Source organism: Pieris napi, chromosome 20 (assembly GCF_905475465.1).
Source record: "Pieris napi chromosome 20, ilPieNapi1.2, whole genome shotgun sequence".
In the NCBI taxonomy this organism is placed as follows: domain Eukaryota; kingdom Metazoa; phylum Arthropoda; class Insecta; order Lepidoptera; family Pieridae; genus Pieris; species Pieris napi.
Window position 1 is genome coordinate 7,026,023 of NC_062253.1, and position 575,094 is coordinate 7,601,116.

The following is a 575,094-nucleotide window of genomic DNA, read 5'->3' on the forward strand; positions in this document are numbered from 1 at the left end:
AGACAGCGTCTCCGTCAACCAAACCATGAGTCCCTGGATGTGTTAGTCAATTGGAGTTTCTCAGCAGTGCTTATAGAGTTGTTCTTGGAAATCTTCTCGGGTCAGTACATACCCAGAATACGGCAGAGACAGTGTCTCCGTCAACCAAACCATGAGTCCCTGGATGTGTTAGTCAATTGGAGTTTCTCAGCAGTGCTTATAGAGTTGTTCTTGGAAATCTTCTCGGGTCAGTACATACCCAGAATACGGCAGAGACAGTGTCTTCGTCAACCAAAGCACTGACTTGACATTAGAAGAGGTAAGGTAAGGGTTGAGTAATGGTTGTGAATTGGAACGTCCTGTGATAGACCTGAAACCTGTGTTGGACACAATAGGTGTTTCATATAAACTCTACCTTACCGGATTCTAGTGTAGTGACGCATGTATAGGAAAGTATGAAGGTTCGTTAACGCCTACATTTCGTAATATAAATCGAGGATGCGTAACAGATAATCAGGATATTACGTTAGCAGGAAAATCAGCATATCCGTTTCAAGATATTAAGTATTAAGTGACAGATATTTTAGGTAGTATTTTACTAATTTTATGTAGATTTCAACTTGGTTCAACACATAAGCATATACAGTTTTTATTATTATTAAGCCTTTATTGCTGACAGTATAACATAATAACACTTATTTAAGTTACATAAATAAAACTTAATCTAATAACTTAAAACGTTTTAGGTAATCAGCGTGTCCTGTGACACATAGGCCTTTTCCAGCTGCTTCCATTCTTTTCTGATGTTAGCTCTTCTTATCCAAGTTGTGCCTCCTATTCTTTTTATATCGTCTGCCCATCTCTTACTCTGTCTTCCTCTTTTCCTTTTTCCCTCGCGTGGTTGCCATTATGTAATTGTCCATTTCAACCTGCTATCTCTTGTCATGTACCCGGTCCAGCGCTATTCAGCGCCAAGGATATACAGTACGAGGTTATATATATTGCTCATAGTCCTAAGGAAAGAAATAATCGGCTATTTTCGGTTTTGTAGGCCATTCATGACGCACACGACCTATACAATAAAGTACTCAGTTCTGAATTCAAATGTTTATAAATAACTAGCTGCCCCCGCGAACTTCGTTTCTCATGGAACATTTTGCTATGCGACCCCAGAGAATGTTCAGTTTTCCGGAATGAAAACTTTTTCGGTTTTTCTGTATAAACCTCGGAGTTCAAATTTTAAGTTTTAATTAGCAAATAAAAAATAGGGGTTGATTGTAAAGGGGTGAAAATTAGGGGTTGTATGTATTTTTTAAAGCCATATAATAAAAAAATAAAAACATTTTTTTTTATCCACAAATATATAAAAAAGATAGTAACCGATTCTCAGAGTTACTGAATATGCACAAAGAAGTTCATAAGAATTGGTCGAGCTGTTTCGGAGGAGTAAGGGAAAGAACATTGTGAGACGAGAATTTTATATATATAGAGGTATTCTAGCGGACCCGACAGACGTTGTCCTGAACACAGGTATTCATCAAAACTCAAAAACTCAAAAACTCAAAACTCAAATCTCAAAATATCTTTATTCATGTAGGTAAACAAGTACACTTATGAATTGTCAAGTTAAATTAATTGTAAATTTACATTTACTACCAGTTCGCAAGTGAGGGCGTCAAATCAGTTTAGGACTTTAATTAAAAATATACTCATTCAATTCAATAAAAACCTCATTGACATTTATAAAACGTCTATCAAAAATATATTAGACAGGAAAACATTATATTATGTTTTTTTTTAATTTTATTATACTATACATATTTCTTAATACTTCCACAAATATTTCAATATTAGCCAAACCGGTCCAGCCATTCTCGAGTTTTAGCGAGACAAATGAACAGCATTTCATTATCTTTATATACAAATATATATATAAAATTCACGTGTGTATGTCACTGAACTCCTCTTAAACGGCTGAACCGATTTGAATGAATTTTTTTGTAAGTGTTTGGGTGGCGCACTGGATGGTTAAGACTTTAGATTCACCAATCAGCCCGGCACATGGCGCTCCAAATAAACAGCTGCTATATATATATATAAATCCTCTGTGCATGTGTTCGTAATTAAACTCCTAAACGGCTAGACAGATTTTGATGAACTTTTTGTGTGTTCAAGTGGAGTTGAGAATGATGTATATTATTAGATTTTTTTGTATGTAAGACGTGTATACAGGACAACGTCTGTCGGATCCGCTAGTAATATATATAATAGGCAGATAGGAATGTACAATTAGCATTCAGTTATACGGAAATACGATGATTGCGGATGTTACCGGGCCCATACTGCACTGAGTAATAACCTTGTTTAAATAAAATAACATCAATTTTAATAAATAATGTTTGGATACTACCAAATCCACTGTCCGATAGAAAAGAAATCAATGATTCAAGAGTAATACTTTTTGAAGTGAAACTACTTTAGGCGCTTGAGGGTAAAATTTTGACGGGACTGGGATGTGAAGCGTTTTGTCGAAGAAAAGGGAGAGAGCGTTTGAGACCGATTTTCTCACTCTCTCTGAATCGGTCTCAATCGATTACCTTATAGAAATTATATTTTTAAAATTAAATTTCGTAAAGAGAATTTATGAAATATTAGTATTTTATATTTTATGCAAAATAATTTATTGAAATCTCAGTTATCGAAGAAATAAATTTAAAAAAATTAATTTATAATTTGTATTAATGTTCGATACTTTAAATATTTTAAAGGTAATTAAATTCATTTAATCCCTAACATATCTTCCTTTTTCCCTCCCTCTAAGTCTCGGAAATCTAAAGTTTTAGATTTGTATAAATATGAACAAGAGTTAAAATTACTTTGCCAAAGAAGTTTCACTTCTGACATGTGTACTTTGTACGCACGCACTTTTTTTTAATTGAATAGCCTACACTACTATTTTAATATTAATTACTAGTATTTGTACTATTATAGTGTAAGAACATTGTATGATACTTCATTTATATATACAGATTGTTTTCTGAAGAAGCATCGACTCTTCTAGGACCGGAGTGTTTAAAGTGTTTGATAAAAAAAACAAAATGTGTTTTTAAATACTTGATGATAGCTTTAACGTTTGACTCAATACTAATGCCCTTTTAATTCAATTTAATTTATGTATAAGAAAAAAATACTTGTTAGACATTTTTCGCAAAGGCAAGTTCACTGGGTATGAACACGTACGGACGTCATTAAATATCGATTTATAAGAGCATAGAATTATAATATCTAGTTATACGTAATTAGTATTTATTTTGACGGCTCATTGGTCTAGTGGTTAGTATCCCTGACTGCGAATCCATGTGTCCCGGGTTCGATCCCCGGCTGAGACAAAAATCGATGTGATGAGCATTTGGTGTTGTGCTTAGGTCTTGGGTGTTTATATATGTATTTATGTGTCTATCTTTCTATAATATGTATGTACATATATCCGTTGCCTAGTACCCATAACACAAGCTTCACCAGCTTAGCATGGGACTAGGTCAATTGGTGTGAAAAAAAAAATCTATTGTTAAAAATTATATATTGCACTTAGTAATATAACATTTTTATACTTTTGATTTCGCTGGTTTGTTTATTTATGAATTTATAGTCTGGTAACAGATTATTTCTTTAAGTAATTATGATTTTAATTGCCAGTCTAAAAGATTGTCTGTGGGGTCCAATTTTATTGTATTCTTTGGTACTATGATTAAAATAAAGTTTTAACATCTCTAACGATTATAAAGTATTCATTACATATGCGTGCACAGTGAAAATTCTTTACTTAAAATCTAGAACAATAAAACTGGAGAAAAGAAAGTACAAAATTTTATAAGCTACTAGCCGTTTCGCGCCCGCTTTGCTGGACGAATTAAAATAAATTTTATGTTTCATTATTTTATTTTTTTTCATATTTTTATTATTCTTCTTTTTAACTTTCCGCTAAGAAAATTTAAATATTTCAAAAATCGAGTTTTTAACAGATGTTGACGTTTTGCGGTTCTAGGAAGCCTCTTTTGTTTTTATTAGCGGGAAAAATGTTCATAAAAGTAAAACAGAAATAAAAAAATGAAGGAACATTGGAATTAAAAAAATAAATAGCCATAAACCATCTAGGAAAAATTTCGCATCGAATGGTGGTAGTTTCATGTCGATACGATCAGTGGTTTAAGCGTGAAAGAGCCTCAAACGAACACCATTTTCTTTTTATATATATAGATAATAAATAAGATAGATAAATGTCAAGTTAAATTAGGCGTAAATTTTAGTTTATATAAATAAAAACAAAATCGAAACGAAGCCAATTCTATTTTCAAAATAGAGTTACAAATTTAAAAATCGAACGCTCCTCGTACGCTCAATTATTTAAAACGCTATGGAACTCCATATTTAAAAAAATACACTTACGATTTTAAACGCACCTCACCGTTATCAAGGTCGCGTTTCATAACATGATTATGGTGTATGTCAAAACGATTGAAATTACATGCAATTTACTGGAATGTCTTTGTATTCTCAAGAGGGGCGAGGGTCAACCCAACATCATGTAGACTTTCGCCGTCAGTTTCCTAACAGAACACGCACGTTATACACGCGTAAGCAATTATCGTAACCCATACACAGACGTATTTTATTTGAAGAATTTTGGATGGCCTTATAGAAATAAATGTGAATTAAAAATGGTGACTAACGCTCAGTGGTTGTTGGTGATTGGAATAACCGCATTGCAATTTTCTGGTAAGTCATTTGGGACTATAATTAAATCCAGTTTATTTAACTTTTTTATATTTATCAAGGTTGAAATTTAATTTGCTTCCGTGAATTTGTTGCTTAAATTAGCATTGCTTATTTCAAGGAAATTACTGTTTTAAAAAATTAAAAAATAAAACCTTCATACAGTAAAAACCTCATAACCTGTATTGACGTTTACGTGATTTCCGCATTATTATAAACTTCCTGTTTAGGCAGGGTAATTAGTATATACCACTAAAATATTTAAAAAAAAAATGTTTTTTTCGGTTTGTTTAGGTTTACTTGTTACAAATTTGCACTAATTAATCAACGCATCGTCATGGTTCAAATCAGCTGATGCGTTGCATCGCCTGCGCATAACAAAGAGTAGTGAGTTGTAGAGATTACAGTTAATTTTTTAAATGTCTATTATCAATTATTTGTAACTATTTTATTATCTACTATTTGAAGAATAGTAGATAATAAAATAATTATAATATATAGAGTTATAATAAATAAGATTCTAAATATTTAAAGGAAACAATTATTTACCGGATTGAAGTTATGTATTTATGTATTATAAATTTACAATTATTTTACATAATTTAAAATTTAACCGACGTTTCGCGTGCTTTACAACGTGCGTGGTCACGGTGACTGAAGACAAAAGGTGTTGAATGTCAAAAAGTATCACAGCTGTAGGAAAAAATGCTGTAGATGTGTGTTTTTTAAATATTTCTAAGATGTGATGTTTTTTTTTTTCATAAAAACAATGGCCAGTCTTAGGACCGTATCACCTTAAATTGCAGAATCTACTACAAAATGATTATTGCAGATTTGTTCTTAATTTAAAAAATTCGTAATTTAAAAAATTTACACGCTATTGTAATCGTGGCTGTGGAATATAGGCCATAGACAAACGCCGCCTCTTAGTTAAAGTAGTCTGTGGCTGCGCTACTTCCGAACGTGGTTACGTTATCGCCGACCAACATTCAAGTTGTGTAATCGCTCTCACGCCGAGACATATCCTTATACTTTCGATTTTAACACAAGTTCATAAAGATGCAGTTGCATCTTTCGCCTTTTTAGTGAATGTGTTACATTTGACAGGTTTACGATTTGTCATCAATAAATGGCATGAATTATTATTAGTTACGCCATGAACCATCAATAACAACGAAAATATCCTCATTTAAATGCCGGAAATATAGAAAAGTGTGCAAATTTGCGTCAGAGGTCAGTTTAAATCTTTATAAAAGATCATATATATATATTTATATGACATGAACATGTGTTCGTAATGAAACTCCTAAAAGGCTGGATAGATTTCAATGAAATTTTTGTCTACAACCTGTTTAGGTCTGGGCCTCAGATTTCTGTATTTGTTTCGTGATCTTTTATTTTTCTAATAGGCAAGTAGATGATCAGCCTTCTGTGCCTGACCCAATCTTCAATGTTTTCCTATCCGTACGAGCGATAACTGTGTATATAGACAGAAAGTCCATTGGTGCCGACAGGGATCGAACTGGCGACATTAGGGATGAGAGTCACACGCTGAAGCCACTAGCCACAAGTCAGCACTGCATTTAGCAAGTATCACCTATTAAATCAAATTCACATATATTTTGACGGTAGTTACAAATACATTAGAATCTTAAACTAGTCATATTAAACTTTGCCGTGTTCCTTATATTTCTTTACAGTTATGACTTGGGATAGTTCTCCATAACCCCCTCGATGAAATTTCTATCCACTATATCAAAAGTGCTATAATCGATTGACTTTAGTAAACCACACAAGTGGGCGTGCGATAGCTCTGTTTTGCGGTTAGGCCAAGGGCGTTCTATGGGGGCTTATGATCTTGGGGTAAGATTTAGAAACGAGGTTTAGCGCTAAGTACGACTCCCGTTAAAATATATTGCATTGCAGACATGCACACTCATATTCGCAGAACGATGATACACGCTGGGTGCTTATTCGGTAAATTTGAGGAATCACGAGTTATATAAAGTGGCGGTTGTTGTATGGATTTTATTTTATTCATAAGCTCATATTTTAAACCAGAGTTCCCCAAACTTTTTTGTGTCGTAGACCCCTTGCTATGTTTTTCCGTGTTGGGTAGACCCCCTACTTACCTGATATTGATTTCCTGTAAATTTCTAACTGTAGTGAAGTTTAGTGTTAAAAACTTAAAGTAAAAACACATGTTAATTTATACATTTATTAATTGAATTTAAATTAAAACTACTCAAAATAAAATTTTGTATCTGTTTGTTTGTAATTTATATGTTTTGATATTATAAGATAGTATAATGTAAGTAAATAGGTACTATCAGTGTATGTGTTGAGATCCACTATCGTGGACCCGTTTTCATTTCATGGACCCCCAAATTTTTTTTTCGCTGACGTAGACCCCTTGCAGGTTGTCATAGACCCCTAGGGGTCGATATAGACCACTTTGGGAATCACTGTTTTAAACCATTAAAGTCAGCTGTTTCCCAGCTTCAAACAAAGTCGTTTATTTGATCATGATTCGACAAATTTACCGCTTATTGCGAGCGTCTAAGTCCTATATAATGAGTATACCCATATAATTATGATTCGGATCAATAACAATAGACTATCAATATATCGTCAGAGTCAGTCAGTAGCAACCTAAATTATAGTAGGCAATAGCTGTCTTATTGAAATAGCACCTATTTCTATTTGCACCGTCAAATCGGACATACCGAGAGTTTATTACGCCGGCTCTTTCTCTCGGCCTACACCCTCTGTCTTCTTTGCCGATGAGTAGGGACGTCTACCAATACAAATTTAATGACGTGGAATAAGTGATACCTGTATCTTATATTCCGTAATATACATATTTTTAAAGTGAAACTTCTTTAGGCGTATGAAGGTAATATTTTTACGAAAACGTCACGAAGATGTGCAGCGTTTTTGTCGAAGAAATGGGAGAGAGCGAATGAGTCCGATTAAGAGATAGTGAGAAGGGCGAATTACCTTATAGAAATTCTATTTTTTTAATTAAAATTTCGTAAAGAGAATTTATGAAATATTGGCATTTTATATTTTATGCAAAATTTAATCTCAAATGACGAATTGTAAAATAAGTCTCTAAGTCTCGGAAATCTAAAGTTGTAGACTTACATGTGTACTTTGTACGCACGCATTTTTTTTCAAAGGTTCGAATTTATGACCGATAAATAATCTGTCCCGCTGAACAATACAAAACGTAAACAAATCTTGGAGTTAATCATACTATTAATGTATGTCTTAAGTTATCGGAGGGGGTACTTTTGCAACGTTGTCAATCAATCAGTTTCGTAAATGCATAAGTTAAATCAAAAAAGATGTCAAGGAGAATTAACAACGCGTGAATTACAAATTTATGCGATTTACGTATTTTTTGATATATTGAGTTAATTAATTAATCAAATAAACCTATTACATAATTAGAAATAATTTTTGGTCTGGGCCTCAGATTTCAGCCCTGCGATTCTGTAACTCACGCATTCTAATAATCAATAAACTACAAGCTTCCACCTTTTCAGAATGCCAAATCATAAAATGACTGCTTCATGACTGATTTGAGAGCGACCGTCGATGCGAAATCCGCTGTGTGAGTTCGAAAAGTGAGTTACAGAATCGCAGGGCTGTATCTGTTTCATGATCATTTGTGAACCTAATAGGCAAGTAGGTGATCAGCCTCCTGTGCCTGACACGCCGTCGACTTTTTGGGTCTAAGGCTTCAGTTTCCTTACCATGTTTTTCCAATTCGAGCGAATGTTAAATGCGCACATTGAAAGAAAGTCCATTGGTGTACTGCCGGGTATCGAACCTACGACCTCAGGGATGAGAGTCGCACTGAAGCCACTAGGCCAACACTACTCTTATACATAATTACTGTAGCATTTTGTTATCAGCTGTAGTTTGTAATAGTTACAGATGTGAAGGATAAATTGAGTAATACGTATTAATTTTCGTAAGATAAGGTCAAGACATTGACCCAAGATTCATTTTAAATTATTATATGCAACAGAGGTTGTATATAACACAGAGGTTGTTGCCTTGTGTCGTCGTGGGGTAACGACAGAGTTAGCGTTACTTCCGTTTTTGTACGCAAGTTCGTAGTTCTGTCATCATTCATAGCGCTGACGCAACCTTGAAGTCTGGACCAAAAACTCATTGTTGAGATCAGGATCGCTGACGGTATCGCCATTGAAAGTTACCCATACCAACGAATACATCAGAGAGTAAATATATAAATAGACTAGTGGACCCGACAGACGTTGTCCTGCATGATATTTCAAGCAATTAGTAAAGCAAAGTATGAAAGTACCGACTGCAGCGCCATCTGGCGGGCTGATTTGTGAATCTAAACCATTCCCAGATCCCCTTGAACACACACAATCACAATCACAATCAACAACACAAATCGGTCCAGTCGTTTGAGAGAAGTTCAGTGACATACATACTCACAGAAGAATTATATATATAAAGATTTTAGAACACGTCAAACATAGCAGCAATTAAGCTTATTACAACGTTTTTAAGACATTTAATCTTTTTTTAACACAATCTGTTTTTATAATAATAAATCGTTTATTCGCCAAGATAGTGGTACAATTAGATCGATCAACTACAAAAATCCGCACAATCAGCCATATATAAATAGGCATGCAAATATCATAAATTTTTACAATGTCATCTAATAAGAACATTAACATAATGTCATAATAATAAGTTAAGTTATTTATAGTAGTTTTGACATTAGGGACCAATTTATTTAAAAAACCTTAGTCGATCGAAGTAACAATTTTACTCATATTTTTCGTTTGTGTTTTGAAAAGTGTATATTAAATTAAGCTCAAAGCTGTGTAAAAAGGCTAACTATAAAATTTACGATTAACTTGTTGATAAAAGGGCCTGGGACTACTGCTAGACAGGCTACTTCCAATTAATTAGCGACATTTGTTTAAAATAAGTGTTGTTTGATGATTTGCTATTTTAAAAGAGTACCGAGAGCTTTTTTACGCCGGCTTTTTCTTGCGGCCTACACCCTATGTCTTCTTTGCCGATGAGTAGGGATGTATACCGATTCAAATTTAATGACGTGGAATTAGTGATACCTGTATCTTATGTTCCATAATAAACACGTTTTTTTTTTTACTTGACAAATGTCATCCATTGCTACTTTAACTTCAGCCTATCAACAATTCCCTTAAGAATATTGCTGTCACTATTTCTAAAGCGCTGTATGCAGCCCTTTTCCGCTGGATTGGTCACAATATAGAGAAATAATGTTAATTGGTTAAAAACCGTGGTCGGTGTAAACTGTTCGCATTTAGCATAATTAATCGTTAGTTTAATGATACATGTAATTAAGTGAAATTCTTATAAAATTCTATTAAAGTTACTTTTGCAACTACTCTCATTATCTTATGTAGTAATTTCATTGTATTGAGACATCGTATAAGAGATGTTCCGATTCACACTACGATACAAAAGATTGTGTAAACATACTTCTAAAAATTGATTTTGTATTTACTCACCATTATGTATAACACGTGTGCCATTATTCTTAGATTACAATGAAGCAAATTTTGGTCTCAGTTACTAAACGCATCGTCACCTATCGTGTATTATCGGTCGTAAACAAACTTTGAAACTGTCAAGATGGCCAGTAAATGAAAAGCGTTATATGTTAACGAAGAAGATAGAAAAGGGAGAAAAAAAGTGATGTTGGAATGCGTTTAGGTCCATCTACTGTTGCTACAATTTGGAAAAACAAAGTAGAGATTTTACAAGCGGAACTGAGTGTCCTAGAAATTATGGTAAATGGTTTAATTTGATTTTTTTTTCTCTTCGTTCCTTATAACGAAAATTCTCTATAACGAAAGAGTGCTCGGTCCCTTGAAATTCGTTATAAAGAGGTTACACTGTAATTGGTCACAGTCTTTAACTTACCATATTCCAGTGTAGAGGGACGTGTGTGTTTTAAGGACACAAGTCTTTATTTAAATAAATGATCCTGTAAATAGATTATAATAATAATACTACTTTCGCCATCTTTATATGAATTAATAGAGTAAGTAGTAGGAGGCTCACCTAATGTTAAGTGATACCCTATGGACACTCCCATTGCCAGAAGGCTTGCAAGTGCGTTGCCAGCCTTTTAAAAATTGGTACGCTCTTTTCTTGAAGGACCCTAAGTCGAATTGGTTCGGAAATACTTCAGTGGGCAGCTGGTTCCACATAGTGGTCGTGCGCGGCAAAAACTGCCTTAAGAAACGAAGTTGTTAACGTAAAGGTTGTGGAACGACGCAAGTCTAGGTGATACGGATGGCATTTTGTATTATGCGTTGACGTCCGATGATGAAACTCAGCTTAAGCAACTTTGATAAGTTTAAAATAAAATTACTAAAATAATCTTCTCAGCTTCAAAGGGAAAGCGTAGAAAATTTAAAACACCTTGCCATTATGCAAATATAGACTATTTGAAAAATAAAATATGAAATAAAATAATTTTATTCCTAAATGTGGAAAGTGTTTCTATTAACAGGTGAAAGTGGCATTGCCTTGCGGAGGAAAATCCCGGCCAAAACGCTTGAGCCCTTTGGACAAAGACAATCTTATTTACCAGAGGTCTTTGTCAATTGGTCCTGCTTTGTATTAAATGTTATGATTCAATGTTACATAATTTCTGTTTTGTCACGTCTAATATTGTTATCATAAAGGTAAAATATACGTAATAGGGCAATTGAATTTTGAAATTACTACCCAAGGGGCTCAAACAAAGGAATTGCTAAGGAGCAATTATCACCTTTGTTTTCTCACATACATAGGTTTGTGTTTAATTTTAAAAAACATCTCTTGAAATTTTAGCATACTCTAAGGGAAAAAAAATCCATTCAATCTAGTTACAATATTCAGCATTTGTACCCAACTTCGATGTGAAGTACATTTCATTCCATTTTTTTTCATTTCATTTCATTTTGAATATTTGTGGAGAACATGTGGTAGATAAACTCTGTATCAAAGTCGAGTTATTGGGAGTAACATAGAACAAGTGCAAAGAGCAAATCACAAATTTGCGCTTCCGGGAATCGAACAACAGTATTTACCAGAGATACTTGTATGTTATTCCTACACATGGGACAGACATTTTTGCGTATGTTCCCTTTATTATTCTAAAGACCTATCAACAATTATTGTTTTACCTGAAACTGAACCTAGAACGTTCAAATTCAAATTCAAATTCAAAAATCATTTATTCACGTAGGTAACACAATGTACACTTGTGATTCGTCATTAAAGAAATATATATTAATGCTTCTAATTTTACATTTACTGCCAGTTCTCAAATCAAGGGCGCAGAACGGAAGAGAAGAACTGGCAATAAACTCTCCGCAACTCTTTTTAATCGCCATGTTTTTTTTTGTTTTTTTTTGTAAACCATATTAATAGTTCCTTAATAAAGTGAGACCTAGTTCCCAGAGATAATTAATTTATTAATTTATCATAATAATTAATTTCAATATTATATTTAAAAAAGCAATAAATATTAACAAAACATTGTATAGTAATAAGTTTCGAAACACTATGCTAAATATATACAAAGCTATACATATCACTTTGGACCTTGCACATTTTGTAACAAAACCAGTTTTTAAACAACCTATCGAACGTTCTACTTAAAAACCCTCCTTAACTGAATATTAATTGTATGTAAAACATATATTTTTTGTCCGTGGCATAGACAATTACCATTTACCAATCTCGTGACATTGAAACTAAATAATCAAGACAATAAACATTATTACATCATTTAGAGTAATGATAATTAATAAATAAAATTCTCGTGTCATAATGTTCGTTCCTATACTCCTCCGAAACGGCTCAACCGATTCTTATGAATTTTTTTATGCATATTCAGTAAGTTTCAGAATCGGCTACTATTTATCTTTCAACCCCCTAAGTGATAAGTGATAAGGGTGTCCACCCCATAACTTTTTTTAGTTTTTTTTTTGTTTTCATTTTTTTTGACACAGGGTATAAAAATATATACAACCCCAAATTTTCATCCCTCTACGATCACCCCTATTTATTATTATTGATAGTTATTTTTATTGAACTAAAAAAATGTTTCCTGGAAATAATATACATGGCAAAACAACGTTTCCCGGTCAGCTAGTAATAATTATATAAATTCAAGTTAAGTAACACGTACACACGTGTTAACTTAGTTTTTTTTTAGTTCAATAAAAATAACTATCAATAATATTTTATTACGCTAATCTGTGAAATATGTCAGAAATGTTGGTAAAATGTCAGACGTCAGGTCATTGATTTTTTTTTTAAGTAAACATTTATTTTTTGTTATTTATCATGAGAGGTAATTCAGAAACAGATGTAAACAAATTTATATAATATATACAGATAATACTTGCGTTAGTTATGAATTTAAAATTTATGTAAATTAATCTGCGGTTCGTTTTTGTCACGGTTTTATCAAACAACTTGTCAAAATTTTGATACCGGTCAGATAAAGTCAAGTTATTCGAAGTAAAAAATTACCTTAACCTTCGCTGAAGAGCAAAAAATGTCTAAATGGCAGGTGATTTTTATTTATCTGCGTTATTTGACCTTAAAGATTTAAATGTAGCATAGATGTATAATATTATTATTTTGAATAAAAATAATTTAAACAGTTAATATATTCATTTTAATTACATATTTATAGTAAATTAGGCAATTTGGCTCGCTTTGGTGTCAGTTGATAACCAGTGCCGGATTAGCCATATAGCAAGAGTAGCAAATGCTACGGGCCCCGCGAATTTAGGGGCCCCGCGCTCCAACGCTTGTCTGACCGTAATAAAAAAAGTATTAATTTAGTGGCGAGCGTTTTTTTTTTCAATATTAAATGGTATTAAAAATGAATTAAGGAACTCGATGGGCCAAGAACGTCTTAATCATCTCACTTTGTTCAATATAGAAAATGATTTGCTTGAAAAAGTCGATATTGATAGTGTTATCTCTAAATTTGCCCATATTAAACCCAGAAAAGTTTATTTGAAACAGTTTTGTTTTATTAAATACCCTTAACTTAGAAACCTATAGCAAACCAAGGGCCCATAGGCAGAATTTGCTACAGGCCCCGCGCTGGCTTAATCCGGCACTGTTGATAACACAGGAATATCCAAGTGTCTTGGAGACTAGCGTTAGTATTAAATGCAACAATGCAATTTGTTTATTTAATAATAAACTGTAACCATATCATATATTTGTAACTAAAATAAATTATTGTATTGACAAGTGGATTTTTATATGAATAATATTCATATTTAAACAAACATATTGTGTTAACGTGAAATATCTTTTACAGTATCGAAAACACAGCGGGAGAACCTTATAGGCGACGAACGTGAGAAGCCTCAAACCGCTCGCGATGTCTTCAATACAACTTCCTGTATCCCTCCACCGTATAGATGTCCCCACCCGAGAATGCAGTTTTTCTTATATACCAGGTATTTTCTATTTTTTTCGTATATTAAAACACATATTCAACGTAGCGTAAACACAATTTCGCGTATGATTTCGTCACTTAACCTCTGTTCTGCAATACACTGTATATATTTGCGAAGTTTGGAAGACAGGGCTGGTTGTAAGAAGTGTTTATTGTTTTTATTTTAATAAATATATATACAATAGATTAAGGGTCTAATAAAGTACCAAATAGCTATGCAACACATCAATTATTTGGAAGATAAATTGTGCTATTTGACATTCATCAGACTCATAACTTATGATGGACTTTATGTGACGAATAGCGCTATCTGACAGTCATGAAACGCAACAATAGTGTTTATCCTACCAATAACTAATAAAAAGCTAATTTGGAACTTATGTAGAACTTATCCGTAAATTGTGAAACAGACCCTAAGACAGATTTATCTATGAACGTGATACAGTTTGGTAATTCATGTTATTTTCCAATTTGACAAAAGCTTTTATTTACAAGTAGTTATACCTGGTTTCACCCGTGTTAATTAGGTCGTAGCGTTAATGAATCGACTAAACCACTCAAGTACCATAAGTTAGACAAAATTTAATTAGTATTGCGCACACCAGGTGCCCAAAAGTGCTTACAAAAAAATATCATCTATATAGCATATTATACAACTTTAAAAAGCCATAATATTATGTCTTAGGTGTTACTCATGAGCAAATGTCATCAGTCTCAGGATAACACACAAACCAATTTTTGTCTGTCCACATTTTCCTTATTGTAAAAACTTACTAATTCCACTGGCGCAACTGTAATAGGAAGCAAACGCGCAGGACGCTTACCTGATGTTAAGTGATACCGCCGCCCATGGACACACACTGCCAGAAGGCTCACAAGTGCGTTGCCAGTATTTTAAGAATTGGTACGCTCTTTTCTTGAAGGACCTTAAGTCAAATTGGTTCTGAAATACTTCAGTGGCCAGCTGGTTCCACATAGTGGTGGTGCGCGGCATAAATGCCTTAAAAACGCTCAGTTGTGGAACGACGGACGTCAAGGTGATACGGATGGTATTTTGTATTCTGCCTTGTTCGATATTATTGTTGAATATCACAAACAAGTCAACATTATTGTCAGCAAATATCACATGAAATAGGCCAACGAATATAATAAAATATATATGGTTAATATTGCCACGTTTAGAACTTTATGGTGATTAAATATTTTGAGAAACTATTTTCAGATCAACTCAGGAAAAAGGCGAACTGATCAACACTCTCGATAACGACTCGTTAAAATATTCTAAATTCAATCCTAAACATCCGACGAAAATTGTAGTCCATGGATTTGGTGGAGGCAGGAATTTATCACCGAGCACTGACATGAGAAACGCATATTTCAAAAGAGGGAATTATAATATATTTATTGTTGACTACGGGACTTTGGTTAAGGAGCCTTGTCTTGGTCAGGTGCGTACAAAAACCGAAAGCTATATTATTTTAATTTAATATACATATTAATTAACTATATTAAGAAGTATATGTGAATTAGGACATTTTTATATTATGAAGATTTCCCACACATTTTTTCAATGCGACACTTAATGAGTATTTTCCATAATCTAGAACATTAAGACACTATTTTAATTATTTATTATTATCTCTGCCTCTAAAAAATCTAACGTGACTTTGGCGGTGTATTGAAAATTTGAAAGCTCCCCTCAGCTTAGTCAAGATGCCTTAACAGTAATGTATGTAGAAAGTCGAAAACTAAATTTGTATGAAAATGATAGTTCGTGTTGACAAATTTTTATGTAATATATTTAGCGTTTGAAATGGTAGTTGCGCGGAAAACTAAGATTGTTCATAGAAATACTTTATGGAAATATTAGAGCGTTACCATACCGCTTTGCCTTACGTATATAATCTCGTGGGACCAATATATGTAATATTTGAATAATAATTACAATGTGGCACATTTTTATAACGTAATTAAATTATGATTCTAATTGCATCTTTACTCTTTTACACAATTTAAGCAATTATATATATATATATATATATTTAATATTATGGCAAAAGCTTCAACTTTATGCCAGTTTCATAGCAATTATATTTTTTAAAGTTTTCTAACAACTCTTTCATTCTCTATGGATAATCTATAGAGAATCTTGTCTATGGACCACGCATATATTGTTATTTTTTTATTTATATTTTATGTAGGTATTGTGTTCATTTGTTTAGATTAGAAGATTTATGTTTGTACTAGAAGCCTTCATTTAATAACATACTAAGAGTTTAGAGATAGCTAGTTGACTGTTGAGCGAGGACAGAGATATAATAAATAATAATTTGTATTGAATGAGTTTCCTCCGCTCCATTTATGCTAGCCGATGTCACGGTCATATCGTTTATTTCACAGCGTTTAATTTTACAAATTAATTAGGTGTTATTAATTAGATTTTATTCGGATTGACAATACGTAGTATTTACTTAGTAGGCCATGCTTAATGCTAATTAAAAGGTAAGACTTTTATTAAACAAATATTCTTCCAATAAGTCTCAAAAATTTAAAGTCGCGAATTCTTAATGTATTTTTATTATTTTTTGTGCGTGTAACTAAACACGACAATGAATATAATAAAACTCTTTAACATACAATAGCTATTCGAAACGTATACATAATACATGTAGTCGTTGTTTACTATAAAAGCAGATATTTAGTAATTTTATTATGTTGAAAGACTTTATGAAAATGGTGAGACCACCTACGGACACAATTTTTCATCAATATCATGATTAAAAAATGTAGTTGTTGAAACTATTAATTTGATGTACTTATTTGTTTTTAAAATATGATAATGAAATCTTTCTAGATAGAATGGGCTCCGCGGTTTGCAAGTCTCTGTATTGCACAGTTAGTAGAATATGTGCAGTACCACCCAAGCAAAGGAATTCCTCCGGAGAGAATTCATACTATAGGATACAGTGTTGGTGCCCATATTCTAGGCCTTGTAGCTAACCACATAACAGAAGGAAAACTAGGAAGGATTACAGGTATATTTATTTATAAAGTAAATAATATTAATCAGTTTATTTACAACATATTATGATACATATAATAACAATTTGTTAGAGTATGTAAGTGAGAAACAATATAACAGAATACTGAATACAGTTAAATCAACAATAAAAGCAAATCTAGAAATTTACATTAATTTCAATATAAGTTAAGTTTAAAGGTTGTTATTTTATATATATAATATATAAACTTAATACTGTTAGTTTATAGTAATGTCCTAGCTATAGTTTTCTAAACTTTTTTAAAAAACTAATATTTTTGTGAAGTGTTTATTATTATCTTATGATCTATTTTCAGGTTTAGACCCAACAATATTTTTCTACATGGGAAATAATCGTTCGCGAGATTTAGATTATACTGACGCAGAATTTGTAGATATTTTTCACACTGGTGCCGGCATTCTTGGTCAATGGGGTCCGAATGGACATGCCGACTTTTATGTCAACGGAGGGTCCAGCCAACCTGGCTGTGCTCATGATACTATTTTTCGTATGTATTATTATTACTAATATCCTAGTTATCTATGCATCTTAGAATAACAAGGGTAAGATGTAGAAACGAAATTTAGCGCTAAGATCCCCGTACGTAAAAGTTTATCTGATTTTGTCATACGGGAGTCATAGTTTTTGAATATAACCCTAAGCCACTTCGCGGAATTTCCCTTTTAGTTCAGCGCTACCTTGTGATAGTCTTTGACGTAAAAGTATAGTTCTAAATACTAAAGGCATGCTATTAAAGTTTAGCGCCATCTCGTGATTGTATTTATAAACGTAGAAGTCAAGAGCAAGAAGTTCTTTAGTGCTTTAGCGCGTTGCGAGTGAACGCTAAAAATAGCTTTTTTTAAGACAGTGTATGCCGAATGCCTAGCCGGTTTGTTTTTGTATAAATTGTTTTTAACGTTCCACAAACATTCGTGAACAACATATTCAGACACAAATTTGATAGTTGTATCTTCCGACCATTTAGCCATCTTTAAGAATCAAAAAACACGCACGCGTTTCACGGCACTTATGCACTCTCCTAAAGATTTGACTAAATTACGTGTTTACACACAACAAGGGAAGATCTCGGGGGGTGCGCGGGCGCGGGAGGGGTATCACTTGAAACAAAAATAAAAAGCGATTCTATTTTGATTCAACTTGAAAGTCAAGTAGAACCGTACTAAAGAAAGTAGCGTTTACTAAAGCAAGTAGCGTTTACATGTTTCAACTAAAGTACTATCCTAAAGCACTCTCCTAAACACTAAGATAATGTAAATCGGCCTTAACTTGTACTTCATAAAAAGTATTTAATATTGATGAGCCACATTAAACTTTCTTCACAAAAAATAAAAAATATATGAAGATGTAAAATACAATATATACGTATATGAATGGAATGGCAAAAACCCAGGACCATACCGCGCATGCGCCAATTCGAATGCTGTCACAAGGAATATGCCATAGATGGCGTACGTGGCCTAATAGCTCAAAGACCTAGATATAGAGTGTGCCAAAGTCATTATAATTTATTGCTCAAATTCAATGATTCTTTATTGTTTTAACTAATCATATTAATAATTGTTTACAGAAACCTTATCATGTGACCATACTAAAGTAACGCCGTACTTCATAGAGTCAATAAACAGCCGTACTGGTTTCTGGGCTGGACCATGTCCCAGTCTTTTTTCCTACCTCATAGGCTGGTGCGAGCCCAAAGACACTGAGTATGTACTGATGGGTGAACATGTTACGCATAAGTAAGTTTACGTTATTACTCAAAAATGAAGTATTCATATCAGTATATTCAGAATCGAGGCTTACGGTACTTCCATATGTCAAAGCCCTACGGGAGTCAGACTTTGAGCTGTCTTAATTCTGAGTTAAAACTCTTAACAAAACTTAAGTAAAATGTTTGTTTGCAATGGTAATATATTATATATTGAATCACAATACAAATGTTGGTTGAAAAATTTTTTTTTTCATTCCAATTAGCAACGAAATACAATCCCTATAAAGAAAAAACCCGTTACAGACACAATTATATTAATTAAAATTAATGATAAAAACAAACCAAAGCTACGAGTACTATAATTATTGGTCTTTGATATTTTGTGACTTTTTTTCTTAATAGGTGATCAGCCTGAAACGTGATTTTAGGAAAACATAGTTTTTGTATATGTAATGTGATGATCAGTATTGGCCAAGTATCAAGAAACAGATACTGAAATCCAGACTTCAGTGGCCTGTGACCTATCCGAGAACTGTACATTTGAAATGTTTGCAGAGCACGCGGTGTGTACTACGTCACGACGAATGCAAAGCCACCTTATGCCAGAGGATTCCCCGGCAAAGGCCGAAGAGTCAGATCCTTAATACCATATAGATAACTGTGATACTAATGTTAACTTAACTTGCCTCTAACTCAGAGTTACCTTTTGTACCTACCTCAAAATTGTTACAAAGTGTGCCTCGGTGTAAATTTTGTAGTCTATTGCTGCAGTGATAAATAACCGTTTTTATGTTGGCAATACTGTTTTGTCATTAGCGCCATCTCGTGATAGTTCGGGAAAAATTACAGGAGTCGCAAGCTACAACGAAATTAAGAAGTTTCTTTATGTATTTAACAGATGGCGTTGTGATAGTTTTCAGTTTTGCTTCTAAGTTGTACGTCTTAAAAGTTTTTGGTAGCGTTGATGAACCACATAAAATTAAATCTAACAATTTATACAAAAAGCCATGAAATAATAGTAATTTAGTAATTGTCTTAATACCTATATGAAAAAAAAAAAAACTATATTTCTGTGAATAATTGAAATGATGGGTAGGAATTAAAAAGTTCTATTTTCTCATTGACGAGTATTATTTTTTGTGGCCGAATCGCAGAAGTGATTGCTATATGATGTAGGTCAATCACTCATTTAGACATGTACTTCAGAATATGATTTTGTCAAACATTATAAACTTAATTTTGTCAAGCGTTTTTAAGGCACTTTTTGCCACGACTAACTAGAACCAGCTACCCACTTCTTAAGAGGGCGGCAACGCACATGCGAGTTTTCTGGCAGTGTGTCATGGGCGGCGGTATCACCTATATATCAGCTGAGTCACCTGCCCGTGGCCCCTTTTCTATAAAACAGTTTACGTCGAATTACTTCTACTATTTATTAAAACTAATTCAGTAATTTCACTCTTTTAACTTAAGTACTCTTTCGTCTCCTTCTGTCAAATTTGGTTTACGATATAATGATAAGAGACAATTTGACTTTAGTTAAAACGGTGACCTAATTTATTTTTATATATATTACAATGTAAGGTTTTGGTCAAAGGTTGACCGAAATATCATTAAATGTTAGCATTTGAAGGATTGGCCAAATCATGAAGTGATCAATTCTTCAAAAAGTCTTCGAAATGTAGTTAACTGAAATTTAAAGTCATGTATATTTTTCATATTGATTTATGTTTTTCCTATTTATTTTGGGATAGTTTTATATGTTCTTTTTAACCAACTTCAAAAAGGAGATTTATTGTATGTTTATTAGTGTTTAGTTGTTCTCTTAACAATCCTTCACAATAAAAAAAAATAATTTCTTGAAGCAAATTAACAAGCTATAATTTGATTTGTTCTTTAATCATAAAAATCAAATTTGAATAATTGGATTACTTACAACAAAATTATCTTTTGTCTCCTTCTATTAAATTTAATTAATGATGTAATGAAAAGAGACGTAATAATAAATTTGTTAAAATTGGACGTTAATCTTTACTAAGTGGGCTCAATACATGTATATAAAGGTGAATCGTAATTATAATTCTTGTACAGAAATTCTTTTTAAGTAAAAAATAGAATATGAAACAATATTGTGTTTTATTTGTATATGAAATTAAAAGTTGCCAAAAATACAGCCAACATTGGTACTCTGTAACTTCCAATGGCGAATGGAAGAAAAATGGTAAACAGCTCCAATCAGACAAGTCTAACCAATGACTGGCAGTGGCAGTGACCGAAGGCCGCAGTGGCTGTTTGTAATGGAATCTTGATGTTGGCCTCAAGGGCCTTTTTCGGCTCAGCTCAGGCTGTTTTGGCAAGCGTAGCTCTGCCGGAAATGGGAGTTTTGACGACTGCAAGGGCGTCTCCTGCGAGAATTGGACCTTGGCTTAGGACGCCGCGGGTTGTGAATCTCCTGAAGGACAGGACGGAAGCTCACTGGAGTAAGCGAAAGGCGAAGTAATCTTTTTGAATTTAAATTCTACCCCGGTGGAGGCGGTAATATACTCTAATATTGATTTGCTTTGACGCGCGGGCGGCTTTTAATTTGTGATTAGCTTACTTGATGGGATCTTCAGGATTCGTTAATTTTTGTTGGAGCATCCTACGGGACTTTTTTGTCGGGAAGGCGTGCCCAGCAGTGGCTAAGGTTGAGCAGTTATATATAGCGGCCGGAATAACTTCGTTCTTATTAGCGAATGTGCAGCGCATTCGCGGCATAATCGCCAGATGTGGACGCACCCTAATGTATAATGTTATTGCAGTGATTGTAGCTACAAACGTTTTGGTATGCAATTTTCTTGTCAGTACTTTAACTCTCACTAGCGATTCTAATAACAAGATAGTTTTTATAAACATTGAATACTTACAACGCGACGGCGATATTTGTCAAGTTAGCTAATGCTAAGTATAGATGGCGCTTTTTCATTCGCAACCTAGATAACGTTTTAGTATGAAATTACAATGTAGCTACCTTAATATCCGTAACCATGGATATAAGAATCGCTGTCGGGATCTATCTATCTATCTAGTTACAGAGTAAAGGCTCTACCCTCTGATCTCTATATCTACCTATCAGTTTCCTTTATATGCAAGAAGTGCTAACATACATCGATTAAAAAATATTTTAAATTGCATCCGGAGTATCGCATGTCCTAAGAGAAAAGGGTAAGTAACAAATCAAGCAATAAAACAATATTCAATTTCCAAACATATATTCAGGAAGATAATGTTACCATTTCTCACCAAAACGAACTACTGAAATTAACTAAATTTATTGAGATCAAATATCACAGAATATTGATGAACAAAAACTACAACTATATGGCAATAATCTTAAAACCTAACAAAAAATTTAAAACGTCGATAAAATATATTGATTCTACTAACAAATTAAAGTCGTAAAAACGTTAACTCAAGATGGCGAAAGATATAACGATAGGCCGTTATACGATAACTAATTCATTTGTTTTATTTACATACTTAAATTATATAATAAATTAAATAAATGTTTTTCATAATACTTAAACTTATTTCTGATTCTCTCTCCCTTTGTCAGTGAAAATACAAAGCGTGCACTACGAATTCAGGTTTTCAGTTTCTTCTCTTGTTTACATATAATATATAAGTTAGCAATATAACATACATAAGCTTATATATATGAATTTGTTATCTGCGATTTGTATTTATAATATTCGCCTACGTTGAGAATAGATTCTTGGGAAGATATAATATATATATATAGTTTGCAATACATTTATCGTAATAGTTATATGAAACATTTGTACTTTTATGTTGTATTAAATTAAGTTTAAACAGTTCTAAAAAAGTCAATACAAATAAAAACTTTTACGTTATAAATCTAATTATCCATTCGTGTGATGTGATTAAGATATAATAAATTAACTAATAATGTTTAATTTTCCTATATTATTTCAAATGTATTAGATGAACAACTTTTAGCTATGTTTCCTTACAGACCGATTTTTACCAACTTTAATAAGCTTTTATCACATACATAAAAAACAAACAGATATTTTACTGCCTAATATGATAGCTACAAAGCAAATATGGTATTTGTCAAAATATCCAATGTTATTTTTCTACTATATACTTTTAATTCGTATTACAGTGTTTGATTATATGTATTATGATATAATGTTATTGCTACACAATTCACAAGATATTTTCTTTATATTTACATTACGATTATTGAGTCATAACATAAAATAACCGTGCAATTCCATAATTAAATTACAGCAAACATAAATGAAGTATATGAAGGTAGCATAATCTTTTACGGACTTAAAAAATCGGAAGGAAATTTACTGTACCATTTTACAACCATACAAGGTTCTTACTATACCCGCCTGTACTGTCGTACCCAGACTGAAGCCGAACTATCAAATCGCGTTACCTCGAAATGGAGCATAGCGCAGACACATTCCTGACATAAGAAAGACTATGTTTTTAGCAAGTTAAGATCTGTCTGTGACTATTTTTGTCAACACTACGGTTTTCCAAACTATTTAAAAAAAAACATCTGTCAACATACGATGTTAATTACACTATTCTAACAATGTTTGTTAAAATTGCAAAAAGATTATGCTACAAACTACAAACACTAGTTACCACTTAAATATGTTAAGCGGCGCATTTACAGCATTAAAAAAGCAACTTCTACTCAGAATCTAATCAGTAATTGACGAATCAGTGCTCAGTGCGAGGAACTAATCTAGAAATTTACACACTATTTACAAGCACGGACTTAATGCATAATTATTCTCCTCCCGTTGTCTCAACGCTTGATCATATATGAATGCGTTTCATCACTGAAATTCAATGGAATTAATAAAACTAGCTTAGGTAAGATTCAGTGTCCAGACTTAGCACTAAGACTTAACGCTGAATTTTACCCTTAGCTGAATTTTATGTTTACTACGCTTGCTTGTTTCCATGGGAATGAATTTCAAATACTGATAATTTTTATTACTGCTCGGATTTATTACGAATAACAAGTTAATTATTAAACTTAAATTTTCAGCGATATAAGAAACGTTTTGTCGCTAGTGTGTTAAGTGCAATATTATTAAATAAACTAAGTACATGCAATAAACTGTCCGTGCCTTATGAATCTAATATTTAAATATACTAACATCAAAATATTGTCCATTATCCTAAACTACAATTATTTATAACATCACATTCAATACAGATTGGTATATACACAGATTAACGAAATATCAAAGAAGTTAAATATTAATTATCCGAATCATAGCAATTTTAAATATTAAAATAAATAAAAAGACTTCTTAAATATAATTTTTGTTTAAATCTAGATTATTGAGACATTATTATCGTCACAAATTATTCATAAATATACTATAAACCCAATTATTTACTGAATGTTTTGTTATTATTACTCTTATGATACTTTTTACTCATTTAAAAGAAGCAAATAACTCTTGATACCTTTTGATTTTTAATTGAAGTATTCATTATTTATTTTCTGGAAAATAAAAAAACATTAAACATTGTTTATGTTAAAACCTTGTGGTACGACTTCATATTAAGTAATAAAATAAACGTCAAAAGTGATAAAACAATAGCTATTTTAGGCTTATAGTATTTTTATAAAATCATTATTCTATATAATATTAATTATTATTAAAATCTAATGTGCTTTCGCATTATTGTCGACACAGCCTTATAGAGTGAGATCACCCCGTAAAAAGAAATTATTGTGTTATTCTTATATTAAAAATAAATATTAATACTATATTTACTTATATTAAAGATCTATATAAAAACCAAAGTACTGATAAAGTAAATTAATGGATTTTATTTCCATTACGACTACGAAAACTTCTTAAACTCGAATTTATTGCCTCAATCACGACAGCTGAAAAGAATTTGGATTAAAAACCTAATATGTATCACTAATATCATTAAAAACTAAGAATAAACACAATTTTTCGCAATAATAAATAATCTAACTTATTGTAATCTACGTACACGATTATTATTTCATATTATTACATTCGGTGCTCTGTAACGAGTCTAAGGGATCGGTACCCTTACGCCATTGTTTTGGACATTGTGAAAATTATCACTTAAATATATATATATGCACAATCCGGCCCTACAAATACATTACAAATAATATCTATAACTTAGTCATTGCGGTGTTAAATTATTAAAATACTAAAAGTGATTTCGTTGTCAACATGCTGATGAGTAGTGAAAATTAATTTTCTTATATTTTAAGTGAAATTTAATGATAACTATGTGTAAAATACATATGATACTACGAATACATATACAAGAAATTTTCTAGTTGATTTTTACAAACCAGAATTGACGGTGTAGAGATATGTTAAAATAACTTTTTATTTTTACATTATCATTAATTCTAAAAGACTAAATTTTAAAATGATTTAAAGTTCGCATTGAAGGAAGACAGTTTAATGTGAAAATCACATAAAATTATCCAAAACATATGATAATTCTCACTGATGTCCAAAAGCCTCCTCTATCTTCACATTTAAATCTACTTCTTTCATATTTCATACGGCATTTTATTGAAAATATAGAACCTATGACAAAACGAATAAAAATTAATTCAGAAGCCTAATATAAACAAAACCTATTTTTATAAATTAAAAGTAAAAACTTATTATCCACCTCTAGTAAAATATATACTTTACACATGCTCATTTATTATTACCAAAGGTAATCCAATATTATTCTAAATATACATATTCGAGTCGAACCCAAAATATTTTTAAGTAATATTGCATTCTGATACTACCTAAGACATTATTATTGTCATAATTTGTTTATATACAATCACACAATTACTACCATTAAAAGGATATATTTGACCAAAACCTTGTCCCTTTATCATTCTTAATTAAATGTAGAATCTTATCTGCTATATCTACCACTTATAATACTGTATAGGTTCTGTCGATATTAATGATGTTGTTCGCACTTATGCAGTTCGAAATCTATACTAACAGTTCACAATATGAAAATGAACTCCGAAAGAAAACTTATAAACATACGAAATACCAAGCGTTGTTTTATCAACTTATTGTCTTTAATCGCACGTTATTGTCAATAATAGAGTATTGTCAATTTATTATCAGCATCATATTCAATATAGCCTTTTTAAAAATAGAATAAAAATAATCAGGAGATCATCTGATGTTAAGTGATACCGCACGGGCACTCTACCAGAAAGGTAGATAAAATCAACTGGTTGCTAATATAGGTTTATATTTCTTTTTTTTAAATATCAACTTTGACGTAGCTCACATAATGTTTGACTGTACGTTAATTATTTATTTTTTAAGATATGCTCACATATTGTAGATCTACATAATAATTTCGCTGCATTGTTTTTTATAACACCATGCGCCTATTTTATTTTAGTATAGTAGTTTTTTTGTTTAAATCAATATATACAAAATATTGTAAAAAACATTTTAAAAGAGAAAGTATGGAGTTTGTTGCCCATTCTTTTCCATATGAAACTATCTTTTGGAACGGGCAACTAGTCATTTTTTTTAAATATTTTTATATACTGGCTTTCAAAAGTACCTTTTTAATAGGCCTAATTGAAATAAATGATTTGACTTTGAGCTCACGGTGTTTGTAATCGGTGATTTATATGCCTATTCATAAGACTTTTTCTAGACATCAGGAATTAGGCAGGCTAAAATAGATTGCCAGTGAATATAATTGTATTATATTAAATCTGATTTCAAAATTGCAACCCTAGTATTTGATACCATTATAAAAAGGTTATATGAATACGATGCTTAATACAACTTAACTTAATTTGCATTTTAACAATTGCCGCCATAACCAAACATTCTACTTCTCAAATTTAAATTGTTATTTTTACCATTAAATATAAATCGTACCTTGTCTGAAGGTAACCTGACTCTAATATATCGAGTTATTTACAACTATATATTCTACTTTAAGTAGTTCTTGTCGAGATAGACAAGCGGTATATATGTAACACTGAAAAACACCTGGCTATATACTTAGCTTAATAATACAATTTTTAAATAGCGTGGTTTTGATTAATAATGTACAATATTGACACCGACACTAAGCATTTTTTTTTAGATTTTTTTTATTTTGTCAAAGCGATATACAATTTGCAGTATATATTTATATGAATAATTATAAGATTCAATATTATTTTAAATAATATTATGTGAAGTTTTCACTGACAAAGGGAGAGATTTTCTATTGTTTAATGATTAGCGAAGAAAACAATTAAAAAAGAAAGATGATTACATTACTTCCTTTATCTCAACATTTTAGTTAAATTTCTACGCCTATCATACATTTATTTTATAATTTGAAGTACATACAATTCTATAATATTAAAAAGTATTTCGTTCATATCAATGTAAGAGTATATTATAAACATTTTTCAACAAGTAGGTATGACATGTAGCAACAAGGACGAGACAGAAATAGGAGGAAGGTTTTAAACGAACATCCTAAACATTCACACAAGTTTAAGTGCGAACTAGCATTAATCATAATGACTCTGTTTTTAATTTAGTGTCTCTTTCTGTTAAATTATATTTAAGCTGAGTTGAAAAGAGATCAATGCCTGGTTATGTGACTGTTTTAGTGAATTAGGCGGTGACTGTCAAAATCTGATGCGCATTTAACGGGTTTAGTCGCACGTAAACTTGTTTTTAAAGCTTAGTCTAAATTTGTATAAACATATTTTTTTGTTCTCCATATGAATTGAATTTTATTTCTCCCAACAAATGAAAGCTTTACCAGAAGCAAACATACATACAAATATTAAACAGGATTTGATACATGATATGCAAAAACATCGCAATTTATATCTACATTTTTGTACAATAATCAACGCTTGATTGCGTAACAACAGATGACGAAAAATCGAAAACTATCCTAAGCGTATCAGCATTTTAAAGATAAACAACAAATAAAATTTGGATTTATTAACTTTATAGGACATCTATATTGATAAAAGCTAACATATGAAGAACAATACATATTTTTCTACCTAATTGTAAAAAATAGTTGACGTACCCCGAGACTGCAACGCCATGGTGTTGAGGTCAAAATACACTACGATTTACTGTATCAAATATTATATAGAAGAAAGATTTATTTTGTACATTTATTTTTAAACAAAATTCTATTAAATTTATCAATCAATTATAGAGTCATCCCTGAGTGACACGCGTGCGGCTGTTTATTTCCAAAAATGTTTTAAAATATAACAGCATAGCAACCGGGTCTGCTAATTAATCTATAATTATATTTTGTTGTTGTTTAACGCTGCAAATAGTTAAGATAAATTTTAATATGTCACAAAATAGTTGTAAATCAATTGGTTCTGCTTCATCGGGAGATATTTAAAAAAAGAGTCTTCTAATAGTTTTACGTAAATATGAGGAAAATTTTCATATTGGAATAGGGAAAAAAACTCACCCTTATTAACTTTCTTACACTGTTATAACTAGTCATCATGAAAAGAGACAATTACTTTAGTTAAAACAGAGTAAGACAGATAAGAATAAGTCTTTTCATTAAATACGATGTGCCTTACGTGTTTTGTAGTGTATTTTGACCGAAGGTTAAAGTTTAATATGTGCCATCATCAGTCAGATCCTGGTAGGACTCCGCTGGTGGCTGTATAGGTTCAGCTTGGTACAAAGCCCCGGAAACAAATGGATTGTTGGGGACATGCTGTTGGGGCGCGGGCGGGCGGGGCGGTGCAATGGCACCGTATGCTGGTGGCTCTGAGCTCTTCAGTGGGGCTGAAGGTTGTTCCGACTGTTGACAATAATTACATGTCTATAATAGATTGTCTTTGGTCAAATATATATTTTAATAACATTTCTATTTGTTACTGATTAAGTAGCGTAAGGGTGCGTACAGACTATGTAACATGTCATATAACTTGTGTTTTATAACACGTCCACATTATGTAACCTTGTTATTCAACATTATAACATAAAACAATACTGTACACATTAGAATAACAATGCAATATAACAATGTTATATAACCATTTTAAATAACAAAAGAAAAACAAAAAAACGTAGATGCTGGGTTCGTCCTAGCATACATATCAATAACATGTTATTATAACATGTTTTATAACATTCAGTGTCCACATTATCTGAAACATGTTGTATGTTGTATAACATGTTATGTTATATAGTCTGTACGCATCGAAAGAATTTTGCTTCAAATGACATTTTAAAAGTAAAAAAATTGTGGAAGTATCTAGAAGTATCTAGCTTTGCCTTGTCTATTTTAAGTCTACACTAATAGGTAATGAAATAATGCATTTATACATACAAATGTTGTTTCCTGGTCTGATATAGGTTTCATGGGGGCATCATAGGCTGTTGGTGGGGGATCCGCCCAAGGTTGCAGCTCTCCGGATGCAAATATGCCGTAAATCGTGATGCCTATAAAGTGTACTGTCGCCCCCATCAGGAATACTTCGCGCCATTCCGTTATGGCCTTTTCTAATTTATCCTAAGCAAATGTGGAATGACAAGCGATTAATACGGTGTTTTTGTAGGAAATCTACAGATTACGAATATAGTAGTCACTTTTTTATATAATTTGTGACACAAACAAAAATAACAATTAAATATAAAAAATCTAATGATACAATGACGTCGTTTTAATCTTAATAATAATATAAAATGTTACTAAATTTTGCTAACATTTTGGTTTTTTAGTTCACTTTGTCTTAAACTATAACGTCTTAAGATTTTTAGTTCAAAATGTGACAATACAATAATTAAATGGTTGTAATTGTAAATGTTACCAGCTGTGTGCATTAAAGACATCGTGTACTATTTTAAACAGATATTATGTATCTAAATTGACTTGAGTAATGAATTGTTTCTAAACTCAAACTCAAAATATCTTTATTCAAGTGGGTAACCAAGTACACTTTTGAATCGTCAAGTTAAATTAATCATAAATTTACATTTACTACCAGTTCGCAAGTCAAGGGCGTAGAGCGGGTAAGAAGAACTGGCAAGAAACTTTCCGCCACTCTTTTAAATCGCCAAGTATTATCATACAAATTGTTTGAACTGGAGCAATTCAATCCCAAGGATTAGGATCATTTAAGTAGTCCTCAAATTTATAAAAAGCTTTGTTGATTAATTTTCGTTTAACAAGGGCTTTGAATTTATTTAGTGATAATTCTCTAATTTCGCTTGGGAGTTTGTTGTAAAAACGAATACAATTTCCATATAAGGAGTGGTTTATCTTTTGGGATCTAGAATGATCTGCTAACGGTGTATCTACATTTATTCTAACGTAGTTTAAATTATCCCTTCATATCAAAGGCATATCACATCAGTCATAAAGCGAAAACTTCTAGTCAATGTAACGCATCGTCGCTCACCCACCGTTTGTTCATTTCGCATTATTTCGTATTCAGCGCGCGTTTCACACCGAGCTCGATTTCCTTTTTAAAATTAGCCACGGACCAATGTCTTTATTGTTTCGATAGAGCCTTCGAGGGTAGTACGCACGTATTGTGATAAATAAAGTTATATTTATTGAGTTTTAAAAAAGGAATAGCAGGAGGAAGTTTCAAATATATTTTTAATATTAGGTTTGCATAATTATTAAGAATAAGCAATCGCTGTCTTATACAAGTTTTCTTGTTTTGAATAGAACTTTTTCATAAAGAAGTATAGGGCAAGCAATTTTCTTTGTAAAATGAATATATCCGGATTAACTGTGTCACTAGGCATCGAACCGAAGTTATTTAAATATAAATGCATAAGGTAATCCACAGTTAAAGCTGTCATTTCTTTACATAATAATAATTACTATAATAATAAGACTTTAGTCATAAGAGAAACATGGTTGTGACAAAATTAATATATCGCTAGTGAATGTTTAAAACATGTTTTTTAAAGAAAAAGTGGTCTTAGTGTTACATCAATTGGAAGAAAAGACCTTAATACTAATTTTACTAACCAATAACCATATTTCTGTCATACATAAAAAAAAATCAATGGCGCTACAACCTCTTTAGGTCTGGGCCTCAGATTTCTGAATCTGTTTAATGATAATTTTTCAATCTAGGCAAGTAGGTGATCAGTCTCCAGTGCCTGACACACGCCATCGGCTTTTTGGGTCTAAGACATGTCGGTTTCCTCACGATGTTTTCCTTCACCGTTCGATCGAATGTTAAATGCGCACATAGAAAGTCCATTGGTGCACAGCTGGGGATCGAACCTACGACCTCAGGGATGTGAGCCACTCGCTGAAGCCACTAGGCCAACACTCGACATACTGTATATAAAAATTATAAGAGAAAATCAATGAAAAATCTTACCTTCTCTTGTGTCATATAATCAATCACAATTGGGACCACGAAGCCAGCTATAGTACCGATACCATTGGAAAGTCCCATCAAAATAGACGCATATCTCGGTGCTATATCCAAATGATTCACATTGTATCCAGAAATAGCGAATCCACTGCATGCTACCCCGAGTGTCAGTTCTATCGTTGCAACGTACTAAAAATAAGCTTTTGTTAGGACTTACTTATATATTTTTGTCTTACTAATATATTCACAGGCGCTTATTAAAGATTTAGAAGTTGGCGCCTAGTAGATAGTACCTGTGACCCAAGAGCTGGCACTTTCCTGGCTCAACGAATAAGTATCGCTATACAGCGAGGAAATGCTGCCAGCGTTAAAGGTACAATGCCACAGGGACCAAACTTTTTAAATTTGTTTTGATATTCCTTTTAATTATTTTTATTATTACTTTTTTTTATTTGTCTAAACAATTACACTGGTAGAAGTTATGACTTCATAATAGTTTCTGAAATCTATGAAAACAGACAAAAATTTGCATGATAAATAAGGAAAATGTAACGATAAGCTTTTTGTAATTATAGAATCGTTTTATAATCCACTAAATTACGTTCCAATAATACAGTAGAGTAAGGGTCTGTTTCACAATGTACGGATAAGTTCTACATAAGTTCCAAATTAGCTATTTATTACTTATTGGTAGGATAAACACTATTGTTGCGTTTCACGGCTGTCAGATAGCGCTATTCGTCACATAAAGTCCATCATAAGATATGAGTCCGATGAAGTGTCGAATAGCAATTTATCTTCCAAATACTTTATGTGTTGCATAGCTATTTGGTACTTTATCCATACATTGTGAAACAGACTCTAAGTATAAAGTTATACATTGATAATATTTTAATCTCCATATTAACGCTATTTCTATAACTCCTGCGTGTCATTTATACCGTTTCAGTACGTAAAAATATATTGGAGGTCAGACTTGGTATGACTTTCTGAATATCAGCTTTTTACCCAGAATTGCGATTTCTTCGAATCGCCTTGAAAATGCGCATTTGACAGCCATTATTGAAGTTATACTTCTTTAGGCGCGTTATGAAAAATTGATGAGAGTGAAATTTTACGATGCGCGCGCACCGTGACACAAAATTAACAGAACGAAGTTGCCCACGGAAAATGCTACGGCATTGGACATAATTTAAAAACAACATTCGGTTAATAATAGAATTTATGTTACACTTAATGTAAGAGAATAATAATAAATATTTATTTATTTAATTTTACAAATGTAAACTGAACTTTATTGACTATATTTAATGACTCCTTTTCCAGTCTTTGATTATTTAATTGTAATTAATTATTTGCATGCAATCAAAAACTATTTTTAATAATGCCAAAGAAGTATAACTTCTTACGCGCGTATACATAAGTACACGCACCCTTTTTTTTACGGAACGCAAGTCGTAAGTTGTATTAAAACTGAGCGTAAACAGTGAAACTGATTAAGGTATTATAAGTACTTACTTTGTTATCAGCATACGCGACGAGAACAAAGAAAAACGCCTCCAGTCCAAAACCTCCGCAGTTGAATAGTTTCCTCACATTAGTTGTAGTCATTATATTGTTTTTGCGAAGATAATCTGCCATCATCCCCCCGATGGGCACAAGGGATGTCATGATCAAGTGAGGTATGGCACCGACAAAACCAGACTATGGAAAAATAGTTCTTATATCAATGGAATCGGGGTGATAATTGTTTGTACAGATTTTGAATTGCGATGTGTATTTGTAATATAAAATTAAATCAAATGATTCTCGTTATATTTCGACGGCTTGTTATTTAATAATTGTTAGTTATGCCTGCGATATTTCTATGTTTAAATACGTGTATAGCGAACTTTAAATGTTAACCTGATAAGTCAGACTACTTCTGTCTCTATTTACATTATGCATTTTTCACAAAAAAAGTTATAAAATAGTAATAATAGTTACTTACCTCAGTAATTTGCATATTAAATCGTGTGTTGAAATATGCCGACTGGAAGATAACCAATAAGCAGAAGTTCCAGGTCCTACAGAAGTTGGCGACGATGATGGCGTACACCTTAAACAATTATTTGATAATGCATTTTGTTAAGAAAACTTATGTCTTCACAGAAATTTCTCGAACAGTTACTTAGATTAATATTGTATTAAATTAGTATAATATATTTAATATATATTTACCGGTGTTGACGTAGCAAACTCCTTCCAAGGTGTAGACCAGAATCCAGGCATCGCAGCTTGAGACGCGGTACCCAATGATTGCTCAATGTAGGCTAACTCTTTGCCAGAGATGTGCGGATGCTTGCTAGGTCGCTCAAACACAAGCCACAACCAAAGGAAGTACCTTAACAAAACACAACACGGTGAGCTTTAAGCTTATTAAAGTTACCGAAAAACGGTATTGATAAATTAGACAACTATATATATACATAAATAATCTATCTGGGAATAGTTAAATGTTCGGTAATATTCATGTATTTGCATAAGGCAAAAAGTAATAGCTTCTTAAATCGCCAAGTAGTCAATACAAACGAACCACAGATGTATGTATTAAAAAGAAGACACTCAGTTTTTGTGTACATTTAAAATATAAAAAGATTCGTGATTCAAATATTTCAGCATGTGTCGTCTTGACAAATATGGTTTTAATATCCTAATCTTGTGTTTACAGGTCAGGGAGAGTTCAAGTATTACGTAACGCAATTTTTGGAGATTATTGCCCCCCCCCCCCATGAACTCACCGTAACGTTTTTCAGTACCCAAGTACAGTACTGTACCTAAGTGACCACCTAGTGACCCTTTAGTTACTATTATGTGGTGTAAGTAGAAAATAATATTAACAATAACGCGTAATTCAATCCCCGCCCCGCATCGTAACGTTTAACAAAAGGACCCCCCCCCTCCTCCTCCCAAAATTCTCCCTGACACGTGTGACTTGCAATTAAGTTTAATAACTAAACAACGAGATAACTTACCAAATGATACCAGATACCCCGTAGAAGTAAAACGGTGTTTGCCACGAGATGTAATCTGTGAGAACACCAGACAGTGGCATTCCTATGACAATACCCGCGTAGGTACCGCAGAAGGCTAATGTTGCTAGTCTCGATCTTTCCATAGGTGGAGCCCACATCCTCCAAATTCCGTGGCAAGAGGGGTAAGTCACACCCTACGAAAACAATAATTTGAAGCGTCATCGTTGGGAAAAAAAAATATTCGGGACACCGGTCTAGCTAGTAAGTAAAAAAAAGAAAGTTACAACAAATACATTACTTATGTCAAAAAATAAAAATTTACCTTCCCGGAACCCCTCCACTTACACTTGAACTTTATGATATGGTATTAAAGTTCAAATTGCCTTTAAATATTATTACGAATATTTTGTATGGGAATATAGAAAAGTGTTGTTTTTAGACTTTTTCACTCAATTTTTTTAATTTTTCTCTCTGTTAGAACCATCCTCGTACTTCAAGGAATATTATAAAAAAGAATCAGACAAATTGGTCGAGCCGTTTTTATGTTATGTCGTGACAACGGAAAACGGGTTTCATTTTTATATATATGGATCAGTGAGGCGACCTTTAGACTCGCAACATCGTAGAAATGTTATAAATTATCAATAATGAAACGACTACGTTTTTATTACAAAAATAAAATTATTCTTAGAAAATATAAGAAAAGATAATCATAATGTCTTCAATGTAATCTTCTATAATATTTCAGTTAAGCTGAATTGCCTTCAACATATTTGGGAGATATCTTTTCAATCTGATAATATCACGATAATTCAATGTGAGGTTTAATAGAATAGGCAGCGCCATTGACGATTCACCTAAGCCGAGCTACAAGGAGACGAATAAATACGTTGCCATGGCAACCGAGGGCTCAGTAATCCTAAAGAGGCTTTGTAACATCGGGAAACGATTGAGAACTACACACAAGCGTAATATACGAGTTTATTGGAATCTTGTATTTGCATGTTCTAAATTTAAAATTCTTAGAACTTCTACTTTTGCATGTTCTAAATTTAAAATTCTTAGAACTTCTACTTTTGCATGTTCTAAATTTAAAATTCTTAGAATTTCTACTTTTGTCATCGATTTAATATCCTCAATACAATATACGTGATCTGTACTTTATAGTTTGAAGTTTCTGATTGTATACAATTATTTCATTATATTTTTTCTTGTTTGGAAATTTTATTTTTATGCCCTTTAGTAACGTTACTGTTTATAGAAAAAATTAAATTGCATTTATATAAATAACGCAATTCGTAGAACTTTTTGCACCAATATGCGTTTTAATACCAGACCAATTATAAATTACATTTAACGAGGATAAACATTATGATTTTTTTATTTTTTTATTAAATTGAAATTATTATTATTATTGATTTATTTAAATGTTTCCGCATAATCCAAAGACAATTTTAGGAGTTTGGTACTATTCCACGTTCAAATAAATAGCTTTAACGAAACAGTAGACTATAGAGTATTTACATTTGTCTTTGAGTTGTAAAGGGGATGAAATCCAAACGTGACGAGTCGTATATTCGCGGAGGAGTTAAGCTTCGAAATTGAAGCATTGATAATAAGCTTGATCATGCACCGTCACGGACTGAATGTCAAATGATCAAAATTTAAACGCATATTATTGCTCGCTACATGTTTGTAACCCTCTGTATGGTGCTGTCAATCAAGGAACATTTTAACTGGAGAATGTTCAACGACGGACGAAAAATGCTACGTTAATCATTGCTTAAGATAAAGACAAATATTTGGGTACTTAAAAGTAATTTAAGTAACTACAGGCATCGCTAGAGACGATGGTAAGCGGGCGGGTGAAATGTTGTTGATCCCTTGGAAGATGGGTAGTGCTATGGTATGTGATGCTACTTGTGTGTACACGTTTGCCGCGTCTCACCTCCCTCGGTCAAGCAAAAAAGCTGGGGCTGCCACAGAGCAGGTGAAAAATAATAAACAGCTCAAATATAAGAGTCTTTCCTCCAACTTCGATTTTGTTGCCTTTGGAGTAGAGACTCTTGGGCCGTGGGGTTCAAGTGCACAGGCGCTTATTAAAGATTTTAGGTGGCGCCTGGTAGATAATACCTGTTACCCCTGAGCTGGTGCATTCCTCGCTTAACGAATAAGTATCGCAATACAGCGAGGAAATGCTGCCAGCATTTAATACACTGCCACAGGGCCCAAACGTTATTTTTATAAATTTTTATTATTTTTATTATTATGTAGGTTAAGAAAATTGTAAATACTGTATGCTTGATTGTTATGACAAGGTTTTATTTGAGTAACTTGAACTAACGCCTAAACACTTCTCTTACATTACTTAATTCTGTACAATTGAGACCTTACTAAGTTTCAGTTATATTTCTACTGATTGCTATTTATCTATTTACATTGTATACTCGCGGACGCTTCACGGACTCGATCGTGAAGTTGCATGAGTCTGGTTAGCACTGCTACTCCTTAAGTTCTCATATTATTTGTGTATACATAATATATCTTTTTTCTCACGTGTTCGATTGTCCTCGTTTTAACATGTGTTTAAGTGGTAATAAAATAATTCTCAAATCACGGTGGATCTTAATTTATAGGCTTAAATGAATTGACCGAAATCGACGTTTGAAAATAATAAATTACATTCATATTTAGATCGGTTCAAAATGTTTCATTACACAGTGGTTGCTACAAGTGACTCCTAAAGCAAACATTAAAGAACGCTATTAGGTAATCATAGAATCTAATTTATGTCAAAAAAATATCAAAATTTATACACACCTCGACAAAACCCTGGGCAACTTTTAACATAACAACAGCTGCTGGTCCTAAAGACATCGCTCCAGGAATTGCCATGTTGAAAATGGCGGACGCAAATATCGCCGCTCCAAAGATCCTGTTAGCTGGATACATGGACGCCAGGTAACCTCCAGGCACCTGTGTTATCAGGTACCCAGCGAAATAGGATGAGTCAATAGATGATTCAACACTCACACTCCAGTTGAAGGGTGTATCTTCTCTTACTCCGCTTGATGTCTGACAAATAAAGAATATTAATTATCACTTAAGCTACAGCGAGTCTTTGTGACACATAGATAGGTTGCCAAATGTTTCACTTCATTCGTAATATATATTTATGGTATCTATAGATCTACTTTGGAGACCAGTATGACAAAAGTACCTTGTCTTAATAAAACAAAGTAGAGGCGTAGACGACCCACTCTACATTAAGGGGTAGACCATACTTCAAACACAATAAACAACCTTCGTGTGTACCTTACAAAAAAAAAAACAATGGTGCTACAACCTCTTTAGGTCTTGGCCTCAGATTTCTGAATCTGTTTCATGATCATTTTTAAATCTAATAGGCAAGTAGGTGATCATCCTCCAGTGCCTTACACATGCCGTCAACTTTTTGAGTTTAAGACCTGTCGATTTCCTCACGATGTTTTCCTTCACCGTTCGAGCAAATGTTAAATGCGCACATATAATATAAAGAAAGTCCATTGGTGCACAGCCGGGGATCGAACTTACATATAGTGATTAATATTTTCTACCACCACATTGAATACCATTTTCATATAAATGTATTTAACTCACATTATGCTTTTCCGTCATTTTAAGTTTGGCCATACTCATGTTGCACCTCATTCCAAACATGATGCTGAACCCGAAACATGCCAGCAGAGCCACAGTATATCGAGCGGTAAGGCAGGGACATTCCGCGCGAACATATTTGTCTAAAACAAAAGAATACAGATAAAATAAACTTGTACAAGGAAAAGTTTACGGTATTTTAAACATTAGCTACAGTGCTTTGAGCTTAACAATGCTAATCTATATATATAAAAATGAAACCCGTTTTCCGTTGTCACGACATAACATGAAAACGGCTTGACCGATTTGTCTGATTTTTTGTTGTTGTTTGTAATTGTCAGGAGAAGGTTCTTACCGTCTCCTGACAATTACAAACATTTATAAGAATAAAAGAAAAAAAGAAAAAAATTGCGCGGAAAATTAGAAAATTTAAGAATACTTAACCACCATACAATTCGAACTTTTTGATATAACCTTATGGCGTTTGACATAACTTTGACAGAATGCGTGTTGCAAATATCGTCAAAGAGGAAGTATGAAAAAGTAATATTGTTTAAAATAAATGCTTCGATCGGAGTTATATATTGATAATAAAATAATATGCGAGCCAGAAAAACAAAAAAAAAGAATGTTGTATAACATAAAGCAATATAATAATAAACACTTTGTTTCTGAAATATTTTTTAATTCATTATTGGTATAATTAATTAAAAAAATATTTCAAATTGGTATTTGAAATCAATATTCATAGTTAAGACAGGACAACGTCTGTCGGGTCCGCTAGTATATTATATAAATCAATTTTAAAAATGAATGTGTTAATAATAGTACTACTATATTGTACCTGTAATGTCTAAAAATTAAATGCCTTGTGATTTACCTATTATTTTTGCCTCCTACACGAAAAACATAGAGAAACTTACCTAATAAAAATATATTTCAGACAGAGTTACAATTTGCTCCGATAATTTATCGTTAGTTAAATAATTACTAGATTGGGCCTACACAAACTGATCTTACTACTTACTAGGTAAATATTTAAATTATATATTGTGTTACCTATGTGTCGTGGAGGTGGTCTTTCGGGTGACGGTGGTGTTTCCAGATCTTCGCCATCGTACATCTGATCATAGCCCTTCTGTTCCACATGGAAGTTTTCATATTGCTGGTTTCTACGAATAAAAAGGTAAGGATAATTTTTAGAAATGATTGGTTTGATACGAGATATGCGTAAACCAATAACAAGTTGCATTCATATATCTAATGGCTCTTTTATTAATTGATGGTATTATTATTAAATTACGACAATTCCTCTTTTGTTTGATATTTATTTTCATATAAACATATTCACGGACCCTAGCCCTAACATTACACTCGTGCACTGTCATGTTAGTGTACAATAATATTAGCAATCTGATCTTTCCTAGTTTTTTTTATGATGTGCTGTATTTTATCCTACAATAAAGTTCACAAAAGATAGTGCGACTTTACATGAATTACAATCTAGCTTATGCAATAATTATGGCATATATTTTGTTGACTTAATTTTCTACAATACAAGTGAATAGCTTAAACTAAGCTTATGTTCATTAACAGTCTTAAGTTTTCAACCTGTTAATAATATTTTATATAATATAAACGACGAATGTTCTTTGTAAGTCATATGTTTTAAAAATTAGTTTCAAATCGTTGCATTAACAATAGTACGAGTACAACTAGACTTTAATTATTAAAACTACGGTCTATTATACAATGTTATATACAGCGGCCTGTCTCAGTTTCCCATTTCTGGACTGGAATTTTTAAAACATTTTCAAGATCAGGGATATCGGAGAGTTCTAATTATCATTTGTTACAAACATAGGTACATAAATACAAATCTCTAATTTTTAGTCAGTACCTACAGCATTTAGTTTGTAACATAAGGAATAAAGAATAAAAAATATTAAATAAAAACACGTAGTTATGCATGAACGAATTGTCAGTCAACAGTTCATATTATATATTGTCTCATCACTTTTTCATACATGAAATTACGCCGGTACTACTGATATGATATACTACTGTATATTGGATATAAACTCAACGATATCATACGCGTTATAAAGCCTATTTTCCAGATAATTAACATGTTCGCACCGAAAGAAAATGGAATTAAAAAGCGTCGACGGTACAAATAGGACGTACACACCTGCGCCTGATAACCACTCTAGTTTGAATTATGAAGATAATTGTATGGATATTCTCCCTGCAATATTCTTAATTGCCCTTTCGGAAACGATGCAGTGAACATTTTTTAATATAAAACGATGTATACTAATTATCTAGAATGTATTTGGATAAATTTTATATTTTTAAGTTATGTTAAAGTATTATGAGCGAATAGAATTGGTATTTTCTGCAGGTGCATATCGGGAATCTAGAATCTACTTTGCTTACATATTTGAATTTGGCATTTGGAATACCCATGGTTCAAAAGTAATTATCGCAATATTAATAGTTCTTTCAGAGTTTTTAACACATTGGATGTGTTTAATATTTTACGTGCGTCATCGTTGAATACCGGTAAATTTAAAACCGAATTTCATGGAAATAAGAATGATAAATTTAAACATCGTGACAACTTGCTGTAAAGTTCGAAACGTGCTAACAGTTTTAACTCATTATCTATATATATAAAAATGAAACCCGTTTTCCGTTGTCACGACATAACATGAAAACGGCTTGACCGATTTGTCTGATTCTTTTTTTATAATATTCTTTGAAGTACGAGGATGGTTCTTATGGAGAGAAAAATTTAAAAAAAATTAGTGAAAAAGTCTAAAAACAACACTTTTCTATATTCCCATACATAATATTCGTAATAATATTTAAAAGTCAATTTGAACTTTAATACCATAGCATAAAGTTCAAGTGTTCCGGGAAGGTAAATTTTTATTTTTTGACATAATGTACAACAAGTCTTTCATTATCTTACTACCTAGACCGGTGTCCCGAATAGCAGAATAAGTATTATAAACATAAATAATCGACTGTTAGGCGGTACGATGTTCGCCAGGCCAGCTAGTAAATTATAACATTAAACGCATTTTTAAAGTTAATTATTATTTAAAATATCTGATACTCGAAATATTCCTTGCTAATAAAATAGATTAAAAAGTTCCTCATTGCAAGTGAATGCAACATGAGTTAATATCGCTAAACTGAATATGACAGAGAGCCATTACGCTCCATAATTAGGAGGCGCTCATGCACATATATTGTTTGTGAGCTTCTAAAACGGTTTATTACTTGTTATCCTTTGATATCAATGTTATACATTAGTTTAAAAGCAGTGTTGACCTAATGTCATGCTTTCTGTGGGCGCAATTAACATTTGCTTGTAAGGAAATAGTGTTAGATCCAAAAAATTACGCGTTTTATGTACAAAGGGATGACATTTGTAAAGAAGCCTATAGTCATTTGTTTTTGTTGGAATTGTAGGTTTTAAGAGAAAAGATGCAAATTGCTAGATTAGATAAATTGATTAATGACGCACTACATGATTACAAACGATGACCAAAACCATTGACAATTTGCACAGATAATTAAGAATTTTCTTTTAACTTCAAACTAACTATACTCTTTTTCTCTGTATAATAAAAATAGCCTAAATATAACAGTTATTATTTGTATTGGTAATAATTAAAATTGTCATTACATGTCCTTTTATTATGTGTTTATAATAATTTTAAATAGATGCATAGAAGCAAAAATAACACATTTTAAATTCAAGCAAAACCCGTTTTTCAATTCCAATTGCAAATGGTATATATATATAGAAAAGAAAGAGAATATAAAAATCTGTTTTAAATACACTTTCTTTAATAAATGCTAATTTATAGTTTTTTAATATTAGTTATGTTGTGAACGAAAGAAAACATTATAAGACGTGTTATTATAATTCTATAATCCAAAGCCAGAAATTCATAAAACTGCAACTTATAATCTATTCATACTTAACATTCATAAAATCAAGATAAGCGGTGCGTAAATTCATTTTTCCGCTGACAAAAGTAATAAATGTGGGTATCTGTTCCCATCCCCTCGCAGGGGTGGTAATGAATCGTCGTATAAAAGGCATAACCAAGTGGAAACGCGTTGGGCAGCCCTAGCGTAGCTGTTGACGTGTGACGTAGGGTACAGCAGGGCTACTCCATATAACGAAACTGATTTTTAACCTTTGGAATACTACAAACTATTCCTTATGACGTTATCTAAAAAACCCATGTCAATTTTGAAATTCGAAAGCGTGAATTTAAAAAAATACTGTCTATTTTATCGAACTAAGGAATATATATAAAACCTGGCGCGGGAAATGTCATGTTAATTTTTTTGATGTCGTTTTATTATTGGATCTGTTATATTTTAGTAAGTAGTTGAGTGTAGAGGTAATGTGCGTTATGTATGTTATGGCTAATAAGGTTTTTTTTTTAAATACATATTTTATATTCTATTGGTATATTGGCGGTATTGGGATATTTCATAAGTAGAAATCACAAGCGATAATATTCAAAGAATACCGATCTTTTTCATTATGTATCATTAGTGTGATGTTATACCCTATTTGCAAATTTTTAAATTTATAAAAATGGAGTTTGAAGATGAGAAAATCGTTACAATTCTAGTTTTCTAGTTGATTGCATCGTAAAGATTGCTCAGCAGCTTAAACGCGCGAGTCCTAACCTTGAATCCTGCGTTAAAATTCCAGATTCTGTTCAATTATCACGGAAGGTGAAAACTGGATTTTCTTAGACAAAACAGGTACTAAATGTACCAAAGAAGAATAGAATTATAAATGAAGTCAGATTCGTTATATTTCCATTAGAAATTTATGATTTTATACGTTTTAATAAATATACAGTAATAAGTAGGGTAACGATAGAGATAATCTTTCTTTTAAAAGCTCCCCCAGTTCGATCGCGCCGGGCATTGTGTCGCTAATGCACCCTATACACTACACCTATAATTTTGTAACATAACATTAAATGGTATAATTACCTTTTAGTCACGGTAAAAGTCATAAATAAAGCTAAATAGTAATAAATATAAGTTATTTTAGGTTGACATAGCTTTGCGTTCGATTTTTAAAATTATATTTTCTCAATATTGTGTTTTTGCTCTTCCTCTTTTTTGTCACATTGTTATTGTTTTAATACATAATAGTACTTAATACATATAGTTTCTAGAAACAGTATTTAGGAAGTGGTATTTACTAATTTATTTGGAATTAAAACAGATACATCTATACAATAAAAAAAGTTAAAAATAAACACATTGGATGTATCCACAAAAAGTTTCACTAATAAAAAATATGATACAGAGCAAAGCAAAACAAAACATGACAGCACAAAATTTATAAATCCGGACATCGAAAAACATACCAGCCCTGCGATTTTGTAACTCACTTCACGAACTCACACAGCGGTTGAAAACCGAAAACCGCTGCGTGAGTTCGTGAAGTGAGTTACAGAATCGCAGCTCTGTAGCTATAATAAAGAAGGAAGATACAAGAATTAGGACATGAACAGTGGTTTTAAATTATTTTTAAATGAGGCAGTAGAGGAGTGCGAAAAAGTGGTCGATGTTATTGACAGAATCTAAAGCAGAACACATCCTGTGAAGAGTAATGTTTGTAACTAGTGTGTTTTATTTTGTATAGTGGAAATAAATAAGATTCAATCTTTTTTCAATTCACATTCAAAATGAATGATAAAATCAGGTTCTTGGTAATTAAGGGACGAAAAATACACGTGCCATCAGCACGTGACGCTGTCATGAAAGGAAATAAACATAGTCAGCGATATGTGTAATAAATGTCATTCTCTGTATTTTAATTTAAAAGTACTGTTTGCTTGGGAACACACAGCACACAGTCACACGCAGGATATATATATAAAACCTTTTTCTATAATTAAAACATTTTGTTATAGAAGCAAAATATAATGAATTTTTCATGCAACAATACTTGAATTTAGATTCTGGTAACATGGAGAAATTTTCTCAAGTAAGCCCTGGCGGCGACGTAGAGATGATAGAACACCCCACGCCTAAGAGATCACAATATGCACTTCACTCCCCACTATGAATACTTATAGGCCAGGGAGGAAGCTTAGAAAGTTAATTACTTCATTAAGATCACAAACGATCCCGTATAGAATCCGTAATTTGGCTTTTGTTGAAGCAATTGAATTCGTGCATTGTACTTTGAACTTAGGTACATTGAACTAAGTGAAAATTAAATTAAAAACTCACCAAAGTTTGTAGACAATATGTCGTTTTGAAAATAGAACGAATAAAACACAGTAGCAGTTAAGTGGCAGATTCTAAATTTAAAATTCGAATAGCTCGTTCGAATTATTAATTTGATTTTTATTATCAGGCTTCGACCCTGGTTCGTTTAAGGGAGGAAGGGGGCTATTACATCCCGTGAAGCCACCCTTTCTAATTGATTTACAATTGTCGGTTAAATTTGTTTGCCGACTACCACGCTATCGAGAATCCTAAATGCATATGAAGTATTTTACTTGGCAATGATAGACCGTTCAGAATAATTAATTACATAGACTTAACATTATAGACTGAAATTTGAGCACCTATTTTAATTTATTCATTTGACAGAATAATACAATCATAATGTAATACATTGGAACCCACTGTACCAAATAACATATTAGATTGCCTAACGCCAACCAACATAAACAGCAAATTAAAAAACTACTTTTATATGCATTTGTCGCGCTCCTAAACAAGACTGCTATGGTTACATTGATACAAACCACAGCGGTTTTCAAATGTAACTTATTATTATTGTATTATATTTTTTTTGTAAAATAAAGAAAATTAAAAAAAAAAAAATGTAGTAATGTACCAAGTATTAATAATAAATAAATCAGTGGCTACAATCATTTTTTTAGATCTGGGCCTCAATTTCTCTGTCTGTGTTATGTTGTCAATCTAATAGCCAAGTAGGTGATCGTGTGCCTGACACACGCTATCGACTTTTTGGGTCTAAGGCAAACCGGTTTCCTCACGATGTTTTCCTTTGCATTTTGACCGAATGTTCAATGCGCAGATAGAAAGAAATTGGTCGGTGTACTGTCGGGGATCGAATCTAGGACCTCAGGGATGAGAGTCGCACGCTGAAGCCACTAGGCAAACTCCTCTGTTTTCTGTACTAAGTATTAAAACATTAAATTCTAATGGCAAAAATTCATTTTAAAGCTAAATATAAAAATTTGTCATTGGATGAAATGCGAAGAAACTTCTCAGACTGAAGTTTATTCATATCATCTAAGAAGAAATGCATTATCAGGTACTTCGTAGGAACTATGTAAGCGCAAGTTCTTTAGAAATACTTGATGGAACTTCGAAGAATGGATAGTTACGGAGTATTGCGAGGAGCGGTCAAAAGTGTTCCATTTAGGAGAATGTTCGAGATTCTTGAGTATCGACGATCAAGTATTGCAGTGAATAAAACATGTAATAATGTAGAAGGTTCATGCTATCTACGTGGATAATTATACTGAAGTTTTGTTATACTTCAAATTCTCTTTTTAGTTATAAAAAGAGTTTATATGTACTTATTTTTAAAAATCTTAAATGTTTTAAGTTGTGTTCTTTGGCTGGGTTTCACTAAAATTGTCTTTGGTTTCAGGCAATGTGTGTCCCGCGTGCGTTGAGGAAACCCCTCCAGACATTTAAATAAAATTATGATAATATATGCGTTTTAATTTGATAAAGAGTATTTTGTTTAACCTTAAAACATTCGACTGTATCGGAATTATATTGAACGGCACAATCGTTGTTGTCTGATAAAAGCCTTTATTAAAAATTAACAATATAAATGTCTTAAATACAAAATAACCTAATTCTTAACCATTCAGAAAACACTTGAACACACACAAAAATATTAATATCTTTCAAGCCGTTTAGGAGGAGTTTAATTACAAACATATACAAAAAAGATAACATATAAAGCTATAAATATAAAATGATATTAAAATAATACTGAAACTCAATGCTTTTAGCAGGAACAGCCCTACGGATGTGTAGGGCTGTTCTTACTGCTAATTAATATAATATAATTACTGCTAATTTTCCAATTTTTTTCTGATGGTCACAACCAGTATGATCATCTGTGACGCAATGTATGTAAATTATTGTATATATAAATAAAATAATATTATTTTTAATATAAAATAGGTCTAGTACGTTATAGATTTATCAAAGATCAAATTTTAAAACATATAAAAGTAATAAAATAATTTATAAAAACATTGGTGTATCGTTCGCGTCTATCTAATTAATTTTTTAATAGTTAAAAAAGTAATAAATTGTTCGCTCGCGTTGCGATCTGCCATAATGGAGTTATGACAAAAATGGCGATTGGTGTAAAGAAATATCACTTGCTGAACCCGAGATGCTTGTTAGCGTCTCCGTCTTTATTTATGGCGAGATTTATTTTATGGCCAGGGTGAAATCGAATGAGGCGACAAAAATGTACATTGATTGAGTTGAAACAAAGAAACTGTGTTTTAGATACGTTTTAGACGATGGCGTCTTTTATTTGTTGGTTTATATGAGTATTAGTAACGTAACTAAAATATCGCTTATAATAACATGAAACATATCACACAATCGATTGACTTAAAATAATCAAAGTTAGTTATAAAAAAAGTAGTTTACTTTTATAACCTAAGAAAATGCAAAGCCGGCAACGCACTTGCAAGCCTTCTAGAAGTGTGTCTATGGTCATTTATTTAAGTCAAGTGAAGTCAAAAATCATTTACGTTAGTAATCATTTAATTTAGTTAGTACACTTATAAACGTAAAAAAAATGAAATGCTTTATATTTACATTTACTGTCAGTTCTCAAATCAAGGGCGTAGAACGGAACAGAAGAACTGGCAATAAACTCTCCGCCACTTTTTTAAATCGCCAAGTTTTTTGGTTTTACACAACGTTTGTAAGGAGCTGCAACCAACCATTACACCATGTTCCACATGACATCTTAAGTAATAAATAATAATGCAATAAATTAAAAACAAAGATTTGTCCTCTATCAGCAGGAGGCATGGTGAAATAAGAGCACGCACTTACGTTCTCGTGGAAACAACACGCAAATTCCCTATTCTATAAAAAAATATTACGAAATCTGATGTACACTAACCTAACCGTTATAAAACCTAAATGAATCTAGTTTCCCCTTTTTAGTTCTAGTTTCCTCTTTCGTCTCTTTCAGTCATACTGTATTTAGTCTGATATGAAAAGAGACAGATGTGGTGTTTTAACGGTGAAATTGGTTTGATTTAGTTTTTTAAACTAAAATTATTCAAATGTAAAATGTTTTAAGGTAGATGTGGATACTCTAAAAAATTACTAAATCCACGTATTGAGTCTTTTTTGTATAAAAGTCTTTATTAAAAGGTAATAAGTATACAGTATGGTGTTAATCTATTAAGTAAAGAATAATATATGTAAAGAGGATGAAAGGTCAATGGCATGGATATTTGTTTATACCGCCTCGTCGCCTCATTAGACAGAAAGTTCCACATTCTTGATATATCTTACCTTCCGCGATTTCATCTTTACAATTGAAGTTAAATAATTCTATGTCATTGTAAATAATGTCAGTCAAACGTTTATACTAATTCAAACTATTCACACGCAAAATCGAAAGAAATACAATGAAGTATTTATTAAAAATTGTATTTGATAAAATTTAATATTATGCACTGATTTTCCATACCATATGTACTACACGAATCCAGCCTTGCGATTCTGTAACTCTCTTTTTGTAGTTTGTTGCTTATCACAATGCCAATTCGTAAAATGACTGCTTCAGGACTGATTTGAGCGCGACCACCGCTGCGAAAACCGCTGTGCGACTTCGAAAAGAGAGTTACAGAATCGCAAGGCTGTTTATTTGTGAATTCGTATAGTTTCAAAACGCCCGTAGAGCTACTGAAGTTACAAAAATATCGCTTTTCTTTTCAGATTTGATTTTAAGTACTGTGCCTTTGCAAATGTAGTACAAAAAAAGATGGCCCCAATCTTTAAACAAATACATTAAGTTCAGACCCGTATTCGTATCCAATCGTACAATATATCAAACTTCATACATACATTTAGACAGCTTCTGAAGCTTTTAAGTTTGATTGACAGTTTAGAATACCATACAAGGAATTCTAACACATTTTATAAACAGAATATTGACAGCAAACATTTCAATTGCTAAAAACTACGGAACGTGCCTGATTTTAATTTTATTTGAACACAAATCCAGAATTTTCCGAATAAAATATAAAAATGGATGGCAAACAACAGCGTGTATTTGCGATGATATTTGGTTCGTAGATTCTTATTCTCTTTGTCGGGGCCTAATCTACTGGGAGGAGCGCAGCGCACGTACTCGGTTCGACCTTTATTGTTTCTTCCATTTCCGGGATCATATCCCGGTGTTTATTGTTTTATTTGATTGTTAGTGGTTATTATCCACTGGACATAGAGATAAAAGTCTATGAGTGGTTAGTTTCATTACACACCCTTTCTTAATTACGCTAATACGGTCTATTATTAGACGTTATTATATCTACAATGTACAGAAATATACTCGTGAACATACTGCATTTAAAATAAAGAAAATACAATATTACACAAAAGCAAGTTACGAATTAAAGATGATATAAACTTCTTCCGTATGATAAAAACTTCGTGCCTTAGACAACCTTTTAGATCTAGGCCTCAGATTTATGTTTGTTTCTTGGTCATTTGTCTTTTCTAATATGCAAGTAGGTGATCTGTGCCTGACACATGTCATCGACATCGATTTCTATGACACAATCACCGTATGAGCAAGTTTTATGCGCACATAGACAGACAGTCAATTGGTGCACAGCCGGTGATTGAACCTATGACCTTATCGATCAGAGCCGCACGCTATAGCCATTTGGCCAACACTGCTGGACTGCACTCGACTCTATATCTTGTCAATCAATCAAAACATCACCCCACATCAATAAAGCGTGTATGTCACATTTTATTCGTTTCCAATGTGGTCTAGGCTACTTTTGTCATATACTAATATATAATTAGTTACGATATAAATCGTAAAATGTGATCAAGACAGGAGCAAATAAATCGAAGAGAGGATACAGAATGAAAATCCTTACAAATCTCCGTTTAATCCAGGGAGGGTCTGAAATCCAGGTTAGTTGTAAATATCAATTACGCAAATGCTTCGGCTTAGGGTAAACACTTTACACGATGAACGAATCGTAAAGCTTTTAACTCAAGGGGTGAAAGCTGTAGACGTGAGTTAAGGAAACAATTGCTTGTGTTCCAAATTTAAAAATAAATTACAATTATAATTTATTAAAAGTACCTGTAGCGGTCTCAGATTAATATAAGTAATTTATTGAATGGAAAATCAGTTATATATTAGGTAAGGCCATTTCATCAAGCTTTTTTCGTAAGTGTGATCTAGTTTTAATTAGATTTATGTATAGAAAATAACTTTAAATACGTTTCACCTTGATGTTTAATTGCTTGCATGGCTATTTTGAATGTTGTTACGTCTATAGAATGCGCATGAGTGCATTGTCATTTTTCAGTATCGGCATGAGCGTGTGGAGTATGCGCATAACGTGAATAATAATCTTTTGCTATGGTAACTGTAACAAATTATTTTGTATTTCGAATCACACTTACAAAACAATTGAACGAAGTTATTTTATCTATTCATACTTTTTAATCCACAGAACAGACATACAAAGTAGGTCCTAGTTTTTACATTCTCGTAAAATTTTTTAATGTGATTTAAAATTAAAATTTATAACCTAACAATCCAATAAATAATTTTCGAATGACTGTACAATACAATTTGTGTAAGTACTTTAAACTCGTCACTGTAAAATGATGACCTCGTATGTCAAAAAAACATTTATTTTTTATTCTTAGACTCTTATGTCATTTAACTGGTATAATCATGAAGTAAAGAATTATTTATCTTATTAATAAATAAGTCCTTTTTACCATCTAAAACCTGGACAAAAACACATAATAATATTTTAACAAACATTGACGAAATGAAACATTTTTTTTCGTTTCCTGTAATGTTTGGTTCTCTGGACATACCTACGAGGTTATCATTTTACAGCGATGATAAGTGATAGAGGCATAGATTTGTGCCTTTTGTGATTAGTTCTAGAGAATTAAGGTGATATTCCATTTTTAACGTAGCCTTCTATACGTTTTTTTTTATATAAATAAACGAAACATTGTTTCTCTCGTAGTTTTATTAAATGTTGCATTTCGTTCTACATATTTCAAAGAAAAGAATGTCTTTAGTTTTGATATAACAAAGCAAATACAAAATGTATATATAGTAAAATATACATGTTATAAATGTATAATTAAATTAATATTTATTACATTAATGCTATATCGATAACGTTACTTACATTAACCGTCTCAAAAACATGTTCCCTGTGGATTTCTATAGAATCAACAGGTTATACTGTAATTCACACCCTCCGTTCTCCTTTTCAATTTACCACCTTATACTCACAGCGTACGGTCCTGATTTCAATTACGAACCCTAGGGACACGAAACTACCTGTGGATTTTCCTATTTCCCCACTAAAACGTCTTATAAAACTTTTATTGCGTTTCGTGTATAGATTTTAACATTTTCGCGGTGATAATACGGTTCAATGAGTTAGAATCGCACGTATTTTGCGGCGTCAAGAAAGACACTGACGTCACGAAAGCTGGCATCAAACTAGCCAGAAATGCGTACTCCCTCTGTCCTTACTCCCTATCGGGAGAGCTATTCTGTATTAAGGATGATTTTATTTAAGATTATTAATGTGCGGTTTGACGCGTTACGCTTGAAACTGAAATAATAGAAACATTGGTTTCAGTTCGAATCAACATATCTTTAATTCGTCATTTAAAAATGACGATCTTAATAATGACATGATGATGAAAATTAAAAACTACTTCACATAATGTAAAGACAAATTGAAACTTGCTTTTAAAAATTTATATTTAAAATAAATGAGTGGCCGTACAACCTTTATAGGTTTGCGGCTCAGTTTTCTGTATCTGTTTCATTATCATTTGTCAATCTAAGAGGCAAGTAGTTGATCAGCCGTGCCTGACACACGCCGTCGACATTCTAGGTCTTAGGCAAGCCGTTTTCCTCGCGATGTTTTCCTTCACTGTTCGAGCAAAAGTTTAAAGCGCACATAGAAAGAAACTACATTGGTACACGGCCGGGGATCGAACCTACGACCTCAGGGATGAATGTCGCGCGCAGAAGCCTCTTGGCCTAGTTTGGCACAGTGTTAAAAAAATTATAATTACGATTTATAATTCAATAAATTTTTATACGTACGTTATATATACATAATACACTTTTTGGTTTTTATTTTTACATTATATAATAATATTAATATGTACAGATTTCATTAATAGTTTTGATCACTATTTAATATATATAACCAATACGAACAGATATAATATTTTAATTACAAACCGTGCGTGGTTAATTGTTAATGAACTATACGGGAATACAACCTGAATCTATTTTAGGACATTTTTGTAGAATGACGTTAACGGTCGCGATGCTCCAGATTCGCAGACAATGCTCCAATTTATACCCAACTCACTTACTGGAGTCGGCGAGACGAGGCGAGGGTGTCTCGCAGTCAAATAAAAAGGCATAACACACTATTAATATAGAAGCCTGAGTTAGACTAGGGTTACATATATGCTGAATTGAAATTTAAAAGCATTTTTAATTTAAAAAAGGAATAATTAATATCTTATTTACTTGAGTATTAAAAACACAGATCAGTAACAGTCTAGTACGCGTTCAATCACAATTGTTTAGTTATACTAGTATAATAAACAAAGCCCGTATGTATGTAAAGAGAAATAAATTATATTCTTAATAAATATTATTATTATTTTTATGGGTTAGGTTCCCAATTGATATGACTTAGCAACCGTGAAACAATTGAATACACTTTTAAAATGTGCATGAATATATCTACTTGTCATGCAAAACTGGCATATCTTAAACAAAGAATCTACAGATTCTGAAAGGCAGACAATACCTACTTGCTGATTAAGATAGATGATAATATATATGTTAACGTAAAATTGTAAACACCGTTAGATTGTAATCTATCTCGCGAGATTATAAACTGTCGAAAGATTGTGAACCTCAACGAACTGCTTACAATTTAACGTATTATTATTCGGTAGTTATATGAAATTGTTGGGAAGTAAAATTAATCTGTAATTGACCAAAGAAGTTTGAATGATAACTAAGTTAGTGTAGTACAATCTACCGAATAATAATACGTTAAATTGTAAGCAGTTCGTTGAGGTTCACAATCTTTCGACAGTTTATAATCTCGCCAGATAGATTACAATCTAACGGTGTTTACAATTTTACGGTGACATATACACTAAATAAACAAGATACACTTCAGTAACACAAATAATTTTAAAATACTATTTATAGTTTCAATAATGATATTATTGGCGAATCATTAATATCCAAACGATAATAAAGCTAGACCCAATAAATGTTAGAAAAAGCGTAGCACAAAGCCAATTACATTAAAACATTCGGGCGGGACAAAGGGCGAGAGAACAATGGTCCAAGGAACTCGCGATATGTCTTTCAATGCTTTTAACTTTCGTGATGGCGGAGGGAAAATGGTGACGTCTCGCGACAAATGCGCGTGAAATAGTGTTGTTCGCTTGTTGTACGCGTAAACGTTACTTTACGCAAGCATACCAAAATTATTTTTTACGCTTCATTACAAGAAATACAGCGCAATTAAAATAATTAAATAAAGAGAACAGCTGGCGGCCTTATCGCTTTCGAGCGATCTCTTCCAGGCAACCACTGTGAGGTAAAGAAATAAATTAAATTACTTAGAAATAAAGAATGGAACAAAACAAAGATACAATCAAAAGGACAATAAAAATACGGACATCTGTCATTTCAATTATTTTGCATTTATCTGTGTATATATATATATCTGTGCGTGTGTCTGTAATTAAACTTCTCCAAAGAAGCCAATAATAATGATTTTTTTGTATTGTACCGAATCCATTGATATAAGTGTACAGAACAACATCCAGGAATCAAATAGCGTTGTAACCCTCTAATAGGTCTGAGATTTTTGAGAATGTTTTATGTATAGGCTTTTAGTAGTAGATGTCAGCTTTTTGAAGTTGACAGACGTCATCGATTTTTGTTTCTAAAACATTTGACATTCGCTTTCCTTAACTAATAATACACACATTTAACCCAAACAATTTAATTAATTTAGGAGTGATTTAAGTAGCAGTAGCAGCCTTGTTTTGCTTCTGATTAGATATATTGTAAACTTTTAGAACGAAAATCCTCAATTGTTCGTAAACACTGATCAAAAGATATTAGGACAAATAAAGATAAAAAGTGATATATCATACAATTCATTCGCAAAAGTGAAACTGTATTTCAAGTTTTTATCGATTGTTATCGTACAAATGAGGGCATCACTAATAAAGAAGTGAGTCGTAACCAATGGGGTATCACGGGTTGGTTGCACCGCAAACTCATTTTATAAATCGTCCGTTCGCCCGGAACTACGCTAAGTCACCCCATTTCGATAATGTACCCCGTTTTAGTTCATTTTAAAAAATACTTGTATATATTGTTTTTTCCAAGAAATTCACGTGTACTGTAACTATCCTAGTAAGGCTAGCAGACACATTTTTGTGTGTTTTTTTATTATTTTAGGTTAGTAAATACTTTTCATACCAATAGAAATGGAATTTATGTTGAAGCAAATCACACACATAATCGACATAATAATTTTAGGCATCTTGATAAATGTCTTGCTGTAAGTAATTTAATTGAAATAATTGTAAAATTATATGCGTTATGCTGGTGAACGGGTGCTACTTGTGGTGACTGGTCGTACTTGAATTCGTGTATGCGGTGATGTTAGTTATTTCGACTATGTATTTGCGTGTTGTTCCCACGAGAATGTAAGTGCGTGCTATTTCACCATACCTCTTTCACCATTTTATTATTATTTATTACTTAAGATGTCATGTGTAAAATAAAAAACTTGGCGATTAAAAAGAGTTTATTGCCAGTTCTTCTCTTTCGTTCTACGCACTTGATTTGAGAACTGGCAGTAAATATAAAATTAGAAGCATATCATTTTTTTTGACGTTCATAAGTGTACATTGTGTTACCTATACGAATAAATGATTTTGACTTTGACTTCAAAAAGTTTCAAGTTCAATATTTCTATATAATATATTACGACTTGTAAGTTTTTTTTAAAGTGAAGTAATAGCTAAGTGATAGTCCATTCACATTTAGACGACAAAAACAGTTAACGTAATACATTTTGAACTAAACTTATAAAATAATAAAAGTAGGTTAACGTTCTGTCCTCTTCGTATCGTGATCTTAAGTAAATCAAATCACCCCATGAATGGCGAATGAACCCGGGCTTTTCATCGAGTTTTCCACTGATGGCTATCACAATGGACGGGGATCAAGTAAAGTTATCTCTAAGGAGGTAAAAATGTTTCTTAATGCTTATTTAAGTTGCTTCCATTTGATGATATCGGGGTAGGGCTGTTGAAAAACTGTCTGCGAGGATAATCCACTTCGCAGTTGTGATCCACTTTATAGCGAATATAAACTTATCAGACACGACGTCGCATTTCCAATAAAACGATTTATGATGAGACAAATTACTATAAAAATGCAGTTACTTAGTAGTTCTTGCATCTATAAAGGTCAAAGGAAAGTTCAAACCCTTTCAGTTCATATTCAGGCTTTCTTTATTTGATTTTTTTTACCGCGATATTGATTTCAGAAGGACAAAATCATTGATATTGTATATATTTTTATGACTACAATTTTAGTTTTGGCCAAGTGGCTTCAGCGGGCGACTCTCATACCTGAGGTCGTAGGTTCGATCCCCGGCTGTGCACCAATAGAATTTTTTTTATGTGCGCATTTAACATTTGCTCGAACGGTGAGGAAAACATCGTGAGGAAACCGACATGTCTTAGACCCAAAAAGTCGACGGCATGTGTCAGGCACTGGAGGCTGATTACCTACTTGCCTATTAGATTTAAAACTGATCATGAAACAGATTCAGAAATCTGAGGCCATGACCTAAAGAGGTTGTAGCCCCACTGATTTATTGTATTATAATTTTAGTTTCAAATTATAACGCGTACTTTATAGAAACACGTTTATACTGACCGATCCAAAGTGTTGTCATTGTAATATTATATCTCCTATTAAGTAAGTTTAATATTATAGTATTATCTTGACGTATGCATATGGCTATCTGATATTTATTTTAAACATGCGTCTAATTGTAAAACCATCATTTTGTAGTTGGGTAAAAGCTAACACAAATTGTCTTTGTTTTTTAAATAGAACGTAATTAATCCAAATGAATATTCAGAAGCATAAAAACTCAACTTCATCGCAGTAAAGCTGTTACATTTTGATTTTCATTTTTATGGTTCCTAAACACTCAATAAAACCGACCGCAGATATAAAACCTTTAAGTACATACAAATCCGTGGAGAAACCCTTTTCAGCTAGAAATGTTTCACCGTTGGCGTGCTCTTTGAAAAACAACAATAACCCTCACCATACGTATGTATGAGAATACGCAATATACTTTAAAAGTACGCCCATAGACCTAACAGTCGTATAGAGACCCTGTTTTTGTATAATCGGAAGTTGATTTTATATTCAAACTGGAATTCCTTTTGTAATGTTTCAATACGCATTTGAAAATAAAGTTTATTTTTTCGATTTATCTTTAAATATAAAAAAAATAATCTTTTTTGATCATCAGACGTTTACGGATTATGTATAGCAATTGAACGAAACCGATTACTAATGTATGCAATATTGGGTATATAGCTTGACTTAAAAACTAAAAGTCCTTAGTTCAATTCCATATAATACAATTATTTTTAGTAGGCTGTTGTCTGGAAAATATACTAGATGCAATAATATATCTGCTATATACACTATCAAAGTGTTCTTGAAGTCCCATCTTCAGAAACCAATCAATACACTCTACGATGCCACGCCAGCGCTACGAAGACTGCTACGGGCACTTCTACGAGAGTTTAGATCTACGCCAGGCCCCTCTCAGTTTAAGAGCCACGCAATTTTCATGTTTCGTGAGTACAAATGGGAATCCATTTAAATACTAAGTCAACGTTTCAATACAAATGATTTTATATGCAGATATATGTATAAGTTTTAACAAGTATATGGTGGCAATCTTTCTAAAACATTCAAATTAAAACAACTTTGTAGATTATTATAATAATATTTCAGTGTATTTTAAAATTCACATTTTGATCAACACGAATTTTGCATTTTCTAAGTTAAAAGACGTATTATCGTTAATTATGAAAAAACACGACAACTTAGTATAAAATAAATATTATTTGTGTGTTTATTATTTATATGTTGTATGTTTTAATAAATAAATCAAAATAAAAATTATAACAAGTGATCAAATAATATCTTTTCTTTTATAAAAAAAACCAGTGGTGCTATAGTCTGAACTTCAGATTTCAGTAACTGTTTCGTGTTCATTTGTCTTTTCTTGACAAGTAGGTGATCATCCATCTGTGCCTGACACACGCAGTCAACTTTTTGGGTCTAAGGAATGCCTATGTCCTCACAATGGTTTCCTTCACCGCATGAGCGATTGTTAAATGCGCATAAAGACAGAAAGTGCATTGGTCCACAGCCTCAATTAACCATCGAAGCTCAAGGTCACATGAAACGAGTGTTCTGTGATGTTTTTATTTTTTAAATGATTCAAATCGTTCCTTTTTTCTTTTAGGATTTGTTTTGAAAATTAAAATACGAAAATATTTTTATACAGCGAGGACATACTGTCAGCATTGAACACTGCTACACGTACCGAACTTTTAAATATGTTATAAAAGAATATGGTTAAGAATATTTTCACTCTCATAATTTCTGGTTCTAAATTATCATGTTAGCAATTTAGTTTAAAATACCAATTGTATCCTGCTCAAGCCATAAAAATCCATTGCAATTTCACTCATAAGAGCAATTTTAAATCAAAGGCATTTCTGTTCAGTGTCGCAAAGGACTCGCATTACGTAGGTTTCTTTGAGTGCCTCAGTTGGAGGGCTTGCGCGAAATAGATTCACAATATCCCTATTTGCTGCTGATCGACTCAGTTATATATAGGTTATTTGAGGGGACTGTATAATAAAGATTGGTTACAATTGACTGTATTTTAAGAATATCTGGAAATTTAATTAAATAAAACATGTTCGGAAATTTTACCTTGAAATATCTAGTATTCGTTGGTTTTGGGCGAAACAGTAATTGTGTCAGTCACAAAAGTCTGTGCGACCAAATACTTTTAATACGTGTACCCTTTTATGTAATGCCTTAAGCCCTCACGCACTAAACAGCGTTGTCAACAAAGGGTTGTGCGTTGATTGCTTAATGGACAGTGAAGTCTGAGATAGCAGTGATAAATCACTTCTGTGATTACCGAGCCATTATCTAAAATCCAATCTCGGGTTGACAGAGGAAACTTCTTGATGACGTAATTGAGCCAGACGCACGGTTAATAGGATGAGTTTTTGGCGAATTTTATTAGTGTTAAAGAGTGAGCGAGAGAGTGGTGCTTTTTTTTTAAACTACACCTTTTATATATTCTTTTGTGAAATCTAGGTATATCTATAAGCGGTCTATGCCTGTTTTGGAATTTAGTTATACTAAGTATCGCTATACAGCGAGGAAATGCTGCCAGCAGTAAAGGTTCACTGCCACAGGGACCAAATTTGTTTTAATTTTCTTTTTATTAATTTTTCATTATTATCATTCCCATGAAGGTTAAGAATATTGTAAATGCTGTATATTTGTGAGTTATTCTTATTTTACTAAGGTATAATGTATAATTTCAGTGCTAGAATATATTTAATCATCGAACAGCCTTTTCGACTTGCTAATTCTTTATAATAAGCATTCATATAATTTTAGAAATGTCCTTGGAAACAAATTATAACCGCTAATTGACAATATTTACATAAATAGAAGAATATTATAATAATATTACATAAAGCGTCAAGTTATATGAATATTATGAAAATACCTTAGTAATGTACCATAAAAAAAGATTACAGTTAAATGTAAGCAAAAAGCGAAACACTATAAAATCAACGCTATGGAGACTACGAAAAACTAAGTGGTGTGACAGAGTGGTTTTTATAAAAATATAATACGATGAGGGCTACAATTGACATGCATTTACGATATTTCCTCTGGCGTTTGGGCGGCAATGTCATTAAGGCACGGAAATTCAATAGAAGCGACTCGCTAAACGCCATTTTACATAAATTGTTGTCTTTCTTAACTTAATGTAAGGACAGACTATAGAGTTGTCTATACTCTGTGGTAAATTTATAATTGTAATTATAAAACAAACGCATATTACGACATTTAATGTCCGATTTAAGGATATGGTAGACACAAAGACATTTTTAATTTCCAGTCGAATGTATTGTCAAAGTTTTTTTTATTTAATATTAGCCCTAAAGATGTACGATCACATGTACTTGATATTTGTCTATGTTCTCAAAATATATGATTAATTATTCTCTTATAGAAAACAATTTGAATTATGAACATTCAATGTTTTCCTGGCACGTTATAAATCGGAAATTTCCATAAAATTATAAAATGAATTCAAATTTAGAACAATCGTTAAAAGCTGGCCGTAAATAAAAATACCCTGTACCCTCAATACAGAGCAAAGTAGTCATTACTTACAAGTCCTTGAAACGTGACGGAAGCAGTGCGAACGAGAGATCACTGATCAATACATCTTGGCGAGCTCAAATATTTGCACACGGAGAACATTAGTGATCGCGCCGGCTCTATACCTATATGAGTCTTTGTTTCAGCACAGATCCGTGAATAGAGTCGATAAGTATATTTTTATATTCAGAAGTAAAATGAAAAACAGATTGAATGTGTTATTTGATTGTTCTTTGATGTTATTTGATTGACGCGATGCAACAAATATACGAGAGGTTTAAATTTGAGTTAAACAAAAAAAAGCCTATCTATCCTATTATTGTCTGGCAAATTAATTTTTGGTTTTTCTTATATTTAAATAACATTATATTAAAATTACAGACATTCTAAAATACTTTGAAATTTTTATAAAAAAAAAACTTAAAATCGCGTCTGGCACATAGTTAGCAATGTGAAAAATGTCTGGCAATACAAAAAGTATGTCAGGTAGACTTATTTAAAACCGAAAAATTAAAAATTACGCTTCTTAAAATGCTTTTAAAATCCAGGATATGACCTGGACAGATAGGATGCGCACTAAAGAACGCAACAACTACCGCCAGCCAGATTGCCCAGACTCTAACCGAAAGTGCAAGAAGGAAGACATATCACAAAATCAGCTGACCTGAAATTCTTTCTCGAAAACGTTGCTACCTCCCGTACTATATAGTGGTTGTTAAAATAGGCGCCAATAAGTCTAGCATACGTCAGTCGGGCGCCAGACAACTGTATCAAAATGAGAGTTTTATTGCTAGTTACCCTCCGCCTCCTGTGGCCTAATAAAATGCAATCGATTTTATGACAAACTTCCTCAGTAACTGTCTCATTGATAAGAAAGAAAAGAGATGTACTATGTTACTCGTAGTAGAATAATACCGAATTTATGAAATATGGGAGTCCAAGATTTTTTTTATGTAATAATAGGCAAACGGGCAGGAGAAGAATTGGTACGCTCTTTTCTTGAAGGACCCTAAGTCGAATTGGTTCGGAAATAATGGTGGTGCCTCGCAAAATCGCTAAAAATCGCTAAGCTACATATATACTAACTATATATGTAACATTTTGGTATGCTACCCCATACAGACTTTTCGCTTTTCCGGAAAACCTTAGTACTAAATAAAACTAATATTTTTTTTTTTAATTTTAACTTTTACAAACTTTTTTCCTAATAACCTTCCTCAGAGTTCAAGGAATAAAAAAAATGCTCGAATTGGTCTAGCAGTCTTCGATTTTTGCACATTAAATAAAAAATTATGATTTTTAGTTTCCGAGTAATTCGTGAAAAAATGGTTTACGACACCTTAATAATAACATACAGGTCAAATTGATAACCTTTTTTTAAGTTAACAAAGAGGGTCGCTACAGCTTTTATTTTTTCATCCACATCAGATTAGCTTAAATAATTTTTGATTGCCAAAAGATGATGCATCTAAGATATTTTACAAGTATTGTTTTATATTGAGCTTTTGTATACAAATTTAATATACCTGAAATAACTATTTAATACTATATTCTAATTACTAGTCTTTTAATTAAGATTTAAAGCATTAAACTCTTCATTAACTTCCGGAACAAAAGCCGCGTAATGTTACAACAGGATTAATTAATTTCTAGTCACAGTCTTGATTAAAAATTTGTTTGACGGTATTCATTAAGAGACTGTAATTTTAGAGTGTCCTTTGAAGTAGGATTAATTTCGGACTCCTCCCTGCATCGGCCACAAATTAAATCCATGCCCCATAGGATTCTCATTATATTACTATTTGCCTTTTCCGCTCGTAATTATGACATATGTGTTCGATATTTGAAATTGTTACGGTTCTTTTGTTTTGTTACGATTTTACGAATAATTCGTTAAAGCTTTTGTTTATTTTTATAATAATAATTAGACTGTTAATTATACTTTTTTAACTCCTTTGTCCGGTTCCATTACAGCGCAAATAGCTCAAAACGGTACTTTGATTTTTATGAACACGAAGATAGTCTTTGTTTGAATTGAACGTCAGTAAAAAATATTATGTGTAATGTACACTTTACATTTAATTTTTTATGATTAGGATACCTTAAAAAGTTGTGTACACGTTTTTGTGTCATAAATATATTTTTCATAATAAAACATAGTAGTGTAAATTTAAGTTGAGATTTGTAGTTAATAAGATATTTATTTAAAACACACAAATATACAGTATTTACATTATTCTTATCTTGTAGTAGAGACTCTAAAGCCGTGTGATTCAAGTACACAGGCGATAATTAAAGATTTAAGTTGGCGCTTGATAGATAGTACCTACAGGCTACCGGTGACACCAGAGCTGGTGCTTTCCTCGCTTAATGAATGAGCATCGCAATACAGCGAGCGATAATTTGTTTTAGTTTTCTATTTATCCATTTTAATAATGATAATTATTATATAGATTAAGACACTTTAAACTGAAATCTATATTGTTACGTTAACGCGTCACTCTGAATAGTATGTAGTAGAAATGTATTTCTGGACAGAGACTCAATATCTCTCGACATATCTGCTTAGAACAACAATATTCGAAATAAACTAGAGATGTTACGAATTGTCTGTTTGTCTATGAGATTTATAACCACGGGTCCCCCTGGCGCCGAGAGAAATGCGGCGCCGCGCCGTCCGCCGTCGGCCAGACATTTTGGCACCTATTTATTGATTATGAGATCTGAAATGTCGCTTGCAAACGAAATTTTTTTTGGATTACGGGCTTATACCGGTCAACGTAGCTCTGTAGGTGAATTCTATAATTTTATGACTAGGCCACTAGGCGCTGCAATAAAGCTATGAAATACCCGCGTCATTTAAGATTGGCATAGTATCAACGCAAGAATCGAAAAATAAACCTCCAATTAAGAATCCCAAAATTTTCATTTTTTTCAAATAACAAAACCCTTTTACTGGGTTCACTAAACCGTTTTGGTACTGTAGTAAAAAAAAACCTTAAAACGAAAGATGATGAGAGAGCAAAAAAGAAACAAAAACGTAACTATATTAGTGTGCTTAGTAAATGTAAACATGATTGCCGTCTTTATTAACACTCAGTTGTTACAAGGGGTAGTTGCTAATTGACCATCGCTTTGGGACCGCAAACGGTCTTGGCTCATTAAAATTTTACAGACACCAGTATTCCACTAATTTCGGAATATAAGACTGCTTTTGCAACTTATTATACAGTAGAACCTCGATAACGTAAACCTCGGTAACATAAAAACCTCTGTTACTTCAAAAAATACTATGTTCCCTTCCCATCAGAGCCCAAAACCTCTATAACTTAAAATACGCAACCTCTATAACGTAAATAAATAATCTCTGTATAGGCCCTCAGTAACTAAAAGAAATGTTTCCACAACCTCTATAACATAAAATTGTTTGTGAATGAGTCATTTTATAAGAGTGTCAAAACAAATGGTTTCTGTATTTATTGCTTACACGTGTTTACTAATGTATTGTTAACGTAAACAATACATTACCTATTGTTTGCTTTATCTAAATTCTTCAAAGCTTTGCGGCGGTTAGCTTTGTGACAACGACTTACTTGCATCATAAGTTAATGTGTTAATGTATTCTCCTCTCTATTTGTCATTGAAAATCAAATCGATTTAGAAACAGTGAATTTTTTACAACAAAAGAAAATCACAGATTTTTTAAGTAGACTAAACCTTTAGTTGTTGTTTTATTTTTATGTAATGTAAGTAATGTGAATAAATATGATTACATATTTAATTTTCCATCCTTCTGATGCATTCAAGTAAAAATGGGAGGAAGGGTACATAGAAACATGTACATACCTCTATATTAACCTTTACCTGACATAGAACCTTGATAACTTAAAACCTCTATAACATAAAATATTTTGTGTTTCCCTTGGACTTTATCTTATCGAGGTTCTACTGTATATACATTTATAGTAAAAAATACTAAATATTTATTTTTTCCGGCAACGCACTCGCGAGCCCTCTGGTATTGAGAGTGTCCATGGGCGGCGGTATCACTGAACATCAGGTGAGCCTTTTTTTTATAGAACGGGGGGCAAACGGTACTGCCCGTTTGCCCGCCGTTCTATAAAAAAAAAATTAGAGAGACCCACCGTCAAAGTGTAATCGGATTTGTGGGTCTTTAATTTAAAGGTGAAACAAGTATGGTTAATAAATAAATACAAAGACCTTTCCACGGTATTTTGAGCACTATTTGCGTAAATATATGCTGATTTATTTTAACAATGGCGTTACAATCTTTAAGGTCTAGGCCTCAGATTTCTTTATTTGTTTCATTTTGCTTTTTCTAATAGGCCATTTAGCCTTCTGTGTCTAACACACGCCTTTGACTTTTTGTCATGTTTCCTCGAAAGAAAGTCCATTGGTGCAAAGTCGGAGTTCGAACTTACGACCTCAGAGATGAGAAGCCACTAGGACAACACTGCTCTGATGCTTCACGGCAAGACTTGCTTGCTTATTGCCAGTTACCAATCTTAACTTGAAAAAGTATTTATATTACTTTCTTGTCTATGACATTTTGTTTATTCTATATTTTGAATGGCGTATTGAAGGTATAAACTAATATCCGCCGTTACACGCGACAGGATGTATCGTCCACTGAACAAAAGGAGGTGTAAATTGAGGAAATGTTATTTACGCTTGATTTTTCCACAATATCTTCATAACGTTTACTAAAGGATTTATTTTAATAGAAAATATTTTCATGACAAACCGTGACCAAAAATATTTCAAGTAATGAATATTTGTTTAAATAACTTCTTTAGACAGGATTTCATACCAAAATTAGTTATCTAGAAGTATAACTAATTGGTGGAACAATTCATAAAAATATATGGAAACATATTATTTAGTAAAATGAGCTGTTATTTTAATAAAAACTCGAAAAAAGTTAACTGTTGTAACGTTGAAATAGAACATTCAAATTAATAATTTAAATATAGAACATTTGTATAATTCCATAAACAAAGGAACACGACAAAGTGTCAGAGCAATTAATTTGATGGTCCGTTGTTAGAGCATGGACCAATCCAGTAATTGTCGTCGCAATATTCAAATGGCGGAAACAATTAGCCTGAGTGCTGTATCTACATGCTGTCTACCCTAAGTAGTGAAAAGAGTGAAATCGTTTGGGAATATCACACCGCAGACGGTCGCCAAATGAACGGCGAACCACTATAGTCTAGCGTTCACCTTTTTGTACAATATATTAATTTTAAATTAAAAATTTCATCAAGAAATTTAAATATTAATGAGTTCTTTTCTTATATTTAAACAGAATTATTTTTAGGCAATACACATATTTAAATATTTACTTTATTTGCTTAACTATACGATACAATACAATGCAATGACTAAACTAAAAAAAATGTCAATAAGCTGATACAAGCCAAGGCTGTATATTTCGCTCACTCAGGTATCTTAGTAGCGCAGCTTAGTAAATCGTGGGAGTTACGCCCCGAGAGTATAGCCAGACGCAGGGACTTTCTTCGGTATTTATATTAAAATCCGTTAATAGGATTTAGCATACGTTTATTATTTTGTTATACGTGAGTGGTAAATATAGAGTAAAATAGTATCCTCAATTATTTAAAGCATCCCGTTGACTCATGAACCGTAGTGATGGTCCTACCTCCGTAAGAATATTATGGTAGGTAGACTTGTGAGACACACCTAACAAACTACCAAAAATATAATTTTAACGATACAAAAACAAAAGCAACATGAGAAGATACAGATCAACAAAGAGGAAACTAAGTCATAAATCCATCCGTCGCTGTAATTCCAGCCTAATAACGTAGAATTTAATGTCTTGCCTCAGGAAAATTTACACTCGGAGTCGATATAACAGTGTACAGTAATAAATTATTATTCTTCTACCGAATGCTATCTTGAATTTTGGAAGCTTTAGAAAAATAAAACGTATAAAAATTACGTTTATAACGTTTGATTACAAACGTTTTGTTTCCTGGTCAAAACTAGTCAAATTGCTATCATCTGGCATACTTCTAAATACAGTAGATTTTTGACCGTATTAGAAATACATAATTCCTTTATCATAGCTTCATATTTACTCTAGTGGGACTTATGTTTTGTTTCGAACTAGATATTTACTCGATTACGATGCATTTTGTTCCATATTCAAATAATTAATCTGTACGAATAAAAAATCCTAAAAAACAGCCAGTTACAATTTTTCTGTTATTTTTAATTTCAATGTTAATAAATAAATTATTATCTGTGCTTATAAATAGGAGATTCAATTATCATTATGTCTAACGAATACGCTAAGCTATAAAGTGATAATTGACGGCAAGCCCCTCCGTAGCTCATTCTAAATCTCTTTTGTGTACTGCGATAACGCTACAAAGCCTGCTAATGTCTTTTAAGGACTTAGTGATTTAAACGGACTAAATAATGAACCATCTACCCTTTCCCTCGCAATTCATAACGTAAGGGATATCAATAAAATATTCATGTATGGTCAGCCTTAGTACGTTGACAGATTATTTAGACTGAGGAAAAACGTTGGATATTAGTTCTCGGTCTTTGATGACTTACTTGCCAAGATATTGTACTCATTAATAAGGTAATGAACATTCGATCTTATTATTTGAAACTAAAGGAAATAGCGTACACAATGTATTATTAATTAACTTGTAAAATCGGAGGTATGCATATACAAATACTAATAGTCCAGGAGATACTATTGTGCAATAGCCAAAGACTCAAATATGAAATTCTGTATTGACATGGCCACTTAAGCCATTGGACTATATTTATAAAAAAAATACGGGTCTACAAAACCCCAGCTGGAATAGGTCTCAATTACCCGTATCTGATAATTTTATTTTCTTAATAGGCAAGAAGTTGATCGGCCTTTGATTGACACACGCCATCGATTTTTGTATCTAAAGCATATTGGTTGCTTCACGTCCTTCACCGAATGAAATTACACAGCCGTGTTTCGAAAGCACGACCTCACTTTGTTCCAAACAGAGTTGCACGCTCACGCCACTAAGTCATCACTATTCTTATAGGGATTAGATAATATTTATGCTTTATAACATCCCCGGCGACGTGTTGCCGGATGAAGTAGCGCATATAAATAATAAAATAAAAATCAAAAGTAAGGAACTGAATCATTACCCTTCCTTCCTATTTAAAATTTAAACTGAAAATATAACTAAAACATGTCATCTCTGTCATCCTCCGAAGTATTTTTATTGTGTTAGTTATTTTATCAGAGTATTTTTATTTCTTTACTGACAAGTCATAAGTGTACATTATGTTACCTATGTGATTAAATGTTTTTTTTTTTGAAGTTGCATCACTAATAATGAGGCAGTCACATTTTTACTGCTTACTTTATAGGTTAACTGTATGTAGGTCATCAGCCAATTGGGCTCGATATCCCTATTTTTGCATCTACATAGTTCTTACTATAATTTTCATAGCTATAGATTTATGCATCTATCAACGGATTATTTTTGCTTTAAGAACTACAGTATTAGGTTGCTCAAGAGAAAATACTAATAATATATTTCTTAGTCAGCTGAGGGTAACATGCAGTCTTTAGAAAAACGTAAACTATGACTCCCTTAAGTGTAGCAAAATACCATATTTTTGACACTGATTACTGTTACTCTATGAAGCTCACGTTTGCCTATACTACTGTGCAAGAATAACCGATTTAATATTTCAATCTATACCCGAGGGTAATAATTGTTACCCTATGAAGCTTAATTCAGTCTATAGAAAAACGTAAATTATACGAGAGTCCCGTAAGTATGTCAAAATACAAGATTTTTGAATCTGATTGTTACCCGATTCAGCTCACGTTTACCTATACTACTGTGCAAGAATAAACAAAGACTACCGATTTAATATTTCAATCTATACCCGAGGGTAAATCAGTCTCTAGAAAAAACGTAAATTATACGGGTGTTCCATAAGTATGTCAAAATACAAGAGTTTTGAATCTGATTGCTACCCTATGAAGCCCACGTATATCTATACTACTGTGCAAGAATAAACAAAGACTATCGATTTAGTATTTGAATCTATACCCGAGGGTAATTCAGTCTCTAGAAATCGTAAATTATACGGGAGTCCCATAAGTATGTCAAAATACAAGATTTTTGAATCTGATTATTACACGATACAGCTCACGTTTACTTATACTACTATTGAAGAGCAAACAAGGAATAGCGATTTAGTATTTCTATTTCCAAGGGTAATTATCTAGAATAACAATACTACATTGTTAAATCTGAATGTTTCTATAAATCTACCGTTCACCTATAACACTATACAAGTGCAAACAAAGACTAGGGATTTAATATTTCTATCTCCGTATCTTTCAGTCGTGGAAATCGAAGTGGGCCATTCGCATGACGACACAAATCCGGATGATGTCTGTTTGTTATCAGCGCTGAGCAGCCTGTCTAGGGTTGCGATTCGCTACCGAATAATCGCATTATTTACCAAGTTCACTCGATTTCCTAAGCTAGCGTAAAATATATAAATATACTTGTAATACGGGAGAAGTATAACTTAATAAGATTTTATTATGTTCCTATTTTTATAATAGTTAAAAAATTACAATTCAAATCGATTTTGTTCGTTAAATTTGCGCGTGTCATATAATATACACTTACCATAATAGTTATACATAAACGTATTATAAGCTTGAATTAGTAAAATAACTGTATTAGCACGAGACTAATAAATTGTCAAATACAATTTTAAGCTGTTATGTTGCCACCACGTTTTTACTAAACACAATTATTGAGCAGAAACTGAAGAGTAGTTAAATTACATATTTAAACAGAAGAGTCCCGATAAGTAAAACCTTTTTGGTGAATCGAGCCCGGCCCTGTTAAAAATAACAAAACTTTTTCGAGACAAGGAGCGATTCCTTCGCCCTTATTTCATTTCTATTGCGACGTGTAATATCCTCTTGTCAATATTATCGATAAACTAGCAGTCCAACTACGCTGATTTGATTCCTCACTTTTTTCCTGGCTTCCCTTTGTCCAATTTAGTCGCGTCAGGAAAAATATAGATAATAGAAAATGGAAAGATTATTTAACGTTCTTAATTCAAATGTTTTAATTTTTAACTAAATGGCTTTTTCCATCCTTAAATAGTTAAACGCTTTATTACCAAAGAGGCAAAGTAGGAAAATTTTGAGTTTAAAGATGTCTCACTTGATGGATTGTTATCATACCCAAGCCTATATTATCGTTATTTAATATTATTGTCCTAGGCATCGGCCTGTGGAATAGATGTTATGAACCAATATATAATAACAGAATAATTAAAGAAGCTATCCGGAAATGCATCAGTTTCTAACAGCAGTCCTAGTCAAAACCAAACAATTTACTTTCACAAAAATCCTATAAAAATCGATGGCGCTACAACCTAATAGGTCTGGACCTCAGATTTCTTTGTCTGTTTCATGATCATTTGTGAATCTAAGAGACAAGTAGGTGATCAGCCTCCTGCCTTGCGATTCTGTAACTCACTTTTCGAACTCTCACAGCGGTTTTCACAGCAGCGGTCGCGCTCAAATCAGTTGTTTTACGATTTGGTATTCTGATAAACAATAAACTACAAGCTCCCTCCTTATCAGAATTCCAAATCGTAAAATGACAGCTTCACGACTGATTTGAGCGCGACCGCCGCTGCGAAAATGGCTGTGAGAGTCCGAAAAGTGAGTTACAGAATCGCAAGGCTGTGCCTAACACACGCCGTCGATTGCTTTGGCAAGCTGGTTTCCTCACGATGTTTTCCTTTAGCGTTCGAGCGAATGTTAAATGCACTCTCTGAAGCCACTAGGCCAACACTGCTCTCAGAAAACCTAAAAGCATGCCCTTACATTATAAACAAAATTTCGAATCTGTTTTTTTATTTCTGATCAATAGATGGAGTTCTAATCTAACTAGCCGATTTTAAATTCGCTGAAAAGTAAATCTATCGGAATTCGCAGGAATCAAGCGTAGTATGTAGTTATTGCCTAAAAATTTAGAGATATTTTCGAGATGAAAGAGATAAGCGTCGCACCTATGCCAAACTTGAGTTACCTAAGACGATTACGGAATATTGGAGATAAACCAGCTTTTCTAAGACTCATATTGTACTTACTTGAGTATTAAAGGTTTGTTGGCGAAGAGGCTTGATGCCTTCTCTTTCGCGGCTTGGAGCCCCTGCATTTCAGCAGCCTGATGTCCTTCATGTAATGCAATTACACATCACTAGTACCTGCAAAAGATTTCTTTCAGTTAAATTGAAGTAACACCAAAAAGTTATAACCACAGAGCATTGATTTCTTTTGAGTCTACAAATGTTAGCTATCCAATGTTCTTTTAAAGTATGTATATGTATAATGTGGCGAAAAGTCCGTTGGATGAACTATAAAAAACTCGTCACTATTCTTAATTACGAAAGCTATGAAATTGAAACGTAACCAAATCTTTCATCTTGTCACCTTATTAGTTAAATTTTAATTGAATTTCTTTTACCTTTATTACAGATTTTTATTACGTAACTGTTACATAACACTAATCTAAACTTAATCTAATTACAGTGTTTCACTTTTCTAATCTTGGAAGACACAATGATTTTTTCCAACTATACAAGTACATTATGAATATATAAATCATAGTATACAGTAGCAGCCATGTTACGTAACCTTTCACTGTAGCTATACATACATATATGTTCTATATATAGACGGAGTATGTATCTACACGCATAGTTCTATAGTTACGCATATAGGGCACTAAGGTAGTAAGAATTCCATTTTTAAACTCAAAAAGAAAATTAAAAGGGTACTTACATTTTTTCAGTCGCTAGGCGTAGCAGATCCGGGGTAGCGTCTGGCTCGTAGCGGACCCGCGCCGCTGGAGCCTTCGCTACGGCTGCGCAGTACCGCCCCCTCCATTGGTCGATATCAACGGCCAACTTGAACGGCGGTCGCCAATCGCAGCCTTCCCTGTAAGTGGGCGTGGTTTTGTAACATTTCTGAAAATTTTCAGGAGCTTCTAAAGTACATAGACAACCCCATCAATGTTTCCACCCGGATTTGCAAGCCGATATTAATGCTTATACAGTTGTATATCTGTCTGAAAAGAACTCTAACATAACCACTGATTTTTATTTTAAAGCTTCATTATTAAATGTTAGATTGTAAAGACATTTAATATTAATTAGTCGTCATAGAAACAACAAAACCTATTAAAATTAAGAATTTATCGTTAGCTTTTTTTATGATATACACAAAGAATTGATTTTTGTTTACTAAGTAGCTTTATTATACTGATAGAGATACTCTTTTCATTTATAATATATATTTTCTGAATCAGTTTCGTTGGTTGGGAAGCCTTTGGAAAGTTCAAACCAATTTATCATACAATTTGTCAAAGGGTAAAGCCAGAACCAATTTATTTTTCAGTAAAATATACTTTCAAATATTAAATTTATCTTCAGCTCTTTCAAAATACGGTTTATTTGTGTCTATTAAATAATATTATTGATTTCTATAACATGACAGAAATATCAATATTATGTTTTTTTTTGGGTTAAGTAAAACTAACTCAAACCAATTAAAATATCACTTTTACCACTGCTTTCCGAAGCTATGTAATATAATATTTATCATCGCGGAAGCTCCTATTTTGCCCGCTTAATCTAGAATGTCTTCATATCTTAGAGGTTGTTGCACATGACATTCGTAAACCGGAGGTTTGACTTCTAGCGAAACAATATTTAGTTGTTTGGCGGTACACGGTGGCCCGTGACAAATAATTAAAGTAAACAGACGCTTAAATGAGTCTGATAACGTCCCAGTTGCACAGCTATACGAGCTTTTTTATAGGAAAACCCTCAGCAGTCAACAAAGCTCCTTCCACATGACCGTATTAAAATATACTATGAGTGATTCAAATCGTCCACGATCAGTCACTTTCCTAGCGGCTTGGTCTCTCTACATCTTGTACCGTATTTACCTCGAAGAGTTGCTTGGGTAAAAACCTGCAGCAGAGTTTCATCGTTGGTTGTAGAGGCAGAATACGAGATTCCACAAGTATCGACGTCCGTCGTTCAACAACGGAGCGTTTTTTAAGACACTATTTGCCGTGCATCACCACTATGTAGAACCAGATGTGCACTGAAAATTTTTATACTTAGGGTCCTCCAAAAAAGCGTACCAACTTTCAAAAGGCCAGCAACGCACTTGCGAGCCTTCTGGTAGAGTGGGTGTCCAAGGGCGGTGGTATCACTTAATATCAGGTGAGCCGTAATTAGCAAGTAAGCTGTAGTGTAGGGCTGATTTGGCGCCCCATACACATTATTCGCAAATATCTCGTACATATAATATATTAAATTAGGTAAGGAACATATGCAATTGGCGTTTTGTATGGGAGGAACAAAAAGTAGATATTTTTAATATAATATATTTAATTAATCAAAGTATGTACCATCGCTATCTATGCCACTTTACCATATACTTTTGCCATCTTATATGTAGTTCATTGATCCCTTTACAAAAAATCATTGGAAGGCGCTTTCGACTGCCCCATTAGAGTTGGATTTTTTACCTTGCAAGAAGATGTCCAAATTTAAAAAAAAAATGGTAATCTGTTGGAGCAAGGTCCGGGGACTACGCTGCATGTCTTAGACATTGCAATTCAAGTTACTCTAATTTGGTAGCAGTCTGTTGTGCAATGTGTGGTCTAGCGTTGTCGTGAAGCAGCAGTGGCCTAGAGCGATTGACCAGCCTCGGTTGTTTAGCAGCTAGCTTGTCCATAATGGTTTACAGTTACAGACAATAGACATCTGCCGTAATCGTCTGGTCAGATTTAAGAAAGTAATAGTAAACGACCCCGGCACAAGTCCACCAAACGCTCACAAGTAACTTTTTCGAAGGAAATTTCCGCATGGTTTTCGAAAAACAAATGAACGAACCTAACCAAAGAGGAGATATTTGAGGTTAAAGTGGCCAGTTTGACAAAACGCCAATTTCATATTATTTTTTTATCAAAGGAATAAAAGAAGAAATTTTAAAGCATAAAGTATATTCTTATCTATTATTTAAATCTATATATTAACTCTCTCAAAACCTCCCATTCAATACATTAGTATAAATTACGCAATATATGCAAATGAAAACGGAAACACGTTTAGGGTGTAACCAAAGGGTTTGAAATGCGACTCAAATGTACCCCGTTTGCTGACGCAGAGATCAGCAATAGCCGACTTCATTTCACGGGCAGAGGAGCTCGCAAATGAAGTTTCCCCGGTCCACCGGTTCTACCGTTATTCACCCTATGAAAATGAGAAAAATGAATGCGTTTTACTTTAATGTCTTTTTTAAGTGCTTGTGAAAGCGTTATTTTAAATAGCTTTTAAATTATATTTTTCCGAAAGGACTTACCTCTTCTAGGATTCTAAAAAAAACATAATACGTGTCATCTACATATATGCATTTGATATTTTTTTACAATGCAGCCTAATTTTTTTGTTTTATTTTACTATTATTTATTACTAAGGATGCCATGTGGAACATGGTGTAATGGTTGCAGCTCCTTACTAACGTAGTGTTAAACAAAACACTTGGTGATTAAAAAGAGTGGCGGAGAGTTTATTGCCAGTTCTTCTCTTCCGTTCTACGCCCTTGATTTGAGAACTGGCAGTAAATGTAAAATTAGAAGCATTTAATGTATATTTCTTTTTTGACGTTCATAAGTGTACATTGTGTTACCTACATGAATAAATGTTTTTTGACTTTAACTAATCCTTGTGTATGAAAGAAAAAATAAGTTCTAGAAGACACATAAACTAAAATACTATTCATAATGTAATTTTTAAAACTGTCAATGACGTTTTATATTTCTTGTTTTTGGTCCCCGGAATTATACAAAAGCATGTTTAGGGATAAAATCAAGTCATACGTATAATAATAAATTAAAAATTATACATATGCCGTTATTGTATACACCAAAGAGGCTTGTATTATAAGATATAATTACACAGTACCTAGGCCTACAAGTAGGATGTACAAGGCAAGGCCATGGATGGTCAAGTCGGGTTAGGCCTTGACATACCTGGACCAAATCCAGGAGGTACTAGATCAAGGACAAGTGAATGTCATGAAAGTGGATGAAGCGATATAGCTATGTCGGGACCTTAGCAAGTGGAGATCCGTGGGCTCAGTGGCCCTACCCCTTGGGGAAAAAGTCAAGAATGTATGATTTAAAAAAATCGTTCCTTAGATCATCAAATTGTCATCAACACGATTCAAAACGATTCAACCATAGTTTAAGTTAGCAGAGTCTGTACGGAAACAGAACATTATTTCGTTCTAACATATTTATTTTTTCCATAACATAATTCTTCATTCATTAACCAAAATTGTATTACTTTCAATTTATGAATCCGGATGTACATATATTATTGAACTATAATGACGAAACAACAAAAAGGCACTGTTTTTGGCGTCCAATCCCATGACGGATTGTCTTTCCGCACATACTTTAATTGCAAGCGCGTTATAGGCCGGGCAAGTACAACATTTCTAAGTTTGAATTAGCAAGTGGTAAATTGTAATATTTAATAGTTATAAGCTTACATCAAATCGATTTTATAGCAATTCTCTTAAATTGATCAAATAATTTTTAGACGTGTAAGGAAAGAAATGATTTCATTAAAACTTATTGGAATTAAAACAAATATATTCTGTATTGATTGATGTACTTTGCTAGGGATATTGCTGAAATATACAATTCCTGTTAATTTTATAAAGCTTTAAGCCTTATTTAGAAAACTTGTTGAAGCGTGTATTGGCCTATTGGCGCCAGTGTTCGGCTATGATCCCTGCCCTCGTAGGTTCAAATCCCGGTTGTGCACCAATTTACTTTCTGTCTATGTAAGCGTTTAATACTTGCTCATTGAAGGAAAATATCGTAAGAAAACCGGCATGTCTTAGGCCCAAAAAATTGACAGCGTGTGTCAGACGGAGAAGGCTGATCACTGATCTATTAGAAAAAAAATCTTAGACCCAGACTTTAAAAGGTTGTAAATTCCACTGTTTATTAGTATATAGAAGAATCCGCGGTTCACGTTTAAATGAATGACACAAATAAATATCTGTAATAACTTCATGCGACTTTGCTTGACAAACTGCTTCATTCTCCCTAAGCTCTCTCTCTTCTGATTAATGCATTCTCTAACAAATTGAAACGTCAGCGGGGGGACGCAATCACGAAAATATTTTAAAAGTGCTGATTTTTTCTACTTTTCTAGACTTCCTTTTTCATTTTTAAACAGTCCGAAAACCATCTAATGCTATTCTCATATTATAGTTTAAACTTATGAACTTAAGTACTCATTTGTCTCTTTATGTTATGAGAAGGCAGTTTATTACTTCAGTTATAGTGTAAGACTGCTTTAGCTTTTATGAATATAGGTTTTATGTATTGAGAATATTGTTTACAAGTTTACCCAAAAACCGTTGAATATGCTCTGTATTCAGTATAACACGTTTAGGTTGCTATTGGGCTTGCCGAGGTTCTGCAGTGAATTTTGGGTTCGTCAGGTATGTTTGCCGAGAACTGGACCCGAACTGATGGTTTTAATGCCATAATTCGGAAAAAGGCATAGCACCAATATCCTGAATGTGTTGATTACAAAGAACCTGCATGTATATATTAAAACGTTGGTATATTGTCCATCACCCACCATAGGATGTAGATAACAGGAACGGGTTTATTATTACACTAATTATATTTATGGAATTTATCATACGTATGGTCTATGGTTTCCACTTAAGTTTTTTTGCAATGGGATAGTGTATCAATATCTTTTGTTTTATTTATTATTTCTGTATTTCGTTCGCATGAACAATGGCAGATTGACAAAAAGGGTAACAAGGTAGAAAGGGCCACCAGGAAAAAGAAAGAGAGGTCGCCCCCGTGAACGGTGGGCTGACGAGCTTAAAGAAGTTGGTGGAGAAGATTGGGAGAACGATGCTCAAGATAGAGATAGATGGAGCCAATGAGAGGAGACCTATACTCTGTAAGAGGACCTTGGAATAAAAAAAAAAAATTATTTATAATTATATATGTACAAAATTTTAAAATATGTGTATATTTTGTAAGTGAGGCTTTATAATTATTTAAGTTCTTACATATTTTTGTCCAACTATGATCTCAAATATCTCCTCTTTGGTTTGGAATTCCAAATTTAATCTTTTACACCTCTTTACTCGTGCATTTGTTTTTCGAAAACCATGATTTATTTCATTTTCCCGTCTTAATTTTTTGCGTTACTATATATGTATAATGGAAAACATGAAATATCGCTCTATTTAAGAGTACGAATTACACCGTGGTGGTGGCAGAAACGGCTCGAAGGATTAATGATGTGTATGGCGGCAGTGTCGCAAAAGAAAATACAGTGAAAATCTACTTTTAGTTCCTTTCCTACAAAACGCCAACTTCATATGCAATGACCCCTAATATATCACACGTAATCGTTGACCGTAACAATTTTGACATACTTTGTAGTACAAGATTTTAATGGTTTTATCTTTCGTAATATTAGAATCGATAGGGGATTCAAAATGCGTAAGTGCAGTTCTTATAACGTATGGAGTGTCCTTGAGTAGCACTCACCGGGCGATCGACCACTCATGAGCAGCGCACTCAGCTCTATCGGCTTTCAACTCTGCACGAAGCTTTTGCCAAACAATACTGACTGCTAATTTTACAGTTTCATCCCATTTTAAACGCGAAATATTGAGAGTATGAATCTGTGTTTGACTTGGACTAAAGACTGCCAACTCAAGGAAGCTTTGGATGGGATATAGCCATAGGCCTTTTGGGTTCCTTACTAAAGAAATAACAAAGAATTATAGTTCCAAAACCACAATATTCCAACTCTGGCAATTTTGACTGACCACCAAAGCTTAAACGTCATCATCTTTCTTAAATAAAAGTCTTTCGCTGTCATCATTACAGCCCTGCGATTCTGTAACTCACTTTTCGAACTCTCACAGCGGTTTTCGCAGCGGCGGTCGCGCTCAAATCAGTCGTGAAGCAGTCATTTTATGATTTGACATTCTGATAAGAAAGGAGCTTGTAGTTTATCGTTTATTAGAATGCCAAGTGAGTAACAGAATTGCAAGGCTGGTCTATACTTGTTTGTTTCATTAAATATGTATAAGAAAATTATTTTTCACAATTGTTGCCTGTTAATAATAGAAAATCGAGATTTAATTTCATTTAAATCATATTTAAATACCGCTATTATTTAAATATTATCAATTTCGAATTTAAATAAAGAATAAAACAGTGGCGCTACAACACCTAGTATCGGCCTCCGATGTGTTAAGTTTTTCGTCATAGGCAAGTAGGTGATCTGCGTTCTGTGATTGACAAACGTCGGGTCTAAGACATGCCTGGTTTTCTCACGATCATTTCTTTCACTACAGTGATATTTGAGAGTTTTAATTGCGAATATGGCAAGAAAAGTCCGTTGCTGTCCAGCCGTGATTCAGGCACTACTCAATTTGAATTCCATTGATGATTCTGGTTTCCCTTTGAATATGCTTAGATCTTTGAGTGTATTGCCTATGTTGCATATTCTAATATGTAAGAACTCGTCATTAAGTCATAAAAAGACATTTCTGGGTTTAATTTTGTAAAGCCTACAATTTTTTTAATCCAAATTTTTGTTTCGATAGAAAATTTACATAACAAAATTTTGCCTGGGTTTGTATTTAGAATATAGCTATTATTATATAGTTATATGTTTTTTAATAGTCAAACATCGCGTTAGGGGACACCTCATGAGTATCAAAAGCACCTTTTTCCACTCGATTGCGTATCACCACCTCTACCTGGGGGGTGCAGCGTTCTCTGTCGCACACACAAAGCATTCATCACCCCATCCCTATCACACCCGCTATTTATGACTTATTAACTTCTCTGAGGTATCATGGCAACCCGCCCTGTACCAACGATTTAATATAGAAAATTGTGAATTCAACTGAGTGGCAAAACAGATTATTAAATTGTTCGAACTTGATTATAAACATATTAATGAAATTCGGAATTCAATTATAGGTAAATTGTTTTGCTTGTAATGTTTTAAAAAACTCACGCTGCCGAAATGCGAGTGAGCGCGATAAATATTTTTGCAAAATGCACATTTTATCGATATCTTTTAAAGCTGTTCAACAAAACAAAATAAACATAAGTCGCTATTCCGTATCGAATTGCGATGTTTGCCAACCGATCGCTCCTCGGGGACACCTCGAGCAGTTTCGCTCGCAACGCAATAAAAATCAAGATACGATTTAAGGATTTAACCGCTCAAATTCACGGGTACCTTGTTGTTTATTATTTTTCACGTTATCTGAGATCTTATAGAAAAAAAATGTGTTATTAAGTAGGCCCATTGAAATAGATATATATGTCTACTGGATTTGAGATCGATTCCCATTACGGTTATTAAGCTGCGAGCAGCAACATCAAATCTAAAGTTAATATATTAATAATCGTCGACAAAAATATTTACACCAAAAAATAAAGCTTTTTATGTACAATGTATATTGATGTATCATATCAATGATTCTAATAATGTGGTAAAGTTAGAAAAAACATAGAAAATAACTCTAACATGCCATATTTCATTAAATTAATAGAATCCATAGTTATGGTGCAATACAGCTAAATGGTAATAAGCTTTGTTAATAGCATTAGCAGGTGTGCGTTTGGGCGGGCGCTGGGCGGCCCCGCCCTCGCTGCCATTGTCTCTCGCTAACTCAAATTGAATAAATTAAAGGCAAATTTAATAACTCTATTAAGTTTCTGCCGACATAAACAACTCTTGACGTATGCTAGCCGAAACGCTATCAGGGGCGATCATTTGATTGAATTAGTTTCGGATGCTTGCCCGAGGGATGTTAAAAGCTTTTCTATTGATTTTTCCGAAGCATTGTTTGATAAATCCTTTGTCGTAATCAACTTTTTGCGTAAAAAGTTTAGACGTACTACTACAAAGCTACAACTATTGTTCAAACGTTTATATTTAAGCTGTAAAACCGTAATGTCCCAAAAACATGGTGATAATTCAAAATAAAAAAAAAACAAAATCATGTATTTATATAGGTAAAACAATGTAAACTTATGAACGTCAAAAAATAAATACTAAAATCAAGGGCGTAGAATGGAAGAGAAGAACTGGCAATAAACTCTCCGCCTCTCTTCTTAATCGCCAATTTTTTTTCCTTTACACAATGTTTTATTTTGTTTGTTTGTAGCTGCAACCATTACATTTCCACATGATCTTAAGTGAATAGATTTAAAATAAAGTTTTACAACAACTGTTTTGAAAAACTTTATTTTATAAACGTTATCTGCATACATGACACAGGTCTAAAATATGGTTATAAATTTCATGATACGAGGAAGTTCCAATTGGTGACATTAAAATCTATGAGTACACCGAGGCATCCGAGGTGCGAACATGTGTCGAACATTTTAAAGCGACGCTGAGGAACGAGGCAATTCTGAATTGTACTTTAAAAAGAAATTCTTTTACTTCTTTCTTTTTTAATTACCTTCAAATAGTAAAAATATTTTTAACATTTATTTTTATTAAACTAGTACGAGAGATTTACGAGAACATTTGTGTAGTATTTCTAAGAATCTCACACATGTCTTGATTTATGTTTAAATTCAATGAGTTATTGAATTTTCAATACAAACTTGCCATCTTAATGTTATATGACTTGTCCACATTTCGACAAAACAACAATTGATTTCTCATAATGTTTACTGATGGCTTTTATGAATAAACATTTTTAACTAAAAGATCAATCATAAAACTTAAAAAGACTCTGTATTTTTTTTTAAACGATGAAAACATACCCTATTGAATATCTAAAGAACTAGACTTTATAACCCTTGAAATAAACTTCATTTCATACCAAATTTAAGATATCAAATATCCAATAACTAGAATATGCTAAATAAATCATGTCAACCTTTTAAAAATATAAACTGTATAAAAACTTCACTCTCAATTTACGTCAGAAAACCTTGATTATGCCTCAACTATCTGGTCACTTCTTTATACCATACATATAGACATGAATTTTTTTAAAAGAAATTCATAAAGTATATATTTAAAAAATAATAATACTTTTTTAAAATATAAAATGATCAAATTTTTTAAAGTATAAGCCTTGTCGGCGATTTGAATTGAACCACTAACACTAAGACGTGGGACAGCAGACTTAATGTTTCTCTATGGTTTATGGAATATATATTGAAGTCCCAAATTACTTAAATTATTAAACATAAATGTACCTGATAATAGAACTCTTCATACTGAGCTGTTTCATATCCCCTATCTTGGTACAAACTATGCTCCAAATAATATACTTACACGTATTTTTAATCAATATAATAAGGAGTACGCAAGCCTCAAACAAGCCTTAAACATTGTAAATATTATCTTTAAAAAAGCTGTGGATTATCAATATACTGTTAAACAAAAATTATATTTAAATTGAATTTGTGCAAGAAATACAATTTTTATCTTTTATTTGAGAAATGCTTTGCTCAGTACCCAATCTGGAGTATGCCAACAGTGTTTGTCAACTGTTTATATACAAATTTGTAAGATGTATTTATTAAGTATCATTAAATGGCCCAGTATTTATAATATGTAAGTTGTTAAAAAATTTAAGTAAGTTTGATTTACGACATAAATCTTATAAACATACTGTCTCAGTTACAAAATGTTTAGTCACTTTTCTTTATTTCAAAAAATAATCAAGGTAATAAGGGCAAAACATTCAATATCTATGTATTTTATCTCACGTTTATGAATAAAAGGATAATTTGTACCCTATATTACGAGCTATTTGCGACGGAACAAAAATTTACTAGAATTATGATAATTTAAGTTACCTTTAATTCAATGATAATCGTTCGATGTTAAATTAGTATCTTAAATATTAGCCAGGGTTTAAAACTTATAATTATAAAAAAAAATTAGTAAATACTCATTTTAACAGGAAGTTCATAAAGAATAATACTAATTATTAAGTATGTTTGCTTAAAACAGATGATAAAAGTGCCTTATTAGTAGATATCATTTAAATTTACATTTATTTTACAGTTTATATCTTTAAGATGTCTATGTATAAATTATATTTGCTACGTTCTTCATCATAAATTTAAACAGATAATTAGTTCCAATTGTTTCGCCAAAATTTTGTAGCAACGACCATCGTAGGCCGAACAAAACTTCCGCCTTCGGAGCGTAGCGCATTCTTTGCTACGAATACAATTTTGATAAACTTTACGATTATGACATTCTCTTTCCCATAAGAATAAACGGAGAATAACTTGTTAGCCCACGGTTTATTTTCTAAGTGTATATTATTTTTGTGTATTATAAGATAATCTTTTGTTCGTATTAAATATTTCACTCGTATTAAAAGCTAAGTTAATGCAAACTAACTTGTTTGAATATAAATTTAAGTTTCTTACACTATCTGATATTCTTATACTAGAAAAAATTTATGAATTTAACAATTATGTATTTAAAATTGTATTTAATATAAAATTGTTCAGTTATTTAATACTATAAGTTAGCTTTTAAGTCAGTGCCAAGTTAATTAAAAAATTGTATCTTTGCAATTAATTATTTAAATAAACAAAAATAATATACATTAAAATCTCACATAAATCTTAAGGACAAAAAATTAAATAAATGTATATACTGGTATACAATAATAGACAAAATCTAAAACTATATGTTGCAAGACGTTTTTCTATTCAGAATATTAACATATATATTTGTCAAATAAATTAACACTCACCTTATAATAACAGACACACACACATCACATTAAAACTAAGTTTTTCTTACTACGATATAAATTATGATATTCACAAGATATGTTAACAATAATTTGATATGTTAAAAATTTGATATTCTTTAGTGTGGTTGTTTAGTTTGTAAAGCTCTTCATATTACAAACACCGAGGGACATCACTCTTAAGGATTTTATACGATTGTTTATGTTTCAAACGGCCGATAACGCCCTTAAAAGTGATGTGCCCCCGGCAAACACGCCACGTGACTGCCGGTCTTGCACAACCTTAGTGTTTACATCCCCTCGCCTCCCCGCGCCCTACCCCGCAACTTTCCGAAGGAAAATTAAAAATACAGCTTTATTGCTCGACAAATAAACATAAAGCTATGAAACAGTATTGAGAGCACGTATATTTATTTAATAAAATGTACCACGCTAACAGCGATGACCATTGTTCATTGCACTTTGGGCTTAGATGTCGTCTGTTACCTTAGTTAAATCAAAACCACTTTAAATTGTAATATTTTATTAATTTTATTAAAGTACACAACCTTCTTAACATAATTTCATACACTATAAGTATATCTATCTAATCTTAAATACATGGCAATTAGGCTGAACACAAATTTTACAACAAAAAAAAATAGTTTTTACTTGTGCTTAATTACGATTAAACTTAATCAATCTATACCATTATTACCAGTAGAAACCATTTTTATTATTGTATGACGAAAACAATAGTCAATCAATAGTGGTGATTAATATTGCGTTTTTTTTATTGAAGGCCGATATTCAACATAATCTAATCCTAAATAAAACAAATTGAAACTATATTTTACTCTACATTAAAACTAACAATTTGGACGTCAATGTTATTATATTACTATAATAATGATTCAATATCATACAGATTAATGAACTGCACATAAATTGATAAAATAAATTGTTATTTCACAAGAGCTTTGCTATTGGAGTGGAAACAGAGATAAGCGGCTTTGTGCCATAAAATGCGCTTTTAGCAGGGAGAACTAATATGTATAATGTTTACTCTTTTCTTTATATCATAGAGAATATATTTATACAAAAATAATATTCGTATATTTATAATTTTTTTGGTAATAATAATATTACCCATGCAGCTGGAACGTATTATCTCGTGCAAAACAAATGAGTCAAATATTTTATTTTATCTCCATCGACTTAATTAGAAATATGTATACAATAAAATATAACACATGGAATAAAGTCTAGACACTATAGGCTTATAAGTCTCATGGGGTGTAAAATATTTCTATTTTTTTTTTAACTTATCTGAAAATACCAATACAAAAAGTTATTTAATTCGTTTTTATGACTGATTGAAACTTTTTTTAATGGACTTACACGAATTTATAGTATAATAATTCCATGTCTATGCATACAAACATAATATTTGCCTGCTATTTATATCGCTATTCGCTATTGTTGTTTATAAATGGTGCAGGTAGACAGCCACTAATGAGCTTTTGTACCTTTGAAAGCTCCAATTAGACCAGCTTAGCTGTAGAGAGGCCGACTCCTGCGCGCCGAAAGGGTAGATTAAATCCTTATACTATCATTTTTATAAATAACAAATATTATCTATGTTTAATGATTGTATTTATAGCTTTTTTAGTTTATTAAGAAATTGTAAAACATTTAATACTTTTATTTATTTATAACACACAAATAGCAAAATAAGATGATGAATTTAAAATGAAAGAAATATTTACAATTGTGTTGTTCAATACTGTTATATTTCTGATACATTTATTGAATATATAGGAACTAGGTAGATACTACACCTTCCTTCTCACAGAAAAAAAGGAATATGTTCCTTTTTTTACCACAATACACTTCCTTATAAACTTATATCTATAATATAAGTGAAATTTTATTCTAAATATTATATATAAATAACAACATAGTGTAAAGAAATATTATTATAAAAGAGTAAATTTTTTTATTTATTAGCAAAATGAACTAATATTTATTATACTTTACAATTTACAATAATTTGAGTAAAGTTCGGTTTTTGTCAACTATACCAGTTTTCCCATCTTTAAGTATTACAACATTTGGTTAAATCTGTAATTAATAAATGTGGAGTCGAGTTTCTTCTTTGACTAAAATTCTCTTCTTTATAGGTACAAAATACTGAAATAGCGTAAAGTGATTTTATACCTAATTAACAATCTTCGTTGTAATCACGTTGAAGAATACATCTTTTAGGCAATACAATTTATAATTTAAAATAACATTAAGCTGTCTCGACTCTATAACCACAAAGCTTTCATACAGCCAAATTGGACAGATAAGGTTTCATAACAACCTTTATGTAGCGTCTAATTAGAAGCATCAAAGTTAAATTCATAAATTGTATGGATCGCCCACGGGCATGTTAATAGTACGGCATTCATCGCCATGGCATTGGTATCGAATGAATGCTAACGGAAAATAATCTTGCGAGGGCGGGCGGAAAAATCGTCTGCGTTGAAATGGAAAGGAAAAGGGGGAGAGGGGTAACAACGGCCTCGTTACGCAACTTCCGGCGGATGTCGCCTCGTGATGTATTGTCGTCGCCTCAGAGGGTGGACATCGATGTTTTCATAATACACATTAATAAATCTTTAAAATTATAACGGATAGTAATGAATAAATTACAATTAAGTGATTTACCAAAACCTGTTAAACTGGTACCTGCTTAAATCCGTTATAATTAATTATATAAATTTATAATTGAGCGCGATTGTTTCTCTTTTTCTTTTATTATCGTATTTAATAATGAACAGTATTTTAATTCAAAGGATGCATAAAACATCGCAAAACGTACATTATAAAAAGGAAACATTTTGTGACGAAAAATAAACAAAAAAAATTAAATTAAATAACGATTCCAAATATCCTTTCCCATTATCCCTGTAACATGAGCAATCATTAACAAAATATTTTAGAAAATAAATAGTAAAACAATATAAGTTTATTATTTCGTGTCATACATATTTGTGTTTAAATAATCAATCAAGATAAAATAATTAAGAAATAATTATCATGTTCTCGGTCTCAGAGCGACGAAGTATAGGAAAGTAATAATGTGGATGCAAGCGAGGTGTCTTTTGGTCCGAGCCCCTTTGGGAAATCACGGTAATCCGCGACGTCGACGCATCGACTAAATCTCTCTTCAACGAACCTAGTGATGGGACACACCTATAAATACATGAGTGTCTTTAATCATTCATTTTAGGACATTCATTTTTGCAATAATAAAAATGGTTTTCAAAAAGCAAAATGATTGAATAATAAGAATAATTTTATTTAAAATAATAGTGATTATTTGAATTATTAAATGATACTATTATTTGAATTGTTCACAAAAAAAATTGTCAGCTGGCCGAAAAAAAAATTGGTTTTTAAACTGGCTGAAGAAAAAAAAAGTATGTCGCTCTGGCATACATTAAAAAATAAATTAAAAAAGAAAATAATTGATAACTGGCCGAATTTAAAAACAATAACTCTCCATATGTAGCTGGTAAAAAAATAATTGAAAATGCTCGCAGAATAGACCAAAAATCTGAACTAATTAAATAAGAAAATACAAAAACTGCCTAAGAGAAAAGTCTGAGTCGCTTGTCCATTGAATTGTCATTTTGCTATATTATAATACTTGATTTTTTTTAGAGAAAAGATCGTGAGCCTTTATAGTCTGGCAATGATGTATCGAACAGTTTAGTTGATGAAATACCCCAACCCTAGGTAAACCGCATCTGAATCCAGTGATCGCCGTGAATGGGTTCTGATGAATCATGCTCGTTCACATGGAACGATGTACATTATACAGATATACCAGTAATCGCTTGTGTATACGGCCTTAGAAAAAATACAACCACGGTTTTTTAATATCCACTGTTGCACACGACACAAAATTTTTCAGAGCCTTTTTATTATCTTAATATATATAAATTACGTGTCACGTTGTTTGTCCGCTATGGACTCCTAAACTACTGAACGGGTTTCAATCAAATTTGCATACCGTGTGCAGTTTGAACTAACTTAAAAGATAGGATAGCTTACATCTTCACTTATACCCGTAATATTATTTTATTGCAAAATATTTGTTTATTATTTGATAGTCACAATTCTAACAGATGGCGCTGTGTTGAAAGTACCAACGTTTCACATAAGCTACAATTTAATGGCATAACCACCAAAAAAGCTTGGTGGTCACCATGACTGGTATTCTCCTACCGTTTCCCTTGAATAGTTTACTACTATGTAATATAACAAAAGCTTTAGCCACAGCAAAGCTTGGCCGAGTCTGCTAGTAAATAATATAGCTATACAAATGTAGGGTAGAATCATTGTTAAATACATCAAAACCCCGACTACTAGGACACCTAGTGAAACAAAACTATCATTGTTAAAGGTAAATCTCTCAATCAACTTAACAGTCATTATAAAAACGCGCCTTAAAATTCCTTTTCCCGTTCACAGCAACACTTCAAATTGAAAAGCAAACTAATGGTGGTAATTAAAATCGACTCGTCAGCGATACGTCAACGTCTACTTTGATAATGAGCCTTCATAATAACCAAATGACAATTACGAGACGGCAGACTCATAAGTCTTCATTACATCCCGTCCAACTTAGCTAAACTTTTGATGAGGTATCGAACAAGCTTAAGGATTCTTTGCGAAACCCTCTTAGAGTTTTTGCGTCGTATGTTAAATTTATTGCAACCTCTTATCGAGTTCTATTTTTAAATTTAAGATTGAAGCGAAGAATATTTTGTATAAATTGTGTTTAAAATTTACGTTCTAGTACAGGAAATTAAATTTACGATATTTTTTACAGCCGATTTCTATGAAAAATATTTTTAATTATTGTAAGAACTTAAAATGGACCATAAAAATTATTCCTTGTTGTTTTTATGACACTGACATTTTATGTGTATTGTTATAACCAAAAATATATGTCGAAGCAATGACGGTACTGTCAGCTGCCATTGTGATTATGTCACAGAGTATTTATACATATGTAAGTTAATAAGTCAAATAAGTTAAAAGCCATTCCGACATATATTAGTAGTTCTTTTTACATATTTATAGAAACGCAGTATCAATAAAATCATTTTCTTTCAAACCGTTTCTGTAAAATATCACAACTGAAAGCTAAGTTTTATTTCTAATAAAAGTATAAATTAGGTGTTCATCATGTAATTCGAACCTTTCATGACGTCCTGCTAAAAACTCATCAAACACGCATCAGTAATCACCCATCCGTCATTATCATATTGAAAATGGCTCGGATTTATCCGGATAGCTCGAAGGCGCAACGATATTGCTGTTTACCCAGACCAAATGTTTGCACGACCACCCCGCTACTTACTGGAGTTAGATCAATATTTAAATTATTTCAAACTTTGATTAATTTGCAGATATATTGTTTACAATGATGTCGTCGGGATATTTTTCCCGTTATTAAAATATATACAAAGTTGTTACAATTTCATGCTTTTTAACTAATACATTTGCCTTATAAAAGGTTTTGTTAAGGGCCTGTCAAGGCGTAGCATGGCTGCATATTTATTATATATATAATGAAAAATATATGACCTTTACCAACTTAGGGATAATGTATCATTGAAGGTGAAGGAATGTTTAAAATCGGTCCAGTTCTTTTGAGCATATATATATTTTAATTATTTTTAAAATAATATAAAAAATCGTTGTTGATGTTAAAAACATGAAAGCGATTAATTATCTATTTAATAATTTATAAGGCCTTCTTTTTACCTAAAATATTTTATTTTTAATATTGTTTATAGTATAAAGAGCAGTGTTGGCCTAGTGGCTTCAGCGTTCGACTCTCATACCTGAGGTCGTAGGTTCGATCCCCGGCTGTGCACCAATGGACTTTCTTGCTATGTGCGCATTTAACATTTGCTCGAACGGTGAAGGAAAACATCGTGAGGAAACCGACATGTCTTAGACCCAAAAAGTCGACGGCGTGTGTCAGGCACAGAAGGTTGATCACCTACTTGCCTATTAGATTTAAAAATGATCATGGAACAGATTCAGAAATCTGAGGCCAAAACCTAAAATGGTTGTAGCGCCACTGATTTATTTTATTTATTTATAAAAGCGATACAGATTAAATCACAAGACAAATTCTTTTTTCGTAAATATTCTCTTTGTTTCTAGTATAAAGGCGATACAGATTAAATCACTTACAATGTCCCATAGACAAAACAGTTGCAGTAAAGTTGTGGCTATTACCCGGTTTAAGGGAGTGAATATTTTATGTATCTCGTCGCGGTACTCCCCCGGGAAGGGTTCCATACTAAACTCTACTAACACTTAATTACCGACAAGTATCCAGGAAGATAATAGATTTTGATTAACGCGGCGGAGGCGTTCCTTATTTAGAGGATTTATTGAATTTTTTTAATTATTTTTATAACTTTTTAGGAAGTGATTTCCGTGTCTGTTTTAAGCATTTGTCTTTATTAGCAAATAGGTTAGCTTTCAGTGTCCGATATATTTCTTAACATAATAAAAAAAGTAAGAAAAAATATAAGCATGGAATTAAAACAAAAGGGAACAAAAATAAAAACACTTGAAAAAATTATGTTTTACCACTACGCGAATGTGTTGTTTGAGCACAAAAAAAAGGCACAGCCAGTGCCTGTAAATTTAAATCCTATCTTAAAATAGCAGCAGTAAATAAACTGTTAAAATAAATTGTCTAAGGGCGAAGACAAAAAGAACGTTCTCAAGAAAGAATTTAAATATTCACAACTTATCTAAAGAGATCGCATTACACAAAGGGAAACGAGAGGTAATAAAAATGACAAAATTAAAAGCCCCATGTAGTATCAAATTGTCAAATAAAACGAATGTTTAAATTTAATAAACACGCATTTATTATACCTAATATTCACATAAGTATTACTGTTATAGAACATCGAAAAATTGAGTTATGTTTTTTGAAATTATACTTTTTTAGGCGCGTTATGTAAAATTTATGAGAGTGAAATTTTACGATGCGCGCCAACCGTGACACAAAATTAACAGAATGAAGTTGCCCACGGAATATGCTACGCCATTGGACATAATTTAAAAACAACATTCGAATAATAATAGAATTTATGTTACACTTAATGTAAGAGAATAATAATAAATATTTATTTATTTAATTTTTCAAATGTAAACTGAACTTTATTGACCATAATGAATCCTTTCCCAGTCTTTGATTATTTAATTGTAATTAATTATTTGCATGCAATCAAAACCTATTTTTAATAATGCCAAAGAAGTATAACTTCTTACGCGCGTACATAAGTACACGCACCCTTTTTTTTTAACTTAATATATCTCAAATACAGGTTATTATATATTATAAAAAGCCACGTTCGTATGTACGTCTATATAAATATCGACATTCCAGGCAAATCATGGAGCTAGAAACGACATCGTACCTAGCAATCAGGAGTTTTCATACGCGAATTGCGTATTGTCATTTCTGAAGCATTTCTTATTCCAGTTAAATTATTAATTATTATTTATTGTAAGCTACGAAATATAAAATAGTCATTTGTAACCCCGCGTCTTGCATGAGACTAATTTATTTCCGCGTCTTATCATTCTCTTTTGTCTCTTAACTTACAAAACAATTACAGTATTGATGAAGTTTGTTACTACTGTTACGATGCTATTTCCTAATGGTAACCATAGTAACAAATACCGTATTAACTTGAGTCCACGCTTTATAACGCAGTTATAGTTATGCTGAGGATTCGTAGTTTGTGTAAGCAAGAAATTTAAAAAAAATAGCTAGAGTCCATACGTAATAAAGACTCCCTTTTTCATTAAGTCCTTGGTAAACAGCCACTCGAACACCCTCATTTATATGAAAGTGAACAATATTGATTCGTCAAGTCTTAAAAGTCACTGAACTGTAGTCATTTATATTAAAATTATATATTTTATGCAGCTTTTATGCAAAAAAATATAAGTATACATATAATTGTGATTTATTTAGTAGCTTCGTTCTCTAGCTTCCAAACAATTTATTACTTACCCAAAAGGTCAATCTCAGAAAATCCTGGGCAAACGCGGTAATTCGTCACGGGTCCCCACTACCATTTATTTCTATAGAAAACTACATTGGACGCTTTTAAAGCACTTTCGATAACATCAAAACTACATTAGTGCAGTATTTTATACGGTTTTACCTGTTAATATGAATCATGACAAATAACATTGGATTTTTATAATTATTCGAGGCCATTATAGGCAACTGATTAGTTGATATCACAATAGCTTTTTGTATTGTAGTACAAACATATCTTTTGTACACAAAAATCTCCAAAACTATTTATTAATATCGCGGATTTTAGAAATTGATTGAAAAATGATTTTTAAAGTACTTCGCATGTCTAGAATTAAGGAAAATCTTCTTAGAATATTTTTCAAGGGTTTTGAATTAATAAAAATCATTATTGGATTGGCCAGGGTAAGTGTAGTGTTAAAATATTTTTTTACACGCTTTATATTAGCTGCACCTGTATGTATGTATGTATGTAACCGACTCCTTCGGACTCGATTTTGACCCACTTTAAACGGACAGATTTAATTCAAACTTTGTACACTTATAAAGAATCAGCGACAATATAATAATTTCATAGGTTTATCTCGAAAAAACAATGAATTTTTTTTTAAGTCCACGAAGCAATACGATTAAATTGAGACAACACGTATTGCTGCTAGGACTAAAAAGTGGAAAATAAATATAGTTTAAAAAAACTATAAAACACGCTTTTAAAGCACATCAAACTAAAAAGTGAAAAATAATTCCTAATTTAGGTTGAAAATGGTTGGTTGCTCGATAGACGAAAAATATGGCACAGAGCGCCCCACGCTTTTTCACAATAATACCAGTATTTTTTGTTCATTACCATTTTCAACCTAAATTAGGAATTATTTTTCACTTTTTAGTTTGATGTGCTATAAAAGCGTGTTTTATAGTTTTTTTAAACTATATTTTCAAATGTGAAGTTGACACATGACAATTATAAATTGACGTATACGACCATCAAATTTACTAATATATCCACTGCCATATATATTATGTTTTATTCTAAATTATGACACGTTCACGCGCCTAGTATCCAGAAATCCGTAGAACGAACTTTACGTAAAATCGTATAGTTAATGTAATGCAGCAAAACATTTTTGTATGGCAAACTCAAGTAGCGCTCCGTGAGCATATGTGGAATTAAACGAAACCATAATATTATTACATCGTTCTAATAGAATTCGTGTAGTAAACTATAAAAATCCTATGGAACATCGATGTTTTTAACGTGTCAAAATGATGAACAATACTTGTCGAAATTATTGTACATTACTGACATTAGCAATTTAATAGTAACGATAGATAGATAGCATGTAAAACATATTATAAAATATACTAAGGTAGGGTACCTACAAAATCTACCCATTATTTAGTATTTTTCTCGCCGATAGCTAGGTACTCATGGCAATACATACAAAAATGTAACATCGCAAAAAATAATAACCTGGTAATTTAAAGGCCACAAAAAACATTAAGTACAAAAAGTAGCGGATCTAGAACGTACCTAAACTTTTGGTTTTTAACATTAAGTAAACAATATTTGTCTCTTTCGTCAAATGCAATAATTATACTGTTTTAACTCTGCCCATTGCCATTGCTGAGGCTCATTGGAATATAATCTATGATAGCTAATGCATCTTGACAAACACGTATTACGTAATAAGTTATTTAAAGCTTTTTGATAGTTTGAACGTATTTTTTGTTCCTTTACATATATTTTATTTGAGTAGCAATTTTATGTAGCAATTTGTTATCACTGTGCGTTTTCCAATTACAGCACTAGAGCGCATTATGCGGCATAATGCTCAACGTTGAATGTTCCAACTACAGCAACGCTTCGCACAATTGAGCACTCTCAAAACTATTGCTCTCGCGTGCTTGTCGCAATAAATAGCAACACAGTGACAGAAAATTGACCAGTGTTTTTCTTTAAGTTGGCATTTATCGAAATTTTCGTTAGTAAATATTATTTATTGTTGAAAAATTTGTTTCGTCGTAGATTTTAAAAATAATTAAAGTTATTTCAAACTGCTAAAAAAAATAAATATAAGTATGGATGAAGGTATAAATAGTTACTTTTTTTATATTCCACATTTAAAATATGAATACAATTTTATTTGAAAATTCAGATCTGTAAACAAATTTATTTTACAGGATTATACTCTTGTCAACATTGCAATGGTTTTGAAAAAGTATATATTTTTTTTAGAAATCATTTTAAAAAATTTACTCAAAACGTAAATGATGTAAACTTCTAACACGAAACTATATATTTTACTGTTAATTTAGCTTGTTAAAACCTTATAATCTTTAAAGGTTTTCTCTTATTTCAGCAAAAAAATGTTAATGAAATAATTTGATTATTAAAATAAGCGTAAAAAGTTTTCAACCAATTATTATTGTTAACCACATTATTTATACATTAATAAGGTTGCTAACTCTATTCAAAACATTTTTTTTTTCAACACTGACTTAGCGCACTCTGCTGATGCATTTGTAAACTAATTCACGTTCCAATTAAGCTTCAGCATTATGCGGCATTGTGCGGCACTGAGTTGCATTATGCTCTGTAATTGGAAAACGCACACTATTTTAAGTATTTATACTGCTCGGTTTTATATATTTGTGTTGGTAGTGAGTTCCACAGAGTATAATCTTACCTTTATAACTAAATAACGCTAAGTATGACTGCCGAATGTCAAACATGCATTTGACATATGTAGACATACTTATAGTACGGGAGGTAGCAACGTTTGAAAAAAAGGAATTTTAGGTCAGCTGATTTTGTGATATGTCTTCCTTCTTGCACTTCCGGTTAGAGTCTGGGCAATCTGGCTGGCGGTAGCGGTTGCGTTCATTAGTGCGCATCGTATCTGTCCAGGTAATAATCCTGGATTTTAAAAGCATTTTAAGAAGCGTAATTTTTAATTTTTCCTTTTTAAATACGTCTACCTGACATACTTTTTTTATTGCCAGACATTTTTCACGTTGCTAACTATGTGCCAGACGCGATTTTAAGTTTTATTTTTATACAAATTTCAAAGTATTTTAGAATGTATGTAATTTTAATATTATGTTATTTAAATATAAGAAAAACTAAAAATGAATTTGCCAGACATTAATTCGATTGTTAAGTCTTGAATTAAAATGATAAAGTATTGCAGTATGATGAAGTAAAAGCATTTTAAGAAGCGTAATTTTTAATTTTTCCTTTTTAAATACGTCTACCTGATATACTTTTTTTATTGCCAGACATTTTTCACGTTGCTAACTATGTGCCAGACGCGATTTTAAGTTTTATTTTTATAAAAATTTCAAAGTATTTTAGAATGTCTGTAATTTTAATATTATGTTATTTAAATACAAGAAAAACTAAAAATGAATTTGCCAGACATTAATTCGATTGTTAAGCCTTGAATTAAAATGTAAAAGTCATGAAAAGTATTGCAGTATAATGCTTGTAGTTCGAGGATAAAAAGGAATATAAAATTAGATTAAAATTAATAATCAACACTTTATTTAAATTGTCCTAATTACTAAATGTAAGTTATGAATAATTAATATTAAGTTTTTAAAACAAAAATGCATTGCTTCATCATACTGCAATACTTTTTTATTTTAATTCAAGACTTAACAATCGAATTAATGTCTGGCAAATTCATTTTTAGTTTTTCTTGTATTTAAATAACATAATATTAAAATTACAGACATTCTAAAATACTTTGAAATTTGTATAAAAATAAAACTTAAAATCGCGTCTGGCACATAGTTAGCAACGTGAAAAATGTCTGGCAATAAAAAAAGTATGTCAGGTAGACGTATTTAAAAAGGAAAAATTAAAAATTACGCTTCTTAAAATGCTTTTAAAATCCAGGATTATTACCTGGACAGATAGGATGCGCACTAATGAACGCAACCGCTACCGCCAGCCAGATTGCCCAGACTCTAACCGGAAGTGCAAGAAGGAAGACATATCACAAAATCAGCTGACCTGAAATTCTTTCTCGAAAACGTTGCTACCTCCCGTACTATTAGCACGATGGCCCTAATCTTAATTACTTTGTGAAGTGAGTATAAAATTGTACTACATACACTAAACTTACATCCAAAGAAGTACTCAAGACTAAAGAATTTGTGAACTGTCAAACGACAAGCTTGGACTGTCAAATTTTGAATGAACCATCAACTATAGTTGACTGTTGACTGTCGATGAAATTTTGATTGCGTTGACGATTCTGCAGATACGTCAAACGAATGTTTGTTTTTAATAAATAATATTTTAAGGTCAATACCTATTCCGATAAAGTTATTGGAATAAAATGATTGCTTAATTTGTCATGAATAATTGCGCCTCGGATTTTCTTATAAATAGCATAAAAACTTTGATCGACAACTGTCGATGTGTCAATTGGTAAGTAAACATTTTAGGTCATTACTTTCTATAAGCTTTTTATAGCAATAAGAATATGGCATATATACTTGTAACCAGGATCGGTATTAATAGTTTACGGCCAATTATATAAATAACTGTTTCTTTTCATATAATGATCTAACTTTGTTTGTACTCTTTTCCAGTGATCACTTAAATCAAGTACGTCATAGGTTTTCTTGTGGTCATTCAATATGTGAAGTATGTATTGAAACAAGTAATACATGTATGCTTTGCTCTCCTACATCATCAAATGTAACTCCAGTCATTGATAAACCACAAACAGAGAGAGTGCAGCATGCTTCTGAACTATTAAATAGTTTCCAAAGCCTCTTTGATGTTGATGGTACTGTTAATTATTATATAAAGCGTTAGATGTTAATATTCTAGTTATCTATTATTAGTTATATATCTTTTTAGTTTACAGAAAGCAAAGGATTTCAGAGAAATTAAAAGTAGAAAAAGAAATATTTCCTAAATGTATTCAAGCTCCTATAAAATATTACAATAAAAGGAAAAGTTCAATATTTATTGATAAAGAAAATATAGAAACATTCCTTCCTGGTGAAAATATTTTTCCATATGAGAGAGTGAAAATGGAAAACTCAAAAACATATGTTAATCAATGGTTGAACCAAAACCAAAATAATTTTTCAAAAGATAATAAAGCCCGGTTGCCTTTTACTGATCTAAGTATAAACTCTTGTAAATCTAAGAATTTAAATAATAAAGACAAATCAATTAGCAAGAAGAGAAAATTAAATAAAACTGCATGTACTACCCCTACAAGTACTTATAAGCCACGGTGCAAGGAAAACAGAGGTTATGGTTTAAGAAAATGCAATAACCATGAAAGTGGCATAGAATTAGATGATGACATTTGTTTTATAAATGATTCACAAAGTGAAATACTAGAGAAGGCCCAAATTGCTGTACTAGAGGCTGATAAAAAAAGTTATAGCTTTATGGGTGATTCTTTATATGTTAGTAAGGATACAATAAACCATATAAAACCCAACAAATCTTTAAATTTAAGAAATGAGCATATTGAAAATATACCTATTACATCCAAGTTCATGTCTACCTCACCATACAAAGTTCCATTTTATAAGAAGAGCAAACTATTTGAATCATGCCAATTGTGTGCAACATATATTGATGAAAAGTTTACTAATGAAATAAAAATGAAAAATGTGACAGTTACAATTGACAATCCAAGTTTTATAACAACAATTCAGATATTTGAAGATCCAAAACATGTTCCTGAATATAAATCAATTGGAATCCAAACAGAGAAAATTGGAGTAAATCTAGAGAAACCAGCAACAGATATGGATTTATTTCAAAAAAATATAAGGGATACAGGCAATGTACCTAACCATGAACATGCAATACAAAACTCATGCAAAATAATTAATAAACCTAAGGGTATTGTTATTGAAGATTCTGATTGTGACAGTTCCGATAATGAAGCAAGTGTTAAATTGGAAGTTATGGCGGACATACACAAAGCCTGTAAATACGAGTGAGTCAATTTTTATGTAAGTTGTAGAGTTATTTGAAGGAATAAAGAATACAATCTATTATGACTATTATAGTTTGCACTTCTCTGTTATTTTTAGTTCTTGTTTGGGTTCCCTAGATGGGATGCCTTATAAGCAATAAGACCGCCGGTTGCACTTTATTAGATTATGTTTATTATTATATTATTTGCTAAGAATTGTCAATAAATAAAATATATTATAGTTTGGTAGGCAGTAGGCTTCTTCTCAGTCATTAAGTGTGGAGATGTTGTGGTTTCCTGCATGGACTAATGAACATAACTCTGTTAACCACATCTTTAACAGCTGCCCTTTTGATGTGTCATTCGGAAAGTAATTTATCATCTGAAAAAAAATTATTTGTTCCTTAAAACACTGAAGATTATCTGATTAACTATTAATAATTTTATTTTTCAGAGATTATGTTTTTAGACAATTGAATTCTTATGAATATGGTAACAGAGTTATACCAAGGGTTCGTGGGAAAACGCCAGCAAGTTCAGATTCATCAGACAAAGAGAATTATAATCCAAACCGAAAAAAACAAAAGCTTAATTCTAAATGTAAGAAAAAGTGAAACATATCACTACTTTTAATATTTTCCTAAATTATTTGTTGTTTACAATTTTTGTAAATAAATTGAATATATTTTTTAATATTGTATTATTTGAGTTATTGCAGAATATGCTTAGTTACCAAGAAAGAAAACATTTTAACATAATTTTTATCTTTTTCTTGGAAAGCTGAAATGTGCCTTTTATAAAATCAATTAAAAATTCATTTTGCATTTAATTAGTAAAATTAAAAATGTTTATTATGGAATATAAGCTACAGGTATCACTTATTTCACGTCATTAAATTTGAATCGGTAGACATCCCTACTCATCGGCAATGTAGACTCTGCCAAAAGTAGAAAAAGCCGGTGTAAAAAACGCTTGGTACTCTTTTAAAACAGCAAATCATACAAAATGACTATGGCAAACAACACTTTTTTTAAAACAAATATCGCAAATTAATTAGAAGTAGCCTGTCTAGCACTAGTCCCAGCCCCAGGCCCTTTTATCAACTAGATGAAGTATCCAGTGTACAACCAAAGATGTACTTAAGTACATATAGTTTTTTAGAGTAAGCTACAAAATTATGGACATACATAAGACTCCCAAATTTTTTCTTAATCCCTTGGCAATCAGTTAACGTTTTTAATACGTCCATGTTCAATAGACGGTCATGTTAAAGATCTAGAATAATAGAATGTATAGAGAGGTATCAGTTTATTGTCGTAAAATCACCACCAGCCAGATGAGCCGCCGCTTGACCATCCGCCGCCGCCACCGCCACCGCCACCGGATTTCCATCCTGAACCACCTCCGTATCCGCCTAGACTTGAGCCTCCATAGCTTCCTCCGCCAAGTTTCCATCCACCACCACCTCCGCCGCCACTTTTCCAGCCACCACCGCTTCCGCCGCTGGACCATCCTCCACCGCTTTTCCAGCCGCTGCCGCCGCCAAAACCTCCGCCGTGGCCGCCTCCGAAACCACCACCTAAAAGAAAGTAATATGGTATAGGATGAGTTGTACGATTCCAAGTAACCTTGTACATTTACAACAACATAAATGTTATGTTAAGTACGACCTAAATTAGAAAATGATTAATAGTTTTATCTATAAATAATTTTGTTTGGTGTGGTGGTGAGACCATACCGACCTACCGAGTACCAAAGGCTACGTCTCATCTTGTATTGTGATGTACATATATAATAATTATACATAATCTTATACTAGATCTAATAATTTTAATCTTCAAGAGCAAAGCTATTACGAAATATTAATATTATAGCGAGTGAATGGATGACCCCTCTTCGCTCTTTCGACCTTTGTCGTTTACACAAATTGAACGGGAACTTTGGTTATTATAAAATACTGATATATTAGTGCTTAGTTGTATATTAATCTTAAGAATAAAATGACATTAAGAAACAAATTTATTAACTTCCTTCTGTAGCTGTGTAATAGGTACTTTCAAACGAAAGTATGGTATAGTAGATTAGGTTAATCGCAATACGAGACTGTTTTTGTTAGGTAACAAAAATAGTGTGCAATCCTAGTGTCAAAATAATGCATCCATTCTAAATCATATTTATTGTAACATAGATAATGCAATGCTTACCATAACCGCCGCCGCCGCCGCCGCCTCCGCTAGATATGATTTTGATTATCTTCACCTCTGAAAATAATTGTCACATTGAGTCATTGCCCTTTGAATACGGACCAAGAGTGCAATAATGTGAATTATTTTTGAACATGGCCAAAAAGTTTTCGAAACTAGCATAACATCAATTTGTATATAGTCGAAATTATTAAAAAGAAATATGAGTGATATTTTCAGGCACTAGGGTGTATTTTTTATTTATAATTATAACTAAATAGACTTAGCTATTGGATCATTGCTATAAAATTAATTTGTATACAAATCGCTACTTATTCTGTAGATGGACTGGATAGATAACAGGAATAAGGCGCCTAAAGAGATAAAACTTTTGAGTTAATAAACCTAGTGTAGTGAATATAAGTGCAAATGCGGACACACGAACATAGTGTCAAAGCATTATAGAAAGAACACTTAGACTGTTAGTGAACATTACCATAGTTAAAGCTATTTACTAGTGTTGTCGAAAATTAAGTCGACATAATATTACTTATTAGCCATAATTATTGTATAGGCTAGATTGTAATTCATGTAAAGTCGCACTGTTTTTTGTAAACCTTTAAAAATTTTAAAAAAATCTGTAGATGTTTTTGGTGTCGTAGCAGAATTTATCAGGTTTTTAAGTCTCTTAAGTCTTCCACACTAAGCTTAAAAAGGTATTTAAATTTTTAACTGTATCTATATGGAATGTACTATTGACTTACGTCCACCGCTGCCACCATGGCCGCCACTGCCGGACCAACCACCACCACCACCTCCGCCGGACCATCCACCACTTCCGCCTCCGCTTGACCAGCCTCCGCTACCGCTTCCAGACCATCCTCCGAGTCCGCCACTGGACCATCCACCGCCGCCACCGCCATATCCACCGCCGCCACCGCCACCGCCGGACCATCCGCTACTGCCACCACCAATGTAGCCAGCGTGAGCTACGGCCACGAACAATAAACACACGAAGACCTGGAAAAAAATAAAAATTTTAGCGTGAAAAGTTGTTCAGTGCTTTTAGTCCCTGCTCTATTTGTCATGCGGATTAAAAGCGCCATATTTCATTTTCTTTTACCATCCTCAACTATGGCTATGTAAGTGATGATGCCTTTCCATTTTTTGCAACCTTTGAAATATCCTGGTACACCACGCCTTAATCTTTGAGATATATTATAACCCGCCAAAGGATAAATGACTCTAACCAAAGTTAAAATTCGAATATTACCTTCATGATGATGCGATTCGGTAAGTGCATGCCGTGGTACTGTGTTTGTGTGTTATATACGGCATCTCCCACTAACGGGCGAGGGCCGTGAGACGTGAACGGAAGCTCTTCCGCGGCCGTCGTGATGCAACCCATTGTCCATGTGCGAGCAGTCGAGATCACACCATCGAAGCAATTATAGAGACTGGGCTGATGCACTTAATTTTTTTTTTCTATGACGGTCAAAGTAATTAAGACATTGAATAACATAGATTTCGATCAAAGCTTCTTTGTTATCATGACAGTATTTTGTTTTATCTTTTACTACTATACCTAAATTATAACTAGTGAACTGTCTCGGCTTAGTAGGCCTTGAGATTCGTGAAAATCACGGCTGTGAACCAATAGATTATTCCTATGACAGTGAAGGAAAACATCGTGTGTGATTGCGTGTATCACAACTTTCCTATGAAGAAATACGTACGAAAAAAAACCATACAAAAATATGAACCAAAGAATATGGCTTGTAGTGTTAGTTAGTTAGTAGTTAAAAAACATACTTGTGACTGGCGACGAACTGTCTAAGCGTAATTCTCCAAGGTGGCGTAATCAGAATTACTAGCTACTAAATAAGTACCTGAGCTTTGCGGTTCCATCCGCATTGATTCGTAGCACGATGTTCTATAATCTATAGCCTAAAGCTTTTCTCGGTAAATGCAAAAACGTTTTTTTTGTTGCTAGATAATATATTATGGTATCACACTATAGATGCCTTATATAAAACTTTAATAGGTACATCACTTTTCTCTATTGTTAGCGAAATGTACGCGATTAAGGAATTTTCATTATTCTTTTTCACACCTTGGGAAATCGTAATTTCATACAGAGCCATAACTTTTGTTGAAAATAGCCTATGTTCAGAGACTTATGTATGATAACGTAAGGTTCTAATGGTGTTAAATTTAATCAAAACAGTCCTTTAGTCAATGCAAACAAACAATCAGAGATTTTCTCTTTATAATATTATAGATGTCAGAGGTTATTATGAAGCCGATCCACCAGTTACACAGGAACAGGAAGGTATGGGAAATAGTGTATCTCAGGTCATTTCACTAATTAGGTATACAGTTTATCGTTACGTGCTGTAAGACAATAGACAAGCGTATTGTTACATAGGTTCGCCTCATTTAAGCTAATTTACGTCAACTAAAATGACGCAGGCAATGACGGCAATTTTTTACCAAACCACCAAATGAAGTCAAAAAAAACAGTGGTGCTACAACTTTTTTAGGTTTGGGCCTCAGATTTCTAAATATGTTTCATGATTATTTGTCAATATAATAGGCTTTTTGAGTCTAAGACATTTTCCTCACAATGTTTTCCGTTCTGTTAGAGCGAATGTTAAATGCGCACATAGACAGAAAGTCATACAGCCGGGGATCGAATCTACGACCTCAAGTATGAGAGACGCACGCTGAAGCCACTAGGCCAATGCCGCTCAACCTGGCTACACTGTCTTAAGCCCTAAGTGCTAAAGAACATATTTCTGAAAAATATATAAAATGATTGTAGGCGTACTCGCACTGATAAAACGTATATTAATTTAAGAAATTATAAGTACATATAGGTTTAAAACACGCCTATCACCATGAACCATGCCTTATAACAATCGGAAAGCCAGAGTCTTATTATAAAGTCAGGGCCTGATTAACCCTTAGGCTAATTAGGCTGCAGCCTAGGGCGCGACGATCTTGGGGGGCGCGGGCGCGCTGAAATCGTGTCTACGCTAGCATCATACCCTGCATATTTCAACTAGACCGAGACCAGATGGCAAATTTTAGTATCCAAATTAGATGAAGAACCTACGGTACTAAAAATTATGTCAAAAGCTCGATAAAACTCAAAGTACAGAGACCAAAATAGAAGAAAAAGCAGTTTTAGAAAAAAATCTAACTCTAGAAATTGTAATAATGTTGTACTTTTGGAACTCTGTGCTCGTAAAGTTTCAAATCGTTAGTAGTTTATCTGACTCTTTATGAGAAATTGCTTATCTTAATACGTTGCGTGACGAAAAAGAGTTTAAAAATTTTGAATCAGAGGCAATCAAGAGATGCCAAGTGACCACACACAAAAAAGATGTAAGAAGAAAGAAACCAAAATTTCATTTTGATGAAGTTAAGACGGGGCACATTGAGTTAGAAGGGAGGCGATCTTTTATAGTTGATAATTATTATGCAGCTATTGATTGCCTTTAAGTGCCCTTAAAAACCTGCAAATTATTTATAATAGGTAAACACAACGTTTGGTAACTGTATGAACTAGAGGACAGTGAATATATCAGAAGCAAAGCAAAGTAGTTAAAACAACTATATGCAACTGATTTAGGAGAAACATTTACAGAAGAATGCGTTCATTCCGCACAGTTTTTAAAATGTGACACCGAGGCTGAGCATTTTATTTCTACCAGAATTATTGAAGATTTGTTGCAGTTTATAAAAAGTTTTGACCGACCGTAACACACCTATCATCTGGCAGGGGCGCATCCAGATTATTAGCCTAGAGCGGTCAGAACTCTTGATCAGTCTCTGTATAAAGTGGTGATTTTTTAATCTAATTGTATTTTCTTTTTAGTTAAAGACAGTAAACATTTTGTTTTTATTTTCATTATATATATTACATACTATTTTCAATTTTGCAAAGTTGATGAGGCGGACTTGACATCACCTATGGCACCGGCACCTATAATTACTTTAAATATTAACTAAAAAGTTATTATTATTCATTTAGCAACATTACCAATATTTTACATATTAATTATGGACTTGTGAGCTATTAACTTGTGACCTTCTAGTATTTAGCCAACCACCTATTCGCAACAATAATTGCACTAATTATTTTCGGTTGTTATTCGTATTAAATGGCATAATTAAGTGTTTCATCCCGGTGTGTTTATTGCGTTTAATCGCGAAACATTGCACTAACGATTAAGTAATTGTCGGACAAATGTTACTTATGACTTATACATGCAGTGTTAAGTAGACATTTGAGAGAACGTATCTTCTCTCACATTCACTTGTTTTATACACCCATAACTTATTTATTAATATATTCCGAACTCAAAATTCTGTTACTATATTATTTGCAATAATATTTAATATGCAATGGTGATTGCGATTCCGAATTTCAAGTTTAACTATTGTAACACGTGATCCTAAATTTGCGACATCTGCGCTATGAATATTAATAGAGCTATCTCGAATATTCAAACAAACACGTAAGATCAGTATTGGAATGTACTAAAAGTTACAGTCATATGTTAGCCGTTAAGGTGAGCTGCATACACCTACGAAATCACATAATTCATTGGTAACATTGGGGTTTGAGGGAGGAGTCAGAGCGCTCTTAAGAAGACCTGTAGGTCTTATAATCTTTGGTGCCTCCGCTGGAAGACGATGCTACAGTTCTCTAGGTCGCAAAAGTCTTGAAAAGCATCGGAAGATTTAGTTCAGAAACGAGACTTTGACTCCCGTATATATAATAATAAATGATAGTATAAACCATAAGAATTTTTCTTTATTTTATTTATGTGGTATATTTAAGTTTCAAGTTTTGACGTGATAACGTCTTTAAAATCGTTTTAGTCGGGTGACATGTTCAGAAACTTGTGTCACACCAAAACCTCACGAGCGCGATCGCAGGTATAACGAGAGAGAGACGGACCGATCTCCCGTCTCATCTCGAGCGCTTGTCATTTACACCCGAAATTTATCATCAAAAGTGTGAATAAAACGATAGATGTAATTTAAAATTTGAAAAAATTGTTATCTTCATTAATTCCTTACTTCCCAAAAACTTATATCACCAATAAGACGTTATCACGTAAACATCTCGATCGTAAACCTACTTTACAAACAACCAATATTTATTTATTTTTGAGATCAGTTTCCATCAAAAAAACTGGACTTTGGCTTTCCTAAGGTTTTTTTTAAAACCGCCATTGTCCACGGACCTTGGTTCTTTTAGCCAGATACACTATAGACGTTGGTTGTTTTTCCGGACACACTATAACTTTGGACATCCATTTCAACAAAGACGTTGGTTGTATTTGCTCATAATATGAAACCCAGATTATATGAAGAACAGAGAATCCATAGAGCAAAAAAACAAATTCGAAAAATTTGGACATTGGTTGTTTTTCCAAAAAGAGTTGAGCAGTGTTGGCCTAGTGGCTTCAGCGTGCGACTCTCGTGACTGAGGTCGTAGGTTCGATCCCCGGCTGTGTACCAATGGACTTTCTTTCTATGTGCACATTTAACATTTGCTCGAACGGTGAAGGAAAACATCGTGAGGAAACCGACCAAAAAGTCGACGGCATGTGTCAGGCACTGGAGGCTGATCACCTACTTGCCTATTATAGTTAAAAATGATCATGAAACAGATTCAGAAATCTGAGGCCAAGGCGTAACGACTAACGAGGTTGTAGCGCCACTGATTTATTTTATTTTTTATTGGTTTTCCAAAACAGTCTTCAATTGTAATAAGACAGACGTAGGTACTATAAGAATTTGGAAAAATTCCTTTTAATATACATTTTAGGTTTAGGTATGTAAAAAACATAGCATGAATTTCAAATCTAGGTTATATTTATCTTTATGACTCATCACAAAGATACCAGAGAATGAAGGATGCAGGGACCTTGATGTTTACATTTGGCAGACTATAATTATGGTTATCTATGGCCGTTAACAGATTCAAATCAACGGTTTAATAGAAAATTGCAGGTCATTGTTTAGCTCAGAAGTTTCCGATGACTTCGTTTTGAGTAGTGTCAAAATCTGTCACTTGATATTAATAACCTAGATTAATGACAATTAGAAGTCATATTTTGTTTCTTTGTTGTGCAAGTAGGTGAAGCTATATACTTATAAATATTTTTTTTATTTCTTGAGTTTATTATTTATTTAATCCACATCATTTTTCTATCTTTACAGTTATTACTAATGCGATAGAACGACACATTAATTATGTCCACACCGATTAACCTACATAAAAAAAAAAAAAAAAAAATTTATATACCTAAATCTTATTACTAATATAGGAAGCAACTCTTGTGAACTCAGCCAGTGTACAAACAAATAGGTCTCAACAGAAACTATATTTATTATATTTGAACCCATGTAAATACGTGCGTGGTATGAATATTATTTAGTTGCAAGTTATTTTTAAAATATGATTGATCTCCCAAGATATTCATTATAATTAAACGATGTCAGGGGCAATTTTGTTCAAAATTAAATTGTATTGAATATTTTATTTATTTGAAAAAGATAATATCGTATGTATAGAAACAGCTTCGTTAATTATGGATTACGTTAGAATATTTATAATGTTTGATTACATTGATTTTTTTGCGTAACTGTCAATATTTACCCTTACGTTGTAACCTCAACTGTAGCTACCTAAGCTACAGCTGAGCTTCATCATCGGACGATGAGACAGAATACGAAATTACATCCATATTACGTCGACGTTCGTCGTTCTACATCTAGGCGTTTTTAAGGCAGTTTTTGCCGCGCACCACCACTATGTGGAACCAGCTGCCCACTGAAGTATTTCCGAACCAATTCGACTTAGGGACAAGAAAAGAGCGTACCGATTTCTAAAAGGCCGACAACGCACTTGAGAGCCTTCTATCACTTAACATCAGGTGAGCCTAAAAAAAAAATTTAAAGACGCCGTTGGGTTTCTACTAATACCCAGTATTAAAAAGTTCTTGCGATCTTTGTAGATTACTAAATATGACCAATCTTATAAAGTGCAATAAAAAATCTGTAATTATGTTTGCTCTCATCTTAGTAATAATACGCAATGTTGTTAACATTGCGTATTCCTTGACCGAGGTTAACCTTAACTTTCAAAAACAAAACTATTAGAACATTAATAAAAATCGTGAATTGTGAAATACACATTATGTTATGTTAATAGAAATCTCTGAATTACTGTTATCATAATTTTATATATTTTTTACCGCTCTTCAGGATTAAACCTAATCTAGGATAATTATTTCCAACCCATTTTTAAAAAAGTAAATTATCAGTATGACCTGTATGTGTATTGTTGTTGTGTTTAAATTGCCCGAGGTATTTTTTAATATTAAATTAAATCAGTTATTTCCATTCATAGGCTATTTTCAAGTTTCATCAGAATCGGGTCAGTAGTTTTTGAGATATGGCATACGCATTTCTCGACGGAACAAAATTTATATACTCGTAATATAAATCAGAAAAATTTATTTATTTTTATTTATTTACACTTCGTTGCAAAAAAAAAGAATGAAACACAATACAAAAAAATTATAAGGGATGCAACGGGCGGCCTTATCGCTAATAAGCGATCTCTTCCAGGCAACCCTAGTTAAAGAGAAAAACTAAAAAAAAAGAAACATGATGCGTGCGAGAAGTGCAGAACCAAATGTTATATAAAAAAATATATATATATAGTACCTTAATCTAAGGTAATACAAAAAAAAAATTAATAACAGACTAAAAACTTAAAAGCTAATCTTACAAATACATGTACAGCGAATAGTGATGTAAAAGGAAACATAAGATTTATACAAGTCACGATTGATCAGGATAGGGTAAGGTTAAGAAATGATTATACAGTAGAGTTTTAAAAGATGACAGAGAGGTAGCCAATCGTACGGAGTCGGGCAGCGTATTCCACAACTTAATGGCGGAGATCGTGAATGAATTGCCTAAGAAGGATGAAGTGTGAGATGGAATTTCCAATAAACATCTATTAGAAGAGCGTAACATATAGTTAGAAGGACCTAAGAATTTGAAGTGATATTTGAGATAAGAAGGGGTTTTCGGATTGAAAAGAATTGAGTATAGAAGTTGAAGAATATGAGCGTGACGTCTGAATCGAATAGGTAGCCACCCCAGCTGCCTGCGGAATTTAGGCACATGGTCATATTTTCTAAGACCAAATATGAACCGTATGCAGTAATTCTGCAGGCGTTCGATCTTGTCAAGTAGCTCTTCGTTCAAATCAGAGGAGCATGAGTCCGCATAATCGAGAATAGGACGCAGAAGAGACTGCGCTAACATAGTTTGTGAAGAAAAAAGTACAAAACGGTTCTGAAGACAATTATTAATATTGTACATATTATTAAGCAGTCTTAGAGAAGAAGAAGAAGCTCACAAACTATCCTCCGCCACCAATCACCAATTCCGCATATGATTTCGCTACTTAAGGGTTTCCTTATGCTTCTTTTCTGGATATATTTACGACCGGATTAGAAGACAGATTTTTGTTTTATTTTGCAACACCATATAAAAATTCTCACAAAAAACGTTCGATTTTTAAACTTATTTTGAATGTAAGACCGTTATGAAAACACATTAACTCTTTTTATGTTTATTGTGTAATAACATCTGGTGATCGTTGTTGTGTGTATGTATTTTTTTATTTCTAAGTGATAAAGACAAAAATAAGACTAGAGCTAGACAGTGTTTATTTAAAAGTAATAAAACAATCGTTTCTGGGTTAAATTTAATCTCTGGTGAGAAAAATAGTTTGAATCTTTAAAGACGCCTTTGAGTTACGAAAGATGCGTCACCAGACATGTCACAATTAGAGTGAGAGATGCTTGTTACATTTATAGAATCTAATATTCATAACTGTACTTAGACTGGATTATGAATTAACTGATACCATTTAGAGATATCGATCTTTCATAAGGGTCTTTCAATTTTCCTTAAATCGTTGGTCATCTCGGGCTAATTTCGTATGATTTGCAGGGTTATATAACCAGCTGTATCCAAAAAATCAAAAAGAGTACGGTTAGTTTCTGCTAATATTAAAGAAAATATACGTAAAGATAAAGGAGCTATGAAGAATAAAAATCAAATATATGCCTGAAAATTGTTTAAACTATATTAAAGTGTATAATTAAAATCAAAGAAGAACCATAAATTAAGGCTAATCTTACTTCATAAAAAATAGCTTGAGCTTGCGCCCGTAATACGTGTAAAAATACTCATTATAGTGAAATGCTATTGTGCTATCTTCGGCAATATATGGACAAGCTAGCATATATTATAAGGTTGGTTAAAGGAGCAAGCAGAAACAGAAACAAACATTTGACGACACGAACTGGCATTTTATTCGAATAAAAATAAATTAGTGGCGCTACAACTGAAACTGTTTCATGATCATTTTTAAATCTAATAGGCAAGTAGGTGATCAGCCTCCAGTGCCTGACACACGCCATTGACTTGTTGGTTTCCTCACGATGTTTTCCTTCACGGATCGAGCGAATGTTAAATGCGCACATAGAAAGAAAGTCCATTGATGCACAGCGATCACCTACCTGGGGAATGTGAGTCTGCGACTCACTGAAGCCTCTACTACTTATTCTAACGATATATATCTATTCAAATAAACGGAGCAAGCCTTTGGTTAATTTAAGAGCTGAGGTTAAATGCTGATATGAATACATAAAACCTACTGGCAGTTTAGTATTGGCAAATAGTACTAAAACATCGCATTAGCATACGCCATAGACTGTAACTATAGACTGAATCATCGTTTATACAGAGATTTAATGATTTCTGAGAGTCACGTTACCCAACCTCGGTAAAACGCGTTTACGCAATAATCGCCGCTGGTATTTAAGTATGAATGTAGATCAAGACGCTTCAATTTAACGTCAGTACAATCTAATATATAAAATTCTCGGGTCACAATGTTCGTTCCCATACTCCTCCGAAACGGCTCGACCGATTCTTAAGAATTTTTTTATGCATATTCAGTAAGCCTGAGAATCGGACATTATCTATTTGTCATCCCCCTAAATGTAAATTTTTAATATTTTGGACATCATTTTTTTTTATTTTTTTAGATACAGCATACTAAAATACATACAACCCTTAATTTTCACCCCACTACGATCAACCCCTATTTTTTATTTGATAATTAAATCTTATAACTTGAACTCCGAGGTTTATATAGAGAAAAAAATCACAGAGAAACGTAAAAAGTTTTCATTCCGGAAAACTGAACATTCTCTGGGATAGCATAGCAAAATGTTCCATGTTGCTATGTTCTAAAAAGGTAGGCTAAGTAAAATCACATTAAGGAGAAACGATGTTCGCGTTGGCAGCTAGTATGACTTATAATATTTATCAATACAGTCTAAAAATCAAGTCCAAAAATACTCTTATGATCTATTAAAATCCGGTGGCGCAATCGTTAGTCACGAATGTCTGTAAATTTCCTTGTTTCTATAGGCAAGTAGGTAATCACCATACTTTCGCTTTTGGGTCTTACAAGACACGCTGATTCTCTCCAATGTCTTTCAATTTGTCTTAACCGATTTAACAAGCAGTAATTGCGCTTAGAAAATAATCCATTGGTACACAACCGAGGCCTGAACGCAGGACTCGCACTAGCTAGCAGCTAGCAACTGAAACATAACACAAAAACATGTTAAAACAGGAAGACGTAAGAGGTCATTGACATTCTGTTACGTAAACAAATATATTTATCTGTCTTGATACGTCGAATATTTTGTAATAGTTCGCGCTTTTTATTCTAAACTAACACCTTTGACTTTAATGTTATTTGATTAATAAGATAACTATACTATTATGATCAATGAAGCATGAAAATATCTTTTGTTTATTTATTATTTATAAAAAACAATTCTGTATTAACAGGTGACCCTAAATTGACAAGTATGCACAACAAATAAATAAAATTTACACACGAAACAAAAATCTAACTTACATAATATAAATAAAAAATACAAAAAAATTACTAAATACAATAGGCACTAACAACTCTGTTCATATATCAATTATATTATATATATTATCTTATACCTATTATAGTTGTAAATTGTTGGTTACTAGACTCTACCTACTGGCGATTTCAAAACAATAATTAGTAAATTGACTCATAAATTAAACTTAACTAACATGACATTGTATATATTGTGAAAATAGATATTAATCACGGAAAATATTCTTCTTAAAATGCTCTATACGCCAGGATATAGAGTTCACCAATTTTGTATGTTTTTTTTAAATATTAATACATGCATGAAGCGTTCAGGTCTACGGTTTTTGATTAGTTTAATATGTCGCTAATAATGTCCTAGAATATGAAGGTAAGAATAGGAAATACGCGCAAATAACATACCTGATTAGTTAATGTAATCTTAAGTAAATTTACTAATTACACACATTAATTTAAAGTTATCAATTATTAATTTTTATTTCTACACATTATACTGAAGTCACAATTGAAATTTAATTAATTGTTAAAATTTACGTTTCTTGAGTTTTAGCCTTGTCTAGGAGAAATATCGATACACGATACATAAATAATAAGTGATTACCCATCGTTTAGTTTCAAAGTATCAATTATGTACCCAAGTTATTTACAAGCAACTTAATAATGACACTCAGTACATTGACACTGGAGGTGCGCGTCCTGAATATTTACTGCAAATGTGAGTATGCAGATTGTGTGCGTATACGCTAGGATGCAGGTCATGGATAAACTTAGACAAATAATTAGGTATCAGATTATTCACAATATTGCAAAATACTGAATCAATAATTTAAATCTTGTCCATTAACAATTGGGTAGGTACGCTGATTTATTTTTAACTAGCTGGCCTGGCGAACATCGTACCGCCTAACAGTCGATTCTTTATTTTTTTTTAATACTTATTCGGGACACCGGTCTAGCTAAGATAAAAAATAGAAAGTTGATAAGACAACAAATACATTAGGTATGTTTACCTTCCCGGAACCCCTCCACTAACTCCTCCTTGAACTTTATGATATGGTATTAAAGTTCAAATTGCCTTTAAATATTATTACGAATATTTTGTATGGGAATATAGAAATGTGTTGATTTTAGACTTTTTAACTCAATTTTTTTTATTTTTCTCTCTGTAAGAACCATCCTCGAGGAATATTATAAAAAAAGAATCAGACAAATCGGTCAAGCCGTTTTCATGTTATGTCGTGACAACGGAAAACGGGTTTCATTTATATATATATAGATAACAATTTCGCAGAACATTTATGAATTGGTACTTCTCTTCGGGCCACCGCTTGCACATCTATTAATCGCAAAATTGACCCCACATGGAGTACTTTGGGCGGGAGCTCCCCAGTATCAGCTCCTTCCGCTTGACCGTATTCAATGAAGAGTGATTCGAAAGTCTACGACCAGTCACTTTCCGTGCGGATCTCAGTGTTCAGAGGAGTTGTTCGGACTAATACCTGCAGCTGAGTTTCATTATTGGACGTCAAGGCAGAATACAAAATTCCATCCGTATCACCTCGACGTCCGTCGTTCCGCAACTGAGCGTTTTTTAAGGCAGGTTTTGTATAGTGGACTATGTGAAACCAGCTGCCCACTATATTTCCGAACCAATTCGACTTAGGGTCCTTCAAGAAAAGAGCGTACCAATTCTTAAAACGCCGGCAACGCACTTGCGAGCCTTCTGGCAATTTGAGTGTCCATAGGCGGCGGTATCAATTTACATCAGGTGAGACTCCTGCCATTTGCCTCCTATTTCATATACAAGAATCTTCTGCTTTTTTTAAGAAACGTCGAATTAATAGCAAACTCGTTACAATAGGGTGGCAGGGCTGGCAAAATTCTACGGGCCCCGACACAAGAGGGCCCCTGCCCAAGAGATATTATGTTCTATGGATGAATGTGAAGTCTCCAATACGCATTGGGCTAGCGTGGGGACTACAGACCATTCCCTCTCGCCTAAGAGAAAAGGCCTATGGCCATTAGTGGGACATATACAACGTGTAATTGAGTACGCTGAAAATCTCAAAGTTTATCAAAATTGAAATGAGTAGGGACGATTTTTACTGATAGGGCGAAAAAAGATTTGCCACGGGCCCCAGATGGTATAGTTATGCCACTGAAGCAGACACATTTCATTGTTGTTTAAGGCAATATATTCGTAATGTACCAAACTCAATCAATAATTATTGTTTTGCCGGGATAAAACCCATGAACTCCAAATGATAATGGAATTGTGTATGGAAACTGAAATGAAATCTGGATAGAACTGAGACTCGGGATTCTTTTTTTCTTCTTTATGGTGTGTTATTTTAAATTATTAATTTTATATTCTCTAAGAGCTTATTTTCGTTTGATAAAGTTTTTTTAAGCTAACGAAATATCATCACACGTAATCATATAATTGATTGCCATATATTCATCACATAATAAATACATATATTATACTGTGTAAATGTTAACTTACAGTATCTAGACTGATTTGACGCAGAGAAAGGATTTTCGTTCCAGTTACTTAATGGTATACTAGATAGACATTAAAATAATAGCCTTACAAAATGTGAACGAAGTAACATTTCATAAGAGATTATAGCTTAGGGCTTATTTCCTTATACTTTAAAGGAATCGTGATTACTTTAAAATTTAAATTTAAAATTAGAAATATTTATATCTGTACTAGCGTTAGGTAAACAAAAACCAGACCAGGCCGCGGCGTATCTTTAAATAATAAGAATAATTTATGTGATTAAAGAATTCCATTGAGGTAGCCAATAAAGCGTTGACCATCTACACGGCAGATTAGTGAAGAAGTGTGCGCATCTATGCACTCTCTATTCGTATTGTCGTGTGCCGAATGAGTCAGCCCAGAGGCTCGTGCAGCAGTAACAGTTTAAGTTTCTTGTAGCTCCAGGCACTTACATTCTGGAACAGCTACCAATAAAACACAAACCTTGTTCCATCTTTTTCGTTTCAATTTTTGTTTAAGGAAGAACAAAACCCTTACTCTGTAAGTTCCAACAACGATACCGATCGTAATACCTTATGAGTTTTTGTACCAAAGGTTGCGACATCAGCGTTACGGATATTGAGAAAACTACACCAAACTTTCATACAAAAGCGCCGCTGTCGCCAGTGGAAGTTGCCCCATATCCATCGGTTAGCTCCATTCGACCGGTTTGCCATTATAAGTGAGGAACGTCGATTTCCACTACGATCTGGATCTCTTCAATCTCCGAATCGATGAATTCAGCGTCACTACGCCGCTTCTACAAGACTTAACTCCATCTCCACCAACGTGTGCGCAAGGTTCAACTATTATGCCCACCCGACAAAAAAGGCCAATCTCCGTAGCTAACGACAAATTAAGAGCCTTTAGCGCGGCAAAGCTAAATTGGATAAGGGGGAAAAAGCGCCTTCACAGGGAAAGCAAGATTCCTTATTTTGCACTTCTCACTCTAGCGTACTTTCATACTGCCCTTCAGGCGATAGACCAACCTGCGGCCCATGCCTGCCGAACTACGCTCGCCAAAACAGCCCCAGCTGAGCTGTTAAAGCCCTTCAACCCAACCGCGACGATCCATTTAAAAAAAAATGGCAGTTACAGTATAAGGGATGCAACACTGGATTTTTGTATCTTCGGAATACATCATAACATTGATTAATAAGGGTTGTAACTTGTACTTTAAGAAACAAAAACGTAAAACTAGTTCTGACTTCACATTATCTCTTTAGTCTACATCCTAAAACTTGGCATGAAACCGCTTGATAGTAACGCCTTTTGTGCAAATTAATCGTTAAAATATGGAAAAAAACTAGTAAGGTATTTGCATAAAAAGTTTTTCATAATAAAACGTGAATCAAGCAAGTGAAATCTTAGGGCTTTGAATTACGTTTTTTTTATGAGGTTTAATAGTTTTAATAATATACAAGATTATACTGTGCCTTACGGCATATTATTAACTGAAGTGTAAAGAATTGTTTATTTCAGTTTTACCAATAAATTATTTATCACTTATCTGCCTATAAATAAAATGTGAAGATTAAGAAATAAAAGAACTATCAAACATTAACTATTTTATTCTATTATTTATACTAATTATAATATATATGTATAATTATCTCCTTTTCTTTTTCTCGGGGCGGCTCCCACCCATATCGTCTAATTGTTGTTTAAGAGTTAAAAGCTCATTGTCAGGCACATAACGGATATCTTCATGTTCTATAGTGTGTTCATGAACATTTAATGTGCATCCTTCAGGTAACAGGGCACGCGATACCCGCAAAAGAGTACCGAGGGCCCAGGCAGGAACATCTACAACCTAAAAACATCCATATGAATAGTGGCAAAAATTGCAAAACATCAGTCAATTTCACAAAGGGGGCGTCCATAAATTACGTGAGGTGTTTAAGGGGGGGGGAGGGGGTCGAGTCAAAACTCATTTAATCTTACGTTGGAGAGAGGGGGGGGTCTCGGCAAATATCACGCAATTTTTTCTTTTTGAAAAAAAATATAGGAAGATGGTTGATCCTAAAAAGGCCATCACTGCAACTTCCCGCTAACTCCGTACCTAAACGCTCAACATTTCACTTATTATGTTTTAGTCGTAAATAAAAGCACGAAGCAAATATTTTATTTTTTCAATAACAATCCAACGCGTTTACGTAAGAAACCTAAATTTTGAAAAATCTCACGTGAGATTGGGGGATGGGGCAGGGGGTTTAATAAAATCTCACGACATCTCACCAGGGGGGGAGGGAGGTATAAAAAATTTAAAAAAACACCTCACGTAATTTATGGACGCCCCCAAAGAAGCAGGGTAATTTGTAGCTTTATCACTTAAAAATGATTTCTTCCAGGCAATGATTTACTATATTAAGAATGTTTAGAGAAAGAGCACATAATGAAACACACTAGCACCAAATATAAAATTACAATAATAATATCATACAAAGAGAACTAGGTATATTAATATCAATAGTATTAATGTAATACAATAAAGTAATGAAATCACAAATACCTGAACATTTCTTTCATAAATATTTAAATTGTATTCAGAGTCTACAACTGTTCCGCCTGGCTTGTAACGATGAATTTTGAACTGTTTAGCTGGTGTTGCCCAACTGCAAAGAGATGCTTAGTTTTATGTCTAATAATTTAAAAAATTGTTGATAATGAGAGGTTATTTTTAACAGACTGGGTTTACCTACTAGCAAAAATAAATTCATTAAGGTTCTATAGAAGTTCTTTCCATAGAAATATCTATGACTCATAAGTAGTTAGGATATTGAAACCATAAGACATACTTGGCATTAAAAAAAATTGACATATTGACAATTAGTATTCCTATAAGGACTTCAAAGAACAGAATTAAAGTTTTATTTTATATAAAAATACAAAATCATAACAAAACTAAACCAAGAATAACATATTACTTTAACTTTTTATTATATTGATTGAACTAATACACACCACTCATCTACTTGTAATCCCATTACTTCTGCATATCTATGAATTTCTCTTTGACACATTTCAAGCAAGGTGTAATCGTAACCCTTTATTTGCAAATTAAGGCAGTCATATACAGGTTCATCGGGCTCCATACTCTACAATATATAACATATTTTATTATATACAGATGAGTGCAAATTTGAGATTTTACTTATGTTATCTTAAAGTTAAGAATAGAAGCAATATTAATTTCTTTTAAATTTTTAGGATGTTTGACTCTTAGAATACAATCAGAGTCGACTCTTAAGATTACTAATGATTCCTGTAGTCAAAATCCATACGTCCAGGACCAAAAATCTACAATGTATGTCAGGCAGTGCAGGCTGATCATCCACGGACTTGCTTATGGGGGTATATATTTCACCGTACGAGAGAGTGTTATTATGATATAATGTCTTACAATTAAATAATCAGGTTCATATAAGTCCGTCTTTAACCGTTTCGGTTGATATTGGCCAACACATGCTCCGAATTGTAAATTTGTTTTGAGTTTGACTAGGTTATTATTAACAGCACAAGCCTGAAACAAAATGTCAATGTTAAATTTATAAAACAGATTTCATTACATTTTTATATTATCAATGTGTATTATGCATTTTTGAGACAGAGAACTTAGTACATAAAATAAATATTACATATTTGAAGATCTTCGAAGAAAACATTGTGATTGCTTGTTTTTAGTATTTAATTTTTTTATAAATTTGTTTGAGGCTCAATTAAACATCCAGTTCCATCCAAATTGTACAATGTATTATGTACTAGCTATTTAGGGTAGGTACTAGGTAGTATAAATGAAAATTATAACTTCAGAGATCGATCTTTTAAAATTGGATCGAGTTGAAACTGGAGAATTTATGATAAAATCGAAAGTTGACATACCTTCTATCATAAACTGTCACTGTTACTTTGACTTGTAAGTTCTCAAAATTCAAATGATCTCCGTCGCTACCACAGACCATAGTCTATGAAGCATGTTTATTAAACGTAAAACTTGAAGTTGAGTGATGACTGATGAGTCTGGTCAATATTCTTGGCAATTTCAAAATTCTTGATTTACTTATAGGTTATAAATTTTATAGATTCGGATGTTTTTTCATCTATCTTATTAATAATAATTTGATAAGTAAAAGTTAAACATTAAAATACAATCTGAAGAACAGCTTTACAACACTATTTGAAAGATGATGCTTTCTAAGTAAGTTTCTTACTAACCCAAAAAAGATGTTTCAAAGTTATTTTTGTTTATGTTTTTTTTTATTTTACAGGCTAAGATTTAAACAACGTGAAATTCGTATTTTGTGTCGGTTGTTATCTGGAACACCCCCAGACCAGACAAATGACGGAAAAATACCTGAAATAAAACCTAAAAGTCAAGAAAAGCAAAATGAGTCTACCACAAAAATTCAGGAACTTTTAAAGAAAATGTTAGCAGAGCCAAAAATTTCTCAGGAAGAGTATGAAAAGAAATTTGTGGTCGCACCTGAACGCAAGAAGCGCGATACAATTGAAGTTAAAAAAGAAAATATAGGTTAGTGGTACATTAAATCTGAATATATAAAAATTAACAAAATATAGTTTTATAATATCTCAAAATACTGAAAAGCTCAGTATATTCATTCACAATGTAACTGCCTAGATAGTCAGTCATATTTTATACTTACTAAACATATTTTTTTATATTCTTAATGTCCATTTACAGAAGAAAGCTTAACAAAGGCAGCTACTGATGTAGCTGAGGCAATTGGCGGAGATGTTAAACAAACTGAGGCAGAATTATTGTCTCGAGTACTTGGAAAAATTAATCAGACATCAACTACACTTAGGTAAGAGTAACAAAATATACAATATATATAATATACATATTTCTAGTATCTGGAAAGATCTGTTTTTCAAAATTTATGAAATTTTTCAGTGATTTGCTGGTTGGTATGAAAGTAGACAGGTCTAAGGAAACAGAAGATCAAGGTAGAAAAGAAACAAGAGGTCAGCAAGTAAGGCGCATTGCCAGTAAGAGTGCAGCACAATCAAGGCCTCGGCAGTATGAACAAAGACCACAAACTGGAAGGGAAAATAGGCCTGAGCAAAAGAGGTAATTTATTACTTTTACTTCTATTTCCAAAATAAGTTCATGTATTTAATATTCTAAATCAAATGATGTCTGATTATTTTTGTAGTCCTAAAATCTAATTTTAAAAAAGTGTCTTATGATTCAAGACTGAAAGGACTGTAAATCAATCAATCAATCTTGATCTTGTTTGATTATTATTTTTCTGTACAATTTTATGTGTCTGGCAATGCTTATGAGTTATGACTATATATATTGCTCCCTTATTAATACAAAGACAATTTTAAAAAGTAGAATTTTGGAAAATTACATTAATGATTTTGATTAGTTCCACATTAATAAAATGCTTGAATGAATCTTTATAGCTTGGTTTCTTGACATCACTTTAGGAAGATTTGAAAACTAATAAAAATGTAAATAAATCCTACAAATTACAATTACTTAATCAGTCAGGAATTATTCCTTTTTCCTTGCCAAAAACAATTCCAATGCAATATAGGGATCTATTACATATTATATAAAAAACTACAAATTAACTACATTTATAATATATCAAATCAAATACAAATTGTTATTTATAATTCTGGATAGCGGAACTCATCTGTTCTTCTTCCTTAAACAATAAACCTTGGTCACTTTACTAATTAGTAACTTGTAGCAGTAAGATCAGGAGAGGGGCGGCAGGGGTGTAAGAGATGCACAAATATGTTTCTGAGTTACAATTTTCATTTTCCCTTATCTCTCAGTGCTAACCAGTGGACATTTCATTTAATATCTCACTTTACCAAAAATTCGAATTTGACTTTGTACTATGGGAGCGATATGTACAAATTGATAGACAATACTTGATTTTTTTAAATTTAAGATCTCATTCATATTTTTTTTTATTTTCATCTAAATATAAAATGTATAGGAGAGCCCCATGCAAACTAACTGCATAAATGAATACTTATTGTTTATGAGGTTTTCTTAGCAAAATTTTATCAACAGTTTATCACAGCCAATCAGTATCAACGTTTTTGGAGGAGAACCACTTGGTATCTTCAAGCAAGGACCCACAAACTATGGCACCAAGTTAGAAGTATGGGACCACTTGAACCAGCGAGAGTTGACCCTTGCAACTTCCCAACCACCCTCTAACTACTTTGAGAAGATGTTGCTTTGGACTGAACAAGGCAAAGTTTGGAAGTTTCCTATTAATAATGAACAAGGTAAGATAAATACCAGCTTCAATACTATCAAGATAGCACTCAGCAGTTAATGAATTATTAATAGATATTTGAAAACTGAATACAAAGTAAAAATAGAAATTTACATAGATAACATTTCTGTCTTTTAAGGCCGATTTACATTATCTTAGTGTTTAGGAGAGTGCTTTAGGATAGTACTTTAGTTGAAACATGTAAACGCTACTTGCTTTAGTAAACGCTACGCTAAAGAACTTGCCTTTCAAGTTGTACTAAAGCACTCTCCTAAACACTAAGATAATGTAAATCGGCCTTTAGACACAATGATAGCCACGCTACAATTTTTTTTTTTCAAATTGTTATGATATGCTTAACCACTGGTGGTAGTTAGTAAAAAATAAACAGTGATGAAAGCGGAAATTGTTTATTGTAGGATGATGGATGGGTTACTAAACTATAGTATATTTCATTACGAGTGCGGAAAGCTTGTCATTGCAAAGAGTTCCGACAAATGTCTACCCGAGCCGAGGCGCAGCCGAAGGTGAGGGTTGACAGTCGGAACAAGTTGCAATGATGGTTCCGCACGTGTACTGAACGACTATTTTTAATACAGTTGCGAAAAAATTAAGCAATTTAATAAAATATTAAAACACAATAACCTCAACTAACTAATCAGTTATTTCTTATAAAAGGTATAATTCACATATTCATCGAAATTACAGTTTTTTTACTTACTGGGGAAGTTTTAGGTTGCATATTTACTGTTTGAGACAAACTATTATTAATTTCGTATGATTGTTCATGTGTATTTAATATATAATATAACAAACAACTAAACTAGCAAAGAACATTTTTGGAAAATGGCGCCAACTGTAAAAGAATATGAGCAGAGATTTTTTTTTCTTCACCCATTCTGGGTAGGCAAAGGGAACTATGCCCATACAGCCAAATCTTCAGTAGAATTTTTTTATTGATATGAAATTTAATGAGATGAAATGAAATGAAACCTAACCTAAAACTCATTGAATCAAATCATTAAATCTGATATTAAAACAAATGAGTAGCTTCTTTTTTGAAATATTTGCATGAATTATAAAAACTTAACTTAACTATGATTTTTTTTTAGTAAAAACTTCATGGTTGTTTTTTTCTTTTTAATAGACATTATCTTGACAGTTGGGAAAGAAAACGCACTAGTTCGGAAAAGGTAAAGAAAAAGCACGAGTGTGTAATAGCCCACTTCCCGAACGCTATACGTCCCTGCAATACGCCACTTTTTGAGCAACTGTATTAAAAAAATAGTTATGACATTACAATTGTAAAAGTAGCAAAGGGATCGTTCAAGTATTACGTAACAAATTTTGGGGGGGAGGGGGTCCTTTTGTAAAACGTTACGGCGCGGGGCGGGGATTGAATTACGCGTTATTGTTAATATTATTTTCGACTTTCCAGTACTTTACACCACATAATGGTAACTTTTAGGTATAAAGAGGTGGTGTAGGTGGTCACGAAACGTTTTACTATTGGGTATAGAAAAACGTTACGGCGAGTTATGTGGGGGAGGGGGGGTCAAGAATCTCCAAAAATTGCGTGACGTAATACTTGAACGCTCCCAAACAAAATTTAACTTATCAGAAAGAAATCACTGCCATTAATTTATTTAATTTATCATTACACTCTCAATGTTGTTAAAATTATTATTATTACAAATGTTTGTTACAGGTATGGAAGAAGAGGAAAATGTACATTTCTCTGAACATATATTTTTAGACAGCCATCTAGAGGGCTGGTGTCCCACACGTGGGCCAATCAGGCACTTCATGGAGTTAGTTTGTGTGGGCCTCTCCAAGAATGCCTTCTACACGGTACAGGAGAAAAAGGACCATATTTTATGGTACAAAGAGTATTTTGAATCGAAGAAAGATTTGCTAAATGAGATTGGTGTTTGGGATATTAAACCAACTGAAGCTACCGTGTAATTTGTGTAAATATAGGTTATTAGATAGTTCTTTTTTTGTTTTATTTCACTTGATCAGTCCTGGAGCATGGAAGTTTTATTGCTTGACGTAAAATTGACTAATTCTTAATTCAGTCATTTTTCTACCCCATGGCAACTTCAATGTTTGGTAGCCATGAAGTGATTTTTCAACTTTATGGACAATGGACAATTTTTATTTGGAGATACTCTGTTATCGACAAGCTCAGGGAATTTCAAATATTTTGATGATATTTGCGGAAAAACACAATTGTTAATAATGTTATTTTATTATTTATCTCCAATACATTACTGCTGTTTTTATAGTAGCGCCATCTAGTGACTGATGAAAAGTATGTATGTATTTTTATATATGTATATTACTTCACTAATATTTCTCAAATTCTAATATATTCGTTACGTGACTTAATTATTTAAAGTAAGAAAATTCTAATTTTAAACAGCAGTCATTTGTTTCCCAACGTGTAGTGACCCATGATAGGAAAAGATAGTTTTTATTAAACAACTACACATTACTTTAAACTTTAGAATTACCTTTGGTGCATAAAAAACAAATTTTATACAATACCCACTCTTGATATAGATGGAGTCTTTATTACGAAATTTATCGGCCACTTTTATATAATTATATCAGATCATGTTTTATTTATGTACAAAAATAATTGATTCTGAAAAGAAATAGCGTCTAGACTCTATAGTCGAATTTTTAATTAGACGAAGTCAACTGACGTTTACGGTGTTGTCAGTTTTTAATGAAATAAAAATAGTGTTGTGACAAAGTAAAAACCCCTGAATTAATGATCATTCATTAGCTACTGTCAGTTGGCTTCGTCTAATTAAAAATACGACTATAGTCAAAAATATATTGCATATTGACATACGGGAGAAATTGGCGCTAAGTCTCGTTTCTTGTCTCGCCCTAATTACTCTCGTTGTGACAACTGACAACTGTCAAAATTTTGGTAAGGTTTATTTAATAATTTAACATTACTTTGACTTTAAAGTGAGTATAAACTATAAGAAATTTTCCTTGAAACTGGCATAAAGTCAAAACTATTGCCATAATATTAAAAAAAAACTATAAGAAAATAAAACAAATCGTGTTTTAAGGCACATTTATTGGTGGACGGGCGTAATAATAAATTTACAGTATGTACATAGTCTGAAGATATTTTGGCTAATCTATCATTTGCGCGGGAATTATTTTACAAAATTTTAGATTAACAAAGGTAACAGTAATTGTAAAATCTAATCTACAGTATAAACTAAAGATATCACAATGTGTATATTAAAATACTTATGAATTAAGTAGAAATGTTTTATAAGTCCTATTTTGCGTCCTTATTATTAAGATTAAACATATAGTTATAATTCACCTCGGAAAAAAATCAATATTAATTAAATCAATTCACATTTATTAATATTAATTGAATTATTACGGATAGCAACACTATCGTTATTTACTTTAAGGGAAAAGTACCCACTACCCGTGCATTGTGTATGTACTTTTAGTAGAAATCTTCTGGGGCACAGGTAAACGTATTTTCCGGAGAGTATAATAATGTTTTCCATTTCACACCGCTACGGATACTTACGTCTGAAAACCTTAATAAAGAAAAGCCCATTAGGTGGGCAAGTATAGTTGTCGTAATCATACGGTCGAGATGCGAACATCATGTACATTCTCGCTTTTAACCACTCTCGTAATATCTCGCTGAGTATGTACATTGTGCAGCCGTCATTACATATAGTAAGAAGCCACAGATAACACATAAACGCTGAAAATGAACATCTTATATTCTTTAATTTAACTCGAACAAAGCTTTTCATTTTTACAATTAAAATTTTTCACTTAAAAATTATGACTTGACCCTAAATTCTATATTATAGCACTTAAGTACGCTTTAAAAATATAACAAACTAAGTTAAATGGTCAAATGCTGAATTGAGCAACAAAGAAATATAACAATCTAAATTATTGTAATATAAAAATTTCGAAAAATTAACGCGAAAACTACAAACAATTTTTTTTTAACGATATTTTATCAAACCCACAAACTTAAATAATTTCGAGATCATATTGAGATTTATTCTTTTGATACATAGTCTGTGCTCACCCGAAATTCTAATTTCAAACGAATTCTAAATTCAAATTCCGTGTTACCATTTTGAAAAGTCCTTGTTTCGTAAACAAGTGATGAATTGAAGCGATTGCTCACTTCGTGTGATGTATTACTAATTACATATTATGGCACACTTCAGTACATTAGCACCATTCAACTTAAAAAATCCAAACATTGGCAGTGTTTTGCATACACAATCACAATTCTGCATTATTCTAAATAACGGAAGACAATTTAACAATGGAAGACTTATGGCACCAATAACAAAACTAAATATCCTTTTTCAATGCGACGATACATGAAAATGGAATACACATTAACTCCTTTTTTATAAAAACTCAATTTAATTACACTATTTTAACTAGAGTTCTGATTTCTCTTGCTTAATTGTTAGCGCTGTTATGAAAAGAGATTTCTGAAGCAGTTTTGTATAACGTTAGATTAATTAGGGAAAGATGAGTCGAGACAATGTCAACGTATTGAATTGTGAGATACGGAAGTCACAGATCGCGGTAAGTATCGACTCTGAATCTTTCCCTAAGAAAATCACCTCGAAGTTTACACCTGACGTTCGAAGTCAGTTATTCAAAATACGTTAATTAGTGCGATTTGACAGTACGTGATTCTTAAGAATAGAACTAGTTAAAACAGTGTAATAATTTTAAAAAGGGAATATAAGCGTATCAAACGCCCACGCGCACGATAAATTACGAACTGAGTTTCACGAAACCAATATATGTGTAACCCGATTGGAGTAACAACGTTCTATTCTTTTCTCTCTGGGCGATGTTCACAGTGTCGCCTTTGAGCAAACGTGCAACTGTTTGAACTGAGCAGGATATTTGAGACTTATTTAGTGGTCTGGAACTGGAATCGTCACCTGTGGCACAGGCTGAGACGAGGCGCGGCGTGCTCGTCGGCTGTCTTGCCCAAATAAAGTATGCGTTTGGTGCGTGCGTTAGATATACCACCTGAAAATTATTTACATATATAGGAGTACTCTAAGAATAGTTTTAAAGGAGCGCTGGCCGGTTTAGCAACTCAATAGTGCGTTCAAACCCCTTATAGATGTTTCTTTTGTGCAATTATTTGAAAGAAAAAATCATGTGACTCTTGTCTTACTTCCACAATTTGTCTTCGTAACGACGGAAACAAGAAAAAAATCTATCAAATCAAAACCACGATACAGTACCTACTAGATTATAATTCTTATGAATCAAAAATGCATTTCTTTAATGTTTTTCAGTTTTGAGGCGAATAATACTTATTAAAGCAGTATTGGCTTCAGCGTGCGACTCTCATACCTGAGGTCGTAGGTTCGATCCCCGGCTGTACACCAATGGAATTTCTTTCTATGTGCGCATTTAACATTTGCTCGAACGGTGAAGGAAAACATCGTGAGGAAACCGACATGTCTTAGACCCAAAAAGTTGATGGCGTGTGTCAGGCACTGGGGGCTGATCACCTACTTGCCTATTAGATTTAAAAATGATCATGAAACAGATTCAGAAATCTCAGGCCAAGACCTAAAAAGGTTGTAGCGCCACTGATTTATTAATAATATTAAACTTTTGCATTTTGCTTGCATGCTTTAGGCGTAATATATACTCGTATATCGATACATATTACACCTCTAAAATACGGCACTAATCGGCCCGTTATAAGTAGGATAACAGATTCTTAAAAACATCTGAAATTGACGCAAAAATCTGTTTCATACATGAGCTAATAAATAAAATTAGCGCATGACTCTAGATTAGTATTATAACGCAGTACTTGTATAAATAGATATACGATTACTATCTCGTGTCTATTGATAGTATTATCAACGTAAACAACAAGTGGCCTTATTTGTCAACAATCTAGCAAATAAATGAGTGCACGAGTTCAATAATTTCCATTGTCGGTGAATATTACTTTATAACAATTTAATCACTAATTAACATCTAATTGTTTTTATGTACATTAAGGACCTTCCTAAGCTAGCAATTATTTTAAGGTAAAATTTATTACGTCTTGTGTGTATAAAGTCCCATACCCACTTGATCAGGCATAGCAGACACAGTTTGCGTTTCATTAGCCTTTTATTAATTACATATCATTTCAAAAGTAGATAATCAGATTACATATGATTTTTTTGGTTTACATGTCGATATTTTCGTGGCTAGTTTTCGTAACGTTTACCGACTAAAAGAGTTAATGATAAAATTAAATATTAATTCATAAAACGCGCAATTTATTTGTAGTATCGCGCTCGTATATAATATTTAAGGTGACAATTAAAGTCGATGTTTTAATAACATTACGATTTATAAAGACTTAATCAACAAATAACTTAGTTAAGTCTGTGAGACGACCTCACATACTATACGGTATAATGGTGAACCAATAATAGATTCTGGTTGTAAGACATCCTGCCTTGAGACTGAAAAATAAACGCCCGAAGTCTGCTACACTCAATCACAGGGAAACGGGATTTTATACGTCGCAAAAGCTCAATAATAACGAAATCATTTAAAACAAAAGCACCCAAAAGTAAAGCAGTGTTGGCCTAGTAGCTTCAGCGTGCGAATCTCATCCCTGATCGTTCGATTTCCGGCTGTGCATCAATGTACTTTCTGTCTATATGCGCATCGAACATTCGCTCGAACGGTGAAGGAAAACATCGTGAGGAAACTGGCTTGCCTTAGACCCAAAAAGTCGAGTGTGTCAGGCGCAGGAGGCTGATCACCTACTTGCCTATTCGATTGACAAATGATCATGAAACACAGAAATCTGAGGCCCAACAGAAAAAGGTTGTAGCCACCACAGATTTATTTATTATGAAACAAAACATACGTTGCAGTGTACAAAAGACAATACAATTATGATATATAGTTTAGCACGCGAAAAGCAGTAATATCAAATAAATAGATGCAGTGTTAGCGCATTCCGAACGCGAAATTCTATTTTTGTTACTCACTTGTGCATACACTAAATACAGCCCGGACTCCTTAATATTGAAATAGTCCGTCTTAAGTTCTATTTTATCCTCGCTGCCCTTTGATGAGATCTCCGTATCGCGCACCCATGGTCCTATGATTGCTGGAAATTGAGAATATTTATTAATAAATCGAAGAACGTTCCAGGATTTGTATCACTGTTTCGAATATTGAACGGTTTGTTTTGCTAGTCGGTGAATAAAAACAATTGGTGCAATCGAAAATTGGTAAATTTTAGTGTATTACTAGCGACCGGCCAAGCGTTGCTGTGGCTAAGGTTTGTGTTATATTACATAGTAGTAAACTATTCAAGGGAAACGGTAGGAGAACACCAGTCATGGGGACCACCATGCTTTATTGGTGGTTATGTCATTAAACCGTAGCTTATGTGAAACGTTGGTACTTTCAACACAGCGCCATCTGTCAGAATTGTGACTATCAAATAATAAACAAATATTTTGCAATTAAATAATATTGCGGGTATAAATTGAGATGTAAGCTATCATATCTTTTAAGTTAGTTCAAACAGACGGTGTGCAAATTTGTTCGGTAGTTTAGGAGTCTATAGCGGACAAACAACGTGACACGTAATTTATATATAATAAGAAATTTAAGACATACAGTATAATTCACACTATTTACGTCAAGACAAAACAATATTTTATTCCTATCGTATACATGTATGCCTCCAGATCCGAACCCTATATTATATAATTTAGTGGGCGATGAAGAGCCAAAGTATAAAGTAACTACTTTATAGTACTTAAGAGACAGTAATGCCAGACATTTTGTTTTTTATACAACTCGACTTAAATCGAATTCTATTTTCAGTTCTCGTATGAGTACAAGAGTGGGCAAACTGTATAGGAATAGGAAGAGTAGTATATCACAGAGATAAGGAATTTCAACGCTACACAGCGCAATCCTGTTTTATTAAACAAAATTATTTTTTTGAGGACACGCTTGCCTTGAACCGGTTTAATATAAAATAAAAAATGTATTTATTTTGTTTGTAACAATTATTATATGTTAACACAAATATATATGATTTTAAAAAATCTTCGATTTGAATGCTACATAGGCTATGTTACACAGGAATAATTATTTTATAAATGTTGATTAGTGTATTTAAAAAAATGTCTGGCCGTACGTATACGGGGCCACTAAGTATATTATACCTCGTAATTATACATGAAACAGTTAAATTTAAAAATATATTCGTACGTCGAAATTTCGGAGAACTCCTCCAGTTTCGAGCCCTAATCAGATATTATAACTATAGACTATTATGTTTGGGTACGGCCTTGAGTCTGCCACACATGTATTCAGGGTCACCCTACAGGAGAAAAAAGTATGCAAATTGGTTTTGGGAGGTCAGTGAATCGGCTAGTTTTTATCCCTTACAAAGTCTCTTCTGTTATTGGAAGCATCCACGAGGAAATAGTATTGATAAGTTTTAATTCCGACGTGGCAATGTCCTGATTGTCGTACGTAAATACGTTTTTATAATGACAAACAAAGTTAATCTAATTATAGTTATCGCATAATTTATCATACAAATGTTTTGCGCGTCTATTTTTGTTTTAAATTTGACGATATTTTGAGGATTAGCTTTGAACTTGTTGAAATAATAAATAATTACGTAGCCACATTTATGATTCATAACAATTGTTTTATAAGGTAAAAAACATTTTCTACGTCATGTATGATTGCGTATGCGCAATAATTTCAGCTGTATAGACTTAAAAGTGTAATATAACACTGCCGTCCTATGTCAATTTACTTATGCGTAAACCCGTTTAACACTTTCACACACTAATTTATTACGAATGAACATTAATTTAAATGTGCTTTCGCTAGTAATTAATAAAAAAACAATCATTTAAATAAAACTTCTACTCGTATAACGCATTCTTGAATATTGAAGTCAATAAATAGCGTAAATAGAAAATTAATCATCACGTAAATAAGATCACTGATAGAAGCTTCTAAGACAATTATATTATGGACATTATAGGAATAGACATGCCTCTAGCACCGGTTTTGGTAAGGAATACGGCTGTATGTTTAACATTACACAATCATTATTTTAAAGGACACAATGATCTTTACAATCATGAATTTCATATGCATTGCAAACATTTGCACCTACTCTGCATAGTATAAAAAAAGTCGTTTCCCGCCGTTTTCATCAATAGACAACACATTAATAGGGATTCAAGACATGCATAGTACATAGCAGACGCGGCGCGTGCCTATATCACTTTGTATTGACAACTCTACTTTGCATTCGAAGCCGGGGCGCGTCACTAGCAAAAAATAAATTGAGAGCTAAGGATCAACCCGGAAATCAATGTTTTAAGAATTCAAGGGAGATAATTAAAGTCTTTAAGATGAACTTAAAAATGAGGGCATGAATCACAAGTGACTCAAAAAAGAAATTGAACGCTTTCTCTTTGTACCTTAGCGCGAATTTTACGATAGTTTAGTAAAGTTTATAAAAAGGCTCATCTGGTGCTGAATGTTAGAAGGCTCGCGAGTGCGATGCCGGCCTTTTATGAATTGGTTCGCTATTTTCTTGAAGGACCCTAAGTCGAATTGGTTCGGAAATACATCAGTAGTCAGCTGGTTCCACGTAGTGGTTGTGCGCGGCAAAAACTGCCTTAAAAAAGGATTAGTTGTGGAACGACGGACGTCGTGGAATTTCGTATTCTGCCTCGACGTCCGACGAGGAAACTTAGCTACAGGTATTGGGTGTATTTTACTCTGGAGCACTGGAAGACACACAGGCACTTTCATTTTGTACCAAAAAAAAAGTATAAGTATCCATATAAAAAGTTCGAATTTCGAGACAAAAATTGCATTTATGATGAACAATCCACAACAATTTCTGTGGACGTGAGAACAACTATTGCGGTCAGGTCAACATAGATTTGCGATTAATCATTGTGAACGAAAGATTTATACAATTAGTCATCATTATGTTTTAATTAAAAGAAAAACGCCGTATTATTTAGAAAAAAGTTATTACATAAATTTTCTGTGTAAGTTAATTTAATATTTTGTTTTGACTTATAATTTTATAATAAAAAGTCCCGTAATCAACGATGATTCATAAAGAAAATATCTGCGTATTCATCCATAACAGCTTTATATACTGTTAAGGCCTTTAAACAAACTCGATGTTTCCACGGGAAACGAACGCGTGCGCTCTCACTTCTACGTATGTTCCCAACCAAGCGAAAGAGCGGATTGCATACTAAACATTTTCAAAGACGAAGTTTCATATAAGAATGTTCAATATAAATCTAGATAGCAAGCTATATGTATGTTTCTTTGTATATATCAGTACTTAAGAATGTAGGTAAGTGTATATTGAGATTGTTAATTGCTTCTTAAGTATTGTACGATTAAAGATATAATTTTATAAGAATTAACCGCTTGCATTGTAATAATAAAAACAATATACATATATTTCCTATGAATCAACAGGTTTATTATAATTACAATATACTCATTGTAATATAATTTAGTAGACACAAGTGACAGGAGTCATAAGGATTCAATATTTAATTAAGGTTTATGGTGGGATTCATTATCTCTTTCTCTATACTGTGTACTTTAGCTAAAACAGTACTTTATTTTTTGTTAATAAGGGGGCCAGTCTTTCAAAGTAAGATTCAATTAAATAGCTACTTTAGTAAAGAGCATTTTAAAACAATGTCTAGCCTTTTAATTAAGTCTTAATCAAGAATGAATTATAAGGGATGTGGATTGGCTTTTGAATTATTGCTCTAATTCATAAACACATAGGAGTTATATTTGTTTAGATATTGAATAGAACTTGTCTTAATACCATGCAGTGTGCTTACACATCCTGTGGTATGTAAATAAATTATCATTTTAATTGCATATTTCTGAGATTACAATTTTCTTTGTTGTATCAGCTGTTGTGTGGCTTTATATGGTTTAATTTGATATATAATATACATATGCATTATTTTTGCTAATCAAATTATATACTCTACAAGCAAGACATGTGAGGAAATGTATATTTACCTTGCACCCCCAGGTTTATCTCCGGCGCATTACCATTAAATTGAACGACTAGAGTCTCTGAAATAAAATAACATTTTATTACTATAAAATAACAATTGATACTACAAAATAATTTTGTACAATTAAAAATTAAGACTACCTTTTTGGAAAATTGAGAGATCATAAGGAGTTTTATCATGACTAGCATCTTTTTTACTTGAATCTAAAAGAACCATGTCATCCCCGAGGTTTTCTACATAATATCTCCTTGCATTTGGTGATAATTGGTCTTTTAATGAAGGTGCTTCCATTCTAGGTTCTCTTGCTTCAAAGCCTCTCATGTGTGGCCGCAATTGTGATACCAAAGGACTTTGTACAGCCTTATTTTGATTTAATATACCATCTCTTACATTTTGTATCAAAAACTGATCCTTGAGAACATCAAGTTGCTTCTTCATGGATATCATCTCATTCCAATAATAAAATGCAATGGAACAGCTGATTATGACACATATTATACTAAGTAAAAAGTTAAATATAAATAAAAGCTTAATTTTCTTAGACGACGCTATTGACAGTGTCGTATTAATATGCACGCCAACATCTGAGGGTTTTTCTAAAAGGAAAAAAAAACAAATTATGAGACTGAAGTACATCATTTTATACCTTAAATTATTCAAAAGGAACTGAAAATCACCTGTGTTCAGATGAATGACAGTCCCCTCTTTTACTTTCGGATTTTTACCCGTGTTCAAAAAAATATTCGCCGCACCTGCCGAGTTTAGTGGGACACCTTCACAGTTAATTTTTCTTTCGCCGTCCATTATGTTTATTGTAATAAATAGTAGTACTATGATAGTACGCACATATTATTGTTTCATACAATCATTCGTGTAGGCGTCGCCGTTCCTAAACAAAGGAAGTAGAGCTTATTAAAACTTTGCACGGACATCACCGATAACCGGGAGTTGATAATAAAAAATAACACAATTACATACCAGAGATAATAAGCGCGTCGAGGATTAAATAAAATAAAACAGTTCACTAATTCAGTCCTACATTTGCAGTTTCTTTCTATATCACTAAAACTAGTCAGTCCTTAGCAAGAAAACAAACAAAAAAGTAAATAACACGGGTAAAACTTTGGATTCGTCCGTTTTGCAGCTCGCTGGCATTGGAGCGCGCGGGCGGTTTGACCGCTATTGTCGACGCGCGCCAAATTCAAACTGAGCGCGTGGTGAACGCCGAACGCGACCACTGCGATTAGCGAACTCCGGAATGTGGACCGCGCCGCACCACGAAAATTTTCTGAACTGTTGAATGAATCTTCAATACTTGTCACGATAACAGTTAGAAGCAGTATGATTTTCAATCGATTCTACCACTTAAATACTATTGAAAAATCATAGACTCAGCAATTATTTAAAGCTCGATGTTATATAGTTAAATGAAAATCGAAACATTAGTCTTTGTATATTGCTAAATTGAAGTTGATTTCGTATGTTTTTGTTCCAAAAATATATACAATTTTATTATGTCATTAAAAGAACATGCATTTATAGTAAAAACATTGATAAATACCTAGTTACTTCGTCCGTTGTTGTATTGCAAAAAATAAGTTACAATATATAAACAAATATTAAAATACCCCTAAATATTAAAATATTTTTTTTGTACCCATAATTAAAATACTGAGAACAAAATTAATTATTATATAATTCCTTAACTTGTACTTAATTTCTAACTATTAATGTATAATTAGTAAATAGCATATAACGATGGTTGTTTCTATTCATGTGAACTTAAAGTGGGCATTAATTACCTGCGTAAAATTCTTAAAACTCGACTCTTATCTCAGGTAGCCAGGAACAATTAAATAAGCATAGCATACCTTCATGTTATTAATTCCTAAATAGGTACTTACCCGTATTGTAATTGAGCGTAATAACATTGTCATAGAAAATGTTTTAGGCTTATGAGCGTAGGAAATAGGATTTATTTAAATCCAGGTATTAAAAAATATGGTCTGCGCTTTTATGGTATGCACGCCAGCTGCATCAAGAACTCGTTCGGTAAGGCATTGTCCACATCAACCTGTTAACCTACACAATCTCATTTCTCGTATTTATTCATCTATTTATCAATAATAAATATTTTCAATTTAACAATATAGAATAAAAATATTTTTAAATTAGAACTTTAGCTCTAATTTTAAATTATTTTTTTTTTTTTAGCAAATAATTGAATTAAAGAAAGAATGGTCTGTTGCCATAATATTAAAAAAAAAAAAAAAAAAAAAGAAAGAATGGTTGAAGTTTGCAACTCCGGTCTTTGAGCAGACATTTTTCTGCGTCTGTATTATTGTTTTTTATATTAAGGTAAGGCTTCTGTGCACACTAATAAAAGGCAACTATTATTGTGGCAGCATCGAACCATAGACTTATAGGTACGTCACATATACAGTATATATATAACCTCAATTAAAAGAAAACTAAGATATGATGTAATATTTTATTTTAATTACAGATAAATCATGTATTATTGATTTTACGACTATTTTATTCAGTTGCACGTGACTAGATAAAGGATGACCATTCATGTGATAAAGCGCATCGCCGCTGTTGCATAATTAAAATAATAACTAATATAATTACATAATCAGGTACTTGAATTAGAATATTGTTGTGAAAATACGGTGTATAGTCTTTCCGAATGCAATATGTCCGTACAGCACATTTCATATTACTTTTAGTAAACTATAATATATACGTGAGGTGCGCTCAATATTAAAAAAAATTTTTTTAATGTTTTTTATAAAAAATAAAGCAAATATTTATTGCCCTTATTGATAAAAAATTGCAACGTTACAATTTCACCGTTTTAACTGAATTAGTCGTCCATCACTCTCTCACAGCGTAACCAAACATTTGGCAGAAAGAGACGAAAGAGTGGTTTAGTTAGGAGTGCAATTAGATTGATTGACGATATTGTATGAAGACGGGCATTTCTGCGTTTGTTTTATGTATTTTTTATATTAAACAGGGAAGCGGCCTTCTTCTCGGAAGCAATATCATCGAAGGAAAGTTACTACTAAATATTAGATATAAATTATGTTAACTGTTGCTTCAAATTATTAAATATTAGTTTAATATTTCATAGTTCAGTAGTATATATAATAGTTATCAAGTTTACAGTATTTCCAATTTTCTTAATCTACAAAGTAATAATAAAATTATTAAAAAGAAAAGCAAAAAAAAATTAAAAAGTTTGGTCCCTGTGGAAGTGTACCTTTAACGCTAAATAATAAATAATTTAATTATGTTTTATTATTGTGTATTTTACTTTTCAAGTGAGATATCTATGAAATTAAACAATCGTAATATATTCCTGTGGAGTCGTCAGGGCATAGTTAATGACTTATTGAGCTAAGTTTCATGCTATCTGGGGCTTGAGACAAAATCACTAATATTCGTTTTATTAATAATGAAATTTTGTCTCAAGCCCCCTGACCCACGAAAGTATTTGACATTAGTGACCAAAGCGACATCTGTCAAAGTCAAAATAGAGCATAGACAAGGTAATTTTTTATCAGTAGCATTGTAAATAGTTCTTTAAGGACAGTGTACAAATATAACCGATTTATTTGCGGACCAATGTGGAATGCTTAGATGGTCCAGATGTAATACGGGAATCAGATGGAGAAATCTCAGTTGTCATGCAGTAAGGATGTTATTAATAGATTATAGACATGTGCAAGTTCCGCCTGTTAAATTATTACTTAAAAGTTCATCAACAAAATGTCAGCATTACCTATGGTATTTTACGGTAGTCTAGAATGTTTTGTCCCGTTCATATTTTGCGAAGTAACACGAGAGTGATAAGGACAAAATCGTTTAGCCGGTCGTATAAATACTTCTATGAATAGAGAAATATGTTTTCCTACGATCAAACAGAAATCGTTAGTATTATTATTTTAAAGAAATGCGTAGTTTAAGCATTATATAAAGAAATATTAAAGAATTATCATGAATATATGTAAATCATTTAAAAAGGTCAAAGGTCGGCTCGTAAGCCCGTTTTATAAAGGTACTTATCACTTTATAAAAAGGCCAGCTGATATGACAAAATGAATGACATGACAATGAAAATGACAGTTCGCGTCGACAAATTTGCATACAAATTTAGTTTTCAACTTTCTAAATACACTACTGTTAAGGCATCGTGACTAAACCCCCTGGACCCACTTCACGCCCGCTACATATAATAGTTGTAGCCATTATCAAGCCCTACAACTTTTATTTAAAACTCAATATATCTGTCATCCTTCGGCAGAATTCGTAAGAAAAGTTTTCGCTCCACCGAATTTTCTCCAACTACCACGACAATGTATTTCTATTTTTTGGTTAATAGTATCCTGTGACCTTCACAAATAACGTAACTTCATAATAATAAAAGACTATTTAATCCGTTCAATGGATCCAGGGGTTAACTCCTATCTTCAGTACGTCTTTGTTATATTAGTATAGAATATAGATATATAGGAACTTGCAGTAACACGTGACGGGTGCGATTATTTTTTATTGCATTCACTCATAATTGCATTATTAATTAATACTTGGAATAATTCATGAATGTCTCGAACTATGACCACTGAATTATGGTAAAGAAATTGGAGCAGGCATATTTGTGAATCATTATGATTAGGGCTAGCAAAAACATATAACTCTAATAATATTATTTGCAAAACTGTAGCGATATATTATATCTTAAATATTTTCTTGATACAAAGAGATTTACTTTGAGTAGCACGCATTTTATTATGAATTTAGGTAACTTTATTCACTTATGAACGTTAGAAAAGAAAACTTTAAATTTACATTTAATGCCAGATTTCAAATCTTAGACCTGGCAATATTTTTAACGATGTTGACTCGAAACATACGGAATAATAAGTATGTTAAGAAGTTTGGAGAGTGTCACATTAGCTATTAATTTAAAATATATAGGTACGTTTACTATAATCGAAAAAACCATTTAAATTCGTAAAGATTTTCTTTTGCCAACCCTACAGCACTGATTCATTAATGTTGAAAAACTGCAAAGCAAGCATTGATGTGGAATGATAAAAATCATAATCTTCATTGTTAAAATCTATGTGAATTTGAAGTCTGACTCATTGGACATATTTTATTATGAGCTCACTGCGACTACTTCAAATGATATAGTGAGTTGGTTACAATGATATAATAATCATAAACCTTGATAAATATTATATAATAAACACTTCACTCACAAACAGGTAAACATATAGACAAAGGATGTAAATGGGCTGAATGCTTAATGCAGTTTCAGGCGAGGCTGTCTTTTTTTTATAGAACAGGGACTCACCTGATGTTAAGTGATACGATGCCCATGGACACTTTCAAAGCCAGAGGGTTGCCAGCCGCACAGCTCGCAAGTGCGTTAATTATTATTAAGTAATTCGTTACTGGATTAAATATATCAATCGGGCAGGAGGCTCACCTGGTGTTAAGTCAGTCCATGGACACTCTAAATGTGTAAATAAATATCGCGAGTGCGTTGCCGGATTTTTAAGAATTGGTACGCTCCTTTCTTAATGCTTATAAGAAAATAAAATCATAAATTTCAATCCCGATTTTATATGGGAAAACAAATAATGTTAATCTAGTGTTTAATGCGTTTCTGAAGCCTGATCTGGTGAATTGGATCCCTGCATGAAAACCTGTACAAAAGACGAATGAACGAATGACTAAAAAGAAAAAAGATTTCATAAGGAGAACCTTAGTACAGCCTTGCGATTCTGTAACTCACTTTTCGAACTCACACAGCGGTTTTCGCATCGGCGGTCGCTCTGAAATCAATCGTGAAGCAGTCAATTTATGATTTGGCATTCTGAAAAGGTGGGAGAGGGAAAACCGCTGTGTGAGTTCGAAAAGTGAGTTACAGAATCGCAGGGCAGGTCAACACCCGGCCTCTTACATGTGCCATACTTTGGGCATAAATACGTATATTTTCTTAAAATAACGCAATCCAAGAAACACCCAACATATTCCGCATTTATCTCATTCATTAGCACCTTTCATAATAGTACGGGAGGTAGCAACGTTTTCGAGAAAGAATTTCAGGTCAGCTGATTTTGTGATATGTCTTCCTTCTTGCACTTCCGGTTAGAGTCTGGGCAATCTGGCTGGCGGTAGTGGTTGCGTTCATTAGTGCGCATCCTATCTGTCCAGGTAAAAATCCTGGATTTTAAAAGCATTTTAAGAAGCGTAATTTTTAATTTTTCGTTTTTAAATACGTCTACCTGACATACTTTTTTTATTGCCAGACATTTTTCACGTTGCTAACTATGTGCCAGACGCGATTTTAAGTTTTATTTTTATGAAAATTTCAAAGCATTTTAGAATGTCTGTAATTTTAATATTATGTTATTTAAATATAAGGAAAACTGAAAATGAATTTGCCAGACATTAATTCGGTTGTTAAGTCTTGAATTAAAATGATAAAGTTTTGCAGTATGATGAAGCATTGCATTTTAAGAAGCGTAATTTTTGATTTTTCCTTTTTAAATACGTCTACCTGACATACTTTTTTTATTGCCAGACATTTTTCACGTTGCTAACTATGTGCCAGACGCGATTTTAAGTTTTATTTTTATAAAAATTTCAAAGCATTTTAGAATGTCTGTAATTTTAATATTATGTTATTTAAATATAAGGAAAACTGAAAATGAATTTGCCAGACATTAATTCGGTTGTTAAGTCTTGAATTAAAATGATAAAGTTTTGCAGCATGATGAAGCATTGCATTTTAAGAAGCGTAATTTTTGATTTTTCCTTTTTAAATACGTCTACCTGACATACTTTTTTTATTGCCAGACATTTTTCACGTTGCTAACTATGTGCCAGACGCGATTTTAAGTTTTATTTTTATGAAAATTTCAAAGCATTTTAGAATGTCTGTAATTTTAATATTATGTTATTTAAATATAAGGAAAACTGAAAATGAATTTGCCAGACATTAATTCGGTTGTTAAGTCTTGAATTAAAATGATAAAGTTTTGCAGTATGATGAAGCATTACATTTTAAGAAGCGTAATTTTTGATTTTTCCTTTTTAAATACGTCTACCTGACATACTTTTTTTATTGCCAGACATTTTTCACGTTGCTAACTATGTGCCAGACGCGATTTTAAGTTTTATTTTTATAAAAATTTCAAAGCATTTTAGAATGTCTGTAATTTTAATATTATGTTATTTAAATATAAGGAAAACTGAAAATGAATTTGCCAGACATTAATTCGGTTGTTAAGTCTTGAATTAAAATGATAAAGTTTTGCAGTATGATGAAGCATTGCATTTTAAGAAGCGTAATTTTTGATTTTTCCTTTTTAAATACGTCTACCTGACATACTTTTTTTTATTGCCAGACATTTTTCGCGTTGCTAACTATGTGCCAGACGCGATTTTAAGTTTTATTTTTATAAAAATTTCAAAGCATTTTAGAATGTCTGTAATTTTAATATTATGTTATTTAAATATAAGAAAAACTGAAAATGAATTTGCCAGACATTAATTCGATTGTTAAGCCTTGAATTAAAATGTAAAAGTCATGAAAAGTATTGCAGTATAATGCTTGTAGTACGAGCATAAAAAGGAATATAAAATTTGATTAAAATTAATAATCAACACTTTATTTAAATTGTCCTAATTACTAAATGTAAGTTATGAATAATTAATATTAAGTTTTCAAGTTTTTTTAGCGTATAGTGACGTCACAAAAAAGAGGCATCTTCATAATCATCATCATCATCGTCGCTGTCTTTGTCGGTGTCATTCATATCATCTTCTTGGGAACTTTCGTTATCTTCTAAAACTCTATCTCTATCTCTTAACAATCGAATTAATGTCTGGCAAATTCATTTTCAGTTTTTCTTATATTTAAATAACATAATATTAAAATTACAGATATTCTAAAATGCTTTGAAATTTTTATAAAAATAAAACTTAAAATCGCGTCTGGCACATAGTTAGCAACGCGAAAAATGTCTGGCAATAAAAAAAGTATGTCAGGTAGACGTATTTAAAAAGGAAAAATCAAAAATTACGCTTCTTAAAATGCAATGCTTTATCATACCGCAAAACTTTATCATTTTAATTCAAGACTTAACAACCGAATTAATGTCTGGCAAATTCATTTTCAGTTTTTCTTATATTTAAATAACATAATATTAAAATTACAGACATTCTAAAATGCTTTGAAATTTTTATAAAAATAAAACTTAAAATCGCGTCTGGCACATAGTTAGCAACGCGAAAAATGTCTGGCAATAAAAAAAGTATGTCAGGTAGACGTATTTAAAAAGGAAAAATCAAAAATTACGCTTCTTAAAATGCAATGCTTCATCGTACTGCAATACTTTATCATTTTAATTCAAGACTTAACAATCGAATTAATGTCTGGCAAATTCATTTTCAGTTTTTCTTATATTTAAATAACATAATATTAAAATTACAGACATTCTAAAATGCTTTGAAATTTTTATAAAAATAAAACTTAAAATCGCGTCTGGCACATAGTTAGCAACGTGAAAAATGTCTGGCAATAAAAAAAGTATGTCAGGTAGACGTATTTAAAAAGGAAAAATCAAAAATTACGCTTTTTAAAATGCAATGCTTCATCATACTGCAAAACTTTATCATTTTAATTCAAGACTTAACAACCGAATTAATGTCTGGCAAATTCATTTTCAGTTTTCCTTATATTTAAATAACATAATATTAAAATTACAGACATTCTAAAATGCTTTGAAATTTTCATAAAAATAAAACTTAAAATCGCGTCTGGCACATAGTTAGCAACGTGAAAAATGTCTGGCAATAAAAAAAGTATGTCAGGTAGACGTATTTAAAAACGAAAAATTAAAAATTACGCTTCTTAAAATGCAATGCTTCATCATACTGCAAAACTTTATCATTTTAATTCAAGACTTAACAACCGAATTAATGTCTGGCAAATTCATTTTCAGTTTTCCTTATATTTAAATAACATAATATTAAAATTACAGACATTCTAAAATGCTTTGAAATTTTCATAAAAATAAAACTTAAAATCGCGTCTGGCACATAGTTAGCAACGTGAAAAATGTCTGGCAATAAAAAAAGTATGTCAGGTAGACGTATTTAAAAACGAAAAATTAAAAATTACGCTTCTTAAAATGCTTTTAAAATCCAGGATTGTTACCTGGACAGATAGGATGCGCACTAATGAACGCAACCACTACCGCCAGCCAGATTGCCCAGACTCTAACCGGAAGTGCAAGAAGGAAGACATATCACAAAATCAGCTGACCTAAAATTCTTTTTTTTCAAACGTTGCTACCTCCCGTACTATAAGGGAATCATTGAATTTCTCGAAAAACCTCTAAGTAGGTGACTTCCGTGCGCGAAACGTAATGTCTTTCAATATTCTGGCCCACTTTACCGTTATGGTCAGATCGAGGTCGTTCGAGTGACACTGTAACAATGAAAATGAGCATAGATTCGGGGCATGTCTAACACATATGCTTCATACAGATTATTTTTATTAACGTAATGAGGCAATCTTTTTCAGTTTATTTTGGCTTGTTACTCAAAATCATATTTAAGATGGGTATTTTTACTTGGGTTCACAAATCTTGTAATGGATTGTTATAAGGAATAAACACATATATATTTTATTCGTATTTAATATATTATGCATTAGAGCAGGGGTCACCAAACTATGGCCACATCTGGCCCACGGACAGATTTTGTCCGGCCCGCGGATAGCTAGCATACTTGAAAACTCTTTTTCGAGAACATATATATTTTATAGCAAATTAAATTTAGTTTACTGAAGTATTCTAATTTTATGTTGAATAACTATTAATACATCTACATTGATATGGTCATGGGCTAACTACTCATCACGTTGTTGTAGGCTTATTGTTATTGTGATAAAAACATAACTTATAACATAATGACATATGGTTTTGGCCCTCGTAACTTACTGGAGTAATCAGTATGGCCCTTAGGCTAGAAAGTTTGGAGACCCCTGCATTAGAGCATTGTTTCCCAACGTCCCAAGCCCCAAATTTTTTTTATAGAACAAACAAACGGGCAGGAGGCTCCCCTGATGTTAAGTGATACCGCTGCCCATGGACACTCAATGGCAGAGGGCTCGCGAGTGCGTTGCCGGCCTTTTAATATGCCCCATGGGGTCAATTTGACTGGGCAATCGAAATCGGCCGGATATACGTGGAGATTTGAGTCAGAAGCTAATCAAATTGGAACCTAATCTCTGTGTTGCATCAAGCGCAAAGATCTCACTAAATTGAAATGATAAATGAATATAAAAAAATCTTTATTTATATATATTTTTGAAATATTATATGTTTTGAAAATTTACTTACTGTGTTTCGTTAACAATTTTCTAGTGAGTTCGACTAAAACTTATCATTTAAGTTTCTTAGGTGAACAATTACATTTTTTAATATTAAAATTATGTAGTATATATGTTACATAGGGGGCATAACCATTTTAAAGGTTAAGGTGGGGCATGGCAAAAAAGTTGTGAAACACTGCATTAGAGGATCCGTTGTTGCACTTGGGTTTAAACGCTGGAGATGAGAATAGAACGCTTAAATAAAATCCTACATTGTAAGAGTCTGGCTAATGAAAGTTGATACTGAAAATGCGCGGCAAATTTAAAAAATATCAGCATGGCAGCCCTAAAGTAAAAAGGAAAGTTGGAACTTTGATACTTTGATACTTTGACTTACTAAATTATTGATACATTGACTTTTTAGGCTTATAGGTTTTGTGAACATAAGTTTCATCTAAGTAGATTATTGGATTGCCTTCTGCACGTTTCGATGCAATGGTACGCAAAAAGCGATGTCTCCATGCAGCTATATCATATCGTTCAATTAATAATGAACGTTCATTTTTGTTTTTCTTAAATTCATAACCGTTGGCTAATAATCTCAAGACTATCAGTAAAAGAACAATAACATTATCTAAGGTAACTAAAACTAATATGTACTTATTTAAAATAAAAAAATATCTTAGTAAAAAATAACTTTAGTGTTGTCATATAAAAAGTTTGCAAAAAAATCCAGTATCTACTTTCGTTAGCCAGACTCTACTTATAAATTCGTCCCCGAAAATAAAACTTCTTATAAAAAGCTATCGTATGCTGAAAATAATTAATAAAATAATTAATCAAACGCGATATTGATTTCCTGAAACGTCGTGCGTAGCTTCACGCAGGTTCTTCGGAGAAAGCTTCATCATGGCATTCCACAGTAGATTCGTAGCGTTGTATTATGAAATATGATCCAATTTCATCATTAACTATGCAAAAAAATACGCGTACGTGCTCTAAGCGTTGCGTATTAATGTATATAAAAAAAAATCTCATTTTACAAAATTAGCGAAAAATTGCTCACAGTCATTAATAGAATCCATTTATTTAACTAAAAAATAAATCAGTGGCGCTACAACCTCTTTAGGTATTGGCCTCAGATTTCTGAATCTGTTTCAGGATCATTTTTAAAACTAATAGGAAAGTAGGTGATCAGCCTCCAGTGCCTGACACACGCCGTCGACTTTTTGGGTCTAAGACATGTCGGTTTGTTCACGATGTTTTCCTTCACCGTTCGAGCAAATGTTAAATGCGCACATGGAAAGAAAGTCCTTAGGTGCACAGCCGGGGATCGAACCTACGACCTCAGGTATGAGAGTCGCGCTGAAGCCACTAGGCCAACACTGATCTTTAATTTAAATAAGCCCTCCAGAATTTTCCATCGCCTTTAGGTAAAAGGGGCGGTATTAGAGGATAAATAGATAGTGTCTATAAAGCTGCAAGAGCTGCACATTATTATTATTAAGTAATACGTTACTGTATTAAATATATCAATATAGCAAACGGGCAGGAGGCTAATCTGGTGTTAAGTGAGCCCACGGACACTCTCAATGAGTAAATAAATAAATCGCGAGTGCGTTGCCGACCTTTTATTGGTACGTTCTTTTCCTAAAGGACCGTCGAATTGGTTCGGAAATACTTTAGTTTATATATTTTTGCCTTACAACGGGTTAAAGTACCTAACTCTAATTATATGGCGTAGTTGCATAAATAAGACACGTTTTTATGTCAATAATGCACATAGCATGATATAGAAAAAGTTTAATGAACCTATGGAATGTCGGAAACGCAGGCTTCGTCAGGTACGCCACTTGTTGAAGCACTTGTTTTTGTTCTCGCTAAGCAGTGTACCTACTTTTATAATTAAAAACTTTAGCTGGACCAACGTCCTTGTGGCCTTTTGTATTGTTTTTGTGGGCTTTATTCTTTTAGCAAGGATATTCGTTATTAGTCTTTAAATTTAACCTTTCACGAATCACGTGACAATTGACATAATAAGTCGAATGATTGTGTTGGGACTAGAAAAGCTGTTAAACGGTCACGGTGGCGGTCAAGATGGCGACTGACATTGAATATTCGCTCGATGTGAGCACGTTACAAGTCGAATATTCGGCATGTCAGTACTTCCTTGCTGACCACGACCACAGACATAAGATGCCGATCAAGGAGAGAGAGAGGGTCAATTTATTAAATTACTCTGATGAATGAGGTTTCCTCATCAAAATTCATTAATAATATATTACTATTTTTTTCAAAGAACTGCACAACTCTTTTAATTCCTATTACATATTTCTTGTAATAATTATTATAGAAGGTTACTGATAAACAATGTTTGTTCTAAAGAGAGAACAATGCTGCGTCAGTGAACTAGGGAGTAATGGCCTTATGAAGCCAAAACTGACAGATGTCAAATGTGATCTATCAAATTGACACAACTGTAACCATAGATAGCGAGACAGACTAACAATAACAATAAAAAACAAACAAGCACGTGTATCAATTATAAGTACGTATGCTGTGATGTGTGATGGTGTAAAAGTACGTACGTACGTACGTAACTTTTACACCATCACACATCACAGCCAAATTAGGTATTACTTAGTTAAATGTATATTGAATATTTTTATTGTTTTACTCTTGTAAATCTTTGAACCTTTTTGTAAATATTATCTATGTGTTCCATATTTGGCTATATTTTAGAGTAATTGTTTGTTATTATATAAGTATATTTTTGTAAGCTGTAGGAGAACGAAATAAGTAAATAAACAATATATAGAGAGAGCCGTGTTGGCGTAATAGCTTGAGTGTCCGATTCTCATCCTTGAGGTCAAACACCGGCTGTACCACAGTTGGCTTTTCGTCCTGTGCATATTTAACTCTATAGTCGAATTTTTAATTAGACGAAGTCAACTGACGTTTACGGTGTTGTCAGTTTTTAATGAAATAAAAATAGTGTTGTGACAAAGTAAAAACCCGTGAATTAATGATCGGTGATGGCACTAGTCGCCGCGCCGCGCTTTGTAATAAGACGTCAAAAAACTGATTGTAGTTACATAGTACTAGTACCTAACTTATATCAGAGCACTTTTATATAATTTTGAAATAGAAATAATATTCTTTTATTGTTTGAAATGACTGACTATTCACACTCATTGTTCATTCATCTGATTGAACAAGAACTGAACGCATCACTATTACTTTAAATATGGCAACATTATTTTACAAAGTGACATTAGCTACTGTCAGTTGGCTTCGTCTAATTAAAAATACGACTATAGCTCGTACGGTGAAGGAAACTATCTTGGGAAAACCGACTTTATAGCTAAAAACCATGGCCTATTCCAGCAATTATTGAGTTCGATTTTACAGGATAACTTTTACAGTATCACATTATCAATGGAGAATCTTTCGTAATCACTTACACTGATAATAGAATAATAATATTATGTAAATTAAATAAACACTAGTATTAAAATTTAATTTAATATTGAATTGTTTATCTGAACTTATATTCCACGAACATAAACTTACATCAAAAGACAAAACTAATATAACGTACGTATATAGACAATACTCGTACTTGGGATTTGAGAGTCAATGCGTTTTTTTATGTAATTTATAGTTCTTAAGCAGCTAGTTACCCTAAAAACAAAACATATCTTAAAATTTCGTACATTTTAAATTTATACAAAGCTAATGTTATTCAAACTCAAAATAACTTAATTCATATAGGTAACCAGGTGCCTTAACGTTAAGAGAAAAAAAATGTTAAATTGATTGTAAATTTACATTTGTTACCAGTTCGCAAGTCAAGGGCGTAGAGCGGGCAAGAAGAACTGACAAGAAACTCTCCGCCACTCTTTTTAATCGCCAAGTTTTGAGTAATACAAATTGTTTAGACTGGAGCAAATAAATCCCAATCAATATTATTACTTAGGAAAATTTTATATTTGAAATAATAAACATGTTATTTAATGTATTTTAAAATTAGGTTTAAGGATGTGGTTAATTGTATTATTCACACATTTTGCCGTGTTACGTCATATTGAACGTAATTAGGTTTACCCTATCTATTTTGGCATACATTTGTATTCGGATATATGTATATGTATACTAGAAGGAAGATGCTCTTTGATGTCCTTCAGGAACAAACCTCATATCTTCTTCTGTAAGTTTCGTGTTACTTTCCTGGCTCAACGAATAAGAATCGCAATACAGCGAGGAAATGCTGCCAGCGTTAAAGGTACACTGCCACAGGGACCAAACTAATTTATTTCAAATTCTTTTATTTTGTGTGTGTATGTGTATTTTTGTTTGTAATAAATTATATGTCTATGTCATAGACATATAATTTATATTTAAGAGGGCAGGAATGTTGCAAGTGTCACATGGAAGCTTTCTGGATCGATCTTAATTCGATTGATCCTACTTAGATTAAAAAAATAAAACAGAGTTTTTTTCCATTAATAAGGAGTATACTTAACAATGGGTATAAGCCAGTTTAAAAAACTGTTATCCTTATGTATGTCGAACCGTTACTGACATAGTCTTAAGAGTGAAAGCGCATTGATAAATTATTTGACAAAACAACGGTAAATATTCTCATTTCTATAAATATAGCTTTGTTCGGTAATTGTTATGCAACATTTTTTATTTAACGTGATCTAAGTAACATAATTAAATTGTTTTGTCAGGAAGTGGGTTATGTAATATTGATACTTAAAATTTACAATAATATTTGACATATTTTAAAAAATAATTTAAAGTGTCATCTTACCAAAAAATCGGTTGTCATTTGTCAGACGTCAACTAGGCGTTATAATTTCCCGCTAATTCGTATTGTACCAGTTTTTTTTGCTACGAGTGGGAGACTGATTTGAACTAAGCGGTTATGAATATTAGTTTTTGTCTAGGTTTATTGTCAAAGGATATTATTATTATTTATCATAGTAGATAATTGTACTTAAAGTCTCTTCTCAGTCGTACTGAAAAAATAGGAAAGAATCCATCCATCGACGTCCGACAGGCTGAAACATACCAAAGGAAACATTCCCAAACTTGGTGTGGTGTCCTAGTGTCAAAGAAGTAAACCTTAAAATTTACTAATTCGTTGATGCTGAGGTATGAATATCGTGACGTGTCCCATTGTACATCATACGTCATATTAAGGATACTATGATAAATAACGTCGCTAATTAGGGCAAACATAGTTCATTGACATTTTATGATGATACGAAATATATTCTGATATTTTTACTATTACAGATGTCTCTAGCATCTTTATAATAACTTACCGTGACAAGTATAGTTCCTAAATTATATTTCACGACATAGATATCCACACATACCTCTTTTCCGTTGTCTATTCTCGTTCTATTTACTTTTACTGTCTTGTCTTCTTTTGAACATTGTCTACAATCTATATTATGCGCCTGTATTAATTTATTAATCTAAAACTAACGTATCGAAACTGGAAGGCCAGAGTATAAATATATAAATAAAGCAAATAAGATATCGTTAATTGTTTACCAACAAATTGGTTTTTATAAATTTTATATCTTATTATTTTGTATTTGTTAAATTAAATATTTATATTTAAAAAAACCCTCAGTACTAGATTATTTGCTCATCAGTATTCCTACTCATTAAACAATTACATTATACACAAAAGCCAAAAACGGAATACACATTCAAACATAAAGCACAGTTAACAATTTTTAACTGTTTATAGAAAAAAAATATAAATTTATATTTATAATAGATGCATTGCTCATTATAATGTTAATAAAAAGGAAGAATAACAAAGCCATCATTAATAAAAGATACCAGAGTTTTTTATATTATTTTTTCAGCATTTTTAGTTGTTAAATGTTTGCCGGTATCTGTAATTTGTGTTATAATCTAGTCAATCAAGGTATGCAATACATGATTCTTGGTTCTTGGTTCTGTGGGCTACAACGAGCTTAGAGTACGCCGAGAATTCGCGCTTGGGATGTCATAAAATTGTTACATGGCTAGGACAATAATTCGACAGTACTTCAGTACCTTAGCTTCAATGTACCTGATAAGTAGTAGTGCCTACATAAGAAAGCAACATCGTCCGCCATTACTTCATGTGCCCACAGCTAGGACTAACCTTCTGGAAAGGGCACATATTATGATTCGCTGTATTACTTTACGAATTTACATAGGTTAACGAACCTTTTTTATTGTCCGTTGAGTGAACTGTCAAAAGTTCTATTAATTGTTAGTGCCTATAGTAGTAAGTTCATTTCTTGTATTTTTAATTATGTAATTTTGTTTTTCCTAATTAATTTCGTATGTTTGCTTTTTTGTTTCGTTTGTAAATTTTATTCACTTATTTTGCACTCTTGTCAATTAAGACCCTGTTAGGGCAGGAGTGTTTTTATGAATAAATGAATAAAAAACTGAATGAGTTTCGTAAATATGTAGTTTGAAATAGTTGGGTTTGTCTTGTATTGTATGAAGAAGGGGCCTGAAATAGTAAAAGCCATAATTAGTCAGGGCAGTCAATTAAACCATAGCCAATAGAGTGTAAAAACATAAGGTTGTATTGTTTACGTCTACGTTCCAGGCATTCAATACCAATGTTAGGTACTTGCAGGAATCTATATAACTACAATACTTCCAGAAATCATAATATGCGTCTGTATTAGATTCGTTTATACATTATTTATTCTCAAATTAGTGCCTATAAAGTAGAAGGCCACAGATTAAGCAAATAAGATACCTTCAATTGTTTACCAACAAATCGGCTTTTTCAATTTTAAATCTTATTATTTTGTATTTGTCACAATTAAATGAGAATATTTATAATTAAAATCGCAAACTAAGGTTTTGTAAAGGTGATTTTAATGACATAATTGAGGACATTTCATATTTACTATTTTGCTACATTAATATTATCGATCTATGAAACTAGACACCGTAATATCGAGCCTTTGTTTACATTTGCTAAGATCTCCGCAGATACGTGAAGATAAAACAGCCTCCTTTGTTTGTTTTGGTTCAATTTACAGTTCTTCGCCTTAGGCGGTAATTTAAGCAAGCTTCTGATAGATAGTTATTACCGGAGACCTTAGGATAGGTTTAAAAATGAAGACTAATATATAAAATGACACTAATTATGTCTCCAGTATGTGACATATTATATTTGCTTCCAGCGTTAAGGAAACCCGGTTATATTATTAAATTTGTGCCTTAGCATTCATTCATGGTATAAAGCCTATTCCTTTATTGGTCTTCTATAATGTATTCATAGTTGTTATTTAAATATGTATTAATCTGTAAGGAGCAGTAAAGCGCGTGATATATCACGAAATCCTTTTTTTATTTTTATAGAACAACCGGCAAACGCATACCGATAGGAGGCTGCTCTGATCTTAAATGATACCGCCCTCCATGGCTAGAAGACTTGTAAGTGCGTTGCCGACCTTTCAAGAATTGGTACGCTCTTTTCTTGAAGAACCCTAAGTCGAATTGGTTCGGAAATACGTCAGTGAGCAGCTGGTTCCACATTATGCTGGTGCGCCGCAAAAACTGCCGTAAGAAACGCTCAGTTGTGGAACGTCGCTCGTCGAGGTGATATTTGGTATTCTGCCATGACATGACGTCCGATGACGAAACTCAGTTGCCGGTATTAATGCGAACCACACTCTCCATGATAGGTATAAATCTGCGGTAGAAGACGCAGAGTGAGCCCACATCAAGCCGCTCGTAAAGAGACTGGTTGTCGACGATTCGAATCGCTCTTTGTTAAATACGGTCAAGTGGTGCTGGTACTGGGGACACTGGGTACACAGTTGAAACTATTATATGATACAGTTTCAATACATTCTTATCAGGCCATAAATAAGGATGATTCACGATAATGACTATCACTGTCGTATCTTCCATGATAGCATATTGTGGGTCTGCAAGTGGATTGGACGTAATGAATGCATGACCAACTGACCTCTATATGTTTTTCGTTAAGTTAAATTATCGTGTCTGCGTTTGTCAGACGCTGTGAGACAGTAGTGTGTGTAGCATTTTTTCGTGGGATGAGGTCGTATACATGTTTGTACTAGATTGCATATAAGTTGTACGCAATAGAACAACGTGATCGGAATATTCACGTGGCAAGGGCTTGTTTTCGAACTAAAGCAGCACGTTCAGTTAAATTTAACTATATTATTGCGCCATCAGTTTAAAATACATGGATGTGCCTTGTGAATTATATAATATGAATTTTTAATGTCATCAGCGAATAGAGAGCAAGAGTGAACAGTCAGGTGAAGGAGAATAAAACACGTAGAACACCGGCGTCAATCTGCCAGCGCTTATCGGCTCAGATATCAGCTACATAAAGAAAGCAGGCAGAAGCCGACCAGTCTCTCTGAGTAACACGCAAAATGTCTTTTCTTTTATAAAATTTGTTTTTCAAAACTCGAACGTAAAATAAATAAAAAAGAAGAATTTTCCGAAAATATCATCATTTATTTCAAGACATGAAAGTGGACCATCAAAGGTACAAACGATATACAAGAATGACTCCTAAAACATTTTACTACAAACATAGGTGTAATTGGTATCAACAATCTATCCTCCCAGATAGTCTTGTTGTTACCATTCAGTAAGTACGTATTAAACCAGAAGAGAGAAATCAGTGGGAAGAGGCCTACATGTAAGAAATAGTTCTAAGAAATATATTACTGTTTATTGTTGTGTTGTTTTTTTATTGGTTTGTATGTGAGGTAAATATAAATAGTTGCCGCTTTGGAGTAATCTGTAAATGTTTTTTTTTAAAATAAAAAATAACATGTTACGGACAATTTTTTCTTGAAACAACAAATATAATATTCGTTTAAAAAATTAGGTGATTTTAATGTTTCATAATGGCCTACGTGTTTTTAGTCACATAGAGCGTTCATATTTGCTGACTTGTAGTTATTATTATTCTCCGAAATGTTTACCAGACACATCTTTCGATATATCGCCAGACGGCGAGGCACCAATCTCGGATAAGCAGAATTGCAAGAATTTGAAAAAATGCAACATCACCATCACATTTTGATCTAGTTTACATGACATGGTATACTAGGTATTTATTACAATAAAAACAACAACAATGTCGTGTTTGTTACCAGTTTATATAGCCAGCTTATATCTATTACGACTTGTCAAAAAAGGTGGTGCAAAAGTGGCTGCGTAAATACATGTCTATTATGTCTTACATTCTCTGTGACATATGTCCTCGTCCGTAGAGACACAGAGCCCAGCCGTGCGATTCTGTAACTCACTTTTCGAACTCTCACAGCGGTTTTCGTAGCGGCGGTCGCGCTCAAATCAGTCGTGAAGCAGTCATTTTACGACCGCCGCTGTGAAAACCGCTGTGTGAGTTCGAAAAGTGAGTTACAGAATCGCAAGGCAGTCGTCCAAGTCACCTCTGCAGACTTATTTATTTGTTTGCTTATCAGTATTCCTACAGTGTACACAAATATAATATAAAACTGCTATTTCCAAGAGGGAATTAGCGTTAACTTCAGGAATGGGGGATGGAGTGCCGCACCGCCAAAGTCAGTTAAGCTTTACCTAAAATCACTTCACTTCCTTCTTAAAATAAGTCGTGGTCATTTTTGTTAATCTCCTCCCATGACCTTACTGGATCTACCCATGGCTACTTCATTTGGTAATCAAACTACGGGCTTGACCTTTTATTAGTTTAAGAAGTATAATTTACTTTAGTGTATGTCAAGTGTAATTATAATAATTTATTTATTGCAAGAATATGGTACAAAAATGTGTAAGGTAAATCGTAAGTTCGCATATTCTGCCACACACAATGGCGGGCAAATTTGTCTTTAAAGGAATTTTACATTAGATATTAGTAATTTGTCATACATATCATACTTTATTAAATTTATATCAACTACAGTGTCTCACGCAAATAATCATTTATTGAATAGTAAATTTTTCCAAAGTAATACACCAAGTCGCTTTTTAAAGACTCTAGTCAGAAGATCTTGACTAAAAAACGAGGAAGACAAATAAAATGATGGGGAGTTGATGTAGCTAGCAGCTGGCCCTATGTGGCTACGAAAAGCTAGACACCGAGAAGAGTGGAAGCTCTTAAAAGAGGCCTATGTCCAAGGACAAGTAAAATAGAAATTAACCGGCTTGCCGATTAATTATAGTATTTCACATTTTTACAGCATTAAATTATTATTATTGACATAAGATTTATTAAATAAGTAAAAACGTTTATTGGGGATTGGTTTAATTATATTCTTTGCGAGTTCGTACAAAGTTTCACACAAAGAATTTCTTGTGAAAGTTGTACCTTTTGATCGCTGTTCATTCTTTAATAACTTTCGACAAAGTTAGAAGGTCCTTTAAACTTCAGTCGTTTGTTAAGCTTGAACATGTTTTATGGATTTAGTTACCAAAGTTAACTGAAAATATTCATACAAATAATAATCCGTAATTTAATAGTAAATTACCTATTATTATTTGTATTATGTTCTGTGAAGACAAGGTAAGATGGTACTCCAAAAAAAATTATCTGCTATATAATATAAAAACATTGGTTTCAGTTTTTGTCTCGAGCCGGCTTTGCAATGCTGTATTTTATATCGCGAAGAAGAGTAGTCTGAAGAACGGGCAATACAAATACAAATATCAAAATTATATACTTGCAAACATAGGAAAACACAACCCAAAATTAATTGGAAGTGGCAAGTCAGAAATTCAAGCATTTCTTGAATTAAAAATGTATTTTTTCATTTTTAAAACGATTCATTGAATGATACCTTACGGCACGGTATAGAATATAGTATTAAGTATTTTACACACAAAAAAAACAAAAGCAAAACGCGCCTTCATCAGTAAAAGTACTGCTTACTTATTTAAGGTTACCGAGTTTAGCAAGGCCTTTTTCTATGGAGGCTTATCGGACGGGTGGAAAAATATCTATTTGGTCGACTACCATGTAGTTTTATACGTGTGACGTTTTACCTATCTGTTAGTATATATTCAAATCCTTTTTCAAAGTGTTCCAGTCCCAGTGAAATCCCGTTAATCTGTAGTGGGATATTTTCCAGACAAACTTCGTTCAATGGCGTATTGTATTTGATTGAGATTTGCTAAACGAAAACGCGTTTGCGATGGCACGAAAAAATTGACCAATCACAATGAAACGAAACTCGCCGGTGTTTTGTCTTTTGTTTCATGTTTTGCCTTCTTTCAAACCATTTCTTCACAAACCATACCAGGTATAAAATAATCGTCAACCAGTTTTTATTGTTAATTACAAAGACGAAGTAAAAAGAAAGTTCGTTTTAGTACGTAATGTAGGTATTGCGTACACACCCAATTCGGAATTGATATTTTGTTTTGATAAAAACGTTTAGATGTGCACGAGGCTTTAATATTAGTTCAAGGTGAAACTGATACAATTAAATGTGTGTCAAGTGTCAAATGTGCCATTTCTGGTCTGTTATTGGATATAGGTCTAGTTCGCGGTATAAATATGGTGCGATGTTGTCAAAACACACAGCCATCCTATACGGGGTAAAACGATTTCTTTTGTGATTTTTTACTTGGACCTACTATTCTCTTTAAGAGTAAGATTCAAAGTCGAGTTTTAGTGCGATCTATACCTGTTTGTCAAAAACGTGTTTGAGAACTAAGAACAACACAAACAATTTATATGACAAACAGTAGGGAATGGTTCAAGGTAAACGGAAAAGCCGATGCAAATGCACATAATCGAAAGAATAGGAGATACAAGAGGAGATTCCTAAAAAAAATTTGAAGGGAACTTATGTGGACTGCTGTGCTTTGCTTCGTGAACATTAGTCTTGAATGATTAGAAAAAAATAGTCTGTGTGTTTTGAGTTTATTCGTTGCCACATTAGGTACAGATATTACCTCTTTATAACAGATATAAGGCTATTTTTCCGGTTTAAAGGTTAAGAATTATGATTCATTCTTATAAACACGTACGGACACGTTGGTCACACACTATCTTTTTTAGACCATCTAGCTGTAGTGCCGAGTTTGGGTCCCAAGGGAAAACTTGAGGTAATCAAGAGAAATGACGTTTCTCACCTATTCTGTAGCTATAAATGTAATCATACATACTTATGTGGAATAATTTAGTTTAAAGGTCTTAATAAGGTTGAAATCAGACATCGTAGACTAGTCAAAACAAAAATAAAAATTGTTCTCAGAATTTGTACAATCTAATTAGAAAACAAAATGTATCTACGTATTTCTTAGAATACGAGAACAAATACAAGATAAGCCACGGAGAATAGAAAACAAACGTTAAAATACTAATATTAATCATATTTTATCCCATCCATTTAGATTTTATCCCATAAGACCAAAAAAGGTTTTCCTAGTATCTCTTAAAAATTTATACATAATTAAATAAGTAAAGAAACATGCAACGTCGCGCGATTCAAATTGGCCAAACAGACCTAATGGCTAATATGACGTATTACGTCGCGTGTCTCATTTTCTAATTATATGATGTTTATTTATAACCGGTGAAAATTATAACGCCTATTAAAAACTTGAAGCAAATCTGCTGATGAATAAGATTAAAGGCGTTAAAATTGTTCGTAAAGCGTGCTCGTTTTTCTCGCTTTTAGGTGTATTTTATCTATACTGTATGGAAAGCGAAATATCGTGTCAATGGCTACGAATACTAAAAAAAAGTTTTTTGTGTCTAAGGGTTAATTACTTACACAACATTTGCTGTCCTATAGCACTCACTCGTAATTTTTAGAAAGACTATACATTTTTGAAATTAGATATCCACTCTAGGTTCATGTAATGCTATTTGCTACTTTAATACCAGATTACCAGTCATTCAAAAGACGCTAACGCAAAGCCTTATTAAGATATCATTAATAATAAAAAGTAAAAAACATAATAATAATGATAAATATATCTTAAGATATAAGAGAAATAAACCTAATAAAAGTCGTTCAATAAGATAACACAGTACCTACGATATATACATCATAGCTGTTAAAGCTCTGGTGTACCTACATATGGTAGATAATTTCAATACTGAAATCAGTATTGGAATCGCTATTTAACTATCATTAACGCACACACGTGCATACAAACCCAACAGATGAGGTACACTGAATTTCATATATTTTTTAATTCTCTCTATATTTAGTTTTCGTTTACTCAATACTAAGTTCTTTCAACTCAGAAGAGTGGTCACTCACAACACGTGAATGGCCTAGTTTGGTGGCCAGCGTCTGTACAATAATGCAACAACTGAATAAGGTTGTATTTATTTATTTATTATTGTTACCTGATTATATACGTACTAGGGTCTGAAAAGACTTGCAGCATCATTATGGTGCAGTAGCTAGACATGTCCTGCTGTCTTCTATTAGTCTGTCCGACTTTTATACGAATATCTCTTGATTGTGTATTCAAGAAAAAACGTACTAGAACTGTATAAGTTACTTAAAATGTAACAAAAAATAGGTTTACGCATAAATGTTATAACAATACATTTTATTTAATTGTTGATAGACCTACTATGTGCCTTATATTACAGGAAGGAGTTTAAGACATACATGAAGGATATATGTATTAAGGTAATTAAGTGTTTTTCTAGACATATTTTTTATTCATTTTAAGTCGAGAACATTTGCTAACACAAAAATACATAAATTTATTGCGCCTTTTAAATTATTATAGCAAAGCTTGCTTTTTGTTGAAACAGATGCATTGTTTAAGTATTTATTAATTAATTGAGTTAAGAGTATTACATAAATCAAGCAGGTGATTTGAGTTCAATCAATCGATTAAGAAGAAATAAGGAGAAATTGCATTAGCTAATAAACATGATTAAATTTACAAATAGCGATATAAAACTGAATAAAACAAGTATATCTTGAAGTGAATGAATACCAAAAGCCAACTTTTATAATAAAACTAAACAAGGAACATAAAAAGACTTAAAAAAATATAGGAATTAGAAATCCTCTTAAGTAAGAATTCTAAAAGACTATCATGAAATATCTTCTTCCTTCTTTCTTGTCTTGAGTATTTTTCTAGTGGTGGAGACAACTCCAAAGGACTTCACTAGAGTTGCATACATGCTCCACTATTAATGCATACTAAAACATAATTTAAATGTATAATTCTTTAAAACCGAAAAACATAGTCATAATCCCTTTTTCTTTAAAGAACCTTCAAAATTGTCCCATTTTTAGCTTCGAACATCATATCATATATATTATGTATATGTATAGCTATAAACTATCAAACAGTTCCTTCGTTTTTTTATTATGCCGGTAAAAGTTATTGTCATTTAAATTCGCGACTTTTACACCTCATCAATCCTAATCTCAAAATAATGATAGGGACAATTACGGGCCACTGTTTCTTTAATAAACATCTCTTTGTCCTAGACGCGACAAACAGTTCCTTGTGTAGAGGCTATTCGTAGAGGAATCAGTCACCCACGTAGTCCTGGATGTGTGGCTGTGGCTTCCCAACGAAGTGCATCCTCGATGCAGTGAGGTGACTCCGTGAAGACTGCGAAGTGCCGGAAACTTCTTAGCTTCTGGAAGGAGTTAGGCTGGCTTAATTAGCCAGGACTTTACGCACAACGGACCAAATGAGCGTCTAAGTGCAAAAATTGAGTCCACACCTCACACACACCCACTAACTACACTTGTCATTTAAATGTGTAAATAAACATTAATCTTGCTTAGTAAAATAAAAATTACCTACTAAATAATACGAATTTTGATGAGGTTAATTCTACCTATTGTTTACAAAAACCAACACGACAATGTTAATTTAATAATATCAGAATAAGTATAAACATCTTAGGCTTAATTATGTAATTTATTTATTAAAAACGAAGACATTAATTATTCTTCAAACAATTAAACTACAGTTCATCTCTTGCTGGTCTTAGATTACGCCTCATCAAATAGATACCATATCCATTATACAACTTAGACGCATTGGGATACACTAAACAAAACCAATAATAGTTGCAGTGGCCGCGATATCGAAATTGCAGACGTGCGCGGACGCCGCAGCCCACCTCACTTCAAACCGGTCTGCCGCGACGTATACTCGCGTCCCATCTCCGATCCAAACAGTAAGCACGTGTTCTTATCGACATCCGAAAAACATGTACCGATAATTAATCTTACGGAGTGCTATAATCGAAAACTGCGCTTATTTCTGTCATTATGTACACACAAACAGAGAGCGATATCAAAGAATCATCAAAGAACCTAATGAGTGGTGATTTCGAGAGACAATACAAGGAAGGGATGGAGAAAAGTGGTCGGAGAAATGGATGTGTGATGTATGGTGTATCTGTGGGGGCTCTAGCCATATGGCTGCTCGTGATAACTGTGGTTCGGGAAGTGCAAATCGCCAACCTTCGTCAGGAGGTGGATCAACTTGCTGCGAGCATGATTGCGATGTCAGCGAATGTTATGTCCGTTAACCAGAAGCTGACCAACAATCGGTTGTTTAATGAGTTCAAGAATTTGGAAGACACGGTAAGTGTTTGTTTACTTTGAACAAACTAGAATTATCAGCTGTTTGAATGGCTAATTAATTGAAGCAATTAAGTGTTGTTTATTACATAACATAAAGATGCTTTGATATCATCTACGCGAGCATATTTTTATATTCACGTTAATGAAACGTGACAGATCTAAACGAATATAAAATACTACAATATGAAGATCATTTATCTTGACAAGAACTAGTATGAATTAAGATGTGTGTTGAGTTAAATAATAATTGATACCGACCTTGGCCAAGGTTCTCATCAACATCATTGTAGACAATTGTTCATGTCTATTATCTTCATTTTACCAGTTTAAACGTAATTCTTGGAATTCGAATTGTCTAACCCAGAGTACAGGCTCATTTTGGAAAGATTTCTTTTGAATTGCAATAGACTGACATAGCATTTATTACTAACAAAACACACACAGAAACACAAAATAACAATAATAAAAAAGAATGATAACAATGTTTTTCTTTTAAAGAACAAGGTACGTTAAGTGTGTAAAGCGTGTGTGCTGTGGTTGGAATTGGCTGGCACAGCATTATGCTGAGGATCAGACTGTTCCACAGAGCTGGTCATTCTGCCAGAGACCACAGCAGCTAGTTTGCGCCTCAGTTACAAAAAAAGAAAAATAATGTAATAATAATATTTAGTATAGTAGAAAAAATAATATTATTAAAATAAAATTAAAAATTACAATATGATTCTAAAAGACGCCTTATAATCTAAATAGTTTTTACTATTACATAAACAATTTATTCAAATGAATTGTATTTACCACGTAATATATTCAAAGCCGGCTCAACGGAAATATTCCTAGAAATTTACCTGATCTCTTTATTTACATTCGATACTGATCCTATATTTATATAGGATTGTCTTACAGTTCGAGCCTGAGCTTTAGAATTCACCAGAATTGCTTTGTCATCATTATTTAATATTTGTTTGTTACTTCCAATAACGAACCCAACCCAATGATTTGTATGCAATTATGTAGTAGTCACGCCATACAAAATCTTATTAAAACCGGGATCAATAGCAACTGCACATGAGGCGATAGTTTTCCACAGAAACGATTTAAGTACTGTATCTTCTGTCTTGTAATATGTACCTACATTAAAAAGAATAATACCTATATACTACGAACAGCTGTCTAAATAAGTGCCAATTATGCATTGATAATATGGCACGGGGCTGTCGTGTTTATTGGATGACCCGCAGGCGCGTTTTTTTTATAGAACAGGGGGCAAACGGGCAGGAGTATCATCTGATGTTAAGTGATACTGCGCCGCCGCCCATGGACACTCTTAATGTCTCGCGAGTGCGTTGCCGGCCTCTAAGAATTAGTACGCAAATTCCTTCCTTTCTATCTGTGTAAATAATTTTAACAGGAACGTACGTATATTGATTTTTCTTTGGATAACAGGTCGATTATAGGTCTCCATCATACCGTTTATTTTTATAGAATGCCTACCACGCTTGGCAACATTTTAGGAAAGTGTTCATAATAATAATGTTACAATTATCATGAATAAACACTGACTCATTACCCAATTCGCTGGAACCGATTTAAAACATGGAATAACGTGGTTATTTCTGAACGAAACAAAATGTTAAGGTTCGTGAGAGCGTGCCAAGATATGTGGGCAATTGTAAATATTTTGGCTTGAAATTTTCAAAACATTAGTTGAGTGCAAAACTACGCATGAAAGTAAACTATACTCCCTATACTTTTAGATGGTGCATGATCTAATGTAGTAGATTCTTGTGTCAAGGGTTGGCGTAATACCAGCACCCGTACACCGTCCTACAGCTACCAATGAAGAAGTTACCATGAGAGACAACTTTACATAAGTGTAACGCATTGCAAAATATATCTTAACTGCAAATAATACAGTCGATATTACAAAAGACATAATTGGATTGTGATTGGACCAACAGACGCGTTGCCTATTGTTACCAAAACATTCTCACGCCCGGCTTCAGTGGGAGTCCAAGACGTAGTCCTTTATTAGCATTTATTCTTATCTATGGAAAAGATAACAGAGTTCTGATATCTATGGTCAAACTTAAGCAACATTTGGTGAGCGCTATCACGCTTGCCCACTCGTTACTTTTGCCTCACAATCCTTATGAACTCATTGACCATAAGCAGTGTCGTCGGAAGTCCGCATATTACTAACTGGTCGTGCGAAAACCGGCTGCTTGATAGACGTAATACTTTGTGTAACTCTTATAGAATTTTATTTAATTAAAAATACAAACTGAATAAATCCAAAATGTAGCTGAACATAAACTTCTTCTTCCTATCCGGCGCACTCTTGACATAACGGTCGTGATCGCTATGAAGTAGTGGTAATAGAAGGGGCAGATATGATGCGCTTCATGACGTTCACATCGTTGCCTATTAGAGGTCATCCTGCTGCACTGATTGAGTGAATCTCCTACGGCAGACTTGATTTGGTCAGTCCAACGCGTAGGTGACCTTCCGCGCGGTCTAGTGCCTTCCAGCTTCCCCTGGACGACAAGGCGTTCTATGGACTGACCACCACGCCGAGATACGTGTCCGAAGAATGTAAGGATGCGAGATTGTACTGTTGATAACAGTCGCTGCTTAATACCGAGTTCTTAAAGTATCGAGACGTTTGTACGAAACTCGGTCCACGAAACCCCAAGCATTCTCCTCCAGCACCACATTTCCAGAGCGTCTATTTTCTGCTTTTCCACATCTCGCAAGGTCCACGTTTCAGCTGCGTACAGAAATATGGGGAATATAAGTGTCTTCACGAGACTGGTCTTCGTGGCTTTTGTTATATTCCTGTTTCTCCATATTTTTGACGTGATAAAATCGTTTTAGTCGGGTGAAATGTTCAGAAACTTGTGTCACACCAAAACCTCACGAGCGCGATCGCAGGTGTAACGAGAGAGAGACGGACCGATCTCCCGTCTCATCTCGAGCGCTGCCAGTCATTCCGTGAATGTATGAAGAAAAATGTATATCATAGTCGAATAAGTAAACTTGTCATTTTACACCCGAAATTTATCATCAAAAGTGTGAATAAAACGATAGATGTAATTTAAAATTTGAAAAAATTGTTATCTTCATTAATTCCTTACTTCCCAAAAACTTATATCACCAATAAGACGTTATCACGTAAACATCTCGATCGTAAACCTACTTTACAAACAACCAATATTTTTTTTTTTAACATAAACTAAGCTAAAACATAATATGCTGTTACAATATAGAAACGAGGGCCGTTAGACACAATACTTGTTAACTCAAAGTACGTATCAAAGTTGACTAAAAACAACGATTGTTTTGAAACCCGAAGTTAAACAATACACCAAGCACTCGCGTTTCCCATTTGCGCTTGTTTTAATTAAGTAAAATTAATTGAATTAACTATCATACTTGAACTTAATAAGATGAAAAAGAAGCTTTTTACTAATTAAATATACTAATTGATAAGTTTTCTTTCGCAAACAAATTAGTCAATTCAAAGTCTCAAGAATCTTAATAGATTGTCTTCCAGTACATTATTTCCACTAGGATAAAAGTGTTTTATTTATATGTAAAGAAAATAGCTAACACACATCTTAAACTAATGAACAATAAGTTATTTAGTTAAGTAATTAGTTTCTTGCAACTGAGTCGTTAACGAACTAATTAGCATAGGGAAATTACTGTCTACTTATAACATACACTTTCTATAATTAAGGTTTCTGGTTATAGATTTATTTTTGGTAGATGCAACAAAAATGCTTCTCAGACGGATGTCTTTTATAACGTCATATAACGAATTACTTTAGGCTTTTATTTATTTGTTATTACTTTTTTGTGAGCAGTGTTGGCCTAGTTGCTTCAGTGTGCGACTCTTATCCCTCACATGTTAAGTGATATGTGGACTTAAGATGGACACACTCAGTGCTAGAGTGCTCGCGATTGCGCTGCCGGCCTTTAAATAATGTGCCCATTTAACACTCGCTCGTACGGTGACGAAAAATATCGAGGGTTTCCTCGCGATATTTTCATGGTTTCATGACACAAAACGTCGACGGCGTGTGTCAGGCACAGGAGGCTGATCACCTTCTTGCCTATTAGATTGACAAATGATCATGAAACAGATTCAGATACTAGCGTCACCTAGCGTCACTGTTGTTTTTATAAAGTTAAAGCTTGAAAAGTTTTATTATTCTCTAAGTAAAATACAGACAATATTATATATTGTATTTTTAGTTCACTATTTTGCTGGAGAGTGGCATCTTTTGAATCTATAGCAAAATATACATCGGATGATATTATTTTTGTAGTCTATACTAAATGTGGAAAAGCTATGTGATCAAACTGAACTGAGTTTATCAAATACAAAATGTTATGTTTGATACTGATATTTACAAAATGGTTACATAATATTGCACTCATTACACACGTATAGTTGTTTGTATCAATAATCATTATTGGAGTCTAATTAACAGATAAAGTACTTTCCATCTCTAGTAAAAAGTAAGATGATTTTAAAAAGATATTAAATGAAATTTATGTTGAATAAATTCAAAATTTGATCCATGCGAAGACTCGAAAAAGTTATAATTATTCTGTAGCTGTGCATGGACATTAGTATCTCAGAATCTAATTTTAATGTCTAATCTATTGTTTCTGAATTCCTTATAGTCCATTGAAATGTTACATTTTTTAGGCCTAACCTTGCGTTTTTTAGAGGACGCAATTTTATTTATAACTTTTTGAATTTTGGATTTATGATAAAAAGTTACATGGACATAATCGTAGACACAGCGATTTGCTACAAAATGTGTCTTTGTAAGTTTTATGTACGATGGATAGTTCAGGAGATATAGCCAAAAACATGGTTTTTGGACCCCTTTATCCAAGATGGCGGCCGGGGGACAAGCACGCCAACCCCACAAACTTGGAGTTAAGCTTGTATTGACCCCCCCTACATGTTCCATAAATAAAATTGCGTCCTCTAAAAAACGCAACCCCAAATGTAACTTTTCAATGGACTATTAGGGCGTCTGCTTGACCTGTATTTGTCTTTTTAATATGAAAGATTTTTTACTTATTTACTACGTATAACCGATACGAATTCAGTCATTTAGCAAGTGTTGATTGCAATATACGTAGCAACATTTTTATTAAAAATGGTGGGTTTGTAGGATACAGTGTTCACTCAATAAGATTATTTTAGAATCAGATCCGCCTAAAACCGCACACGAAAGTTATGTGTTAGTAAGGAAAGTTTACAAATTAAATTGTATTGAAACTTGTCCCGAATTGGCTATTCTAAATAGGTTAGCTTTGTTAAAAAAAAAATTTTATTTGTAAGATTAATATTTAAATATACATACTACATAACATGTATTTCATATTGTTCTGTAAATATGACAAGATTATTACATATTATGTGTTCGTATTAGATACCTTACCATACCTTTTTTATGAACAAGGGGGACGATTTTTTACTGAATCTAATATTTATTTCGATGGCGATAATAACAATGTATCACCGTATTTTGTAATGAGTACAATATACGAAATTCTTAAATAGCACTTCAAAATACCGTTTTAAGCTGCGATTAACCTTTCCTCTGGCCTTGGCTGTGTTTATATAATAAAACAAATATAAATTCCGAATAGCGAATGATATCTAGCGAGCATCGTCATAGCTTCATTCGTCGCCTCAAGAATGAAAATAGACCAACGGCGAAAGTATAAGCGTGTTGGGTTTTTGCCAACAGGTATACAGGAAATAACGTAACCTGTACAAACATAAAGAAATGCAGAGAAAAGTATAGAAACAAATCATTACAGAATTAATAGCTGATTGTTCACTACACTTGAGAAACAAACATTGATAATAATAACAATTTATTTAATTCAGATCATATCCATATATAGTTTTAGTTATTTGGTAACAAATCGTTCTTAGTTGCTATACTATGTTAAAAGACTCCTAGTGCATAGACAGCATACCAACATGTCAAGATGCGTTCTTTGTAATCAACATATTCAGGATACCATTGGTGCTATGCACACGATGCATCAAGGACCCTTTTCCAAATTATGGCATTAAATCGTCAGTTCGGGTATAAAAGACAATATGAAAAATAATAAATATTATGAAATGGTTAAACATAAAATATATTGGAAGTTTAAATTTTATTATACACTAGCTGGCCTGGCGAACATCGTACCGCCTAACTGTCGATTCTTTATTTTTTTTAAATACTTTTTCTGCTATTCGGGACACCGATCTAGCTAGTAAGGTAAAAAAAAATAAAGTTGATAATACAACAAATACATTATGTCAAAAATTAAAATTTACCTTCCCGGAACCCCTCCACTAACACTTGAACTTTATTATATGGTATTAAAGTTCAAATTGCCTTTTAACATCCTAGTAGGTACTTCCTGGAATATTATAAAAAAAGAATCAGACAAATCGGTCAAGCCGTTTTCATGTTATGTCGTGACAACGGAAAACGGGTTTCATTTTTATATATATAGATTAGATAAAGGAGCTAGTATATATTTTTGTCGTTTGACTTACTACTAAGTCTCGTTAATCTGGTTTCTTAATCTTACCGTAAGTGGCGCCAGAAATTTATCGCGAGTTGCTGTTGGTATAAGACGGTTATAAATTAGTTTTAAATGATATAGTTCCCGAAGGAAAAAGGAGAACGCGGGTTTATGCAACCTGTTATCGCCTCTTGCGTTGTGATGTCTTGTGTCAATCGATATAATTTATTAACTCAAAATTGTAGGCAAAATTCAAGGTCACAATAAAGGAATTATTTTATCTAATTAAAATTACCCTTCTTCAGTTATGAAATCTGAAAAAGAAGAAAATTTACTACCGATGTAATTAGAATCATCATAAACTTATTTAAAGTAGCTAATAGGGCTAAAGCGTATTTATTACAATTATAATATTTATTTAAAGAGAATAAAAGTCTATAGACGAAGCTTATGTATTAAATTTAATAGGTATAATAAAGGTTTAAGGTGGATGGGGCATATAGCATAATGCATAGATAAAAGGTGGACTTTAAAGACAACTATATGGAAATTAACAAGGGAAAGAAAGAGAAGATGGCGCCCTAAAAAAGGTGGACAGAAGATATAGAAGCGTTAGCAGGAATGGAGAAAGATATTTAGAAAAAGCTTTACCCGTGAAGGGGTTCCGATTGATGGTACTGAAGGGAAATAAGATATTAGGATAACACGAAGAAAAAATGTATATAACAAATCTAAACTGTAAATGTTTAAAGGTCGGAAGTAAACAGGCTTTATTATTATTTATAACTATAATAATAAACCCCTAAAAATAATAATATTTTAAGGGTTTGTTTAATCTGTAACAAAACGTTGGGATCTGTGTTTTAGTTTCAATAAAATCCTACAAGGAGCAGTGTTGGCCTAGTGGCTTCAGCGTGCGACTCTCATCCCTGAGGTCGTAGGTTCGATCCCCGGCTGTGTACCAATGGACTTTCTTTCTATGCGCGCATTTAAAATTCGCTCGAACGGAGAAGGAAAACATCGTGAGGAAACCGACATGTCTTAGAGCCAAAATAAACGGCGTGTGTCAGGCACTGGAGGCTGATCACCTATTAAATTTAAAAATGACCATGAAACAGATTTAAAAATCTGAGGCCCAGACCTAAAGAGGTTGTAGCGCCACTGATTTACTATTTATTTTAAACTCCTACAAGAAACATGAAACTGATAAATTGTGTGACAAAGCGAGAGACGTCACGAACTGAGTTCATGACCTATGATTGTGATCACAGAAGGTGTCTGACTAGTCAAATGGGTTAAGGGAAGAACACACTCACTATTAGTTTTAGTAAACTAATTCTATTTGCGTTGGAATTTTGAATAGTATACATTTATGTAAAGGGAGCTTCCTTTGACTCGCAGAGTCTAGAGAAAAGAGTCTCTATAATAATATTAATTTATTTGCAAGAATATGGTTCATAAATGTTATGGTGGTACAGTCGAAAGTTCGCACACATAATGACGTGCAATATTGTATAAAAAGGAATTTTACATCTTTATCTGAGCGATATAGGGCTAACTTCAAATATAATAACGTTTCCGTTTTTTACTTTAATGCTTTGTAGCTCATATGAATCACTAAAGTGGTTTACATAACTACCACTGTTTATATAAAAATATACATGTGTTTTGGATATACAACACAAATTTTATGAACGTTGAAACGATTTTTAACTGAAATTGTTCAAAATACCGATTTTATTATTCAGAATTTAAGTATAGTACCTACACTGATACTGATAACCAACCATTTCTGCCCTTTTAGGGATTCATACCAAATCATACGCTCGTTTCCAGAAGGATCCTGGTATAGGTTTAGGAATGTATGTATGTATTTCCACATAGTTAAGTCATATCAAAATAAATATCTAACAAAGTATTGTCTTTTATTGACATAACCTTTACACATTTAAAGAAAAAACTTTTTAACCGGATTATAGTTATGTATTATTATAAATTTACAATGATTTAACATAAACGTCGGATAAATTTAAAATTATGTTAAATAATTGTAAATTTATCATAATACATAACTATAATCTGGTTAAAAAGTTTTTTCTTTAAATATATAACAATATCATACTGTCATTCGACATTCAATGAAAAATAATATTTAAATATACCTAATACATTATAAGTATAGTTAAAATGATATTTAGATTTTACGTTAAATAGTTTGTCTGTTCAAGCCCTTAGAAGAATTGGGATAGCGCTTAAATCTAATTAAAGTGGACACTGACCCGCGCTTGTATTACAAAACCATACACGGGGTTCTGTTTACATAATGATATTGCAAAGAATTCAATTCTTAGTAGTCTGTTCAAACAGATATTTATTATCTGTTACTGATTCTTGGTTCATTATGTGCGTAGTTAAATGCTAAATTGTTTTTGAATTTAATCATTGAATTATGTACATAGTTGAATAATGTTTTTAATGTTTAATCTTTATAAATATGACATTGCTCGTAGGGGGCGTCCATAAATTACGTGAGGTGTTTTTTAAAAATTTCTGGTGAGATGTCATGAGATTTTATTCAACCCCATCCCCCAATCTCACGTGAGATTTTTTTAAATGTGGGTTTCTTACAAAAAAGCGTAAGAAGCTAACTCTTTGAGCTCGGAGAACTCAAAATAACACAGAATTCGTACTTTTGAGCTCGAAGAGCTCAAAAACAAAATAAGGGAAATGTTGAGCGTTTAGGTATGGAGTTAGCGGGAAGTTGCAGAGATGGCCTTTAGGGTCAACCATTTTCCTAATTTTTTTTTCAATCGGAAAAAAAATTGCGTGATATTTGCCGAGACCCCCCCTCTCTCCAACGTAAGATAAAATGAGATTAGACTCGACCCCCTCCCCCCCTTAAACAACTCACGTAATTTATGGACGCCCCCTTACTGGGCCGTGCCACACATCAGTGCTCGCATATTCTAGCAATTATTTAGAACCAGCCGGCGATGTTGTTCACGTGAAATACACTTCTGAATTCAGGTATTGCAGCATGAAAATCATATGTTATTAAACCATTTATGGTTGGCTTACTTGGCCTTATTATAAAGAGTGAACAGCTTGAAGCTTTGAAGCTAGTTCCGCGTTTGTTGACACGGCTTAGATTTTTTTGATATAATAAAATGCAACCAGAGCGACTTACGTTTCCAAGATTTGCTTATTGAATAACTTTTTGTGTTGCCTTTTCTAATGGCTCATGACAATTATCTAATAATGATCACAGATAAGACACAAATTTTAAATACCTAAACCATAGCTTTCATAATTTATGTACCGAGACTTAAACCTAACGGTGATAGCATCAGGCATTCTCTATGCCTAGACTCGAATTACGTCATAGGTCACAAAACATTCCTTATCTATTGTCAAGCTGTTTGTTACGTCTGTGGACATAACACGATAAGGCTTTTCGGATAAAAACAGAATTTAAAGAATGTTGTTCAAATTCGTAATTATTTGTATATGATAACTAAACGTTTGGTTATATTAGATTTATAGATACTACTATATAGAGAGAGATTTATAGATACTACTATATAGAGAGATACTGATTATATTATAATAGCATTATTACTGAGAGCAGGGTCGGCACTCTCATCCTTGAGGTCGTAGGTTCGATTTCCCGGCTGTGCACCAATGGACTTTCTGTCTTTGTGTGGATTTAGTGATAATATACTGCATACAATACTAGTATATTTTGAAATAATGTTTATTATTGTTATAAAAATACGTCGCATATAATATTGAAGGTAAATTGAAAAAATACGATTCAAAGTTCAAATTCTCTAGCACTTAGAGTTATAAATGAAAATGTATTTATTGATTAGAAACAATTCATTATAATGTGTAAGATTTGGGAACCCTTTTAAGTAAAAAAAAAAATATTGGTTGGTTTGTAAAGTAGGTTTACGATCGAGATGTTTACGTGATAACGTCTTATTGGTGATATAAGTTTTTAGTCCAGTCAAATTATGGCTAAAAACGGGTTAAATAAACATGAGCGCACACAGTTTGGGGATTTTGAGGATCGATAGGGGGGTGTATTCTGAGCATAAATTCCAATTTGAGGGGTTGTACTGAGGTCAGCTCAAGGTCATTTCGATGGAAACGCGTTTAATTCGATATCTCGAGAATGGTTAGTGTTAGGCGAAAAATTGTAGAGACCTTTTCTTTTTCTAACTAAATTTACTAACTTTTTTATTTGAAACTTTTTTTTATAACATTAATATTTTTCAAGTTATTACTCCCGCAAGGCAGAAATTTTACTTTTTTTTCAAATTTTCGTCGTTTTCTCCCCAACCATTCAATTTTATTAAATTTTACTGATCATCGAAGTGTAGATCTTTTAATTATGAACAATTTTCTTCTTAAACTTTTTTCCGTAATGCCAATACCTTCGGAGTTATAGATTACTTTACCGAGCGAAATCCGCGCCACTGTCGCAATATAAAAAGGTCAATCGATTAAATTACATATTTAAAAATTAGGTATTTAATTTAGGTAAATTTGGGTAAGAAGTAAATTAAAAATTAAAACTGTTTCACACATTTATTGATAGAAAAATAGGTTATAAAATTCGGAATATTAAGCACCCGAGGTCGATGGAAGTGATTCGTGAATATTCGTGGTCCTGACGGTATCGGGGCATACGTCATCCTCATCCATTGCGTCAAGATCATCATCGTCGATAACGTTCGCGACATTCGAACAATAGTTCTCTTGGCAATTGGTGCAAATCACTGAGCAAAAGAGGCCGGCCTTTCTGCATCCGCACGCTTTGCCGCATTTGGTTTTGCATTTGCACGCAATCGATCTCAGTAAATTATTAATCATAATATATGATTAATAATGATAATTAATCAGTAATTATTAGCCGATAGCGATGTCATTGAAACCAGCTCCGGATAATTTAGGACGACGTATGCCCCGATACCGTCAGGACCACGTATATTCACGAATCACTTCCATCGACCTCGGGTGCTTCCGGTATTCCGAAATTATAACCTATTTTTCTATCAATAAATGTGTGAAACAGTTTTAATTTTTAATTTACTTCTTACCCATATTTACCTAAATTAAATACCTAATTTTTAAATAGTTTAATCGATTGACCTTTTTATATTGCGACAGTGGCGCGGATTTCGCTCGGTAAAGTAATCTATAACTCCGAAGGTATTGGCATTACGGAAAAAAGTTTAAGAACAAAATTGTTCATAATTAAAAGATCTACACTTCGATGAGGAGTAAAATTTAATAAAATTGAATGGTTGGGGAGAAAACGACGAAAATTTGAAAAAAAAGTAAAATTTCTGCCTTGCGGGAGTAATAACTTGAAAAATATTAATGTTATAAAAAAAAGTTTCAAATAAAAAAGTTAGTAAATTTAGTTAGGAAAAGAAAAGGTCTCTATAATTTTTCGCCTAACACTAACCATTCTCGAGATATCGAATTAAACGCGTTTCCATCGAAATGACCTTGAGCTGACCTCAGTACAACCCCTCAAATTGGAATTTATGCTCAGAATACACCCCCCAATCGATCCTCAAAATCCCCAAACTGTGTTCGCTCATGTTTATTTATTTCGTAATTTGACTGGAGTATTTTGGGAAGTAAGGAATTAATGAAGATAACAATTTTTTCAAATTTTAAATTACATCTATCGTTTTATTCACACTTTTTAACACTACCACAATTCATTTTTATCATAACATAACCTCTAAATTTCGTTTGTTTACACGTGTCTTTTTCCATCTTTCATTACTTTTACAAGTTTATTCAAGAATGTTAATTGTTAGTAAGTAGGCTATTTTATTTTATTCACCTTTTTTGTTGCAATTGTTGTAACACTTCACTTGCACTTCACATTTTGTTTCACTGTTAAACATTCAACGAAAACTTAACCGCACGAGAAAATCTCCATTCGTTTGTATGCCGCTAGAGTGAGATGAGACGGGAGATCGGTCCGTCTCTATCTCGTTATACCTGCGATCGCGCTCGTGAGGTTTTGGTGTGACACAAGTTTCTGAACATGTCACCCGACTAAAACGATTTTAAAGACGTTATCACGTCAAAAATACTTTTTAGTTATTTTAAGTGGTATTTTACTGGACATTCATGTCTTCTATTATTAAGGGTCAATTAACTAACAATTCAGAGTTAAGGCGAGGAACGAGAACTATGACTCCCACATGTCGAAATCCAATACGTTTTTACCTCCGAGAGACTTACTTAGTGACTACTAAGCTTACTTAGTAGTAGAGACTTATCTCTGAACCCTGAGAAACCCCTAATTTGTAGAATCACCGACCAACACAAAATATAATTATTTTGGTTGTGGTATCTTTTAATTTTGTTGTTACATAGGTATCCAATTATTTTATGTTCGTCAAACTTTTGTCATTATTTCTGAGTAATTTTAGGGGATTGCCACAGAAAATTATTTTCGCGACTAGCCCGGCTTCTTTGAATGTTCTTTGTTTTCAATGTTATTTGAGTTTAGCTTACTTCAAACCAATATTTGTTTTAAACATTGTTCCCTTTTTTGTTTACTAAGCTTTGGCATTCATAAGTCGGTCTTTGCGTGCAATTCTTTTGTTTTCCTTTAAACAAAAGAATTGCATGAAAATTACGTAATACATACTTAAATTTTCTTAATTAAAAAAATTATATTTCACTATATAGCGCTGCAAACCATAGTACCTTGGCCTGGCAAGACTTTCTAGTTGATCCTCTTTAGAAGCCTTCCTCCACGCTCCAGCGCTAAGCTTTTTAAAGGCCGGCAACGCACTCGCGAGCCCTCTGGCATTGAGAGTGTCCATGGGCAGCGGTATCACTTAACATCAGATGAGCCTCCTGCCCGTTTGCTCCTGTTATATAAAAAAGAAATCCTTAAATAAGATCAGACAGGGGAAGAAGAAACGAGACGCGAACTATGCAACTATGTAATGTCGAAATGCAATATGTTTTTGACGTTCTCGTTTCTGAATCTTACCCTTAGACCTGCCAAGATTGCACATTGTACGTAGTATGGTCCATTAAAATCTCCTCTTTCTCCTCTATTAAATCAAATATACGTCATATGAAAACTTTTGAATTAAGCAATCCAACCAACTGACAATTTAAAAAAATAACTTAATTAAAATAATGTGAGGAATTTATAATCGTGTTTAATAGTGAAATATCTCCAAGAATTTTCTTATCTTAATTTGTAAGAATATAAACGTGCATTGATAGTCACTTGTTTAAGATTGTGACAGACATGATAAAGGAAGGAAACCGCTATAGCTACTAAAACTAGATGACTAGGTGAAATTCGTACCATCTACATACGAGTATATATTTGTGTGAAAGCTTTTTAAAACAGATCAAAGAGTACAGACCGCAGACTACAGTTTTTAAATTTCTAAAGGTATTTATAAATATATACCAACTAATTTATGAAACAAAGACATCAAATATTTCCCAGCCAAGAACTGTTTTTATTGGATTATTCAATTGTCGTCTTTATTATTTTTCTTTACTTATTATTTATGTTTCCCACCGTTTAAACCTTCTCCGAACTTCCACAATTATTTCAAGATCATAAATAGGCAAATCGGTCCAGGCAGTTTCTTGTTTCTGAAAAAAAACAAACGAAAAGCAATTCATTTATATATATAGACAACGTATAATACTAAATGTGAATCTATGTGACTGACTAAAACAGATAGTTACATCCTTAAGTATTATAAAAAAGGCCAGAACAATGTACCTTTTACTCTGCAAAAAAACCAAGTATTAAAACGGGATTTACCACAGCGTCATAATCTTCTATTTAATATAGATATGTATATTACTTACGTAACGCCCACGAAGAATGAATTGGCCTATCCAAGTCGGAAAGCTTTTATCAATTAAGTTTTTTATAGTTCATTTCGTCTAACTATTGTTTATTGAGCTCGCCGCTGCAATTGCACATTCATACTAATCAGTCTATTTAAACCTATTACGAATCCAATTGTTCCTAGAAACATGAGCAATCTCCAGGGATTTACCAGAGACAGAGACTTCCTGTCTTCATTATATTCCTGTAAATTAAAGAATTAGAAAATTTTAAATTCGAATATATCTATAGAAACAAATATAGTTAATCTGTGTGATTTTTATCGTTCGAAAAAGATGCTCAAAAGGTAATACAAGTACATAAATGAAATTACTAATATTTATTGTAAAATCATTACAATAGTTCTGGCATTAAATGCGGCGATGGAAATTTTAATTACATAGCCATTGCAACGAATATTGTGCATTATTGTTGTAGGGTATATTGAAACGAAGAATAAAGGTCAGTTCACCACGCTGGCAAAGTGTGGGTTGGGTTGGTTCATTCATAGCGGTTATTCTGTTTGCCCCTGTCATGACATGTATTACTAAACTGTTCTGTGACCGTGTCCTCCTGTTCCTTATGACTGAGACATGCTGATGAAGCTTTTGTGGCAACTGCGCTGTAATTAAATTCAGAACTCTGTTCTCATAATTCCTCTTACAATACAAAGTAAGTGTTAATTGATACACTTGTTTGAAAGCTAAAAGGCTAACTTGATGTTTACAGACGCCTTCCTTTCTAACAATAAACACCCATTACTTTGTGCCACGTGATTCTATTATTCGTGGCCTGTATTGTGTTACTTTCGGAGTGGCGTGGCCTTTCGTATTGTTCTAGGGACGTCAAGCTTCTACATTACGATGTGGGGTTAAGATTCGAAAACAAGTCTAAAATGCGGCTAAAAGACTTGTATCCATGGACACATAAAAAAAGTGAGAACTGTCAAAATCGGATTACGGTGTATGCTATAAATATATTAGTTGTTCTTTCTATTTATTGTTTGTTAATGACACTTCAACGTACAAATTTCCTTAAGTAAAGTTTTCTTAACATACTAATAAGGTCACGATATATTTATGAAAACAGGTGCATACTATTTATTGAGCATATAAATTATATGTAACAACGTTTTCATACGACAGCTGCATGTCTTAAGATGAAAATAATAAATTATTTTGTGTATATTTAGTTAGTATTTTTTTAAATTCAACACCCTTTATCCTTAATTAACTAATTATATGAATTAATCCCTCTTTCTGTTACTTGACTTGATAGAAATGGAAAGGTATTTTTATGTTATAACATTATTGATATGTTGTTCTGTTTACAATTTATGTAAGAAATACAATAGCAAATGGATACTGACACCGCGACCTTCGAGTCTTCACATACCTTAACCAAACAAAAATGTGTGAAAACCAGCTAATGACAATTTTATGTTTTAGCAACGTTATAAAGCAATAAAGATAAAAATATACTTTATAAGCGGAAACGATCCGCAATGCGCGTTTTTAAAGTATGTCGAATATTAAATGTGAATAAACAATTACTTAATGTTCGCGTAAACAAAAGAGAATCGCACTTTTGCTTCCAATTGTAGGACCTAATTTATACTTAATACGGCTTTTGTTACCGTATGAAAATTAGATTGTAACCATAGCAACAAATTCAATACGAGTTTTTATAAACGTAGCCACATTTCATTATATAGTATTAAACATTAAAGTAAAATAAAATTAATTGATATTAAAACGAAACTATTACATACAAAATTAAACGTCTATGGTGTTTTTGCGTTTTGGATAGGAAACAATTATTGTTTTTCCAATCTATATATATAAAAATGAAACCCGTTTTCCGTTGTCACGATATAACATGAAAACGGCTTGACCGATTTGGACAATTCTTTTTTTATAATATTCCTTGAAGTACGAGGATGGTTCTTACGGAGAGAAAAATTAAAAAAAATGAGTGAAAAAGTCTAAAAACAACACTTGGAAAAGTATTTTGTATGGGAATATAGAAATATTCCCATACAAAATATTCGTAATAATATTTAAAGGTAATTTGAACTTTAATACCATATCATAAAGTTCAAGTGTTAGTGGAGGGGTTCCGGGAAGGTAAATTTTTATTTTTTGACATAATGTATTTGTTGTATTATCAACTTTCTTTTTTTTATCTTACTAGCTAGACCGGTGTCCCGAATAGCAGAATAGGTATTAAAAAAAAATAAAGAATCGACTGTTAGGCAGTACGATGTTCGCCAGGCCAGCTAGTAAACAATAAAAGGAAAGGTTGCAAGAGACCCTTTGACATAAAGGATTCGTACTTAGCCTTACTCTAGGACAACCAGGCCAATTAAACGTTTATATGTAAAAATATATATTCACGCCTTTGTAGGAAGAGACCACAGATCTCCACTTGCCACAGTCCTAACAAGGTATGCTAGAGACTGGCTAATGAAAGAAGATAATTGAATTATTTGAAAACTTTCGGATTGCAATGATGGAAATTCAATGACAGAATGTCATTCTTAGGTTAGTAGGATTTATTGTCTTGATACTTCATGCAATTCACGGTCTCTCTACAAATTATTGGTACTGAAGTTAAGTCTAAAAAAGAGACCCAATATGATTTCTATAAAGCTGATTATATTAGTTTAAATAACCAACTTGATTCATTGATTATTCAAGGGTGCTCATCAGATGATCTGTGGATCAACTTTAAAGATCAAATCCAACACGCAATTAAAAAATCTATACCTCTTAAAACTAAAAGCAAGAATAAAAACCTACAAAAGCCGTGGATAAATCACGAAATATTACATCTAACTAAGAAGAAAAAAGAACTATGGCGTTTATACAGAATAGCCAGGACTGATAGCATGTACAAAAGATACAGATATATAAATAATTTGATAATTAAACTTACAAGAAAACGACGAAGTGAATTTGAATCAAATGTCATTGATACCTCCTCAAAATCTTTTTATGCATACATTAGAAAACAATTCAGCTCTAAAACAGGAATTCCATCGGTTTTAAAAAATGAGGTAGATGAACTTGTTGTTGAGCCATCAATGATAGCGGAAATGTTTGCTGATAACTTTGAGTTAAATTACTCCCCAGAACCTGATGGACCAATACCGAACATCAAACTTTCCAGGACTGAAGCTTCCTTTGATGCTTTCTCGATTACGAGTGAAATGGTTTTAAAATCCCTAGATACATTTGACGACACAACAGCGTCAGGACCAGACGGCATTCCATCCATACTATTAAAAAAATGTGGCAAATCACTCGCAGATAACATAGCCAAAATTATGAATGCATCGCTAAACACAGGCCTTGTACCGTCCGATTGGAAATCTGCTGTTGTTGTGCCAATATTTAAGAAAGGTAACAAATTATCAGCCTCCAACTATCGACCTATAAGTCTTACGTGTATATTATCCAAATGTATGGAGAAGATTATAGCTGAGAAATTAAGGAAATTCCTTTTCGATGAAAATATAATACCCTGCGAACAGCATGGATTTGTACCAGGACGATCTGTCGCAACTAACCTTCTCATGTGCCTGAATCAATGGGTAAGAAGTTTCGACCGGGGTGATCCTATAGATATAATCTACCTAGATTTTGAAAAAGCTTTTGACCGTGTCCCAGTTCGCCGACTTTTATGCAAGTTAGAGCACTTAGGGATCCGAGGAAAAATATTAGCTTGGATTACGAATTACCTTACGGAAAGATATTTTCGAGTTCGCATTGGAGATGTACTGTCCTTGCCTCGACAAGTACTAAGTGGCGTTCCTCAAGGATCAGTACTTGGCCCTTTACTTTTTATTCTTTACATGACCGATCTGAAGAACTCACTACAGATTTCACATTCGATCTTTGCCGACGACATAAAATTTTTTTGGAAATCCACTCTCCCAATCTCAAGCAATACAGGGTGGTTTAGATGATATTTTTGATTGGACCAAGCAGTGGCTTCTGTCACTAAATGTTAATAAGTGCACAATATTGCACATAGGAAAGAAAAATCCGCACATTACTTATCGCCTAGGTCATCAGCAGTTAATTCCAGTATTCACGCAAAAAGACTTGGGTGTAACACCCAAGTCATCAGTTGTGATTTGAAGTGGGAATGTCACATTATGAATATAGTGAAAAAGGCTAATTCCATGCTCTATTTAGTGAGAAAATCATTCAAATGCCTGTCACCAAGAACACTCTTAAAGATATATAAATGTTACATTAGACCACTATTAGAGTATGCCTACAGCATTTGGGATCCTTATTTCATAAAGGATATTAGTTTGCTTGAAAGGGTTCAAAGAAAAGCCACGAAAATGATCAGGTCATTCAGGAAGAAATCTTATAATGAGCGTCTGAAAGCACTTGACCTTACTGATTTAGGAAGTAGGAGATTACGAGGAAATCTCATTGAAACCTATAAAATCCTCACTGGCCACTATAATGTTCCAGGAATTGAGAAGCTCTTCATTTTAAGTGAAAATACGCATTTGAGGGGTAGTTCTTTAAAACTTAAGACCACTCAACACAACACTAATTCCCTAAAGAACTTTCTCCCAAACCGTGTAGTGGCCGACTGGAATAGGCTTCCGGAAAGTGTGATCAGTGCACCATCTGTGAACACCTTTAAAAATAGACTGGACAAGTTTCTCCAAATCCCTTAATACACGCGCATCAGCTTATTAAAAGCTGCCAGTGTGTTAATTAAATAATAATAATAAATAATAATTACTCATTTTTATTTCTATTAAATATTTTTCCGAATAGTTAACAGGTAATAGCCTAATTTTTGTTTTATTTTAGAATATTTCGTTTCTTTCGCAGGATTTGGTTATTCCCAATAAAGTTGTGTTTTATAATACATATAGTTTTAGTTTTCCATGCAATGCTAGTCATTTTAAGTATCAATAGTAAAATACTAAATACGTATAGTATTAAATTTCATAGAAATACAGAATAAATAAATAAAATCAAGTATCAAGTAAGTTTAATCCACAAAATATATCAAACATTTAGGGATACCATACTATTTTTTTTTAATTTGTCGCGCTTTTTCGTTATCTTCTTTCATTAGCCAGACTCTAGGACTCACGCTTCATCCACTTTCATGATATTGAATATGTATGACATAGATACTTTTTATACAAAGATGTTTATAAATGTTAATATAACCAAATATTGTCGAAAGATGACATGTCAATATGACTACAGCTATGTAGCCTAAGTTTAACTAAATTCGAAACACTATTAGTACTATCACTAATTAGCCTGTGCAGTGTGAGATGAGTACGAAAATTGAGTTTAATAAGTTTGCAACTGCAATCTATTGCAATATGTGAAACTGTGCTTTTAGGTCAGTTCATTTAAATAGTCCTCTAAATTGCCAATTTGTTCGGCTTGTTTCAACGCGGGCTAGTTTGAGGGCTTTTGATCAAGTTTTGCACTGCGACTAGGTCCGTTTCATTCAAATACGCATACATGAAGTAATTTTAATGTAGCTTTATGCACTTCATTGCTTACATCCCTTCTTTACTATGTGATAGTACTTTAATAGAACTCTAGCTTGGTGACGGCTATTAATATTTGTATTTTTAATTGTTATTGAAATTAAATATTATACCAATGCAATGGCGCGAAATGTAAAATATGTCATAGAGTATAGATCTCAATGAATTGGCGCGCTTTCTAGCAAACAGTGTAATAAAAACTCCTTGATTATAGTTGACATAAGCTTAGAATATGATTTAATCTGTTCATTTACGTTTTAGTTAATAACAGAAAAACAATAACTAACCTTAAAATATAATTACTAATAGATTATTATAAGGGGTCCCTTTAACAAGGTTCCGAAGATACTGGCAGTGTTCCCCATTTGAATAGCTAGACTAAATCTTTGTCTGAGGTAGCGCCCAGCTCTCTTTACTTACACTCATATATTATGTAGTTGTTAAGTGAAAGAAGGCGCAGAAACGTGCACGCGCTCAGTCAATAATACCTTAGCGCGGCAATACTTTACTTTGTAACTAACCTATGTTAGTACAGCGATAGTAACCCCTAATCACGTAGGTAAGGTTGAATATTTTAAATCGACAACAGTTTGATGTTTTTTATATAATAAAGTAAAGTAAGTAGGGAAGCGAGCCTACGCCTATAAAGGACTGTCATCGCAGCCCATGGACACCCATTTTTAGTGGATGCGTTGCCAGCCTTTCAGGGAGGCCACTAACTTTGAATAGTTGGGGGACGTATCTCTCAGGGAAGAACCCAAACGGGAGTCGATTCCACAGTTCGCTAAGTTGGAAAGTGCCTTGAAAAATGGACTGTGGAAGACTTAATATAAATATGTTCCCAATTAGAGGCGGTAGGCCTAACGGCTTCTGGACGGAGATGAGATTACTTATGCACAAATATTTGTATGGACCCATCAGTGACTGTCAAAATCGGAGTTACTTAAAGAAACATATTATATTTTTAAACGTTAACAATTTGGATGTAAATAAATATGGTTTTAATAGCTTATACTTAATGATAGAACGACCATTTAAAGTATTTGATTGGGAAAACAACTGTAGTTTGAAATTTACGGCGTCAGTGCATTTTATAGCTCGGAACGTGCCATGGATCGTAAATGAATATAAGTGCTTCAGCGGTGTTTATTAATGCTATTTGTTCTATATAAACAGTATAAAATGGTTGATAGGATGAGTATTTTGCTATTAAAATCAATTTATATACATTCTGCAAAAACTACAGACAATGAAGTTTAGTCAATCAAACAAGTCATAGTTTATTCTATAAAATACTCTTAAAGTAAAAGGGTATTACGTGAGCTCCAAGTGACAGATTAGCGTTGGCCAAGACTCTGGGTCACTGAGCCAACGCAGAAAATGGAAGGATAAAAAAATTTAGGTAATTTTAATTCCTCTGCAATATGATCGGGAGGAAATAACGACTTAATTTAATGTAAAAGCTAAACATAACAATCAAATATACATATCTAAAATTTTCTTAACCTACATAGTAATAATTAAAACTCCCTTCCTCGGACAAGCAAAAAAGCTGGTGCGGCCGCAGAGCAGGCGGAAAATAATAAACGGCTCAAATATAAGTCTTTCCTCCAGCTTCGTATTTTGTTCCCTTTGGAGTAAATACTCTTGGGCCGTAGGGTTCAAGAGCACAGGCGCTAATTAAAGATATAAGTTGGCGCCTGGTAGATATTACCGGTGATCCCAGAGCTGGTGCTTTCCTCGCTCAATTATAAGTATTGCAATACAGCGAGGAAATGCTGCCAGCGTTAAAGGTACACAGCTAGACCAAACTTTTTAAATTTATTTTAATTTTGGTTTTATTAATTTTTAATATAAAATATATTTTGCATTGTTAATCTTTATAGAGTAAAACAGCTTTCTACTTTTGTAGAATTCGTATAATTCGCTTCGTACTAATAAAAAACTTAATTTATAAACATAATGCAAACATCTATTTATAAGCAAATGTTTAATATAGGATTTAAGTGGGTCGGTTACTTATCAAATTTATGACGCTTTTGTGGTTTCATGAGTTCATCCAAGCTATGACATTAGGACTTTATCAAAATACTTAGTAAATATATTATTTTGTTAATTTCATGAATCATTCATGAAATTCACTTTGGCGTTATATTCCGTAGTGATATGAATTAATTGCGAGTTTTATTGGTTAATCAAACGAGTTGAGTCAGCAGCAAAATATTCTGCAAAACGTAGCATCTTTATGCCTTTGTATAATAACACTAAGCACCACAGGAATTTAATTTGCGCTCGCTCTACAAAATCGTATAGTACCCAATTTCTAACTATTGAATTATTAAATATTGAATTTATACAGATTCACAAGTATAAATTCAATATTTAATAATAATACATTATTCAGACATCCATTACATTTTAAATCGCGTCAATTTAATCATAATCAAAGTTATCTTCAATAATACACAACTGATCAAAAACATCCGCTATCTTGTTTACCAATCGGTTTAAATACATCCGCGGTGTAAATTTTAACCTTTATATCACCTTTTGACGCTGAATTTTGTTTATCAGTGACAAAAATATCTAAACGGTTAACGGTATCAAATCAAATCAAAAATCATTTATTCATTTAGGTTTGGCATTAAATGCTAAATGCTTCTAATTTTACATTTATTGCCAGTGCTCAAATCAAGGGCGCAGAACGGAAGAGAAGAACTGGCAAACTCTAAGCCACTCTTTTTAATCGCCAAGTTTTGTTCTACACAATGTTTGTAATGAGCTGCAACCATTACACCATGTTCCACGTGACATTTTAAGTAATGAATAGTTAATTAATAATAATATAATAAAAAAACAAACATTTGTCCTCTATCAGCATTATATAGTGAAATAGGAGCACGCACTTACATTCTCGTTATATAAGTTATCACTTAGGGATATTAGAAAAATTCTAACGCTGTCAGAGCAGGTATTTTTGATCCCTATATAAACGTTGAAGATATAATTCCATGTATTTCTCACCCACTCAATTACATACGCTGAAAATCAAAGTAACATTACAGATATCTGGCTCACAAAGCCGAACATCTGTTTAAGTATGATTTATTCGGTCAATTTAACGTTGAATGCCTCGAGGTTATCTCCTACGCCAGACTGTGTGTCAAACATATAAAATACTGTAGACTCCTTGTTCACTTTAAAAAAGTTTTAATAATAAAAAATTACAAAATAGATAACTAAAATAAATTATAGTTTGATCCCAGTGTACCTTCCAAGCTGGCAGTATTTCCTCGTTGTATTGCGATACTTATTCGTTGAGCACCAGCTCTGGGGTGACCGATACTATCTATCAGGCGCCAAATTAAATATTTGATTAGCTGTGTATTTGAACCACGGCCCAAGAGTCTCTACTCCAAAGGAAACAAAATCGAAGTTGGAAGAAAGACATATTTTAGCCGTTTACTAGTTTACTGCTCTGGGGCTCCGCCAGCTTTTGTGCTTGTCCGGAGGTGAGACGGGACCACACCACACAAGCTCGTCACATTCTCCAAGGAATCAAAGACCCGTTCGCTTGCCATCGTCCCTAGCGAAGCTTGTTGACTCCAAAATGGCTGAAACAAATAAATCAATTTATAATATACAAATTACTTACCCATAGCATTTTTATATGCCACTGTACACACACACAAACTTCACATATACCATTGAGAAGGATCAAAAACGTTTTCTTGGGAATTTTGCAATCGTCTACAATTTCGTGCGAGCAAACGTTACGAGAGTGTAAGACGATGGATCTTTGAGACTATGTATTACCAATTAGATACCCTAAAACTCAGACGTGACTTCATGGACATTGTTTATTTGTATAAAATAGTTTTAGCGTTAATACTCATGCTGACCTTCTTGGTATGTTTTCCATTCCTTGTAATCCTAGAGTTACTAGAAATAAAATACCTTTATACATACCTACGGCTTGCTCCGCTACCTTTAATGTTCCAGTGTAGCTATCGATTCTTTACAAACATTAATGAAAATATTGATATTTCGTAAGTCTTTCCACTTACCGTAAAATTGTTTATTTTGCTCTCAATGGAGTTTAAGTTATTTTTTAGGTTATTTATTTAATGTTTTGGGACTTAAAAACACTATAAAAATAATATATATGTTGGCAAGATTAAACGCAATCATATTTTTCACAGATTTAAAAAAAACTCATAGGTTGTCAACGTGTTTGTTTGTTCTTAAACTGCCTTATATATTTTGTTTCCCTGTATTAAATTTAACTATTTAATACATATTAAATATTACAAAACCTATGTGTAGTTTTGCATATTATAACCTATCTTTACCCGATTCACATCGAAGAACATGCACACAGCAGTGAAGTATGTCTGAGGGCAAATCGGTCACCGGTCAAATGAAGATCGTGTTTTTATCTCTGTCTGAACTAACTTATAAGGTTGAGAAAATACAACTCACTCATTCATTAAAACTAAATCTAACGTATAACGGCACTTTTTCAACTAAAGTACTCTTTCGTCTCTTTCTGTCTGTATTTACACTGTTATAAAAAGAGAAGGTCGCCCAAAAAAAAGGTGGATAGAAGATATAGAAGCGGTAGCAGGAAACGAATGGAGAAAGAGAGCCATAGACAGAGTCAGTTGGAAAAAGCTGGAGGAGGCCTTTACCCGTGAAGGGGTTCCGATCGACGGTACTGAAGGAAGCTAGAATAATAAGATATAATATATAATAATAAGCTGTGTATAATAATTTGTTTTTTTTTGTCATGATTGGAAATAAAACGGGCTTTATTATTATTATTAAAAAGAGAAAGATTCGTTCTAATGCGTTTCCATACTTATAACGAATGACTATGTGTGTTTAGCAAAAACTGAATAGAAAATTCATTATTCATATTATATTCGTGCTATATTTTATTTTTTAAATACTAACTGTTATTTTGAAATGAAATCTATTTAAATACACGAAACTAAAACTGCTTACTGCGAAACGTTCAATAAATAACAAGCTTGGTCATAATTTCAATAATTTCACGAGTTTACCCCATTCTGTTTGGCTTTCCGCCAAGTTATTAAATAAATAAGAACATATTTGTTTGGACACAATGTATCCAATCAAAATTTAATATAAAACACCTTTTATTGGTGGCGTGATAATTTAAAAATACGTTTCATTGTTATAAAAATAATCGTTAATGTGTCTTTTTAAATTAAATAAAAGTATTATTTGAATATTATTTACGGCTTTTAAAGTTGAACTGGCGTATCTAGGGGCTATTTTCAGGGCCACGGTCTAACCGCCCTACCTTTATATACCGCCCATGTTTTCATGTAGGGTAACTACTTCTTGACTTAAAATTCTATGTCACCCAAATGTGGCAGCAGCCAGCATTTTTCTATACTGAGGTAGCGTAGGTCCTGAGCAGCTACTACTTCTTGCGATGTCGGTTAAATATGATGCTAATTTAAATCTAAATATCTATATATATACTAGCAGACCGGCCAATCGTTGCCGTGGCTAAGGTTTTTGTTATATTACATAGTAGTCAACTATTCAAGGGAAACGGTAGGAGAACACCAGTCATGGGGACCACCATGCTTTATTGGTGGTTATGCCATTAAATTGTAGCTTATGGGAAACACAGCGCCATCTGTTAGAATTGTGACTATTAAATAATAAACAAAATAAAATAATAATAATATTGCGGGTATAAATTGAGATGTAAGCTATCCTATCTTTTAAGTTAGATCAAAATGCACACTGTGTGCAAATTTGATTAATATCGGTTCGGTAGTTTAGGAGTCCATAGCGGACAAACAACGTGACACGTAATTTATATATAATAAGATATAAATATTCCAACAAAAATGCTCAGCCCTTTGTGTAAAACGTAAATCGTCCATCCTCAAAATATTTCGTATACATTTGGACACTATAATAAAGCTGTATTTAAGTGCTTCATCAAATTAATTAAAACCAGAACAGTAAAATTAAATATAAAAACAAAAAACTATGGCAAAATGCCAAATGCTGAAAGTAAAATTTTATTGAAATAGTACGTAGATTTGGCCCAAACCCAGTTTAATTCAATGACACCCATTGAGATGATAAAGCTCGATTTTATTCAGTTCTGCACTGCGATTCTGTAACTCACTTTTCGAACTCACACAGCGGTTTTCGCATCGGCGGTCGCTCTGAAATCAGTCGTGAAGCAGTCATTTTGTGATTTGGCATTCGGAAAAGGTGGGAGCTTGTAGTTTATTGTTTATTAGAATGCCATATCATAAAGTGACTGCTTCACGACTGATTTCAGAGCGACCGCCGATGCGAAAACCGCTGTGTGAGTTCGAAAAAAGAGTTACAGAATCGCAGGGCTGCTATCGATTTTGCATATATAGAGAACTTTAATGTTTGTTTGGTAATGCTTTGAAGACCTACACTAGTAAAGAACTTCTAGTTAAAGTAAACTTATTTCGAAAGTGCAAATAAATAAATATTTAAAAAAAATCTTTGTTTAAAAGTTATTGGTTATAAAGCCGCCCATTGCCCGTCGCGATATGCTAAATAAAAGTATTTTTATTTAAAAACTAGCTGACCCGGCAAACGTTTGTTTTTCCATGTATATTATATCTAGGAAACATTTTTTTGGTTCAATAAATAAAAAATAGGGGTTGATCGTAGAGGGGTTAAAATTAGGGGTTGTATGTATTTTTGTATGTCCCATAAAAAATAAAAATTGGGATGGACACCCCTCATCATTTAGGGGTTAGTACGTCAGATTCTCATACTTACTAAATATGCATAAAAAATTCATAAAAATCTGTCGAGCCGTTTCGGAGGAGTATGAATCGAACATTGTGACACGAGAATTTTATAAATTAGATATACCCAACAACAAAATGCTCTAAAAAGTTTTTTCATATTTTCATGAAGCGAAATTAAATATCCTGAAAAGGATTTTGAAGTCTATTAAAATAAATTAGGAGACATTGAATTAAAAATAAATCCTATCGTGTAATGAGCGACCCGATTTGATACCGAGAACGAAAACAATAGTTCTGCGTAATAAATAATGGATTCTATTTTAAGACACATTACAATACTTTCCGATGAATGCCTTTTCTAGACAAATAGGATTAAATTGTCGGTAAAGCAAAAGGAAATATAATCCCAGCCCACATTCCCTACATTCATTCCAGATTAGAGGCATTCTTACGGTGTATCCACACACCTACTGTACGCCGCTATTCCCGCGAACTTGCCCTAGCATGCGCGACATGACTTGCGTCACAATTACTCCATAGTATAATTAATTTTTATATTATCATGCCTTTTTCCCGAAAGGGTAAAAAGAGACCACGGATCTCCACTTGATACGGTCCTGACATACTTCTGTATAATTTTCTCATTCGACGACTTCATTGCCTCGTCGGTTATTTACTTTTAACTTGTCCCTTGTCTTGTACCTCCTGGATTTGGTGCAGGTATGTTCCTATCCATGCCTACCCTAGCCCAAAAGTTGTTTGCTACTTGCCCTACTTGTTGACCGCTTCCTATCCATCCATTCTTCATGTCCAATTAATCTCCAAAACATTCCCTAGAATAATGGGAAAAGGTTTGTAGTATTTCTTAAAACTCCTATAGACAATTCTCAACGTACAATAAGTGCTTGATATGGGAAATTCACATACTCTAAATAGCAGAGCAGCGCAAATGAAATGCGTAGTTTGATGTCAATTCAAAATGCCCTTTGACAGTATTTCAATCCGTCGTACCAGTATACCATCAACAGCGTAAAATATAAACCCTTTGGAGGCGTTAATTTCATATTGCTATTTATTTTTTGTGTCAATAAGGAAACGTTCTACTAGGCTTCTACGACATTATACTCTGTCATAACCTTTTACTATTGGCTTCCCTGTTCAGTGTGTGTGGACTCGCTATAATATTATTGAGATGTCCGTAGGCGATATTTAAAAGATAGCGAGAAATCGTATTTCGTTTGAGACATTATTCTGTCTGAGTCTGGGCCTTCTAATATAAATATGACCTATTGGTCTAAGATCCCGATATACAACGACCTTCACCGAGATGCTTATTTAATGAAACGTATTTTATGTTTAATTTAATATGTCAATAAATATAATCCATATGGGTTGCCTAGCAAATTTCAGTCCAGAGTATTTTAATTAATATTAAAAAAAAAAATATTTTTTTAAACATTTCACCGGTATGATTATTAGATAAATTCTATACCAATCGAAAGTTTTAAGCTCATAGAATATGCAAACGTTAGGTTGTTTTTAATCAATTAATTATTTATGTGTATATTTTTTATGTGACACTAAATATACATCTTTAGTAAAAAAGAAAGTTATAGTGATACATATATAATACTACCCTGATTAAAAATATTGATTGAAAAAAATTAAAACAATTTACTACATGCAAATTATTAAAAAAGTTTTTTTTTTAAATATTAATTAAAAATACTCTGGACTGAAATTTGCTAGGCAACCCATATGGATTATATTTAATGACATATTAAATTAAATATAAAATACGTTTCATTAAATAAGCATCTCGGTGAAGGTCGTTGTATATCGGGATCCTATACTATATCGTATCTGGCGGTACACCTACTCAGCTTAACAGGTAAAAAGGTGATGGTGGTTTACGGAAAAAAAATTTAAAAGTATAATCAACTAAATTTAGTAAGGGTAAATATTCCTTGAAAATATGTGTAAGTTATTTATAAAAAAGAAAAACAAGGGAAATTTACTACCCTTTTAGGAATTTGTCAGAAAATGCTTGGGTAGGCTTATTTATTGGCTAAAGGTACAATAAATTCACATAAAAGTAAACTTATTTATATGGTCATAAAGCTTGACCAATTGTGCTTAAATTTTAAACTTAAATTCAAAACAACATTTTGGTGAAGAAAAGTTTGCGCGTTTTCCCTTTGTCCTCACTCACTCCTCTCTTCGAAGATACTCTCCTTAAAGCTTCAGCTAGCATCAGAATACTGTCATTCCGAAGGAAATGCTAAATTATTCTCTAAGAAAGCAAGGCGAGACGGTACGTACTTCGGGACACCACTTGCAACTTTATAAAACGCAAAATCGGCCCCACATGGAGTACTGTTCTCAACTCTACCAGATCCTTCCGCTTGACCGTATTCACCGAAGAGCGATTCGAATCGCTAACATCAGATCTCCAGCCAGTTTATTTTTTTGTAACATTAAAAAAAACAGTGAAAAACATTATTTAATACTAGAATAATATGCCTCAAGCTTTCACTTTCAGAAATTTATGCAAAAATAAAGAACAATTTCCTAAGTGCTGTAAACTAAAGTTGTAACTAAAGCTGTAAATTAAAGTTAAGTATATTTTCAATGTCATTCAAGAGGAAAGAGCTAAAACCTCAGTCCCCGAGGCTACTTAACTTTAGGTTCTGTTTTCATTTATTTTATTGCGGCCAGACTGCCAACCATTTTATCTAAGTACTGTATAATTTTTAACACAATTATTCCTAATGTAATATACAGTGAAATTTCTCCCAAAGACTTAACTATGTGCCTGGCATTTATCGTGGATTTGGATTTTTCTAATACAAAATGCGAATGAGGTCACGGGGAATCATTTTGGTCACCACAATTGGAATGCAATATTTATTTTGGAAATAGAAATGGACTTTCCCAAAATGGGATTGACTCTAAAAATAGTTATGAACACTATTAACCTAATTTAAGTCAGTTTCTAATACTACTTTCATGAATAGTACATACATACACTGTTAATTGTAGTGTAAATATATTTTTTATTATTATATATATAATATAAGCTTGGTGTACATTTAAAAGCGTTTTAAGTAACGTAATAAATTCTGTGGGTTGTGAAAAGTGGCAATATTTCCCACACTATCTTAGTCGTAAATTATGAAATGCTTCAGGGACTTTTCCTTTGAGACGAAAGTATTTTCAAGTATTTTTATAGGTTGCACTCAGGATTAAACCAATAATAGTGTGGTTTATTTTAAAAGTATCTATATGTATATAAGAGTATTGATTCCTTAGAGATCTCAATGTCTTACATGATTTTCATGCGAAAAGGGACCCTTTTCTATCCTAAATAGCTTTCTTTTTAAAAGTTTAGATTGAGTCATTGCCTTTTGACATTCGGGAGTCACGCTTAGTCTCGTCTCTGAATCTGAGAGGGCTGAAAGAGATACGGGAACAAGAAAAACTCGTCAATCATTACATTCCTTTAAAAAACTAATTTTGCAAGCTTACCAAAGAATCTTCAATGGCAATTTATTTCCCGATTTTCTCGCAAATTAGGCGTTATTAAATGAAGACTTTATATATTTCTAAAAATTCTACTCTTTATTTTCGAAGATGGTTCATTTCCGTTCAAATAACTGCCATTATTCAATTAATTGAAAATGTCGCGAATTTGTCTCCCATTTCAATGAGTCGAAAACACCAAAACATTGAGCCCAATTAAAGGCCAATTTCCAGTTCGAATGCGACTCCAATTGAGCTGATTGCACGTTTGTGCATCCCATTTTAGCGATTAAATCGAATTGTATGGACATCGTTTTGTAGGCGGAAATAGATTTCTGACTATTTTTGCCCCGCGATTCATTCCTTTGTCGCATGGTGTTATATGCTCATATACTTGATTAATGGACTATTCAACAAGCCAGTAGTTTCCAAGTTAAGCGCCTTTAACCAAACATATGAACTAAGCCAGCTTTATTGGCTTCCGCCCTCTCCCAAAAGAGTTCTCTTTAATTCTTAAAAGACCGGCAACGCACTCGCATTCGGATCGGACCCTAGCGTTGCGTGTATGGGCGCCGGTATCACATAACATCAGGTGAGCCTAACCTGCCCGTTTGAACAGGGGGTATAAAAAAAACTTTCGATATCACACTATTGGTACACCATACAAAAATCCGAATCGAATCCGTATCGAAGACAATGTCTTATGTACTCGTATATATCAAAGAAAATCAGCTCACAAACCTGGGAGGTGAGAATATGAAAACAAAGGAACGGAGCACCGATTCCACATTATTGGTCAGAAGCATCTCTAGTCCAACACGCGTACGCACGATCGTCTTTTATTACACGCTTTATATTCGCTTCACCTGTATGTATGTATGTAACCGACTCCTTCGGACTCGATTTTGACCCACTTTTAACGAACAGGTTTAATTCAAACTTTGCGCACCTGTCAAAGATCGATGACAATGCAATAATCCGAAAACAAAAATGAAAAAAATAAAAAAATTTAACTAAAAAATAAAAAATAGTTAAAAAAAATAAAAAACACGCTTTTAAAGCACATCAAACTAAAAAGTGAAGGCGCTCTGTGCAATATTTTTCATCTATCGAGCAACCCACGCTTTTTCACAATAATACCAGTATTTTTTGTTCATTACCATTTTCAGCCTAAATTAGGAATTATTTTTCACTTTTTAGTTTGATGTGCTTTAAAAGCATGTTTTTTAGTTTTTTTTAACTATTATTTATTATACATTCTTATCCTATTTAAATTCTTAAAGATCATATAAAAAGCAACGTCGTGGGAATAATAACCTCACGTCCTATATCCGTTCCCATATGTTAAACATTCTAGATCGCGCCGCTAACCCAGTCATTTCTAGCCCCACACGATTGACCTATTTAGTAACACGTCATTTGCATAGTTATAAAGGGATCTCATAAAGAGGACGCAGAGTTCTTACGATAAAGAGAGCGTAACAGTGTTTTGATCGGCGGTCATTGAACCGTGATATTTGTCCCCAAAAAACAAGTAAATTAATTTGAGTTCATTGCTATTTTCGCGTCGTCGGCTGCAAGTCGATAAACAATGTTCTTAAATGGTATTAGATAAACTTAATATTTATTAAAAGAATAATTAATTTGATAAATGTATTTGAATAAAAAACTATTATAGAGGGGGTATCGTATTCGATTTAGTGGTTTTAAATTTCGAAACCGTTAAATGCATTATTATTATTTATGAAGAAAGTCACAATTAATAAGACAGAATGTATATTAATAATTAATATTAAATAACCTATTATTATAATACCGTTATTTTGCTACACCCACTGTTTAACACGTAGACTCAGTAAGCATTAATGTATCTATATGATTAAAAATATTAATAATATACAAACTGTACAAATATCTGGTAGAGCAGTGTTGGCCTAGTGGCTTCAGCGTACGACTCTCAACCCTGAGGTCGTAGGTTCGATCCCCGACAATGTACTAATGAACTTTCTGTCTATGTGCTCATTTTAACATTCGCTCGAACTGTGAAGGAAAACATCGTGAGGAAACCGGCTTGCCTTAGACTCAAAAAGTTGACTGCGTGAGTCAGGTACAGGAGGCTGATCACCTACTTGCCTATTAGATTGACAAATTATCATGAAAGAGATACAGAAATCTGAGGCCCAGACCTAAAAAAAGGTTGTAGACTGATTTATTATTTAAAATTTTCTTAGTCAATTTAATTTTGTCAGTCTTAAACAATAATAATTCACGCCGTAACAGAGGTACGGGGGCAGTTATGATTATATTTTAATAACTTTTTTTTTGTTATCAATCTCAATCTAATCAATCTAGCCTCCTAATTGTTCCAATTGTTAAAAAAACCATTTGTTTTTTTCGTTTATAATAATAATAATACGGTATTTTTCTTCATTCTTTACTCGGTAGTAGTTCTTACACAAGAGAACCCCTGTTGACAAGACTACAGTCCTTTGCGTGGTATGTATATATTAATTAAAATTAAAATCGAACCACTCATTATTGCCGTATCTTACACATGCGTAATGTTTTTGCAACGAACGGAATTTAAAACGCTTCAATCGCCGATATAAAACTGTTCGCAAACGCACTTAACAATGCACATGGCCACCATTCATGAGCTTTCAAGATAATGGGTGCAGTTTTCAGAATTGCACCTGCGCAAAGAATAAATCATAATGAAAAGAAAATGAAATCAAAATTATATGTTCAACTTGACAAGTTCTTGTGAGTCAAGAGCACGGCGAAAACGCTGCAGGTATTTTTTGTTTGGCCTGTTTCTTAATACAACGAGTAATTTAATTGTATTTTATTTATGTATGACATATTTAAAGGAACACTTTACGGGAACATACGTTTATTTACCATTTTAATACTAACCGTTTGATTACCTTCAAAGAGAAATAAAGCGGAATGAGCTGGTTACAACTCGATGGGTTTTTTTACAATAAAATTTAAATAACATGTAAAATTTTGATGATCAAATCCATTCAATCATAATTGTGTATTTCAATACGTAATTTCACAGCTGTTATAGACAAACACTTGATTGCTGTGTGTGTTTAACGTGCCAAAAGTTTGACGGACTTCAATATTTTCATTATAAATAGTGTTTATGTCACGTTTTTATTTTCTGCATTCAAAAGCCGTAAATGTCTAAGGGTAAGGTCCAGTAACGACTTACCGGTAACTCGGATTCACACAAAAATCTATTGGATTTTTACATATGGGAGTAGTTCGTTTCTAAATATCACCGTTAGAAGCTTTACGCTTAAATGATTTATTTTCCCCAGCGGCTTATATTCAGTAACTTAAAAAGTAAACAAACTGTCAACAAAGTATAATACAAGCGTGGGTAGTAAAGGACTTTGTTGGCACGTGAAAAGGTTTTTGAGTCACGTGTAACAAGCCGTGAAATTCATAAGATGGATTACACTTGGCGGGAAATTGGAGAACAAATATTATTTCACATTGTTACCGCGAAGTATCGGTATCACTTACTTGACTTAAGGTCCTATTAAAGTTAGGGCGAGAATATCTAATAGTACCTGATCTGTCTTGGGCAGCTGTAAATTCGATCCAGGTCTTCTGCTTCCTTCGCTTTTGCGATGTTCATTCAGGTCTATGTTGTCTATGTTTCTTATTGCCTAAAACCAGTCGAGAACCTGCTTACCCATGTGACTTGATCCCTTTATTGCCTATATCCATTTTCGGGTAATATTAGTCAAACAAAAATATTAAGTAGTTTTAAAATATTTAGCTTTTAATAATAAGAACCGTGCTATAGTGAGATATTTCTAAAACCCGAATAAAATTAAAAACTATGACCGTGACGAATATTCGTCTTTACTTTATACCTTTGTGATATAGGTGGCGATAGCACCACTAACACTTCTTTGTATTTTTTTGCAGTATGTTGACTTTAACATAGATTTTTAGGTTTGTACGATTATGGTGTAGGTACAATACATAGAATATATGGCTTTCTTTGTATGTGTGCCAGTAGACAGACTTTTGAATTATGTCTTAAATAATATTATGAAATAATTAATTACATTTTGTAACTACGTCATTATGTCTTTTTTTAATGGTTTTTTTCAACTAGTCGATTTCTATAGGCTCTAAGTAGGTCTTTAAATATTTTGTAAAGGATTATATATAACATTTATATTAAATAATGTGTATTCTAAGTAGCGTAAATTTATGATTTAAATACATCATTAGTAGTGGCGTAAATCGGGCCTATTATCAAACTTGTATCAAGTTAGTACCGTGTTACTTTGGTTACCATTTCCTGGAAATAACATCGTTACCAAGGTAACATTCTCGTTTTAATACGGGATGAGTTTAATATAAGGCACATATCAGAATTAATTAACATTTATTAAATACATAACATAAACTTGTAAGAGTTGTTGTTGTTGTTACGGTAGTTATAAAGTAGATAATTAATAATTTACTTTATAAGTTCAAGAATTTTATACATAGGTAATTTAACATGAAATTGTTTAATGAAATCTCTTAGCCATATTTTACCTGTGACACGTTATTGTTTCTTTGATGATGGATGTCCTGAGTAAGTAAGTCAGTTTAAAGACTTTAAGGCAAGTAGTCCTTTCCAATCCAAGTAAATATTTGTTACGTCCCAGTAAAAAAAAAAAAAATGTTTATTATGGAACATAAGATACATGTATCACTTATTCCACGTCATTAAATTTGAAGGCATCCCTACTCATCGGCAAAGAAGACAGAGGGTGTAGGCCGAGAGAAAAAGCCGGCGTAAATAATCGGCAGTCTTGAATACCAACCTCTCACCCACACCTTGATGACAAATGTTTTAATATAAATTTTTGTTAACAGTTGTACGCTGACGATGATCAGGATGGAAACCTTGTAGATGACGTCAAAGAGTCAAAGGACGATAAGCAGAGCTACGACTCGTTGGAGAAGTTACATGGCCTCACGGTGCTGGAAGATGACAACCAGCTTGCAGATGATGAAGACCTCTTTGATGGCGATGATGATGCTGAGAGCGGGGACTGGTATCCTGATTACGATAGGAGAAGGGAGAAAGTAAGTACATCTATAGCTAGAATAAAAAATCACCAGATAGATGGACTGGAATTGTAATGCTAGAAGTTCTTGTTCTGTGGAAGTATATGGAATCTCTAATAGAATTAGTGTTATAAACTTGTATGGGATTGAGATGTCAAAGCATCACATTGTAAATTTCTTATAAGGTTCATTTCAAAGTTCGTGCGTTCATAAAGTTAGGTGTAGTTAGTTGTGGAGTCTCTCTGCATCTTCTACCGCATTAATCAGAGAGTTCCGCGTGTTTTAAAGCACTTTTTTCCGCTCTCCACTTTATGGAACTAGCTGCCTACTTAATTATTTCCGAACCAATTAGACTTAGGATTGGTACGATATAGTATTTTAAAAGGCCGGCAACGCGTGAGTGTGTCAGGGAAGCCTCCTACCCGTTTATATATTTAACGTTGACTCAGAGGCTTGCCCCTTAGAACAAAGCCGCTAAGGAATTCGGTCACAGTTATTCGTAAAGCATTAAAAATAAATAATTTCACTCAACTAAATTTATATCACCCTGTTAACCTATATTGCTTCGCGTAATGCCACGTCATAGCACTCGTGATCCCGGCTTCCTTTCTCCTTGCGTTATTAATATTAGAATCTGCGGTCATGAATATGTTAATATATTTGATATGAAGCAATTTCGGTTCCATAGTTTTTATCGTAAACATACGAGTAAGAATGATGTATGTAAATACGCAATATTGAAATAAAAAGTATTTATTTACGGGTGAACTGTATATATATCTAAGGTCTATAATCTATATCATTTAACACCAGGTCAGCCTTCTTCCCGTCTGCCCCGTGTTATATAAAAAAAGTATTCAACACCTACTCGATGTTAATAAAAAAAGGGTGCGTGTACTTACGTACGCGCGTAAGAAGTTATACTTCTTTGGCATTATTAAAAATAGTTTTTGATTGCATGCAAATAATAAATTACAATTAAATAATCAAAGACTGGAAAAGGAGTGATTATAGTCAATAAAGTTCAGTTTTCATTTGAAAAATTAAATAAATAAATATTTATTATTATTCTCTTACATTAAGTGTAACATAAATTCTATTATTATTCGAATGTTGTTTTTAAAATATGTATGTCCAATGCTGTAGCATCTTCCGTGGGCAACTTCATTCTTAATTTTGTGTCACGCGCGCATCGTAAAATTTCACTCTCAATTTCACTTTTCATAACGCGCCTAAAGAAGTATAACTTCAAAACGAAAAAGTTTTCACCTTTGACAATGAAGACGGTTATTGGTGATGAACTAAAGATCCATATTTGTTGCCATGGTTACAAATACCGTATAATTTGTTTCATGTTTTGATAAGGGCGCTTACTTGTAATAACAAATTTAACTAAAAACATAATATGGTTCTGACAATATTGTTCCGACGCTAGTCCCTGTACTAGGGAGACCGTGATGGGTGGGACTAAACCTCTTTCGTGATCTGTCTTATTAATATTTATTTTGAGTACTTCCTTTTTTCTTTCGAAAGAAATTAATTCTTCCCGGGGAATCGAAGATCACATCAGAAGGCTATCTGACTTACTTTATACTGCCCCTTGCATTATTTGTTGTTTTAGTTGTTTATTTATAATTACAATAATTTTTTGATTATTATCTTCAGGTTGGTACAACAAACATGGTTCGGCTAACTCCAGACGACTTCATGGGCGTGGTGGAGGGAGTCGATGTTGGGGGAAACTTAAACGAGATCAAGAGGCTGCTAAATGAAAACCCGGAGATTAAGGATATAGGTACGTTATATATATCTATTATAATTTATAATCGACTTATTTCGATAAAATTTAACTAGTCTTTAATTAAGGTAACGATGTAACATAATCCCTAAATACTGTCAGAGAGCAAAATAAAAGCTACACTTTGTAATTTAATACTTTGTTTATTCCTTTGTACAGAATGCAAATATTTCCTTTGAAATCAATATAAGGATTTCACGAGTCAGACAACAATTATAGCGAGCTATTCTTTAATAAAATTTCGTTTTATTAAACGTCAATTTCAATATGGTAATAGTCGTTGGCGCCGAGATTTCGCTCTTTCGATAATCACAAAGGCCTATTTTTCATGTTAACAACATGACCGACTCTGACTGACTCTTAACTTGTTTTGTTGTATCGGTACTTAGTTATAAAACATAAAACAAAAGCGCAAATATATGTTTAACTCACCTAATTAAATTACAAAAAAAAATGTGTGTGTGTACTAGGTGTACACACGTAAGAAGTGAAACTTCTTTATGACCTTATTTTTCGAAAAATTATCTACTATTTGCAACTTTACAGAAATTGGTTAAATAAAGTTAAATTAGATAAAGTTTAACAAAAGGCTTTTATTATCATAGACATGAATACAAATACAATTATTTCATTTTAACTTATTACTGTACTACTATGTAGTACTAAGATTATTACAGAATTTCATTAATTGTAATAGAATTATTAGTATTACTATCATTGTTATCGTTATTATATATTTTTGTTACTAATGGCTTCGAATCTCTTCGGATCAACCGTGGTAGGGACAAGAAAGAGATGGCGCGTAACCGAAAAATGTGACAAATGTGTGTAAATTTTTTTCCAACGCCGATAAAGAAGTTTGACTTCAAAAAGCAACATGGCGCGTAACCTGCTACAAAATGTCTCCCATACGTCGATAAAGAAGTTTCACTTCAAAAGATGGCGCGTAACGGAAAAATGTGACGCGTAACGAAAAAATGTTACACTACATTTTTTTCCAACCCCGATAAAGAAGTTTCACTTCAATTATCTTATATAATGAATTATTAAATAGCTCATAAAGATTAGTTTTCCACTGTTCATGAAAATTCAAAAAAGCAAGCTATACATCCTATATTTTCAACAGCTCTACCAACGTTGCCAAATTACACACGCAAGCCGACAACAGAAACACCAGCCAGCGTGCGGGAGACGGTGACAGAAAAGCAAAATGGACGCGAAAAGCGAAGCGTATTTCCCGACTCCGCAGCTGACGCGATATCAACAGTCACTGCACCTAAAGTCATTTCGAAGGACGAAGAAAGGTATAATTTAGATTTTTTATCTGTTGCCTTTATTTTGTCTCAGTGCAGATCTATCTACTACTGTCTACTGACTATGGTTTCGTTTATTCTTCTTTATATTTTCCTCTATGGTTATAAGGAGGAAAGAGTTTTGTTTGTTTTTGTTATACTGAATGTTTTACCGTATAAATATTAATGAGGTATTGTTGATTTCATAGATAAAATAAATAAATCAATGGCGCAACCTTTTTAGGTCTGGGCCTCAGATTTCTGTATCTGTTTCGTGATCACTTGGTAATCTAATAGGCAAGTAGGTGATCAGCCTTCTGTGCCTGACGCACGCCGTTGACTTTTTGGGTCTAAGGCAAGCCGGTTTAACGATGTTTTCCTTCACCGTTCGAGCGAATGTTAAATACATAGAAAGAAAATCCATTGCTGCACAGCCGGGGATCGAACCTACGACCTCAGGAATGAGAGTCCCACGCTGAAGCCACTAGACCAACACTGCACTTTTCATAGATAATACATGAATGATGAAATAACGCTATGTTAATATTAGATTGTTTCGTGACAAATTGTCGAAATAGCAAATCCATTATTAAAAGGCATACTAATAACAGTTTATATAAATCGAGTTCGTGCTTTAGAATATAATAATTGACTAACTTTGTTTAGCTAAGGCTCAACTGACGGTGGCTTAGTTGACGGGCACTAGGTTTGGTTCAGTACGCAATTGTTTCTGAAATCAAAATCGAAATATATCTGCCATACATTACTAGACTCAATCTTTTTTTTTTTTCTGCGTTTATTTGCAATCAGCCCCAAGGCTATGAGCAAATTTTTTCTGTGGTGCTGTCATGTGGAGTGACTTCCCATTGGAAGCATCTACTCATCTTCTGTCTAGAGCTACTGCCGGTCTTCTAGCTCTAGAATATGGTGACGTTTTAGTCGACTCACATACTGTCTAATGGTGAGTTGGCGAGCAAGTTCATTCGGGTGACAGCTTAACCGCTCTTTGTATTTAGCTGCCAGTCTCCGGATTTCCTCTTTGATAGTTCTCATTTTAAGGTGCTCGTGAACTTCGTTGTTGGTTATAAGACTCAATCTAAATCAATGTTTATTTATTTATTTATTATTATAGCCTCTATTCGGACATGCCAGTATTTTTCTTTATTTTTCGTATATTGTACTTTTCTTCCGGGTGTCCGTTTGCCAGATGGCAAAGGCCTCCTCCAACCTTCTCCATTCTGGCCTTTCTATGGCCACTCTACCCCATGTTGTTCCCGCGACTTGTATAATGTCGTCGTCCCACCTTTTTTGTGGTCTACCTCTCTTTCTCTTTCCATCTCTTGGGTACCATTGTGTGATTATTTTACTCCATTTGTCCTTTCCCCTGATTATGTGGCCTGCACATTTCCACTTTTGTCTTCTTATTTTCAAAGTTATGTCCTGTACCCTAGTCTTTGTACCATACTAAATCAATGTTCCATAAATAAAATATTATTGTTGTTTAAATTGCACAACTTGTTTCACTAGTGGTTGTGGAAATTCGAAACTCTTGTGTCGAGTTACAGTAAGTGGTTGACTCTTTACACATGTTTCATCTCAGTTTACAATCCTTTATCCAGTTTAAAGGAAGCCTTGGCAAGTCAACCAGTATTAAATATTACTTATTAATTTGGTTTACGCACTGGCTTTAGCATCTTATCCCAGATATCGTACATTCGATCCCCGGCTGTGCACCAATGGACATTCTGTCTATGTGCGCAATTAACACTAGCTCATACGGTGAAGGAAAACATCGTGTGGAAACCGGTATACGTAGACGGCGTGTGTTAAGTACAGGAAATTGATCAACTCGTCTAACAGAATAAACAAATTATCACCAAACAGATACTAAAGTCTGAGATTAGGAAGAGTTTTTCGCAAAAGCGCTTTCTTATTAGAGACTTTTTATTGTGTCATAGTATAGGTCTACCAGAATCTGATGGCAAAAAAAAAGTTCAAAAATTAGCGATTTTCATATGGCAATAAAAGAAAAATTTCATCTGTCAACTGAAATTTCGAGGAATTGTTTTTGGTTTGGCTTCAAATTTCCTTTAAAAAGTGATGAAAATGTCGAAGAAACCTCTTCGATCGCAAGCAAGACATATTTTTTTCAATGTTTATCAAAGAATACTTGGTCAACAAAATGCAGAACATACACAATCATCGATATTGAGCCATGTGCAAGCGTCGACTGGTTAGTAGGAATGACACGTCTTGATACTTTGGTTTATGGAAATTATATTATGTACTTATACTAAACTTCGGTTTATTTCAGGGGTTTCTTATACTACAAATAAACTTGGATAGTTTTGATTTAGAATTGATCAGAAACAAGATAAATGAGTTTTACACTGTTTCTTTCTCTCAAATAGTGATCGATGAATGGCGAAAATCTTATGAACATGTAATAAAAATTGAAAATCAGTTCATAGAACAAGATCGGTTAATTGAGATGCAGGAGGAAAGGTTTATCATAAATACTGCGTTGAAGACATTTTTATGGATGTGCAGTATTTGGAACCATTGTTTAGTTCTCAATTAATTAATAAATTCATGAACAGAGTAATTGGAGTTTTCATCTAAATTTCAAACTCCACATTCGCCACGTTTTCAAAAATTATCCTTGTTCATTGGATAAATTTTTATACTTGCATGTATCACACACAGAATCAGCCGCTATAAGTAAAAAAAATATCAAAACGTTTTACTCCAATTTCCCCAGTATTGCTAGCGTCAATTTCTTTTTTCTCTTTTTGCCATCAGATCCTGGTAGACCTATAACTAGTCACATACGTTTAATAGCTAGCCAATAAAAGCTTCTAAAGGCAACTGTTACATTCTTTCATACATAATCTTATGTTATCGTATCTTTAAATTCATAAAGAATTTCCTAACTTTAGATTCGTAATTGAAAAGGCAATTGAAAACCTGAACAAAGTGTCTCTTATACAAGGCTTCGTAATAAAATCTATCAAAATGATAACACATTTTGTGCCAATAACAAATGTGATTTCTCGTAATACGAGCATGAATAATGTTAAATGAGTGAAGGAATTTTCCAATATGATCTAAGGGCGAGGTTCTTTGTTATTCGAATATCGGAAACCGTACTCTTTGTGACTTTATTTCTATATTAAAATAATAGCCTTTTATTCAGATACTTTTACACATAAACACATTTTTATTTCCATCTCATTCTTTTCAGGGATTCGATAAATCCCACCATTCCTGTTTGCACTGTGTCATTCTGTCATGTACCACTTGCTGTACCTTAATTTGGTCTATCCACCTTCTAAATTATCTTTCTCGATTTCATTTATTGTACCTTCGGCACCCTTTAGCACTTTCTTGCTTCATTTTTCTATTCTTCTTGCCATGGTTAATATTTGTATATATGTTAACATATACAGTTGGATACAGAGCAGTGACAGGCGCAAATACTTTGTCACTACTAATACCGATTGAGATTCTAGGCTAATGTTAAGTTTTTGCATGGCGCCATATCAGCTACGGGTATTGAGAAAACTACAACGAAATTCGCATACAAAAAGTCGGATCCGATATATAAAGTCGAAGTTACAGAGAGATTTTTTCTATATTATTTAATTACGAATAAAGATATTAGTTTTCCACTGATCATGAAAATGTCCAAAAATATTATATCATATCCTATTTTTCAACAGCTCTACCAACGTTGCCAAATAAAGCACGTAACAAGCCGCCGACATTATGAGACGGTATATATAAACAGTAAACACGTATATATAATATGTATAGTAAACGGGAACGATCATTACCTGTGTGTCAGACACAGAGGGAGGATATGTAAAGGGAATTTTTAAGTAGTTTCCAGTATTTTACCAGTATTAAACCTTTGATAATAAAACAATTTTTTACCGGATTGAAGTTACGTATTTACAATTATTTTTCATAATTTTAAATTTAACCGACGTTTCGCGTGCTTTACAGCGTGCGTGGTCACGGTGAATGAAGACAAAAGGTGTTGAATGTCAAAAAGTATCACAGCTGTAGAAAAAGTTGTATTATCTGTATTTGTTTCCCCGGAGTTGGTATCGACTAAAAGATGGAGGGTTTTGGCAAAAATGGCTCACGGTGTCCTCTATTTTCGCGGATTGTTTTTCTTGAGATTTTAATTTGGATATTATTGGATCCCAGGTGTTTGACAATTTTAGGCCGTCTTCTCTATTGAAATTGGGGTGTTTTTTGATTTCAATGGCTTCGCGTACCAATCTTGGGAAGAATCAGTATTAAACCTTTTTGACATTTTAAGTAGAAAGGAAGGTATTTTATCCTCTTTACTAGTAACGTATAAGAAACGCCAATACTCTGGTAATATTGTTTACATAAAAGTAAAACATATTTCAACATATTATTTTGATCCCTGAATATTAATATAATAATATTACAGAGAAAATTTATTCCGTTGAGCTGGAATTCAATATCAGAATTCCTGGAGGTGCGATTCATAGACACGTAGCGGTCGGTAGAAGCCTACATTCTGAAAATCGATTAATGGTCGCCCATCCCAGTTCTATTAACTGAAAGGAATAAATCTAATAAGATTATTATTATTGGTATTACGGCATATTATTATTTTGTATCACACTAGCATAGATAGTAATTAAAACTACAACCTCTGATGAACGTACGTAAATGCTTTTCTTTAAGTTTTCAGTATTTTTACACGTTTTATTTCCGTAAATAATACAATATACACTTTAACAGCATATTAACAATATAAATATTTGAATTCTAGAGAGTTACGTTTGTAATTTGTTTCTTACATTTGTAATTTGTATATCTGAGAATCGGACAACATCTATTTTTCATCCCCCTAAATGTTAAGGGTAGTCCACCCCTAAATTATTATATTTTATTCTTAAATAAATTATTTTTATTTTATTTTTTTATGATACAGTATTAAAATTACATACAACCCCTAATTTTCACCCCTCTACGATCAACCCTTATTTTTTATTATAAATAATATACATGGCAAAATTACGTTTGCTTGGATCAGCTAGTATATAAATATATTTCAAGTATCTATACTTGAAGCTTTCCTAGACATTACACAAGAAATATATGGGTGAAAATCGTAAAGAAATCCGTTCATATACAACTGTCTTAATATGCACGCTCTTACAAATGACTTCTGTATTGCCTACTAGGTATCTTTTCACTACCTCATATAAAAGTCAACTTAAAGATAGACCATACAAATTATCCCGTCGTAATTGTCCTTGGATTTCCCAATAAATTATTTCGGTTCAGTACTAGCTTATAACAAAATTATAAAGATAATTTTAATCTTTTCTTTCTATAAATATTCTCGAAGAAATTTTTTTCTGACATTATCTCTAACGGCGTGTCTTAAAAAAAGGGTATCTATTTTTGAGTAAGAGCAGTGTTAGCCTAGTGGCTTCAATTTGCGTGCATCCCTGAGGTCGTAGGTTCGATCCCCGGCTGTGCACCAACGGAGATTCTTTGTATGTGTGCATTTAACATTCACTCGGACGGTGAAGGAAAACATCGTGAGGAAACCGGCTTGCCATGGATCCAAAAAGTCGACGGCATGTGTCAGGCACAGAACGCTGATCATCTGATTGACAAATGATTATGAAACAGATATCTGAGGCCCAGACCTAAAAAGCCTGTAGCGCCATTGATTTTTTTTTCTATTTTTAATTATTATCTCCATGACGGATAATATAAATAATTTAACTAACATTTAATTTCCAAATGACCTCCAAATTGCTTTTGTTCTATTAATATTTTAAAAGCAAAAGTCATGGTCATGAGATAAAATCGGAGCGGGGGTACTAAATAGTAACATATTAAAATTATATTTCAGACGAAAGACAAAGAAATTTACCCCACCACCTGATACAATGAAGATTCCCGTACACACCGTTTCAAGAACTGCAAGAAATAGTGACGGAGAGGTAAGATTAACAGAAAATGCTTTATAGTTATTATTATTATTATAGCCTCTATTCGGACATGCCAGTATTTTTATTTATTTTTCGTATATTGTACTTTTCTTCCACTTTTGCTTGTCCGTTTGCCAGATGGCAAAGGCCTCCTCCAACCTTCTCCATTCTGGCCTTTCTATGGCCACTCTACCCCATGTTGTTCCCGCGACTTGTATAATGTCGTCGTCCCACCTTTTTTGTGGTCTACCTCTCTTTGCTTTATAGTACTTTATATAAAATAGTAGGTTGGTCGGTATCGCTAAAGGCCGGCAACGTACTCGCAAACCGTCTGGCAATGTGAGTGTCCATGGGCGGCTGTTATACATAACATTAGGTGAGCCTCCTGTCCGTTTGCCCTTGTTATATAAAAAATCTCTTCATACGAGTTGATCGGACTAATACCTTCCACTGAATTTTATAATCCGACGTCGAAATACGAATTTCCAACCGTTGCCGTCGTTTCTCAATTGAGTATTTTTTTGTCACACTACCTGTCATGCACATGTGTATGACTATGGTTAACCTGTGAAAGAACTCCTGGCTCAATACGATTTGTGGTCCTTCAAGAAAAGACTTACTTCCGGTAGAGTATTTTTTTTATAGAACAGGGGGCAAACGGGCAGGAGGCTCACCTGATGTTAAGTAATACCGCCGCCCATGGACACTCTCAATGCCAGAGGGCTCGCGACGGCGTTGCCGGCTTTTTAAGAATTGGTACGCTCGATTCTAAGTCGAATTGGTTCGAAACCTATTACTACTTAAGTTTTTAGCGCAGTTTTTGCACCCCCCCTCAGAATATGAAGGGCAGCCTGTGCATTCACCACCGAATACCAATTATTCCAATGATGAACGCCCAGAGGGGGATTCTCCACAGCGGAAACGTGTGGTACCCCCCTGGGGTAATATCTGTTTACTGCACCTTCATACTTTCATTACTTAGTATACACTGCCCTATCACTTATCAGCCTCCTGTGTGATTGTGCCCTTTATATATAAATACACCATATCTTATTTGACTCCTATAACTTTTAAAAACTGTCTATATATATTTTTGTAAATTTACAGGGAAGACCTTTCATCGCAGCTCACTTTCACGGAAACACATCCCATCTAAGCACAGAAATACACGAGCATTTCAAAGGTATATTGAATTTTTAGTTCTCGCGAAAATATCGTGATATCTGCCAATACGAGCAAAAAAGCGGGTGTTCCATCATTTTCTCATTTTCGTCATTTTCAAATCCCCAATAACTTCGTAATGAATAAAACTAGAAGCCTGGATTAGAATTCAGTAGTCACGTAGGCATTGTATAAACATTGTCTATTTCAAAAACCAGTAGTTTGACATTAAAACTCAAATTTAGAATACAATTCACAACAACTGTTTAAGGTATAAAGCATGAAAAAACTAAAATATTTTGCAAATTCGGTCAGATTCTATAGATACACCAACTGAATAATTATTCCTCTACAAAAATATATACGTAACATAGTTACGTTTGCAGTGTATGAATCAGTGGACCTGTATGTGTAAAATGATGGAAAGCAGATTTTTTTGAAGAAGTAGAAGTTACCGTCAAGGAAAAAATTAGTAGTACTTACAAACATTCCTAATAGTCATCTGCGATGATATGTAGTTGCCTAACTTATGGAAATGTCGTCAGATTAATTATTATTATCAATATTTTAAAAGGCGTGTAGTGGATTAAATAACGATTTTCTCGAAGCATTTCTTAGTTCACTTGGTCACTGCTGTTTGTTTATTCGTGTTTATTCTTGGATATAAAAAGTACAAGAAGCATTTTTGAAACAGAGAGCTCATTTATTAACAGAAACTTATCTCAAATCTATTTATTTACTACACTCGAAGAACTTACTCTTAAATGCTATGTTTTATTACACGCTTTATATTAGCTTCACCTGTATGTATGTATGTATGTAACCGACTCCTTCGGACTCGATTTTGACCCACTTTTAACGGACAGATTTAACTTTGCGCACCTGTCAAAGATCGATGACAATGCAATAATCCGAAAAAAAATTTAAAAAAATTAAAAAAATTAACAAAAAAATTAAAATTAAATAATAGTTTAAAAAAACTAGAACACAAGCTTTTAAAGCACATCAAACTAAAAAGTGAAAGCTTTAAAAGCGTGTGTTCTAGTTTTTTTAAACTATTATTTATTTATATGTATCGTACTTCTCAATAAGACATCCGTTCATATGAATAGTATAAGTATTTAAATAAAGTTTTTTTTGTATTCATTCATATTTCTATATATAGGTAACGGTTTAGTGCGCGTGTCGCATGGCGCTCCCCACGATGTATGGTACCCAGCACCCTGGACTATTGCATCACCACATCCTCGACCCACACTTACTAGAACTGGCCATATTCATGTGCATCACACTGGAGTCTATCTTGTTTATGTACAGGTGAGTCACTATTAATTTAATTAAACATAACTCTCAAGATCGAAACAAAGTCATGTATCCATATTTTTAACTTGATAACGTAATATAAATCGATGAACGCCGGCTGCACGCACGAAAAAACATGACTCATTGTCATGTTCCACCTGGGCCGAGCGTGCAAGCGAGAGCGCGGAACAAGCGATAGAGAGACATGATTGGCTTGTGACGCATTTATATCTATCTATCTATCTATCACCCGGTGCATCCGATTAAAAGAGAGACTATAATTTAAGATTTTAAGTAAAAAAAAAGTTTGAATTAACGAGTGCAAATATGTTAATTTTTAGAAAAAAATGCAATTTTCAATTAATCATTATTTTTATAACGGTCGGAATATCTTAGTAACGCGTTTCAGACACAACATTTTTACAGCAATGTGTAGTTTAATTTTGTTTTCAAATCATTCCAACCTTAAATACTTTCCTTATATCATTATTACTTCCTTTCAGATCTATTATCTCGACAGTCACGACATAATATCCTGGGTACTACACCGCACCAACCCATACACTGAGGGTCGAGACACACTCCTACAGTGCGCACAGACGTCACACTCTGTTGAGCCGATGGACAGACCGAACTCTTGCTTCTCAGCGTCTGCTCTCTTCCTGAGAGCTGGTGACAAGCTGGCAGTAAGAAACACCGGCGGAGATAGACACTCATTGATGCAGCCGGAAAAGAGTTTCATAGGTCTCGTGAAATTGGCTGATGCTGACGAGCCAATTGACGAATTCTAAGCTTTGTATTCTGTTAATTAATCTGACACCAAGGACTAATAACGCTGTTTCTCTCTCACCGTAGTCTATTACGAATTTAAATAAATGTATATACATGTTAACGTAAAATTGTAAAAACCGTTAGATTGTAATCTATCGGTTATCGGTATTCGGTAGATTGTACTACACTAACTTAGTTATCATTCAAACTTCTTTGGTCAATTACAGATTAATTTTACTTCCCAACAATTTCATATAACTACCGAATAATAATACGTTAAATTGCAAGCAGTATGTTGAGTTGACAATCTTTCGACAGTTTACAATCTCGCGAGATAGATTACAATCTAACGGTTTTTACAATTTTACGGTGACATACATATGTGACTGTGTCGCAGTACTTTCAAAGTATTTGTTAATTTATAGTCAATGCGTGCCATTACTAAGAGCAAAATAATATTAATTTTTGTACGTTTGATTAACTTCTGATTATTGGTATGACTTCTTTGAAAGTTCTAATGATATTATGATTTGTTGTGCCCAACAACGCCTATACTGGGAGGTTTCATAAATAATAACGATAGATCTGTTATGCCATTGATAATATAAGTACATATTGTAGACTTTTTTATTGTAATTTATTGCTTTATTGTATGAATATTAAAAGGAAATACAATGTCATTTTATAAAGTTATTGAATAATAAATAATTATTTTTAAGTGTTCTTTTATTTCGTCGAATATTCGCAATTTTTAAATCACTAGAAAACGTTTCATAAAAACTAAATCAATTTTATAAAACTGTTTTATATTTTGATTTATTGATCTAGTAAAGTGATTTGATTGGTCTTTACATGACATGTTAAACATAATTTGACGTAATGAGTATTTTAAATAAACAGTGTAATTAGACTAATTAACTTCTATGAACTTTGTAAAACCATCCATCAAAGTGTTTCTTATAATCTACTAACCTGAAAGCGGCAACACGCCTGAAAATCCTGGTGTTGCATGTGTGGGCCATGGGCATTTTATTTAAATATAGGATACTTTGGCCAACAAAAAAAGGTTGTAAACGTTCGCAGACGTAACCAATCATAGGAACTCTTGGTTTTCGTTCATAAAAGATGAAATTACTATCCTAACTTCATTATATAGTACAACAATTATTGTGATTACACTGAATAACAAAAGAGCACATGGAAAAACGTATAATTAACAGTAGATTCGAACAAAAACTAACAACCTTTAATTTATATAAGTAATCCACGAGTAGCACATTAGATAATATACAAAGTAACCCATTATAAGCTTTGCATGAAAACAGTTTCAGGCTTCGAAACTTAATTAACTAACGCACTCGATATCCCGATCGAAATGGAGCTCAAGTCAATTACAGCTGGATTGAACGTCTGGCTTGTGAACCCTTGATACAGTTTCTATGTTCCCTTTAAAACTTTATTAAATTGGATTTTGCCCCAAATCCTCTAATTAAAATAGAGCCAGCAGTGCTCATTGCAATTAAATAGTTTTTGTCTACTGTTGAGCTTTTATTCTATAGAGAAAGCTTAGCGACTAAAATTGGTAGGGTAAGGCGAATTTTAAAATGCTTTCAGGCCTAGATCGCTTTAAAAAAAGTAGTAGATCATTTTAAAATAAATAAATAAATAAGTGGTGCTACAACCGCTTTAGGTCTTGGCCTCAAATTTCTGAATCTGTTTCATGATCATTTTTTAAATCTAATAGGCAAGTAGGTGATCAGCCTTCAGTGCCTGACACACACCATCAATTTTTTTTTGGGGCATGTCGGTTTCCTCAAGGTGTTTTCCTTCACTGTTCGAGCAAATCTTAATTGCGCACATAGAAAGCAAGTCCATTGGTGCACAGCCGGGGACCGAACCTACGACCTCAGGGACGAGAGAGTAGATCGTTTATGTAATCGAAATTTTTACGAAAAGCTAGTTAGTTATTTATTCATAAAACAAACTGAAATCCAAACCATTCAATTAGTACAATACTAAAAGTCGAATTAACTTCAAATTATTAATTTACATAATGATTTTACACATTCTTTTAATTGTGTAACATAAGCAAAAGTTAATTCAAAAAAGCTAAATAAAATTGTTGGGAAATTGCAAATAACCACCGCCATTAAAAAAGCACTCTGATTGAACGGAATAATTCCTTCCCTGACATGGAGGCTCGGGCGGACATCTTCAATTAACGTTAGAAGAAAACCTTACAAGTCCCTTGAACTCTGTTCACAAAACTTTTCTGAATATTAAAGAAAACTCCACAAAATTAATTAATAAAACTTTAGTCTCCATAATGAGATCAAAGCTACTTCATTTCCATCTCATTTATCATAAAAATCAATTCTTATAACGCAGATTAACGGATATCTAACGATTACATCCACTTGTAAGTAAAGTAAGTGATAGTGCGCCTAATGCAACTGAAAGCAACAAAGCAAGACTAATAAATAAAAGGAGGTACTCTGTATACAGCCTAACTTGCCAGTCGTACTATCGATCGAGTTATATAAACCCCCGCCCGCCTTCAGCCATACCAGTGTTCCGTAGGTGGCTGAAAACCCAACGAACTCTATTTTATTGCGCACTCATCGCGCAGGCTTTACACTGTCTCCCAGTTATCTTCCACACTTCCACCGGCTCGAACGCCTGTTATTGCTCCTGAATTTGTTGTGGCAGTGATAAATGGTTTAAGGTAAGACTGATGTTAGAGTTCGCTTTGATAGATTAAGAAATGGATCCGACTGGGCGTTGTGTACTAAAACGAAGAGCTAATTTACATTATTTCTCTTTCACGGGATATGACCTATATTGATGTTTGCGGATCTTACGAATTTGCGAAATTTAGGGCATGTTATCTCTGTTTATGTAAACAGCTGCTATTTTGTTAACAGGTGGAATAAGCATCATATTATCATACTGCTTTGTTTAGAATATGAATGTTAATATTCAGTCCGACAACGGTATGTGATAATATAAAATAAAAATGTTAAGGATATGATTTGTAGTATGTTACAGTTTTATACCCTGTAACTGTAATAATACTTTTTTGGGGTGGTTAAAGATCGTTATGACTGGTCGGATTTGAATTCGTGTATGCGGTAATGTTAGTTATCTCGACTATGTATTTGCGTGTTTTTCCCAGAAGAATGTAAGTACGTGCTCCTATTTCACCATGCCTCCTGCTGGTAGTTAGTGGACAAATCTTTGTTTTTAATTTTTTATTATTATTAATTACTGAAGATGTCATGTGGAAAATGGTGTAATGGATGCAGCTCCTTACAAACATTTTGTAAAACAAAAAGAGCGGCGGAGAGTTTATTGCCAGTTCTTCTCGTCCGTTCTACGCCCTTGATTTGAGAACTAGCAGTAAATGTAAAATAAGAAGCATTTAATATGTATTTCTTTATTGACGTTCATTTGTGTTCATTGTGTTTCATAAATTAATAAATGATTTGCATTTCAAATATCATCTCATAAATAAGTATGGTATACCAAAAAGACATCTTCCAAGATGTGATTCGTAATTTACAATATTCAAAGTGTCCTGTTATTGAATTTAATAATAAAATTTACCGAACGTATCGGTTGTGGATGAATTTGCGAACACCTAAATGGTTACCCTTTCCGACGATATTGATTTTAATTTAATTACTTAGTAATCGAGCAAGCATGGGCCATACGAATTATATAAATATTGTATTACTCATATATCCAACATAATTTTATATATGACACTTTTCCCTTCCTTTTAAATCCAGATACAAATTTAATTATAAGATTAATTCAACTGAAGTATTTTTGATTAGAAATTTTAAAATATAAATGAACACTGTTATTTCTCATCCGGCAGCGATTTCATGAAAAATATGAGAAAATTTAATGTTATAACATTAATATGCTAATCCCCTAATTTGACAGATTATTAAGTATGTTGTCAAAAACTGAGTCATGAATAATAAGAGTGTAATCTCAGAGGAATATTATAAAGTGATCTTGTTTTCGATAAGTCGTTTCTGCGTAATAGGAGGCGGAGAGGCGTGATTAGAGAGCTTTTAGTAATTCGATTTTCTACATGAAAAGTTCTGGGGAATTACAGCAAAACCCTTCTTGATTTTAGACAAAAATATCGTTTATTATTACGTAATATAAGTATGAATATTACAATTATAATCAATTTTTCCTGTATTTTAAAAGATTTATGATTGAAAGTATTAAGTAACATAGCACCTATAATATAAAGTTGCATGTTATCGTTAGATTGATTTGTATTTTGGAATATTATATAACTTTCGTAATTTCCTGGAACCGTCAAATTTTTAACTTCAGCATTTTTTTGGAAAGCAGACAAAAGCCTCAACATAATCTAAAAAAGTATATGAAGCCTAGTTTAATATATTAAAATTGTATGATGAAACAAATTTTCTAACGGTTAGACAACTATCCTTAATTGCAATATGGGTTTTTTTTGGAAATGCAACGCAAACCTACATATAATATTCCCAAAAACGTACCTACTTCGGCGAACGCTTTTATTTGAGAGGCCTTTTCATCTTTAAGCTATCGATTCCAAAACTTTATACATTCACTAAGTCTTAAGCAACATATTTGTAACCTTTCCTATTCTGAAACCGAAAGTATTCTTGTTGTGCAGAAGTGCGGAAGTTTAATAATAAAATTGTAATATAGAAATTATTACATCAAGTTTTTAATTTTCATTAATATGTCAAATGTATGGGACTAGCTGCCCAGTGCCCATGACAAAAGGAGGAGCTTGAGAACTCACTCTTATAATATCTTTATACGTTACTAGCAGACTCGGCCAAGCGTTGCTGTGGCTAAGGTTTTTTGTATATTACATAGTAGTAGAACACCAGTCCACCATGCTTTTTTTGGTGGTTATGCCATTAAATTGTAGCTTATGTGAAACGTTGGTACTTTCAAAACAGCGCCATCTGTTAGAACTGTGACTATCAAATAATAAACAAATAATTTGCAATAAAATAATATTGCGGCTATAAATTAAGATGTAAGCTATCCTATCTTTTAAGTTGGATCAAACTGCACACGGTGTGCAAATTTATTTTAAAATCAGTTAAGTAGTTTAGGAGTCCATCGCGGACAAACAACGTGACACGGGATTTATATATATTAAGATAAGAAATATTTTTTTTTCATAAAAAAATACGATATATGTATTCAGATTTAGAAAAGAACTTTGTTCTTTTTAAGCTCAGCCGCAATGATTATATTCTGGCTATGGGCTGTAATAGCCTGCCTTGTAAGCAATTCGGCGGCGGAGAGGGGTGGGTCCCTCAGGGGGGCACTCGAAGCATTACAAAGGAGACAACGCGGCCGTCTTCATACTTCGGGACCCATCGTTCCACAGGACTATGATACTTTATACGAGTTCGTCCCTCCTCAAGCATATGCAGGTATACAGAGTAATTTTTAAAACTGAAATAATTATGTACTTTTATATGTACGTGATTAAATATGATCTATTTTTATTTTTTTATTAAATATAAGCCCATTTTAATGAATTAACATTTATTATTTCCTCAGAACCCGACTATGCGATTGATGTTGAAGATGTTGAGGAAGAACCAAAGTACATTGTAAAATTACTTGATAATGAAACTCCTTCTGATGCATACGAATATAAGATCATCAAAAAGAAAAATTCGGTTACCCGTGGTGATAATAAAAGAGAATCTGCATTTCGGGAGAGAAGTCAACACTCCGACAACGATAGACTTCGGGACCTTTTCATGGATAGAAATGAGGCTCAGGTTAAGGAAGAAATTTCACAAGAAAGACCTGAAAACGACGCTGATTATGCCATGCTATTAGGACAGTTGTGGAGTAAATATAAAACCAATAAAGCAAATTCCAACCGAGTAGAAAATGCTCCCCAAGGTGTAATTAAATTGTATAAAGAGAAGATGGTTAAAAAAAGTTATCCAAATAATTGGGGGCCCATAGCCTTCAAAAGGAAACGAAGTTCAGGCTACGAACCGGAGCGTCCATCTGTTGACATAGACGAAAGTAAAATTTTAGAAAACCAAGACCAAGAAAATTCTAACTACAACGCGTACGATGTATCTGATGATGACAAAGACGATGATATGCGAGAAGAATATGCCATTGCTTTTCAGCCGTTAGATGATGACAGCCTTTCTGATCTGGCAGATGAGGATCAGTTTGCCTATGAAAATATTGAGAAAAGATTTCCTGTGTCTAAACGGAGTGGTGGAACTGGGAGCATTAATATGCAAAAGAAAAGATTTGCCCTAAACAACCACGATAATGCAAAAACTTTTAGAGGTAGTTCGGGTACTGATCCAAAAATAATCGAAGATTTATCAAAAATATTTGATAATTCGGAATATGAAATAATAAGAAACCCAGTCAAAAGAAACAGTGACAATGAGGAAACCCCTCATGAAATAAAACCCCCCAGTGTAAATAGTCATGATAAAAATGATAGTCGCATTAACTCCAGCTCATCGTCACCAGACTCAACAAATCATGAGCATCATGGTCATCCCCCAGGAGTAACTGGCAAAGAGTTAGAACATGATGAACATACTCACGATCACGATCATGATCACCACAACCATGACATGCCAGAGTCTGTAAAACCCAAAATTGTACAAAAAAAGTCTGTAGACTGGTCCGATTACTTTGGAATTGACAAGAGATTTAAAAAGCCATCGGGCTTAAGTGATGAACGGCTAAAAAAGCTTTATTTTGATACATTTAACAAAGAGGTAGTTTATCCTTTAAACAATGTGAGGAGAACAAGTTACATGAAGCGGAACTTAAGAGAACCGAAGTTAAGAGAGAATGTACCGAAAACGAATATGAAACCACTTTCAGAAAAAAGGAGTGCTGGTATTAATACTGACACAAAGTTAGAAAATTTTGACAAAAAATTGAAGAACATGGAAGGCATAATTGTAGATGAAGCATTGCAGTATTCTAATAATGGAGAAGAATTAGATTCAAAGGAGGAACAAGAAATGAAAGAAAAATTATTGTCACGTCTAGCTGCCGCCTATAGTTTGGAAAAAATGCGAAAGGCATTAAAAGAATTCAAGCAAAGCCTACAAATACAAAAGGTGACACCAAGCTCTCAGTCTACTTCGGATGGTGAATCTAAGGATAAGAGAGTTGCTGTTAAAAAAGAAAAAGTAATAGGTAACGATATTCCATCTGTTCATGAACAAAAAAGTGAAATAGATGAAGATTTTGAAGATGAACAAGGCGCAGGACACTACATAAATGGAAAACTAGAAGAGCAATTATCCGAGGGATACATGGGCGGGAGTGGCCGACATCGTTCTCCTGCCATTTCAACAGGTAGTTTAACTTAATAAAAGTAAAATAATGTCACATTACTAAACCTAATACTTAATACTTTCCATCAGTAAGCTCTGCCGGCGCTTGTCCTGTACTTGATAAGATCATTAAAAGGTGCAGAGGTGTGGACTTACTAGCGGGAGATCGTGGCCAGCTGTTCCTACCGCTGTGTAGTTTACATCAAATATGCTACCTTTGTGTAAGTATATAGAAAATATTAAAAATTCTTTGGCTTTTGACGTGATAACGTCTTTAAAATCGTTTTAGTCGGGTGACATGTTCAGAAACTTGTGTCACACCAAAACCTCACGAGCGCGATCGCAGGTATAACGAGAGAGAGACGGACCGATCTCCCGTCTCATCTCGAGCGCTGCCAGTCATTCCGTGAATGTATGAAGAAAAATGTATATCATAGTCGAATAAGTAAACTTGCCATTTTACACCCGAAATTTATCATCAAAAGTGTGAATAAAACGATAGATGTAATTTAAAATTTGAAACAATTGTTATCTTCATTAATTCCTTACTTCCCAAAAACTTATATCACCAATAAGACGTTATCACGTAAACATCTCGATCGTAAACCTACTTTACAAACAACCAATATTTTTTTCAACATAATATATTTTATAACGGTGTTTCACAGGGAGAAGCCCCACCTACGACATGCGATTTAGTTTTTCTCTCAGAAGCCGATTCCACCTGTGAGGGCGATATGAGCTGCCAACGTGCTGCACGATCTGCTTTGATGGCTTTGAGAGAGCTACATGACAACCTGGCTGATGAGTTGGATGGTGAATGCGAGGCTAGCCCCTGTCTTCCTGCAACCCTGAAGCTGAATCTAGGCTGGCAGAGAGCCCTGCAACGATAAATAACGGTTTCATGGCTCGCATTGTGCGGTGATGTTATATCTTATCCAAAACGGAGTTCTGAAACGGATCGAATTGTTCGTTTGAAATGATTGTATTTCATTGTACAAGATTTGTTACTATTTTGTAATACTTTTTTCTAAATTCTACTATCATACAGTCGCTGCATTTGGTCAAGCATTTGATTAAGTATTTAGGTATATTTTTCTACCATTTTTTCGTTCGTACCTAGCCAGCCATAGGTGCGTTCGAGCATTTACTATTATGTGTTGTACGGTGCAACTTTACTCTTATGTACTTAAAAGAACTATTCTTTGATATATTCAGTAACTATGCTTTTCATATTTTGTGGTATATAATTGTGATGAAGATTATAATATTTCCTATTCTGAACCTCATGTTGTCGGTATATTTAAAGAATGATGAAGAAATATGGATATAATATATTATCTGATGGGAGTTTATCGTTGTTGAATGTTATTTGCATGTTAAATATTATTTGTGTTGTGTCGGCGTTATTATGAATGGATCCTAAGTACTGTAACACTAAATGTATTTATGTGTAATTTTATTGATAAACACAAATTATTCTTAAACGTTAAATGAATGTAGAATAATTTTAAATCACATATTAAACTGCATATAAAAATATATTTGTTGATTTGAACTATATAGGTGTATGTTAAATATAGTAAATGAAACAAGAAAAAAAATAAAAGCGCGTATAAATTTTTTTTTCACTAAATCTAAAAATTAAAATGTGAAATGCGATTTCGCACAGCACGAGTGCACCACTCTAGACTTTACTAGACAATAATTCTTTCTTTGCTTTCACGAGGTCCACGCCTAAGAGGAGAAACGCTAGGAATCCAGACTTCTGTCTTCCGTATTTGGCATCGCGTTTAGATCCTATTTATACAAGGCATGTATATATCAAAATTCTACACCCATTTATATATACATATAGTAAAGTAGAACCTTAAACCTTTAATTGGAATTATTACTTGTAACTGCGACGCACGTGAGTGCAAAGCAGATAATTTTAACTCAATGTTATCTCTATTAATCATGGTAACAATAAATGGTTTCGAAAATAATAAGGTCTATTTGAAAAACCCATTATCCCAGAAGCTAAAGTTCAAGGAATGTACAGATACCGGCAAACTTCTTGAGCATTTAACAAGGGAGTGGGGAAAAGTTTGCGCATCGTACACATAAATGTCAACTGATTTACCAATCACGCGATCGACACGTCACTCTCCCGTTGCCGCGCACCACCGCCCGCCGCCCCCCTCCCAGTGATACCTAAAAATCGCTTCTGCGCAGGCAAGGACATTTGTTCAAGATGTTTGCCGGTATCTGCACTGGGACGTAGAATTTTTGTATGGGTATTGGTTAATGGACAATAAGTCGTTAAGTACCCTATTTTTTTACTTATAGGCTGCCTACCTACAAGCATTGAAAATACGCTTACAACGTTTCAATAAGGACGAAATACTCGAACCTATTCAACAATTTTTTGAGGTAGAATACTCATTTAAAATATCTATGTTCTCTAGTTAATTTTTATTTTCCTTTTTGCATACTAGCATCTTAAATTGATCAATAATATCAAAATTTATTAACTTTACACAAAATGCATGTTTTCCATACAAGTGATTATCAAATGTATGTTTGAAATGATTCGAACGTGTTCGATTGAAGATAAGACTTATCTATTGATAACATTCCAAACACGTCGATAACTCAGTGCAGCGTCGAATTAACAACAAGAACATATTAATTAAAATATCTCTTGCTTTTTTATGTTATTGTGAATGCTATGGCTAGTGATATAACGAGGGGAAGAGACAACCCATCTGTGACGCAAGGTAAAAAGACTGTTTTTATTAAAGGAATAATTATTTTAGATACTATAATTTTTTCATTGAGATCTTCTAGAATTTACGATAGGAAATGCTTTATCCTCCATAGCTACCCCAAGATAGGTTCATGGTAATGAATATAATTAACTGCCAAAGGTTGATACAGTACATACTTTTCTTGGCTGGTAAGAGCGTTGCTACCATGGATATTAGTATTGCCAGTAAATAAAAATTAACCATTATAAGGGGAATAATTTGAAAATGTATACTAGTATGTAGAAAATACAGTTCTAGGCTTAAATAAATGTGACACAAACATAGCAACAACTGATATGATAGGTTTTGTTACCTGTACTATTAATATATCTTTTAATATACCTAGCTATCAGAAGTTCGATAATTAAAACTTTGCCATTGTAATTAATAATGCAAGGAATAAAACGAAATACATTTTAGTTGGATTTTTATTAGATTCTGGCTAATGAAAGAAGATAATTGAATTATTTGAAAACTTTCGGATGGCAACACAGAATGTCATTGAATTTCTTAAACTCTGGTTTCCCTTCAAAACGTACAAATCCGTGGAGGGGGACACTCAAATGAGTCTAACTCAATTGAATTTCTTAGGGTAGTATGATTTATTGTCTTGATACTTCATGCAATTACTCATTTTTATTTCTATTATATATTTTTTTCGCATAGTTAACAGGTAAAATAGCCTAAACTTTGTTTTATTTGATAGAATATTTCGTTTCTTTCATTTCATTTAATTTCATAGAAATACGGTTACTATCAATGTAAAAAATAAAAAAATAAAATCAAGTAGATATCAAGTAAGTTTAATCCACAAAATATATCAAACTTTTAGGGATCACATAATTTCTTTTTAATTTGCCGCGCTTTTTCGTTATCTTCTTTTATTAGAAAGACTCTGGATGTTGGTAGATAGTTGTATTTTAAAGGTTACTGACAATGTCAGTCTGACATTTCAAAATGGCGACTATTATAAACTATACCTTGTCAATGTCCTTGTCGCTCTCATGTCATTTATCGCAAACGTGAAAGGGACAAAACAATCTATAACAAATGTAAATCTGTATTTCAGATGACGGATCTTATTTGAGAACTTCTTCAGAACGAATAATAAGCAATCAACCACAGTCAAATAGTAACAGGAACAGTAAGTTAGAACAAAATAGTAAATTAAATCACTTTATGTTGTATAATTATAAATAGTCAGAGCGAATCAATACATAATTGTAGCAGAAATAAAGACCTTATTTTTCGAATTGTCAAATGCAATTCGGTTGAAACGCATACAAACGCTTTAAAGCAAGTAGATCAGCCGTTTATGACTAAATCGTATCAGTTAACCTTTAGTATTTAATACTTCAACCCAAGAACCCACGATTATATACCGTCACAAGCGTACATATAGGAAACGATAAAAGAATGACACTGCTTTAGAAAACACATACGAGTATGTAATAGTAAAAAAAAAGAAATGGTGCGTGTACTTATGTACGCGCATAAGAAGTTATACATACTTCTTTGGCTTTCTTTATTTTTTTTTTAATATTAAATAATTAATAATCAATATTAAGCGTTAATAATTTAACAATATTTAATATTTAGTATATTATTCAATTATTAATTAATAATAATTATTATTATATTATTAATTCAATTTAATAACTAGACCGTATGTTTCATAACCTTTTAACTAAGTATAAATAGGTCTTTGTGAAAAAGCATTGCTAAATTTCTTTGAAAAAATAATTAAAACTGCTTTATTTGTTTAAAAGGTACTACAAGTAGATTGTCTAATTCCCATCTCGCTCGCGCACGCTCGGCGCCCATACTGAATTTTGTGTCACGGTGCGCGCGCATCGTAAAATTTCACTCTCATAAATTTTTCATAACGCGCCTAAAGAAGTATAACTTCAAAAATGAATATATATTTGTTAATCAAAATGTCGACAATTCTGTCGAAACGGGTTTATTTTGCTACATATAATGAAACTCTAAACTGTATTGGTTTTTCTTTTCAAAAGTGGGGGTGGTGAGAATATAAAGTGTAAGACAAAAGACGTGCGCAAGATTAGAACTTGTATTGACCAATCACAATTAAAGGAAACGCGCCGTCGTTCTTCATTTTACATTCTTCCTATACATTTGTCTTACGTATTCAATTTATAAAACCTATCTAGGTCATCCTCGTGCACAGCTATCGGTGTCTACAGAAGCATGGAACACCCGCAACGTGTCTCCATTAAGACCCATGCATGGTCTGGACTTTCTCACAGGAGTCTCAACATTACACATACAGCAGACAGTTGATATATCTCACTGTAAGTATTCTAATTCCCAACACCGTTTATATAAGGGCGGATCTAACGCGTCTCATGGGGTTCATGAGCTGGGGCCTGGGCAGTCTTACTTTAAGACAAACAAAAGAATGACTGAATTTTGTCACCCTCCCCATAAAGGGAACGCTAGATAGTCCTTGTAAAGGCAAGTAGAGTATAGTCTATGCTTTTCGTGTACAAACAGTAACATTTTTCGAATTATCAATTACCAATTAAGTAGTCCACCGTTTAAAGAAAACACTTTTTACCGAATTGAAGTTATGTATTATTATAAATTTACAATTATTTAACATAATTTTAAAATACTAAGTCCACTGTTTATTAGTACAACTATTGTATACTTAAGTTATACGTATTGTATTCATTATTTTATTTATATTTATGCTCTTAAAAATGTCTCAAACCTGTTAAAAGGAGGACAATACTTGTGAAAATATGTAAGAAATAATATATCGTGTATATGTGAAAATGACATGAAATTTGAAGAAATCAGGCGCAGCGCTCGAGTATCCAGCAATATCGCGGCACACAAACACGAATGATGTAAATTAATAAATAGCAATTAGGTAGCAATATAACAAAGTATAATAAAATAATAATAATAAACAATAATTATTAACAATGCAAGGTTGCTAAAACGACTCGGACGGTGACTGACTCGGTCTGAGGTCTCTAATCTCTATGGAGTTGCCGAAAATGTCCACTGAGTAGAAATTACTACAGTTTTGTTGTTAACCAGAATGAAGTTCGGTGGCAGTTTTTGTATGGATACGTTCAAATAAAACACTTTGTTTGAAGCTGGGGAACAACTGACTTGAATGGTTTAATATGAGCTTATAGCTTAAATAAAATTAGGGGTAGAGAGGCTGCGACGCTACGCTGCGAACTAAAACTAACTTGGCTTATTATTATTCATACATCGAAATGACACCTATGTTATTGGCTATTATGGGAAACGAGAATGTTAAAATACAATTTATGGGTGTGGTAAAAACTAAAGGGCTCATATTGGCTTCAAGTGTGCGATGATTGTTTACATTTTGTTTACGCTTCTAATTATTTACTAAAATATTAATACAGGATCATTCAGTGATAATCTATATTCTATACTAATCATAACGGTTTATTGCATAATAATTCTAATACAATTCTAACGGCTAATAAACTTGAAATGAAAGGAGTTTTATTTGCTAATATAAAGTATCTCTCCGGAGAATTTTACTCAAAGAGATTTTATGTTCTATTTTGTAGCTAATTAATCAAAATATTTCGAGCTTTTCAAGCACAATGAGACTTCTACCTACGCTCCATTCATACAAAATATAACGTGGCTATTTGTAAACGTGTAGGTAGAGGTTTTCAAGGTAGCTTTTATACTTAAAAGATATTTTTAAAATTCATTACTATTTTACGTCGATTTAAAACTCGAGTTATATAATAACTCACTACCAATAATATAATACTTCTTTACACAGAGAATCAGTTTCGGAATACAGTAAGGAATTACGACATTATGGCACAGGGACCAAATTGTTAAATTTATTATATTTGTATAAGCCAAAGCTGTACAAATATAACAAATGTCGCTTTCCTAGCATTTCATTATCTAGCTTTAGTCTATTAAGACGAAAATTATATGATGAAAAAAGCATCCTCCTGTACCAAGAAGTGTATATGTGTGTGTTGGCTCCATTTTATATTATATCCTCAATACTTTTGAATGTGAGAGTGACCTATTTCATTGTACATTTACACTCTCTCTCTAAATTCACAAAAAATCATAATTTGTTTTAAGTTTTAGGGTTTATTTTTTTTAATTTGTTTTTACGGGTATTCTTCCTCATTTAATTGTTGTTTGTTTTCTATTACATTAGTATATTTATAAAAAACTAGCCGTTTCGCGCCCGCTTTGCTGGACGAATTAAAATAAATTTTATGTTTCATTATTTTATTTTTTTTCATATTTTTATTATTCTTCTTTTTAACTTCCCGCTAAGAAAATTGAAATATTTCGAAAATCGAGTTTTTAACAGATGTTGACGTTTAGAGGTTCCAGGAAACCTCCCCGAATGTTTCCGCGGTGAAGTCCGTATGGATAAATTTTTATAAAAGTAAAACAGCAATAAAAAAATGAAGGAACGTTGGAATTTAATAAATAAATAGCCATAAACCATAAAAACCATAAAAAATTTCGCATCGAATGGTGGTAGTTTCATGTCGATACGATCAGTGGTTTAGGCGTGATTGAGCCTCAAACGAAGACCATTTTCATTATATATATATATATAGATAGATAGATAGAAATTATGCTATACAAGTAATTAGGTACTCTGACTCATTTACGATTATGATCTGCCTTGCGATTCTGTAACTCACTTTGTTTCACTCAATTTGGCTTGTAGTTTATTGTTTATCAGAATGCAAAATCGTAAAATTACTGCTTGCTGTGAAAACCGCTGTGAGAGTTCGCAAAGTGAGTTACATAATCGCAAAGCTGATATTGATAAGATTTTTAAAATCAATATATACTAATATTCCAGTAACATCCAACATTAAATCGGAAAATCTGTACACAATTAAAATACCAAATGGCCTTACACTGTATCTCGCGAGTGAAACATCGACGAAGACTCAAAGGCTTTTGTGTGGCGTCGGACGGGCCTTTACCATGCAGATTCATGACAACACCAGACAAAGTGTAATGCAAATGGAGAGGAGGTTAGCAGCTGCCTCCTGCTGCTTTCCATGTAGACTTCAGGTTAGTTAAACTAAATTTCTGAAAGAGCGTTTCTACTGTCTATTTTTAAGCTATTGCATAGATATTATCGCGGGCTTTGAGCGCGGCGACCGAATCAAGAAAGGTGCGGCCAATACGCGTTAGAGCGGGACAGAACGCATACTATGTCTCACATCGGTTTAGCGTGATCGGATAGGCGTGTTAGTCTGAGTCTGGTAGAGTGGTAGATTTGAATTAATATCAAAGAAAAAACTTGAATTAATATCAAAAAATAAAAATACTGCAAAAAATAAATATATAATTATATTGCATAAATTTATAAAAAATGCTCTGCAATAGCTTTACCGCGGCAGTCCCCGAGTGCCATACGTTTTTTTTATTTATTTATAGCCTTATATCAGAAATACAAAATATATACATTATAACTATTGTTTTTCTTAATCTACGATAACTGATTGAGGTCTTAGTCTTTCCAGCAATTTCCAACGGCCCCCCTTTTAAATTGCCTACCTCTGTTTCTTTTATGGCCTCTTGGTTGCCATAGGGCATAGTGTTACAATTTTGCTCCATTTATCTGCTCCTCTTATGGTATGTCCAGCCCATTTCCATTTTAGTTCTTTTGTTTTACTGTCTACATTAACAATATTCAATAATCATCTGATTACGTAATTTTTAGTCGCACGGATGGAAGTATGGTACTGGTAGGGTTAAATTGTGTTTAAATGTGTCTAGACACGCGACTTAAGCCTAGACACGTAACTATAGGTAACCTTCCCATCGTTTATGACCGTATTTGACTAAAGATGTATTATTAGCTTATTTATATAAATATATTTGTTATTTTTATTTTAACCACCTGCAATCAGCCTCTTGGCTTTTATCAGATTTCATGAAATGATGGCAATTAGGGAACGAAAATCCAATTTTTTTTTTCTCTCTCCGTAATTTGCATACTATCAGACTGTGGCAAGTTTCGCCTTTCTCAGTAGATACACACAGTCCGCCGTTTCCAATAGGCCCGAAGCTAGGGGTTGACTTTTTGCTAAAGTCTCCTTTTGTATCGTACGGTTGATCTTTTAATGTTAGTTATTTCGACTATGTATTTGCGTGTTGTTCCCACGAGAATGTAAGTGCGTGCTCCTATATCACCATGCCTCCTGCTGATAGAGGACAAATCGTTGTTTTTAATTTATTTTATTATCATTAATTACTTTAAATGTAATTTGGAACATGGTGTAATGGTTGCAGCGCCTTACTAAAAAACAAAAAACTTGTCGATTAGAAAGAGTTGCGGAGAATTTATTGCCAGTTCTTCTCTTCCGTTCACCCTTGATTTGAGAACTGGCAGTAAATGTAAAATTAGAAGCATTTCATATATATTTCTTTTTTGTCGTTCATAAGTGTACAATGATTTTGAATTTTCGAATTTTTCGTCCTCGACAGTGGCAATTCCCAAATATTTATGGACTTCCAACATTTCGTGTGAACCACGGCGCACCGCTCATATTTCGCAGTGTTTTGTTTTGTAGCCGCAAGATAAGCTTATGCTAGCTTACCTATATGAAAAAAACTAAATATTTTTAATATTCTACTGTAACTTTGATTGACTGACCATACATTTATTCCTTGTTTATGGCTTTTTTATTGCTTGCTATTGTTACCATTGTCTGTATTCAGGAGATGCAAGTAATAACACCGCCAGGTAACTACATAGGTCGTGTACAGCAGCAATGGACCTGGATGGTTCCCTTCTACCTCGTGAGAAATGTTAATGACGAAGTCATATACGTCATTGAAGGTCCTTCAAGCATCGACAATCGGAATATGATCCTTGGGCATTTTAAGGTAATATAGAAATTATATGATTCACTTCCTCAATAGAAATGTCATACTCTTTTTAACTCCACTTTTGTATAAAGTAAAAATTAACGTTTATTTTTAGTCGTTCATATAAAGCCAAGTACAGATACCGGCAAACATCTTGAACAAATGTCCTTGCCTGCGCAGAAGCGATTTTTAGGTAGGGGAAGGGGGCAGCGGGAGAGTGACGTGTCGATCGCGTGATTGGTAAATCAGTTGACGTTTGTGACGCTGCGCAAACTTTCTCCCACTCCCTTGTTGCTCAAGAAGTTTGTCGGTATCTGTAATGAACCGGTGTAGTTGCGTTCCTGAACATGCTTTATAGACAAATTGGTGAAAACAGTTCATCGGAATTCGATCCCAGAACTTTTTCCTAACCCCATTTACCACCTAAATAAATCTATTTTACTTTATCTTTAACTAAGTACTTTTGGATTTCCAAAGCGAATTATAAATTTAATAAAATAGCAAATTCGTGAAAGTTATTCTTTCACCGTAATTAGAACACCCCCAGGTTCTGGTCTTACACCATTTACCTAATAAATATATTTTATTTAATATTGAAGTTTATGTTATTACAGATACTATCGAGTGATTTTTTAAGAGAAGTTGGCAAAATATCACATAGGTGGGAGGGGGACGTGAATAGTTTTGTAACGGCGATAGAATTTCCACACTGTGCCTCAGACCCGAAACACAAAGCCCTTCTTCTTGCTGCTACATTTTTATTGGTATATAACATTTTTTAAATAATCTATATGTCACCGTAAAATTGTAAACACCGTTAGATTGTCATCTATCTCGCGACAGCCTTCGGACAGTTAACAATTTGACAATTTTAAGATATATTATGGTTGCTTCTTGAAAATCAAAGATTTCAAAATATTTTGACATATTATTATATGTAATATAGGCCCACAATCTGAACCGGTGACGACGTTGCTAAAGTCGAACCCATCAATTGAAAATTGGCGGTTTAAAGGGTAAAATTCTTTCGGTCTTATTTATAAAAAACAAGATTCCTTAAAACACTCGATAAACCTCGATGAAAATAATCTGTGGTGGAGATTTTTCAAGGAAAAGACGTAACCACAGATTAATTAAACTATCTCTAAGGAGTGCTTTTGAGAAATCGTATTTTTATAAATAAGACCGTTAGTCTTTAAGCGTGAAGTAAATAATAAACACAATTTTTTTGTTAGTTTATATATTTTGTTACAATATTGGTGGGATCCTTTGACGTCCATCGTGTATATGTATTACTTGTCTATAAAAGAAGTCAGCCACTTTTAAATAAAAGAAAAGCAGATGTCACTTGATCTATAGATGTTGTAAAATGCTCATTATTTTCTTTCAGGAGTACACGTATTTCGAGAGGGCAAAAACAAGTTGTCTGCGGTTTAATTGTTGTTGAAGTGCCAAGATGTTTTGTACACAAATTATAAGTTATTTGATTAATTGATTTTGTAGGACTTTACGTATTAATAGCTTAGTTGCTAATATATTTGTACCTTCTACCTATTTAATTTCCATACTCTAAGTCCGTAAACTCGTATCCAAAAAGTTTTGACTGAATCTTGTGACTAAGTATAAGTTTCGTTAAAGAAAGCGGTTCATTATCAAGTGGAGTATACAACAGGAAAGCATCAGTTTGTAAAGACTTTGTTTAATTTTATAATAAAAATAAATGTTTCCTCATACATTATTTATTATTCCTATATATATATGTTCTCATTTTTATATTGTGCAGCATAACTTGCATCATTTGTCTAAGACCGGCACACTACCAACCGGCTTCCTCGATAAGGAAGTCCCCTATATAAGTCCTATGGTAAATAAAGTACAACTATAGAGCTTGATGCTTCCAGACGCTTAAAATAATGCACTAGAAAAGGTTATGATATGATTGGTAGACACCTAAATGAGAACCTATGGGCATATAAAACTTTATTTATAAACTCAAAATAACTTTATTCATATAGGTAACCAAGTACACTCATAAACATCAACAGAAAAGATGTTAAATTGATTCTAAATTTACATTTACTACCAGTTCGCAAGAAAAAGGCGTAGAGCGTGCAAGATATATAACTTATAGCAAAGAGACTTAAATATAATAACGTATTTTATACTCTTTGATTTATATAGATAAAAAATCTATACTGTCACACATATTATGTGACAAATATTTCAAATGCTATCAATACAACATTTATGAATAACTTTTTTGGATTTTTACAAATATTTATTAATATAAACATTTACTGAAAGTAATGGTCAATTTAAGTATACCTTGCAAATCTGTTGATACAAAGAGAGAGAAGACATGGCTTTACGACCAGTATTACATTGGTGAAAGAGATTCTGAAAAGAGAAAGAGTGGACATGGTATACATCACTGGACGGGAGCGAAGGTGAATTCTAGAATTGTTCAAATTTAATATATGTAATTACCACCAAATCTTTTTTCATTATCTAAGTTATCTTAACAAATCCCTTTATTTAACTGGAAGCTATGATGTGAACATTTTACAATTATGGATTTGAATCACAGCGAAATCGTAGTTATTCAAAGTTAATTGACCCAAAGGGCTGACGATAAATAAAATAAAATAGCTTTATTCAAGTACTTAAGTTATTACATATTTAATACGAGTACAACATCTGCGAAGGAGTGATGGCCTCCTCTACATTCTCACTCTCGTCTCTCATCTTCGCTACAATTATCCAATTTGCCCCACTATTTATTTTGACGTGATAACGTCTTTAAAATCGTTTTAGTCGGGTGACATGTTCAGAAACTTGTGTCACACCAAAACCTCACGAGCGCGATCGCAGGTATAACGAGAGAGAGACGGACCGATCTCCCGTCTCATCTCGAGCGCTGCCAGTCATTCCGTGAATGTATGAAGAAAAATGTATATCATAGTCGAATAAGTAAACTTGTCATTTTACACCCGAAATTTAACATCAAAAGTGTGAATAAAACGATAGATGTAATTTAAAATTTGAAAAAATTGTTATCTTCGTTAATTCCTTACTTCCCAAAAACTTATATCACCAATAAGACGTTATCACGTAAACATCTCGATCGTAAACCTACTTTACAAACAACCAATATTTTATTATTTTGCAAGATTTCTGGTGGGCGTCCATCATCAGTCAAAAAGGCTGATGTTACTTGATTTAAAAAGAAATTTAGTAAAACATACTCTGTAATGTTTATTTCAAGTCCTCCTGTAAAAAATACCTTGTATCTCTCAACTCTTATAATTCAGTATAATACAATAATGATTAAAATTTATTCAGTCCCTAGAATGCTACGATGGTCATTTCACATGTGATACAATGCATGGTGCCGGAGAATACCGATGGAGATATCATGATGGTCAACCATTTACCTATGAGGGCTATTTCTTTAATAATAACATGCATGGATATGGAGTGATGTCTTTTCCTGATGGACGAACATTTAGGGTAAATAAACTGTTTAATATAAACGGTTTAAGCCCGATTTTTATTGATTAACAGTACCTTATCCGTCAAAAATCCAATACTTTTTGACAAAAGCAATTAAAGTAAACAATACAGTGTAAACTCTTTATAACCTCATTCGCTATTTTTAATCCTTCTCTATAACGTAAAAAAGATAGTTAATTTTGTTGGTTTAACACAAAACCCATATAGACCACAAGCCCATGAACAAAAAATACCTGTGAAATGACCCAACCTGAATTACGCTTAGAAGGCTGTTACTATATCTGAAAATAGCTCTGAGCACTATGCCGTCATTTCTGAGCGGTACATGTGAGTACGTGAGTGAATGGACTTTCTCATGTACAATGGGGGAATTTCGACTAATTATTAATGTACGGCTTTGTTATAAGTGTATAGATGATTAAAAATAAATGTCGAAAAACCTAGTGCCGTAGAAAAGTGATGGTGCCGGAAGTCGGTGCAAATTTTTAATTCGACGACAGTTGCAGAAGCAATATAGGTCATTTATTACTGTACGGCATTTGTGTCATTCCTTTTGGACACATATACAGATACTTTACCCGTAAACGCCGTACATATTTCTAGCGGAGCGGTCGAAAGCCAAGGGTCGGAACCCTACCCCTACACCCATATACCCTAAGGTCATTGTAAAATGTACGGCAACATGTTCAAAATATTATTTAACACGGACAATAATGTTTTATAATTATGCCGTCCAAATATTATAGTTAATATTTGTGTAATTAAATATTTATCGAAATTTCAGGATTTACCAAGATCTTACTGCTGTAAGATCAGAGAATAATGTACGGCAACTTGTTTTTTTACATAATGTTACTAAATATTACCGTTGTACATTATAGCCGTTCATTATAAATGGTAACAAATAAAAATATTATGATAAAAAATATATGAAATTTCCGAAATTTAGATGACTTTTCAAATGCTCCTAGAGTAATATGGGGAGTAATATTTTCAAAAATTATTGTTATTTTATATGTAACAAATATAAATAAACAAAAAAAAACCAGATGCCGTACATTTTACTCCAGATTATTCTTTACAGCTGATAAAAACTTCGACGACGTTTGAGACACCTCACCCTTAAGGTCATTAATAACTGTACATATCTGAATATACTTCCATAAGGCTGTAAAGTATATTTACAGCCTTATCGTACCAGCAGAGAGAGGTAAAGGAAAAATATTTTTAACAAAAATATATATAATACAGGGCGTCCCAAAGTTATGAGACATGAAGGGAAAGTACCTTAAATATCGCAGATAGGGTATTTTACTAAAATAATCTTTCGATTGGCATCATAAAAGTAGGGGTGTTTTTTTTTTAATTTAAGCCGGTTCGATTTCCAGACGAGGCAAGTAGTTTTAAAAAAATCTTTGAATGCAGAATTACTAACTTTTATAAATAACATAAAGTCTTCTTTTAGTAAAATACCCTATCTACGATATTTAAGGTACTTTCCCTTCATTTCCCATAACTTTGGGACGCCCTGTATTGGTAGGCGGTGGTAGCGGACTATCGAAAGTGTACGGCATTTATCTTTTATTGAAGATTGTCTAAAGTATTAATAACCTGTGTTATTGCCGTACAGATAAAAGTCACCGGAAAATGACTCTTTTCTGAGAAAAGTAATTTACCCCATACACAAAAAATTTACGGCATGCTGGAAAATGTTATCTATTTGTGAAGTACTCTCAAGATCATTTAATTTTATGTTGTTTCATATCATCATCACCTATATGCTAATCAGACATATGTTGCGACCCTTGGCTTTCGACCGCTCCGCTGGGAATATGTACGGCGTTTACGGGTAAAGTATCTGTATATGTGTCCAAAAGGAATCACACAAATGCCGTACAGTAATAAATGAACTATATTGCTTCTGCAACTGTCGTCGAATTAAAAATTTGCACCGACTTCCGGCACCATCACTTTTGTACGGCATTAGGATTTTCGAAATTTATTTTTAATCATCTATACACTTATAACAAAGCCGTACATTAATAATTAGTCGAAATTCCCCCATTGTACCTGAGAAAGTCCATTCACTCACGTACTCACATGTACCGCTCAGAAATGACGGCATAGTGCTCAGAGCTATTTTCAGATATAGTAACAGCCTTCTAAGCGTAATTCAGGTTGGGTCATTTCACAGGTATTTTTTGTTCATGGGCTTGTGGTCTAATACATTCATTTACTCTTTATAACGCAACAGCCAGTCTCTATTACGAAGAAATATATCCATATTTAGACATCAACAACATGGTTAAGTGTAATTGTTTTTATAATTAGATTACAAAACTAACCTATCGAGGTGCCGAAATTTCTAAAAAGGCATCTGAGGTCATATAAAGCCGTCTCGCCTTTATTATTGTTAATAATTGCATTAACAGGTGTACCATTATTCTTAGATTACATTGTCTGTATGAAATTTTGGTCTCAGTTACTAAACGCACCATTGTCACCTATGTACATTTTCCCTTCTCTCTCTATAACGAAGAAAATTATCGGTTCCTTGCATCGTTATAAAGATTTTACACTGTATGTACGAAATTACTTAAATAGTCTTTGCTTTTATGAATGTAATGAGACCGTAACGCCCTCCAGCCCCTCGGAGTATAATTATGTGTCATAGGCAGCGGGATCATTTAACATCAGTTGAGCCTCCCGCCTCTTTGAAACAAAGGGAATACAAATGACCAAAGCATTGCGTCTTATGTCTTTGACAAACGTAGTTGACCTGTGTCCATTCTACGGAAGTACAATTGTCATAGAAAATTCATGCCTGTCATGAGAGAAAATTAACCAAACCAATCGGGTCGTCTCAGAACAAATTTTTCATTTAATTAGGTATGATTTTCACTCGGGAGAAATAGTACTGAAATTGTTGAAAAAGACTTCGCGAATTTAACAGATAAACGCTTTATTAAAAATTTAGTATTGTTAGTGCACGTTAGTATTAAGTGCTAAACAGTGATTGAAAAAAAATAGAACACAAGAACAAAGTGTCTTCCCTTTAATAGAGACTGTAAGTAGTGTTATTGGACACTTTCTTATGTTAAATATCCTTTGTAATAAATTAGGTTAGACTTAAATTACTTATTAGTCTTAAGTTAGGCTAGATTAATGTTCCATGATGTCTTAGTAAAGACACATGTATATAAAAAAAAATATATAAAAAAAATTAGTACGGTACGCAAAACAGTCTGTTTTACAAATGCAAACTGGTGTCTAGTTTAGACAAATCATTCTAGAAATAATATTTAGTTTTTTGCTAGTCTAACAAATGTTTTGATAGCAGAGTTGGCCTAGTTGCTTGAGCGTGCGACTCTCATCTCTGAGGTCGCAGGTTCGTATCCCGGCTATGTACGGACAAAAGTGTGAAGGAAAACATCGCAAGGAACTTCGTCGACTTTTTTGGTATTTAAAAGTGGTTTTGTCTTCTCGTTTGCCTTTGAAGGATAATCCAACTCCATCTCACTTAACCTCTGTGATTGCCCAGAGATGCGTAATGGACCAATGAACCAACCATCACAGAATGCGACAAAGACAAGCACTTGTAAGATGTCAATGTCTCTAATAACTAAAGTTTATTCAGAAGATTAAAGCAACTGTTTAATCAGGGTCTGTTCATCAATAACACACGATGGGGTCCTGGTATACAATCACATGCAGCGATGAATGAAGACGTTGGCCTATGGTGTGGTAATCAGCTTATCAGATTAGCATGGAAACCATCCACGCCGAGTATCACTCCCGACTTCATGATAAATGCTGTTGGAAAGACTATAGTTGAATTTCATAGACGATTATTGGCCACAAAGATAAAAGTCGTGCGTATTTATTGTTTGGTTTCCTTAAGGTGATGTTTAACTAACAAAATATCTTTTTGATTATTTGTAGGTAAAGTAGACATTTAATACGTAATAAAATATAAGAAACATTATACTGAATAAATTCTCTAAACCATACCTTTTCATCCATCTCTTGCCAACTTCGTCAATCCAGGGCCACATCTCTATGCAGATCTATATTTCCACCTCCTCTTTGGTCTACCTAGATTGAGTAGGTGATTTAGTGGAATCCATTCGGTTTCGACTATTGCCCATCTGTCAACCTTGCAGGTTAAATAATGCGGAAATGATGTCAAATTTTAGAACAGTAGTTGAAGCGATATTTTTGCTGGTAACACAGACTATTTTTGTTCTAGATAGGAAAAAGTAACAGTGCCTTAGATCTTCTAAAGGAATGTGGGGCTGATCCAGTATCAGCAGTAGAAAAATGGCATAAATTATATCCAAAACATTGCACAGATATCGCTAGTCCAATGTGTCATGTTCAACAATTTGAATACGACTATTATGAAAAAAATACTCAATATAAACTTGAAGAAGTAAACCAGATTCCATACTTCGAGGTAAACTAGTCAACTTGAACTTTGATTTAATTACTTTAATCTTATTATTATTATTGGACAACCCAACAGACTGAGTTTAAATAAGAATAGGCAGGCTCCGCTGGGAGTAGCGCCTAACACGTCAATAAGCTCTCAACGTATCTACTTATAGTCACAAAGACTGATTGTATGATTAATAAAAAAAAAAAAAACTTATTATTATTTGATAAAGTCTATTAAGTATGAGGGTGTGCAATTATTTAATCAATTACTTAATTATTAATATTAGCGCGGTTCACTAATTCAAAAGGGCATTAAAGGTACATATCAGAATGAGCCTAGTAGACTAAAATTAGTACGGGAAAATATCTATATATATAATTAGTTTTTTGTAATTAGATTTTTTTTCATTAGTAATTGTTTTGTTTTTTTTTGTAATGTTTGTTTTGTTTAATAATAGGTTATGATCTCTATATGTATGTCATGTTTGCCTATAAGTGCTTGTCACATTAAAAATTGTATTGTGTTTGTTTTTACCAATGTCTCAGTGTGCCGAGCGTTGGCAAGCTTTTTCTCAATAATAAAAAAAAAAGTTTCTCATGTAAATAAAACACATTCTCTTAAATACATTCTCTCTCTTCTCTTCATTCTTTAAACATTAATCTAATTAATAATATCAAATATCAGGACACGCAAACAAGCGACACCGAACAAAATAACATATATTATGCATGGAACAATAATAATGTTACAATAAACATGATGAAACATAGCTATCAACATGAAGAGCAAAGGGACCAATCTCAGATTGACTTGTCTTCTATATTATCTGGTCCAAGGAGAATGTTTAAATCTGCTGGAAAACACGAGGCTGATTGCAGAGCCTTACTCTTGACTAGCTACTTAGGATATATTGTTAATGTAGCCCAACTTATTAATAAAGAAAATGTTCACCCAAATGTATCCGATTTGCAAGGAAATTCAGCTCTCATGTATGCTACGGTAAGATTTATAATTGATGAATATTAATCACTTTAAGTAACGTTAAGTCTCATCTTCTTAAAGCCCTTACCATAGGATATAGTTTAATTAGTATACCTACATAGTTGAATCTATGTAGGTATGAATTTTGCGGTTTCCTGAAAATGCTCGCTTTTTCACGCTACATTCTATATATAAAATTCTTGTGTCACAATGTTCGTTCCCATGCTCCTCCGAAACGGCTCGACCGATTCTTATGAATTTTTATGCATATTCAATAAGTCTGAGAATCGGCTACTATCTATCTTTCAAACCCTTAAATGTTAAGGAGTATCCACCGTAAAAAAAAAATATTTTTTGACAATTTTATATGATACAGCATACTAAAATACATACAACCCTTAATTTTCATCTACCCTCTACAATCAACCCCTATTTTTTATTTGTTAGTTAAGAACTTATAACTTGAACAAAGTTTTTTATAGAGAAAAATCACAGAAACACCTAAAAAGTTTTCATGCTGGAAAACCGAACATTCTCTGGAGTTGTATAGCAAAATGTTCCATGTTTATATGTACTAAAAAGCTAGGCTAGGTATTAAGGAGAAACGAATTTCGCGGGGGCAGCTGCCCCATAATAATAGATAATTACCAGCTGGTTACCAGGTGGTTTGCGTAAAGGATTTTTCGATACTATGATGTTCCCAGTGCGGCGATCAAGCAGATGTAATACGTTTTCTAGTGGAAGCGGGAGCTAACGTAAATGCATTCAACGATACATGCTGCACACCTTTGGGAATCGCGCTGATGCGGTACGCTTGTGCTATTAATGATATTCCACCAAATTCAATGGTACAAGCCCTTATTCCTCCACCAGTTATACCTACTCCACGTAAGCTGAATAATTAATACTTTTAGAGGCAAAACCTACTACAATGATCTATTAAAAAGTTTTTTTAGCTATAGAAGAGTCAAAAGTTTTTGAATGGAATATAATAAGAGATCAATTTGGGCAAGCTATAACTTCAATAAATAGAACTCCAAGTAAAACAGGAAGAACAGCGAGTTCAAAGAAAGTTAAATCCCTAATGTCCATTAAAGATCAGCCAGTTAGCAAAAGAAAGACTGACGCATCACCTATAAAGAATCCAGAACCGTTGAACGAATCAGATGATTCATTGTGTGATTATAAGAAAGTATATAATGACGCTAATCGAGAATATTCGATTAAAGTAAATGATCTATTTATAAGCCCCAACGCTGATGTTCCATACTTATTCGATATCACTGATATGATCACGGAAATTGAAAATCTTGAAGAGGACTCCAAGAAAATTCAAGAGAAGAATCCAAAAAAAAATATGTCGAAAGTAATTAAAGACACCTTTAAAACTAGTAAAGTATTAATAAGTCAGAGTAAAGATAGAATAGACCACATGTCAGAAAACAGCTTACAAAAATTTAGAAGTGATATGTACGTGTTACTTGAAATAACATTTAATAATTAATTAAATTTTAATTTTGGTAACAAATATTTTAGGTTGTCGAAAATGAAATTAACAATTCTTGAACTTTTGGCAAATGGTGCAAAACCAACGTTAGTGTGCTGTCCACAACCTGCATTGGTGATAGCAATTTCATGTAATAGTCCTGACTTAATCAAACACTTGGTGCAATATGGTGCTGATGTAAACGAGCTATATCCAAGGGTATGTAAATACAAATTAGTCTTCTATGAATATATTTTATAATGGTCAATAAAACGGTTTGTGCATAGTTACGAGGCTATTCGCCATTGGACATTGCGGTATCAAGACAGTTTACTTGGGAAAACTTGGAAATAATAAGAGCATTACTTGAAAACGGCGCAAATGCTAATAGAAGTATACACTGTGAAGACGATTCATCAGATATCACTGTAACTGCAATACGAATTTTAGCACCAACACTTTTACATGCTGTCATAGCTAGAAAGGTAGAAATTGAAAATGAAGAAGAGGTATAATATAACTTAATACTATAATTTCCTGTGTCTTATAAACATAATTTTGTCCTTGGCGCGACAGACAGTCCAGTTTCAGCGCAGAGAAATCAGTTACCCACATTGTCCTGGAATACGTATGTAGCTTCCCAACAAATCCTCTCAGCTATGAGGTCGCTCCGTGAAGTCTGCGAAGTGTCCAGGAAACTTCTTAGATTCTGGAAGAAGCTAGGCTGGCTTAAAGAGCCAGGACGCACAACATACCAAATGTGCGTCTAAGTACGGAAACTGAGCCCTACACACTTCCCTAAGTCGCGACACGACGTCAAACACGCCGTGGTCTGTTCATAATACTACAATACTTTAAATTTCATATTAAACTTTATTTTCAGATTCGTCGTCATTTAATAGATCTACTTTTAGATTACAATTGTAATCCGCTATCGCAGTTTAAAGGGCGCTCGGCGATTGATGTAGCAATGACAAAAAATATAAGTTTATTCGACGTATTTGTGCGAAATCGTAAAACGAATCTAAATTGTGTTATTAATGATACAAATCAGAGCGTTTTAGTTAAAATGTTTTCGATTCCTTTCTTCAAAAGCATTGGTGCGGAGAGAATTCAAATCGTGAGTTAGACATAAATAACTAAAAGGGTCTATCATTTCAGACCCACCTCATCACATCATTAACAATTTTAACAAAAGTCTTCATCATCCACATTTGATCTCATATCTTTTTCAATATAATTGCTAAGTACGAAGGATTGGATAGGAAAGTTTGTATATTTACACATGCTACTCATATTTGAGTAGCATTTTTTGTAATTGAAATAGTTGTGTAACCATGGTTTCAATACGTATTATATAATGGAGTCAATAATGTTTAAACAGGCTTTCTTAGAGCACATTAGTTTACAATGTTTTCTTCCAGTTGATAGATCTATTGGTATATGGTGCAGATCCTTTACTATCGTGTAAGAATGGCCAGGATAAATATCAAAATATTTTTGTTTTCGCTAAAAAAACATTAAGCGAAATGGAAAATGGCCCCCAAGGTAATTTTAGTTATGTAGTTATATAGTTTAGTGTTGATCTACTGCCAACCTGTACAAAGCTAAAATTACCTTTTGCCTAAAATATTATTTCTATTTTTCTGAAGTTGAGATGTGTAGTTGCGATGTCAACGTGTTCATGGAATGCATTTGTAGCACTACTATATTATTTAAGCTATTTTTGCAAGGTAAAATATTTAAACGATTATTTCATTGTTCACAAATGCTTGCCTTAAAAGAAGCAGATATACGTGTAATTTTCAATTTCTTTTTCTGGTACATTGGATGTAACATTTCTAGAAAAAATGAAGAAAGAAGATGTCAAGAAACCTGAAAAACCCAAAAAGGATGAAAAGCTGTCCACAAAATCTATTGGAAGAATGGTAACAGATGACAAAGAAGATTATAAGCAAGCTATAGAACTCGTAACGGAGTGTGCGAGGCTTGTACATATACGATGGTTGCAAGGACAATTGTCTAAAAACCTTATTGAAACCATATACAAGTAAGGATATCTATAGATTTGTAAACTGTAAATGCAACTATGCCAATCAAGAAGATAGTTGCCTGTAGATTCCATGAAAATTTCGGCTTCAGTTCTGTTCAGAAGATATTGAACCAAATATGTAGTCCAAATATATGTTTGTAAAATTAACTAGTCTTGTTTGTGATTGTTCAAACTTGAAAGATTTGATTAATGATGCTGATAACGAAACGGGTTTCCGCGCGCGTCGTCAACCTGTCAACATCGTATTACGCAGCTCCTGTGTTTTTTATTTTAATTATATGGTTGTATACGCGCGATTGTAGTGAAAAGTGTATGTGATTTGGAGAAAACTTTTAACTTGTGCTAGAACTATTCGAAACATAGCTATTGTTGTGTAACACTCTAAAAATTAGTAATTTAAAAGTGCTATAAAAGACCTACCCTCAAAAAACAAAGAAAAAAATAAAATAAATATATTGACATTAAAGAGTCCCATCATGTCTCAATGTTTTAAGTGTCTTGCTAAAATGGACGAGAAAAATGTCAAAGTAACTTGCAAAGGGTGTTGCCGACTCATTTGTAACAAATGCAACGGTCTTTCTGCGACCGAACTGCGTGTCTTTGGACTTCAGACGCACAAACTATCGTATCTTTGTAATGACTGTGAGACCGGTTTAAGACAAGTTCCAGAGTTGCGTAGATTGGTTACTGAGCTCCAACAAGAGGTCGAGGTTCTGAAGACCACTCAACCGTCCATTGTTAACTTGGATACTGTTATAAATGAAATAGAGGAGAGAAAGAAGCGCAGTTGCAATGTTATTGTGTTTGGTATACCGGAATTAAAATCATCTTCTTCAGAGGAAAGAAAGGATTACGACAAAGCTAAGATAGCTGACGCCTTCAATCCAATACCAATCCCTGACCCCAAGATAGTGCATGTGTTTCGCTTAGGTAAACCGGCAGTCGTTAACCCCTCACAGCCACGTCCGATAAAAGTCGTCTTCGAGAATAAACGCGCCGCTACCGATATTTTAAAAAACAAGAGTAAAATTGGTAAACCCGTTAGAGTTTATTCAGATATGACCCCGTACCAAAGAGATCAGCTAAAAGGTCTGCGAGACGAACTTGCCCTAAGGATCGAAAAGGGTGAAAAAGATCTCACTATAAAATATGTAAACAACATACCAAAGATTACAACAATTACAAAAAACTAGCTTTACCTCATATAACCGAACTTATAAACGCAAGAAACAACAATAAAGGAAACTCCAAAAAACTGATGACGTCCAAAGAGAAAATAACTTACCAAATAACCAACAATTACACAGATATTATTTTTACAAAAAAATCTCTGAAATTTTTCTATGCCAACTCTCGCAGTATTGTCAAACCTGGAAAATTCGATGAGCTTAGATGTATTATCGCTTCTTTACAAGTAACCATACATATCATTATACTAACGGAAACTTGGATTAAGAGTGAAGATGAGGCAAAAATGCTCCAGATACCCTCCTATACCCATTACTTTAATTATAGAGAAAATAAAAGGGGCGGTGGAGTGTCAATATTTGTGTACAACAATCTCAAACATCACCTTGTTGAAGAAAAATGCGTCGATGATACTCATTATCTCTGGGTATACGTGAAAAAATTCTCTCTAAATATCGGTGCCATTTATAAGCCTAATAAAATAAAAATGGATAACTTTCTCGAGATATATTCACAACAATTACACAAATTGAAACGAACAATAGTCTTTGGCGATTACAACCTGGACTTACTCAACCCGGACTCAGCGACACGCAAATATAAGAACACCTTAAAAGAGAACAACTACAAAATCCTGAACAAAATAAGCCCAAAACACTGTACCCGCGAAACAACCTCAACCAGGACAATGTTAGACCATGTATCTTGTAATTTAAGTGAAAATAATTTTCATTTTATCACTACGGAATCTTCAATGTCTGACCACAAACAAATACTTTTAGAGATAAAGCAATACCAACCACCAACTATCATAAAACAGCAATACAACGCAGTTGACTTCAGCAAACTTTATCGATGCCTGGATGAATATCCTAAAAATCATGAAGACGTAGAGTATGATGAATTGGCAGGGAAACTGAAATCCTGTTTAAATAAGTGCAGAATCACAAAATTTAAAACATTGAATCCTCCGCGGCAAGACTGGATTAAAAAAGAACTATTAGAAGAGATAAATAGCAAGAACATATTATGGCAAAAATATAAAACAAATGCGATGGACACGAAATTAAAAGCAGAGTACGAACATATTAAAGCAAGAGTATCACACAATATAAGAAAAGCGAAAAGTGAATATTATCTGAAGAGGTTTGAAGAAAATTCTAGTAAACCACGAAAAATGTGGAGACTTATAAATGACTTAGCTAAAAACAAAGTGCATGACAGACCTGGACCAGACAAACTTGAAACGGCAGCTGGTACTATTACGGACAAAAAAGAAATATGTGAAAGTTTTAACTCATATTTTTCGACCATTGGCTCAACCCTAGCAAATATGATTTCTAAAAAATCAAAAGTACCTCAAATTTTAGAAGAGTGTAGTCTAACTGATAGAACAGAATTGCGATTTCTGAAACCAGTAACCACGAAAGAAGTTATTACCATAATTAAAAATTTGGACTGTAACACTGCATCTGGCATTGATGGTATTAGTACAAAATCAATTAAATGCGTAAAAGACATTATTGCCACGGAACTAACAGTCTGCATTAACTATCATTTGGCACGAGGTATTTTTCCCAACGAGTTAAAGGTTGCAAAAGTTGTACCAATTCATAAAGCCGGAAGTAAGCTTGACCCGTGCAATTATCGCCCTATATCAGTTCTCCCAGTGCTTTCTAAGGTCTTTGAGAAGATTCTTTATAACCAATTAGAGTCATTCCTTAATTCAAAAGGTTTCTTTTACCGAAAACAATATGGCTTTAGAGCTCAATCAAATACTCTCGCTGCCACAATTGACCTCGTAACCAAAATTAAAAATAAAATTGATCAAAAACAAGTTGCCTTAGGTATATTTATCGATCTAAAAAAAGCCTTTGACACCATTAGTCATGAAAAATTATTACAAAAACTAAAACTTACCGGTGTTACAGGCAAAGCACTTGAAATTTTTAAATCATATATGGAGAACCGAAAACAAATAGTAAAAATAGGTGAATATGAAAGCAATTCCTGTATCCTGAATTTTGGCGTTCCCCAGGGATCAATATTAGGCCCCCTCATGTTCCTCATTTATATTAACAGTATCAGTGATTTGGGTCTCAAAGGTGACATCTCCCTTTATGCAGACGACACAAGTCTCTTTTACTTTGGAAACTCGATCGAAGCTCTAATAGCCGACGCTCAAAATGATCTTAATCTGTTAAATGAGTGGTTTCAATCAAATCTTTTAACTATTAATATTACAAAAACAAATTATGTTATTTTTGCAGCAAAAAATAAAAAAATAAATAATAATTTCGAACTTAAAATAGACGGAAAAATACTTGAACGAAAACCTAAAGAAAAATATCTCGGACTTATTTTGGATAGTAACCTAACTTGGAAGCCACATCTAGAAAAAATTAAACTTAAACTAACTCCACTCACAGGGGCACTGCGAAACATAACAAATTGTCTCCCACAAAAAGTGCGGTATCTGATCTATAATTCTCTGGTTAAGCCTCATGTCGACTACCTCATTGAGGTCTGGGGTACTGCAGCAAAGAGTAATTTGGATCCTATCCAGAGAACTCTGAATAGATTGATTAAAAACTTATTTAACTATAAACTTCGGACGCCTACTGAAAGGATATACGAGGAAACAAAATTAATGAATATTAAACAAACGTACACATACTACACTTGTATTCTAGTACGCAAAATATTAAATAGGGAAATTAATTCTAATATAAAAATTTTAACCAAACAACAAACACGAAATATTAACTTAAGACGTGCTAGTTACTTGGTGACCCGCCCTCCTAGAACTAACTATGGCAAAAGAAGTTTGGAGTATGAGGGTGGTACAATTTATAATAAGTTACCATCAGTTATAAAAGCAGAACAAAATTATGCCCGATTTAAAAAGCTTCTAAAAACTTACACATTAATTAAATACAAATAAGTGATTAAAATATAATATGTATATATATATATTGACAGGAATGCGATAACACTTGAAATGTTTAATGTCTAAAGAACTTTAAACTAACACTCCTCACGGTGTTAAAGAATTGTATTTGATATTGACCAAAATCTGCCTAAAAGTGATTTTAGTCTGTAAAAATGTTTTATAAACCTTGTACATGCCCTAAATATATAAATATAGGAATAAACTAAAAATAAAGTAGTGTTATGAAAAAAATTAAAATAATCAATGTAAACTTGTTATATCAGACTATGCCATCAATGCCACATCTAGTAAAAACTCAAATTCGTACATCCGTGTTTTGCTTGGTTGACTGATCAAGTTTATTATGTCATTTTTGGTGCTGTTCTGTTTTGTTATTTTATATATGTACCTACATCTGTGCGCTCTAATTTCTAATTTTTAATCTTAGTTTTAAATATGTGTTTCTCAGTAAGTGAATTTTGTATGCAATTCTTATGAGAAATAAAGTTATTCTTAAACCTAAAAAAAAAAAGAAACGTATGAAACGCGTCAAGGTTTCGGCGTTCGTTCTTATCCACCTCAATGTCAAAACGCACCAATCATGTACCTATTTGAGGGCACATATTAGATACGGACACAACAATTATACCCGTTATGCAACATCATCTAGTCTCTGCTATTTTTTGTATTAGTAATGTTGTATGACCTTCCTCAAACAAATTCTTAGGACTATTAAAGTTTATTGAAGTGAAACTTCTTTATCGGGGTTGGAAAAAAATTTAGTGTAACATTTTTTCGTTACGCGTCACATTTTTCCGTTACGCGCCATCTTTTGAAGTGAAACTTCGTTATCGACGTATGGGAGAAATTTTGTAGCAGGTTACGCGCCATGTTGCTTTTTGAAGTCAAACTTCTTTATCGGCGTTGGAAAAAAATTTACACACATTTGTCACATTTTTCGGTTACGCGCCATCTTTTTCTTGTCCCTACCACGGTTGATCCGAAGAGATTCGAAGCCATTAGTAACAAAAATATATAATAACGATAACAATGATAGTAATACTAATAATTCTATTACAATTAATGAAATTCTGTAATAATCTTAGTACTACATAGTAGTACAGTAATAAGTTAAAATGAAATAATTGTATTTGTATTCATGTCTATGATAATAAAAGCCTTTTGTTAAACTTTATCTAATTTAACTTTATTTAACAAATTTCTGTAAAGTTGCATATAGTAGATAATTTTTCGAAAAATAAGGTCATAAAGAAGTTTCACTTCTTACGTGTGTTCACCTAGTACAAGCACACATTTTTATTTATTTACCCAGTAGTTCCCAAGATTAGCCCTAAAGCCAAACAAACTCTTCAGTTTTATATCATTCATTAGTAGAAGTATAGACTCAAGTTAGTACGGTATGTGTTACCATGGTTACCAATACGTTATATCTATATAAAGTCCATAATTTTTTTATTTACATTTCAGATACAGACATCGACAATGGAACATGATTTTAAACGAATGTAAGAATAAGAAGGCTATCGGTCTGTGGCTTACACCACATCGTGGTATAGAGATATGGAACATTTTTAATTCTACAAAAAAGAAAATTTACACCGACGAAAGAGTTTTGAAACATTTTCTATGTATTGTCACTTTTCTCGCTTGGAGATTCTACAATCCTAAAAAGAATGATTTCACTCCTTGGTCTAAGGTCACAACTATTGTCAAAGATCTAATAGAGAAGGATGTCCTCTACCTTTTGAAAGAAAATAATTCTATAAACAAAACAATAGAAGATATTCCATGGAAATGTTCTTTTGTTAAACCTGAGCTAGATAGAGCGGTAACTTTATTTCTAATTATGTACTACATTATAGTTTCTTCTTGAAGCATCTTTCGGTATTAAACTAAGCTGTTTTGCTTATTATTGTATGTTAAAATAACTGCGAGCAATGTCGCGGCTTTTCACCAATTTTATGTGCGCAATTAACACAAGTTGCTCCTACGGTTAAAGCAAACTTTGTCTTGACTTGACTTGACAACAAACAATCTTCTAAAATCTAGAAACTGTAGCGCAACTGGATAGTTATTATTGTTTAAGAACTATTAATGAATATGTAAAGTGCACATTTTTTTTTGTAGAACAGGAGGCTCATCTGAAGTTAAGTGATACCGCCCATGTACACTGCCAATGCCAAAGGGCTCGCGAGTGCGTTGCCGGCCTTTTAATTTATTTTTAGTGCAGTAGAGTATACAATAAATTATTAAGAACAACCATATTATATAAGTTGCACGTAGGCGTTGAAGACTAAATTATACACAATAAACCACCTTATTTACCATAAAAATTATTTTCAGGAGAAGAAATTTAAAATTTGCTTCGAGTGTGCATTGCCCCTAAATGAGAATAAACTAACCTGCAATATATGTAAAATGATATCTTTTTGTTCGTTAGAATGCTTAAAAGAAAATGTAGGTAGAGCCAACTGCCATCCCTGTAGCAACGATTTAATATTAAAACATTTTCCTTCACTAGACTAATCTATGGAATGATTATGGAAAATGTTATACAATTGAAGACGTCGAACTACGAATTTAGTAGAATATTAATATTTTTTGAATATTTCTTATTTTTATTTAAAATTTCGTATTATCTAAAATAACAAAAAAATACTCCAATAAATATATAACTGCAATATAATGAAAGACTATTTTATTTGTCGACTTTAAAAAACACGAGGAGCCTGCATCAGTGTGCAACTCCCATCTCTAATGTCTTAGGTTCGAACTCCGGCTGTGCACTAATAGACTTCTGTCTATATGCGCTTTTAACAGTGGCTCGTACGGTAAAGGAAATCATCTTGACCCAAAAAGTCGACGGTGTGTCAGGCACAGATGGCCTTATAATATACCAACCAGAACAACAAATGAACACGAACACATAGAAATGTGAGCCCCGGACTCTAAAAGGTTGTTGTGCCACTAGTTTGTTTTTATTTCCTCAGGCCGAAGTCTAGATTCCCGTACGATAAAAATGTATGGACTTCGATCAACGACTTCGTGCTAACCCAAAAAGTATAAACATTCACATGTGATTTGTATATCACAAAATACGGGAGACAGTTCGGGCGATGTCTCGTTTCTGAATCTTGACCATAATTTTTACATCGCGTGGACTTTTTTCAATTATTAATATTGTACCTACTCTATAGACTATGCAATGGGCATAACAATTATTAAATAATAAAATTACTTGGTCTATTTAAATGAATTTACCTAGTGGAATGGTTTACCTATTATTTTTATTATTAATCTTCTATTGTCTGCTATAAAACATAGTGGACACCCTGTGCTGTATTTTTAAATTAATATAATAATATTCTACGATATCTCGTTTCTGACACTTTTTACTCTGTAGTCAACGTTTATAACCTTAAAGTATGTTATCTGAGTAAATATAAATTTTACCTCTACTAGATCTGTGATATAAATACGACAACTATTTAAATTTAATAATTATTCTTCATTCAAGTTAATGCAATTGATATTTAATTGTTATAACAAAATCCCGTTTCGAGCAATGGCATCAGCTGCTAAGAAAATAAAGCTTTCAAAGCCCTCCACAAGTGCCGAGAAAATTACTTTACAAGATTTTATGGATAGTATTCACAAAAAGCGGGAAAATACGGCGAAGTCAATTTTAGAGTATAAATTTAACAAAAAACGAGTAAGAATAATTTCTCAGGAGCAAATGGTATCTGATAAATGTAAAGGCATCGTTTATTGGATGTCCAGAGATAGTAGGGTCCAAGATAATTGGGCATTTTTATTCGCACAGAAATTGGCTCTCAAGAACGAAGTACCGCTTCACGTTTGTTTCTGTCTTATTGCTAAATATTTAGATGCATCTGTCCGACAATTTCACTTTTTAATTAAAGGTAAGCTGAAGTTATGTCATAAAAATAAATTCGAAGACATTAACACCTGAAGATATTCGTTTTTGTATTATCCATAATAATTTTTAGTAATTTGTATTTTTTAGGCTTGGAAAAAGTTGCAGCTGACTGCAAAAAGCTAAATATACAGTTCCACTTGTTGGAAGGTAGTGGAGCTGATGCACTACCAGAATGGGTTGTAAAACATAAAATTGGTGGTGTGGTTTGTGATTTCAATCCCTTGAGAGTGCCAATGGGCTGGTTGGATGGTGTTAAGAAGAAACTAAAGAAAGATGTTCCTCTTATACAGGTATTTATCTCTTGTTTGAATAAGAACTGTGTGTAATAAGAAATTCACCTTTCATACTGGTTATATCAGATTTGATTTCAATACAAAAATGTATATCTATAAGTCATAAAGAAAAGATAAATTGTAATGACTTTCATTGTCTCAAATTATGTAGCACTTCTATGAGTTAGTCCAGTCAAATTATGGCTAAAAACGGGTTAAATAAACATGAGCGAACACAGTTTGGGGATTTTGAGGATCGATAGGGGGGTGTATTCTGAGTGGCGCGGATTTCGCTCGGTAAAGTAATCTATGTAAAGTAAAGTATGGTTGACTTTGGTTTAGCACCAGATTTTCTGCTTTTTCAACTACAAATAAGATAATTTATGTCTCATGTTAACCAATACTTATGTGTTTTCAGGTAGACACACATAATATAGTGCCATGCTGGGTTGCATCTGATAAGCAAGAGTATTCTGCTCGAACTATAAGGAATAAAATCAACTCTAAACTGGATGAATATCTCACAGAGTTTCCACCAGTAATAAAGCATCCTTACACAAGTGACTTTGAAGCAGAGGTAATATACATTATATGAAAAATCAACAGTTGAGTTTGTGTTTTCGAGGTAATATCTGAACATATTCTACTAATTGTGCATTTCAGCATTCAGTCAATACTGAATTGATTGACTGATTAGTTGTATTTTTCAATTGAATGAACAACATTTTATTTAATATGTTGTGGTTGAAAGTTTGGTATAATCAAATTTGTTTTATAACATAATCTAAAATAGACAAAAAAATTTATATAGGACAAGTGTAACAGGTAGGTCATGTCTATATGCAAATTTTATCAGGCAACCTGTTTGTATAATGTATAACTAAAACAAAGGTAAATAGAAATATTTTTTTGCTGGTATGTACAAAATCTGCAAATTACTTTTTTTTTTAAAGTTTGTATACTTCTTAGTCCTTACTCCTCCTTCTTTCTTTACTCCCCTCATCATGTTGTCGATGGGCTGCAGTAACTGCCTTCTATGGCCTCTCCTTAGGCTTGTTTGCCTCTCCTATCATATATAAAACAAATTAAGAGGAAAGATTTGAAGAATATTTTATTCTAATAATAGTTCTAATATTATATTTATATATTTTCAGCCAATAGACTGGGATGATGCAATAGAATCTCGCGAAGCAGACAAATCAGTTGGGCCGATAGAATGGGCTGGTCCCGGTTATGATGAAGCTGTCAAAACATTGAAAAGCTTCCTAGATACACGGCTTAAAATATTTGCCAGCAAACGCAATGACCCCACACAAGAAGCTTTGAGCAATCTATCCCCATGGTTTCACTTTGGTAAGATATTCCAAATATTTATGATATTTTAATTGAGTTTATACAGTCCAAAGAGGCGATATATGGTTTATTCTAATTATATATCTATTGTTTTTTACATGCTGTCTTTTAACACTAAAACTTTGTCTAAACACTAATTAGGTAGTCATACTCTTTTTAAATCCTTATTTATTGGTACCACAATACATAAACCGTAGGAAAAGTTGATGTGTTTGTTCTAAACCCAACTTTATTATATTATTGTTTAGTAATACATTTATTTAATTAATAGTTTATTAGATTAAAAAAATCTCTAGGTGTATGTATAAAATATAAAGGTAATTCACATTATAAGTTAAAAACATTCTTATTGCAGGTCAAATATCAGTTCAGAGAGTAGCATTATGTGTACAAGAATACAAATCTAAATACACGGAGAGTGTGAACGCTTTTCTAGAAGAGGCAATTGTGAGACGAGAATTGGCGGATAATTTCTGTTTCTATTGTGAACACTATGACAGTATAAAGGGTGCTAGCAATTGGGCTCAAAAGACATTAGATGACCACAGGTAATGTCTTTGTTTTATTTTAAGATGGCTGGTGCTAAATGTGTGTGTTAAGCCCATAGTCTCACTCACCCAGATGACTGGTCGATTGGGTATGTTGCTGGCCTTTTAGGAATCGGATCACTTGAAGGAAATATGTTATAAGCCCTTTATTCATAATTTTTATGCATGTAAATCTGATTTTTGGGTAATTAAAGAATCGTCAAAATTCTAATAAGGCTTTTGTTTTGTTTTTATTAATCTTGATAAATAAGTATAATAGACAACCTTATTCTTTAATTATGATTATGTGTGTATTTTTAAGGCGAAATTTATTTCAAAGAGAGAATAGAAATTTACATGCATAAAAATTTATTGAATATGTCACTATACTTTTGATCACCACTATTAGTTAAAATGCAATTCATAAAAAAGAGTACCTTTAAGGTTTTTGAAGTTATACTTCTTTAGGCGCGTTATGAAAAATTGATGAGAGTGAAATTTTACGATGCGCGCGCACCGTGACACAAAATTAACAGAACGAAGTTGCCCACGGAAGATGCTACGGCATTGGACATAATTTAAAAACAAAATTCGAATAATAATAGAATTTATGTTACACTTAATGTAAGAGAATAATAATAAATATTAATTTATTTAATTTTTCAAATGTAAACTGAACTTTATTGACTATAATGACTCCTTTTTCAGTCTTTGATTAAATAATCAAAGACTGGAAAAGAAAAAAAGAATGAAATCATTGTAAATTATTATTTGCATGCAATCAAATACTATTTTTAATAATGCCAAAGAAGTATAACTTCCTACGCGCGTACATAAGTACACGCACCCTTTTTTTTTAATCGGTTTTTACGCGGTTTTTATTGTCAGCCAGTAAAGCTTTCATACAATCGATCTTCGTTTTAAATACTTATTGGTGTAGTGATTCGAATTTGTAATGTTTTAATCACTCTAGGAATAAATATCTATACTAATTATTTTTATTTACTAATTTCAGAAAAGACAAAAGGTCGCATATATATACTTTAGAAAAGTTGTGTAAAGGAGAAACGCATGACGATTTATGGAATTCCGCTCAAATACAATTAGTTAGAGAAGGAAAGTTGCACGGGTTCCTTCGAATGTACTGGGCTAAGAAGATTCTAGAGTGGACTACAAGCCCCGAAGAAGCCCTGAAGTACGCCATATACATGAATGATCATTTCAGTGTCGATGGAAGAGATTCCAGTGGATATGTTGGTTAGTATGGTCAAGTCAAAATTTATTTAATTTTAATTACGTCAAAGAAGAATGGGCTTTGCTTTTGCTCCAAGACACCAAAATTAACAAAAAAAAACTCATGTGTGCAATTCACACGTGGTAGAAGTGAAACCATCAAAAACAAAGTTTTTATAATGAATAATGTGTAAATTATATTTTTTTCACTAACTAAATGTAGGACTATGTTAAATTTTCATTTATAAGTATAATATCAATATCAATCTTTAATTTGATAAAAACTAAAATAATGGAAATTTGAAATTCGATGATTATTACTTATTTAATTTTTTGCACATCTATGTTTTTTTAAATCAGAAAATGATCAAATACACGCCAATTTAAAGTTTATACACTGCACAATTCTTTCCATCTCATTCTCTCCCACGCTAAATCCTACGAATTTATGCGTCTGTCTCTTTCTACTGTCGCTTTTTCCGTTGCATCCGGTTTGATATCACAACGATTCTAAAGAAGTTTCACTTCAAAAAAAAATTTACACATGTTTTGGTCCTGAACCATTTAGGTCTGGGCCTTAGATTTCAAAGGCAAGTAGGTGACCAGCCTTTTGTACCTGACACACCCCGTCAACTCGTCCGGTCAAATGTTACCTCCTTTCTCATGATGGTTACCTTTACCTTACCAGTCTACGACCTCAGGAATTTCATATAATCTGCTTTTTAAAAATAGACTAATAATTTTTTTCGGAAATCAGAAAAATCTAATTGCGTTATAATATTATTACTAAAAATCTTAAAAAAAATCTCTAATCAGAAATGTTTTTTTTTTAAATTACTGTAGTGGTAATGCAACAAAGTGTTTAATATATAAAATGAATTTCAGGTTGTATGTGGTCTATTTGCGGTATTCATGATCAAGGCTGGGCGGAAAGAGCCGTGTTCGGCAAAATAAGATATATGAACTACGATGGCTGCAAAAGGAAATTTGATATTCGAGCTTTTATAGCGCGCTATGGTGGGAAGGTACACAAATATGTACCCAGCAAATAAAATCATTTAATTTTGCTCTTAGCTAAGACTTTCCTATTGAAGGTTTATATGAGATTTGAAAAAGTAAATTTGTAAGTCCATTAATGTATGTATATAATTTTTTATCGATGTTGGTTTTGGAACTTAAAATTTACCAATTTTTTAATGTTGCTAAAAATGATGGAGTTTTACTGATGAAAATGTAATAAAAATACTTATACTAGCGGACCCGACAGATCCTGTACACTCGTATTAAAACCAAATTTGAAAATATGATGCAACAATCTGGACCGTTTTAAATTAATAAAAAACCTACTTGTAAATCTAAAAACATACAAAAAAATTCATCAAAATCGGTTCAGCTGATTAAGAGTTTAATTAATTATACAAAAGATTTTATAATGAGATTGTTCTGTTTGAAATTTAGAATTACTAAAGTAACGTACTTAACTGCGGGGTCAAGTTGTGTCCATGCTTGGTGATACTAAATCTCCAGACAATTGGATAACTTAGTTGATTAACGCGTTATTCCAGTATTTTTATTTAATAAGGATACATGGTTAGTTACTTACAGCTAGCTTTTTTCTGTTGACTATACAAGTTAGAACTAAATGTGTCTTTCTAAACCTTTAATTGAATAGTCTCGAATAATCTGTGATGTTTTGTATTCGTTATTTTACGCGATTATCTAACATTAAAAAGGTTTTAATTAATGCACGTTTATGTGTTATAAAATGATAATTTTAATACGTATACATATATTTTTAATTTTATATTTCACATTTAATGATATTAAGCCGTTGATATAATTTTAATTGAACAATTTTATTTAAGATTACATCACGTTAATATAAATACAGTAAGACCCCTGAGTATGATAAAAGATTTTAAGTTTTTGTATATATATAGGAATCTCAAAAATAGTGTGCACTAATGTACGGTTAAGGAAGACGTAACTAAAATACCGGTCTTAGACCCAAAAATGGATCGGTCAGGCTCAGGTGGCTGTTAAAAAACTTGTCTATTAAGAAAAATCTTAAGGGAAAAAGATCTTAAAGGTTGCAGCACCACTAGTTTCAGAAATTATATGATTTGTTTTTATGTCATACATATAAGAATCAGAAATAATGTTATACGTACCTGCAAATCCGGTCACCATAACCACGACTGGTAGTAATTACGATTTATTTTTAACAAAAAATGGGCGGATGTTAAATGTATAAGTGATAAATATACACATGTTCATGCTAAGCGTGTTCTTAAAGTTGAAGTTTTTTTCCACTTAATCTGTCAATTATTCTAGAATTGTTTTTTAATTAGGTTACGAAGGTACAAATAAGCAATAAGATTTTTGTATACTTTTGTAATTAAATGTGTTATTTTGAAACGTTTTTTTCTTTATTCCTAATCATTTTCGTATATATCTAAACAACAGTTTTGGTTTCATATGCGGATGCTCGATCAGTTTAACCACTGACTGAGCTCCCGAAGTTTGGTGGCTATGATTGGAGGTGTCGCGAGTTCCAAATACGCCCACGGAGGGCTCACAAGCTTTGAATACAAAAAGTTTAACGTATCTTTCGTGTACCGACGAATCGTTAATCGAAAATTCGCTTCGCCCTCATCAATGTCTAGTGCGTACCTAATCTGTACCGTCTACAAACTATACCAGCACCTCTAGCGGATTCACCGTTATATACTTATAATCAAGTTACTGAATGCTTGTATCGTAAATTTTTTTGCGTATATCAAGAAATTACTTTCAACAGTTATCTGTTTTAAAAAGAAAATACATTACTATTACAAACCGAAATTTAAAAAAACAATATAGACATATACTTTTGTAATTTAATGCAATTAAACCGATTCCAAATATATCTTAATAGAAATGGAAAATGCGTAGATACCCCTTTTTCAAGTAGAACTGTAGCCATTTTGATAAAACTTGGTCTGTTTTCTAAGTAGGAAGTGTGAAATTAATTTTAAAAAGGATTTTCTCAATAAATTTACGAGAAATTTCTGTACTGTAATATTTTTCTGTAATATTCTGTAGAAATTTAAATGTACTCAAATATCCAATAGTAACAAATCAATATCAAAGTTATAACGACTTGTTGAATACGGTAAAATAATGTTTGTTTTTTTTTAGTTATAATAGAAGGCAAACAAACGGGCAGGAGGCTCACCTGGTGTTAATTGATATACACGCACAGTTACAGTCACATTGCCAGAAGGCTCGCAAGTGTGTTGCCGGCCCGTTTAAGAATTGTTATGCATACTTTAATTAAACAGCTTTATCTGAGGCAGTACTGGCTTTACAAAAATCTCTACAAAAATACCACTCAGCGCAGATAGTATTTCTATTTCGAAAAATTTCTATATTATCTGAGAGCAAAACTATGTTAATATTACACATAAACTAAGTATGGTTAATAAAATAAAACATTGGTTTCTTTGCTTATAAATATTTTTATTCATGAATGTGACTTGATTACACAATCATATATTTTTAATCAGATATAGAAAAATAATATCAAAGAGCTTTATTGGAACATTTGTGGATAAGTTTTTTCGTGGTTATTTGTCCTTCGTCGATACATTTGAAGGATTAAAAGTAACTCAAAACACCAACAAATTACTTAAAAAAATTAGAACCAAGGTCCTTGTCAAACACTATTATGTCATAATTTATTAACTAAGAAAATATAGGAAACGATTTACACACAATAAAATCGAAATAAAATTAAGTAAAAATAAGTATTTTTTCGACTGTTTATTATGGAATTTGTAATTATGTACCTGAGTAGTTTGAACACAAATAGTGGTTTGTTTGGACTCAGAATCCAAGACGCGTTTGAAACCACTGGCTCAGCGACCAAATTGGCTTTGGTTAGGACAGGTCGTATTGAAACAAGGTTATCGCAAAAAATGTTCTAGTTTATTCGAAATTCATTTTTTAAAATGATGGAAAATCGGGCGCTGCCCATACGCGATAACCATGAAAGCAACACGATCAGCAAGTTACATAGAAAAAGTACTAAATTTCGTAGCAAAATTATGAGACGGTTTCGGAGGAACTGAGCCGCAACAGAATCCGGACTGAAACTGAACGGGAATGTTAAGCTGTTAGTGGATTCCTTTCGACCCTCGGAAATAAAAAATATAGAAAAAAAATTGTCAACGTCACATGTAGGCGTTTACACACTATCCCTAGTCGAAAAGTGGACTTATGGCTATTGAAAGGGGTAGTGTATAAGAGCCTAAATATATATGTCTAAGCTCCCGTGTGTCGAGTGTGTGTGTGAAAGCAGAGCTAAACCTGTCTCGTTCACTGCACGCAGCACGAGTTCTTGTGGCCGTTCTTCTTCAGGCGCGACTTCGGCCGGTACTTCTCCAAGTACGAGAGTTGCTTCGCGTTTATTGCGCCGCGACGTTGGCTGGAATAAAGGGAATGATATAAGCGAATGGTTCATTTATACCGCAAAGTTTAACGTCAAAATCGTACAAATTAATGTGATATTGAATTATACTCACTCTCTGATACTCTCAACAGCTTCTTCGTACTTCATTCCAAGCTCGATGAGCGCGATAGCAACCATCACCGGAGCACGTCCAAGACCTGCCACGCAGTGAACTGCCACGGCTGCTTCTGGCTTGTTCTGAGCCCTGAAATCAATTATAAAAACTTTTTAGTATTTTGAATTTACACAGTGATCTACTAAATGCGTTGTATTTAATACTTTTGGAAAACATAAAAACAATTCAACAATGAAACAGCTACTAAGAAAGACTATAATGTACCTCCATAAAATTCATTCACAAGATATTATGAAACAAAGAAAAAAATATTATTTATTACATAGGTAAGTCAAAAGTCAAAAATCATTTATTCATATAGGTAACACATACATTAAATGCTTCTAATTTTACATTTACTGCCAGTTCTCAAATCAAGGGCGTAGAACGTACGAGAAGAACTGGCAATAAACTCTCCGCCATTATTTTTAATCGTACACATGTATATACAATATAACCACATTATAGAACACTTGATCACTTACAACATCTAACCAGACTATCAAAGCAATGCATAAAACAAAATGAGTTACACCATTTGTAAAGAAAGTGAAAAATAATGGTTCCATGAAACGCCTTGCAAAATACTTCACGTTTATAAATTCACTCACTATTGACGTACGACCAAACACCTGGGTATCGTTACATTGAAATTAAAACAAACCATTCGCGTCATATTTTCCGAGAAACGATTTTCTATTTCACAGATTCTTGCAAATTTTAATTTTAAATTGGTCTGCGTCATAGAATTTTCATGTGCTATTGACGTAAGCTGTGCAAGTAAAAATAATGCAACCTAGGATATTTTCTCTAGCCACGTTAATGTCATATATACTAACAACGTTTTTAATGTGTGTCAATAATATTAAGGTATTTCAACATTTCTTTAATCTTGACAATTTTATCATAAAAGTACAAATACTATACAGAGGGTAGTTATATAACGTTTTTATTTAAGACGCTCATATTCGGCTAAATTTATTTATGTTTTATTGTCTTTTTTATTTAAATAATATCAAGATAAAAACACCAACATTTGATATATTAAAGCTTTTTAAACGCACCATCTATTATGAGGGTAGTTCTTGATTTACAATTTTTTTCTATGATATATGTAATTCAAACGGTAATGTATGTGTTTTAGTATCAAATACTGTCAAGAATTCTTTCCACCGTAATTTAAATTAATCAAGCTAATTTTAGAAAGATTAATTACCAATAATTACGTAATTTCAAAGCTACAGAATTGGATTATGATACTTTACTTTTCTACTAAAATAGATAATATATATGATATAAGTTATACAGTCGATATTTGCATAACAAACTTTTGTTCTAATATAGTATGCTATTTTCAGTATTATCGTCTAAAACTAACGAGATTTGGTTGATTGATTATTATGTGTTCGAAGATGCTTTCACCTACCGCGGTGCATTGAGTGCGCGTGCACTTTGCCGAGAAATGGAAAGTTAATACATTGACCTAAATGTTACCGATCTTGGAACTGATACTATTTTCTCTTTTGTATAATTATGTTTACTGAACTAGTTTTGTTAATAGTTCAGTAGGATGAAACTCAGTTCATATTATAAAGAAAGTTATTTCGCTTTTAGAATTAAACTATATCGAGATAGCAGTATTATTAAAGACCTAATTTAAGCTTTGGATTTAAAGAGTTATATTTTAAATTGAATAAAATGTTTAAGGCACAGAATATTTATCAAGTTTCTGATTAAAATGATCTTATAACCTATTTGCCTAAATAAAATAGATCAAGGAAACAAATCGGAGGGAATGTTAAAAAATAAATCAGTGGCGCTACAACCTCTTTAGGTCTTGGCCTCAGATTTCTGAATCTGTTTCATGATCATTTTTAAATCTAATAGGCAAGTAGGTGATCAGCCTCCATTGCCTGACACACGCCGTCGACTTTTTGGGTCTAAGACATGTCGTTTTCCTCACGATGTTTTTCTTCACCGTTCGATCAAATGTTAAATGCGCACATAGAAAGTCCATTGGTGCACACGGGATCGAACTTACGACCTCAGGCTTGAGAGTCGCACGCTGAAGCCACTAGGCCAACACTGATCAGAAGACAAATATACTTACTTCTGATTTAAGAAGCTTGTGTTCTAAACTGGTATATATATACTTACTTATCACGCAAAATCTCGAACCAATCGTCCACAACATTAGCCGGAGGGAAGGTGCCATCATCGTATGCGAGATCCCTCACTTCGATGCCCTCGGCCTTCAGCGGTGCCGTGTCGTAACTCGGCTCGCAGACGCGCACCACCGTGCAAACGTTATGCTTCCTCAGTTCCTGGAAATAACAAAAGTTTAAATAAATTAAATTAATCCGTCACTGTATATAGTACGGTGCTAGATATAGTTAAAACATTGTTTTTTGAAGTTATACTTCTTTAGGCGCGTTGTAAAAAATTGATGAGAGTGAAATTTTAGCATGCGCACACCGTGACACAAAATTAACAGAATGAAGTTGCCCACGGAAGATGCATTGGACATCATTTAAAAACAACATTCGAATAATAGTATTTATGTTACACTTAATGTAAGAGAATAATAATAAATATTAATTTTTCAAATGTAAACTGAACTTTATTGACTATAATGACTCCTTTTCCAGTCTTTGATTATTTAATTGTAATTAATTATTTGAATGCAATCAAAAACTATTTTTAATGATGCCAAAGAAGTATAACTTCTTACGCGCGTTTATAAGTACACCGTACCCTTTGTTTTAATAAGTGTTAGCGGCAAATAGATAATAAGGGTGGTTAAAGACTACCGTTTTTTACGCGCGTATAAGCTCGTCTATGGAAGCGTATAGGCAGGCGCACCTTTTGGCACACGCGCAACCCGTACGAGTGTTGACGCGCTTCTAAGCTCGTATAAGTTCGCAGTTCTAGGTAGAAGTGAACGGTTCTTTGTCTAGAATCTAGGCCTAGCTAATCTAATCTAGCTGGGCCTCTCGATGATTGCATCTAGAATCTAGATCATAGAGAGTCTTCCACCCAGCATCTTTTTCGTCGTCTCTACGGCGAATAAGTAACGGAAATAGCAATGTTTCTTCGTCAGAATCCATGTTGATACTGACACAACGCCACTACCAGTTCGAGCGAACACGCCGAAATATGCGAGTTTACGCGCTTCCGGTTTTTCGGAGAGCGTATTGTAGTACGCGTGTAAGCGCGTATGCTGAAACGACCGTATACGCGCAGAAAAGTACGCTAGTCAGAAACCGCCCTAATTTCTACACGTATAATTAGGAAGTGACAGGCATTATGAATATTTCCGAATAAAAGTATAATCAAAAAATTTTGTCGTTTAAAAAAATAGAGTCAAAATAATAAATGTAAGAAATGCTGTCTTTCTCAATCTCTTGAACGCCTAACTTTTCTTACTACATCTTGAAATATGAAATGGTCTTGAAATAAAAACTAGTTAGAAATGCAACCTTAATCGGCCTTATAAAGGCTCTCGAGTCGAAGTGGACAGTTGCAGTAAATATCACGAGTGTTAGAACCTCGGTAATGGGCCATGACCGATAAAAGCCTTTTTGATTTTATTTGGAATATATCTTAATATATATATTTCTTGTGTGCGTGTGTATGTGACTGAACTCCTCCTAAACGACTGGATCAATTTTGACATGTGAAACATGGCGAAACGACGTTTGCCGGATCAGATAGTATATATATATATATATATATATATACACACTTTAACTGTATCCAATACAGTTAAATAAGAAAACTTTGTCCTTGGTTCTCTTGATAATCTGTTACGGATATCTCACCACATTAACCACATTAAAAACGTTCGCATCTGATGATGACATAGAAATTACACTATAAAGGGAGGAACGCATTTACTATGAAGAGTGTTCAGAGTTGTTCGGATTAATGCATGCAGCTGAGTTTCATCATCGGACGTCGAGGCAGAATACGAAATTCCACCTCGACTTCCGTCGTTCCACACTATGTGGAACCAGTTGCCTACTAAAGTATTTCCGAACCAATTCCACTTAGGGTCCTTCACGAAAAGACCGTACCCATTCGTTAAAGGCTGGCAACGCACTCGCGAGCCCCTTACGATCGAGCATCCGTCCGTTTTCCTCCTATTCTATTAAAAAAACGGTACCACAGATCATGCGTTCGTCAGACATGGGTATTGCATATATATGTTAATATCACATGTGAAGGTGATGAAATAAGAAACAAATACACTACATAGTTTTAATCCTCAATGCCTACTGATGACAGTTTTTAACAAACAGGAACAATACCGTCATAGTTCCATGTATTTTCAATGTCATAGCCGCTTCAACAACTCGTAATTACTTAGGTCACCTTCGATATTCATGCATTTGATAAAACGCCACGTTTCGAACACAGAGCTCGTGAAATTTTATTTAATACGTTGACGTTTCAGATAAGATTGCATTACGTATTTGTTGCGTAGTTGCTTAGTCATTATCATAGAAATATGTACGATAGTATTATTTTTTATATGTAGGGGGCAAACGGGCTGGAGGCTCATCTGATGTTAAGTGTTACCGTGTTTAAGCACTCACACACACAAGTGCGTTGCCGGCCTTTAAGAATTGGTACGCTCTTTTCTTAAAGTACCCTACGAATTGTTTCGGAAATACTTCAGTGGGCAGCTGGTTCAACATGGTGGTTCGCGGTAATAACTGCCTTAAAAAACGCTCAGTTGTGGAACGACAGACGTCGAGGTGATGCGGGTGGAATTTCGGATTCTGCCTCGACGTCCGATGGTGAAACTAAGCTGCTGGTATTGATTCTAACAACTTTGAACACTGCGGTAGAAGATGCTAAGAAGTGACCCCTGAACTCTCTAAATCTAGAATCGTGCAGCTATCATAGGTTACGGCTAAAGCCTCGGATTTAAAAGGTGCACGAATTATAATACGAAAGGTGTACGTACGCTAACTAGCTCGTATGACGGAAAATATTATATACGTAATAGATTTGCCAATACCAATATATACTCAATTGGGAATCAATATTAGTACAACACCGTTTAATAAATAATCACCGTTGACTATGAATAATAAAAGAGAAAGGTCGACCTCCTACCTCCTACAGATAAAGAACAAACCTAAAACTTTTTATTGCTTCACAATGAATTTTCAAATAAAATGGCAATAATGTAAACATCTGTCACATATTTGACTATAATGTTGAAGGGAATTCCATTTCCAGAAATTGTAAATTTAATACCTAGTTCAGAATGGAATATTTCTATACAATATTAAAAATAACCTCTTTGGATTACGACTTTATTTGTACGAGTACCAGTTTAGGATTAAATTTCCTGGAATTGTATTACAAAAAATTCAATGCCATAAGGAAATGTCTACGCAAATTGTTTAAGGAATAATTACTATAAATTGTGTATCGCAATAGCGATGAATACTCTGGCAAAATGTGGCATTTTAAAAATATTTTTGAAATTATGACCCTCTTTTTAATAAGTACTACATTTATCAAATCTCCATACGAAATTTGGTTTAATATATGAATTCTCGAGCAAAATTCAAAGCTGAGAAAAGAAAGAGTAAAATCTATATTTACTCAATAAAGACGAAAAAAGTCTTCGAGTAGCCTAAAGCATGTAGGATTTTTTACGCAAATAGTAAATTCGAATTCTTTGTACGGTAATATTTACGTACTGAAATGCAAAATAAAGATAAACAATGTTACTTTTATTTGCCTAAAACCTTACGAAAATAGTGTAAAAAACATCACTTACGTTTGGTTTGTACCAATATTTAGTACGGTGTGACGTAATATATACGTCACTAAAAAAAGTAATAAAATCTTTTAATGTGATTACGGATTATTTGTGTCCCCATTCGCGTTAATATTATAAACTGATGTTATAAGCTGCAAAATCCCAGATGGAGAACTTCTGTCTTGTAATCCTATTAAACATATTTCTTTATGGCCCATTACTTTGATTTTAATGATAATTTTAAACAAAACCAATCTCTTGCTATTAAAACAAGTCATTAGGTGTCCAAAACTATTGTTCATGGTTAAGAAAACAATTTTGTTAATTTTGAATAATTAAGACTTATAATGAAACATGCTGTTATTATTGTTTGAAATGTGTTTGTATTGCTTTTAATTACCTGCAAATACGACTGGATGGTAACGTCAGATGGACGGTCAGTAATGAGGAAGCGCATGCTCTTGTACTCGATGAGCGATGGCGCCGGTCTGATATCCTTCTGCTTCATGGTGACGGCTGCTCCTTCGCTGGGATTAACTCAACTGCCTCTCACTCAGGTGTTCACGTAAACCACGCGACCAGTCAAAGTCTTACAGACAAATTGTCACTCTATTTCCACACAACACACTTCAGTTTCGTGACTTTTTTTTTGAAAGGGTCCAATTATATAATGAGGACCACCCACATGGAGGTCGCTTTCAAACACTTGAGCACATCCGAAGACAAATAAACGAAGGATCGGAATTGGGTTACCAAATTAAAATGATACAGCGAACATAAGCCGGCAACTTGATGATATGCTTCTTAAGGGTCCGAATTTAAGGTAACTGAAACAAAATGTTTTAAATTATGAAATGCTTCAAAGCGAGAGAGCGAGAGGGAAACGTTTTTAAAAATAGATTATTAAGTTTCAGTCATGTGAGCATGTCCAGCGCTCGAGGTATTCTGAGAGACTGCCAATGGAGCGTCACTGGCAGTCGCTGCCCCTGTGTACACAACTAGTGATAACATGATAGTAAACACTACGCAATAATCATTTAATTGTGTACATAGATAAATACTTCTCAAATGAATCGTTATCCAAGGTTATCAAGGTGGGCTTATTAATCTGACATTGAACTTGGCCCATGCATAGTTCAGATTTAATATTACCAACATCGTCCAATTCATAAAATGCAACAGGCTTAAGTGGCTGGGACATAGGCACCCAATATCTAAGGACAGAACCCCTAGGTCCTTACTGAACTCACAACCCGGTGGCAAGAGAAACCCCAGTAGACCGAGGATGCGTTGTTGGGATGGAGTTGTCAAGAACCTCGAAAGAATAGGGGTTCGCAATTGGACGCGGGAAGCACTGGATAGATTGCGATAGCGTAGTGTAATTGAGGAGGCTAAGGTCCACAAAGGGCTGTAGATGATGAAGATATGTTTTTGGGGATAATTATCAGTTACCTGTGGGTGGGTAGATATCGCGTAATGCTTGGGTGCGTGGTCTAAGCGTGCTCGCGCCAGCATGGGTCCAGTAAAAGACTCCACTACTTTGCCTCCACTAGACGCCCTCCTGTTTATTTGTGTTGGGCCTGGCAGTACTCCGCGCTGTCCAAGCGGAACTCCATCAATGTCGCCACAGAACGAATGCTCAGCTGCAACAATAAACATGATCTTAAAATGACGCACTATTTTCACTCGACATACATTTATACCGCTAATTATAGAAACAGCTCAATTTGTCACTAACTGTGAGTCACCTTTGTTTGGTGTAAATTATTTCTTGTTTGAATATTTTGTCGTACAATTAGTTTGATAACATCATCGCACATACAGCTTCTTTTAGGTCACTTACTAAATACGCAATTCACTAAAATACCGCGCATAAAACTGGCGAAAAACAACCGTTTGCAAATGATTTATATTATTACGTTGTTTAGTGTTTTTGTGACTTTTAGAACTGAGTGGACGACGCCACACATGTTGGCAACTAGTTTTGAGGACAAAATTTAGCGAAATGTAGCTCGTCTCTGGCACTGACTACGCAAATCGCGATTTATCTAAAAAAACTGAAGCAAATATTTTTAAAGTGTTTTCTACAGGTTTCATTGAAAGAGACGTTGCCAAAGCTTGGGTAAGCGCCAAAAGACCGGAGTTCGACTGATGATTTGAATTTTGCGTTTGATTTCGTTGTTTAAAACGAAGGAACTCAAAATTAATAAATTATTTAGGCCCGCCTTAGCCACGTTGTCAGTAAAAGGGACGTTATGAATGAAAAAAAGTTGACCTTTTTCTTGCAGAGTATTTTAGAGGCTTATAAGAAAAAGGTTTCAGAGATAAAAAACGTTTACCCTTCGTAGACGAGACGGTCGATAAACTCCAGACCAGACTTCCCGAACACACATTTAACAATGCAGACATTTTCAATTTACCATTTTAGTAATCTCCCCAGTGTCTAGCCATTTTAATGGATCTAATAGGTATATACATTTATAGTCCAATATCAAGAACCTCTGAACACGTTTCATTTGCAGATTTTGACCTTTGAAGTGAGTTTCAGTATTGATGTGGTATTAAAATGCAAATTTGTCCCGCAATCACCTAACCTAAACAATATTCGAGAATCCGTGGGTAGCTGTCTATCAATATCGTTGGCATTTGGCAACGGCTATAATAAACTATGAAATTTAATAGACCACTAAGTGTTGAATTCCAGTAATAGAAGTACACGTGGCGAACCGGAGACTAGCCACAAAGGACATTAGAACAACAATATCTGTTGTTATTGGAATGATATTCCAGATATTCATCTATTGTATATATCCGAAATTCATGACAATCAGAAACATGCTCTTATACCCATGCAATGTCCAGCGTCTTACTAGACAGTGGTTTGTATAATATTCTTCGCATACATTTTAGCAGAGTTGGTATTGCACTTTATCCGGACATGTTGTGCCGTAAAATATTTGGAAATGGAAAAGTTTTAGCAGTGAATCCGTAGACAATAAAACAAAATGTTGGTAGCTAATCATAGATGCAGCGGAAACATTTAGCTTGCGAGGTCGACCACGACACAACTGGCCTCACTTCAACGCTAATGCGGTATAATTCTAGGAAATCAGTAATGAATTGTTATCAGGACCATAGAGATTTCGCCAACGATTATATCTATGAATAGAAACCACATTATATGAATAGGTTTTAGTCAAACTTAAACGCAATGATAGAAATACGTATTCAACGAAGAATGATTCGAATCGTCAACGACTAGTCACTTTCCGCGCGGATTGATCCCTTGGCGTTGTGTAGAGATGTGGGGTCTCTCTGCATCTTCTACAGCATTTACCATGGAGAGTGTTCAGAGGAGTTGTTCGGTCTAATATCTGCAGCTGAGTTTCATTATCCGACGTCAAGGCAGAATACAAAATAGCATATCCGAACCAATTCGAAATAGGGTTCGAAAAGAGCGTACCAATCCTTGAAAGGCCGGCAACGCACTTGCGAGCTTCCTGTCCGTCTGTCTCCTATTACAAAAAAACTGCAAGATCGAGTAGTCTCTCATTGGTTAGGCAAGGGGAACCCATCTATTGAATCGTATTTTGATTTGAGCAAATATAACACGGTTTTAGTATTTATTATTGCTTTTCTCAACGATAACATTTGCCAGGCGTTTTCGTTGTTGTTACGAATAAAAAACATTTTAGACATAAACACTTTTGAAATACAATCTTCAACAGGTGTTCAATGTTTGTGAAACAAATGCTTATCTCCTGGGATTAGGTGAGCACGGCCTTACTTTGAGACTTGTTTATACTTAAGTCACGTTCTATCCTAACAAGATAAAGCTGTGGCTTAAAGTAGTAAAATTACACTATGTAAAATATATATACAATCTATTGTATCATCGTGTGTTTATCAAGGCGCTAATCTCAAGAACTAATGATCCAAATTGAAAAAAATCTCTGTGTTAGATAGTCAATTTATTAAGGAAAACTATATCTATATAACATCAGGCTGTGACCGAATTAAAGCGCGAGTCACAGCAAGTTCCATATTCTCCGTAGCGTTGATCTGTAGCTTGCAATTTAATAAGTACAAATCATTATAAAACAGTTAATTGTTTGTAATGCGTTGTGACGGCCATAGTAACAAACTGCTTATTATAAAGCGATCATTTAGGTACTGATACAAGTGATTTTGAGCAAATAAAATGCGTTTAAATTCCGAAAATAATTACAAGTCTTGCCGTGTATTTGTTATTCAAAGATAAAATAACGTGTTCACGACGCAGATGATTCTATCATATTTTAATTACATCGTAATTAAGTCTAAACGCGTTTGTTTATCATAAGTCACCTAGAGATTTATTAATACTTGAATATTCCAGATATGTGTATATAATTAGATTTATTGGCATCAGCCATATTTTAAAATAAATTATATAGTATACAATTTGAATTGTTTTATAGCTAAATGATTGCAGTTATTTGTTCTGTTATCTAAACAATTATGGCTAGTAAAAGCTATTGTTCAATGCCAAAGAACATTTATTTTAGAAATAAAATTAAGTTTTAAAATGCTAACTGCGCAATGAATTTTGGTTTTCCCTAGTTTCAGTTATTGCATTGTAGACTATTGTAATTATCATTACTTATAATAGTATGTTTATTTCACAAATTATTCTGATTTTCCTTATCCACGATTGTTGACTAAAGACCAATTTACGAATTCCGGTTACAAAACTTTTAATTGATATTTTCAAAAGCATCCAGAACATATTAAATATTGTTTAAAAAAAAACTAACACATAATTGATATTAGCACCATTATTTTTAATGGACTTTCCTACCTGGCAAAATTGCCTGACATTTAGCGATAAGATTAACGTTCACCGACTTCTTTGTGTTTATGAGAGGACAGGAATATAGTAAAACACCTGTTGCTCTCGGCTTATAGATAAACGACAAAGTCACAAAAAAAGGTTTTCGGTGCATTGTGCCATCGTCACAAAACATTTACCTGACTCTTGCACATTGAGAACATCCAACTAAAGAGAAACGTATTAAATTCCCGTCAACTTTAGTCACGCACGCACAACACTAGACTCTAGAGAATTCGTTCTCAAAACGTGTCAGTAAAGCGGGACACCGAGGTTAATGATGACACAGAAACATCACTTACATGTATCCAACGCGATGAATACGGCTGAACTCAAAAAGTTAATGAACTGATCTGTATAGAAAATAAACGAAGCAATTCACACGCAATAGTGGCTGTCGTCGTAGACAGTGAGAAGGTTTAGGCGTTCACATTGCAACGGGTCGACACGGTCCGTGCCGCGATCGAGCAGAGCAGAGACTGGCACGAACTTGTGGCGCGCTGGCGAGCTGACCGCGACGCCGACGTCACGACGGCGGTGGGTGCGGATGGCGTCACCTCCGCTAACATGTGCCCGACACGGACGCACACTCGCACAACGAGCTATTAAACTTTTCACGAAACTTTACCAAGTTCATAACGTGCGTGCTTAGACTAAACAGTAATTAATTGGAACATAAGCATCAGTGGACATTGGACAATAGATACCCAGACAAAACACGATCTTAAATCTCGAATTATAGTAAGTCATTCAGCCGACTAAAGGTAGAATTCAAACAAAACTAGAATTTGAAAATAACGAAAGAATTTAGGTCACTTCCTACGCACTAAATACGGGAACATTTTACAAATCAAACAATACAGGTTATATAAATAACGCCAAGTAATGGATCTTATGGAAAAGGATAAAGATAATAAATTTATTGTCTGTGAAAGTAGTCCAGATTGATTTAGGTTTCCAGAGAAATAGGTGGGCGTTTCGCAATCCTGTCGCCTGTAGGCGTCTCCTACGCTGTTCCACTGAGTTGCACTTTAATGTAATACATAAATATTTGACTACCTACTCGCAAACAATCTGTTTTGACGTGATAACGTCTTTAAAATCGTTTTAGTCGGGTGACATGTTCAGAAACTTGTGTCACACCAAAACCTCACGAGCGCGATCGCAGGTATAACGAGAGAGAGACGGACCGATCTCCCGTCTCATCTCGAGCGCTGCCAGTCATTCCGTGAATGTATGAAGAAAAATGTATATCATAGTCGAATAAGTAAACTTGTCATTTTACACCCGAAATTTATCATCAAAAATGTGAATAAAACGATAGATGTAATTTAAAATTTGAAAAAATTGTTATCTTCATTAATTCCTTACTTCCCAAAAACTTATATCACCAATAAGACGTTATCACGTAAACATCTCGATCGTAAACCTACTTTACAAACAACCAATATTTTTTTTATCTTCATTTACGAAACAATGTCTATGTATAATTTGACCGCTAAAGACTTATCAATAGTGACTCATTTATTGTAAAATATTGTCAAATTATTGAAATACGCCTTTTGTATTAAACAAATGTACTTTATGAAAGCATAAACCATCGTTGGTGGTCTTCATACCATCGTCGGTGGTCATCTATCAACTATAGGTTTAAAATTACACAATAATTTATCAGTCTGTGATACTCAACACTTCGTAACGAGAGCGTGGAGCATACTTTGTGTCGTGTTGACTCTTCATCACGATTCACAAGTCAGCAGGAATACTGATGACCTATGACAATAAAGTTTGTTAGCAAAAAATATTTTTAGCACGGAATGTGCCCTTCAAATTCTCTTAATGCTAAGTTGTCTCGGCTCTCGACTCCGGTAATAATGTTTATTTATTGCCAACAGACAGGATAATTACTCTGTTATATTTTATGTAAATTAAAATTAATACCCACTAGTAATCGCCAAAAGTAATCATATAAACATTGGTCTTTATTCTTCTTATATTTTCTAATCGTAATGTAATATAAATCTCCTGATATTACTTACATAACTTATAAAGCGATCGTATAAATTTACCAGCATTGATTAAATTCGCAAACCCACAGTCCACGTGATAATGCCACGAGGAAAACAAAATCAACGTGCTTCTCTTATACAAACAATTTCAGTCTATTGTTAACCGACCTCAGAGCTCCCACGACAAACGTGCTTTGGTACCTACTAACTAACCACACCAACGTTTGACATTTTAATCACTATCAAAACCAGAGATAATTAAACAGATTTAATTCTTATTTAACTATTATAGTTGTATTAGTGTTTTACACGATTCTAGCGAAAAATTATTTCTCTTTATTTACTGGAAACGTTTTCTACTAATTTCGTTTTTTTTTTTTTTTTTTTAAAGACAATTCACACCAATTGACCTAGTCCCATGCTAAGCTGGTGAAGCTTGTGTAATGGGTACTAGGCAACGGATATACATACATATTATAGATAGATTGACATATAAATACATATTTAAACACCCAAGACCTAATCACAACAGCAAATGCTCATCACATCGATGTTCGTCTCAGCCGGGGATCGAACCCGGGACCCATGAATTAACCCAGGGGTACTAACCACTAGACCAATGAGTCGTCAAATTGTTTTCAACAATACAAAGTTCCACTTTAAGGACCAATGATAATATAGCTTTTAAAGGCCATGGCCAACAGTAGTTTTCAGCGAAATGTAAGCAATTGCAATCGTAAAATATCATGTAAATAAAATGCATACTAAAGCACTAGAATTTTCCAAATTGATAATAAATCGGTTACGTATTGATCATATCATTTGGGAGATAATACTTAATCTTGAAGACAGATAAAAATATCACATTCCATGCTTGGTTTGCTTGATAATTTAAAGGTTTTCAATATTCTGATATATGGGCCTCACTCACAAAAAGCAAGCAGTAAGTCACTATTTGAAATATACTTGAAAAATCATGCATTTATTGTTTGACAATATGGTTAAGAATTGTATTGGCAGGGTATGTTGCACCATAACCATTATGTAACATCACATTATGGACTATTTTCTTGCACTATTATTAGAAAATAAAGCAAAGGGCAATTCTCTTTGTTATACCAAATCAATGCTTTTGTGCGCAAACATTTAGGTGGGGAACACGAGGAATTCAACTTTCACAGCTCCGCTGCAATCGCGTTGCACTCCGATGTTTCAGTCACTTTAGCTCGCTTTTAATGACCAATAAATGCAACCTATTTTATATTTAGACACGGTAACATTCTTGCGTTTTCACGAAGAATATAAATGGAATTCGCAAATCACTGTACTCGTGCCACTTTGAGTAAACGATAAACTTTCGTGACTGTCTGTATCTGGTACAAGGAAGGCCTCATAAATCAAATGACAATTACTGAAACTCCGGAACACATCAAATATCATTTTATAGTCGATTTCATGATTTGACTTTGATTATTTATCAGATGTATTGTATAGAAACGTATGTATTTATTTCGTAATCCTATATACATATATAAAAAAACAATTATACTTAAAATATAGCCAAAGATGGAATACATACATATTTGTATATATATAGAGGTTCAAACATTTAAAATTTGTTTTAATACATTTAACTATATAATACTTAATTCAGCTGTATTGTGTGAGGGTATGTACGCGAAGGTGTGCATGTGGTATGTGCTTATGATGCAGGTAATTTAGTGCTATGGATATTCCCAAAACTCCTTGTAAGCATATTCCGCGACAGCTTACTTTTAATGTCAAAATTTATAAATATTTCAGAAGACTATACGTTTAAACAAACCAAATGTTACTTTAAGAAATATAGCTACAATTTATTAGAGTGTAGTCTCCTATGTAAACGAAATTCAGCCTTATTGTGTAGAATTTAAAGTTGATTTTCGTGATCTTTTGAAATGCAGTGCAACGCTTGTTCGTTCGTGCGGACCAGCTCGCTTCACGTCTCAGGTGCAGATCTAATTTTGTCTGTCTGAGGTCGTTGCAGCCCTACCCGCTTATATTGCAACGGGAAACAGGTCGCGACCCACTTCGCCAGGATCAATACTCGGTCATCGACTTCGCCTGCGCCCCGTACGGTCCCCCGACTGCCACATCAAAGGGATTACAGAATTCGCACCGAACCTTCTACGTGATACTAAAAATAGATCTCAATGTCAGAGACGAACTATTCAATAACACTGGGCCGGTTATTGGTCATACATACACAACGTATGCCCATAAAATTAATAAAAGAATCATAATTTACATTGCACGCAAAGATAAACATTCACGATTTAACAAGTGAATCGTCATTTCACTTTTGTTTTAATAATATTCGTATATTAAATTTGTATAACTTTATAATTCCACGTATGCGTTATTGAATAATAACACCCAAGTATAAAATATCCAACTGATATTGTTATCGATAGGCATCGATCATATCACAATCGCGATTATTTCCGTATTTCTAGTTCTTCGTATACCATATTTCAAAGCAATGTTCAAACCCCAATTACTTCTTTTAATAAAGCGTTAACTTCAGCGAAACTGCACAAGGACAGAACTAAATGTCGGAATTCCATTTTTATATGCGAATAGTGTTTTAAAATTATATTATTTTCAACGTAGATTACTAATCAAAAGTTAGAATCATTTTGACACAATCTAGGACGTTGCCTTCAAACGGAATAATACAACCCATCATTGCTTGAATCGTTAATATGAACGATTATTATAAAATCAATTGTTAGGTATAATAGAGGAGTCAGCATGACCTGGCTTAGTGACCTGGATACCCACGACTAGCTCTGACCTCCTACCCAGGTACTCCAGACTAACTACATTCATTATTGTACTCATTATTTTGTATCCTTGTAATTGTGTTTATTCTACTCGCATTGTCGGAAGCAACCTTCGTTCGAATAACCCTGAATTTACTCTAGTAAGAATTACTTACTGGTTTTACTATAGTTTATATTGTTAATTATACTAATTGGTTGCTTGTGATTCTATATAATACTAGCTGCCCCCGCGAATTCCGTTTCTCCTTAATGTGATTTTACTTTTAAGTACATACCAACATGGAACATTTTGCTATGCTACCCCAGAGACTTCGGTTTTCCGGAATGAAAACTTTTAGGTTTTTCTGTGATTTTTTCTCTATATAAACCTCAGAGTTCAAGTTATAAGTTCTTAACTAACAAATAAAAAGTAAGGTTTAAGGGTTAAGAGGGTAGATGAAAATTAAGGTTTGAATGTATTTTTTCTAATATTTTTGTATGCTGTATCATAAAAAAAAATGTTTTGTTTGGTGGTAGACATCCCTTATCACTTAGGAGTTTGAAAGATAGATAGTTGTAGCTGATTCTCAGACTTACTGAATAAGCCTAAAAAAATTCACAAGAATCGGTTTAACCGTTTCGGGGGAGTATGGGACATACATTGTGACACGAGAATTATATATATATATTTAAGTATTATAATATATATATATATATAGAGATTTGAAGGTCTTAAATAAAATTCATTCATTAGACAAAATAAAAATAGTCCTTACACACAAAAGATTTATATTTTTCTGACGAATACACTCAAAAATTTACATATTATCCTCAGGGTAGGTACACGACTTTTAAAATATTCACAGTACAGGACAACAACTGTCATGCCGTGTTAAGACTGTCTACATAAAAAAAACACAACCAACCGGGTGCCTGAATAAACCTAACAATACAATTATGATGGGTAAACATAAAGATTTTTATTGACAATTATATTTCGTTTAGTCTACTGTCTATTAATAGAGGTGCAGTGGAAACTTTCTACGCTTCACTAATCAACCAAAGAACATCTATGACTTACTTAATGGCAGTTGAAAGTTACACTAATAAGACACGAGTGAGATGTTACGAGCACTTTATTAGCATTAGTGATAAATACGCACAGGAAATAATTATGGTCATAAATAATATTTTAAAATAGGACTATCAATTATTTATCGACACACGATGATATAATTAAGCTAGAATACATTAATTATAATTGCCTTATCCGATAGTATGAAATTACTAATTCATTTTATACTAAAACATTAGTTCTTTAGGACACTTTTGGTAAAGGTAGGGGTGGGTAATTTTTTTATCTAATTGGTAAAATTAGTACTACTACACAGATCAAATAATTCTGAATTGTTTGTTCAATATCATTTTGATAATTCAAATAATAAAATATAAAGCCTTAATAAGAAACGATAGCATTCGGTTATAAACGTATCAATTAACCAAAGAAGTTATTGTAAGACAGATCACAGAAAGGACGTAGAGGGCGTCGCCCTTTACGTTCGAAAGCCTGTCTAAAAAGCTCCGAGCGACGACCCTACGAAGTACAAGCCCTTGCAGAATGAACCGGTGGTTGTATATGAACTCACCCGACCGGCTCTCCCTCTGTCTGTCCAATGAACGCCCTTTAATCCCAAGGAGGGACCAAATATCTCAAACCGTGCCTTGTTTTCTAATAAAAGTGCTTAGGAATGTGGGGTAGGTAGAAGTTTTTATATTGCGACAGGAAGTTTATTGCTGGCTGGTTTAACCCTTATAACACAAAAGGAATTTAAAAACAATAGTATTGATTTGTATCAGGATTAGATGCTATTTATAGACTTTTGACTTCATACGCTTGCCTACAAATTACAATATCAATTCACCGCGTGATGACGCCATCAGGCGTGCCGTACCTATCAGTCAGTGGCAAAACTAATCTAATTGAAATGGCGACGCTAACTAATTCAAATTGTTATAATGATTCCAAATTAAGCTTGAATTGACGTGTCCATAGACACGTACGTAAGATAGTTGTTGCTTTAATGTTTTCAATTGTTATTGCTTGATTGTTTTGGGAATGCTTAAAATTCATCTAGTTATTCACATCCAAAATGTTTGGCTTTTACATTCATTCTTCTATTGACAGTGCTGTTTAGAAAAACCTAATTTGTAACGACGGCTGGCATTTTGGTTTATATAGGGCGTTGAAAGATTTGAAACATTTGTGTGTTTAAGGTAAGGAACATTTAACAAATTCATTTATAAGGATTCGGGAAAGATCGAGGCATTACATCCGGTGTAACGGAGAAACGTCAACGCCTGCGCAGGGTCAATACACGCTAGCCAAGGCCGGTTCAATAACCCCCCTACCCCAACCCAAAGAATATATAGAACATCAATCAAATCATCTAAAAATAAAATCGATTTGCAAATCTAGACTCTCTTTAACTCACAGTAAATCATTTCGATATGTTAATAGAGGATATCAGTTTTTGGGTTGTAACCGGGATATTTTCACGTTAGTTCGCTATATAGATAAGAGTAAATGTATTATGCAATAGTGACGTAAACGTGCAGCATGCATTTCACGAAGTTAACAACAAAACTGGACACACGTCCTCATTTACGCATTCAGTGACGTCAATGGTAATTAATTTGCCTTCACATCAAAACAACACAAATTCTCAATGTACTATATTGAATTGTAAAATGTATCCCTATTAATAACACAACGAAAATGTTAAACATGCTATCAACTTTCACTGTCAGGTACCAAACCTGTAGTTGAAAAAAATTTGTTACCTGAACATCTCAACACTATTGTTTAAGAAATAAACAAAAGAGGCTTCCAAATTTTAATACAATATAACTTAAGCCTTACACCACAATCTGCATTGTAATTTAACTCAAATTTGTGAATACAGATAAAACATTCCTACTTAATAGAATTGTTAAACAATAGAAGGAATGTATGACAGCATTCTAAGATTAGTTAATAATTATTATTAACTTATTATAAATCATGTACTCAACAAAAATATGTACTGCAGAATTAGTTTCATACAGCTTTAATACATCAACTCGGCCATTGTGTTTAAAAGGAACTGATGCTTTAATGTACAATGAGAGCGGCTTAGTTTCAGGTGAACTTGTGCTAACGGAGTGCTCAATCCAAATATTGGTAACAACAGATACACTTACTTTTTCTTGTAATAGACTATAAATTATCAAATTCATTTGATATACCAAACATAGTTTTATAATATATCTATTTTAGTATTTGTATTCAGAATGGAAATTATTATACTATACATTCTATCTAAGGAGTGCAAAATTAAATTTTAATATTGTAGGTAGGTACCTATAGTCAGCCGCGGTGTCATACTTTACCGACAATAAATAAATAAACTATATTTAAAGCAACCCAAAAAGCTATGTTTAGAATTTTCTAGAACCACGAGTTTGAACAACGATATCTGAATTAATAAGACACGAAACAGCTAAAAATATTTCTATACCTACTCTACTCATCGGAGCTTACGACATTGACAGTAGCCCCTGTCAGCCATGAGCCACCTTACAGTGCCTGTCCATTTTAGATTTCATTCACCCTCAAATTTATTCGATTTTAGTGACTATCATCTGATGATTAATTATTGGATTTATGCATGAGGTGGACGGAAAATTACTTATAATTATTATTATTCCACTGACTCCTGACGTTCATATATCACAAACTTGAAGCAGGATCGACTTTCGTTTGAAAAATGTACAAAAAATTAATTAACTTAAAATATATGCACTTACCTCCACAGCCATACACATTGAATACGAATTGAACGGATTCAGCCGCGAACAGCTAAGTAAATTATTCGACACACGCGGAAAACGTGTGCTTTGCACAAAAAAATTAACTGAACTGACTGGAAATTGGAATCTGGAATGACGATTCTGGAAGCTGGAACTGTCAATTGTCGTTATACGTTAGACATTTGTCAACTGACTTACTATTTGAGCGTTGCCTGGAGATGTCAGCTATAGTCCGATCACAGCTGTTATTCTAACTTTGACAATGACATTGTAGCTTTTCTGTAAGTTGGTATTTCTGTCCAGCAATCGTGCGTATATAGCTACTTACGTTATTATTTTGTATTTGCTATTTTATTATAAGTTATTATGCCGAGGAAAATTCAAAATAGCAGAAAACGCATTGTTTTATCAATGTGTGCTTTTTATGAACAAGACAACGATCAGAATGCCCCTTGTAAGAGCGCGTTGAGAATTTATTGTCCTGAAGTAGGTACTTATTGTTCTTCTTGACACAATATTGATTACATTACAGTAGGTACACACACTATGAGCAACCTAACATTGAACCGCAGGGAGGACGCGGGGCTTCGCAACCCAACACACATCCTCCCCCTCTGGTACTCGGTTAGTCATCCCGATGAGACTATTTTTTTTAGAAGCTTTTCGTGGATTTCTTATAATGGGTAGGATTGCCCTTGAAAAATCTTCTCGTTATAGCGCTGCGTCGTTCAAATTTCCTTATTGCTGATGTTAATAATCGACTAGTAACATGTTCATTATTACCTCTGCTATAAAGCTGCTCCGATCAAAATAGAAATTAACTTAATCTCGTTTTGATAGATTTTGGGTGAAATTTGATAAATGCTGAGTGTATGCCTTTTCAGTAGCACATTGCAGTATTTTTAATTGTACAGTCGACTCTCGATAATTTGATACTCGTTAGTTTGAATCTCTCGATAATTTGAATTTTTTTTCCGGTCCCTTGAAAAATACTCGATAAATTGAATAAAATCAATGATAATTGGTCCCTTCGGTAATTTGAAGTTGAAAAAGTATTATCTTGCTCGCCAACATGCGATAATTTGAAATCCGGTCTTCCCTACTCTCTATAATTTGAAGCGTTTATCATGCACATACCTGTCGTTTGTTTACATACATGCACAGACTTGACAATTGTTTACATAAATGTTAATTGTTATAATAATTGTTAATACATAATAAGAATATAGAAATAATAAGTAACAAATTTTGATCAAATTCTTATTTCCTTCAGTCGCCCCTCCCCCTCGTGGTTATTCAAACACTTGTTATTTTGAACTCTTGATAATTTGAAATTTATCTCTGGTCCCTTGAGTTTCAAGTTATCGAGAGTCGACTGTATGTAGTCTTGTGCTGCTGATAAATTTATTTTACTTTTAAATTATAGTGTTCCATTCAAACTTGAGTTTTTGTAAAATTAACTGGTTTTATCATCCTTTCGATGTTTTACAAAAAAACATCAATGCATCGACTATATCAATACATCTTCAAAGAATCGGATTCAATGTATCGCATTGTAAACATCGTTGTATATCGAATATCTCTAATAGTTCGAGGTCCGGGTTATAAAAGACCAGACAATGTCGGGAGGTGGCAGATAAAAAATCGACTATGTTTGATTTTCAATTATAAATAATCGATTATTTTAAATATAAAAATCGCGTAAAAAAATCGATTTTTACTTTTTAAAAAATCGATTAAAATCGATTTTTTTAATAATCGATTATTTTTTCACATCCCTGGCTTTTTTTGACGACACTTTTGAAGGGCTCTTGTTAATTCTTTTCTCACATTAATTCAATAGAAAACTCACAGATGATGACAGTCTAGTTTTCGGCGGTCGCTTACGTCTAAAGGCGGCCACTGACGATACGTCCATTAATCCGAATGGAGTATAAAATATAAAAGTATTTCTATTTTTAAATAAATATATTTATATTATTAAATAAATAAAAGTATTTCTTTGTTTCAACCAATCCTTCATCCACCTTCTCTTAGGTTTTTTTTGTCTTTTTAATAAAATACACACAACTGCTGCCACCAGTAAAGTATTGTTATCCATAGTATTATTTATTTCCGTTCCGTACGATTGCAAAGTTCGAAGTGACGCCATGCATCCAAAAGGAAGTCTACTAAATGGACGTATCGTCAGTGGCCGACTTAAGTCAGTAAAAATACGTATAATAGAAGTGATGATAAACCATTAAAATGGGTACGTTTCTTTTTGGAGTTTTTTTATGTAAGAGGAGGCTAACGGGCAGAAGGCTCACCTGCTGTTAAGTGATACCGCCACCCATGGGCACTCACATTTTTAGAAGGCTCGCAAGTGCGTTGCCGGCCTTTTACGGCACGCCTTTTTTGAAGGACTCGAAAAGAAAAAATACAAAATTAAAAAATGAATGAATGAATAATTTTTTTTTGTTCTCAAACCCTTCAGTGGGCAGCTGGTTTTACATAGTGGTGCGAGGTGATAAGGATGGTAGGTACCTATTTTGTATTCTGCCTTGATGTCCGATAGTGAAACTCAGCTGCAAGTATTCGTCCGAACACTCTCCACGATAAATGCGGTCGAAGATTCAGAGAGTCAAAACAATTATGGAAAAAATTATAAATGTTAGAAATCATCATCAATTGTGACTTACTTTTGGGCAGCACTAGTCAGGTATCCTCGTTCCTAAAGGTGAAAACGATGCTTGAAGGACTTAACTAAACCTGACAGATATCCTTTGCCAAGCATAGATAATTTTTTGCGTCAAGCTTTTAATGACGAATCATTTACCTTAATAACCGATGCAAGTCTATTTTGATTATTCCTAAACGTTAATTTGTGTTTTTAATTTCTATTGTTTATTTTAGAAAACCATGAAAAATAAAATATTTAGGGTGTTTATTTTGAAATTAATTCAAAAATTAGGAAAAAATCGATTAATAATAAAAAAAATCGATTATTTTTTTAAGAAAAATCGATTATTTATTAATCGATTTTTCATGCTAAAAAATAATCGATTAATAAAAAATCGATTTTTTTATGCAGAATGTCACATCCCTACTTCCAGGTATAGGCATTTAATACGTTTAAATTGCAACCTGAACTTGAGCGCCGTCGACACTCGTTTCAGTTTTTAATTCTCATTACATAGTATTATAATAATTTAATACTGGGAACCAAATTGGAATTTGTTTTTGGTTCAAATGTCTGTAAACCGAAAATTATAGTCGGGACTACGGAAGGAATGCGTCTGCGTGTGGGTAGTGTACGCGTTCTTATCGTTTAATTTTTGTAATAATTGAATCATGTCATGTAGAGCAAAGTGTATATAATGATTGCAGCATTGCAGGGACAAGCATCTTGTGTATAAACAAACAAAATACCTTAACCAGCCATTAAATCGTGTTGATGGGCATGGTAGCAAGATTTTGCTTCTTTCTTGTCAAAATGTTAAATTCATTAATTTACCTTTCCTTCCTTTTGAAACCATAGACATAAAAAATGGTGTACGATATTATTAGACATAAAAAATGGTTACGGTATTAGAGAATAGTAAGGTAAACATAGGAGTCACCAAACAATACAGAATACAGATACACTGGAAATTTCGTCGATAAACCGCTCAGTACGCCTCCATACATATTTATGACAATGTGTGTCTCATTAAATAGATTAGATATTTTTTTTATATAAAAACACTATATATTGCTATATGCAGTTTATTAAATGAATTCAACCCAATACCATTTTCTTAGAGGCATTTTGCACAGAAGGCTTTTTGGCTACATAAACATATTATCATTAAATCCAGGTGGTGGAAGGTGGTCAGCATCTGGAGGCGGGGGTCTTCGACCTCCTAGTGGTCCGACACCGGGAGGCCCAAAAGGATCAAATCGTGCACCAGGTGGTACTGCACCCCTGCAGTAAAGTAAAAAAAAAAACTTTTTGATCATCTGTTGCCCCAAGCCTCTGATTTGTTGCTGTCATCAATTTTGCTTATAAAACAAAAATTTATGAATGATAGGTCTGATATATGACATATTAGGTAATAGGTGTTTAATGCTACTAACATCCAACTGGTAATTGCAGTAATCAAAACAATATTTATTGGTAGTAAGATTTTAGAAGCTTCAAGTTATATATTTATTGATATTTGCACTCATTTCTACAAATTCAATTCAATATTCAAGTTCAAGTAATCACAAAATTAAGTTAGTAACTCTTAAGCTAATATGAGATTTAAATTTATCTACTGTTGGTTACTGTTGGTATTATACAAACATTTGAATTGTCAATATATAATATAGGTAATTTGATTCGGACAAGAAAATGGACCTAACTTCATATTTTTAATTCAACATCCATCAATTCAAAAATGAGAAATAAGAGTCCTACTGAATAACTCAATAATAAACTAAAATTGTGTTGTCTAACGTATCCTAAACTATACAACCACTATGTTTATGAAAAATACTACATCTTTGTTATAATTCTTAAGCGTGTATTTTCTCATCAAATTTTTTGAGTGGATTTGGGAGAGGTTATTTTTATCTCTCATTACCTTGTTCCCTGGCCAAAGATATCAACAAAGCCTATATATTAAGTAGGCTTTGAAGATTTTATTCGTATATATGAGCATAGAAATCATATTCAAAGTAAGGTCACACACACAACTAATATGTTTACATAAACAAAACTAAATTGGCTTCTTGCAAGTATTTCCACCAAACCGCTGAATTAATTTCATCAATTTATTGTGCTTCGAGCAAATCCCTATTTTGATTTCTGAAAGTCATGTTATATGTAGTACATATTAAATCAAAAGCGTGGATTGCTCGATAGACGAAAAATATGGCACAGAGCGCCCCACGCTTTTTCACAATAATACCAGTATTTTTTGTTCATTACCATTTTCAGCCTTATTTTATATAGGAATTATTTTTCACTTTTTAATTTGATGTGCTTTAAAAGTGTGTTTTTTAAACTTTTATTTATTTTCCACTTTTTAGTCCTAGCAGCAATACGTGTTGTCTCAATTTAATCGTATTGCTTTGTGGACTTAAAAAAAATTGCATTGTTTTTTCGAGATAAACCTATGAAATTATTATAATGTTGCTGATTCCTTATAAGTGTACAAAGTTTGAATTAAGTTATATTTTCTACTAGCTTTATATACAAAAAAATAGGAATATTTAAAATACCTGGGTAAGCCACCAGGGATTCTTAGACCCGGATTCTCAATATCCCTGCGAGGTCCAAACGGTTGAAGATCATGCCTCCCCCGCCTAGTGCAAATCTGATCTGCCAATGGTAAATTTGCTGGAGGTAATTCCCCGAAATAATGATACAACATAATAAATTAAAAACATTTATATTGTAATATATACACAAAGCTCATTAAGTTTTCCAACATAACTGCCTTTTAGGGTTTTTTTTATTTAGTTATAGATTTATAATTATAGATCTATTCTAAAAAAATGTCCTCCTTTTCTCTTAAACAATTCTAAAGTTATCTATATTAAGACAACATATTGGTAAGTCTTTATTTTAGTAACAAAAGTATTTTTTTTAATACGATAAGATATATACATATTTATTTTGGAGTCTGATTTAAGAATCAATTTTTACTATTTACTTACATAACTAACCTGGCGCACGTTTCGATCCCTTTGGGCCTCCCGGTGTCGGACCACTAGGAGGTCGAAGACCCCCGCCTCCAGGTGCTGACCCATCTTCTAACACCTGGATTTTATGATAATATGTTCTTGTAGCCAAAAAGCCTTCTGCGCAAAATGCCTCTAAGAAAATGGTATTGGGTTGAATTCATTTAATATACTGCATATAACAATATATAGTGTTTTTTAAATAAAACTTATCTAAACTATTTAACCCTTATGTTTATTTTGTACATACAACTTTATAAAAATATATGATCAGTATAAAATCATTTTTAACTTAGTTTTATTAAACACATGACATTTCTAGACGTCTATTTATACTTCAAAAATAAAAATAGTAGTTTATCTTGTGAAGTATGTATTTACTGATTACTGGCATACAAGAAATTGCCTTGGCAACAATCTCGTTTTAAGAATTAATACAGTTTGATTATAAGTGATGTGACATTCTCGGTAAATTAATCGGATCGATTATTTTCTCATTTGTTAATTTTAAAGTTGGACCTAATTTAACCATTGCTTGTCAAATGTACATACATTACATTAACTTCATGTTTCAATTTGTGTATGGTTTCAAAAAAAATTAAATTATTCAAAAAGTACCCAAAACCGAATCAGAGCACCCGACTATCCACGTGGTCTTGTTTGCCTTACCCCTAGAGTGTATATAAATAATCGGAGGCGCGGAGGAAGAATAAAATGCCTGTGCTTTGGTACGCAAGGGTGGATGGGCTACATTTTCCGTAGCGCCGGAGCTGTCCAAAAAACCAATTATTATCTAGATCGGTTAGATTAGGTTAGTATATTAATATTTTTTTTAAATAACTGTTCAACTGAAACTCGAAATCGAATACAAAATCGAATACTAAAATCGATTTTCACTTTTAAAAAATAGATTATAAGACCCGATAACTCTGCGTGTGGGTACGCGTTCTTATCGTTTAGTTTTTTGTAATAGTTGAATCATGTCATGTAGAGCAAAGTGTATAATAAGGTGGGAACTAACGAAAGTTACGAGGTGTAATGTAGCATTCGCATCGTAGACCAGTCATTATAGACATTCGAAATCGAAAATTTGATAATAATTCCAAAAGTTTTCAAACTTCGGTCAAATGAATGGTACATTGGGACGACAATAAATCTCATTTTGCAACCTTGTCCGCAGTCCGGAACATTGTTAAAATTGCAATTAAATTAATTTTTGCTGTATGGTCGTGAAAAAAATTCCAAAAGTTCTGCAAACTTGGGGAAGTTTTCGATATAATATTTCATATCACGTATAAAATTTGCAACCAACCTAAGTGTACGGAACATTTTTTGTTACTATTATATTTTCGATATATCTGTCAAATTTGCAGAACTTTTGGAACGTTTTCCTTCAGTTTAATAAAGAAAAACATTAATTTTTAATAACAAAAAATGTTCCGTACACTTAGGTTGGTTGCAAATTTTATACGTGATATGAAATATTATATCGAAAACTTCCCCAAGTTTGCAGAACTTTTGGAATTTTTTTCACGACCAAAACTTATTTTTAACAATGTTCCGGACCGCAGAGCAGGTTGCAAAATTTTATAGTTTGTTTTAATACCACTCCCGACCTTACATCAAAATTTGAAAACTTTTGGAATTATAATGAATTAATTGTCTTGACTGACTGGACTATCGAGCGTGTGACGCATCGAGCATGTTAGGCTTGTCAAAACTCTGTGCTCCGCTTTCGCCGCCAGTGTTCACGAGATGGCCGACATCGAGGACGCGTTGGTATCTTTGATTCTACTTTATTATTGTTTCATCCAAATTAAGAAGAAAAAACGTTACTGGACATCAAAATAATTTAAAAACAGAGGCGTATGTGGTGGTTTATCATTGATGCCAATTTTAAAAAACCAAATGATTACTAGATATTATAAAAACTTTGAACGCATGTCTCCGATCGATTTTGAACAACTCGTGAATTTTATTGGACCAAAAGTACTTAAAAAAGACAATTTAAAGGTGGGAACTGACCAAAGTTACGAGGTGTAATGTAGCATTCGCATCGAGCGTGTTACGCATCGAGCATGTTACGCTGTGTTGGGTCACTTATAGGGAATAGAAAGGTAAACATAGGAGTCACCAAACAATACAGATACACTGGAAATTTCGTCGATAAACCACCAGTACGCCTCCATACATATTTATGACAATGTGTGTCTCAATAAATAGATAAGATATTTTTTATATAAAAACACTATATATTGCTATATGCAGTTTATCAAATAAATTCAACCCAATACCATTTTCTAAGAGGCATTTTGCACAGAAGGCTTTTTGGCTACATAGACATGTTATCATTAAATCCAGGTGGTGGAAGATGGTCAGCATCTGGAGGCGGGGGTCTTCGACCTCCTAGTGGTCCGACACCGGGAGGCCCAAAAGGATCAAATCGTGCGCCAGGTGGTACTGCACCCCTGCAGTAAAGTAAAAAATAAAAACTTTTTGATCATCTGTTGCCCCAAGCCTCTGATTTGTCGCTGTCATCAATTTTGCTTATAAAATAAAAATTTATGAATGATAGGTCTAATATATGATATATTAGGTAATAGGTGTTCTATGCTACTAACATCCAACTGGTAATTACAGTAATCAAAACAATATTTATTGGTAGTAAGATTTTAGAAGCTTCAAGTTCTTACAAGATATTTGCACTCATTTCTACAAATTCAATTCATTTGAATTGTCAGTAAATAATATAGGTAATTTGATTCAGAAAAGAAAATGGACCTAACTTCATATTTTTAATTCAACTTCCATCAATTCAAAAATGAGAAAAAAGAGTCCTACTGAATAACTCAATAATAAACTAAAATTGTGTTTTCTGACGTATTCTAAACTATACAACCACTATGTTTATGAAAAATACTACATGTTTGTTATAAATCTTAAGCTAGTATTTTCTCATCAAATTTTTTGAGTATATTAGGGAGAGGTTATTTTTATCCCTCATTACCTTGTTCCCTGGCCAAAGATATCAAAAAAGCCTATAATATATTATATAGGCTTTGATGATTTTATTCGTATATTTGAGCATAGAAATCATATTCAAAGGTCACACACACCTAATATGTTAACATAAACAAAACTAAATTGGCTTCTATACTTCCACCAAACCGCTGAATTATTTCATCAATTTATTGTGCTTCGAGCAAATCCCTATTTTGATTTCTGAAAGTCATGTTATGTATATATTAAATCCATATCTTCTTAAATTTTTATAAAAAGGAAAAGATTTTTGTTAATTATTGAAAATATTTGTTATATTTTCTACTAGCTTTATATATAAAAAAATTAGGATTATTTAAATACCTGGGTAAGCCACCAGGGATTCCTAGACCCGGATTATCAATATCCCTGCAAGGTCCAAACGGATTGAAGATCATTCCTCTCCCGGCTGGTGCAAAGGGGTCTAAATCTGATCTGCCTATGTTTGGTAAATTTGCTGGAGGTAATTCCCTGAAATAATGATACAACATAATATATTAAAAACAGTTATATTATAATATATACACAAAGCTTACTAAGTTTTCCGATATAACAGCCTTATAGTTTTTTTTGTATTAAGAAAAATGCTTTCATTACTAAAATAAAGACTTACCAATATTTTGTCTCAATATATTCAAAGTGTATATTTGTTTAAGAGAAAAGGAGGACATTTTTTTAAGACATAGATTTATAATTATAAATCTATTCTAAAAAATGTTAATATATACCTATAATAATAATATTAATATGTATATAAAATAGACTGGTAAACATTTAATACTCATAATGCATGTATATGAAGTGAATAAGCTTGTTGTTTTCAAATACAAACCATAAATCACGAGTGTCGGGTGTTGCACCAGGCATAGGTCTTGGAGGTACTCTGAGAGGATCATCACTTGGCCTTCTGAGGTTTGAATTATCTGAAAATGCTAAGAAATTTATTTTACTAAAACAGGAAAACTTACTAGCCCCCATACTTTACAAGAAGAACAAATGTAAAAAAATACTAAAAGGTACTTGTGTACTTATAACTTTATGAAATAAATAGTTTAACAGCATAGAACATAAAAGATGATTTGATTGCCAGATAATTAATCAAAGTGACCTAAATATATAATTTTGTTAAAATGCTTATGTCTAACATAGAACCCACAATTTAACAACGAACTCCCTAAATCGTTGAAATCAATTCGCTTTGGTTGGTTTAGCTTGTCTTCCATACCTACAATTATACACTCTACATAGCATTATACCCACTGTCAATAACAACAATAGCAATAAAGTACTTTTTAAGTTGCTGAAATGAAGAAAAACTACACAGCTGTGTTTGTTCTTTAATCACTTTATTATCCTAGCCCACAATAAAATCGACTGTCTGTATCATGCATACAAACTTTCTAAGAAATTCATTCTTTTGTTTACAAATTGGGATGGCTTGCACATGTAGACAGACCATGACTCCTACTTATTTGTATGACAAAGAAATTCTGGATTCAGTGACAATCAAGAACAAGGAGATGAAGAAGGTGACATAGATGAGCCTACGCCTCCGCTGAGCATTAAAGAAGCTGTGGTAGCAGCTAAATTATTGGACAAATACTTCCTTTATCACCAAAATACCTCAATATCACAAGATATGAATAAAATGTGAAAAAAATACAACAAAATTACTGGTGCAGTAAAAGCAGTCAGACAAAATTAACAAACTATATGCAATAGGGTTCAAATAAGATTCTTTTTTATGTACATAACTACTAACACTAGTCTGAAATAAACTGATTCTTTTTCTAATTCTGATTTTTCTTCTCTCCATTTAACAACAACTCTCTAGAATGCCATAAAATGCGGTGTTGTAATAAAGGGTTTACATTGTATTACCCAATTTTCTATCTAAGACAATTTATGAGTATTATTATTAATAACTTACCTAAATTTAGTAACTTTGACACATAAATGTGTCTGCGTTATGCGATTACACATAGCCTAATTTTTGTTAGGAATGTATGAACATGTGTCATTTAGTTTCTTTAAACTTACCTCCAGTTGTTGTTTGAGTATGTGCTGTAGTTGTGGGTCTGTCAGTTAGTGTATCTAACAAATCCTTCTTTACATTATACATTAAGTCTTTGTGAGTTGGCAGCGTTTTGTCTATAGGACCACTCATTTCTTTCACAGTATCCTCTATCTTAACTGCAATATTGGTAACACCTCTGAAAGTTGTTTAATCTTAACTTACTTTAAGATGGCTAAATTTATATTTGTAACTATTGGATTGAGACAAGTGAGAAGTATTATCTTGATTATTAAAGCCACAATTTTTACAATAATATCTATACTTTTTATCTCATTCCATACAGTAGTACATATAATTCTTAGTTTAACTATAACAATTAATTTAGCAAATAATTATATAATTACCATTAAATTGACAATAAGATTGCCATCTGTGTTTAATTCATGTAAGATACATAATTTATTATCATAAATGTAGCGTAATTTAAAGTTTTCACTATCATTCCATCCAGTAGGTAGTACTTCACTCTTTACTTCGTCTCCAGAAAGTGTCCGCTGTGATATAAAGGAAAACTGGTCAAATATTTAAACTACAGTCAAACCTGGGTAAGTGAGAAAACTCTATAAGTGAGAGTAATACCGGGACCCGTCATTTTAAGCTCCCAAAACCTCTATTAGCGAGAAACAGAAACCTCTGTAAGAGAGTGTCGTTTTTCCCTCATGCACCTCCGTAAGTGAGACTGCTACTTATCTTTACCTCTATAAGCGACAGTCGGGCTTTATTATTTATATTATGTACTTTAAATGCGTTGGAGACGGTTCCCATCACTATCAGTACTTTGAAAACGCGGCGCGGCGGTTGTTGATCAAGCAATATTCGACAAAATTTATGAGTTAGAGATAAACATTCAAAATACAAAAAGTGAGTTTACAAACAACACTTAACAAGAGTGATATAACTCAATTCAAAATAAAACTTTATGGTACCTTCAAAACACTTACAAAAAATATATAGTAATTCATACCTCATCCACCAACACCAATATTTCGGAAACCTCTCTTGGTCAAAATCCAATGAATAAAGGCAACTATAATGTCTGCTTTAGTTTTAATATCCTTTTCAACGGTTCTGAAAGTTAAATCCCAACCGAACAATGGATCAGACGCCATAATGACACAATTTATTTTAAATAAAATTATCGGTCATTAACGTTTTGCAATATCCTTTTCAATTATATTATGGGTTCGAAAAGAACGAACTACTGATTTTAAACTAAGTAAAATTTTATAACTATTTATGAGAAGTCACGGTGTCGGGTGTTTTGTTTTGTTTGCTTCTTTGCCGAATCGTTTTATATTTTCGACAGGGTATGCATCATCATAAGAACTAACCATGTGACCTGTTTATTATCAACCCACTTGACTTCACTTTATTTATAATGGCGACTTCTGTGTAAATTACAATTCCGCCAATGTCACGTTCTAAGTCTTACATGGTGCGGGTGAGGATAGATTTGATAACCCACTTGACAATACTAAGTTTATTTTTATAACAAACAACCTGACAGAAAGCACCTATTTCTTTCTTTTTCAAAGCCTTTTCAGTAAGCAGGTTAGTAGCAGCATCTTTTAGTCTATTTTGTCTGAATGTTCCTAAACCAAAAATACCATAATTTTCCCTCAATATAATTTATAGCAGTATAAAACCAAAGCAAAAGAAACATGCAAAAGCCCACCGTTATAGTAAAGCCAAACCATATTGTATTATAGATATATATATCAGTTATGTAGTATTTCAGTAATAATAATAATATGTGTATTTTTTGTGGGAATCGAACCCCAACATTGTGTGTCGCTTTCTACAACCACTATGTCAACGAGGCAGTCAAACATAAGTTCAATTGCCTTTTAAATTGTAATAAAATTAGTTTAATATGTAAGACAGACATACTTGCAATTTAAATTTTATAGTAAAGCCAAAAAAAAATATTCATTCCGTGCAGTTAGCAACGTATAGTATAATATACGTTAGTAAAAAAACACGACAATAACATACTAATTCTCATAGCGACAACAGCATATAATATAAAAATGTGTTAAAACAAATATTTAGGCATGTGTATTTTATAATAAACATGCATATTCAGGAGTACAAACATAAAAATAAAATAAAACTTACCATAGATAAACCTGTGTGGCGCATTTTGACGGTTATTTCTCACAATTGATTTAAAATTATGACAGATAAACTACTATTTTCATTTTTGAAGTATAGACGTCTAGAAATGTCATGTGTATAATAAAACTATGTTAAAAATTATTTTATAGTGATCATATATTTTTATAAAGTTGTATGTATGGTATACTATACAAAATGAACATAAGGGTTAAATAGTTTAGATAATTTTTAGTTAAAAAACACTATATATTGTTATATGCAGTTTATTAAATGAATTCAACCCAATACCATTTTCTTAGAGGCATTTTGCACAGAAGGCTTTTTGGCTACATAAACATATTATCATTAAATCCAGGTGGTGGAAGGTGGTCAGCATCTGGAGGCGGGGGTCTTCGACCTCCTAGTGGTCCGACACCGGGAGGCCCAAAAGGATCAAATCGTGCGCCAGGTGGTACTGCACCCCTGCAGTAAAGTAAAAAATAAAAACTTTTTGAACATCTGTTGCCCCAAGCCTCTGATTTGTCGCTGTCATCAATTTTGTTTATAAAACAAAAATTTATGAATGATAGGTCTGATATATGACATATTAGGTAATAGGTGTTTAATGCTACTAACATCCAACTGGTAATTGCAGTAATCAAAACAATATTTATTGGTAGTAAGATTTTAGAAGCTTCAAGTTCTTACAAGATTTTTGCACTCATTTCTACAAATTCAATTCATTTGAATTGTCAGTAAATAGTAATTTGATTCAGAAAAGAAAATGGACCTAACTTCATATTTTTAATTCAACTTCCATCAATTCAAAAATGAGAAATAAGAGTCCTACTGAATAACTCAATAATAAACTAAAATTGTGTTTTCTGACGTATCCTAAACTATACAACCACTATGTTTATGAAAAATACTACATCTTTGTTATAATTCTTAAGCTAGTATTTTCTCATCAAATTTTTTGAGTGGATTAGGGAGAGGTTATTTTTATCTGTTATTACCTTGTTCCCTGGCCAAAGATATCAACAAAGCCTATAATATATAATATAAGCTTTGATGATTTTATTGGTACATATGATCGTATAAGATCCCGCTATACAACGTCCTTCACCGAGATGCTTATTTAATGAAACTTATTTTATATTTAATATAATATGTCAATAAATATAATCCATAAGGGTTGTCTAGCAAATTTCAGTCCAGAGTATGTTTAATTAATATTTAAAAAAAAAAAAGTTTTTTATAATTTGCATGTAGTAAATTTTTTGAACTTTTTTCAATCAATATTTTTAATCAGGGTAGTATTATATATGTATCACTATAACCTTCTTTTATACTAAAGATGTATATATACTTTAGTGTCACATAAAAAATATACACATAAATAATTAATTGATTAAAAACAACCTAACCTTTGCATATTCTATGGGCTTCATACTTTCGATTGGTATAGAATTTATCTAATAATCATACCGGTGAAATGTTTAAAAAAATATATTTTTTTTAATATTAATTAAAATACTCTGGACTGAAATTTGCTAGGCAACCCATATGGATTATATTTATTGACATATTAAATTAAATATAAAATAAGTTTCATTAAATAAGCATCTTGGTGAAGGTCGTTGTATAGCGGGATCTTAGACCATGAGCATAGAAAACATAATCAAAGCTTGGTGGTGGTATAGAAGCCAAAACTGATTTCATCAATTTATTTTGCTCAGAGGAAATCCCTATTTTGATTTCTGAAAGTCATGTTATATGTATATATTAAATCCATATCTTCTTCAATTTTAAAAAAAGGGAGAGATTTTTGTTAATTATTGAAAATATTTGTTATATTTTCTACTAGCTTTATATATAAAAAAATTAGGATTATTTAAATACCTGGGTAAACCACCAGGGATTCCTAGACCCGGATTTTCAATATCCCTGCGAGGTCCAAACGGATTGAAGATCATGCCTCCCCCGGCTGGTGCAAAGGGATCTAAATCTGATCTGCCAATGTTTGGTAAATTTGCTGGAGGTAATTCCCTGAAATAATGATACAACATAATATATTAAAAACATTTATATTATAATATATACACAAAGCTCATTAAGTTTTGACATAACTGCCTTATAGTTTTTTTTTATTCAGTTATGTAAGTAAATAGTAAAAATTGATTCTTAAATCAGATTCCAAAATAAATATGTATATATCTTATTGTATTAAAAAAATACTTTTGTTACTAAAATAAAGACTTACCAATATGTTGTCTTAATATAGATAAGTTTAGAATTGTGAAAAGGAGGACATTTTTTTAGAATATATCTATAATTATAAATTTATTCTAAAAAAATGCCAATATAATATATAAAATAGATTGGTTAACATTTAATGCTCATAATGCATGTATATGGAGTGATATAAGCTTGTAATTTTCAAATACAAACCATAAATCACGAGTGTCGGGTGTTGCACCAGGCATAGGTCTTGGAGGTACTCTAAGAGGATCATCACTTGGCCTTCTGAGGTTTGAATTATCTGAAAATGATAAGAAATTTATTTTACTAAAGCAGGAAAACTTACTAGTCCACATACTTTACAAGAAGAACAAATGTAAAAAAAGACTAAAAGGTGCATAGTTGTGTATGTACTGATAACTTTATGAAATAAATAGTTTAACAGCATAGAACATAAAAGATGATTTGATTGCCAGATAATTAATCAAAGTGACCTAAATATATAATTTAAATTTTGTTAAAATGCTTATGTCTAACATAGCCTGTTTGGCACCAGAACTAACAGTGTGAACTCCATGTAAAGTCCCACGACGTTAACAACGAACTCCTTAAAGCGTTTAAATCAATTCACTGTGGTTGGTTTAGCTTGTCTTCCATACAATTTTACACTCTACATAGCATTATACCCACTCTCAATAAGCAATAAAGTACTTTTTAAGTTGCTAAAATGAGGAAAAACTATGCAGCTGTGTAGGTTCCTTAATCACTTTATTATCCTAGCCTACAATAAACTCGACTGTCGGCATCATGCATGCAATTTTTCTAAGAAATTCATTCTTTTGTTTACGAATTGGGATTGCTTGCACATGTAGACTGACCATGACATGTAGCCTGAGCCTCCCCTGGGCATTAAAGAAGTTGTGGTAGCAGCTAAATTATTGGAAAAATACTTCCTTTATCATCAAGATGCCTCAATATCACAAGATATGAATAAAATAAGTAAAACATACAAAAAAATTACTGGTGCATCAAAAGCAGTCAAACAAAATAAACAAACTATATGTGTTCAACTAAGTTTCTATGTACATAACTACTAACACTAGTCTGAAATAAACTGATTCTTTTTCTAATTCTGATTTTTCTTCTCTCCATTTAACAACAACTCTCTAGAATGCCATAAAATGCGGTGTTGTAATAAAGGGTTTACACTGTATTACCCAATTTTCTTATCAAAGACAATTTATGAGTATTATTATTAAACTTACATTAATTTAGTAACTGTAACACATAAATGTGTCTACCTTATGCTATTACACGTAGCCTAATTTTTTGCTAGGAATTTATTTATTTACTTATTGCATTTTAGGAAGATTTACAGTATTTTAACAGAAGGTAAATTATGATTACAATAAAATAAAGTCAGTACTCATTACAAATCTCCACCTATAGATAATCCATAAATACCTTAAGGAGATAGGAGTAATAAAATTAAAATTTATGAATTTATAATACTATGAAACAATTAAATATAAAATATTTAATAAAATTATGAACTTACTAGTTAATTTAAGAACTTAGAATGTATGAACATATTGTGTCATTTAATTTCTTTAAACTTACCTCCAGTTGTTGTTTGAGTATGTGCTGTAGTTGTGGGTCTGTCAGTTAGTGTATCTAACAAATCCCTCTTTACATTATACATTAAGTCTTTGTGAGTTGGCAGCATTTTGTCTATAGGACCACTCATTTCTTTCACAGTATCCTCTATCTTAACTGCAATATTGGTAACAGCTAGATCCTCAGACCTCTGAAAGTAGTTTTATCTTAACTTAAAGATGACTAAATTTTGTATTGGTAACTATTGGATTCATATATATTAATGGAGACAAGTGAGGCGAAAATGGAGAAGTTATATCTTGATTATTAAAGCCATTTTTTTTACAATAATATCTATACTTTTTATCTCATTCCATACAGATATAATTCTTAGTTTAACTTAAACTGTTAATTTTGCAAATAATTATATAATTACCATTAAGTTGACAATAAGATTGCCATCTGTGTTTAATCCATGTAAGATATATAATTTATTATCATAAATGTAGCGTAACTTAAAGATTTCACTATCATTCCATCCAGTAGGTAGTACCTCACTTTTTACTTCATCTCCAGAAAGTGTCCGCTGTGATATTAAGGAAAACTGGTCAAATATTGAAACTAATTAGAATCCTAACCAGAATTATGTTAGTATATTACTAAATATGTTACATTACCTTTGGGAAACTTTGTAATTTTCTTTATATTGAATTTTTAAAATGAACACTGAGTATGAGATCAAGGTGTATACTAGTACTTTTACAAACAACACTTAACATGAGTGATATAACTCAATTCAAAATGAAACTTTATGGTACCTTCAAAAAATATACAGTAATTCATACCTCATCACCAACACCAATATTTCGGAAACCTCTCTTGGTCAAGTTCCAATGAATAAAGGCAACTATAATGTCTGCTTTAGTTTTTATATCCTTTTCAACAGTTCTGAAAGTTAAATCCCAACCGAACAACGGATCAGACGCCATAATGACAATATTTATTTTAAATAAAACTATCGGTCATTAACGTTTTGCAATATCCTTTTCATTTATATTATGGGTTCGAAAAGAACGAACAACTGATTTGTAACTAAGTAAAATTTTATAACTATTTATGAGGAGTCAGTGAGTCACGGTGTCGGGTGTTTTCATTTGTTTTCGGCAAAATGAAGATAGTTTTTTTTTTTTTTTTTAATGGCCCGCACGGTTTGTGCATTGTGATTTGTGGCCCAGGGTCATAAACAGGGAAACGGGTAAAACATAAAATTATCGGCTGGAAAGGAATTTAGGAATAGAAAATAATTAATCTATAAAATAAAAGATCAATTCTTGTAAATCTACATAAGAAAGGAGTGTAAGAAAACATATTTACATATATTTACGTTTACGTAATATATGTTACGTTTATATTATTACTTAAGATAAAAGCTGCTAAAAGTTTATATACATGTGGATCCAATGTTGAAAGTAAACATGATATGGATGTCGGGAAATGAGACCTTCGAGAAGAGCCGACCGGTCGCGTCGAGGAGAAACAAATATGATGTGATTTAAATTACCTGCATCATATCCGTAATCGCACGTAGGGCTGTCATTAATATTTAACTTAGTAAGATGAGCTGGGGTGCAGACGTGTCCCAGTCGCATACGAGACAGTACTATTGTAACTTTTTTACCGAATCTCAGTCTCCAAAACCAGGGCTTACTGGGTATAGAAGGTTGAATAGTACGATAATGGCGACCTTTAGAACTATCTTGAGCCCAGGATTCAGTCCAGGAATTCCTGAGATAAATTTCCATGAAAGAGACATCAAGTCATGCGCATAGTTTCTAAAAATGTCTACATCTCCACTCTCCACCGCCTCATTGGCTAAACGATCGGCTTTCTCGTTTCCAGATATTCCACAGTGACCAGGAACCCATGCAAACGATACGGAATAGTTTTCTTTTATACATTTTAATAGCAGGTTTCTAATTTAGGAAATGACGGGGAATTGATAGTGATCTAAATGGGAACCGGGCTAAGGCATTTAAAGAACTCAGTGAATCTGTACAGTTTTTTGAAGTTTTAGTAGAAGGATGTATTCTATGGCTTTAACAAGGCCAATACATTCGCCGGTGAACACGGAGGATTCAGGAGGGAGTTTAGTTTTTTTGAACAATATTGTAATTAGAGTGCAGTACACCAACACTTACACAGCCATCTTTGGAATGCTTGGATGCATCTGTAAATATGCGATGCCATTGTGGTGTCAACAATATAGTTAAATGTTAACTTTTGGTTTTGCTCTACCTAAGAATTTGACGTCATTAGTCGAGGTAATCAAACCACTATTGAACTTTACATGGACCGGGGGAGGCCTACGCATTCTGAAAAACAACACAACCCGTCTCTTGGATACAGATAAGTCTAAACCATTCAAATTTAGCGATGTTTTTAAAAATGAAAGGGAAGATGTTAGAGCTTGGCAATTATTTTCAATCGATTTTCCCGATTTGTATATAAGAAGATCGTCTGCATATTGTAGTACGTTTGCTGATGCCTGCAATGATGTTTCTGAATCATATGTATAGATGTTATAGAGCAAAGGACTGAGCACAGAACTCTGTGGTAATCCTTTCCACACAGTCCGGGATGAGAAAAAATATTTACATTAGGACGAGAAAAATAAATAGAAACTATACAAATTTTATTTACAATAGCAGCAATGACTGATAAGACGTCATCTCCGAATGAGGGAAGTGGAAATAAGGAATAGGGGAGATTATTTTTAATGACTGTGGCAACACCGCCATAGCCGTCAGGTCTGTCCTGTCGGAGAATAACATAACCTGGAATTCGAAAAGTCAATTACTGTCAATTCCGGGCGAAGCTATGTTTCCGACAGAGTTGAGACAAATGGTTCAAATTTATTATGCGAATGGATTAAATCATTTTTATTGCAGATAGCGCTTCTGCAATTCCACTGGATTATTTGTTCGCGTTCGTAACGCATAAGAGGATTTTAATTTAGTTAAGGAAGCAATCGTTGGGCGGCGTTGTTCGGTTACGTTGTTGTCAGAGTTAGAAATGGATTTAATTTCAGTCAAAACTTGGATTAAATCAGAGATTATGTCATTATTGTTAACGTTACTGTTTATTAAAGCGACCCCGTTAGAAGGAGCTGGAGCGTCGTAGTCCTTTATCAAATTGAAGTGTTCTGTTCTGTTATACCCCAGTCGTTTTAGTTTGGGGGATGTTGGTTTAGCAAATATTGTTTTCTTATAAGATCTACTATACGACGGAATCGAGGGAGAGGAAGGCGATACATGTGGGACAGGAGAATTAGGAGTATTCTGGATATCCGGGGGCTCGTCCATTTTTTCGCCTGACTCCAGGCCTTGAGGAAATAGTATACAAACTTACCAGATACTGTAGAATATATACATAAATGAATAAACAAAACTATTAAATTAAACTACTACATACAAATATATACAAACTGATCTTTTATACAAATTGAATTTAAAAATTTCACAAGAAAAAACACTCCCGCCACGACCAACGTTTCCCGCGCTTTAGGAAGATAGATATTTACATTAGTAGATATCAGATAAGCCATTGTCTAATCACAAATCCAAAACGTCATTTGTGTTACATTGTGGGTTTTATTTGACAAATCTGTCAAACGAGGCTTTTAAGAAAACCACTATTTTAGCTACACATAGGAAATTTAATCATGCTCTAGTTTATTAGTGGTAAATTAAAAATTTTATACTTAATAGTCATAACTCACAAAGTGTCACAGTAATGGAAAGTCCAAAATTAAACCAAATTTTTTCAAATAATTGTTTTAACAATATCACATTTTTTAAACTTAGTGACAATTTTTGATGCTTGCCAGTTTACTTATTATTATCGTTATCTTATTTTAGGTCTTTAGTACGATTTCGGTTAAATTTATATAAAATAATGTGAGTAATCACTTTCATATAAATATATGCTATCAAAAGCAAATAAAGCTCATTAGCTTTAAACATATCCCACAGTTATTTAGTTGTAGTCATTGACTAGTAACTAGCAACACTAAAATTATAATGTCAATTGTCAAGGTTCTATTTCAGCTTTAAAACAACATGGCGGGCAGTGTCATTTTGATATCGTCGCGAATCTAACGTGAAATAATGATTTTTGTAGTTCTGGAATATGGGTGATTAAGTGCAATATTTTATAATAGATTCATGTGAAAAGTGTTGTGTTTTGTATTTTCCGTGCAAAAAGAGTGTCAAAATGGCCTCGGATAAGATTAAAGTTGCTGTGCGAGTTCGTCCTTTTAACAGGCGAGGTAAGCTGGTCTCGTACAGTATCTACATAATAAATAAAAAATACACGAAGTTACAGGTGACTACGTAAGCCTTCTTTATCTGCGTATCAATTCGTGGTGTCGACAATTTTGATTAGCTTGCTTATTTCTTTGTGCACTACATTGTTTTTATTTTAACTGGCCTTAATATGGTGCTTACAAATAAATAAAGTAACAGTATTATATAAAGTGCATTTTTATTTTCAATCAACGATAGACCTAAAATTTATAAAGATAAGATATGTTGTTTTTATTATAGAAACTTATTTTTGTATATTTTACTATTATTGTATATGGATATAGACAAACAATTAGAAAAAAAGGTTTGTCTTATCATATATTACTTGTTTAAGGAGTTCTGTTTAGTGTATTTCATGTGAATAATCATTTTTATATATTAAAGTTTCTTCAATACTTTTAGATTTGATATTTTGTGTAAAATGTAATATTTATTTATCTATGCTATGAGTTCTTGGTGCTAGTTTATTTTTAAACAAAACCTTAAAACCTCAGTGTTCACTACTACCATCTAAAATATTAGTCTGATCATAGAAAGGTCTGGAATTATTTTGTTTACAACTATAAACTTAAAGAATATGGGATCCTCTTAAATATTTTAGTTATATAATTAAAGTTGGTTGATTGGTAAAAAAATGATGAAGTGTTTATTTATCATTTTTATAGTAATGAACTTTTTCTTATGATATTTTTTTTCCTCAATGAAATGCTATTAACTATTTATTTCTATGAAATTAGAAATAAATATAGGTGTATGTTTTCATGTATACTTAGAAATTACTTTAGTTATTAAATAACTAAGATTGCCAATTACACTTTCATGCCTTAAAAGCACTTATTATTTAGCAATTACTAGTACTTTGTATGTTACGTAAAGAGTTTGTCAATTTTGCAATTGAATGACTTCCCATGTTATTCTTGCCCTTTCATATAAAAAAATGTCTATTTTTAAAGTATTTCCTCTTAACATGGGTTATCTGGATGATAAGAGTAATGCGGCAATTGGTGTTTTATTAGCAATATATTGAACGAACACACACACACACAGTATATAAATAGAAATATGTTTTTAGGTATCATTAACTATCATTCATTTAATATAATTCCGACCAATTTGACGCCGTTATGTATATCTACGCCTAGTTGTGCACAATACTAGTGAAACCGGATTTTAAAGAGAATCAGCTAACTTCCAGTTCGACCTCGCGTTGAGTCATCGTTGCATTATCGCTATACACGTATTGCGAGATTCATAATTACCTATTTCGATATGTTGATAACGATTGGACATTATAATTGATCACAATTGTTTCTATATGCAAAATGGCAGTCGTATTTGCTACGAGTTTATTGAAGTTACCTGTGTTTACACCCAGAACAATATCCAGAGTGACTTATGTTTCTACGAGAACGACAAAAACTAGTGGCCATAATGAACCTATACCATTTATAAAAGTTTAGATGTAAATACGTTATACACACGTTCATAGGAACGTCAAGAAAAAAATTTCTCTGAATATACGTTTATTGACAGCTTGCAAATCGTGAGACTCTTAAATATTTTATTTATATAACCTCAACAAATGATAGTTGTGGATATTTTACATGACACAGAGAAATAAGGAAAAGGATTTAATTTTAGTTATTAGTAAATTGTATCGCATCTGCTAATAATTATGAGTCGAATTTTTATATTCGTTTCTGTAAAATGACATCACTATTAATACGATACTTCATATTTACTTTAGAAGTTATAACGGCTCTAGGCTACAATTGTGATGTGAATAAATCGTTAACGTATGACAACGTAAAAATTCCATTACTGTACAGTGAACACATACAAAGATTTCAAGGTAAAATCGATTTATGAGATACGGCAATTTTAAAGTTTAATGTCGCGATAATATGACTTAGGGTTTAATGTAATTGTACTATTTATAACGTTATTAATGAACAATGTTGTAATGTTAATTACTCGATCTTTATATTATAGCTATTTTGAAGTTAAATGTAGCGAAAAATAGATTATATGAGAAGGACCTATTTTTGTAATACAAGTTTACTAGATACAAAATTGTACAAATAAACTTTATTATTATTATCACTAAAACTGATTTATGAGTTATGTCAAATCAGGTATATGCAGTTTGATTATACCAACTAATGTTAATGATGTATAAAAGTTAATGGAAAGGCCGAGTAGATCTTTACTGTTTCTATTAACACGAAATTACAAACAAAACAACCTTGCGTACATGTGTTTCCGTTAGCGGAAGCTGGGTTTTATCATGTGTAATCCTCACGCGTTGATGTTTGTATAGTTTTTACAAACATGCCTACACGTTAGGTTAACATGATTTAATTTTGACGGTGAATAACATAGATAATTCTATCTTATCTCTTTTGGCTTGGCGTACCTTTTTTGTAATAATCTTCTTATTACAAAAAAGGGCTGTCCGCGCTATATATAAGTTAGGTCCTAGAGTTTCTCTCCGAGAGAAATTCAAAGAGATAAACATTCTGACTGTAACTTCACAATATATTTTTGAAAATTTACTTTATGTTTACAAAAACGAACCGGATTTTGTCAAATTGTCTGATCTTCACTCCCGAAATACTAGGAACAAAAATAATTTAACAGTTCATGCTACTCGCCTTCATAGAATAAGCAACTCGTTCATGGGTCAATGTATACGCTTTTACAATAAACTTCCTATGGATGTTCGTAAACTTCCCCTTAAGAAATTTAAATTTTTTATTAAATCAAAATTATTAACTAAAGGATATTACAGGATATCCGATTATTTAAATGATAGAAACGCCTGGGATTGAGCTGCTCGCTTATACAGCTATCGCTTGTGTTTTTGTAAGCTGTCTTTCACTTCTTTTTTTTTTTTTTTTTGCATGTTGTACATATTTACAATCTGACATGTCTTGTGCTTTTGCATATGCATTTTATTTTATTCTATTGACATGTTTGTGCTTAGTGCATATTCATTTTTTTACATTTTTTTTTTTTTTCTATATTACTGACATGTTTTGTGCTTAGTGCATATTCATTTTTTCTTTTTCTACAATACTGACATGTTTTGTGCTTTTGCATACAATATTTTACACTTTGACATGCCAAGTGAATAATGATTATATTTCGATTATATTTTTCAATTTCATTATTTTTTCCTTGCTTTAAGGTACACCTTAAAAATACATTTTGTATCCATTGTAAGTGTAAACATTATGCGGGTATATCATAAACTCTTTTGCTTGATTTATAATTTGATACATTTTAGTCTATAGTTATTTTGGGCTGGCGATCTGAGTGAGTTGTTGCCCCACATATTTTTATGGTGCCACTGGCGGTATTGTTGTGTACCGGGTTGTGCAGCTCCCTTAAAAATGGTTGAGCTGCATGAGCTATTCGGGGCATGCTAGCCGTCTGCTGGCACAGGCTTGCTCAGATCGATCTGGTTCTTTCTTCCAAAGACCAGTCCAGTAAATACTCTGCATTTGTTTACACCAATTTATTAATTTATTATTGTATTATCTGGACTATAAAAGAGACTAAGACCCCCGAGTTTGTTTCGACATTTCTTCTCAGGGCAGTCAGTTAGGAAATGTCGACTTCATCTAGTTTAGGATGACATTGTAAAAGTGATTTATATAGTCCTACTTGCAAGAATAAACTATTTCATTTCATTTAATATATATAAATTACGTGTCACGTTGTTTGTCCGCTATGGACTCCTAAACTACCGAACCGATATCAATCAAATTTGCACACCGTGTGTAGTTTGATCCAACTTAAAAGATAGGATAGCTTACATCTCAATTTCTACCCGCAATATTATTTTATTGCAAAATATTTGTTTATTATTTGATAGTCACAATTTTAACAGATGGTGCTGTTGAAAGTACCAACGTTTCACATAAGCTACAATTTAATGACATAACCATCAAAAAAGCAAGGTGGTCCCCATGACTGGTATTCACCTACCGTTTCCCTTGAATAGTTTGCTACTATGTAATATAACAAAAACCTTAGCCACAGCAACGCTTGTCCGGTCTTCTAGTAGACTATATATTTGTTATGTTATCATATCATATTTTGTATATTTTTTACTATATATATATGTGTTTGAAAAAAATCTTAGCAAATTTTAACACAATTTATTTAAAAAAAATTCTCTCGTTGTCTGATTGTTGAAAAGCACACGAAATCTCGAGTTATAATAGGATTTTTAAATTAATGCTTGTTTCGCATAAATGAAAATATTGCGTATTTATAAAAAATAATAATTTCGTAAACAATCATGCAGACTCTGATCATTTTATTAAGCGTAAGGTAAACATAATGTTCAATATTTTTATTTATATAAGTGTCTTTGACCTGTTAGTTATCGAAACCTGCAATATCAGCTACTTAAGTCTATATAGCAGTGTTTATGTTTGATAACGCAATGTCAACTCAAATAGTAGATATTTTTATACAATGCGTTTAAATCTAGAAACAAGCCTTTATAGGGTAGACCACTTTTAATGTATGTGCCTTTTTTAGAACTGGAGCTCGGCACGGTATGCGTGGTGGATATGGATTCGCAGCAGACGATTCTACAATACCCGCAGTCGACTCACGACAAAGAAAGGTATGAATTTTTGAATGTATCACGTAAAATATGATTTAACGTAGAATGTACTACTGTCTTTTAACATTATGAGTTAACCGGTTGAGTGTTGCCCCTCCCACGAGGGCTACGACATCGACTTAGATTGCCGAACTTGAGGGAAATAAATCCATCTGTCAATATTCGACCATTTGACACATGAGAGAAAGAACTTGTGAATCTTTGATTAGGAGCTGTTCCGTTAAACATGTCATCTGCTGGGTAGCATCTAATGTTGATGTCCTCTACGTTTGCCTAATTCTATATACGTTTCGGTTAAAGTTATAATACTATACAGCGACTTGCAACACGATAAATTATAGTGTTTAAAGTTTAAATTAATAACAATGTATCCGTTGTGTTCAAACTTTCATGTTCTCTAATGAATATTAACAAAGGTGACCTCACGTACAATCCTTGCCCCAGATTAAGAACACAAGATAAAGAGCAGAACACAGAAGGAACTGCCTTTATTAGCATGACGGGGTAATTAACGTCTTCCGCATGTGTGGCTTTATTCTTTACCTTCGTCCTTGTAGTTAGGAACTTTTTAAACCGTTGACCTACATGAGCAATATGCGGAAAGTACCCTAACATTAAGTAATTGCACCTAGCGGTTCTTAATGTGATGAGACTGAATGGATGGCAATTTTAATTTCATACACAAACGTGAACTAGTTTGTAATAATGTAATTTGAGTTCTTGAATGTGTGGTCATATGTAACGTCTACCTCAATTTTTTTAGAATATGTAACGTTTTTGTAAAGATGTATAATTTTGGTTAAAAAACTTTAGAGGTGTCAAGGGACACCCGGATGGAACGAAATTCCTTTCGATTAATTTATATGTTAATTGGTATCATAACAGTATGATAGATTTTCTCGACACCAATCTTACGACGAAAAAAAAAAGCCAACATCACGAGGTGTTCTCAGGCGGTCACCCATCCAAGTACTGACCTCGCCCGACGTTGCTTAACTTCGGTGATCGGAAGAGAACCGGTGTATTACAATAGCAAATAGCAAAAAAGTGTCGTGACAACTTTTCGTAAGAATTTTTTCCGTCTAGCCCCCTTTCACAACGTGCGATAAGGAACTTCGTTCCAAAAGTTTGTTTTATTCTGCGTGTGCGCAGTGACATTAAAAAGTTTGTAAAGATTTAAAAAAACAATTGGAATGTTTTGGTGCCTTTTTGTTAAGACATATGTAAGCATTGTTTTGTTACAAAGGTTAAAATAATTCTTGATAAAATAACAGAATAGGCTATCGGTGTAGGGCTATGTAACAAGGAGTACCATTTTCTAAAACCATCCGCGGCATATGAGATTATAAGAAAGAAAATTTTCTGAATTGTTCTGTGTCAGCATTGATTATACATATTTTATTGAAGGTATCTTAAGTGGAGTAAATAAGACGCTCTGATTGTTTCACCTTGTGTTTTCGAAATGGTTAGTTCACTAATTAAACAATTTAATTGCTATTTTATTTTAATATGTTATTTATTCTATTACTGATCGGCTTGATTCTCTCTCTCTCTACGTAGAGAAATTGCATCTCTTTGCGTTTTCTATAAAGTGTACTATGGTGAGTGTTCTAAAGAATTGTTTGGGTTGATCCCTCCCGCCTCGTTTCAACACCGTACGAGCCGTATCAATTCAAAATTTCATCAACATCACCTTGATGGCTGGAAGTCTTTCGCAGTCCGTTTCACAAGGCATTTTCTTTTGAGAACTAGCGAACTGTGGAATCGACTCCCGGTGGAGGTCTTCCCTGAGAGATACCACCTCCTACTATTCAAAGTTAGAGTGTACTTCTCCCTCAAAGGCCGACAACGCACCCACTAAAAATTGGTGTCTATGGGCTGCGATGACTGCCCTTTTTGGGCGTCCCGTAGGCTTTGCCACCGTATTATTTTAAATAGATTTTTAGACAAGATTCTTTAAACATACTAATTTTTTTTGCGAGCTAACTGAAATGTCTCATACAATTTCGGTTTTATATGTAAGATGGATGTGTGAATTAATACACATATTATATATATCCAATTTTTTTATAAGTATGTAATAATATAACAAAAAATTAGATTCCCATCTCAATACTGATAAGTGAAGAATAGAGTGGCAAGGGGTATACCATTTAAAGCAAACTAAACTACTTAGTTAAGCGATATGCTATAACATATCTAATGTTCATACATTCGTCATTTCCAATTCATACTTGACGTATGTGACACCAAATTGTACATATATTGCGGGTTAATTCGGTATTTGTTATGGGTTACAACTTTAGTTTAAAGTATGTATTAGATAAGACTATAGCGACCAACTAAGCTCACACTACCAGAAAAGTGTGCATCAATTTTCAATTTTTTTTTCAAACCAATAATTCTATGATTTTTGGTTACGGAACTATACTAACATTTGTGGTTTGACAGTTAAATATGGCTTGTTAGAAATTACACCAGTAACAACTGCTTTTAGTCTCGTTTCGTAAGAAGTTTTGTAATACTGGTTATTTTGTACCAAATTGCAATAGTAAATTTATCGCTCTCTCTTGTATCTTTGTTGGATAAATAAAAATCTAAATAAAAACCTAATTATACTTGCCCTTATTGTTAATAGATGAAGTTGTATATATATAAAAGGTTAACGTTTATCAATATTAAGTTACAAAACATATATACATAATCTAACTATCTAACAATATGATGTTGAAGTACTATAATGTATTGAAAAAACATACTGGGGTATAAGGCTCTGAATATGATTTTGTCCCATTCGGTGTCGAGACCCTTGGTCCGTTGGGTCCTAGCGCTATAAGGCTTTTTAAGGAAATATCAAAAATGTTAATCCGAAGAGACCGAAGAGCTGGCAGCTACCTCGGACAAGGTCTAGAATTAGTCTAGCGATTCAAAGGGGGAACGCTGCCAGTATCTTCGGAACCTTGCCTAAAGGGACTCCTTTTAATAATATAGTTTAGTTATTATATTTTAAGGTTAGTTATTGTTTTCCTATTAAATATAAATAATAAATATATCTGTATTAAATAATCAACGTAAATCATAGTCGTATTGCCGTTTTGTTAAAATATTTTGTAATAAGTACTTGAAAAAATATGTGAATATGTAATTTATATTCATCAGAAATAAACAAATTCACAATCATAATATCCATATCAATTGAAGTTACATATGATTAAATTACCAAAATCCATTTAACATCAGTGCAATTGAAATTGTGAGATAAATTCATATAAACTCAAAAATAAATTACGTTACAGTTTATTACGTTGTAATTATGATCATTACTTTTATCCTATCTATATTCTTTAACTTTGCTCTTCCTTGGCTAGAGTCTCCCCTATCTATTATGGGATTTCAATTACGGCCAGGAAAATTTAATTTGAACCAGCGTTGTCCACAAGAACACGTTCTTTGACGTTTTATCTCTATTTATATCAATAATGGCTTTATATTATTGAAATTTTTGCTATGTACGTTATAGTCTCTTAAAATACTTATACTATTTACGAAGCGATGCAGAATTTATATATATATACTAGCTGACCTGGCTAACTTCGTTCCGCCCTACAACCTTATAATATCGTTGTTACTTTAATTTAACTTATTTTAGGATTTCATTAATGTTAAGTATTACATTAATACAACTTTTTTGGAAATACAGAAATGTTTTATTGCTTGCCATTGCGAAAGAAGAATGGCAGTTTTACACATTAGGCATCTTCTCTCTAGCGTCAATATGGCGATACTGCATGTTAAGCACTTTCTGATATCCAACATCTTTTGATCAGGATCAAAGCATGGTTATGCATCTCCTCATTCACCTCAAGATCGGAATTTCTTGAACTGACACGAATTCGACGTAAAATGATGCGTAGTTTTGTCAACAGATGGCACCATATGGTTTTTGCATTCGTAAAATTAATTAATTTATTTATTTTTATTCGATAACTTATCCGATATTTTATTGCTTATTCTGCTATTCGGGACGGAAACAAATCAAATCAAAAACCATGGCAATCGGTCCAGCCGTTCTCGAGTTATAAGTGTTGTAACAAACACGACTTTCTTTTATATATATAAAATAACATTTGAACTATCGACACAGAATTCAAATTTGGTTAAGTAAATAAGCCTTTGAGTTTATTACATTTTTAAATGTGATTGTTGTTCTATAGAACTATGTTCTTAGCCTAAAAGAGTTTTCGCCCGTTACAAAATTACTGCTGCACGAATCTTTGTTGCAAATACATTGACATTGCAAATATTAGGAAGAACAAAATTTTATGATGCTCCAAACCGCTTACCTTAAATTTAGTAGTTATATATCCATATTATACCGGTTGAAAACTAACGACAATGCAAAAAGCCTTACATAAATAACACGTGGTTAACACACTCAACAAAACTTAAAGTGGGTACGGGTCGGTCACACTTTCCGTGTTTGCGATGGCAGAGAGTCAAAAAGTCCTTGATTTGGCCCAGTGGGTAGAAAAAAGACAAAACGCCCACCAGAAATTTGGTAAAATGAAAAGGCATAGCGGGGAAAGATTGCAAAATAGTAGCGAGGGGCAGAGACATGTGGTAGGATTTGGAGGCCTTGTAACAGTATGAAATATAATAATAACATAAACTTAATGAAACTCATTTTATTCTACCATGACGAAGTTGCGATACTGATTTACTCTAGCTAGGTAAGAGCCATCGCCTGTCGCCTGTCACGCGAACGTCTTCGCGTCCTATTGATTGACCTGAATGCTTTACTCAGAACGTGTTTCATTTCCATTGATTGCCCTCAATTAGGACATTCTTTATAACCTCGCTTTGATATCGCATTTTATAAAGGATTCTAATTAAATTCACAGTTGACTAGTGAATTCAATTTATACCTAACGAATGAATGAAATCTGTTGTTGGAGCTATTCATTTGATGTTAATTATTAGAAGAATAATGTATAGTCTGAGCTAGGTCTCCGCAGCGTCAGATATTCACCTAGAGCGGACGATACATCACACAGAAATAAGACCCCGTGTCTTTGTTTCCTTCTGTTATTTTATTAACTCTTTAATAGTCCCAACATTTTATAATTACTAAAAAACACGTTAATCAGTTATAAAACTGAACTGAAAACAATTTACTTTGCCGACGTTGAGCGTTAAGCCGGGTTCTAAATTTGCGAACGTTGAATCGGTTTTAATTACATTTTCATGGAAAATAAGGCATTTTATACAGTAATAATTAAAACGTGTTTAAATATGTAACAATAGATTACAGTTATGCATTGAATATTCACATAATAGTATACATCTGCTCAGTTGTTATGAATGAATGATCAAAGACGTCGGCTGCGGTATCTAACGGTTCGCTGCAAGCGTGGGATGTAGATCAATTGTGCTAAAGTCACGTCATTTTAGTTTTATTCGTTGAGATATTTTCCCATGATAAATTAGAGGTCTTAACGCACAACGGACTAAATGGGCTTCTAAATGCGGAAGCTGAATCCACACTCCTTAGATGTCTCCTTTTTGCCAAATAAATTGTAGATCGAAGAGATCCAGTTTACTACTCTGATTGGTATTTAAAACGATTGTAATATTTATATGTTATATAAAGGCTATTTATTATATCTATAATTAGGTCCATTGAATATAAAATACTATGCAATGACTGGAATGTACTTCCAGAAAATGTGATTAGTGTACCCACTTTGAACTTTTTTAAAAACAGTTGAATTTTTGGATAATTTCTCCGAATCATCCAGCACGCGCGCATCAATTTATTAAGCCTTCTTCGGAACCTTGCCTAAAGGGACTCCTTTTAATAATATATAAGGTTTTTAGTTTTAGATTCAAAAAATTATAGTGAATCTTTCAAAATTTATTAAGTTGTTAGTGTGTTTATCTACATAATAATAAATAATAATGTGGAATTTACTTGTTTCTCGCCCCTTGGCCCTTCTGAAGTAATCGATGATGATGAGATGATCTGAAGTAATATATTGATTTAAATAAAAGCATTATTCAGAACTTGTACTATCTAGTATGTACTGTATTATCTAGTTGAGCAAGTGAAATATTGGACTAATTAATAACGAGATAAAAATATCAAGGGTCGCTTTACAGTTTGGACCAACCTATGCGTTATATTTTGCGTATTTCTGTGAAAATGTTACAGCTGTCAGAGAATAGATAAGGGTCGGTTCCGTAATGAAAATAAGTTGCCAAGATAAAAAGTAATTACATCACGTCACGATAAAATAACCTTTTGATTTACAACGCTAGTTTTATAGGCAATCAAATAGTTTTATTTGTTTCTGACTCCATTTTTATTGTTTTGTTACGTCTATCAGTTCAACGCAGATGGTACTCTGCTTAATTGCTCCCACTTAATGCCTAAGGGCCTTTAATTGTGTCTAATTGAATCTAGATATCATTTGACATGAATCGTTCAATTCCATCGATATTCCGCACAGATGGATTCGTTAATTTAGGCGCATGAGGGTAAAATTTTTATGGAACGTCACGAAGATGTGCAGCGTTTTTATAGATTTTTTTTTCTTTAATAAAGATTTGCTAGTATAATATTGTGGTGCAAAACTTGAACACCGATGGTGTTTTTAATAAATAGCAATATATGTTTTGTATTTTTATAAGGGCACAGAACCAACCTTTTTTGCTAAGACCCAGTTGGTATTTTAGAAAATGTGGACATAAGTTAGCAATTATGATAATAATGAATTTATTATATTACTTAGTAATTGTTACCATATTTATGGTGGTATTTCTATATACACAACAACGACTAAATTTAGTTCTGGTTTTTAATTAGCCTTAGTATCATTCATTAATATAAAAAGACTGGCTAAATTAAATTATGGGATTTGTTCAGCTTAATTAATCAATAATTAATTTACAAAGAAGGTTTGATAATTGATCTTTTCACACATATCATAGATTTTTGGGTTTAAGATTGACGGTTTCCTCATGATATTGCGGACGAATGACCAAAATCAGAAAATTCCATTGGTTCAAAACCGATTTAAACAGTGTTGATAGTCGCTTAAACCACTTGACCAACACTGCTCTTTGAACATAAACAAGGTTATTAAACTCCTTGACATACTTTTTTAATAATTAACTTATTTTTATCCTACTTATACTTTATTGTAGGCAATTAATTTAAAGAACACTACATTGTATGTATGTTTAGTTGGGAATCTTTCAAATTTTTATAATTTAGACCGCAAACGTTGTTTTGCCATGTATATTATTTCTAAGTAATTTTTTTTTAGTTCAATAAAAATAACTACATATCTACAATACTAAAAAATGGGGCTTGATTGTAGAGATATCAAAATAAGGGGTTGTATGTATTTTTGTTTATTGTATCATAAAAAAATAAAATCAAAACTTGTTTAAAAATATTTTTTTGGGGTTGACACCCCTTATCACTTAGGGGTTTGGAAGATAGATAGTAGCCGATTCTCAGACTGAATATGCATAAAAAGTATGATAAAAATCGGTCGACCCGTTTCGGAGGAGTATGGTACCTAACATTGTGACACGAGAATTTTATATAAGATATCAAATAGATTAACGTCGATATGTACGAACAATGGAATGTTTTGTCCTTATCACCCTATACTGTAAACAAAGACAAAACATTACCCATTTGAGGCTTATAGTATGTTATAAATAGTGGCACATCTCCTCATCTGTTTTAATACATTTCCTTTTTTACATCAGTAACATACATACATGTTATTGTTTGTCTGAGAATCACTTTGGTCCTAGGTTAATGAGATAAGTGTGTCTGAGTTACGGAGAACGTTTACAGATATTTTAGGTGAATAAATGAAGTGTATTCGAAATGATTGATCGGCCAATTTGCTAATGGATTCCAATTGATTGCTTACGGTTCGTAGTTACAGAAAACCTTTTTCATACACCTCAATTAGTTAATTTCAGAGAAAATAGCATTCAAGACATAGTTATGTTGGGTCTGAGGTTTAATAAAGTGTTTTGAGAGTAATTTGTATAAAACATGACTTAAAAAGCGTTGTGAAGTAAATTATCTTGTAAATAATTGTTAATGTATCAAAAACTCTACATGTATTAAGATTAGACAAGAGTTTAATTTTTGATTGAAATATAATATATTTTTGTGTAATTGAAGAATCATAATTAACTTTCAAAACAATATAAGTTTTGTTAGCGTTGTCAAGCAACACAACGCCAAAGCATTTCTTCCCTATCTTCGAGTTCAAATTATATTTGTATAATTTGAACTTTTAAAGTCAGAACAAAATAAATATTTATTTGTAGGTTCTATAGTCAATTATAAATAATCTCTAATGGGTTTTAATTTTGTAAAATAGCCCATTTAATTTAAAACAAAACATAAAAAAATAATCAAACACGGTCCAGCCGTTTAGGAGTTTCATCATGAACCCACGCACAGATCATTTATATACATATTAAATTATTATTTATAACAAGCAATTGTATAATGGGTAAGAGAGATTACTAAAAGTTTAATCTGTCCTTTCATATATCTTCAAAAGGTATCCAATTTCTAACGGGAGGCGATGCCAAACTAATCCGATAGCTTTGACATGACAATGGAAACTGTAACATAAGTCCCGGCCCATATTTCGGAGATTTGGACCGCACACAAAATTAATGGGCACGGATTGAAATGGGTGCTACGTATGACCGCAAATGAGAAATGATATTAGTCCAGATTTGAGCGTTTGAATTATATAATAAAATAAAATAAAATGAGGCAGAATACGAAATTCCACCCGTATCACCTTGACACAGGACGACCAATTCGACTTAGGGTCCTTCAAGAATAGAGCGTACCAATTCTTAAAAGGCCGGCAACGCACTCGCGAGTCCTCTGGCATTGAGAGTGTCCACGGGCGGCGGTATCACTTAAAATCAGGTGAGCCTCCTACCTGTTTGCCCCCTGTTCTGTATAATAAAACTGTAGAAATGTTTCAGTACAAAAACTGACAAACTGTGTTTAACTTTAGATGAGATAAGAGGCTCTAAGCAGTTGAATTAGTTCTTTAAGAGTTTCGGCCACGGTGACTTTGTCTATCCTTCAATAGAACAACAGCCAATACTTAAATGCCATTGTACTTGCGAGCTTTCTGGCGGTCTCCATGGGCGGCGGTATCCCTTAAAATCTGGTTGGCTTGTTGCTCGTTTCACCCGTTCTATAAAAAAAACTTACGGAGATAATCTCTCTTCAAATGAAATCTCTATTCAATAACTCTTATTACCGATACAAGTATCGTGAGATCAGACATGGGACTATTTCTCAAGATATCAATGATAATTTGTCGCGTTTTAAATGTTAAATCGTAATTAATCTCGTCAATCATTGACTATTATAAATGTTACTATTTTTATGGCCATAAAGTAATAAAAGCTTAGACAAAAATTATGTGATCTTCAATTTTATAAAATTTTGGGATCAGATCAGATCAGGGAAATGAAAAAAAGTGTGCCGTATCGTGATAAAACGTACTAAATGAAACTACCTACCTACCTACTGGTTTTAGTAAAAAAATCGATGAAGTACATATTTATTCTTTCCGGAAGTAATTTTACTATACATAATTACTTAGTATAGCGGCCGCCACATATGACTATAACGTAATACATCCTATTAGCGATACATGTGAAGCCTCTTATTGGGTCAGATTCTCGCTAAAAATAAAACATGAATACGTAATAACAGGCAATAATGTTGTATAATATTTTGCTGTTTCTAGATTTTTATTTATATATAAAATATAGAATTGTTTGTCAAATACTTTCTTAATAGTTCTGGTTTTAGTGCGTTGCTACGAACGTTTAAGCTTTAAAAGGAAAAAAATATTAATTTATAACTTATGGCTGAGTAACTGTGATACAAATACATCTAATAAAAACAGTTGACAGAACAACGAACGAATGTATGTAATGGAAATTGGAACGCAAGATCAAATTCAATTATATTTAGTAATGTCTTTGATTAACATAACCTTTACACATTTAAAGAAAAAACTTTTTACCGGATTAAAGTTATGTATTATTATAAATTTACAATTATTTAACATAATTTTAAATCCGATACTAACACCGGGGAAATAAATACAGATAATGCAACTCTCTACAGCTGTGATACTTTTTGACATCCAACACCTTTTGTCTTCAGTCACCGTGACCACGCACGCTGTAAAGCACGCGAAACGTCGGATAAATTTAAAATTATGTTAAATAATTGTAAATTTATAATAATACATAACTTAAATCCGGTAAAAAGTTTTTTCTTTAAATCAATTATATTTTACAGTGTGTTCGATTGTTAGTTACTTAGGCTGTTAAAGTAACTAACAGCGGAATTAAAAGAAACATAAGACATTTATTTCTTTGTACATGCAAGTGCTTACTATCTATTCAATGTCTTAGTATATTAGGCGCATGCAGATACATAGTTTATCCTTAAACATACATGTAAAAAACTGGTTCCATAAGTTGTAACGTGTTCCAGGCAACTCTAGTATGGAAAAATAAAAAAGAACCACCACTGGGTAAAGTACAAGAAGTGCATAAGGGGTTCAAGTATTACGTAAGCAGATTTACTGCAATTTATCCCCCCCCCCCTCCTTTTGTCAAGCAAAGCTCTGAAAAATCATAGTATATAAACGAATTAATTTTTTGTAATAAATTTAAAAACTGAGCTCGTCCGTTATCAAAAGTTAGGAAATCCAAAGCAGGATGCACAGTATAGGAGGATATCACTGTTGTGAGGTTATGTTAGTTTAAAATGTATGTAATTATTTTAACTGTTTAAGAATTCAGTACATACATAGTTTGTTAACAAAGAAACGTTCTTTGTGACTTTCTTATATAGTTGTCATAAAATTGTATAATACTATAATTCCGGCATATTAAAGATATAAGTTATAATATAAGAAAAGTATGTATGAGCTACGTAACATACTAAGCCATTTTACGTCAGCATAATTCATTGTTAGACACGTTCCCTTCGCCATAACATTACACGTAGCATTTCTATTGTGATCATTGTTACAACAATTACCTTGACACTACGAGGCACGCGTGATCGCTAGTTTAACACGTTACCTGCGCGAAATCGTTTCCGTATCGAGATTAATAAGCAAATATATATGTTCAGTATTTACGTGCGTTAATTGTAAATATTATTTGGTTTTCAAATAGAGCAGCCTTGTAGCAGGCGGAAGAATCTATATGTGCAGGCAATATATATAAAGATTACGCTGTGTGAATGTATGACACTGTAGGGAAAAATAGAGAGAAAGCTTCCTGGAGCGAAGGCAGGCCATGGCTTTCATTAATATAAAAAAAAAATATCGGTTGTCTGTAAAGTCGGTTTACTGACGATAGTTGAACGTGACAACGCCTTAAGAAAATACTGATGGAATGGTTGCATTCTTCAAAAGAAAATTTTAATTTTATTTGTTAGATAGATATTTTGTATGGATATAGAGAAGGAAGTAAATGGAAATCACAATTGAATTGATCAAGTTACATTTATTTGTACGCATAAATACAATTATGTCAATTTTTGTGTGCAAGCGAGAGCGCGGAACGAGTGCTCTCGCTTGCACTTCAAGCCTTAAATGGAACGCCTCAAAGGTAACGCCGCATGAGTCATGTTTTATCGTGCGTGCAGCCGGCTCCATCGAATTATAAGACGTTGTCACGTCAAAAAATATGTTCTCCAAATGGCGAAGAAAATTATCATGAGGAAACCGGCACTCTAAGTGCTAATCACCTATTTTCCTAGAATTCTAAGGCTGATTATTATTTCCGAGAGTTGTAGCGCAATTTTTATCATAGTCAGTGATATATGGACACTTGGACCTTTTTTAATACTATATTTGTTTATTTTTAATTATTAAAATGTATTCAATTATATTTCAATTATGAATAATTTTACTGTTATTTTCATAAACTTTCACGAAATTAAATTATTTTCGGTGTTAAAATATGAGTCATTAAAATCGAAGGTTTACTTACAATAAATATTTTTATTTATTAGAATTAACAAAAGTACTAATGGCCTAGATTATATACTGCCTTGCACGTGAATTCCGGTTTTGTAAAATCTTATTTCCGTAATCGTAATGACCTCGAGAAAATCTCGACCTAAATTATTATATATGTATATATACATCTGTATATTCATATAGGCTCCAACAATTAAATAAATTCATATCAGGTATATTGCAACACGACAGATAACGCTTATCATTAGATAACATTGTCGCGAGCACGGGTTGTTATTCGCGAAATTCCTATTCAATTTGTATTGAATAGGAGTACCTAAATAAATAGGTTAATGTACATATATAAAGTTAATATTTGCAAATTTTGGTTTCCGATGTACAGAAATAATATTAATTTATTTTAAGTTTTACGCTAACTATTTAAAGTGTTCTATTATCTATATTTGTTTTTTTGGGTTAATTTATATTGTTGTGGGCTCTGGCAGAATGACCAGCGCTGTGGAACACGTCTGCTCCACACCATAATGCTGAGCCAGGGCCAGTTCCTTAATATTTTTGTTCTTTTTCTTTTTTGATTATTGTTATTATTATTGTGTGTGTGTTTTGTTAGTAATAAATGGTATGTCTATGTCTGTATAGAGGAAGCGATCAGCCTTTTGTGCCTAACACACGCTGACAAGGTGGTCTTATGCGGTTTCTTCAACATTAGACGTCGAGATAGAATGTGCAATTTCGACCCGTCGCGTTGTTCCACAACTAGGCGTTTCTTAAGACAATTTTTATTGCTCACCACTTCTAGGAACCAGCTGATCGTCGAGGTATTTTCGAACTCATTCCACTTGAGGCCCTTCAAGTAAAGAGTGTACCAATTCTTAAAATGCCTATTCTATACAAAAATATGCATTATGTTATAAAAAAGTTATTAGCTATATATATGATTGTTTTTTCAGTTATCTATTATTTCATATTATGAATTCAGCGGCTTGGTTATATAACATTCACAACAACATAATATTTACTATTGTATCAATATTAGTAAATGTGAATAATAATTGGGATTACTTGTTAATCCGACAAACGAAGACCGCAACACAACTATGTTTGTTGTTATGAAAGCGAAACTTCACATGAAACAAGTATATGAAGTAATTCGTTTTGGGATAAATTAATACGTTTATTCATTGCGACATTACTCTAGTGAAGCGTGAGGTAATTTAAGTCAGTAATTTTTCTTTAAGCTTAGTTATAAAAAAACTTGTAATGTGTGAGAGTTTTGTATGTGTGTGAGAAGTGGAAGTGGATACGCGCTTTGTTTGTTTAGGTAAATGCTAAATTAATTATAATAATATAAAGCCCCTTTGTCAGATATATTATACCTACCACGTGTAAACCCTTTAACTTAAATGTTTCATTGAACTGATATTATAATTTCTTTTGATTTCACACTACCGAAGCGTTGGTTAGTTAATTTTTCTAGGATCCTCAGATTGTAAACTTAAAGTGTCGTTTGGTCAAGTGGCATGATTGTAATTATTGGTGCACGGCGTTTTTTTATAAAGTTTTGTTTTCCTATGCTTTTGGATACTGCGCAACAAGTCCGTCGTGGTCCGGTACAGTTCCACTGTAGGACGTACAGTTCTATGTATTATTTATTAATTTAATAATTATAAGTTACCTATAGCTACTTGTAATAATAATGGTTATACTTTTATACATTTAAATACAAAAGGAAACAGTAATCAGTTATTAAAACTTAAGTTATATGAAAGTGTTTGACAAAAACAGGTGAACTAAAATTACTAATTAATGACCGTTAACGGGCAGACTATGCTAGAGATCGATAATAAGCTATTAGTAAAAATTTAATACAGTTTGAAAAGAAATGACTAACGTTTAAAAATCGAATAAACGATAACAAAGTGAAACTTGGTTCAAATATAGCTTTGTTAAGTCACAACAGAGTATAAAGCAATACGTGAAGCGATAAAATTGAGATGACTCTTTTATGATCTGTGTCGGAGTACAAACATTGAGATCATAACATTTGTGTTTACATCTTATTTGATTTTATGATTTGTTAAATTCATTGTTATCACTCGTATTTAACATATGCCTAAAAGTATATACTGAACAAAAAGTTATTTAATTTTTTTTTAAATAAAGCTCGTAAATGAATATCGTAATCTGTATTATATCAGTTTAAACAATTTGTATGTAACTCAAAACTTAGCGATTTAAAAGAGTTGTGGAAAGTTTCTTGCCAGTTCTTCTCTCTAGCTCTACGCCCTTGACTTGCGAACTGGTAGTAAATGTAAATTTACAATTAATTTAACTTCTTTTTTTGACGTTCATAACTGTACTTGTTTACCTATATGACTAAAGATATTTTGAGGTTGAGTATACTAGTCAATATTAAACTACAGAAGAAGAATAAAAACGTGCCTGTATAAGTCACTTTATAATTAACTTATAATTAAAAAAAATTCGCCGGTACAGACTGGATGAATGTTTGAACATTTATATACATATATAAAATATTGAAAAAAAAAGACTTTCTCTTAAATAAGAAAATATAAGATCTATTTAAAAATACATTCTATCTTTATATATATACTTCTCATATACGCGTTTTTTTAATGCCTTTTGCTTCCAACTGTTTGCACTTGCTATCAGACGCGATTCTAGTCCAATGCGGCCTCTGCGTGGTAGCTAAAAATACATACGACCTATCATTTTATTTTAATGTTAAAATAAAAACTTTTTTGTCGAAAGTCGCGATAATATTCTGTTATTAAAACAACAAAGACTAGGATTTATTTCAAAGCTGTAACATCTGGAGGAAGAACAATTGATAACACTGTTTCACATGACCTCATCAAACCGACCTCACATACTGCACTGCGCTGATAGAACACCTCTAATTACAAGCGAGCGTTAAACGAGAAACTTTAATTAAAGTTAGCAACTTTGCTATTCAAGAAATTGGATCGTAATTAAAAAACAATAAAGCAACGCAAAAATAACATTATTTGAATCTAAACTTAAAAACGTAAAAAAAAAAAAAATAATAACTGAATATATTAAAAGGAGTCACCTTAGGCAAGGTTCAGAAGATACTGGAAGCGTTCCCCCTTTGAATAGCTAGACTAATTCTTTGTCCGAGGTAGCTGCCAGCTCTTCGGTCTCCCGTGATGTCGACTAACCTTTTTGCTATTTCCTTAAAAAGCCTTATAGTGCTAGGACCCCACGGACCAAGGGTCTCGACACCGAATGGGACAAAATCATATTCGGACTTCGGAGCCTAGACCCCTTTTAATTGATACATATACATTTTAGTTAGTGAAGGATTGAGATGACTAGTTCCATTAGGTTTTGCCAAGTTTGCATGAGACAAGCCGAGCCATTATTGTGTTCAGTGAGTAGTGAAATATCCAAAAAGGTTCCTTTGCGGATGTTATGTACATAATAAAATACATATAAAAAAACCAGTGGCGCTACAACCTTTGGTCTTGGCCTCAGATTTATGTATCAGTTTCGTCGTCGTTTTCTGTGCCTTCTGTGACGCACACCGTCGATTTTTTGGGTCTAAGCATGCCGGTATCGTCATGTTTTCCTTCACGTACGAGTTAATATGTGCACATAGAAAGAAATGTCTTTTGTTGCGAAGCCGGGGATTGAATCTACGACCTCAGGGATGTAAATCTGACGCTCAAGCTAACACTGAAATAAAATAATCTAAATAAAAATACCCTACATAGTATACAATAATTTCAATGGCAATTGTGTTGATGAATAGTAAATCTATATACAGAATAGAATTTCGTTTACCCCTATTAGTTATCGCTTACGAGTAAAGCTGAAAAGGAATATCCTAATCGTCCAATAACAGTCCTGTCGTAGGAACTTCTTAAATCTCTTGATACCTCACAAAGTCGACCAAGGCTGGCAATTGAATGAAATCGCATTTAAATTTCAAATAGATCCCGAGTAACTTCCAAGACTACTGCAAAATCGAAGCCAAGTCATCAATCAGACTATCCGGATATTTGATTGTAAGCCTTTTGGTAATTGTTATACGGGTTACAATTGTATTATTATTTTATTAACTTGAGACACGTCACTTGCATTTTATACACCATTATGTTGTTTATTAGGAACTTATGTTAATGAACTGGAACAACTCATTACGTAATGAACTTTAGTAATATTGCACATAAAGAGCGTATTTCTTAAAGGGCCGGCAACGCACTTCCGAACCGGCTCTGTCTCATGGGCGGTATCAGTTAAGCCCTTGTTCTATATGAAAATACTTAAATAGGATAAATATGTACTGTGACTAGTTTGTCTTGGTTACAATATAGTCACTTTCTTTTCTCTGGCATTGAGAGTGTCCATGGGCGGCGGTATAACTTAAAATCAGATGAGCCTCCTGACCGTTTGCCACCTGTTCTATATGAAAAAAAAAAACCAATTCTCTTTGGAAGATCCTTGTCTTTTCTATTTGATAATCAAATACGAAGGTAGTTAATATATAATAAAAAAATAATACTAAACAATTAAAATAATATTGTCTTGGAAACAAACGTCAAACAGAAGTCATTCACTTGGAAGACATGATGAATTGTAATTTTCTTTGCATAATTGTCTTTCTTTTCTCACTCGCGAGCCCTCTGTCATTGAATGACCATGGGCGGCGGTATAACTAAACATCAGGTGAGCCTTTGCCCCCTGTTCTATAAAAAAAATAAAAATATAACGGACAATAAAAATGTAGTGTATCGGTTAACGGATACCGGTTTATGAAAGGGTATGTTGTTGAATATTCATGATGTTGCTTTACAAATTCGAAATATTTCATATGAAAATCTAATGGAGTTTGTTTTAGTCGGCTCCCGGGGGTATAACAACGGTCTGCAATTTCTCATTTGAGCAGCGTTAGAAGTAATTACAATATGGACATTTGCGAATTAGTTAATGGAAGTGCTTTCCCGTTAATATTCCATAATGATCTCATAAAAACTCAATGCACGTAATTTGGCCGAGGTGGGGTAAAGTCCGCGCATTTTTTTAATAGAAGATTGAAAGACCGGCAACGCACTTGCGAGCAATGGCAATGTGAGTGTCCATGGGCGTCGGTATCACTTTACATTAGTAGAAAAAAAACGACGTAAAATCGACTCATCGAATGACTCTGACATTTGTTTGCTAAAAAAAGAATATTTTCATGTTCACAAGATTATATTTGTTACCTAAAATTGTAACTAAATGCTCCAAATTAAACTCTAATTAAACTCCAAATTATATGCGCTCCCTCAACTCCCGGTTTTTGAGTCCTTTAAAATCTCCGGTATAAAGAAGAAATTCAATTCGACTATCTCTCACTTTATAATTTTTAAAAATCTCATATCGAAGCATGAGCAGTGGGCTTCAGCGTGCGACTCTCATCCCTGAGGTCGTAGGTTCGATCCCCGGCTGTGCATTAATGGACTTTCTTTCTATGTGCGCATTTAACACTCTCTCGAACGGTGAAGGAAAACATCGTGAGAAAACCGGGAAGTCTTAGGCCCAAAAAGTTGACGGCGTGTGTCAGGCAGGCTGATCACCTACTTGCCTATTAGATTGAAAAATGATCATGAAACAAATTCAGAAATCTGAGGCCCAGACCTAAAGGGGTTGTAGCGCCACTGATTTATTTATTTATTTTCATATCAAAGCATAATATGTTGCATATCTACTATCTTTCTACCTAATGCTTATCTCTACCTTAAACTTACTTCTCTGCCCTTAACACTCTTTTAGCATGGGTTGCCTAGAATAGATGTTATAAGCGAAATAATTGTATGTTTACTGATGTTATGTATAATAATAAATAATGGCTGTTAAATATTGGGCTTTCGTCTAATAAAATATCCAAAGCTATTGCTTAGAAGTACAGTACTTTGCTAATTAACCTTAACCACCTTAAGTATGTCTATTCTCATCACAAACGGGATGTACCGGTCGGGTGCACTGCGTCGGAACTCAGACAGCATGTCACCGGTTGACTTTCACGGATCTTTCGATTCGAATAATCTTAAAGAGATTGTTCGACCAAGTTCAGAAATCACTATGGAGTATTCGGCTTAAACGTGGTGGCTACTACTTTTTTGTTACGCTGGAATCTGTTCCAACTTTTCAATATATGTATTATATTTCTCCGAATATATCATAGTACAATATCAGTTTGGGTATGTTCTGTTACTCATCGTTGTTTTTATTGAATAATAGGGTAATACTGTAATTTAACCTTAAGATGTTTGTTAGTTTTATTCCGACATGTTCTTACCACCTTAATTCGATTGAATTAAGGTGGTAAGAACATGTCAAAAGACTAAATCTTTCACAGTATAAAAGGACTAATTTTTTTTTAAGTTAGAAAAGTGCAAATAGATAAAAAATCACACTATATACTTTAATGTATATTTTAAATTAAATCTATTGGAACATAGTTTGTAAGGTTTTTTATGTATTCACATAATGTTATGGGCGGTAAAATTAATAAAATTACGTTTATGATACGTTGTAAATTCTAGTAAATTCTAACTGAACTATAAATTTATGAAGCAGTCGTAGATTTTTAATTTATACACATTATAAGGGAAAATAATTGTAATTCGTCTCACGCTAATTTTATCGCTAGACGCAGTGTCGCCGGAACTAAGAAGTTCGTAATAAATTCTCCTTGATAAATGAACAATCACGGGGTCTAATTTATACAGCACAGTACACAATTATCTGTTTACTCGGAGTTTGTTAAGTGAAAAATAAGGATAAGATATAAAGATTCTAAGGATCTCTTATAAAAAAACTAAATTAGTTATTTACACTGTTTTACTTTTGTATTAATTAAGGTGATCTATTGTTGTTATATTGTACAAATAACTATGTATATAAGATTTATTGAATACGTCATAAGGTTTCTATTAGATAAGAGAATTATCACTAAATAAATTCAAAGCCCTCGTTAAACGAAAATTAATCAACAAAGCTTTTTATAAATTTGAGGACTACTTAAATGATCCTAATCCTTGGGATTGATTTGCTCCAGTTCAAACAATTTGTATGACAATACTTGGCGATTAAAAAGAGTGGCGGAAAGTTTCTTGCCAGTTCTTCTTACCCGCTCTACGCCCTTGACTTGCGAACTGGTAGTAAATGTAAATTTACGATTTATTTAACTTGACGATTCAAAAGTGTACTTGGTTACCCACTTGAATAAAGATATTTTGAGTTTGAGTTTATACAAAATAAGGAAACATTTTACAGACCAGACCGCCAGAGGAATTGCTAATTATTTATCTAATATGCAAGAGTATATTTTGTATTTTTTTCTAGACTTATCCTACTTAGATTATCCTAAATAGAACAAACAACATCCTTGAAAAATTTAATTTTATAAAACAATAAAAATTTCAAAACATCGAAAATGTTTCACAGAAAAGTCAATAGGGAAATAGCTTTTAACGTTGATTGCCATTACCATATTCGCTACTCGATACTTGTCGATACGCGTGTCAATATTGTGGAAATATTTTTGATGTCATTGAAAAGCACGATCTTTGAAAAGTGCAGCATTGGTTTGAGAGTACAACTCTCAACTCTATAGACGACTCAACGACTGTGCACCTGTGACTCTCTATGTCCGCAGTTAATCGAGCCGTACGAATATCGTGAGGAAATTAGCATGACTTAGATCCAAAACTTGACGTGGAGGCACATAATTAAATGTTTTTATGCTTAATTTAATTATAAAATAATTTGGTATACTGGCTCAGGCCTTTCAGTAGAAGAAACCCTGAGAACAACTTCTGCGTAATTCTTTTTATTTACTATATATAGTTCCCATTTGTAATAGTATCGTTCTCAGAAACTTACGATACACTGCGTCCAATCACAATTGTTGTCTTTTATCACGGATCATAAAGCGATACAATTTTCTATTACATTCGAGCATTTGTAATTGGGACGAATTGTAAGTGAAGGCCGTCTTTATATAAATTCAACTATTATTCCAATTTAGCAAATGTTGGGTCGATTATATGATATTTTGTCTCGACAGTTAAAAAAAATAAACTACCACATGTATTTTAAATTCAAATTCCCTACAAATTACACATACTTCGCGCGAACATTGCAATGAATATGTATATGTGCATGCAAAAGTATATAAAAAATATTAATTATAATTTCAAAAGAAATCATAAGAAGAATGCTTATTAGGTACAATTATAATGACTCATTAAGGCCGGGTGAGTATTGTCTTCTCAAAGCAGGACGTGTTCTTAAACGTGTTAGAAAATATAGTTCTCAAGGGATATCAGAACTGGTAATAGAAGCTCTGTTATGAATGAAGGCTGTAGTTTCATTAATCATGTAAGTGACTGTTGGCGGTCGTAAGCTTTTTCTACAAGTTTTGCAACGATCTATATCTGGTGGATAATCTACCATCTAATGACTGATGCTGCCTGAAGCGGTCAGTTGCGGATCATAAAACTTATATAAAAACTAGCTGACCCGGCAAACGTCGTTTTGCCATGTATATCATTTACAATAAAAAAAATAGGGGTTGATCGTAGAGGGGTGAAAGTTAAGGGTTGTATGTATTTTTTAATGCTGTATCATAAAAAAATTGAAATTAAAAATTTTGTCTAAAAATAAAATAAAAGATTTAGGGGTGGACTTACCCCTAACATTTAGGGGGATGAAAAATAGATGTTGGCCGATTCTCATAGATACCGGATAAGCACAAAAAATTTCACCAAAATCGGTCAAGCCGTTTCGGAGGAGTATGGCGACGAAAACTGTGACACGAGAATTTTATATATTAGATTTTTGCAAGCATGGTTACTATGTAGAAATGACTCCGATTTCTAATTTTTATATGGGATTGGCTGCAGTGACAAAATGTCGATTACATTAACTATGTCATTTAACGATTAGTTTTTGCAATGCGTAGCGCAGATGTGGAAAATTTATATCGATCGGAATGGGAATGAAGTAGCGGGGTAACTAAGCTTTTGTAGTGAAACTACTTTAGGCGCATGAGGGTAAAATTTTTACGGATGAAACGCAATAATAATAATATTAGCGTCACGAAGATGTGCAGCGTTTTTGTCGAAGAAAAAGGGAGAGAGCGATTGAGAGAGAGTGAGAAAGGGCGAACGTAACATGAAGCAAATAGCCATGGAGCGAGAGAAGGGAGCAAGCAAGTGAAAAAGATCGAGAGAGAGAAAGAGTGAGAAAGAGCGAAGAAAAAAGATTGAGAGAGAGAGTTTAAAGTTTTAACCTTAACTTAGTTATAAATTAGATTAAATGTGTATAAATATGAAAGACTTAGAAATTAGTTGGCCAAAAAAGTTCACTTCTGACATGTGTACTTAGTACGCACGCGCCATTTTTTTTTTCAAGTATAGACAGCTGTTCATGTGAACAGAAATAACACGTTTTACAACGTACTTGTAAGTATCAATTTGTGTGTAAAATCTCAGTTTTCCGCGTAACTACTTAATTACTACTACTGTACAAGATTTTTTATACAGGTGTTAGATAAAGATGTATTTTTCGATTGCGTTTAATCAAACTCATGGTTAAACTTTACACTGTAGGTAGCGTAAAATTCACAATCTTTTTACAAGTAACTCGCATATTTCAACTCACTCAAAATAGGAAAATGTCTTTATGGCTGACTCGTAAAGTTTAAATTTCTCTGTCTTACGGACAAGTACGGGTAAACAGCAATTATAGTACTTGTATTTTTAATTTGACGCCAACAATATAACTGAGAAACGACCAAAATATTTAACATAGCGAAGCGAAAGTGAGAGATTTATGGTATTCTCAGTTACCGGAAGTTGTGATTTTCCACGGTAGTAAAATCTGTTTATTGTTACATCCATAATTTTACAGTTATGTGTCACAGTTTGTGTGTCTAAAATTATGGTAGTATACAATCAACTCACAGTATTTAAAAGGTTGTCAAAAAATTAAACTCTTGATTATTTTAAGTACCTACTGTCCACACTTTCGCCTCACAAAATACTTTCGCCTCATAAGACGGTTTCATTAAAAAAAAAGGGTGCGTGTACTTATGTACGCGCGTAAGAAGTTATAATTCTTTGGCATTATTAAAAATAGTTTTTGATTGCATGCAAATAATTAATTACAATTAAATAATCAAAGACTGAAAAAGGAGTCATTATAGTCAATAAAGTTCAGTTTACATTTGAAAAATTAAATAAATAAATATTTATTATTATTCTCTTACATTAAGTGTAACATTAATTCTATTAATATTCGAATGTCGTTTTTAAATGATGTCCAATGCCGTAGCATCCTCCGTGGGCAACTACATTCTGTTAATTTTGTGTTACGGGGCGCGCGCATCGTAAAATTTCACTCTCATAAATTTTTCATAACGCGCCTAAAGAAGTATAACTTCAAAAACGTTATAAATATTTTCGTAAGTATAAAATTTCTTAATTATGTTACATTAGAAGTTCTATCCTTGCTAAAAATCAATCGCTAAATATTATTAAAGGTTCCACGTACAAGGAATTTGTTCACCTTTGAATTTTTCTCAAGCATGTTTTCTTAATTATGTATAACGTTTTGAATTACTAACAAGGTTCGCTGTAAGCCCAGCTTGGTTAGGTTTAATAGAAAATTGAAAGCTTTATACGAACCCTACATTTCATTTTCATGAAAGCAAAATATAAAGCGATTTTATTCAATGATCAAGTTGTAAAGGTTGTAAAATAAAACGTTCCTATGTTCGAGATACAGAGGTCAAATTTAATTTTTCGAGTTATAGAGTGAAAATATGTACCAAAATGGCTTGGAGGGACTCGGTGATTATTTCGATTAACAGAGGGTCAAGATTTCAAGTAATGGAGGTTTTGGTGTTTTAAGGGAAGGGAACAAAACATTTTTTCGAGATTTGGAGGTTTTTGACTTATCGAGGTTCTACTGTATATATATATATATATATATATATATATATATATATATATATATATATTACATTTATTTGATGTGTTAAGTTACGTAAAATGTGTGTCAAATCCTCTAATGAGTCTAGTAGTAATGTAGTGTTAATTTAAATAAAAGTATAAATAATTGTATACTTTTTAAATCTCAAGGTTAAATCTCGTTATTGAATTTTTAATAAACGCTAATGAGCGTGATGATTTTAATAATTATCTCTGAAATATATTACGAATAGTGCAAATTAAAATTCATAAGTTTTCAAAGCAAGATTTCTTCTGTTCCATAAATAGCATTTAGTTGTTATTTGTCCTAGACGTACCTAAACTGACGATTAATATTTATACAGTTCAGTCGCACCATTCCGACAAATTACATTAACATAGTACTGCATTTTATATTAAACACTGCACCATCTCATTTCCATAAAGGGAAACTTTCGTTGCGTGTGCTCAGGCTCCCACGCTTCTGACTCAACGATCCTTTTCGAGTTAACACTAGCTATACCTAGCTGTTGCTATGGAATTACACAGAGTAAGGTGTAGGCGAATTATGAAATGTGAATAAATCTTTACCGTATAGCGTCTTGCAGGTATCTATAGAAATTTAAAAGCATGATTATCGCTGCATTTGGATGAAAGTTAACGTACTTTGTCGTTGAAAGTCTCTATGTTCTTTTGTTTGACATCGATACCTCCTTTTTTATATTTTTTTATAGAACTGAACCAAACGAGTAGGCTTTAACTTAATTGGTCATGGATACACGCAACACTGGGAGGTTTGCAAGTGTTAGAATGGCAGCTGGTTTTTTGGCAAGAACTGTCTGAAAAAAAGGTATAGGAACGGCCATGGCAAGTCTTGTTTGTCATAATCTATTGATAGCAGATGGAGTTTACATATGTGGCATATTACGTGTAATATTGTCAAACTTAGAAGTTTGGATTGCACGCTAACCTATTTACAAGGTCTACCAAGTGTAACACGTGCTCATCTCGTTTATACGTGTCTTAACAAAGGACTGAAAGTTATTGTTCTCGCGGGAGATGGGGCGACGCCGACGGCTACAGATTTTTCCCTCAAGGCTGACCCATTGTGGCTTCAGTACCGTTTCATTCGTACCATTGTTTCACGCACACTGAGTGATAAGCTTTGTAGGTTTTTGGGCCCGCACTGAATTCTTTTCAAGGTGAAATGTTGGATCGTTTGCGAGATTGAATCGTGCACAAACCGTTTTCCATTTGCCCGTGGAAATGGGATAGACCTAATTTCAGTTTGAACCAAGTTACTATATTGTTCGGTGCGATACAATTTGCTACTTGCAATGAAACATTCGTATGTTGTATCACGTACAAGTTCTAAATGAAAAGGGGCAGCGGATGATTGGCCTTCTGACCCTTGGGATTATTCAGCGTTATATATCATCACATTACAGCTTTTGAACTTTTATTACGCAAAAGTAAACCGTAAATGTGAATAAATATTCAAAAGAAACTTCAGTCTACGCACTTCAGTATTCGTATAACCTATACCTACCGCTACCGCCCCTTCGTATGCGGTATATTTATTAAGACTAGACTTTGTCAAATGGAATTCGGATAGCAAATGTGAATAGTGAAATAGATTGTATTTTCTAACATTAATTAGCAACAACTGCTCGTTGACTATTCCTAATCAAGCAACTTTACGCTACTATGGAATGCTTAGTGTTGAAAATTAGAAACTTTGAGATGCTTTTAGCAGAGCTTTCATAAGTGCAGTCTGCAAAACAAAATCCAAAAGGAACCTTATTAATGTAATCTCAACATTTGCTATTCAACGCGTTTTCCAAGTTTATTTGTGACTAAAAAACTCCTTTGAGCAGTGCAACATATTTCGCTCGCTTTGTATTTCCTTTTATAAATGTATTTTAATAACAAAAATGTACGCGTTCAAATAGTGGACCCAGAGGGATGCTGTGGAATTCATAGGTTTTATTTTTAGCCTGGACCGCAGATGTTGAAGGTCGGTTTGGAACGGCTACTTATTTATTTAAGGGCAACCCACAGACAACATTATTTAGGTCTGGTTTTATTTATACTACGTTTGTAATAACATATAATATTGTTAGTAGTGTTATCCTTGTCGGGCGATCGAACCCTGGCTGTCCTACAATTGATCCTTTTTCTCTTTGCGCAATTAACACATTCTCCTTTGGTGGCAATGAGAAAACCAGCAATCTTAAGCCCAAAAATTTACGTAATGTTTTGGTAAGATACTAAAATCAAAATAAGCGTGTATAGTGTACATACATACTATTATTTATACCTTTACTTTAGATTTTATTTTATTTTATTTTAGTTATAGTTGCATGTTATTTTTAGTATCTTTTCTATATGTATAATTATGTGTTTTATGGCAATGAAGTATAAATAAATAAATAAGTGTTTTATAAATATCCACGCATAATCCAAATATAATAAAATTATTCCTAATGAGCAATAATAGTTTTGACGAATGTAAATTGTTAAGACTGCTGGTGTATGCTGCTTGCGTTCGTCTTACTAGAAATTTACAAGAATTTTGAAAAGTCTGTCCCGAAAACTATCACAGAAACTCGGCAATGTACTATTTTCACCACACCTAGCTCGAACCATAGCCATAAAGGCTGTTAAGCTAACGTGGTACCGTCACAGTACATTATTAGCCATATCATATAAAACAATACAATTTCGTAAAAATTGTATTTGAAATATCGCTAGCGGTTTATAGCCTGCACATATATAAATCTAGTTTTTTGTAGAGTCGTTTTAATGGTTACCCAAAGGGGAAACTAGTTCTCGGCCCACCTTTAATTTATTTTTAGTCATGATATTTCTGTCCGTGAAGTATAAATCGAAGTTTCGTTTGAGAATGTATTTTCGTAATCCTTTGATTTAGCCCGGTTAATAAACAAAGTTTATTTTTGTTATTTGTATTTTCTTTACGAAACTGCCGTTCATTTCGGAAGATGGCGTATTACCTACTACTAATTCTCATACTTAATATATTATAAAAAAATCAGTGGCGCTACAACCTGTTTAGGTCTAGGCCTCAGATTTCTGAATCTGTTTCATAATAATTTTTAAATCTAATAGACAAGTAGATGATCAGCCTTCAGTGCCTGACACACGCCGTCGACTTTTTCGGTCTAAGACATGTCGGTTTCCTCATGATGTTTTCCTTCACCGTTCGAGCGAATGTTAAATGCGCACATAGAAAGAAAGTCCATTGGTGCACAGCCGGGGATCGAAGCTACGACCTCAGGGATGAGAGTCGCATGCTGAAGCCACTAGGCCAACACTACTCATGCTTCGATATGAGATTTAAAAAAATTATAAAGTAAGAGCTAGTTGAATTGAATTTGGCTGTGTATTGCGCATCATACCGGAGATTTTAAAGGACTCAAAAACCGGGAGAATTATATTTGTATATATTATTTCCTATGTATACTTTTTCGTTTCAGATTATCCAATGTTTTGAATTGATATTAATAATGTTAGGTGGGCGGAGGTTCGCGTGTTTACCTTTCATTAGTGGTCTCCACGCCCTTGCTAACATAGTATGTCATATCGCTTTTCGTTGTGACTCATCATTGTTATTACTTACCGTTATTATTAAGTGTATCAGCTATATTTTTATAACCTTTTACTTAAAAGAAATGAGTTTCTATGGAAATCTTCATTTTCAAAGTATTTATGCACCGACAGCTATTGTATGCGTACTGTCAAGTAATCATTGCGTTGCTCAGATTTCTGGATCTGTTTCGGTATCATTTGTTTTTTCTAATAGCCAAGTAGGTGGTAGTAGGGTAAAAATCGCTGAGTTTCTTGTCCGTTCTTCTCAGAACAAGGCCTCCTGGTAGTTTTGCGAACGGATGGCGTAGTCTTGCTCTTTCGCGAATTTTGTAAACGTTTTTGACATTCATAAGCATGCCCTAAAACGCATCTAAATTGAATAAACGTATTTTGATTGATTTGATTTGGTGATCAACCTTTGTGCCTGACATACGCCGTCGACGTTTTGGTTCTAAGGCATAAGGCCGGTTTCCTCGTGACGTTTTCCCTCACCGTACAAGTGTTACATGCACACATAGAAATGCAACCTACGACCTCAGGGATGATAGTTGAACTCTGAATCCACTAAGCTAACAGTGCCTTTAAGGATAATATCTATATATCACAACTTTTATACATAGTAACCTAGATTTAAGGTTACAGTAAGTTGACCTTGTGATCTCAGATTACCATAATTAACAGGCTTTAATGGTTAGTTTATTATTACATCACGCAAGTTCATTGACCCCTGTCTGGTTTATGTTTACACTTTGTAATTGTCTTTTATAAATATTTAATTTGTCTTTGTTCAATCTTTAGAAAATGGGTTGAAAAAACTTTGCTCTTAGTTATTAGATAAATACAGCTAATAAGCATCGCTGACTAATATAATAAATGCGAAAGTTTGGATGTTTGATACTCAATCACGCCCGAGTACATGATTGGATCTCGAAATATTACAAAGAAAATATATCTGATGGAAACGAAAGGGATTTTGTAAAATAAATGTTACTACATTATAATATTATTTATTTGATACAGTTTTACTTAAATAAACAGTATTTATTGTAATTAATAATTATAATAAATACTGTATTTTCAACCAGTTGTTTACCATATATAATTACGTGTATTTATTTTATCTTATTCCTCATTGTCGTACTTGCTTCAGAACCATTTCCAAACCTCCTTATCTCCATTCGCTTTCTGCTATCGCTTCTATCCACATTTGTCAAGGGCGCCCTCTTTTCTGTCTTCCTTTTGTGTAATTAAGATTATTTATCATTATATTTCTATCGACTACCTTAGTTAAGAATGGATAATAAATAAATAATTCTCAGTAAAAAAAAATTCTTACCAGTGAGTACTTTTTTTAAAAGCAACATTTTTTTAAATACAAGCGCAGGTGATAGCGACTAAGTTAATATAGGACTCCTGTCTTATATAACATAAAATTTTTGAAGTTATACTTATTTAGGCGCGTTATGAAAAATTGATGAGAGTGAAAATTTACGATGCGCGCGCACCGTGACACAAAATTAACAGAATGAAGTTGCCCACGGAAGATGCTACGGCATTGGACATAATTTAAAAACATCATTCGAATAATAATAGAAATTATGTTACACTTAATGTAAGAGAATAAAAAAAAATATTTATTTAATTTTTCAAATGTAAACTGAACTTTATTGACTATAATGACCCCTTTTCCAGTCTTTGATTATTTAATTGTAATTAATTATTTGCATGCAATCAAAAGCTATTTTTAATAATGCCAAAGAAGTATAACTTCTTACGCGCGTACATAAGTACACGCACCCTTTTTGTTTGTTAGGCTCGTAGCTTTCGTTGTTCAACTCAAGACTATAGTTATTTCCTCGGAATTCAAATCCCTTCGAATATGTAAGCCGTTTTAAATGTTACTGAAAATACTATAAACGATAATCCGATTACTGTCACAATAAATACGCCTTAATCTTATCAAAGGCACGACCATTTGTCGAAGTACTATCAAAGCTTTACCGAGAAGTAGTAACTTCCTCGCACTAAATATCCTAATTTCCCCGAAGTTTCTCTCCCTCTCGATCGTACTATGAATTTTATAGGGAAGAAAATGTAGACCAGTTCCGGAAGTTAGAATAATTTAGTGTAATATGTTTTGTTTTGTGTATACCCATATGCTGAAATTTAATTTACGCTATGAAACATTAAAAAATACTTTTATATTTACCGGACTATATGTTGTTTATTTATAGATTTTTTTATTATGGCAATTTATTAGAAAGGGGCACCGCTTGTACTCAAAATCGATTAATGACACAAAGCCATTATTATTATGAAAACAACGAAGATAAGCTTGCTTTACGATAAAAAAAACAAAATAGGGTTTATTAATCGATGTGTTTTGCACGTATCTGTGATTTTTTAGGTCCTGTACCTACTGTACACAGTAAGCTACAGCTTAGGTTAAAGCTGTACTAGAGATAATATTACTATATCTAGTCTAGACGATGAAAACGGCAACTATATACACTTAGAATGAGGCGATTTGAAATTCCCTTTATTACAACTTTTTTTTACAACTTTACAACTTTACTTTATTACAACAAAGGATAGACCACAATCGAAGAGGTTTTATGAAAATGAATAATTTATTGGATATTCGTGGGAAATGGAGAATTATAGTTTATCCCATTTATACGTGGATTGGTTTGAAATTTAGTCAAAAGTTTATAATTGTTACTTTAAAGATGATAAAGATGGTATTATATGTATTATGTTAATGGAGCATATTCGTGGGGATGAATATTACGATGTTCTCGACTTAGTAGGTAAATAACACGCTAAATAGATTTTTCTAGATCTTACATTAATTTAATGAATTTCGTACAGTGAAAATAAAGCATAATTCTATTTGGTATTATTGGAGGTGTTAGGGTAAAAAAAAACGAAGAGCGACAAAATCAATACTGAGTTTATCCACTAGTTATATATATATTTCGAAATCTCTTAAATATTTTATATTAAAACTATATAATCTGTTAATTCTTTATGTACATATTTAAAATCAATTACGTTTGTGTTAATAAAAACTAGATTATTTGCTAGAGTGACCTCACGTGAGGCGCTGGCCTTTTTATAAAATAATTTCATTCATATTATCGACCTTGAATCTAATTTTGTACTTAATTGTTTACGAGATTCAGATTATTTTTTTTAAAGGATTCTATTGTTAAAAATTTACAAAAATTTCTTATCGCTTTCCTTTTCTTGTCTCTCTGAGACCATCTCAGTTTCGTGTCAGTTCAAGTTTGTTTGCCATTTGATATCGACCAATGTATTTTGAAATTACAAGTTTTGGTTTTTCCTTGGGATACACATAGGTGCCGACACCATATTTTGAATTCTATGTACCTTGGAAGTAAGCCGCTGTAGCTAGAGTGTGTAATATTCATAATTATTAAAAAAAATCCTACAGTTTATGATATATAAATCTTCTGTGATGATTGTTATTTGTAATTAAACATTGTGTCCTGTTGTCTGTCGGGTCCGCTAGTGTTATATAAATTCCATTTCCATTCAACCTGCTCGCATCTATTGAAAGCATAGAGTGCTATTGTGTATTATAAAAGTTGAAACAATTCAACAACACTTCCAACAAAATATAAAATTTGGATGAAAGCAAAAAGCATTGTTCCCAACGGTACGACGCAGTATGTAGGTAAAATAAAAGCTCACTGGTGCGAGTTTGTAGTTTGACTTAATTGGCTCATCCCTCAGTGTCACGAGTCGAGCTTACTCTAAACTATGCAGGCCTATTTAGGCCCAGAACTCTGTAGGAAACCTTTAATTTGTGATTTTGTATGAACTTTTGGGGGTTTGAAAATAGAACCGGATGGAAATTGTGTCTTTTAATCTGAAATCCGTTCATGGAGCTTCCGAAATTTTTAGATAAGTTAAATTTGTTAATAAATTAACAAATATCCAAAACCAGTTAACCAAGGTTATTCTAAATGCGCTCTGCTTCGCTTATCAATTATATTTGAGTTTTAAATAAATTATAATTGATATGTGAATCGTATTTATCATATCTAAACGTTACTTTTTACAATTATACTAGTTAACACTACTAAATATACCTAAAACTTTAATTTTTTTTTTTTTAAAAGACAACTCACACCAATTGACCTAGTCCCATGCTAAGCTGGTGAAGCTTGTGTTATGGGTACTAGGCAACGGATATACTACATATTATAGATAGATATACATATAAACACCCAAGACCTAAGAACAACACCAAATGCTCATCACATCGATGTTCGCCTCAGCCGGGGATCGAACCCGGGACCCATGGATTAGCAGTCAGGGGTACTAACCACTAGACCAATGAGTCGTCAAAATTACAATTTATTGTTACATGCCTCTACAATTGTTGACGCCTATACGTTAGTTTCTTAAAATCAATAAGGCACTATGAGTTATAGCTGTGTTTTCAGCTACGTCACTGTTTGCAGTCAGTCACTACGGCGACGGTTTCGATTGGATTACGGAATAATGTATTTTATTGGATGAAGCGGCGTCAATGTACGGTAACTTTTACGTCAATACACTTAACATTTTTTTGTTAATGTAATGCGACTTGGTGGTGCAATGCAGTGATTCAGAGAACTTACACTTTCTGTTACTATTGCGTTGTGTTGAGTAACGCTTTGTTTTGTAAAGGTTTCATTTGTATGACAAAGTTGTGGTTACCTTTATTGTATTACGCATTTTTAGGTTGGCTAGTGTAACAGTAGCAATAGAGTGGCGGAGAGTTTATTGCCAGTTCCTTTCGTCCGTTCTACGCCCTTGATTTGAGAACTGGCAGTAAATGTAAAATTAGAAGCATTAAATATGTATTTCTTTATTGACGTTCATCAGTTAACATTATATTACCTAAACGTGTTGATTTATCAGATTGTGTTGTCTAATATAATGTTTCTACTCTTAATTTATGTGTTTACATCGTGCCCATTATCGTATTACTTTTTGTTTTAGTTGTGTTACACATATTTTTATAAAATGTTTTGCTTATCTGTGAAACAATTCAAGGACACTTCTATCTTCTTCTTCTAATTATAAATTGTATATATTGTTATATAACGTACAGAAAAACGTTACGGTGCGTTACATTGGGGCAATAATCTCCAAAAATTGCGTGACGTAATACTTGAACGCTCCCAAAGGCGCACATAGAATCCATTGAAGTTCGTACCTACGACTTCAGGGATGAAGTCGCGCGCTTAAGCCATTACAGCTGTAACCTACATTTGTTTTGTATCTGGTTAAAATACTCGATACGCTGACACGGTTTGTTTTGAAAGAAAATTATTGTTGTTTGGATGAGTCAGGTCCCGATTGGTTGAGTCACTTCTATCCTGTGAATTATGTATTCAGTTAAGTTGTTGAAGAGGAACAATGGTGTATGTGAATGGAGTAAATCATCTCGCAGACGACGGAAGTTAGTTTCCCTGAAGGAACTGATTACGTACACCGTTCACGTCTTCGCGATGTCCTTATCAGTGTGAAGGAAAGTTTTTTGGTCTCTCAGTGGTGCTCGTATAAGTACGTAATGCGGACAGTCCACCGCCAGGGTCTTAATCTGTAATTACAAATAGCGCTAGCGATCCCAATCTCAATGAGTCTGAATTGAGACTCCAGGTTATATTGGACGTCAAACTTTTCTTAAATTAGTATCATTACTTGCTCTGTATAATTTATAATAATTAGAAAAAAACTCGTAGTTTTTTATCAAAGTTAAGAACTTTCGTCGATGTAACAAACTACAAAGATGCAACTAACGAAGGTGTTATCAAATAACCACTTCTTCCTTGTACGAGGTCCGTTGTACGTATGTGTAATGTTATGTTGTGCTCGCAATTCTGGTACACTGTAGGTCAATTACTTCGACCCTGAGTTGGGCACACGCTAGGCCGAGAATGACCTAGCTTTCATTCAAGGTTCGTTCAAACGATGTTAAAAATTCAAAGGACGCTTTTATTCGATGTTGATAAATTGTTTGCCTCGCATAAGAATTCATACATTAATAGAATAAACCACACCATAACTGGTATTTGGGCCAGGGACATTTTTCATATTTTTTACCGACTTAATACGCATGTCTGCTATCTGAGCATTTATTAATTATCCTGATGACTTGATGGTAAAAATCAGCAAACAGTTATCTTCTAATATATAAAATTCTCGTGTTACAATATTCGTTCCCATACTCCTCCGAAACGGCTCGACCGATTCTTATGCAATTTTTTATGCATATTCAGTAAGTCGGCTACTATCTATCTTTCAAACCCCTTAATGTTAAGGGTGGTCCCACCACCCACCCCTAACTTTAATTTTTATTGTTTAGATAATTTTTTTTGTTTTATTTTTTTATGATACAGCGTACAAAAATACATTCAATCCTTAATTTTCACCCTGATACGATCTCTATTATTTACTTGTTAATTAAAATCTTATGACTTGAACTCTGAGGTTTTATATGGAGAAAAATTCACAAGAAATTCTAAAAAGTTTTCATTCCAGAAAACCGAACAGTCTCTAGGGTAGCATAGCAAAATGTTCCATGTTGCTATGTACTAAAAAGGTAGGCTAAGTAAAACACATTAAGGAGAAACGAAGTTCGCGGGGGCAGCTAGTAATTTATATATTTCACGATGATTTCCTATTCCCATACCCAATTATTTTTATATGAGATTTGTATATTTTGTGGCTTTTAAAGATATTTATTATTAAGAGTTTTCTAATGAAATGTATGTATTGTTTCAGGTAATTCTTCAATTACAAAAGCTAGTATGATATCCGGTTTAATCCAGCAAGGATGAAATCTATTTTATTTATGTATTAGGAAACAGAACATACACAATAGACAGGATATAAGTAGAGAAATGTCCTTACAGATAATATACACGTAGTGTTGACCTACAATAGAGTAGGAGTACATGCTCGACAAATATTTCCAAGTATCAAAATTACCGAAGCATAATTAAATTCCATCTGGGAATTTGGGCTGGATGCATTCATTGGAAAATTAATATAAATTTCTCATCGCTTGACATTTATTTTCTTCGCTTTTTTAACATAGTTTATCAAGAATTTTCGTTTGGAATTTGCGAAATATTGTTTACCGGCGCTTACGTACTCATGTAGTGGGCACAGTTTTCTTCAGCTGATTCATTTATATTTTTGTTTGTAGTTTCCTCACGATGTTCCATCGTGGTAGTGTTAACTACCTGTGTACGTAGAAATAATCTGTGGGTATAGAGACGGTGTTTCAACTGACCTCGGGGTTCAAAAGCACGGTAAACCACGATTAAGAGCAAAAATAATGCAAATAAATTATTTTTTTAAGCCGCGTTCTTTCAATTGCAATGGAAATCCCTAACAGAAGTAAACAGCTTGAAATGGCCTAAGAAAGTCTATCACATTAAACAGCAGTTACCCGAATCTTAGGACTAAGGCTAAAGTGGCATCAAGTGATTGTCAGCATATAAATAATTGATTTATTTACGTTATTAACTGCGATGCTTTTGTCATTAAAGCTCTTGTATACAATTCGTGTACAAAACCGATTAATTTAATGTGAAACGTAGCCTGTGACGGATTGGAGTAATTATAAGGAGATAATTACTGTTTTATGGCCACCTGATGTCGCTTCGGTGTCGGCGTAATTTCCTAATTATTCAATACACTTTGTAACTTAATGAAAATATCTTTGCTTTTAAATTAGGAACGTCTAACTTGGAAGCCATTAGACTGATTAATACTTAAGGAAACAATTAAAGAACGGTACTATTTTTGGGGGAAAATAAATGTTGTTGTTTTAATACCACTTACCATGTGTTTAGAGTTGTTCGGATTAATGCCTACAGCTAAGTTTCATCATCGGCAGAATACGAAATTCCACAGAGAAATTTCAAGACCACATTATTTCAACGAATTCTGATGTGAATTGGCCTCCGAGATCGTGCGATTTAACACTTCTTGACTATTTTCTTTGGGGATTTTGCTCCCCGGACAATTCAAGACCGTAAGCGCAGTTTTCGGACTGAAATTGCGGCTATAGACTCGATTATTCTGGAAAAAGTCATTGAAAATTTTGATATTCGTATGTTGGCCTATAAACGAAGCTTGGTCACATGAGCGATGTTATTTTTCATTCATATGGCATAAACTAACCTTCATTTATCAATTAAGAAATCGATTTTACCTCATAAAAAGTGTGTTGTTTTTTCAAACGAAAAAACGCACCCTTTATAAGAAATAAAATACAAATACTTCTATAAAATCATACTTATACCATTGTGTTTTAATGACAAGTCGAATTGAAAAGTTAATTGTTCAGATTATAATTTAATCCTTGTTTTAACAGTGTATTTTATACACTCCTTCATTTTTTGTAGTCAGTCAAACATATTTTATTCATAAGCCTCAAATGAATGTTTTATCCTTATAACACTTGTGACTGAAATCAAATAAAAGACTAAATATTCTAAAACTAAGGTTCATAGTGTGGAGTTCCTTAAATAGTAACACGAACTAAGGTCAACAAACCCACTGCAATCGAAGTATCCATAAAACAAACGTTTCAAATTGCGGGTATAATGTGCAGACTGCACACTGCAGACGTCTTCAGTGTCTCTGCGAAGCGAGTCTCTGTAACGATTTGTATGAAATATTGCTATGTTTAATTTGAAGAGGGTTTATTCCTGTTTGTTATAGGGATTGTTTAATATATTGTTTCCAAGAACTATGGGTTATCGTATATAGGAACCAAATATGATTGATCTGTGTTTAATTAAAGGTTTAAAGTGTTATCTTAAAAAAATATTATTTATAATTAATTTAAATAACTTTAATTGAATATCTTTTTCGTTAGTTCAATAAAAATGGATAAATGGAACACTTAAATTAATTTTAAAAGATTGGTCTCGGTAGTAGTGTACCTTTAATGGTAGTATTTCCTCTCTGTATTGCTAAATGTTATTAGAAAACGTTTATAATTAAATCTATTTTTTTAATAGCATGATACTAAAATGAACATAATTACTCTTGGCATTTAAAGACCGGCTATACTTTAATTTTACTTAATAACACAATGTATAATATTATCTCTAAAGGGGATTTCCCAACGAAACTACCAATTTACTTCAAATTACAGTTATATTAAGTTCGTTGAACTGTAAAGCATTCTATCGTCGCGCGAAGGGCGGGCGGCGTTAGCGTGCCCGTTCCGCCCCAAGCCACCGCGGCGCCTGTGACGTCATCACTCCCTAACGCGATAACGCTACCCTCTTGTTTACCTCAACAGGAGCGGTAGTCGGGTAAACTACAAATAAAACATTTTTTGCATCAGAATTTGACGCATTTATGTAATTTTGTAGTTGTAGTGATGACGTTTTGGCGTAACGGTTGACGTACAGTAAACTCTTTATGAGTTGACGACGCTGAGAAGGTCTATTGTAGAGTCTGATAGTCCTTGCGATTAGTCGCCAACAGTTTTCGACAGTCCAGTTACAAAAAGCAGCCATCTAACGAAATCTTAATGACAAAGTCGGGTTGTGTTAAAAATGTAAGGAGTATCTTATAAATGAATATCTCCTTTGACGAAATTAATAATATATTTTAAGGTTAGTTATTGTTTTTTGTTAGCAGTTTTATGTTATTTTTATCTTACAATTCTGTCAAACAATTTTGTCAGATTTTCAAAAAACTGTTTAATTAACAGTTGTTTTAATAAAAAAGTATTTACTTAAAATACTATTACTACTTCCATAATAGATTTCAAATGTATTTTCAGTACTTTTCCTTGCTTCGGTTAATGCGACGTACTTAACATTTATTAGTGGAAATAAACGCGAATTTATTACATTACAACGCGCTGTCTCGAGTACTTTACAGTAGTCAGCGAGTCAAACTGATTTTCAGAACTCCCCTTGCGTTATACTCATTGGAGTATTGATTATTCAAAATAATACTTATAACTAAAGACACTTTATAAGGACAAAATTACTTTGCACTATCGGCTACTGTTTTAATGATATCGTTAATTTTTTTACATCATACATTGTTGCATTTATTGTAAATATATATATTTCTTTTCCTGTCAGCTTTTCAATTAGGTCGATGTGTGTTCAGGAAAATACGAGGAAATGCCTGCGACATAAACTTTTACAATGGGTATATAGAGAAGTTTCATATTGCTATTTGGCAAGGAATTTTGGGATAAAGCAGCGATGAGAAAGCTTCTTCGCATTTTTATATCGCGTACCTGTGTATGGGGTAAAAGGATTTCACAATATTCGACTATTTGCAGAAGGTGTAATATAAAAGTAGATACAGGATCAAATGACTTATACAGTATATTTAATCATACGTCACATTTAGTTTAAAAATACCGCATTAAACGTTTATACAGTTGAATTTGATAGTGTAAAAAATACCCGGAGTTTTGCGTGCTTAACAGCCTGCATGCATATACGTGACTCAGACTGAAGCACGCGAAACAGTTAACAAATCAGAACTTAATAGTTTTAAAATGTTGGATTTTAAAGAATTTCGTCGGCCCGCGAGGTGAAAAGTCAGTCCAAGATTAGTAGTGCCTACTGAAAATCAGTTTGCTGGTAGCAATTTATAGCTACGTTTTCGATTACAGTGATCGTGTCTTCATAAATTTTAACAAAATAAAAAATTATATACGGTAATTAATTGCGCGCGATAACTTCTTCAGACAAAACAATCAGGTGGATTGCCCCAACCTTTTAACAAAATTTAAATTTCGTATACCCAGTAGATATCCCAGACATCCCATCATTCCATTCGTCCCTCCTTTCCGGGCGCGTTCCCCGCGCGTTTTGGCCAAAATTCACCGATGCATTCTGGTGCTGATGATGATTTAGCATTCTGTTAAACGAGCTGGGTCTGGATATCCATAGTTGCTCCCCTCACACTTTAAGATCGATTTTCGTTTAATTTTTATATAAATTATATTATTGTTTTGCTTAATTTCTTTTTATTATTTCTTATATATATGCTGTTTGCCTATAAGGGCTTGTCACATTAAAAATGTATTTTATTTCTCTTTTATCAATGTATCAGTGTGCCGAGCGTTGGCAAGCTTTTATAAATAAATAAATAAAACGCCTAGAACGACCCGTAAGGGATATTATAGAGTCTTTTTCGGACTAAAACATTTTTATATATCTTATTAAAACCACCCATAATCACATATTGTGTTCTAACTGTATTTGAGTTTGAAACCCCGTGCAAGAAAGTCATTCACACAGTCCGTTAGTCCGTCCGTAGACTTTATCATCGTCTAGCCATCACGTAGTAAGGTCTTTGACATGGCCAATGTCGTATTCGAGATGCTGCCCACGTCCTCATTGACAAAAGCGCGGGTGTGATACTAATTTGGTTCGAAAATGAAAGTATTTCGCGCGTAGCTTTAGAAAAAACAATGAACTACTAAAGTATCGCCACCCATATACGCCTATAGCAGACATATTTATGTGTCAATGACATGTTGCTTCTTAGACTAAAAGCCCTAAGGAACTAACTATAAAATAGAGCCGGACATCGTACCAGAACCTCCGTTGTGTACCAACTAAATAATACATTGAGAAAAGCAATACAAAATTAATTGCATTAAATTTTCAACATGAGTTATTTTTTTAAAAGCGTTCGAAATTGAAATGGTTATAAATTATAATTTAATCCCAGTAACTGTTCATTCCTGAAAATCCCACTTAATTACTTTCCCTACCCTTCCTTATATGTTGATGAAGGTATGAAGGTAAGATATGCCTTCGTGTCATGGAGTGAGAAGCTTAGCCCATTTTTATGTTATTTCCGTGACCTGCTTTCAAAACGTCGGACTAATGAGTTCGGAAAGAGAAAGCGAATCAGGGACAAAAGTTTTCTTTTTACTTTCATTTACAAACATTAAGAACCTTTGAAATTGGATTAGCGGTAATGTAGTCTTACCTTTTATGTACTAGGAGAATAAACATAATGTGTAATAAGTATTCGCAATAAGCGGTGATGTAACTCAAATACGATATTCCTTGTAGAGACCTGAGACGTGGTAATCTTCCGCGATATTACGGCGTAGTATAACTTCCCTTATGACAGTCTAATACCGCAGGATAACGCCCGATTATTGCTTTTTCGTGGGATATTCCTTGCTTGTATGTTAAGAAATGTTACAATTATTGAGGGACAATTATCTTTTATTCTGGAATAAAGTTACGAAAGCCCTTGAATCTAAACTGTAATGAATGCACAACAGCAATAGTCATTCAAGTATGGGTTCAATTTAACCAATGCCGGATTTAGAGGTCAGGAGGCCTCATGGACCATATAATTTCCAAATAAAATGGACAATTTTTTCGGTCGAGTTTTCCAATAAATAATTTATTGCGAAACCTAGTATAGATTCCGTTATGATTAAAGTCTATCCAGGAGGATTGTCCCAGGACTATAGCGCCAGTTGCCTTCCCCTAAATTCGGAGCTGATTTTAACGAATCTATCGTTTTCACGAAATAGTATAAAAATGTTGAATTCCAGAATCTATTTAATGTCATCTTTTATTTATTACATTGATGGCCGACAATTTTGAAGCTTTTATAAAGATTTTTTAAGCTTGATGTACAATTTAATTTCTGGCATAACCTTTTACCGGATAAATCTAATTCTACGGTTTTGTCGTTTCAGTTTTATGTTGTTTATAAATCGAATTACCCGAGCCACTTTCCATTGAGCCTGTTTAAAATGGCTTTTGCATTTAATTTTATCGTATTTATTTTTATTCAATGGCTCAAATTGATACATTTTAGTTATTCTACCTCGGCCTAGCGTCGCTAAGGATTTTATTTACAATAGCTTTTTGTGTTAAATATTGTTTTCATATATTGTAAGGACAGAAAGCATAAATCATTATTTAAAGCTTTAAAAACTGTAGCAGTTGTAAAGACGCTTTGGTATTTAGTGTATTACAAATTAACAGCACTTTTTTGAAAATGAGCTAGATTCATATAATTAGCGTGGCTCACAAATATGTTATTTTAACAATTATATTTATTTTCAACACACGAATATGCAGTTTTTACATAATTCTACTTTCTACTACATTCGTAGTAATAATAATAATTAGAAAATCATAAATAGAAATAATTTTTTAAAGTTCCTGTTGGCAGTGTACCTTTAATGCTGGCATTTCCTCGCTCTATTGCAATACCGATTTAACACTTATTATATTTTGTCAAGAAAATACAACTTTATTTGAATACTGTCGACGATATTAAATTTCTCAGTAATGACTCGATTCAACGTACCTATACAAACATTATGCTGAAAGCTGGCTATAGTTAGCTGAAATTCAAGATTTTATTCAGAATAATAACGTTAAAGAATACATCAAGTTTTATTCACATGCCTCTTAAAACTACTAAAGTTGTCTTCGCCTATATTTTTAAATTGCTTGTAATGAAAAAAAAAAAAGTTTTATTCTAAATCGGTGAACTCATATCATAATTCTTCCAAGTTAAAATTCTTCCAGGTTAAAATTCTTCCAGGTTAAAATTTGTAGTGGCGTGGCTTTACTTTACTTTGAAAAAGTTATATTAAGTACATAAGTAAAAGTATACATAGTTCCTTCTTACAAGGTCAGTAACGCACTTGCGAACCTTCTACTAATGTGAGTATGCGGTATGGGCGGTATCACTTAACATCCGGAGTTCCTCTTGCCCATTAAATAATAAATTGTAGACAAGGTATTATTTAACAATCAGCAAATATAAATTTGTGTACAGTTTGTCGAGCGTACCACTCTTATCCTTGAGGTCGTAGGCTAGAACCCTGGTTGTGTGAACACCTTTCTTTTTGTGTCCGCATTTAACATTCTCTCGTACGGTGTAGGAAAACATCGTGAGGAAACCGACATTTTACAAAAATTTACGGCGTGTTTTAGGCGCAGAAGGCTGATCACCTATTTGACCTTTAAATCACAACATCACAAAAACGATAACGAAATCTGAGGAAAAGACCAAGCGTTGTAGCACCACAAAAAATTAAAAAAAAAAAATCTTTTGTTTTTTATAATTTTTGTGACGTATCTAAATCATACCCGTTTAAACAAAAGAGATCTGAAATATTCTATAAAGATATCGGAAATCTAATATCAGGTAGGTAATACTGTTCATATTTCAAGAACACTTTAGACCTTAAACCGCGTAAACTTTAACACCCTCTCGTAGAACCAAGCATTTCATTTAACGATCATGAAGCTTGAGCGTATAGCCTATATATATACCTGCTATACGCTATGGAGGATCTATTGTCTAATTTGCAATATAAACGTTTCTATAATAAGTTGGATGCAGTCCAACTTTTCTATACATTGCGATGCCTTCCGGCGCGATGTCGCCGCGTCGTATTTAAACCATTGTTGTGTCGCGGGCAATCAGCTGCTTTGTGAAGCTAACTTAATGTCTCCCTCAGCGAAACTCAAAGAAAACAATTTTCCCAAGGCTGCGAAAACATTAGTATCAGCAGTAGTTGTTGCAGTAGTTTCTTTTGATGTTTAACTATTTGCAAGCTAAGAATGAATTGAAATCTTCTTCGAATTGTTTACCCATTGCTTTTGCTATTCAAATATTTATAGAGCTTGTAATGGTTGTTTAACGCTACAGTTGCAGGAAATTGAAATGGATTTTTATGGTGTTTATTTACTATTTTGTGACTGTGATTGCTCTCTTAAAGGATTTTGACTTGAACCACGCTTTTGACAAAGTAGTATACGCGTCTGACTATCTGGATGGTATTACGTATTGCGTTTTCGTAAATAGAGGGAATTATTTTACAGAGGTATAATGGGATGTCATTTGGAGAGTCCCACAGAGAGGTGGCACTTAGTGAGATTAGCTCACAAGACAGGGTATCTAATCTTGTTTAACATTCACCCTACTTAACCGTACAATTCACTTTAGCACGCAACCTTTTGAAGTACATAAGCCAATTGTATTTCATGCGTTAAATTTTAGACAATTTTTTTAAAGGACAGGGGAGAAATTATCGTTTATTGCTTTATGATTGGATCTGATTCGTTTGGACTAGGTTAAGATTTTGTCACCTTCCAAAATATTTCTATAGCACTTGGTGCGTCTGAATTACTAAAACAAATATGATACGGTACCTAGGAAGTATATTTTTCTAAAATTCCAAGAAAGAAAGACACAAAATACAGTAAAATCAACAAAAATAAAAAGGTAACAAAAACCTATTGTACCAGCCAATACCATTTACTAGCTTTCATAATTTAGTCGTAAGAACGTGGTATTGTGATATGTGTTAAGGTTCGTTTTCTAAAATTATTGTCATTATCCTACTTAAGATTTTTTTTAAATTCTTTTTATAGAACAGGGGGCAAACGGGCAGGAGGGCCACATGATGTTAAGTGATACCGCCGCCCATGGACACTCTCAAAGGGCTCGCGAGTGCGTTGCCGGCCTTTTAAGAATTGGTACGCTCTTTTCTTTAAGGACCCTAAGTCGATTTGGTTCGGAAACACTTTCAGTGGGCAGCTATACATTGTGATGGTGCGCGGCAAAAACTGCCTTCACATTAATTATTATATTTTAACTATCAACCTGACATGTTCATATTTCTGAGAATGAGGATACATCGTGAATTGCAAACATTCGGAGCTGACATAAGTTTTCAGTAAGTCAACACGTAAATGTTTGCTGAAAGCTTATGTTAGTCCGAACACTAAAGCCTCCGACATTCGTTTCGAGTCTTCGATAAATTGACATGATTTTATGAAGGGGTTTGTTTACTAGATAGATATATTTGCCTTAATGTTTATATAGCGGTGTGAAGCAGTCATTTGAAAACGTCAGCCGTTGCGGAGGTCAAAAGGTTCGCCGGTCTCATTTGGATTATTTATTTAGTAAATAAAACAAGAATTCACGAAGTATCAAATGTTGTTGTGTGAACGGGAACGCAACGTTGATCACTTCTACTAAACCTATTGGTATTGGATATTGGTACTAAATGATGATGATGATTATTTACAAAACTATGGTAGAATTTTTATCTGTAATTTTTGTACCTAGCCCAATATAAAGGATCGGAAGTAAAAACTCAGCGTCCTAGATTGGACGACGGAAATAGAGCCAATCGTGGACCACTACGTTATACAATTTCCGATCGTTTCTGAGGCATTTTCAATATTATCGCTGGGAAAGCGATGTACTTTTGTTACCGAGGAGGTTGTGGAATACATAAAATAATCTCATTCAGACAAAAGATACTGCATTTAATTACTATTAATAACTTAGCAGTACAACTAAAGGACAGGTATATTAGGTTGGTAAATTTAGAGTTTTGTACAAAAAAGAAAACCGGAGAAATAACGAATTATCAAATTACATATGTATTTATATATAATATTATATAAATTATAAAATACATATTGAACACTAATGTATTTGCTTAAACTAAATTCTTAAATACTAAAATTTACAGCGTCTGACAAAGTTTGAACAAAGAGAATTCATAAAAGTTTGGCACGCCTACTGTAATAAGTCTTGAGTTATAGAAGTTGTTCCACTTCAAGTACTTGTTCGGGTTTGGTCGCAGTTTACGCTAATGTTTATAAAACGCACGAGGGCCTTTGCCCCATATTTTGTCGAAGATAATGTATTTTTAAATTTATTAGGCGGTAGTTTAAGAATCCATTTTGGCTCTTGTTTATTGCATATTCACTAATATTCTGCCTATCTGATCATGTATTAGGTTGTGAATGTTTTTTAGTCGTGTCTGGTCTGCTCTATCTATTACTTAATATGCTCACAAACACATTAGGTTTTTGTAGGTTTTATGCCTTCCTTATTATACTTTTAAGTTTTTGCGTCTTTGAGGCGGTCAAGTCTAAAAAATCTATTTGAATAAAATTGAATCGAAAAATATGTTGCTTGGTGCAAAACTAGAAGACAGCAATACGAATTCGAGTAATTTAAAAAAAAATCATTAGAACTCTAAAGTAAAAATTCATAAATGTAATTGATATATTCAGTTTTATTTAATAGGACTTCATAGCGAACAATCTCTATAGGGTTGGATAGCAAGATGTGTCATATATTGGTACGTAGCTAGTAAAAAGGTAGGCTAAGTAGAAAAAAATCGATTTTTTTTCTCGCAGGAGCCGCTAGTAGGCCACTTTCGATTGAAGTCACTAAATCCTTTGTTTAATTAAGACTAGTTTTAAAAACGAAATTAATAAGTTCGCTAAGATTTCACAAATATGGCAATAGCGTCGAGGCCGATTTCCTAACACCACATTAATCTGATTTGAGTTAGAAAATTGTTTTGTCGCTTTTGTGTAGACGTAGTTTTGCATCATCATAACATTTATTATTAGAGGATAAATTACATACAATTCACTTTCATTAGAAATCAAAAGCGAGAATTATCTGAATGCATGATTTAGCTCAAAAAAGTGGAACTTCTCTGTAGTTGAGGAAAGTCTCACGTGTTGGTCACATCCTCTCTAACCACAAGCAGCAGTATCAACTATTGCAGACCATAATTATGGGCAATTTTTTTTTTGGTCTTGGCTACGGAACATTTGAGAGCGGACGGGGGTCAAGTCAATTGACATTGAACAAGAAGAGATTTTTCGAGATTATGGCCGAACATCAGTAATTGGAGAGGCATCGCAAGATGATGGTTAAGCTATAATTATCGGATTTGTTAATTACGGCGGTTATTCGTGTTCATCTAGGGTTTTTTTTTTATGTAATATGAGGCAAACGGGCAGGAGGCTAACCTGATGTTAAGTGATACCGCCGCCCATGGAAACTCACACTGCCAGAAGGCTCGCAAGTGCGTTGCCGGCCTTTAAAGAATTGGTAAGCTATTTTCTTGGGTTGGCATGCACGTTGTAAATACGGATGTTTGAAGTACATTTATAATTTAAAATTCTACTTAAAATTATCTCTACCACTCCCGTAGATAAGGGAACTAGTATTTAGTTAACAAGAAACTTGTTATTTTAGACCGTAGTAGTATGCATCATAAACGCTAAACGCTACGCGCTTAACGTATTGATGATGGTGGTGATGATGGATGGTTTTCCTCAAAAATAACAAGTTTTATAAATATCACTTATAAATTAGAATCAACTAATTCGTTAAAGAAATACTAGACTATATATATATATATATATGTTTTGAAGAATTATTTATTTATATCAATATTTAATATCACAAATATGGGATTTTTTATTTCGGTTCAAACGTTGCGAACGAAATCTGGTTTTTCAGAAATGAGGTTTTTGTTCTATTGTTACGTATTAATTCTATTGGATATTTGAACGTATTGATTTTACGAATGTTTCCGCACGGGTGCCTTTTGTGAATTGTATTCAATAGAGAACATTTGACTGAGACACGTCTTGTCAATCGAAACACTTGTTGGATTTTGGTGATATAAAAATAAAATACGAGTTCTGTGAATGGATAAGGAGATAACGGTATAAGAAATAAAATACATTATTTAGTTCTTAGGCATATTGTTATTAAATAAATAAAAAAATAAATCAGTGGCGCTACAACCTCTTTAGGTTAGGATCTCTGAATCTATTTCATGATCATTTTTAAATCTAATAGGCAAGTAGGTGATAAGCCTCCAGTGACACACGCCGTCGAGTTTTTGAGTCTAAGACAAGTCGGTTTCCTCACGATGTTTTCCTTCACTGTTCGAGCGAATGTTAAATGCGCACATAGAAAGAAAGTTCATTGGTGCATAGCCGGGGATCGAACCAACGACCTCAGGTATGAGAATCGCACGCTGAAGCCACTAGGCCAACACTGCTCATTGTAATTAAATAACTATTAAAATAAAGAAGTACTTTTAACTAGCAAGAACTGATCATTTATAAAATCGAAACAACACAAAGAAACATTACTAAGTACTATTTAATTTACTGGTGAAGAAATATTTAACGAGTAAAATAGTGTCACGAATTATACATAAAAATTGAACTATTACACCGTTTTAAACACTGACTTGTCTATTATGCGCTGGACAAATGTTTCCTGGCTGATCATGACGCTCAGACATGAGCAACGGATCGAAGAGAGAAGTGAAGTACTTTAATTAAAATTAGAATAGTAACAAGTTGTTAATTATAGAGTAAAAGTTAATCATAACTAATGTTCGTGTCATTTTAAAAATGTGAAAATGTTGCCCAGATTGTATTACTCAACATTTAACATAATTTACTGAAGAGAAAATTTATTGATCACTCATAAATAGAGGTCTTTAGTGGTAACAGTTTAATGATGAAATTTAATAAATGATACTATATGTATTCAAAGTAATTTGTAGTTCTAAAATTATTCTTAAAACTTCTTGGACTGATCGACAGAATTTTATTACATACAGTGGAAATAGATTCGAATCTCTTATCGAAAATGTAGGCTTCGACGCTCCGAGAGATATTTTATTGCAAAGGACGGGAACATTCCTGGGTTGATGAAATGAAAGCCTCCTATTTCTTTCGTCGAATATATTCGCAGACTGAATATATTAACATATTTTTATGAAACGTGTACTTACTTACTTACTCGGTTCTATACAATCATAATACCTATTATTATAACTATGTCAAAGGTTGATTGCATTAAGATTTAATTTAAACAGCTCTCAGTCATGGTAGAGAACAGTGTTGGAATAGTGGATTGGGCATGCCACTCCCATCCCTGGAATTCGAACCCGGCTGTGCAATGGACTTTCTATGTGCGCATTTAACACTCGCTCGTATGGTAAACGAAACCATCGTCATGTAACCGGTATACACCCTATACCTAGTGTCAGACACAAAAGGCTGATCACCTGATAGTTGCCTCTTAGAAAAAATCTAATAATCAAGAAAGATATACATAAACTTGTACCGCAGCACCTTTTTTTTTGGACCAATTTAGTAGCAAATGTATATAAGATTATATATGTATTCTTACTATACAATCATTTATTTTATCAATCTCTACATACATTGGTGTGTATTTTACCTACCTTCCTTATTTATCTATTGTCTAGAAATAACCAATCAATAATCTTTTAAAAGACTGGTTTGATTTAGAACGTTGAGTATTTCAATAAAGGACGCTCGCTGTATAACAAATTTAGTAATATAGATAGGATTTATCCTAAATTGGAAAAAAATATGTTAAGGTTGAATTACTAGACATAAAACATGTTTATTTAAAACTCCTTACAATGGTATAACGAATCCTTATAAACATCAACAGAGTAAAATAATAATTATTAAGTAAAACTATTCCGTACTAAGCATCCTGTACAATTACAAAATCCAAACTTTTCAAAACAGACAAGTGTTTACTTCACGCAGCGAAATACGTATTCGAATACGCTATTACGCAACAAGTGGCTAAGAAATAAAATCTATATACTTGAGATAAATAATCTGTCTGAACGCAATGGACCAGATAATGAGATACAGTATACGAGACAGCGGAATTATGTAAAGTATTCCGTGAGTATCGTTTAAAACTTCGCAACTATCCATTAAGCTCAATTTTTCCTGTTCCAATTCTTCAATTATTAATAGCACCTTAATTTAAATTGTGAATACAGCAGTAAACTAGTAATATTTCTTTATTACTTAATATTATTATCCCTGGGCATGCAGCTGATATATTTCTATAATTATAATGTTTGTTTAAAAGCACTTAGATTTTTGATACAACTCACGATGGTTTCCGTTACTGTATTTCTGATTGCGCACAGAGAAAGAAGTCAGACTTTAGTGAGAATCGAACGCGTAATAACCAAGTTTACCTTTATATAATAGGAAGGTTATATATTTTACATGCACATGGTCACTCCTGAACTGCATAAAATTGTTAGTCTTGTGGAACGAAGAGTAGTAGGAATTTTTGTTATAACAGTTTTTGAATATTCTTAATGATTAAAAACATTGGCTAGAAGCCAGTTAAAACCGGCATTGGTTGAAGTAGTTCACAAATAATAAGCATTGATCGAATTTATATTTCCAATTATAATCGCTTAAGGAAATTTTTAATTGAGACCTAATATAATCATGATTAATTCAGCTTTGAAAAATTACTTTACAAAATATGCTACATGCACTTGTTTTGTTCTTAGGCAGACAGGCTAATTGAAGTTTACAGCAATTAGCGTAGCAATTATACATGGCATCTAGTCGCGTCGACCGTTTTCAGGGCCTCTATGAAAATTTTAATTCAGGCTTGCAATTCCTTGTTATACTAAATTCTCGTAGGTATATGTTGATGATTTCTTTTCTGTCAACAATCAAAATCAACAAAGGCTAATGACAATAAAGTATACACATAAGAAATGGGAAATTCACGAAGTACCTATGATTTTATTTTATAACATTCTCTATATTCATTGCTCAATCATTTTGCACTTCAATAATAATAATTAAGCGTCATTTTTTACTTGAAACATTCATCCATCTTTACAAAAGATACACACACTTACAATTGTACATACAGAAATATTTTTTTGAAGGTCCTCTTATAGTCCTCCTCTAACTGGCTCTTCTAATCTTGAGCATTTCGACAAGTAGTTTTTTTTATTTCTGTTCCAGTCATATTATAACCATTATTGACCGTAAGAAAGACATGGCAATATACACGTGTGTAAGACATTCTTCTATAAGTATAATGGTAACTCTTCAGAACTTCTTTGTATTCCCAGAATTTATTCCATGACATCCCAGTTTGCCTATCGACTCCGTCATGATGCCGTGAAAATTTTAAGGATAATGTATATTTTGTCCGTAAAATTAAGATATAATATATTTGTGTGGTGGGTAACTCTAAGGGTGAGATCTATAGTGCGCACTTAGACTTTGCTCAGACTTAACTACAACCATTCTTTACTTTTTTAAAGGATAATAAAGAAGGTATTGCATGAAATGAAACATCAATTTCTGTCTTAGCTTGAGCTTAGCTTAATCTCACCGTTAAAATGTCTATAAATATACTAAATCATAGTTTAACCTTAGTGTTTTTCGTAAGTAAAGTCTGAGCAAAGTCCAAGTGCGCACTATAGATCTCACCCTAAGTAATCCTACAAAACTCCGGTACTTAACACAAAGGTGTCAATCCCTTATACAACGAGGGATAGGGCATACACATTTGTGGGTCTATCTCGGTCATATATTTTTATAGCTAGTATTAAGAAAGATGTGTGTTAAGCATTTTATGAGGTTTCTTAAGTAAAATACCTAAGTTTGAATATTTATTTTCAGAAAACAGCCAAAGACGTTCGCCTTCGACCACTGTTTCTACTCGCTTGACCCGACCCTCAACAATTTTGCATCACAGAAGACAGTGTTCGAGTGTCTCGGACGAGATATTTTGGACAATGCTTTCGACGGATACAATGCCTGTATCTTCGCGTACGGACAGACTGGTAAGATTTTGTACTTAATGAAATTTCCGTACTGGATATTGTAAAGACTTATTTGTTACTATAAGCCTCGAATAGCAAATGAAGCGCTTACAGCTTTATAGTTCGTTGATGACTTGTACCAATATTTTTCTTAGATTGATATACACTGGTATAGATTTTTTTTGGTCTGCTTCCATATGTCACAGTGTTCAGGGACTTAAATAGATACATGTTTCTAATACTAAAAAGAAAATAAAATAACACTGGTATACATTGGTATCGCTGGCTCTGCGACCCAAAAAAATAATATCGTTATTTAAAAAAAAATAACTACACGTCATACTTTTACATGAAAATAAATAGCCTTCTTGACACTATTTACTAAAGGCAGTTGAATTTTATTAAAGTATATTTCAAACGATTTAAATATACTCCTCGACGTCGCTTGTGTTTAAAAAAGTTTAAGTGAAGGCGTAAAAAGTGACTTATTCTATTAATTAGATAAACTTTTTATACACGCAAGTTGTCTTATTAAAATATTTTTCCAAACAATACTTAATCATAATTAAATATTTGTTATTAATTTTGTCTTAATATAAAACCTAGATCTCAATAAAGATATGCCCATAAACTTCGTATTAGGTATATTCCTTAATTTAAAAGCTTTAATCAAATGTAAAAGCCAAGAATGGATTTCAAATATTAATGAAGCAACCCATTACTCATTCATTATTCCCTAGGAGCTCGCCCTTCAGTACTTTCTGTTTGTTGGTATTGTTATCAAGAGTCGGTTTTGTCGTGATTTATGTGTACCGCTATTTACCGTTTTCTGTAATTTTATTTTTATATATATTTTTTGTTGTTTACTTTACGGTTTTAGTACATTCTTTTTTTAGTAGAATTTTATAGTTTTTAATCTATTTAAGGAGATAATATTTTCCTAAAAAATATACGTAAAATTAACTAATTGTTTATACAAAGGGATAGTAGGTGTGCCAAATTATCTTTATTTTCATTTTAAGCCGCTACAACAAGGTATATGAATTAAGTTTATAAAATACATTTAAAATAAATAAAACATAGATATTTAATAGAAAAAGTTTTAGGGATTATTATTTAAAAAAAAACAACGATAATAACGATCACTACCAGGGGTCTATACAAATATAGTTTTAGTTAGCTTAAAGCTTTATACCTTTAGTTTTTGCTAAAGATCTTACTTCCATGTAGTAAGTAAGAGAACAGTCTTAGAGTAAGTTTAGTGTATTTTACCTAATAGAACCATTTTATTTTAGTACTATATGTAGTTCCAACACGATCGTTCTCGCCTTGCTCACACGATGTCTTACACGGTAACTTGATTGCGACAGGCTCTTTAATTATTCGTCTCGCTCGATAGGGCACGTGCTCTAGAGCCTGTAAATGTATGGATAGGTTTACGTTAAAATTCTACGCAAACTTCTTGAACGGTGTCGCACCTTTATTGAAGCCCTCCTGAGTGTATTTTAATTATACTTGGCACGTGATCGACTCCGTGGCTTAATTTATCATGGATCGTTTCTTTTATGTTTAGCGTGGGTGTTTCTGACAAATCAGTAATGTAAAGCAAAGCAAGGCAAACGGGCAGGAGGCTCATCTGATGTTAAGTGATATCGCCCCCCGTGGACACTGACATTGCAAGAAGGCTAGCAAGTGCGTTGCCGGCTTCTTAAAGGACCCTAAGTCGAATTGGTTCGAAAATACTTCAGTAGGCAGCTGGTTTCACATAGTGGTGGTGCGCGGCAAAAACTGCCTTAAGAAACGCTCAGTTGTGGAACGACGGACGTCGAGGTGATAGGGATGGTATTTTGTATTCTGCCTTGACGTTCGATAGTGATTCTCAGCTGCAGGTATTAGTCCGAACAACTCCTCTGAACACTCTGAGCGATAGACTGGTAATCGACGATTCGAATCTTTCCCCGTTGAATACGATCAATCGGAAGGAGCTGGTACTGGGGAGCTAACGCCCAGAGGTGAGAACAGTAGGTACTCCATGTGGGGTCGAATTTGCTCTTTATAGAGTTGCAAGCGAAAAGTTACCAGTGAAATACTCTTGCTCTAGTAGAAAACATTTGGTTTAACGTTTAAAGATAATAGACCTTGTTTGTTTTAAACTAAAGTTTATACATACAAAGTAGGGTATAAAGTTGTGACGTAAGTCGTAATGAGTCTAATTACTAAATCGTTAGGGGATCTCATTACCCGTTTATGTTCGAAAAAAGTTGCTTGATAATGTGTCTGGAAATACTATTTTCATAGCCATTTTCATTCCTTTTCACTAATCTATTCCTATTCCACTGTATTAATAATGTAATAATATTCGGTTCTCAAAGAATCGAACGTTAGGTCTCTATACTAATTGCATTTGATATTTGTGTAAGAAAACAAAAATAAGAGTATGTAATTTTTTAAGATCTAAAAACAGTCATAAAATGTTTCTTTTACTAGTAACACAAAATGTTCCTGTTTGTTCTTTTGGTTACACATTTTGTCCTTTGTCATCATTGTCTTGAGGGGAGCGAGCTCTTGAAAGGGGCTAAAAGTTGACGGAACCGCGTGATGAATATGTAATGTGAATGCGTGAGTGTGAAACGAGAGTATACTTTTCAATTTCCATATATTTTAAATCTATGGAAGTTTTGAAGTTTGCTTTTCAATTACGTTGTAGTAGTTCTAGTTATGTAACTTTGTATCGAATCAAGGACTAGAGGCTTGTATTAAAAATAATTAAACGTAACTCACTCTACAATGTTTTTTTTCGTGGACGTGAGAGTGATATAGACAAAATATATTATTGTAATATGTATTATTAGTCGATGGGATCACCTATGGAATTGAATGAATTTCTTATACATATATTGCTTATCACGATGTGTCGTAGCTCTGCTACGCGACGTAGCTGCTGATGATAGAGGTCTCACAATTACGAAAATAGCTTAACATGAGGGTAGTTTCACATTATGTTACAACAATTTATTAGACACGACGACAGAGGTTCTTGGATGCTTTTAGGATAGTAAATCAATTAGTAATTATTTAGTGCTCCCAAAGACTTGTCTATTTATGTTACCTATTCATTAATTTATCATGTTATTTAGAAATATATTTTGGCAATCAGAATTACGGTTTCTAATACTAAATTATTAACATTCTCAGCCGTTTTACTTCGGAAGTAAGCCAATTTGCGCTGAAAGCTACGCAAAATAAATTCCTATTAACGCAACCCAGGCTTAACGGGCACAAGCGACGTTAAACACAACACAAATATTCCTAACGATCCCCTACGACTGCCTATAATTTCTCGTAAAGCCTTGGAGATTTTAATAACATCACGTTTAAATTTACGCTGCTTCTTGAGGTGTAAATTTATTTTCTTTGCCCAACGATAATGCCTAAGTGTTATAGTCTACATATCATTATGAAAGATCGGTTTTTTTTCTAACATATCAAAAAATTTAAGAAATGTCATATGACGGCGGAACATAAACTGATTACAATTAATTCAACATTAAAAAAAAAACACATTTCGTCTATGGATATGCATTGGGACCTTCTTCCAGACGCCGCTTCAATTGTTTGTATTTTGTTTAATGACTCACAACGTTCATATGGGAGTTAGTAGTAGTTTCATTGTCTATGGAGCGTAGTCGTCAACAAATTACACGGAGTCGATAGAAATATATTTTTAGTATAGGATTTTTTTTTATGAAAATGCTAATACAAAACACGTTATTACCATATCTATTTTATAAGGTGTCGAGCGATGGATCAGAACCAATTCACCGTTTCATTTATCCATTTCAGCCAAGCCTAAACCACGGAGATAATGAGCATTTTTAAATGATTTTAAATAAATAAACTTGTAGCGAACAGTTTCATCCATTAATTTTCCAGTTTATAAATAAAAGCTTCAATATGATTTTTAGAAAAGCCTATTTAATTTTCAACTAAGCGTGTCGCAATAGAAGCAGCGCTCTGAATTGTATGCGAGAGCACGTCCTCACAATACGGAGTTTTTCAAAATAATTTGCTTTCATACAAAGAAAAAACTAATAGCAATTCGTTTCAACTCGGCTATTATTCCATTAGAGTGAACAGGGATGAATGGGGCAGACGCCACGGTAAATCAGTTTCAATTTAAACTAGAAACATAAATGTCATTTTTCTTGGAAAATTCTATTGAAGTTTTTTTTATGATTTGGCTATAGTCTAATGAATATTCGTAACATGTTAGAAGTCAAAAATTCTTTAACTGAATAATACGCACGCCTTTATATATTTTATTTTCATTGCGTTATTTTAGTTTAATTTGGTGTTAATAAATACATATCGATATTGGAACACTCTATGACAAGATCCGTTCACAAAGAAGCTATGACATACAAATGCGATACAATTGGAATGAAATTTACTATAAAACGTTTTTAAAGCAGTTTTTGCTGCGGACCACCAGCTGCCCAGCTGACTTAGGGTCCTTCAAGAGGAGAGCGTACCAATTCTTAAAAGGCCGACAACGAACTTGCGAGCCCTCTGGCAATGTGAGTGTCTATGGGCGGCGGGATCAGGTGAGCCTCTTGCCCGTTTGTTTGCCTCTTTACATATAAACAAAAAATAGTTCTCAAATCAAGAGCGGACGGGATGAACTGGCAAGAAACTCTCGGCTATTGTTTATAATCGCCAATTTTTATATTGTAAGCAGCTGTAACCATTACACCATTCTTGACATATTGAAGCAGTTAGTCATGATAATAAAATAGAAAAAATAATAACCATCTCTAAGTGTGCTTGATAAAGATACTAAATATCAACAAAGGGACCCATTTATAGCGTGAAAGGAATAATTTAATAGTCGTTTGTCTCAAACGTTTCATCGCGAGTGCATTCCCGTGTTCCTAACGTCAACTGGTACTTGAGAATGTCTGCTGAATTTGTTAGGTGACTTCATGGTTGAAGTTTCGCTAAATTAATATTAATTTTGTGGTGGTATTGTTTCTGTTAGGGTGAATTTATTAACGAACTTGGGAAAAATTTAATAGAGGAGTAACAATTAGGAACAAAACAAAAAGTTTAATTATATGTATTTACAAATTAAAAAAAATCCACGTCTATAAAAATCGTAAAAGTTCAATTTAAATTTATAGCATACATATGTATTTACTAAACGTATAAAAAATTACTTCTTCCATTGATTTATATAATATGTGAACGAGCGTCTAAGAAATTGTTAATAGGTATTTATTAGTCACAAGATGCGTGTTGTAACATCGATGCGCACTACCTGCACTTTTCTAAAAAAATATTGTACATATTCTTAGCAACTAATATTTTTATTTTATATAACTTATTTTTAAAAAGTTTAAATACGAAGTACATCAATAACCTCTAAAATTTATCTCTAAGTGAATGTAATTCTTTGAGAAATAAAGTATCTTCGAATCGTACAAAAAACTGGGAAGGGGTCAGTATCAAAATTTCTAATGACGAGTAGTAACCTCCGAAGCCTATTCTACAACATTGCTAGCTGGGAATTGAACCTGATTCTTCGAGATATGCGCTGCTTGTTTTAAGCCCTAACAGAGGCGGTATATTTGTGTATAAGTTGTGTAATGAAAACATCGTGTCTTTAAAAGACTAAATTTAAAAGACGTTTTGTTTTTTATGTTCGTTGTTAAAATGAAGGTTCTTGACAAAGACAGTATGACGTCATTATATTCCTTTTATCTTGCAGTTTCATAGTATCCTTAAATTGAGACGGCTCGACTTTCTTTGATATGCTCGCTTTTGCAATGAGATGTCGAGCAAAGAAAAACCTTTGTTTCATATCTAAGAAATGACGTTGGAAATTGTTCGGTTTTTTTAAATAACTTTTTCTTTAAATTAAGAAATATTCTATCTTGAACTTATCAAGTAAAATACGTAATAAAATGTAGTAAAATACGTAATTAAAATACGTATACGCCCTCATTTTTTATCGTACGTTAATGCTAAATTGATTATTTATACATATGGGTTTCCTTTCCAAAATGAGATTTCGTCTCTCTTAATGGTATATGTATCGGAGATGCTATGAGCGATTATCGCCGCAATTACTATTACGGGTAGGCTGATAAACTACTCCCTAAACAGATCTTGCCATTGAAACGGGACTTCAGACACAAGCCACATTTTAGGCTTAAGACGAATGAGTTTCGGTCTAGCCTATAGTGTATTTAAATAAATAAATAACAACTTTATTTATGACAGAAATAGGTTGTGACATAATTCTTCTATCGCTATTCCCCACACCAGGGAGTCCTTGTGTTGTGGGTAATTAGATAACAATTATTCCGTGGTAGGTACATGGTACATGTTAAAAAGAGTTTTTTTTTAAAGAAAAAGTAGTTTTAAAGTTACAACTATTTTAAGACAATACTTATGCGTGAATATGCGAGTTTGTGAATGGGTGTGTGTGCGTATGTATTTGAGAGTGTAGCTGAGAAATATAAATATAATAACCGAAGATAATAATTATTTTGTGTGAGCGTATTAAAATGAATTTAGTATTTGGAATGATTGGAATTACTTCAACCACCTGATCGCAAACTCATTTTCAGAAATCGATTAGAACCTTTTTCTCTCCTAATTACTTTTTTATTTCAACTGATACGAAATCTCTTAATTGATTGTGGGGTTGATAAAAGGTTTGAAGATTTAAAAATCGTTTTGGTACAGACATTACTCGTTAATTACAATATGTCCTCAACAATATAGTACGTATTGCGGGCGACTTTGTAAAACAAAAAGCGTAGTTTTGTTGATAGCGACTTTTATTCTATGTACAAAGGATTATACACATGAAACCTATTCCTTTCTCTATTTACTGAGACAGAGTAATTATTTTGATTAACTGAATTAAAATTAGAAAATTCTGAATACACTTTTCACATACGTATACATTGTGATGTTGTTGACGCTAGTTAGTATACGTATAAAATAACGAAATCATTATAATAATTGAAATATTGTCACAGTTTATTTTTGATATATTTATTTAGCCAGAAGGCTCGCGGAATCGTTGCTAGCCTTTTAAGAATTATTACGCTTTATTCTGAAAATACCCTATGTCGAATTGTAAGCGGGAATTTATTATATTACATTAGTTTTAATAACAGTTATTAAGAGACCGTAGTAAAGTACTTTATATGCATTATAATGAAGTATTTTTAATCTTTAAGTGCAGTAAAATATTATGTAAATTACAATGTGAATTAATGTCTATTTCGAATGGAGTAATGGCCTCATTGTTAAGACAAATGAAATAAAACGCATGAGCAAATGTAACTGGCCCTTTCAGTGAGTAATCAACACAAAAGTAATTCGGTTTGCTCGCATCCGGCCGTAGGAGCTAATTGCGTTTGATGCCCGACGCCAGATCTTCCATGAATGGCTAGTTCCACGAATCGTAACACGTGGAATGTGAAATGTCTAAAAATACAAATTATCGCCCAAAACACTTAGTATTCTTATTTTTCGTCAATCATACCATGAAGTGAGGCATTGATTTTCATAGTAATATAAATTCAATTGACCATGTATGTATTTCACCAATGTTCGCGTTTCTATTAGAATTGAAATAAGTGGAATTCAACTCAACCTTATAATTACTGCTTGATCCGAATAATATTCAATTATTTAAATATACTTCAAAAGGTGGAGTTGAAGAATACGAAATACCATCCGTTGTTACTCAATTATCGCTTTTTAAAGTATTTTACCATTAGACCAGTGAGCAGTGTTGGTCTAGTGGGTTCAGCGTGCGACTCTCATCTCTGACGTCGTAGTTTCGATCTTCGGCGGTGCACCAATAGACTTTCTGTCTATGTGCGCATTTAACATTCGCTCGAACGGTAAAGGAAAATATAGTGAGGAAGCCTGCCTTAGATCCAACAGTCGACGGCGTGTGTCAGGCACAGGAGGCTGATCACCTACTCGCCTATTAGATTGAAAAATTATCGTGAAATAGATTGAGAAATCTGAGGCCCAAACCTAAAGAGGTTGTAACGCCACTGATTTTCTTTTTACCATTAAACCACATCGAAGATCTACGTGTATATCTTATATAAGCTGGCTTCTAACTACAGTGTAAACTCTTTATATAGTCATTCGTTATATAACGTAAAAATAAGAAAAATTCACTGTTTATAACGCATCAGCCATTCTCTATTACGAAGAAATATATTCATATTTAGACATCAGAACATACTTCAGTGTAATTGTTTTTATAATCAGCTTACAAAACTACCATTTTGAGAAAGACACCTGAGGTCATAAACAGCCTTCTCATCTTTGTTATTGTTAATTATTGCATTAACACGGGTGCCATTATTCTTAGATTACAAAGCCTGTAGGAAATTTTGGTCTCAGTTACTAAACGCACCATCGGCAACTATTATATATTTAGATAAATAAATTATTGTAATTGATTAAATTTGATTTTTCTTCGTATAACTAAAACTCTCTATAACGAAATAAAAATGATTGGTCCCTTGGAATTCGTTATAAAGATTTTACACTGTATTTGCAATTGAGCACTATTGAGCAACTCAATATTTGCAGTTAAAATTACGCGAAGCGCGTAGTCTGACGCTTGATAGATTCTGAATCACATATTCAGTTCATGAAATGTAACTCGCATTACCTATTGATCCAAATATTCGTGTATTCACACAAGCATTCGCCATTAACGCGTTTTGAATTAATCCATTCTAATGTGAAAATGTTGTATTTTAAAGGAGGAGTTATTAATTTAACAATCATCTTAATATATTTATAAAAATGAATCCGTTTGTCTCGCTAAATAGAATAATTAGTCGAGAATGGACCGATTTGGCTAAATATGCTCTTGAAAAAAATTTGTGGAAGTTCAGGGAAAATTTTACTTTAAATTTTCTTTAAAAAGTCTTTGTACTTGATGTAAATAGTGTAAAGAAACTTTTTTATAAATATAATAAACACTGATTACATTTACTTGCAAATTTCACATAATGATACCGACATGCACAAAAATATTGAAATTAATAAAGTTAAGCAATTTTAATCCGTATAAAATATTTTGTAGAAATAATGGATGCTCCGCTTATTTAACGGCAATTAGCGCTTTACTGACCTAGGGTCGTTCAATGGAACTTTCTAGGTCAGGTCGAACAAAAGCGCTCCAACCGCGTTCTGCCTCGAAGCCATCGGGCTCTATTGTCTTTCGCCCCATCGACTTATTGGCTAGGTATATTTTCTAGGTGTCGTTTTAGTTTATAGTATACAAACAAAATCTTTGGTGCTACAATCAGATGTTTGTATCTAATCTAAAATCAAAATAATCTATAATTTTCACATATGTTATCAGGCGTGTGCCTGACACATACCCTCTCCCACTATCACACATACACACACACTCACCTACACATACACAACAGTCACATACACAAACACACACATACTTACACTCACACAACAGTCACATACACAAACACACACATACTTATACTCACATACACACACCCTCACTTACGCCCATACAACTTAATTTGTACTAACTTCGAATTAGTTGACTTTTTTGTTTTTTTTTATTTTATTTAAAGCGTTAAATTTGTTTGCCTACCCATATATGTATGTACTTTTTGTAACCACTCAATATGACTTTGCTGTGGAATGGAAGCCTGATTATCCATATCACAGGTTCTTACCTAGTTTGGAAACCAGTCTCCCAATACCTTCTCAACTGTAATCTTATTGTTTGTTGTAAATGTTATATGGGAGAAAATAAATTATTATTATTATTAACTTGATGCCAAAAGCTTGGGTAAGATACCCTAAGGGTAAGATTTAGAAACGAGACGTAACGCTATGTCTGACTTCATTACTTCAACTTCGGTCTGCTAGTACCTACTACATATAAATATAAGGGATAAACGAGAAACAAAACAAAAAAAAATCAAAACTAATATCAGAGTTAAATAGAATTACATAGGCCTCGATGACTCGCACTCGTAAAACTGAATACGAAAAAACTCAAACATCGGAACATAATAGAACGATAGGTTTATTGTTCTAACTGTCAGCGTATACCAGTGTACTTGACGGCTAATTTAGTACGGTGTGTTTGTCACTGGAGCGAATAAAAGCAAATTGTAGCGTAGCGTACATTTGTAGAGGTAATTGTCAACTGCAATTGTGTACTGAGCTGATGTAACTGTTTGTCCGACAGGTCGGATGTAATGTACGCGTATGAGTTGAATTAACAAGACGGTCTTTTAAGTTTTTATTGCATATGTGTGAGTGTTTGAGTTTGTAATTAAAGAAAAGTAAACAAATTACAGTATGGTCTAAGATCCCGCTATACAACGACCTTCACCGAGATGCTTATTTAATAAAACTTATTTTATATATAATTGAATATGTCAATAAATATAATCCATATGGGTTGCCTAGCAAATTTCAGTCCAGAGTATTTTTAATTAATTTAAAAAAAAAATATTTTTTTAAACATTTCACCGGTATGATTATTAGATAAATTCTATACCAATCGAAAGTATGAAGCCCATAGAATATGCAAAAGTTAGGTTGTTTTTAATCAATTAATTATTTATGTGTTTATTTTTTATGTGACACTAAAGTATATATACATCTTTAGTATAAAAGAAGGTTTTAGTGATACATATATAATACTACCCTGATTAAAAATATTGATTGAAAAAAGTTCAAAAAATTTACTACATGCAAATTATAAAAAAAAAATTTTTTTTTAAATATTAATTAAACATACTCTGGACTGAAATTTGCTAGGCAACCCATATGGATTATATTTATTGACATATTAAATTAAATATAAAATAAGTTTCATTAAATAAGCATCTCGGTGAAGGTTGTTGTATAGCGGGATCTTATACTAGTACTATCAATGTAATAGGTTACTTTTGACATCTGTCAATATAGCTTTATAGCGAGTAGACTGACGCAATATTGTTGACTGTTTAGAACGGTAATTGTTTAGATTGGTTTATTAGTATATGGTAAAATTATGTTCTATTATCGTTACTACAAGAAAAATTTATAATATATTAATTAATCCACCTTATTACAAGGTTATCAATTTGATGAGGTGTCAAATTCATTTATTAAATTTCTTCAAACTTAAACACTTTAATCTTAAAACACTTTGTTATTTATATTGTGTATTATATATATATATATATATATATATATATATATATATATATTATGTTTATTATTAAATTTATTTAAGAATCTTCGTCTGCCTCGTAATAAGCAATTTATTTATATTAAGTATAACGTATTAGCCCTAAGGTTAGATTTTTTTAAGTTAGTTTAGTTTTCTATTTTTCTTTTCTTATATACCATACTAGGGTTGCCTGAAAGAAATCGCTTGTTAGGGATAAGGCCGCCCGTTGCCAAATAACTTATGTAACCTGTTTCTTATATGTATGTTTAAGTTAAGTGTAAATAAAAAAAAATATTTCAGTGCCCTGTTTTTTTTTAGAAATTGTGTTAATTACTGGATTGGAAAGACAGGCTTCATCTCCATGAAACAGCTTTTCATCTTATTGTAGTAACTAATTAATTTTGATTTTATATACTTCTTTTGATGTATTTTAGGTTCCGGACAAAGACGAGACAAGTATTTTAAATTTAAGTTATATACAAGGAGTAGGTACATATCGCCGAATTGTTTGATATTATATCTCTCACTGGCAATGTTACAACTTATGTGTCCTAAATCGAAATACATATGTAATCTTTGAGAGACAAAGCGCTTTATGTATTCTCTTGTTATACAATAATTATGCGACCTTTTGAAGCGTTAAGACAGATTTGTAGGGTAATTGAATTTGCTTCAGCGTGTATTCTATCGCTGTTTCTGAAATACAGAGAATAATATTCTAAGCGTATGCTCTCAGACGGTAAAACAAAAATGTTAATTAATTTCTTTTAGCGGGTGGATTATTCGCGAGTCCGTTGGAAAAGGGTGATTAAGCGCGCCTTAACGTAGACTAAAAATATGTGCGTACTTTACTTATTATGAACAGTATCTGCGTTTAATAAAAAAAATTGTATTATATTCGTATAGCGTGTTTCCTTTGATCTCCTACTCATAAAATTAATTAATATAATTTCACCAGTTTAACTAAATCTTATTGACAGAAAAAGACAAAAGAATATGTGTATTTATTGCACTGTAAAGTTTTACTAAACAATTAATTAAAACTGCGCAATTCTATTACAAATTACATCTTCTTCGAGTACCATAAATAGAAGAAACTTAAAGTACATTTTGGTATTTCATTCATCATTTTTGTATAAACAGAGCAGTTCTTGCTCGTACACTCGCGTCGTTCTAGAAGTGCACGTGATGCAGAATTTCTAGTTTATTGCTTCCGGGAGACGTCCTGCGCAGGTCTCGTGAAATGAAATGGACTCTTTGGCCGCTCTCCAGCCATGTGCAAATCGCATTACGTTCGTCTACTGAACTGACGGATGCAATAGAGATTTGTACAACTAACAAATCCTTAACTTATGGTATTAATATTAACTGAGAAAGCAAGCGGGAAATGGGAGGCTGTTGACGCTGGACTGTTCAAGTAGAATACACATCAGAAGTTTATAATTGTCCGGAACGTATATTCTGATATCTTCATGAAGTTCTAGTCATATCCTAAAATCACCATTAAGAACGTCGTTCTAAGGCCTACAACGCACTAGCGGCTGGCCGCAATGCGGTGTGCCGCTGCGGCAGGCCGCGGTATATACGGTCCGCCGTAGCGGCATGCCGTATTCCGGCTAACCGTCCCTATTGCGGTCCTATTGCGGTCTGCCGCAATCGTCACTCGTCAGTGCTTCTTGAAATATTACAAATTCAAATTTAATGACGTGGAATAAGTGATACATGTATCTTATGTTCCATAATAAACATATTTTTTATTTTTTATTTTTACTCTTTTAAAATAGGTTTACAATATTTTGTTTACATTTGTTAAATAATTATATGTGATGACGTAGGTAGGACGGCTAACCGCGCCGAGTGCGTGGAGGGGACGCGGCGCGCCGCATCATTCAACCGGTGCGGCTCGCCGCAGCTCCAGATCAACCGGAGCGGTTGACGGTTGACCGCAAGTCAGTGCGTTGTTATCGTGCGGTTTCATGTAATAATCGATGTGCGGCCTGCCGCAGCGGCACGCCGCATTGCGGCCAGCCGCTAGTGCGTTGTAGGTCTAAGGCCTACAACGCACTAGCGGCTGGCCGTGATGCGGTGTGCCGCTGCGGCAGGCCGCAGTATATACGGTCTGCCGTAGCGGCATGCCGTATTCCGGCTAACCGTCCCTATTGCGGTCCTATTGCGGTCTGCCGCAATCGTCACTCGTCAGTGCTTGTCGTTCTTGAAATATTACAAATTCAAATTTAATGACGTGGAATAAGTGATACATGTATCTTATGTTCCATAATAAACATATTTTATTTTTTTATTTTTTACTCTTTTAAAATAGGTTTACAATATTTTGTTTACATTTGTTAAATAATTATATGTGATGACGTAGGTAGGACGGCTAACCGCGCCGAGTGCGTGGAGGGGACGCGGCGCGCCGCATCATTGAACCGGTGCGGCTCGCCGCAGCTCCAGATCAACCGGAGCGGTTGACGGTTGACCGCAAGTCAGTGCGTTGTTATCGTGCGGTTTCATGTAATAATCGATGTGCGGCCCGCCGCAGCGGCACACCGCATTGCGGCCAGCCGCTAGTGCGTTGTAGGTCTAAAGAACTTCTTTTGAACCGCTTCAGTTATTACACTATATTATTTTTCATGATGAGACCATATGGCGCAGCCCTAATGTTAGCGAGATACCCTCTGAATTCTGCAGGACAAACCCGAACATAAATGCAGCATCTGCAATGTATGAATGCTTTATCATGAATGGGTGTCCCCTTCAATTTTGTTTACCATTGCGAGGTTTTCGGACGTTTTACTTTTCAGTATAAATAAAAAAATGTATGATGTAATATATTAAATTTAATAAATACGTTAAGAAGACTTAAGTGAGACACGCCAATTATGTTTCAGAAATTTTACTGCAGTAATGGGCAGCTGGGTTTTATTTAAAAAAAGTTTTATTTAAATAAGTATTCACGTAAACCAAAAAGAATATTATTTTGAAAGCAAATTAGAGAACGCAGTATCCTTTTTGTTTGCATATGGCTTCCTTTGTATTATAGTATATTCGCGCTAGAGAAAATCTATTGCATTTAAACTGCAATAATATAAGTCCTCGCAAGGAGGGCAAGGGCTGTGTCAGCGCCACACCTGTGCACCGTAAGCAGATTACACGTAATCCGTCGTGCATCGCCGTAGGCTTGAGTGGTTCTGAGTTAATTGCCTCGGGAAAGCGCGAAATTGATTACGATGTATGGGGTGAGGCTGATTTCAGTATATATTTAGTTTACATCTTTAGAGTGAAACCAATTAACGGCATCCTCTGCTTATTTTCTGTATACAAAATACCAATCATAATTGCTACTAGTGTTTTATACATAAAATTACTCTACCTAATTGCGCTTATATAGATAAATCTTCGTGACATTTAGGACTGTTGTTTTGAATATGGAACCTGCTCAGTTGTCGTGTTAGTTATCGATGTTAAACAGGACGTTTTTTTTATTTTTGTGGTATTAAAAAAAAATTGTTCGTCAGTTTTAAACCGCAAACAACTAACCTTACATACGTCTATATTACTTCATCGATTTTAGTAATAATTGTAATAATAAAAATTCGTGGGAAATAGAAATAAAATATGTATGTACAAATATATAACGTCACTTTTCATAAAAAAAACAGTGACGTTTTATATTTCTTAATAGGCAAGTTGGATAGCATTCTACTGCCGGACACGTGCCGTCGGTTTTTGGGTTTGGCATGCCGGTGATCTCACGCCGTCTCCTACACGGTTCAGGTTAATGTAACATAGAAAGAAAAATCAATTGGTGCACAGGTGTAATTCGAATGCACGACCTCTTGTGAGGCGCACGTTCAAGCCACAAGGACAAAACTCTATGAAAAAAGCAATGCATATTTGAATATATGTATTAAGGGGTTGAATTCAATCTGAGACCACCGAAACTCATCTCGCAAGCGGGCTCTTATCCGTTTTACGTATGAATTATTTAATTTTAATAACAGCTTTGAGATAGAACGTATATAGGCTCTTGTGTCTCGGATAAGCGACGGTAATCGCCTCGTAATACAAGTGGAAATTGCTTCACATTAGCTGAATTGCTCTAGTAATGATTCCTCTCTCTTATCGAGTACCTTGCATAATATATGCCTTTGTAATAGGTATGTGCAAGTTTATTTGTTACAATGCTTCATCATCTATACTAATATTATAAAGAGGAAAGGTTTGATTTTTTGTTTGTTTGAAATGAATAGGCTGCGAAACTACTGGACCGATTTAAAAAATTCTTTCGCCGTTGGTAAGCTACACTATTCCCGAGTGACATAGGCTATGTTTCATTTTCAAAAAAAATTAGGGATGCTTACTAAAACTTGAATAATCTAACCCAAGGTGTAAAAAAATAAACAAAAACTTCCTTCAATCGCGTGCGCTGCGAAAACTAATGATAGAACAAAATGATGTATTACAATTTTTCAGGACACATCACTTTCTATAAAAATGTCGCGACAGCATGTCTCTATCTTTTAAAGTTACGTCACAATAAGCGTCCTTTTATTAATTTTTTTTTATTAAAATACCACCGCTAGAAAAGGCTCTTTATTCGTACCTAGGTATTGATCCTTATCAAAATAATTACCAACGTTTCACATAAGCTACAATTTAATGGCATAACCACCAAAAAAGCATGGTGGATTGGTGTCCTCCTGCCGTTTCTCTTGAATAGTTTACTACTATGTAATATAACAAAAATCTTAGCCACAGCAACACATGGCCGAGTCTACTAGTGTTTTAATAATGTGGTGTTGTTTAGGTAAAAGTATCGATAGCTAGTAATTTAATGTTAACGATAAAAATTTAATGTTAACTTATTATTTAAAGCTTTAAAGTTAAACCCTGGTGTGGATAAAGTTTAATATGTGCTTACATCGACCCCGAAGCGGCTAACTTTGTTTTGGCACTTTATCACGAATTAAGTTTAAAACAAAATTCAGCAGTATATTGAATTTTGTTTTAATTTAGTTTGTTTCGTAGTAATCTAAGGTAAGACACAGTTTTTGTTGAATTGGCGCAAACGATCAGGAAGGTTACCTAATGTGTTATATAATATAAATTACTAAACATGTTTTTATTTCATTAATGTTGATTTTTCTGTTATCGAAATCAGACTTATAACTTTAGGGGTTTATGAGAATCTTGCTACGCGTCGAGTGCATACCTCATGCTACTCATCTTGCATTAAGTTTCAAGTTAATAAAATATATGCGTTTTGCTTTAATAATTGATTTACGGGAGAACTACACATTAAAATAAAGTTTAACTGATATAAACGCGAATTAATTACATTATTTACGTAACTCCATGTTGCGATTGGCTGCGGCAATCTGAATTAAGATCTATATTTTAACTAAATAGTTAAGTGTAGAGGTAAGAATTATACCTAAAGATGTCGCTAAACAATGGTTTTTTCTATATGTTTAATGACAATCACATTGCCAGAAGGCTGTTTGATGAAAAGGTTCATCTATTTAAAAAACTAACTTTAATAATAGGTACCTACCAACTGTCGTGAGACTGATCTTAATTTAAGGAATTAAGAATGATTCATGTGCACTTTTTATTATTTTTTTTTTTTCATGTATTCTTTATTAGTTTAGTTTGTTTTTTGTTCCTGATAAGTTTCCTTTTCTAAACAATTGAATGTAATACATGTATTTTTGCACTTAATACTTTTTTTCTCACAGTGGTTGCCTGGAAGAGATCGCTCGAAAGCGATAAGGCCGCCAGTTGCTCTCCTTTTTATTTAATTATGTCAATTGTACTATATTAATGTATATGCAACGAAGTGTCAATGAATAAATAAATTAATATAAAAACACCTTTAATAAATAACGAGGCTGTATTTGAAATACGTCAACGGACGGTTTCGCATAATAGTGTTGCATGGTAAATGCCTTAAAACGTTCAGTTGTAAAGTTTTATATTTGTGCAATAATTCTGTTTACCTTGAAATGTTTTTAGTTGCCTCTCGTGAAATGCTAGTTATTTTCTGTTGAAATAACGAGTTAATTATAAATAATGAATTTCTCTACTCTCAGTTAAAATGTTCGAGTTAGTTTTTCGACATTACATTTTCCGCTTTTATTATTTTCGTTATGAATATTTAAATTGGCTTGAATACTAATTTTCCAAAATGTGTACATTGAAAATTATCATTGAATATTCATTTCTCATTGTGTAAGTGCACGCAGTAAGCAATGTTGGCCTAGAGGTTTCAGCGTTCAACTGTCATCCCTGGGATCGTACGTTCGGTCCCCGGCTGTGCACCAATGGACAATCTATGTGTCTAACACTAGCTCGTACCGTGAAGGAAAATATCTTGACGAAACCGGCATTCCTTAGACTCAAAATCTCAAAGGCGTGTGTCAGGTACAGATGGTTGATCATCTACTTGCCTATGAGAAATGATAGCGGAACACATACAGAAACCTGAGGACCAGACCTAAAAGGTTGTAGCGCCATTGGTATACAGTCAAAACCGTTTATAACGACATCGTTTACAACGACCTATCGGTTATTACAACCAGATTGTACGGTCCCGTCCGAATCCCCAGTAAACTATTCAGTAAACAAACCGCTTATAACAACATCGGATACAGCGACATATCGCTTACAACGACGAAATTTTATCGATATTCATCGGCTATAACGACCAACCGCTTCTTGTCTCAGCAAAACAAAACAATACAAACGATTTTAAATCTTATTTAGGGACGTTGAATGAATATTTAGGCATATTATTGTCTACGCACTTTCTCCCAACGAACAGTTTCAGCCAACAACAATTTCGGAGGCTCCTAACGCTTTGTTGCCTTTAACGAACAGTTTGATACTGGTGATACTCATACCTTGAGGAGTATGAAATACCTAATTATTTCGTAATAAATATTTTTGTTTCTTTTTTGACTCGTTTACATATTATAATATTAACATACCATATTATAACCCATACCTACCTATTCTAGATAGATAACTATGATAATATAACTTGTATGTATTGTACATACATATGAACTATACTTGTGTATATATAATATATGACATTGCTTATAACGACTATCGGATATAACGTCGGCAACTATACGGTCCCTTCAATGTCGTTATAACCGGTTTTGACTGTATTACCATTTTTTTTTTTATCACAAAATATATCTTCGTGAAAAACATTAAATGCGCCATTATGATTCACGTGAATATGTACTAATGAAAATAAGCGATTTATTATTAATAATAAAAAAAACTTGGTATACTGGTTCTTATGTTTCGGTAGGTTCTTATGTTAGTATTCATCTGCACGAAAAACTGCACCCTTATGAAAATGATTTTTTTTCTTTTGTAATACAAAATAATACTTAATTGATTTATTAGTTTTCAATATATGTACCTCGAAAAAAGAAAAAAATTGGAAAAACAATAAATTAAAACCATGGTAAAAGCTTAACATTATATATAAAAGTATTAAATTTTAAGAGCGAATATTTTCACATTTTTGTTAAGTCCATTGTAGTACGTAGGTGTTTCAAGGAAACTTTTACGTGGCTTTTAGGTGAAAGCTTTTGCTGTAAAAGGTTCGCTTAAAAAGAAAGAAAAACTTACATTTTACGGAATGCTCTACTTATTAAAGGATACATTAAAATTTTAAAAGGGTTTTTTATGGTCTTTACTTACGACGTTTCTGAAATGGTGAAGGTACATCTTCATAGACTCTTTGCAATCTCTAGAACTGAAGCGATGAACCAAATTTCCGTTTACATTCTTAAAGAGAATTCTTTTTTATTCCTAAGTGATATATTTGATTGTTAATATTAATTGTAGAATCATGCGGAGGCAGGGGGGAGGGGAGCCGGGAAAGGGAATCACGCAGTCGCCATTATCAATTTTATTTATACTCGAATACCTTCAACAAATTTCTAGACTTACAAATCTATATATATATAATGAAAATGGTCTTCGTTTGAGGCTCAATCACCACTGATCGTATCGGCATGAAACTACCACCATTCGATGCGAAATTAGCTAGATGGTTTATGGCTATTTATTTATTAAATTCCAACGTTCCTTCATTTTTTTTACTTTTATGAAAATTTATCCATACGGACTTCACCGCGGAAACATTCGGGGAGGCTTCCTAGAACCTCTAAACGTCAACATCTGTTAAAAACTCGATTTTCGAAATATTTCAATTTTCTTAGCGGGAAGTTAAAAAGAAGAATAATAAAAATATGAAAAAAAAATAAAATAATGAAACATAAAATTTATTTTAATTCGTCCAGCAAAGCGGACGCGAAACGGTTAGTCGTTTTATAAAGCACTACTGACCTTACCCTATAAACCTGCTTAGATCTATGAGATGAATGTTGTCAGAGATTGCCCTATTTCGTCACTTGTCAAGACCTATTTTTACATATGTTCGCTTTGACTCGTTAAGATTTTCGCACTAAGCCTTCGTAATAAGTTGGAATGAGAACAAAGAGTAAGCGTGAGCGCCCTCGGCTCGGGTGACCTAAAACTGCAAGCTGCACCTGCCAGCTTTGTGTCGATTATGGTACGGTCCAAGTTGTGACAGAGAGCCATATTAATTTCTTTATAAAGCATAATTGAAATACCAATTGTTGATATACAATTTAGGGTTCGTATATGTGCTGTAACTTTAATATGAAAAATGGGTCACATACTCCAATACACAACCTGATATCTTCAGCTCTTCAAGGGCGGGGACAGGGATTAGAGCGTTGTTACCACATCCCGCCTAAGTCGATTGGTGTGGCCGCCATGAGGTTTTAGTATGCTCATGTGCTGGTAATATCAGCATAAAAGAGGCGAGCGTAAGATAATTCATTTACTACTAAAAAAAAATTATATATTATTTTATAATGTAATATAATATAATTTATAGTTTTTAAATTTAATATTCAGATCGGCCTATTGAAAATCAGACATCAAATATATTATATATTGTCGCTTTCTGTTATGTCTTGATCCTCTGAGTAAACACAAGTTTAACTACCTACTGTTTGCATTCGTTAATTGTTAGCATCAAGCGAGAGGCTCTACATAGTATGAAAATATACTCTAATGAAACTCAAGCAAATTTTAACTTTTGCTTTCAATATTGATTGAATTGTCTATACATTTTTTATATGTTTTAAAGGTATTTTGGATAATAGTATATTCAAGATATTATTTACACCTATTTTAATTTTAATTCGACACATACATATAAAATTCTTTGTAGCTGAATTATAATTGCAATCATAAAAATATGTTTTATGTGTTTAATAAAGAAGAAGTGTAGTGAATGTAATGAAAGTTCATTAAAATATTGTTCATGAAATGAAATTTTAATTATATTTTATTCTGTTTTTCAAAATAGCCTTAACCAAAGCTGCAACAAAAACATAATGATATAAGAAATTGATAATGTTCGACTAGCTATAACTTATAAATTTCCTGTCTCAGTGAGAATAAACTATAGAAATCAAATGTTTACATAAATTTGAAAATACAAGTGATTATTTTTCCGACCCTAATGTCGGCCAATAGAATTGCACCATTCGACGTCACGTGGTACAACCTACATGGTATTATACTGAAAATTTTTTGTGAAAATTTTCTCTGGTCGTTGCTTCAAGAAAAGTATTAAGTAGTTGTTTTATTCATTATGAAATTCTTATTTGTTAACTGTACATTTCGTCTCATGGTGCAATTCTATTGGCCGACATTTGGGTCGGAAAAATAATCCCCCGAATACCACTCGAGCTTCAAAATTATCTGGTATTTCCCTCAAGGTTCGTTGCAAACAAATATAGTCGTCATGACGACTATATTAATTGTTTGCAACGAACCTATCGGGAAATATCCGATAATTTTGAAGCTCTTGTGGTATTATAAGTGAATATTTCACGAAGTGTATGTATAGTTTATATTACAATTGAACCAATTTACAACTGTAACAACAATACCACATGATGGATAGGCTGCGGTTGGCTCTACGCCAGAATTCGGAATCTTTACTATTAGTTTTCAGTCATGCAATTTTTGAGGGCTTGTTAAAGTACTGCAGAGCAGACTCATTTATGTGATAATTAACAGTATATGCAGTTGTTTTTATCACGATTCAATGATATTAGTAACTTACGTAGGCTTCTTACTAAACCAAAAAAAAATTGTTCAATTCCTTTACAATAGCCCGGTTTCTTCATGTTTAGTAATTATTATTATGTACTAGCTGACCCGACAGGCATTGCCCTGCCTTAACTTTAAATATTAAATTGAAATTGGGATAATTAATTTTAAAAAATATGATTCAAAAACTTGGTTTGGCTTCGTTTTTATCTTTACTCTGTCAATCGCCAACTGTTATTTTAAACAACTGACAGTTCTGTAAAATTAATATTGTCTTAATGAGAATATTAATTTTGTATGTATTAATATTCCGCTAAACTTCCTCATTTTCATAAAATCCCTCTGACAATAATAAACCCAACAAAAAAAGATTTAGCGAAATTGTTTTACCCGTTTAGGCGTGATGCAATGACCAAGGGAAATAGATGTTAATTTTTATACTTCTATAAAGGTATACCAGTAGATCCGAAATATTTTAAAAAGTTTACTACAAATGTTTAAGTTATATTTTATAGGATTTAGGTAAAGCGTTGTGTTGATAAAAGGACAATTGTGTTAGTCGTCGCGCATTTATCACTATGGCTTAGGCGTTGGTTGGGAAAAGCTCGACTCGAAAAGAGTTATGGCGATCCCTGTTAGTTTGACCAGTGATAATGTCACTGTCTAGTTCTGTTGTATTATAGTAGTTCTATAACATTATGTAACACTTATATTACCATATTATTACGTAAAAAAACCCAAAACTTTATTCGAGGATCAATACTTAATTAATCTTAGGCAACCGTTCTCTAATAATGTTCACAGCAGACTGAATAATGTTGACTCGAGATAATCTTCCTACTCTCTAACTGCTGATGTATAATTATGGGAAGGACTTTGTCGGCTGACATTTTGGGGATGTAACAGTTCGCAGGAACCAATATTGTTTAGCCACAGTATAAATAATGAACTCAGAATTAAAAGTTATATATAGATTAAGACATCTATATAAAAATCTGTAAGATTTTCTTTTATATCCTATTATTTTATTAATAAACAAAGCTCTATTTCGCGTCAAACACCTTTAATGACGAAGTGCACTAGGGTGACCTTACGCTATTTTCGCGTGAGGGTACTTCCCTTAACGGGACTCGTTGTGCTCAAGATGCGGAGGGCTCTTATACTAGACATAAGCTTGTTTTACTCTTATTTGGAGCGTGAGATGCTAAAAAATTATGTAATGTGAGCCTGTACAAGTTTAGATCATAGCTATGACGCATATGAGAACAATCTTGACATACCTGTATAAAGTCACTTGTGGATTTAATATGATCTACGTTGCCATTAAGTAAAGTAAAATAAAAAATCATTTAATAATATAGGTAACATAATGTACACTTAAGACTCGTCAGTAAAGAAATACATATTAATGCTTGTAACTTTACATTTACTACCAGTTCTCAAATCAAGGGCGTAGAACGGAAGAGAAGAGCAATTGGCAATAAACTTAACAATTACTGTTGGGCTACATACCATGTTAGGTTTGTCATGTAAAGAACGTCTTATCTAGCCTTATTTTAATAATAATAATAATTTATTTTCTCCCATATAACCTTTGCAACAAACAATAAGATTACAGTTGAGAAGGTATTGGGAGACTGGTTTCCAAACTAGGTAAAAACCTGTGATATGGATATGAAACAAAAAGTACATACATATAGTTTTTTATTATATTGCTCTATGTCTTATTGAGTTGGCCTAGAGGCTTCAGCTTGCGGCTTTTATCCCTGTTGGATCTCCGGCTACCGACCAATGGACTTTCTGTGTGCATTTAACACTCGCTCGTACGGTGAAGAAAGACCTTGAGTAAACCAGCACGCCTTAGACCAAAAATTTTGATGGCATTTGTTAAGCTCAGACTGATCACCTACTTGCCTATTAGATAAAGGCAATGATCTCGAAACAGATAACAGAAATATGACGCCCAGACTTAAAAGGTTGTAGCGCCATTGGTTTCTTTTGTCTTACTGAAATTGACTCTTGACATTTAAGTATTAAACATAAACGTGAAATTGTAAGGTACACCTATATAGTAACGCCGGGTTTCTTTAGGTTCATACTACATGATCCTTAAGATGTTTTAAATAAATTGCGTATCAAAGTCATTGCTGTTTCTTCCTGTTATTCAAACTTTTTTCTGTATCGTTTCAAATCCTCCATTCCATCAGTAAATTACTTTCTAGGCCAGTGTTTCACAACGTGAGGCCTACGCCCCACAGGTGGGCAATTGATTGGTAAGGGGGGTAATTTCCAAAATGGACTCGAGATTTTTCATTGTTTTGAAAATTTACATTCTGTGTTTCATTTACAATTTTCTAGCGATTTCCTCCTATCATTTAAGTTTCTTAAGTGAATAATTCAATTTTTTATATTAAAATTAAGTAATAACTTTTAGGGGCCATAAGAGTTGTATAAAGTTCTATGTAATGTAAATAAAGGTTGGCGCAAACACTGTTCTAGATTGTAACAATAATGATTAAGAATATTATACTTTACTGTTAAGATTATGAAATATATAAAGTCATAAAAATACATACCTTTAAATAAATTACCTTTAATTTTCCTTCTCTGGCGCCTTGTGACGCATTATAAAACATTGCCGTTTCTACGTATCTCGTGTGTATTGTATTTTCGTTTTGTTTTCGATGTCTTGAAATATTGCTTCCATATTTCATCTTCAAACTTCTTTTTGATATGCACTTTACTTACTCTACTAGACTGGTGTATTGTATACTTCACTGATGTATTACAGCAGTACCGTCGTAATTCGTATATATCAAAAGAAAAGTAGCGTCTACCTACTTTTTTAATACTACAATGGTCGCCATTAGAAGCGTAAAAGATGTGTATTCCTATTTCTAAACATGTCAAGCACAATATCTGGTACTGAAAATTAAATACCTTATATTTAAATTTGTATTTAATTGAAGTCTACATAACCCCTAGCATCAATTAAAATAAGCTATGTCTCTATGTAAAGGATTAGTAGTGACGGCTCATTGGTCTAGTAGTTAGTACCCCTGACTGCGAATCCGCGGGTCCCGGGTTCGATCCCCGGCTGAGACAAACATCGATGTGATGAGCATTGGTGTTGTGCTTAGGTCTTGAGTGTTTAAATATGTATTTATTGTCTATCTATCTATAATATGTATGTGTATCCGTTGCTTAGTACCGTTGCCTAGTAATTGTCAAAAAAAAAAAGTAGTAGAAATGACTTAATTGTATGAAAAATCGGTTTCAAAGTGCAATCTTCTCAAAAACAATCCTTGAAAGCCTTTCTCGATTGTAAAGCGATGTCTCTTGGTTGCAGGTTCAGGGAAGTCGTACACAATGATGGGTGCGCCGGGAGGTGACGAAGGCGGTATTATTCCGAGACTATGCGATGCTTTGTTCGAGAGGATAGCTGTACAACAATCGCCGCCTGCGCTTACGTATAAGGTATGGTTTAGGCTATATTTTTAACACCACGTAATTATTGAGGTTAAACTTTCTTTACGTGTTATACAATTTTTGACGTAACAACGTCTTATAATTCGATGGAGCTGGCTGCACGCACGAAAAAACATGACTCATGCGGCGTTACCTCGCTCTGAGGCGTTCCATTTAAAATTGACATAGTTGTATTTATGCGTACAAATAAATGTAACTTGATCAATTCAATTGTGATTTCCATTTACCTCCTCTATATCCATACAAAATATCTATCAAACAAATAAAATTTAATTTTTTTTTTGAAAAAATGCAACCATCCCATCAATATTTTCTTATGACGTCATCACGTTCAACTATCGTCAGTAAACCGACTTTACAGACAACCGATTTTTTTTGACAACTTGCTTAATTGTCTGTCATTTAATTTGAAACCATCAGTGTTATTTAGTACTACGTTTAATTGAGTCACAATTAATTTAAGATTTTACGACCAAGGTAATCTAATAATTACAAAAATCAGCTACAAATGTACAAATGTATTTACAGGTTGAAGTATCGTACATGGAGATTTACAATGAGCGAGTACACGACCTCCTCGACCCCGAAACGACGAGGCGATCACTCAGAGTCCGAGAGCATGCTGTACTTGGACCCTATGTCGATGGCCTCTCACAGCTAGCCGTATCGTCTTATCAGGTAATGTTTATTCCAGTGAATTTTTCCCAATATTAAAATACAAAACAACGTCAGGTTTGTACGAATACTTATAACTCAAGAACAACTGGACCAATTCTCATCACTGTTTATATTTGTCTCCCGAATAGCAGAACTATCAATTACCATTAAACATTTTTCAAACAAAAAACAAACAAAAGAAAAAACAATTCCAATACAAAATGTTCATGCGTTACGTAAACATTTAATGTTCAAAGATACGGTAAACTCTCTCCTCAAATGAAAGAAGGTATTTAAATAAAGGTTTTGAATTAACACTATACACAATATTCAGTTAATGGAATGTTTTAGATTTGAAAAATATAGTATAGTAAAGGTGTTAATAAATAAATAATGTTATTAATGAAAAAGGATTGACATATATTGGTTGTCAAATATTTATGCGTGTGTTCTGAAATTTATTCTGTGTAAACTAAGGTCTGTTATTATCTTAAAAAATTAGTGAACCTTAAAGTTGTTATGTATTACTTTCATAAAATCTGTAAACACGACATAATTGACTGGCACGAAGTTTTCCGGGTCATATAGTTCACACTACACACTAGGTCAATATAGAACACACACTATGAAAAATTTAATAATAAAGTATTGTTTTAAATAACCAATCAAGTTTATCTTAAGTTGTGGCCACGAGAGATTTTTTGCGAACACCAATATGCCAAAATTGCGTGGATAAAATTTTGATAAACCCGCTGCGCGTTGATTCGTAACCAAATTTTCATTTTGACCTTTACTTACACTTAACACAGGTCGCGTATCTCCACTTTCTTTGTGAAAAATAAAAGGTCAGGGATATTCAAGATAACTATCATTTACGATTGTACCTTTAACCGTTGAGAATAAAAGCGTAAGAATACTTTTGATAAGTAGAGGTGATGCTTAAATATCTTCAGTGCCTTTTGTCTTATTTAAATGTGATACAAATTAAGTATACGAAGATAACTTAGAAAAATAATAAAATCTGATAAACGCACAATAAATTTGTTTCCATACAAAATACGTCTAATCAGTTTTTCTTTGGTTGTAGTTTTGTCTCTTTTTATCAAAGCCTAAACATAATTTTATAGAAAGAAACAACAGACGACTAAACTTCAGAAAATCTAAAGAAGGATAAACTATATTTTATAGTGTACTTATCGTATTGTAGTAATCATCAGTATTGAAGAGTTAAATTACTAGACCGATCTGTCATATTTAAAAAAAGTGCTTGCGTACAAAGTACACATGTCAGAAGTGAAACTTCTTTGGCAAACTAATTTTTAACTTTTGTTCATATTTATACAAATCTAAAACTAGATTTCCGAGACTTAGAGGGAAAAAGGAAGATATGTTAGGAATTTAATGAATTTAATTATCATTAAAATATTAAAAGTGTCGAATATTAATACAAATAATAAATTTATTTTTAAAAATAGAATTTATATAAGGTAATTCACCCTTCTCACTCTCTCTCAATCGCTCTCTCCCTTTACTTCGATAAAAACGCTGCACATCTTCGTGACGTTCCGCAAAAAATTTACCCTCATGCGCTTAAAGAAGTTTCACTTCTATAAGTGTCGTTTAATGAACTTGAACCTATGTTTACTTACGTTGGTTTCTCTTCTTTAAATGATTGCTTCTTTGCTCTCACGGTAAATTAAACGGGTCAGAAAAGTTCAGAAAACAATTTAACGCTGAGAATCACGTTATTCGTGGTAGGAAAGATCCGAAGGCTTCATTACATCGTGTTCCACGCTAACGGCCGTTATTTTCTTGATTGCCAACTCTAAACGCTTAATTTTCTAAGTTTCGCTACAATCTATTTGCCAGTGCCTTTATGTTTGAGATTCAATCTAACTTGGTTCAATTATACCCGTTTTTAATTACAAAATTTCTCGGAACTAAGATATTTTCTGATTCAATTACTCTTTGTACAATTGAGTTTTAACGTTCTGTTCTACTTGCATATCGGGAAAAATTTAATTGCGTATTACTGGATTAATTCTCAATTCAATCATCATTAAGTATTCGTTTGCAAAATTTATTCACAGTAATAATTAATTACGGAAGAGTGCGACTATAAGACGATAATGGGGTTGCAGGCAAAAAGACTGAAGTTACCCTACATACCTTTGAAATATTTAATAGTATTGAACAGTTTATTTACATCACAAAGAAGCCAGGAATAAATGTCTGGAATATAAAGACATTTAGCTCTTCGTAAGGCAATGTTGGCCTTGATGTGCGACTCTGATCCCTGAGGACGAAGGTTCGAACCCCGGTTGTGGCATGCCTTAGAAGTTAGACCCAATAGGTCGTCGGAGTGTATGAGGCATAGAAAGCTACTTCCTAGAAACGAATTCCTTTTGAGTAAAAAAAATATCACGGAACATATAGAAAATTAAGTATTACGCTTGTCAGCTATTTATGGTGTTTCAAATAACTCCGGTTATTATAAAACGAATATATCAGTACAAATATTTTTTGCCCACTCAGAGGATTACGACGTTTATATACATCAAGTTGGTTTAAATGTTACATAAAAATATTGAATAAGAGTATCGATTGATTTCCCACGGGTCATAAATATAAACCATATAAGTTCATGAGTATGTAGATGTAACATGTACATATCATTGTGATTACTAAGTCAGAACTGTTCTCTGGGAATACGTAATGTGTTGGCTCGAGTGATGGATTACACTACGAACCTATATTTTATATCGCTTATTACATTTTGACTGTGAATTATAGTTCAATTTTTATATAAATGGCGAAAGGTTTCACAGGAACAGAACATTTTATGATGGCTCTGGTTCTATTACCTATCGTAGGTGCTACGAATCACATTTTTAAACAAATAAATGACGTAACGTATACAGTAAAATAATATTGAGGTTGGGGTTTATGCGATTTTTTTATATAAGAGGGGGGCAAACGAGCTTGCGAGACGCCCAAAAAGGGCAGTCATCGCAGCCCATAGACACCCATTTAGTGGGTGCGTTTCCGGCCTTTGAGGATATCTCTGAGGGAAGACCCCCACCTGGAATCGATTCCATAATTAGCTATTTGTATTTTATTTACTTAAAATATATTCTTTAAAAACAATTTAATAGCTACTCTATGTTGAGAATAATCTAGTTATAGCATTTTTAATTGTATGTTAAACCATTCTCTTATCTAAATAAAATGTTGTATTACAAATTTAGTCATTTCAAATTTAGCTCTTGCGGAAAATTAAACTGCAAACGTAGTGTTTATTTAGATTTATTTGACGGGTCATTATTGACACTCGCTTTGTAGAAACTTGAAATACAAATAGCAATTGTTTTATAATGCTTTAATGATATTTAAACTTCGTTAAATACCACTAATGGCATATTTCGGGCGCTCGTATTTCGAAAGCACAAATAATCTTCATACTATGAATTCAGGAATTTAATATAGAGTCCTTTATCCTTTAGCATTCCTTGTTCCTAATTAATGTCCGGTGAAATGAGAGCGGATAAAACTTTGCGTAGGTCTACTAATCCGCGGTGTCGTGTCGCAAGTTGTGCTGGGGTGGGCATTTTCACACGGTGACTTAATTTAAAAGGAAACAATTCTCAAGTATAATCCAGGCGCAATTCCAAAATTTAATATGTACATAATATGTACGATAATTGTGTTGGTTATTGATATTTCAAAATTATTTGTGATACAGAAATGAGAGAAGTTAGTCTAATAGTAGAGCGTTCCATTTGCAATCCTGAGGTTAATTCAAGCAGGGCTTTTACTAATTTACGTCTCGTGAAGAAATTATCGGAAACATACATATATATATATATATATATATATATATATATATATCTTTAACAAAGTGTGTCATTCAACAATGTAGTACGTAGCCAGTATATGTTTCTATTATTGACATCCTAACATTGGTTAATCATAAAGGCCGTTGAACATTTAAAATTCCATTACTTACGATGTTTATTAATTTTCAATAAGTCAGCAGCCAACCAGCTATGGATATATCACTGTCATGTAGGTAGATAACCATGTGAAAATGGGGTTTAGAGTTTGTAGTATGTTTATTTATTTATTAAGATAATAAAAATTTAACATAATTAAATGAAAAGGAGGGCAACTGGCAGCATTATCGCTTTCGAGCAATCTCTTCCAGGCAACCACTGTGATAAAAAAAGGTATTAAATTAGATAAGGTAAGCAAAAAGTGGAAAAAATTATAATACATATATAGTTAAAATACAAAAAAGAAACTAAAAAGGGATACATGACAAATAAAAAGTGCACAAGTGTATGTTTAGGCCGTAAGTCTTACAAGTAAAATTCAATGGGTTTGATCAACAAGTGCGAAACAAGGGTTTAGTGAAAGTACTGTCGTGTATCGATTCAACGACCACTTTGCTTCGACCGTGACCTCATTCCTTTCATACAAGAATTGGGTTAAAGATGGTACAAGGATGCAATTACTATACTTTTATTTGTCAAACTACGCTCGCAGTGTTTGCGTTTTCATCGTTATTTCTATGGAGTGTTTTCACGAGTAAAGCTCGCGCTCTAAGCTTAATTACTTAGAACTCTGTCAGGTTTATTTTTTTAAGTTATAGTGATTAAAACGTTCTATCGAAACGTAAACGTAAAAGGTACTTAATATCTTTTAGTAAGGAACATTTACAATTATTTAACATAATTTTAAATTTATCCGACGTTTCGCGTGCTATACAGCGTGCGTGGTCACGGTGACTGAAGACAATAGTGTCATTTCACATAATTTAAAAAAAAACGATTTACTCGAATTTATTTAACTATTTTCGGACTTTAAGAGGATACAAAATAGTAACATAGGTGTTTATAATGTGTTGAATTAATATTAAGTAATAATAATTATTTACATAAATAAATAATTGCCTCACTAACTTAGACTATACTTCAACATGTACAATCTTCAGGATCTAATTTAATTTTAGTTGCGAAGTTCGCGAGGCCACCCGTTACAAGTGAACTTCTGACGGGGGAGGTATTTCATTCAAAGGTGAAATTGCTCTGTATATTGCTCCTACAAGAGCTGTCTAAATCGACTTCAAACTTCTAACTTGAACTTCTAGTTGCCATGGAAATTTCAATCCTATGTCTATCGAATCATATTAGCACAACGTCCTAGTTATTCTAAGTTATAACAGCAACAGCCAAACCTTGAAGAAAAATTCACGAGGACTATTTAAACTAACTAAACAACTAAAACGCTTTATATTATAAGTGAAATTGCATGGAACTAGTTTTACTGTATTCTAAGAACACAATAGAAGGAATACACTTACGTCTTTCTAAATGTATAATAACATGCCGTATTTACGTTATATTTATATAAAGTTTGATCATCTGCACTAATTGATTCACAATTCAAAAAAATTTCAACTCGAAACGTAAAATAATTTTAAACTATAAACAGAGCACGTCTGTGTCGCACATATGTTCCACAGATTCGGAAAGTATCGAAAAGTCTACAGGAAGTCAAGAATAATTTTTGGTTAAAATTTTAGTACGTACATATTTTAGTACGTACTAATATACTTTCTATTTTAAAGTGTAAACTTAAATTTGTAACAGAACAGAACTCATTAATATAGGTGATGTGTAATATGGTATATGGAAATATATAATTTGCATTTCAATAAGTCTTATTAGCTTTTGGCTTTACACTCAACTAAGTCAACTTCAGTCACTAAATTGATTATGACGGTTACAAATAGAGCAGTACTGGCGTGCGACACTCATCCCTGAGATCGTAGGTTCGATCCCCAGCTGTGAACCAATTGACCTTCTGTCTGTATGTGCGTATCTAACTCGCTCGTAGTGTAAATGAAAATATTGTGACAAAACCGGCCTGAGACCCAAAAAGTCGACGTCATGCGTCATGTCATGTTGTAGCGCCACTTTTCCTTAGTTACAAATCACTTTTTTAAAATATTCCCCTATGTTTATGTTGCAGGACATCGACAATTTAATGACCGAAGGCAACAAATCCCGAACGGTTGCCGCGACGAATATGAACAGTGAATCCTCACGATCGCATGCCGTATTCAGCGTTGTGTTGACGCAAACCCTTTGCGACGTAGCAACTGGTGTGACAGGGGAGAAAGTTGCGCGACTGTCCCTCGTCGACTTGGCAGGTTCCGAGAGGGCTGTCAAGACGGGCGCAGTTGGGGATAGGTTAAAGGAAGGCTCTAATATAAATAAGTAAGTTATAATTTCCATTTTGGGAGCGTTCATTACGTCACGCAATTTTTGGAGATTATTGACCCCCCCCATGTAACGCGCCGTAACGTTTTTCTGTACCCAAGTGTAGTAATACGTTTCGTGACCATATAGTGACTCTTTATACCTAAAAGTTACCATTATGTAGTGAAAAGTACTGGAAAGTCGAAAATAATAATAACAATAACGCGTAATTAAATCCCCGCCCCGCATCCCTTGTCCATTAATTGAAGTGAAACTTCTTTATCGGGGTTTTAAAAAAAATTTAGTGTAACATTTTTTCGTTACGCTTCACATTTTTCCGTTACGCGCCATCTTTTGAAGTGAAACTTCTTTATCGACGTAATTTTTTTAATTTTGTGATTGAGAAACGGAAATTCTTTACTAAAAAAATATTTGTTGATGGGCAATCCCCAGTTATCGCGTGCCGTGTTAGTTTACATACAATGTAGAGTGTAAACGGGATATGATATATAATAAAGAAGATTTGTTGTATATTGCAGTTAGTTTTTCATAAGTTGCCTTATCAAAACAGTGTCATACTTATAACGACAAAGAAATGTTGCGTATCATATTGTAACACTCGTACCGTGTAACTACTGAGCGCACCACCGCTTATCAACTTTATGCCAAAATTGAATTATTTCGTATTTTGGCTACACAATGCGTAGGAGCGACCGCGTGGTTCGTCAACGTGATGGACAAGTCAAAGAATTGTCGTCATCAAAATTACATACTGTCATAAAAGAAGCGCGGGTCATAAATCAGTGGAGATAAAACATTACAGACCCTACGATACTCAGATATAAGTTCGGCTCAGAGACAGATATCATTCATAATTTATATTAGCTGTACTATATGTTAGTATAGCTCGCATTAGTATATGTTATGTAAATTTGCAATATCATAACGATTGATTGCTTTTGTTACAGGTCACTAACAACGCTCGGCCTAGTGATATCAAAATTAGCAGATCAGTCGTCTGGTAAAAATAATAAGGACAAATTTGTTCCATACAGAGATTCAGTCTTAACTTGGCTATTGAAGGACAATCTTGGTGGAAACAGTAAGACTGTTATGGTAAGTTTTGATTTACATAAACTGCGATTATATTACAAACAAGCAATCTGTTTAATTTATTTTGTATAATTAATGTGCGTTATATTGTCTTTATATTTTTTGCTTCGTTTGGTCTATGTATTGTAAAGTTTAAGAGTGTGTTTGATAGCGTTAATCTACGTACTTATATGTATTTGGTAGTCTATTTGTTTAGGGTAAAATTAGGCTATATAACATAACGCTACGGGGCACAGCTTGTCACAAATTAGAGGGTAATGTAACAAAGGTTAAAGTATTTATAGTAATATAACAAATTACAATAGTATGTAATATTTACAGGTAGCTACAATATCGCCTGCAGCTGACAACTATGAAGAAACATTGTCTACGCTTCGCTACGCGGACAGAGCTAAACGTATCGTTAACCATGCGGTCGTTAATGAGGATCCCAACGCGAGAATTATACGTGAGCTACGACAGGAAGTCGAAGCACTCAAGGAAATGCTCAAGTATGCTACGGTAAGTAACGTAGCGTTGCTACGACGTATATGCTACGAGCGTTCAGTTACGTATTATTTCTACGTATACATTTTATTTGTGTGTTACATATGGTTTTTTTATAATGTAAGGTCCAATTTATGTAAGAACTGCCATTGTCAGAGTCATAATTAAGAGTTTAATAATTATTTAAGCTATTAAGTCAACACTCTCATAAGATCATTAGAGATTAGACCGGACACTACGCGATATCGATAATTAGATTATGGCCGTTAACTTTCTCTGGGAACAGCTTTAAACATAACGAATTTAGTTGAAATTGAGTATTTTGTTTATGAAAATACCAATATCTTGGTTTAAATATTTTAGATTTCTTTTTCTTGTGTTAATAGTAAATTAAAGCTTTCTATGTGATGTGGTACGACACATATTTCTCAATAGATTTTATATAAAGGCAAAAATAAGAAAGTATGACAAGGTTTATCGCGAGCCCTTGATAAAAGAGGTCACGTATGGATCGTTCTTCAGACACGAAGTACAAAAAGATCTCAAAGACTAGATTCTAGAGATATTTGTATAGGAATATGTAAATATGTAAGACACGAACGAATTATGTGGCTTAATAGAAAAAGTTTGTTGATGCTGCGAAACAATATTTCTTATTTTATTCAAAATAACTTTGTCACCACTGCCGGTGCTAAATTTTCTGGGAATTTTCTAAAAATTCTGGGAAAATATGATTAAATATTAAAAAAACAGACGACTGATCATCTAGGTATACTACGAGTTTGATAGAGGAAGCTGTTAAAAATAATAGTTTGCAAGTACTGAAAGGGTAATGTTAAATTTTCGACTGGACTCAAGAATGTTAAAGGACAAACTTACGAGCCAAACATGCTATGGTTCAATTTTAAACGTGATATGTAAATTAAATACGGGTTTAATGGCAAAAATATTTCATGGCCATACTTTGACCATAAAATATTTTAAATTTACGGAATCTTCATTGAAAAATATATATATATAACTTATATTTTATACCAGGGTTCACCAGTTGGAGAGGATGTTCACGAGAAATTGGCGCAAAGTGAACATCTCATGAAAGAAATGTCAAGAACTTGGGAGGAGAAACTAGTCGAAACAGGTGAGTAAATTTAATAAATCAGTATTATAATGTATTTTTAGTTTTAACTTATTAAGATATTGTATTTTTTTAAGTTAATTAACACAACAAATAATACATTAATGTTTAACTTATTTGTCGAAGTCTCACGTGAGGCTCTCTTGATGAACACTTGTAGTGTAGCTTTTACAGGCAATTAGATAAATTTAAAATTAATTTATGTTTATTACAGGTCGCGTACAAAGCGAGCGTCAACATGCGTTAGAAAAAATGGGTATAAGCGTACAGGCGAGTGGGATCAAAGTGGAGAAGAACAAGTTCTATCTCGTTAATCTTAACGCGGACCCTTCGCTCAATGAATTGCTCGTGTATTATCTTAAAGTAAGTGAATTTTTGGATATTTTAATGATTGTAATCATGCCTTCTTTGTGGTAAAAAAGTGTGTGTACTTTTGTACACGCGTTAGAAGTTATACTTCTTTTGCGTAACATGATAAAAATCGTTTTAACAAATTTATTCTACGTTTGTAGAAAAAACGACTCTAACAATGGAAAAAACTAAAATGTTAACTATAGCTAACTTCAGGGTGTCTGTTTTTTGTGACGGCGGCGTGCGCATCGTAAAAATTTACTCTCATCGTTTTCCCATAACGCGCTAAAATAAGTATAACTATAATTTAGTTTAACGGATCTGGTAGATATTACAGGTTAGTCGCGACCGCTACCTGTTTAATGCACCCCTGGTAGGTGAGAAAATGAGTACACTCCGTAAATGCAAAATGTATCTCGTAAATTTATTCTGTGTATTTTTTTCTTATGAGCCCAAATCATAGAGTTACATTCCAAGTGGCTCCTAACAAATGCATTATAAAATAAATCAGCACATTTCGCAGAATTAAGCTGCACTTTTTCCTGCACCAATTTACTACCCGATAAATATCCTGCTGTAATCGTATACAATCCCTCGTGCTTTATTTAATTCTACTACTCCTGGTAAATCATTTACCATTAACAAAAACTTTAAAGGTCCTAAATTGCTCCCTTGTGTCACGCCAGACCAAGTATAAATTTTTTTTTGGATTTAATGCCAGCGTTTCAACATATTGCTCCATATCTGTCATGTGACTTACCAAAAAACCGAATCAATAAAGCGGTAAAGCCAACTTCTGCTAATTTTTGCAAGAACACATCATTATCAACCATGTCAAATGCTTTTCGCATATCAAAGTAGTCTGCATCAACTTGTCCTCCACTATCCATAACTGGTATTATGCTAGTCCAGAAGCTCAATAATGCTCATGCCGTGGACACACGCCAACCTGGATCCTGCACATGACCTGGATAGCCAGGGACGAATCGGACATGTCCGTTCCCATCAGCAGCATCAGCATCACGCAGGAGTATTTTCTTGCTGTTCTACGGAACAGCAAGCTGTTGCACTCATCTCCCTCGAAGATGTATCTCAATAGAGAAATGCTGCCGTGCTTATAAACTTTATTTATTCCAGGAGCGAACTTTAGTAGGCGCAGACAGATCGGCAGATATCCAGCTGTCAGGGCTTGGAATACAGCCGCAGCATTGCCTTTTGGTCGTTGAAAATGGCGCTCTTAACATGGAACCAGTTAGTGCAGCCAGGTGTTTCGTGAATGGTACACCTGTTGTGTCCAGAGTGAAATTGGGACACGCCGATAGGATACTGTGGGGAAATCATCATTTCTTTAGAGTGAATTGTCCTAAGGATAATAATGAGATGAGTATGTGCTTTTTGTTTTTGTACTCGTAAATGTATTGAATAAACATGTGGTAGTCGCTTTCTGTATCTTACGCTAAGAAAAAAATCAGAGTCACTACAACCCGTGATCTTGGCCTCGGATTTCAGCATCTGTTTCTATACAATTTTTTTCTTCATAAGTAGGTGACCAACCAAATTGTCTATTAGGTACCCCTGTCTGAAACACGCTGTTGACTTATTAAGGCACGTTTTTCTCACGATGTTTTCTTTCACCTTCCGAAGAAGTGTTACTTATAGAAAGCTCCATTGGTGCACAGCTGGGATTCGAACCTACGACCGTAGGGACGAGAATCGCACGCATTAGCCACTATCATTGCTATCTTCTCCCAAGGGTCTTTATTTTATAGGATACACAATCATTTTAACTAAACATTCCTGACTATCTGATTCAACAATTTGTCTTCTTAAAGTATTTTTATTACAAAATTACAATAGTATGCACCCAGCTCTTATTTATTACTGAATTCCGTATTTATTGTTTTTATAAATAAAAGCGTGTACGGACTTATTTTTGGGTCTATTTGATCACTTTACAACGGACTACTTTTACGCTGCGCACATTTATACCGCAATTTTAAACGGAAAATCACGATAAGATTAGATAAGAAGAGCAAAAATTACATAGAAAAACATGTTTTAATCTCATTCCGTATTATTTCAGCGACGTCATCAGAACCCCAAACTCCTGCGCAGCCGATCGATTACAACTTCGCGCGTGATGAGATAATGCTGAATGAACTTAGCAATGATCCTATACAAACTGCTATCTCACGACTCGAGAGACAACACGAGGAGGATAAACAAGGTATTTAACTAAGCATACATTTTCATATATGTGATAATATTAGATATTAAAAAAGTCTACGGAATATACCAGTACCGGTTATACAGTATTGAAACAACGTACAGAAATCCTCGGAGCAGTGAGGTCGCACTGTGTAGCCGGCGAAGTCCCAGGAGACTTCTTTTCTTGTTTTCTTCTTCTTTTGTGCTTCTGGAAGGAGCTAGGCTGGCTTAGCTAGCCAGGACTTTGCGCAGATCGGACCTAGTGAGAGTCTAAGTGCGGAAACTGAGTCCACCAACACATTGTTGAAACGATTTAAACATTCTATTGCGCATACAAAAAAAATAGCAGTTTTATTTAAACTTTGCTAATGTTATGTTCAAAATAATACTTTATAATATTTCTAGTTAAAATTTTGGCTTACATCTTAAGCTTACATTAAATAAAATATGTAGTTATAAAATTACTCTATTGTATTCATAATGTTTTACATTCATAATGTACACATATATTCATAATGGTTTTTTTAAATAATATTTTACAGAAATATTAATGTTTAAAAATTCAGATAATACTGTTAAACGTGGATACAGTTCTGATTACTAATTAGAATAGATAATAGACAATATAATGCCAATAACAAAATTAAAAATCCAATGATACAAAGCCTTTATAAACGTAATCTCTCAAACTTGTTTTTAACCGACTTCGAAAAAACCGAAGACGAAGGTGTAATATTTTAATCATCAGTATGATAGTGAATATGTTTTATCCATACTAATATCATAAAGAGGAACGTTTCATCGTTTAAGACAAAATTGGGCTATATTTATTTTCAAAATATAAAAAAAAATTGAAGCGAAGCCGGGTAGACCGCTTGTTGTTCTATTTAGTATGCCTAATACATTAAATACTCTTGAATGGTCAATGTTTATCAACTATTTCATTTTCAGTGGCACTCGAAAAACAAAGACAGGAGTATGAAAGACAGTTCCAGCAGCTACGGAATATACTTTCTCCTTCTACACCTTATCCGCCATATTCGTATGATCCACTGAAATTAGGTAATATTATTATGTATATGCTTTTTTTAAAAGTATATTTTCACTTATAATACCACAAGAGCTTCAAAATTATCGGGTATTTCCCGATAGGTTCGTTGCAAACAATTAATATAGTCGTCATGACGACTATAAGTCGATAATTTTGAAGCTCGTGTGGTATTCGGGGGATTATTTTTCCGACCCAAATGTCGGCCAATAGAATTGCACCATGAGACGAAATGTACAGTTAACAAATAAGAATTTCATAATGAATAAAACAAATACTTAATACTTTTCTTGAAGCAACGACCAGAGAAAATTTTCACAAAAAATTATCAGTATAATACCATGTAGGTTGTAGCACGTGACGTCGAATGGTGCAATTCTATTGGCCGATATTTGGGTCGGAAAAATAATCAGTAATATTTTTTCAATCTACATATTTTCTCATGTTTGTGACATTTATATTTATCGAGTCAATGCTAGTTTTTTTTACAAGTGTTTTACTAGATTTTTTTTGAACTTAGTTGTTGGTTAGGCTTTTGATGGTTCATTCTGAAGTCCATGTAACGTCATTCGTTCAAACGTCAAACTTCTTAGAACTCAACTTTAGTTACTTAGGAAGCGTTCAAGTATTACGTAACAAATTTTTTTGGGGGAGGGGGAGGGAGGTCCGTTTGTAAAACGTTACGATGCGGGGCGGGGATTGAATTACGCGTTATTGTTAATATTATTTTCGACTTTCTAGTGCTTTACACTACATAATGGTAACTTTTAAAGGAGGGGGGTGTCAATAATCTCCAAAAAATGAGCAATCTCTTTATATATAGTAAATATATAGTAATTCTGTATATAATTATTGTTTTCAGGCAAAATGACCGCATGTACACCGACAACAGCCGCAAGAGTCGAGCGCTGGGCCGCTGAAAGAGACGACACGTTCAAACGGTCTATAGGGCGGCTTAAAGCTGATATATTGAGGGCCAATGCGTTGGTGCAAGAAGCCAATTTCCTCGCTGAAGAGATGAGAAGGAACACCAGGTTTAGTGTCACATTGCAAATACCGCCGCAGAACTTGAGCCCTAATAGAAAGGTAATAATTGTATGTATATAAATATTTAGACACACAGACATATCATTTATAACAAACAAAAACACACACACACATAAAAATAACAATAATCAAAGAAAAAAAAATTAAATAAAAAATTTAATGAGAGAAATTAAAAAAAAAATACTTTTGTATTTGTATGTGTTTTACTTATATTTTTTAATTGAAAAATAGATTATCTAATTATGAAATACATTTCTATCATTATTTTTTCTGGAAATAGAACGCATTTTTACTTTACTGAATTTAAACGGCGCAGACCTTTTGTAAACTACAGTATCTGTTTCGTTATCATTTATTTTTCTTAATTGAAGTGTAGGTAATCAGCATTCTGTGTCTGACACACGCCGTTGACGTTTGGAGTGTAAGGCATGCCGGTTTTCTCATGATGTTTTCCTTCACCGTACGAGCGAGTGTTAAATGTGCACATAGACATAAATAGTATTGGTACATAGTCCGGGATCGAAAGTACGACCTCAGGAATGAGAGACGCACGTTGAAGCTACTAGGTCAACACTGAGCTATTATTGACATTTTACTACATAGGGGAAGGTGGGGACCCTTCGTACGGTTTTCACATTTGATTTTTTTAATTTTTTCTTTTTCCATGAATCAATCACCTGATAGCTTAAATTTATAGTCTAACTATCTGAGCTTCATATAAAAAAGTTACAAATGATTTCATCCAATGTTTCAACCATAATTATGATTTAAACAAAATCTGGAATACGTACGAATCTGCCCCATCAACGGGGCACCTTCGTACAGTGTTAGGGGTACCTTCTTACGCTGTGGGGTAGTTCAAAATTCATTTATTAGCAATGAAATTAAACACAAAAATAAAGATTTAACTTCTATTAAACAAAAATAAAATACTTTTCTTATGTAAAACAAAATTTAATTAGTTAGGTAACTTAAATTTAGAATCACATGGATGGATTGGTAAATTATTCACAACATCTGGTTCACAAGCATCAAAATCAACCTTAGTCAAGATGCCTTAACAGTAGTGTAATATGTAGAAAGTCGAAAACTTAATTTGTATGAAAATGACAGTTCGCGTCGACAAATTTTTATACAAATTTAGTTGTACAATTCGTTTAAATGTGCCCCATCTAGTGCTGTCCGAATGTACCCCACTAACTGAATAACAACAAAATATAACTTATTTTAATATTAATAGGAAAACGTCATAAATTAAGTATTGGAGACGTATCTTAAGTATATTTTGCTAGTTACTGATAGAATACTCTACACGAAAACTTATTTTATCTACGGTAACAAGAGATAAAAACATAGATCAAAAAATTACTTACCGAGCGCGAAAACACGTCCATGCCTGTAACTTCACTCTCATCGGTGCGAATTTCACGAAACTACGTTGATGTATAGTTGGTACCTCGACTCATGCGCACATACAAAAGCAAGACTGTACTTTGTTTCGTTCAAGTTTTATTTTGACTGTATGAATGTGCCCCGCGTACGAAGGGTAACGATCTTCCCCTACTTATATATTACTAGCTGATCCGACGACAAACGTCGTTTTGCCATATATTATATATACTAAAAATAAAGGTTGATCGTAGAGTGGTGAAAATTAGGGATTGTATGTATTTTTTAATGCTGTATCATAAAAAAAAAAAAAAAAATTTTTATCTAAAAATTAAAAAAGAAATAATTTAGGGGTGGACTGGACTACCCTTAACATTTAGGGGGATGAAAAATAAATGTTGTCCGTTTCCCAGACATACCCAATATGCACACAAAATTTCATGAGAATCTGTCGAGCCGTTTCGGAGGAGTTTAACTACAAACACCGCGACACGAGAATTTTATATGTTAGATAATAAACCTACTGTCTGTCAAAATTATTTAATTTTTATATTATACTTTGACTTATTATTTTCAGCGTGGCGCGTTCGTATCAGAACCAGCTATTATGGCGAAGCGTCCGACCCGAGGGGCCCAAGTGTGGTCTATGGAGAAGCTCGAGAACAAATTGGTTGACATGCGTGATATGTATGACGAGTGGCGGCATAGACAACATGCAGAGGATGATATTGATGTAAGGAAATACTTATTATTGCGCCTATCACTGTATCCCAATAAGATTTATTCTAAATACAGGCCCATGTAATTTCTTGCTTGGATAGGATAACGCTTAGTTGAATCCGTATGTACCGGTTAGAAGTTAATAATATTACTATTTGATATGTCACAATTGAAAGTTCTATTTGTAGCATTTATACCTAATCCTAGAAATTAAGTAATTAATTATAATATAGTTGCTAGTTAGAAATTGTTGTTCCGCTTGTGCTTATGAACCTAAAGCTAAGTTCACACTGCATATAAGCAATACAGTTGCATACTTAGACAATATCATCTATTTTTATCAGTGAAACTTTTTGTGGATACATCCGATGTGTTTAATTTAAGAGATGGATCTGTTTTGTTTCCCAAATAAATAAAAAAAATCCAAACGAGCACGTACGCGCACACGTCCGTAGATACGCTATACGTATACTATGAAACAATATAATGTTGTGATAGTTATTTCATAATATTTATTTATTAGAAATCTTTACTAATATGAAAAGCACATACATTATGTTATTATTATTCCAGGACGCAGCTCAAATAGACGTGGATACACCAACGGTGCGTTGTAGTGCTAAAAATATGATGTTTTTCGCTTGGTCTTTCTTTGCGTTTTGTGTTTGGAACTGTGTTTATGGGCTTATTTAAGGAAAAAAAAACCGGCAACGCACCCACTAAAAATGGGTGTCTATGGGCTGCGCAGACTGCCCTTTTTGGTCGTCCCGCAAGCCCGTTTGCCCCCCTATTTTATAAAAAAAAAAGAAAAAGATGCACAAGAATTACAAAAATAACTGTAGACTTTTAAAACAAAAGACAAAATGAAGGCGCGTTAACGATAAATCGTATCACGTGTCTGTAATTGGACTAGATAATGTTTAAACTTTATTTCTCATTACAAAAAATGTATTTTTATTTACACGAGAAACTTAATATAATATACGAAAGAGATACGCGTCGCCATCAGCTATACAAATTTTAGACTTTTAGGCTCATTCTAATATGAATCTTTAATGCCCTTTTGAATTGATTAAACACGCTAATATTACGAATTTTAGAGGGTAACTAGCTGATCCGGCAAACGTCGTTTAGCCATGTTTATCATTTATAATAAAAAATTGGGGTTGATCGTAGAGGGGTGAAAATTAGGAGTTGTATGTATTTTTAATGCATATATCATATTAAAAAAATCTAAAAACAAAAAAAAATTGGGGGTGGACTACCCTTACCATTTAGGGGGATGAAAAATAGATGTTGTCCGATTCTCATACATACCCAATATGCACACAAAATTTCATGACAAATTAAAGTCCAAGGAGTTTAACTACAAACATCGCGACACGAGAATTTTATATATTAGATTAATTAAACAATTGAACACCCTCATACTCAATAGACTTCTTTCAATAATTTGTGCGCACTAGAGGCGGAGGAGAATCACAACCAATTTTAGATTTCACTTAGGTTTTTTCTTTACAAGTTTCTTAGGGTAGTCAACAAGCGATATTCCTTTAGTAAATGTTTTTATTTAAATTTAGTAAAAATAGTATGTTTGTTGTTCAAGTATTACGTAAGCTGATTTACTGCAATTTGTCCCCCCCTCCTCTTGTTAGCAAAAATAAGAAAAGCTCTCAAAATTAATACTACATACACGTATTAATTTTTGTAGCAATTCTCGAAAATGAATATCGAGTTCAAGCATAGACAATGTCCGGGAAATATGTGTAGAAAAGTAAATAAATTACTGTTGACGTAATTACCAAATAAGAAAATCAAATACCCCCCTCACCCCCATAGTGCTTACGTAATACTTGAACGGCCTCAATGGAGTTATATTTATTGTATTATTAGTTTGTTATAAACTTAAGGATATCTTAAATTTATTTTTAAATACAGGAGCAAGAGGAAAAGGCCTTGGATCCATTCTACGAGTCGCAAGAGAATCACAATTTAATTGGTGTGGCGAATGTTTTCTTGGAGGCTCTATTCCATGACGTCACTCTCGACTATCACACGCCTATTATAAGTCAACAGGGAGAAGTGGCTGGTAGATTACAGGTAAGTTGTTATATAGGTACTACTCTTTTTAAAAAGAGAGTATTCTTGAAATCAATTTAATTACAATTTTTATATTAATAGTTTATATATTCAATCCATAATATAATATATATCGTTTTGCCATCAATTTAGCTTGGACAATTTGGAAAAGTTTTATTTAATTTAATTATAACATTCATACAATAAGCATTATTATATATAATATACATGGTCACAGTAATAAAATTATTTAATAAAAATTAAAAAAATTAAAATATTTCGCTATTTCTTTTAGGTTGAAATAAGTCGAGTTTCTGGCCAGTTCCCTCAAGACCGTATTTGCGAAGCAGCTTCCGACAACTCCGGTGATATGAGAGATGATGATGAACCAATCGATCCACAGACACAACAAGTATGCTTTCATTCAATTTTAAACATCTCTATATTAAAAAACAAAATTTAAGACATTATCTTCTCAAAGGGTAATAAATAGTATAGCCTAGTTTAATAGTACTACTGTTGTGATTTATATATGTGTGTATGTGTGATTAGTTTAGTCAGGGGATTTCCAGTTTGGTGTTTGGACTGATAATTTTTTCAATATTGTTGGCTACGGAATGCAGTATATAGGGAGGGCTTAATCTAAAAATATTGACATACATTTATATGTATGTTAATATTTTTTAAGGAGCATTTATATGCTACGATGTGATGGTGACATATAAAAGTCAGACATACGATTATCAAACAAGTCAAGAACAAAATTCACATACATATATATAATATATTTTTTTTAAATTTATTTATTCAAAAAATTACACAATGATATGATACGTAGCCACTTCATATATATATGCGCAACAATAGAAAACGTTTAAGGACTGTATCAAACAGTTAATGATTTTTATATAAACAAAATGTAAAATTAAGACTTTCAAACTAAACAAGATATATATATGTAAAAGAAAAAAATAAACTAAAAAATATGATATTATAAATAAGACCTTAAAATTCACTAACTACTGTATGTGTGTGCGCGAGTTTGTTTTTTAGGTTTTATGTACTGGCGCTGTCCAGTTATTGGATAAAGGCATATCTTAATATATATAAATTACGTGTCACGTTGTTTGTCCGCTATGGTCTCCTAAACTACCGAACCGATACTAATCAAATTTGCACACCGTGTGCGGTTTGATCTAACTTAAATGATAGCTTACATCTCAATTTATACCCGCAATATTAGGTATTTCATTGCAAAATATTTGTTTATTATTTAATAGTTACAATTCTAACAGATGGCGCTGTGTTGAAAGTACCAACGTTTCATATAAGCTACAATTTAAGGGCATAACCACCAACAAAGCATGGTGGTCCCCATGACTGGTGTTCTCCTACAGTTTCTCTTGAATAGTTTACTACTATGTAATATAACAAAAACCTTAGCCACAGCAACGCTTGGCCGGTCTGCTAGTAACACATAATTCCTTAAACTAAGTTTGATACTAATATGTATAATGTATGTTATTTATAGGTAACAATCCGCGTGGTAATAAAGCAAGCTAGTGGCCTACCACCATCACTATCTAACTTCGTTTTCTGCCAATACTCCGTATGGGGTAACGGGGAGCCCGTAGTAGTTCCCCCACAAGTCTCCGCCGATACCCCTCCAGCGCCTTTGACAACTGTATCACCGAGACACCAATTACTCACATTCCGCTTTGACCATCGCCAAGACTTCATAATACCACTTACTGAAGAGTTTATTGAGCATTGTGCAGGTGAGTTTTTAGGTTAAGATAGGGAGTTTTTGTAACCTAGCTAACCTTTAGCTAACCTTTTATAATAGTGAGTTGTCTTTTATACTTTTACGTTGAAATTAAATAGCATATTGATTATTATTAAAGTTTCTTTATAAAAAATAACTTTTTTGAAGTTATACTTCTTTAGGCGCGTTATGAAAAGTTGATGAGAGCGAACTTTTACGATGCGTGCGCACCGTGACACAAAATTAACAGAATGAAGTTGCCCACGGAAGATTATTATTATATTTATTTAATTTTTCAAATGTAAACTGAACTTTATTGACTATAATGATTCCTTTTCCAGTCTTTGATTATTTAATTGTAATTAATCATTTGCATGCAATCAAAAACTATTTTTAATAATGCCAAAGAAGTATAACTTCTTACGCGCGTACATAAGTACACGCACCCTTTTTACATAACTTGTAATAACCTTTTAAATGTAAAATATACCTTAACATGGAACAAGAAAGACACCATTGCAATACCCACTCAAAATAATTAACAATTTTGCTAAAAGTCATATTAGGATACAACCAATTTTCACAATACTGAAATAAAATCAAAAAGCAAAGGATAATAAGGCAAAAGGAAGGGAAAAAAAAGTTTTTTTTTTGGTTTAAACATCAGTTTTAGCTACGTTGCTCTGCAATAAAATAGGACTAAGTTTTATTAATTTCATCTTTATATTCTCTTACAGAGGGCGCTCTCTCAATCGAAGTATGGGGCCACCGTTCGGCTGGTTTTAGCCGAACGGTCGGTAACTGGGAAGTGGAAGCTCAACAATTAGCAAAAGCTCGCTCGTTAGCCGATCGATGGGCGGAGCTTACTCGGAAAATCGAACTTTGGGTCGAAATACATGAATTGAACGATCAGGGGGAGTATGCGCCTGTTGAGGTAAGATTTATTAATAAAGTGACTTTAGCTTACGGAACATGAAGCTTTACTATAAAAGCGTTTAATGATATCATAGCTTAAAGCGTAAAACTTCGTTTAAGTATGAACAATCTTACAGCATCCGCAGTGGTGGCTGGCTAAACTAAGTTTTGTCATACAAATGTATTAACGCAGAGGGTTTTTACATTAGAGTTTCCTACTTTGTTATATTTATTATAAAGCTATTTTAGTAACATTAAAAAAAATCTATATTTGTCTAGTTAGTTATTTTGCCTCTCTTAATATAAGCATACACTTCTTAAAAGTTTAATTGCATGATATTTCCAAAATAAGTATGTAAAAATAACGCGCATCTAACAATATTTTGCACAACTCGTACATACAGATCAGACCAAATTTTAGAATTCGAAATTATTTTCGCATTTAAATCTTCGAACACTTGCAGAAATTTTATTAAAACAGCTTTATTAAGTTTTTTTTTCGCGTTTTTTTTATATCGCCGATTTTATGTAAGTCCCTCGAATACCGGTTTTATGTATAACATGCATTATAAGTTACATTTAGAGCATACATGGTGAATCAAGTAACTATATCCTATCGATTGGATATCCATGGTCTCTGCCTACCCCTTCGGGAAAAGGCGTGAAGATATAAATACATATAAAATAAATTCATATAAAATAAATTATAATCGTGTCTAGGTGGCGCTACGCCCGGATATTCTGACGGGGGGCGTATACCAGTTGCGTCAAGGGCAGCAACGTCGACTAGCCGTGCGCGTACGACCCGCAGCTAATTCTGGAACTTTGCCAATCATTTGCCAACATATAGTCAGTGTTGAAGTCGGATCAGTTACTGTTAGGTGAGGAATATCTTTTTATTATTGTGATTGTAACTATGCCATATCTTCGAATAGCAAGTATAAATTTAATATAATTAATTAACTTTACAAATCATGCTGAAAATCGTAATTAAAAAAAAACGACGCTTGCACTCCGGGAGTGCCGGCAGAAGTGAAAACTTGAATATTAACGTTGTGCATTTTTGATATTTTGGAATGGTTAGGGAATAATTTTGCACAAATTGCTTTAATTATCAGTATAAAAATACTATCATTTATGTAGTAGAATACAATATTTATTTATTGCGCTATCGTACACAAACATGACAATTTATACGACCAAATCGTTAAAAATAAAGCTTTAGTCGTTTCGCAAAATTAAACCTTGATGACTTAAGGTCCAATTCCACGTGGATCAATGTATCTGAGGAAAGAGACAAATTTCATAATCCTTTAAAAAAACATCGAATTTGTCCTGACGCGAGTTTAACATTTTTTACCCATTCCAAAAAAGTGTTGTCGCTAAAGAAGTTGTCACTTCAAAAAATATTTATTGTTTTTTTTGCGCTTCACACATATTTTAATATAGAAATATATTAATGAATGTTGTAAATTACAGATCACGTCTACAGAAACCATTGGACTCGTACCAAGAGGAGGATTTGGCTATCCTTAGAGCGAGATGGAGTGAAGCGCTCGCTAGACGAAGACAACATTTGCACGCACAATTACAGGTATGTAGATTCGATTTACTCGAATTCTTAGTGTTTTTTTTTTTTTTTTTTTAATTTATAATGCTACAAATGTAATTATTATTTTTTGTATCTCACACACTGTTTTGTTGTGTTTTTTTAATATTCTTATTTATTTTATTTATTTATTTATTTATTTATTCTATACATCATCCTAAATAGAAAAAAGTTGGCGTGGTGGAAACACAAACTGGACACAGTTTTTCCGTCCACCAGGTCGTCGAAAATATTTAAATAATTAATCTATTACACACTCAGGCCAGTGACACACTATACAATATAACACCCCCACCAATAAACCATAAAAATTGCACGAACAACATATACCAATTGAAACAATGACGCTCCACAGCCGATGCAAGAAACCTGTTCTTGACGAGAAATTCTCATTCGAATACAGGATGTGTATTCGAATTTACATATTCGAACATGAACTAAATGACGACATCCTACTTTTAGTTATGCATAATTTGTTATTGTTTGACTTATAAAGTAATTTTTTAATTTAAATTTGATATTGTTTCCTGTTACATTAGCAAATAGCGCAGCCGGTAAAGAGTTTAATAGATTTGGAATAATATAGTCTAATGTTTTTTTCCCATATAAATTATTGTATTTTGGTAAAAGAAATTCGTTTTTTAATTTTCTACGTGTTGTATAGTGATAGTGAGTTTTAGTTGTTTTAAGGTAATTGTCTGTAAAGTAGTTTTCATTTAATAATGCTAGCTGCACTTTCTCTTGTATAGGTATAATTTTAAAAAATGCAAATAGCTTTCTATAGTCTTCTTTATATTGTGATTTTATTTTGTAAGGAGCAATTGCTTTTAAAATACGTATTTGTAATGAAAATATTTGATTAAGATAGGTTTTGCATGTTCTCCCATAGCTTGAAAGTCCATATGTTATAATAGATTCTGCTAGTGCTTTGTATAGCAGTAGCAGAGTATTGAGAGGTATTTTATTTTTTATTATAGTGAATTTGGCAAGTATCGCTCTTAGCCTTTCACAGACAGAATTAATGTGCATTTTCCAGGACATTCGGTCATCTATTGCAAGCCCCAGGTACCTGTGGCCATGAACTAATTCTAAGGCGTTGCAGTTACAGTTGATGGGGTACGATTTACTGGAATGTGCACAAATGTGGTTGTGCAAGACTAAGTGGGGTGCACGTGCGCCCAGATTGCGACTGGATCGGATATGCATGAACTTTGTTTTACCCGGATTTAGTACAAGTCCCACGTCGTGGGACCAATCAGCCAATGCATCGAAATCAGCTTGCAGCTTTGTTTCTGCTTCTTGTATGTTAGCCCCAGCGGCTACTAGGCATGTATCGTCTGCAAATTGGAATATCTGGCAATATTTTATTATGTTAGGTAATGTGTTAACGTAGGTAAGGTAATGCAAGGGTCCAATAACTGAGCCCTGAGCCGTACCTTCTGTTATGGATATTGGGAAACTTTCTTCGTTGCACACTTTAACACGATAAGTTCTATCTTGCAGATAGTTTTCACACCACTTGAGCAGGTTTCCTCGTACTCCGCAGTCATTTAGGTTTTGTAGGATTACGCTGTGCCTTAATGTGTCGAATGCCTTACTATAATCAATAAACACTACCAGGACATGATCCTTTTTATTTAAGTGCTTATAAATAAGATCTGTGAATGCGGATAGTAATTGTGTGGTGTTTTTATTTGGTTGAAATCCGTATTGTTTGTTAGAAAGAATATTGTGTTTTTTATAATAACTTTGGATTTGTCCACATATATATTTTTCAATTATTTTGTTGATTGTTGGCAGTATAGTTATTGGACGATAATTATTATAGTTTTTTTTGCTACCATTTTTGTATATTGGTCGTACTATACCTGTTTTTAATAAATTAGGATACTGTCCAGTGTAAATGCTCGTGTTAATAAGATTAGCTATGGCTACGTTTATTTTATTGCATAACATTTTAATGTCTATAGTTCGTATTCTATCTGCGCCTGGAGATTTTTTGTCGTTTAATGATTTTATTATCTTTGCGACAGATTTAGGGTCTGCTGACTGAAATCTCATACTAGTATTTTCTGCTCGCCGGTATAAACTTGTATCCAACAGTGGAATTGCACAGTTGGTTGCAACATTACTGATACTATTGTGGAAGGTAGTTGCAAAATTATTTGCAATATCTTTACACGTAACATTTTGATTTTCAAATGAGTTTTGTATTGCTACGTCAATGGATGTTTTAATTTTTCCTGTTAATTGATTTAATATATCCCATAGATTTTTTAGATTGTTTTTATTAGCTTCTATATTGGTTCTAAGTGTTTTATTTTTAGTTTTATTTATTAATTTATTGACATAATTTCTGGTTTTATTATATTTTTGTTTTAGTATTAAGTTGTTTGTATCTTTTATATATTGAGTAAAAAGTTTATCTCTGTAATGACATGCTTTAATAATTCTATTATTAATCCAATGGTTACTGTTTCGATGAGTGTTAGATTTAAGTTTAACTGTATATTCTGATTTTTTATATGCTTGAGTTATGTTATTTTGTATGAAGTTGTATATGCCAATAGGACACGTCATTTCTACTGTCGGCTTCCAATCAATTTGCTCTAGAAGGGTCGTTAATTTATTTTTGTCAATTAATGTTTTATATGTTGGAACATCCTGTAGCTGTGCTTTAGTGCAAGCGAGCACGATCGCTCGATGGTCCGCTGGTTTTGTGCCAACCGCTGCAGTGTATAGGTCGTGTGTTTGGGATCGAGCGTATATGTGATCTATGCATGATTTTGTAACGATTCCTTTGTATAGTTCTGCCCTAGTGTATGTTGTGATCCCACACATAAGGCCTAAACTGTGTGTTGCAATATTTATGTTTTATAGGAATGTCTAGCTTTAGGTTTATATTAACGTCCCCCAATAGATACAAGTCTATATTTTTCTGGCAGTTACTCTTAATGATATTATGAAGTTCGTCAATAAACAGGCTCTTGCTTAGGCTAGGTGGGCGGTAAATAGCACAAATATGCGCAGTGTATTTCGTCTGAGTTGTGATGGTAAAGAGTATATTCTCGAAATGTTGGCTTTTTACAATTTGTATACTAAATTTATGTTTCTTTTTTACATAAACTAAGATACCACCACCTTTCCTACTGTTTCTGAGCGCTGAGAACATTTGATATCCATTTAAATTGTACAAACAACTGATTTTATCAGAAATGTTAACCTCTGTAACAACAATAACGTCAATAGTGTTAGCCGCATATATACATTGCTCGAGGCTAGCAAAATATTTTATGATTGACCTTATATTTATGTGTACACACAACAGATTTAAATGTTTGCTGGGTATTTTACTCACGAAATCATTTATGTTTATACAGTCTTCTAATTCACAAATATCACTAGTTAAACTATCCATATTAATAATAATAATTTATATGCAATTTAATTTGGGCAGTTAATTGACATTCTGTCTTTTTTTTTAACGCTTGTATATCCAATATAGATCTTAAGTTTTCTATTTTCGTGTTATCATCCTTTCTTGCACGAACCATACCGTTTTTAAACCAAACGTATTTATAGTTTTGTTTGTTCTTTAATTCCTGCTTGGCTTCCCATAAAATGCTTTTGTTGGATTTAGTCATTGCTTCCCTGATGAATACTATTTTGTTATTGTTGGGTTCATAGGGGCAAACATCGGCCACCATAGTTTTAATGGTTTTTGCAGCTTTAATCCACTTTTCTTGGGTCGCTTTATCAGTAAGTTTAACTCGTATAATGCCGGGTTGGTCGTATTTACCTTGGTATCGCATTGAGTTACGGATACCGTCGAAGGGCTGTTTAAGTTTTAATGCTACATTTTCAACTAATTTTATCACATTCTCTTCGCTCGCAGGGGGGACGTTTGCTATTTCTATAGAATTAGCAAGTTTCTTCTGTTCCATCTCATGGAAACGCTGCTCCAATACGCCTACCCTCAATTCGAGATTGTTGTTTTTTTGTAATAGTTCCGTGTTTTTTCTTTCTAAAGCTTTTATGGTATTTTTAAAGGCATCAATACAACCTAATACTTCATCCAACTTCGTACTGTGAAATTGCAGAGATTGGTTAAGTTCGCTTATTTCCTTCTTTATAGTTTTTTCCACCTCCTTGGAGATTTTATGTATTAGCCCCTTAGTGTCCATAGGTATATCCTCCTCTGCATCCTCTGTTAGAAACAAAGAGGAGTTTCGCTTCGGGGATTCCTGCTGGCATTCCATACAAGTCCAGTCTAGGCTTGGGGCCGCCTTTAATGCAGTTATCTGTTTGTTCGTAAGACCGCTGCATCTGGTATTTAGGTGTACCATTTTTTCACATCGGGCACATTCACATCCGGGCATCGATTTAGAAAACGTTTTATTACATTGGTCACACTTCGACATGATTAGATTGTCTTGATAAGCTCGTGCTAGGTTATACGCGTGTCACTCGCACGGCTGCGCTTCGACTCATATTAATCTTTAAGGTTAATATTCTACGGTTTCGATATTTGTAAATATGTGAGGGCCATGTATACTAACTTTTTTAGTGTAGTAGTTTATTCTAAGAGTACATTGTCTTCACATATAATTATTTAACAAATGTAACAAAATATTGTAAACCTATTTTAAAAGAGTAAGTGTGGAGTTTCTTGCCCATTTTTATCCACACGAAACTACCTTTTGGAAGGGGCAACTAGAATCTTCTTAATATTTTTTTTTTGACGTTCAAAAGTGCCATTTTACATGGTCTAATTGAAATAAATGATTTGACTTTGACTTTGTCTTGCTAAAAATATTTTCACCATATAAATAAAATATAATTTCTGTTTAAAAATTATTATGTATTTAATTTGTACTAACTTCCTCTGAGAAATACTAATTTATGTATATATTATTAGTGAATCATTGCACCGTGCTTATGACTAATATACATAGAAACTGTTTTATTTATTGTATTTTTGCTCTCAAACTTCAAATCTGTTAAAATGAGAAAAATAGGTTATAGTAAGGGTAAACACGTGTGTAAATTACATAACATATAGAACTTAAGAAGGCGCAGTGCTAATCAGATACATGGAACTTCCTCACAATCGAGTAGCAGACATTTCCGTCCGTCAAAAACTGCGATAACAGCTTTCGTCACTGACACCATTCATATATACTTAGCTGGCTTTTAATCAATAAAATAAAAACACATTAATGCCACTAGTTTAAACTACTCATAGTAAACCCATAAAATCTTAATTATTGAAGTGATGTAATAAACTTTTGTTTCGGAGTTTTTTATTGCAAGACCAAATTTGTGTATTGCCATTCGATGGGAAAATTTTCCTAGATGGTTTATGGCTATTTATTTTTTAAATTCCAACGTTACTTCATTTTTTTATTGCTGTTTTACTTTTATGAAAATTTATACAAACGGACTTCACCGCGGAAACATTCGGGGAGGCTTCCTAGAACCTCAAAACGTCAACATCTGTTAAAAACTCGATTTTCGAAAATTTTCAATTTTCTTAGCGGGCCGTTAAAAAGAAGAAAGAAATAAATAATGAAACATAAAATTTTATTTATTTCCTATTTTAATTCGCCCAGTGAAGCGGGCGGGAAACGGCTAGTTACTTATAAATTAAGTTTTATTTACAAAAATATCTTCTTACAGAAACTAGTGAACATGTCACCCGCACTAAAAAGCGAGCGAGATATGGATAGAGAGCAATCGTTAGTCGAGCAATGGGTGTCCCTAACGGAAGAAAGGAATGCTGTGCTGGTCCCTAGCCCCGGAAGTCCTATTCCAGGAGCACCAGCTGCTTGGAACCCACCGTCTGGAATGGAGCAGCATATACCTGTGCTGTTTTTGGATTTAAATGGTATGTTTGTTACTGTGTCAAGTATAAAATGGCCTGGAAATTTATAATTTTAAGTTCAAAGTAATATATAAAAACGTAAAAAAATACGTGTGGCACTCGGGGACTGCCGCGGTAAAGCTACTGCAAAGCATTTTTTATCAACTTATGCAGTTATTATTATTTATTTATGCAGTATTTGTTCTTCTTTGATATTAATTAAAGTTTTTTCTTTGATATTATTTCAATATACCACTCTACCAGATTCAAAATAACACGCCTATATAGTCTGTCTCACTCTAACGCGTACCGGCTGCACCGGCCGCGCTCAAACCACATCACCGATCTCGTCAGAAAGATGGGAATGCGCAGTATGCGTTCTGTCCCACTCTAACGCGTATTTGTCGCACCTATATTACGTCATCGTGTGTAAGGTTCTTTTCGTTACGGAATTTCTGGATTCGGTCGCCGCGCTCAAAGCCCACAATAAAATCTATGCAATAGCTTAAAAGTTTTAATCCATTTAAAACCTCTCAACCAACCAATGCCTATGTGCCTAACATACTACACAAGATATACAATATATAACATATATATACAAGATATACAATACTATACAAGATTTTAAATTTAGTCAACAATTTATTTTCATTTATAGCGGACGATCTAACAACACACGGTTCTGGCGAGGAAGTATCTATGGCGGGTTTTTACTCCATTCTACCGAAAGAGCACGGAAACAAATTCTACGAGTTGCAACTTGTCCACCACCACCATAAAGATGTGTCTGCGGTGGCCGCATGGGATTCCTCCATTCACGACTCGCAGTATCTCAACAGGATTACTGAACGTACGTATACGTATAGTGGCGTATACGCATATTTTTAAATAAATAATTGGGCAACAGGTCTACCTGATGCCGCCCATATACACATCGTTGCCGTGAGTGCGTTGCCAGTCTCTATACAGGGCGTCCCAAAGTTATGGGACATGAAGGGAAAGTACCTCAAATATCGCAGATAGGGTATTTTACTGAAAGAAGACTTTGTTATTTTTAAAAGTTAGTAATTCTGCATTTAAAGATTTTTTTAAAATTACTTGCCTCGTCTGGGAATCGAACCGACTGTAAATGTAAAAAAACCCCTACTTTTATGATGGCAATCGAAAGAATGGCCAAAAACTAAAAACTCTTCTTTAGTAACATAGTATTTTAAAAGGGAATAGCACTAGTCGGCCAATGTCGTTGGATAACCTGACGAAAATGCGGCTCTTATTTGTTAAATTATTGCACTAATTAATTAGTTTTTTTTAAATTAATTTTCTTTTTGAATTATCAGTAAATGAAGTCTTTATTGACGTCAAACCTCATAGTCCAATCTCATAGGCTTAGTTAATGCTTTATTTATCTAAAAGAAGCAGTTATATGGGAAAACATGGGAAAAAAATCTTGTAAGCTACGATTAGGCGGAGTTTACACGTTAAGAGCGCCCTTCTCCGTCCGACGAACGGTAACGCGAACATGGCGAAAAGGCTTGTTGTTTCATCCACATGGCTAACAAGCAAGTGAGAACGCGATAACATTGAAAGAAAAATAGTGTGCGGAAATTTCATAGAACTTGTTCCAAGAGATACGTGTTTTTTCGTAAGCCTTACAAGATTATGAAAAAAAAGTTTTATACTTAGAAACTCCATTACATTTGCAAGGTTTCTATGTAAATATTTCTGTCCCGTTACATTATAAACGCCCAAACTTCATATAAAATTTGTGCAAAATGGCCGATTTTTGGAGGTTTGTACTGAATTTGTTTTTAAAATTTTGATTTCTCGTTTTAATAGAAACCTAGATATAGTGCACAAGATGCCTATTAGTTCAAAACTTTCAAAGAAATATCTGTTACAACACCATAATCACGTACGAGCGTTTGTATGAAAAGATAGACGGGTTGGCCGCTCTTAACTACACAAATAGAAGTTTCAAATTCTGAAATAAATTACAAAGTTTGTCTATAGAATATTTTTAATTTTACAGCAAATGAACGGGTATATCTCATACTCAAAACGACAGTGCGGTTGTCGCACCCCGCACCTATGGAGCTTATTCTGCGCAAGCGACTCGCGCTCAACATCTACAAACGACAAAGTTTCACCGATCGGATACGGAAGAAAATCGTCAGGTATTCGATGTAATTAATTGTTCTCAATGTTTTCCATTATAATTAACTTACGTATTGTCAAAGGTTATTCCTTACTTTAGCCCAAAGCTCCCGCTCTTAACACAAATATATATTTATTTTACTAACTTCTAGCAAAGATATTTGATTGATTAATTTAAATATTAAAAGTAATAAATCATTTAATCGTATAGATAACATAATGTACACTTATGACTCGTCAGTAAAGAAATACATATTAATGCTTCTAATTTAAATTTACAGCCAGTTCTCAAATCAAGGGCGTAGAACGGAATAGAAGAACTGGCAATAAACTCTTTGCCACTCTTTTTAATCGCCTTTTTTTTAATTAATGTGTGTCCACAATTTCTAGGTTTTTGTTTTTATCTAAAACATTTGAAAAACGGGCGAAATTAGCAAAGATATTCGATAATTGATTAACTTTAATATAATGATTGTAAATATGTAATTAATTTAATTTTTTTTTGCCCGACGAAAGAGTTAAAAATTTTTGGTATAGATTCACTTAGTTAAATTTGAAAGTTCATCAAATTGTTTACAGAGTGGATCAACTAACTCAAACCGGTGTTACATACGAAGTCGTATCAAACATTCCGAAGGCGTCTGAAGAGTTGGAGGAAAGAGAGAGCTTGGCGCAAATCGTTGCTACGGGAGAGGAAGCCAGTGCAGCTGATGGAGAGACTTATATTGGTATGAAAAAAATATGTACCATCATCTGACCTGAATGTCATATTTTTGGGATATTTTACTATGATGATTAAGATGTTAGTGTATGTTGTTTATCTACAATATTTTCCAAAAAAAATGATTTTAAATATTTAACAGTCCAACATCAAGATCGGTTGAGTAATTTTTGAGGTTACCACATATTTTTTGTAATACTTAATTCTTTCATTTATTTATCTTAGACTCCCTCCACCTTATGCGACAAGCAATGCCCCTTAAGAACTCGAATTACCAGCATTATTCGCCAATGTTTCGGATTTTATCTAACAATGACACTAATTATGAGGATATTGATATTTTCTACCTCACCAAAGAGAATGTGAGGAAATATTTGAAGACTTTGATTTTGTTTAAGCAGTACCACTCTGGTTTATTCTTTGAAATATTAAGTATTATTTGTTGTTTTAAATTTCAGTTTTCTTTAGTTTTTAAAAATATATTTTTGTCTATTAATGTACTTACTTGTTTTCTGTTTGATATATGTTGTTTATCTAATGAAAATCCAATTAAGGGAGCGTTCTGGTTTTGGAGATTATTGGGACCCCGCCCCCCCATGTAACGCGCCGTAACGTTTTTCTGTACCCAATAGTAAATCGTTTCGTGTCCACCCAGTGACTCTTTATACCTAAAAGTTACCATTATGTGGTGTAAAGTACTTAGACCATAAAAGTACGTAGAAGATAGTTTAACGCGTAATTCAATCCCCGCCCCGCATCGTAACTTTTTACAAAATGACCCCCCCCCCCAAAATTCGTTACGTAATACTTGAATGCTCCCTAAAATAAGAAAAAAAATTTAAATTATGGAAAGTAAAAAAATAAAATAAATAAATAATCAGTTTTTTAATACTGTAGCTACTTTTATCTGGTCCTATAAAAATTTCAGAAAAATACACGCGAGGCGTAAGCGCAGTTGAGAGTATTCTAACTCTGGATCGTCTACGGCAAAGTGTCGCTGTTAAGGAATTGGAACAAGCACGCGGCCAACCAGTCACTATGCGTAAAACGGCTTCGGTACCAAATTTCTCGCAGGTATACAATATTGTGCCTTATCCACTTAGCGTAAAGTACACTTTAGTTTGACAGCTTTGATTTTGACGTTAAAACAGGATTTCAATGAGATAGGTTTACGCTCACAGAACACTGCTTAGACAACAGCGAACGTTAGAACGCAGGCGCAAATACCACACTGTAACGTATTATAATTGTTGCATTTCTAAGTACGTGGAATTTTTTAAATATATTTTTCTATTTCATTCATTTGTTTTTTTTTTCAAAGAGTGGTTGATTTCATCTGGTCTCATGTATAATTATGTTTTTTACACTTTTTAAACGAACGTCGTAAATAAATTTTTTTGACGGCTCATTGGTCTAGTGGTTAGTACCCCTGACTGCGACTCCATGGGTCCCGGGTTCGATCCCCGGCTGAGACAAACATCGATGTGATGAGCATTTGGTGTTATGCTTAGGTCTTGGGTGTTTAAATATGTATTTATATGTCTATCTATCTATGTATGTACATCCGTTGCCTAGTACCTATAACACCATAACACAAGCTTCACCAGCTTAACATGGGACTAGGTCATATTGGTGTGAATTGTCCAATAAAAAAAAAACAAAAAAAAATATTTTTCTAAAATCTTTGATTATAGACGCATTTTATTTTTTTTTATTTCGTTTTTTTCAATGATTTTTCTTTATTATTCATCCGGTCTTTTCTTACTTAACATATTTACTTTCACCTAATTTATCTTCCTTTTTAAAATACTTTATCATTAAAAATGAGACTGCGGGAAGATCAAGGTCCACAGAAGTGCAACAATTATAAGTTGTATGTGATTTCAGGGTGCTTTCTCACGACGCGACGCGTTACAAACGATTTGCAACGCGACTCGGTATGTCGTTGATTTCGTATCGTCACTGCAAGGGCAGGACGAGTACGATCAAGAATCGGGGCGTTGCGTGGTGAGAAGATATCCTCCATTTTTGTTGCGTCTGCTTAACGCGTACGGTAGATCCACTTGGTAATGTAAGGTGTACGATGACCTTTATTAGGAATTACGAAGTCATTTTTTAATAATTTGGAATGTTATAGCGTGATGTCAGGGGCGGTGATTATTTTTCCTGTTCAATAAAACCCGGGCGTAACAGAACATTTACGTTTTGACCTTACTTAACTTGGGTCAACGTTACCAATGTTATTTTACAAATAATATAACAAAAAACTAGTAGTTTAGATCAACGGAGTCGAGTATTATGACGTTTTTATTTTCTAAAATAAGTTATAATTTCAGTAATTGTTTTTATAAACTTTTGCTTGGATAGGTAAGCAATACAGTGTACATCAAATTATTTGACTTTAAAAAAAATTTTCCTTGATAAAGTTTGATTTTCATAGTTTTAAAATAACTTTTCAATATAATAATCTCAAGCATCACACCCCTCTTTATGATATGGGTTTTAAATTACGCAGATTAAACAGCGGGAACAGATATAATTTTTAAAATAACACTATTGAAGTTGTATATATGCGTCTTGAAATAATTTGATTATGAAAAATTTAATTTAAATTTGACATAGATTAAGGCTTTACATGCAACCTACTTGTTTAATTAAAGTATAGAAGGTCCTCGTATATCCTTATATTACCGTATCAAACAAAAATGGCTAACTAACCGAAGCTGTTCGCTGTTTTAATATCGTTACTAACAAATAAATGCCGCGGTATATCTTAATGCGTTCGTGTCATTGAACATAAAACTCGATGTGCTCAGCTTTTAATCAGATTGTTTTCACGAGCGAGGAGAAAACTTCATACAATTCAACAAATAACCACGTCTATAATGATTCTATATTAAAAGTTTTAAACGGAGGATCATCTTTCGAAAACGTAACTCGGAAATCCTAAAACAACGGGAATTTTCCTAAATAAATTTCGCTGACCGGAAATATATTCTACATACAAATGATAAAGATATCTCAAGGCTATGTAAATCGTTTGCTACATTTGTTTGTACATATTGAGACAATAGAACTGAAACTAATGTTAAAGATAGTTACGTATACGTGCGAATATTAACACGGTCTTTGAAATTATGAATATGTACAAATAAATGTAATACGCAAATCGTAAGTGTAAGCAAAATTGACGTATATCGCTCGTGTATGCAATTATTAATATATGTTGTACGCACGCGGTCGCAGCTGTCTCAAGCGCTCGAGAACGCCGCAAAGAATGGAAACAACGTGAGTCAGCATGGCACTTACATCTGTTGCATTATTTTTGTTTCTCGCTGTGGTGTCTTGGTAGAACATTGTAAAATACAAAATTCTGGTGTTTTCAAAGGTCGACGCACTGTTTCGAGGATTTTTTGCAAGTTATTGTGGGTCTTACTGTCCCAAAACATTCTTTAAATTATATAAGTTTAAAGCTTAGGTTTCCTAGAAAAGCGGTGCCGTTATCTAACGGCCGTAATGTAGCGTTGGGTGACGTCACCCATACGTTGTCTATAAATAACATCAGAGTTCCTAGAGAACGTTGAGTATCACCGTAACGTCAAATGCTGTAATTTGCATGACGGCCGTCATAGCGGTGATAAACATTAGTTTAACGTTTTTCGCGTGTAGCGGTGCCATATTATTAATACAATGAGTGGAAACGTAATTTGGACGAGCGAAAATGATTGTTTTTTTTTTCATTATGTTAAAAAGTAAAGACGGCCGTTATTAACAACCGTAAAATGACGGCCGTTAGTTAACGGCACCGCTTTTCTAGGGAACCTAAGCTTAAGCCCTAAAATGGGTTCAAACATCGAAACTGTTGATGTTATACATATATCACTTTGGGACCCAATTGCAAAGTACTTGGTGTATTATTGAATAATAGTATCTGTGTCAAGGATGACATATGGAATGAAAATATCTACAAATAAATAGTTACAGTATTATGTTGCGTCATTGTTAGCTCGTTCGTAGGATTTAGGATTGGGCATGTATCATTTTATGTTTCTTTCATCTTTATTTGTAAGCTAGCTTATATGCTATGTATATAGTTTATTGTACGTTACCTAGAAATATTATTTTCTGGAAAATAAGTGGTATAATTGGACACATCTTTCAACACAATACTGCAATGATACTTCTGGTATGGGTTCACTGCATTTAAGATGACATAAGCGATAATCCAATGTGAGCAATTTATTTTGTTTAAATTTCTTTTTGTTACGGTTTATGAAAAACAAGTAGCTATTAAAACAACGTTTTGAATTGAAATATTATTTATATAAAAAAAATGGATCCCCTTTCCAAATTTGCTCACAGTAAAGACCTTTATTGTACAATTAGTAATTATATTTCAATGTTATAGATTATGCGTTTGGACTCTTCATTCGAATCTTTGAACAATTTATCGGCGGGTCGCTCAGGCAGTGTAGCTGACTTAGCTGACGAAACGCCACGACGCAATATTCATAGACATTCGTACGCTGCGCCCGCTCATAACGATCCGGATATCGTCACGCCCACAAAACCATTCGGACTCGGTAAGTTTACAACAAATTCTTTTCATACATGAAATAACTAAGTCTAATAAATGAAACCGTGATATATCTAATACCAATCAAATATATATAGAACCTTCTTTCTAACACAACACATCCCCATTACTACTATTTTACTTCTTACAATTTTTTTAAGTAGGTCTTAGCCATAGTGCATTGTAGCTTAGTTATTTCTGACTAAATGCACGCATCTTGTAGGTATAGATTTTATATGATAGCGTTTGACACACCTTACAACAGAATTTTTCGACAAACAACGGCAAGTTTTTTTTTCGTTATACTCTTCACAAAACATCCACCATATCACAATTTAATTTCTACTTGCTTCGTGGCAATGCTATTCTTTCAAATCTTACTCTGTCTCTCAAATCTTTCAAAATTATTGAACCTTCTTAATTTTTGAGAAATCAAAATTGCTTGCGAAAATCATACGCTTCGGCGTAGTTCAAAGTATCAAGTATTAGGAAGGTGATATAGTCTAGTCGACAAGTTGAAAATGGTACAAAATAGAGATACTACTCTTAAAATTATGTGCGATATCTCATTGGATCCGGAATGACGTCTAGAAAAATGTGCCAAAATCGTGTATTAGCACATAAAAAATTGCAAAAGTTATAAACAATTAAAGATGAAAAAAAATGGCATTTAGTTTTTTGCCAATATTTAATAAACTACTAATATTTAAGAAATTTCCAAATTCTGAAAGAGGAGGAAATTTCCAATAAAAAACTCTTAACTCCCGGAACTCTTTCTCAATTATTTATAATTTTAATTTAACGCTGAAAATAGCTCTGCGCGTGACATTTTTAAGATGCGCGCGTGGCGTCAAAGGCGAGTATGGCACATTAATTAATTTATTTAAGGTATTGAATTTTTTTTTTCAATTTGAAAAAATTATGGTGTGTTCTGAACACTATAATTAATTTATTCCCGTTGGAAATTTTACTTAAAGTTAATTTTTCAACAAGTTAAACAATTGTTAACTAACGAAATTTTCTCGAACTACCGTCTTAATTGTAAGTGAAATTTTTTTTAGCCTTTCTTACATACATACTTAACAAGATCGTGCCATAAAAGTTAAAAAAATATTTATACTTTGTTTATAACAATTTTTTTACTTTATAACTTTTGCAATTTTTTATGTGCTAACGCTTACACGCTTTTGGCACATTTTTCTAGACTTCATTCCGGATCCAATGAGCTATCGCACAAAATTTTAAGAGCAGTATCTCTATCTTGTACCATTTTCAACTTGTCGACTAGAATAATAAACAAAATTTTCAATATTATTCCTGGCTTAAACTAACATTAATTTTGTGTTTATGACCCCCGCTACCTTCAGGCTCGTTCCTATCAGGTAATCAGGTGACAATACAGTATTGACTTGGAATGACGATGGCAAAATTATTAGTCGAATGCGATGTTAATTGGAATTAACTAGTTTTTGTGGACTTACGTAATTTGATCCAAATTTAGATATTGGGTAATTGGCTGTAAGATATAGGAAATTTAAATACAATGATTAATTAAATGATTAAAAAAAATTGTCTGGAAAAAGAAAGGCTATGAATCATGATGGATTCATTTCCAGCGTCCAGCAAGCTTATTTTATTATTTGATTTATTTGCCTTTATATTTCATTTGCATGCCAGCATGATTTTTTTACCTACCTCTATTTTCGTCAAGACAGCTTTGAAAGAAGCTTCGGTTTAATATCTTAAATTTGACAGCCAAATTACTAGAAAGGTGTTGTAAAGTGAAACGAAAAACTTGAAAAACAGTTAATTGTAGTACGTAAAAGTAGTACTAGATAATTATATATTATTAATTCGTAACATAAAAGTAGGTTAAATGATGTTAAAATGATGCATGTGTCAATAGTATTGGGAATAATTAATGGGTTTAGTCGACGCATGGATTTGTGTGTTCTAGTGTCAGAGATAGATGATAATTATAACAACAATAAAATATTAAGAAGATATCGTGGAGATTTATTATTCATATTAAAGTTTTTATAACGAAATTAAATAAAATTATCTGGCAATATTTATATTAAAAATCTTAAAAATAATAGCGAATTCGTCGATTGATTCTTCTAACCATATGGAAATATAAGAATCTAATCTTGCTACGAGTATAACATTTTCGGTGCATTACTTCATACTAACAATTTTCTGACACATGTACTAATATTTTTCTTTCAGCTCGGCCAACGTTCCTAAATTTGAATTTGAACCTGAACTCCCTGCGACTGCAGACGCCGAATAAGTGTACGTGAAGACATTTAAGTCGTAGAATCATTAGATTGGCTTGTTTCGAATCTTTTGGGTTCTTTTATTTGGTTTTTTACATTCGTGCTTGTTTCAAAAATATTGACAACATCGATGGTCTTTTTTTTAGCTTCGAGTTTATCAGGAGTCTTAAGCATGTTTCATTAAACATCTCAGCATGAAATTGGCATAACATCTCCAAAATTAAGACAGTATTTTTAGTAGTGTAAGAACAGATTTTTTTCTAGCCATCCTTAGACTTCACAGTTTTTCGACTGGGCTATTGTAGATACGTGCTCTTTCTGTTTTGCCTTATTTGCATAGAATACACTATATGGAACTATTTCTTTTATAACAACGTAATTACAGCGTCTCCGGCGAGTGGAAAATTGGGTTTGCGCATGACAACCTTGCATGAGGAGCCAGGTAGACGAAATGACGAGGATTCCCATTCAGAGCCAGAATCGGCTCCTTCAGATGAATTGACTACGCCGCGGTCACAAGTGAGTATATGTAATATAGAAGTCGAGAAGAAACACTAAAAAAAGGGTGCGTGTACTTATGTACGCGCGTAAGAAGTTATACTTCTTTGGTATTATTACAAATATTTTTGATTGCATGCAAATAATTAATTACAATTAAATAATCAAAGACTGCAAAAGGAGTCATTATAGTCAATAAAGTTCAGTTTACATTTGAAAAATTAAATAAATAAATTTTTATTATTATTCTCTTACATTAAGTGTAACATGAATTCTATTATTATTCGAATGTTGTTTTTAAATTATGTCCAATGCCGTAGTATCTTCCGTGGGCAACTTCATTCTGTTAATTTTATGTCATCGTGGAAATTTCACTCTCATCAATTTTTCATAACGCGCCTAAAGAAGTATAACTTCAAAAAACTATGAACTTCAGTTAGATTAGGATTTTTTATTTTCATCCGCACACACATTTGGTTTCTCAACTTCCAGAGGAATTATCCTTTATACTTATTTTTTTTTAACATCATTAATTTGTTCTTGGTTTAACGTATTTTTACACTTAATAAATAAAAAAAATGTGAGCCGTCGCGGGACGCCTGGCAGATGTGAAACATCGACATTATTTTGTAAAAGTAATATGCAGAAAATCTGTTCGATTGTGATAGGAACTAAATATGTCATAATGATAAAATAAAATATTATGATTTTTTTTCCAGATAACAATGACCATTTATTGAATAAACATTTATTTTTATTAAATACAATAATTTACGAATTTATTTCAAATCGTGACTAGTTAATTCGTTTAATCAGCGACTTCGAAAAACACACACCTTGCATACTACCGCATATATATACCATCATATTATAGCGTGGCGTCGCGTGCGTCGCCACGGCATGCGTCGCCACGCCAGAAATCGGTTTTACGTGCGGCTATACATGTTTCACATCAATATTTACATTCCAGCGTACGCGTTCTCGAGCAAACCCCCGAGGATTCTTACCAACTTCTAAGACATTGGATTCACTTCACGAGCTCGCGTGTGAAAGAAATCCCAGCAAAAATTCACCTTCAATTTCTTCAAGTGGATATGGTAAGTCACTTTTTGCTGTGTATAGAGGAGAGTCTGAAGCCGAGGTTTCAAAAATATTTAAGCCATTCAACACTTTCTACCATTCACCAACAGTGATGGTGATATATAATGCATACGTTCACGCTTTATTTATAAAATACTTTATTTTCTAACCCTGTTTTTAAAGTAATGTATTTATTTTATTTATGTATTTATTTTCCTCATTTCCTATTTTTACAGTAACTTAATACTACTACAATAGAAAACTAAACTAAAAACATAATATAAACAACAAGTAAAAACTTAAAACCTAAACCATTTTATAACTAATTATAAATAATGCAATTCTTGTGAATTCAGCCAACGTGCAACTAAATATATCCGTCTCACAAGCAATAGTGTTTAGGGTGCGCAAAACACGCGTAAATGGTGCTTCTCTGAGTAATTTCGTACGCGCCAGCATTTGCGACCGCTTACCACGCCGAGTGTGGTTATTTGGCACACGCAGGTTATCTTCATGTAGAATGTATCTCTTTTTATACAAGGAAGAGGTATCTTATCTGCATTCATAGATCTTTGTTGAATTTACAGGTTCTCAAGCAGTATCGTCAACCAACCTGACAAACGACGACACACTCTCCATACGCAGTATGTCTGTTGATGACACACCAGATTTCGACAAAGTAATGGATTACACGCACTTGAGCCGGACTAAAAACTCAATGGCCGGCCTCAGACATGAGATAAGTGAACTGAGAAGCGATATCACAGACCTGAAGAATGAAATTGTCGAATCGAAAAATGAGTTGGAAGATGTTGCATTCGAGAAAGCGAAAACTCCGGTCTTGACTCCCGGATCGAGGAACAGGATAAATCCGTTCTTAAGGGATTGCGAGGAAGCTATGGATAAAGGACAGATTTTAGACCCGCTTGGAGCGATTCCAGTGGAATCGGTGTCTAGTCATAACAAACAAGAACCGCAAGTCAATGGGGAAGCGCACGACACGTCTTTCGGTAACTAAAAAACTATTATTTAGATGTTGTTGATACTAAACTATTAATACTTCCTAATAAAAAAATATAGTTTTTTTAAACTATTCAAAGTCAAAGACAAAAAAGCATTTATTCATATAGGTAACACAATGTACACTTATGAACGTCAAAAAAGCTTCTAATTTGACATTTACTGCCAGTTCTCAAATCAAGGGCGTAGAACGGAAGAGAAGAACTGGCAATGAACTCTCCGCCACTTTTTTTAATCGCCATCTGTTTTACACAACGTTTGTAAGGAGCTGCCACCATTACACCATGTTCCATATGATATCTTAAGTAATTAATAATATTTATCACTATTTCTATAGCAGTTAATTACTAATCGGCTATTTGCAGGTGAAGCAGAAATTGAGTCAGTTAGCTCAGAACATTCAAGTCACGACACGCGGAGTCGTGAGACATCATCTGTCGGAGAAAGTGATTCGCCTGGACCAGATCCTATAGTCAATACGTCTCTTCCTGCGGGAAAGGTATATAAAAACTTACTATTCACAACGTCCTAAGTTACTTTGATTGCATTACGATGTTAGGTCGCAATGATAAACAAGTGTTTAGAATAAAAAAAGGGTGCGTGTACTTATGTACGCCTGTAAGAAGTTATACTTTTTTGGCATTCTTAAAAATAGTTTTTGATTGCATGCAAATAATTAATTACAATTCAATAATCAAAGACTGGAAAAGGAGTCATTATAGTCAATGAAGTTCAGTTTACATTTGAAAAATTAAATAAATTAATATTTCTTAATATTATATTTATTATAATTTTCTAATATTAATTAGTATTTATTTAAATCACTTCTGATTATAATTCAGACGCACATATAAAATTTGCAGTATAATGAAAACACGTGTTTTAAATGTAGAAACTCAAAGCATGTGGATAAATATTATAAAAATAATTACACAGTGAACAGAGGCGGCGTGCGTGCCAACATGCGCCACTTACTTCATTCTGTTAATTTTATGTAACGGTGCGCGCACATTGTAAAATTTCACTCTCATAAATCTTTCATAACGCGCCGAAAGAAGTATAACTTCAAAAATAAAATATTGTACGTAGCCGTAACTTGAACGCACGATTTAAAATTCGCGCTCTACTCTCTTCAAATTGCACGATTCTATTTTAAACATAATATAACATGAAAGGTCGTCCGTCGTCGTGCTGGTACGGCCCGTAACGCTGCGCGTGCGTCGTATCCGTCTGGACGTACGAAGTCGCATGAACACGCTTCGCCACCACTTAAGGACACTTCCGCATCCACGGAGCGGATTTTACAGGGTAATCTTATTTTTTAAATATATAAATACTAGCCGCTTCCCGCCCGCTTTGCTGGGCGAATTAAAATAGGAAATAAATAAAATTTTACGTTTCACTATTATTATTTTTTTCATATTTTTATTATTCTTCTTTTTAACTTCCCGCAAAGAAAATTGAAAATTTTCGAAAATCCAGTTTTTAACAGATGTTGACGTTTTGAGGTTCTAGGAAGCCTCCCCGAATGTTTCCGCGGTGAAGTCCGTATGGATAAATTTTCATAAAAGTAAAACAGCAATAAAAAAATGAAGGAACGTTGGAATTTAAAAAATAAATACATTATATAATAATAAACCATCTAGGAAAAATTTCGCATCGAATGGCAGTTTCATATCGATACGATCAGTGGTTTAGGCGTGAAGGAGCCTCAAACGAAGACCATTTTTCTTTGATATATATAGATTTTAGTTTTAGTTTTATTTTATTTATTATTATTTTATTGCAATACGACCGATGCTAATTTTTATCGTTGATCGGTCAAAGTTTATAGTTTACTGTTAGTTATAATACAATTCCTAGCAACCAATATTCCCAAAACAAAAATATACATTTTTTAAATTCTTATATCTTTATATATATAATTCTTCTGTGAGTGTGTATGTCACTGAACTTCTCTCAAACGACTGGACCGATTTTGATGAAATTTTTTGTGTGTGTTCAAAGGGATCTGGGAATGGTTTAGATTCACAAATCAGCCCGCCAGATGGCGCTGCAGTCGGTACTTTCATACTTTGCTTTACTAATTGCTTGAAATATCATGCAGGACAACGTCTGTCGGGTCCACTAGTATTTGTATAAAATCCAACAAAAGAACGTATCATGTAAATCTGTTATCAATGAAAAATATTAATTTATTTTAAATAATTTATAAACTACAATGTTCAATCTTAATGTTTGAATCCGAATTCACGAAATAATATTTTTGTGTTGTCTGTTTTAAATGAGATTGAAATTTCAGACGAATCAGAAAGCGATCGTTCGCACGCAGTACCTGAGTGGATGTGTGTGGGCGAAAGTGTACAATTACGTCTGAGCAGTAGCACCGGAGTAGTTGCGTACGTTGGACCAACCCACTTTGCACCTGGCACTTGGGTGGGAGTAGAATTAGACGCGCCTACTGGTAAGTAGTTTTACTATTGCTGTGAAACATAGTATGGCAGGATTAAAGGTTATTCCCGGTAGAATGCGATAGCGACCCCGGAGCCTCTGTAACGCGGCTTGGTCGGAACTACTCGAGGTGGTTTTAGTGGGTATTGCTCACCCAGTCTCTGAATAGCAGAGATTTTGGCGTGGGTCGAGTCCCACATACCCCTGTTCAGGGGATGCGCAAATGCATTTCCACCTCGGATATCAAAAAAAAAAAAAAAGGATTAAAGGTTATATACTTTTCGTCTTCATACTAATGAGATACTTAGATACCAGTCACTTTCCGTGCGGCTGATCCCTTGGCGTTGAGTACAGATGTGGGGTCTCTCTGCATCTTCTACCGCATTTACCATGGAGAGTATTCAGAGGAGTTGTTCGGTCTAATATCTGCAGATGAGTTTCAATATTGGACGTCAAGGCATAATACAAAGTACCATCCGTATCACCTCGACGTCCGTCGTTCCACAACTGTGCGTTTTTAAGGCAGTATTTGCCGGACACCAGTATGTGGAACCAGCTGCCCACTGAAGTAATTCCGAACCAATTCGACTTAGGGTCCTTCAAGAAAAGAGCGTACCAATTCTTGAAAGGTCGGCTACGCAATTGCTAGCCTTCTGGCAATGTGAGTGTCCATTGGCGGCGGTATCACTTAACATGAGCCTACTGCCTGTTTGCCTCCTATTACATAAAACAAAATATAACATATGATTTGACTTAGAATTGATTTTAAATTTAGTTCTTTTCACAAAGCATATGTTATATTATTAACGTTTGTAATTGATTAGATTGAACATAAATTAATAATTAAAGTTTTGCAATATATTTAAACTTGTTACTATAACTGACCTGTTTCGTAACCACGCCAAACAAGAAAATACAGTGTACTGAATTTTTCTAATATTATTTATCGTATTTTAAATATTTTTAGGAAAAAACGATGGCTCTGTAGGAGGGACACGGTATTTCGAATGCCGACCTCGACACGGAATATTCGTGAGAGGCGAAAAGCTCATACAGGACCGGCGCGGTCGCAGTGCTAGGGCGTTCCGTGATAATGAGCTGAAACGTGCTACTAGCAAAGGTAAAATAAGAAAACAATCAATTACTAAGGTTAAAGTATAATAAAAAAAAGCTTATTAGTTATATTACTTTTTTATAGTTTTTTTCCCTACTAGGGTTGCCTTGAACAGATTGCTTGTGATAAGGTTGCCAGTTGCATCCCTAATAATTTATATTACTTGTTTTTATTTGTAATGTAACAAAGTTTAGATAAATAAATATATTGAATGGTAATCCAAAGTCAAGTATCAAAAAATTGTGAAATTACTATTTAATAATTATACTAGCTGACCCGGCAAACGTTGTTTTGCCATATTACCTATGTTATTTCTAGGAAACATTTTTTAGTTCAATTAAAATAACTATCCACTATAATAAAAAATAGGGATTTATCGTAGAGGGGTGAAAATTTAGGGTTGCATGTATTTTTTAATGGCACATTATAAAAAAAATTAAATTTCGTCCAAAAAATAAAAATAAAATGTCAACCCTTATCACTTAGGGGTAAGAAAAAACATTGATAGTAACCGATGTTGAGACCTACTGAATATGCATATAAAATTTGATAAAAATCGGTTGAGCCGTTTCGGAGGAGTATGGTAACTAACATTGTGACACGAGAATTTTATAATTATTTTACAGGTGAAGGCCTACAGAACTTACACAGATCCCGGAGTCGCGGTGACAGCATAAATGCCGTTGGCACTAAAACTAGAAGCAAATAAGCTCGACAACCTATACGTACGAGCGTATACGCGTACGTACGCGCGTATATACGTATACGCAAACAGCAGCAACCGGACCGAATTGTTTACGTCCACACGAGTCCAATTCATTTTATGTTGCAGTCTTGTAACTATGGTGCTTATGTGTATATTTTGTTCCTTTCACCCTTAAGCATAGTTATTTTGTTCTAACTAAGGGGGCGTCCATAAATTACGTGAGGTGTTTTTTTAAATTTTCTGTACCTCCCTCCCCCCCTGGTGAGATGTCGTGAGATTTAATTCAACCCCCTCCCCCAACCCCCAATCTCACGTGAGATTTTTCAAAATGTGGGTTTCTTACGTAAACGCGTTGGATTGTTATTGTAAAAAGAAAAAAAATTGCTTCGTGCTTTTATTTGCGACTAAAACAAAATAAGTGAATGTTGAGCGTTTAGGTATGGAGTTAGCGGGAAGTTGCAGAGTTTTTTTTTCTATCAAAGTTTTTTTTTTTCAATCAGGAAAAAAATTGCGTGATATTTGCCGAGACCCCCCCTCTCTCCAACGTAAGATTAAATGAGATTTACTCAATCCCCTCCCCCTCCTTAAACACCTCACGTAATTTATGGACGCCCCCTAACTGATTGTTTCGTTTTAGTCCCGGTTTTAATATATTTAATGAATTTTATCATTAGGAAAACATTTCTCCATATTATTGTTTGTTACAATAATATTTGAATGAAATGTTTTTCCGTAAGTGTCGAATTAGCGAATTATTTTATTTCGAGACCATATTTGTAAATATAATTGACATCATTTTATTTTTATGTAAATATGTGTATGTGTGTTGTTAATTTAATGACCAATGAATCGTTTGTGATCAGGATTGTTTGTATAGAATTTTTTAACTGTATAGTTTTTACCATTATTTATGTATTATGCTTTTTTGAAGCTCATCAATTTGTAAAAAAAAACTTAAGAAACTTTATCATCGTTTGACAAGGTTCCTAAGAGCATTTGACATATTTTGACATTTACCTATCGGTGGACGGGACTTAAATATACAATGATTATATATTTTGCATTTAAATTTATTCTCGAATTGCTCAGTCTTTGGACACGATTGCCTATTGTGATAGTTTCTTGCCAGTTTAGAAAGTTTTCATTAAATTCTCCCTATTGTTTGGTAATAACGAAATCGTCCAATATCACATCTACGTCCTTTCAAAGACTTGTACTTAGTACATTAGCCATGGACTCACCGAAATCTTTTCTCGGGTGCAAATGACAGCGATAATTTACGCAATATTCTTATATTAAACGCTGATAAAGTATTTTTGCGTGTTCACGCTTATTCTATTTCGTCGTCGCTCGTCACTTGCACCACATATATTAGGGTTGTGTAGTTAAAAATTTTGAGATTGTAAATTTAATATTTATAGACGATTCGACGTGCTGTATATTACACCCATGAAAAACTTAGTCCTGTGTCATTATCCATCCAGAAACAATAAAGTATATTGATTTTCCCATTGTGTGGTAGCTAATTGGGGTAGCTTAGGTGAAATCTGAATGCTAGTAGGAAAGTGTATTCATATGTATTAGGGTATATTCACATCGATTCGCTTCATCCGCCGAAGCAATAGAGTTAGTTCACCTTTATTGTATATTCCATCCTTTTAGACGTAATTGTTAAGTACACTTTGAGTACACAATTAGATTTAACGCCTCGTTATTTACTAGTGTTTTTAAAAATCTCACTTTCAACCGCCCGTGACTTGCCACCACGTAAAGTAAAAAATTAAAAAATGTTCGCGTATTAATGCACCAAGTAAGTTTCCAGTGTGTAAGTTGGCAAGATGCGATGTAACTACTAAACGCCTGGTTTCTATATCGATTCGTAACTGCTAGATTATTTTATATACAAAATACCTCTAGCAATTAGAGCGTTCAAGTATGACGTCACGCAATTTTTGCAGATTATTGAACCTCCCCCTCCCCCGTGTAACGCGCCGTAACGTTTTTCTGTAACCAAGTACAGTACTGTAACCAAGTATAGTAATACGTGACCACCTAGTGACTCTTTATACCAAAAAGTTACCATTATGTGGTGTAAAGTATTGGAAAGTCGAATAACAATAACGCGTAATTCATTCCCCGCCCCGCATCGTAACGTTTTACAAAAGGACCCCCCCCTCCAAAATTCGTTACGTAACACTTGAACGCTCTCAAAATCTTGCCAAATTACGTGCCGATATGACAAACTCGACTGATGTCTTATTTCATTCGAACGCTTATTAGACGTATCGTACTTAACATTCCATTTGGACATTTATCACCTTATTATAAGTTAGATTTTTATAGTGTGAATGATTTTTGCATTTTTACCGATCAGGCCTCAACTAGGACAGCTCAATGTGTAGTCTTTTAAATATAGTAGGATGTGTCTTTGAAATTCTCGATGTGCTTCTGTCCAATAGTTTGGTAGGACAACGAGGGAGACAATCTGTCTTTATATATTGGTTTTAATCAAAATTAAAGACGGATTTAAGGCAATAAAGTTAGTTGAGATTAAGATGAAATCATTTGGAGTATGCACTAGGGCTCCTAGGCTAATAGTGACCTTGACGTCTAATTTATTTTAATTAGAACTAAGCTGACAACGTGCTGTGCTTGTTTTAAAATGTAGTTATTATTTGTTTTATAGAGTAATTCGTATTTATTGCAGTCAATTAATTGCATATGAGCTTATGAATTCGTTGTATTATTTTGGTGACATTTTTTGTAGCAATGATGTTATTGTGTTGCCAGTTTTAAAATTGTGTAAAAATAGATCACAATTATTGATTTTTTTATGTGATAAGCCATAGATTAGGCAGCTACTTGGTAGCAGGATAGATGGTTGCATAATTCATTATTGTAAACATATAAAGAGATTTTTAATATTTAAATACAGATAGTTCACTTCTAGAGGAAATATTTTTGCCAAGTAGCAACTTTGAGTCAACCATCGCTGTCATTATCAATAAATGTATAAAATTCTGAGTTTTGTATTTATTTTTCTTCCCGTTCTGATTACGTAGTTTGCATGATTAACAATAGATTCGTAGGAATGTAGAGGCAGGTGGAAAGTAGTTTAAAACTTGTAGTTCTTTAACATTACATTACAAATAAATTGCTGAAAAGATTAGAACATTAGAAGCATTTCTACTATATACTGCTACAAACAATATATTATACAGATAAACCTCAAAGCTACGTACAGAATAGTAAATAATATTTGCACGCGACGATTCTTATCTAGGCTACTGTTTAAGATATACACTTTTAGCGATTTAAAACAAGGAATGTCTAGCAACGTTGAAAGTTATCTGCTATTGCACGTTGACTTTGGTTTAAATAAAGATAAATATAACAACTATTCGAAGCGTATAATTACGTTTACGAAGAAGAAATAAGAAATGAAGGCATGTGACCTAATACTTATTATTATTTCGTTTTATATATTAAATACATAATAGTTTTAACGTATTAGGAATCCTTTATAAAATATTTAAAAGTGAATACAAAATATTATGGACGTTGTGGTAATGATAGTTAAAAATCAATATTAAATTAGTACCTAAATAACGATAAACGGTTGAATGTTAATTGAATCCTGTCAAAGTTGTGCTACAAGCTCACGTCATTGGAACTTAAAGGTTATAGAAGGGTAAGTACACAATTTAATTATCTATTGATAAATACGAAGTATCTGTCTTATCTCTAATTTAACATCTGTTTCATTTATAGCTTTTCTGTATAGGCAAGTAAGTAGCCTTTTGCACCTGAGACTTAAATTTTTGGGTCATACTTATATAATTATCGTCACGTTATATTTATATACCGTACAAGCAATTTTGCACAGGCGCAAAAATAAAAAGGTTATCAAAAATAAAAGAACGAAATCGCTATTCGCTTTTAAATTAAAATTATGGTCGTAAATAGCGACAGTTGACCTTATTCGCGACGTCGCGAGTGTCATCTCGGCGGGAGCTAGGGCGGAGCGGAAAGCGCCTGGCACCCGCTCATACGCGAAATGAATGTACTGACCGCAAATAAATCTAAGAAATGTTAATGTATTTTAAATATTAAGTACACTTTAACTGTACTCTATATATGTTACTGTAAAAGCTCGAACTACGGTTCATCTTAAGATTTAAGTGTAAGTCTTAGGATTTACCGACATGAGTTGGTAAATGTAAGTATTTCTGAAAATACGACGATTTTTTCGAGCTTTTACCATTCGAATTCAGTATATGCTTGGTTTTACCACTGTTAGCTGGTAGATGTTGGTTTTAGGAATAAAACAATGAGTAATTCTTAATTGTTTACTATAATGAACTATTAGACAAAACAGGTACATAGTGTTATCAAGGTATCATATGATAGTAATAAGTACAAACTAATACCAGCTTACTTAAATTATTTTGAAAAAAAAACACATAACGTATATCTCTAAATATCTCACCTACATAAGGTACCTAAAAACATTTCACTTGTTATAACACGGATTGCTTTTGTGGCATTTAGAATTACAAAGTAATCCTGATGATCTGCAGGTGCATTTTTTTGTTTTTCAACATTTACCGTGCCGTAAATCCTATGATTTACCAACGGAATGGTGGTAAGAATTTGGTGGTCGAATCGCAAACCTTTTGGGACGTTTACCATTAGGAATTGGTAGATCTTAGGTTTTACTGGAATATCTTAGGATTTACTGCAGTTCGAGCTTCGTTATGATTTTTTAAGAATGAAAGTTAGCTCTGGGTTTTTATTTTTTATACATCTATTTTTCACAAGTGATATTAGTAGTGACCTGCATATCCTGGCAATATGGGAAATATATATCTACCTAGTTCGTCTAAATAAAGTATTTTTTTTATACATGCTGGCAGGCAGGAGGCACACCTGATGTTAAGTGATACCACAGTCACACCACCCGCGAAGTGCGCTTTTAAGAATTGCTACGATCTTTTCTTAAAGTCAAATTGATTCGGAACTTCAGAGGGCAGCTGGTTCCACATAGTGGTGGGGCAACACTGCCTCTAAAAAACGCTCAGTTATGGAACGTCAGACGTTAAGGTGATACGGGTGGAATTTCGTATTCTGATCAAGCCGCTTGGAAAAACAATATTTACAACGCTTCAACATATTTTGAGGATCAGTGAAAGATATTCTAATATTTGAGTCTCATTGTTACTTTTATAACTGAAAATATATTACAGTCAGGCCTGGTATGTAGAATATCCAAAGTAATTTTAAAGCTTCTAAACACTTGTATTGACTAATTGTAAACTTAAAAAAATAAACTGTTTAAAACAATTTTTTTGCTTACTGTAAAGATTGCTCTATTTTTGTGAGGCAGTAAAAGGCTCGTTACAAAGGAGACATAATGACCCGCTATTCGCTTTGCGTGACTTGCCATTTGACTGGCTTCTACATAGCCAATGTGGCTTCAATAAGTATTCGGACGGCGAACCGACAGCTTGGAAAAAGACAAGAACATAATATCGAATATTCTTTTGTTCTAATAGATGTAGGGTAAAACTCTAGTCATGGACCAGCCAGGTCCATCGAGTACAAACCATGACCCGCGATTCGATTTCATTGGGTCTTATGTAGTAAAATCATTAAAATTAAAACCAGAGAAATGGATGCGGGTACTAAGCGTCGAAGAGCACAGATCCACACTAAGAGATTTTGTGGATAAACCTCTCCCACTCTTACTCGTGATTGTACTAACCCATGCGGCGCAATTGGTACCGGTTATCACATTTCCATGTTATTTGAAAAATAAAGCTGTTTATTTTGTTAAGAAAAAACCAGGCGCCATTCCTAAAGAGGGATGTTCGGCGATGGTTATCTTTGGTAAGTACACTATTAGCGAGGATTTTTAGGTGAGTTTTATTAGGTATGGTAACGTAAGTAAAAATATACGGCGTGATTGCAACCAACATATAAATTTGTTTTATTTGTTAAACTTAACTCATAATACAATTAATGGTACTGAATTTTATTTCTGTGTAACAGGTGACTTAGCACCGAGATTAATAGATGAGTTAGCTGCACTCGTTGATGAAGTGTTTGTTCCGTTGTTATCAAACCCATCAAACCATGAAGGCTGGCCTCGAGTCGTTTCTCAGGATATCTTGAAGCAGATCCACAATTTGAAAAGCACCGTTTACGAGGTGATTTTCAATTATCCTTTTATTTTTTAGTCAACGGGTTAAGTGTTAGATTACTAAGATCATTTCTTAATAATTTGATAGAAATGTCATTTCGGTAAACTAACGGCCGCTTTCTATACTCGATCTATAATCTAAAATTATTCCTGGTTTTTTGCGGTCGAGCGATCCATCTGTATTTTAATATGACAATCTCTGCTTTGAAATCCTTGAAAAGGATTGGTCGTAAATTAGCTTCCCTCGTGGGGTTTCGTTTTACGCGTTGCCTTTATTTATGAGGAACTCTATTACTACTTGAAGACATGATTATTTATATAAACCGTATAGATTTATTGTAAAATCAGTATAATTTTATATAACAGCATATTAAATTGCTAGTAAAACCTGTAAAATACTTAACCAACAGAAATGTAGTATGATGATATTAGGTAACACACATAATATCATGGACGTATGATTTTTGGTAACTTATTTGTAAGTAGAGTAAAATCATCATTATTCTGTTATATTGAAAAGGTTAAAGGTAAAGTAAGTGGACAGACAGTCCTACCGATGCCGGTAGGCGTAGAACTTGTCCATGAAGCTGAAAAAGAAATGTTATTGGGAAAAGAAGTTGACCTATACTTAAAAAGCGCAATCGAAGGTGTGGTCATCAAGTGGGCTCAGCAAATAAATGATGTGATGATGGAAGATTCTGCACAAGCTTTTGAAAATGGACAGAACCCGCAACCAAACGTCGGTAAGAGATATAATAATCTATCATTTTAACTTCATAGATTGTCTTTTGTTACGATTATCTAAGATAACCTAACCAACAAATAATAAAATCTTTTTCGTTCTTCAAAAAACTTCAAACATTTCAACTAACAATGGCGGTAATAGAGAGACACCGAAAGACTACGATTTAAGATTATAGATCGTTTTATACTGTTACTGAAAATATTTTATACATTTTTTTTATTTATTTTTTTACTCAGTAAGGGTCTTAATCTGTTATCAAGTTCTTTTAGTTTGAAACATTTAAATACCCAATTTAATATTCGTAGACTGTATTTTGAATGTATACAAATACCTGACTCACAGAATGATGAACATAATTTCTTTGAATAAATTGTTATTAAGTTATAATAAGTTTAAGAATGTTCCTCAGAACTGGCGTTTTGGAGCTCAAGATTAAGCAATCTTAATTACATTTATGATCAATTGCGAATGGAAAGAGTTCGGTGCATGGCCGTTATATTAGAAAAAACCAACTCTGCTTATTATCCATGTTTTAGCCGTTTGTTCAAGAATATAGTGTCAGGTATGTATGACTAATATGTAGTATAAGAACGCTCTTATTATATATTATACATTAGGGATAAGACAAATGGGTAGACTATGTTATTACAAAAAGCGTTAATGAGTTAAGGTGATGGAGAAAAGTAATAAAAAATTTATTTTTGATTTTGTCTCAATACTTAAGTGTTGATAAAATGATTTATATACTTATTATTAAACGTTTCCTCTTTGCTTGAAAACTGACTTTATACAGACTGCATAATACTTGTACGTACCAAAAATTAATCAATGCAATTGTAATAAATTATTTTTAATAAGACTCAATAATAATAATAATATTACTTTTTTAATTATTATTATTAAGTCTTTATTAACAGTCTTCACTTCATGATATTTCATTATGCTGTTAATGAGGAAGTTGTCTGTTAACTAAGAATATAATATTGCGCCGGTGTAACATAAATAATTGTAGTCAATAATTACTGTCCTACCGAGTTTTGACATATGAGTATATAATATACTAGTTTAATTAATATAGAACTTTTAACTATTTTTAGTAATACAGGAGGTTTTAAAAATTGTTTTTAGCTTTAGCAGAAGCTCGAGAAATTGATATGTATCTTCGGACTTTAGAAAAGCACTTTCAAGCGCTTGATGACACAGATTTTACCGAGTGTCAGCCTTTATTTAGACCTTTATTTCACGTAATATGCATGGTTTGGCGTGACTCAAAGTATTACTGCAGTTCCTCCAAGCTCATGGTTCTGATCAAGCAAATATGCAATTTGCTTATATTTCAGGTAAACCAAAAGTCACCTGACCCTAACTTAAAAAAAAGTGTGTGTACTTATGTACACGCGTTAGAAGTTATACTTCTTTGGCGTATGGAAAAAAAATAACTAAAATGCAGTAGTGATTACCGATAAATATTAAAATTAATCAATAAAATTATTATTAGTAAATACTATCACCGTCATATATGAAATTGATTTAATAAAAACCCAAAATAATATTTATTTATTCACACTGTTTAATTGTACTGTTACGAAACACGTGTTCTAAATATAAAAATACTAGAATATACAACTTGAACATAGTTATTATTGATGCCACCTAGAACTAACTTCATTCTGATAATTTTGTGTCACGGTGCGCGCGCATCGTAAAATTTCACTCTCATAAATTTTTCATAACGCGCTTAAAGAAGTATAACTTCAAAAATGTACTTATAAAATATCTTTTTTTAGGCTAAAAAATGTTTGGATCCAAGTACTCTGTTTCACAGTGATATAGACGAAGCGAGGCAACGAATTCAAATGACGATTGACATTCTCAAGAACTTCCGCCAGACGTTTGACTATTTTAAAGAGAATATTCCCAAATATTTTGAAAATCGAGCTATACTGCTTTGGACATTCCATCCAAATGTTGTATTCGAGAGGATGAACAAATTCTTAGAGCGCTTAAATACAATACAGTGGTTCTTCAAAACGGTACTAGAATTTCAAAAGTTGGAGAAGATCGAAATCGGTGGTATGAAGGGCAGAGTTTTAGGTGGTCAAATAAGAGATATCTCTGGAGAATTTGAATCGTACTTCCATAGCTTTGCATCGAAGTCATATGACGTCTTAGACCCTGATGATGAGCGATTTAATGAAGACTTTAAAGAGTTTCAAGATAATATTATCGATTTAGATTTAAAGTTATCAACTGTTTTGGTAGAATCGTTTGATAACTGCACTACTTTGGAAGCAATATTCAAGGTATGGTAGACTTGTTTGATTTATATACAAGAAAATTATATGAATTCTATATATTTGACTTTCAGCTTATTGATATAGTTGGATCTGTATTAGAAAGGCCTTTGATTAAAAATGAATTTACCGCCAAGTATGTTGAAATCATAGTGATGTTGGATAAAGAACTATCTATTTGTGAAGTACGTAAAACAATCCTATAGGTATATTGTTAAAAAGCGGAATTAAATATAAAGCGGTGGTATTTTTTCAGGATTTATTTAGAGAACAAAGCAATCGACAACAGAAGTACGGTCATATGGAGGTAGATACTTACTTTCCGCCCATTGCTGGAGGACTCCTGTATATGACGATGCTAGCTACAAGGATTTCCAAGCCTATAGCTAGCTTTCGCAATTTGCCGCACCCGTAAGTTATCAGGGTGGGGCAAATTGCGAAAGCTGATTATTCGGCTGATATTCATCTAGTGCAGTAGTTAAAATAGACATATTTGATCAGACGACATAAATCCCTAAAACAATAATTTCTTTAACTCAGGATAAAAGGGTGCGGCGATGCTGTCAAGGTTTTTGAAAGGTATGAAAAGTTGATTGAAGATATAAATGAGTTCAAGAGAAAGTATTTTAACGATTGGACATTGACCGTTCCTAAGATTGTGGAAGAAAAGACAAACAATCCAATTATAACGAGACAAGGTCCAGATCTCATTTTGAATTTCAGTCCCGAAGTAATAATCATTTAATTAAAATTCTTTACATTTATAGAAAGATTTTTATTAAAACTTTGTGTTTATTTTTAGTTATTAGATCTCATGAAAGAAGTCCATCATCTGAGATCGAATCCAGAAATGTCTAAAGATTTGCCTCATGAAAGTTTAGAACTGTTTGAGAAGCAAGAAACATTTCGTCAATACAGAATAAACTTGGGAATCACTACAGATTGGTATAATCAAATACACAGAAACAGTCAAAAAGTAGAATTTGATTTAGTTGAAGACGAAATAAAAGCGATTGATCAGAGAATGGCGCAACACGATCTCAATTGGAATTCAAATGGTAATATTTAATAGGATTATTTTGTTATTATCAATTAAATTTTAGACTTGGTCGCCAATTAAAACGTTTACTTTTATAGACTTATGGAATTATTTGCAAGAACTACATAAATTGGTAGGAAGTTTATTCGATCGAATGTCCAGAATTCAAGATAATCTTAAAGAAATAAAGGCTGTATTGAAGACTTGGTCAACACAACCGCTGTTTGAAAGGAAAGAAGGGAAAAAGGCTTGTATCCTATGTATAATTTATTATTAATTTCATTTGAGTTATGTACAAACTATACAATATACATTTTTCAAAATCATAAACTATTATTCTATAAAAAACTACATAACTAAATATCAAGATATTGTTCTGTAAGAACTTATAATTAAATAAATATAATAAATAAGTAAAAATCGTAAGGATTACTGTACAACTATATCACTTTCAGGACACCTTGATGAATTTAGAAGATCGTAAAGAACGAACTACTAAAAGATATAGCGATATACAAACTAGTGCAGCATGTATTAAAACGATCTTAGATGAAAACATGCAGTTATTTAGTATGCAAGAAAGCCAGGATAGCGTAAAATGGCTTGCTTATGTCGCTTTTATTGATGGCTTGATTGAAGAGGCCTTGTTTAAATCGATTGCTTGCAGGTGAGTCATTAACTTTATAGCATAAACTAACTCAACAACTTAAGTGTCTATCTTACAAATGCGTTCATACCAGTTGCGGGTAAAGGCCAATAATTGTTTATTTACCTCTAAAGATGAAGCGTATACAGAAATGTGTCTAACCCATAAGTTAACCTCTCAAGTCACAAATATTTGTGTATAAAGTTTTTCGTATTTTTTAGTATGGGCTACATATCGGAACACATGAATCCTAAGAATAAGTTAGCATCATTATTTGAAGCACAGTTGGAACTTTTAGAACCGGATATGGTGTTTTCTCCATCATTAGATTCCAATGATGAAAAGGGTTTTACCGCTCTTATAGATAACCTTATAGATGATATTTTAAAAATGTCTACATTAATAGAAAGAATCGATAAACAGAAGACTGAGTCATATTATGAACAGATTATAAATCATCACGATGTAATCGAAATGAAAGAAGACATATTTGATGGCATTGAGCGTGTATGTATACTTATATGACACTGTAAATGTAGATATATATATAGTGGTAGGGGAGCCCACGATGCTAAATGGGGATTTACTCGAGCGTCGTAGAGACCTATTGGGATGCAAAGCTTAGATAATAAGAAGAAAAAAATGTTATATGGTATATATCTTTTCATCGGTGGGGGAAGCGGCTATAGATTGTTAAATATGTAAAAAAAAACTGTTGCATGGACATCCTCGAGCGCGTCAGATATTTATAGCATCAATGCCCTACGTATTTTTAATAATGTACGTATGTTAATCTGATCGTTTGCATGATGCGGGTGGTTGTATTTAAGGGTTGAAGTTTGAAGTGCACCAAAAAAAAGCTCTCATTCACTAATCTGACGATTTCGATGGGACGCAAACCCACGGCCATTTTTATTTGAAATACTCAAGCGCGTCAGATTAAGATATATGTGGTTCATCTTTATGTTCTAAACGTACTGTCTCATAATCTGACGGTTATCTAGAGGGATTCGCCTGATCTGACAAAAAAAATTTAGAAAAACGGTTCACCTAAAGGGCCATCCCTGAAACTTCCCGCTAATTCCATTCCTGGGCGCTTAAAATTGATATTTTGAGCTCGCTGAGTTCAAAGAATTAATATTTCTATGCATTTGAGCTCTCCCAGCTCGAAAGTCTGATAGAAGTTTCATAGAACACTATTTTTGGAATTTTCAAACCGCAATAACTTTTGAATGGATCAAGCAATTTTCACGCGGTTGGCGGCATTCGACGCAGTTTTATTATCCTCATAAGTAATTTATTAATTATATATATATGATAATTTTAATTGATCGAACCACAAATTTCGGAGTAATCCCGAAAAAACACTTTTTCGGGTTTCTTTCGTTCACGATATCTCTCGAACTAATCAACCGCTTTTGACCAGCTTGGTGGCGATCGACGTGGTTTTTCAAGCTCAAAGGCGGATTAGTTTTTGAAGTTGATCGATAAAGAAACCACTTTAAAAAAAACATATTTCTTATTTTTTTAAGATTTTTCAAAATTTCTCAAAATCTATCGGTCCGAATCGGTTCAAATTCACAGGAAATGTAATTTTGAGGGAAATATTTAGAACGCCGTTTAGTAGATTTCGATCGGTTTAAGGAAATGTAGGCATCACGCAGCTGCACGCATTTAACTTTATCGACAGATTCGACAGACAGAGCGGAAATCGTCAGATTATATATTTTTCATTATTCTTGAATTATTTCCTCCAAAATAAAAAAAAAATTAGCTACGCTCGAGAATGTCGAGATGACGTTTTTTTTTACAACTTTGTTGCCCTCCCCTTTTTTTCCGTCACTCTCAAATTGTCAGATTAGTGGAATATACACTTTTTAGGATGTAATTAACTCACCCTACCTTAATCTGACGCGCTCGGGAATTTCTGATGGTCAATTTTTTTTTACTAATCTGATCCTGTCTCCTTCACGGGCGGCCTTAGATATGGGCCTCATATTTTGTGGAGGTACTTAACCGGGTACAAGGTATCCCCCTATATATTAATCTGCCGCGCTTTAGTAAATCGCGAAATCCCCTCTTGGGCTCCCCTACCATAGTATTGATATTAATTGTTGAATAAGCTAAGAGACACTTTTTATTTTTTTAATTAAGGTTATCGAAGAAGCAAACGAATTCTGCAAAACATTTGAAAACTATTCTTACTTGTGGTTAGAAGAGCGAGATGCCATAATGGAAATATTCCTAGAATATGGCAGAATACTGACGCCAGAGGAAATAGATAAAATTGGTTCTGAAGACAAAGATGTCCAACCGCCAGTCCCTTGTCCACCTAAAATGGAAGCCTTCAGGGAACAAATTGATCATTATGAAAATTTGTATATGGACATTGAAGATATGGAATCCTATAAAGTTTTTAATTCGTGGTTTCAAGTAAGAATCATCACGTTACCTCTACCATTTAAAATAGAAGTAAAGGATTCCGTAATCGCCTCCGTCACCTTAGGTATTGTGTGCGATTCTTGGCGAAACAATACCTGTTATCTGCTGGTTGGGATATGGCTATAAGAGATCACTGATATTATCTTTGAACATGAATTAACGAACCAAATACAGAAGTGACTCCCTTATCTTCCATGGAATCAATAACGCAATTTTTATTTATTTATTTTAGGTAGATATAAGACCGTTCCGACAAGCATTATTAAACACCGTAAGAAAATGGGGTAACATGTACAAAGAACATTTAGTTGAAAATGTTACTTCGAGCTTGACAGATTTGGGAAATTTTATACGAGAGGCAGACGAAGGTACTTTAATATTGATGTCTTTGAAGCAACAAAATTTAAATAATATATTGTTTTATCGCTTTATACTATCACAGTGATTTTTAGTCCTTAGTTGGCAGTCAATATTATGCCATGAAAAACATACTTAACTTGTAAAAAACCTAGTTTAACAACGCAATTCTTTTCCAGTAAAACGTTTTTAGATACATGTAATACCAAGTTGGCGAATTTATTCAGTCTGTGTTAAGTTATTAAGTAATTAGCTAACTTACAAATCTTTTATGTTTTAAATAAATACATTAACATTAAGAAATACAGGATTCTAATTTTTATAATGTAAAAAAAAATGTTACAACGACCTTCAATATTATAAAAGTAGTAAATTTAATGAATATATTATACATTACATATTCATAAAATTTTCTTATTGTATAAAACTCTATAGTGCATTTAATTTTAAGCAAGTAACCTTATTGCTAATAAGCAATATCTTCTACGTTAATTCCACAATTTGAGTAACGCTTTAAAAACTTATAATTTTCACAATCTTCTAGGACTACTTCAACCTGTACCTGAAGGAGACTACGAGGCTCTGGTTACAGTCATGGGATACTTAATGAATGTCAAAGATCGTGCTGTAACTACAGATGATATGTTTCATCCACTCACTGAAACTATAGAACTACTGAAATTTTATGACATGGATATTCCAGAAGAAGTCAACGTTTTGTTACAAGTACGTTTATATTGAATGTTTGTTTAAAAATCCAGTAGGATTATCTTATATTAATTTCAATAACAGCCTTATGAGTAGAGTCGGAAGTAGTCGTTCGAATCCACCAAATTAGCACGCAAACATGAAACAAGAACATTCAGATTAGTTTCTATCCGGGAATTTATTTCTCTAGAACAAAGGAAAATATTTCGATATCGTGTCAATTTAATTACTGAAATAATTATAGGAACTGCCAGAACAGTGGCAAGCTTCAAAGAAATTGGCGCTCACGGTAAAACAACAGGTGGCGCCATTACAGGCAGCTGAAGTTGCGTGTATACGGAAGAAAATAACAACTTTTGATTCGCATGTTATATATTACCGGGAAGTGTTTAAAAAATATGAGGTATTTAACCTTTTTTTTATACAAATACTTTAAAAATACTGTCTGAAGTCAATCCGTGACAATATTTGGTATAAATAATGCGATATTTCGGAACTATTTTACAATTTTAAATTCAATAACTACAAAATTGTTATAAAAACGCTTCATCCGATAAAGTTTATATTCCCTTGAATATAAGGTATAGATCGACCCTGTAGAAATCCTTTAGTCAGATATAGAACAAAGCTACTGTTTATAATAATTAGTCTAGTCGACAAGTTGAAAATGGTACAAAATAGTGATACTGCTCTTAAAATTATGTGCGATAGCTCATTGGATCCGGAATGACGTCTAGAAAAATGTGCCAAAAGCGTGTATTATTAGCACATAAAAAATTTGCAAAAGGCAAAAAACGAAATGCCATTTTATTTTCATCTTTAATTGTTTATAACTTTTGCAATTTTTTATGTGCTAATATACGCTTTTGGCACATTTTTCTAGACGTCATTCCGGATCCAATGAGCTATCGCACATAATTTTAAGAGCAGTATCACTATTTTGTACCATTTTCAACTTGTCGACTAGACTAAATACCCTGTACCATTATTAGTGATATACGCTTGCAGCTTAGCTTCATGCCAATTTTATTCTTATAGTTTTTCAAATATGAGTGCGATGACCCATACGCCGTAATGTCAAGAGTTGACAAGGAAATGCTATATTTAGAGGAAGAAATGAAGGGTATACAAGAATCGGGATCCCTATTCGAAGTGAATGTACCAGAGTTTAAATTATTAAAACAATGCAGGAAGGAGTTGCGCATGTTAAAAGTAACTATATAATCTTAATACATATAAATTACGGGTCACGTTGTTTGTCCGCGATGGACTCCTAAACTACTTAACCGATTTCAATGAAATTTGCACACCGTGTGCTATTTGATCTAACTTAAAAGATAGGATATATCTGATAGGATATATAGGATAGCTTACATCTTAATTTATACCCGCAATATTATTTTATTGCAAATTATTTGTATATTGACAGTCACAATTCTAACAGATGGCGCTGTGTTGAAAGTTTCACACAAGCTACAATTTAATGGCATAACAACCAAAAAAGCATGGTGGTCCCCATGACTGGTGTTCTCCTACCGTTTCCCTTGAATAGTTTTCTACTATGTAATAATATAACAAAAACCTTAGCCACAGCAACGCTTGGCCGGTCTGCTAGTATATATATATTTATAATCGCACACATAGACACTAACACTAACACATATAATTTCAGCAACTTTGGGATTACGTGTACATTGTAAGGACAAGCATAGAAGACTGGAAAACGACTCCATGGCGGAAAATTGATGTGGAAAACATGGATATTGAATGTAAGAAGTTCGCTAAGGAAATCCGTCTGCTTGATAAGGAAATGAGAAGGTAAGAATCATTTCATATTTTTGTGTATAAATTTCAAAGTATTATACTTATACAAATTAGGGAGGGCAGCGCGGCGAAAACAGTCGCACGTATAAATGTAAATTGTATGCAAAACTCCAGCGTCAGTAGGTAGATAAGTCCTGCACAGTCCATTTCACAAGGAACTCTCTTCTGCGAACTAGTGAACTCTTCCCTGAGGGACTTTCAATTATTCAAAGTTAGAGAGTACTCCTCCCTCAAAGGCCGGCAACGCACCCACTAAGAATGGGCGTCCCGTAGGCTTTGCCACCCTATTATATAAAGTAGATTTTTAGACAAGATTTTTTAAACATACTAATTTTTTTAGCGTGCTTATTGAAATGTCTCATACAATATCTGTTTTATATTTAATATGGAGGAGTGCTTAAAACACATTTTAAAGAGATTTATTCCTGTTACGATGGTTTATTTATGATTTATTCACTTTAGTATTTTATATTTTATTATATTTTACAGTTGGGACACATATATAAATTTGGAAGCAACTGTTAAGAATATGCTTACGTCACTAAGGGCGGTAGGTGAGTTACAAAATCCAGCTATAAGGGAACGCCATTGGGATCAATTAATGAAAACTACAAAGGTATTTATGTATAAAAATACTTTAATATTTGTAAATACGTTGTAAATAAATATACATTGTGTAAATAATTATTCTATACAAACATGATAAATAGTGAATTCATAAAAAAATATATAATTTTTTCCAAAAATCTTCCAGGATTGAAAGCTATTGATTTTCTTTCCTAACTGCTTATATCCAGCTTGGAATGGTACTAACGTTTTGCACAATTGTATGAAAATTCGAATGTTGCATGTATCTTTATAAATATACACAGTGGATACGCACCATTGCAAAAACAAACATTGTGAAACAATTCTTACTCCAATATTTTTTAATTCATATTATTATTATCGCTATTTCTTTTTATATTCTATTTATATAGTTCTTGCCGCGCACCACCACTATGTGGAACCAGCTGCCCACTGAAGTATTTCCGAACCAATTCGATTTAGACTCCTTCAAGAAAAGAGCGTACCAATTCTTAAAAGGCCCCGGCAGCGCACTCGCGAGCCTCCTGGCATTGAGAGTGTCCATGGGCGGCGGTATCACTTAACATCAGGTGAGCCTCCTGCCCGTTTGCCCCCTGTTCTATAAAAAAAATATATATTTAAAATAGAGTAATTTAATTTAATTTTTTTATTTTTTTTTATAAAGTGACCACGATACGTATAACGTTTTATTATTATACAGTTGTAAAGATCCCTAGACCGATTCAAATTTAGGTTGTTTAAATATTAACCTAAACTAAAGGTAAATATTAAATGACAATTTTATTTGAAAAGTGCTGGTCTACTTCTATAAATTTATCTTTATTTTTATAATATCCTATAATGAGTTATCTGACTTGCGATTCTGTAACTCACATTTCGAACTCACACAGCGGTGAACCGGAATCGCAAGGCAGTATAGGTTATGGCGATGATCCACGGGGCATGTTGATAATGTGGGTGCTTTGAATGTGATGCCTGAAATAAATTTTAAAATGAATGTTAAGTTTGATGTACACGAATAAGCCTAAAATAGTCTTACAAATTAATGAAGAGCTAAGAAAATTTTTCACAAAAAAAATCATTTGATTTTAAACGTATTTATTAACGACAATTTTACTTTCGTTTATTTTGATTTATTATGAATTTATGTATACTATAAATCATCTGTATATAACAATTGTACAGCGGGTATCGTAGTATAGCATCTATCGCCTACCTGCTATTACGAACATTAATAAATCAGTCTGTCTTCCGAGCCCGCCTTTTATTGACGTATCATTTGGCGACGAGGTTTAACGATTAAAAAAGTATAAAATGTCGATTGGGAAAATTGAATCATTTAATTTGGGTTCCAAGCAATGGCCAGCGTATATTCGGCGTGTAAAACAATTTATAAAATTAAATAACATTAGCGAAGAATTAAAAGTTAGTATGCTGGTGACCGTGGTCGGAGAAGAAACATATATGCTCATGTGTGATCTTTGTGCACCAGGATTTCCTGAGGATTCGACATTTGATGAGTTGGTCAAATTAGTAACAGAACATTTAGAACCTCAGAGGTCCGAAATCGCGGAACGGCACGTGTTTCGTTTGCGACGGCAAAAAAATGGGGAGTCTTTAACCGACTACTTGCAGGCCCTTAAACACTTGGCCTCTTCATGTAATTTCGGCAAGTGTTCATCGTGCTCAACTTTGGAAGAAAATCTTCGGGATCAATTTGTATCGGGTCTCGCGAATGATGCTATGCGATCTCGAATTTTTGCCGAGAAAAAGATACAGTATAAAGAGGCTGTGGAACTGGCACTGGCATTGGAGGCGGCTGAACGGCACGCAGAGGTCAGTGGGTCCACACGGGCATCGGTGAATGAGGCATCAGGAACAACAGGCGGTCAGGTGAGCGAGGGCTTGCATTACGCGCGTGGCGGTGGCAGCCAACAGCCGCGCACGACCTACATACCGAGCGCCAAGGGCGCTGGTGTTGCTGTGCGTTCAGCAGGTGGAAGCGCGGGGACTTCAGGTTCTGGTGTTTCATGCTGGCGCTGTGGCAAGGCGCACACAGCGGATAAGTGTCGTTTTAAGCAATACAATTGTGATGAGTGTGGCCGACGGGGTCATTTAAAAGTGATGTGCAAACAAGTGCGTGGTAGTGATAGTCGACAGAACTTTGTGTCGGACGAATCTGATGTTGAGTTATATAATTTGAAGTTGAGCAGTCAGGGTAACGAACCTTATTTTATAAAGGTTTTTATAGACAATAATTTAATTCGATGCGAAGTAGACACGGGAAGTCGTATATCAGCAATAAGTGAAGAAATGTATAATAGATTTTTTTGTCATAAAGTAATTATAAGGGATGGCATAATCTTACGTTCTTATTCAGGTACTCAGATCGAGTCTTTGGGTTACATTGAGGTAAATGTACGTTTGGGCGACGTGGAAGTTAAATCATTACGTTTATATATTATAAAAGAAGGTGCTAGACCTTTAATAGGACGAGAATGGTTACGTGCGTTGAATATTAAAGAAATTTATCTTAATGAAATAGCGGAAGATTCTTTTGTGAATAGATTAAGCAAGGAATTTCCAGAAGTTTTTTGTAATAAGTTGGGCACATGTAAGAAAACTATTCAATTACAACTTTGCGATAACGAACCGGTTTATGTGCGAGCGAGACCGGTGCCACTAGCACTTCGCGCGCGAGTTGAGAACGAGCTAGCGCGTCTTGAGGCAGACGGATCCATTTATCGGGTGGAGTACTCTGATTTTGGGACCCCAATCGTACCAGTAGTTAAAAAAAATGGGGAGATACGTATTTGTGGGGACTATAAAATTACTGTGAATCCCAAATTAAAAAGAGATTTTTATCCATTACCACGAATTGATGAATTATTTGCTAATTTAAGAGGGGGGGAGCAGTTTACGAAAATAGATTTAACGCACGCGTACGAGCAGTGTCTTTTATCTGAGGAATCACAGCCGGTCACGGCCATTACTACCCATATGGGTACTTTTGCTTATCGTCGTACTCCTTATGGTTTATCATGTATACCGGAAAAATTTCAAAAATTAATGGAAGAAACGTTGCGTGGAGTGAGCGGCTGTGTCGTTTTTTTAGATGATATTTGTGTGACAGGCTCGAATAGAACTGAACACATAACTAATCTTAAGGCTGTACTCGAACGTTTGCGTAGTATGGGGCTAACTGTCAAATTATCTAAATGTAAATTTTTGCAAGATAGTGTTAAGTATCTTGGTTTTATTATAAATAAAGAGGGTTTGCAACCAGATCCTGATAAGTTACAAGCTATTAATAATGCACCCACGCCAAGTAATGTAACTCAATTAAAAAGTTTTTTAAGCATGTTAAATTATTATGGAAAATTTATTGTTAATTTAAGTACTCTTTTGCAACCGTTACATAATTTATTTAAAAAAAATTCTTCTTGGGACTGGAATTCGAAATGTGAGGAGGCGTTTGTAAAGGCAAAGCGATCACTCTTGAGTAAACGGGTTTTAGCGCACTATGAGGAAGGTCGAGAGTTAGTTTTGTCAGTGGATAGCAGCGCTTATGGGCTGGGTGCTGTGTTAGCGCACCGCTATCCGGGCGGGGTCGAGCGGCCCGTAAGCTGTGTTTCTCGCACGCTTAATGCGGCGGAACGCAGTTACAGTCAATTAGACAAGGAAGCGCTCGCTATTGTCTTTGGTGTTTTTAAACATCATCAATATTTGTTTGGAAGACGTTTTACATTGCGTACGGATCATCAACCGTTGACATATATTTTTGGCAGTAAGGGAGGTATTCCTCTGACTGCAGCAAGTCGGTTACAGAGATGGGCAGCACGTTTGGCTGCATATGATTTTACGATAGAATTTGTACGATCGGTAGATAACGGTCCAGCCGATGCTTTGTCGCGTTTGCCGCTTCCTCAAGAGGGTCGATTTGCAGATTCAGTAGATTATCTTAATTTGGTTGCGGACTCTTCACCTATTTCTTATAAAGATATTGCCAGGGAAACTGAACGAGATAATTTTTTGTGTAAAATCAAACGGTATATTTTTTTTGGTTGGCCAAGTGATCCGAGTTGTGAAGGTGAAAAACCATATTTTGCTAGAAAACATGATTTTGCTGTTGAACAAGGTTGTATAATTTATAAATATAGAATTGTGGTTCCAACGAATTTACAAAAAAATATTTTGGATGAAATTCATGAGGGTCATTTGGGAATAAATAAAATGAAAAGTTTAGCTAGGAGCTATGTGTATTGGGCGACTTTAGATCGCGATATTGAGACTCTTTGTAGGAACTGTGGGGCGTGTCGGTCCGTGTTGGATGCGCCACCTCGAGCCCAAATTCACCCATGGGAGTTTCCTTTGCACCCGTGGCATCGTTTGCATGCTGACTTTGCGGAATATGGGGGTAGGCGGTATCTTATTGTTGTTGATGCAAACACGAAATGGATAGAAGTATTTTCAATGACTAATACCAGCGCGTCTTTTACAATTAGGGTTTTTAGAAATATTTTTGCAAGATTTGGTTTACCATCACAGCTCGTGACTGATAATGGTCCACCATTTTGTTCTTTTGAATTTGAGTCTTATTGTGTAAGTAATTGCATTAAACATACTACTTCGGCTCCATATCGACCTCAGGGCAATGGAGCAGCGGAAAATGTAGTCAAAACCGTTAAAAAAACAATTAAAAGGGCAGTTTTTGAAGGCGAAAATATTGACGCAGCTCTCGATAAATTTCTTTTTAAATATCGCAACTGTGAGCATGCCACAACTGGCATTTCACCGGCCGTGGCGTTGCTAGGGCGTCGTTTACGTAGCCGTTTAGACGCAATACGACCGGACGTGGCCGCCACTGTTCGGGAAAAGCAAGAGCGGCAACTCGCAAAAATACCGCGTGCTCAGCGAGAGTTTGAAATTGGAGAAACAGTACTTGCAAGAGATTATAGGCAAGGAGGGGAGAAATGGGCTTCAGGAAAGGTGTGTAAAAGGACGGGCCCGGTTTCTTATAAAGTTGATTTGGGCAACGGTATTGAGTGGCGTAGACATGCAGACCAAATTATTTCAAATAAAAACAGATTTTCAATGTCACGCACGAATACAGCGGTTGTCTCAGAGCAGGAGGGTAATGATGGGCTAGGGTCTGAGATGGTGGAGGTTACAACTGAAGAGAGTGATCCTAATAAAACAATCAACAAATCTGATGATCAAGCGTCTCAGGTGGAGCCTCAGTCAACACAGACCCTGTCCGAGTCACCGAGTTGCTCTCAGGAACTATCGGCTCGAGCATTGCGTGCTTTAAAGCGAGCTAAAAATAATAGTTGATAAGTTAAGTAAGTTTGTCATGATTAAAGATTTTATTTTGGTTTAGTTTATTAAGTACTAGGTTATGTAAATTTTGTAATATTTCTTGTATTCCTATTGTAGTGGTTTAAAATGTATTTCGTGGTTTGTAGGGGAAAGATGTAGCATCTATCGCCTACCTGCTATTACGAACATTAATAAATCAGTCTGTCTTCCGAGCCCGCCTTTTATTGACGTATCAGTACCCACCTGTGCTGCGTTTTAATCAGTATTTTTTCATATTAAATACTATTATAGACAAGTTGGTACATCAGACTTAGCACAAATTTCAACCACGCATCAAGTTTGTGAATTTATATTTCGGGCTGTATTTCGACGATGCTTTCTCATTCAGAAATCTTGTATGGTAATTCTGTAAATATTTTGCATCTTGGTGTGATTGTTCTGAGAATGTAAATATGTTTACTCCACAGAGCTTAGCTGCATTGCCACCTGAACTCACAGTAAGTATGAAAATTTGTGTAAATAATACATAATCTAAACACGCTTATGTGAATGCACAATATGAATGTTTTATATACAGTTTTATTTACTTAAGTCAAAAGGAAAAGGAAGAGTTTGATGCTTTTACAAACAAAAATCTCGAGGGCATTCGCAGTTAAAACTTATGACCGACACGATAATTGACTTGTTAATTGTAAACTAATTGAATCGCTTACTTAGCGATTATTGGTGTTGGTACTGGTTACACAGGCTGGCAATTCCAGCCCCCTTAATCTGAGTATCGCCCAATATACTACGTTTAAAGTATAAGGTATGGGTGGCGCGTAAATGTTATTCAAACGATACTGCTTGAACGAAGTATGTACGGACAGCAAGAGAGAGTGGAACTCTGTTTGCTTAATGCTAGACTAATTTAAATTCTGAGCGATCCGTCTGAAAAGAATAGCATTATTTAGCAGGCTTTATCAGAGGGACAAGCGTACGCTGTTAGGCTGTTAATTTATGATTTTTTTTATATTTGTCGTTGAAGTTACTAAAAACTAAAATTAGTTTACTAAACAGAATGGATCTTTGTCATCCAAAGTGAATTAGTGTTTATTATTAAGGTAGCTACAGATCATCAGACACTCAAGAGATATTCTAATATAGGTACGAATAGTGATGGATACAAATACAACATTAGCAGACTTATTGGCCTTAAACCTACATGAGTTTGAGGAAGAGGTAAAAAACATTGTCGATAAGGCTGTCAAGGAAATGTCTATGGAAAAGATACTGAAAGATCTTAACACAACATGGAGTCAGATGGAGTTTGAACAAGAGGTTCATGCGAGGACTGGTTGTATTTTATTGAGAGCCAGTGAAGAGCTTATCGAAACATTAGAAGAGAATCAGGTATCTTCATTATTGTAGTGCGTAACTAAGGAAATACTTTGATTAGTCACTTCGGTAGCTAAGCATGATTATTATATAATAGCTGATACCAAGGAGTATTCTTCGAGTATTAGACCCCTAATGATACTCTTATTGTAATTTGCAAAGGTTTATTAATATTATAGTTGTGCAAATTTTTATCGAAATCAAATCAACAACTCTTGTGTGGTAAACTTCGTCAAGGATAAGGTTTTCCCTCTATACGACCTCCAAATGTTTAAAAGTCGAGTGTACTCCTCCCTCAAAGGCCAGCAACGCACCCACCTAAAAAAGGTGTCTATGGGCTGCGATGACTGCCCTTTTTGGACGTGCCACAAGCTCGTTTGCCCCCCTATTATGTTAAAAAAAAAGGAACCAACACTGTCTTTTACAAACAATCGCTTTAAGAAGATAGTTCAGAATTGTTACACTTACATTTATCAAATCAGGGGATACATTTTTGTGTTTAAGTGGTTTGTTATTAAATATTTGGAATATTTAGGTTCAATTGCAAAACTTAATAACGTCCAAGTTCATAGCGCACTTCTTAGAAGAAGTTTCAAGTTGGCAACAGCAGTTATCTATAGCGGACCAGGTTATAACTGTTTGGTTTGAAGTGCAAAGGACGTGGACTCATTTGGAGAGTATTTTTATGAGTTCTGAGGATATTAGAAAACAGTTACCGGAAGATTCTGAGAGATTTGATAGAATCGATACTGAATTTAAGGTATTGCTCTTTTCCTATTATTAGTAGATAGAAGTTTCAAATATATATCTTACAGAAAGTAGGCAAAACTCTGCTCATAAACAATATTTCATATTTACCCTAAATTGTTTGTTGCTATTTCTATTCTAAACATTATTCGTTACAGGTTGAGTTATTATTTTATTAACTTACATAAGTAAATACGTAGATTTAAATGGCTTTATATATGCTAAATATTGCAGATTTTGTCCAAAGACATGTCCAAAACTCCAAACGTAGTCAAGGGCACAAATAAAGAAGGTCTTGTAGCTACTCTGGATAGCTTACAAAAGGACTTAATAATTTGTGAAAAGGCTTTAGCTGAATATTTGGAAACTAAGAGACTGGCATTTCCACGGTTTTATTTTGTATCATCAGCAGACTTGCTCGATATTTTATCAAACGGAAACCAAGCGGAACTGGTTATAAGGTTTGTGAGATCTGTCTTAACTAGTGAAAAAATTAACTGTTATTATAAATTTATAAGACATCGATTACTCGATATATTGTTTGTTACCATGGTTACCACTTATTCAATATGGAAAATTCATCATTAATATATGGTCTAAGATCCCGCTGCAGGATTGGTGCGCTCATCGACTATTTGTTTAAAACCAAATTTTTATGTTTATTTATAATTAAGAGAATATATATGTACTAGGGTGCCTATCAAAATTTGGCCGCAATTATTTTTAATTAAATTATTTTTAATTGATTTTTGGTAAAAAATTTCGTTCATTTATTATTTAAATAAAATAACGTCTACATCACGGTAATTAATATGAAGATTCTAAAAAATCACGGGTGCCGTTGCGCATCTGGCCGCACCTCTTTGCAGCCAGGTGTAAACAGGTATGATTTCGATAAATTTATACGTTTATAACCTATTTTTATGAATTATATGTCAAATTGAAGCTAATTTTTTTCTATTAATTATCATATAAAGTTGCTTTATTAAATCTGGCCGCAAATAAGGGCTACTGGCTGTTAAAGATAATAAATATTTAAGGTAGAGTGGAAGAGAGTTAGCGCGTAACATCATTTGTCAGACGAGGACAGCGATTGTCGGCTAAGCGACGCTTTTAAGCCATTGCGCATGCGTCGAACGTTAGTGTTCTCAACCACCGGGGAGTAATAGAGACGACTTATAAAAAATATGTAATTTTTTTCAAAATGACAAATTTAAAAATTGCAACAAAAAATTAATATTGATTTGATATAATATCGACGGTCTAGTTAGCAATTTGTTGAACATTTTGATGAAGCAATAATCCAATTACAAATTATTTGAATGATTCAAACTTAAATATTATATCTCTATTAGATATTAATGATATTAAATGGTTTTTTAAAATGATAATAAATTTTGAAGTTTATATTTTTTTTTACGACGAAACAATAACATTAGCGAGCACTTTTGGAATGATACATTATTAAAGTCGAGTAGGTACATTGCTTTTTTCGTTACACAAAAAACACGACTTCATCTTTATCAATTTTATTTTACATTAATTAATATAATAATTTTTAGATGCACAAATAAAATAACAATGTAAATATAAAACGTTGTTTATTACGAACTCCAAAACAGCGTGGTTTTTTATGTTAGAATAAAAATGTTGCATCTATCATCAGTAGAACCTCTATAAGTCGAACATCAAGGGAGACGCCAAAAAATGTGTACCAAAATGGCTTGTAGGAACTCGGTGATTATTTCGATTAACAGACGGTCAAGATTTCAAGTAATGCAGGTTTTGGTGTTTTAAGGGAAGGGAACAAAACATTTTTTCGAGATTTGGAGGTTTTTGACTTATCGAGGTTCGACTTAACGAGCTTCTACTGTATTCAGTTTGAGAACACTGACATTCGACGCATGCGCAATGGCTTAAAAGCGTCGCTTAGCCGACAATCGCTGTCCTCGTCTGACAAATGATGTTACGCGCTAACTCTCTTTCACTCTACCTTAAATATTTATTATCTTTAACAGCCAGTAGCCCTTATTTGCGGCCAGATTTAATTAAGCAACTTTATATGATAATTAATAGAAAAAAATTAGCTTCAATTTGACATATAATTCATAAAAATAGGTTATAAACGTATAAATTTATCGAAATCATACCTGTTTACACCTGGCTGCAAAGAGGTGCGGCCAGGTGCGCAACGGCACCCGTGGTTTTTTAGAATCTTCATATTAATTACCGTGATGTAGACGTTATTTTATTTAAATAATACATGAACGAAATTTTTTAACAAAAATCAATTAAAAATAATTTAATTAAAAATAATTGCGGCCAAATTTTGATAGGCACCCTAGTAAATATATATTCTCTTAATTATAAATAAACATAAAAATTTGGTTTTAAACAAATAGTCGATGAGCGCACCAATCCTGCAGCGGGATCTCGTACTAATAGTAGTAAGTACGGTATTATCATTATTAAGCATTTTATAGTACAACCAATCTGTTTAATTTTTTACGTGCTCTTATCACATAGCTTAAAATTAAATATAATTTTTCTAATTTCTTAAAAGCTTTTGTGGTAAAATTTTTAGTTTGTTAAGGTTAGTAATTAAATATTTGTAATGATTAGGTTCAATTGCAAACTTTGTTAACTTCCAACTTGGATTATTTAATCTTCGTATATTACTTGACTGTGAAAAGAAAAAACAAGAAAAGATAGACAGATGACATTATAGAACTAGCGGGGTAAAACTTGGATGTTGGAAAAATATGGAGGCTTTTGTCCTAAAACGGGCCATACAAAAACTAGACCACTAAAAAAGAATAAATAAAAATTAAAATGTTTAAATCTTATACGTATTAGCACAACTAATACTAATATTACGGAATGTAAACTAACCAATTGTATGGATTATTATTATTATTAAAGCTTTATTAATCCATACAACAATTGGTTAGTTGTGTTAGTATAAGTTATAAAAAAAAATAAGTTTTTTTTTAAATATTTTTTGAGTGGTCTAGGTTTTGTATTTACCCCTTTAAGATTAAAAGCCTCCTCCATATTTTTCATTTCTCCTTGTCTTGAGCAACATTCATCCAGTTTTTCCCCGCCAGTTCTATAATGTCATCTGTCCATCTTTTCTTTTGACGTCCTATACATCTCTTTCCATTAGGTCCAGTCCATTTCGTTATTTCAAGTGTCCATCTTTTATCACGCGCTCTAGCAATATGACCTGCCCATTTGCATTTAAGCCTCAGAGCGTGTACATGTGCATCAGTAAGTTTTGTTTTTTTGCGGATGTCAACATTTCTTATTTTGTTTATTCTCCTCAACTTTAGGATGCTTCTTTCCATTGCATGCTGGCAAGACAGGACTTTTCTAGTTCTAGTTGTTATCTTGCTGAAAAACCCACGTTTGACGTGCGTATGTCAGACAAGGTAGAATATTTGAATCCATCATTAACTTCTTGTGTTGTAGACTGTAGTTTTCTTTCATAATTACCTTGTGGGTCCAGTACTTCTTCCTAGTTGCATTTATTCTTCTATCTACTTCGTTTTCACTGCTGTTCTTATCGAAAGATACTTGTTTTCCTAAATATACATAGTTGTTAACATATTCTATAGGTTTACTGTCTACTCTGATTGGCTGGCACAGACTATTGGATAGGATTCTTGTTTTTGTAGTGTTCATGTAAAGCCCGACTTTTTGACTTTCCCTGTCTAGTGTTTGAAGCATTTTTATATTATTTATTATTTTATTTGAATACGGCTATGTCTTCTGCGAATCTAAGGTGAGTTAGATGTTTGTTTCGTATCCAGAGGCCGTTATTATTCCATTCATATACCTTTGAATACATCGTCAAGGACTGCTATAAATAATTTTGGGGAGAGTGGGTCACCCTGTCTTACGCCTCTTTCAATTCGAATTTCTCGGCCTTTGTTTTCTAGCTTTATTCTACTAACACTATTGTTATATGTTCTGTAACATATTTATATCTTTTTCCTTTACTTCATTATTTTTAAGCGCTTTTCATATGTATGCGTTATACTGTCGAACGCTTTCGAATACTCGTATTCTACAAATGCTATGTAGAGTGGTTTGTTAAATTAATTATATTTTTCGATGATTTGTTCGATAGTGTGGATGTGGTCGATTGTAGAATATCCTGGGCGGAAGCCTGCTTGCTCTACTGGATGGTTGTTGTCAATTTTTGTTGATATTCCGCTTAGTATTATTGATGAAAACAATTTATATATTACGTATACCAAGCTGATTGGCCTGTAGTTCTCAATGTCTAGTGGTAGGCAACCCTTCTATTCTTGTACAGCAATACTATATTTGATTGACGTCATTGTTTTGGCACTTCTTCTTGTTCTATTACCATGTTAAAGAGTATTGTCAGATATGTAACCAGGATATGTGCTCCAAACTTTAGGGTGTCGTTAGTTATGTTATCTGGCCCTGGGCTCGTTCCTGACTTTAGGGTTTTTATGTGATGCAATATTTCGACTTTACTTATAGGAATGATCGTTGTATCTATATCTATGTGTTCCTGATGAGTCGTTCTAGGATATGCGTTGTCTTCTTCTAATTTTGTGTTCTCTGGTGGTTTTTTATAAAGTTCTTGGTAAAAGTCGGTTGCAAGCTCAAGGATGTCTTCTCTATTTATGGCTTTCTTCTGACTGTTTCCTAGGCTTTGGATCTATGTTTTGTTTGTATTTAATTCTTTGTATGGTGTTGTATGGATAAATAAACCTTAAAAAATAATTATTTTCCTTTACAGTATGAATAAAATATCTTTTAATATTTACAGACATTTGACGAAACTGTTTGACTCGATAGCAAAACTTAAGTTCGGTGAAAATGACAAACCCGAAGGAAAAATCGCGGCTGGGATGATAGCTAAAGATGGTGAATATGTCCCATTTCATGGATCGTGTGACTGCAGTGGTCCCGTAAGTTAAAAATTTAGATTTGATTACAATTGTAGAATGGAATTTAAAGTACTTTATTCTTCTACATTACAATGATATTTCACAATCTTAACTCCGTGATTCAGGTGGTAACTCTCACACACAGCTTGCCTGAAAATAAATTGAAACAAAGACGTAAAGAGCTGCGTACATTCCCTTATTGGTTTAAGGACTTATTTCTTAAGTCATGGTCATAAAAGATTTTTTATTTTTTATATACATTGCCTTTAGTTGAGCAGTGTTGGCCTAGTGGCTTCAGCGTACGACTCTCATCCCTGAAGTCGTAGGTTCGATCACCGGCTGTGCAATAATGGACTTTCTTTCTTTGTGCGCATTTAACATTCGCTCGAACGATGAAGGAAAACATCGTGAGGAAACCGGCTTGCCTTAGACCCAAAAAGTCGACGGCGTGTGTCAGGCACTGAAGGCTGATCACCTACTTGCCTATTAGATTGGCAAATGATCATGAAATAGATACATAAATCTGAGGCCCAGAAATAAAAAGATTGTAGCGCCACTGATTTTTTTATTTTTTATTATCTTTAGGTATAAAAACGAAATATTTATTTCCACATCCACACAAACAATTGCGTTTTTAAAAACACAACAATATTAATTGAATTAATTCAAATTTATTAGGTGGAAATATGGCTCAACCGCTTACAAGACATCATGAGATCATCAATTCGGCAGTATTTCAGCGAAGCAATCGTATCATACGAAGAAAAGCCGCGCGAACAATGGCTGTTTGACTACATGGCCCAGGTTTCTTTGTGTTGCTCTCAGATTTGGTGGACCACTGAAGTGAATTTAGCCTTCGCTAGACTGGAGGAAGGTTACGATAATGCACTCAAAGATTATTATAAGAAACAGTTGTCGCAATTGAGTACATTGATTACGTTACTCATAGGCGAACTTAGTAAACTGGATCGACAGAAGATCATGACGATTTGTACTATTGATGTCCATTCTAGGGATGTTGTTAGTAAATTGATTCAAGGGAAGGTAGAGGCTGGTTCGGCTTTTCAATGGCAATCACAACTTAGGCACAGGTTAGAATTTTCTTACACTGTTATAAATAAATAGTTTTCTATTTTTATTACTCAACATGATGATTCATTGATAATTCAATGATGTTTATAAACTTTTGTTAAGCCTCTTCTACCAGTCATGCAGGATGACAATAGATTCAGAGGAGTTGTTCGGATTAATACCTGCAGCTGAGTTTCATCATCGGACGTCGAGGCAGAATACGAAATTCCACCCGTATCACCTCGACGTTCGTCGTTCCACAAATGAGCGTTTTTAAGGCAGTTTTTGCCGCGCACCACCACTATGTGGGATCAGCTGCCCACTGAAATATTTCCCAACCAATTCGACTTAGGGTCCTTCAAGAAAAGAGCATACCAATTATTAATAGGCCGCCAACGCACTTGCGAGCCCTCTGGCATTGAGAGTGTCCATGGGCTGCGATATCACTTAATATTAAAATATTACTTATATCGTTTCATAAATAAATTTAAATATTTTTTTTTGTCAAAAAGGTAAAAAAAATAATTTAAGGATGGACCACCCTTACACTTAGGGGGATGAAAAATAGATGTCCGATTCGCAGACAGAACCGATATGCACACAAAATTTCACGAAAATCGGTCGAGCCATTTCGTAGGTGTTTAAATACAAACATCGTGACACGAGAATTTTATATATTAGATGACAATAAAATGATTTGTCCGTGATTTTTTATAGAATATTGATCTAGCATACGACTATAGAATAGAATAAAAATGGTAGTTCTCTAGAGCCAAATTTGCTTCATATTTTTTTTTCTAACTGTAAAGTAATAGTTATTAACTTATTATTTTTGCACATTTTCAGATGGGACGACAAAGAACTACATTGTTTCGCGAATATTTGTGATGCACAGTTCAAATACAGCTACGAATATTTAGGGAATACTCCAAGATTGGTTATAACCCCTCTAACTGATCGTTGTTACATTACATTGACCCAATCTTTACATTTAATAATGGGGGGTGGACCTGCTGGACCTGCTGGTACGGGCAAAACGGAGACTACCAAAGATTTAGGACGTGCATTGGGTATAATGGTGTATGTGTTCAATTGTTCCGAACAAATGGATTATCAGGTAAATAAGCAGATGGTTATTTCTCACCTCTATAGGTAAAAGTAAAACGGGATTGTCTTATGTTTGAAGCATTAGTGTTGGCCTAGTAGGATCATTTGGGGACTTCAGTCTGGACTTTCTGTCTATGTGCGCATATAGCTCAAATGGTGAAGGAAAACATCGTGAGGAAACCGGCTTGTTATAGAACAAAGACCTAAAAAGTCGACGGCGTGTCAGGCACAGGAGGCTGTGCTACTTGCCCATTAGATTGACAAATTATCATGAAACAGATACAAAAATCTGATGCCCAGACCTAAAAGATTGTAGCGCCACTGGTTTTTTATTTCTTTTTTAATTCATTGGACTGAGTTGCGCTATAAATACATTATTTTCCTTTGATATTTTAGTTCATAACAATCAATATATTTTCAGTCATGTGGTAATATTTATAAAGGACTTGCTCAAACAGGAGCTTGGGGTTGTTTTGATGAGTTTAATAGAATATCAGTTGAGGTCCTATCAGTTGTTGCTGTCCAGGTTAAATCTGTTCAAGATGCTATCAGGTACATTTCACTATTTTTTTAGCATTTTCTGCATAGTTGGATAGCCTATTGTATTTCGTACTCCTTCGGAAATATTTATCATACATTGATACCAAATTAAAACTATTGTCTTTCATACACCTGGTAGAAACTAGTATTGTATTAGATTTCGATAACGGTTGTACTTGATTTCAGAGACAAAAAAGAAAAGTTTAACTTCATGGGAGAAATAATTGTATTGGTACCATCGGTTGGCATATTCATAACAATGAATCCAGGTTATGCTGGAAGGACGGAACTTCCCGAAAACTTAAAAGCCTTATTTAGACCGTGTGCCATGGTTGTACCGGACTTTGAGTTGATTTGTGAAATCATGTTGGTCGCCGAAGGTTTTCAAGAAGCTAAAATATTAGCAAGGAAATTCATAACTCTGTATACCTTGTGTAAAGAACTATTGTCTAAACAAGATCATTACGACTGGGGTTTAAGAGCGATTAAATCCGTTTTAGTGGTAGCTGGTTCTTTGAAGGTATTGTTTTTAATTATTGATTACTCTTGTTTTGGTTCTTCTATTTATAATTATAATTTTCGTATTTAGAGAGGTGATCCTGGTAGACCAGAAGAAGAGGTATTGATGAGAACGTTACGTGACTTCAATATTCCTAAAATAGTCACAGATGATATGCCTGTTTTCATGGGCTTAATTGGTGACCTATTTCCCGCTCTTGAAGTACCGAGAAAAAGAGATTTGGAATTTGAGAGAACTGTCAAACAAGCTGCCATGGACTTGTTACTTCAACCTGAAGATAACTTTATACTTAAGGTCGTGCAATTAGAGGAACTACTAGAAGTTCGTCATTCCGTCTTCATCGTTGGTAATGCCGGAACTGGTAAAACACAAGTTTGGAAATCTCTATACAAGACATACCAGAATCTCAAAAAGAAACCAATTTATACTGACCTTAATCCTAAGGCTGTGACAAACGACGAGCTGTTCGGCATTATTAATCCTGCGACAAGAGAATGGAAAGATGGTTTATTTTCAGTGATAATGAGAGATCAAGCGAATATTGTTGGAGAAAATCCTAAGTGGATTGTTTTAGATGGAGACATCGATCCAATGTGGATAGAATCGTTGAATACTGTGATGGATGATAACAAGATTCTTACACTGGCTAGTAATGAGAGAATAGCGTTAACACCAAGCATGCGTCTAATGTTTGAGATATCAAATTTGCGCACAGCTACTCCCGCTACGGTATCTCGGGCGGGAATTTTATACATTAATCCACAGGATTTGGGATGGAATCCGTAAGTTATCTTGGATCTAAAGTTCTTTGTATAATGCATTTAAAAAAACTGACTGTTCTGCCGCTTTTCATTGCCTGCGATACGTTGCGTTGTGTCTGGCAGGCAGTTCAGGGGATTAAACATACTTTAATGCTTGAACATAATATTAGTTCATTCACAGGAAACTTTTTTGTTTAATTATAATAAAGCACTACTCGAAATGTATTGTTTCGTATATTTATAGTACTTGCATAAACCTAGGTTATTTTTTCCAGCTATGTTACCAGTTGGATAGAAACACGAAAGATACCAGCGGAAAAGTCGAACTTAGTTATACTCTGTGACAAATACATTCCGCCTTGCTTAGAAACTGTAAGGACTCGGTTCAAGAAGATAACGCCTATTGCTGATATGGCACATATTCAAATGCTTTGCCATTTACTGGATTGCTTGCTTGTTCCCGAGAATACGCCCGCAGATTGCTCAAAAGACTGGCATGATATTTTCTTTGTTTTTGCGTGTGTCTGGGCGTTTGGTTCCGCGATGTTCCAGGATACGAATGTTGACTACAGAGTTGGTATGAACATTATTTTGACATTACTGTAATATTGTCATGCTTAACTCACTCACACACAGTATAGTAAACGCTGAATCAACAAGCTAATAAGACTTTAATATTATTATTATTATTTTCTACTTAGTATTATTATTATTTTTCTTTGCTACTGAGGCGCAAACTAGCTGCTGCGGTCTCTGGCAGAATTACCAGCACTGTGGAACTTTTTGCTCCTCAGCTAATGCTGAGCCAGGGCCAATTACAACCACAGTACACACTGGAGGCGAAACCGAATGGCAAAAGGGAATTTTTAATTTTAATGTTTATTTTTTATTGTTTTTGATGTCTTATTTTTTTTTCTTTGAGTATTGTTATTTTGTGTGTTTTCGTATGTAATAAATGTTATGTCTATGTCTATGTCTATGTCTATGTCTATGTCTATGTCTATGTCTATGTCTAAGAGACTCAAAAAGTTTACGTATTTTTGTATTAATTCAAAAATTACCTTCCTATACCGTATCAATTAGTTACTAACCAATATTAAGAAACTGTAAAATATTAGAAACCCCTATTTATAATATATCTCTTTTCCTAGTAATAAAGAGAAAGTTTAACAATTTTTTACTTTTTAGAATTCTCAAAATGGTGGGTAAACGAATTCAAAACTGTGAAATTTCCACCCGGAGGAACTGTATTTGACTACTTCATTGACCACGATACAAAACAATTCACACCATGGACAGAAAAGATTACAAAGTTCGAGCTGGATTCTGACATCCCGTTGCAAGTAAATGTTGCTAATGTTTTTATTAACAAATAATACTAGTGTGTATATTAGAAAAGTATTATTGAATGTATCAGTACATTATTTATTTAATTTGTCACAATAATATGTGACAATCAAAACTATTATATAGAATTGTGTAAGCCCGCAGATTTTTCTTAATTAGTCACATAAAATGGTCTTGCTACTGAGAACGGATATAAATGCTAGAAATAAATAAATTAATATTAACTTTTTTATTTAATATTTAACCGCAACCACGTAGCTAAAAATAATAAATAAAATAAATAAATTAATAAGGGCAACGAGCCTTACACCCGAACCCAATAACCTATCTTAATCCATAATCCACCATCTGAGTTAGTAATCTTAATCCAAATATATCATTGATTGATTGTATTAAGTGTGCCAATAACCAATCGACGGATTGTAATAGCCATTTGTCGATACAAGCTATCCATGGGAGGTCGTATCGGTGTCTGTGGATAGACTTTTGTATGAAAATGACAGTTGACGAAATCTCGATTTCAACAGTTAATTACTTAAACAGATTTTAACTTACACCAGTTTTTTTAAATAATTAAAAAAACTGTTTGTTATTTTTTAAACATACACATGTATATTTTAATGTTATTTGTTCGGTTTTATTTACTTTTTTGGTTTATATTGATTATCAAATATGAGTGAAAACTCGGCAAAATGGAACGACAAAGAGCATTTTATCCGTCGCCAAAAATGGATTGTCTTCGTAGGGTTTGGTTATCGGGATGTATCGGGATATCAGATAGGAGATCGATCGACTGTCACGGTCTGATTTCAGATTGTTTTCAATCTGAGATTGTGGATTGATTATTGGGCTCGGGCGTTAATCGTCAATACGTCAATACGAGAACTCTTCCAGCGCTGTATCAAAACTATTAGAATACTTTTGATGTCATCTTTTCAGGCCGTACTGGTGCCTACAGCTGACACAATACGCGTTCGATTTTTCTTGGACTTGCTAATGAAAAACAAACATCCAGTCATGTTGGTTGGGGGAGCTGGCTGTGGAAAAACTGTTCTTGTAAACGAAAAATTGCAAAGGTAGTTTTTAAACCTAACCAATTGTAGTAATAACATAACAAATGAATTTTTATATGAGAACATTTTTTTTTTTTAAAGACAATTCACACCAATTGACCTCGTCCCATGCTAAGCTGGTGAAGCTTGTGTTATGGGTACTAGGCAACGGATATACATACATATTATAGATAGATAGACATATAAATACATATTTAAACACCCAAGACCTAAGCACACCACCAAATGCTCATCACATCGATGTTCGTCTCAGCCGGGGCTCGAACCCGGGACTCATGGATTCGCAGTCAGGGGACTAGACCAATGAGTCGTCAAAATGGCTATATAATAAAATAATCATTATGTTTTCCTCCCTCAGCCTTCCAGAAACTTACGCAATCCAATCAATCCCTTTCAACTTCTACACTTCATCGGAAATGCTCCAGAAAATTCTCGAGAAGCCGCTCGAAAAGAAAGCGGGCCGAAACTACGGACCGCCAGGGAATAAAACGCTCATATACTTTATAGACGATATGAATATGCCAGAAGTTGATGGCTATGGAACAGTACAGCCGCATACAATAATTCGCCAACATTTAGACTATAACCATTGGTATGACCGAACCAAACTGACTCTCAAAGATATCCACAATACACAATATGTATCGTGTATGAATCCTACATCTGGAAGCTTCACTATAAACCCGAGGCTACAGCGGCATTTCTGCGTGTTTGCTATAAGCTTCCCCAATTCTGAATCGCTTAACAACATTTACCATTCTATATTGAGTCAGCACCTGGCTAACCCTGAGTTGAGGATTAGTGCCCAGATTGGTAAACTGTCAGGTAATGTTTTTTTATTCTCACATAATATACATAAATAAAAATAAATGAAATAAGTCTTTGTTCCTGTACTTAGCATAGGGTATTTTTTTTACACATTATTACCACTTATCAGCTCTTTTCTCGACAAAGGCTTTCTCCAAATGTCGCCATATTCTTCTCTATTATATACGCCTCAGTGGAGTAACGATAGGGTGGCAGGGCAGGCAAAATGCCACGGGCCCCCGACCCAAGAGGGCCCCTGCCCAAGAGATAATATGTTCTATGGATGAATGTGATGTCTCCAATACGTATTGGGCTAGCGTGGGGACTAAAGACCATTCCCTCTCGCCTAAGAGAGGAGGCCTATGGCCATTAGTGGGATGTATACAATGTTTAATTGAGTATGTTGAAAATCTCGAAGTTTAATAAAATTAAACTGAGTACAACGTCACGATTTTTACTGATAGGGCAGAATTTGCCACGGGCCCCAGTTGGTATAGTTACGCCACTGCCTTCCCTTGCTTCTTTTTCCATCCTTAGGATACCACTTTGTTACCTTGTCCATTTTTCTCTCACCTTCTTCGCTTACCAAGTGGCATTTCAGAAGGCAGACTTGTTCTTACTTAAAAATTATGTTTGATAATATTCATGTTTTCCTTAAAATAATAACATTTTTTAAGTTATTTGAATTTTGATTAATTAATTTTAGCGAATGTCGTCAGCGCCACTATTGCTCTTCACAATAAAGTATCACAAGTGTTTCTGCCTACCGCGATCAAGTTTCACTACATTTTCAATCTAAGGGATTTATCCAATGTGTTTCAGGTAATAAAAATATTATACTTAACCTTGAATAGACGCTAAGTAAATATTGTAAGACACTTACTTAACCTTTTAACAGTAATATTAAAAGGTTAAGTTTTAAAAAAAGCTTACTTTAAAAATATAATCTAACAATCTAAGCGTACAATTTCCATGTATGTATCAAAATATTACGATAATTTCCATTCAGTAACAGTACAATTTTCTCCACGTATACCATATTTACAGTAATAATAATGGGTAGTTATGTGGATGGTCTATTACTTTACCTACTAGCAGCCCCCGAGAGCTTCGTTTCGCTGTATGATTTTTTACTTATTTGTTGTTGTATTATGCTTTGCTACCCGATAGAGACCCTTTGAAATAAAAACCTGTGTAAAACTATTTTTTTTTCTATATTTCTAAAAACTTTCCGAGTTCTAAGAGTTCAAAGAATAAATTTGAAAAATACTCAAATTGGTCCAGCCGTCTTCGAGTTTTGCGCTTAGCAACATATTTTGCGATTCATGTTTATTTATATTTAATAATACTATTTATTTTTTAGGGATTTCTTTTTAGTACTAATGAATGTTTGGTGAATCCCTCGGATATAATAAGGTTGTGGCTACACGAAACACACAGGGTGTATGGAGATAAACTTACAGAAGATAAGGATATTGATGCATTTCTTAAAATGCAAGTGGATTTATGTAAGAAGAACTTTGAGGTTTGTTGTACATTTATGTGGATCATGATTTTTATAAGATTCAATTTACTGAAACAAAAGTTGTATATTAGGAATCATTTAATCTACTTCAGTCAAAGACAAAAATATCAAAGAAATTCAATTCTGATGCAATTTAAATATCCTAGTACAAATCATTAGTGAAACAGATGACCTCATGAGTTATAAATTTTAAAGGTTTGGGTGGCTACTAAGTAAAAATAACAAAAAGCAATATAAAAGTCAATTTTAATAATCTATTTCAGGATATAGATGAAGGAGTAGTATTTGAACGACCAAATATATACTGTCATTTTGCGGGCGGAATTGGAGAGCCAAAATATATGCCGATAGCAACTTGGCCTCAGTTGAATAAGTTACTAACAGAAGCTTTGTCCAGTTACAATGACCTTATTGCAGCTATGAATCTCGTTTTGTTTGAAGATGCTATGATGCATATTTGCAGGTGAGATACGAGAGAGCTTTTCTTGTTGTGGCGGCTGAATCATAGTAATAATATTTTATAATTTCTGAAATGGTAGTGTTTAATACGTGACTAAGGAAAGTGAGAGACTTGTAGCTGTTAAAAAAATATGTTAAATAAATGGAGTGCTAGAAGATAATACATTTTTTAAAACATACACTCACAAACGTTTACTCCTCCTCCACTTTATATCGTAGGGTGGTGTCAAATTCCTTTTTGTTGAGCGAATCCTTTAAAACAGTGTTCGGCAGCTTAAAACAATTTTGATAGGTTTTATATTATACGATGTTTACATTAATTAAATATATTAATTTATGTAGAATAAGCCGAATATTGGAGAGTCCTAGAGGAAGTGCATTACTAGTTGGAGTAGGAGGATCAGGGAAACAGTCTTTATCGCGTTTAGCAGCTTTTATTGCCAGCCTTGAAGTTTTCCAAATACAGCTGAAAAAGGGATATGGTGTTTCGGATCTAAAGGTAAATTTAATTAAAAACAGATATGGTTATTTTTTTTTGATGGAATGATTGTAATATGTTTTTTAAGTAAGTCCTTATGAAAATATAACATCTTAAACTTATTTGTAAAGGTTTGTGTTTAGTATTTACAAACAGGTAATATAAATACCTGTTTTATGTATTTGGTAAAATCTGATTTTGATAAACACTTTTCAAGAAATCAAAATGGAGTTTTATATCTGAAAAAACAAATACAAAAACATTGTGAAGTTTCTACGGAAGTTCATCGGAAGTAAAATCTTATAAATGACGTTTCAATTAATTTTTTAGCATGAACTCTCAGGATTGTATATAAAAACTGGTCTGAAAAATGTTGGCATTATGTTCTTAATGACGGATGCTCAAGTAGCGAACGAACAGTTTTTGGTACTCATAAATGATTTGTTGGCATCCGGAGAAGTAGGAGACCTGTTCCCTGACGATGAAATCGAAAACATAATTGCTGGAGTGCGAAATGAGGTGATTAAAATCTGTTAACATCTATATATTTTCTATTAAGCTTTAAACGCTTAAGAGTTTTGAAACAAAAGAAAACCTAAAATTACAGCATTGCTCTGTTTGCAGAGCAGTGTTGGCCTAGTGGCTTCAGCGTGCGATTCATAAGAATCGGGGATAACCCTGAGGTCGTAGGTTTGATCCCCAGCTGTGCACGAACGAATGGACTTAATTTCTATGTCCGCATTTAACAATCGCTCGAACGGTCAAGGAAAACATCCTGAGGAATCCGGTTATCCTTAGACCCAAAAAGTTGACATTTGTCAGGCATAGGCCTGATGATCTACTTGCCTATTAGCTTGACACATGATCATATAACAGATACAAACATTTGATGCCCAGACCTAAAAAGGTTGTAGCGCCATTGATTTAATTATTTTATTGCTGTTTGTATATGCCTTAATATTTGTATATAAAATTAAGTAAAAATTATTAGGTAAAAGGTGCCGGCCTCCCCGACACGAGAGAAATCTGTTGGAAATTCTTCATAGACAGAGTAAGAAAGCAGCTGAAAGTGGTGCTTTGCTTCTCACCCGTGGGATCTACTTTGCGAGTGCGGTCCAGAAAGTTCCCAGCTTTGATTAACTGCACATCTATCAACTGGTTCCATGAATGGCCTCAAGAAGCTTTGGTCTCTGTGTCTATGCGTTTTTTGGAGGAATTACACGTACTGCCTGTAAGTATATTTTATGTTTGTATTATATTTTATTTTTCATGTAGTCCTGTCGTGCTAGCTTGTTACTTTGCATCCTAGGTAGGTAGTTTCATCACGGCGCGGTGGCGCGTTAGTCGTGTTAATTTTGAGGTGAATTTTAACTTTTCATTAAAAGAGTTCAAATTCAAAATATCTTCAAATTATATGGAGTGAAAACGTATCTACATCAATTAATGTTATTTTAATTCATTTTCCATTTAACCCGACTAAGTTAATACACTGTATATACTTTATCTTCCTTAATTTATCGCAACGAAATATTTGTGTCTATTTATTTATTAGTCATACATAGTACTAAATCTACGGCATATTTTACAAAATGTTCCATCTAAAATGTATGAAAATTGAAGTAAACATAAGTGTTACAAAAACATATTAAAAATAGAATAAAAATACATACAAGATAAAATAAGCATACAATAAAGTTAGGTACCAGAAATATTTGGTAAAGCAGAAAAAAAATCATCAGCAAAACCATTTCCATTCCATTTTCTTTTTTAAATATCGATACTTGACTAGTAATTAATTATTCGCAAATAAAATTGAAAAGTTATAGTTTAGTTTCCAGTTGAATAATAACCTTGTTAATTAATGTTTCCAGATAACGTTACGTGATTCAGTGTCACGATTTATGGCGTATGTCCACACGTCAGTGAACACGATATCTAAAGCATATCTTTCGAACGAAAGACGGTACAACTATACGACGCCGAAGAGTTATCTTGAACAGATCAGTCTCTATTCAAAATTAGTCAATCAGAAAACTGATGAGCTTCGAGCAAAAATATCTAGGTTTGTTTACGTAAAGGCTCAAAAAAAGGCCTCTCATTGCTGATTAGTTTTAAGGCATATGGGCTCTCTGTTAAGCACAGATAAATTAATTTTTAACCGGGAATCGAACCCAGTTTAAAAGATTTTAAATTATTTCTTTAACTCTGAGGAAGGTTTTTGTGGGGACATAAGTTAGAAAAAATGCAATGTATATCAATGATATGTAGCTACTAAATAGGTAGGCAAGTAGAAATATCATATTAAGGCAAAAACAAGTTCGCAGGGGCAGCTAGCTAGAGAACACATCTACGAATAATAATAATTCAAGACATAAATATAGTACGTCAGTATTATCACTTATTTCCTTTTTTCTGCTTTCGGATAGTGTTCTTCTTTGAAATTTGTAAACATCAACACGAAGATTTCATAGGACTACTGGTACTTTAAGCTTGAAATAACTGAGCTGTATTTATCCTTTCATTCAGGTTAGAAAACGGTTTAGAAAGACTTCGTGGTACGGCATCGCAAGTAGATGAACTAAAAGCAAAGTTAGCGTTACAAGAAATAGAATTGCAACAGAAAAATGAAGCCGCTGATAAACTTATTGAAATGGTTGGGGTTGAAACTGCTAAGGTTCAGAGTGAAAAGGCGCTTGGTTAGTGTATCTTAATCATATGTATATTATTAAATTACTACATTAATAATATAAGTCACATAGACAACAAGATAAGCTAACCTAGATTAATGGCTGTGTATTTTTAAAACAGTAAATTAATTATGTTAACATTTTAATAAAACATATTAGCGGATAAACCTGAATTTATTAACTCATATTACTGATAATGTTCCAGCCGATGAGGAGGAAGAAAAAGTTGCAGTTATTGCTGAAGAAGTATCCAAGAAGCAAAAAGATTGTGAAGAAGACCTTATCAAAGCTGAACCGGCTCTTGTAGCTGCACAAGAAGCGTTGAATACATTAAACAAAGCAAATCTTACTGAACTGAAATCGTTTGGCTCGCCGCCTGGAGCCGTCACAAATGTTACGGCGGCAGTCATGGTGCTTCTAGCACCAGGAGGGAAGATACCTAAAGACAGAAGTTGGAAATCTGCGAAGGTAACGTGCAATGTTTATTAAACAAAGATAATCGATTTGTTGGTGTATAAAAAATTGAAGATGATATATGTGAGGAAACGAACTTGTCATATATTTATGCGAATGTATCAAATCATTATGAAATATCTATAAATTATTCGCGGGGATCAAACCTAGTATCTAAAAGTAAAACATGAGTTAAGTTTGATGATGCAAAAAAATTTTTTTATTATAAGTTTGCACCTTTCTACAGATGACGATGGCGAAAGTAGATATGTTTTTGGAGTCGTTAATACACTATGATAAGGAAAACATACACCCTGATGTCATAAAGGCCATTCAGCCCTATTTAAAAGATTCTGAATTTGAACCAGGTAAGGATTTTTACTGATTTTTGAATTTCTGTTCTGTCAAAATTTTTAAATGTATTTGAAACAAGTTGTACCACATAGGTAAAACACAGCCTTCTTCCCTTTGTATTTTTTATTTTTTTATTTGTTATTTTTTTTAACAGATATTGTCCAGTTCCTTCTTAAACAAATATTTTACACATTTTTTCAGCAATTGTTTCCGATATATTTTTGTTTCTACTTCACAATTGTTTTTATTAGACAATAAGGATTTTTTACTTTGAAAGTAACTGAAAACCTCATGTGAATTTCAGAATTCGTGAGATCTAAATCAGCAGCTGCAGCCGGTCTATGTGCGTGGGTGATAAACATAATCAAATTCTACGAAGTATTCTGTGACGTTGAACCTAAACGAAAAGCATTAGCCGCTGCAAACGCTGAATTAGCCGCAGCCACCGAAAAGTTAAAATCTATTAAATCGAAAGTTGCTGTAAGTACTTTTGAATGGTCACGTCACTTGATCTTATAACATTCATCTACCTATTAGTCTAGGTTATTCGTATATTGATTCTATATCGAAGAAAATAGTCAGCGCTATATTTAGTAGCTAAGTATATAAATTGTCTATAGTAAAGCCGGAATTACATTACGAAATCAGTGGCACGAAATTAATTTCGTGACATTAGTTTTTCTAACAGTTTTAACGTGTAATTTAATATTTTTGTAATGCATGCATTTATTCCATGATTGCAACTGAGTTTTGAGTCCCTGCGCGAATGCGCGATATTTTGGGTTTCATGCAACTAATTTCAGAATGTAATTCCGGCTTTAGTTATTAATAAGTTCTGGACAAACGTTTCCCTTGGTATTTATGTTTTAAAATAAATTAAAAGTGATTAATTTATTTAAAAAAAATAATAAGAAATGTATGATTGTTCTAAATTTTTTTAGAGATTTTGTAGGATTTATTCTTATTTTTAGTCTCTCGAAGAACAATTAGCAACACTCACGGCAGATTTTGAAAAGGCAACAGCTGAGAAGGTGAAATGTCAACAAGAAGCCGATGCGACGACTAGGACTATTCAATTGGCAAATAGACTTGTTAATGGTCTCGCTAGTGAAAACGTTAGATGGGCGGAAGCTGTTTTTAAGTAAGTTTTACAAAACTATTTACCAAGTAAAGCATATTTTTTGTTTTGAAACCATGTTACAATGTCATGAGATATTAGTATACAAATTACTATAGAACACTAGATCAGGCTTGGTCACGTGACCATTTTCATACAAATTTGGTAGGTGTAAGTAGTGTCCAAAATGTTTGCAGCTCGAAGGCCGTAGATTGTCTACGGCGTAGGTAAGTAAATACAGAAATAAATAATTCATGTCTTTCAAAATCTATTTTTTTACAGTTTTATGCAACAAAGCACGACTCTGCCTGGTGATGTGCTTTTAGTCTGTGCATTTATTTCGTACGTGGGCTGTTTTACTAAGCTCTACAGATTAGATTTGCTGCATAAGAATTGGTTACCATTCTTGAAGACATTAGAGGTAATATATAATACAGTAAAAAATATTATTCCTCTAAAACTAATATTTTACTATAATTCTTACTCCATTGCGGTACAGAGTAGAATCTCATAAAATCTAATAATTTTTGGGTAGTTTTTTCACTAAAGATGCTCTGCATCCGCTGTCTCTATAGTTTAATAGCATTCTTATCTGTGGCGGATGCGGGGCGGGGCTTTCGTTTTGGCGCGCCATCTGTTATTTGCTGGGTTTCGGCGCCAAAACGTTTTCTTGTAATAAATTTCGTATACATTTAATTTCTGATGATTAAATCGAATGTGAAGAAAATTTTAATTAGGTACGCCGTTACTATAGCAAAGACTAAATGGCTGTAGTTATTCAATAATATAGCTACTATTTGCTACTTCCGTTTTTGAAACGCTATGTAGTATCAGCCACATTATTTGTGTAGCGTTAAAAGATCGTTATTATAATTCTTAATTGTTATTTCATTTTGTTATACTATTATTATTTAATTTTATTATTTTTATTCTTTTGGTAGTCCATATTTTTATTTTTTTTTAATTTGTTACAATAGGCTATGTATACGCTCGGTGCTTACGACTATATTTTGGCGGTAAATAGCCATTATCTAAATAAATGATTAAACAGAAGTATTCTTAGAGCTGTGTTTGCGAAAATACTTCTCTGGGCTATAATAGGTTTTTGCCATAAGATAAAGAGATCTATATAATAAACTACACATTATTATTATGAGCTGTGATATTATCAAACAAAAAAAATTTTAGCCCCCAATACCAATCACAGAAGGCCTCGATCCGCTAACAATGTTGACTGATGACACAACTATAGCGATGTGGCAAAATGAAGGCTTACCTTCAGACAGAATGAGCACAGAGAATGCAACAATATTATCAAACTCAGATCGGTGGCCGCTTATGATTGACCCACAGGTTTGTAAAACACCAATTTTATTTATAGTCTTTTTCAATACATGTCTAATCACTAATGTCATTCATTATCGTAGAAGAGAAAGAGACAGAGTGTGGTTTTTTCTTTATTAGTTGGCAGTATGTTTTAAATACACATTAGTTCTAATGAGTTCTTATATAATATTGCTTTACCACCACCATACCATAATATAATTTAAGTTTAAGATAAAAAATACTTTTATAAATATTATTTTGTAGTTACAAGGAGTAAAATGGATAAAACAAAAATATGGCGACGGTTTGCGAGTCATACGTTTGGGCCAGAAAGGGTACTTAGATACAATCGAAAAGGCTATCATCAAAGGGGAAACTGTTTTATTGGAAAACATAGGGGAAACTGTCGACCCGGTCTTAGATCCGCTTTTGGGAAGAAATTTAATCAAGAAAGGAAGGTAACTAGGAAAGGAAGAAATTGTACACTTAACTTAAAAGTATGTCTTGGGTTTTCATGTAAAAATTAGACGTTTTTAATTATGGACCGTATAGTCGTACAGTGTACAATATTATGTTTTGGTTTCTTCGAAATAAAAACTAGAAGAATCACCTGTAACATTGATTTCGGTTGGTCTCATTTGTGTGGCGTTGTCCCCGGGATTGTGGAATCCTCGTAGGGTTGTGCTGTACCGCGTGCCTTTTTGTCTTACCATAGTTGCGGACTCAATAAATAAAATTCGATAAAACTAATGCAATTATAAATGATATCGATAAACTTGATGTTGCACAATCTTCTCTTTGTGACATAGAGGACTGCCAGAGACTTATGAACTGCCCGAATAAGTGTCTAAAAATTATCCATCAAAACATTCGTAGTATAAACCGTAACTTTTCTGATTTTCAAACCTTATTGTTTAGATCCAGGACTGATTGGGACTTAATAATCTTAACGGAATGTTGGCTGCATAATAATCGTAACTTACCATCTCTTGAGGGATACAACTCTGCTCTAACCGAGAAAAACTTCACACAGAATGAAGGAGTTGTAGTATTTTACAAAAAACATTTGAAATTAGTTATATCCGAGCCTGACCTTTGTGATGCCAACTGTTTACTGATTAACCTTGAGGATAATGTAACACTAATTGCAGTATATAGACCACCTGGTTACAAAGATGTTCAACGGTTTTTGGTATCTCTTGACAAACTTCTTTCTGAGATTAGTAGTCCACATAAAGTTCTGATAGGTGATATCAATATTGATATATTGGATAACAATAAGGATGTTAATTCTTCAACGTATTTGAATATGTTGGCTTCTCACGGTTTATTGCCAGCCCACATATTTCCAACTCATGGCAGGACTTGTCTTGACCATGTAATACTAAAATGTTCTTATCGCGTCTTTTGTTATGTTGCTGAAACCTCAGTCACGGATCACGACACTTTAATTCTGAAACTTGAACGTAGCACTATGACTGACAAATACTCATCTCTGAAAAAGATTGATTACCCGTCTCTGGACGATGCTATGAAGAACTTAAATCTAAGCCTTGTATATAAAATGACTGATCCCAATGAGGCAACAGCATTTCTTCTGACTGCGCTTGACACTGTAATTAAAGCAAATACGAAAACTTTAACCATCCCAAATCGTAAAAGGATCAAGAGGCCTTGGATGACTGCAGGTCTACTAAGATGTGTAAAGCATCGTGACAAACTACATCAAAAATCAAGAAAAAATCCTAGTAACGAAATATTAACGTTAACTTACAAGAGGTATAGAAATTTCTGCAACTCACTTTTAAAAAATATTAAAAATACTTATGAGAGCAACCGCCTACTTAAAGCTGCTAAGACTAATACAAAAGTTCTCTGGGACACTATCAAACAACTAACCTACTCTAACAATACAACTAGCACTGCACTTGAATTGGTCTCTCCACTGGACCCGATGGTCTCAGTCAACAACATTAATAAATATTTCGTTTCTATCGGGAAGGATATTGCCGAAAAATCATATTCTAATAGCTCTTATAAAAAACCATCAATCAATCCTACACTGTCCTCATTCGTCATGCTACCTACTGATGAAGTTGAAGTTCAATCTCTTATCTTGCAACTGAAGAAGGACGGTGCTGCGTGCAGAGATAATATTTCTGGAGCCTTTCTCAAACGTTATCATGAAATCTTAGTCCCTCCACTTACATATATATTTAATTTGATTCTTTCTACAGGGATCTTTCCGGACCTATTCAAGCTAGCTGAAGTAATTCCGGTTTTTAAAGGTGGTAATAGAGATTGTGTCGGTAACTACCGACCTATCTCTAAACTATCTACCCTATCCAAAATCATTGAGAAATTGATTAACAAACGCCTCATCGATTATTTAGAAAGTAATAACCTACTCTCCAGCTCACAGTTTGGATTCAGACCGGGTTCATCAACAAGCGACGCAGTTCATCAATTAACTGATCATATTGTTACAAAACTAAATAAGAAAAATAAAATTTTAGCTGTATTTTTGGACATTGCGAAAGCTTTTGACGCGGTCGCTGGTCCTATTCTGCTGGATAAATTGGAGGCTTTGGGTATACGTGGTTTGCAGCTTAAACTATTTGAAAGCTACTTGAGTGATAGACAGCAAAGAGTAAGGGTGGGCAACATTGTTAGTGACGATTTGCCGATACGCTATGGTGTGCCACAGGGTAGTGTTTTAGGTCCGACACTGTTTCTGGCATTTATCAATGATCTTTGTGACCTCCAGTTACAAAATGGTAAAATAATAACATTTGCAGATGATACTGCACTTGTGTTTCATGGTGATAGCTGGAAAGATACTGTCGACATTGCTCAAAGAGGATTCGACGTTGTTAACAAATGGCTCAGAATGAATGCCCTAACTATCAATGTCAATAAAACTAAATGTATACCGTTCTATATAAAAACTCCTGGTTCTAGTACTAACCTTGGTTTAACTGCTCATGTATGTTCTGATACTGATTCTTGTGACTGTCAAAAGATCTTTGTTGCCAACAATACTAAGTATCTAGGTGTCGTTGTTGATAGCACGCTAAATTTTAACTACCACATTGACCTGCTACTATCGCGAACTCGGAAACTTATCTTCACCTTTAAGAATCTCCGTAATATTGCTGAAAAATCGATAATTAAAGTGGTTTATCAATCCCTCTGCCAATCCGTTTTAAGCTATTGTGTTACTGTCTGGGGAGGGGCTTGTAAAACTAATCTTATAAAACTGGAGAGGGCTCAGCGTGCGTTATTGAAAGTAAGTTATTCTAAACCATTTTTTTACCCTACCAAAGATCTATATCTTTTATCTGACGTGTTGAGTGTTCGTCAACTATTTATACTGAACACTGTGCTCAAACAACACTCCATAACTCGCTATGATCCTTCTTTGAATGACAACAAACGATGCAAATATAAAGTCTGCACCTCAGATACCCGTTGGTCCACAGCTTTCTCAAGAAGGTTTTTTGGTTTTATGGGCTGTCACCTATATAACAAGATAAACAGGTTGATCAACATATATCCGCTTACTAAATATGAGTGTAAAAAAGCTACAGTCAAATGGCTTAAAAATCTAGACTACGAGGGGACTGAGAAGTTGTTAGTAGTCCTCAGCTAATACCTAACACTAATCACGTTATGTATACGAGTACATAGGTACACTATCACCCAGGCTCATATATGCTTCACTAAGACATATATACACTAAGTCATAAATTCACTAACACATACATACATTAACACTTACATACACTAAACCATACATGCACCATCACATACACCCACTTAAATGTGAGTATATTTGTAATATTTGTAATAGTTTCTCGATCAAATTGATGTACCTACTTAAATTCCATTCGGTCCGGATGCGGAGGGACTGGCAATCTGTAATACAGGTATCCTAGTACAGTCGCCAGTCTCTCACACAGATTTTGCCTGTTAATGCTGAAATTTGTATTTTGTGTCTGTATTTTTTTGTGTGAGAGAAAACAAATAAATATTTTATTATTATTATTATTATTATTTCATATTGAGGATCCTACCACTAAATTTCAAGTCTGTTAACTTAGCACTTCGATTTATTAGAGAACTATTTGGAATCGGAATCCGCAAATTTTCAGTCAATTATTGTTTCGATCATCAGTTTTACGAAGTAGGTACTGCTGCTGAACATCCCCAGTTAACATTCTAATTATTACTTCTATTTTAGAGCAATAAAAATCGGCGACAAAGAAGTTGAATACAGCCCTAACTTCAGATTAATTTTGCACACAAAACTTGCAAATCCGCATTATAAACCGGAAATGCAAGCACAGACAACACTAGTGAACTTTACCGTGACACGAGATGGGCTAGAAGACCAACTTCTAGCTGAAGTCGTCAAAGCAGAAAGACCGGACCTAGAAGAACTTAAAGCGGAACTGACGAAGCAGCAAAATGAGTTTAAAATACAGTTAAAGAAGCTTGAAGATGATCTGCTTTCGAGACTCTCGTCGGCTGGTGAGAACATTCTTGGTGATACAGCTCTGATAGAGAATTTGGAGACGACTAAGAAGACGGCAGCAGATATTGAAAAAAAGGTAACCACTATAAAAAAATTGTTTATTTATCTAGAACATAGTTTATTCATGAAAATTCTAACAAGTGTCATTTCAATGCATTTAAACAGGAAATAATTTCCGTCCTATTAAAAAAAAAATAAAAAGCTAGGGGTCGTTCATGTATTACGTAAGCAGTAGAAAATTTTAATTTCCATTAATAAACGATCCAATAACAAAACATAATATGTATAGTAATTTTTATGAAAAAAAAACCAGTTAAACATTCTAGTCATTCTTCTATTCTCTTCTTCTCTTTGCTTGCTTGTCTCGGTTGGTCTTAATATAAAAATTGTACAAATTCATGGGCTGCGAAGACGGGCTTTTTGGGCGTCCCATAGGCTCGTTTGCCCCCCTATGATATAAAAAAATTAAGGATTTTTCATTAAGTATCGCCAAAAAAAAATATTTTAGGTCTCCGAAGCAAAGGTGACGTCACACCAAATAGACCAAGCGAGAGAGTTCTATCGTCCGGCCGCTGCGCGTGCGTCGCTTTTATATTTCATTCTGAATGACTTGAATACTATAAATCCAATTTATCAATTCTCTTTAAAGGTAAGGAATTTTTATGTTATGAATATCTATTTGTGTTCTTCGTTCTTTGTATCAGCCATATTTACTAGTGCATATTTACTTGTAAATGATGTATTATCCGAAAAAACAGACGAATATAAAAAAATAAATTTGTTTTTTTTTTCTTTTATTGCTCATTTCTTGATTCAATTTATTCCTACACATGTAGTACTAATAACTAATAGACTAGGCGTCTAATGGCACATTCGTGTATATAAAATTGGCATAAAGATAATTGATTAATTTTCTTTGGGAGGTCCAACACACTATTCAAACTACGCACTATATATACAAAATAAGCACTATTCAAACTACGATAGATTCATTTTGGTGAGATATGTTGGAAACGACACTGGTAGGAGCGCAATATATATTATATAATAGGTTATATTAAGGAGTGAGTCTTTAGTGTGTTAAGACTAAGAGTTACATCAACATCTTACATCATCATTCAGTTTTTTAATTTAATATAAATACAGAGCGGACCGTATCTCCCTCCCTTTGGTTTCTTCTATGTTTGCTATAATAGTCCTTATGTATGATGATTTGATATTTTAAAATAGTACCGAGAGTTTTTTACGTCTGTCTTTTTTGCTGATGAGAAGGGATGTCTACCGATTCAAATTTAATAACGTGGAATAAGTGATACCGGTATCACTTATTCCATAATAAACATATTTTATTTTTCAAATGTATGTATGAATAGATGAATAGTTTAATGTGAGTTTTCAGGCATTTAGTGTTGTCTTCCAAAAAGCAATATCGAAGGCCGAAGAGAGTGAAGAAGTGAGCCAACGAATCAAGAATTTAATTGATTGCATCTCGTATTCAGTTTTTCAATATACATCGCGGGGGCTCTTTGAATGTGACAAGTTAATATTTGCATCACAAATGACATTCCAGGTATGTTTTTGTGTTTTCTTAAACTACTTACTAAAGTATTTATCATACATTTTCTTGATAAATCATAAAATCCGCGTCTTATTGCCTGTATTTTATACACATACATTTCGGACACACATTTATGATATTTTTCTTTATAATTTAGATGTTAACTTATATTATCAACTATTATTATTCTATGTAAGATAAAATACATACATATAAAATATACAAGAACACTCACCTTTATCATAAATTGTCCCAAGTCAGCTTTAAGTTGCTATCACCAGCAACACTGATTTTCAGTCCTCATTATATCTAAAATTGACAGCTATTATACACTAAACAAATAAAATAATAATAAAATTTTTTTTAATGTAATCGGCGGCAAATGGGCAGGAGGCTCACCTGATGTTAAGTAATACCGCCGCCCATGGACACTTACACTGCCCCAGAAGGCTCGCAAGTGCGTTGCCGGCCTTCAAAGAATTTGTACGCTCTTTTCTTGAAGGACCCTAAGTCGAATTGGTTCGGAAAACTGCAGTGGGCAACCCAAAAACTACCTTAGAAAACGCAAACTATTAAAAATAAGGAACACAAACATGAAACATGAGACAACTAGATTCTCAACCCAGTTGGCATTCCAATAAGTAACATTTGCTTTTTATCTTGATCTCCCAGTTAAAGTTAACTTAATAATAAGTACAATTGACACTACCGCATGCAACTATATAAAGCGCAAATTCGGCCCCACATGGAGTACTGCTCTCACCTCTGGGCGGGGGCTCCCCAGTACCAGCTCCTTCCACTTGACCGTATACAACGCAGAGCGGTTCGAATCGTCGACGACCAATCCCTCTCCAAGCGGCTTGATCCTTTGGCGTTGCGTAGAGATGTGGGGTCACTCTGCATCTTCTACCGCATTTACCATGGAGAGTGTTCAGAGGAGTTGTTCGGATTAATACCTGCAGCTGAATTTCATCATCGGACGTCGAGACAGAATACGAAATTCCACCCGTATCACCTCGACGTCCGCCGTTCCACAACTGAGCGTTTTTCAAGGCAGTTTTTGCCGCGCACCACCACTATGTGAAATCAGCTGCCCATTGAAGTATTTCCGAACCAATTCGACTTAGGGTCTTTCAAGAAAAGAGCGTACCAATTCTTAAAAGGACGGCAATGCACTCGCGAGCCCTCTGGCATTGAGAGTGTCCATGGGCGGCGGTATCACTTAACATCATGTGAGCCTCCTGCCCGTTTGCCCCCCGTTCTATAAAAAAAAAAAAAAAAAAAACTACCACCTACTCGTGCCGTAAAAATCATGGTCGCACATCGAAAGTCGAAAATCTTGGTTTCAATTCTGAACGAAACAATAATTCATTCGATTTAAAACATAATACAATATTATAGGTTCTCTTGATGAGTGAAGAAATCTCAACAGCAGAATTAGATTTCTTCCTTCGATTCCCAATCAAACCTCACGTCACCAGTCCAGTTGATTTCCTATCAAACCAAAGTTGGGGTGGCATTTGTTCGTTGGCGAGTAAAGATGAATTCCGCAATCTCGATAGAGATATAGAAACTTCCCCTAAAAGATGGAAGAAGATTGTGGAAATGGAGTGTCCTGAAAGGGAGAAATTTCCACAGGTAAGCCATGTCTTACGTAACACGAAAATAATGGGTTTATATGACTTTTCTCAAGCATCAGACATGTAAAACAAATGACGGAACGATGACACTTTTAGTTTGATTGTGATTGGTCAACACTACTTCTAGTCCAATCAGGGTTCACGACGATGACGCGACATAATGGGACATGTTATAACGTCCAATTACAATCGAACGCAACGTTTCGTCTTACGCCTTTCGATTTACATTCTCATTCATCTGAGCTCTAACTCTGTAACTTCTAGCGACGGTAATCCCGATCTTTATAATGAGTTTATATTTAAATTACATCTTGACTAAAGACTAAGGAAGTTAGAGTATCATACATATCGCCAACCTTCGAGGAGACAACACCATAAGAAACTCTATAACCATAAAAATGATTTGAGCTAATATGTGATTAATAAAAAACCTTTTGTTTAAATAAATATTTGAAATTCGTTGAATAGTTTTTAAGATATTATTTATTTATTGAACTTATTTCAGTGTTCTTTTTAAATACAAAAAAAGTTTTTTTTATTTAAAAGGAATATCTTTCTCTTCATCTTCTTTATTTTAGGAATGGAAAAATAAAACTGCTCTGCAAAGACTGTGTATGATTAGAGCATTGCGTCCTGATAGAATGACTTACGCCGTTGCGTGAGTACATAGTTTATGAAATGTTTACTGTACAATATTAGGGATTGTTTAACACCTCCGTGGCTTAACGAATGCAGAAGTCCTGGGTCCAATTCTTAGAGAAGCAATACAAAATTAAATAAGTCTTTTTATTATACTTATAAGTTTTTATGGAGGAAAGGACTTTTCCTATACTTATAAAACAATTATTCTAATTTTTAAGAATTGAAAAATATTTCCAGTGTATTTATATGATATATTATCAAACCCCAATTTAAATTATATATACATTTCAAATTGTTATATATATTTGGACGCTAAAAAAAGATTTAAGTTGGCGACTCGTAGATAGTACCGGTAACCCCAGAGCCGGTGTCAACAAATAAGTATCGGGAGGATTTTTAAATTTGTTCTAATTTTCTATTTCTACATTTTTAATTATTATTATTACTATGTAGGTTAACAATATTATAAATTCTGTATATTTGTGTTCGAAATAAGCAATAAATATATTTATATATAGGTTTTTATTGTTTGTAGAACGTATATAGAAGAAAAGATGGGATCAAAATACGTTGAAAATAGAACTGTTGAGTTTAGTAAATCATTTGAGGAGACGAGCCCAACCACACCGATATTTTTCATTTTGTCACCCGGCGTGAATCCTCTTAAAGACGTGGAAGCGTTAGGAAAAGCTATGGGATTTACCACTGATGGTGGGAACTTTCATAATGTCTCTTTGGGTCAGGGGCAGGAAATTGTTGCTGAGCAAGCAATGGACGAAGCGTTTAAGAATGGACATTGGGTTGTTTTGCAGGTATTTTATTGTGTTACGAACTTATTTGTTCTAATAGGCCTTTTGTGCCTGACACACGACGTCGATTTTTGAGTGTAAGTCGCGGCACTCGTGTAATTCGAATAAATGACTTCTGTGCGAACCACGCGCTCCATTTACTAGGCCCGTACTACTTTACCTTTCCATAGGTTTATTTACCCCCTTAAAAGTCATTAATTACAAACTAGAAAATATCTATAAACATCTTATAAAATGAATTTATACGAGAATGTAAGTGCGTGCTCCTATTTCACCATGCCTCCTGCTGATAGAGGACAAATCTTTGTTTTTAATTTATTTTATTACATTGGATGTCATGTGGAACATGGTGTAATGGTTGCAGCTCCTTACAAACGTTGTGTAAAAAAAACTTGGCGATTAAAAAGAGTTGCGGAGAGTTTATTGCCAGTTCTTCTCTTCCGTTCTACGCCCTTGATTTGAGAACTGGCAGTAAATGTAAAATTAGAAGCATTTAATGTATATTTCTTTTGACGTTCATAAGTGTACATTGTGCTACATGAATAAATTAGTTTTGACTTTGACTTTGCCTATAGGATATAATTTCTACAAGCCTATTAATGAAATAAATAATTCTTTAGAATATACATTTGGTTAAGAAATGGTTGCCAAGCCTGGAAAAGAAAATGGAGAGTTTTGCGCACGGTTGCCATCCTGAGTTTAGGCTTTTTATGTCCGCTGAACCCGCTGCTACGCCGGCTGCTCATATTATCCCACAAGGAATACTGGAATCTAGTATTAAGATTACGAACGAACCGCCCACTGGGATGCAGGTAAGTAACAGCAATAATAATAACATGTTAATAACAACCAGACCAATTTGATCGTTAAGGTGTAACGCACCAATGTATGGTTGAACCCGTCTATTTCATAGTTCGTAGCTCACAGCTTTCCACGTTCATCCACATCCCGGCAACGCACTTGCGAGCCCTCTGGCTATGTCTATGGGCAGCGGTATCATTTAACATTAGGTGATCATCAGGTACCATCTGCTTCTAATAGGAGTGGTCAAGGGGGCAAAAACTTAATTTTATACCACATTTGGAGTTAATCATAGAGAACAGAATTCTATAGAGGATAGACTTGCATTCATGAAAGAAAATGCAAAGAATAAATTCTAATCTTCTGGGACGATTTCAAAAATTCTGGAAATATTTCTTTCCAAATTATTAAAAAAAAAGTACAGCCGTACGTAGCCGTAGTGTGTAGATATATGTAGAATAGATAAAACTTGAATGGACCCGTTATTAAGATTAAGTTTTAAGCTGCATGTATAAATGTTTGTAGGCCAACCTCCATAAAGCCTTAGACAATTTTAATCAAGAGACGCTCGAAATGTGTGGGAAGGAAGCTGAGTTTAAAGCGATATTAATCGCGTTGTGTTATTTCCACGCGGTTGTTGCTGAACGACGGAAATTTGGGCCGCAGGGATGGAATAAAATTTACCCATTCAATGTTGGTTAGTATACAACTTTTAATTCGAAATATTCTATCTTTACAGTTATAACTAATACGAAACAATAGATAAACCAATACAATCAATAAAAAAATATCATCTTCATTAAAAACTGCCTGTTAAATTTTTTATTTATTTATTTTAAAACTAAAATACAAATAATTATTGTTATTTTTCACTGTAACTTTTTGCTTTAATCTAAATTCAGTCGATCGGATCGGATCGGTCAGTCAGTAAGTGACATAAAAGAATTTAACTAGTTATAATTCTTAAATTACTGGTTTAAATGTATGATATTTGAAATATACCGTGTTTATACAAACCCTGATTGGTATAGGAAATTCAGGCTTTCATCCAGTATCAAGTAATAGGGGTTGAAAAGCTATAAGAAAAGGATGTTACGCCCGTGCCGCTTTTGTGCTCAACTTGGCGAGATTTTTATTTTTATGTATCTTAAATCTATGTGATGCATTCCTTAGAACCTAAACCGAAATTCCTTGCTTGTAAAACACGCTTAATTACGTGTCTATACAGATACAAGTATAATATTTCGACAATTTAAATCTTTAAAATTATTTTCTGAAACCTAAAAAATTTATATTGTAACACCCATAAACGTGTCCGGCGAAATAATATTTGTCTACACATTGTATATAGCCTATAGTGTAATTATAAAAAAAAAAAACGTGTGACACTCGGGGACTGCCGCGGTAAAGCTACTGCAAAGCATTTTTTATCAACTTATGCAACAATAATTATTTATTTATTTTTTATTTATGCAGTATTTGTTTTTCTTTGATATTAATTCAAGGTTTTTCTTTGATATTATTAATCTACCACTCTACCAGACTCAGACTAAAAAGCCTATATAGTCTGTCTCACTCTAACGCGTACCGGCTGCACCGGCCCCGCTCACGCTACGTCACCGATCTCGTCAAAGAGATGGGAATGCGCAGTATGCGTTCTATCCCACTCTAACGCGTGAGGTTTTTTTCGTTACGGAATTTCTTGATTCGGTCGCCGCGCTCAAAGACCGCGATAAAATCTATGCAATAGCTTAGTAACATTCCTGTTATTTCAGGTGATCTCACCATTAGCGTTTTCGTCTTGTACAATTATTTGGAAGCGAATTCCAAAGTGCCTTGGGAAGATTTACGATACCTCTTTGGCGAGATTATGTATGGCGGACATATTACAGATGATTGGGACAGGAGGTTATGCAATGCTTACTTAGAGGAACTCATGCAACCTGATTTGGTAATGTATAACATGTTTAAATTACCATTGTTATTTATATGTGACACCGGAAGATAACACAATCAGCAAGTTTATAAATTTCCTAGAAAAAGTTATAAAAATAAAAAATACTTAAAAAAAAAAAATTTTGTATATAATAAAGAAACATACTAGTTTCTTGACTTAAAAATATATATAAAGAACATTATATGCACCAACCAAGAAAATTTACTAATTAATTGGTTTAGGTATATAACGTGTGAGCGTGTGTAAGTGTGTGTGTTAAAAATCCATTCGATATGTTTATCTCCTTCGAAAAGACACGTTTGGATATAATATGAAAACAGTCGAGGGTCGCGTAAAGTAAAAATAATATTATTTCTGTCTAGCTTCTGCTAGCTAGTCTTCAAATTTGAAATAGAAGTTATTTATAGGTTGATGGTGAACTGCAATTAGCTCCAGGTTTTCCAGCTCCTCCCAACACCGACTACGCTGGTTACCACCAGTACATAGAAGATGCTATGCCAGCGGAATCGCCCTATCTATACGGCTTACATCCCAACGCTGAAATTGGCTTCTTAACGACTACATCTGAAAATCTATTTAGAACCATTTTTGAAATGCAGCCCAGGGATGCTCAAGCTTCAGGTGCTACTACAGTCACTCGGGAGGACAAGGTTCGTTACTTATGAGGTAATTGATGTTATAAATCATCTATAAATGATGATTACACGTTTGACAGCTGACAGTTTAAACACTGTCCGAAGTAGAAAAGAAAAATTAATTTGAGTAGGCATATAAAAAGGCAGGTAGACTGTAAAAAGAAAAAAAATTAAGTACGACATTACATCAGTGGCAAGTACTTCGTAAAATTAAACAAAAATATTCGCAAAATATGTTGTTAAGCACATAACTTTAAATTATTTGAAGAATCTGTAAAAATAAATGTACCTATATATAAGACAAATAATTAAGTGATAAAAAATATTAATCATTTTTAGATGAAGTTTTTAATATTAAATATATATTAGTATATTTTTTAATACGTTTTTATATTGTGTGTTTATATATTTGTTTTTTTTTAATCTACCCTCAAGTCTTACACTAGAGGGAAGTATAAAAAAAAAACAAATATATAAACTAATATCTTGGCAAAAATTTTTATAGGTGAAGCAGATGCTAGATGAGATAGTAGAGAAGTTGCCGGAAGAGTTCAATATGGTGGAGATAATGGGGAAGGTGGAAGAAAGGACTCCATACGTGATTGTAGCCTTCCAGGAGTGTGAGAGAATGAACCATTTGACCGGAGAAATGAAACGATCGTTGAGGGAACTGGATTTGGGGCTCAAGGTACATAAAAATAGTTTAAATTAATAAAAATAATACTTAACTCCTGAAATGTGGGAATATCTTAAAAACTACTGAACTGATTTTAATGAAACTTGTGCTGTTCCTAAGGTGGAATATCTCCATCTCATATGACTTTTCATTTCTGGACACACACATACATTTAAAATTTAGCATAGTTGCTCATCATGCTAAAATATAAATTCCTACAACATCACATACAGGTCAAACTGATAACGTTCTTTTTTGAAGTCGGTTAAGTTAGTCATATATACGTCAATATGAAGTGTCCCATAGACAAGTAACTATATTCTTTTTTTTTTTTCAGGGCGAACTTACAATTACTTCAGATATGGAAGAATTAGAAAATGCACTATTTTTAGATCAGGTATTTTTATACTTTCTCTATGTTTTTAATGATATTTTCTTTTTGATTTTCACGTTTAAACATCGTACATATTTACGTACATAAAACTTATTTACATTGAAATAATGTTATATTATTTTACTTGGGCCTAAAAACAATATTTCATATAGAAGCACTACAAACACAATTTTTTCTTGACTTTACCAAATGCGTAAAGTACAAAAAAAACTTTAAACATCACACAGCTATTTAATATTTTGTCCGATCGCGCTTGCAAATAAAAAATGTTAATAAATGTTTGTTTATAATGTTTTTCATACCCCTAAGTGATAAGGGTTGTCCACCCCTAACATTTAATTTTAATTTTTTGGACGAAATTTTTTTTTTATAACGTGCCATTAAAAAATACATTCAACCCTAAATTTTCACCCCTCTACGACTAACCCGTATTTTTTATTATAGTAGATAGTTTTTGTATTGAACTAAAAAATGTTTCCTAGAAATAATATAGGTACATGTTCCTAGAAATAATATAACTAGGCAAAACAGCGTTTGCCGGGTCAGCTAGTAGTCTATATAATAGTCACATAGTAATCTAATTTCTGCAGGAATTTCTTTATGCGGACCGGCGAGTTGTAAAATCGGCTTCCAGTCGAATTCTTTCCTAGGAGATACGAATCGAATCTTAAAAAAATAGATAACTCATTTTAAAGGCCGGTAACACCAGTAGGGTATCCATGGGCTGCTGCAGCTGCCTTTTATGGCTCCTCCATGAACTCGTTTGCCCCCTATCATATGAAACAAATTATACAGTGGGAGTGTGTGTACATTCTTGTGGTACACTATAAAATAAAAATAATATTTTAATTGAACCTGATATCAGGTACCAATAATCTGGGCCAGTCGAGCATATCCCTCACTCCTGGGTTTGTCTGCGTGGTTTGTGGACTTACTCCTTCGGCTTCGGGAATTGGAAACTTGGGCTACAGATTTCGTGGTGAGTACCAAGTCATATATATCTTTATTTCTAAACCAATTCGACTTAGGAAGAAAATAGCGTAACAATTCTTAAAAGCCCGGCAACGCATTCACGAGCCCTCTGGCATTGAGAATATCAGGTGAATGTATCAAGTCATATATATCTCTATTTTTGAACCAATTTGACTTCAAGACCTTCAAGAGCGCACCAATTCTAAAATGGCCAGCAACGCACTCGAGAGCCCTTTGGCATTTAGCGAGACAAAAGATCAGCAATTGAGAGTGTCAGATGAACCTCCTGACCGTTTTCCCCCTGTTCTATAAAATAAAAGACTGCCCGGCAACCCTCCGAATATAATGAATTTCTTCTAGCTACCCACATCGGTGTGGCTGGGTGGTTTCTTCAACCCACAAAGTCTTCTTACAGCAATAATGCAAAGCACTGCTCGTCGTTATGAACTCCCCTTGGACAAGATGTGTTTGCAGTGTGACGTCACTAAGAAGATGAAGGAGGATTTCACGTTAGTATTCAAAGATAATATCCTCTTTTAGTTCCCTTGCCAAAGTGCTTCTTAGGAGTTGTACAATCAAAATAATCGACGGTTAGAATACAAGCAAATAAATAATAGTTTAAAAAAACTAAAAAATCACGCTTTTAAAGCACATCAAAATGGTAATGAACAAAAAATACTGGTTTTATTGTGAAAAAGCGTGGGAGCAATAGACGAAAAATATGGCACAGAATATGGAATTATTTTTCACTTTTTAGTTTGATGTGCTTTTAAAGCGTGATTTTTTAGTTTTTTTAAACTATTATTAATTTTTTAGTTGAAATTTTTTTTTTTTTTTCGGATTTTTATTTCGGATTATTGGATTGTCATCGATCTTTGACAGGTGCGCAAAATTTGAATAAAATCTGTCAGTTTAAAGTGGGTCAAAATCGAGTCCGAAGGAGTCGGTTACATACATACATACATACAGGTGAAGCTAATATAAAGCGTGTAAAAAGCGGCACGGTCGTACCTTCCTTTTCTCCTGACCGACCAGTTAATTAGTTTTACTTTTTATATTATATTTTGATGTTTTGCGCAAGTAGGTACACATTATTAATAAAGTCCATTCTATCTGACGTTCCGACAAATACTTCGTTATATTGAACAATGCCACATACATCTTGGCCTAGGTATTCTTGGCCGGAGGCTGAAATTGGTACTACCGTCGTCATTTTACAATGTCACTGATTCTTGGTGCGTTTAATAAATAATTTTACTATCTACCAACATGTAATAAAAGTCAACAAAAATGTATTTATTATTATTCATGGCAACGGTATAACAGAACAACATTACGAACGGTTCTGATTGTTAGGTATATTAAAAGGTATTATATTAATAGTACAGTTATGAAAACCTGTCATATCAGTTGTCCCTAAGTTTTTAAGCCTAGAACTGTATTTTGTAGATACTAGTATAGATTTATTAAGACCAAATTATTCCCCTCATAATGGTTAAATTTTATTTACTGGCAATACTAATATCCATGACAGCGACTCTCTTACCGGCCAAGAAAAGTATGAGGCACTTTAAACTGGCTTTTAATAGATTTTGACATCGCAATTGTTACTCACATTATCCAAGAATTATACCACACTTTGACAGATGACAAGCAATAATGACATCTTGAAGATTGTTGCCAGTTAAACGCGCAATATGGCGAGGTTTTTTATTGTCTTTATTTTTATATGAATGACAATTCTATAACGCACTTTATACACTAAAATGGATTTAAAAAAATAATTCGTAACTATTGCATAGAGTAAGTAAGCAAGTACTTATTTTGATTTTATATTTTTTTAAATAAATTTTCAGTATAGCAGACTCGCGTTCCGCCCCCCGCGATGGCGCATACGTACACGGCCTATTAATGGAAGGTGCGCGTTGGGACACACAGGCCGGTATCATCATGGACTCACGTCTTAAAGATCTCTTTCCACCCATGCCTGTTATCAATGTTAGGGTAAGAATATAATGTACTGTTTATATGTGTAGGAGTGAACGCTATTTTAATGTAATTTTTAAACGTTTTTTTAATAACATTTTTTAATAATATCGTAAACATTGAGCACATCTGAGGTTCAATTAGTCACACCCTTATTTCAAAATTAAATATTATTTTGTCAGGATTCATACTTGGCGCTTATACTGTTTCTTATACAATATTTTCGATCACTAAAAGTCATATTGATATGATTTAAATGAAGTAGGTATAAACTCCAACTGACCGACAAAGATTCATCAAACTGGAAATAGCACCGCATTTCTGGGCGGTCGACTAAAAGTCAAAAAGTCGACAACGTGTGTCACAGAAAAAGACCACGTAATAGAAGAAATCTGGGGCCAAGACCTAAGGGTTGTCGCCACTGGTTTTAATTGGAATGATTCTATTCTTTCAGGCAATAACACAAGATAAGCAAGATCTTCGCAATATGTACGAATGCCCCGTATATAAGACGCGGACTCGGGGTCCCACATATGTATGGACATTCAACTTGAAAACTAAGGACAAGCCAGCCAAATGGACTTTGGCTGGAGTAGCTTTGCTTCTACAAATATAGACGTATCAGTCTTACCATCAGATGTGGTACTCTGCAACTTTTCATAGCGACAGAAATCTCCACTTATATAAACAACTAAGAACACTCTAACTTTCAAAACATTTAATATAAATTTGGTTAAAGTAATGTTCGATTAAAAATCAATAAATATAGATTTTTATTTATAAAAATGAATATCAGTCAAAACGTAAATGTAACAATAGAAAAATATATAGTACATACAAGATGACCTTTGGACCTTCGTACCAACATATATTTCTGTAAAACGTGGTCTTACCTTGGTACAAAATTTTTATCTACATTATTAAATACAATACAGTTACACTCAATCAATTTAAATCTTTATGATATATAATATTTTTTGTCTTTTTTGCGGTGTGTAAATAATAAATATATAAATATGATACAAAATTAAATTATTTATATTTTTTTAAATTATTATATTATATTATATTATTATAACTAAACTATAACGAGTATTATTTTAAACGAAATATCCTGTTTTTGTTATGTATAATAAAGTTTTCTTTCTTTCGTTATATGTTATAAAATGTTTATGTACATTATTTAATACAATACAATTATACACTCAATCAATTTAAAGCTTTCTAATAAATAATATTTTTGCGGTGTGAAAATATATAAATACGATACAAGAACAAATGACTTTACATAAGTTGTTTTGAAGCTAAAAACGTATTGAAAAATGAAAATATTTGTTTTTTTTTTTAATTATTATATATTATAACTAAACTATAACTAGTATTATTTAAATAAAATATCCTAATTTGTTATGAATAATAAAGTTTTCTTTCTTTTATATATGTTTCTCACCATTTAAACCTTCCCTGGGTTTCCACAAATATTTCAATCATATAGCTAAATCATATAACAATATCAAAATAGCTAAATCTCAATAAAACTCACTCTTGAGTTTTAGCGAGACACAAGATCAGCAATTCATTTTTATGCATATAGATATATAAATGAGTTGAAATACAAACCAAAAGGTATATTGATTTCTTTTTGTTTATCCCAATTTAGTAACAGCATTGTTCTGACTCCATGACGTCGCTTTTGTAAGTTAGTCTAGACTTATTGTTTCGTAAACAATTTGGACAAAAGAAAGTATAATTAGTATGACGCATTTGTTTTCGGTAGGTATTTTTATTATAAGCAAACGCTTATTTTTGCAATTTAAACATAAACACGAGCGAAATTTAAAAAAGAATATTTTTTAGTATCATTCTTGCTTTAGTTTAAGATTTTATTGTCTGTTATGAATTTTATGTATAACAAATATTTACTTTAAATATTATTTTAATTGATACCTAATTAGTTTATCGCTAGGTACCCCAATACCTTCTTAGAATAGCAAGATAGCTTACAACATACATGTTTATTAATTATTTTCTTTGCGGTTTACAAGAAACATACCGTAGTGTAACTATTAAACAAATTAATAATTATAACAACAATATTTTTAAATGAATTCAAAAAAACACTCCTATAAATAATAGATCTATGTATTTTGTATATAAAACCATATATTATGCTACAAATATATGAAATAGACATAGAAATTACAACAATAACTCCTATACATAAAATAGGTATAACAAACGCTATTCCAAAATATGCTGTTTCATAATTTTAATAATACATATATATGCACACGCAACATATATAATATGTTGCGCAAGATTATTGACAAGTCAGCTCATTAACATAAAATTGTACCTAAAACTTTTGTCTAAAAAAATAAACGAAGTTATATAAACAGTCTTTTTATTTATATGTATGTATAGTCTATTCATATACTGTTCATAGTCGTAAGCTAATAACTTGATATTCAACAAGATTAGTTAATTATGTGGGTCAACCAAAGGCCGGTTTATATTACACAATCGTAAAAACCCTATATGTATGGTATAACTTAAGCTGCCGAGACAACTACTTACGCCTGCAAGAATTTTTATGAAAAAAAAACTTATTTTTCCCTTTATAACAAAACTGAAGACTTCAAAGACACCTTAATATTATGCACATAGGACCTAAATACTTTTAATTAGACACTAGTACTGCAAGAAAATCGTCTCTATTTCTTTGGGAATTAGGTCTAGATTTGAAAGCGGCTGCGCTCGCGCCTTTACTCCTCCCGAGTAGGTCCGGGAAGGCAAAACCGGGGGTGCCGCGTTGTCTAATATCTAGAAGTCCGTCTCCGAAGTAGGGCTGTAATGAAAAGACGCTTATCAATAAAGGCTTCAAAACATAAGGAAGATACGTTTCTGTTTCATCAATTAGTTAAATAATGATTTCTCACTGAATATACGAGATTAATGTAGGCTTCCAAATACGAGTGTTTCGTAAACGGATGATTGTATGCATTTGCAAAAATTTTACGCAAATTATACTAACAGTCCAAATTTCATCAAAATCACTTCTATATATCATAGCTTGCGCAATTAATGGTGAACTTTGTAAAACGCATTTTTCTAAATCCTAATCTAATTGTGAGCCGTTCTGTTTTGACACTGTAAATAATCTATACGTATACTAATATTATAAAGAGGAAAGGTTTGATTTTTTGTTTGTTTGAAATGAATAGGCTCCGAAACTACTGACCGATTTCAAAAATTCTTTCACCGTTGGCAAGCTACACTATTCCCGAGTGACATAGGCTATGTTTCATTTTCTAAAAAAATAGGGATTCTAGCTAAAACTTGAATAATCTAACCCAAGGTGTAAAAAAATAAACAAAAAACTTCCTTCAATCGTGTGCGCTGCGAAAACTATTAATGATGTACATATTACAATTTTTTAGGACACATCACTATCTATAAAAATTATCGCGACAGCATGTCTCTATCTTTTATAGTTACGTCACAATAAGCGTCCTTTTATTATTATTTTTTATTAAAATAGTACCTATTAATTGATCCTTATCAAAATAATTACCAACGTTTCACATAAGCTACAATTTAATGGCATAACCAGCAAAAAAGCATGGTGGATTGGTGTTCTCCTGCCTTTTCTCTTGAATAGTTTACTACTATGTAATATAACAAAAATCTTAGCCAAAGCAACGCTTGGCCGAGTCTACTCGTATATTATAATCACGTACCTCAGACTGAAAACCATTGATGGAGTTAAAGCCAAAAGCGGATGAGGCGCTTTGGCTACCACTTCCAAAGCCACCCTGGGAAGAGGCAGATGATGCAGCACCTGATACTGAAGAGCCTGAACCGCTAAACGATGCAGCTTGGCTACTTGCTTGGCTTCCACCGAACCCACTGAAATGTGCCATTACTCTCTTAGGACGTGAACGTTGTTATAGAATCCCTCTCCCCCCTGGACCGCGGAAGCGTTTAGACGTGTGCATTCTATTTGTTTTATAACTTAAAAATCAAATTAAAAATAAATTCCGTGCGAATAAATTAAGGTGTGTACCAGGAGCGCATGAGTTGCGTTGCAGTAAGTGCATCTGTGCGAACGGGACAACACTTGTGAGACAGCTTAAGTTGTACGCTCCGTCTGCGCGCATCATCGATACGCAAGCTTTGTAAGTTGCCGTAATTCATAAGCGATAGCGGGTAGCGGAAATTTATAGGGGGCTGGTCCAAGTTTATTTTTTCGTGTACTCTGGTGTCATCTTTTGTCAGAAATATGCCTCTTAAGCGCACACCTCCCAGCACCCCCACTCCCGAAGACTTAAAGGAAGCTAGGTTGAACGCGCCGAAAGCTTCTTTTTCGGGCTCCGCGCCAGATTTATCTAATGAGGAGCGAAGCAATGTAACTATGAGGCGCAAGCAGGATGAGTCCTATATTAAAAAATTCATAACCGAAATTAAGGATATGCTTGCTAAAGCAAACTCTCAAAATGAAAGTAAATTCACCTCCTTGCAATCCTCCATGAGAGAAATCTTGACACAAAATACAGAAATAAAAGACTCCATTGCTTTTGTCTCTAAGCAGTACGAAGATATGAAAGCTAAATACGAGAAGTTGGAAAAACAGAGGAATGAAGATCGTCTGTATATTGATCAGCTTGAAAAGAAAATCGAGTCGCTGGAACGAACGTCTGCCTCAACTAAACTTGAACTAAGAAATATTCCTAAGATTACCGGTGAAAATAAGGATAGTTTATGTAAAATTGCTTCAAAAGCTGCAGATGTTATTGATTTTCCCATACAGAAACAGGATATTAAGGATATTTATCGTACAAAAAGTAAAACTGGACATGGAGCAATTATTGTGGAATTGGGCAGCGTTATATTGAAAGATGGTATTATTGAAAAGGCACGCAAATTTAACAAAATGAATTCTGCTAACAAATTGAACACGGCACACTTAAGTTTGGAAGGACCAGCAAAGCCATTTTTTATTTCAGAATGTCTATCACCCTGCGGAAAACGATTAAATTATCTGGCTCGTGCATTTGCTCAGGAAAATGGATATAAATTCTGCTGGACCTCATTTGGAAGAACCTACCTGAGACAAGATGAAGGTAAACGGCATATTAGAATTGATAGTGAGGGTGATTTAAATAAACTTCGTCTAAAACAATGACTTTTTGAGGCCCCCAGGAAACTCCGCCGGCCTACGATAACTTTCCTGTTTGTGAAAATCCGGCACTTAATTATTGTTTTTATAGATATTATTTTATTTTTTTATATATTATATTATTGTTTTACTTTATATACATACTTATACTCTGTTCATTGTATTGTATTTTACATAACTAAAAAATTATACATTCTTAGTCTAGTGATCATGTTGAAATCGAGATCTTATCTTTGTAAAAATGTCAGCATTTCTCAGACACGAGTAGCTGCGACAAAAAGCTTAATATTTTACAAATGGCTAGATTTATTGATAATATAAATAATGATATTGATAATATAACAGTGGCAACTGCCTACAGTTGTGATATAAATAATTGTAATGATTTAGTAAAAAAATCAGGAAACTCCCTAAAAATTATAACACAAAATATCCGTAGCGTTTACAAAAATATTGATGCATTCTTGGCCCATATAGCTCGTCTGTACTTTGATCCAGATATAATAATTTTAACTGAATGCTGGTTAAACGATAATAAACCCATACCCAGTCTCAAGGATTATAACTCTTATTTCACAAAAAAATGCTTAAATCAAAATGACGGTATTATAATTTATGCTAAACAAAATATAAATTGCGAAATTGAAGAACCTAATCCTAAAGATGCTAACTTTCTGCTAGCTAAAATAGTACCAGATATTGTACTTTTAGCTATTTATAGATCACCATCCTTTTACTACACTGAGCGCTTTTTGAATGCTTTGAATGATATTGTTAAATCTATAAAATCTAAGAATATATTTTTAATAGGTGATATAAATATCGATATAAAACCTGGAAACGGTGACAGAAACAGTAACTCTTACTTAAATTTAACCAGCGAATTGGGTTTTCTGCCAGGCCACACATATCCAACACGATTAAGCAATTGTCTCGATCATGTAATGGTTAAAACTGTTTTACAAACTAGTGTTATAGTTATAAATTCCACCGTAACTGATCACGACTCTATTCTAATAAATCTATCCCTTAACAGTAAACGGACTAATACTCAGTGCCCTTCCATTGTTGAAAGAGTAAATTTTAGTGAAGCTATAAAATATGTTGAATTGGCTGATTTTACTTTTATGACTAACAAGCAAGACGCCGAGTCTGCTGCGACTCGATTTGTTGAAATTCTGTCATCTGCTATTAAAGCTAACACTGAAAAAGTCCGTGTACCCAGGCGCAAAAAATCTCTTAAGCCCTGGATGACTCCGGGCCTACTTCGCTGTATCCGTCACCGGGATAAACTGCATCTTAATTTAAAAAGGGACCCCCAAAATGAAATTCTTAAAATAACCTATAAAAGGTACAGGAATTTTTGTTGCTCATTACTTAGAAAATTGAAGCGCGAACACGATAAATTCTTATTAAAAAGTGCAAAATCAAATAAAGAAACCTGGGCTGCAATAAAATATGTCACCGATAGTTCAAGTAAAAAATCTTCTGCCGATGAGTTAATTAGGAATTGTAACGCATTGGATGCGGTTGAGGACATAAATAGTTATTTTTCTAATGTTGGTAGAGAGCTAGCTGAAAAACTTACAGGGTGTAAGTATAACTACATATGTACAAGATCTAATTGCTTGACTAACTCCTTCGTACTAATGCCACCAGATGAGGTTGAGGTGGAATCTCTCATCTTAAGCTTAAAAAATGATTGTGCCACTGGTTGGGACTCTATACCAGCTCGATTTCTAAAAATGGTAAGACATGTCATTGTATCGCCGCTTACTATCTTGTTTCAGACATGTTTTAGGGAAGGCTGCTTTCCAAAAGTCTTTAAAAGGTCTCTCATTACTCCTGTTCACAAGGGTGGGGCACGGGATTGTGTTGCAAACTACAGACCGATTTCTGTGCTTACAGCACTATCAAAAATCCTAGAAAAGATGCTTAACGTGAGGTTAATACAGTTTTTAAATCGGTACAATATTCTGTCCAGCTCACAATTTGGTTTCAGAATGGGTATGTCAACAGAAGACGCTGTGGGTAGCTTGATTGAGTTTGTCACAGAAAAACTTGACAGGAAACAAAAGTGCCTTGGTGTCTTCCTCGATCTTGCCAAGGCATTTGATACCGTCTCAATACCTATACTTGTGGACAAAGTGGAGCGAATTGGAATAAGAGACTCAGCCCTGCTTATTTTTAAAGATTTCCTTAGTGGTCGGGTGCAAAGGGTTAAGATTAATAATTATATTAGTTCCGACGCAAATGTAACTTTTGGAGTTCCGCAAGGCAGTATTCTTGGTCCAAGTCTTTTTCTTATTTACATAAACGACCTATGTAATATGTCCCTAACTAGTTGCAGGTTGTTTACCTATGCCGATGATACGGCTATAGTTTTTTATGGGGACACCTGGACCGAGATACAAAATATTGCCGAAAGCGGACTGCAGAAGGTGGCTAGATGGCTCAGGGAAAATTTACTTACTTTAAATATTTCTAAAACTTCGTATATTCAGTTCCAAACTATTAATTCCCATATGACTGATATTAATCTTAAAATACACATATGTGTCTCTGAGCGCAATTGTACTTGCATTAATATAACAAAATCCAATACCATTAAATACCTCGGTATCGAATTAGATAATAAATTGAGTTGGCTTCCTCACATTGAGATTATAACGGCACGCACGCGAAAACTAATCTGGACATTCAAAAAATTACGTTATGCCGCGGAATTTGAACTACTCCGCACTGTTTACTTTGCCTTAGTAAAATCGGTTATTGGATACTGCGTGAGCGTGTGGGGTGGAGCGTGCAAGCTCACATCTAATTCAGCTTGAAAGAGCCCATAGATCTTTACTAAAAGTAATGACTTTCAAACCCTACAGATTTTCAACCACACTTTTATATAAACAGTGTGAGCTCCTCAGTGTTAGACAGTTATTCGTCTTTAATATAATAGCCAAACAACATGTCCATACCCCTTATAACCCAGAGGTTTGCAGTAACAAACGCTGTATACCAAATGTACTCCCCACAGCAAAATTCCGTACTACCTTCGCAAGGCGACAACGTGCATATCTCTCAGTCTTTCTATATAATAAAATAAACAAAAAATTAAATTTCTACCCTCTTTCACTACATGACTGCAAATCAATTGTTAAGACTTGGCTTTTGTCCTTAAATTATGAGGAAACAGAAGATCTATTTAACTAACATGCTACAATAATATTTTAGTTATTTTGATTCATTAATTATGTGTATAATTTATATATTTATACTAGTGTTACATATACCCATATGTAAAATGTATAATTATGTATATTTATGTATTATGTATATTTATGTATTTTAGTATTTTATGTGTATGTACCTATTTTATTACCTATTATATTCATTGTAATTTATACTGAAACATTTTTTTTAATATATGTTATTTTTGTTTAAGTATATTATGTGTAAGAAGATAATTAGATGTAATATCTGGAATTTACAAATGTCTATAAAAAGTATTGTCTTGTAAAATTTTGAATAAGCTCTCTTGACACTTGTTACGAATTATATTGGGAGAAGCCACTGACTCCTGAGATACAGGCACTAAAGCCTAGTTTAGGTGTCAGAGTCTTCATAGGATTTCTGTAATTACAAATATGTCAATAAAGATTATTATTATTATTATTATTATTATATTATTATAGAAAATCCTTTTAATAAGGGGCATCGAAAATATCGTAACTTGAAACGACACGCTTTATTTTTTTAAAGTGAAATTAAAGTTAATATCATGATGACGAATCAACGAATTTTAATACTCCTCAAGTAAAAATAAATACAATAAATATATTTGTCCAAATTTGTTTCGCTACATGCTATATACTGGAGTATATAGTGTGGACACGAATGATACGGCTTATGACCAAACAATCTATAGTTACGGTTAAACGGCTTATGATACATTACAAGTATAACACAAATAATGAATTACCTTCCAAATCCATTAAACGACGAAGCTTGGCTCGCCGAATGAGATGCACTAAAGCCCTCATTGAATCCAAATGAGAACGATTGTGACGCTGAGTGGCTCAAACCACCCCCACTGGCACTACTGCTCACACTAGCCGTTAACCCTCCATTACCTGACGGCTTCACATTAAAACCACCACCAAATCTGGGTTTCGTATTCGCCCTATTACCCAGCGTACTAGGATCATTCTCCAGATGCTCCAGAATTGGTAAAACAGGTGGTGTTATAATTGGTTCTAGTTTTCTCTCGCGCCGTTCATCCGGGAACACGAAATACGGGGCGGCTGAGGTCGCCGCGATAAGGCACAAACACGCGTAGATGAGCTTCATGATTATTCAGATAACTAGGTCCGATCGGTGATGTTTGTTGTATTAATAGGGTCGTGCGAGGTCAGAAACGATGTTGGCATGCGGCACGTGCCGCAGCCTTCAGAAAACCCACTGCGCTGCGCCTGCGTCGATCCTGACTTATCCCCACTTCGTATGTCTCACCGGTGCTTGAATGTATCCTTTTGGAGTTAACGGCGTATTGTTTGAACCGGAAAATGATGAGGTTGGGAAATCCAAATGTCCCAGTTTCAATGTTATGCAATTATGTTTGGGTTTTAAATTGGAAATTATAAGAGTATAGATAGGTTTCGAAAACGAAGACTTTATAGTGTGTCCTTCACGTTTATGTCGCATGAAGTTATTAACATATCGGATCCAGTTCGTAATAGAACATTTAGCAGTGACGTGTCGTATCCACTCGATTCGCCTTGTTTGAAATAAAATAGAGCCAGTTTTAATATGCATAACTAAAAAGGTTTTGGAAACTTGTTTCTCTAAATAAAACTTGAGAATATATTTATAAAACAATATTATACTTTTGGTAAGTTCCTAATTTAAATTGTGAAATTGATATAAATATAAAACTATGACGTTTAGATTCACATATACATACGAGTATATGATAAGTGTTACAGTTTAATTTATTAACATACTATAAGCTCCATTATGAGAGTGTTTAGTTATGTTTATTTAATGATTTATTTTTTATTTATTTTAATAGTAATCCCCCTCACAACCTTATGTTGCATCCAATTATTTGATCATTTTTTATTTCATAGATAAGTAGGTGATCAGCCTTGTGTGCCTGACACACGCCGTCAATTTTTTGGGGTTTATGGCATGCCGGTTTCCTTACGATGTTCCTCGTTACTGTTTGAGCGAGTGTTAGATGCGAACATAGAAAGAAAAAGCGCAGCCGCGGTTCGAACCTACGACCTCAGGGATGAGAGTCTCACGCTGAAGCCACTAGGCCAATACTGCTTTATTAGTCAAAGTAAAGAATAATAGTATGTAAGCCTTGAAATACAATCTGGACTAGAGTATTCAGTCTAATTAACCTTAAAATTGCTTTTGTTTTCCTAAACCCGATTAGGTATTGTAAATAGCAATTATTACTACAGCTCAATGTCCGCAAATTAATTTGATCTTGAGATATACATTTCTTCTTGCTTTATAAATTATCTCTCGTAATGACCAAATGCCATGGTTTTGTCATTGATTCTTCATTAATAGTTTCCATTAATTGAATCTGTTAAAGACAGAGTTATATTAATGCATTATAATTTATTGAAGAAATCGATTGAATCAGTTAAGTTTCTTTTAGTGATAATATGAGTAAATTTTTATAATAATTTTTATTTTTATTTTTACAAACATCGTTAACTTTTAAAGGGGGCTTGCAGTACTTTTTAGTGCATATATTACTCTTCATTCTTTTAACTGCGCCCATTGTTTTTATGGTAATGACAATTTTATTCGTCATTAATGAACAAAGATGAGACATAATTATAAGCAGCCCTGCGATTCTGTAACTCACTTTTCGAACTCACACAGCGGTTTTCGCATCGGCGGTCGCTCTGAAATCAATCGTGAAGCAGTCATTTAAGATTTGGCATTCTGAAAAGGAGCTTGTAGTTTATTGTTTATTATTAGTGCGAAAACCGCTGTGTGAGTTCAAAAAGTGAGTTACAGAATCGCAAGGTTGTAATGTTTCTACGTATCGTAATTTCCGTTTACTGCGTCTGAACAAAATGTGCTCGAACTATCCCGGACATTGTGAAACAAAAAACGACATAGGTACTTAAAATACTTAAATTTTCGATTTACGTTGGCTTGCGACTTGCGAGGTCACATTTTTTACAGCGACTATGACTTTTCATTACAAAATACAAATTACATTTTCAAAATAAGTTTTTACATTTAGTTAAATTTTTTAACATTCAATAAACTGCGTTAAACATTCGCTTTGCTTGGTGTATTTATATATATATATATATAATTTGTTTGGCATGGTATAATGCCTCGGTTCACTCTAGGTAGTAAAACTACAATACAGATACTGCCTACATAATTAAAAAAGGCAAATTAGCGAAATTAAATCAATACAAATAGACTCGCTGGGTGCGAAAGACATTTTTAGTACCGTTTTACATTTCGCATACAGCATTAGAAGTAGCATTATACTCTGTAATAATGGCCAGATTTTGCGGAGTGAAAAGTTCGGAAATGTATTTTTCATTTACTTAGTGTGAATATTTAGAGTATTTAGTATACCATGACCTACAATCAAATCCGTTATAAGTCATGCGAGTTAGCAAATGTAACTAAGTTAAACCGTTATTTGCTAAGAAAGTCACCTTGACCTTGACGTTACATAAGTTGGGTCCTTACTCCTTGAGCCTTGAATTGTATTGACATCGATATTCTCAGTCAATGTTATTCAAAAGACATTTTTACACGAGTAATGTATCTATATATATAAAAATGAAACCCGTTTTCCGTTGTCACGACATAACATGAAAACGGCTTGACCGATTTGTCTGTTTCTTTTTTATAATATTCCTTGAAGTACGAGGATGGTTCTTACGGAGAGAAAAATTAAAAAAAAAAATGAGTGAAAAAGTCTAAAAACAACACTTTTCTATATTCCCATACAAAATATTCGTAATAATATTTAAAGGCAATTTGAACTTTAATACCATTTCATAAAGTTCAACTGTTAGTGGAGGGGTTCCGGGAAGGTAAATTTTTATTTTTTGACATAATGTATTTGTTGTCTTATCAACTTTCTTTTTTTTATCTTACTAGCTAGATCGGTGTCCCGAATAGCACAATAAGTATTTAAAAAAAATAAAGAACGACTGTTAGGCGGTACGATGTTCGCCTGGCCAGCAAGTTAGTATATATTTTTATATCTATCAGATGATGACATATTAATGAATGTGTTGGTAATAATTCGTTCAATTCTACAGAAGCATTAGTATGTAAGCTTCGCAACACAGCGGAGATATCGCAGCATATCTCAAAGCAAATGTAACATAATAACTATTAAAAAAATATTTCCCAATTTTAAATACATTTTTGTAATAAATATATTTTATTCATGTAACTAAACATAACAAACAAATATACAGTATTGACAATTTTTTTAACCTAATAATAATATTTTTCTCATGTACCTAGGTATTTTTTCTTTTTCCAGATCGTTATCGGTTGAACTGATGATGGAGGCATTACGAGGTCCGTTGCTATACACCGTTTATATTTTGTACTAGATGAACTTCGTACCTTCATATTTGTGTCAAAACTTAATATTTTTTTTTACTCTAAAGAGATCGCATCTTATACTACAGCTATAAAACACAAATTTCTCAAGACATCTACCACAATATGACAACCAAGTGAAAAAATTGTATTTCTAAAAAGACAAAAGACATCAAATATTTCCCAGTAGGAACAGTTTTTATTGGAAAATTGTCGTTTTTAGTATTTTTCTTTACTTATGTATTCATGTATCCTACCATTTAACTCATACTTTCATAAATATTTATTGATTAGTCAAATCGGCCCAGTCATTCTCGAGTTTTAGCGAGACAAACGAACATCGTTCAGGCCGCTAGTTTAACGGCGCCTTTTAATTAAACGGCTATTTAAGCTAGGTGGCTGCGACACATACATTATAATTTATTGAACACTTCTTCACTGATCTACACGAACTAAAATCAATGCCAATTAACAATTTGCATATATATATATATATATATAAAATTATAATTCAATATCGATTCGTGTATGTTATACGAACCGATATTGAAACAGCATGTTCGATTAGAGATAAATTCACTTGATACAGGGTCGCACGTCTTGTGTCACGGCCCATTCTTCGACTACACGACAATGAACCCTAAACATATTAAATTAATGGTGTATTCATGATATATGGATGGAAATACTGGAAAAGACGAGTATAATTAATTTCGATAATTAATTTTTAATTACTTATTATGATTTCTGATATTGATATAATTGACGTAATGAAAATTATATCCTACAGTCATATTAAAGTATATTAACGTACTAGTTGTATGAAGATCTGAAATAACAAAAAAAATTTGCATAAATTTCTGCGCCTGTGTCATTATTTAGGCAAATAACTGATCTGCCTTCCTTGCGTACAATTCTTTCTGCTATATCTATATCGAACCCAGAGCAGGAAGTTTATATGTTATGTTTATTGTATGCGTGATATTAATTAATTTTAACTCTAACAATATTTTTAAAGAAACTAAATTTGTTTAAAACTGATTATTCTAATTTAATTTCTGCTCTAAGTTCACTAAATTAGTCTCGCTTAACGTCAACTTTATAGTTAAATTGGTAATATGTGTTATGATTGATCTTGTAATATTAATTATATTACGGGATGCAAATTCGTTTAAATCTTAAGCTTTTATTTATAAAGTTTGAAAGAATTTGGTTTACGCAAGTTCTACAAATTTAAATAAAAGTTTTTGAAGTGAAAGCTTTAACAAAAGTTGAAGAGCTCAGATTGCTGAAAAGCACTTGTAACCCTAGTAATGTAACCTAACAAGTTAGTTAAGTTACATATATTTTAGTAAATCATTAGAAGGGTAAACCAAATGGTAGTCATCGTCGTACACATGGCGCGAAAAACATGCCCATGCCCAACTGGAGGCTCATAAATTGTAGGACAATATTCTTGTTTCCGATATTGTCCAATAAGCTCGACTTCACTTGTATTGTAGTGTCACTTAGGTTTATGAACCCTTAGATGAGCCAAATTAGTTTTTGTTAGTGCGCAACCCTAACAACAACAAACCTTAATGTTATGTTAGTTATAAGCTATGTTGTTACCCAGCTTCAAACAAAGTGTTTTATTTGAAAATAACCGTACAAAAAACCACCGCCAAACTTAATTCCCGAATAATATAAATCATGTAATCATTTTCACATTCATGTTTATATCCGTTAATTTTTTTTTTATTACAGGTTTTTTACATTATTTTAAATATTTGCTCGGTCCTAGATACACGAAAGTGATAGTTTAATACAGTTACACATTATATGTATGATGTTCGGCAAATTTTGTTGCATTGTATGATTTATTTTCCGATGCATAAAACTTTTTTATATCCAAGTCACGTTTAATATTCACTTTGTTATGTGATCTAAAGGCAGTCGGACGTTTTTCCTGTATTTAATAAGTAAGTTTATATTTTCCTTATCAAGAAATCAAATCTGAGTGTGAAACTGTGTACAAGTTTACAATTATGAAGATTTTTTTCATACGTTGTGCGCGCATAGTATACATTTTTTAATACTTTCTTTGCAGTACAAAAGTCTTGGCTATAATTTTAAAATCCCAAAATCTGTTATTAATAATGGGACAACTGCGGGACTAATAATATAATTAAATTTCTACTAAATTTGTTTAGTGACATGAACATAGTCTATTGTGTTCGCTAGACAAGTTTGCAAGGCTTGAGGAAATTTCTTCACATAATACATTAACAAGCGATGCCTTCAAAAGTAAATTAATAATTTTACTTAATATCAATATATTTCGCCTGAGAAAAAAGTAAATTAATATTTTTAAATAATTTATTTATTTAGATTTCGTCACTAGACAAAGTGATAAGTGTGAGTCATAAAAACCTGTTTAAAAAGATGTTTACAAAGATGTCCACTAAAGCCTTACAAAAAAGTTTAAGTTAAAGTTATTTTTGGCTAATTAAGGAATTCCCACAGATATTCGAGGATTTTTAATTATTAGTGTATTTTTATACAGAAAATATTTCGAATAACTAATATTTCTTATAAAAATATAAGCGCCTATTTTTACTTATAACCTAATTAAAAGAAATCATTTAGAGATTTTAGACAATGCAGTTTTGTCATATTGAATTACTTAAATAGGAACTTATGAAATACGGGCAAAAGAATGCAAAAATAAAAGGATACTAAATAGATTCATAAAATTTATTATTGCTTGTTTTGTTTTGTTCAATTATTATAACCTTTATTCTCTACTTCTTATTATAACATTTCTATATTACTAATATTAGTTTTGATAAATAAAATTTAAGTTAGAAGATAAAAGCTATTTCCAGGTCCTCCATAAAAGGGAGACCCCAAGAATAGAGACTTCGGAAAAAAAGAATTTCATTCCGACTTGGTTATACAATAAATTATTGATTGAAAAACTCAAGTGAAAAAAATTGTGCATTTTATTTGGAAAATTAATTGAGGAGGACATGGTCGAATTTCTAAGGCAAAAAGCACGAATTATAAAAATCTTATACTTGACGCTGGCTAATGCACAAACCGTGCTAGAGCCATAAAAAAAAACTTAAACAAGATCCAATAAATAAACATTCCATAAAAGATGTGTCTAGTTGATAATTTATCAATAAACGTATGCTGTAAATGGTCTGATAAATGCAATTATAGTGCATTGTAAACGATTATCGCATAAAATGCATTTTGATTATAATTTTCCCTTAAGCTACATGGGCAATCGACTGAAATGTTCATAACCTCTATAAATGGCTGTTGCTCTATCAGAATCCACCCATAATGATCAACCTTATTATTAAAATATTTAATTTTTAATATAATTTTTTTATATAATTACTTATTTTATTAATCAAAACATAAGTTTGTTTTGTTGTGTAGGATTAACAAGCTATGGTGAACACTGCGTTCCGACTTCCGCGCAGCCTAGACTTCTTTGACAGGCTTGAACGGTATCATAGTGAAATTAACGCCATCTGCCTGATCACGTGACCACTTTAAGTTGGTTTTCAATTTGTTTACAACTAAACTATCAGGGCTTCCGTGCAAGCAAGTGGACAAATGTTAATAGATATAAACAGATCGTCCATTTTCCTTGGTTGTGACTGGACAACAGCATCTAGAGATACGCAATACAACTCTAAACTGTAAAACACATTTGAAATATGTATAAAGTAATACGGGATTTACTAAAGCTTGGCAGATTAATATACAGGGGAATACCCGGTTAAGGACCTCCAAATATGAGCCCCATATTTATGACCGCCCGTTAAGGATAAAGGATCAGATTAGTAAAAAAAAATATTATTCGAGCAAATCGAATCGGTGCGCTAGTAAACATACAAATAAAAGGTTAAAACTTTAACAGGAAAATGAATTGGCATTAAAACAGGTTAGCCCGGAGATGAGTTTTGTGCTTATAAATTATCCAATTATTTGTACATATTTATTATGTTAATTAAATCGACTTATGCTTTATAAGATTTTTACAAATATTATGTACATTTTATTAAATAAAATAAGTTATAATGTAAATAATGAATACAGGTTGATATATTGACAGGTTGAAATATGGGTGGGTATGATAAAGCTACAGGATTTAATAGAGATTTTTACGATCAACAACTCTTGATCTAGGCTAGATTAAATGCCTGGATCGGTTTCTTGATATTTTTTTTCCTTAATATACAAATAGGTGATCAGTGTTCTAAGCCTGACGCCTTTAATTCTTGTGCCCTTACCATATTTTTATTCACCGTATGAATGAATGTTAAATGCGCAAATAGAAAGAAATGTACGTTGCACAGCTGTAATTCGAGCGGATCTCAGGGTTGAGAGACGCACACAGTTAGGCCGTTTCTCCACTGTTAATTACCGATCCGATTTAGAAACTCACAAACGTGCTTCTCCACTACTCCGGCGTCCGGTTTTTAACGATCCGATAACTTGCTAGATCGGAACGCGGTGTTTTATCGGTCCAAGTATATCCAAGTATCTAAGAGGTTATAAATTATTTTTCACAGGTTAAATTAAAGTTATTGTTAAATTTGAAAGAATCTGGATAACCTGGACCATTAAACCAAATTAAGTTGCTAATTATTTCTATTTTTATACCATAGTATTAGTGAACTATTTATTAAGTAGATTAAATTATTTTAAGATAGACAATATAAAAAAAGTAATAAACTTGCCAGAGCAATAAAATATTCAGAATTTAGAACGTTTTATTAATAAAATAAAGTATATGGGTTTTAGTTAATATAAGTGTTGCATGATAAATATACAAATGTCGATTATTGTCGGATCGGATATAGTGGAGAAGCGCAATCCGGCCTTCCGATATTTTTCTCATGACTGATTCCGGTATCCGACGCCGGACCGGAGCAGTGGAGAAAGGGCCTAAACGCTGCCTACGGAATTATTATTTATCCGTACCAATATTATTATTGTTTAATAATAATCCTAATGGATTAGGTGTTATAGTGAATATTAATAGCTACCAAGGGTGTCATAATCCAAGACAATATGTTAATAACGATAATTAAATCGTATTTTATGTAATATTTATTACGTCTTAACGTTACTTCGAGACTCGACTCGAGGTTTCGAGGTTTCAAATCTGTGTTGCTTAAATACCTTAGGTTTTTGTACTATTTCAAATTATCATTTGTTTATCACCTACATAATATGTAGGTGATCGTATCTTATTATAGATGAAAATTGTTTTATAAGCTCGTAAATAGCAAGTCTAATTTTAACGTTTTACTAGTATGTATCTCTTTAAAATCTAAAGAATCATCCTCACCATTTAATATACAGCATATTAAATGAAAGCCTATAAAAGAAATTTCTAAGAGCACTAAGCTTCTCCCATTTATGCACAGCAAAAATGTTAAATAAAAAATAACAATTACGACTTTTTGAAGTCGAATAAAAAGGTACAAATATGTACAGAATTCTCTTAGTCTTGCTCCTACATACGTCAAACATACATGAATTCATTATTTATAGTACATACATCAAAAATACATTTCAAGTGTTGGTCAGACTGTGTCCATTTCATTGATAATTCTTTATAAGCAAAATACGCAACTGTCCCTTCCAACAATTATTGTGAATATAAAAATTGTTTATAGTCCAGTCAAATTATGGCTAAAAACGTCTTAAATAAACATGAGCGAACACAGTTTGGGGATTTTGAGGATCGATAGGGGGGTGTATTCTGAGCATAAATTCCAATTCGAGGGGTTGTACTGAGGTCAGCTCAAGGTCATTTCGATGGAAACGCGTTTAACTCGATATCTCGAGAATGGTTAGTGTTAGGCGAAAAATTATAGAGACCTTTTCTTTTTCCAACAAAATTTACTAACTTTTTTATCTGAAACTTTTTTTTATAACATGAATATTTTTCAAGTTATTACTCCCGCAAGGCAAAAATTTTACTTTTTTTTCCATTTTTCGTCGTTTTCTCCTCAACCATTCAATTTTATTAAATTTTACCGATCATCGAAGTGTAGATCTTTTAAATGTGAACAATTTTGTTCTCAAACTTTTTTCTGTAATGCCAATACCTTCGTAGTTATATATTACTTTACCGAGCGAAATCCGCGCCATTGTCGCAACGTGTATCCACAGATAAGTTTTTAGGCAACGAGAGCAATAAGACCAGATTCATCTCACTACTGAAAACGGTTCTCATCAAATCAGACATAGAGGTGGAGCAAGCCGTAGAGGATGCGGATGGTCTAATTATCAGTACGGCTAAGAGAATTTCGCAGGAGTATAGTGCTGTGGTTGTTATTGGTGAGGATGTGGATTTGCTGGTTTTGCTGACTGCAACAGCATTTACTTGAGAAAACCTGGCCGAGGCAAATCGACGGACGGTACACATAGCCCATACTGCCTCAAACCGATATATGGGCCGAATGCCGCAAAAACCTTTGATTTTTGCACGCGAGTGGTTGCGACACAACGTCGGCACCATTCAACCTAGGCAAGATGAAAACAATGACCGCATTGAAAAAATCTCCGGATTTGCTTTTGTTAAATGAAGTTTTTCTGCAAGACAAAGCAGATAAAACGACTATCGCTTCATAAGGTGAACAATTCATTTTGAATTTGTATCGCAAGGCAGATGACACGAATTGTACCAATCTCAACGAGCTCCGATATAAGGGATATAAAAAATGGCAGGCAGTGGGAGGGTTAAATTAGAATCCCTTCCTCCTACCTCTGATGCGGCATTTTTCCACTCGTTGAGGTGTTTCTACCGAGTTTAATACTGGCTGGAAAATTATCTGAAACCCGAGGAATGGGGCTGGCGTCGCACCCCCCGTTGATTGCAGCCGATAGCGATGTCATTGAAACCAGCTCCGGATAATTTACTGAGATCTATTGCGCGCAAATGCAAAACCAAATGCGGCAAAGCGTGCGGATGCAGATAGGCCGGCCACTTTTGGCACAATGTGTGAAACAGTTTTAATTGTTAATTTACTTCTTACCCAAATTTACCCAAATTAAATACCTAATTTTAAATAGTTTAATAGATTGACCTTTTTATATTGCGATAGTGGAGCGGATTTCGCTCGGTAAAGTAATCTGTAACTCTAAAGGTATTGGCATTACGGAAAAAAGTTTGGGAAAAAATTGTTCATAATTAAAAGTTCTACACTTCGATGGTCGGTAAAATTTAATAAAATTGAATGGTTGGGGAGAAAACGACGAAAAATGGAAAAAATAGTAAAATTTTTGCCTTGCGGGAGTAATAACTTGAAAAATATTAATGTTATAAAAAAAAGTTTCAGATAAAAAAGTTAGTAAATTTTGTTGGAAAAAGAAAAGGTCTCTATAATTTTTCGCCTAACACTAACCATTCTCGAGATATCGAGTTAAACGCGTTTCCATCGAAATGACCTTGAGCTGACCTCAGTACAACCCCTCAAATTGGAATTTAAGCTCAGAATACACCCCCCTATCGATCCTCAAAATCCCCAAACTGTGTTCGCTCATGTTTATTTATTTCGTAATTTGACTGGAGTATTATAACTTTTTAAAATAAGAATCGCACAATCGCAATACTGTGCAAATACTGTTCCATTTTACAGTGTAAATTCCAAAACATTCTAGATTCAAAAAGATTTCTACAATAACATTTCACACATTTTCGTCATACATTTTCAAAGTACATAATTCTTGTTTCCCAGAACTATTCGTTACACTGTTTGTTCAGTTGTTATGACAATGAGTACTTAAATGAGTAATTTTTTCAGGCATTTTTAGTTTGTCCAAAGTTTTGAAAGTGCTAACGATGGCGCTTCGATGTGTCGTCGCCTTTTTGGCCGTTACTTGTACACACGGTAAGTTTTAAATTTAGTATGAAAGATAGAAGATTTTTAATGCAACGGCCCTTTTTGGTTATGGCATCTTTATCTATGATTATTATAAAGGTCCAGGCCATATCGGCTTCTTATAAAATAAATAAATAAAAATAGCCTTTATTCGAGTACACTAAACTACAGTAAGTCCATGTCCAGATTCTTCCAATTATCCCTATTTGTTGCTACAGTTTTCCAGTTTTTTCCCGCTATCCCTTTTATTTCATCCTCCCAAGTTTTCGGTGGGCATCCTGTCTTTCTTCTTCCCACTGGGCCCTTTCGGTTTCTTATAACCGTTCTAATATATATATTATAATACATATCAAAATGGAATTATAATATGTATTTCCGAAATGAGATTAGATTTTAAAATGTATTAACCATCCTTTTGTATTTTCAGCCCTGAATCAATACCAAAACGAGTATGGAAATTTCCAAAAGTAAGTTAAATAGAAAATTGTGAAATTAATTAATTATATCTAAATAAGTAATCAATTTGATAAGTTTTTCCTGTTATCGCTAGACATAACATCATGCTTATCAATAAGGAAAATTCTCTCTGCTTTTACATAATGAAGTATTGATTTTCAATCTAAGATATGCATATTTTTGTTCCAGCAACCATGGTTTTAGGGTAAGTACTTAAAAGTTATTTCGTTTTAGTAATAATTAAAATCGTGTATGTTTTGACACTTTGTAAAACATAATTTAGAAATGATAATCCGAACAAATAATATTAATAATTGATCTATTTTTTCAGCAACCACAATTCCCTTCAATTACGATGCCGCCGATCAAACCGATAGTTTTCCCAACATTTCCCACATTTTCCCCGGAGGATATAATCAACCAGCGAGGTGGCCCTGGAGTCAATTACAATGGTGTTGCCATATCTTCGTCTAGTTTCACAAATGTTGGTCAGGATGGGAAAGTGCAACGTGGGGGTGGCACAAAAATTATTACCAATCGCAATGGGGTGATCGAGGAGCATACATGTAAGAACACTTTATATTAATAACTAGCGACCTGTCCCGGATTTTTTGTAGATATTGATATGTTCTTTAATATTCTGGAACATTTTTTTGTTATCATCAATCGTTTTCGCAGCGCATACGATGAAAGATGTAACTTGCATTTTTTTACACCTTGGGTAACATTATTGTAATTTTAGTAGGGATTATTATTTTTTTCTTGCAATTAAAATAGCTTATATTAATCAGTGATAATGTGGCATTGAATTGGTGAAAGAGTTTTTAACATCGGACTAGTACTTTTTGAGCCAATCCGTTACAAACTTACATACAAACTTTCCTCTTTATAATATTAGTATAGATTATATGTAGTACTGCGGATCGATCTGATAATGTAAAACGACGATAGATGAAACTGTGTGTGAACCATTGTTACACGGCCGGATTCGAGCCTACGACCTCAAGGTGAAAGACGCACGCTAGATAAATAATACAAGCTAGAAAAACAATACAAGCTAGAAGAATAATATAAACAATATTGCAATTCTTGTGTACAGTGTGTGTGTGTGTGTGCCTTGGCTCATACACACCCAATGCGACAATGGACCGACAACTTTTACCTTGGACTAGTAAACTAATTATTATATTCCAACCAATTTGCAAATATAGAATTTTAATAATATTTATTTCTTTACAGACCCCGATGATGGCTCCAACATCAATATAGTGTAAGTTATAATTTATCTTAGTGTGATTCTTAAAAGTTTATTTATATGTGTGACAAGTAGTTGATTAACGACTTTTTAGGTCTAAGGCAAGCCAAGTTTTCTCACGAAGTTTCCTTCACCATTCGAACGAATGTTAAATGCGCACATATAATGAAAGTCAATTAGTACCGGGGATGAACCTACGACGTCAGTGATGAGGGTGACGCACTAATGCCACTAAGCCAACACTGCTCTTACATATACTAAACATTTAACAATACAGTGGTCGCCATACAAATAATATTATTATATAAAAATGAAAACCAATTTACGCATTTCAATTGTTTTTTAATCAAGTGACTTAACAATTTGTTTGTTACAGGTCTTCGGTAAGCAACTGAACTTCAATCTTGATGCTGGATTTATTGTTTCTTACTTAAGTTTCATATCTATTTAATGATTAATTTAATTAAACTTAGAGGCTATATATTAACTTAATTACGGTAATTTTAATTTTTTGTATTAATATTACAGTTTCCACAACCTAAAATACCTAAGGTAAGAGAGTCTCTGTAATGCATGAATGCATGAAATATTACTTAAAATACTAATACACGTAAAATTTAAAATATAACTTTACTAAGAATTATTTCTTTCTTGCTTCTTTTGTATAAAAACATCGTATTCATAACAAATTTGCGTTGCTTTTACATTACAATAATAATTCTAAAACAATTCTCCTTTGTATTAATTATTACATGTACATTGTACAATGACGTCATAAATAAGGACAGTTTATGGCAAACGTTTTTACTCCTTTCCGTATTTCATCACAAAACTATTGCTTAGGGAAACGTAAATTTATTAGTTCAATTTCACACTCGATTCAAATAAAGAAATTTCATTCCAGTTTCCGGTACTTCCACAGATAAAGGTAAACTAACTTAAAATTAATGTTTAATAAAATAATCGCTCCGTTTATAAATTTAATTTATACATTTTCAGTTACCTTTACCTCTCTTACCGGTACCCCCATTTCCTCAAATAAAGGTAAATTTGATTTTAAACCAGTGTGTGTTTTTCGTGCTTTGTTTTAATGCATTTTAAGCTTATGTATAATATGTGAGACTATATATCACAGCGTACCAATGGTATGATTAGGAATCGAAAACTATTGCTATAACAACCATGACTCCTGTGAGTCAAAGTTAAATACAATATTCAAAACCTTTTGGGCATAGAACAGTCACACTTGGCGCTGAGACTCTTACCGTAATACTGTCTTCCGCTAACCACTACGTTGTGAAAAAGAGATAGCTAAAGTCACATTCCGTTGAAGAAATGTTTAATCCGTAGCACCCTTGTAAATCAATAACTGAGTAACGCGTGTCTCCATGGTTGCCATTTTAACATGGCAAGAGGATGGATGTACCTATCATCATCATCAGTATTAAAAAAAAATTTAAGTGAACATGAACGTTCAGTAAGTTTCTGTTTGAAGAATCATGGGAGGCAAGACAAAGAGCTGTCTATGGCTGTCAAAGAAAGATCATTCTTCCTTTGACGGTCATAGACCTGGCTTGCCTTTCCAATGCAATAAATTCGACATTGAAAGGAAATGACGAATTACTCCTATTAGCATATTTTTGTACAAAGCTTTATTTTTAATGACACTTAAAATATACTGATAATATTTATGTATTTCTATTAGTTATAATTACCCAGCTGTAACATAACTTCTTTAATATGGATGCATGTTTGGCCGTGTCTAAATTGGTAGGTTGGTGTGTCAGTGCTAATAATCTATTAACCTATAATTACACACTTTTTCATACTAATTCAAAGCAGTTATAGCCGTTGATTTTTGCTTCCTCTATTACATCACTTGTTATGTATATTTAATTCTTTTGTCAATAATAAAGTTCAATAAAAGTACATCACTACATAGTATAAAACAAAGTCGCTTTCTCTGTCCCTATGTCCCTTTGTATGCTTAAATCTTTGAAACTACACAACGGATTTTGATGCGGTTTTTTCTAATAGATAGAGTGATTCAAGAGGAAGGTTTATATGTATAATAACATCCATTAAATAGTGGAGAAGTACTGTTATTTTTGAGGTTTCTAATGTGATGTCGTAAATAATTAAATTTTTTCCGCTTACATTGCAAACGCAGGCTGAACCCTACGAGTTTTATCAAAATAATGTACTAAGTATTGTACACATTGAAAAGATCTACAGAAAAGTTCGTGATGGTATATGTCTATCTCTTATGGATAACCCACAATAACTTTTTTTTGTCATTTACTTTTTACGACAAATAATGGCTAATTTTCGAAGCGATTTTAACCAATACAGCATTAATCCTTAACCAATTAAATACCTTGAATACATTGTTCATTTAATATAGATCTATATGGCCCTTTACAGTATATGATTTAAATGAATATTTCGAAGATATTACAAATTTAAAAATTGCGGGACGCAGCGCGTCGGAGGCCGCGGTTCTCCCTATACTTTATAGCACTTTGAATTTAGTATCAGCATTGCATCCGTGCGAAGCCGGGTCGGGTCGCTAGTATTATAATAAAGTCTTTGGGCCGTTTAAGTATTTCGTGAGCACTATAGGAGCAGGGGGTTTTTGATTTTCTTAAAATTAGAAGCATTTAATGAATATTTCTTTTTTTTGACGTTCATAAGTGTACATTGTGTTACCTACATGAATAAATGATTTTTGATTTGAATATAATGAAGAAAGGTGAAATAATATTTCTGTAATAAACATAAAATAATCAATATATTTATCAAACCATTATTAATTCAAACACTGTTTCGAAAGTGCAATCCGTTTTCAAGCATTCAATGTGTGTAGTATGTGTAAAAACGTAAATTACTGTTGACGTAATCACCAAATAAGAAAATCAAAGACCCCCTGCCCCTATAGTACTAACGTAATAACGGCCCCTTTTCCGTGTTAGGGAAGGAGTATAACTAAAATAACAAAAATAAAATACTAATTTAGTCCAAGTGAAAATTTTTCAAAAATAGTTGTCAATAATCTTAAGATTGAAATCTCGTATTCACATTTATCTTTTTCTCAGGTTCCATTCATACCACTGCCACCTGTACCAAAAATCGACCCCATAGTTATCCCAAAATACAGGCCCGGCCCAAATGAAGAATTTCGCGGCAGATCCTTCGTTTCATACAGACATTCGTCTAATATCAACGGTGAAATGAGCGGTGGTGGCGTTGATACCATTATCAATAATGATAATGGAAGAGTTGATAAGAAAACTTATAAGTATGGAGACTTGAAAGATGATTACTAAGTATACAGAAAGGAATTATAGACACCAAGAGAAAGTATCCTAAGTGCTGTAACAAATTTTACGAAAGCACTAAAATCTAAAAGAAACAAACATTTTATCATTTATTTTTAGAAACATGCTTGCTACTGCTAAAGTTAAAATAACAAACATAAGAACCTGAACTTTATGCCATCAAACAAACATAGATCTTAAATGCAAATTGACCTTGTATTAATTGAATAAAAACATTTGATTCAACAATGATTCAATTCTGCTTTTTATTAAAGTTTTGTTTCAAAATTAGCTATAGTCAGAAGGATACTTTGCCCGCTAATGATACAAAAAGCTTGCGATAAAAGATAACTTTTGTTTATAAATTGGAATATGTACAGTTTCCAAAAATGTATTCATTAATTAACCAGTTTATTACCTCTTTCTATAACATTTGTATACTTGTAATATAAAAAACATGCACATAAATTTTAGATTTAGCTTTTTTTATTTAAGTAATTGATAACTTGCCTTAACTGTTTATGAAGAGATGAACTAGAATATACATATATGGATAACTTTATACAGTGTAAAACAAGTGAAACAGTAATTATATTTGAATTAATAATACTGTTTCGGTGCATAATTGATTTACATTTTGTTTTATAATTAAATATGGTTTGATAAAAATATTTATTATTTCTCCTTTCTTCATTATATTCTTGTTCAATATCCAGCACAGGTTCGAAAAATTAATTTTTCTGATAATGATTTTGAGAATGATTGAACTACCTTTTTGTTATATTGGCTAACTATTATCGAACTATTGACTAACACTGTTAAGTCACAACACAGTTCGATAGGAATTTTCAAAGCCTAATAAGAAAAATTAAAGTATATAAATTTTGTGAATAAATGAAATGACGCCGAACAATTAGCAATTATATAATTTAAAAAAATCATTGGCGCTACAATCCTAATTTGGTGTCGGCTTCAGAGTTCAAAATTTGTTTCATGATCATTTTAAATCTAATAGGCAAGTAGGTGATCAGCCTTCTGTGCCTGACACACGCCGTCGACTTTTTGGGTCTAAGGCAAGCCGGTTTTTTCACGATGTTTTCCTTCACCTTTCGAGCGAATGTTAAATGCGCATATAGAAAGTCTATTGGTGCACAGCCAGAGATCGAGCCTACGACCTCAGATATGAGAGTCGCACGCTGAAGCCACTAGGCCAACACTGCTCTGCATTATATTAGCCTTGATTATTTACTAGTAGTTTTCGCATGCATGTGTAGTAGAGTCTCCACAACATTTGATCAACAAGTAGCAAAAACTGTTTTTTGTCTTAATATGAAAAGTAATTCTAAAAAGAATGTAAATAAAAAATGTCTGTTAAAGACATGAGTCGTCTTCAGAGACGCCTTTTTAAAATTTCTAGCAAAGATGTCTAATATCAGAATTACCATTAAAAACCTACGGATATTACATAGTAATTTTCTAAAGAGACGAGAGATCAGACTCGATTAAGATTAATCTAGAAAGAATACTACCTACCACAGGACTGCAATCTATAATTTAAAATGTAGGGAATCTCTGAGAGATAAATTCAAGGAAATTAATATGCTTACCTTTCCCTCGCAATATATTTATGAAAATATTATGTATGTATACAAAAATAGTAATAATTACTTTACTAGAATAGAACTTACGCACAATACGCGGAACAAACGCAGTCTGCAATTTCCCGGTATTAGACTGTTTAAAGTTAGTAGTTATTTTTTGGGAAAAGGTATACTCTTCTTTAATAAAATCACAGAGGCTCTTTTATCTCTGCCTTTTAATAAATTTGTAAAAGGCTTACTATAAAGTTAACGGTTATCTAGTTGATAAAAGGGTCTGGGACTAGTGCTAGGCAGGCTACTTCTAATAAATTTGCGATATTCGTTTTAAAATAAGTGTTGTTTGATGATTTGCTATTTTAAAAGAGTACCGAGAGTTTTTTACGCCTGCTTTTTCTATCAGCCTCTGTCTTCTTTGCCGATGACTAGGGAAGCCTACCGATTCAAATTTAATGACGTGGAATATGTGATACCTGTATCTTATGTTCCAAAATAAACATTTTTTTTTTGGCTTTAAACTTAATCCCTGACCAGACACTTTTAACTACGAAGAAGTCTACAATAGGTAACATAATTTACGCGTATTACGTAGTAAACCAAGCACAAACTGATGAAGATGGATGATATACAACTTTTAAAATTTTAATTTAAAATTTTCTTAATATCAATTTTTTAAACGTACAGCTTTCGCAATCTTTTGCCGCTCCTTATAGGCTACATACCCAATTGTTACGGTTTCATACAGATCACTAAATAAAAGAGATAAAACCTGAACAAGACTACAAGCATGTCTAAACCCAAAATTTCCATCATCCCTTAGTCAGGTCAGAGTCCATATCTGAGTCACATACCGAGAAACTAATAAACCTCTTGAAATTTTAACCTTGGAATTTAAACATAAAAGAATTTTGCAATGTATTCAAAAGTATATAATGCACAAAGAATCCTCTCAAATGTTGGATAATTATATTAATGACAGCAATAACATCCAGGACAACTTAACAATGCTGTGAAAAACATCTAAATATAGTCTCTCGTTCATGGCTGTCTTTCAATAACTATAAAAGACGCAGATATTTGTGCAAAACTATAGTATCTGAATTTATCTTTAGTATTATATTCGTATGCAGTTTTAATCAATAAAAATGAAAACAGTGTTCATACTTGTCTTATGTCTTACATTGACATATTCTGCTGGTAAGTGCCATATATCTCAAATACCTTGTAATCGCTAGATTCCCTAAAATTTACGTAATGCAATTAAAATTAAATAGTTACGATTTTGATAATAAAGAATTTCGTTTCAGTAATAAAACGAGAAGCCTCTGAAAACGAAGAGGAAGGAAGGTAAGACCCCAAATTTATTTAAAATACAATTGATTTTCTAGTTGAGATTCTATCTTAATTTATCTACCATTATACACAGCCTTCCGTATTGATAACTTTTGTATATCACGAAATCTAGACCAGAAGGCGAAGAAGGAGGTGAAAGTAAAACTGGGGAAGAAAAAGAGAATAAAGAAGACGAGGCTGGAGAAAACGAACAGGAAGAAAAAGGTGGGGAAGGAGATGATAAAAAGGCTGAAGAGGATGGAGAAGGTTAGTGATTAGAATGTCAACGTAATGGTTATCGTCCGATAGATTGACCAACCCCATACAAATATTTCCGATTTATTTACGTCTGTTTGTGAGTACATCTGTTTTCTTCTAGGTGAGGAAAAAGAAATGAAAGAATCTGCTAAAGAAGAAGATTCTGAAGCTGGTAAAGATAAAGAGCATGAAAGAAAGGGCGAAGAGAAACACGAACAAGGTGAAGATTGCGAAAAGGAAAAAAAAGATGTAAGTTGAATACTGCATTGTATCACAGCTAAAACTTTGCATTTAGTTTTTACACATTTAGCACGGAACGATTTTCAGACGATAACTGAATTGAGCAATTATTTTAATGCAAAATAAGTTAATGATTTACTATAACGACTGATAACGGAGTCATTATGGTAGTAACTACTAAATATTATGTTTGTACATTATGCTTAATACCGCCTTGCGATTCTGTAACTCACTTTTAGAACTCTCACAGATAGGTGATTCTGATAAGGAGGGAGCTTGTAGTTTATTGTTTATCAGATTGCCAAATCATAAAATGACTGCTTCACGACTGATTTGAGCTGCGAAAACCGCTGTGAGAGTTCGAAAAGTGAGTTACAGAATCGCAAGGCTGAGCGCTAAGTTGAGTAACATATCACCTGCAGACTAAAACAAAACGTATAAGAAATGCGTATAATAATATATTTGTTATGGCTATACTATTATAACAAATAAAATAGGAATTTCATAAACTCCTTTGTTTCCGGTTTTTAGCCGATACCATTTGCTAATCACATACTTTTCTGTGTCATGAACACTTCTATGAAATCAATAAAAATTATCGTACTTATATTTTTTTATAATTATTATTTCAGACTGATGGTGAAGGCGTTGTATACTTCGTGCCTATTCCGATTGAGATTGTTGATACTGTTTACGACGTATACGCAGTTTGAACATGATTCGAATTAATAAATATTCAAATATTAAATAATTTCTTTGAAATGTATTTTCGTATTATTAAAATAGCTTCTCTAATCAAGTTTTTAATGTAAAAGTCCTGTAACGTTCTTAAATGGGTGATGACGCATTGTATTTTTGATGGACCATTTATTTAAGACCAGGGAGCTTAGTAAAGATGCCTTAACAGTAGAGAGTCGGAAACTAATTTTTTATGAAAATTTGTCGACTCGAACTGTCATTTTCTTGACATGACATTGCATCTTGACTAAGCTCTCAGTAGCTCTTATCACTTATGTGCATAACGACTACAATTTATTTGTTGGCAATAACAAATGACTGCCTATTAATAAAAGTTGTTGGCAAGTCTGATTCAGCAATAACAATGCGATGTCAACTTATGTTTAGTTATACAAATTTTTATTAGTCTTTTATTAAGCATTGCAGCACCTCCAAGTCCATTGAAGGAACGTCTATTTGCACATCATTATCATGAAATTGCTTATGTCAAAATGAAAAATTACCAAAGTTTAAATAAATTATAGCTTTTTGTCTTTTATGTAACCTAACTAATTAAAATATTTTATAACGAAAAAATTCTTGAAAATGTCTATATAATATTATTTATTTATTAAAAATTAAAAGTTTCGGATCTAATTATGAAGTATTATTTCATATAATATATTTGTTTGTTATAGACAATTATAATAAGACCCGAATTAAAACGTTCTCCTTCTAGGAAAAGGAACTCTTTACGACTATGGCTTATTGACAAAACATAACATATAACATTCTTAATAATAACTATACGTTCAAATATCGAGGAAAGACAAACATGTTTTGACAAATGTTCAAAAATTTGCGTCGTAGGCCGTAGCCCCGATGGCACAAGTCTGAGTATATAGAATACTAAACGTCCATTAAAAATAACTTGCTTGATTAAATCGAATAGAGTACCTTAAAGAATTTAATGTGACCCCAATGTCTGAAATCAGTAGGGCCGATGGATAATACTATTATGCATATTCACATTATATTTATGCACACAGAGACAAGCAGTCTTAAGCGTTACCGACGATTCGAAGCAAATACCTATATTGTATCCGCAAAGAATCCTCTTAATCTAAACACATACAACCTTTTTACTTCTTCATATTGACCCCATGGATCTATGAATCCGCCCTTGTAAAAGGCGGGTTCGTACCCGAAATACAAAACAATAATAATACTATTTAACTCGTATTAATTATAATACTACGAGTATATTGACGTAATCAATGTGCGCAGAAATAGGATAATTATTATTATCACACAAGTCAACGGGAATGAACATCTGTCGAAGTACATATGGGTAGAAATTAGCTGTGCAAAAATCAATCTGGAACTGTTTAGGAAAAACAGCTTTTGTATGGCAATCAAGGTTTACAATAATTTACCAAAAGAATTAAAAGATCTTCCGACTAGAGTTTTTAAAAAGCGACTTGGTGTATACCTCTGGAAAAAATTTATTATTCATTAAATTATTATTTGCGTGAGACACTGTAATTGATATAAATTTAATAACGTGATATGATGTACGATACAAATAATATAAGAATTGACCAATTCATATGACTAATAATGTAAAATTTAAAATTCCTTTAAAGACAAATTAGCGCGCCATTGTGTGTGGCAGAATATGCGAACTTACGATTGTACATTGTACAACTATACACATTTTTGTACCATATTCTTGCAATAAATTATTATTATTAATACTCGCGTACAGCTAGAGAAAGACATGCCTTAGCATCATATCTTTTTTTTCAGTGTATGAATATTACTTAATATGAGTAGTTCTGTGATAAACAATTATCGTTACATCGGCATATGACAAAATAAAACAAATTTTGATGGTGTTTCAATTGTTTTTATCGTTAGTTGACATGCATTTTTGCTTTGTGTAAAATTGAGTAATAAATTCAAAAAAATATCCTAATTTCATGATACGAAATATTCGATAACAAAATAACTTTGGTAGGTTTGTGAATATTTTAGTATTGTTCGCTAAACACCAGTGGCGTAGCTAGGCAACCAAGGGCCCTGGGGCAAATTGAAATATGGGGCCCCCCTGTTGTGTAAACTGATTAGGTTTTATCAAATAAAAATATACAAATACTTTAAAAATGCTAAGCTACTGGATAAGCAACCTGTCATATTTATTTTGAAAATGGGAGAAACTTCCAAAATTTCTCTTCGATCGAGATTTCTGGTAAGGATTTGAGGGCCCCGGGGCACTGCCCCGCCTAGCCCCTAGGTAGCTATGCCACTGCTAAACACCAATTCAACAAAATATTTGTCCAGTTAAGTCAACATGAATAATTTTATTAAGTTGAAACGAAAGTAATTAACAATATTGGCGTATTAAAATTTTCTATCGACTTATGCAAAGCCGGGCTTCCATACTTACTTACAAAAACTGACTTACGAAGGCAATTTCCGTGTACTTAAAAGAATAATTTACTTTCAGCATAAACAACATGTCTGTAAATATGATGTGACGAATCTTTACAATTTTCAACTTGTCAAGAGAAAACAATGGATTCCTAAATAATTGATCTACCTTGTTTCAACAAAAGGATATTTTAAAATGGCACTCGCAATTTAACATATAAATCTAGTAGTCAACGAAGGCTTTTAACATAGTAAATCTAAACTTCGCTGTGACCGGTTCGACTACGTAAATTTAAAATGATTAAAATTTTTGTGTTATTCGCTGCGATGTGTGCGCTTGTTACAGGTAATTTTTTAACTAATATATCAGTAATATTGATAATAATAAAAATACCGTTGATATTCAGGATAATATATGAAATTATATAAAATTCTCGTGTCGCGGTGTTTGTGGTTAAACTCCTCTGAAACGGCTCGACCGATTCTCATGAAATTTTGTGTGCATATTAGGTATGTCTGAGAATCGGACAACATCTATTTTTCATCCCCCTAAATGTTAAGGGTAGTCCACCCCTAAATATTTTTTTATTTTTAGATATTTTTTTCTGTTTTTATTTTTTTATGATACAGCATTAAAAAATACATACAACCACAAACTTTCATCCCTTTACGATCAACCCCTATTTTTTTATTATAAATGATATATATGGCAAAACGACGTTTGCCCGGTCAGCTAGTATATATATATAATATACTAAATGCGTAAATAAAATTGTTGTTGAATTAATACGTACGAGGTTAAATTACTGATTAATAAAAATCGAACTTTTTAAAATGAGAAGAAATTCTATATAATAGTTAATATTTCGAGATTTTTGTCTATGTTAAAACGTGTTTGGTATGTTGTCAATTGTTTGATAGTTTTAATAAAACATATGACCGTCATATGTCATGGTCAACTGGCGCTTGACCTCAAAAATTGTCAAATTTTAATATCTCGTATTGATAAATATATAGTAATTTACAACATAGAAGTGTGAAGGTTTGTCTTTACACAAGTAGGAGTATATTTTTGCAAATTTATAATTGATAAAATAATAATAATAGAAGAGTAAATAAATCAAGGTTATAAAAATAGCAAAATTATGTTATAAGGAATTTTTAATACATATTTTATTCAAACATTTTTATCAAAACAATAACAAAACGGAACGGAAAATATCAACATAAAGGCAGGCTTAGAAAATGCGCACTAGAATATCTTCATATATTTTTCTTTTAAACAACTATTAACAACGATTACGAATCAAGCGTAAATAATAATATTACATAATTTCTAGTATTATAATTTCTGTAATCTCTTTAAATTGTTTCTGTAAATAAGTTATCATATGTCTATCTATTTCCAAAAAAATCGTATTAAAGGCCGACGACGCCCACGCGTTAGGGAACGTATCTATGTGCAGTTTTTACAATATCATATTATGTCAGATTTTCCCTTAAAAATGACTCAGGGTCTTTCAACACAGAGACTAATTTTAATAGGCACACAACGCATTCGCAAGTTATGCCACTGTGCCCTTTTACGTGCATAAAATGTTTCAGACCATTAACATTTTTTCTTATTTCCCGGATTTAAAAAAGAAATTTTACTTTGAACAGATAATAAACATCTAAAAATAACCATGATAATGTTTGTATCTTTAATTATCACATTAAGTAAACTGCGACATTGCAATTTCGTGTACGTGTTGGTCATAAAGGAAAATAATCGTAGCGGATCTAAAAGATCTTTTGTAAACACATTTTATAATATAAGAGGATATATTTAAATACCTTTAGGCAGGTAGGCTTTAGGCTTTATATAAGGCATGTCTTAAGTGCTAAACAGTGGTAAGTGAAAAAAAAATAGTTCGCAACAAAAGTGTCTTCACTAATAAAGACTGTAAATAGTGTTTTTAGACACCGCAGCGTGAAATTTTACGCATGCGGTCCAATCCCGCGTGCGTGAGCAACACACCGCGTGACACTAAAAGCGCCCTAACTGCGTGCCTGATAGGCTATGATCCTACATTATTTATCCCTGTTTATAAAAAATCATTAGGTATAGGTAAGTTAGTAAATTAGGTTAGACTTAAATTACTTATTAGACTTAAGTTAGTCGTACAGAGAAAATTTATAATATACGATAGATTAATAAAAGACGAGTGTTTGTCTCTTACTGAGCAAAATTGCTGGAAATCTCTCTCTTATAAATGTCAATACTAAAAAAAAATCAAGTTAAATTTAGATTTCCTAAATACATAGCGGGTGAGAACTCGCAAGAAACACTCCGCCAGTCTTTTTAATCGTCGAATTTTGGTGTAAAAAGATGAGTTGTAAGGAACCACTACGCACTGCGTATGCAACAACGTATATAGGGAAGGATATTATAATTATCTAATATATAAAATTCTCGTGTCACTATGTTCGTTCCCATACTCCTTCGAAACGGCTCGACCGATTCTTATGAAATTTTTTATGCATATTCAGTAAGTCTGATAATCGGCTACTATCTTTCAAACCCCTAAATGTTAAGGGTGGTCCACTCCTCAATTTTAATTTTAATTTTTTTAGAATTTTTTTTTAGTTTTTATTTTTTAGTGACACAGCATACAAAATACATACAACCCTTAATTTTCACCCCTCTACGGTCAACCCTTAGTTTTATTATAGAAGATAGTTATTTTATTGAACTAAAAAAATGTTTCCTAGAAATAATATACATCGCAACACGACGTTTGCCGGTTCAGCTAGTTTTACTATATAATTTCATTTCGATGGTGTCATCCCACAACTGAGTTTCATAAGACACTTTGCCGCACATCACTTCTATCTGGTACCAGCTGACATGTCACCGTCGAGGCATTTCCGAACTAATTCGACATAGAGTCAAGTAAAGAGGGTACCAACTCTTAAAAATTCCGCCAATCTCGAGTCTTCTAAATTGTGAGGGTGGTTTCACTTAGTGGTATATCCCTGGTTCACTCATTCCATGTCCTTGAGCCATGGACAGCTTCAATGCCACACGTTCTACGTGACGGTCTTTTCAAACGACTTTGAAGGACGTAGATTTTATCTAACATAAACAAAACACTAACTCCTAGGGCCGAAACACATAAGCGCGTTGCGGCGCCGCGCCGCTGAAATCGGCAGTGCGCTATAGCGGTGCGGCGCCGCAACGCACGACGTGAATTCCAGCGTTATGACGTCATACTTGTTGACAAGGATGCAGTTTGTTTCTAACACTCTTGCAAACAACACGTGTCAACCGAGAAGCAGTTTTAAACCTATTTGTTTTACCTTAAAGTTAAGCCCAGCATTTCCAAAGCAGTAACTGGTTTTCTTCCTTTATTTTTTTTCTTCTGTATATATTTTGATAACTCGCTTAATAGCTCTTCAAATGATGATATACTCATTCTAAAGTAGGCAACAAATTTTTTTTCGTCTATCTTTAATGCTTCGTATTTTTTAGAAAAGAACTCGCCATTTGGATTCATACCCTTACTTAATGGATGTATCCAGTATCTTCTTTGCCGTATTTTTAAGATAGAATAATGTCTTCTTAATAACAAATAAGCAATAAGTTTATTACGATCCATCGCAGAGAGACGTCTATCCACACTCAAAAATCACGAGAAAATGGTTGCCCTACCATAATGCCCTGTTTCGCGACGCCGCAACGCGGCAACGCAACTGCCGATTTTGGCGTTGCGGCGCCGCAAAAATAAGCAGTTTGCGTTATGTGTTTCGGCCCCTAAAGTTACATTACCGTTTACGCGACGGAAAAGCGATTTTTCGTATTTAAAGCACAATGTCTCGTTTCTATCGAGGTGGAAGTTTAAACTGAAATTTATTTGATTAATTGCATATTCGCCGTACTTCCGTAGTATAAATGTACTAGATTGTACATTTTGCCTTAGTTTAACTATTTCAAGGATTATTAGATGCGGACAAACCAACTCTTCAGCAACATATTATGACCTTAGTTTTGTAGTGTGGTGATTCAGGCACCTATGTTAAACCCATGTTTTTTGATATCTATTTTTAATTTATATTATTTAATCGAAAAAAATATGTACACATTACATATTTTTACAAACAATGATTACGAACATGATATTGATGGCCACAAGGGTTGTGAAATAATGTTAAATATTAATCGTTTTCAAAAACTTTCATGATATTTTTTTCAACAGGCAACACACTCTCAGTGGAAGATTTTATAAAGGCTGCCTCGGCTGGTGACTTCAAAACTCTACGTAAATTGTATGTTACATATTTTTTGCCTAAATATTTGATCTGATCACTGAGTTCTTAAATACAAGCTGTGAATATTCTTTTTTCAAATACCGAGAGATTAACTTTAATTCAATACGTTTTTAACAATTCTTTATATAATTAGTTTTATGGTATGGCATTACATATTTTAATTTAATTGATTAAAAATCTTTTTTTACAGTGTCAACCCCAACTTCGCATTCGATAATTTCCCGGTAAGTTTATTATTATTTATAAATGATGAATCTTATAAATAAAGCTATAAAATAAAAGCCCAATTGGTCCGATCTGCCGTAAATATATGGCAATCCTACTTCAGTATTTTTATTGATGTGCTCAGAAGATTTGTTTTTGTTTTGTGGACAAAAACATTCTAGTTAGAAAAACACATAATTGTAAAATACGTTAATAACAGGAGTTCACTTAAAAAGCCCATATAAAATTTTAATAAATAAATATCTTTAGGGCCAGCCTAATCTGAACACGGACGTGGCTAGTCTACAACCAGGCCCTGGAGCTCACGTCTTCGGTCAGGCTGAGTCAAGCTTTTCTTCATACTCCAACAACAACGGTCAAGTTGCAACTGAAAGTGGAGGCTACGGACTCATCAACAAGGACGGAGTAGTTAGCTCATACAGTTTCACTCCGAAAAATATTGTAACGCCTGTTGAAAATATTCCGCAAAACTGAGAGTTGCAAATTGCTATATTTTTTTTTGTAGGCGATAATATGATTAGATAAGTTATTTAAATACTGTCACCAAATATTATGTAAGATTACGTACCGCACATTTATATAAAGTAGATTTAATTGGTCTATGATTTTAAAAGTACAGGCTTTACATATTACATTTGAAATTATATCAGTTTCCGTTTATTTACGTTGTTTATAGAAAATATTAAAAGCATATTAGAACCAAAATGTTTAAGGAATAAATGTATTGATATTTTTAAAATGTGTTATATTTGCTTACCGATTTTCTTGATTCTGCCTTCTATGCCTTCTATATTTTATATTAGATCCGAAAGTCTACACTTCTGGCGAAAATAAAACACAGAAGAACCCATAAACGAACGAAGTCCACCTAGTCTAGCTAAAATTTATTATTTTACAGTTTTAACCGGAAAATCTAATATTTATCTAAATTTAAAATGGCGACCATGGTTCATACCATAGTTATCGTATACTATTAAATGTAGAAGAAGCGAGTTATTAGATGAGCTTTCTGGACTTTCCTAATTTTTGCAATAGAAATAAACAATTTTAAAATATAGCAAACTCAAACTCAAAATCAATCAAAAAATCTTATGCATATAGGTAACCAAGTACTTTATACGATCAACGTACGTCAACATACAATACGTCAAATCGATAATTTAAATAATCGTCAAATTTATAAAAAGCTTTATTGACTAATTTACGTCTAACGAGAGTTTTGAATGTATTCAGTGAGCATTGCACATACATTATTAGTAATAGTAGACACCACAGACAACAATCATATTATACACCTGTCTAACAAGATGAAAAGTGCAACAGTTAATGATAATCCATGTTTGTCATTAAGAATTATTATTTCCTCATTTATATGGGACTCAATTGTCACAAACAAGTTTATAATTGCGTTCATTGAATAAAGGTGGAACAGCTCGACGAGTACTAGTAGTAATAACACATTATCGCTATTACAACATACGATTTAGTTTATCTTTTCTAAGTCGTATTTTTTCATTGCTGAAGGTAACGTCACTCTTTTTTCACTCTAAAGCCGAAACTGATCTCCGCATTGTTCGGGTAGTTTACCTCAGCGCAGCTGTTATGGGAAGATCCGTGAGAATCGTGACTTGGTGATCATGGTAGGCGAAGCATTTCTCCAACACCACGTATTTTGGAAGATTAGAAAATAATTGTAGTTACCGACAGAGCATGAATTTTTTTTTTCGTGGGGAAATGCGTTACGCATACCCTCCCGCGGCACGGTTGACCTTGGTGGGGAAGGGTTATATGGGACTCGCACAACAGTGCATACCCACTAAAACCCCACGGCGCCACCAGCAATCGCCCGGTGCAGGACACGGTTACAGCCTTGTCCGCATCCAGCCACGCGATCAGCCGTTAGTATCACGGTCCTCTACGGCCACAAATGATGTGGTATGGACCTTGGCACAGCAAGGGCCTTTCACATCGGCCAATTCACCCTGTTTATAAAGCTGGGGGCACGATGCTTGCAGGGATGCGTCAGCATGACAGATGCAGAGCATGATGACATGACAGTTAATAACGTCGGTCAACTAAATTACTAAAATACATACAATAAATTACTAATTAAATTAAATAAAGTTATATTATATATTTTAGTTTTGTTTCGTGTGTAATGTGTTTGCCTTTGCAGTTAAGAAATCTATTTTGTAAAACTATTTTGTAATTTTATAACATTTTCAATTTCAAAGCCTTTATTTTAACTAATACAAGAGAAGGTTTACAAAAATATATATGTATATAAAATAAGTTCTTTAAGGTTTCATTGCACAGCTGTCCTCTTGCACAGCTTGCCTTTGTGGCACAAAGGCCTCCTCCAGCTGTTTCCAGTTCTTCTTATCCCTGGCAAGTCTTTGCCACAGAGGACCGGTGGCCTTTTGAAAGTCATCAGCCCATCGCTCACGGTCTTCCTGTCCTCCTCTTATTGTTGTAGCGAGGTGTCCATTGAGTGACATTTTTCGACCATTTTTATAACATATAATAAAATGAAAACATCTCCAGTTGTCCCTCTATGTACCCATTAGCGACGCTCTAAGCAATACACGTGATTCTTTATCTTAATCGATATATATTATATATTGTTATCAAACTATATTAAAGGTAGTTATGGAAAAGTCAATTAACCGCATCGTTACTTAAGTATCGTGATACATCTGAGATCGTGGCTCACGATGACGTTAATTGTGTATAATTAGGCTCTGACTCAAAATGTTCAGGAAAACCAATTTTTTGTTGAATTAGAGTAGTTACATGACTATCACCTTTTTAAGACAGCTTATACTTTAAGGTCCTATTCCAGCACGAATTGCATTGTATTCCCTATACGTGAAATATCCCTATAAATTAAATACCTTAATATTTTTTAAATCTGTCTTCTTTTTATTACTACCTTATTTTAACCCTTGTATTCATATAAACTAAATCAGTCTAATTGTACTCCAAAAGTACCGGTCAAGTGGAAGGAGCTGGTACTGGGGAGCTCCCGTCCAAGGATGAGAACAATACTCCATGTAACCGGAGTGTAGTACCGTCTCGCCTTGCACACACTGAGCACACCAAGCATCTTGTATGCTAATTTAGCCTTTTCTTCCAAATGACCGCGAAACTAAATGGCGTTCTATATGTCAACGCCCAGTATTCTGGTGCTATCTGTGGTTTTAAGGAGAGTGTATGTCTAAAATCCTTAGCGTATTGGTGCTATACTGAGCGTATATTTTTTTCGTAATTCCTAAATAATCTTTCGTGGACGACGAATGTACTACGTCAGCAAAAACATCAAAAATCTTGTCTAGAGACTAAACATTTCTTCCATAGATAGTTTGATATACTTATGTATGCACTCAAAGCAAAATGTCTTATGGGAATATAAAAATAAAACGAGACATTTTAAATTAATGTGTTGTGTGTTCGAAAGTCGGTTATACCAATGACAAAATTAATATGTAGGTACTTACAAAAATGTAGTCTTATTTAAAGCTGACCGTTTGTATGAAAGAATTTTATGGATATTTTTTTATATTGGCTAGTAGATTTTTAGCCCTAGAACACACGTCGGCGGTTATATTTTCACAGTTCCAGCAGTTGCACACGAACCTCGAGTTGAGTTAGAATTTAAATTTCGAAGGAGATATTGTCGATTTGATTGGTGGGATTATTATTATCAATATTAATAATGACATAATATAAGCAAGGAGTTTGGAGTAGATACCCTTGAGTCAAGACAGTTCAAGTTCAAGGGGCAGATTAAAGAGTTAAGTTGACGCCAGGCTCAGATGAGCTGGTGCTTTCCTTGCTCAACGAATAAGTATCGCAATACAGCGAGGAAATGCTGCCAGCATTAAAGGTACACTGCTACAGGAACCAAACTTTTTAAATTAATTTAAGTTTTCAATTAATAATTAATTTAAAGCATTTACATATTTCATTTTATGTAAGTCACAGTATTCAGAAAATAGAAATAGAAATCCTATTTTTTTTAAACTTTGTTTTTTTTGTTTCTTTCACCGTTATTAACTTTCTTTCAGTGATTCGATTCAAAAGGCTACAAGGTGATATGTTTTATGCTTATAAATAATATCACCGAGGCTCAAACTTAACCACAAGACCAACACATAGTTTTAACATGTTGTAAATAATAGAAACCTTTAACATTGATCTTTGAGTAATTGTAATAACAACTGATACTATCTCAATAACACGGCCGGCGTGTCTATGATTATCAATTACGTAATACAAATTATTACTTATAGCTTCTTCATACATTTACACAGAATTCCTATTTGCTTTAAGATACATCTTAGAAGAAAGCTGTCCCTAGCTTTAGATATGATTTAGATAAAGACAGATTAAAGTACAGACGTGAATTATGTTGATGCATTTATTTTATCGGATGCAGAATTTAATTTCGTGTTATAGTGATGAGATTTTCCTCGTAGCAGCAAGATCTATCAACAATATCAACATATATACGCAACAGATGAGGAAACTCAGAACATATTACCCAAAATTAAGTTAGATTAATTGTATTGGAAAAAATACTAGCTTTATAATTTGAACTATTATGAATCAAATCCAAAATTTCTAGGCTAATATATGTTTACTTATTTATTATTTTCTGAGTATGTGGCCTCGGAATTATCTTTTATTCTCAATCACATTCGTATGAAATTAGATGAGTGAAAGAAAAACCATGGCATTACAATTTATCCTCCATCAGTATTTTCATATTCCTTCTGTATTCCACAGGGACAGCGCGTCTCGTCTTTGGCGTTCATAATGGCTCAGGGTTCTTTCAAAAGATGGATATCATGATGGATATACATGAGAAGTACAGAAGATGGATATCATGATGTCGCTTCGCTCTTCTGTTTACGGATATACAAATTAGGAGAAAAACTATCGCAAACCTAAATTGACCGCATTTCAATCGATGAAATGAAAAAACCAAATCAAGCAAATTACAACTTAATTAGTGGCATTCCATAGCATACTAGTCCTTATCACCATCACATTAATCACACATTACCGTGAAAAATAATCTTAGATAAGCGATCAAGATGTACATTTATTAGAGTGAGGACATCGTAAACTAACATTGTCAGAAGAACTCTCGGCAAATAGAGTTGTGTCCAGGTATTATAATTCAATACAATTAAGTGAATCTGTGAAAAATGAAGACCATTATTTTCAGTGCTATTTTGTTACACTTAAATTGGTGTTATGGTATGTATGTCTTTTATATATACTAATCTTGATTGTTTTATATAGTAAAAATTATATTAAGCCGTGGCTAATTGACTACGGACATAAACGCATTTTTTTTTAATTTATATAACTCTATCCATGGTAGCTTATAATTTTAAAAAATCAAACACAATACTCGTCGAACGAGTTTGTTTATCTTGCCGAAGCCGCGTACAAATTATTTGAAGAAGTCTATTAAGTATGAGGGTGTGCAATTATTTAATCAATTACCGTCTAATTCGTAATATTAGCGTTTAACCAATTCAAAAGGGCATTAAAGATACATATCAGAATGAATCTAGTAGACTAAAATTGGGACGGCTGATGGCGACGTGTATCTCGTTCGTATATATTAAGTTTCTCGTGTAAATAAATTTCTTTAAATATTAATTAATTATATTTACAATCGACATTTCGCGTGTAAGCGAGAGGTTTTGTTAAAGCAATTTTTTACCTATTTAAGGAGAACGAATCTTATTTGAGGAATAAATACAGCCAAGATTTGAGACTATCTATTTTTATTCTAAGTTACAAATGAAGTCGCTACAACTAGTTTTTACTGTAAGTCAGTTCTTGTAAATCTTGATAGGAATCGCTGAGCTATCATAATTATAAATCAAAACCAGAAGCCGATATTCGGTCAGTTACCTTTGAGATCCATAATTGTATACCCAATAGGATCTCCTTTTATGAGAACAAAATAGGTGATACAGTATAATAGTCTACAAAGTAACAAAGCAAAAATTTTAACAAAGCAGATTTTTGTTAAACTACAGAATTGGCTAAAAGATCCTATTTGTAAAGTGTTTGATAATCTATAAATGTAATTAATATCTACGTAAGTTTGATATAATCCTCAACTTTTTAAATTAATTCAATCAATTTATTATTTTTATTACAAACGACGCAACGCAGTGTTTAGTATTGATATGTTAGTGCAAATAAGCAGCTAATAAGACGATAACCAACTGTATAGGAAAACCATAATTCACTTATTGGAATATTTTACAAACCTTTGTAACCTTTTGAATCAAATTACTGAATGAAAGTTAATAACGTTGAACGAAGAAAAAAAAATAAGTTAATAAAAAAATGCTATTTTCTATTTGTATTTTCTGAACACTGTGGCCAGTGTTTTTGCTTACATCTTTATGTTTATATATTGTACTTTTACAATATATAAATTTTTTAAATTACTTATTAATTGAAAAAAGCTTGGTTCCTATAGCACCAGCATTTCCTAGCTATATTTTCCTAGCTTATTCGTTGAGCGAGGAAAGCACCAGCTCTGGGGTCACCGGTATCTAACAGGCGTCAACTTAACTCTTTAATCTGCCCCTTGCACTTGAACTGTCTTGACTTAAGAGTATCTAATCCAATCTCCGTGCTTATAATATGTCATTATTAATATTGATAAGAATAATCAACCACCAATCAAATCGACGATATTTACTTCGAAATTTAAATTTATATCTGTTTTAAATACACTTAAAAATAGGTTATTAGTAGTTATTTCAAAAGTTCCTTTGTCGGGTTAAATTGTTCCTTTTTCTTTCTAATGTTGGTAATTGGGTTGCTGGAGCCATATTCATCCGGCGATATCCATGACAAAATTCGCCCACATTCGTTATAGCCTATTCCGACCTATTCACGACTTCAAGTGTCGTTGATTTATATACAGCAATTTTAATTAAATTAGCTTCATTTTATCGTATAGTATTAAACACCTCAAATTTGTTTAATTGAACATTTTAACTACCGGACTTTTTGCTAAGTGTTCAGCGATAAAAACCAGTTGTCGGTGCATTGACCAGAAGCTGCATACACTTTTTATATAATACAAATTACAAGTCATATTATGAATCCCAAAATTTCATATTAATACTAGCTGATCCGGCAAACGTCGTTTTGCCATGTTTATCATTTATAATAAAAAAATAGGGGTTGAGATGGGTGAAAATTAGGAGTTGTATGTATTTTTTAATGCTGTATAATAAAAAAAAAATAATAATAATTTTTTTATCTAAAATTAAAAAAAAATTTGGGGTGGACTACCCATAACATTTAGCGGGATGAAAAATAGATGTTGTCTGATTCTCAGACATACCCAATATGCACACAAAATTTCATGAGAATCGGTCGAGCTGTTTCGGAGGAGTTTAACCACAAACAACGCGACACGAGAATTTTATATATTAGATTTTAAAGGTAAGACTTGCATTCACAATCGTGTGTCGAAACCAATACGTTTTTGACATTCGAAAGTCACACTTTATCATCAGGGCATCTGTGGGTTACTAAGGGAATACTGATCAATCTTAGACGTAGTAGAATGATAGGTAATTTGAGACTTTTTCGTATTTACTATTTGTATATATCTAATCGGTATTACCCGATTGAAATCTCTAAATCCCCTAATGATCCCTTATAGTAAATATATTCTGCTACATTATTTGTATAGTTTCAAACAGCCATTATGGCGTGGGGGCCGCGATTCAGCCGAATCTTGACGATCTCTGATCTCTATTTGACGAAGTTAATCATGAATATGTAACCCTTGGAGAGTTAGTCTTCACACATATTTTTAGCCCTGTATTCTGCGTATAAGGCCAGTCTTTATAGAGATTAGCCGCTGTAGCCAGATATTCGAGATTAATATTATCCATTTTATACCTTTATAAGGGATTTTCAGAATGCACAGGTCGTGCAACTTAAATTCGCGTAGAATTTACTCAACAGTCATTTTTCTCGACGTTTTTCGACATTTCTGTTGTTTGCATAAAAACTTCGTGTATTTACTTTGCTCATAGCTTAACCACAGTTTTTCTTGAAATTGTACCTAAGCTACAAATTGAAATCTTCCAAATGGGTATTTCCAGGTAAACAAATTAGTGGATGCGTCACAAAAAGAATTATTTCTCACATGTTACGGTCGTTATTACCTAAATGATTCAGTTATAATTTATTAATTGATTATTAACTAATTGTTTATAACGTTAAGAAACATTTGTATAATTGACCTCTTTATTTAATTATAGAGTGAATTAAAGTAATTACTGATTTTGACGCGTCATTTTTGTTTTTAGGGTTGGTCATTTGTTTTTTCTTATTTAGATACATTTATGCATGCATACATGGTAGTTTCCTTATTCTCATTCTTTTTAATAAACAAAACTGACAGTAAGGTCGCCTTTTCAAATTTAACAAAACTAAATCCTCCTTTGACAAGACACCTAAACATTTTATATTAGAACATTTGTACTAAATGGAATACCTTTGATTTTACAAAACAAATCGCCTTAGACCAGCGGTTGTTAAAAGTGTATCTATGGGTAAGATTCAGGAACAAAACTTAGTGCTAAGTGTGACTCAAAAACGAACTAAGGTCGCGACTAAGGTCGTATAAAAATTAATTCGCGGATTCAAATACTTCGATACGAATTTAAAATGATTCCTATAATCTAACATAATACACATAAAATAAGGAATACATTTTCTCTTAAAGTATCGTTAGAATTAAATATTAACAATTAAAATATAATATACAATCAAATAACAAAAACAACTTATTTTTGCTCTCAAACATCACACACGGCGAAAGATCTCCATGAAAAATGTCCACCGAGTAATTTTTAATCACATTTTTATTGAACATTAAATAGGGTTTCTTTTTAAATTCACCGGTACCCAAACCTATGTGTGCATGCGTCATCATCAATCAAGGTATATTTAATTGAATTTACTTATCCAATGTTGGCCGTTACGATATAATTCAATTCGTCACAAGAATATTGCAATACTATAACTATACGAACCATATCAAAGGCATTAAAAATTTAATATTCACAATTAAAATTGATCGAAGTATTCTCCATATATCTTATAACATAACGGCCAATATGAAGACGAACTATTCCTAAGCTAAATTTAATAGGAAAAATACAAATCTTTTGCATAAAAGCAAAATTTTTCTTTATTTCTCAAAATTTTTTTTTTTAAATCATTTAAAAATACAATCGCAATTGGGATGTTGCCTCTTGAGAACTATTATTATAAACAATATACCTAGTATTGTAAACTTAGTCAGCCTATTATTTCGCCGGCTTTAGTCATGGCTATTATATCGTCGGGAACTTTAGATTATCACTGCGTCTAATAAATTAATAAATTAATAATTAAAAACAAAGTCTCCGATGTGTTTTCTTGATATTTTTTTCAGGCGTAAAAAGACGAATTTTAAATATTTTATAATACATTAGATATGTATGTACTACAATTTATTGTCGCTTAAATTTGGAGATACTTCTAATATATAAAATTCTCGTGTCGCGGTATTTGTGGTTAAACTCCTCCGAAACGGCTCGACCGATTCTCATAAAATTTTGTGTGCATATAGGGTATGTCTGAGAATCGGACAACATCTATTTTTCATCCCCCTAAATGTTAAGGGTAGTCCAACCCTAAATATATATTTTTTATTTTTAAATATTTTTGTATGTTTTTATTTTTTTATAATACAGCATTAAAAAATACATACAACCCCTAACTTTCACCCCTCTACGATCAACCCCTATTTTTTTATTATAAATGATATACATGGCAAAACGACGTTTACCCGGTCAGCTTGTTCTAATATAAAAATCATAGACGATAATTAAACAATATGATTTATGATTAGATAAAATAAACATTTTAATTACTTTCGTAAATCATTCTTAAATAGTTTACAGTATAACAGTAACCTAAGATGTCCGCCTACGGGGCAATATTTTGGCATTTTAGAATTTATGTCTTAATAAATGTATTTCAAGTTTGATTAGAAGTTTTAATTAATGTAGATATCTTAGAGATAGATATCTTAGTGGATTCATGTTTATAGAGAAGTATACGTAAAAAATAGGACGGTACTATTATTTAAAGTCACTTTCCGACTAATCCGATTTGAAAAATTTCGTGTACTTTTGTAGATTTTATATTTAACTAGCAGACCAGCCAAGCGTTGCTGTGGCTAAGGTTTTTGTTATATTACATAGTAGTAACCTATTCAAGGGAAACGGTAGAAGAACTTATGTGAAACGTTCGTACTGTATCTGTTAGAATTGTATCAAATAATAAACAAATATTTGCAATAAAATAATATTGCTGGTATAAATTGAGGTGTTAGGTATCCTATCTTTTAAGTTAGATAAAACTGCACACGGTGTGCAAAATTCATTGATATCGGTTCGTAGGTTTAGGAGTCCATAGCGGACAAACAACGTGACACGTAATTTATATAATATATTAAGATTTCATATATATACAAAGCTAATTTTAATTTATACGATTCATTAGTTAATTTTAAACGCCTATTCGTACAACTTTTTATAAACAACAAAACAATGGTTGACATTTATTGTTAAGTATTTAACAATGATTATGCAAATTATTTTCCAGTTAAAATCGAAATTCCTCGCCATATACGGTTTTAGGGACATAAAAATCTCTAACGGAACAACAATCAAATCTTAGAATAACGGGGCTTTTTAGAATATTTTATATATACAGTTTTAATTTCTAATACGAATAGTAATCCAATATTGGGGTTTAACTCTTAATTAAATTTAAATTTGAAAGCTTATAAATAAACCATGAAAGATAATCTCACATGACGGCTCATTGGTCTAGTAGTTAGTACCCCTGACTGCGAATCCATGGGTCCCGGGTTCGATCCCCGGCTGAGACAAACATCGATGTGATGAGCATTTGGTGTTCTGCTTAGGTCTTGGGTGTTTAAATATGTATGTATTTATATATCTATCTATCTATAATATGTATGTATATCCGTTGCCTAGTACCCATAACACAAGCTTCACCATGGGCTTAGCATGGGACTAGGTCAATTGGTGTGAACTGTACAGTCATAAAAAAAAACAAAAGAGATGTAGTACCTACTCAGTAATGCACGACGCATTTAGATGTTTACTTAAGATTCAAATAACTTCTACATATATGCAATAGAACGCTTAAAAATATATTTTACTCTCGTATATAATAATAGTGATAGTCATAGTACAATATTATGATTGATATATATATGTAAAACTGTTCGCCTAGTGGCTTCAGCATGGGTCTCTCATCCCAGAGGTCGTAGGTTCGTTCTCCGGCTGTGCACTGAACTTTCTGTCGACGTGCACATTTAAATTTAAAAATGAAGGAAAACTTCGACGGAGTGTTTCAGGCACAGGAGGTTGATCACCTTCTTGCCTATTAGTAATAATCATGCAACAGATACAGAAATCTGATGCCCAGCCCTAAGAAGGTTGTATGTAGCTCCACTGGTATGGTACTAACCTAACCTAAGGCCATATTTTCTGTCCGCACTTCGGTGAAAAACATAGTGATGAAACCGGCCTGGCTTAGAAAAGCGATACGTGTCTGGCTCAAAGGTCAATAAAGAAAAATTATCAAGCAAACAATTCCCCAATGGACGACGCCCATAATATGTCAAAAACGTATGAAATTGGTCCATGAAATTTAAATTATTCTAAGCGATTTAAAAGGTATGTTGGTGCAAGCCAATATATCTACTTTAAAAGACACCTTATTAATTAGCGGTTAGTACTTTGATATCTTCTTACACATTTCGTATAGATGATTATTTAAAAGCTGTACATTGTACAAATAAACTTCAATTATGGCCATCCTATAGATGAATTGCTAAATGAAATATATAGAACTTGTTCGTTATAATACTATTAAATTTAAATTAGCCGAGCATTGAATTGTAATCTACCGTTATTCTAATCCCATTGTTTTTGTTATTTAAATTACATTTAGAAACTAAAGTCAATAACCTGGCAAGTCGTTATTACTTATTAGGAGTCCTATAGTAACTTATGAAAGGAGTTTTGCGATAGGATTTAGTAGCACTGGCGTAGTGTATTGAGCGTGCTACTCCAATTCCTGAGGTCGTAGGTTTATTTATTTATTTAATTATAAGTAATCTTACAGCTAACATACATATCTATATATATATATAATGAAAATGGTCTTCGTTTGAGGCTCAATCACGCCTAAACCACTGATCGTATTGACATGAAACTAATTTTTCCTAGATGGTTTATGGCTATTTATTTATTAAATTCCAACGTTCCTTCATTTTTTTATTGCTGTTTTACTTTTATGAAAATTTATCTATACGGACTTCACCGCGGAATCATTCGGGGAGGCTTCCTAGAACCTCTAAACGTCAACATCTGTTAAAAACTCGATTTTCGAAATATTTCAATTTTCTTAGCGGGAAGTTAAAAAGAAGAATAATAAAAATATGAAAAAAAATAAAATAATGAAACAAAATTTATTTTAATTCGTCCAGCAAAGCGGGCGCGAAACGGCTAGTAAATTATAAAACAAAACACTTATACAATACAGAAAGCCAAAACAGATTGAATCCCGGGTGTGCACCAATGGACTATTCTGGCTATGTGAACAATAAAGACTCGCAACAATTCAAAGAAAACAGTATGAGAAATCAAATATACTCTGAATAAACCTTTGATTTCAAAAAGGCGATATCATTTACAATAAAAATATATGTTTAAATAGCGCGGTGACTCATTATGTAAACACAATGCAGAAGCGGATCAGTGTTTAAAGTGATATTCAGTAAGAATAACGTCAGGTAATTTCAAATTTTAAAACACAAATATATAAACTTATATGTTTATAGCCTGTAAATGATACATATAATATGATATATATAATATATATATAAAATCATCATATACTTCATCATTTTATCTATCATAACAATATACTATTGTTTAAATATTTTTCTATTCTGCTATATAAATACCTTAATTTAAGTTTTAAATGAAAGTAGGATGCATATTTGAACATCGGTGTTCCTAAACCGGTAACCTAAGGATCCTCATCAGGATAGAGGAGCTATCAATTGGCGCTACATATTTTTAGGTCTGGGCCTCAGATTTCTGTATTTGTTTCGTGATCATTTTTTAATAGACAAGTGGGTGATCAGACTTGTCCCTGACACATCAGAGGACTTTTTGGGTCTAAGCATGCCATTTTGCTCACAATATTTTCCCTCACCGTAATAGCGAGTGTTAAATGCGCACAATGACAGAAAGTACATAGGTACCTATAACCTCAGAGATAACAGTCGCATGCCAAACACTTTTTTCTTTTCGTGGGGATATGCGTTACGCATACCCTCCTGCGGCACGGTTGCCTCGTGGTGAAGGGTTATGTGGGACTCGCTGCTGTGCGTACACACAAAAACCCCACAGTGCTACCAGCAATCGCTCGAGGCAGGACATGGTAACAGCGTAGCCTTGTCCGAATCCCACCACGCGATCAGCCGTTGAAATCACGGTCCTCTATGGCCACGAATGATGTGGAATGGACCAGCAAGGGCCATTGGGCATGCCAACCCTGGTCTAAAACATCGGAATAAGAGAGGGGTGTGTGAGACCTATAAGTGCAAACTTTTTGGTCCAGACCAATCTCTTCAGGGTAGAAATTTCAATGAACAAGGGATAAGATGTGATACATTAGTAATACAAATTGTTCTCCATATATATATTGTTTTTTACCACATGAAACACTAAAAACAAAACAAAATAAATTGAATAATAAGAAATCGTAATATAATTATTGATTACAGTGGATCGAAGTGGGATTTCCATCATTCAATACATTAAGAACGGTGCATTAGATACAGTATTTATTGTACATGTTTATTGAACATAACAAATGTTATTTGCTAAGGTCGAACGCGGTGACGCAATGTATTGACTTTTTATAATATTATGGTATGAAGTCATCTTTTACCACGGCATTTTTATTTTCTTTGTTTTATCAGTAATCAAAGTAAACTATAACGTAACGATGCCGACCAATAAATGTTTTATGTAGGGATTATTACTTGAATTATAAATAGAGAACATGCTTAGGAACGTTATAGAAAAATAATTCAAAAAATTAAACACGGATAGGGATGCATCCGATACCGATACCGATATATCGGCGATACTTTGGGTTTGCCGATATATCGGTATCGGCGATATTTTAATTGCCGATACAACGATACTTTTCAAATTTCGCGCTTTAAAAAAAGTAATGTAACCGTGCATCTTGTTTGATCTGGGGCGTGGGAAACGAGGCACGGACTATCTATGCCCCTCAAACCCACTTAGTCCCCGCGTATTCCATTTCGCTACTTTAGTTGGTTTTAAACTGCTATCGCGCGTAGTATTTTTTCAATACCAAATTAAATAAAATATAGAATTACAAAAATCTTATCAATGTTAATTTTAATTATTAACAGTTATTTATTTTATTTTAATTTAACTATTACTCTTAATTCTTAATTTTATTTACTAAACCTTTAATCTTATTCAAAGTTTGTGACTGTTTATATTTTATAATAAAAATTAAAAACTTTAACCAAACTTGATATATTTTACCTTAATTTAATTTGAATTCAATAAGCATTAGTATCGGTATCGGTATCGGAATCGGCGATATTTCTATAAGAGTATCGGTATCGGTATCGTATCGGCAAAAAGGCGTATCGATGCATCCCTAAACACGGACTTCTACTTACAGTAGAACCTCGATAAGATAAAGTCCAAGGGAAACACAAAATATTTTATGTTATAGAGGTTTTAAGTTATCAAGGTTCTATGTTAGGTAAAGGTTAATATAGAGGTATGTACATGTTTCTATGTACCCTTGCTCCCATTTTTACTTGAATGCATCAGAAGGATGGAAAATTAAATATGTAATCATATTTATTCACATAACTTACATTACATAAAAATAAAACAACAACTAAAGGTTTAGACTACTTAAAAAAATCTGTGATTTTCTTTTGTTTTAAAAAATTCACTGTTTCTAAATTGATTTGATTTCCAATGACAAATAGAGAGTAGAATACATTAACACATTAACTTATTATGCAAGTAAGTCGTTGTCACAAAGCTAACCGCCGCAAAGCTTTGAAGAATTTAGATAAAGCAAACAATAGGTAATGTATTGTTTACGTTAACAATACATTAGTAAACACGTGCAAGCAATAAATACCGAAACCATTTGTTTTGACACTCTTTCAAAATGACTAATTCACAAACAATTTTATGTTATAGAGGTTGTGGAAACATTTCTTTTAGTTACTGAGGGCCTATACAGAGATTATTTATTTAAGTTATAGAGGTTGCGTATTTTAAGTTATAGAGGTTTTGGGCTCTGATGGGAAGGGAACACAGTATTTTTTGAAGTAACAGAGGTTTTTATGTTACCGAGGTTTACGTTATCGAGGTTCTACTGTATTACGTACCCACTCAAATCGAGGGCGCAGAACAAACGAGAACAATAAAGTCTGTCCTATGTGACATCTCTTCTATCTAATATATAAAATTCCCGTATCACAATGTTCGCTCTTATGAATTTTTTTATGCATATTCAGTAAGTCTGAGACTATACTATCTTTCAAACCCCTGAGTGATAAGGGGTCCACCCCAAAATATTTTTTTTAGTTTTTGAAAAAATTTTTTAATTGAATGTTTTTATTATGTGGCATTCAAAATACATACAACCTGAAATTTTCACCACTCTACGATCAACCCTTATTTTTTATTATTGTAGATATGTAGTTATATTTTTATTGAACTAAAAAAATGTTTTCTTAGAAATAATATACATGGCAACACAAACATTTGCCGGGTCAGCTAGTTTTCACTTTTCATATAATACACTTATAAATGCGCAGTTTGTCAGTCACGGCTTATTTAACCGCGTCTTAATTATTATAAACCTTTGTTAAGGTTTTATTTATAATATATTATAAGGTTAGCTAACCATTTCTCTGTTTTTATATGAGGCTATCTTGTAACATTTTATAATTTAACCAAACGTTCTATTTCAGGTTTGCCTGATCCCCGAGGGGTCGGAGTATACGCATACCAAGACTCTCTTGGCAATAGGTACGGCGGCAGCTACGGCCTTGACGACAAAGACATCGTCAGGAATAGCGACCCTTACTTTGGCCAATACCCCACCGTGGCCCAAGTGCCATTCTTGGGCAACTTCGCTGATAGCTTTTATCCAAATTATATTTCAAACTACGATAACATTCTCCAAGAGTAAGGACTGTTTTATGAGTTCCGGTGACGGTAGGCATTGGTGGAGGTTGTAAGGGTTTCTAGTACCATTGTAAATATAGTTTTACCTTACCCCTTGTTCCCATTTCCCAGTTTTTATAATATGCATAATAGTAAAAGCCTCAAATACAATACTTGAGTTTATAAAGATGTATTCATAAAAACACTCCTGCCCTAACAGGCGACCCTTAATTGACAAGAGTGCACAATAAGTGAATAAACTTGTCAAGTGTTACGTAACGCAATTTTTGGAGATTATTGATCCCCCCCCCATGTATCTCGCCGTAACGTTTTTCAGTACCCCAGTACAGTACTGTACTCAAGTATAGTAAAACGTTTCGTGACCACCTTGTGTCTCTTTAGTTACTATTATGTGGTGTAAGTCGAAAATAATATTAAAAATAACGTGTAATTCAATCCCCGCCCCGCATCGTAACGTTATACAAAAGGAACGCCCCTCCCCTCCTAAAACGCGTTACGTAATACTTGAACGCTCCCTTTAACAAATTTAAGGCTCTTATGTAAAAAGGCCGTTATAGTCAGTCTTAGGTTTAAATACAAAGGCGTCTTAGAACAATGACTTCCGAATGTCAAAGACAAAGTTATTGACAACCTGGAGACATACTAAGCGCTAAGTATCGACTCTTCTTACTCTAGGATTGGCTATGAGGGCTCTAATGTTTCTATGTCTGAATGCTTCTACGCATATTATTTGTTTAGTTTATTCTAAGTATGAACACCGAACACCTCTCTTAGTATATTATTAATTTGTATTATACACATTTTTAATCAGTATATAATTTATAGTAATAGAGTTAGAAGATATATCGGTCCCGGGTTGGTTGGTGGTTTTCAACCGTTCCCCCCGTTTCCACGATTTCCACGATTTCCGCGATTTCCACGCTTTGGAAGAAGGTTAAGGTACACGTATGGAGTGTGAAATGTTTGGCTTGTTACTAATACCCACGATTTATTCTGCACATTGTGTTTTTTTAATTGTGTTCGGGTGTTTATTTGGGTACTTTTTACAGGGTGTTTGCTTCGAATTTAGAAGCTCAGAGGTTGGCATCGTACGCCGCGCACAAAGCGTACGAACTAACAACGAACCAGATTCGTGAATTTCCCAATTTCTCCAGGTTCCCCTCGTTTGGACCCATCTTTGGTGCTGGTGGTTTAGTACCATACGACATCATGTCTCGACCTAACAGCGCTTTCGCCAGTGGGGCTATAGGACCTGGTTTCAGCCACCAGATTGCCGCTATAAACCCGGAGAATGACGTAAATACATTATGAATAAATACAATTAGTATATTGGTATAAGTTTTGTAACTTATAGAATACAAAATACCGAAACTTGTTATCAGACTGTAGCGCTTTAGACAATATTAGGATTATCATTGTATTTGACTTTGAATAACTACAACAAATAATTGTAGGTTCGTAAGATTACGTCACCTTGGTATAGTACATGACCTAACCTATAAAGAATGTGATCTTTGTTTGATTTTTAGTATGGTTAAACATACGATTATAGAATACACAAGTGACTTACACAATTCGGTAGTTAGTTCAGTTTGCAACTTGAAACAAAATTCAAACAATTAAATGAGAGCGATTTAGAAATATCAGCAGTGTGTTCTTTAAATCTATGGGTACTTGTATTCATAAATTAAGCTACGTTTAGTTATTTCCAAGTTGCGTGGTGTTCCAATCATGGATCTAATTACTTAATGAACCAACCAACTGTTTTACAAAATTCCGTGAAATTTCCAGCTGAAAATATTCATCAAAATGAATAAAAATACTTGGACCTAGGTTGTATTCTATAATTACCACATGTGTTTTACTTACACGTGAGCAATGGGCAATTTGACAAGATTTTAAAACGATTTTATATTATACATTATCGACACTATACAATTATATATTTTTAATTCTATAAAATTTTAAAATAATGGATTTTTTGGTAAATTAATGTTTATCAACAAGTTGTTTATGTTTTATACAGATTACACTCACACTTTATTTTTCATACTATTCAATAGCCCGTATTCATTTTCGTCAGTCAGTACGGTAATTTTTTAGAACGGTCAAGCACTTTTTGCTACCTGTTTTTACACGCTTTATATTAGCTTCACCTATTATATGTATGTATGTATGTAACCGACTCCTTCGGACTCGATGTTGACCCACTTTAAACGGACAGATTTTATTCAAATTTTGCACACCTGTCAAAGATGGATGACAATGCAATAATCCGAAAAAAAAATAAAAAAAAATTAATCTAAAAAATAAAAAATAAATAGCGTGTTTTTTAGTTTTTTTAAACTATTATTCATTTAATAATATTTTCCGTTTCAGGCGATGAGGAACATCGAAGTAACAAACCGCTTCAACGATGCGCCTGGTAACAATAAATTTTACGGTGTCTCCAGCTCCTCATACTCTTCATCATCAAACGTTAACGGAAAGGCACAGAACCTGAGAGGTGCCGAAACTGTGGTCAACAATAACGGAAAGATTACCAAATACCGCGTCCAAGATCCATAAATTTTCGACATTTCTCAAAATAAAGCGTACTAAGTAAATTTTTGTTTAATATATTCTTATCTAATAATGAGTCCTTTTTATTTGAGAATAATACAGAAAAACATAACAAACATATTTAAATAGTTACAAAGGAAATAGCAAACGTTCATGGGAAAGATCTGAAGATTAAGAAGTCAGCGCGCTGGTATGTTCTCCCTCACAAACATTGCATTTATAACGTAAGCTTACATAAAAAAATATGATTAGTATGGAACATAAGATACGTGTGTCACTTATTCCACGTCATTAAATTTGAATCTGTAGGCATCCCTACTCATCGGCAAAGAAGACAGAGGGTGTAGGCCGAGAGACAAAGCCGGCGTAAAAAACTCTCGGTACTCTTTTAAAATAGCAAATCATCAAACAACACTTATGTTAAAACAAATATCGCAAATGTATTAGAAGTAGCCTGTCTAGCACTAGTACCAGATCCTTTTATCAACTAGATAATCGTTAACTTTATAGTATGCCTTTTTACACAGCTTTTCTTTAATACATTTCTTAAATTTATTAAAGGGAGAGATAAAAGAGCCTCTGGGATTATATTAAAGAAGAGTTTCCCTTTTCCCAAAAAAAGAATTACTAACTTTAGATAGTCTAGTACGGGGAAATTGCAGTCTGCGTTTGTTCCGAGTATTAACATTGTGCGTTTGTTCTATTCTAGTAAACTTATCACTATTTTTGTATACATACATAATATTTTCATAAATATAGTATCAAAGTATGAAAAAGATTATATTCGAGAAACCTCGTGTCGCTCGGTAATTTAACCATCAAATTGAACAACGCAATGTCTGCGATGCTAACAATCATTAATCTCAGCCATCTTATAACAATGAACTTGGCTCAAGGTAATCTTTTTTGTTATCATTATTTTAATTTCGCTAATTTGCCATCAACCTTTACTTTAGGAGTTGTGCTCTCACGTAACCAAGAATTTGGGTTTTGCCCACAGCCTCTATTTGATCCATTACTAAGTTCTTTGCATTTTCGACAATAGAACTCTCGAGATTCATCATCAATTCTTCTGCGAGGGTCTTGTCTATGATTAGTCCTGGGTCTATTGAATTCGTTCCAATAGTTAATATTTTTGTAGAATGAAGATGGTTGCCATTGGGAAAACGCCGTGTTTGGGTATAAGTCAAACTCATCCCTAATGATATATGGTCTTTGAGTCGGTTTGTATCTTGTATCTGGTGTTCTTATTAATGTAGTATCAACTGATTTGTAAGCTTTTACTATGGGCACTTCTCCGCTGTCTTCCTGTTTTGTTTTTTTGGTTCCTCTCGACAGGAATAGAGCATCAGGTGGAGCTATATGTGCAACAAAAGGTTACCTTATCATTTAGAAGAAACATTGCTATTTTAACGTCATATCTGACAGTGAATTTTGTCTATGTAGGTACGTTACCAACTAAAGTTTTACAAGTGGTTGTATGTATCTACTCACTCTGACTTTTTATGTTAATTTCAGAGTTTTTACGGACTAGAATATTCATTGTAAATAAATATACTTGGTTGATTTTTTAATAGTTAATATTGGTGACTCTCTAATGTTTACATTTTTCAACTAATTATTACACATCGTAGGAATAGAAACTGTAAGATTAGGTCAAAACAAATATTTACTAAGAGCATTTAATATTGAAAAACTTTCACAAACTTTTGCATATAAACAAAAATTAAAATTGTTTTATTATTATAGCAAACTATTTTTTACCTGTTGAATGTAGTCCTTTATTTTTAAGTTTAGTCGAAACGACAATCGTGTGTTTCACCTCTACATCATCTTCTTTGGAATCACTTTCTTTTTCACTCTCAACAAAATCTATTTTCGTTGACACGCAGTTACATACAACTATGATTGCAGCTGTAAAAATAACAGTTTCTTTTAGTTACATGAAGTCTTGACATATCCAGAAGAGTAAGACAAGAGGCCGTACATTTTTAAGTACAGTGTAACCTTTTTATACGAATTTTGAGCATTTTTGTGTTAAACCAAACCAATATAACAAATTTTTACGTTATAATGACTGCCGTTATAAAGACTGTATATCTAATTTATAATTTTTAAGCCATGGTAGTATGAGCCTTCTGTAAACTGAAACGATTTGTTGCCTGGAACCGAATCTAGGACCATCACGGGAATCATGACGCCAGTTAATCTTGGGCTATTAAATAATTTAAGAAGTACGTAAAATAGATATGTGTTATTAGACAGTAAGAAAACATTTTACACAATGTACCTATAATAATCATACTTAGTATGTTAAATATTTACTTAAAGTTAAAAAATAATAGTAATAAGATCCTCGTCATATATAAGGTTGAAAGTGTTACGGGCTTTTTATAGTATTAACAAACTAAGGAGAAAACTAACAGATTAAACAGTAGTCTATAGGATGTCTATTGTCTATGCGTACGATCTTAATTCACTGTTAACAAATCCGGTACTTCATCCACGTTTAATAAGGCCGTGTACGAGTATGTTTATGACATAGTACATGCAAAAGGTTGCAACCAAAAGGTACGAGTATATCAATTAATCAAATATAGTCATTTCTTTATATTGTCGTTAACGCTACATTTTTAAATGAAATTTCTTTAGATTCTCGCCGTCTAAAATCGCTGAAAAGCACTCAAAAGTCTAGTAAAATTATTTAATGGATTTATTGATATATAAAATTAATTTGTTCATATTATTAAGTTATATCAAACGTTACATACCTGAGGCAGCGAACATGGAAAGAATGTTTGTCATTCTTCTCAAAGACACGAAATGGCATAAAGCGCAACTCGCGTGTCTCCACCATTTTATATAAACAATACAAATTATACTAAATGATCGCAGGAAGTTCAGCAATTACCAGATGTACAAGAAAATGTCATTTTTATAAGTATTCTTGGTAACGTGATTATATTTTAATATGTGCCTGCGAGTGTATTATTATAATAATAAAAAATGTAGATAAAACTAATGACTAACAAATACTTGTATCGCCAAAGGCCTTAATAATAGAGAATTGGCATAAAGAAACCCCCAGTACAAATTTACAATAAGTATATTTTTTTAACAAAATAGGTTCAAATAGTTTAGGTAAATTAACCTATACCCACTAAATAGTCGAGCAAAGTTGGTACATATTGCTAATAACGTATGTTTACCCAGTATTCTAAAGCCACATTTATATGATGAAAATATAAATTTATATTATGTACGCTGTTCAACCAGTAAAATTTGTATATTTTCGCTTAGCGCCATCTATATAATGAATCGGTAACTAATATGTTATACAAATAACTGCCATCTATCGGTCTTTGTAAAAACTAAAACCTTTAAGTGTTTAATGTAATGTACTCATGTATTTGCGTAGTCAGACTTTTATGATATAGATGGCGCATTGTTTAAATATTCAAGGCTATAACTTGATATCGTTTTTTGTTCACATAATTAAAACGTATTTTTATATTAATTTCACGAAGAACATTACTTTTATATAAAAATAAGTGATTTAATATGAAATAGTCTCAAATAGGCTATAAGTTTCATAGTGATACAGTGGATATTAACTGTTAGGCCGCAGTAATAATATATATAAGAATTACTGTATAATAAGAACAATATCAAACACAATTATTTGTTTACTTATAAAAAATGCCAAACAAAATAAAAAAAATTTGCCGCCCAACGTGGGGCTCGAACCCACGACCCTGACGCCGGCTCCACATGTGGGTCCCAACGCTTGTACCAACGTTGGACTGCAAACTCGGTGAGGCGTACACACGTTGGCTAATAAACTAGTTCTGTCCCGTCAGGGCCAATGTGAAGATGTCCGATACAGAAATCGAAACTGCTCTGAGCGCTTTATAGTAATGATGAGTGCACATTTATATTTGTTACTGAGAAAAAATAAAAAGCCACGTCAAAGAAGATGGTGGATGACGACACATCATTTTTTAAATCTTCAATTAAGAAATTAATTCCCATATTTTGTTGAATGGTGCGCCATGCATCAGCTATTAATTTTTTATGATCCTATCGAGTTGCGTCCCATATTATTGGATGTGCTTGATAAAGTTGAATAAATTCTATTACTTTTCATTTGTCCATGCTGGTGGCGATTTTGTGGATGAGGAAGCCATTCTCGCTCGACGTACGCACTCACTGCGTGTTGTAACAAAACTGAGCAAAGCGCCAACGTGTGGACAGATCGCGAGCGTTGGCGCAGATTCCTTTGATGAAACCGACACGAGCCGGCCAACTACCAACACTCGCCCCAACGTTGGGACCAATGCCATTTTCTAGATCCACACGTTGGACGAATAGCGTTGGGGCCAATATTGGGACCAACGTGTGGAGCCGGCCTGAGATTAAGAGTCTCATGCTCTACCGACTGAGCTAGCCGGGCTGTACCAGAAATGTCAAAATTTTCAATTATATTCAATAATGATCAACAATTGCTATGACTTTTAAACATTTTCAATCTTGAAATAATTCTGGTTTAATCCTAAATATAAAACATAATTTAGTGGGCGTGAACTTCGTCTTAAATACAAATATTAAATACCAAATTTATGTTGACTTTCAAATAGAATCATCTAGGTATATCGTATGGACTTTTCAGTCCAGCAAACAACGGAAACTTTTAAGACGGGATAAAATGCCTTTGACTTGTAGTACTCGGTTTGTTGACAAGCGCATATTGCGACGGCACTTGTACAAGTCAAAGCCTCAAAGGTCTCATGACTGCTCAAACGACTCAGCAAATACGAAACATTCTACGCGTACTTTAGATTCAAAGTTCATACGTATAATTATAAGGTATATGTATGATGAAATCTACGGAAAATATTTCAGTCAAAGAATAAAGTCTTTGTAAATATTATAGTACGGGAGCTAGAAACGTTTGAAAAGAAAGAATTTTAGGTCAGCTGATTTTGTGATATATCTTCCTTCTTGCACTTTCGGTTAGAGTCTGGGCTATCTGGCTGGCGGTAACGGTTGCGTTCATAAGTGCGCATCCAACCTGTGAAATTCTTTTTCGAAAACGTTGCTACCTCCCGTACTATTAGGTATTCATAATATCCAGGTTGCATAAAGCGTATCGTTTCATGTCATTACGTGTAACGTGAACTTAAAATCAGGGTCTATTTAAAAGAGATTAATATTGTATTCGTATAATTAGATTTTTATTAACAATATTACGAGACAATTCATTTTGAATTTTGCAAGATTTTCCTGTACTTTTTTGTAGTCCTAATATTATAAGCAATCTCCTATGGTTGTTATTTTCCAATATTTTCCGCTTAATTATATATTTTTAAGTGTTTCTTTACAGAACGCCACAAGAATTGAGAAGCTGGCGTGATTTAAAATATCCACAGATTTTTGTTTGTGAAGGTTGAAGAGGCTCCGTAAGTGTTTTTGTATTTGTAAATATGTAAAGGGATCGATCGATCTAATACAGTGATTCTCAAAGTGGTCTATATCGACCCCTAGGGGTCTATGACAACCTGCAAGGACCCCGTCAGCGAAAACAATTTTTGGAGCCCATGAAATGAAAATGGTGGTCCACGATAGTGGATCTCAACACATACACTGATAGTACCTATTTACTTACATCATACTATCTTATATCTTATAAAAACATATACATTACAAACAAACAGATACAAAATTTTATTTTGACTAGTTTTAATTTAAATTCAATTAATAAATGTATAAATTAACATGTGTTTTTACTTTAAGTTTTTAACACTAAACTTCACTACAGTTAGAAATTTACAGGAAATCAATCTCAGGTAAGTAGGGAGTCTACCCAACACGGAAAAACATGGCAAGGGGTCTACGACACAAAAAAGTTTGGGGAACTCTGATCTAATAGAATACGAGTAAACTGCTGTGAGAGCTGTCAAAAAGTAAACTTATTTTCGATTTTTATCGGAACGATCGTAGTTCGTAGTCGATGAATAAGAATAATCGAGAATTACCTATATTTTTCTATTGTACAATAAGCAACTGTTGCAATAAGCGTATTCAGGTATAGTGGAGAGTACCTACAGGTTCACTTTCAAATTACAAAGATAGCTCGGCTTCTCGTTGCGATTTTTTCCCAAGAATGTATAGTTGCGCACACAATTCATTATGTACAAGAATTATTTATTATTTCTGTTGTTTATTTAATAAAAGGATTAACTGTTGCCTTATAATTATTATTATATAGCATAGTGAATCTAGAATGCTTGATTGCATCAAAATTATAATACTCTTACTACTAGATATCATTTGAATTATCTCTGAACTTATATGTAAAAAGAAACTCAAGATTGAAGCTTTAGTTTTAGTGAAAACTGACTGACTGTGAACATTTTTTACTAAAGATAAAATTCGAGGTATTAGCTTTACGAGCCCCGAAGATGCGGTGAAAGCGTATCTACGAAAATGCCATAGAAGAGACCCCTAAGGAAGAATGGGCCCTGTTTTTCTCAGTGTTTCAATAAAATGCGACGATGTGTAGAGAGGAACGGAGATTACTTCGAAAAACAATAAAGGTATTGGCAACTTTGTACATTAAGCCGTTTTTATTTTCTAAACATTTTCAGTGTTACCAACGTATCTGGTAAAAATACAAAAGCACAACTGTCTGCGACAGTACGAGTGATAGTAAATGCAAATGGCACACAGCGCAATCAGCGGAGTGCGACTACAAACGGACGAGGAATACCGTCAGAAAATATTTCTTCATACATTAAATTTCAGGAAATATAGTAACGCTATTAATACAAGTTTTATATAAATTTAGTGTTAATTTCCTTCAAAATATATAAAGTATTCAGTAATGTTTCTTATTTGTTAGCTTTCCTATATATTAGCTAGGTCATCTCAACTCTGATATAGAAAGCTGAAAATCGTCTAGCAATGTGAGTATTTTGATGAAATTATTTTCAATTTTTTTTTAATATAAAATTTTATATTTTTATCTGCGACCGTATCAAGATTGAATTCTAATCTTGTCATAGTGTCAAGAAAAGTCAACAGTTTTCCATTTCCTGTTCAGCGAACATCGCTATTTCGCTTCACCTGTTTCATACATTTTCTCTGCTCACTATGTATCGATGTTATTGTTTTTCGTGAGAAAATATCATTTTTAGTTCAATAATTTACACAGTGTATAAAAATGCAGAAGGTTTCCATATGTAAACATAGCCACGAACATGGCAGATTTCCAAAAATACACTAGCTTCCAAGATTCAGGGGTCCTGGCGGCGTGGTTTAACGCCCCAACAATGACATCGCAGATTTGATTATTATTAATTTTAATATTTTTAACCAGACAATCTATATAATACTAGCAGACCGGCTAAGCGTTGCTGTGGTTTTTGTTACATTACATAGTAGCAAACTATTCAAGGGAAACGGTAGGAGAACACCAGTCATGGGGACCACCATGCTTTTTTGGTGGTTATGCCATTAAATTGTAGCTTATGTGAAATGTTGGTACTTTCAACACAGCGCCATCTGTTAGAGTTGTGACTATCAAATAATAAACAAATATTTTGCAATAAAATAATATTGCGGGTATATAAATTGAGATGTAAGTTATCCTATCTTTTAAGTTGGATCAAACTACACACGGTGTGCAAATTTGATTGATATGGGTTCGGTAGTTTAGGAGTCCATAGCGGACAAACAACGTGACACGTAATTTATATATATTAAGATAAGTAATTAGTTTCATAGATTATTTATAATTTTCATAACCTACATAATAATAATCATTATTATCAGTATCCTATTATAAAAATTAATAAAAAGAAAATTAAATCAAATTTAAAAAGTTTGTAATGGTCTAAGATCCCGCTATACAACGACCTTCACCGAGATGCTTATTTAATGAAACTTATTTTACATATAATTTAATATGTCAATAAATATAATCCATATGGGTTGCCTAGCAAATTTCAGTCCAGAGTATTTTTAATTAATTTAAAAAAAAATATTTTTTTAAACATTTCACCGGTATGATTATTAGATAAATTCTATACCAATCGAAAGTATGAAGCCCATAGAATATGCAAAAGTTACGTTGTTTTTAATCAATTAATTATTTATGTGTATAATTTTTATGTGACACTAAAGTATATATACATCTTTAGTATAAAAGAAGGTTTTAGTGATACATATATAATACTACCCTGATTAAAAATATTGATTGAAAAAAGTTCAAAAAATTATAAAAAAAATTTTTTTTTTAAATATTAATTAAACATACTCTGGACTGAAATTTGCTAGGCAACCCATATGGATTATATTTATTGACATATTAAATTAAATATAAAATAAGTTTCATTAAATAAGCATCTCGGTGAAAGTCGTTGTATAGCGGGATCTTATACTATAAGGCAGTGTAGGCTGGTTGGCGTTAGCTCTCAGTACTGCGATAATTATTCGTCGATCGAAGAAAGCACCAGCTCTGGGGTCACCGGAACTATCTACCAGGCGCCAATTAAATGTTTAATTAGTGCCTGTGCACTTAAACCTCACCTCAAAGTTGGATTAGCCATCTGTAAATTTAGTAGGCGATACGGATAAAAAAAATCAGTGGTCCTACTCTTTAGGTCTTGGCCTCAGATATCTGAATCTGTTTCATGATCATTTTTAAATCTAAGAGGCAAATAGGTGATCAGCCCCCAGTGCCTGACACACACCGTCGACTTTTTGGGTCGTTTCCTCACGATGTTTTCCTTCACCGTTCGAGCGAATGTTAAATGCGCACATAGAAAGAAAGTCCATTGGTGCACAGCCGGGGATCGAACCTACGACCTCAGGTATGAGAGTCGCATGCTGAAGCCACTAGGCCAACACTGCTCAAGCGATACGGATAATCCGGTGAATAATTGTCAGAATATTACCTGCCGTATCATGAAAGACCTAAGTCTAATCTAGGTTTTATATTAAATAAAAATCCTTCTGTAACAGCCAAAACATAGCTGTAGAAATATGATACAAAAAAAATTCGACAATGACAGGTCAACATTGTGTATAGACGAAAGCAAACAAACGAAAATCAATAATAATTTACAAGACGTCTGCGCCCGCGCCGGTCGATAATCACGATTGTGTTTAGATAAAAATACAATAACAAAATAAACAAGTCGATAATCACATCACGTTGGATGAATAATAAATGCGGTAGCCATGGGTTTTGGAAATTGAAGACATTATTAACCGAAATTTAAAAAAAAACTCGCAGATGTTTGCAGTTCAACTTGTGTGTGCTTTTTAAACGATATATTATTTAGCATTTATTTTAGGAAGCAAAACAAAATGTATATTCATCGCTTAACCTTCAACAAGCAAAATACGGCTACCATCATGGAGCCATTATGCGGTGCGGTGGCAAGGCTGACCGAGGAATCATCCTCCTTTTTGGTGAGAGGAAGAGGAAGACTTCCCTCCCTCTACATGTGCAAACCATAATAACATATCTACGTTTATAACAGATGTAAAAACTAATAATAATATTATTTAATATATGAACACTCATCAATCTAAATTATACATACATACTGTGGTGCAATTTTACGTTGTTTAGTAAGGAAAATATTATTTTTAGTCTAACGAAATCACATTCATCACTTATAATCTTAATCGTAAAATCGTTGTCTACGTTATTCAACAAATGCATCAATTATTTAAAACATAATATAAACATTCTTTAATTTTTAGGTATTCGATTATGTAATTTTATTTGCATGGAAATTATATGTGATGATAATTTTAGCAGGTATAGCCCAATCTCTTAAGGAATTAAAGTTTGGTCACCCCAAAAGCGCGTTAACCACTCGAGCCGCCTTACATCATTGGAAATGACGGTTGACAGACGCCAAAGCACTTATTTTTAATCAGTGTTTATTTGCTGTGAGAGTTTAATATTCATTGCTTTAATTACGTTAAAATTTATGAAAAATTATAGCGTAGGTTTCATTAATTTAATGTGGGGGCTGCGACCCCTAGACGTTAAAAAGTGAGAAAAACACTGTTAATCAAATTTGCGGCTGTCTGCAAAAAACATTTTTTATATAATCCTAATCGAAGCACCCAACGGATACATTTATGTCTGTTTCATTTAACGTTTTCTCTTAAAGGATACGGTCCCTCATGCTGGCGAATTTTGTGTCTATTGTAAATGTGCGTACAGACTATATAACATAACATGTTATACAAAATTGCTATACAACATGTTTCAGATAATGTGGACACTGAATGTTATAAAACATGTTATAATAACATGTTATTGATATGTATGCTAGGACGAACCCAGCATCTACGTTTTTTCGTTTTTCTTTTGTTATTTAAAATGGTTATATAACATTATTATATTGCATTGTTATTCTAATGTGTACAGTATTGTTTTATGTTGTAATGTTAAATAACAAGGTTACATAATGTGGACGTGTTATAAAACACAAGTTATATAATATGTTACATAGTCTGTACGCACCCTTAGGTTGGTCGAGACTTAGGGTGAGATCTATAGTGCGCACTTAGACTTTGCTCAGACTTAACTACAACCATTCTTTACTTTTTTAAAGGATAATAAAGAAGGTATTGCATGAAATGAAACATCAATTTCTGTCTTAGCTTGAGCTTAGCTTAATCTCACCGTTAAAATGTCTATAAATATACTAAATCATAGTTTAACCTTAGTGTTTTTCGTAAGTAAAGTCTGAGCAAAGTCCAAGTGCGCACTATAGATCTCACCCTTAGTGCGACCTATGACTCCCGTATACAAAACATTTTTTTGACGCAACTCGCAACGCAACTCTGAATCTGAGGGTAATAGCTACCGGTTTCCTCGAACGCATGACCTCTGGGTTGTGACTGCACGGCTGTTTCTGGTGAATAATGTCATAATCTCTATCAATAGAGAATGTAAGAGGATGTAATGTACGCACTTAGCGTGCTCCTATTTCACCATGCCTCCTGCTGATAGAGCAAATATTTGTTTTTAATTTATTTTATTATTATTTATTAGTTAAGATGTCATGTGGAACATGGTGTAATGGTTGCAGCTCTTTACAAACGTTGTGTTAAACAAAAAACTTGGTGATTAAAAAGAGTGGCGGAGAGTTTATTGCCAGTTCTTCTTTTCCGTTATACGCCCTTGATTTGAGAACTGGCAGTAAATGTAAAATTAGAAGCATTTAATGTATGTTTCTTTTTTGACGTTCATTGTGTTACCTATATGAATAAATTATTTTTGACTTTTGAATATGTGTTTACTGTTTACATGATGAGACAAATGATATATTAATGTGGTTGATACAAATGGTTCATCATAGAGGCTTTCATAGTCCGTAAATCCAGTAACGTAGTGAAGAGAAAATCATGAACTAAGAAAGTTTTAGTATAATCTGTGGTTGTTTAAAGCTATTTTTCCAAGAAATTTCCTGTCCCTGTGGCTTATGAAACTTTCGTATAAAACCGCCAGAGTACATCTTTGAATAATTAAGTTGTCTTGAGAACTTTCTATTTAGATTTGAACCATCTGCGTCAAATGCACTTTGGGACTTGAAGCTTCAGGAAAGCTTTTGATTAAATGTCGACCTTAATACCAACAACTAAAGTCGGTTTTCTCGTAACCGTGACGCTTGTTTAAAATATGTAGCGTTTCATGCTAAGATGAGCTTTAGTTTTAATCCATGGGGTTATGGGACACCTGGCTAGCGAACAGTCTTAGCATCTTCAATACACTTAGTACACGAAATCCATAAATTCATAATTCTGCTATAAACAATTTTCTTTTTTGAAGTGAAACTTCTTTAGGCGCATGAGGGTAAAATATCACGAAGATGTGCAGCGTTTTTGTCGAAGAAAAGGGAGAGACCGATTGAGACCGATTGAGAGAGAGTGAGAAGGGTGAATTATCTTACAGAAATTCTATTTTTAAAATTAAAATTTCGTAAAGAGAATTTATGAAATATTGGTATTTTATATTTTATGCAAAATAATTTATTGAAATCTCAAATGACGAATTGTAAATTAAAATGCCGTGTTTTTTTGACACTTTTAATATTTTAATGACAATTAAAATATTATGTATTCATTACATTCCTAACATATCTTTACCTCTCTCTCTAAGTCTCGGAATTCTAAAGTTTTAGATTTGTATTATATCGAATTTGTCAAAGTAAGATACGTTGTAACCTATTTCCTATATATTATGACCTTAGTAACAGTTGTTATTTATTTTTTGATCCTGCTACTTTTGATACATCAAGATAATAAATCTGGCACCTGAGCAAGGCATAAATAAGGCTATATCGTGTAATTTTATATGATCTTCCTATACGTAAAGAATATCTTTCGGTACCACGCCTAATATATTCTAATGATCCTCTATTTTTCCCGCCCTCCCGAAAGCGTGATTAAAATATACGGTTATTGCAAAGAGTCTTGTTTTGATGGGAAAGAATCTGTTTTTAAGGAAAATGATTATAAAGTTTTGTCGTGGAAAATAAAAAACATGATGTTTCAATTCGTGTTATGCTATACCTGTATATTTTGAGTGTTAATATGTTACACTTATCTATTTCTACTTATAAATTTATTTTTATACTTTATTATTTTATTCTGAATTGAATTCAAACGTAAACAAAAATGACGGACTTCCACATACTTTGAATACAGCAGATATGGAAGTGATGTGCTATCACAAATATAAGAATGAATCTTCTTGAATTAATTTAGGTTTTCTGACTTAAATTTTTTTTATTTGTATCTCACTTAACGATGGTTTATTTATAAATGGCTTCTTAAGGTTATACATATAAAAGATAAAAAAATACTAAAGATTTACCAAACGATATTGTTTTTTTAATAAACTCAACATAGTTCTTAAATCTGAAAGGTAGATACTTAGGTGTTATTTAGGTAGATACTGTATCCGAAAACATTTTATTAGAATTTTTTTTAATTATATTTATGGCAATATAATAAAATAAAGACAAATAAATATTGATTACACTCATAGTCGGTGTGTTTTTTTACCATGATACAAATGTAAAAAGGATAATAATATATAATTAAATGTATTTTAAAAAAATAAAACAATAATTCGTACTGTTCGCAACCTGATATTTCTTGTTTGTTTTGATTGCAGTTAAATTGTTTGCATTGGACCCTCCTCATTGATTAACCGTGGAATCCAGTCGCGCAACGTACTATTAAGTTAACGAACCAATTTTCTTGTGTTTATTAAATTACATGCTTCAGTTACGAAACCCAGAATAAGGAAGAAGTGCAGTATATGGCTTTAACTTTTCGATACAAAAAAAAACTTTAGAGGTGTCAAGGGACACCCGGATGGAACGAAATTCCTTTCGATTAATTTATATGTTAATTGGTATCATAACAGTATGATAGATTTTCTCGAACCAATCTTTCGACGAAAAAAAAAAGCCAACATCACGAGGTGTTCCCAGGCGGTCACCCATCCAAGTACTGACCTCGCCCGACGTTGCTTAACTTCGGTGATCGGACGAGACCGGTGTATTACAATAGCAAATAGCAAAAAAGTGTCGTGACAACTTTTCGTAAGAATTTTTTCCGTCTAGCCCCCTTTCACAACGCGCGATAAGGAACTTCGTTCCAGAATTATTTAAAATTTTGAAAGAGATAAAAAAATCAGAGACCCTAGAATCTTTCTAGATCTGGGTCTCAGATTTCTGTATCTGATTCACTACTACAGGGTAACCCTGTTTGTAAAGGTTATTGCATGGTGACACTCCAGTAAAAGTTTGTGGTTCGTCCCCACCGCGGCGCGACTGCTTAGCGGAAGGGTTATGTGGGACTCCCGTTTGTGCATACCCATTAAAACCCATGAGATACGGCGGTTGCGTCCGCCTCTCCACGCCCATTGTTAGTTTGTGAAGATACTTGATACAGCAAGTATCCTTCACAGACAGGGTCCAGTACTATACTATACTACAGAATAGATCACCATCCCTTTTTTTGATCGCATGAGTTGATACTCTATCGCCATGTTGAGAATAGTTGTGTGTCCATGTGTCCGTTACTATTCTCACCGCATCAATAAAAAACGTGATCGATCTATATCAAGACAATAAAATTGAATGAGTGTTGTAAGATTTATTGCATCCTTACCAACTTTTTGTACGTAGGCTATTTGTACAAGTTGATTTGTGATTCCGATGCGAGACTATCTAAATTGAAATGCAATACGTCCAAAGAAAATACACGTGGGAGGCTTTATTCTGTTGTATAGAGATTCATGGTTGATTTTTTTTTGGGCAAATATATAAGGGTCATGAGGTGCTTCTAAAATACCAAAAGGCTCGTTCGGTATGTCAATAGTCAAAATGCCTATGAAAGAATATATTTTTAAAGATATTCGAAAAGAATTAATTCCTTGACTGATTTCAAATTGGGGTGCATCTTCAAACGTGTTTTGACAATCAGGTACACGAAGGCCGCCATGTTAAATTTTCACTAAAGTGTTCACAAACTAATAAATATGTGAGATTTTTGGTTAAACGGTATTATTGAAAATAAATTATAAAAGTTTTTAACTTTACCTTCATTCAGTGCCTCATTATTACATGGTTTTTTTCCTGACAATTCAAATATGTAACCCGTCATTTTGTTGCAGTGGTTATCTTGGATTTAAGTTTTGATAGCGACAATATAATAATAATAATTATTTATTTATTGCAAGAATATAGTACAAAAATGTGTAAGGTGTTACAATCGTAGGTTCGCATATTCTGCCACAAACAATGGCGCGCAAATTATTGGATTTTATTTATCTGATACTCAAATGTAAAAAGAAATTTGCACCTGACATTTTGTTGGCGGCCATATTTGAGTTTCCTTTTTTTACATAGAGAACTCTGTTCTGCTAATCAAGCCTTTTGATTGGATACCCATATTGAGGAAGTAGTGATAAAATATGTAATCCACCATTTTGTAGCAGCAGCCATCTTGGATTTACAATGACACCGAATGTATTAAGTCGGAAACACACTTACGTGTCGTGGCGTGTCGTGACGTGCCAGAAGAATATTGGTTTCATACATTTAAAATGATTAGAAACATATTTGCATGTTGTGTCGTGTCGCAACACGTTCTGTCTAATCATATTAAATGTATGAAACCAATATGCTTCTGGCGCGTCACGACACGCCACGACACGTAAGTGTGTTTCCGACTTTAAATTATATTTCCATCGGAACTAAAGGTGCGTAGAAAATATCAGATAAGTCCGCAACTGGATCCAAACAGGGAAAGCACCATCACCGCTTTAAAAACACGTACAACTTCACGCAAAACAAATTTAAGACTGAAATACCATCGAAAGTAGTTATACATAATACATAAGCAAATTATAAAAACATAAATTCGTCTACCCCTTGATTAAGGGAACAGAGGAAAATCAACAATGTTATTAACAAATTCCTCGAGTGCACATTAATTAAATTACACACGTTAACACATAATATAGGAAGGGATTTCAATGAGAAACCGCAAGTTTGTATTAAAATGAACAGCAATTTGTGTCGCGTCGATAGCGGAACGATCAATCTTTCGAATTGAAACACGCGCTATTTATACAAGAACAGTATAAACCTTGGAGACGAAAAAAGTTTTGAAATAATGCTGACATATCAAACTTATGACTTCGATTGGAGAAACAATTGAGAAAGTGATCGGTTATTTATAAAATCTTTACACAAATTTCTTAATAAATTAAAGTTTTAACTAGATAATAATATACTAATAAGTTTGCCATTAGGGCTTTGGGCTGTGAAATTGTTAACGATACACAGTAATTTCAAACACACATAATAAAAAGAAACAAAAAAAAACTGCAAGAAATTCAAATTCCAAATAATTTCAGTAAATTTTCGTATAGCAAACAATCAAGTTAACGTTAACAATCAAATTACCCTCGAGTGGGCCACGTTGGAAAACACTGCCTTAAGGTGTGAGAACATAGTTCGATTTTCAAATTACAGAAGCACTGTAAAATTAAAATATTGATTGGGAAAATTCATATTACTAATGGAAGCCGATAATTAATTACTTATTAATTAAAATACACCATATATATACCATCATATAAAATACATTTTCTTCAGTATATGTTACAAGCTATCTATTCTTTTTGATAGAAAATATATTTTCTGTGATGTTTCTTTAGTGCGACTATAAAACAATACATTACGTACTTGAAGTTTATAACACAATTATGAATAAGTTTGTTATTAGATAAAATGTAACGAATAATATAAATAATGTAATAGAAATCTCTATAGCTCAACTGTTCGGTTCGTTTTTCGTATGGCCATATTCAAATAAGTCTAGGGTCCCGTATCTTCGCTCAGGACGATCACTTGATTGATCACTTCAGACAATTTTTAATCATCTATAAATTTCAGGATCGCAAACTGAATTGGACTGTATCTCTGCATATTAAAGTCGACAATTCTCTGCATATCTTTATTTGCTGGCGTTGTCATGCTTGGTCAAAATATTATTAGTATAATATTTGTTTTTGATAAAAACGGAAACCGGAAAGTGTGGTTGTGTATTATAGTTTTAATAAAAATATACTTTAGTTTCTAAGGATATCTTTACTGGCTAATTCTTTTTAGAATTACATGTCTAGACATTCGTAAATTATCGAGGTTTAAGAATAAGAATAATGTCATGCCAGATCTCATTATTGACAATTACAAGTCTCTTACTACTGACAATCCTTACTTAAACAAAATTGTTTTACTGGAATAAGTAATAAAGAAAGAGAGGTCGCCATCTCTCAGGATGGGCTTTCGACCTTAAAGAAGTTGGTAGGGAAGATTGGCCGAAAAATGCTCAAGATAGAAATAGAGCCAGTTGGAGGAGACCTATACTATTTAGGAGGTTCTTGAAAAAAAATTATGTAAAGTTATTTTTGTATAAATTAGATGTATTTCCGAACCAATTCGACTTAGGGTCCTTCAAGAAAAGAGCGTACCGATTCTTAAATGGCCGGCAGCGCACTCGCGAGCCCTCTGGCTTTGAGAGTGTCCATGGGCGGCTGTGTCACTTATCATCAGGTGAGTCTCCTGCCCATCTGCCCTTTGTTCTATAAAAAAAAGATGTGTGTGTTTCTTATGTAAATTTGTCTGAAGGTTTCAAGGAATAAATGAGGCTTATTTATTATTACAAGTAATTTACTTTAATTCAGGGCCCGAGTAATTGATTAAATAAGGGTTGTTACGTACAGTATAGTTCCGTATGATCAGCGAAAAAATTTAATTTTCGATCCTTTACTGATGAAAGTATTGCTAGCATATAAAGTAAAGATATGCTTCTGTCCTGTACTTGGATATATAATATTGGCCCCTGGTTAAACAGGCTCCCCTGATCTTAAGTGATACCGCCGCCCATGGACACTCTCAATGCCAGAGGGCTCGAGAGTGCGTTGCCGGCCTTTAAAGAATTGCTACACTCTTTTCTTGAAGGACCCTAAGTCGAATTGGTTCGGAAACACTTCAGTGGGCAGCTGGTTCCACATGGTGGTGCGCAGCAAAAACTCAACACATTTCTATTGGATTTTAAGAGGATCTCATTGTAGTCGATAATGACAAATGATCGGAACTGCATAAACATATTTCTTCGTGGGAACGTTTTTATATCCACACCAACAATGGTAACCCTAACGATAATTCTGCGCAAAAATGTCATGTTTACCCTCGCTCGATTAACCATGGAGGATGGGTTTCTGAAACTCTTGGCGCGTGCCTACGTCCAAAAATCATTTTGAACTCTGTCAGTTTGGGTTAAGGTTGAAGTTCCAAAAATCAATATTTTATTGGAAACAGATAATTTATTTAGAGTATTTATTTGTTGCGGCTGGTCGGATTCAATATCGTGGGACTCGGTGGATTTTCTCGCAATCATGTCAGGGTATATTAGCAGATTTGTCTTCCGTTTTATTGGCAATAATGGTCGATCTATCTAAGTGTTATTGGAACTGTGGTTAAGAATACCATATGTGTTCGAATTATGCTTGATATATACAATATTTTAGAGCAGTGTTGGCCTAGTGGGTTCAGCGTGCGACACTCATTCCTGAAGTCGTAAGTTCGATACCCCCAATGGAAACAACAGTCCAACAGTGAAGGAATACACCGTGAGGAAACGTTAGACCCAAAAAGTCGATGGTCTGGCACAGGAGCCTATTAGATAGTGAAATGATGATGAAACAGATACAAAAATCTGAGGCTCAGACCTAAAAAGGTTGTTGCTCCACTAATTTATTTTATAAAGAATATTTAAATAAAAATCCATATTCAAACGAATATTTACCAAATATGGTTTAAAATGGGGCATCGTTGCTCGAAGACTTCTCTCTGAGTAGCATCAATAATTATTTAGAACACAGTAGTTATACAAAGAAGTGTGTATTACAGTAAAACTAAACTAATGTTAATAATATTTCAGTAGCAATAAGCATAATAAATAATAAAAATACATTGAAATAAAAACATTTGGAAAATTGTGTAAAATTACGAAATCTCGGCCTATAAATGATTAAATTTTCTTATTTCTAAGCTTTGTACTTACAAGTTACAACCCTTAACGAAAGTTATCTTAATTTTCTGACCCGGAAATTGAACATAAACTTTCTGAATTAATTAATTTGAACTTTCGTTTGGTTTTAATACAATTCGTTATTTTGTGGAAGCGTGCCATTTAGGTATCTTAAATGTGTATTAGGGTTATAAATGTACTTTAGGAAAAAATATATTATTCTATTAATGATATGCGTGATACATTTTAATTCATATTAATTTGATAACGTATTAATATATTTTAATAATGTGTTGATGCAGTGATAAAATAATATAATAATTGACTATAATGAATTCTTGCCCGCTCTACGCCCTTGACTTGCGAATTGGTAGTAAATGTAAATTTAGAATCAATTTAACATATTTTCTGTTGACGTTCATAAGTGTACTTGTTTACATATGAATAAAGCTACTTTGAGTTTGAATGAATGAATGACTTATAATACAATTGTAACTTCTATTCTACGTTTTAAAACAAATTTGCAGGCAGAATGTGCGGACTTTAGATTGTACCACCATAATATTTTTGTACCATATTCAAGCAAATAAATTATTATTATTAAATATATATTGTACACAAACATAATGTGCCGATATTGATTTGTGTTTTTATTGATGATTTCTTAAAAGATTTGTGTTTAGCGTTCGCCTTCAATTGCGTCTAATACGTTGTAGATTTTTAGTTTGTAGCTATTATTAATCATAATATTAATCAGCCTCATCTGAGACTTGAATCTGACACATCAAGGTTAGCCGTCTTACAATATGCGAGTTAGAATAAGAAGAATTTTCGAAAACAGCCTGCGTATACTTGATAGAATTTGACTATTAATCTAATAAACACATTTAAAATTATATTTATTTTAAATTGTTTTGTACATAAAAAGCGCTTTCAAAAATATTGCGATAATTAAGCTTAAATTAACCCTTTAAGTCAAAAGTTTTAAACTTTTCCCGTTCAACCTTAATTCAGCGGAAATGCTTTGGACTTTGTATAACTAGTTTTTAAGCCAGCTTTGCTTGGATTAAGTGGTTGAGATTAGGGTTAATAAGATTATGCGGCATTACCAACTTCGGAATGCGCAAGTTTTATTGGAATCTAACGTTAGAAAAATAGTACATACATAAAGCGGAATATTAAGTTTATTTGTGTGTAATATTAGAAACAATACATGATGATAAATGGAGATTAATATTTACCACAGCTATATATAATAAATCAATATAGCAAATCACGAAAAATATAAAACGCTATAACCTCTACGTTATACTCAGATTTATGTATTCGTTTCGTGATATTTTTTTTCTTTACAGGCAAGCCTGCCTTTTTGCACGACACGTTTTCTAGATTTTTGGGTCTAAATCACGCATTTCTTCACGATGTACAACGTGATACACATGCCATGATTCGAATAAGTGCAGAGGCGCACGCCAATACTCTTCACCAACGCAGACTATGTCAATTTTTTGTTGTTTTCGTATTTCGTAATTCAAATCTAAAGATCATTTTATATAATGCGATATCACAATATATGTTCCTGATAGTTTAAATACAAATCTACGTTATAGTAACCGTCCGTCCGTCTGCAGTTAGCATTTCTATCTTCCTTTTAATCTCTACTGTTCAAGCATTACCTGTCCACATCATATCACTTTCGTACTAACTAATCTGAAATTATCGTGATTCATGTGCTCTTTTTCCTTTTTTATGTGTTCTCCTTTTTATTATTGTCCCTTTCACTGTTTACAAATGTTTTAATAACTTAGTTACAATGTCACACAGATACCCAAATAGCACCGTAAGCATTAATGCAATCAACGCTTAGTCTTATTATTCCATTGTGTACCACGAATCAAAGTTATCATGTAAGGGGTTTTAGCTGTAAGATTATAATTATATTAAAAGTAGTCTAATATCGACCACCATAGTGATAGGGTCTAACATCGACCAACTTAGAATAATAGTCTCGTATCGACTATAAGTTAAGAATATTAAGTGTAATTTACTTAATAAAGTTTTCCTTTTTAAAAAAACCTTTGATAACCGTCGCGATTTGACTGGCGCAGCCGGTAGGATATCCGTCGTGATCCTGTGCCTGTGAAGACTAAAAATCAGTCTGAGTGTAGGGTTGCGCGTGTGTTTTTACGCATTTAACGGATATTTTACGACCAAACAAATAAGTCATTATTGATCGCGTAATTCGACGGTAAAAGGTAAAAAGTGAAAGAAGCAGAAGCAGTTATAAATAGAAGAAATGGGTTGCAGACTTATGTGAGTAAACCTCTTCGCATTCCAACCTGTCCCATTTTATTTCCGTTTGACTGTGTATTGTGTAAAATAGATTTAAGTAATTTTAAGTTGATAAAGATTTTAATTGAAATAAAAAAGAAAAATTATATTGAATTATTAAGTAAGTAAAGAATATAAATTTAAATTCTTTTAATTTTTATTGTAATAGATATTTTTTCTTAAAAATGCAAGAAATACGCACTATTCCAACTGATATTCTAAATATTATACCTAAGTTCGATGGGGAACAAAAACTATTAAATTTATTTTTAAAGAAAAGTGAGTATGTCATTAGAGCCTTTAGGCCAGAACGTCCGAATATAGCACAAGATATATACATATTTCATGTTATAACAAGCCGCCTTAGAGGTAAGGCAAGTCACTTGATTAGCGAGAGACAAGACATCAATAATTGGGAGGAGCTAAGAACAACTCTTATCCAACATTTCGGAGATCCTAGAACTGAAGAATGTATTTCGATTGAATTAGAAAATATTAAAATTAATCAAGGCGAGTCATATTTAAGCTTTTGTAATCGAATCCAAAGCGTCCGTAGCACATTATTTTCAAAAATTAATTTAATAGAGGACGAGAATATTAAGAACGCGAAGATGAATATATATAACCACACATGTTTAAATGTTTTCCTTTTCAATTTGCCCGAAGATATGATACGCGTTGTCCGATTACATAGATGTACAACTCTAGAAGACGCGCTCAGTGTAGTAATGGAAGAAGTAAATTTCCTTAACCAATATAAATCACGGAGTGTTAATAGACAAAAATATACTCAAAATATTAATGAAAAAAATAATTTAACGCAAAATAATTTTCCACAAAATAATTTACCACAAAATAATTTATCACGAAATAATTTTTCACAAAATAATTTTAATAAGTTTAATCAATTACCCCAATACCAAAATAAGCCTCCAATGAATTTCAAATTCGGAATACAACCACAACAACAACCTCAAGGATTTAAACCTAATTTCTCTAACTTTAAATTCGGTACCAACCAAAAGCAAGGGTTATATAATTCTAATAATCCTAATAATTCACAATTTAAGTTTGGTGGTGGACCACCTCAATTTGGATACAGGCAATTCCCCCAAACAACGAATCAACAACAATTTAAATTTGGTATCCCACAAAATCATCAACCAAAACCGGTACATAGATATGATAACGATGTATCGATGCGAACGGCACCTCAAGCTAAGCCAAGTTTTATGACACCAAGAACATCAAATAATTTATTTTATACAAATTACATGAACGACGATATGAATAATTACACAGATGACGATCATGAAACATTTTATACACACGAAGATAATTATCCCTATGAATATTATAATATAGATCCAAATGATTTTACACCAGATAATTATTGTCAATTAGAACAAAATTCAGAAGAAGCTGTTGACACCTCAGAACCTGAAAATTTTCATACACAAGCCTCAATAACCGACAAACCGAAGTAATACAACTAAATCATCACGGTGCTTTAAAGTTGCCACATATTGAAATTCCCGAAATAAATAGTAAGTTTATGATAGACACAGGTAGTTCACGATCCTTTATAAGTCCTGAAATAGTCAATAAGTATTTGACAGAATTTAAATATTATGAGCCATTCGAAGTCGTGAGTACACACGCACAGAGTCACCATAACGAAGTAATTTATATACCTCTCTTTAAAACTTTTTGTAGTACAGATTATCATAAATTTTATATCTATAATGTGGATAGCGATTATGGCGGTTTAATAGGATCAGACCTATTAAAACAACTTGACGCTAATATAGACATGAAAAATCAAATTTTAAGAACTCGTGACACAGAAATACCAATTATTTATAGTCCACCATTTGCAATTCATGTTGATGCACGATCTGAAACTCGTGTTAAGGTTCCTGTTAATCTTCCTAATGTACAAGCAATATTAAATTCAATTAATTTTGGTAAAGGTATAAGAACACCATCTGCTCTTGTAAAATGCGAAAACGGTTATGCTACCACTATAATACAAAATTCATCAGATAAAAACTATGAAATTAAATTCACTAAACCTCTAATAGTTACAAGTTACAATGAAGAAATAATTAATATAAATAATACTCAAACAATTCATGATTATAACATTGATAAAATTCTAAAACAAAATTTGTCAAAATTACGTTTTGAACACATGAATGAGGAAGAAAGAACTAAAATTTTTAATTTGTGTTTTGAATATAGAGATATTTTTTACAGCGAGCATATACCATTAAGTTTTTCTAATCAAGTTAAGCATAAAATTCGTACAACTAATGAAGACCCAATTTACGTAAAACCTTATCGTCAATCTCCAGCCGAAGCTGTTGAAATTAGGAATCAAATAGATAAACTTTTAAAAGATAATGTAATACAAGAATCTAATTCTCCATGGTGTGCACCTGTACACCTCGTACCAAAAAAAATCGACGCTAGTGGTGAAAAGAAGTTTAGGATGGTTGTTGACTATAGAAGACTGAATGACATTACAATAGACGATAAATATCCATTACCTAATATAACTGACCTCTTTGACAAACTAGGTAAAAGCTGTTACTTCTCAGTACTTGATTTGGCTAGTGGTTATCACCAACTGGAAATAGAAAAAGAAGACCAACCTAAAACTGCCTTTTCAACTCAATTTGGACACTATGAGTTCCTTCGAATGCCGTTTGGGTTAAAGACCGCACCAGCGACATTCCAACGAGCAATGGACAATATTCTTAGAGGACTGCAGGGCATACATTGCTTAATTTACTTAGATGATATAATTATCTTTTCATCTAGCCTCGACGAACACCTAATAAAACTAAAACTAGTATTCGATAGACTTAGAAAGACCAACCTTAAAGTCCAACTCGATAAATCGGAATTCCTTTGCAAAGAAACAAATTACTTAGGACATACAATTACACCTGACGGACTAAAACCAAATACCGACAAAATAGACGCTATACTTAATTACCCAGTACCAAAAACTACGACAGAAATTAAGAGTTTTCTCGGACTTATTGGTTATTATCGAAAATTTATAAAAGACTTCTCAAAGATTACACAACCCATGACAGCATGTCTAAAAAAGAACAGTAAAATTGTAATTAATGAAAATTATTTAAAATCATTTGAAAAATGCAAAGAACTTCTTGTTAATGCACCATTACTTCAATATCCCGACTTTACAAAGCCTTTTATTTTGACAACTGACGCATCTGACTATGCACTTGGAGCTGTACTCTCGCAGGGCCAAGTAGGCAGTGATAAACCAATAGCATATGCTAGTAGAACTTTGAATGACACAGAAAAACGTTACAGTACTATAGAAAAAGAGTTATTAGCGATAGTATGGGCAGTTAAACACTTTCGTCCATACCTATATGGAACAAAATTTACAATTTATACAGACCATAGACCATTAGCTTGGCTAGATTCTCTTAAAGAACCAAATAGTAAATTGACTAGATATAAACTCAGATTAGCTGAATACAACTTTAAAGTCATTCATAAGAATGGAAAGCAAAACACCAATGCTGATGCTCTCTCGCGTATTAAATTAAATGCTTTAGGTAAAAACGATAAAGATAATCAATCAATGGTAGTTAATGTAGATAACTCTGATAGAAATCTTGATGACTATATTCAAGAATTAACTGATTCAATAACACGATTAGGACAAAACAACCAAAGTAAAGAACCTGAAAATGATAACAGTAACTCTATGTCTTTTTCTGAAGTATCTAAGTCTATTCCATCTCGAGTTAATTCCAGGTCATCGTCACGCACATTAACAATAAACTCTAGTACAGATACAGCACATTCTGCTGAAGATATGGATACTGATGGCATTCCCATACTTTACGAAGCTATAGATACAAAACCAAACCAAATATTAATATACCCATGGTTTAAAAATGAACTTTCAGTTAAAATTCGTTCACATCCCAAGCAAAAGATTTTAGAGGTTCACTTACCCCTAGATAATTCCGAGTTAATAAAAAAATTTCTTAAAGAATATATTAGACCCAAAATTAAATACTTTATCTATTACGAAAATAAAGCACACCGACAATTATTCACACAAGTATTAATTTCATTATTTAGAAAAGAAACCGTAAAGCTTTATGAATGCACTGAAAGAGTAATTAATGTCACTGACGAAAAAGAACAAGAGGAAATAGTAATGAAGTATCACGTAGGCAAAACCTGTCACCGAGGTATTAAAGAAACAATTTCTCATTTAAAACGAGTTTATTTTTGGACAAATTTAGAAGAAACCGTAACCAGTTTAATAAATTCATGCGACACTTGTAAACGTATGAAATACGATCGTAGACCATTTAAACCTCAATTACAACTTACACAAACTCAATCAAGACCTTTTCAAGAATTATTTATAGATTTATTCTCCATAGAAGGAAAATATTACTTAACCATATTAGACGCATTTAGTAAGTTAGCACAAGCTTTTGAAATCCCAGATAGATCAACACCTGAAGTAGTCAGGGCACTTATAAAGTATTTTTCATTCTACGGCGTACCTACTAAAATCAGTTCAGACCCTGGTTCTGAATTCAATAATAAACTCATGAAAGACTTAATGACATTGTATAAAATAGACATTCACATAGGCACCCCTAACAATCCAAACTCAATGGGATTAATAGAACGATTCCATTCCACAATTTTAGAAATATATAGACTTGCGAAATATGAACATAAATTCACAGATGCTACATCAGTGATGACTTATGCTATAATGGCTTACAATCAAACAATCCATTCAGTAACAGGTCTCACTCCGTTTGAAGTAGTATTTGGTCACACGGAAAATAACAATCAATTCAATTTAAATTTTGATAAAGAATATACTCAACAACTAGTTAGGGATCATGCAAAAAGAACTCACTACTTATACAAATACTTAACCGATAAAATAGGAACTAGGAAAGAAAAAGTTCAACAAAGTAGAGTAGGAGAAACTAATTTTGATTTAAATGAAGGTGATAATGTTTTTATTAAAGGCATAAATCGACGTAGAAGCAAGGATAAGCCCAGGTATGAAAAAGCAAAAGTTAAGGGTAAAATAAAAAGAAATGTAGTATTAGTAGAAACTAGTACAAAAGATAAAAATGTTCCAATAAAAGACATAAAACGTCCCCCACAGGTTCGTCCTGCTAGTGACCCAAGCAGTAACGATCCGGGCCCTTCAACTTCAAAAGGTTGAGAAGAATCCAGGCGTTCTCCCTCTTAGAGAAGGAACCGCTATGATTACGTATGATAAGTGGATAGTAATTAAGACACTAGATATTAAACTTATTAAGGAAGAATTAGAATTTAATATGCATAGGTATATAGAACTAAATAGAATAGTAGAATTACAGTTAAATACCAGTAGCTCTTCGTTAATATACTTCAATGATGTTAAGCTTCAAGTTAATTATATGTTAAATATCACATTGAACAAATATTCAGAAATTGTACCAATTAATAGACAGAAAAGAGGACTCATTAATCCTTTGGGATCTCTAGTTAAAATGATAACAGGAAATTTGGATTACGATGATGCTATTAAATATGACAACTTAATAAAAAATGTAAAATCTCGTGAACATTCTCTGGAAAAGAAAACTACTGTTATATCCGAAATGATAAGACTTGTTGCAAACTCTACTATAAATATTACAAACAATCTCGAACAATTAAGTGATGCAATTAATAAAATTAATAAAAATATTAAAGACATTTCAATTATTTCACATGTTAACCAAATAACACATATCTATAATTCCTTCTTACATAATTTTCAAATAATTTACACAAAATTGACCGAGATTGAAAACATTTTAGCATTCAGTAGAATGGGCGTATTACATCAATCTATAATTAATACTAATGAACTCATTAATGTACTTAGAATCATAGAGAAAACAGATAAGCTGATATTTAAAGTAATTCCTGAAAATATTGTAAGAATTGAACAGTCCATGACATTGAAATCGTATTTTAAGAACAATGTTATTACTTTAGTATTAGAAATACCCTTAGTTAAGAAAGAAACTTATTTTTATTATAAAATTGTACCCTTACCTATCACCCAACCTGAAACAAACCTTACCTTAATAATATTACCCAAGTATCCTTACCTTATTGCGAAGGGGTTGAAAGCGAAATCGCTGTCGACACCATGTAAGAATATAGAAGAAGAAATATACCTCTGTGATGAGCTGCAGACCATGGTACCTGTTGAAGACACTTGTATCCTGGACCTGATGAAATATTCTCACAACGTCTCTTGCAAACAAATTCCAATAGAATTCGAAGAAATTAAAGTGGAACTTTTACAGATTAATCGATGGATAATCTACTCTAAATCACCTGTTGATCTGGTTAGAACCTGTGATAATGAAATTTTACATTACACTCTCATAAATACTTACTTATTAACCATAGAAGATAAATGCCAATATAACATTGCAAATCACAATTTAAGAATACATAGCAGTAACGGTGAGAAGCTTATATCTCAAAAGCTGCCGCTAGTAAATTTACCTGAAAATTTGAAGATCAGTATCCAGAGCAACATTAATCCTGTTAAGCTGAATGGGGTTGATTTAACCAATTTAAAAGTATTATCATACGCCCTACAAAACAGTGAAAATCAAAGTGATAGTGTAGTGAAAACCAATAGTGTCAGTTTAGGGACAATAATTCTATATGTAATTTTAATTTTAAGTCTTATATCCTTTCTGGCATACAAAAAGATAAAAACATGTATAATACATATTTCAAGGCCGAAACCATCCTCCGAAAAATTGTTCTTCAGATGATTTCGAGCTTAAGGAGGGAAAAGTTACAATGTCACACAGATACCCAAATAGCACCGTAAGCATTAATGCAATCAACGCTTAGTCTTATTATTCCATTGTGTACCACGAATCAAAGTTATCATGTAAGGGGTTTTAGCTGTAAGATTATAATTATATTAAAAGTAGTCTAATATCGACCACCATAGTGATAGGGTCTAACATCGACCAACTTAGAATAAGAGTCTCGTATCGACTATAAGTTAAGAATATTAAGTGTAATTTACTTAATAAAGTTTTCCTTTTTAAAAAAACCTTTGATAACCGTCGCGATTTGACTACTTTGCTTTGTTCCATTGTTTTGTTCATTTGTTTAGTCTAAGTAACTTTGTCTTATGTTTTGCACTTCTTGCGGTCACCTTATCTAATTTTATTTTTAATATTCTAAATGCATTAACCGTACCATATTTTTGAATTACTGCAAGATATGAAGCTGAAGTGGTAATAAATAAATAAACAATGTGTAATACAACGTTTATTAAGTATAATTAAGTCCTGTACATTGACATTCAAAGTGAACTTTAAGTTTAGGTATAGTATACTCGTACTAGCTGACCCGGCAAACGTTGTTTTGCCATTTATATTATTTCTAGAAAACATTTTTTTAAGTTCAATAAAAATAACTATCTACTATAATAAAAAACAGAGGTTGATCGTAGAAGGGTGAAAATTAAGGGTTGTAAATATTTTTGTTTGCTGTATCATAAAAAAATAAAAACAAACAATTTTGTCTAAAAAGTTAAAATTAAAATTTAGGGTTCTAGGGTTCGCAGACCCATCCGATATGCACACAAAATTTCACGAAAATCGGTCGAGCCATGACACGAGAATTATATATATTAGATATAGTATACATAAAATATAATACTAGAGGGGTAATAGTAATTCATACGGACTGTTCTATAACATTATGAAGTTAAACCATAAATAACTGGAATGCAGTAAGGGATAATCTTCAATGATCATTTGCTAACCCAAACTATAAATTGCGCCAGGCTACAAATTCGAATGGATAATTACATTCAAAGCACCAATGCCCTCAAAATCTAAGATAATCCCTCGCCACCCCAAATTGTATTGTCAACCCAACACATGCTATACTGAAGTTTCAAAATCAAATTACGTCACAGACTAAGTTTGCTACCTACAAACTGTGCTCCAGATGCGAAAGCACTCAACCTTTGAGGAAGGAAATTTGATATTCTGTGGTCTGCGAATTCACGCCGGCCACTCAGAGGTCTTCAAAAGCGGTCCACTATCACGTAATTAAGGAGCCAGTCCCAATGTTAAGCAGACCGTGAGGGAACAGTTGCTTGGAGTAGTGGAGCAAGGAAAAATAAGGTTTATTTTGGAGGCGTAGAGTTTATTTTCGACTGCTATCTTAAGATGTTCACACTGTACTGGGCAATTGGGATAATGGTGGTCCATATAAATTGCTACTTTTGTTGGCACAAATTAAGTATTCGAATGTTAGTTTGTTTCTTCTTACTGAAAATTCACTTTACTTGTTTACAGCACTCATTTGACATTTACGCCAGTATATTATGTTTAATACCAACAGCGCTACAACCCTTGCCTTTTGGATTTCTGTATGTCTTGATATTTTTTTTCAGAAATCAGCCTTTTATGCCGAACACAACCGGTCGATTTCTAGGTATGCCGATCCTTTACCATATGAGTGTTTAATGCGTAGTAAGAACATTGGTACACAGCCGCAATGCCAACGCACGACCAAAGGCGCTGGTCAAACTTGTGAATCTCAAAATTATTTATTTATTTACACTTCGTTATCTTAAACATACATATAAGTAACATGTTATGTTAGTTAGTAGGCAACGGGCGGCCTTGTTTTATTTTTATTTGTATTTCTTCTAGGCAACCTTAGTATGGAATAAAAAAAAATCAAGTGAGAGTAAAGTTGCAATATATGCATATACATACAGACTACAGTTAACACAATAACATAAAATTACATGTACACTGCAATTACATGTATACATGTACATTGTACACAGAATAATACAAAAACTAAAACTAAAAAAACTAACGATTATTAAAATCAAATACTATTGGTTCAATAAATCCAAAGCTATCAAATAAAAATATATGTTAGAGTTATTAAGGGGATTTGATTGCTAGAATCAGTCTGGCGGGACCCAATCTTCATTCGTTTGCATTTCCATGACCTTCCGATAGGAAAAAAAGTTCGACGTGACTAATATATTTTATAAACAGGACAAATTATAAGACATTCGAGCCTGTACTGTTCTTAATAAACAATAATTATAATAAAAATTGATAAATAGAAAATTTAAACGAATTTCAAAACACACATACATGGTACACATGTTCATGTGGCATTGTACAATGCTGGCAGAATTTCATCGCTGTTTTGAGATACTTATAAAGAATGACGAAAGCACCAGCTCTGTGTGCTTAAACCCAATGGCCCGAGAGTCTCTACTCCAAAGGGAACAAAATCAAAGTTGGAGGAAATACTCTTAATAATGTATAATTCGCAGTTGTAACAGTTCAAGACAGCTTCAAAAGTACAGTGTAAACTCTTTATAACTAATCTAATTTCAAGGGACCGGGCATTTTCTTTCGTTATAGAGAGTTTTCGGTATAGGCAATGAATAATTGTATGGGTTTTGTGTTAAACCACATCAATGTAACGATTTTTACGTTATAGAGAGTTTATCGTTATAACGAATGACGTTATAAAGACTTTACACTGTATGTATTTAAAATAATTTTCATGATTAATAAAATTTCATGAAAGAAGAAAACTAGACAAAAACAAAGCTCTTCAGAGCTTTCAGCTAGCCTATTATGCCTTTTGCCGACGCAAACAAATCCAGGGCGCACTCATCAAACGCAGATTGAAAGGGGCTCTGACCCAAATCACTATCAGTGAGTATTTCTAGAGGACACTTAGTGATTTGTTATTTAGAATTAAGCGAATTGAACGATTGAGCCGTGAATGGAACGTAATGGTGATTTGAATCCCAAAACTTTCAAGATCGCTTTGAATGTATAGGACTTAATTATACTTAATAAACGTTCTTGTACATTAAGGTTTATTATTATAACGTAGATCTGTCAATTGTATAATTAAGGTTAAATTATAATAAATAATTTATTGGTAGATATCGTTATTAGACCAACATTAGTATGTAGGTGCTTAGTTACAGCAATGAATTCGTTTTTTTAACAAAACAATACTGACTCCAAAATGTATTAAAAAAGTATTGAATATTTCTTATTTGTATTGAATTAAATGTATTAAGTGTTAATATTACGCTTAATATTTAATTTAATCTTAAACAAAACTGTACATAATCTATACGTATATAAATAGCAATAGAGAATCGCAAAATATGTTTCTACGAACTCGCCATTCGAGTAATTTTTTTAAATTTATTCCTTATAGTCTGAAGATTTTATGGATAGATTTATTTAGAACCTAGTATTTTTTTCGGAAAAGCTAGCAGTCTACATGGGGTAGCATAGCAAAATGGGTAGCGGGCAGCTAGTAATAACTTAAACTAAATAAAACAACAACATAGTGGTAACTAGTTTAGGGGAGTATATATCCTATCAGGCACATCGTTTTCGTGTCATCCAAGATGATATAAATATGAATCATTTGATACCTTGATCATCCAGATTGAACCTCGGACGGGACAGCTATGCTTGAACATGAAGAACATTACCATTGAACCAACATTTCCACTTATATAGGGGTTTAGTGTTTTTACTTTGGTGTTTTTTGAAGTCGGTTTAGGAACCACTCAGTTAAGGCCGATTTACATTATCTTAGTGTTTAGGAGAGTGCTTTAGTACAACTTGAAAGGCAAGTACTTTAGCGTAGCGTTTACTAAAGCAAGTAGCGTTTACATGTTTCAACTAAAGTACTATCCTAAAGCACTCTCCTAAACACTAATGATAATGTAAATCGGCCTTTACTGTAAGTATCTTCATGAGAACGCTTCTTACTCAATACGAAGGTATTATAATCTGTGTGGTGCGTCTTACATCTTTACCGAATGAGCTCTAAGCTCCATTAATTTTATCTCTTACCCAAATAAATTTTTCCTCTTATTAGTAAGAATATAACTCATTATTTTCATATAAAATCATTCGTTAATGGGTTGATCTAGCTATCATTATTGTTAAAATCTATTATATATAATTTATCTCTTGGCTAATTTTTTTGTTAAAATACCTGTAGAGGTCTTTTTTCTTTAAAATATTTAATTTTCTTATACAAACACAAATTCATATAAGGCTTCATACAAATTACTATGCATGTCACTTTTTATACATATATCTTTAATGTCGTACGTGAGTCGATATCAAAGATCATTGTTTATAGCTTTTATGTATTTATCAATAAATTAATCTTAGTTTATCGTCGTAATAAAATACTATGGCTTAGTAAAAGTTTTATTGTATTACATGATCCATAGATCTCGTTTTTTATGTGGAGCCAAGTTAGCCTTTATTGTTTAAATGTATTTAGTACTTATAGTAAATTGAATTGAATTAGTTAGAGTATTATTTTTTGTTTACGGTAATACATTTAAAATGATTAAAATTGATATAATGTTATACGATTAACTTAACTGTATGCTTATTCAGGCCTGGTAGACTTGAAACATTTTTTTTTTAATAAATTGTCTCCCCACTGACACGTTATACACCTTTTTACACGCTTTATATTAGCTTCACCTGTATGTATGTATGTAACCGACTCCTTCGGACTCGATTATGACCCACTTTTAACAGACAGATTTATTTCAAACTTTGCGCACCTGCCAAAGATCGATGACAATGCAATAATCCGAAAAAAAAATTTAACTAAAAAATAAATAATATTTTAAAAAAACTAAAAAAGCACTCCAAACTCTGTGCCATATTTTTCGTCTATCGAGCAACCCACGCTTTTTTACAATAATACCAGTATTTTTTGTTCATTACCATTTTCAGCCTAAATCAGGAATTATTTTTCACTTTTTAGTTTGATGTGCTTTAAAAGCGTGTTTTTTAGTTTTTTTTTAACTATTATTTATTTTTTATTATGTGTAAAAAATTATTAAATAAAATTATTTTTTATTATTTTTTATTTTTCTTTTCTTTCTTGTCCATTGAGCATTACGTTCTAGCCTAACTGAAGACTAATAAATAATTTAAGTAACATAATTACTGTGTACTAATAAGGATATTTAAGGGGAAGACTGGTCTTGTGGTTTATAAATTTAATCTAATATATAAAATTCTCGTGTCACAATGTTCGTTCCCATACTCCTCTGAAACAGACAAATTTTTATGTTTTTATGAAACAGCGTTCAAAAATACATACAACCGCTATATTTCATCCCTCTACAATCAACCTCCTTTTTTTATTATTGTACATATAGATAGTTATTTTTATTGAACCAATAAAATGTTTCCTAGAAATAATATACATGGCAAAACAAACATTTGCCGGGTCAGTTAGTTAACACTAAAAAATAAAAATTAGGAAATAACTGACTCTAAAAATGTATTCCACATTGAACAGCCATACTTATCGCTTCGTCTCTACTATAAACACGTTCTGGTACATAGATAAGAAAAAAATCTGAAAGTCACTGTATTGTGATGCGAGCCAATAACTTTTTTCCTTTTGTGGCATTTACCATGTGTCTGTCATCTTCGTCTGCGACGGATGTGTCTCATGCATAATGCAAATGGTATAATCGAGTTCGATATTGTTTGTTAGTCAAATAAGCCATTGTGGGGCTACATCTGATATCGGAAGTTTGACTAACAAGACGAAGTATGAGCTTAAAGTAAATGTCATGGGGATCATTGAACATACATCTTATAAAAACAAATGAATAGCGAGTGAAAAGGACGGTGAGTTTGCCAGTCTGATCCACGCCCTTGGTGGTAGTAATTGTAAAATGACTGAATGATATTATTTATATAGAGTTGTATTATAGTTTATATTTCCAACACACAAATATACAGTATTTACATTATTCTTAACCTATAATAATAAATATATAAATAATAAAAAAATTGGCAATGTACAACTGTACAGTGTGCTGGGGCTGTTAATGCTGGCAGCATTTCCTTGCTGTATTGCGATACTTATTCGTTGAGCGAGGTAAGCACCAGCTCTGGGGTCACCGGTACTCTCCAGGCGCCTACTTAAATCATTAATTAGGCGCTTGTGCAATTATAATACATATATTTGAAGCATGGAATAAATGTTTTGAGGGGTAGAACAGACAACTGCTTCAATAATTGCTTTGACTGTTCCTATTCCAGAGGCATGCTGTCTGAGGTTCACGAACTGTCCTCCGCTAGTCACCAATTCCATTTATGATCTCGCTGCCTAACCGTACCTGAACCTTCTTCTTCTGGTGCCACTTTATCGCCAAAGGTTGGCTTTTAACAATTGAATTTGAATCTTGAAAAGAAATTTTGCGCTAGTCTAAAAAGCTCCTCGGCTGATATGATGTCGGTCCAATCCAGTACGTTCTGCAACCACAACTTCTTCCTTCTAGTTCTTCAGTCCGTCTCTTGCATTGCAATTTTGCCCATCACTATGCAACAAGTCATATCAATGATGACGCAAAATGTGTCTTAAACTTAATTGTTGTTATATTCCTTAATTGCTTATGATCTTGTTTTTTTCATCTGAGATCCTCTAACCTACAACTCTCCTACTGGACAGTGAAAACTCACTTTAAATCAGTCATGACTACATCTGCCATAGACAATTTTATAGTAGATCAAATTCAGTGTGCTAACTAAAACTAGTATCATTATTGTAATCAAGTACGGAGATGTGTAGGCAATCATCATATCCATTAAACTTCAATGAGTTTCTGTGTCTTAGTTAATAAAATTTAACGATCCGTTAGGCTTTAAACCATTTAGTTTATGTAGAATGTGTGTGGTCGAATCGGATGTTGGTGAAAAAAATAATACACTTTTGAAGTGATAATTAACACGAATTTATTTATTTATTAAAGTCCACCACACCATTTATAATGCTATATCTACAGTATATGTTACAAGCTTTTTTTCTAAAATATACGACAATTATTGGTGTGTGGTGGTGTATTAAAAAAAGTGCGTGCGTACAAAGTACACATGTCAGAAGTGAAACTTCTTTGGCAAACAAATTTTTAACTCTTGTTCATATTTATACAAATCTAAAACTTTAGATTTCCGAGACTTAGAGGGAGGGAAAAAGGAAGATATGTTAGGAATTTAATGAATTTAATTGTCCTTAAATTATTAAGTGTCGAAAATTAATACAAAATATAAAATATTTTTTTTAAATTATTTTTTTCGATAATAGAAACACGTGGCACTTTAATTTACAATTCGTCATTTGAGATTTCCATGAATTATTTTGTATAAAATATAAAATACTAATATTTCATAAATTCCTTGTTACGAAATTTTAATTTTGAAAATAGAATTTCTATGAGATAATTTGCCCTTCTCACTCTCTCAATCGGTGTCAATCGCTCTCTCCCTTTTCTTCGACAAAAAAGCTGCACATCTTCGTGACGCTAATATTATTATTAATACGTTTCATCCGTAAAATGTTACCCTAAAGAAGTTTCACATCAAAAATTAAAGTTAACCAAAGCAAAAAATTACTAGCAGAACAGCGGATTAGTTTTCAGATAGGCATTGCTTGCACTACAATGTTTTTTCTTAATTCAAATTTTTAATATTATATAAAAATATTTTGGTGTTTTTTGAAAACTGTATACACTATACACATTAAAGATCACTTATATATTATTGTGCAGATAATATGTTGGTTGGTTTCGTAACAGAAATAAAGATTTTAAAACCGTTCCTGCGATTCTTATGGATTATAATAAATGCTGAGTATAAAATATTCTTTGACATCTTTTTCCCCGGATGCTGTGCCTCATTAGATTGCATCGTTTTGTCTTATTTACAGGCTTTGAGGGTGTCGGGGCGTGGGCTGAGTGTCATTATATGCATGAGCGACGTAAAACTTATGTCTTTTATTATTTGTAAACTGTATACAGTGTGTTTTCCGTAACATATGGCTTATAATTTTCATTAAAATTTGTTTTTAACTAGAAACATTTAACTGTCGCTACAAGTTAGCTTAACGGAGCTGTTATTTTAAGTTCCTAAATTTGTAACGTCTGTAATAATTGTACTATTTTTACAACACATTCAATTGTTTTAATACATTTTAGTTTTTCGTTTTTCGTTGATGTTGGTTAGCAGTGTTGGCTTGGTCAGCGTGAAACTCTCATTCCGGAGGTCGTCGATTTGAGCCCCGGCTATGCATCGATTTACTTGTCTATGTTTATTTTTATTTTGGAAAAGGTATTATTAAATATATTCAGGTAATCTTTAACTTATTAAAAAGTTTACTGTATGCTAAAATTGTAGGCCATAGTGGCTTGAGTGTACGATTCTCATCCCTGTAGTCACAGGTTCGAACCCCGGCTGTGCACCAATGAACTTATCTATATACGGAATCAACACTCAATGTGCGAAGGAAAACGTAAGTAACGCGGCCTTAATTATCTAACCGTAATGCCTTAGACTCATAAAGTCGACAGCGTATGTCAAGAACAGAAGGCTGATCTACTTGCCAATTAAAAAAAACAAATGATCACGAAACAGGTATAGAAATTCAAACCCATTTTTTGTATGCAAAATAGTCTTGTTTAAAATACTCAGAAGCAATACAAATTGAAAAGAAATATTACCGATTGGGACAGTGCGATCCATCAAATTCGAGTTACGATCCCAATATCCGATAAAGGCTAGTTTACGATGGGGTCGTTTGTTCGGTGGTATACGAGCTTTATTTATGCTTATCGGTACATCTAGCTTCGAGTGTTATGATGAATGGACAATTTGTTATGTCCAAGTTAGACGCTGAAGAGGACTGACTAAAATATATTTTTTCCGTTCAAATTTTTTATTAATATATGAAAAAAATGCTGTATATGCTGACAATATGAGCGGAATACTGAAGGCATTTCACCTAAATAAGGACTCTTCCATTGTAGAAGAGTCACCCGATAGGTCCTTGGCCCTGGAGTGTAAACTTCCATATAATATATAATAATTGTTTTTTATTTGTTTGGTTTATTATTTCGTAGTATTAAAGTCAATTCCAGCAATAATTATTTTTTATATTTTTATATTAGATTAGAGTATAGGGAAAACAGCGATGGAATACAACTGGAATATAGATAGCAGCACAATAACATGAAATTTCCCTTTACTATTTACTAATATTCATAGTAAAACTCTTATACTAATACCTTCATCACCATTCGTATATATATATATATATTTCTAAATAAATAAATCAGTGCCGTAACAACCTTTTTGGGTCTCAGATTGCTGTATCTGTTTCGTGATCATTTCTTAATCTAATAATATGATCAACCTCCTGTGCCTGACACACGCCGTTGACTTTTTGGATCTAAAGCTGGTTTCCTCACGATGTTTTACTTCACTGTTTAAGCGAATGTTAAATGTATATATATAGAAATAAAGTCTATTGGTCCCGCCGAGAATCAAACCAGAGAGTCGCACGCTGAAGCTACTACGCCAACAATGGTCTTACAGGTAAAATATATATTTATATGTAATTAAATTAAACTACCAAATAAAATGTATGCCTTATTTTACAAAATTTACCCGCTACATCTCTTTGTTTAGACCACTCAACCGCAGCATCATCGCTTGTAACACGATACTGAAAAATGAACTCACAAATGTGTTGTTGGTTAACTTACTTTAGCATTACTAACATACGTTGTACCCCAGGTAATCTGATACAGGTAACGAAAAATTATCCAATTTACGATGCGAGATAAATTCCTTTAATATATAATTGTATTCAAAATGCAATTAAAGTATTAAATAACCGTGGTTTAATTTGTATTAATTAGCTTTGTACTAAGAGAATTAATTTTTAAGTGTTAATTTATATTAAGTTTTCTATATGGGTATGAAGATATAGCTATGTTTACCAAGTCATTTAGAAAATTCTTGTTATTCCGAATAATTCATTATGTAAAGAGATTTCTGATAATAATTCTTATACCATTGGTAAGGCAATTTTTATTAAGGTAGGCGTTTCAAATAGTAAGGTCAAGGCGCCATCTTGTTCCGCATTTTGTATTAATTAAAACGTCGAATTTTAATTATATCGGATTCAAAATCGAGATAAAGTCGTAACAGTCTTCCATATTTCAAAATCCTCTTTTTTAACAGCGGGCAAACCGGTAGGAGGCTCACCTGGTGTTAAGTGACAGTTTCAGTGTCCGCCCATTGCCACTCTCAATGCCAAAGGGCTCCCGAGCGCGTTGCCGGCTTTTCAGGAATTAGTACCCCCTTTTCTTGAAGATGGGTAGCTGGTTCCATATCGTGGTTCCAAGATGACTCGACGACGATTGGGATTGATATCGCTATTGGAAGTTACACATAATGGGACACTTACACACACAAATAAAACCCCATTGTAATAAATATTACTGTTATTATATAAATAAAAGTTATATATATTTCTGGACCTGTAGTTTTATTTAGAAGGACAACGTCACCCAGTATTACAAAAGTAAAGAGAAAGTAGACATCTTGAAAGAGTGTTGCCAACTATATTGCCAATTAAATAAATAAATAAATAAAATAAATAAACTAAATTTATATTACATTGTCTATTACCAAGGATAAGCAAGGATTCTGGGTTGTAAATCGCACATAAGTAAATATATCTACGAAACATACTTCAGTAACTACATTATTCAGTGCTTAGTGCAATAAACGTATCAATTACTAACGCCGCAGGATAATTTCCAAGAATATTTGTAATAAGATCATTAATTTATCACGCCATAAAACAGTGTTCGGCCGTTTCTCCGTCAAGTTCGTTTTGATAAATGCTTACTGCGTTTAAATGTGTTGGCGAACGACTCGCAATTAAAACGTTCAGGCAGATTGTAAATTGTCATCTAACTGCCGCAGGCACAGATAAGAATTTAAAAAACGTGAAGCCTCTTTTGTGTTTAGAAGAAGCCTCTTTGGTTCTTAAAATATTAAGACTGATCGGTTACAAAACATTAAAGATTCTGACCTTACAAATACTTTTTCTTATCAAAGAGTTACCCTTTAAACTTTTCTTAGGATATTTTCTATTGTTTTTTGACATCCCCTTGTCTCGGCCTTGTGCCTGATTTCTGGTAATCCGCGCGTCGTGTCAGACACGAACCCTCGCTACGAGACGTAATGAACTGAATAAAAGGTAAACTAAATAAGTCGTAGTTGGTCAACAAAGCGGTTGTTATTCAAAAAAAACCGAAAGTTATTCAAAAAGTTTCTATAAATACAATTTTTTTAATGTAATAGGAGGCAAATGGGCAGGAGTCTCAACTGATGTTAAGTGATACATGGACACTCACATTACCAGAAGGCTTGCAAGTACGTTGCCGACCTTTCAAGAATTAGTACGTTCTTTTCTTGAAGGACCATAAGTCCTATTGGTTCGGAAATACTTCAGTGGGCAAAAACTGCCTTGGAAAACGCTCAGTTGCGGTACGACGGACATCGAGGTGATACGGATGGTATTTTGTATTGTTCTTCTATTAAGTCTGGATTGTTAGACTACCTTAGGCACCTACGTACCTAGGAAAAATTTAAAACATGTGTTGTCTCATTGGCTTTGGGGCAAATAAATTTATCATACATACAGTTCTATTATCGCCATTTATCATTAATATAGGTGTAATATGAAAAGAAAAGCAATAGAATTCTTTTACTAGTTATTTTTTATGTCTTTGACAGAGCTTTCTCAAACAATATACGATATTAATAAAACTATTTTGCAAATGTCATTTGTACTGTAAATATTAATCTGTGGTTTAGATTTAAATACTTTACATATGTATGTGTAATTTTACAGTCCTCGGAAATATGCATAATTAAACAACCTAAACCGTTATAAAGAAATATAGAGAAAGAGGCTTTCATAGACAATATATGCAAATTTAGATAAAATCAAGAACGGGTGAGATTTAGCAACAAAACTTAGCGCGAACTATGACTCCGGTATGTCAAAATCTACTACGTTTTTGACCTAGGTCTGCCACGTAGCACTGTCTCGTTTCAGTTTATCACGCTTAGCGCTTAGTCATATCTGCATCTAATGTATTTTTAAAGTGAAACTTCTTTAGGTCCATGAGGGTAATTTTTTTACGGATGAAACGTCACGAAGATGTGCAGCGTTTTTGTCGAAGAAAAGGGACAGAGTAATTGAGACCGATTGACAGAGAGAGAGTGAGAAGGGCGAATTACCTTATATAAATTCTATTTTTAAAATTAAAATTTCGTTAAGAGAATTTATGGAATGTATTTTATATTTTATGCAAAATAATTTATTGAAATCTTATATGACGAATTGTAAAATAATATTCCACATGTTTTTTTAAGAAATAAATTGAAAAAATTAAATTTATTATTTGTATTAATTCTCGACACTTAATATTTTATTAGAACAGCGGGCAAACGGGCAGAAGGCTCATCTGATCGTCAACCGTTTAAGACAACATCGTTTAGAACATATACCGGTTATTTTGACCAAAGTCAAAAGTCCCGGCTGAATTCTATGTATTGGGTACTTAATAACAACGTCATCGGCTGTTTTAACTATCGGTTTTTACGACCAAACATGAGTAGTCCGTGCGACGTAATAATAGATTCTGACTGTATATGATTGAGTTTTAGATAAAAGTTTCAGAGCTTAATAATGCTTACAAAAAAGCATATTTCGCACAATTACATTATGTAAAAACAAGTGCCCCCAAACAAGCGTCTGTATGTTCGCGATAAACTAAAAACAATTGCTCGTAATTTATTGCGGTTTTCATCAATATAATATATTGATACATATGAGAATGATTCATGTATATAATATTTACTGGTCACTGGCTAGTTATTTTTTTATAAAGTTTTTGGTAACATTTTCCCATTGTAGTTTTGGCTTTGTCTATAGAAATTAATTGTGCTTTATAAAGTCAAATAAAGCTGACTTAACGTAAGATATATTTACATAAATACAGCTACTCATTGAGACAAGCATTCCTTATACGTTTGAGCAATCAATAAACACTTAATGGACTTCAGTGTTGTTTCAAGTGTCGATAATTCTTTAGGTTTGCGAATATAAATACGCATGCATTTGTCTTGCGCCGGCGCCTGTATTTTATAATGCGAATTGAAACTCACTTCTATAGGGTATTTTATCAAGCTTATTTCAAGCGTTATATTTTAGCTACATTTTCCATAAGTTTATTTATACTTTTGAGTGCTATACTTACGCTCACGATTATAAGGGGTTTGATGTATGTAGATGTCCAGACATACGGTGCCCAGGCACCGTAACGGTCTACAGGATATGTTAATAAAGCACAGACCGTGCCTGTTCTGCGAAAAAAATATTAAATATATAAGGCAGCAAACAAAACTGAAAGAGAGGGTCTCGCGAGGAATTGCGCCCCGGCTCGCCCATGAATATTGTAAATAAAAATATTACCGATGTAGCCTGTATGTATTTCACAAGACGCATAACACACCATTTGTGAAGTAGTTTATTGTAATTAATATAATGTATCATGTTTTTTGTAAACATTTTACAGTTAGAAAAAGTCCCTGGACACAATAGCAGTAGAGTATTATTAATAAAAAAAGATATACATATATTTTTAAAACATATGATTAAAACATATAAAATAACTTTTAGTCAGTCAGGGAATCAAATCCAATCCAGGCTTAAATGTGCAAAGCCTAGTGAGCGTGGTAGGTATTAGTTAAAATAACAATTGAAACGAGGAACACTCTTTATAAACATTTCGCACCAACTGCGCACTCGCAGTATGCAAATAGTTGATTTACAAGGAACAACGTCTCAACTGTTGTAGAGTTTTACGCCTGTCTGTGTCGTTTGGATAAATAATAATGTCTCTTCAGTGAGATATGAGTCTGCGCATTTTCCGTGAAACAATGACAATACATAATTATTTCTATATGATTTTCCTACTCAGCTGCGGTATTACGTCATTCTTAGATTTATTATAGCTATAATTAGCATTATATAATAGTATCATAGTTTAATATTTTATTTATATACAAAAGAATATGTATCGCAATACATATACAGAGTGGAAATGCTGTCAGCGTTAAAGGGACACTGCCACAGGGACCAAACTTTTTAAATTTGTTTTAATTTTCTATTTGAAATAGATCAATGGGGCTACAACCTCTTGGCCTCAGATTTCTGAATCTGTTACATGATAATTTTTTTAAATCTAATAGGCAAGTAGGCGATCAGCCTCCAGTGCTTGACACACGCCGTCGACTTTTTGGGTCTAAGACATGTCGGTTTCCTCACGATGTTTTCCTTTACCGTTCGAGCTAATGTTAAATGCGCACATAGAAAGTAAATCCATTGGTGCACAGCCGGGGATCGAACCTACGACCTCAGGTATGGGTGTCGCAGGCTGAAGCCACTAGGCCAACACTGCACTACTTTATTACTGTATACAAAATATATATTTACCGTAAATAGCCAAGCTTCGGGTATTCAGGATACGATTCACAGAGTGTAAACGCATAGCTAAGTCCTGTGCGTTAAAATGTTTCGAATTTGACTTACGGAAGTCAATACTTAAGTAAGGCTTGGCTTGAAAGAGAGTTGTCATTTATAGCTTAGCTATATATTTCCGTTATACATGCCTTACGTTATGCCCTAAAACAGAAGTGGCAAGGGCGGGGCATATAGCAAGATACACAGATAAAGACTACTGTATGGAAAAGACCAAGAGGAAGAAGGAGATGGTCGCCCAAAAAAAGGTGGATAGAAGAAATAGCAGTAGCATGAAACGAATGTAGAAAGAGACCCATAGACAGAGTCAGTTGGAAAAAGCTGGAGGAGGCCTTTACCCGTGAAGGTAAAGGACGGTCCGAAGTTCCGATCGACGGTACTGAAGGAAGCTAGGATATAGGGTAACAAGGAAAAGAAAAGAAAAAATATTATTATTTATATTTCCTTCTAACAGAAGAAAAAGCAGTAAAGCCTACTAAAACATCTAACGAAAAAGCGTCAAATGAGATTTGAGTTTCGCAATAGCGAACTTGGCTTTAAATAGGATTAATATCGAAATTAAAGAAATATAATTCGTAAGAAGCGACTCGTTAAGAAAGCGTAACTTCGTTTACACGGAAAAGCTCTTATAACTTTCGGAATTTCGAATGAGATTAAAGTCAATATTATAAAAATCTATTTATTTCATAATTATTTGTGTTTTAAACTGTATCTATGTATATGTAATTATGTATAGTAATCATAAAAAAATTGCAACGTCACAATCCACGACCATCTTTGTGAGAGGCTGGCTATAATAGGACTATAGAAGTCCAGTGGCCAGGTCACCAGCCTTCCATCGCAGAAAATAGTAATTATATAGAAATAAATATATTTGCATGAATGGGTGTGTGAATATGTATCTGTGTGTGTGTGTGTGTGTGTGTGTGAATGAATTTAATTTAAAATCTACCTAAGATGGATAAAATCTGTTTCATCGTAATCAAGGCTTTATACTCGTAGAAATTTAAAAATAGTTTGTAAAAGACTTTTTGAATTGACTACTAGTGTGAACTAGTTAAATACTAGTTTTTGAAATACAACTACTTTTCGTTCCGTGACAAACTTCTATTAAATTACACAGTGATTTATCTCATAGTGACCCATTTGTATTAGCGATTAGTTAAAAGACATCTTTCAAAACTTTATTACAAAAAAAAAAATTTTCTTTACGCTATTAATACCGATTGAATCTGTTACAGTAAGGGTGTGGTTTATGGTTCATTCAGAAACCAATCAGGCATGCGGCGTCACGTGCGACTAATGTACCATAGCTATTACTGGATTCTGTATTGTTTGAATTACCGGGGAACGAGGTCATATGGGCACAGATTACATCGATAACTCACGTTTTGTTGCGGAAAAACTTGTCAGAGTATCTATTACAAAGTAGAAAGCCACGGAGTTTTGTCTCGAGTAGTTAGACCTCTTCTGTATGTATGTAATATCACACTCCAAATTCCAGAAGTCTTTAATAATTGGTATGTTATTCCGAAATCGAATTTGCTTCGAAATACTGGGCTGCTGGTTCCACATAGTCGTGGAATGACCTCGAGGTGCTACCAATGGAACTAATTATTCTTTTAACGTTTTCCCTTCTATCTCTAGGGGTTTTCTTGTTGGGTCTCTATTTTTAACTTTATAGGATTATTTGATCAAACCAACATAAGACGAAGCGAGGTTGATGTACAAAAACCGATGTTATGGATTCTTTTTTATATTACTTTTGTAGGGCAATCAAGGTTTATAATAATTTACCAATACAAACAATATAAGAATTTACTATAATGATATGACTCATAATGTATGTAACTTCTATGTAAAATTCATTTTAAGACAGATTACCACGCCATTATGTGTGGCATGATATCCGAACTTTTGATTGTACCACCTTAACATTTTTGTACCATATTCTTACATATTATATGTACCATAATATAACACTTTATGTTTAAAATAAATAGTTGCTCACGATTCAATTATAAAACTTTATAGTACCAACGATGAAACAAAAATAAATATTGCAAAGAAATGACATGAAGTTCTTCAACTCAAATTACATTTCCTGACATTTACAAACTTCATGTTGTAAACCTTATGAATACGCAATATTAAAGGTAGAATTGTACATTCATAGGGTATTAAAACTTCAAACTAGTTGTTAAAGAAATATGTTACAGAAAATATTATACAAAAAATTTCAAACCGATACTATCTGATTACATGGGTAACATTTTCACAGAAACATTCTATTCCCTAATAACTTTTGTCTTCATTACTATTAATTTGATAATTACTTAGAATATATTTTTATTATTATAATTACTCTAGCCCACGTTCACACTAAAGGAGACATGCATATTCTTCCTTTTTTATTATTTGAAGTTACCTTCCATTCAAAGAATACCAGAAAAGTTTGGCAATAAACTGTAAAACTTTTTACATAAATAACTTTAAGCTTAAGTCGTAAAGAAAATTACCATAGTTACTTTTTTCTGTCAATATTCATGATTGCTGAATATTTTGGGGTGCAAGAGGCAACCTTGTTAGACTCCTATGCAATAGGGGTTGTATAGTAATGCATCGTCACGTTTCAATGTAAAAATTGCTATAATGACGACCCCTAAACCAGAAGATATTTATTATTATGCTGTAGTACTTTTTGTATTAAAGAAATATTACTAGTGCTTGCTATGTTACAGTGTCTAAGGGTTAAGTAAGGTTCTGTTTGTGGATTCTTTGTAGTTCCTTGAATACTGATGTAATGTTTGTTTGTATTTATATTTAGTTACAGTTAAATGAGTTTATTGTTGAATATCTGTAGGATTTGTTTTACTCTGCCCCGTCATCATAACTGAATAACATTTTGAAACTTCATAAAATTATTAAAATCGTGATTCTATAGCAGACTAAATTGAAAATTTATTTTATCAAACGTATACTAATACCAATGAAGTTGACATATATACAATAAAACACAGGCTGAATTGAATACTATGCTGTGGAATTAATTCAATGAAACTTTTGTATATTGTGACTGAAGTAACGCGAGAATAGGGCTTTGGATATATTGTCTCTGCTTCATTGATAATACTTTTTAATGTCTCATCCGTCACAAACAATTGTTTGGCAACCAAGCCACAGAGATAACTGTA

At 33.2% G+C, this 575,094-nt stretch overlaps 23 protein-coding genes and 2 long non-coding RNA genes across 51 annotated transcripts; 13 read left to right on the forward strand and 12 right to left on the reverse strand.

Annotated features, from left to right (window-relative positions):
• Positions 1 to 4,565: 4,565 nt before the first annotated feature.
• On the forward strand, positions 4,566 to 20,510 carry LOC125059922 (phospholipase A1 member A). Its single transcript, XM_047664621.1, has 7 exons — positions 4,566 to 4,755; positions 14,138 to 14,279; positions 15,501 to 15,726; positions 17,133 to 17,313; positions 17,636 to 17,827; positions 18,908 to 19,076; positions 19,604 to 20,510. The coding sequence occupies exons 1-7, from the start codon at positions 4,698 to 4,700 to the stop codon at positions 19,704 to 19,706; spliced, it is 1,071 nt and encodes a 356-aa protein (XP_047520577.1). The 5' UTR covers positions 4,566 to 4,697; the 3' UTR covers positions 19,707 to 20,510.
• A 5,311-nt stretch (positions 20,511 to 25,821) lies between these two features.
• On the reverse strand, positions 25,822 to 81,249 carry LOC125059904 (vesicular glutamate transporter 1). The gene is made up of 13 exons (XM_047664592.1): positions 81,001 to 81,249; positions 69,943 to 70,098; positions 69,249 to 69,365; positions 39,185 to 39,297; positions 38,129 to 38,268; positions 37,310 to 37,564; positions 34,490 to 34,683; positions 33,696 to 33,858; positions 33,466 to 33,573; positions 32,994 to 33,179; positions 31,479 to 31,664; positions 29,462 to 29,644; positions 25,822 to 28,930 (listed from the first exon to the last, which is right to left on the reverse strand). Exons 3-13 carry the CDS (start codon positions 69,314 to 69,316, stop codon positions 28,739 to 28,741), a joined length of 1,788 nt encoding a protein of 595 aa, XP_047520548.1. The 5' UTR covers positions 69,317 to 69,365; positions 69,943 to 70,098; positions 81,001 to 81,249; the 3' UTR covers positions 25,822 to 28,738.
• A 12,120-nt stretch (positions 81,250 to 93,369) lies between these two features.
• LOC125059773 lies at positions 93,370 to 95,778 on the forward strand. 4 transcript variants are annotated; one of them, XM_047664322.1, is made up of 4 exons: positions 93,370 to 93,563; positions 93,728 to 93,927; positions 94,002 to 95,106; positions 95,540 to 95,778. In XM_047664322.1, the coding sequence occupies exons 1-4, from the start codon at positions 93,490 to 93,492 to the stop codon at positions 95,697 to 95,699; spliced, it is 1,539 nt and encodes a 512-aa protein (XP_047520278.1). In that variant the 5' UTR covers positions 93,370 to 93,489; the 3' UTR covers positions 95,700 to 95,778. The 4 variants fall into 4 exon arrangements, with proteins under 4 accessions (XP_047520278.1, XP_047520279.1, XP_047520280.1 ...); XM_047664323.1 differs by having other exon boundaries at positions 94,002 to 95,122; positions 95,540 to 95,660; XM_047664324.1 differs by having other exon boundaries at positions 93,562 to 93,646.
• Positions 95,779 to 96,378: 600 nt separating this feature from the next.
• Positions 96,379 to 98,665, reverse strand: LOC125059774 (ctenidin-1-like). Its single transcript, XM_047664326.1, has 4 exons — positions 98,542 to 98,665; positions 98,033 to 98,288; positions 97,290 to 97,346; positions 96,379 to 96,664 (listed from the first exon to the last, which is right to left on the reverse strand). The coding sequence occupies exons 1-4, from the start codon at positions 98,569 to 98,571 to the stop codon at positions 96,408 to 96,410; spliced, it is 600 nt and encodes a 199-aa protein (XP_047520282.1). The 5' UTR covers positions 98,572 to 98,665; the 3' UTR covers positions 96,379 to 96,407.
• A 13,762-nt stretch (positions 98,666 to 112,427) lies between these two features.
• On the reverse strand, positions 112,428 to 114,722 carry LOC125059617. The gene is made up of 5 exons (XM_047664112.1): positions 114,511 to 114,722; positions 114,276 to 114,395; positions 113,837 to 113,970; positions 113,385 to 113,487; positions 112,428 to 112,685 (listed from the first exon to the last, which is right to left on the reverse strand). Exons 1-5 carry the CDS (start codon positions 114,535 to 114,537, stop codon positions 112,482 to 112,484), a joined length of 588 nt encoding a protein of 195 aa, XP_047520068.1. The 5' UTR covers positions 114,538 to 114,722; the 3' UTR covers positions 112,428 to 112,481.
• A 171-nt stretch (positions 114,723 to 114,893) lies between these two features.
• On the forward strand, positions 114,894 to 119,135 carry LOC125059615 (28S ribosomal protein S31, mitochondrial-like). The gene is made up of 6 exons (XM_047664108.1): positions 114,894 to 115,070; positions 115,141 to 115,403; positions 115,575 to 115,698; positions 115,788 to 115,964; positions 116,931 to 117,151; positions 118,850 to 119,135. Exons 1-6 carry the CDS (start codon positions 115,057 to 115,059, stop codon positions 119,104 to 119,106), a joined length of 1,056 nt encoding a protein of 351 aa, XP_047520064.1. The 5' UTR covers positions 114,894 to 115,056; the 3' UTR covers positions 119,107 to 119,135.
• A 1,089-nt stretch (positions 119,136 to 120,224) lies between these two features.
• On the reverse strand, positions 120,225 to 129,562 carry LOC125059616. Of its 3 annotated transcripts, none has more exons than XM_047664111.1 (6): positions 129,264 to 129,562; positions 129,038 to 129,174; positions 128,426 to 128,881; positions 128,287 to 128,343; positions 124,209 to 124,330; positions 120,225 to 122,217 (listed from the first exon to the last, which is right to left on the reverse strand). In XM_047664111.1, the coding sequence occupies exons 2-6, from the start codon at positions 129,087 to 129,089 to the stop codon at positions 121,954 to 121,956; spliced, it is 951 nt and encodes a 316-aa protein (XP_047520067.1). In that variant the 5' UTR covers positions 129,090 to 129,174; positions 129,264 to 129,562; the 3' UTR covers positions 120,225 to 121,953. The 3 variants fall into 3 exon arrangements, with proteins under 3 accessions (XP_047520067.1, XP_047520066.1, XP_047520065.1); XM_047664110.1 differs by having other exon boundaries at positions 129,011 to 129,174; XM_047664109.1 differs by having other exon boundaries at positions 128,963 to 129,174.
• Positions 129,563 to 153,810: 24,248 nt separating this feature from the next.
• Positions 153,811 to 202,079, forward strand: LOC125059639. Its single transcript, XM_047664146.1, has 8 exons — positions 153,811 to 154,298; positions 189,517 to 189,729; positions 191,377 to 191,506; positions 192,636 to 192,813; positions 198,716 to 198,806; positions 199,902 to 199,977; positions 201,121 to 201,272; positions 201,761 to 202,079. The coding sequence occupies exons 1-8, from the start codon at positions 153,981 to 153,983 to the stop codon at positions 202,046 to 202,048; spliced, it is 1,446 nt and encodes a 481-aa protein (XP_047520102.1). The 5' UTR covers positions 153,811 to 153,980; the 3' UTR covers positions 202,049 to 202,079.
• A 2,539-nt stretch (positions 202,080 to 204,618) lies between these two features.
• Positions 204,619 to 211,389, forward strand: LOC125059739 (stress response protein NST1). Its single transcript, XM_047664284.1, has 5 exons — positions 204,619 to 204,753; positions 207,291 to 207,493; positions 207,624 to 209,423; positions 209,492 to 209,622; positions 210,070 to 211,389. The coding sequence occupies exons 2-5, from the start codon at positions 207,301 to 207,303 to the stop codon at positions 210,292 to 210,294; spliced, it is 2,349 nt and encodes a 782-aa protein (XP_047520240.1). The 5' UTR covers positions 204,619 to 204,753; positions 207,291 to 207,300; the 3' UTR covers positions 210,295 to 211,389.
• A 531-nt stretch (positions 211,390 to 211,920) lies between these two features.
• LOC125059740 (phospholipid scramblase 2-like) lies at positions 211,921 to 220,633 on the forward strand. The gene is made up of 7 exons (XM_047664286.1): positions 211,921 to 212,163; positions 213,263 to 213,337; positions 214,368 to 214,508; positions 217,067 to 217,284; positions 218,941 to 219,108; positions 219,705 to 219,854; positions 220,481 to 220,633. The coding sequence occupies exons 1-7, from the start codon at positions 212,115 to 212,117 to the stop codon at positions 220,535 to 220,537; spliced, it is 858 nt and encodes a 285-aa protein (XP_047520242.1). The 5' UTR covers positions 211,921 to 212,114; the 3' UTR covers positions 220,538 to 220,633.
• A 720-nt stretch (positions 220,634 to 221,353) lies between these two features.
• LOC125059850 (ankyrin repeat and MYND domain-containing protein 1-like) lies at positions 221,354 to 238,375 on the forward strand. The gene is made up of 14 exons (XM_047664492.1): positions 221,354 to 221,537; positions 222,433 to 222,600; positions 226,266 to 226,475; positions 226,853 to 227,059; positions 227,726 to 228,040; positions 228,727 to 228,910; positions 228,979 to 229,492; positions 229,559 to 229,727; positions 229,796 to 230,017; positions 230,392 to 230,628; positions 230,933 to 231,056; positions 231,354 to 231,558; positions 237,170 to 237,530; positions 238,046 to 238,375. Exons 1-14 carry the CDS (start codon positions 221,397 to 221,399, stop codon positions 238,226 to 238,228), a joined length of 3,240 nt encoding a protein of 1,079 aa, XP_047520448.1. The 5' UTR covers positions 221,354 to 221,396; the 3' UTR covers positions 238,229 to 238,375.
• Positions 238,376 to 239,168: 793 nt separating this feature from the next.
• On the forward strand, positions 239,169 to 244,324 carry LOC125059910 (deoxyribodipyrimidine photo-lyase). Its single transcript, XM_047664604.1, has 7 exons — positions 239,169 to 239,625; positions 239,730 to 239,932; positions 240,333 to 240,491; positions 241,069 to 241,267; positions 241,623 to 241,815; positions 242,810 to 243,051; positions 243,913 to 244,324. The coding sequence occupies exons 1-7, from the start codon at positions 239,223 to 239,225 to the stop codon at positions 244,077 to 244,079; spliced, it is 1,566 nt and encodes a 521-aa protein (XP_047520560.1). The 5' UTR covers positions 239,169 to 239,222; the 3' UTR covers positions 244,080 to 244,324.
• A 2,183-nt stretch (positions 244,325 to 246,507) lies between these two features.
• LOC125059521 (PRL-1 phosphatase) lies at positions 246,508 to 267,085 on the reverse strand. 3 transcript variants are annotated; one of them, XM_047663970.1, is made up of 6 exons: positions 266,946 to 267,085; positions 254,869 to 255,059; positions 253,817 to 254,243; positions 249,792 to 249,958; positions 247,593 to 247,724; positions 246,508 to 247,495 (listed from the first exon to the last, which is right to left on the reverse strand). In XM_047663970.1, the coding sequence occupies exons 3-6, from the start codon at positions 253,922 to 253,924 to the stop codon at positions 247,387 to 247,389; spliced, it is 516 nt and encodes a 171-aa protein (XP_047519926.1). In that variant the 5' UTR covers positions 253,925 to 254,243; positions 254,869 to 255,059; positions 266,946 to 267,085; the 3' UTR covers positions 246,508 to 247,386. The 3 variants fall into 3 exon arrangements, with proteins under 3 accessions (XP_047519926.1, XP_047519927.1, XP_047519928.1); XM_047663971.1 differs by lacking the exon at positions 266,946 to 267,085 and adding an exon at positions 258,589 to 258,769; XM_047663972.1 differs by lacking the exon at positions 266,946 to 267,085 and adding an exon at positions 258,427 to 258,538.
• Positions 267,086 to 270,679: 3,594 nt separating this feature from the next.
• LOC125059726 lies at positions 270,680 to 272,307 on the reverse strand. Its single transcript, XR_007118720.1, has 2 exons — positions 272,178 to 272,307; positions 270,680 to 270,894 (listed from the first exon to the last, which is right to left on the reverse strand). It is a non-coding gene; the product is annotated as an uncharacterized LOC125059726 (long non-coding RNA).
• Positions 272,308 to 274,952: 2,645 nt separating this feature from the next.
• Positions 274,953 to 277,888, reverse strand: LOC125059725 (proteasome inhibitor PI31 subunit-like). The gene is made up of 4 exons (XM_047664269.1): positions 277,719 to 277,888; positions 276,511 to 276,601; positions 276,003 to 276,149; positions 274,953 to 275,107 (listed from the first exon to the last, which is right to left on the reverse strand). The coding sequence occupies exons 1-4, from the start codon at positions 277,843 to 277,845 to the stop codon at positions 274,972 to 274,974; spliced, it is 501 nt and encodes a 166-aa protein (XP_047520225.1). The 5' UTR covers positions 277,846 to 277,888; the 3' UTR covers positions 274,953 to 274,971.
• Positions 277,889 to 280,120: 2,232 nt separating this feature from the next.
• On the reverse strand, positions 280,121 to 284,848 carry LOC125059724 (proteasome inhibitor PI31 subunit-like). 2 transcript variants are annotated; one of them, XM_047664267.1, is made up of 6 exons: positions 284,535 to 284,848; positions 284,126 to 284,293; positions 283,714 to 283,900; positions 282,304 to 282,394; positions 281,755 to 281,901; positions 280,121 to 280,335 (listed from the first exon to the last, which is right to left on the reverse strand). In XM_047664267.1, the coding sequence occupies exons 1-6, from the start codon at positions 284,676 to 284,678 to the stop codon at positions 280,200 to 280,202; spliced, it is 873 nt and encodes a 290-aa protein (XP_047520223.1). In that variant the 5' UTR covers positions 284,679 to 284,848; the 3' UTR covers positions 280,121 to 280,199. The 2 variants fall into 2 exon arrangements, with proteins under 2 accessions (XP_047520223.1, XP_047520224.1); XM_047664268.1 differs by having other exon boundaries at positions 284,126 to 284,275; positions 284,535 to 284,845.
• Positions 284,849 to 287,816: 2,968 nt separating this feature from the next.
• Positions 287,817 to 412,268, forward strand: LOC125060034 (kinesin-like protein KIF13B). Of its 10 annotated transcripts, none has more exons than XM_047664779.1 (38): positions 287,817 to 288,016; positions 292,608 to 292,695; positions 341,761 to 341,924; positions 366,689 to 366,816; positions 367,357 to 367,506; positions 373,519 to 373,766; positions 374,717 to 374,864; positions 375,183 to 375,362; positions 376,386 to 376,485; positions 376,697 to 376,845; positions 377,971 to 378,217; positions 378,917 to 379,060; positions 379,993 to 380,103; positions 380,952 to 381,175; positions 383,103 to 383,258; positions 383,819 to 383,851; positions 385,184 to 385,345; positions 385,620 to 385,736; positions 386,856 to 387,102; positions 387,827 to 388,023; positions 388,725 to 388,885; positions 389,484 to 389,598; positions 395,293 to 395,500; positions 396,135 to 396,326; positions 397,506 to 397,659; positions 398,210 to 398,358; positions 399,280 to 399,425; positions 400,239 to 400,358; positions 402,760 to 402,934; positions 405,157 to 405,222; positions 405,592 to 405,725; positions 406,675 to 406,801; positions 407,372 to 407,794; positions 408,170 to 408,303; positions 408,980 to 409,112; positions 410,107 to 410,268; positions 411,223 to 411,375; positions 411,996 to 412,268. In XM_047664779.1, exons 1-38 carry the CDS (start codon positions 287,962 to 287,964, stop codon positions 412,076 to 412,078), a joined length of 5,883 nt encoding a protein of 1,960 aa, XP_047520735.1. In that variant the 5' UTR covers positions 287,817 to 287,961; the 3' UTR covers positions 412,079 to 412,268. The 10 variants fall into 10 exon arrangements, with proteins under 10 accessions (XP_047520735.1, XP_047520740.1, XP_047520736.1 ...); XM_047664784.1 differs by lacking the exon at positions 400,239 to 400,358 and adding an exon at positions 401,598 to 401,639; XM_047664780.1 differs by having other exon boundaries at positions 397,506 to 397,650.
• LOC125060037 lies at positions 382,034 to 382,695 on the reverse strand. The gene is made up of 2 exons (XR_007118780.1): positions 382,510 to 382,695; positions 382,034 to 382,336 (listed from the first exon to the last, which is right to left on the reverse strand). It is a non-coding gene; the product is annotated as an uncharacterized LOC125060037 (long non-coding RNA).
• LOC125060036 lies at positions 392,829 to 394,093 on the reverse strand. Its single transcript, XM_047664789.1, has one exon. The coding sequence runs from the start codon at positions 394,032 to 394,034 to the stop codon at positions 393,033 to 393,035; it is 1,002 nt and encodes a 333-aa protein (XP_047520745.1). The 5' UTR covers positions 394,035 to 394,093; the 3' UTR covers positions 392,829 to 393,032.
• A 5,383-nt stretch (positions 412,269 to 417,651) lies between the features above and the next one.
• LOC125059763 (dynein beta chain, ciliary) lies at positions 417,652 to 474,207 on the forward strand. Its single transcript, XM_047664311.1, has 64 exons — positions 417,652 to 417,964; positions 418,127 to 418,284; positions 418,798 to 419,020; positions 419,432 to 419,584; positions 420,151 to 420,362; positions 420,810 to 421,325; positions 421,391 to 421,501; positions 421,573 to 421,727; positions 422,121 to 422,374; positions 422,454 to 422,602; positions 422,811 to 423,022; positions 423,223 to 423,508; positions 425,156 to 425,434; positions 425,676 to 425,811; positions 426,345 to 426,526; positions 426,753 to 426,911; positions 427,547 to 427,720; positions 428,181 to 428,326; positions 428,822 to 428,948; positions 434,707 to 434,736; positions 435,386 to 435,631; positions 436,152 to 436,376; positions 436,598 to 436,824; positions 441,171 to 441,312; positions 441,970 to 442,382; positions 443,209 to 443,479; positions 443,891 to 444,021; positions 444,196 to 444,529; positions 444,599 to 445,311; positions 445,566 to 445,867; positions 446,479 to 446,633; positions 447,577 to 447,713; positions 448,069 to 448,535; positions 449,224 to 449,339; positions 449,881 to 450,042; positions 450,306 to 450,505; positions 450,844 to 451,000; positions 451,310 to 451,498; positions 451,971 to 452,210; positions 452,851 to 453,041; positions 453,506 to 453,675; positions 453,872 to 454,134; positions 454,367 to 454,487; positions 454,778 to 454,953; positions 455,445 to 455,614; positions 455,873 to 456,011; positions 456,779 to 456,943; positions 457,181 to 457,374; positions 461,160 to 461,529; positions 461,962 to 462,102; positions 462,853 to 463,023; positions 464,413 to 464,649; positions 465,230 to 465,309; positions 465,829 to 466,105; positions 466,723 to 466,914; positions 467,429 to 467,600; positions 468,679 to 468,854; positions 469,268 to 469,510; positions 470,001 to 470,183; positions 470,509 to 470,568; positions 471,431 to 471,544; positions 471,898 to 472,046; positions 473,394 to 473,541; positions 473,978 to 474,207. The coding sequence occupies exons 1-64, from the start codon at positions 417,652 to 417,654 to the stop codon at positions 474,137 to 474,139; spliced, it is 13,266 nt and encodes a 4,421-aa protein (XP_047520267.1). The 3' UTR covers positions 474,140 to 474,207.
• Positions 474,208 to 475,649: 1,442 nt separating this feature from the next.
• LOC125059648 (cell wall protein IFF6-like) lies at positions 475,650 to 483,342 on the reverse strand. Its single transcript, XM_047664163.1, has 3 exons — positions 482,679 to 483,342; positions 477,264 to 477,432; positions 475,650 to 476,371 (listed from the first exon to the last, which is right to left on the reverse strand). The coding sequence occupies exons 1-3, from the start codon at positions 483,044 to 483,046 to the stop codon at positions 476,204 to 476,206; spliced, it is 705 nt and encodes a 234-aa protein (XP_047520119.1). The 5' UTR covers positions 483,047 to 483,342; the 3' UTR covers positions 475,650 to 476,203.
• A 4,782-nt stretch (positions 483,343 to 488,124) lies between these two features.
• LOC125059685 lies at positions 488,125 to 499,907 on the forward strand. 5 transcript variants are annotated; one of them, XM_047664218.1, is made up of 11 exons: positions 488,125 to 488,271; positions 494,131 to 494,217; positions 494,636 to 494,675; positions 494,854 to 494,869; positions 494,996 to 495,230; positions 495,904 to 495,934; positions 496,296 to 496,302; positions 496,448 to 496,471; positions 496,824 to 496,847; positions 496,919 to 496,963; positions 499,015 to 499,907. In XM_047664218.1, exons 2-11 carry the CDS (start codon positions 494,169 to 494,171, stop codon positions 499,243 to 499,245), a joined length of 702 nt encoding a protein of 233 aa, XP_047520174.1. In that variant the 5' UTR covers positions 488,125 to 488,271; positions 494,131 to 494,168; the 3' UTR covers positions 499,246 to 499,907. The 5 variants fall into 5 exon arrangements, with proteins under 5 accessions (XP_047520174.1, XP_047520176.1, XP_047520175.1 ...); XM_047664220.1 differs by lacking the exon at positions 496,919 to 496,963; XM_047664219.1 differs by lacking the exon at positions 496,824 to 496,847.
• A 6,129-nt stretch (positions 499,908 to 506,036) lies between these two features.
• Positions 506,037 to 511,089, forward strand: LOC125059918. Its single transcript, XM_047664615.1, has 4 exons — positions 506,037 to 506,160; positions 510,053 to 510,122; positions 510,316 to 510,349; positions 510,600 to 511,089. The coding sequence occupies exons 1-4, from the start codon at positions 506,112 to 506,114 to the stop codon at positions 510,822 to 510,824; spliced, it is 378 nt and encodes a 125-aa protein (XP_047520571.1). The 5' UTR covers positions 506,037 to 506,111; the 3' UTR covers positions 510,825 to 511,089.
• A 4,368-nt stretch (positions 511,090 to 515,457) lies between these two features.
• On the forward strand, positions 515,458 to 529,386 carry LOC125059826. 6 transcript variants are annotated; one of them, XM_047664462.1, is made up of 5 exons: positions 515,458 to 515,615; positions 526,564 to 526,621; positions 527,606 to 527,719; positions 527,830 to 528,076; positions 529,160 to 529,386. In XM_047664462.1, exons 1-5 carry the CDS (start codon positions 515,564 to 515,566, stop codon positions 529,346 to 529,348), a joined length of 660 nt encoding a protein of 219 aa, XP_047520418.1. In that variant the 5' UTR covers positions 515,458 to 515,563; the 3' UTR covers positions 529,349 to 529,386. The 6 variants fall into 6 exon arrangements, with proteins under 6 accessions (XP_047520418.1, XP_047520421.1, XP_047520417.1 ...); XM_047664465.1 differs by having other exon boundaries at positions 527,935 to 528,076; XM_047664461.1 differs by lacking the exon at positions 527,606 to 527,719 and having other exon boundaries at positions 526,564 to 526,780.
• Positions 529,387 to 529,999: 613 nt separating this feature from the next.
• Positions 530,000 to 532,181, reverse strand: LOC125059834. Its single transcript, XM_047664474.1, has 3 exons — positions 532,114 to 532,181; positions 531,107 to 531,256; positions 530,000 to 530,700 (listed from the first exon to the last, which is right to left on the reverse strand). Exons 1-3 carry the CDS (start codon positions 532,145 to 532,147, stop codon positions 530,258 to 530,260), a joined length of 627 nt encoding a protein of 208 aa, XP_047520430.1. The 5' UTR covers positions 532,148 to 532,181; the 3' UTR covers positions 530,000 to 530,257.
• Between the last annotated feature and the right edge of the window lie 42,913 nt (positions 532,182 to 575,094).

Excerpts from the sequence above, each read along its gene's own strand:
- LOC125059639 (XM_047664146.1), top strand. The coding sequence starts at position 153,981 with ATGTACACACAAACAGAGAGCGATATCAAAGAATCATCAAAGAACCTA. Across the intron at positions 154,299-189,516 it reads TCAAGAATTTGGAAGACACG|TTGTACGCTGACGATGATCA; the intron begins GTAAGTGTTTGT and ends TTTTGTTAACAG. Across the intron at positions 191,507-192,635 it reads CCCGGAGATTAAGGATATAG|CTCTACCAACGTTGCCAAAT; the intron begins GTACGTTATATA and ends TATTTTCAACAG.
- LOC125060036 (XM_047664789.1), bottom strand. The coding sequence starts at position 394,034 with ATGTCGAAGTGTGACCAATGTAATAAAACGTTTTCTAAATCGATGCCC.
- LOC125059617 (XM_047664112.1), bottom strand. The coding sequence starts at position 114,537 with ATGTTTTCTTCGAAGATCTTCAAATAT. Across the intron at positions 113,971-114,275 it reads ATGAACCTGATTATTTAATT|AGTATGGAGCCCGATGAACC; the intron begins GTAAGACATTAT and ends TATATATTGTAG. Across the intron at positions 113,488-113,836 it reads GGATTACAAGTAGATGAGTG|TTGGGCAACACCAGCTAAAC; the intron begins GTGTGTATTAGT and ends ATCTCTTTGCAG.
- LOC125059739 (XM_047664284.1), top strand. The coding sequence starts at position 207,301 with ATGATTATATTCTGGCTATGGGCTGTAATAGCCTGCCTTGTAAGCAAT. Across the intron at positions 207,494-207,623 it reads CCCTCCTCAAGCATATGCAG|AACCCGACTATGCGATTGAT; the intron begins GTATACAGAGTA and ends TTATTTCCTCAG. Across the intron at positions 209,424-209,491 it reads TTCTCCTGCCATTTCAACAG|TAAGCTCTGCCGGCGCTTGT; the intron begins GTAGTTTAACTT and ends ACTTTCCATCAG.
- LOC125059850 (XM_047664492.1), top strand. The coding sequence starts at position 221,397 with ATGGTCAATTTAAGTATACCTTGCAAATCTGTTGATACAAAGAGAGAG. Across the intron at positions 228,911-228,978 it reads ACCAGTTATACCTACTCCAC|CTATAGAAGAGTCAAAAGTT; the intron begins GTAAGCTGAATA and ends AAGTTTTTTTAG. Across the intron at positions 229,493-229,558 it reads CAAAAATTTAGAAGTGATAT|GTTGTCGAAAATGAAATTAA; the intron begins GTACGTGTTACT and ends CAAATATTTTAG.
- LOC125059826 (XM_047664461.1), top strand. The coding sequence starts at position 515,564 with ATGAAGACCATTATTTTCAGTGCTATTTTGTTACACTTAAATTGGTGT. Across the intron at positions 526,781-527,829 it reads TACGATAACATTCTCCAAGA|GGTGTTTGCTTCGAATTTAG; the intron begins GTAAGGACTGTT and ends TACTTTTTACAG. Across the intron at positions 528,077-529,159 it reads CTATAAACCCGGAGAATGAC|GCGATGAGGAACATCGAAGT; the intron begins GTAAATACATTA and ends TTTCCGTTTCAG.
- LOC125059725 (XM_047664269.1), bottom strand. The coding sequence starts at position 277,845 with ATGAGTGGTCCTATAGACAAAACGCTGCCAACTCACAAAGACTTAATG. Across the intron at positions 276,602-277,718 it reads TACTCAAACAACAACTGGAG|ATAATTCAAACCTCAGAAGG; the intron begins GTAAGTTTAAAG and ends TAGCATTTTCAG. Across the intron at positions 275,108-276,002 it reads ATCCCTGGTGGCTTACCCAG|GGGTGCAGTACCACCTGGCG; the intron begins GTATTTAAATAA and ends ACTTTACTGCAG.
- LOC125059615 (XM_047664108.1), top strand. Across the intron at positions 115,699-115,787 it reads CAGACATCAACTACACTTAG|TGATTTGCTGGTTGGTATGA; the intron begins GTAAGAGTAACA and ends GAAATTTTTCAG. Across the intron at positions 115,965-116,930 it reads AATAGGCCTGAGCAAAAGAG|TTTATCACAGCCAATCAGTA; the intron begins GTAATTTATTAC and ends TTTTATCAACAG.
- LOC125059685 (XM_047664218.1), top strand. The coding sequence starts at position 494,169 with ATGGCGCTTCGATGTGTCGTCGCCTTTTTGGCCGTTACTTGTACACAC. Across the intron at positions 494,218-494,635 it reads GGCCGTTACTTGTACACACG|CCCTGAATCAATACCAAAAC; the intron begins GTAAGTTTTAAA and ends TTGTATTTTCAG. Across the intron at positions 495,231-495,903 it reads GGTGATCGAGGAGCATACAT|ACCCCGATGATGGCTCCAAC; the intron begins GTAAGAACACTT and ends ATTTCTTTACAG.
- LOC125059773 (XM_047664322.1), top strand. The coding sequence starts at position 93,490 with ATGAATAATTGCGCCTCGGATTTTCTTATAAATAGCATAAAAACTTTG. Across the intron at positions 93,928-94,001 it reads AAGCCTCTTTGATGTTGATG|TTTACAGAAAGCAAAGGATT; the intron begins GTACTGTTAATT and ends ATATCTTTTTAG. Across the intron at positions 95,107-95,539 it reads CACAAAGCCTGTAAATACGA|AGATTATGTTTTTAGACAAT; the intron begins GTGAGTCAATTT and ends TTTATTTTTCAG.
- LOC125059922 (XM_047664621.1), top strand. The coding sequence starts at position 4,698 with ATGGTGACTAACGCTCAGTGGTTGTTGGTGATTGGAATAACCGCATTG. Across the intron at positions 4,756-14,137 it reads AACCGCATTGCAATTTTCTG|TATCGAAAACACAGCGGGAG; the intron begins GTAAGTCATTTG and ends TATCTTTTACAG. Across the intron at positions 17,314-17,635 it reads AAAACTAGGAAGGATTACAG|GTTTAGACCCAACAATATTT; the intron begins GTATATTTATTT and ends ATCTATTTTCAG.
- LOC125059616 (XM_047664109.1), bottom strand. The coding sequence starts at position 129,089 with ATGGACGGCGAAAGAAAAATTAACTGTGAAGGTGTCCCACTAAACTCG. Across the intron at positions 128,344-128,425 it reads TCTCTCAATTTTCCAAAAAG|AGACTCTAGTCGTTCAATTT; the intron begins GTAGTCTTAATT and ends ATTTTATTTCAG. Across the intron at positions 124,331-128,286 it reads GATAAACCTGGGGGTGCAAG|CAATCATAGGACCATGGGTG; the intron begins GTAAATATACAT and ends CTCAATTTCCAG.
- LOC125059910 (XM_047664604.1), top strand. The coding sequence starts at position 239,223 with ATGCAATTGATATTTAATTGTTATAACAAAATCCCGTTTCGAGCAATG. Across the intron at positions 240,492-241,068 it reads CAAGTGACTTTGAAGCAGAG|CCAATAGACTGGGATGATGC; the intron begins GTAATATACATT and ends ATATATTTTCAG. Across the intron at positions 243,052-243,912 it reads AGATTCCAGTGGATATGTTG|GTTGTATGTGGTCTATTTGC; the intron begins GTTAGTATGGTC and ends AATGAATTTCAG.
- LOC125059834 (XM_047664474.1), bottom strand. The coding sequence starts at position 532,147 with ATGACAAACATTCTTTCCATGTTCGCTGCCTCAG. Across the intron at positions 531,257-532,113 it reads TTCCATGTTCGCTGCCTCAG|CTGCAATCATAGTTGTATGT; the intron begins GTATGTAACGTT and ends TTATTTTTACAG. Across the intron at positions 530,701-531,106 it reads TAAAGGACTACATTCAACAG|CTCCACCTGATGCTCTATTC; the intron begins GTAAAAAATAGT and ends TTGCACATATAG.
- LOC125059904 (XM_047664592.1), bottom strand. The coding sequence starts at position 69,316 with ATGCAGGGGCTCCAAGCCGCGAAAGAGAAGGCATCAAGCCTCTTCGCC. Across the intron at positions 33,180-33,465 it reads TTAATATGCAAATTACTGAG|TCTGGTTTTGTCGGTGCCAT; the intron begins GTAAGTAACTAT and ends ATTTTTCCATAG. Across the intron at positions 28,931-29,461 it reads CAGACCAGGAAACAACATTT|TCGGAACAACCTTCAGCCCC; the intron begins GTATGTATAAAT and ends TATTGTCAACAG.
- LOC125059918 (XM_047664615.1), top strand. The coding sequence starts at position 506,112 with ATGATTAAAATTTTTGTGTTATTCGCTGCGATGTGTGCGCTTGTTACA. Across the intron at positions 510,123-510,315 it reads TTCAAAACTCTACGTAAATT|TGTCAACCCCAACTTCGCAT; the intron begins GTATGTTACATA and ends CTTTTTTTACAG. Across the intron at positions 510,350-510,599 it reads TCGCATTCGATAATTTCCCG|GGCCAGCCTAATCTGAACAC; the intron begins GTAAGTTTATTA and ends AAATATCTTTAG.
- LOC125059724 (XM_047664267.1), bottom strand. The coding sequence starts at position 284,678 with ATGGCGTCTGATCCGTTGTTCGGTTGGGATTTAACTTTCAGAACTGTT. Across the intron at positions 282,395-283,713 it reads TACTCAAACAACAACTGGAG|ATAATTCAAACCTCAGAAGG; the intron begins GTAAGTTTAAAG and ends TATCATTTTCAG. Across the intron at positions 281,902-282,303 it reads CCCGACACTCGTGATTTATG|GGAATTACCTCCAGCAAATT; the intron begins GTTTGTATTTGA and ends TCATTATTTCAG.
- LOC125060034 (XM_047664779.1), top strand. The coding sequence starts at position 287,962 with ATGGCCTCGGATAAGATTAAAGTTGCTGTGCGAGTTCGTCCTTTTAAC. Across the intron at positions 367,507-373,518 it reads TAGCCGTATCGTCTTATCAG|GACATCGACAATTTAATGAC; the intron begins GTAATGTTTATT and ends TTTATGTTGCAG. Across the intron at positions 385,737-386,855 it reads TCGATCCACAGACACAACAA|GTAACAATCCGCGTGGTAAT; the intron begins GTATGCTTTCAT and ends TGTTATTTATAG.
- LOC125059763 (XM_047664311.1), top strand. The coding sequence starts at position 417,652 with ATGGACCAGCCAGGTCCATCGAGTACAAACCATGACCCGCGATTCGAT. Across the intron at positions 426,527-426,752 it reads AAGTCAACGTTTTGTTACAA|GAACTGCCAGAACAGTGGCA; the intron begins GTACGTTTATAT and ends AAATAATTATAG. Across the intron at positions 461,530-461,961 it reads CAGCAGATATTGAAAAAAAG|GTCTCCGAAGCAAAGGTGAC; the intron begins GTAACCACTATA and ends AAAATATTTTAG.
- LOC125059521 (XM_047663970.1), bottom strand. The coding sequence starts at position 253,924 with ATGAAGCAGAAGGATATCAGACCGGCGCCATCGCTCATCGAGTACAAG. Across the intron at positions 247,725-249,791 it reads TTCGAGATTTTGCGTGATAA|GGCTCAGAACAAGCCAGAAG; the intron begins GTAAGTATATAT and ends AATTGATTTCAG. Across the intron at positions 247,496-247,592 it reads GCTGTTGAGAGTATCAGAGA|CCAACGTCGCGGCGCAATAA; the intron begins GTGAGTATAATT and ends CCTTTATTCCAG.
- LOC125059648 (XM_047664163.1), bottom strand. The coding sequence starts at position 483,046 with ATGAAGCTCATCTACGCGTGTTTGTGCCTTATCGCGGCGACCTCAGCC. Across the intron at positions 477,433-482,678 it reads TCGTTTAATGGATTTGGAAG|TGGGTTCGGTGGAAGCCAAG; the intron begins GTAATTCATTAT and ends GGCACATTTCAG. Across the intron at positions 476,372-477,263 it reads TCAATGGTTTTCAGTCTGAG|CCCTACTTCGGAGACGGACT; the intron begins GTACGTGATTAT and ends TTTTCATTACAG.
- LOC125059740 (XM_047664286.1), top strand. The coding sequence starts at position 212,115 with ATGGCTAGTGATATAACGAGGGGAAGAGACAACCCATCTGTGACGCAA. Across the intron at positions 214,509-217,066 it reads GACAGTTGATATATCTCACT|TAACATCCAACATTAAATCG; the intron begins GTAAGTATTCTA and ends CTAATATTCCAG. Across the intron at positions 219,109-219,704 it reads TGATCCTTGGGCATTTTAAG|ATACTATCGAGTGATTTTTT; the intron begins GTAATATAGAAA and ends ATGTTATTACAG.
- LOC125059774 (XM_047664326.1), bottom strand. The coding sequence starts at position 98,571 with ATGCACTTACCGAATCGCATCATCATGAAG. Across the intron at positions 98,289-98,541 it reads CGAATCGCATCATCATGAAG|GTCTTCGTGTGTTTATTGTT; the intron begins GTAATATTCGAA and ends ATTTTTTTCCAG. Across the intron at positions 96,665-97,289 it reads CGGCGGCGGCGGCGGTTATG|GTGGTGGTTTCGGAGGCGGC; the intron begins GTAAGCATTGCA and ends ACTTTCTTTTAG.